The sequence below is a fragment of the Rhopilema esculentum genome, chromosome 3, assembly GCF_057945365.1.
Source record: "Rhopilema esculentum isolate cy_ngs chromosome 3, ASM5794536v1, whole genome shotgun sequence".
In the NCBI taxonomy this organism is placed as follows: Eukaryota; Metazoa; Cnidaria; class Scyphozoa; order Rhizostomeae; family Rhizostomatidae; genus Rhopilema; species Rhopilema esculentum.
In genome coordinates, this window is record NC_142817.1 from 7,243,801 (window position 1) to 7,797,303 (window position 553,503).

Sequence of the window (553,503 nt, forward strand, 5' to 3'; positions counted from 1 at the left end):
GCAGCAGCTAAACGCAGTATACAAAAAAGCTATACTTTTGCTAATTATTGGGAGTGATACTGTAATCAAAATTTGCTTTGTTGGTTACAAAAGTTTTCACTTGCTTTGATCTACAACTGTCTGTTATCTTTTGCTTTGTTTCATCATTTGCAATTTTGAAATTATTTTGAATATTTTTAATATTATCTGTGCAATAATTTTTGTTTCCTATGCATTTTCGTTGTTTTTTGCAACATGCTGCCAGAATTCAGGCAAATTTTGCTTCCTCGGCCAAATCAATTCATGACGGCCAAGGGTCTTTGAGAAACTGCCATAATGGAGAAATTTGGCCATCAAACCATGGATCTAAATTGCCTTTTTGTTTATGAAGAATGAGTACACTGGGTTGTCAAAAAGGCCAAATTGCAACTCTGGCCACTTTTGATATTCTGAGCGTGCATTAGCCTCTTTCTCGAGCAGGGTTGCCTTGATTTGAAATCCAGCATAATTTTTGCAAATCTAGCATAATCTTATGACGAATTTGGCGCAATTCCAAAATTGAGATCTGGTGCGTGATTTCTGCGTTACAAACAAGATGGGGGTAAAGATCATGCTTTCAAATTGGGCGAAAAGAGAATAAGAACAAACAAGAACAATTTGTACATCAGCGAGAGAAGAGTTTATTTGCCATCTGTAACGAGGTTCTCGTTTATAGTATCATCACTTTTTGAAGAACAGATTTGATGGCAAAGAATTTGATGGGCTGAATGCAGTTAGGAATTTTCCATAAGAAAACAAAACTTAAGAAAGTTTCACCAAGCTTTTATCCCGGACATCGCAGCAATCCCTAATTCTGTCGATGCAGAGAGGCTGATTCCCACCTACAACAAGATAGAAGCAGGTAGGGAAAGCAGCATAGCTCCAGATAACTTATCAAACAGACAAATATTGCAATTAATATGCTTGATATCGCGTCTAGCAGCAAGTTTCGAGTTCCGAGAAAAGCTGCAAAGATATGGTTTTTCAAAAACCAAAAAATACTAAAGTCTGGGAAGCAAGGCTGATTCAAGGGAGTTTTTGAAGGTGAAAGGAAAAAAATAACTTTGAAAGAGATCCGAACAAACCATGTAAAAGATTTTTATTTCGATAACTTTTTGCTCACATAATAAGGCATCGCTATCTGTATCTAATTTTCTTATTAACCCAATCCATAAAATATAAAGAATCAGCTTTTGCTACTTATACTTCATTTATTTAAGAATTTGTTCAATTAGGACATGCTATTTGCACTATGATGGCAGTTTCTATATTTGCCACTCCCATGATGCCAATCCCAGCAAAGTACCACGCCCAATTTTTATAAAAAATGTGGATCTGTAAAATTTTCTTTTAGGCCCTGGTAAAAAGTCATTGAAACGTTGGACCGGTGCTTCAGAAGATTTCTGGAAAATATTATCGAAGGATTGATTAAACTTGAAACGTAGTACGTGCACCTTTGTTCTGACTTTGAATATAATACCGAGAAGATCATTTTGGCCAAGATATCAGGGTTTAGGTTATTAAAAGTGATATAAGGTGAACAATTTCTAAAACTGGCATTTAGTGATCAAAATAGTTTTATTGCTAAATAACATAGATGCATTGGGTGTAGATGATTTTTTAATTAATTTCAAAAGCAGAATAACCGTTGAACGTTTTGCTTTAATTCTTTTATTGTCATGTGCTTAGATGATGAGCAAACCAGAATTTAAGATAAACAAGTCATTAACATAAAATGTAGAGCAACTCACCTTGTGTCAGTATTGAAACTTCAAAATTAAAGTGCACTTCTAACATCACTTTCTCAGTTATATTTTTTCCATAAAAAAGAAGCCTTTGATAGCAGTTTGCTTCGAATTTCAACATTTTTCGTTCACGTTTCTCAATAAAGTGACGCTTCGTGGTCATCTTTCATGAAAACTCAGATAATCTTTTGCAGACTTGTTTTGAAGCAATGCTTCAAAGTTTTGCTGAACTTTTTCCCTCAAAACAGCAAACCAATCATTAAATTTTCTTAAAACCAAAAGTCGAAGGAATGGCGAATGCATTATCCTGTCATAACCTATCGTTTCGTTTCCATACTTTTGCGACCCCAGGCCCAGTGTCATGAACTCTGAAAAGTCTGAGAGTGGAGGCATGTCGCTCCTGTCCTGTGCCCCCGGTTCCTACATCTATGTCCTATGACCTGTCTTTACTTTGTTTACAAAGCGTGATACATTCTGAATCTTCTAAACAGTAGCTTAGATTTGAATCAAGCAAAAAACTGAACCAAAAATCATCTTAAGTCTGATATTCTCTTTTGGCTCAAGTTTTAGTTCTTTCTTGGTCTCTGTTTAGGCTCCTATTATTTCTTGAGGGAGGATGTAGCTCCAAATAAGTTTTATGCGTTGAAAATATATCTTGCTGCAAATGTGGGTGCCAGGTCCGTCATCAAACCACAGAATAGAGATATTATGTGACCATATTTATTCCCCCGCATCAGTGGAGCAACCCCGTGACGTTTATCCTTTCTGGTATGCAATGCTGGTATGTCCTTGTAGCAATACGAGGCTAGAGTTTTCCCTCATTTTCGGACGTGGGACGCGAAGATGGCAGCCTTAACAGGAGCAAGCCGCCTGACTTTGCAGGCCAGTAAGCAGGCATTGAAGGCCAGTTATGGCCAGCTTTGTCAAAAGCAGGTATAGAAATATTTACTTCCTTGCAAGAAACCTGAAATATATTTAAACTTCAAGTGTAGCTCAGAATTTCCTTGCCAGGCTCTTTCCAACCTACCTCTTTATTGCGTGTTTTGTTTCTTGTAAAGCATTCGGCCATGATTTGTAGACCTTATTTTAGAGAATCTCGGCCAGCTTTTATATTCAGAAATCTGATGCATTAGTGGGTGGAATTTTCACTAATCGTTGAATTTGAGTTTAAAATGGGAAAAGCCAACAGTAGGCCTTCTCGCCTAGTAATTGCAAGCACATGTAAACTTAAATCCGATCCGGGGATACGCTTTAGCTGTGTTATTGGGAAAGACGTTGTTGCTTGCTTTCTTGCTTGCATTTCTGCTTGCCTTGAAGTACTCGAGACCTTTCTCATTCAGTCTTCCTCAATTAATATGGCTACATTCATATTCCCTCACAACTTGCAAGATCTGCGGATGAGGTTCTTTTTATAAAACCAATGAATAACCAATGTTAGTGGGAAGATTAACTTTTTACATAAAAAAGAGTTTCACAGTCAACATATCTAGACTCAGAGCCTCAAATATTTTCACTTGTACCTTTAACATCAAGAAAGTCCCCTTCTCTGTTAACAACCTCCTTCTATTGAAAACTGGCCGACATGAACACCCCCTTCTATTAGCACCCCTTTCTATTAAAAAGTGGTCAACACAAGCACCCCCTTCTATTAGCACCCCCTTCTATTGAAAATTGGCCTGAATGAACACCCCCTTCTATTACCTCCCCCCTTCTATGAGAGATACAAGAGTAAGGCTTCTGCTTTTCTTGATATTTTCAATTTACTTAATTGAGCATTGTCTTGGATGTGAATGGAAAACATGCATGATTTGTGAAATGAAACATGTTTGCCATTTAGATATGTAAACCGCAAGTAGGGTCAAATTATTCTTAGCATGACTTGGCTTTTGTTGTTCAGCATCAAGACTTTTTAAGCTGCATACATGGATTCTCAAACTTGTATGCAACTGGGAGTGAATGCAAGTTGTCCAACCTGGGGGTTTCCAGCTTGCCAGTTTTGTTCTTTGACTTTCAAATCAGGAAGATAATTAGATTTGCACTCAATGCTCGTATACATTAATTTGCACAAAGTTATGTAAGCACACAGAGTTGTGGTATCACCATATTAGGCCATTCATTTGTATACTGTACAAGTTATTCTTTATGAACTAATTCTCAAATTTAATATATTCAACAGCTTGGGGCAGTCAGTGTAATGCAGAAAAGGTACTTGAATCTGCAAGAATATCAGAGTAAAAAATTGATGGCAAGATATGGAATAAATATCCAAAGATTTGAAGTTGCTTCATCAGTTCAAGAAGCCTTGGATTCTGCGCATTATTTAAGTAGGTTTTCTAAACAAATTTGGCATCAATTCACAAAATTTATTGATATGGCGAGTTATCATAATAAATAATATTTTACCATTTGATAAAAGATTCAAGTTTTCATAATAATTGTTTATTTTACATTCAACCTAATCTCCAAGTATCCTTTTTCTGTTATCATTAGGGTTTGTAAGTTTAAGAGTGCTCATTTATTTAAAGGTAAAATGTTTTGACACAACTGATACACACTATAGCTTTGATAATAAATGCATTCAATGTTTTTTCTAATTTATCTTTGTTTTTCATAGTTCAGGGTGTCAAAGAACTAGTAATAAAGGCTCAAATTTTGGCTGGTGGGAGAGGAAAAGGAACATTTTCAAGTGGGCTGAAAGGTGGAGTGCACTTAACAGAGAAGTAAGCTATATAGCAAACACCAGCTTTTAAACTTTATTTATTTTAGAGACTTATAGTTATCACATTCTTAAGAAATGCACTTTTTAATGTTCGATTGTGAATATTTTGTTCATTGAATATTTGTCCTTTTTCAGCCCAGATGATGTGAAAGCACTGGCAGAAGGAATGTTAGGCCATAACTTAGTAACAAAACAAACGCCACCATCTGGTGTTCTTGTAAATAAGGTAAGCTGAATTTAAATGACTTGAAGATATTTTAAACACATCAAAATTTATATTGAAATTTATGTTAATGATGCAACTGTGATCAACAAATACTTGGTGATTCTTTTCAAGTCAGGACATAGAAATGGTGAATGACCTTTTTGCTTCATACCACTGATAGTGATCTGGTGTAATAATGTGCAATCCAGATGTATGAAAAGCCACAACAGATCAATTTAAAACTACTGCTTTGGTCAAACTTCATGTATACTGTCATATATAACCTTAAGAACAGCCCCCCTCCCCTACATGAACACTTTATACTGGAACCCTCCTTTTCTTTGTCAATTTTGAATAAATTGACTGTCAAAAAATTTGCTTTATATCGAATGTTATCAAGCCAAATTTTTTAACCTTGGTTATAATATAGTAGATTAGTTACTGGTTTACATAATCCCTAGACTTGTATTTCCTTTTGGAAAGTTTCTATTGAAATCAAATATTTCATGATCCTTTGGCCCTTTGACCTTCTTTTTCTGTTTTTTTTACATCTTTTGACACCTACATAAAACTACTTAACTTTGTTCTTATAATTATATTATGTACATTGTGATTCTTTGTGGTTATACTTAAAATCAGGGAAAAAAAAAAAAGTCATTATGGAGCCACATGACTGGTAAATTGATTCTTTATCCAATCCAATTGATCAAACTTATAGCAAAAGATTTTTACAAGTGTTTTCTCCTTTTCACCAGATTTCAGTAGCTCAGGCTTTGGACATCGCAAGAGAAACATATTTAGCAATTTTGATGGACAGAGAATCAAATGGGCCAGTAATTGTGGCAAGTCCAGAGGGTGGAATGGATATAGAGGAAGTTGCGGAAAAATACCCTGAAAAAATATTCAAGGTTTGTAAAATTGTAGTGAAATGATGTTTGAGCCTCTTTCACCAAACCTTCAATGTAAAATGATATATAATTATGTCTCTCTAGCAGATAAAAGACAGCTACGATATCTACATGACCGTTGTTGTCTGGGTGCTGCAATATGTTCAGACATTGATCTTTTGTGGAATAAATCTTATCTTTACTTTATTGCTATACCTCTGGTGCCCTTGTTTCTGATGTCCCTGTGCATGGTTATATTTCAAAATTAAGAAATGAATAAAGGAAACCCTCGGGGGCCTCTGGAACAAGTCAGGGTGTGGGTCTGGCCAACGTGTTTCTAAATTCTTCAATTATCCACCTTTTGAGAAAAGTGTTGAATCAAATGTTGTTTAAGAAGAAAAACACTAAATTAATTGAAAGGTTATGCATTATTGGTTTCATTTAAACTTAACTCATCATCTAGGGAAATTCATCTCCATTTAATGTTAAGTATGTGGCTCTGAATTCCCCCCCCCCCCCCTCTTTGTATTGTGTCTCTAGCAACAAGCCATTAGTCTGTGCTAATAATTCTACAAGGGTGCTGGTTGCAGTTTGTATTTCAAGCAAGTCATTTACCAAAATCTTTTCTTTCAGGAATATATAAATATTGAAACTGGATTGACAAATGACCAGGCTTTGAGGTTGGCAACAAACTTGGGTTTCAAAGATGACCTCCATGGATATGCTGCCTTGCAGATCAAACGCTTATACAACCTTTTTATTGGTGTTGATGCCACTCAAGTTGAAGTGAATCCTTTTGGAGAAACACCAGATGGCCAAGGTAAGGCAAACCGCTTGCTGAGAATTAGGGTGGTTAAATCTCTTCTATGTGATTTAGATAAAAATACTGCTGGTTTCAAGCAATTAGTATTATTAAAGGAATATTTATATGGGATACCTAGTATATACTAATTAAAAATTTAACTGAATAGATAACCTTTACTTTACTGCCTTATCCTTTTAAAGTTGTGCTATCTTCCATTTTGGCACCAGTAGTATTGTCTTGCTAATAAAGTTGAGTGAGCATCATTTTTTCGCAAAAGTAAACATAAGATGTGATACTAATCACCAAAATGGGCATTCTTTTGTATGATTCTGTTACAGAAACTGGGTTTGCACTTTGTTCACAGCCTCTGCTATATGTAATTATCTCGCATAAAAAGAAAGTTTAGCTAAAGAATACAAATGGATTGACCAATTTCATTTCTGCTTCTTTATGAAATCTCCCAAGTATAAACCCAACATTTCTTTTTGGTTTTTGCAGTTGTTTGCTTTGATGCAAAAATCAATTTTGATGACAATGCAGAGTTCAGGCAGAAGTCGGTGTTCCAAATGGATGACAAATCTGAGACTGATCCTAGGGAAGTCCAAGCAGCAAAATACAATTTGAACTATATTGGAATGGAAGGAAATATCGCTTGCCTTGGTAGGTGGTCTAATCTATGATTTGTGTAAACCTTGTATTGTAAGTGATGCTTTGTATCATTCTTTAGTAAGCATATCAATTTACTTAATATACCCTTTGAAAGGAACCTAATCTGGTTTGATATTCAGTCAACATAGCTGAACCGTTAGAAGCACTGTAATGATTTATCTCCCCCCCCCCTGTTTTCTTGATCAGATCTAGATATTCAATGGTGGACCCAATGAAAAGGGAGCTATTTTCCTAGGGCTTCCACCACCAAGGGGTTGGTATGAATGTTAAAGAGAAACACTATGTTGGTTGAAACAGACATCAGCAATTTTGTGAAGGAAAAATTAGATTTCTTTGCTTGTCTTAGTTAAATCTGTTTCCAACCAAAGAATAACATAAATTTAAGGGGTTCTCTGTGATAATGAAACAGTATTTGGTAAAAGTGATTCGGTCCTGTCTGAGCTGTTTAAGGGCGCATTGTGGGTCTTGTGGGCCTGCCAAGGTAGTATTGATATAGTGCTTCCTCTGCAAATAGTTTTTAAAGCAAATAGTAAATATTTCCCAGTAATGAGAATTGCAAAAATCAATTTGATATAAATGCGTTGTAAAAGTTTTGGTAAAAGCTTGCTGGGGCAAAATAGCAGCACATTAATTGTCATATATTTGTGTTTTTATTTTATGTTTCTTCTCATGGCTCTTAATTGTGTTCCTTTTTTCTGCAAAATCGTATTTTGCATTAAAGTCAGTGTGTCTTAAATAAGTAGAAACTATTCATTATGACAATGCAGATTTTAAAATTATACTAACTTGATTTATTTTTCCTCGCTAGTGAATGGTGCCGGCCTAGCCATGGCAACAATGGACATTATCAAATTGCATGGTGGAAACCCAGCAAATTTCCTTGATCTTGGAGGTGGAATTCGAGAGGATGGTGTATACCAGGCATTCAAAATCATCACTTCCGATAACAGGGTAAATTTTTTAAGGTTTCTGTAGATTTGGTTCAAAACACATAAAGCTAAGCTCAAAACAACTGTATCTATTGCAGCAATATCTGCTCAGCTATTTGTGGTATTTTACAATGTGTACTCAATTCGCGTCAAAGGACAGTCCAATTGACGCCTTGATTTTCATGGTCCCCATGTCTGACTTAACAGTCAAATACAAGAACCAATTTTATATTATACATAACTATGACATGACTGGTAGCAATATGTAGGTAAAGTATACACCCTGTGTTTCAATTGCAGGTCAAAGCAATATTAGTAAACATATTCGGTGGAATCGTTGACTGTGCCATCATTGCTAAAGGCATCACCAAAGCTAATAGAGGACTGGACCTTGGTGTTCCTATTATTGTTAGACTCGAGGGTGAGTTGATCCTTTCATTCAATGCTCAGAAATTTCTCCCTAAAAGATATGTTACATCAATTCTTGCAGAAATGGCTATTGAAAAGCATTTCTGTGTCACCAAATGCTTTCTTGTTGTGTTAATACACTATATTGTGTTGTCTAGCGAAGTTTTGCAGTTGGCTATATGTGAAGTAAGTGGAAAAAGGGGTAATGTCAAAGGAGTTTATTCTAAGGTGAAGCTATTCATATCCAGTAGAGGTATTACACTTTACATAATTACCTGATAGGATGCCTTTGATAGGATGCCTTTTATAGGAAGCCCTTTAGATTCGTCAAATCATCACTTTTTTACTTCTTTGCCTAAAATGTTGTAATTTGAAACTATTTGTCGCAGGGACAAACGTAACTGAGGCAAGACGAATTCTGGATTCAAGCGGAATGCTGATAGAAACAGCTGATAATCTTGAGGATGCTGCTGTGAAGGCGGTTGCCTCGTTGAGATAATCACAAAGAACACATCTATTGCAATCAATCTTTTTGGTGTAACGTATTTTCATAAGAAATTGTGTCTGTCACTACGTAATTTTGTTAATTGTGATCATATAATAAGAGCAAAGCAAACTCGAGGTATTAACTGATTGAGTAACTTTCCAAATAATAGCTTCTCCTTTGAAGGTAGGGAGAAGATGTCGACAGCTAACAAGCAAGAAACCTTTTTATTAAATAAGGGCTTTAAAAGGACGGAGACATGGGTTTTAAGAAAATTACAACGGCGTATCTTGACTGTCTGCGGAAGAACCATCCCCCCTCCCTTAAAGAAACTTAAGATTTGTAGAGTGCCAGTGATTATTCCCTGTTTTCCATTGAGCATATCTTGACTGTCTGCGGAAGAACCACACCCCCCCTTTAAAGAAACTTAAGATTTGTAGAGTGCCAGTGATTATTCCCTGTTTTCCATTGAGCATATCTTGACTGTCTGCGGAAGAACCACACCCCCCCCCCCTTTAAAGAAACTTAAGATTTGTAGAGTGCCAGTGATCATTCCCCGTTTTCCATTGAGCGTATCTTGACTGTCTGCGGAAGAACCACAACCCCCCCCCTCCTTTAAAGAAACTTAAGATTTATAGAGTGCCAGTGATTATTCCCCGTTTTCCATTGAGCGTATCTTGACTGTCTGCGGAAGAACCACACCCCCCCCCCCCCCCCTTTAAAGAAACTTAAGATTTGTAGAGTGCCAGTGATCATTCCCCGTTTTCCATTGAGCGTATCTTGACTGTCTGCGGAAGAACCACAACCCCCCCCCTCCTTTAAAGAAACTTAAGATTTATAGAGTGCCAGTGATTATTCCCCGTTTTCCATTGAGCTTTTTATGACTTATTTTGCTTATCCTCGTACCCTATACATGTAAAACACATTTCTTCTTATGTTTGACGTAATAAGTAAATCTGTAACAATGGATAATTGAAAAGTATTTGCATGTGTATTTGGAACAATTTTATTTTCCTCCGTGTCACGCCTCTGGGTGTACAAGGGACAAGGCAAAGGTTCTCTGGGCGCACTAGCATGAATCAAATCTCTGTGAACCAACTCGTACCACAATCGTCAAAGATGCCAAAACCATGCAATAAGATATAATTAATCATACTGTAAGCGTTGAATTTTTCTATTTATTAAACCAAATCTATTACTTACCCAAATATGCTAATCTTGTTTATTCAAACACCACGCAAACGTGCTAGTAAAAAGTGCAAAGGTTAGAAAGTGCCTTTAGATACATTGTACAACAATCTCTGACATCATGTGTTGCCGTTGAGAAGAAACTGGAGCCACACAAAGAAGGCTTCATTGGTTTTTGAGATATGTCCAAAATTTGGGTTGAATAATTTCTCCAAGTAAGATATGTTTTGAAATGAAACATCAAATGGTACGTCCTGTAATTGAAAAGAAAGACGTGTCATCAGACCAGTATATATGTTCCCTAAAGAGTCTTGTATAGGCACAACAATCAACAGCACGTTTTTAATGTGACTTGCACCGGAGTTGGATTCTATAAATTGAATTTTCTTTGTCAAGTGAGTGGTTAGCGGTTACTAATTACTCAAAAAAGGAACAGGTCAAATGATCTATTCTTCTTCTCGTGTCATGATTTTATTTTCCCTTACCTCTTAGCTCATTATTCGACGTTTATACTATGCCAGTGTTGGACGTTAGTAGGATCTGTTCCCTTTTTTCAAATAAAATGGGTTTGAAGATAGTGGAAAGTTCGTAGAGAGCAAGTGGGGAGCTACTGCTGATAATCTGGCAAATTAACTTGGTGGAAATCCTTGCAGGAAAAATGGAATAAAAGAACCCTTTTGACTGATGTAAAGGTGAATATATTTTTAATAAATTATAACAGAAATAGTTAAGAAAGAGAAAAAAAAATTATCAGGCAGCTGGATCAGCTATAATTTGCTTTTTGCAACTTGCAGCAAATTGTAGAGCAACATACATCTTTGTAGCAAATTGTAGAGAAAGAGACATTTTTTTCAATTTTTTTTCAATTGGCGCGGGAAGAACGCAGAAAAACAACAAATTACCTGCATGACTTCTTTTTCGAAGACAACATGTATCTTGTCCAAAATCGTCTTGAGCTGCATCCGTATTTGGTCTTCTTTGTCCTGTTCAACTGAAATCGGCTTTATTCCTTGAGGTTTTCTCTTCCGGGTAGGAGAGACAGACGCCAAAGCAGAAGCTGCCTGGACAGCGACTGCAGTTTTCGATAACGTGCCTTGGAAAAGATGAAGGAGATAAAAAATCATCCACTTATTGAATTACAGACAATAAACTTTGGATACCATGGTGGTTCTTAGTGATTGTGGCGGAGATTCAGTGAAGTGTTGTCGCCTTCAATAGGCGGAGATATGTTTGTCAGAAAAGATGCATAGAAGAAATGAGGGATGAAAAAAAGAGGTATTTTTCATTAGGGGTAAAGTACAGTAAAGGCTTAATTGAGAACTAACCCGGTTGTTGGCTAATCTCGCTTTCAGCTGTGTGGAATAGTTCCGTCAAAGTATGATGCAGATCAGCTGGCCACGTGACTGGTACATGACCAATAGTGACGAAGGCCGCAAACGAGGCTGGTTTGTCGGTAACTGAGATCGCTTTGTTATTCATTCCGAATAAGAACACTGCATTATTTTCAGTGGAAAACTCGGAACGATACCATTGAATTGAGACTTCATAATCATTAGCTTGCAAAGCATCTCGGGTATGGATTCGATCAGACTTGTCGGCCTGCCGAACAGCGCTTGGATTGCTTGTGACTTCTACTATAGGCTCTTTGGCTAAAGGGGAAAAACAGGCAATTCGACTATCAAAACGTGAATGCTGAAAGGAAAAATTACTGGTTGCTTATGATATATAGTCCCTTTGTTCTAGAGTCCTAGAGAAACGATACTAACATTTATATACATCCTAGAGAGTCCTTGAGATGATAATACAGTCCTAAACAGATGATACTAACATTTTGACCGTCTTAACACTCTATCGAAGAATTTCAGTAGTGGAAGGGTTTTCAGAAATGCTGATTTGAAGTTGGCCTCTTTGCTGTTAAAACATATATTAGCGACCCAATAGGTTTTGTTTACAGCATATGTGTCCAGGATTTTAAATGCAACAGCAAAGGAGTTACAGAGAGCTTCAAGGAGTATCTTATTTTCAACCTTTTTGGCATAGAAAAATGCCGAACAAGCAATCAAATGCCACATTTACCGATAGCTTTTAACAAACACGTAAACGCCTTAATATTTTGCTTTGGCAAAACGATTAAACTTCTTATTGAACAAGAAATCACTGCACGATGTTGAGACCTGTCCAGTTTTGCTTAGTGTTACTGTGTAGAGGGTGGCTAAACCAATAGGGGGGGGGGGGGAGAAAAAGATAAATAAATGTAAAGTAACTGCTTGGAAACCACAAACTACGGTTTTTTGTATTCTTTCCGTTACGAAACTACATGGGTATATCGCATAGGATTCCAAACAGTAACACTGGCATACTATTAGCAATTTGTAAATAGCTTACTGAATGATAGATAACAGACTGTGAGTTTGTCAATTACTCGTTTAAGGGTGTGACAGCTCTCATAGGCACTCTAAGGCTAAATTATATGGGTAATATTGTATATTTGGCTATCCAAAGAATCTCACATAGTTTAATTTTGACAATAACTCCTATCTAGCTCAACTAACTATAATGCCAAAAATTTGAAGAAGCAAACAAAAATCTTTACCAGACACACCCTCGACATCCTTTTGAACAATTATCGGTGTTCCCGCCTCCAAAGCGCCATCTGCGTTCGCTTCAATTCGTTTACTCTCCGTGTCCTCATTGTCTGCAACAACACTGATTAGCGGCACGGGTTGTGAGGAGGAGCTCATGAAGTCGAGGTTCAAGAAAAAGTCAATCGGAAGAATTGGGCAACATTCTTTGTCGTATATGGTCAAGCTATCTTTAAGGAAACCGTGCATTAACTTGATTTTCAATGCACATCTATCAGAACCGAAAGTGGAACGAAGAGAAAGTTTAGATGCGCCATGGCCCATGCCAACATAGCTTGTTTGCCTCTTCAGTGCCCTTGTGTAGTTGATGAGATGCAGCCAAGAAAACCTGAAAAATTCCTTTTTGCCGAACCGATTTTCGGTGTGCACAATCCCACTATTGATGGCTAGGCCGGTTTCCTGGTCCCGAATGACAGCATCGGTTTTTAGAATATCAAAAAGTGCAAAGTCGGGCGTTGATAGCTCCTTCGTCTCCTCGGATACTGATAAATTATCTGTAGCTAAGAACTCAAACTTTTTCTGCGCCTTTGCAATGGCACCAGCCGTTCTAATTGCCACCCAAGCAGCCTTGCGGATTTCTTGTCGCTGCCTCTCACGCACACGAGCCTCTTTATCACGCTTAGCCTGCTGGGCTTTCTGTTGTTGAAGAGCCTGTTTGGTCAACCCTTGTCCAGAATGCGAGCTTGATTTTCCAGAACTTGGTGTGCGTTCCTTGTCTTTTTCAGCTTCCTCTAATTGGTGCTGTTTCTCTACCTTGAAATATGCAGCCTCAGTCCGTTCGTAAAACGTCATGAAAGCCAAGGATATTTCCTGGTATATTTGTCGCAACATGCTGAAATGAAAGGAAAGCAGTGACTTATGAATGTGTAGGCTTGGTATCAGATACAGCTACTAAGATTGTGTTTTACATACTTGATCAGAGTAATCTAAGCTCTTTCCACCTATACAACTAATTTTCATCTATTTTCACCTGAGATCCTGTATATGCTTTGTCTGCACTTTAAGAGCTCCAACCAGTGAGTCAATAGCATCCTTCAAATCGACTTTATCCATTTCATACAACTGGCGCATGAGAAGACCTGTGGTTCGGAAAATAGAATAAAAAAGGGTAAAAAAACGGGATGACCAAAACGGAAAAAACGGTCTCAATGCATTTTTAAGCAAGGTCTTGAACCATGGGGTGGGTAAGGAGCAAACGTGTCCCATTAGACTGGTGGAAAATAACACAATACATCTCAAAACAAGGGTAACAAAACCCATTATAAAGAATACCTGTCTCTAGGACGAAAAATAGCTACTTCAATGGTTCAATAATATTTTCTATAAGGCTGTGTTCCTCGTGATATTACCCCATCCATTAAAGACAAAAAAAGAAAAATTAAAGAAAAACTTCTATCTGGTACAAGAACTTGCAATTTCGAAGTAGCTTCTAGAGAAATTAAGAATTCCTTACCTCTGAGAAATGCAATCTCTTTCTCAAAAGCTGGCTTTTCCGTGGCAATTTCCATCAAAAGATTCAATGTATCTTTCAGAACTTTATCAAGAGCCAGCAGGCCTTGTGCTTTTTGTTCACCTTCATGTTTGTCGTTTTCGATAATACACAGACATTTGCAGCAGCGGAGTTTCAACGACACTACCTCGGAAAGTAGAGGATGGTAGATATTCCTAAGTGGCTTTGCCAGAGTCTTTTGTGATATTGTGACGTCATTTCCAAGAACAACGACCTGTGAAACATTGATGTTGCATGAAAAAATGCCAAAATGTACTTTGAAATGAACAAAGAAAGAAATAAAGAAAAAACAGCCAAACAGTTTAAGGACAACCGGGTTAAGCAGGAAATATCCAATAGGCAATGCAAAATTAAATGTTACAAGGAGCTCGTGTTACCATAAAATCAAACCAACTAATCAGAAGTTTTTTAGCTCCCATCATTACCTGCCTTAAATAAAGCTTTAGGGTAAGCCCCTGCACGTCTCTTCTTTGCTGTGGTTCAGAGAGAATAACATACTAATATTTGTCATTATTGTCAGAGAGGTTACGTTTAATCACTGCTGAAAAGATAATAAGACAGCCTACCTCCTTCAGCACTATGTCAAGAGTGTCTCTATACATTTCAAAGGCATCTGACGCAGACACCATTCCATGAACAGGCTGAAGATCAGCAAGCAGGATTTTCGCTTCACAAAACGCGAGGTTTGCTGGAAAAGACTTTGCTGGCAAATCATCTAGTTCTTCGATCAGCTTCTAAAATTCAATTACAAAGATGGTAAGTAGCAAAATATTTATTCTATTTGAATAAAAAGAAACATGGAACGAATCAGTACCAGTACCAGGAATTGCAAACAATGAGACCTTTTTTTCGATATGTACAATGGAAAAAAATATGTAAAATTAACGTAATATGTAATACTAAAAACATGTAATATTTTAAACTGGGGTGTCAATATTAAATACGATGCTGAAAAGCTAAAACTGTAATTTTATTTGTTAGCTAAATTTTGTGACAAAAACTGTCATTTACAAAGTGTCCTTTGTAAATTATGAGAAGCTCTGGGCCTAAAAATTCCTTTACGTTCTTCCATCCCTCTTTCTCAAGAAATAAAGAAATATTTGTTGGCCTTTAGGAGCATTTATTTGGCATTCAGCTCGTCCGTTACATACCCATGGGGTATCGAGAAGTTGAACATTTTTCCTTTTGAGAATATTAGTCCGAAAAATAATTCGACAAAAAATACCTTTGATCGAATTCGAGATTCATTTCAACACGAGGCAAAGCACAAATCGATCACTGCATAGAACTCCAAAACGTACCTTTAAATCGACAATAATCGTCTCCAGATCGTCTCCCAGTCGTATTGCCTTGGTTATTTTCAACATTGTAAACCTAGCAGCATACTCCTTCAAGTTAAACGCATCTGACTCTTCAAGGCCTTGATCGATGTGATATTCACTTGAACCGATAAGGGACTCAATTGAAAATGGCTCATCGTCAAGCTTCATTTTCACGTAGCTTGTTAAGTAGGCAGTAATTTGAAGGCGCAACTGAACCCAAAGCAATGCATCTACATTGATGCCTGGATTAGCTGTCAGGATGCTCTCGTCAGCATTGATCCTCCCAGAGAGCCATGGCAATTTCTGATACTCTCTAGTAACAAGAACACAAAGATATTGAGAAAAAGCATTAGATGTTGCAAGAAGTCAAGTTACATATGAAGGTATGAAACATAAAGGAGTAGATAGACAATACAATAACAAGGATACCAATATACGAACTGACAGAGATCCTTTCAAGAACTTTGTATATATCTACTATATTTGCTAATTGACGTACAACGTTGCTACTTCATTGTACTATGCTGTGTTCCTTTTCTTCTACTTTTCGATTTCCTAAAAGCACAATATTTTGAGTATCATGTCCCAGCTTATTTACTGTCTGTGCTCCTGAGCTCCTTCCTCGCACAAGTCAGACTTGTAAGTGGGTCTAAAGCATTTCAAGGTAAGAAAGACCGATGGAGCTTATAGTTTAAGAAAGCCGCAGGTGGAATTGCATCTTTTGCTTCACCCATGTTCCTCTTAATAAACGTTTATCTTTACAAGTAGGTAACAATTCAACATTTAAGACAACTCTTGGGTTATCTGGATGGGCTTATTTGGTTATGATCGTGTTTTAATAACCTTTTTTATATCCTTACTATATCATACGCCAGAGGATTTGCTAAGGCACCCACTGGTGATCAAATAAAAAGAGACTGATCTGAAGTTCTTTATATTTTTATAAGTAAAACGTTTCTACACAACTAGTGGCACCTTTGCATGTATCAATAACGAAAACAGAAGAAGACTTTTTCTGACCAAAGATTCAACAATGATATGGCACAAAATGTAAATGTGACTTGTGAATAGCTATTATTTTGAAGCAAAACATACGCAGTGTCTTCTTCCTCTTCCAGTGATGATGCAGTTTGAATTTGTTTCATGGCATTAAAGGCATGTCGAGCTGCTGTTATTGACAAAAGTCGCGCATCAGCTGCCTTGGCTAGCTCGAGCTCACATTCACAGTAAAGCTGTAAGTGCTCAGCAGAGATTCTTGATCCTGAGGAGGAAGCAGCCTGAATTTCAGACAGATGGATACAACAACATTGTCTACAGTTTCCGGCAAAAAAGACGAGAACTGCAAAATGTGAGCAAAATTGATCGAAGTTTAGGTAGGGAAATACTGTAAAGCCAAAACTACCGAAAATTTCTTCGAAAAAATGGAGGGGGTATCACAACCAAAAATAACTACTGCAACACATCCCTGAATGAACTGACCCTTATTTTGCAAATTTGCAAGTTTTGTAATACCTATCATGAAGTAAGCTTCTAAAGGTATAACTGATAAGGCATTGCTAATAGTAATTAAGGCCTGGAATTTGGTCCTACATGATTTCAAAACAGCAAAGAAGTAGAAACATTTCCATACAGCGTGCAAGAAATTTTCACCCAATATGCTGAAAAGCTGCCTGCTTATCACCTAGGCCTACTGTTTCTTGCAAAGATTGGTCTAAAATGCAGGTTATCGTTCCAATAGATTAATCTTGATAGACATCCGAGTATAAACATCATTTTGTTATCACCTACAGTTAAAAATTTAAATGCTTCACAAAAATAACTATTGTAGATCTGCAGAATTCTACTTTATATTAATAAAAACTCTGATTACCATCATTCTGGGTGTCATTTATTTGTGAAACAAGCTTCTTGATGATCCGTTCAACGCTGTTCAATAGCAATCCCTAGAAAATAAAGATAATGTGCATCAGGCTTATCAGAAGCTTTTGAACGTGTCAAAATTGCATCAGCAGAAGTTATTTGTTGTTACTGATACAATATCGGCCAAAACTACTTGGAGCAAACAAAAGCTCGATTCATGTTTTCACGCGTTTTGCTTCTTTTCTCGAATAACAACAGATCTGCTCATTTTACTACCCTAGCTCTGCCACCCATCTAGTTCCGCCTCCCCTCCAGCCAGACCACCCCTGCTGCATCCCTTACAACCTCTCCGGCTCCAACACCCCTTAAGCTACACCACCCAAAAAGCTACATCAAACCTTCCAGCCTTACCATCCCTACAGCTCTGCCTCCCCTCTAGCCCCACTACCCCTTCAGCTCCACCACCCCTCCAGCTCCAACATCCCTCCAGCTCCACCAAACTTCCAGTCCCATCACTCTCTCATTCCCAACACACCTCCAACTCCATCAGGCTTCCAACCCCACCACCACCACCACCACCCCCCCCCCCCCCCAGTAAAAAAATGAAATCAATCGTTCTAATATTTGCCTACAGATAGCAGAAAGAAAAATGTTTCCGAATTACCTTTATCCGGGCTGGTGTTTCAGAAACGAGCTCCTCCAGAGAGGATTCTATCCTTGGTTGCATTGACGGACTTCCTATGACGTAAGAAAATCCTTTCATGAAATTGTCCAAACACTATAATCAATGAGTTAGCTGAAATTTTTAAGATTGAAATTCATTTATATGTGAAAATATAAGTTATCTTCAATAAAAAACAGAAAATCGCTTTTGTTACAATAAATGCATAACCAAACGAGTGCGTTCAACTAAGAAAGAAAGCATCTCACTGCGGGCGATGCAAGATTCTCGTTGCTGAACCCCTTCCCACTCTTATGATAATTTTGTGCGAGTAATTTTTCTTTAAATTGAAAGGTGAAAGCTCCTTTAAGCCATTGTACACAACAATCATTGAAGAAAATCTTTCTGTTCCGTTGTCTTTCTCATTACGTCAAATACGAGTTGGAAGATTCTTGAGCATGAGTTCATGCAATTGTCGAACGGAATGGGAAGTCACATGTTCAACATCACTTTGGCAGAATTCACGCCAAAGGAGAGGCGGGTCAAAAAACATACCTGCTTTTGACCGAACAGTTCTCTTTTTATTGGAAGGCTTCTTTGATTTACTGTTTGATCTCTTAACATCCACAGAGTCGTCTTTTGAAACAGAAGGGCTCCTGAGAATAACATTACAATTATTTTCATGCGCTTGATCACTAGAAGAACATAACAATGTCCACACTTTAAAAATCCTATACTTTATTAAACTAAAATTAGCAATGAAAAATTGAGCGCGACGTGATCATTTCATGGTACAGATAGTAATAACACAGCATCATTTTATGCTGTTGACCTGAACATGAAAAGAACAAAAAGACTGAATTTTACAAGATAAGAGCCCTGATGTACCCTTGAGGATGGTTTTTAGTAACCTGAGGTACCCTGGTGGATGGTCTTCAGCGCCTTACAGTGAAATAATTATTACCCTGTATCATGATGATTATTATCACTATCATCGTGTTTTTGACGGTATAGCTTCTTCGTTTCTAAATTTGCTTGTTAATTATCATAGCAGTTTGACAGGCAACAGGACAGCAAGATTTTTGAGGTGCCGCTAATTCTAACATAAAATATCATGCTTTATCATGCTGGTATGTTAGTTATTATTTTAAAAATGTCTGAGGTGGTAATAAAAGCCACCACGTTACAAATACATTTATGTTTCTTGATCACTCTGTAGCTATGTCAAAATTTGTACAAAAAACAAAGCAGTAAGTTAGAAAGAGGACTTACTTCAGAACAACCTTCTAGACATAATAAAGAAGAGCGATTAATACTAAATCAAAAGACATAAAAAAAGAATAATAAAGCACCTTAAAGAAAACACCTCTAAACAACAAATAAAAAACTTATTGAAATTTCTTCTTTAGCGTCAAAGCTCCGGTTCCCTGACACATTCCTGTGATGACAGCAGACAAAGTTGCAGGTTCCTAAAATGACTGGTATATCGATGCTCGATTGCAGAAATGCACGCCAAAGCATAGATTTATGTAAACTGACCTGGGAGCGACTTCATTTTCAGGTGCATCGTTGATTGTACTAGCCACTTGATTAAGTAAATGGGCAAGTTCTAATTCAATCTGCATCGCCAGTTTGTCTCCGTAGGCTTCAACTTTCGAGCTATGTAGAGTAGCGTAGCAAAGCTCTTTTATGACCTTGGACGCAAAGATTTTGAAATTAGTACCGCGCTTGTTCATAGAAACAAGGAACGAAATGACTGTGGATTTAGGGGGGTACATTGGACGCTGGGAAACGTGATTTTGAGGAAAAATAGAGGCATATTGGCCACATAAAGGCAAACAAAGAACAGGAAGACACAAATTAGTACATAATAAACAGAAAATATCACATGAAGGAATAGTTTCCCGACAGCATCCTTTTTTCTTCGCACTCTAGCCGATTCTTGTCATCAAATTGAGCAATAATTAACAAATCAAATCGCATGTTTACAAAGCCTTGAAGTTCTAGCAATATTTTTTGAGCCTCTGAAAAGTTGTTAAAGAATTGAATTTTCGGAATTGAAGCAGAAAGTGCTGATCAACATGAGAAAATCATCTGAACATCAAGAAGTTAGTACATTATGATAAATAAATTTTTGAGGTTATTAGCAAGTAAGGTACCTTGATGTTGCTTCCAGCCACAACTTTCTTTGAATTATCAAATGTGCCAAATTTCTGTAGATATAATACAAAAGGCTAATACAAACTGTTTTAAAATAAATATTTGCAAAACTTGTTACAAAACATTGTTGCGCTACGAGACTTGTGAGTGCAGTTGAATCCTGTTAAGTCTCACCCTGGAGAACTCCGACTTTCACTACTTCGGGCTGATTTTTAAGTCCCATTGAAGTTTTCTACCTTATTCAAATCAAAAGTCACAAAACGGATAAGTCGGACATTTCCTCGGTCAGACCATCTTGTTCCCCACCCCTCCCCCTTTGAAGGTTCAGCTTAATGGAATTCAACTGTGTCTTAAGAACTCTACTCAATGCAGTTAAAAAGTCGAGTAACGTAAAGAACGCGAAGTGCAAAACGTCAATGCAGGAACAATATGAATGAGTTGCTCACTTGAACAATTATGATTCCTTTTGGGTGCCTGTTTATTGAAACTTCAGGAATACCATTGCTGTTAAAGATGTCTTCAAGGTGCTTCACTGCTTCAGAAAACAGGTTAAGCTCAGTAAGTGCCCTGACCTGTAAGAATTCAAATTGAATTTAAACATTTGTGAGAAAAGGAAAGGGTGGTGATAGATTCTTCAATTCCATTTCTATGAATGAACAAATTGTCTTGCGAAATAAAGGATTTATTCGTGAAGTAATGAGTGATTAAATGAGTAATAAAAGGTAGATAGGTTGAATGAAAAAAAAGAAAGGTGAAGCTAAAGAATGGAGCAAAAAATAAGATTGGAAAAATAGCAAAAAATGTATGGAGGAAGCTAAGAAAGTAAGAGAAACAGAAAGTGAGATATAATGAGAGCAAGAAAAGGGATTAGAGAACGAATATACTTTTATAGGGATCCGGCTTGATAATTAATCCCTAGCGATCTTTAAAATGGGTATTTTTATAGCAGTTAAGATAGCGTACAACAGTTGCTCATACCCGTAGAAGTTTCACTTGAACTGTTTTCTTGACATCTTTACAAATGCCACCAGAGATGTATTGGCACAGGGACAGCAGTGGAAGAGACTGAAAAGTAAATTCAGGGAGTCATGACAAAAAAATCGTTACAGCTATTACCAGATAACTAGAACAACTTTAATTTATATCTGAAAAAGCCTTTCACTGTGTGTTAAGCCTCAATGGATCGTCGCAAGAGATAGGCATTGGATGTCTGCAAAGAAGAATTTTACCCTTCCCAATCAACCAAACGCACTGCTACAACGCGCAAATTTTCCCTACAGCTATTGTGTTTAAAAAGAGGGGTTTTTCCAACTCTCTTACTCCGATATAGCCACATAATAACAAAGTGTATTGCAACTAAATTACCTCTAAGGAGAAGCCTGCTCTAACAAGCTCATTTGTGGTCCAGAACAAAGATCCAAATACAGTACTGCAATCAGCTCTATATGGGTCTGAAAACAACTCCACTCCAGGTATTAGGTCATTGATTCCATGAACCGAGCCAACATCGTAGCTAGCGTAATCCACAAGAGGCGAAGGGTGTGATAACGAGGCACAGAGTAGAGCCTATAGAAGAAATTCAAGAATGAAGTCATTTAAAATGGCCGTATATCAAGTAAAAGTGTACTACTGAAATTGAATTAGAGTATCCTTGAGAAATGTTAGTATAATGTTGTTGATTAGATTAACATAAATTAGAATAATAACAAACTTCTCAAGAGAATAACAAGACAAACCTGAAACATTGCAGCCGCCAAATGACAAAATTCGAAACGCACACCAAGGTCGAAGGTATGAATGTATCTACAGGAAAAAAGATCATTTATAGGACAAAAACAAATTGTTAAAAACTAAAATTTTAAATCGTGCGTTGATGCCCATTTTTGGCAGTCTCTAGCTGCCTTTCCTCATATTTTGAATTTTTCAACAGGGTTAAATACATTCAACAAGTTTGAATAAGCTGATTTCCAAAGGCAACAAAAGTAAATGTTTCAATATTACAAACTGCATCTCCTACCGCCCCCGCCCTCGTCTAACCACGAACTAAGATAGGATTTTAATTAATAGCAAAGCTCAGTTCGGAGATTTCTAGAAATAGGAAATACCTGTATCACCTGCATACATTTTGACTTGAGTACTGTGTCAAGCAAAAGGCAAGTCACTGATAAAGGTCAAACATAACAGTGGGCCAAGGCAGGAGCCATGAGGCACCCCAAACGTGATGCCCTGCATTTCAGAGATATTGTCATTTACCCAACAGCGTTGCTTCCAATCTGAAGTTCGATCTCTTGGTATAAAAACATTTGGCATTCAGATGCATTAAGGTGAATCTAACCACAAACAGCTGCATGAGCTTACCTTGCAATTTTTGTGGCCAAAACACCGGCAAGCAAGCATCCCCAAGTTCCGCAACGATCGAGTAACACTTGTGAGTCACGAACAGACCAATTCTGGTTGACTAGCTCCCTCCATGATTTCTGAGCATTTTTCTTTTGAAGGATGACGTCAAGCGCCTCTGCCCACCACTTGTAGGCGAGTCTAGGAAATAAAAAAAGGAAAGATGGCAGGAATGAAGAGAAAATAAACAAATAAAGAAGGAAAAAAGAGAACGCAAGGACATAGTGAGCAACATCCTGCTTCTGTGGTTTTGAGATGGCTGGGACGTAAATATCTTTCAGCCAAACGCTGGAAGAAACATTGTTTGATTAGGTGAGAACATGTCACCCTTTCGACGAAAGGCGCACTTCTCAAACTTGTTATTTTTGAACTTCTTTCCGGAAACATTACGGAGCCTCTGCATATTACAAAGAAGCCATTCAAGCGAAGTATGAAGTGATAGGATGACCAGTCCCTTTCTTCTCTTTTTTAGCCCCTCAAGTGTTGCTACACCTATTTGCAGCTAGGTGGACAGGAGGCAAGCCCCCAAGTGATCAGTGAAACCTAAATTGGAGTCTGCAACCGGCAGCCAATTCGCTTCTGTATACTGATAGCGAAGCGTAACAACAGCACATAACAGAAATAGCATAGCGTACTCAACAAGAATACGGACTGGATTTTGTACCTTTTGTTATCAGTATGCATCATGATATTCCCCAATTCATGCATTGCCTGGGCTGCTAGTGATGTCTGCTTTCGATACTTCAAGATTTCTGAAACAACGACAACATTGTAAAGGTTTAATTTCTACTACGATTTGTCACAAAGTAACTCTAGGAAGGTTTCCTTATTTAGTTTTAAATGATCAATCATATGAATAAAACGGCTAATTAAATAGCTCTATTGTAGCTTTTGCTTAAATATCGAAATTACGCTCTGTTTAAATCTTTATACTCTTCACCGGAGAAAAGCTTGCAATCTTCTAACAACGGTTAGTCTAGTCTAAAATTTCTTACAACTCTCGTACTTGCAACCAAAGAGGTCCAAAGCAATTCATAGTTGAAAGGTAGTGGCACTTTGCTTCAGAAAAATGAACGCTGTTCTAAAATTTCTAAAATGGGCATTGCCCAGAAAAGAGGCCCTGGTGATCCGGACTCTAACGTTTTTCCTTGCTACAGGTTTCAAAACAGCATTTTGTCCCCTTGTTTACCAGTAATTCTAAACCCCAATGAAGGCTCAACACCGCGATGAAGGCGCATCTAATCGGCTAAAAGAAAACCGCTCTGGATTGCCATACTAATGGCGCCTCCAGTGTGACAATCTAAATGACGATTTTTCGAGTATGAATAATCTAACGGATAAGTACGTAATACACTCACCAATTGTTTTGTCATATGCCGAAATGACTATTGCAATTTGATTCTCTCCGAGTGGGTATTTTTCTACGTCTTCGCGATCCTCGAATAACGTTTGACTCAAATCAGGAGGAACTACGTCCTGGGGCTGCACCTGACTTGCAACGAAGCTGACACGAGAACCAAGTCGAAGCTTTGCTTTGGAGTTCATACCTACAAGCGAAACCAAACACTCTATGATTTATTTCAAATTTGGAGTTGGAATAAGCTCTGTCTTCTAGAACAAGGATTTGCTAAAAATGATTTGCTAAAAAGGATCTATGTGACAAGTAAGGGGAGTGTTGAATGTGAAAGCCCCACTAAAAATTCCCACAAAAAAGTACTTTAGAATTTAAGAATCTACTGGCAGTTTTTCTTTAATCAACAACCTTGTACTTAAGACAATATTTTTGCATGACAATTAATAAGAATTTTTTTCAGAGCTAATTGTTATCTGAATAAGAAACTTCTATTACCAGGCATTATAAACGAAATTATTATCAAAATACACCTTTTATTACGTAAAATTATCTGACTATTGAAAAAGCAGATTTTTCTTTAAAGTTATTAATTGTATTTAGACTGAGGTAAGTAGATAAAACAGGAAAACAGTGTCTTAACAAACATCTTCGTTGGTGATTGCTACTTTTTAAACTCATCAGTCAGAAAGATCAAAATACACCACGGGTAACAAAAACATCATTTCAAGAACCTGCCACTAAAACTTATGTAGATCTTATTCCTGTCATGTACGTCATAGTCTACACAACAAACACTGATTTCCCTTGAAGCAAGCCAGAGGTCTACTGAAAAACACAAATCTCCAGAAATCTAATGTCAGGAGGGATTTGTGAGCAAAACCACACAACATTCTGATACTCTATGTAGAAACAGTTTAGATGACGAAAAGAATCTTTACCAAAGTGACGTACCATTTTGTTTCCCAGCAAGAAAGAGAAGTAGCAGTTTACGGCAGTGTTCCAGCGCCCTGGCAGTGTATTGCTTTGAGTTCAAGGCCTCGTGAAGCCGTTGCATAGTTTCACTGATATTCAAAGGGACGCAAGCAACAGCCTGTCCATCTTTCTGTGGGTTATAGAGATTATGTCCCTCGGGGTCAATATGCGCCCCCGCCTCGATCGATATTGTATCCGGAGGGTCAAGGTAAGCTGCCATTGGGATACCTGTCTCTTTGTCAAAAATAACACGTGGTTGCTCCTTCGGAGGGCCTGGATAGGAGTTAAGACGATATTGGATTCGTCGCTGAGCAAATATGGTGATAGGAATAAGCGACTCGGCGAATTTGTCCCTGGATAAGGAAGATAAAAAACCCTCATATAAAACGGTTTTCACAACCTATAGGTAAATGATTGAAAATAAAAAAGTATATTGTGACATAAAGTGATAAAATGACATCACATTAACACATTGATGATCTACCATGTTAGCTGTTCAGTGTTGTAGAAGGTTAATAGCAAATTAAAATGCGAAGACGTTTGAAATATTACCTTGTCAAGGCCGTAAATCTGTAAATGAGCTCGACGACTTTCTCCCATTTTTCTTCATAATAAAGCATTTCAATGGCATACCAGATAATCTTTTTCAGCCACATCAAATTGACTGTGCTTGCGTCATCCATAACTTGATCGAATTCGAGGCTAAAGCCACCAGCATGTTCTTTGATGTCACTTTCGAACAACCTCTCTGAAGACGTCGTGCTCTAGAAAACAAAGAATTGAATGGTCTTCTCTGTATCTTTGCATAAATGTGTTACAACTGAGCTGGACTTCAGGCTTATTCTGAAAAGGGGCAAGGATAGCCATTGCCTTGAAAATTTGTGCCACCATAGTGGCTTGTATTACTGTGTACAAAAATTGTTCTACGTCATTTTAAGATAAACTGAGATAAATTGAGATACACTGAGATAAACTGATATAGATAAACTGAGATAAACTGAGAGAGATAAACTGAGATAAACTGAGTGAGATCAACTGAGAGAGATTAACTGAGATAAAAATTTTGGTGTAGAACAAAGAAAAACAGACTCCCACTCTAGTCTGAGGTTAGACTTCTTTTAGTCACACAAATTACACTTTTCGTCTCATTGGCAAGCCGAGTTTGAGGGGATCTTTGAGACAATATACAGTATCCAATAAAAGAGGGCCCGTTATGCCTGAGCTGCCCAGGAACATATCGTGGCTCTCGGCAGACAAGTAAAAAACATTTAAACTTATTCAAAACAAACTTCGTAAGAATGCCACAAATGAAAACCAATGACTACAGTGACAAATCTAAGAAATGCTGGGAAAGAATACTTTACGCAAAGTGCATATATTACGTTTTTGAGAAAAATTTATAATAGACATTGGCACTGCATAATTTCACAATTGCAAGAAGAGAAACCGTATCAGAAAAATAAAAACTTTAAACTAAGAAAAACTAAGAAAAATATAAAGTTTAGCGAATAGGATAAAATATAAATGAACTGTCAATATTTGTTAGTTTTAAATTTTGCATGCCTTATTTTAATTTGTATTACGAAAGGCTCAGAGAAAAATTTGCACACTCTGTACCGATGAATTGTCGATCTTCTCCTTCATATTCCAGTAACTGTAATTCAGCATATCCAATAGGAAATCAGCTGCCAAGTAAAACGCATAACCAAACAACTCCCTGATGCTCGCAATGCTTATCGGGACACCTTGACTACCTTTTAGAGGATCACTTGAGCTTAAGCTCATTATGTTCTTATGAATAACATGCGCCATGTTGTAGAGTTCACGTGTAGCATTCTGTAGAAGAACCCAGTTCTTTCCTCTACGAGCCAGAACCTGAAATGATGGTACAAGAGAAGGCTGGTTAGATTTACCAATGTGAACAGTTTACGATGCAAGGTGTCACAAACAGCAACAATTGAAAAGCACAGTATGTGAATATTTGAAGACTTCATGTTAGGACACGTGTTTAATAATAAAAATAAATTAATGATCCTCAGTGGTAAAGTTGTCAATGAAGTAACGATATTTGAGTTGATACTGTTGACTGACAAGTATCTTTTGAAAGCTGAGAAACAGAGAAAAATTTGCTGCTAATTGGAATGACAATATTCAATGAAGAACATCAAATAACTAAGTTCTATATTCCTCTTTTCTAGTATTTGGCTTGTAATAAACTTGAACAAGGCTTATTGTTTGACATAAACTGTAGCAAAGTACAAAGGAAGATTTTCAGATTTGTTATAAACACTCTTACCATACTTCGCTTGCAGTACATTAAGGCTACTCTCATATGGCTGATAAAAGCCTTTACTGGATCTTCTGTAGATGAGGTAGCATCATCTTGGTCTCTTCTTGATGTTTTACCGCCATGACTTGACAGAGAAAAAAGTTGAGCAAATCATAAGGTTTGCGAATAATCTGTCAATTTTAACGACATGTTTCAAAGCCATGTTACTATAATACTGCAAAAGTGCATCTGCAATCTTTAAAGACTGCTTCGGTGGCTGTCAAAATCAAACTAACAAAATCTGCAAATTAGACCCAGGGAGCTTTTGGCTTTTCAGGTGGGAATATGAAGATAAAAAATTGAAATTTGGATCATGGAATGAAATTTCGAGTTTGAAGGAAAAACCGATACTGCATTTTCAATACCTAGTGTAGTTATTACGTAGAATTCGCTACCAGACCCTTAAAACTAATACACCCTCCAAACACCCCCCACAACCCCACTTCTAGCAACGGTCCTAACTGCATCTACTAGACAGGCGAAAAAAATGCCCACAACTAATTTAGGCAGCTATCATGAGTTATCGGCGCATGAACTAAAATAGACATGATCATCAAAGCTATATTTTTTGCTCACCTTGCTCTGCTTTTCATGACAATCTTCCCCTTTCCTGATATGTGCTCTATCCGAAGAGTTGTTGACGCTGCATCAGTGTGGTCAATGCTTCGACCTCCAATGTCAATTGTAGGCTCAATCTCGGTTTCATTCAGCTGGGGATTCCCTGCCCACGATACGATCAATGAATCTGCAGTTGCTAAACTGAACCAGTTTGGGTCCATCAAACTAGGAGGAAATGGGACGGTTTTATGAATAAAAAACCAATAGAAAAACTGCGAATTGGAACGAGAAAGCTACCAAAATTATCCAATTTGAAAAAATCAGAGTCTGGTTTAGGCATCGAAAATTTCTACTTTTTCAGGATTTTCTTTTGCATAAATATAAATCTTGACAAAATTTACCCCTGGCATTAGATGCACTTTGAACATCCTTCTTGACAAAATCAAATTTAACATTCATTTACAGCACTAGGAAATGACGAAACTTCTGGTAAGCTATCGTTCGCAACAATGCGAAGATGTTTACGAACGAACTCTTGAGAGTAATTATTCCCTTGTGAAGAAACATAAGAGCGTGGATTTATTGGCTGTATCTTAAAACTGGTAGATCTTATTGCAGACACTCACTTTTCATATCTACTTTTTTAATTAGGTATAACCTGATAAAATGAAATTACCAGCTTCAAAAATAGCATAGTAAAGTAGCAAGATGTTTTTTTGGCTAAAAGGTATGCATTGCATTCGATACTCCTGGAGTATAAAATATCAGTTAATTAATGTCCAGAATGTAATACCACTTTGAAATTTTGCGCTAACGAAGGCTTACAGTAGCAATCCAGGAGGTGAAAGATGTAGCCAAGTTTCTCTATAGATGGATTTTGAATGTAATACAAATGAATAAATGAAGATACAGTTTCAGTATCTGTTTTAAAAACTGGGGTGGCCGAGACCCTATGACAGATCGTTTTTTTCTTTTCAGGGGCTGAGATTGAATATCATATGGTACATTATGACGAGCAAAAACTTTTAAAATGACACTCAGATTAGAAATGTTTGATTTTGAAAGACGCAAGCCCTATAAAGTTTCAGATCATATAAGATAATTGCATTCACAATTCCAAAATTTAATCTTGGCTAGCTTAGCCAGGTTTAACACAGAAAAGACTGTTTACAAATATTTCATTGCAAGAACATCTAATTCATAATTTTTCAAATTTTCCTTAAGTGCCCATTCCCTTTTCAAAACAAAACTATGCGCTCTTTTGCTAAAAATCACTCAAGATTTTGTTTAACTACTTGCATAAGAAATAAAAAACGAGAAATAAATTGCACTAAAAAGAACTTAACTTCGACATCATGCTATCTTGCAATGATTTTAACCAGAAAATGATAAACGAAAATGATAAAGTTTTTTTTATAATATGTAATGCTGGGAAACGTTTCCATTTTATATAAAATACTATTACAGATGATGTTTTGCTTGTTGTGTTTACCTTTAAATTAGTTCTTAAGTGTTAGACATTTTAGGAATTTTATGGGTTGCGCAGATCTTTTGGCACTATTTCCCTTTAGCTCCTTCGTAATATTCCTGAACAGAACCAGATAATTTTTACTGAGGTTCGATGTTCTTACTTTCTGAATAACTTCAGGCCCGTCTGTTCTTGATATTGTTCTTATTTGAACATTGATTTTTCTACAAATACATACAACAAGTTGTTGCATGACATTTGCTGTTTTGCTGATAAAATTTGCTATGTTTTGTTAACACGAGAGAAACATTATCAAAATACATTGTTTTTCTTATAATTTTGTGTCTAATGCTGGGAGGCTCTTACTTCGAACTTATCGTGTTTTTTTTCAAATCAAGCCTTGGTGTTCTTATAAAAATATTTTTCTATAATTACCAAAGCTCGTGGATCTGCAATGAGCCTCATGTATTTCAAAGTCGTCTAACGTTCTCATAGATTTTGTTAGAAATCTCACGGCTCTAGTAACCTTCAGTCAGTTTTCTAGCGAAGTATAACCATTTGATAAATGGTATGTAGCAGTTGATGTTTAATTCAAGTCTGCTAAGTCAGAAAGGTGCTGAAATGTTGTGAGCGTTTTGGCAGAGTAAGGTAGGAAGTCTTGTCCCACCCAGAATTGTCGACTTTCAAGCTTGATTTAATATAAAGCAATTATATACCTCTATGAAAACAGTATATCAAAGTAAGATAATTTCTATTTGAGATGTAACCAAGGTTTTTCATGTCGATTTTCAAAATAATACACCGAAATTTCTTTCAAATACACGCAACCAGGAGTTTGATGGTTTCTTATAATTACTCTGTCTTAGCAGTTCCTGAAAACAGTTTCCCTTTTCTGATTAGGGAAAACTTTCATTAGATATATATTATTTGCAATAACATTCACTTTCTAAACCTAAAACCTCTTCAATTTTAAGGAGTCTAAAAACCATAACGAAAAAAGATTCCTCAGGGAGGCATTTTACCGTTGAGTCAATACCAGATACCGTAAATCCTCGAATTGCCCCCCCCCCCCCTCGAAAAAGAACCCTCACCCTCGAATTAGCCCCCACCCACGAACTACAAATTGTCAATAAGCCCCCCTCGAATAAGCGCCCACTGCTACCATAAATTCTCGAATTGGACCCCTCAATTTGATGATTTTTGCCATCTCAGGTTGCCTATGGCATTTTAATGAATTACCACAACAAATTCATACTTTTGGTAGTAATTAATTAAATGCTCGTAAAAAAATTCCTGCTAAAATAAACGAGGTCTTTTACTAATGTCTTCTTAATGTCTACAATAACTTTATAAGCCCCCCTCTCGTATAAGCCCCCTCGAGTAAGCCCCCATCCAAAAATGTCAAAAATAAATAAGCCCCCAGGGGGCTAATTCGAGGATTTACGGCACCCCATCTCTCACTTAAAACAAATTTGAAAAAGTTGGCTAGTTTTAATATAAAACTGGATTGTGCACTAAAATAACAATAATACATATTGAAGAATATTCTTTATATTATTCAATGAGAGAACAATCTAAGGGTGACTTATCAATAAGAACTGAAAAAATTTATCCAGAGAAATAACCCGTAAGGATGCAAAAATGGAAAGAAATTCATGAAGTTGGGTAAATGTTTGCGAAGAAAAGAACTTGAAGCAAAAAGTGAAATGACTGACCACGACGTGACTCGAACACGCAGCCTTCTGATCTGGAGTCAGACGCGCTACCATTGCGCCACGCAGCCAATACACTCACAACGGGTAGCAATCACCATACAAATTATTTGATACTTTTGTTTCCACGAATGATAGGTACATTCTAGACTAAATTTAAAGAAACTTACTCGGAACTTTGTGAGTTTTCGATCAGATTATGAAATTTGACCATTGACTTGAATTTTTCACCACTCAGATCAAAGAAGCATCGTGCCATCAAGAGATTCAGCTAGCATGAAATAAAAAAAGACAATAACCGGGTGCTTTAAAACTTCTATTTTTACAAGGAGAGGCTTTTGTTGGAAAAGTTTACTCCCCGTAACTAAAGAGTATTAAAATGCATCAAATTAACATTGAAGGAGAAGATATTTCGCAACCTACTTTTTGCGCAGGTGCTTTGGTAAAGATTGAAGGGGCAAAATAACTTTGCAAATGAATGGCTGGTGCGGCAACGTGAAAACAAAAGAAGAAATGAACAGAAGACAATTTAAATAGTGAAAGAAAAGAAGAAGACGGAGAAGCAGAAAAAGGAGACGGAGAGGTAGAAGAAAGAAGAAATAAGGAAGACGGAGAGGAAGCAGAGGGAGAAGAAAAAGATAGAGAAAACGAAGGAGAATAAAAAGAAAGAGGAGCAGAAAAAGAAAGAGAAGTGAAAAACAGAAGAGTAAGAAAGAGCAAAAGAACACAAGAAGAAGACGAAAAGAAGAAGAATAGAAGAAGAGGGGAAGTAAGAGAAAATGAAAAACAGAAGAAAAAGAAAGAGGAAAAGAAAAAGACTGAGAGGAAGCAGAGGGAGAAGAAAAAGATAGAGAAAACGAAGGAGAATAAAAAGAAAGAGGAGCAGAAAAAGAAAGAGAAATGAAAAGCACAAGAGTAAGAAAGAGCAAAAGAACACAAGAAGAAGACGAAAAGAAGAAGAATAGAAGAAGAGGGGAAGTAAGAGAAAATGAAAAACAGAAGAAAAAGAAAGAGGAAAAGAAAAAGACTGAGAGGAAGCAGAGGGAGAAGAAAAAGATAGAGAAAACGAAGGAGAATAAAAAGAAAGAGGAGCAGAAAAAGAAAGAGAAATGAAAAGCACAAGAGTAAGAAAGAGCAAAAGAACACAAGAAGAAGACGAAAAGAAGAAGAATAGAAGAAAAGGAAGGAGATGAAGGAAAAGAAGGTGAAAAATGAGAAAGATAAAGGCATAAAAAGAAGAAGAGAAAGAAGATGAAGAGGGAGAAAGAAAAGAAGACGAAGAAGAAGAAAAGAAAGAAGACGAAGAAGAAGAAAAGAAAGAAGACGAAGAAGAAGAAAAGAAAGAAGACGAAGAAGAAAAAAGAGAAGAAGACGAAGAAAAAGAAAAAGACGAAGAAGAAGTATTACTATACACCATTTCGTGTCATTTATTATGACCATCAATTTTATAGATTTATCGCAAGTCCTCCTTTGCCTGGAACTTCCCTCCTAAACAGAGACCGAAGAGTATAAGGCATTAATTTCTTTTGTTTTTTTTTACCTTTCGTTGAGAGAACATTCTGATACAGTGCTCATTGACCATGCTGGTGTTTTTGATAAACACAACTCCATCTTAAAAAGGGACTCACTTGAATTAAATTGATTATTTACCTGAGCCCTCCATGGAAGTTCTTCGTAAGTGACAACTCTCAACCGTCTTCGCCTCTGCGCCATTTTAAAATATTCAGGTAGCAGATCTTGCAGTTTTTGTGTTGCATCCTTGAAGGTAGGAAAGTTAATAAGAGTTTTTAGCCACTATAAACGCCATTGAATCAAGAAAAACCTCAATCTGGTTGGGTGTATAGAGGAGACCATGACAACAAACCAAAACTCAGATTTTGGGATAGTTAAGGGTCATGGTAGCCAACCTTCTGATAGAAGATGGTACCTGATGATGATGTACAGAGGAGAGGTGGGAAAGAAGTTTCAGAGAACCTACATGGATTGCATGGATTTACCAACCACAACAATTTTCAGTTTATCTTTGCAATTACACGATCTTCCTTCAGCTTTACGATCGTTGCATGAATATAGGTATGAATATACATGAAATACATTACAATCTTTACAGCCTTAACTATTAACAAATAAACAATTATGTATAAACATTATGCGGGTATGGAGTCTGGGTGGGTTCCTGACATTAAGAGAAATCAGCCAAACACTTTAGAGCTGAGTAAAGGAAACTCTTCTTTTTGTAAATTCAAAGTTGTAGATTAGAATGTGGAGATCCAAGCAGCCCCTTTTTCTGCATTTTGTTCTGCAATCTGAATGCAAGAATTGAATTACTAAACACTTGCAAATATTTCGTTAACATTGCACGTCACAGCCCTGCACCAACAAAATGCAGGATATTTTTCCCACTCATATGATGCACTCAAATACCACCAAAAATGTTCTAGCCAACATTATATACTGAAAGTCAGGGGATGTGAATGTGCGTTGTAATAAGTTAGTCTTGAATAAAAGAAAGGGCGATGCGTGGTGTTTTTTCAAGAGGTTTTGACAAAGATTGAAGCTATATGGCTTCAACAATGTGATGAATATGCGGGCGTTATGTGAAAAAGTACAACTAGGGTTTTAATAAAATGATAATTATGTTTATTTAGCACACCTTGACTCTCTTTTCCTCGTCTGTTAACAGGACTGGGCCCTTTGCTCGGTTTTTCTGTGAAAGTAGAAAGAAACAAAGGTTAAGCACATGAAATTATTGGAAATACAAATCAACATTTAACATTGGAAGATAAATTGGATAAAAGGAGCTAAGAACTGTAGACAGTCACATGAAAAGTGATAAAGAAACATTAACAAAAAGCCTAAAACGAACATATAAAATCCAGTGACGACAAAAGACTGTGTATCCAAATGCAATTTATCGCAATCAATGTTTATTAATCAAACATCATCAATTTTTGATCCACAGATTATTTCAAAACGGTTGCCTTCTATAGTCGATTCCTAGCAGACATTGAAAAGAATCCCCCGTCTATATTGGAGGTGTCTTGAACCTTAGTCGTGAAAATGCCCTCAATTAAGGCCAGTGAATCATAGATAATCACTAAACCAGGCTTGGGAATTATTGAGAACTCAGACTTTCCAGCAATTAACATTTGTAGAAATGTGCTCACAGTCTAGAACTGAAATATTGGGTACAGGACGGAATTTTAGGCACAAAAATTAAATGTTTCTTTCATACAATGTTTTGTGTTGAAAAATTATTTGCAAAAATTTTGCCTAGAAATTTCAAGACCGGCGTGCAAAAAAGCTGCAATTACCAAGCGATCCATGCTTTAAAAAGCTGAGCAGGAAATAAATTCATAATATATTTTACAAAGTAAATTTATTCAATAAGATTCCAAACCTTCTCGGGCTGCTTTTGGCCTGATTTGTTAGGAGTGGTCTCTGCTATGGGCAATAGATCTCGATTGGGAACAGTCTTTGGTACCTTATGAAAGGAAATGTTCACAATAATGGCGAGTTGGTATTAAAGGTGCGGGTTGGTTAGAGAAAATATAATTTGAGTGGGCTAAAGAAAAGGACCGAATTTATTTTAGAGTAGAATTAAATGCTTTAAAAGAAAACAATTAGGTCTAGTTATTCCTGCCTATATATAGAGCATACAAAGTAAAACGTTCTATTTGCCTCTGTTTATTTAGGGATAAAATATTCTACATAGCGACAACGAAAAGTATAAGAAAAAATGACATACTTTCGTGAACAAAAGCATATTTTTGATGCGTATGTTGTGTTACAATATTTTCATTTAATAAATATTCCATAATCCGTGTTAAATTGTTACTTTAAATTTTCGTATACTTACAGTTGCCATCAAGATTTCGATAACCTTTTTATTGATATTTTTTTTATATTGAGCAACTACAGCTACATAGGGCATGCTTTTCTCCGATCATCAGCATTTTATTTTTCATTTTTCTTCAAACAAATACATTTGCATTTGATACTGTGACGGAAACTTCGTAAACTTTAAAAAACTCTCTAAATCTTTCTAAAATTCATCGAGATTGCCAAAAAGGGAAATCCAGCACAGGAAAACGTTATTCAAATATATGATACTGTATGTGCAGTTTGAGGGGAGGCCAAGGGTTTTCGAAAATCTTTCTTGTTACACTTTCTAGTTGTTTTTAGTTGTTTTTAGTTGTTTTTAGTTGTTTTTAGTTGTTTTTAGTTGTTTTTAGCTGTTTCTAGTTCTTAGTTTCTAGTTTAGATTTAGTAGTTGTATAACCTATTTTTGAAGAGTCAAAGAAAAGGAACACATGGCCCAGTTTTCATTTTGAGTCATTTTTTAATTTGACCTGTCTTCATTTTGCTCCGATTTCATTTTGCCCCGTGTTCATTTCTCTGCCCTTGTCTTTGATTAATTTTTTTTAGAAACCTATAAGTAAAAATTACGCATCAAAATGAGCAGATAAAAGGTTTGGTATTCACCTTTCCGTATTCTACCACAGCAGCTGAAAATTTTCGATTCTTCTCATCTTCCATGGCTACGATCACAGTACCTCCTTTTTGGTCTGCAGTTTGCTTATTAAGAAGAACATCGTTTCGCCTACAAAGTAAAATCAAATATATTTTACCAATTAATAGCATCTGAGATTAAAGAGTGATTACGATAATTTTGTCCTTGTTCATTTAGAACGCCACAGGCACAGCAAAGGCCAGAGCAACAGAAAGACTGCAAATTTAAGGTTAAGTTTCTCTAACTAATTGCCCGAGAAATGATTAAAAAATTTATGCACAAATTCCTAAGACAAACTGATCGACACTATAGACAAAGGGAGGGCTAGGCATATGGTAGCTCGTTAAAAATAATTAAGTAGTGATGATTGTATAGAACGAAGGAATGAAAAAACGTTGTATTGAAGAATATGAGGATTGGAAGAATAAGAGCTGCCATCGGTGCCATGATAAATTATAAATAGATGAGTGCCAGAAAATTATTAGCAGGCCAATCAGGTATGATATTGAAGCGTTTCATATCATTCCTTGATTTTATATCCACGAACAAAGATGGCAAAAACGAAACAGGCGCTTCAAAATAATATCTTACCTAGACAGCCAGGTTACTGCATCCTTTGTCCAGTCGATCATCATTGATTGGTATCCTTCAGTCAGAGCACGCTCCAGCACGTTTACAAAATGCTCCAAGTATTGCGTCCTTCTTTTGAATTTTGAGACTGAAACCAAAGCAACAGAATTAACAAACTGTTAAATAAGGAAATCAAAAAGCAAATTCATGAAGTCACAAAAAGTTCAAATCAAATCAAAAACGCTTAATTTTGTTATGACGTTTGTCCTGCTATGTTTGTGAAATCGATCTCACGCAAAACCTGTTTCCACGGATAGCTGAACATATTACCAATTTGGAAGGGGGGTTGTGTTAAAACTTTTCACAATTATTGAAGGTAAGGACTCACTTACTACATAATAAAACTAACTTTTCATTTACCTTCCTTGAAAGCAACTTGAGGTGGCAGGCAAGAGAGCACCCCATGAACATAAGATGCGTCTTCTATGCCTGTCAGTTCCAAACCCTCGTCTTCAGTGGCATGGTCAACTGGAACAACATACATCGTTTGATAATAAAAAATACAGTGCTAGCTAAATAACTACAGTAAAATGGTTCTAAATCTTTCAGCTTTATAGTGCAGAGCAAAATAAATAGTCCAAACACTGTCAATGCAGGCTTGTCGTTCTCGGAACAGTACTTCTGCTCACAAAATGGCATCTGTGTTCATGGACAGGGTTGATCCTATCATATCGCAAAATAAAGCCCAGTGGATGCCCGGGTGTTACCATTTCGCTACCTAACGGATAGACATGAACAGTATGCCAAGGGGAGGCGTTACCAAAAGAGCACAGAATGAACGAAAAAGGGGAACCATCGTATGTTGTAATTATATGCAATCTTAAATGGTTTTCAAGCTTTCCTCTATTTTATAAAAATAATTATCAGATTAGAACATTAGAGTTTCTTACCTTCTTTTTTTATCTTTTGCAAAAAAGAGTCGATTACTTTCAGTTCACTAGCAATAGCTTCAGAAACCATATTTTCGCTGCCTCCTTTCAGCCCAGCCTTTCCTCCTGTCAACTTCAGCTTCTTCAAGGTACCTTTTTTCGTCAGTTTTCTGTGCATTCCTGGAAAGAAAACGTCTCGTCAGTTAGCCAAGAAGACCCATTACCAGTCTTTGCATTTTATGAAATCATTTCATGTCCAGTCTTTGCTTTGCACCAAAACTACTTGTAGTCAATTTTAGTCTGCACAAACCCCCAAATTCCCTTGCTCTATGAAACTATCCAAACGCTAATTTTAGTTTAGATAAGAGATTCAATCAAGCCAAAATGATCGCCGATGCACATCGCGACCCGGCTCCTTTATTTTGCAACTAATTGAGGTCATTCCCCCGCCCCACTAGCCAATACCATCTTTCCTACCTTGTCTTCCGAGACCCTGCACTCCTGTACTCTTTATCATAATCTAAAACATGTATAATTCAACTCAGAATCCTTTAACAAAAAAGGCAAAGCAAACCTGGTCCAGAGCCAAACGCTGTATTTGACGTGGCTGCACTATCAGGGACACCAGGCGACGATAAATCCCCGGATAACATCTTGCTTCCAATCTCGAGGATACGCAAGGTCCCAAAACGCTCTCGTCGTTTCTGAAGTATCTGTTTAAAACAACATCCATAGTGCGTTGAAGAGGCTTCTAGGCCGTTATGATTATAAAAATGCATGGCTAGCATTATGAGCAAGAAAAACATACTTTCTTATGACAGTACTTCAAATTTTGTTTGACCTCGACATTTTAAAGAAAATCTTTCGTGGGTCAGCTGCAAATTTCGACATAAGGAAGCTCTATAAGACCTATATGTCAAACATCTTTATTATACGTTTAAACGTTTCCCGTTTTACGTTTAAATGTCTTCTGCCTTATATATCAAAACTTCTTCTGTTATGCGCTAAAGGTCTTCTACTTTACATTAAAACTTCCTCTTTTATACAATAAACCATCTTCTGATATACGTCTAAACTTCTTCCTTAATACGTAAAAACGTCTTCTGTGATCTGTCTAAACTTCTTCTGATATACGTCTAAACTTTTTCTTTAATACGTAAAAGCGTCATTTTTAATACGCAAAAACGTCTTCTGTAATCTGTCTAAACTTCTTCTGATATACGTCTAAACTTTTTCTGTAACACGTAAAAACGTCTTTTTTAATACGCAAAAACGTCTTCTGTAATCTGTCTAAACTTCTTCTGATATACGTCTAAACTTTTTCTGTAACACGTAAAAACGTCTTTTTTAATACCTAAAAACGTCTTCTGTGATCTGTCTAAACTTCTTCTGATATACGTCTAAACTTTTTCTGCTATACGTCTAAACTCCTTCTACTATACATCTTAACTTATTCTGCTATATTTAAAAACATCTTCTGTTACAAAGTGATTCAATCACTGGAGTCTACCTTGGCAATGTAGAATGTGATGGCAGAGACCATGTGATGAAGATTTTCAGCGATAGCAGATGCCTTTCTTAGCTTGATTATAGGCTGCAGTTCTTGCAGTGCAGCAAAACAGTGCATCATCACCTAAAAACAATACAATACTATCCTCAGATACAGGAATCCTAAAGGAAGTTGACATATACAGAACAATGAACTGAAGCAGTCGTTTTCAAGCTTGTATGCGTTTGGCTGACAATAGTACATTTTAGATATAAAACACAACTTTAATGCCAGAAAATGTATGGCAAAATAACAATTCACAAACTCATAAAATCAAATTTTGGCATAAAAAATTAAATAAAATATATAAATGATCAAATTTGATCCTTAAAATGAAAACTTTAAATGTATTATGGTCAAATGATCAAATTTCTAAATTCTTAGAAATAAGTCTGAAACACTTGGAAACTAGAAAAGCGGAATGGATAATGGCTAAACAGCAGAGCAATGCAAGACGGTAAATGCTTTCAATTAGCAGAGAGAGACTACAAACTTTACAGGTTCATAAGTAACAGAAACAAAGTGGCCATAGTTAAATCAATACCGTGGTTATGGCCGCTGAGACAAACATCTATGCGCGCTGGTGTTTTATTCGTTCTCACATGGGCTGAGGTGCATACGCATTTTACGAGCTGAAGTGGAATGGCGGAGATAGCTGGGCCTAGCTGTGATTGGTGGAAAGTTTTTGATATTGCGGTATTTGATAGTGCTGAATCTACAATCATGATTTCTCTGTGTCTTTTTATTAAATATGCACTTTAGGCAAACCACAGTTAGGCCCTGTCAGTCTACCATTATATATTTTTATTTTTTTGTATTTATTTTTACCTAGCATCCAAAGGTAGTTTTTAGGACACTGAGAAGCTGTGCTTTTCGAACAGTATCCTGGTCCTTCCTCTCAATGTGACCACACCACGTGATTCATACGCCTGGAATTACAGAGAGCTGGCGAGTCGTATTTTGCAATTTGCGAGTAGCATATGCGTCTCAGCCTATGTAAAAACGCATGTATACACATGTGACCATACGCACACATATACAAACAACGCATATACACACAGAAAGGCGTATCTCGCCAAGTGACATACTTTTCAAAGATCCGCGAAAGAACATGTGACCAATTTTCAACACCTGCATCTATATCCGTGCACGGTGCCTTATCTATTTTGATAAAAAGTTACAAACCTGTAACACTGGTTCTCCAAATACATCCATTTGTAGGAACGGAACGAGAAGCCCGTAGCACTGGATAATAGTTTGCAAGCAAACAGTATTGTCGTTTAGCAAGCCAGCAATTGTTACAGCTATTAGCAATTTCTTGCACTCTTCAAGCCTAGATATCTGCATAGATTAAAAACACTAGTTTACTAACAGATATGGAATTATTAATCATTAAAACTTTTCCAGGTAAATTTGGATTGGTTAAGATGAGTCTTTATATGATCCCTACGTAGAGGGAAGTGACTGTTCGATTGTCTTAGACCAACAACATGAAGAGGTTTAGTGAGGAAAGTGCCTTAGGCCAACAACATATGTATGGTGACCAGTTCCTTTCATCTTACAATACATAACAATTTGACAGGTGAGCAACATGCCTCTCTGGAAACAGAGGTGTAAGATAAACAGGTGATTTTAATTAGTAAAAAGATACACAAGGAAGAAGAAAAATATAACCTGCCCTTGTCATTATATTAGTTCATCAATCGTGTTATTATATCATACAAACCTGGCCTGAGTAAGGAGGCTTGAAATCACAGAACGCATCGCAGAACAAAGTTCCTTCGCGAATGGCTATATCAACTGATATGAATATTGTCTGAAGAAAGTACCGCAAAAGAATTGACGAGGCTCTTTCAACTTTCTCCACGTTGAGCCTATGAAAGAAAAAAATATCAATGTCAACGAAGAATGATGGAGATGCGATTGGCGTGGGGATGGTTCAGTGGTTTGGGGCGCTGACCACAGACCCAAGGGTCCTTCCCTGGCATGACCAAACTTTCACCCAGAGTGGGGAGAGTCACCAGCCCTCTTTATTTCCAGGCGTAGAAATCACAAGGTGTGGTCACATCGAGAGTAAGGACCAGGACACTGCTCGATAAGCATAAGCTTCTCAGCGTCCTAAGAACTACCTTCGGATGCTAGGTAGAGATAAATACAAATACAAAATACAAAAACGATTCAGAAGAAATCGTCAGTGTAGAATTAGAGTATAAGTAAAGTTTACAGCGTGAAGCATCCAGCAATTATACGCAGAAAGAAATCATTATCGTCTAAGACAGATTGTTTGGAGACGGGTTGATCGAGGTCCAGCGATACTTTTTCTTCATTTTGTCTTTTAACAACTGCTCAAGGAAAAATTAAATGTAGCAAAAAGATTCGATTTCCTTACTTTAATACTTTCTACTTACAAGATCATTTTTCTCACCAGAGGTGGATAAAATGTTTAACTATGCATAACATTTATGTCTTTCGAAAACAGAACTGTTCATGCTAAACTATCCAGACACTTGTTCTTAAATAAAAACTAATAAAAATGTAAATAAAAATTTTGGCACCTAGTAGGCTAACGATAAGTTTTGATGACACTATGATAAAGACAGCAAAAAAATTTACTAACTGGTGCATCTTCAACTCTGTATCTTCTTTGATCGACCAAACAGATGAAACTTGTTGAAATGTTTTTGCATCAAGAACAAAATGGTCCCATAGCGTATTGAATGAAATCTTCGCAAGATCCCAGCACCCAGCATTGTAGGCCACCTAAAGCAATGACAGTAATGTTCTATTCAAGAAATAACATTTATGCACATTTTGCTTCATTAATATGATTAATAAAAAAGTCAAAAAAATACAAAAAGGGCATCTAAGAAAGGTAGCTAGCAACTAAAAAAGCCTTAAACGTCCTTTTTTCCGTTGCAATGGTGATCTTATTGTATCTAAATTAACAATGGAATGCGTTACTGTCAGTGGTGAAACATTCATTGGATAGGGCTGGTCATAGTTTTTAATAATTATATAAATATCACAAGAAGCGTGAAGCACTGAAATGATTCAAAATAATGACGTTTCTACAGATATGTTGCCGAAAATTTCCCGAGCGCTACGCCAATTAGCAGCCAACAAGTGACGTCAAAACTCCCGTTTAACGTTTCAAACTCACACAGAAATTTTGTAGACTATAATTTAAGAGGTTAAAATGTTGACAGTTTACTAAAATTGTTAATGGACACAAGTTTTTGCTGTACACAATATTATACTTGGAACTGAAAAATTTATATTCATTTATTTATGTTTATTCATGTTATGTTAACATTTATTTCAATCAATTATTGTAAAGATTTCTGTAACTATGGTTAAATTTTATTTCCTTATCGACCCTAGCACAGAGCTGACATCAAACAAGAATAAAGCCAAACAATACAGCCTGCGTGCACTTGAAAGAGAGGGTTATAGCTGGTGGTTAGGAGAAACCCGGTGGCGAATTTGATTCGCCGAAGCAAATCTGGTAGGGAATTTGTTCTGCCGAAGCAAACCTGTCGATCGACGTAAAATGAAACCCTATTTGCTAAGAGAATTTCTTAAAAGAAGATAGCCTGGAGGTATCATGCCCCTAGCAAACACTATGGATGAAGTTATTATCGACAGATAATTAAACATTCTGCGCTACCTTTGCAAGATATCCATAGGCCATTGCAACAGGCAGTGGCGAACTTGCGAGAAAAGGTTTACTTGTCTGACCAATACTATCCCCAATCAATTGGCCTTTTTTGTCATATGCAGCAACAGCAGCAACGTATTTTTCATTTGGAGTTAGGCTGGTCACTTTCAGTTCAATTCCATCACAGTTCATAACCTACAAATTGACAGAAAAAATAGACCTTATAAAGAAAATGCTTTAACATTTTATGGAGTGCTGTCATGGAAAACTTTTACCATATATTTATTCACGATATGACCAGTCACCATATAGATGCAGACTAAAATCTAAAATGACCCAAAACAATTCATAGCTAACAAAAAGAGCAGACATATCAAGTTATAAAATGTGTGCCTGAGTCCTAGATCTTCCGGGGTGTCGTGTCATTAAAATCATTGAAAATGACACGATTGAAAACAGGGGCCTCTCTTGTTTCAACAGGGATTGCATACCAATCTTTCACAGCCACGAACTGAAAGCTCTATCGCATATGCTCGGTTGTAGGTTATGGGATTTGCAGATCCTCGCAGTTTCTTGTTATATACAATAACTATGAAGATCTAAGTTGGAACTTACCACAAAGACTTTCAGGGAGGGGGTGATTTGTTTGTGATCTTACGTCAAGACCTAAGATTAAGACCAAATGAACATTCAACATCCATCCCATTTTAAGGCCAATCATATTTGTCTTGCATTTTGCATTACCGCTGCAGCCCTGCTTGAAGATGTTGGAGAGTTCTTACCACAAGTTATCTTAACAAGACCAAGATTCACATACATTAATTCTCATTATGCAAAAATTTTCCGCATTTTAGGATCTTATTCTGTAACATCATCAAGGCTTACCTCGATTCCAGTTCCTGGGAACTGCGTATCACTGAGCCTCACTTTCACATTATTGCCACTGTAGGATCTGACAAAAAGCTTGTAGCAATCCACCTCCGCATTGAACAAAGCTGGCTTGAAAATCATCGTTGTCGCACTTCTGTAAGTGATTTCTGGAGCAAAAGGGAAGGCTTGATCTGCACCTCTGGGCGCTCGATTCTTCGCGGTCAGCAATTTCTCTTCCATTTTCCAGGCTTTTTGAAGCAATCCCAACGACTCCTATTGTAAATGAGAAAAAACATTTTAATTTTGCTTTAGAAATCGTGGCTACTCCTCCAGTTACTCCTCAATTGATTCTTTAAACCTAGGTCGGAATTCCACACAGCTGACGTGAGAACCAAGTCAGGTACAAATGGTAGGATTATTATTCTGACTTGACAATCATACATGGTTGGCATGCCAAATTAATTCAAAACTGATGTGGAAAGATTGTTTACGGAATGGTTAGTTTCAGATGCGACCAGCGACAGATATTTACATTCTTATCGCAATGCAAGCATCGACTGAGAGACCAATTGAGTGCTTTCTTTCCTCCTGTTTACCTTCTTTAAAAATTGTTAATCCTTAAAAAGGAAAACGTAGAAACAATTTAGAATTACGTTGCAATTCTTATCTTTCCTCGTGACGGAATGAAGATGCAATTGGGCAAATTTGTAAAGCGCATCCAAAGGGAAGAAAAGAACCGGGGCAACAAAATGTTCTTCATTCAGCAAGGAAGAACCAAGAATAGTTGAAGAACTATCAGTATCTGCCCTCTCAGATAATGTGCTGCATTCAAATGAAAAGCAAAATGGTGTTTTAAAGAATCGAAGAGATTGACACAACACTCTTAAGACTGGTACCCAATAAAAGCAAATTTAGGCCAAAGCATTCAACTCCATTTTTTGTTTCTCTATGGTAAAATAACTGTGTAATTTAATTAAAGTACTGTATTCTTCATTCACAAAAATGTGTGCTTCAAGTTGTATGTTTGCAGCCAAGAAACACTATAAAACCGTTGAAAACACTATAAAGGAAACAGTACCGATTATATTTTGTCATTTTAGTCAAGCCATATTCCAGTTAAAAACTTGTTTCGTCAATTAAACAGTTTAAAACAGTTTTTTGTTATGACAAAATGGCGTACGCAGATTATCTCGCACTTTTTATCTTAGCTTAGCCCTAATCTCCAAATTTTTCGCAATACTTTGAACAGTGCAAAAAAAAATTCCCAAGTTTATTCAATCACAGTGACGCTACCCAAATTTATTTTGATGAAATCGGATATAGTAAAGTTTAAAACTGAACTAGGAATACAGATGCAAAATTCCCATTGAATCAATGGATTAAAAGAAAAATGTTGAAATTTCAAACAAAGAAAACTTGTACTTCCAATGGAACTCAAAATAATTGTGAACAAGAAGAAAGAAAAGTCGAAAAGCTTGGTTCCGTTCGCAGAAGGCTTATCTTAAGAGACAGACGCAACTGTAGCTCGGCAACACCTTTCTCAGCTTTAGGATATAATCGATAGAAATTCACTAATTAGAGCGGCTAGGTCACTTGTAAGGCTGCGGGACAATGTTATACTGTTGATGCTTGTGAATTTAGTGAATCAACCACAGCAATTGAAGTGAGATTTGTTAGGCCAGAGAATCGCGGCACATCGAGAAAATTTCAACGGCTTTGCTGAACAATAATTTTGTCATTGCGGAAGACGTAAAGATTGACTTCATACGTATATTTTGACATCAATTCGTTGATCAGTCTATGAGAAAAAGTCGTTTCTACTGCAGCGGGAACACAAAAAGAGAACGTCGCTGAATGGAAGAACAAGGGACAACACAGAGGCATCTGTCTGTGAAAGCCCAGGTTTTCGAACAGAAAACATTGCTGAAAACTGATGGTAACAGAACGATGCAGAGTTGGCAGCATTGTTGCATGGTTTATGATTTCACGGTCTACCATTTTGTTAGAAACTCCGCTTTGAAGAATGGTAAATAAAACCCCTCTTGTACGCAGATTGTCCCCCACAAAATGTTTATTTCTGGTTCGTGACCCAGCCCCTTTAAAACTTGATCGTATATCAACGGAACTTGCCTTAAGAATTTCAGCATTTTCTTCTCGTTTCGCTTCTCCATTTATTTCTGCTTTGCAAATTAAATACACTGCCTTTGACAAGCTTCCTTTGCCAACAATAGCGGGAATCGCGTTTTTCTGAAAAGAAAAATTCTATTTCTAAAAATTTTCAAACGGAATAGTATGTCAAGAGATTTTATTGAAGTTTTGTAACACTATGGTAAGAAATAAATTGCATAAATAACTTGTCCAGTTTTAACTGAATTTAATATATTTCTGAGTTCAACATTAGAGAATCGTCAACAATACCCGAGCTTTCAACTTTTATTAGACATGTTGCTGCAGAAAATGAATGGAAATATTGCTGCAGAATTAAAAAGGTAGTAGAACGAATAAAATGGTAAGTGTGATAATCTTAAAAGCTAGAATTACTCTTTTTTACAAGGAATCTCAAACTGCCTCAAACTATGAAGAACCGTGAACTTGTGCAGTCACACAAAACAATTATTCAAGATAGGAAGTATCTCGAAAACCTGAAAATTCAAGACATATCTTAAAAGGTAAAATTTGGAATGATGTGATGCCTTGATGTATAAATTTGAATCAGTATGAATTTCAATAGACACAATACCTTTAAGTCTTGCTTGTCATTTTTAGAATCTACAAAACAAAGAAAGTTATCTATCAGAAAAACAGACCACAAAACCTATATGTATATTTCGTAAACTTGCTTGCAAAGAGCTTTCCAATTCAACCCTCTAAAGTTTATATAACAAAGTGCACAGATTTCATAATTATGTCTGGATAGACAGTGACTGATTTGTAAAAGGAGACATCCTTTCAAAACTCTTTGACTAATGAATGAGTTTTCGTACTGCAAACAATCTTACTGTCTTACTTATTTTGTTAATAAACTTTTGTCTTTCATGTGGAACTGAACAAAGTTTGAAATGAAAAACGCGTGACAGAACTCACCTGCGTCTCATGGGAATGAAAGCCTCAGGAGACTAGGCTAGCTAATTACGGGACTAATTAACTTGAGGTGCAGAATTACTGACTTAATTTCCCAATCCCGTTCGAATTGACTTAAATCCCATAACACCAATCGATTTGCATAATAGAAAATTTTGGAAACTTCATCATGAAAAATTTGCAAATAAAATAAATTAGATTGGAATATTAAACCATCGAAGAGAAGATTAAATTAAACGTTATAATTAATTTCATTGAGCTAAGAAAGGATTGCGATCAAAATTTTTGTGCTGTAATAAATTTCTTTCTTTTTATTTGTAAAAATTATCAATGCTATCGTAAAATGAGTTATTTTTGAGACAAGGATTTTGTAGCTTTCATTGTAAAGAATCAATGAATTTTCTACCCAATGTTACTGCATCATTTTACTCCACGTTTCCTTTAGAGAGCTGATTGGCAGATGTAGCTTTCCATTGATTTCGCAATCGAATTAGGTAGAGATTAATTGATTGGATAATTGTGTCAATAATTCTGTATGAAGTTCGGAGATTCACAAGATATCCCCTAAACTGGACGAGCGCGTTATGGATAGAGCTGTTTTGCAGCTTGAAAAAATAAACATTTGTAATCCAGTATTAAAGGATAACTGATTTTCCATCCAGAGTTGAGAAAAAAATCTTCAACCTAGAATGTATAATGCTTTTTGAGATGACAGTTGCCTGGTGACAGCATTAAGCGTGAACCTCAGAGTAGCGACTTAGAACCGTCTTGTTGTTTACATCAAATAGCGTGATTTTAAGAGGTACATGTTTTATGTAAGCTGCTATGAAGAATTAAAACTTTTATCACGACCGTATTTCAAACAAAACTAAGGAAGTGAAATACTTTGAAATATAAATTAGTGCACTAGAGGCCATTTTAGAATCTTGTGAAAAATTGGAGCCTTGGTTTTTATAAAAGTCAATCTTTGAAGATCAATCTCTGAGATTGGCGTTGCAATCAGAATGCAAGGCTAAGCCTAAAAATGGTAAAATCTAGTAGAAATAAAAGAATCTATAAATTTTTTTATGAATGTAATACGCAGACTGATTAAACAAAACTTTTAGAGATAGGGGAAGAAAATGGCAAAACGTGACTGAAACTTCAAATCCAGCCAACTGCTAATTATTAAATCAGCTTTGCAAGAGCTAGAAAAAAACCAAAGCCAATAATCGAGGGGCATATCACCCCACTAAAATCTCGAACAACTTTAGCAAAAAGTGTTTGTTTTCAAGAAAAATCTCAGAAAAATCCTTAAAAATCTATTGTTTTGAAAAATCTCGTAAACTATTTGGAAAAGCTATACACCCCTCGATCTCGTACGCATTACCAAGGGTTTAAAAGCTTGCTCAATTGCTAAAAGAATAAGCAATGGAAAAATGTAATTTGAAAGATAATTCCTTTTTTTCTTGAAATCTTCTATTGCATTCATTAAAGACATACCCACTGACAGCTTGGAAAGACGGCAGTCTATGCGATGGTGCATGTAGATTAGCTCGAGGTGCATTGCTTCTGCATCCAGGAGTATAGGGCTTGTTTTTGATTGGCCTGAGCCATTATGAGATTCCTAGAAAAGCAAATCACATGACCGTTATTAACAACCCTCTCACCGCACGATGAATGCATCAAGCTCGTGAAACACTTTTTCTTGCAAAGCAATTTTCACAAAGGAAAATATTCGAAAGAATATTAATTCTGGTAAGAAAACGCTCTGATAAAGAAAAGGAGTGTTATAGTGAAAAAGTAACAGTGTATCAGCAGAAAATATATCTCTTTTGAAGCATGCATGCATGGATACATGCATTTGATCCCTTGACATATCAATTCACAAATACACCCTCTGTTTTTCAAGGGGCGAGCTTCAGAACTCTAGTTGCATCAAACCTTTCTGAAGGGATACTCTCCGTCCAACATATTGGCTTCAAGTGACTAAATTCCAATGTTCGTTTTTCAAACTGAACATCTATTGAATTGCTGCTTGCCATTACTTTATGTGGTTTCTGCCTATTGCTTTCTAAAAATTTTCTTTATGGCAAGATTTATAGAATCCGGCGGAAGACTGTATCACACTCTTCTTCACTCTACCATACATAATCAACATTGATCATCATAATCAACATTGATCATCATAATCAACATTGATTATCATAATCAACAACTATTATCATACTCAAAATTGATTATCATAATCAGCATTGATTATTATAATCAGTATTGAATTTCATATTCAGCATTGATTATCTTAATCAGCAATCACTATCATAATCAGCATTATTTTTCATAATCAGCATTGATTGTCATAATCAGCATTGCACAAAGATATACCGGAGAATAATATTGGCCTGCGTAGCGCGGATTACTGTGGGATGCAGCAAAAGCCGAGAATCGAAAACTGTAAATAACAAGAATACTGTCGCAATATTTCTATACTTGACCTAGATTTCAGGCGTATTGCGGTTTTATTGACTATGGATATACAACTTACCTTAAACAGGCTATCATCAGCAATCTTGATATTATCATCGTGGTTTGAGGAGCGAGCTCGATCAATTGCCACTAGAGCATTCTGAAGACGCTGTTTAGCCACTAACAACATACTTCGTGAATTTGGAGAACAACCAACGGCACTGGCAATTGGCTCAATACTGGAACTCTTCTTAGTGTTTATGCGACTTGTGTCCTAAAATAAACAGTAAACTGTTACTCGCCCACTTAGTATGGAAGCTTAAGGACAGGGGAAGAAATTAATGGGGTGTGTGTAAGACGGATAGTATAGGCACTACTATACAAATTTAGAAAGTCTAAGCTTGATCCAGGGAAATTGTGGAGACAGGTGAAAAACATATTTTCAGATAAGAGCATATAAATGAAGCATATAGCAAATGCGTGCAAGTGGAAAGAATTCGGGCTTCCGTCTACAGTTTTCACCAAAGAAATGTCTTCTGGGTAGTTTGCAAAAGCTTTGTGAAATATACCTGTACCCTTGCTAGCAAATAACTGCAAGTTAAGATGGAAGTAACGTTAAAGGTCAGATGAAGTTTCCTTAGCTATTTACTCTCTGTTTCAAGATTTCAAGCACTTTTCTTGCTTCCTTCAAAATTCATCAAAAGGAGATGTGTGTGCAAGCTTGTTTACATAAATAGAAAACGTTGATCGCCATTGAATAAAAGAAAGAAATTTCAGCAGCAAAAAAAAATTTGAAAATCTTCTGCAATGGAGGATATTTCTTCTAAGGCCAGCCTTCTAATTTCTTCTTTTTATGAAGCCTATAAACAGAAACCCTACTGCAGATCGTTTAGATTAGAATTTGCTACCAGCGCAGAATGGCTGTCAACGAACAACATGGATCCTCCGCATCCTTTATAGAACGTCACCTCATGACATTGCAGTTTGAGTAGGGTATCCAAAAATAACTAGAATCTTCTCCAGGCTTCATTTGTCCCTTCGTTATTTCCAGGGGACGATTCTTTACTTATCTATAGCTAAAGACTAAAACCAATATAAGCTACCTCTTTCTGCTGTTGGTATGTCGACTTTTTTCCTTTAATACCCACAGTCACTTCAGTTTCAGAACAGAAGAATTCGACGAACAACGCGAACTTGATTGAAATCTCTGCACATGTGTTGACATCAATTTCTGCCAAACCAACTTCAATTGTCGCCCTCTGTGCTACTGCCAGAACTCTGAACCACTAGAAATTATAAGCAACTTCTTACACACTAGTTGATTGATCAACACACGAATTGCTTCACTATCATTAAGGTGCTGATAAAGATTATGTGTCTATAAGGTGTCCTCAAAAGCAAGAGTATATATACTCTGAAGTTTTATCTTTGAAATTGTACAGCATTGGAAATAGATTTATTAAGTTTTACCCTTATTATTAAGATTTATATAGATAAATCTAGTATTAAGATTTATTAAGTTGCACAAGTAACACACAGACAGAATTACCCTGAATTGCCACAGAGCAAATTCAAAAAATTGGCAATACTTAAAAGAAGCTTGAAGAATAAATGTTCCCTGGTTAGGGACACGACAAGCGAGGTTACTTTCAAATGGGCTATCCCGAAAACTTCGATAGTTCACTCACTCTTGTATTTCAAAAAGGAGTTGATTAACTCGTTAGCCTGTCACTTACTTGTCTTGTCAAATTTTCAGTTACCATGAATTTAAAAAAAATAGCGATTCTGTATCTTATGGAGATAGAATTGATTAAATTTTTTTATAGAATGTTTACTTTCTGAAATAACTACAACTTTAAGTAGAAAATTGTTCTATCTTTATGATATCTGTGTCGCATCAGCCAAAAGTGCAAGCGGAAAAAAGTCAACTTTGCAATTAAAATCATCCTCAGGACAGAAATATTAAAAATTCAGTAAATAAATTAATGAGTAAGAAAGTCAGCAAAAGCTTCAATAAATAAACTAGGTTTTTAGCTGGAAAATTCTGTTTTAAGATTTACAGATTTAAGATTTTAAGATATTCCTAGAAACCTTTTCGTCAATATTTTATAGTTATCACCTTTTCCATGTTAGGATCTTGGAGAACATTCTTGAAAGATTCAGCAGATGATGACGTCACTCTGCTGTAATGGCTTTTGCACCTTGACCAAATGAATAGGCAGGTATCCACTAAAATATCACGCATTCCAGAAATAATGATTTTCTACAAAAAGAAATATTCTATGATATTAATTCTTTCATGAAATAATGACAATCACATCTAGAAAATTTACGAACGAAATCCGACTTTGATTTGGTAGCTTGACAAATTTTGACAAACAGCCCCGTTAACAAATACAAGGCTGAAAAAAGCCAGATAAAAAAACCTTCCCAAATATTTTACCGAGCAATGGCCATTGTATTGAAATTCCTGCCCCCAATTCCCCCTCAAACCCCAAAAAGTTAGGCTTAGCTACAGAAATCAAGTATGATATCATATAAAATCCATTTTACAGTGTCATCAACTTCTGACCACATGATCTTGAAGAGCCTTACGAAATACATCTAAAATTGCAAGATTAGCTACAACTAGAGCACATTGACAGAGAAATGACAAGTGAAGAACTACGTCTTGCTAATGGATTACTACTTTCGTACATTTCAGAAACAAGGATTAATTTACAGCGATTTGATAGGGATAGAGTCTGTACTAGTCTGTCACACATTTAACTGTTTGGCATATAAAAAATATGTCTTAATACTTTTTCGGGCTATGTGTTTCAATTTCAAACATTCAAAAATCAGTTTGTTGACTTCATCACTTCGGAAATCTAGCATTAACTACCTTGTATAAACTTTTAAAAAAATCTTTAGATCTTGAGAAGACAGACCGCCTCATGTGCTTAAAAACGAAAGGAAAACTTGTCTTAGAGAGACGAAACTTAAAAAATCTTTAGATAATTTTAAAGTAAAAACTGCATTATTGCACACTATGGTACACATAAGTACCAATCATTCATTGAAATAATTGAGAGTCTTACCGATATTTCTCCGTTTACGCAAGATTCTAATACATCAACCAACTTTAAAATATCATCGACGAATGACGAAACTCTTGCTACGAGTAAGAAAGCAGGGCAAACATTTTAATTTTATACAAATCTTGGATGTGACAATATGGGCAAAAGAAACAATAACAAAAACTGTCATTTGAGCAAGTGCGCGATTAACCTTGAATTCTTTTATACAGAGGTATCACGCTCAATGCCAAATGCAATTAATTTTCATTCCCTCTAATTGTTAGAAATTTCAACCAGTTCACCTTCCCTTGTCTTAACAGACTTCGTAAAACATTTAACATCCTATTTACAAAAACAACATCAAAATATTAGCTGAAATTTTCCCAAATAAAACTTCAACCATTACCTCTTCTGTATCGATTATTTTCTTCTTAGAATGATGGAAAACTTTGTGTTCTTGGCCTATGCCAAAGGGCCTAGACAGCTTATAACATATCTTGCAAAAAACGCAAAAAGGAACACTGCGAAATTTCCTATCAAATAATAACTTTCCTTTATACCATCTGTTACCCTGGGTTCTAGAGCCTCCAAAAGGGAGTTAACAAAGACGAGTTAACAAAGCTGTTTGAAAAGCCTACTGTCGGAGATATGGTTAGCATTCTGGAAAAGGGTAGGGGGCCATAAAACCCCCTAGAGCACATTGTCTTCTATTACAGGGGTAGTTAAACAACCTACTTGAAGATTGCTTGACACTGTACACCTCGGAGGCCTCTTTTTCCTCCATTCCCAAAAGAACCTTCTTCTTCACTTTGTTTATGTTCAGAGGCAGCATAGCTTGGAGTATTTGAAGGGATTTGAGTTCAACTAGATGTTTCTCAGAGGATGAGAAAGGTTTCAAGAAATTCAATGTCGATTGTGCCAGACTGTCAAATGCTTCCCAGCACTCATAGTTATAAGCCAGCTGTACAAACTGCGCTACACTTGAATAGGAAATTTTGTCTTCCCCTAGAAGAAAAACGGAAGCATGAGGGCAAAATAGCGATCGTTCTCGCGAACAATCTTCAGAGATCTTCTCTGTAGTGAATATGTTCTCAGTACTAAGATTGGCCGCGTAAACCCAATACCACGAGCGACTTTACTTAATGTTTGACTAGACAAATCCTAGAGTTTCTAGGATTCAATATAAAGGACATATTGATGTTATCTTAGTCAAAGCCTCCGATGATGTAGGGCCGGGGGCCAATAGAGAAATTTTGTAAAATCTATTGTTATGGGACTTTAATTTGCCCTATGCCACCCCTACTTGTCGGAGCCCCTGTTAGTGTTTAAGGATTTAGAGTACGCTTGAGGCTGACGGTGGCTTGGATCCACTGGTTGGCAGAAACATTTTACAGATGGAGGGACCAAGCATGGAGGCGCTGTGAACAAAAGCGCACGCTCAGTGTAAAATTCTTCACACTTGACAGTCAATTTGATTCATATATCTCGCGAATAAGGCATTGAAAAACCCTTAAAAGTAGGGGATAATAAGAAAAATTATTGAATGAACCTTTAACAACACTTACCTTTAGTCGCCATTTGTATGAGCTGCTCATCGAAAATGGAGTCAGAAATAACAGACTCATGTCTCCCTGGTGACGGTGGCCTCGTTCCTCCTCCACCAGCGATCAATTCGCAGCCAGCAAAGAAAAGCTCAGCAAATACGTCTAAAATACTGTCGTCGGATTCAGGTGCCCCTAGAGAACTTTGAAAAATCCTTCTCTTTGAGTCTGTCAGTGCTTCAATAACAGCCAGAAGTTGGGCAGCCCTACCAGTGAAGGTCTCGCTAAGCATCCGTTCCGTAGTAGTTCTAGGCCAAGGATTCTAGCAAAAGAAAATATAAAAGTCATACTCATCATATTTACTGGAAACGTGAATATGCACTTAAAGCGTTTTGTACGATGGACAGAGGACAACAAAAAATGCTGTAGGATCTTTTTCTATCGATTCATATACAACTAACTGAGACTTAGTTTATACTATAACTATCAATATAATCTTATCACGTGATTCAAAATGTCAATCAAACAGTTCGATGTCTTAACTCAGACATTAGAACGAGGTTCATTATGAGAACAAGAAATGTTTTGTCTCGATCAATAATCTCAAGTAATATCAAACTCAACCATGGCATTTATGGAAACTTTTAGACAATAAATGTAGAATAGATGTTTCTTTCAAAATATTTGATAAAAATCATTCTAGAACTGATTTGACAGATGTCAGCGATAGAAATATTTGCATGGGTAGCTAAAAAATTTGTAGAACCAGTCCTTTTGTAAATTTTCATACAGGCATTTTCTAATGCAAAGCTTGCAATGCAGCCAAAGGTTCTACTTGACTGTCCAATTTTTCCCTTTCGCAAGCCTATGTTACACCACCAAAGTAAAATTACTACCAGTTCTTTCGAATCATGCACTAGATTAAATGTTCTTCGTATGTATGTTTCATAGAATTTCATTTGGAGTCATCACATTCTAAAAGGTAGCAGTTTCTAGAAAATCTTATAATATGCACTTCACAGTCAATCCTCTTCTCACTATCAATAGAAGCTAATTCGTGCTTCTTTACAGAAAATGTCAAAACCAATAGTTAAAAAAAATTACTCTAGAATTATCATATTCTTACTTACATAAGTCAGATCTTTCAACGGTGGTTTGTTTTTAGGCCGCAAGATACCTTTAGGCCGTCTTCTGCTTTCAAAAACATTTCTTTTGAATATCATGATCTTCATTCTCATCTTCCCGCCTTTAAAAATGGCTTCTGCATCTTCCTTCACATCATAGGAGCTCTTCTGACTTATTTCTTGCAGTTCCTCCACCTTAATGAATATTTTAAACTTTAAGAATTTTCAAATAAACATTAATAGCAAAGGAGCCAAACAAAATAGTTTCCTAATAAGCCTTTGGTACTAAGAAACATTAAAATAGCAGGGTTAAGGAAACACATCACATATTCAAGTATTCATAAACTTACGACAATGACCAAAAGACAGCGAAAATATAAATCCAGGTGCAGATGAAAAAAACTGAGAAATAAAACGGTGAAGCTTCTTCTAGCTCTATATTTCCGCATTTCGTGCTTTAATAATTCCTTTACATCGGACCCAAAAAATAAACCTCGCTTATATAGATAAGCGTATTAACTCACACAGCACGTACTCAGGGTTTTTGTTCCCAACCTATGATTTTACGTGAATCTAATGGTACAGCACAGCGCCACTTTCAACTTCACCGCTCGCAATGTCAGTTACGGACAATATCCTCAAGAACATATTTTTGTAAAGATGAAAAGGAACGAACGCCTTGGTAATCAAATGACCTCCAGGTCTTTAGAGAGTCCTTCACTTTTTCAACTCTTTGGCTGTCCAGGAAAGTTTTGTGTTTTCTCGATGCACTTTATCACGAGAGAAGGGAAATCAAGACCAATTGCTGTTTCCTATATAGTTATCTATTGTCAAAGTAACAAAACATAACCTGAATAAGCCTTCCCTTCACTTTAGCCCAAGGCCGCCGGCGAAGGGGCACTTTTTTGCAAAATAATAGAGCTTTTACTCAATCTTTCATCATGCTTGTTAAATTTGCTGTTGGTCCCCCACTTTCCAACCTGCATCGGAGTCCATGAAGCCTTCCCTTAGTGGCCCTGAGAATAAAGATGGAAGATACATACCAAATTGAGACCCCTTCTAGCAAATGCCTCTGCTTCAGCTGCAGCATTTAGATCATAGTAGCACTGGCATACTGCAGTATACAGTTGGCATCTCCATGTTAAGTATTTGGTCGTCATCAAAGGAACAGAGGACTCCATACATACACAAGCCCAAAGTATGTATTCTAAGGCTACTTGGCTGTGACCATTGGAGATTAAATGCCTTGTGAGAGTGTAAATATGAATGGTGCCTATAAAAGCAGTAGAATCTTATTGACTTTATTTTAGTGAATGTAGAAAAAATGGCTTAATAGTGACATCATCAAAAGCTAGTAAGTATGTAGAAGAAACACAGCCAATTCCAGGATACATTTTATTGCTGTTCATTGGTTCATATTTACAACAGTTTATAGGGACGTTTAAATACAAGAATGTAATAAGAATTTTTAGGATTATTTATATGGACCCCTTCAGTCTGGGTGAACGATACTTGAAATGTTTACCAAATCAATTGAAAAAGTTATTTCAGTTTAAAATGAATTCTCCTACAGCAGAAAAAGCAAGATTTCACTGTCAACCATCAAATTTACATTCTGCAAAGTGTTTAAATCACAACAGAAAACCAAATTTTGCATTAAAGATGTATGATTATAACCCATCTTCCCAAACAAAATAATGTTTAGAATTGGGAAAAGCTTGCCTAAACAATATTGAAAGCCATGTTAAAAGAGTGTTCAATGATATTGTGTCCTGTTGACTAATCTCTCTAAGCATAAGCAGCAGAACGAAAGGGTCAGAGACTTGGATGAAATTTGAATTACAAGAAGACTTACCATTATATACAAGCCAGCAAAAGACCTCTTTCTCAAGGGCAACCTGCATTGTCAGCTGAATGACTTTTAAACAATTCAAAAGCAAAGAAACTGAACCACTGTTCTAAAGGTAGAGAACAAAAAACAATGTCCAGTGATTCTATGTCACAACCTCCATTCAAGAAGGTATAATAAAATCTAGCATTGCATAGATACAATTTACAATTCATCCTCGTGAAACATCATTTTTTCATTGCTGAACAAATGCCAATATAAACAGTGATGGTAGATTTGGGGAAGAGGGTGATTCCTCCTCCTAGGTTTTTTGTCAAACGTGCTACACAATTCTACTAAAAACACATAAACAATTAAAGATAAAATGTAGTTCAGTGCATTGTACATCAAATGAGATGAATACAAAAATATTTAGAATGTGACTTTTTGCATGGAAAAGTATAATGTTCTTATGACGTTTTGAGCATAACTCTTCATCCTAACACAAAACAAGGGGGAAGAGATGTAAGGGGAAAAAAAGCAAAGAGACAAGATATTATAATTTTATTATGTCCATGTGGAATAAGAGTACCAAATTTTAAGAAAATGCATTTCTCAAAGGTATTTGTAAGCTGATTTTTGGTGCATAGCGTAGTCTAGTGATTATAATGTATGTTAAAGTGCGGTTTATTTTATTAGAATGTTAAAACTGTCCTAGCTGGATCAAGTGGGAAGATATATGTAATAATTGCCAATGATTTGCCTTTGAAAAACTAATGCTATTATTAGAACCCAGCACCAAGTTAATAAAAGGAGAGGGCTTCTGTGATGCAAAAAGCTTGGTCTCAAAAGTTGGTCAAAGGCTGTGCACACAGTTGAAAGGCAGTTACAAACCTTTAGATTTGGATCTTCTGAAATGGCTTTACAACTTTGTGCACTGGAGATACCAAGAAGAGTCCTTATCTACAAAAAAGGTTTCAAAATCAACTTTAAGAGCCATGTTATTTATTACAAATTGTACATTGAAGTGTTGGATATCTATCTTCTTCAACTAGAACTGGCATTAGGGCATGTGGTTATGATATCCAGCTTCCTTTTGCAACAAATGATGTTCCTTGTGGTTCTATGCTCTGGAACATCAACATTTTGGGGCTCCTTTTGTAAAATCTATTTTATTGAAATCATTCATTTCATTCCAGGTCGCTTCTACGTGATCCATAGGTTGCTAACCATGGTCCTCCAACAAACCCTGTCACTACACCTACTTTTCAGGATACCATAGTTCTGGATGTTAACCCACTCTTTAACATTGTCCATCCAAGTCCTTCTTTGCCTACTGCTAGATCTTTTTCCTTCAATGTACCCCTCCACGATGTTACAAAAAACTGCTCCACTTGATCCTCTTGCCACATGCCCAAAGAGTGCAGCTTTTCGCTTTGCTATGATGGTAAGAAGCATAGGGGTTTCATTCATTCTTCGTAGCACTTCTTCGTTGGAAACCCTATCTGTCCACCTGATCTTCAAAAATCTCCTATAACACCACATCTTGAATGCCCGAATCTTGGCCATCATTTCTTTCCCAATAGTCCATGCCTCGCATCCATAAGTAAAAACAGACCAAACATATGTTTTTAGGAGGTTCACTTTCATTTTCCTGTTGATGTTGCTGTTGAACAATTCTTCATGTCGTTGGAATGCAATCTTAGCCATTGCTGTCCTTTTTCTTATTCTTATTGAAATGATAGATTGTGATAAACCCCTATTTGCTCTAATAAAATTTGATTTTTTTATTCTGTCACAAATAAATTGGTGCTCATACCAACCATCTGTCACTATTCAGGGTTTGTTATTTATCTGGTCATCAACTCCTTTAGAATGATGAGGATTAATAGCAAGTCAGATTTGCCCCATATGGCTCTTATACTCACCACTTTAACTGCATCTTTATTTCCTACACTTTGGGCAAAGTATATGCTTTTGAACTTCTCAAAATTTATTCCATCTGCAGCTAAAGAGTATGGTGCTTCATTGTGACCAAATTTCAACAAATATCTCATGAAGCAATGACTTGCTGCAAGGCCATATTCCTATAAAATAGCAAAAACATAAAGAATATTGACATCAAAATGAAAATAATTGTCAAAATCAAAATATCGCCTCTGAAAATCTTCATTTTTGTAGAAATTTTGGAGTTAAATGAGTGTAAAAGGTAAAACGTGACTAAAAAGTAACTTTTAAGAATCACATTAATAACATAATGACACATGTTTTTCTCAAAAGTTAAATCTATGCATCCAGAAGTTAACTTACATATTAGCAATGTTAATCTTTCGGGAAGATTTAATAAATTTGATTTAGAGAAGATAAACTTACACCAACTGAAAAAAGGAATTCTCCTATGATCAAGAATTTCTCCTCCAAATATTCCTTGTCCAATTTTGGTTCATATGTGTTCCAAAGATTGTATAATGTTGCATAGCTAAAACAATAAAATAAAGAACTGGAAAATTTCCTAAAATAGAATTTTCTAACTCTTACATCTTTGCTGCAGACAACTGATTACACCAAAGTCCCCTATCGAACATACTACTCTTGTAATTAAAAGGCATGGACATGCACCAAAAAGCAAAACTATAAAAATATTGTCATTGTGTTTTTTCTAGGGACTTTATTTAGCATCTAGGGACTTGATATGTAATCCCAAAAAGCATCTGTAGTATTTAATAGTCTGTTAAACTGTAAGGGAAAAATTAACAGAGGATGCAAAAATTTGCAGAATTTATCTGTAATAAATTAATGACAGAGAATTGACCCACTTTCCTTTGAAAAAGAAAACTCAAAGCAATAACTATTAAAGTTACTTCTACTTTGCCTAGCATAATAAGAATCAGAAATTGTATCATATCAGTAAGCTCAGGTTGAGATATGACTTAAAGTATAGACCACAGTTGAAATTAGAATTTGAGTCACATTCTTAATTTTAGCCCTTAAAGAAACAAAAAAATAAGAGCTACAAGTTGTATTACAAAAATATTTAAAAAATGATGCAAAAGATATTCATTGTTTAGGTCTGAATTTATAATTATCAATTTCAATAATGATCATTTGATCAAAGATGTTTTGGAGGCCATTATTATGAATGAAACATAGCAGACACAAACAGACCAAAATACTAATATTTTGCCATAAAGTATCACAATTCATTATAATTACAATATTTACCTTTTGGCTTCTGTGCTTGCAGCTTTATCAAGTCTATCTGCAGAAATCTGGTCTTTACTTTTTGACTTGATAAACTTCACAAATCTTGCAATATCTTGCTCAAAAGCAAGACGTACTGTGTCCATTTTGCACTGTAGTATGCAAAAGATTAGCTGTCAACATACACATAGTAATCATTTAGCTGGAGTACACCAAGTTTGCAAATCATGGGGATGGCATTTTCTTAGAAAAGCTATAACTTTACGAGCTTGTAGGTTTGCAAATCTTTTGCAGTGCATTGCTACTTTGATTTTATTCTTACGATTGACAGTTCACACGTCCAAACCTTAAAAATAGATAATTATGCCTGTATAAAACTTAATGCAGTTCCCGTTAGTTCCCTTGTTTTTGATAAAGAAGTCAAATTAGGCCAAATCAAACTGATTCAACAAACGATAAAGATTTCATTTTAGATATCTTTAGACTCTAAGAGATATTACAAAACAAACAACTAAACCATCGCTAAAAAAGTTTTATTCAGTAATACTATATGAGAGTTAGATATACCTTTTAGGTTCAACTTCTGTGGTTGTACAAAACCGCCATTTTTGTTACCAAGCGAAATAAAGCACCTGTTCAGCTACATGTTGCTATAGAACTCCGCAGCGCTTTTGACAATAGGGCTTTGGATAGATGGTTGGCATACAGGTAAACGTGACCATAAAAAGGTTAAATAAAATAAATTACAATAACAGTCCGAAAGCATAGTATATATTTCCACCAATGCACTTTTTAATTATTTTCCAAACTCAAGTAAAAAGTGTTTCGCTATTCGTTAGGTAAAGGGACTACATTCTTTTTTATAAGAACAATTTCATAAGAACACGACACTTAAAATTGGTCAAAAGTTAAGAACAAATTAAAAAACAAGCTGAGGCTGAGCTACACGCATTCTTTTATAAGAAACAGGTTATAAGAAACGGTAGGACCCTACCCAAATTGAAAAAAGCTAAGAAACTTTTATAATTTGCAGTTTTAATTTCCGAGTTGGCACTCGAAACAGTCTTGACATTAAATATCACTGTATATTGCAACGCTGAACTTGACATGCAGTTTGCATTCATTCTTAGTAAATTGCACACTCAAGAAGTTCCATTTAAAAAATTTGTTTTGACTTCATCTTGACATTGATGAAGTTCCATGAGCTTAACTGTTTACAGATCTCAACAGAGTTAGTCATTCTAGGAAACAAAATTTCTTGATCATTTTTTTAGTTGTGAGTAAATGTGAGTGAACTATTTACTTTACTTTGAAAATACGTTTAAAAAATTCATTACCTAAGAAATTTAAGAAGAAAGTAAGAAACTTTTGATAGCAAAGTGGCCAGAAAATTTAAGAAACTGCCTACCAGCACCGGACCTTAGTTTCTTACAAAAAATACGTGTACTCTAAAAAACAATTTTGAACAGCGGTTTATCTCAAAAACGAGGAGTTTTAGACATGTGTAGGTGCCTTTTCGGTGAATTTTCAAACTTGTCGGCAAATGAAAGTTGTCTTACTCACTCTGTTGGCAAATGAGGCCTGAACACCTCCCTAGAGCGAAAAAGCTAGATAAAGAAAAAGCTAGCAATCGTACTGCTTATTATTGATTAAGGAACAAATTAAGAACAACCCAGCCTCAGATTTTGGAAAAAATTGAGAACACTCAGCCTGAACTTAAATTTACTTGGTTCTTATCAAAAAAGAGTGTAGGCTATATTTGACAATCAGGTTTACTGTACAGTATTAATTACTTTTTCAATTTATTTTTATATTCAAATCATTGATAAATTATCTAAATAAAGGAATGTCCTCAAAACTTCTCCTAAATAATGTCAGGAAGATCCCATTTTAAGCAGCAGGACAAAAACAAATTTTTCAGGCAATTTAACTCTGAAAAAAGCAAATATCAGAAAATTTTGGCCAGAAAAAGCCGACCTGGCAACTCTGCAAAGTGGCTTCGGTTTTTCTGGTATGTATGAAAATTCTTTCAGATTAGAGAATAAATGAAACTATACGGGAAATATTCGATTAGCCATTCGATACATAAAAGAATGGACCTACTCCCTTTTAATACACAAATGAGTCCCCAGGGCCTTCGCCAGATATTGTGTTTAAAGATGGTATCCAGGTCCCGTTTCCTGACAAAGATGACGAATTCTTCAACAATTCTTCGATAAAAAATTTGCAAAAAAAAACACCTAGATGGCATAAAACTCCTTTTTGGCATTGAATTTCTCCCCACCTTCTCCACCATAGCGATACCCCTTAATATCCCTTCAGTCATCTTCCGTTCATTGTAGTAATGTTCTTATATTCAAGGAATTGCAAGCAATCTAACGAGATTACATCCTTTCATTTTTATAAGAACCAGTAAATTTAAGTTCAGGCTGGCTGTTCTCAATTTTTTTCGAAAATCTGAGGCTGCATTGTTCTTAATTTGTTCTTAAATTAAGAGGGTGTAAGCTGTGCTATTGCTAGCTTTTTCGCTCTAAGGAGGTGTTCAGGCCTCATTTGCCAACAGACTGAGTAAGACAGCCTTAATATGCTGACAAATTTGAATATTCACCGAAAAAGCACCCACACATCGCTAAAAATCCGCGATTTTGAGAAAAAACGTTGTTCAAAATTGCATTTTGCAGAAGCTCAGCCTCAGCTTGTTCTTAATTTGTTCTTAACTTTTGACCAGTTTTGAGGCTCGTGTTCTTATAAATTGTTCTTATAAAAAAAGAGTGTATAAGGGAAGTTTGCCTAAAGTGATACCTTACCTTTAACACGTTGGTCAATACTAAAAGTGAGGATATGGATTCATCACAAGTATCTCCTGAAAATTACCACAGGGGTGCATTTTGTGCTAATTTAAAAAAGGATTGTTGTTTATCTCATAGTCACTTTTGAAGCCTGGAAATTGGGATTTTTATAAAATCGCGCACCCAGTTTTGGCATAGGCTTATCGAGTTTTCAAAAAGACTATCAAAATTATCCAAGAAAGGCCTATTAAATGTGTCATTTTGTGAAAAAGAACTAAAACACTTCAAAAGCTCTTTATACAACCTTCTTTGTTTTTAAAAAATATTATTCACCTGAAATACCGTAGCTCCTCAAATAAGCCCCCCGACGGCTTCTTCTACTAAAAAAATTGAGGCTTGGGCATATTCGATGGGGTCTTATTAGAAATTGGGTGCTTGTTAAACAGCAACCAAAAATATTGCAAGGGTAAATTTTCTTCCTCTATTTCAGGGTGGTCAGTATGCTTGAAATGTAGATATACTTGGATAAACCTATTGCTCTTGAGGCCGTGGGGTCTAATTTGAAAGAGGGGCGCTTATTTCACAAAATTTACTTTAGGGTGGGGACTTATTAGAGGGGGTGTATTGTAAGGCATGGACTTAAGAGTACAACATCTTGCTGTTTCCCAATGAGTTATCTTATCTTGCGATTGGTAACGATGGCCCTGAATGATCTGCAAAAGATAGAACAGGTAGAAAAACGATAAACACACAACATGCTAGATTGCTAGGTTCTCTTCTATTGAAATTAAGACTATATCTTACAATATTTTGCTATATTCGTCGTTTTGGCTTACAGTTTATCCTTAAGCATCTTCCCTAACCATTGCATATTGCAGTCAATTCTTAGTTATCCTCTAAAAGCTTGCCAAGAACCATCAAAGTGTTCATGAGTTCTTTCTTCGTCTGCCGGCTTGAAGAGCTTCTTTTTTCATCTGCCTCTAACTGCTCAAAATCTTCATTTATTAAATTTCGTCCTTTTCTTGCACCTTCGCCCTGCCAAAAAATAAATAAGTGAGTCAGTTTAATTATGGCTTTGAGAAATAAACAGTTGCGAGAAATTAGCTTATGAGACTACAATGATGAGTATTTAAGGAAAACGTTTGATTACCAAAAACGAACCAAGTTGAAAGTAAAGGACAGCATAAGGGGCTTCAGCCGAGGTAGGTATGACCAAAGGAAAGCCAGGATAAAATACTTCCTTTCGAAACTCATAGACAAAGTGCGAAAAAAGATTCGAAACAGAGGAAGAGAGTTGACTTTTCTATACAACTCTCGTAACTTTAAACATAAAACCTCGATTCCCAATGTTTATTTACCCTGATCTTATAAATTACGTTAGATTTTCTCACTTTTAACTCAAAATTTTGCCTTTTTATAGCTTTTATTAATATTATACTTAAGGATTTGTTAGGAGAATCAAAAATTTTAATCTTGATTAGCGTTTTCTATAAACTACTTCTGTGAACAAGATGGCATAAAAATCGGAGACACCGAACATTTTATTTGTGCGTTGAAATTTTCAAAATAATGAACACTTCTAAATAAGATGCATATTTGAAAAAACTCAAGCTTTGGCTGACAGTCTATTGTAAGTAGACGTTCGAGAGAATGAGAGCACTAAAGAACTGCGTTCGAACGTGAATAGAGAGCACACTGGCACTTTGTCAAAGGTCAGTCGGTCAATCCTCACCGACGCTCTTTTGAAATCAACAAAAAATTATATAATCATTGGGGCAGAATTCGATTATGAATATGTTTCTAGAAACTTTCTCAGATTTAGGGTGGCCCAGACCTTGTGTTCACACAGAAATCCCTGCTAATAGGTTTATCTTTTAAGGCTGCGCCTGAAGATTTCCGTTCGCCTTTACTCCTTTGCTCGTGCGCAACAGCTTAAGGCGATCTGTTTGACTTTACTCAACAGAATGACGCTCAAATAGAGAATTTGTTTTCTATTCTCCAAGGTAATCAGGCTCAGAAACGGTTCTGTCGTATTAAAAATTGATTTGATAAGGCTGGCTTCCCAAAATTTCCGCACGGAATAAAGATTCAAGTCGAGCTGAAAGGCCGCGTCAGCGTTTGGCCCTGCCGCAGCTACTCGGGCTGAAGCTGGAAATGGCGGTCTACGCGCTATTTTTAAAGGGAAAATTGTGTGGATTCCCATAAACATGCCAGGATTATTTTCAATCCAGGATTTGCTTTGAATAGAATTTTGGGCTTTGATTTTAGGAAAGTGATAACTTACTCTGGCTGAAATAAAAACGTTTTAATAATTAAAGAGGTAATGTTCCTTGACCTCTTTTGAAGATATTGGAGAAAAAATCACGAAAAAGCCTAAATTGAGTGATTCTCAAAATTAAGAATGAATCGTTTTCTGGTGAATTTTAGTAGTCTCATATAAAGCATTGACAACTAAGTCACGAGCAGAGTTGAAGACTAATTTCCCAGAATACAGGGGCCTTTTTAACCATGTTTAATCTTTTAAACTTGGTTTACAGCATTTGTGGAAATAGAAATCTTCAGGAGAATGACAGCAGAGTCCAGAAAAGTGTCCATCTTTCTTTTTGACAGTACCCCTAGACTTTGACAACCTTCGACAGAAAACAACGAACGAAAAAGTTAGGATTTGGGTGTTGTTATTGTTGGGTTGCTGTCCATGTCGTGTATTCTGGGCTATATAAATGACTGATTATGAATTGAAATTACTTCTAATCGTGTTCAGCTGATAACTAACACTAAGAAAGCGATTTTTGCCCCTTCGTTGTGCTTGGTTTGAGCGTTATCAAGAACAAAAACTCCTTAAAAATCACTTATTCCAATAATCTTTAATTCTCACCTCAACAGTTTAATTTCAATGACGGAGATTTTCTACATGATTCAAAGATGACTTATTGTTATGACTAATATATGTGGGCGTTACCTTACCCTAACCATATGTCTTGTTCCCTTAAGCGTAAAGAAAGACTGAATAACTTATTAATGAATTTACACAAGACTTCTTTTTATCCGATTGCATTCACTAAGTCATTCTTCGTCTTTTCGTTCGCGCATACAACTGGAATAGGGTTGGGTTGGAAAATTGAAATATAGTAAATCTCCTCTCTCTCTAACCCTTTCCAAGTTTTGCCATTGGTTTAAGCCGACACGGGATTCATGGGACACGCTTGTTTTGTCAAGAGGAGAGATGGGGGCAGTGAGGCCACGAGGCAAGGGGAGATGAGGCAACGGCGTACCAGGGACTTCAATTAATATCTTTTTAATGATACAGGAGCTCATGACATGTTCCCTTTGGGAAAATCAAAGATCCCCATAACATCAAACTTAAAAGCACTTAGTAGCAAAAGTTCGCATTGAATTTTAATGTATGACCCAAGGCATATTACGATCAACGCTTGTACATGAAACCGCATTCTCTTCAAAAATCAATATTAAGCAAAGAAACCATTCATGTGAAGAATTCGTCTCCTTACTAAACCATAAATTTGATCTTAATCACTTTTCAATTCATACTCCTGATCCAGACAGAATTTCTTTATAATTTGGGTTTTCGAGAGAGGCTTTAATATTGACTGGGAAGATCTTTTTAATACAATAAAATAAGATGAAATTAATATACACCAGAACAGATAAATGCCTTTCCTTAGCAGAAAATACAAATTGTGTAACATTAGGAAATGCAGGGAACATCTGCATCCACTTCAGCTGAAAATAAACGCTTATTTTAAAACAAGAATGAAATAACACTTGATAAACTGAAAACATTATTGTGCGTGATTAAAAATGATGCTGTTTTGCATATGGGTATAGCTCGAGGGTAAACATCGTCTGCTGGAGTGAATTTTTTTTAAATCTGAAAAAAGAAAATGAAACTGCTGAAAAAATTCTCGATTGCTGCACATAATATCTTATTGTGTTTGTCAGACGACTTTTCACGTAGGGCTATTTTCATGTCAGCTTGCACTTGCTCTATCATGTTAACTGACTGGAATTGTGAAAGTGCATATTTGAAGGTCCATTTGCCACTTTAAAGCTATTCAAAGACACCACCGATTATTGTGTTTTTAACAAACCTTTTATCAAAATCTATGACGCCTATACTTCTCTAGCACTATTCAAAGTCAAGATTACAAACGTTAGCCAAATGTGAGAAGATAATTTTTATTCTCAGTTCACTTAAAGAAAATAGAGTTTGAATAAAAAATACTTTGGCAATGGTTACTAGTTACTCTCAACACTAGTTGGAAAATTGTCAGTTCTGGTGTCTCCCCACTCTCATTCATCCCTACCTTCCCTATTCGCAATTGAATTTTGTAAACTCTCTCGGCAGCTAATTCCCTGTAGGCAAGTAACCGAATGGCATTGATTATACAACGTAAACAAACAGAGATGCGCAAGAAGCAAACATTGATCGTTAGCAAAGCAAGGTAGCGTTGTTCAATCAAGAATATCATTGCATCACGGCTGTAGTGCAAACAAGCTAGCCATTTCCATTTTAAATGAAAGATATGCAGTACTAAGAAATAGAGCCTCACTTAAACAAACATTTAGCGAAAAAGCGAAACGAGATTCCGGATTTACAAAAATAAACCTGCAATCTTTGCGAATCTTTTCAACAAAAACCCATAATCTAAAAAGTTCTTTTGTAATATTTGTTTAAGCCAATTGGGTTTCTGTCAGAAAACGCGCACATAACAAATGCGATTTCCAACAGGCACTAACATGTTCCATTCCGATAAACCGAAAAAACATCTTCTACAATAAACCTCCTGCACTTCTACCAAATTTTCGGAAACTTTGCACACTTTTTTAATGACAAGCAATCTTTCAGAACCCTTACATCATAATCAAGCACGTGAATGGGTCATAGTAGTGTAGAATTTTAGCAGTCAACCAAAGAGCCGTTTGGGCGCTTTGTTTTCCATTCATTATTCATACATAGAAAAACTATACAAGCTTTCTAAGAATTACAGTTTAACACAAAACATCAGCTAAAGCATGCATTTTAAACCTTTTTGTTAATTGGATCGTTCTAAGGATTATAATTTGTCATGGATTTTTGAATCTTGAAATCTTTATATTCATTCATATCTCGCTCGCTACTGAATCTTCAAAATCGAAAGTTAAGAATTCTTTTGTCATATCATATCTCATTCATTGCAGCCTGTAGTTCTTACAAAGGTAAACAAAAACCCGATTCTATGTTGATGACTCGATACTAGGTATGGGAAATCTTAATCCCTATAGAAAACAAAACGAGCGTAGTAAAAGAGATTCGTTTCACGATAGAAAACCAACCAGTTATAAAGAAGCTACACAGTATTTAAGATGATGATTGAAATGGGCTAATTCAGGATTGATGAATGAAGACTGTACAGAAAAGAGTTGCCATGACAAAACGACATAACTCGGAAGTGTAATATCTAAATCCAAACCCAGATGTGAACAAAAAGATGTAGCCTGAGCATTGCATAAGGTGGAAGATATTTGAATACAATAAAGGTGTAAAGAAAGTTGTTATCTTAAGATTTCCAAAAGGAAAATTGCTTGTTTCTATATACAAGAGACTGGTCCTTTTTAATTCTATGTAGACTATTTCTGAAATGCCTGGGTAAAATAAAGATGTCCTGTTGTAAGGAATGTGTAGCATAGTTCACTCTTCGAGTTATGAGTTCAAAGCACTCGGCATCTTCCATCATCGCACCAGTGCTGATACTCGCTAAAGGTAAATTTTTCAAGCGGAAAGAACACAAACATTACAAGGCAGATGTCAAAGACTAACATGTACAATTGATGACGCGTGGTTTAAAAAATGTAAATAGCCTTTTTGAGTTTGTTTTCAGTGTGCCGAGATTGGGGGGTGAACCGAAGGGATGGTTGTGCACCACATTGGTGTTAAGATCGATTGGAAATCTAAAAATGTGAATTATGAGCCACAGATTTTGATATAAATTTCTGTATACTTTCGGTCAGGATTCGACAGTTATACTCTCTGGAGTCTTGGATGAAAAGTGTTTAAGAATGCTATGATTCCGCTATTTCGTACCATCTTTAAATGAGATAGCATTATGTACAATGAATTATTATGTACATTATGTACAATAAAAAGAAATTAATGATAGCCATACATATCATCAATCAAATGAATTGATCCGTGCGGAAATTTGAAAAAAGTTTGAATTCTGAAAGATAGGCAGTATGTATTTAGTCTAATAGAAAGTTAATAAAAATGAAAGAATGAATAACGAGAAAATTCTCTAACCTGTCTCCTTTCAGCAAGATCTCTTGACGACATGTTATCGCAAAGATTATATCGCCAGTATGTGCAAGTCGTTTGAAACTGTCTCTTACTCTCGTTCATTGGTCTTGCTACGCACGCTAACAAAGTCACACAACACAAGCAAGCAAAAAGTACTGTCTTCATCGCGAAACTGAGTGTCTATATCCGAAATGGCTAGTGCGTAAATGACCCTTGAAGCTAGTATCACGACTGCTTATTGCAAAGAAGACTATGGTCTCTTCACAAGGACAACTAAACAATGCAAAGCCGTCAATCTTGACGATTCATTTAATCTCGCCCTGCGCATACTCCATTGTTAAGCAGCTGGGCCTTCGCCACCTTACTTTAGATTCCGTTCTCAATCTCTTTGTTAAGTCAACACAGCCATTAACCATACATTACAGTGCCGATTTTTGAGATATTAGATTATATCACTGCGTTTGCTACGCTTCAGTGTAAAATATCGCTGGAAATAATGAATACACGACACTGAATGATGGCCAGCGTACTTGGACAGCTCATGGCACTCCATTCAACACGAATCTTCAGGCCATATGTTTCTTCTTGCGTGTCAATTCACATGCAAAAGTTCCACAGCTTGCTTCCCCAGACTGGCTTTTACTTTGGCGTGTCAATCTATTGTTTTACTTATAGAAAATGCAAAATGTTGGTATATGATGACGTCACATCAAATGTCAATAGAAACTGACAATGAATGAACGAAGCAAGTGCTGCTTAACGAATTCAGCCAATGATAATAAGGATTTTGACTCTGCAAAGTAGGTTAACTCCTTTACGCGTTTCAAAGTTGTTATTGGATTAGTTTACCACATTCGCTTTCTACCTCTTAAAACTTGTAGCAAAGTTTCATCTGTGATTTGGCGTATCTCCAAATCTTAAAAATGCTAGGCTCTGGTTTGGAAGTAAAAAAATTCAACGGCCAAAGGAAATTACTGCGAAAGACAACCTCTATACTCCAGTTGTTTACCAAGACAATATCATATCACCAACAAAGATGATAGTTATTAGATGTGCCTGATGATCAAATTCGGCTTGAAACTAAAAGTAGCAACTCAGAGATCTCATGTCCTAGACACCGCAATTGACGATCGAATAGCCTTGAATGTGAATGTGCTTTAGCGTGAAGCCCTGAGTAGCAAGCTAGAGCCTTCCTGATCTACGCACTAGAATTATGATGATCGTTTATTTGATGATCGCATTCAGCGTGAGATTTGATGGAGTAACCCCGTTTTGCTGTTTATATCAAGCGTGTACACGGCATCGAGCACACTGCAGAAGGCTGGTTAACAACAATTTTCATAAAGTCAACATACATTTGACGTCACCCAACGTCAAACAGCATGTTAAGAATGAATGTTGTTACCCAGTCTGTTGTGCATTGCTCATTGACCTGGAGGGGGAGCTAAAGCGAACTAGTACGTTACATTTAAACGTTATCTATTGGTTTTGCAGCGCGTTTAAAATAACTAGGTCAAAGGCCTTCTGTAAAACAAATGGTATAAAGTTTTCGACGGGTACATTATGATTAAAATACACGCACTTAATACAAGAAGACTCGTTGTCTGTAAGTGTTTTTAGTTAACAGACTTTTTTCATAAAATTCTCCTAAGTTATCTCTACAATATTTTTCTTATCACATAATAATATCAGTCGATTATGCATAATGCATATAAATGTCAAAAACAGCGTTTCTCTGTATTTCGATCCTACTATTCCGCAACACCTTTCGAATGATGAGTCTTTGACATCTAAGCTCCACATCTGTGATAATCAAAATGAACGAAAAAGACTATTCAAAAATTCTGATAAACATGGCACTTAGTTATTTAAAGGAAAAAAGACACAGCTTGGACGTTTAATTGATTCACACAAAGTACAAAATGTTCCAAAACTGCATCAAAAATACTACCAGAATCTCAATCCCGGGAACTCAATCCCAATCTCCAGTGAGAAAAAGTCTTGCGAATTTTGCTGCGAAATACTTCACGCGAAAAAATTCCTTTGAATGCTTTTGTTGACCTAGCGACATTGGAAAATGTAAAGTTTGGAAGCGTGACAAAGGAATATGGATTATGATTGGCTGCTGAAAAATTCCGCAAGCGAAAAACTCATTTGAACCTTTTTTCGCATAGAAATTTTTGGTGAGAAATCCCAGCAAAAGTTCACTGGGCATACCCAGAACGTATTTCGCGCGAACTTTTTCGCATTTCGCTGATTTTTTCTCACTGGAGATCGGGCTTGCAAAATCCTTCAGCAGCCAATCACAGTCCATATCCCTTTGTCACGCTTCCAAATTTTACCATCCAATGTTGTAAGGAAAACAAAATCATTTAAAGGATGTTTTCGCGTGAAGTATTTCGCAGCGAAATTTCGCAAGACCTTTTCTCGCTGGAGACTGGGCTTTACAGAGTTCCAGTTGTCTCATTTTTTCACGGAAACAATTCCCTCTTCTGATAAGAGATACTTCATTATCAGCAGTGCTTCTTTGGTTTAAAAATGGACCCTTAGAATTGCGAAGAACCTAGCTTTAGGTGGCCATGAAATTGCTAAAGGTGCCTCCAAAAGAGAACCAATAGGTTTTAAAGTAGCACTATGTGTACTACATCGAGGCATACTAAAATTAGCGATGCCTTCTATGATATTGATTACAACGTGGAATCGAAACTCACTTTAATGCCATGATGTTGTTGGCCCATTGTCACAAAGCACATTTTAGTGACTATCAATTGGTTCTCTTGCGAGCAATTTCACAGGGAGATCTAATCGCTTTCAACTCTCGAGCTTCGGTGGTGAAATTTCCTGTGCCCGTGGAAAGGAAAAGTTTCCTAATCTGTTATGAATGCGCGCGAAATTTTGTGTACGAGGAACCGCCCTCTATTCTCTCCGTTTTTCAGTTTACATTAAATCCAATGTTGCTTTCAAAGCCAAAGATTATATCAAAAAGAGAACATATTCGGTTTTTCCCAAGTTATTTAAGCAAGCTATTTCTTAATATCGTATTCTTCTAAAAACACAGACAGTTTAAGCTATAGAGTCCCTTGTACAAGACGATGCATTTTTAAGTTCTCTGACACGCCTAGGATTATGTATATTTTTGGACTCCTTTATTCATGTTTTGACTTGGTTGCTGGTTAGAAAATTTTGTTTGATCACTAGCATATGTGCGAACGAAGCAGATTTTTCTCAATAATAAAGCTTTTTCAAGCCCAGGCTACTTGAACCCAGACGTCACGTGTTTATGCATTCTATTTACACAATATCATGGAAACCAACACAAAAATTCTATGATCTACGACGGGAATGTTCATCTGTTATCCGGTACGTCGAACTCATGAGAACAAATTGACAAGCAGCACCGGAACAGACTATACGAAGAATAAAATTAGATATTTTCAATGGAAAACGTTTGAACTTTTACAGACACTGTTCTCTTGTTCAATTAAAACAAGCCATACTTTTTCTTAAGCTAGTTAGAAGAATATTCGTGTTTTTTCAATAGAAACAAACTTTTCCAGATAGAAAGTAGTCAACGAACTGGATTTAGTTCCAATACTAATGAAAACTTTTCATGCAAACGGAAATTACACTACAATTACAAATCTTTCTATTACAAAGGTAGTTTGCAACTGGCTAGCCTGGGTTTACAAGATACGACTATTACAATCGTAAGTGCAAAAGGGAAAACTGACAAAATAAAACCAAGTTAGTTCCTGGTTGTCCATGGCTTTTTTGCAACAAAATACGAGGTTCATTGTACGAATGGCAATGTTGGGAAGTTTAGAGACAATAATAATCAAATAATCCAATTTTCACCATAAACTTTTCAATGCTATTTACTTCTCTCCTGAATCTTCTTTAGTGTTTATTTTCCTACACAATTTGAAGAGGTTGTAATTAAACGCTGAAGATAAATACAGTATATGATTTTCAGTGACCAAGATGATTCTACCTATATGGATAATTAAATCCAGTTATGGTTAGCTGTTTTGGGGCACAACTGCCTACTTAAACACGGGTTACTGGCCAATTTCAAAGTTTGTCATGTCTCTTCTGTGTTATAAAACGCAAGTGTTTGCTCTAGCGGTTGAAACTTTTGCCTTGAATGTTCATATACAGAATACTCATATGTGATAAAGAGGCTTGATCCCCAAACATCTGACAGAGTCTCCTGTCATCTAAGAGGCCTGGGTACAACAGAAAATCCAACTGCAATATAATAAATAGGACTAGCCGATACTATTCCTTTTCGACATTAAAGTCATACATGAGAATAATGAAAAACGGTCTATAAAAATAGCCATTTTAGCCAAAAAGTGAACCAGATGTAGCTGAATAAATGCAGAACCATCTTAACATTGTAGGTATTCTCTTTTAACGCCGGGTCATATGCAGACGTAGCCCGCGTGCAGACTCGACTGGTTTTCCCAGAGATGGATTTAGTTGAATGGAAATTTCGCAAAAAAAGAAACCCAAAATCATCTGGATCTTCCTTTTCAATCATTTTCGGAACTTCTTTAATTTCCCACATGTATCGAGAAACTGCATCTTAGAATAACTATTTTTATTTTGTGACCACATGGCCTTTGGTGACATCGTAGCGTATAGTTTTCAGTGGCGTCGCATGGCCATTCTCGCTGGGGGGGAGGGGGGCTGTAAGAGATGCAAAACCACATTTTACCGACAGAAATTCTCTTATTACATTAATATTTTGTCATAAATTTAATTCTACCGACGAGTTTTCTGAAAGTTGGGGGGTGTAAACATCTTGCGCCTGTTTAAAAGCTCCAGGTCACTAAAGACATTGTACCGTAATGCCACGAATAAGCACTGGCGCTTATTCAATTTTGGAGCCTTCAGGGTTGGCGCTTATTCGAGGGAGGTGCTCAATCGAGGGGGGGGGGGCTTATTTAAAAAATTAATTTGAAAGTAATTAAGAGATTGATAGTGTTTTTAGCTTAAGCCCTTCTTTGTAAGCGCCCGAAAATTTGAATAAGGGCCTGTTTTAGAAAGTTAAAGGATGGGCGCTTTTTCGAGGGATGGGTCTTGGATGGAAACGAGAGGGCCTTGGATGGAAATATGTTTGAGGCGAAAGCACTGGGCGGGTCCGATGAAATTTTGTTGCGGGTCGGAGCTGGCCTACGGGTCGGAGGTTAAGAGTGGCTGATCTATAAGAAGGCAGCACGCAGTGGTAGCATAAACGCTAATAAAGCACACTGGTTTGAGCGCCTGTATTCCTCAAATCCTGAATCACAATTGACCTGCATTTTTATTTAAATTTACATCATACACCTACATAGCTAAGACCGATAACAATCAATCTTAAAAAATCAATTTTCAATTCCTTGTTACTGGAAAGACAGCGAGATTGACTGTAAAACAGGTGGTCTTGCACACTTTTCTTCTTGAGTCTTAATGTCGTTAAACCTTCAAAATATATAAAGGTTCTTGCACTGATCACGACACGTGAAAGACATGTGATTGCCACGTGTTAGCTAAGATCTGTGTTTTATGTTGTAGTTTCAACATAAAGTGGCAGGATTTCCAACATATTATAGCATTATTCTCTTCCTCTTATTCTCATCTGCATTTGAATGAGGGCTTTATATGAATGTCTAATCAGAAACTAGCTGGGAGACGATAAAAAATAAATCTCGAGTTAACAGATGCTCCGTCAAAACTTTGTTTACGCCCCTATAAAGCCAGGGGCTTTCCTAAAACAACACATCAGGTGTCTACCAACCGCTAACGTTAATCCATATGTGGTTACCTTGCTCAATTTCTCCTCCTCCAGTGATTTATCTGGTAACACTCTTTGCCCTAGACAGACGTGAATAATCTAATAGGCCAGTGGCATATAGAAATTTGTCTTCTAAATAGCCTTTGAAACAAAGCTGGCACATCAGTGATTTATTGTTTAAAACTTCGACAATGAATTGACAAAAGTAGCAAAAGCTTGTTGGAAAAACAAATGTCCTAATCAAGTGGTTTGTAAGGCTTATTTACAGAAGGAGTCAAGTTTGCTTTAATCTTCTCAATATTTGGAGTTCCATTCAGCTGGATGCTTTTCAGGAGGAATGTTTGAAAAGTGTTTGATCAGTCAAAGAAAGAACCAAGTTCAGAAGCTGCTTCTGGATGGAAATTTTCGTTCTTGACTGGCTTGCTCAAAATTTCACTTTCATATAAGTCAGCAATGGGAACAAAGACCCAGGTTTTGAAGAAATACGCGTCTGAAATCTGCATAACATGCAGAAAAAGGCGGTCTTGAACCACTGGTTTTCATCCATAGCTTCTAGCAGGTTGAGAGAGTGACCTTGAAAGCTTGCTTTTTCCGACCAAGTTTGCTTGCCTTAATGCCATTTTTCATACAGTGTTATCCCGATAACTCGAACTTTCGTTAACTCGAATTGATATTGCTTTCTCCTTGAATCTATTCAGTACGTTCCAGCCCCTGGTAAGTCGAACAATCGTCAACTCAAATTTCTCCCTACTGTACTTCCTAACAAGAAGCACTGAGGATAAAATTTTGTGCAAAAGTTTGGTTAGGGATTTGATTCGAAATAATGGCAGTCAGTGCAAAGTTATATATGGTAGGAGCTTTCGCAAAATTCGCAACAGCATTTGGAAAGGCTTTATGAAGGGTATATCTTGTACGATAGACCAAAATGAGAAAATCAAACTATTACTCAGAGGGTTGACGGTTGAGTAACAAACTCCGGCTGGAGTCTTTTAAAGCCAATAGCGTACAATACATTATTTTGAAGCATTCTGGAAAGTCCGCCTTAGCAATGGGGCTCCACAAGGATAGTTACTTGCGCCTTAACTACATGGGAATATCAATATCAATATCAATGGGAAAACCACGGAAGTAGAACTGCTCGATGGAGTCTAAAGAACAGAAAGGAAGGGACTAAAAAATGAGCAGCTCTGAGGAAGCACGGAAGCACATAGAAGGCCCCTTCCTGCTTTTCACTAGTTAAGGAAAAGTCTATTGAAAAATGATACAGAATGCTTAACAAAAAGTATGTACGCAAGTCTACTAGTAATTCACATTGAAAGCGCAATTGCAAAACCAATAATTTTCGCAATCACTTAATTTTCAGCACCAAGTTCTGGGGATTTTTCTACGGGACGTAGCACCCGTTTCCTGTTGGTAATTTTTTATCAAAATGAGCATAGGTTTCGTAGAATGGGAATGCATACGTTTGATAAACATCGGCAAACGTTCTAAAGAAAGCTTTGTACCGTTCATTCATAAAATCGCTTCCGTTATAATTCATCGATGGTCTTCCCAATGCAGTTCTACATTACTCAATACAGGTCTGCCCAAACAATGACAGTTTCTACGACACGAAAGTAAATACCGTTAGGCAAAACTTCAGAAAAGTTTCCCAGTTTGTTAAATTATTAATTACAAGAGCATGCTAACATTGTCATGAACAATGTTCTTTAAATTACCGTTAACAAATTAATCTTAGTTGCCTAGAGTGAAGATAGCTTCCTCTAAATGAAACTGACTGTGCACTAGTAGCTGTGCGGTACAACTACCAACTGTTTATTCGCACAATGCTTATGACGTAATATCATTGGCTGCATACAAGATGGCTGGATTGAAAATGAAGATGAGAAGGTGAATCAGATTGGCGATTGATTAAATGTGGTGGATGCGGAGATTAATAAAGGGCAAAACTTTAATGCACTAAAAAATGATCAAACATCTAAGCACACGTTCTTCCAACTATTGCTGGAAATTTCCAAACGATCCAAAAATTTCGAATGAAGCATAGCGTAAAGTCGCAAGGCAAAAAATATCACAAACTTTGCAATCTTTTTTAAAACAGTGTGAAAAAGAAGGAGGATAAACAAGAAATTAGATAAACAAAAATTAACAACTATCAAAAAATGGGGCTAATTATACGTTTGCAGCTCCACAGATTGGACCATTTTTCCGATTGAAGTTGACAGATTTTTAAGAATTTATCGAAGAGTTGACGTATGTTGGGTCCTTTGGTTTCAACTGCAACCCTTCTTCATTCATAAATTTGAATTTAACGTATTGGATTCTCGCTGTCTTTCTGCTTTGTTCCTGTCTATTACCTTGTTATCCAAACTAATTGCAAGATTCACAAAACCTGGCGGACAGCCTTTCCAGTGCATCTTCCTTCTTACATAGGCAAAGATAGGAATTTTCAGTAAGAAAATAACACCAGAAACATCGCTTCCAATTTTGAATCTATAGAACTTCTTAATTTTAATCAGAGGTATCAACATATAAAGTGGCTAATGTGCAAAATAGGCAACTATGAAATAATTTTCTGTGCAGTATGGTAGAGGAGAATATATTCTGAAAAGTAGCAAAGAATCTTCCGAAAGAAATGAATTTTTCTAAGCTAGCATGAAGCTGTTGGTGCAAGTAAAGTGGATATCTTCAAAACTACTCTCTAAGACTCTAAAAATCGCTAAAACTACTAAACTAATTTTATATGAACCTATACATGAGAAACTCAAGTGGCCTTATAGAGTTCTCAAAACAATGATTTTGAAATTTGATCCCATAGTCCGAAAAAGCATCATGAAATACCTCGAAATATGTAAAATCAGTTAAATGTGTTACGAATTGGCTGAGATATGCCGACATGGACACAGGCTTTTCCCCCATCAAACCCTTGTAATTTAGTCTCTCGAAAATGGCTTTGTTAAAAGCAAACATTTCAAAGAATGCTAACAGCTTTCTCGCCCTATTTCGATAACTAGGTACATATTTCCCATCGTGTTCTTTCGGACCCTGACTCTGAAATTTGGTCTCTGTTTATAACTTTATGAACAGAGCGTTCATAACTTTATGAACAGAGCCAGAAATCCGGTAGCAAACTTCAAATTTTCATTGGCCACATCTCACTCAATTTTCTCACTCAATGTCTAACTAATTTTGCATATTCAGAAGTATTTTATGATGCGCTTTAAGCTTTATGTGGTCAAAACTTAAAAGTTCTAAAAATCAGTTGGAAACTCTGATGGAAACTCCTTCCATTCTTTTGCCTCAGTAATTTAGGCTTACTTGATCTTAATTTTGCTGAACTCTGTTTTCCTTAAGGCCCGAATCCAAAATATAAGCAACAGCATGATTTGCCTGCTGTAATCTACATAAAAGACATGCTGGATAGAGGAAAGAAACTCTTCATATAGGTTTGCACAGAATAATTGCGTCTAAGCAACAGAAGTAACTTTCAGGTGAGAACTTTATACCTTAAGGCAAATATTGTCTTATATTAGTTTAATTCAATTAGTACAGTTGCTGTTATCGCTTCGGAATTTTCCTCCATGCTGCATCGCAAAATAATCATATCACAACAGGTGAAGTTCATTCATACTGGGAAGGAGAAATGGACGGCTAGTTTGAGTAGTGACGGGTAGCTGTGCTCTTTTGATCGTCAAATACACTGGTACTCTGAGAGGAAAATTTTGAATTATTTATTGATCCTGCACACCAAATAGAACAACAGCGACTGTATGAAGCCTAATGCCTTCACTATGTGGTTCTGTCGACAAAAGTTACCATAAGTGCATAATCTTCTTCACTTTAGCTGGTATGTAATTGAAATTATTGCCGTCTTCATTAATATGCCTGTCTAATTGTAATGTATGGAACATCACAAGCATTTAATGGTTTAAACCATAAGTATTTCAGAAATCTGCATCAATGCAGAGAGCGGCTTCAGTGTTAATAAATTTTCCCAAGAGCTTGAAAAGCTTAAGCAATTCAGACTACCAGCAATCCAATTCAGATAAACCAAAATTTTCGGTTCACTGAAATCGTATTGCATTGATTAACAGTTACTCTGGACAGATGAAAATTTATTCCAATGAATCAGTTGCAATATACCTGGTGTTTAAGACAAAATGCAATTAAAAACTGCAATAGAATTTCTTGTAGATTTCAAGGAGGTCTATCTTTAAGAAGCTAGAGGGCAACCAGAATTCAAGGAATTGTTTCAGATACTAAACATGTTATGCTTGAAAAATTCAATATTTTTCAATTTTTTGTAAATAGCCAAGTTAAAAAATAAGCTTGTGAAATTTCCTTTTTCTCTGATTTGTGCCATTAGAAGTGCAAATACTTCTCTTACCATTAAAATATATACGAACGGATAAATTATTAGGCAGTTAAATTATGAAGGAGCTATCGTCCAAGATTTGTGGATAAAAATCAAGGGACTTTCTTTTCTTTCTTTAACTAGAAAGGCTTGGTAGTTAGGGTCGTGAACTACAGCTAAAAGGTCCGAGGTTCGAGTCCTTGCCACGACGAAACGTTCACTTATAGTGAGTAGAGTCGCCAGCTGTCCGCCGAGGGGTGTATCACTACAAAAATCCTCGTACAACCTGTCAAAAATCCCCCAAAAATCCACTAACATTTTTCAAAAATCCAGAGATCCAAAAAGGAATTCCGAAAATCCAGTCAGACTCTGGTAAGATGATCTGGATGATTCGGTACAGTGAATACAGAGACTTCCCGTTGTTGTTGCTGTTACCGTTCCTCATCATAGTTCCTTGCTGGTTGACAGTCATCTTTGGTAACACGAGTTCTTGTTCCAGTCGTCCCTTTATTTTTGTGCGTCAACAATCCCTTCATTGACAAAAAGAAACGTAAAAGAGCCACCAACCCTTGATTTTACAAAAATCTCGGCACCGCAGATGCGCAACGTAACGAGAACGTAACATTGGAAAGCCTGGAGACCAGCGCCTCTTTAGGAGAAAAGATGATCCTTCCAAGTCATTGTTAGGGAGAATACTATCGTTTTCGTGCTTAAAAGGCAATAAAAGGGTTAGAGTTAAGCTACCAAGAAAAATAGAGCCAAACCACAATTGAAACTTTTCAACCATGATAAGATGACAAAATGCTCTAAAAACTTTAACGCAACTCGATCGAGTCATTGTATGAAACGATGACTTGATCCAGACTCCTTTGTGGAATAGCTAAAAGGTCCATTAAGTAATATGTGATTTAATGAAAGTGCCACAACTTGATATCGTTAGAATGAAGATAGAATGTACTTTCAAATGGTATGCGTCAAATGAATTCAAATTTCATCATTTTTTGAAGAATCCCGAAGAAAGGTGGGCGGAGTGTTTTGACACCCTGTCCGGTATGCGTCAAATGAATTCAAACGTCATCATTTTCTGAAGAATCCCGAAAAAGTGTTTTGACACCCTGTCCACTCTGCATTTAGCGTTATGCTTTTGCTTTAGTTGCTTCGTTGAGTTATGTTTTGAAGTCTAAAGGACATGGCTGAATAACTGTTTTGGCAAGTTCTTCTCACAAAACTGTAGGAATCAATAAAATGTGCCAATTTGTGGTTTTCATTTCCAGTTCCGGTTTAGCAGATTTATCTTTCTTATAAATACCTTCAATTCAAATTGTACTATCATCTGCACAGTTACACAATTCGTTTTAGGATAAGCAATTTGCAATTGAAAAGAAAGGGACCAAAAACAGAACCTTGCGGAGCCACTTCTATTATTTACTTTGTTTTCGCTTAGAATAACTTTTTGTCTTAAACCTGTCTTCTTTTAATTTTAATTCTTTTCGTCTTTTCTATCAAAGAAGGCATCGAAACTGCGTCGAATCTTTATTAATGGTAGAATATATAAGCAGTTTTCCCCAGAAAACATATTTCATCATTGGTGCCTTTGTAAATAGTTTATTTGGCAGCCTGATAATAAAACTGAACGTGCAGCTTCCATTCCTCGAGAACAGATAACTCCTTGACTTACTCACCTATGAAAGCATTCTCATACACAGGAATAGACCTTCACTTTATTCCCAGCGTCATCCATTCTCATAACTTTATTCTGACTTTCTTTCTCCTGCTTTCATTCTTCTGTTCTCCCTTCTTTTCCCCCTAAATTGTTTATCATTTTTTCACGTCTTCTTTTACGACCCGATTGCTTCTCCCGCGCACTGTTAGGATACATGATTTATGATCCCTATTGTGTACTCCTTTCCAACTCACGTAAAACTGTGTGCTTTTGTATATACTTCACTGAAGATGACTCTAGCTAGAGTCGAAACGTCTTTTACTGATTATGTCCTACTAATTATGTCCTACTGATTATGTCCTTTTGACTATGTCATACTGATTGAAATGTCGAAGTACAACTAAACAAGATTTCTCTTTTTGTCCTCATCCTTATTTCCAGAAGTATAAACATTTCTTATGTTTATGTTCATAAAATTCACTGCAGTGAAAATATACATGGTAAATAATTGACCGTGAAAAAGCACATGCAACACCATGACAACACTGCTGCCATTACTCTGGGTACCAGAGCCTCAGAGAATTAAAGGATTAAGAACAGTGAAATAGAAATGTGAAAGAGAATGGGACTTCCTTTTCCCTATTCTTAATCATTTGACCCTCTGAGACATTTGACCCTTTTCCCTATTCATTTGACCCTTTTCCCTTATTGAGTCATTTGACCCTTTTGCCTATCCTTAATCATTTGACCCTCTGAGACTTTGGTACCCAGGGTATGCGGCCATATACAACTCTGTTCCAAAATAGATGCAGTTACATAACTCTGTATACTGTGCAGGGCTACAGCCAGCATCTAACCATGATTACCTGAGATTATACCTAGATTACTTTAGATTATACCTAGATTACTTTAGATTATAACTAGATTACCTGAGATTATAACTAGAAAGTAACCGGTTTTTCTTTTCTTAGGGATGTTAGTGATGCTTTATGAAGGTGTAGCCAAAGGGTTGTTCGATATCACTTTGACTAGAGATGGCTTTGTCCCCAGTACTGCGTCATCATTGGTCGTCAAGGAGCAGCGCGGAGAAGGTAGGTGCACTAGAATTCCACAGTTCCTTTGCGACCCCAGTCTCGCTCCCTTCCTTTTTACTTTTGTTCGCTCTTTAAGCCTGAAAAGATCTTCGTGGCACAAAAACATCACTGAAGCCCCGCTGACACGCAGACAGGCAGACAAACCTGCTCATTCCATCTCTCGTATTCCATCCACGTTTAGGACATCTCTCAAATGGGGGGGGGGGGGGGGGGGGGGAAGGGGGGGTAGGTGTCAATGGTGATGTCCTAAACGTTCTGAAGTGCTAGTTTCTTGCAAATTCACAGTAGAGATCTTGATAACACTGTATCAAATCCTTTCATTTTATTAATACATTCATATAAACTACATATCGATATATAAGGTTGGTTTCCATACAAAATTAAATCAAATTTCAACGAATGGGTTTACGTTCTTAAAAAGTTTACCACACTTTGGTGATCCAAACTTCCGTGTATAGATGTAATTATGATTCTTATATGACAATATCTGAGACGGTCCCAATGGGTGAGTGTTTAATGACCCTAGAGTTACCACTAGGAACTACCAAATATAAATGTTAAAGATTTCTCCTTCAATAGTTCGAAAAGAGAACGTCGTTATTGTGCGTGATAAAGAACTGTAAATACAAAGAAAAGTCTTGGTTTAGTTTTTGAGCATCGAGTTTCTTTGAATCTCGTTTGCAAGCCGAATGGCAGACAAGTGTAGGATCTTCGGTGTTGATTCACAGCTTATAAAAATAGGCCGGTTGTGCATAAGCTAGCAAAGGGCCCGTCATGGCTTTTGGCGGGCCAGATCTGAGAACTTATCTAAATGAATGATCTGATAATAAGTTGAGTTGAGCCAAAACGGGGTTGAGCCAAAATTTCCTTATCCATCTCAGAAGCTATAGTCATGAAAGACAAAAGCGCCGAAAGATGATAAAAGCCAATACCCAGTTCTTTTCATATTTTTGTTCAAGTTGTTTCTTTGGAGGCATTAACACGTATATTTATAAATTTTGTTGAAGTGGCTTCAAAAAAATTTAAAAAAATTCATAGAAGCTCAGCGTCTAAACCCCCATTGATGTTAAGCTAATACAGGCAAGAAAGTCAATTTAACATGAGCAACTAGGGGTGAAGATGGACAAAAACCTGACTATTTCAAACCATCTCGAACACAACGAGGAAATGGCGACAATTTGGGACAATGTAACTCTGGGACCAAGCAAACGACCTATTTACTGCCATTGGTTACTGGCGTCCCCCTTCTGCCTCCTTAAACGAGCTGAACACATTAATCGCCACAACTTACATCACTACCACTTACCGTTCCGTCCCACCTCAAAAAGACCAGTATAATCATCGAACCCCCGTGTAATTCAAATTGCTAACAGGTCTGTCATAAAATGCTCGGTGTCGTAGAGGCAGAGCTGTACACGCTCTTGTGTATGAGATAGGACGACGATATTTGGTTTTCTCTCCCTAAAAGCAAAACTATTAACGGAATCAGATTAAACTATACATCATTCGATGCGCAGGAATATGGTGATTCTAACCATTTCAAAATAATTGGCAAAGATTGTAAAAGATACTTTCCAGGCAAATTTATTGCTTAATTGAGTGTACCACCTTCAAAAGCTTTTTTATACCCTTGTCTTTGAGGTACCAAAATCTGACTTACATCAGCAGAAAGCGCAAAACCTTAGCTACCAAACTGTGTCTCAGATTTATCAAATTCCACCCCCTTTGAAACTATACCCTGTCAAAAATTGGCAAAAAAACTTTCTTTTCTCTCATAGCTGCATTTGGCTATAAAAGACGGACCAGAGCAAATATGAAAATTCTGAGACATACTTTGCTTACCCGAAATTTGTTCTTGCCGTGTGCAAAGTTTTGAGCCATTCGATTGGTTTCTTGGGTACAAAATAACTTTTTCGTGCCAGCATGTAGAGGGATTGTAAGTCCGGAGAAAACGGGATTTTACTGATCGCACTCGCAAGGTACAGAGTGTAATCCGGGTCAAGTCACTCGAAGCTTTAAGATCAATAAGCCTGTTTAAATTGGATACATGGATGTGCCATGCGATATTGTAAATGAGACATGCGACCACAACTGCAAAGCAACGATATTCGGCTTAACAGGTCAACAGATTTAAAAGTTCTGATAAAGAAATTATGGAAACCTTTGTTTACATGGGATTTTTTCCATTTTCAAAATTTCTGTTTGTTTCAAATTTGGTATCATTGTGTGCCTTGAAAGTTCGGCTACTTGAATGTGAAAAAATCGAAAAATTATGTTTTCATCCAGAAAACGTTTACCGTAGCATAAACGGTAAACTTTGCAGCGTGAAACTCGATGTAGCAACTTAGAACCGTCCTGTTCTACACATCAAAAGCATCCCCCGTGTATGCAATAATATCCTGTAATTTGCACACCATAAAATGTACCCAACCTTATAGCGCATGCGCTTATAAATAGTAAACCAAGATTTCAAATGCGCTGAAAAGAAAGTTTAAAACAACAAAAATTGCATGGGTAATGTTTCAAAGAAACTGGATATTTTAACATTTATTCAATAAATACTTCATCAGAATCAGAATCATTATTAATGATCATTAGTTTCTTATTCAGCTGTTCTTCATCAAGGTTGTCTTCGTCATCATGCCAATTTGTACTCAAAGCACAATTTAAAGAAAGTGATAATGCAAGAAAAGTAGCTTCAAACGTCATTGCTGTTTTCTGTTTTTTCATCTTTCTCGCGAAACCGTAAGATTAAGGTCCACTTTTAAGCTCACTGCGCCTATATCCGGATATAAGCGCATGCGCCTTTAAATGAGGTGCGCCTATAAGAGGGGTATTAGGGTGAATACATTCACAATTTTCTATTCTTCCAGAGCCTTACATGACAATCAAGATGAAGTGTTTTTACTGCGATGATGAAGATTATGGTGGAACATGGCAGAGAATAACAAGCGATTTGAAGTGCCAGACTGGTCTCTTTGACACGTGTTTTAAAAACAGGACAATCGCAAACAGACATGAGACCCATGTGCTGGCACTGCATAATTATTGCACAGTCGATCGCTGTTCATGTAATGATAACAACGGTTGGTGTTCAAGCATTAATTGTGGGGATATAAACATCAAATGTTGTCTAGATATTGGTGGTGACTCGATGATTTGTTGAAAATGAATGTACTTTTTTAGATATTTAAAGATTAAATAAAACAAATAAGAAGCAGTTACGATTAATTAGAAACTGAATTAACAGAATAACTGAAATACGATAAGATCGTTCAAAGTTCTGTTTATTCTTGGTAGACAGTTTTTCGAATTTGCCACATCTTTCTTGGATTTCGCAACATTTCACTTGGAATTCGTTAAACATTTCTTGGAATATGCTACACCTTTCTTGGAAGTCCTAACATTTTTCTTGGAATTCGGTACATATCTTTGGGAATTTTTAACACCCCCCCCCCCCATTCGTTTGTAACATATCTATGCATGATTTTTAATCCCATTAAACAATTGGCGATGAAAATGAGCAGATTGTAAAGATTATTTATTCCATCGGCCTCAAACTAAGCAAGGCAAATGAGGCGAAGCAACGAAAAATAAGGCAAAGAAATGGTCAAAGAACGTAGAATTTGCACATTTCAAAATTTTGTACCTGTTGGCACTTAAAAGATTCTGAGTGTCGTGTTGCTACAAGAAATCTTCTAGCAAAGCTGATCGGTCAAAATAAATATATAATGGCGAGCAAGACAGACGGTTGAATGAAAAGCAAACAAATTATGCATCGTTTAGATTTACAAGAGATTCCGAAATTCAGATCAGTTCAGTTCAGTTTTGATTTTAAAATTCCACTACATACAAAAATCTTTCTAAAATACATACAATTAACTAGAATAACAAATTAAAACAGATGACAAAAAATGACAAATTTTACAATAAGAGTACATAGAATTTCGTATGGAGAGGAATTTCTTAAGGAGGAGCTCTCTCAGTAGGTAGACTAATCGAGGAGAGAGCACCCCCTAAGCTAAAAACTTATCATTCAATTTATGAAATCTTCTAGTGATTCGATTGATCAATGTAAGGAAGAATTATCTTATCAAGGTATTCAGAATTGGTACTTAGTTGAGAACAGATGCAATTTCAGATCACGACGGAAAATCACTACTGAAGTAGATTGTTTAATATTGGATGGAATGTCGTTCCAGGATTTAGCGCCTGCATATTTAATAGATCGTAAGCCATATTGCAAAGTATTCTTGCGCGTCATAAAAATATCACCTTTGCGAGCCTGCCTTGTATCATATTGATGAACGGTAGACAAAGTTTCAAAAAAATTATGGAAGAAGGTAGGAGAAATCAGGTGAACAGATTCATACACAAAGATAAGTAGCTTGAAGTGAAATAAATCATTTAACTTTAGAATTTTCAATTCAGAGAAAATAGGTGTAGATGGTGATGTAAAATTCTTGAAAGCAATAGCCCTAATAATTCTCTTTTGTAGAAGGTAAATCGGTTTGGTGTGGATGCCATAGGTAAGACCCCAGACAATGATTCCATACTGAAGAAAAGAGGCAAATAAAGAGTAATACATAGAAACTAGGGCACTAGTAGGCAGAAGATGCCTTATTTTGAAGAATATACCACTAGTTCTTGCTAACTTCTTTGAAAGTTCGTTCAAGTGATATTTCCAGTTGAGGTTTTCGTCCAAAAGGAGACCAAGAAACTTAACATATTTAGCCTGATTAACATGCTGCTTACCAATCTTAATGTTGACAGTTTTATCTAAAGAATTTTGAGGAGAATGGAAGATGATAAAGCTTGTTTTGTCTATATTTAATGCAAGTTTATTAGCATCAAGCCATTTTTTAACATTCTTAAGTTCTTTGTTTACTACTTTCTCTAGTTTACTAAGATTGTCAGATTCAAAGTATATGTTTGTGTCATCAGCAAAAAGATAGAAAGATAGCTTGTTAGAGGAGTTTGGAAGGTCATTAATGTAGATGAGAAAAAGAAGTGGACCAAGGACAGAGCCCTGGGGAACACCACAAGTAACATTAAGATGACTAGAGTTCTGGCCATTTACAGATACATACTGACTTCTATTGCTAAGATAAGAGCTAAACCATGCCAAAGCAGTACCTCGTACACCATAATGTTCAAGTTTATTGAGGAGAATCTGGTGATTGACTGTATCAAAAGCTTTTTGTAGGTCAATAAAGATTCCACATCCAAAGTGTTTATTGTCTAGGGAATTTTTAATATATTCTGTTAGACTAATCAAGGCATGATTTGTTGAATGAGAAGCACGAAAACCAAACTGAAGGTTGTACAAGATTTCATGAACTTCTAAGAAATTGTATAAGCGCTTGTACATAAGTTTCTCTGAAATTTTACTGAAAACTGACAAGAGAGATATTGGTCTGTAGTTAGAAACTGTTACAGGACAGCCTTTTTTGAATAAACGTATGACTTTTGCATGCTGCATTTTTTCAGGAAAAATACCAGATTGGAATGATTCATTAATAATATGGGACAGAGGAGAAGAAATATGTGGAGACAGAATTTTTAGTAACTTTATGGGTATAATATTGTGGCTTAAGGATTTGCCAGTTTTTAACACACCAATTATATGTGATATTTCATAAGGGGCTGAAGGGGTTATAAAAAATGAGCTGGGATTTTCATTATCAAGATAATCTAAGGGGGATTTTGGTGACCTAGGTATTCTTTTTGTGACACCATCTGCTACATTGACAAAAAAATTGTTGAAAATAGTAGCAATTTTTGCAGAATCTGTTGTTAGATTTCCATTTGCATTTTTGAGCTTGTTTATGACATTTACTCGATAATTTTTAATACTAATGATTGACTTAATGCCAGTCCACAAAAGCTTCATGTTTTTGCTGTTTTCATTAAAATAATTGTGAAAATAATTGGTTTTGCTTTTTTTAAGCTCTATGGCAATTCTGTTTCTAAACTTTTTGTATAGAAGGCTTTGGGAAGCATCAGGTTTTTTCCTTAGCTTTTTGAGGATATTGTCCCTCAGGCGCATCATTTTTTGGATTCTGCTGTTTATCCATGGCTTATTTCTTAATTTCAAATCTCTTTTAGTTAGTTTTTTTAATGGAGCATGATTCCTGACAATTTCATCAAGAGTAGTAAGAAATCTATTAAATTTTGCATTGACATCAGTCTGACTGTCATTTAAGTACTCAAGGTTAAGGCTGTTAAAATCTGTATAAAACCGTTCTTCATCAAATTTTGAGTAATCATGCTTATAGTATGACAAAGTTTTGTTGGTGATACCTGCTTTTTGAACGATCAAAAACTGAGGAAAATGATCTGCTATTTGAGTAAGGATATTACCACTTCTGGTGTTAAAATTGCAAACATTGGAAAAAATATTATCAATAATGTTAGAAGAATGGTCAGATACCCGTGTTGGACGGATTATAAATGGAAGGAAGTGTTGAGAAAGAAGAAGAGTTACAAAGTCCTTTGTAGGAGAATGGGAGTCATAATTTAGTAAGTTGATGTTGAAATCACCTAAGATGAAGATCTGCTTATTTGCAACAGAGGGGCAAGATAAAGTCTTTTGAATATAGTCCGTGAAATTTTCAATTTCAGTACTAGGGTGGCGTTATGCACAACAGATCAGAATATTGCTTTCCTTGGAAGTTTCAATTTCAGCCCATACTGTCTCATAGTCCCCACTGTCATTATCCAAGTCAGGCCTTGGAACAGGGCCCAAACAGGTTTTAATATAAAGACCAACACCACCATTTTGACTTTGAGATTTAGAAGAGAGAAACGTGTAACCGGGGATGTCAACGTTAGTGCTCAAAGGCCTTTCAAATGAATCCCAGGTTTCAGAAACAGCAACAACATCGAAGCCAATATTCAAGTTGGATAGCAGAGTCTGAAGCTCATCAAAATGACAGTAAAGGCTTCTTATATTCATATGAAGGAAGGAAAGATCATTGTGAGAAGTATCAGTGGTAGATAAATCTTGAATAGTATGATAACTAGAGTCAATATTAGATAGTAAGTGTTCATCAATATCATAGTCTTTCAGGTTAGGCAAGTTAGTAAGATGAGAGGTGATTTCAAATGACGGTGATGCATCAACAACAGGTTTGTCAAATCAAAAAGATTTGATAATGTTTCATTTTTAATTAAGCCAAAAGGAAAAACAGATGCATGATATTCTATTGTGCAATTAATACAGAACCATGGACCACCAGGTTCTTTCGCAAGAGCTTCATATTCTGAAAGAGAAATGTTATTGCATTTTATATGTTGCCAAAATTTGCAAGCATTACAGAGAATGCCACTTTTGTTCACGTTTTTGTGGCAGATGCCACATGGATATTTTGGAGTTCTAACCATTAGGGCCAATAATTACATTCAAATGAACTAAACTGAAAGAAACACAACTTTAATTGAATGACAGTCCTTGAAGTTTTACTTTTAGTCCTTGAAAGTTTTTGTGACAAATCATTGAAGAACATGATTCACTTTGGTTTCACTTGACGTGCCTTCTTCACAATCATTTCTTTTGTTTTCCAAGATCACAGCTTTGCAACAATGGGCCTTGGTTTAGGCTTCTGGTTGGTGTCATTAATCCATCTATGACATTTCTCATTCTTTTGAAAACGACCGACACGGTGTGCCCTTTCTATTTCAAAATCATCAGAGACACCAAGCTCAGATTTTTACCAAAAGCCTTGACTTTCTTTTCAGTTTCATCCCAGGATTTTTCATCAGGACTCTCGGGGACGCCAAGGATTTTCAGGTTATTTCTTCTGGGCTGATTTTCCAGATATTCAGTGTAGTCAGCGATGTCCTCAAAACCTTCATTCACATAATGCTCAAATCGATCTACATTTTGTGCTAAGTTCGTTACTGCAGCCGCATTTGCTTTCGTCTCAACTTTTATTGAATCGTTATCATTGCTCAGAAATGAAATTGATTTGACAACATCATTAAGATCTTTCCTCAGGTCTTTAATTTCTGATTTGACGTCGTTCATAAATAACTGGAGCGAAGAGCGATAGGCCCGATCTTGTATTTCCATCATCTGCTTGAGTATACCAGGTGTGATAGGATCTTTATTATCCATGACTTAATTATTAAATGTATACCTTCCTGAACGTATTTTATTAAAATTTTGAATTCTAACAACATTAAATCACTAACAAAACTTTACGAGGCGCAATAGGCAAGTTTGATTTTACCTCGTGGGAGATTGCATCTGTCCGCCATTTTGTTAGCCTCGTGCCCTGCAGAAGACTTAAATTGACTCTGAGACCGAGTCTATTCAGGCTGAAGGCTTAGCAGCTTTCCTTCCAAGGTAAAGATTTAAATCTTAAAATTGTTTGGTCACACTATAATTTATTCTATAGAAAATGTTAGGTAAAACAAGTTTCACAAAGCTCTCACAGAAAGCTCTTATTGACTGGCGCTTTCCAAAGTTATTTTCTTCCTACATTTATCAACAATTAACATACTCCATCTGTCTGTTCGCACAAGTATTAATATTCCTGTGAATGTTTACTGAAGTTCCCGCTCACAGATATTTTTGCTTTGTAATTACAGTTCCACTTTCCCAGTCTTATTTCGTCTAGCATGCTGGTACCACAGACGCTGCTAAGAACATTCAAAATATTCTAATTTGTTTTTGTAGTAAATTGTATGTTCTTTTGCAATCTTGCTGTCATATAAACAAAAATACTTTTGCCTCATATTTATTTGATATTGGAACTGTTCTCCTGGGGAAGCGCGACTTTGTAGACGAAAATAAACTTCTATGGGAGCATTAACTGTTTACAACAGGGCGGCTCACAGTGAATCATATGAAAAATCACTGAATGAAAAAACCTTTATTACAGCGCAATTTCGCAAAATCTTGAGAGCTCTCAGAACTGTAAGGAAATCCATAATTATAAGAAATACTATTTTGAACACAGACTGATTTTTCTTCGTTTTGTGACAACACTCAATTCTGTTTTGAAAATCGATTTATCCAGTATATTCTTTCGAAAACAAAGTATATCTTAACATATGCAATGTAAAACGAGTTTTGGTAATTTTTTTGTCGCATGGTTCATAGAATGTTCGTGGGCTTTGAGGATGCAGTCTGAAGATCGACTCGACCAATAAGCTGCCGTGACTAAATTGGGCAGCGCCCTTATAGGACAAAACCTTCCTTCTATTATAACTCGCCTTAGAAGTAGATTTAATTATACATGAATATGGAGCATATCAAAATTGTTTTTTAACTAAATTTTGCTTAACTTCACAAACATAGCTACAGTAAATATTTTATTGACGAGGACTCGACATCGTTTCGCTGAAATTGTAATGAAAATTACTGTTTACCGGTCTGTCATAAATTGCCCGATACCGCACAAGAAGAGCTGTACACGCTATTTTGTGTATAAAACAGGATTGTTTTAAGGTGCTACTCCAGGCTTCACGCTTATCATCAGGCCACTGTTTACCTAAATTATTTGTTTTTTAATTAAATTTTGCTTTACTTCAAAAATATTGCTACAGTAAATGTCTTTTTGAGAAGAAAAGCAACTCAACTCGATATCTCTGTATATATATTCTGCTTGTCTGAAAGGTCGATTTTCTTCCAAAAATATGAAAAATATTCACCTCCCGTGATTAAAATAATTATAAACCATACATACATGCAACCTTCAAGTACAAAGTTTTATAGTGTTATCAGCACCGGCTGTAAAAATCCATGGCTGCGAGGGATGGAATACGCAGTCTGTAACACCTTAAAGAAAATTATGGAAGACATTTTAATTTTGGATTAAAATAACAGAAATTTCACAAGTGCGAAAACCAACCATGTGATCAAGCAGTTGCCGGAGGTATTCAGTCGACCATATTCTGGAGGAAACGTTTCATAAAAAGCAATTTTGCTTGTCTGTCATTTACTTGTGAAGAAAAACATACCATAATATCGGATATTAAAGTATGTTTTTAAAATATTAACTTAAATTATCTTTTGGTTTCTTATCTTATATATAAATTAAAAACCTTACAATAAACTAAATTAAGGCTTGATGAGTTGACATCTATTGTAGGAATACATTTTATATATGGTTTCTACCCATCTACCCAATCTTACCAAAACAACCATCTCAAACGTCTATCGATCAATAAAGAAAATATCGCTTTGTAATTTCCCACGAAAAAATAAAAAATCGAGCTATTTTTTACCAGTTTCAACATTAGCAGTGACGCGATACTAGTACTCCCTAACTGCAATGCAAGCCTTCAAAACGATGACTTCAAGATCTCCTAAAGCCATGGATGCTAGCGTTGTTTTCATAAATAGACAACAGAATAAAAGATATAGCATTACATACCGATATCTCCATTAGGCGTATGACACCGAATGACCTTCACTGGGACTATGAGAGGATTTTGCATGTAGTCACTGAAAAATGAGATAAGAAACTTCAATCTTAAGAAACATTAGTATCTGGTTCCTAATCTTATCTATATCTGAAATAATTAGAAAAACAAAATAGAGGCCTACAACGTAACTGAACTATAATTCTATCAATTGCACAACAAGTGTTTTGACTGTAGTTCGGAAGTGAATCATCTTAAGAACGTTATGTTACTCCTCTATAGAACATTGACAGGCGAAAGTTGTGTAGCATTAACACAGATGTAAGTGCTGTTATCAATTGCTCTTTCAATGGCAAAACATCAGCACTATAGAACAGCATGAATTGAAGATCAAAGATCGTAGGTCGGGAATGAGAGAATAACCTTTGACATTTTACTTGATGATCAAAGGTCAAAAATCAAAGGTTACATGAACCGCAGATGACAGATTTTGAATACTTACAGCATCAAGGTAAACAGGGAAAAGAAAATAGAGAAGACATTAAACATGAATATAACCTGAATACTTTTCCGTGACAGATAATCACGGATCCATCATCACTAGCTGATGCAAACAATGGGTATCGTTGGTGGTACTTGACTTGTCGCACAGCTTTCTTGTGGTGCCTAAAAATAAGAGACAATTGTTGCTCTTTACAAGAGTGTAATGTACAAGATTTTACTGAGAACTGCTAGGAGGAACTTATAGTCCCAACTTTTTAGACAAAATTCAAGAGTAATGACTGAAGAATAAAAAACAAAATTAAAACATACCTTAGCGTTTTGTAAGGCTTTGCAGACAAATCAATATCAAACCAACATAGTCTTTTGTCATAACTTCCAATTATTAAGTTGTCGCCTACAAGATTGACATTGGTGTTTAACTCTGATAGGAAAATTCATAAACGAACTTAAAGCATGGCAACGGGGTGGGAACTAAATCTATGACATATTGGATGAGAGTACTAAAATCAGACAGTTAAGGAAGACATGCAACCAAATCAGTTAAAAGCATGAGCTGTCTAGAAGCTAAAAGATTGTATAGGGTAAAAGTAAGAAAAAATTGTCGTGATGCAGTGATATAGAAAGCTTACATAGAACAAAAAACAATTTTGCAGAGAAATAAGAAAACTGTGAAGTTAGAAAGGCAGGCAAATTGAAAAGAAACTCATTCACATACACAAATACTGCCAAAGTTAAAGATAAAGATCACCAAGCAATGGAGACGAATATCTTGAAATGCAAAATGCCTTTATACCTTGCGGGTGGACATCCATACTGGAGATCCATTTGACACCAGAAGCAAGTTTTTTTATCAACTCTTGCTTTTGAAGGTGATAGATACGTATAAAGCTTTGCGTCTGTAAAAAGAGCAAACAAAAGTAAAAAAAAGACAACTGTATTTAACATGTAATTTGTTTACCTCTCGCTTGGTTATGAATAAAGTTATTTCAAATCTACGATTATAGAGACAAAAATACCAACAACAGCGTCAAGCTTACAGTTACAACTAACAATGGTATAGGTGTCCTAGATTAGAGTGAAAACATCGGGCTCATCAAGGCTCGTTATCTAGTTTACAAAGTGCATCAACGAACCACAGCAAAACAATAAACAAAGCCCTGATACACTCCAATGTTGTATATGGCGAACCAAGAAGATCTCCCTTGAGGGTTAAAGATTCATTAAATCGCACTTTGCTTCGAAAAACTAAAAGAAGTCGCTATGTGATAACTCAATAAAAATCGAGTTTGTTCTATACCATAATATAAAACCTGTTAACCCAGTTGTGTACAAAAAACGTTAAATCTGTTACAATTTAGATGAGATGTTACCAGTTAAAGACCCGATCTTTACTAAGAATTTCTCTTGTCTCGGAAATAGAATATTAAAACCAAAAGTAACCCGTGCCTATCTGGCAAAATCTCAGCCAACTTTGATTAGGTTTAGCATTTTTTTCAAATGGAGAGGAACTCCATAATATGCTCTTTAAGGTATAAATTCAAAATGGGCAAAATCAAATTTCGTGACCTCATCGGTATTATATGGAATGGATCCAGTGTAAATAAGGCCTCGTATTTTGTTGTATCCTTAATTCATGAAAAAAACAAGAGAGACCAAAGACAAGGGCTTGTACTTACTGCTACGTAAAGGAACGGCTTGATTGGATGAAACTGGACACATTGGACAAGACCTCCTGGTTTTTTGAATGGCATCTGTATCAAAATAAATCAATAATTTTGTAAGAGCATAGCCTACTAGGTGGTGATACCCGCCGCTAAGTGCAGATTCCTGTTACTATATACTGTCGAGTGAACAGAGGACGGATGTTAAGCAAGGAAGTGAGAATGGAGACGATCCTGGTACAGTAAAGAAGATCCCTAGCAACTCGGTGAAATAGCCACCGTGCAGCATGTCAACGTACAGTCAAGATTACGTGGGTTTTAAGAGTTTCTTCATGTCTGTTAAACAATTAAAGACTGTTATAAACTATCAGGGTTTTCTATACACGGTTATATTGAAGGGAAGACTATTAACATGACATAAACAAGCCACGTGATTACGTATTGTCAAGTTACAGAATAACATGAAATTAGAGGAAGATAGGGATAAGGCAGAACATGGCCCTTAAGATCTGTCTTCTAGGCAAGTGACTGACCCCAGAATATATCTAAAAGTTCACTAAAAGCAGATTAAAAAGAGGAAAGAAAATTTCTATACGGAATTTCACACAGCTGGCAGGATAAGTCCCCTAAAGTGTTAAATACTTGCAACCTATATACCACATCTTCTTCAAGATTCTGAATTCTATTAAAATGTTTAATAAGTTCCACTTAATTTCTAAACCAAATAAAAAGCTGAATCGGTGCATGAAATATTTAGTCAAAATATTTTTCTCCCTTTGACAGAATGCTGAGTGCAGAATGCCAATGTTATTTTGAAATTCTCAACCTTTTTCTTACGCTGATTTTCGTCTTTAATGCTTGGTTTTTCAATGGAAAAACAGAAACATCTTCTCCTGAACTAATACTAGAGTTTTATAGTTAACCATGATAAGTATTACAGATGTAGATTGTAGAGGGGGCTAGCCATTTGATACGATCCGTTAGGGTTTCTTTCTTGTTCTTTACAGGTGAAATCTCAGAGTTTATGCCGGGGGTGAGTTCATGAATCTTTAGCAAATAGTTATGGCCTCTCTGTAGGTATGACCTCTCTGTGGGTATGGCCTCTCTGTGGGTATGGCCTCTCTGTGGGTATGGCCTCTCTGTGGGTATGGCCTCTCTGTGGGTATAGCCTCTGTGTGGGGGTAGTTCTTCTTGAATTTTGACTACTTAGACTTAAAATGCCAAAAGAGGGACAAGTTCTTCCTCTTTCCTTATTTTGTCACCTTTGAATTTCGATTGATAATCAAAATTTGATAAATGATATCCTTCATACCTGGCTTTTTCGCTTGGTTATTTGATGGATGACGACTGACTGTGAGCCACCATCAGCCAGTACCAATGCAAAGTAATCACCCTTTTTGTGCCAGGCGCCTTGCTCTATGACCTGAAACAAGGATTAAAGCTTAGAATTGAATTTTCCTACAAAGTTAAAGTTCAATAAGCTTCATTAATATTTACGTTCTTGAAAATGAGGAAGACATTCTTCTCAACTCTCAAAGATGAATGATCACATCTCTACCATGTAGTGTGTATCAGCAAAAGTGGAGCAAAAATGAATGCTGAGCACCGAAATCTTCAAAAACATATTGATAAAAATTTTAACGAAGAACAATCTTTTGAACTTAGAAGAACTATAAGATGGAGGGCAATGAGTTCACATGATCTGCTCGATATTGGTTCTATAGCTTTAGGCTGGTTGGATAAACCGTTGCTTTCTGGCATGGAAATAAGGTTATTTCTCGCTTGATTCCTATAATGATTAACTTCAATCGAATTGCTAAAGTGATCTTTTCTGCTGCAATCGCTCTCTCAATTTGAATGAGAAGACTCCTTACCTTTTCGTGTGAAATTTGGATTCTCACACCTTGGTTTCTCCTTTGTAGAGGTGGAACTTCCCAAGTTACTTTCTCATTATCTAGAAAATATTAATGGATGATAAACAGCGTGTAATTACATGCAACCATAGAGCTGTTATAAAGCCGAACTCCTTAAGAAAACAGAACTTTTATTCGACTTATCAAGTTTCAACTTATAGAGATAACAAAGATCGTAACATAGTGTGAAGTTCGAGATAGCGGGGGTTTGACTTCTCCGGTAATCAATTTATCAAGAGTTATCTGTAGTACAATAACATAAAATCATAAAACTATTTCATATTAACGGCGAATTTGCACCAGAGTTAGGAAACTGAAAAGATAGAATGAGCTTGAACCTGGCCAGATTTTTGCCATGCCACTTTTCCTAAAGCCCAATCTCCAGTAAGAAAAAGTATTGTGAAATTTCGCAGCGAAATACTCCACGCGAAAAAATTCCTTTGAATGTTTTTGTTGACCTCACGACATTGGAATGTAAAGTTTGGAAGCGTGGCAAAAGGGTATGGACTATGATTGGCTGCTGAAGGACTGCGCAGGCGAAAAGCGAAAAAAGTTAAACTCATTTTGCCTTTTCTCGCAGAGAAACTTTCGCGAGAAATCCCAGCAAAACTTCACTGCGCATGTCTATGACGTATTTTACGCGAACTTTTTCGCATTTCGCTGATTTTTTTCTCATTGGAGATTGGGCTTGACGTCGGTGATGGTCATTTAGACACTTCATGAATGATGGGGAGAGGATAGTCAGCTGCAAGGAGTACGAACCTCTGCAGGGGGAGGGAATTCGATAAATCAGGGCATTTGGTCGTGCATACCTTGTGGACGTCCCCGTAATCTTCGGAGATGAATAGAATCTTTGGAGATGAATAGAATCTTTGGAGAGTGGTTTAACAATTATACAAACCTTCACTAGTGTTCTCGGAACCGGTCAATATATTTTCTGTGTTCTGCGACACCAGCTTGTCTCCAAGATGTGGATTCAATATAAACAACGATTTTCCCCTGAAAATAGGTTAAACTGCATAATGACTTTTATACAATAAATCATATTGAAAAAGAATGAAGCATTCTCAGGTAAACAAAATCGAGTTTAACAGTGCTGTTAACAAAAATATTTTTTAGAAATGTGTAAGGGTTCTCGAATCTCCATCGACAAAATAAAAAGATTCAGAGGAATGCATCTATAATCTGAAATATACAAGAATGAAATTAAAGAAAAGGATGCTAGAATATCACTTTGATCTGCCAATTTCTACAGTTCCAAATGTAACAATTTTTAAGGTAACTTACACGGCAACCGCTATTAGGGAAAACGATGCACTTGGGCTCCATTCTATAAATTTGATTCCGTCCTCAAACTTAATGGTCTTCAAACAACGGCAAGTCGCGACTTCCCATAGGCGGACAGTGTTATCTGCACTACCTACAAGCGAAGACACATCTCAAGTAAGGACAAGATACCTTCAAAAAGAGACATTAAGTGGAACAGACAACTTTCCTTGAAATCCTATCCTTTGTGAGCAAAAATAAAATATTAAAACCGATGCAGTATTCAAAAAACTGATATGGAGCTATGTTTCCCATTTTAATCAACATTATTGCATTTCGAGTCGATCATGTTTTGCAACAATTGACCATTTTCAAACTTTTCCAGGAGCGTTTCTTTGCATAAATAGAAAGGTTTCCTTCATTTGCCCTTGAGAGCATTGCTTCGAATTTCTTATGTGCTTTTTGAGAATCTTTCATTGTCAATAATTTGCAACTATGTTTCTAGAAGAGATAATTTCCCAAACCAGCTCTTCTATTTCTCCCTGTTCCATGAATCCATTGCCAAACTTTTATGTTACAAAAACACCCCTCTCCCTCCCCCTAGATCATTATTCTGTAGCTTGTGTTTTTCTGAGATTTTCATCATTTTCCCTGGAGGTCTTTGCCTCGGCATCTCTGTAATCTATTGCTCTCTACCACTTTCAGAGAACAAATTCCAAGATACAAAAACCTTTCCTAAGGGAATCTCTTCGCGATTGTAAAGAACTATACCCATCTTTTCGGAGACTTCGTGCTTAGCAAGGCTTAAAACTTTCTTAGATTTTACAAAAGCAGTGGCGGACACTTTGGGGGGCGACCGCCCCCCCAAAACTTTAGAGAACAATGGTCTTTTGTTCTAAAACAATAGGAAATGTGACGTTATCTTATTAAAACAATAGGCTTGTCCCCCCCCAATATTTGACCAAGTGTCGGCCCCTGTACATAAGTATTAATTTCTGAGTCGATAGCACAAAAAGTTACAAAAGTAAATTGTGCCATACCCGACGCAAGCCACTGTCCAGTTGGGTCGATAGTTATGCCGTTTACCGGTGCTGTGTGTCCATGATAAACCTGCAATTAACAAGACAACACATTTATTCATCAATCTTTGTCTCTAAGCAAATACAAAGTAACAAACCGAAATGGAAGGAACTTCTTTAATTGAGTAGTCTTGAATTACAGTTCAAACTTGTTTTTTCTATCATAGAAAACACGAGGTCGTTCTGTAGAAAGGTACAAAATGCGAGGTCCAAGAGTTGATTGGTTGCACTTTATTAGTCAACTTACCAACGCAACGCTTGATGGGAATGGCTGCAGGTCACGTGGTTTTGGAAGTTTCGGAATCAAATCCTCTGGATCAACTTGTAACTGTAAGAAAAAGAACCTTAAGTTGAGTATTCACAAAAATCACAATAATAAAAGGACGCAGAGAAGTTGGCATAAGAAATTGGCTTGAAATGTAAAGACTTCACAACAATCTGAATCCCTGCCTAAAGTCTTTAAAAAGCCCTGTTACTAAACCGTTCTTTGAAAAACTAAAATTTTCGGCTAAAAACAGATACTGCAACCCCTCTTCCAAATAATATTGTTTGTCATAAGTATATGATAGGAATCATTCAGAACACTGAAAATATTAAATACAATATTTTTTGGAGCAGAAAAGGGAAAAGTCTTTCTCGTTTAATGAAAGATATGTCTTTGTGGCATATTAAACAGTTTCTTCGATGTGTATAAAAGTATTCATAACTTTTGCGCTATGAAATGTTGAGAGGGGAATTGAATAAAAGGAACTTTCGTAAAAACTTTTTGATTACTTGTTTTTGACATTAAAAACAATCAGTAATAACGTTGAATTACAATATAACACCGATATAAATATTCCAAAGAAGACAAATGGTAAACATATTTACCCGAACACGCCGTTGACGAGGACATAAATACAAATCGAGACAGCGCTCAAATCGTTCTTCGATGAAATTCGAGTATGCAGGAACCTTTCGTAAACAGTCGTATTTTTTCGGCACGAAATTCCTTTGGCGATCGAGAGGGTCCGTATCTTCCCATTGCTTCAACTGCGGATATAACGAATGTCAATAAAGCAATGTATCATCTAAAATATTGTAAATATACTCCCTGGAAATTTGGCGGGAACGCTCGTTTCGTTACCCAAGCATTTCTGCGAATTCCAAATTACGGTAGAACGATGGAGCGTTTTCTCGAAATAATGCTTAGGAATTCATGTTTTTTGCTTTTTGCGGCTCTTCTTTCAATAATTGATTTAGGTTGATCGGGCAGAAACTTTTAATTTTCAAAACTTCATGGAGTCTAAACGTAGCAAGAAAGTTGTGTCAATTGTCGTCGTTTCCATTGCTCTTGCGTCGTTTCCGCTACTCGAAACATCGAAACATCGTTTCCGCGACTCAAAAATGACGACCACAAACATTTTTCTGTCGTTTCTACGACCTGTCGATCACAGCAACTCGTTTCCTTTGCAACTAAAGATTTCCTGGTCAGAAAAGGGGGGGGGATGATATTACTGCATACTATTACTGCGGTACAAACAATTTAGTTCAACATTCTGAAATATCGTTCTGTTTTTATGCAAATTTTTGCGATCTCTGCTTGCTACAAATAAGAATTTAACAAAATTTTCAGACAAGGCTTTCTTATGAAAATCAATGATATATTATATTGAATAGATTATCTTATGAATAAACAGCAAACAAACGAAAAAAAGAACGTAAACAAACCTCTTCCTCAGTCATCAAATATTCTGGCGGTGGGTTATATGATTCGTCGTGTCCTTTGATGGAAGAAAAAATCCATAAATCGCAGCTCGTGACAGTGGCTTGCAGAGGACCTGTCCGAGTATTAAATCCAGTGTTTTGAGCGGCACGGATTCCGCCAAAGAGTATTAGTATTATCTACCTATTCTTCTGCACTTCTCTTAATTTAAAAGCATTGCTTTACACAGCATAGTGATCTAAAAATTGCATGTAACTGAGGCAGGCCATCATTTTTTTTCGAGCATAAGTTTATTTTCAGGGTATCTGTAATTATAGATAATCGAGTGGAGGGAGATGCTATTGCATCTCTCTTAGATGCTATCTTTTCTTGTGAAAAAAGATATTCTGGCAATGAAATTTGGACTATCACGTTGGTAATGTTAGCAAGAGGCCCTTGGGACTTACAGTAAACCCTAACAAAGGCAAGGGGGGGGGGCTAAAAAGACAGGGGTTAAGCAATATACTTATTTCCGTTTTAGAGAGAAAAATAATCTAGAAACCAACAGCGTTCTAAAGCTCTGGGAAAGTGCATTCTACAACTCTAGGAAATACATTCTAATCACAACTTGACAGCAAAGACCATATATGACGGTCTCAAGACTAGCGAAAGGCCTGGGGAATGTGGCGGTGGAAGAAGACAAAAAATAAAAGAAAACACAATATACACAATTCATTAATTTAAATTTTGTTTGCAAGAAGTCATACCTGGAAGCTTCATCTTTGGCGCTGGCCAGTGCATTGGATGATCTTTCCTTGCCTGAAGAAGTAAAAATTTTCAAGCAATCTTCAAAACCCTAAACATTAATTGGGTATTATATATAAAGTAGCTGAAGCTTGTTGTTAGAAAAAAGTAAAATACGAGAGTTAACACTAAAGTTAGGGACAATTACTTGTAAATGACTTACAAACTCAAACTATCAAAAGAGGCAAAATACAGCGAATGAGAGGCTGTTTCAAAAGGTTCCTTAGGAACATATAGAGAAAGCAGGCCATAGCGAGTGACCAAATTGAGTACAGGCAGACAATTAGGCTCAAAATTAGTGACATAATAAACAAATATAAATTGACAAGAATTAGTGTGAGAGCAAACTGGAGGAAGAAAACAAGTTAGTCTAAAATGTAATATTTAAGGGCCAGCAAATGTTGATGCTTAACAAGCAGTAGCCTTAACATGCATAGTACATTCTTCGCCCTTTTTCTTGCCTCTTTCCTCGCCGCCCATAGTACTTTGTAGTTGCCTCTAGTAGGCCCAGAAAGCGTGCATCCAGAAGCTACACGAGTCTGCATTCGACCTTAAAACTATAATAATAATACTCGAGTTTCTAAGCCACGTTTTCATTTCATGATTGGCATAAGCTATCAGCGCCGGCTGTTTCATTAAGCATCAGAAAGAGCTTTAAACTTGTACCCTGCAAAACATAGTTTCAAGTACACAAATCAAACACCTAAACTTTGCACACAGCTGCAAACAATCAAAAAGTCAAGCAAAATGACACTACGTTAAATGAGATGATGCTTACCGTATCATCATTCCTCCACATCAAGTAAAACTTATTACTTTCTGTTTTCACCGACTTTGGTTTAATCCAACCGTTTCTTATCGCACGCACGATCTTGATTATCTGCAACAGCACAAGAATGCCATTATATCAAGAAATGTTTTCATCAGGCAAGAAAACTGGGGTATGTTGGTTTATAAGCAAATTCACGTAGCTTGCCATAACAAGAAACGCTTCCTTACCTCATGGGGCTTGCATTAATGCATGTAATGAAAAAAATTCCACTAAGCAAGGCCATTATGGTCTGCTTGGCACCTTATTGTTTGCAATCTCTACTTTTGGTCATTCTTACCTTTATGCTTACAAAATGTTTCGCAGAAACTGCAGAATGACTGTTAATGATGATCGTTCTAATTTGAAGAAAATACTATCCTGAAATCCACAAAGTTGATCATGAAAAAAAGGATATTGTGGCGCTTACCCGTTTGTGTTCCCATTTCGATGGAATAAAACTACTTTTTGCTTCCGGATTGTCTTTAATAGGATGGATCATTTTTTCTCCAGTAAACCAGTCCACGTATGGCTTGGGAAATTAAAGTGATTCGTTAGCAACATTCAATATTTTTAAAGAAACAAAACAAAAATCTAAACGAAGCAGAGAACTGACTAATACCACGCCTTTGCTTCTAGAATGCTTTCTTTTTTATACTTTACAAAGAATAAGATCTGTTTTTAATTCCTCTGTCGTATCATGTTTATCAAATAGATTAGAGCAAAGCAAATAACCAGACTTACAGCATAATTTTCGACGTTATTTTTTAGCTTGAACTGCTAGCGAATGCATTTAAAAAAAAGCTTATTGAGAATGTCATTTGAAAAAGAATGCAAGCTTTGTGCAGCATCTCTCTTTTAAAATACTAGACATTCAAAGAAGCGAATCTGCCTTTAAAGAGGGCTTGGGGCAACTGATGTCATACTAAGCTTGGAATCAAACACAGCAATGGTTCCGGGGGTAACTTTGATGAACTAAACAAAGTCATATCAATTACTGAAAAGCAAGAACTATATATTTAAAGCTGTCTCATACAATCTTGAGACAATACTACTATCTATAGTTAAAACATTATAACCATGCCTCTTTTTATTTGTGAATGGTGCCAAAAAAGAAATGTTGTTAAATTTATTTTAAGCCTTTTCTTCTATAAAAAGGTTCAGCGATGTCCTTGCGAGATTCTTTATAAAATCAACAAACACCAGAAGCTGGCGTTCTCTATATATAGTCGTACTGTTCTGCACCTGAATTCACTGTGCATAATCAATACCACACTGGAGTTATTAGATATTACCTCATAAGGATCAAAGCCTTTTTCTGGAAACCTTGATGACTGAATATTCTGCATGATTTCTAAATCTTCATCTGTAAGTCTGATATTTTCTTCATTCGTATGATCACGTACTGTCCTCCTGTTGATATAAAACGAAATTCAAGCTTTTCTGATTAAATAAAGAATAACAGTTGAGTTGCCTGATGTTTGCATCAAGCATAAAACTCGCATTAAGTAACCAATGCGTTGATAGATCTGCCTACATGGCATAAATCACTCCACGACAGACTATAAATAGTTGTCAACATACTGGTTATCAAAGATATGTTGGAGCAGATTAGGTTTAATTTTTAAGAAAATTAATATACAGTTTAAAAAACAAAATATCTTTGTTACTAGAACTAAAAAGTGAGTGCAAGCAAAATTGAGATGGCATTTTCAGACATGTTTAAGTATGCTTACCAGAAATCTGGGTCATCTTGTGTTGCAAGAAAGTTCTCAAGCTGAAAAAACAAATCTTAAGCTCAAAAGAGATCCCAACATATGAATTTCAAGAGCAAAAGATATTAAGCATAACAATGTACAAAATATAATTTTTAGCGTATTTTTAGCATGTCAACAAACAGCAAGATTTATATGACTTAGCGAAAAGACATTAAGGCAAAAAGTTAGCAAAAACATTGCGTAGTAATTGTTCATTAGCCCCTAAATATTGAAAAATTGATGAAACAAAACAGGTATTTTCTGTTATATATATGCATACAAGGAGAGAAAGCTTTCTGTGTTACATACCGCATCACCTTGTACAGGTCTGGCTATTTTCTGTCCTCTGATGTCATAGCCAATGTGCGAATAATCTCTGTACCATTCCATTGGAATGTTACCAACAGTGTTGCGTATTTCCTTTACAAAAATGGGACACAACTATATCTAACCACAAGTCAACAACACTAAGAATGTTTAAAATCAAGAAGCTTAAAGGGGCTGTGTCATGGTTTTGTAAGCAAACAGAAATACACAGGTCATTATAGATTTTGCACATTGGAATAATGGCGGATGTTGCTTGGTGCTTCAATATGTGCAATAAATTGTATTTTATGAGTGTATTTACTTAAATGGAATGGACAGTTATCATATTTCCACATTTGTACCGACTATCGACACAAAATTTGTAAAGCATTTGGTCTAGGCCAAGGAAATAAAGCTTCATTAAATCAATGGCGAAGATATTTTGTTTCTCTTGGTGGATTTCGATGGCATTAGACAATTACAACAAAATGATCACTTCGAAATGGTCCTTCAAACTTTAAAAAATGTTTTCACTCATAATTTGCACTGGAAAGGTAGGTTTTTTGGGGTCCTTTGTTTCACCCAAAAAACTTTTGCTCAACAGGATGTCCCTTGTAACACAGCCCCTTTTAGGCTGGTTCATATGAATGCAGGTTCAAATGAGTTATTCTATATTTTTTCCTTCCGTAAACAACGAAAAATCAGGGACTGAAAGTGCCTTAGAGATTGGAGTGACAATTTTCAGAAGTGCTTGAATTTGTTTCTATTTAGACACAAAACATTGACTTGTTGTCACTTAGATGAAAACACCCTCTCTTAAAAGCATGTTTATCTATATGAGGCCTTTGTAACTGTTCATGAAGCTGTATCAACCTTTGCAAGTTGAAAGGTCTCTTTACAAGGAGCAAAACAGAGAAGAAGAGGATCAGAACAGAAATATGAAAAAGTGAAAATAAAAGGAAACAAAACAAAAAAGGGTAATTGGACTGAGTAAGTGAAAGCAACTGACTGTATCAGCATGGAAAAGGAAAGAAAAGGAAGGACATAAAACATTTTCTCGCAATAAAGGCTAATAGCAAGTTTGGTGCACAGTCTTTTCAAAAACCTCTCTAAATGATTGCTCAATTGAAAGATTTGCCTTGGTGATAAGAGGAAAATGGATTATTCATGGTAGAATGAAGACTCAGCCATGTAAAGATAATAATTCAAGAATCTGACCAACATACCTCTTCATCAGAAGTATCAGCTTCATCAAAGTCGTTAGTAGAATTTGCAGTTGGTCCTCCTCCTAGAGGTTTCTTTCTTTTTAATGTGTCTTCGATCTGTGCTTCATCATTTGCAATTTTATCTGTGCTGTCACCAAAGGAAGTGCTGATTGGGGCATCCTTAAAATTGATTAGGAATTGAGTTTAAACATAACATCAGCCTGTATTTCAAACAAAATTCATAGGGTGATTTCAAGTCCCTCAAATTACCAGAAATATTTCCTGGAAATGCAGGAAATAACTCCTTTATAATTTCCCAGAAGCAAAGGTAGGAATTCGAGAGGGAGTCATAAACTAATGAAAAGGGAAACAAGTTGCATAACTTTGAGCACAACAGACAAACAATTTTTAGAATGTGGGGGACTGGGGGTAGTAAAAACCTTAGCAGGGTTCCAAGACCAAAGCCTTAGAACCTCTCACTATTTTGAGCCTATTTATGGAAAAAGTTGTCTGCTCTTCGGTATTGACAGAGTTGTACATGCTTTTAAGTGTAGAACAGGACAGTTGCTATTCAGAGTTTCAGACTTAAATGCAACCATCAAGCAACTGTTCTCTAAAGTTATATTCTCAAGAAGCAAATGTAATAAAGAAAAAACTCTGACAGTCATGGTAATTAAGTGCAAAGCGTAGAAAACTAGGGGTACAAAATATTTAATACCTCTTCAGATTCAATGGATTCTGGACTTGAGTCATTATTTTCTATACTTTTCAATAAATCTATATCATTTTCATCATCCTCTGATTGATAAGAATCATTGTCATTTTCATCATCTGTTACCTTGAAAAAGACAGTTTGATGAAAGAAAAACACTAAATAAGAATTAAATAAGAATCAAATTAGCTGCATTATAACATATTCAACTTATCTTGTATTTGTTTTAATCTTAGAACAAAAAGCTTGTTATAAAGGGGATAGTCCAGGGATATATCTAGCTGCATAATGCATAATTGGAACTTTGTTATTTTTTAAGGTTCATTCTTTCAAAATCCTAATAGATTAGGAATAATATATATAAGTGCAAGTCTAGATTTTGTCAAAATATTTACCTCTCCACTTCTGTCTGCTTCATCCTCTGATGTCTCATCTTCTTCCTCTAACCCAGAATAATAGCTTTCATCACTAGCATCTGAATCTATATCCTTCATAAAAACAACAGGAAAATTTATATCATGTGCTTTAAACAACACAAATATTAGATATAACTGATAATTTTGATTTTCATGATAACCAGACTGTAAAGTTTGGTCTATGCCATCAGAGCCAAAATAACAGGAATCCACTAGCAAACCTAAAATATCTTATTGGACATATTTCATCCAACTTTTGACATATTCAAATAATTTTGCAAATTTAGAAGTATCTCAAGGTACTTAATTAGGTTATGTGTGCAAGATTCACATCGAGAGGAAGGACCAGGACACTGCTCGATAAACATAGGCTTCTCAGTGTTCTAAAAACTACCTTCGGATGCTAGGTAGCTATATATCAAGGCGTGTTATGCATTTTTCAAGGATGAAAAAATGCTTAATACATTACTTTCAATGGAAAAGTATAAATTATATGAATAGGAAACGTGATCAGTGATCTCACAACATTTTTGCTATTGCGCCGCCTTGCATCTGAAACTTAGTTTGCCTTTAAATTAAAAAATTGATAACTTTTGACAGAAGCTTTAGCTGTAACAACTTGGTTTTTCATACCAAGGGTACTTTGTATTCTCGTGATTCAATATTATCATACCTCTTCGGCTTTCTTTCCCTTCTCCATGCTTTCCGAATTAGGCCGTCATCTCTTTTGAAACGACCTCCATCTGAAACAGGGGCTCCTCGTGGTTACCAATGTTTCATTTCATTACATTTTTACTCTTGGCAATTAGTTTTAATTTTGAATTCATAAATAGACCATTACAGAAATCAAACTAAAGTTATACAAGATTATTGAAAATTTTATCGGAGCATCTTTAATTGCTCGAAAAGCTCGAAAAGAAATTAAAGCCATATGCATTGAGTGACATACCGTGTTTTTATCGAGATACTGAAACAAGTTTATTAGTCAAATTTAAACATTAACAAGTGAACTATCTTAAACATGTTTGCATCTTCAGAAAGTTCAATGATTATTAAAACTTAAGATTATTTTGAAGAGAGAAGAAACGAGGGATGGAAAAATATGAAAAAATAAACGAAGAGGAGAGCAAAGGAGAGGATCTTTTTTGTTTGGCTATCCAATTGATGATATAACGTTTGGTGATTGCCTAACTCTCTTTTTACTTTTTAACGAAAAAGGTATCATTAGGAAATGTTTAGAAATTTTATAGGACATTCTTCTAATTTTTAATTCCCGCAAACAAGATCGAACAAACAAGATCGCTGTTTGAGTAAGGAATTTCTGAGATATTTCTTGTCTGGTGATTATATTCTGTCGAGTGATTGTTGGCTGGAGGAGATCTAGCTAAAGGCTAGTGCAATTTTCCGTGAATATGTCAAACACGAATTTTGCTCATACCGTATTTATATGATTATAATCCACCCTTGACTATAAGCCACACCCAAAAAATCATGCAGAGATATTTGGTTTGAAATAATGGACGCAAAACTGAAAAAACCCGGTTGCGCACTTAAACAAAAAATAGACATAATAAGTTCAACCAACAACATTATCGTCCAGCATGAGATCATCAATAGCACCCAGAAGTATTTCTTTATCGTCTTTTACATTATCACCCTCAGCTTTTGGGTAGCAGGAAAGCAAGGTAGGATCTTGGCAAAACAATATAAGCCGCCCTCGTTTATAAGCCGCCCTCGTGTGTATGGTGCCCTTGATTATAAGCCGCAGCAAGACGTGCCAAAAAATAATTTTAAGCCACGGCTTATAATCGAATGAATGCGTTAAGTGTCTTCTGAATTTAGTGTAAAAAAAATAGAATCATGAAAAAAAATGAATAAAGTTAATACACATTCTATCTGTTTGCAAATGACAAGTGTATGTGATTCACTAAATGTTGTACATTCATTCGCCTTCGTTGAAAACAACAAAGCTTCGTCTAGTTACGAAACTAAATAAATGGCTTAAGTTGTGACTTCGTTAACTTAACTAAAGGCGCTGCCACGAATATCTTGCTTGACCACGCTCCCTGAAACCTCATTTGTCGCGCCTCCCCCTACGATAATTGCATCTCGAGCCTCACAACAGCCTCAAGTGGCACAGGTTTTGAGCAGTGAAACGGCAACATTTCCCTGCTCAGACCTAATAGTTTCAAATTTTTGGTACGAGAAAATACAGAAAAAATCAATACATTACATGGCATCGTTATCTTAAACAAATACGATCTAAAGAAAACCTTTATACAAATACAATTTTCTATGTAGTAAATAAAACTAAAGCTGTTTGTCGAATGCAGAAACCTTATTGCCCTTCAATGGCAATCGAAATTTCACCACTGACAGCGATTATCAATCAGCCGGTTGTTGATGTTGTCTGTTTCGACGCAGAACTTCACCAGGACTTGGATAAGGTCGTTGCTGGAACAGTGGTCCATTGGCTGTTGTGTCTACCCCCGTTTTGACATCACGATCATCACGCAAGCCAGAGTTCCATGTCCCCCTATAAAAAAATACTAGAATCAATAAATTTTCAATCAACTGGCAAATCATTTTAGCATCTCAAAAGTCCGCTCATTTTAGACGAGATATCCCACTCCGGCTGCAAACCTCACTCGGGAGGAATTCAAGATTTCGTTCATGGCCTAAATTGAGCCGAGGCTCTTGAGATGCTAAAAACAGGCTATTCTCTAGAGAAAATTACAATTACAATTACAAATACAAGACAATTACAAGCAAACGTCAAGCTTTTATAGTTTTTCGTTTCTAGTTTTCAAAATATTTCAGATACCAATTTTTCAACAAATGATAGATTCTGTTCTGTGTTACAAAAGTCAGTTCATTTCAAGTGCAGATGATTGTCATGACTTTAAGTACAAAATTTATAACCAAGGTATTTGATTTATAGCAATTAAGATAATAGTTCCTTTGCTTTTTGTTGAATAGATTGTTATGGTCTTTCAGAAAAGGCAAACCGGTTTCTTTTGACAAGTTACTGTAGCTGGACAAACATCATATAAAGATGAACGATGCACAACAAATTCGAATACGTTACCTAGGGACATCTGAGTAAGCTGAAGGGTCCATTGGATCAAGATCGTCTACAAGAAACCAGAAAATTGTTATCAAGAAGAAGCATTTGAGCTACGAAATACACATTGATGCATGACTCACACTGTAGTTGTAAACCCAACACACCAAATTCAGTAGAAGGAGAATTAAGCTTAAACATGTATAATATTTTCATTTGAAAGCATGCCAGGACAGTTTAATTCTAGACAAAGTGCCCTAGATATACCAAACTTACTCGAAAATAGGCCAACTTACGAAAAAAGCGGATTCGAAAGTATGCCGTGATATTCTAGCATATACGACAAAATTGGCCTACCTTGAAAAGAGCTATGTAAGCGTTATTTCCTTTTGAAAAAAATATTCGTGTGCAGTTTTTCCGGTGATGAAATTAAAAATATCGCGACAATAAATAATTTGAAAAACACTCACAGAAATATTTTCGTGTGATACTTTCTGGCGATGAAATGGAAAATATTCAATAAATGATTCCGAAAACATTGAATATACATAAATTGTCAAACACTAACCTTTTTCATTTTGTTTTCTCTTGTACGGATTTACTCTATCTTTATTCCGTTGGGCCTGGAGTAAAAATAAGAAAACTTCAGCCTTTCTTATCAAATGAAATCACAATCATCAAAAGTACTGCACAATGTTTGGTCAAAGCATAAAGGACTTTTCAAAACCCCTGGTTATATTTTCAATGTATGAAAGAATCTTTAATAACGGTCACTGAACAACAGCAGACACTGTCATAAAATCTCTTTTTTGCGGCCTTATACATTGAACCTCTGGACAACGGACTCCAACCAGTGGAAAGTAACTCTAGTCAGACAATTGTCTCTTGTATGGTGGTATCACTGTACATTATTTGGAATTTTGTTTGCCTTTTGTTTGATTACGTGCTAGCTAAACGTTTATTTATTTCTTTATTTATTTGTTTACTTCTTTCTTTCTCAGAAACTTTGAAATAAAAAAACCAAAAAGAGTGCTAACATGAAAAACGAAATAAGGAAAAACTTGAGATATAAACGATGTGTAAAAACAATGACATATTTGTTACAAAATGCCTTTCAGTTACTGGTTATCATCCTTAACCATTGATAAATCATCTTGGACCAAAAAGCTGGTTTTCATCGTACATGATGAAGATCGTTTAAGCAGGGAGATTCATAGGTTATGAATAAAGACAAACCTTTAAAAGACTTGGGTGTTTCCCTGTTTTTATTTTTGGTGGAATCTTTTTGCTTTCATCTGACTTTATTTCATTTGATGCATGGTCCACTGTAGCTTCATCTTCACGTGGCACACCTGGTGGTTGTTGTGAAGCTTCGTTATCTAAAAGTAGGGTAAAGAAAGATTCAGGCAATGTAAAATTTACAGAAAGGCAAAATAATTTGCAAAAATTTTTGAGAGACATTTGCATTGAACTTTATATTTTGACATAGTTGGATATATTGACTGGTCCAGGGGTAATATTCTGCAACAGTGCGGGTAAAATGCTCTGTCAACTCTCTTCTAGCCTCATAGCTCTCATTTTTTTAAAGTGACGTCATTTGTTGGAGCATTTCTATATACATTTTGTGTTACAATAGCAATACTTTTATTGGGATGTTGTGTGACTGGCTAGAAACATGGTTTCAGGTTTTTTTACTAAGACAAGTCTCAATTTTTCCTGCAAATTCTAACATGATGCTGCCAAACCTATTTTTCCTAAGAAAAACTTTCTTTCCAGGCAGAAGGTCTAAACATTTCAATAAACGTCTGTCTTCTCACGTTGAGCGATGTTTAGCAATGGTGGCTACACTTTTCACTCAACTTCACTACAGCAATTTAATTGCGAGCTATTTAGGTCACTGTGCAGAAGCAGGGGAATTTGTTTTCTGATTGTTTTTTTTAAAAAAAAAATAGGAGGAAAAAAATCATAAAATTGCTGTTCCCTAGTCTTTCAGTTCCCTAAAATAGTGTTTAAGTGACAGAGATAACTGAAAAAGAATCTTTAAACAAGGGGATAAAAACAGAAAATTAATGAAATGATGGGCAAGGACAGGGTTCTTTGGCACATTGAAAATTGAGTTGAGTGTTGGAGGCACAGTAGCGTACAAGCAGATGATGAAGATGTCTCATGAAGACTTTCTAGAGATTTCGAGGTGCATCGAGACAGAATTTGACTTCTAAAGGTACTGCTACAAAAACCAACATTTTAATGGCGGCAAAATGACTAAAAGTTTGCAAAACATCAGTTAAAAAAAGCTAAACATCTTTTACCACAAACTTTGGTAAGCAACACTCAACTTGACAAACAGTACAAAACAAAGTGACAAAAGTTTGATTTGTTTTGTGGAATGTCTACTGAAATGTTAAGTCGTTTTGCAAGGACTCAAAGCATCTGCCCAGATACCATGTCCTCTACTCCAACCACTTATAAATCACCCATAAACTTGCAAATTTTGAATAAAATGATTTACCTTTGCTTTGTTGTAGTGAAACTGGGAGAGTGATATTTGCTTTAGGATCTATGAAAACAGTTTTCATAAATTTCATTTGTTTATCATTTGATCACATGATAGCAAATAAATATGGTATGAATATCTATATCAGGTAATAAAATTGATACCCATCTTGCTGGTCATGATGATAACTATATAATATCGTCTTGCAGGATATTTAAATTTGATAATGACGACAAATAGGATGATGATTAAAATATGAGTTAGTTTGAATGTATCAATTTTTTACCTTGTGGATGCACCCATGAGACCATATTTGTGTGAACATTCCAATAATAGCTATGCCCACTAAAGGTAAAGAATAAATCTTTATATTTATACTAGGTCTATTCCAGCATAACTTATTCTGTCATATATTCAAAATATACGGTTTATGCCTTTAATACCATTTCAGTGGCATACCTTGACCTTCAAGACAAGGGCCAACAAAGGCAAAGGGAAAGACAATTTTTCCTCTATACCACCTACTGCCAGAAGAAATTTACCATCCACCTAACTTATTTGCTGACCAAATAAAGATTTAAGTGACCAATGGAACATCTAGCAGCAAAGTAGAGTCTTTTTTATCTATATAGGGATGAGGCAATCTCTACTTTTATAAACATTGGCAAAATTTAGGTTTAGCAAGTTAATGAAAGGCAAGTTTTTAAATGCAAATATTAATCAAGATAAAAAAACAGAAAAGATCTAGCCCTATTCCAATGTCTTCAAAATTAGTGTCCATGAAGGGATTCTTCAACCTTCAACTGTACACTGGATGAACAAAAAAAGATTTTTTAACCCTTTGCATTCAGAGTCCTCCTTAAAAAATTCGAGCATTTGAGTCACCTGATAATAAAACAATAGACTTTAAATATTGATTTGTGTGTATTTAGGAGATTTCTGCTGGCTTGTAAGATGGATACTCCTTTATACAAAAACAGTTTGGACTGAATTGAAAATTTCTAAAGGCACTGTACGAAAATTTATATAAAAATGCTCACCTTTTTGGGTCTGGTACCAAAAACCAACCAGGAGGAAGAGGTTTAGTATTATGGCTCTAAGGGAAAGCAAAACAAGATCAATCTCCTATGACTTATCATTTAGAAGAGCATCAAGTGAAAAAGTTTTGGTGCATCAACTTAGTAAATCTTAATTGTAGCTATCATATCAGCCAGATATGCTTTTGCAAAAAATATAATATCAGCCAGAAGAAGAAAAAACAAAAAATGTACCATTATTGTTTCATTATGAGATACCTCTCTTTTTAAATATCTTACACATTGGCCAACAAATATAACTTATACAGCTTGACTTCAACAGTTTCTATAAAAAATTACACCATTAAACAACTCAGGATGAACAATATTAATTTCACCTTTGAGCCCTTTTTGTCTGACTGCTGCAACCTTTCACCCCATCTTTCTCTGCAATAAGCTACACAAGTGTGGAATTCATTCCAAGCATTGGGACATCCTAATTTTGTTGCTTCATCTTTTTCCTTCGCAATCTCTGAAGCAAAAATTAGCATAAATTAGAAAAGTATTTCTTAATGATGATGTTATTTTCACTTCCACATGTCATAATGCAATAAATTCAATACAATCAATGTCATTCATTTAAACTTGCATTGTGGCAAAGGAAAAGAAAATGCAAAATAATACGGTCAAAATTTGTCTGTAATTAAACCTACAACTTAGAGTTTGTTGATGTTAGACAGTTATATCAATGAAGTTGATGATGGAATCTACAGTAATCATTGCTGATTTGAGCACACTACTTGCTTTCTTTTTGGTTTCGTTTAAAACTTTAAAAATTAGCATGATAATCATCTCCATTTATAGCCACTTCACATTAGGTCACATGGTTTACAGTAACATCAAATTTAGACAGAGATATGCCAAACTTTTAAATTTGGCTTTGCTTATAGTTAAACTCAGACATCACAAATTTTTAAGCATACTTGGTTTGACTATAATCATAGTTTACTGTGTTGTATTAGATTGAGAGAAAACAAAGACAATGTCTAGAATATTTTGTCTTAACAAAATTATGCATCTAATTATCTGGCCCAAAGCCACACAAGAGATAGAATTGATAAAATCTGTTTAGTCTTTCAAAAATGCACCTTATGGCTGAGAAGCTTCCTGATTAAGGTTTTTTAGTAATTGGGGTGCAGTAATGTGTCCTGGAAAAGAAATTACTTATCCTCCCAAGCTTACACTGGACACTTTGCTTCTTGCAAAGAATCTCAGTTTAGAAATTTGTGACTGTGTGCCTGAAACCACCCACATTCAAAAATTTGCAGTGTTAATAATGTAAAATGTTATTGAATAGGGACTGGCAAACATGCAAAGGCTCACAGATGGAAAATTTAGTGAGAGCCAGACTAGAAACTTTGGTTGTTGCACAGACAAGTTTACTTTGAAAATTTGAGACTGCATGCCTGAAATCATGCACTCTTAGTTATTTTTAGAGTCAATAATGTTAAATGTTATTATCTAGGGATTTTGTGCAGCCAATAACAAAAGCACACAGACGTGAGCTTGGGCAATATATTGCAGGCCTGCAACAAAGTTTCCAGTCAGGTATGAGAGTTGGCAAGGTATTGCAGACGCATGACAAAGTTTCCAGTCTGGTCCCAGGCCAGAGCATATACGCACTATAAAGCAAACTGTGATGAAAATACAATATTTGGAAACCTCCTGAACAACTAAAAAAGATAAACAAGGCAAGGTTGTGCTTGAGATAGGGCAGCTTGCAGTTGGAATTGAAAAAGCAACACCACAGACCTACCAAGTCACAAACATTTTGCATGAGACATGCGCATTTCGGTCCTTTCCCACGCTCACACGCATCAAAGCAGAATTCTCACGCATTTTGCAACTTCTGGGTTTATTTAAATTTCTCAATTCTTATTTGAAATCCTAGCAAAATCCCTCTTCCCTAACAAGGCATGTTAGCACGATAACAGCGACTAGATAAAAGGATGACTAGATAACAGCGAATCTGCACATAAATGATGTTACATTTCTTGGCAGCCTACACAAATAGCAGGTTAGCTCTATTGTGGCTATTACACATTGCAAATTGATTCTAAATGTATGGGAGGAGCATAATCTTCCTTAAGTTAGAGTTTCACTATTGCAGATTGCAATCAGAGCGGAGTAACTCTTTCTCGAGAGTGATATTTGGGGTAGCAAATACATGACAACGCTCTGCTTACTTGTACGCCTGAATTCCATCCTCTGCATTCCTGGTCCACAGTGCTGTGTGCTTTTGCAAGCATTTGCCCAGAGCAAGTGCACCAGATTAAATTATTTCATGATTATGTACTGTTATAAATTCTTTCTAAATATAAAACTTAATAAAATGGCAAAAAACAAAGCCCCCTCAATCCCCCACCGCTGCTGTGGTCCCTTCTCAAAAAAGGTGTTTCCGAAGAACTAGAGAGCACGGCAAAGGAAAGTTTTCAGGGCTTTGCCCTGTGACCCTGCTCTGCCTTGCCTGTGTTGCGGTCAGGATTTGTTCTAGATTGATAAAGACCCACCCGCCCAATACGACCCCTCCTTTTCAGAAAACTCAGTCATTTTTAAAACTAAAACTTGACAGGTCTGACACCAAACTACAGGAGGGTCCTTTCATCCAGATTTCAACAAAATTTTTCATTCGTTGATTGATTTTGAATTTACTTCCAATTCATATTAAGTGTTTTGTTGCTCATCGATAACTTTGTTTATGCACAATGAAATCTGGCTTTGTCTTTCGGTTCAAATAAAGACTTTGTTTTCAATTAACATTATTAACAAAGGCAGTTTGAAGAATTTGAAAATATAAAGGAAAAGCATATTATATTGCACAATGCACAATGAAAATACTGACTGAATAATATTTTACAATACTTCTGCTTTATGGTTCAGTTTCACATAGCAAAAAGTTAAAATAACACATAATTTTTGTAAAATTTATTACCTTCGTGTTTAAGTAATCCTCTTCTTTGCAACCTGGCTTGTAAAGCCGTAGGTAAAGGCATTGTCTTGACCTTTTTGAATTGCTACCTTCCAAAACACCTGGACCACAAACGAAATATTTAGGCCATGGCCTCTCTGCGGATTTCCTTAGACAGTTGATTCGAAGAGAGGCTATGACAGTTTAAGCCAATCCGTCGAAAAAACTCGGGTGGGCAATAACAAATTTTCTCAGCCACGCCCTTCAGACTCTTGGAAAATCCTTTTTTAAATATTTTTCATCTATTTTTAAAGATTTGGACAAGCAACTTTCTCGAGTAGCATTGTTCACAACGGTGGTTTTTATGCAAGTGCAAATCGAAATCAATCTGATCAACCCAACCCCCCTCCCCAAAAATTTCTCAACGGACTTCGATAAATTAGAAAATTGGCTGCTGGGAAACTGGGGTGGGCACGTTCACCCCAGTCCAGCCTGTGGCAACACCACTGCACCCACACTGGCAGCTCATTTTTTCCACTCAAAAACTTTTCACTTCATCTTCAATTTCTGTGCTTTCACACCTTACACGTTTGTCAAATATGGAAGAAAGCCACAATTTCCAACAACTGAGCTGTCATTTAAAGCCCCTATAATTTCAAAGAAACACATGTAGTTCTAAACATGGAAAATCTGCTTGTATCAACAATTCACAAATTAAAGCAATGTGGATTGCAACTTGAAAAATCAATGACTTAGATTTAATCAATAATTGTACCAAGCTGAAATAAGTCTCCTTCAAATGTATTTATCAAATGTATTTATAAAAAAATCCGTGTTGCATGGAGCTGGGGACTATCCTTGCTCTTAGTTAAAAGTTTGTTCATGTGACTGTGCCATCCTCACACTTTTTAAAAACTTCTAGCCACACATACATTAGATGTGTAACAGTAAAATAATTTGAAGATGCAATGGTTCCCAATGGTTGTAAAGCTTCCCCGTACTTACATAAAAATCCTAGAGAATGAAAGAATAGATGAAAGAGTAAAAGATGTGACAGAAAAATGGCAAATTACAATTGGAGCATTTAACAGCAGGGTTGTTTATTGAAAGACTGGAATTTACTCTTATAGGCAATTTCAATAGCCTGTGAGCTTGAATTATATCATAACAGAGCAGGAATCAGTGCAAAGTATTATCAGGAGCCTCAATGCCCAGGGCTCCGTAATATTAAGTAGTAGAATTTCTTACATCAGCGCTTCTGACATGCGAATGTGTAGTGAAATGTGAATGTGTGGTGATGTATTTTCAATGATCACAAATCAAGAATAAACAATACATTTGGTTTCAGATACATAAAGCTTGGTTTCCACTATGAGTTAACGTGAGTTAATTTGAGATAATTTTGTGATCTGACATGGTTTAAAAATTATCTCATAGTGGAAACGGTCATTAAAAATTATCTCATGAAAATTAACTCGTGTTAACTCATGTTATCTCATGAGCTTGGAAACAAAATTTTTTGATTTCAAACTCATGAGTTAACTTGAGATAACATCTTATCAAAAGAAGCCGATGTGTAGGAGGGGAATGTGCTATAATTTGCGGGAATGTGCGAGGTTCTTACGCAACGCACTTGCACTAAGCATTACTTTAGATGTTGAAAACAGTTTTCTTTACTAAAAAAAATTAATTGTGAAATAAGAGAAACATTTTCTCATTTCTAAGATCCTGTTGCAAGTGGTCGTATTCACCAAACGCATATCTTTTTTTGGTAGACTCTCCGTGCCGAAAACCTTGGCGCAGATCGCGAACGGCACTTCTAGCAAAAAATATTTTCCTTCTAAGTATTCTCAAAAGCAGAAGTAAAATAAGTTGTTCTTGTAAGGCGCCCGCCATAGCTGCAAGACTCAAATAAAATGTGATTTCTGAAATTTCAATACTTAATTCTATCTCAAGTGGAAACCGAATCGGTACATGGGTTAATTTTGAGATAGCTCGCATTATCTCACGCTATTTCACACTATCTCAAGTTAACTTGAATTTAGACCATGAGTTAATTTTCAATTTAGCTCAGAATTATCTCACGTTAACCCATAGTGGAAACCAAGCTTAACAAGCAAGGCTGAAAGCAACAAAAATAACAAATTAGGCAGCGAAACCATTTAATTTTATCTTCCCTTGATACTTACAAGTATGAAAATATAAGCTTAGAAGGAAGTTTCATCATTTGAATGTACAAAGAATATCACTAGTCTTTACTTGGGCATTCCTTGGCGAAATGTCCCTTTTCACCACAATGATAGCACTTATCTTGTGAATCATTCTGGCAGTCACGTGCATAATGACCAGACTTATGGCAGCGATAGCATTGAACAGAAGACTTGCTGTCCTCACTGTTCTTCTTTGGGCAGTTTCTAGCATAGTGACCAGTTTCGTAGCAGTAGTAGCATTCTTCCTTTGTGCTGTCAGCATTGGGACAGTTTTTGGCAATATGACCTGTCCCTTTGCAACGGTAGCACTTCTCTCCCTCTTCATCAGTACAGTCTTTGGCAAGATGGCCTGAATCACCACACTTGTAGCACCTACTCCAAGAATCATTGTCTCTTGAGGAGCTGGGATTGGGGCATTCACGGGCAATGTGACCAACACAACCACATCGATAACAAGAGCGGGTATCTTCTGTCTCATCATTATTCTCTTCTGGGCAGTTTCTGGCAATGTGTCCACTCTTCTGACACTTGTAGCAAAGAAAGTCATCGCTTCCTGAACCAGTTAGTGGGCAGTCTTTGGAGATGTGACCATATGTCCCACATCGATAACATGATTTTTCTAAAATGGAATGTTTTATTTCATTTCTAATTCTAAATGTTCTTCCTTGAATGTTTCAAACAAAAATAACAGTCAGACAACAGTGCAAGCTTAATTCTAATTTTCTGAGGTGAACAAAGTGAGCTTCAAAAACTCCACAAATCAATTATGTAAAACTCTTTGGACTCCTTTAGAACAATAACTTGCCAATTGGAAAACAACCACTGCAAAAATCCAAGTCAATATACATTTGAAACATTTCTTCAAAGGCTGGTTACAAAACTTGTCCCAATGAAGTTATTATTAAATAGTCCTTATTTGCTAAATGAGGCAAATAAGTGGTTTACAGAATCCTGAATAAGTGGCTATCTTAACTATGGACAATGCCCTTAAAGGGGCTGTGTCACAAGGGACATCCCGTGGGAGCAACATGCCAGTTTAACAAAAGTTGATTGAGCGAAACAAATGGTGCTCAATAGGCAAATCAACATGGAACAAAACAGTGTTTTGTATCAGTGTACATCTTGCAAAGCTTTTGCATCTTTGTATGTTACATGAAAGGGAACGAATGACACCAAAAAACATAAAGGTTCTTTCTTCAGTCTGATCACCATATTTCTTTGGATGGCGATAAAAAAACAAAGGCTACTTTTACAGCCTTGATACAGTATCTCGGAGGGGGCAGTTAAAAGAAATGGACCAAAATGACACCAAAAGACCTACCTTACCAGTGCAAATTATGAGCGAAAACCTTTTTTAAAGCTTGCAGGACAATTTTGGAGTGATCATTTTGTTGTTAAGTGTCTAATCCCAACAAAATTTACCAAGAGAAATAAAAAATCTTTGCAATTGATTGAAGGAAGCTTTATTTCCTTGGCCTAGACCAATTTATAAAGGTTCTTTCTTCAATCTTATCACCATATTTGCTTGGATAAAGGATGGAGATGCAAAATAACAAACTAAGGTATATTTACAGCCTTGATGCGGCAACTCAACAGGAGTAGTTAATGGAAATGGGCCGAAATGACACCAAAAAACCTACCTTATTGTGCAAATTATGAGCAAATGCGTTTTTTAATGTTTGCAGGACAATTTTCTTGTAAAGTGTCTAATGCCACCAAAATTCACCACAAGAAACAAAATATATTCGCCATTGATTGCATAAAGGTTTATTTCCTTGGCCTAGACCAATTGCTTTATATATTTCGTGTCAATAGTGGTACAAATGTGGAAATAAAGTAATTATCCTTTCCATTTGCGATAAATACACTCATAGAACATATTGAAGCATCAGCGCAACAACCACCATTATTCCAATATGCAAAAACCCACAATGTCCCATGTATTTGATTTGTTTACAAGACCGTGACACAGCCCAAGGTCTGAAAACTTTTCCCAAAAAACAAAGAAAAAGGGTAGAGTATGTGTGGGGCTTTGGTTTCTTTTGTTTTGAAGACCCTTGCTCACAGGCATTGAGAGTGCTCTGCATAACAGCTATCATGCCGACACCACTTCTAGTTGCCAGAAGGCATGAAATCAAAAAGTTCCTATCATTTAATGACAGTTTTTAGCAAGTTTTCTGAATTTTTTATCTTAATTGCTTAGTTTGCTTAGTTTGCTTAATTGCTTATACAAACTATATATTATGTTATTACTTGATAGAATGGTGATACAAATAGGTGATATACACTGCTGTCTTTGTGAATATATAACATGATGGAATTTTCACTGCCTTTTTCCAACTCGATTAAAATTTAACTTTTCAAATGAGCAATTATTCAACCTTGACATTATCTGCCCTGCCCTTTAATTCAGCAAATGTTCCTTGTTTCCTAGACAACATCACAATGGATTGCAAAATATTTTGACTATTGAATTTTGTTGTAACATACCAAAAAATGCACAAATTTTAGATCAAGACATATAACATATTTCTTAATAACAGTAAGGGAAATCAACATTTGAAGATATGCAAGCACAAAGTAAGTATCTACAATTTCATTAAAAGTGAAAGTGAAAAATTTTTATTGCAATATTTTTTACTTGTAGGTCATATCACCATAGCTCAATTTTTGAGTTTACAAGATAATCAATATTTTCTGAAGACAGGAAAAAATTAAGATAACATACATATTTTTTTAGTTTGAGATACACAAACAAGAATTTAATATAACCTCTGTGTGGTACTGAAATAGAAACTTCACACAAAGATTCAACCAAAGCAAAGCATGGTTTAAAGATAATATGACAACCTACATGAAAATAGTGACACTTTCATGTGTATTCTGAAAAGCAAAGTCAGTTGATCATATGTCATGGTTGTCTAGTTGCATAGTCTTCAGGACCACCCCCTACTATACCTTGAAAATTCAGTAAAAAAAATTTTTCAGCATAGAGCTTCAAAAATTTGAAATAAAGTTAAAAACATAGTCTGTGTATAACCACAGCCAAGGCTTCTTGACGAGGAGCATGTTCTTTTTTGAGAAAATAAGCATTATATTGTGGATATTTTGCTCCCAGGGCAGTATACTGTAACCCCCGAAACAATCTTACCTCTAAGTTTCAATTTCACTGGATAAATCAAAAAATTGCATCTGATTGCTCTTAAACACGGTCAATTTTAAGTTTTCTAGAATTAATGGAGGACATCTTGAAAATGGCCTGAAGCTTGAGAAGGAGAAACTCCTCGATTTATAATCAAAGTACTATACCTGACGCTGTGCAATCCCGCGATATATGACCGGGTTTCCCACACTTGTAACAACCAGGCATCTTCAGATAGGTTGGTTTTATCAGAGCATTTCACAGGGCAGTCAAACAGGAGGCGCTTCTTCACACACTGGTGATACTTGTCGGACTTACGAGAAAGGAACGATCGTACTAAAACAACCTATCAAAACCACGTGTGCCTCGTGACCGTGCCACCGGTCCCGCGGATTCAACAAGAAAACGCGGGCGTATGCTAGCACACATTTCAAAGATTTTTTGCACAACGGGCTAAAAGGAGGCTTAAAAGTGAGCAATGGCGGAGGCAAATTCCTGATGGATATACGGAAAAGGAGGACCAACTTGATATTTTACTAAGCAAAAACGTTGTTTTAGCCCACTTTCGGGCAAACTTCAACAAGACAAATCAAACTATCCAACATACAGACTGATAAAATAATTGCATGTACATGGTCATCTCATCTTAAAAGGTTGACCATAATAATAATTTCATTGACAATTTTAGGTCTTGTGAATTAAATAGATGCAATTTTATTAGTAAATTCAGTTAGAGATCGCAAGGACACTTTTGAGTAGCAATAAAGAAACAAACCTAAAAACCACACAATACAAGTAAGAACAAGAACTTTAAAGGACGTTGAAATTCGTTTATTCCTTTTTCAACGCTAATAATTTTCGCAATAATTTTAGCGATGATAAATACGCATATTTGTTTAAAAAACGTAGCAAGTTCAAATCAAAATAAAGAAAGGATATTTTACTCTTTCATTTTGTTAGGCCATGGACAAATTAAAAATAACTTCCCCTAAAGCTCAGTGAAAATCCATTTAAATGCCCTTGCTGAATACAGTCAGGTGATTTTTACCCAAGGAAAACTTTTCAGTTGCAAGTGTAGTTTCTTCGATATTTAGGCGATCAGCAAAATGTTAATGGAATGTTCAGTTTGCTGACCTAGGGTGTTAATTCGTTATATTAGAATCCACTAAGATAAAGTCTTTTGTGTACCGTAAGCTAGAAAACTGAAAAACAATATAATCATTTCAACACATCAATCTCATATAAAAATGCATATTATTTTGCTGAATTTTAAATATTGCGTAAGTTTTTATCATATCAACACATTTTTTGAAAAGTTGGGTGCATTTTTTAGTGTGAAAAGAAGAGATGCTAACGTCCCTTATAATTAGGCTTTCTCTTTTCGGCAAATGCTCGCAGACCCTCAGTTCTATCCTCTGTAGGGACAATCTGAAAAAGAAAGAAAATATTCTACTTTCTGCTAATCTGAAAATGCAGATACCATGACAGGGCCTACGCCACGAATTTGAAAGTGGGGGGGGGGCATAGCTAGCAAAAGGAGGGGCAAGGCTAGCAAAAGTAGGGGGCCAGGGCCTTTTCCCCTTTTACTGCAGCTTTAAAACTACTTGTTTCGCAAGAGTGGCGGGGTATGGTCCCTCCGGCCCCCGGTGGCGTGAGCCCTGTATGAGCTTCAAAGAGAGGGGGGCTAAAAAGGAGAGGCTTACTGGACAAAATAAAAACGCATGCCATCAAAAAATTGTAAAGATCATACGTAAGTATAATACAATCGGCATCTAAGTTTCACTTTATCGTCATATGACGAAGAAGACGAAGAAGAGGAAGGCCGAAAAGACGATGGAGAGATGAGATAGAGGAGAAAGCTGGCAGCCTGTGGACTCATGTGGCACAAGATCGAAGAGCGTGGAGACAGCTGTGGAGGCCACCCGCCAGCAGTGGCGTGAACAGGCTGAGATGATGATGATAATGATAGACGAAAACGAAGAAAATTGAATAAATAAATAAAGAGGGGTTTAAATGAATATTTTACATTTTAGAAATGGATTGTATTTGTATCTGTATGTGTAATTGGATTATTGATATCCAAAGAGGTGAAAAACCAAAGCTTTTAAATTAATAATTTTCTTGTATCAATAAAAAGACGCTAAAATAGCGAAAAATCCTTAAGCGAAATTCTTCCATTTTGTTTTTATTGCCCCCAAGCCATCTAAAAAAGATGGAGAGGCCAACCCCGTTTTACTGCCAAGGGTGGATCTCCCCAATTAGGGATGCGCCATATAATGACAATATGAAAAATGAAAGGAAATATGATAGCCAAATACCTGTGCATAACATGATTCCTCGATGAGGAGGCCAGAGTCAATATCAACCTGAAATGGCAATATAAAAAAAGGAGGTAACGCAGGTGCGAAGAACTTGGTAAATAGGCCCAACCAACGTTACTTATAGTCTGTTTATCTAAGTAAAGTAGGGCCTTTTTCTTAGGCTAAGGTGGCAAGGTATAAACAGCAGATGTGAAAATTGTTCGATAAAAAGCTAGATGCGATTTTAAAGCAAAATAAAGCTTCAGGTTTTGTCAGTAGCAACATGCAGAAGAATTCTCAATCTAAATGGTATTAAGATTTTAATTTTGTCTTGTAGTATGTTGTGTTTAGATTTCTTAGAAAGTTCACTTCATTAAACGTCCTAAGCAAAATCTCAAGGGTGGAAAAAATGAAATTTAAGTTTTTGGTGTAACAACAAACTTGTTTTAGTCTGAAGGTAAAAAAGACATACAAAATTCGGGGAAAATAACTTTTTAGGTACAGAAAAACTGAGGAAAATTGGGGAAACTTTAATTCACTTGCAGAAAATAAGTCACTTTTCCTCTGATATTGGAAATGAAGGCTATTATACACATTGGTTGAGCACATCCTGACTTGAGACTTTACAATAAATTCCTACTAAATGAAATAAAATGAAATGCAAGAATCAAGCTACTGGCAAATAGGAGGATTCAATTTCAGTATTATTCATCTGGCTGAAAGAAAATTTTATTGGCATAAAAACTGTTAAGGTCCCTAGAACTATATTACCAAGATAAAGGTTTTGTATTGCGAAAATGATTTGCTTGGCACCAGGGGCATAAACTATGAAGCATTCACAAGGGTCTGGAAAGCATGCCCGAAAGTATTAAAAGTTGGTTCATTGGCTAAAAGAAATGATAAAAATTTGTGGACCCTGGCAATCAACTTCTCTACTTACCTGAATCCCCTCGTTTATCGCTCTTTTAGCCGCCCTGAGAGCAACTGGCCCTTGTGGAAGAATTTCATTGGCAAGCAGCAACGCCCGTTGATATGCTGCATCACCGGCTTCATTTGGTGGAACAGAGTAATCAACAACGCCATATTTGACTGCATCAGCACCCTTTAATGCTTTTCCAGTAAATATGAGCTCTTTTGCTTTGGAAAGTCCAACAAGTCTTGGTAGTCTTTGTGTTCCTCCTAAACGAATGCAATGCATAGAGAACATGGTCAGTTCATTACCATCACACAGAGTTCTATTACAGTTCACAACATAACTCTACAGTACACAAATATTTGGTTAACTTATTTCACCATTTTAGGAACAATAATGATAGAGCAAAATAAGAGTAACCAAAACCTTACCTGCACCAGGTATTATTGCCAGTTTTGTTTCTGGGAGACCAATTTTTGCATTGTCTGAAGCAACTCTTAAGTCACATGCAAGTGCAAGCTCCAGCCCACCTCCAAGAGCAGCTCCATCTATGGCTGCTATTGTTGGAATTGACACTTTACTAAACTCGTTGAATAAGTTTCTGGCAATGGCAACAAATTTTGGAACATCTGCCTCTGTCATTTTTGCTCTCTCCTTCAAATCTGCACCAGCACAGAAAACGCCTGAAGAATAAAGGATTGACAATGTGGAACCTTGACTATGAAAAAAGGGTAAGTAGAAATTGAAAAAAACTAGCAAACTTCTCAGTGGATACACAAGTACAATCAAGCTGTCATTTGACCAAGTCACAAACAACTTCATCTGTTCATTGGGAAGTACAAAAGAATGAATGAAAATCTGTTGAATCTACTCTGGGGTTCATCGCATGAATGAATAAAAAACAGGATGTCGACCAACTAGGCTTTTGGAAACCACAGCTTAATATAAATACCAACAATTTTTTTTCTTTTCTAAATGGTTTTATGTAAAATATACTCGTAATTCAACCTGGGACAATGTATCAATGACAATATGTAAGCAGGAAAAAATTTGCCCAAATAATAAGCATTGGCAACAATTTCAATGATAGGTAATTTATTTCAGGTAGTTCTATCTCTTTCATCCTCAACAGTTTTTGCTCAAAACTGTTTTTGATTCTTTTGACTTTTCGATTGAGATTGCTTGGGGGAGCCTTTTTCATCCTGCAGCTGGAAATATTATACTCCAAATACCAAAGCTTGTCAGAGGTTTGCTTATGCATCCCCTTTTAATTTTTTTTGGAATTAAATAATCATTTATCAGTAAATCATATGAGTGTATGATCAATAATGAATCACCTGGAACTTCACTTTTCAAAATAGCAACAAGAAGCGACTGGTCCTTATTCAACACATCTATGATTTCTTCAAGCTAAAATGAATATAAGACAGTAAATGAATGCAACCATTTGTTGCAAGAGAAACACTTTTCTGAGAAACTATTGCAAACATCAATAGAATTTTAAAGCAATATAAGGATTGAGCCTACAATGCCTGCAAGTCTTGCAACACTGACATCAGTTTGCAAGGTCAAATTCAGCCATCTCTGCCACTCATAAAACCATGTTGGTTACTTAAAAATGGGTTAGGGAATTAGGAATTACCTGTTTTTTTATAATATTTGTCAAAACTATCAACATTTTTCTGACAAACAGGGGTTTGGAAGTAAAAGCTTTTTAGAAAAAATAAAGATATAAATACAACACAAATTGCTGGGTGTTTCAAGTATTTTTGGTAGGCATTGTAGCAGGTTCTAAAAGACAAACAAATCCTAAACCACGACAGGACTGTCACAGCGCAAAAGCTTCAAATTCGGCTTCACTATGTTACAACTCTATGAAATATTTCAAACTTAAATTCCATCCTGTCTACAAAAGGCAGGCCTGACAGTTAGAAATCACTATGTGTGAGGATGGCTCAGTAGTTAGAGTTGAAGATCACATTTCAAAAGTTCTGCAGTTAAATCACTGGATGACCTAACTTTACTTAGAGTGAGGCAAGTCGCCATCAATTTGATGCTCCAAACATAAGAATCCATAAGAATCATCAAGAGGAAGGACCAGGATGCTGGTTGATAAGCATATCTTTTCAGAGCAGGGGCAGGCACTCTGTCAAATATTGGGGAAGGGGGGCAAGCCTGTTATTTTGATAGGATGATGTCACACTTCCCCATTGTTCTTAAACAAAAGATGTTTATCCTCCAAAGTATTGGGGGGGGCAACCGCTCCCTCCTTGCCCCCTCAAGGATCTTCTCAAATGCTGGAGAGGAGCTACAGATTTTGTTCTCTTTGAAATCAATTTTTCCTTTGTTTCTTATCATATTTATCTACAAAACAGCTCACCTAAAATTACTAGGGGAGCTGTTTACTGTGTCCCTGCTAAAAGTCTTATGGCCAGGGCTGATAGACCCAATTAGATCAAACACTATATTTCACAAATTTATGAACACAAACTTGCAACATCAACCGTTGCCTGATGATCACATTGAACATGCAATTCAGAGTAGCATCTTAGAACTGTCCTTTTCTATACATCAAGAGCATTTACAGCTTTGCCTATACGGAAGAGAGCACTCAAAAACAAAAAAATGTATAACATTTCAATACCACTTTGATAAAACCAAAGCTCAATGAATTCTTTGCTTTTGGTCGGTTGATGCCAATAACAGCAACACCTGAAAACATTTTGAAAGACATATAATACATTAGCAACATAGAGAAAGTTTTAGGTGACACTTTGTGTGTGGATATATTGACACATTTAATTTACATTGGAATGCCTCTTGTTGTTTTGCATTGTTCCTGTTTATCATTTATCAAAAAAGCTCAGTTTTAAGGAAGCACATGGTAGAGAACGGAAAGAGCTCACAAAAAGTCAGCACTGCAATACCTTGGATTTTCTTAGGGTAGTTTGGAAAAAAACAATGTTTCAAAAGTTATTGTGAAAGTTTCAAAAGAAATAAACTTTTGTTTGCAACTTCAGAGTTATTTTGGTATTTGGTCATAGCAAATTTAAAGAGTGCTTTTCTTATAAATGTTGTCACACTTTCCAACAAAGTCTGTGTTCTCTGTCAACTTTATTTTCAATGAAAATACTTTATGTTGAATCACATATATGGTAATTTGCAAATCTCAATTTGAAGAAGGACTTGAAACGTAATGCCTTGAAACCTAATAAAACAAGGCTTAGCAAAAACCCAGGGTCAAAGTCAGGAATCTTCAAACGTGCTGCTTTGCAGCCAAAAATAAATTTAAGGGTGTTTTTATGCTGAGAATAAATCAAAGGAATTAATGAGTATTTGCTGCTCCATTCTCCAATCAAAGGAATTAATGAGTATCAATGAGTATTATGCACTCCCCTTTTTGGTTCTTTCTATAATAAAATATTCAAAAAGCTTCATTTCTGTAGTCTAGCTAACTCCAAATAGGTCAGTGAGAGTAAGGGGGGTGTCCTACCTTTTGTCTTCTCTCTTTAAAAGAACGCGCAAAACGTTTACCTGGTTTAGTATATTTAAGCAACAGTTCATCCCCTGAAAGATTTTTGTTGACTTCTGAAACAGTGCACTGGTGCCTGTTTCGAGTTATGTGCAACCTTCGCATTAATTGTCGTCCTAACGCCGCCATTTTCACTCATAAAACCGATTGTTGTTGGCTATAGTAGTTGTTGCTGCTGTGCATCCACGCCTAGCTTCTTAACACGTGCAGGATACCTCTCCCATACCCTTTTCTGGAGCCCAGTGGCTATAACCCCACTAGATAAATCTCAGGCTCCCCCAATCTACCGGACACCTGACTTTTTTACCATCAACAGTAGATTCCGGTTATAGTACTTTTCGTACGCCCTGCGCAACACTGAGAAAAATTTGAAATTGCCCAAGAACATGTAATGGTCAAACATATTTAAATCTAAACAGGCACCTACCCTTAACATATCAAGAAAATTGTAAGTTTTCTTTTATTGTGCTTTTAAGGCAATGATTTACGTTTCTAAGCTGCAGGCCCCTTGCATATCAGTTCCATCCATAGGGCAACCCTCCTTAAATAAATTAAATTGAAAATGTTCACACCAAATTTTGCTTCAAAAAGTTGTCAATAAGTGAGCACATCGAGTAGTTTCTTAAATTTTATGGCAATTTCGCTATCAAAAGTTTCTTACATTTTTCTTAAATCTCTTTGGTAATGAAATCTTTAAACGTGCTTCCAAGGTAAAGTAAATAGTTCACTCACATTCAGAGATAAACTAACAAAGTAATCGAGGAATTTTGTTTTCCTCGAATGACTAACTCTGTTGAGATCCGTAAACAGTTAAGCTCGTTGAACTTCATCAATGTCAAGTTGAAGTCAAAACAAATTTTTTAATTGGAAACTACTTGAGTGTGCAATTTACTAAGAATGAATGCAAACTGCATGTCAAGTGTAGTGTTGCAATATACAGTGATGTTCAATGTCAAGACCGTTTTGAATGTCAACTCTGAAAATTAAAACTGCAAATATAAGTTTCTTAGCTTCTTTCAATTTGAGTAGGGTTGTTTCTTAACTTTCGAAAAATTGAGCCTAACATTTCTTATAACCTGTTGCTTATAAAAAAATTATTGTAGCCATTTAGTTGTGAAGAAAAATAAGCCTATTGCTGGGTGAGGCAAACACCACCCTGGAGTCAAAGACCATGCTCATTGATTCCAGGACTAAGGGTTGACTCATACATGTTTCCTCATTACCCTCCCCAAACAAAATCCCCCTAAAAAGGAGAGACAATTTCAACAAATGCTAATAAACAGCAAATGTAAGGAGGGGCGCTCTTCTACCACTTTTGGTAAGACAATAAATTCTAACTCTACATTCAACCTTTGAACTACAACTAGAAAAGTTATAAATTTTGTATTTCCAAACCAAGAGGGATACCAAATGAGTTAGACCAAAGTAAAATTCGTTTTTACCAGCGAGAAAGTTTCCACACAGAGAATTCTTTAACCAGAAAAAGGCAAATTAGACATAAAAATTTAATGATATTTTATCATGTGTCACTCAGATGTCATGTCTCTTCCAATTTTTAGCCTTTCCACTGAGATAAATTACAGTAACAATTAAGACAAAACCATTTTGTAACTAACTCCACTTAAATACAAATTTCATAGTCAATGCAAATTCTTGTTGACACACATATTTGACAGTCCCATTTAACCCATTGTCCAAAATTTAGGCATTTCCAGCACGGAAAGTTGCATAGATCTCCTTGAACTTGTCAAATCCAGCCAGTACACCGGCACCAGCAACACCTCTTAGGATGTTTGCACCTGAAAGAGCAAGAAAATTCAGCATAAGAACAGAAACACATAGCAATATGTATTTAAAAGGGATAAATCATATACAAAGCTTTGTTTCCCAAATCACTATCCCTGCTTTGGTTTCAAAATTGATTTGGTATAACCCAGGTTGGAATCCATGTAACTTACACCAGAGATAACCAGCTTTGTGTAACCATGGTTTATAACAAAGAAAAAACAATGTGTTGGCATAAAGGTGGATGGGTTTATTGCTTGTGTTTGGGCCAGGGTATGACTTATAAACAATCAATGGTAGTGTGAAAAGGATGATTAATAGTTTCAATTATGTATTGTATCATACAACTTATTGACATAAACATCAGGTAGAACTTTCAGCACAGCTAAATAATTTATTGGCCAATATCTGGCTTGAGGTCTAAATGGATTCCACCCTGGGTTACAACATTACATTTTGTGGTTAAAAATTTTCATTATCAGCTTGAAATTAATTTAGACATACTTAAGAAACATATGCTAGGTCACAAGACAAACCAAGAAATGTCCAAAGCAAAAAACAATTAAAAAAGTATATAAAAGTAAAACTGGGGCAAAATTTAGCATATTTCAGCCCTATAATAATAGCTGTGTATGAGACTGTCTGCTTTTAGCTGATGATTATAGAAATTGAGTTATCTAAAGAAACCACATTTTGAAATACTTTTGAATTTTTCCACTAGCTACTATTTGTTCTATGAAAATCTCCTAGAACGTGCAGTTGGGGGTGAATCTAAAATTTACTAATTTTCTTATATATGTAACATAAAATCTCTATTTAGCTCCTTCCATATCTTATGAACAAGATAAATTTTAACCATCAGCTAGATGCAGATTGTAATATTCTTGCATCCAATAATTTTGTGCAATGCCTTAAAAGCTGACTTTTCCCAGCTACATTTTTTGAGACCTCCCCAAATAGAAGCCCTAAACTATCCCCCCTTGAGGGCTCATAACTAAAGAAAAAATTCAATCTTCTGCTTCATTGGTTTAAAAAAATGTGAAAAACCACCCACCAGCTCCCTTCATTAATGACATTGCGCCTTCCTTCTTCAGGATCTGAACGGCACAGTCAATTGATCCCTTGTATTTGACAGCTTCTCCTGAGGTCATCATCATTCTTCTTCTAATTGTATCAATAGGATATGACACAAGTCCTGCACTAATTGTAACACCTATTGACAGAATCAATAGAAAAATTGTGAATCATTTATTGCATATATAGCAGAAAGTCATACAGCTTGATTTCACAGAACTGGACTATTCTAAGTTGCTATTTGAGTTTCATGCTCAATCATCATCAGGTTGTCATCAATCGTTGTCATCAATTTAAGCATCAGGCTGTATAGCTCTGTCTATAAGATATCAAGTATTATGTGACATACAGGAGTAACATTCAGAATTTTTTCATGCACATTTTGAATTCTGAACGAGGGTTGTATTGAATCCTTGAATTTTCATTTCAAGATGTCAGTTCTAGTGAGAAAAACTATAAGAGGTTGTGGCCTAATTACAGTTGGTTAGGAAAACTATATAAACTTTAATTGTATATAGTATATATGTTTAAATGCCTTAAACTTCTTTTCAATGATACCAACTGAAATTTAATAGTCTATGAAGAGAAATACATACCATAACCAAGGACAAATGAAAGGACAACACCAGCATCGTCACCAAGAACAATGGGCTTCAGTGTATCATAGAAGCCAAAGTAACAACCACGATATACAATGATACCAACACATGAAATAACAAAACCACGATACAATCCGACGAAACCATCTGATTTCAATGTTTTGGAGTAAACATCGATAATTCCATTGAATTGACGCTCACCGCCCTTCTTTCCTGCCTTAGCATCATTAGCTAACCTAGTACGAGCGTAATCCAAAGAATAGACAAAGCAAAGTGACAATGCACCAGCAGCTCCACCAGAGGCGATATTCTTTCCGAATTTGACACCATATGAGTCAGATTTAGAGGCCTTGAATGCAGCCTTTACTTTATCTTTGAATGCGAAATTTAATGCCTGGGTGGGGAAGTACCTGATGCAGTTTGCAAGGTTACCTCGCCAGAATGATACAAGGCCTGGAAAAGAGATTAAAGTTGTATAAACTTGTTTATTAACGAAAAATTTGAAAATAAAAATAGTTCGCTATTTCTGAATGCAAAAAACTTGCAAATGTGTAGCATATACCAAGGGACATGGAATTGTCACATCAGAAGAGATAGAAGCTTTTTGCTTTTGAAAATTTTCCATTCATATACTTATATACATAGAATAGAGTAAACATTGATAATTCCATAGAATGGAGAAAGGTCGCTTATTCTTCTTTTCAATGTCATATCTTTGTGATTTCTAAAGGCAACAAAATATACCTTCTGATCTAAAAGTTCTTGTAGTACAGTCAATGACACCCTTGTATGGCTCAGCCAAACGACCAGCCCTAAGCATTTCATCTTGATTTTGGACAAGAAGCTTCACCCTCTCAATTGGTGCAGCAGCAGTTTTTGAGATAATAGCAGCAGCACCGCTGAGTCCAAAGTTTTCAGCAAAGCTGAGTTTTGTGATCTGTTTGCCTCCATCACCCATTCTGATCTAAAATTAAAGATTGAAAACATATCACAGACTAGAACCCAAATTCATAGCCAGGATTTTACTTTTCAGCAGGCCTCCCTATGTGGGGTGTTATTTCGCACCCATGCCTAAAACAAGAAACTGAGATATAACCCAGGATTATTTCCTTAAGTTTTGAATTGCTTCCTTTGATGTGAAGAAACTTAGACAGAGCACAGAGTTGTTTTATGAAATTTCACTTCACAAAGGAAAAAATATATAAAATATACCACGTAAATTTGAAAATGAAGCATCCAAGAGAAGTGTAGTAAAGCATTAATACAAGCTTCTTTTCCAAACAAAATCACTCTAAATGGTGATGATGGTAGACAGGAATTGTTATTAACATGGAACTTTATACAGATAGAAATAGTTAAGTTTTGCAGACAAAACTATCAATATAATTGAACAAGAAACGGAGGAGTTTCTTTCGAATTATAGCAAAACGAAGACAAGTGGCGAATAAAAACTATAGCTAACAACAAATTTTGGCGAGATTCGTTAATTATGTAAATCTTGGATTAAGAAAATACTTTGGCCTAAGAGAATCTTCCTAAGGCATGGCTTCGTATCCGGTAACTTGTCGAACGAAAATAGGTCTTAAAACGCTGCTATCAACCCAAATCCTTACCAAATAATTTCAAACACAATAGACGTTTAGCAGAGTCATACATGCTCAAATATGGAACGACTTTCTGGTGAGATGGAACTCAACGATATAGAGTTTCCTTACAAACATCTGCCCTAGGTAGGCCCTAAGTAGGCCCACGCGCAACTGCCACAGTTTCAAAATGATTAGCGTAGCATTGTGGCATCAAAAATTGGAAACCAATGTCAGTGTGATATAGCCATAGGTTTCAAAGAATAAATGCCAGCATACATTGATTGATTCTTCAATATACTTACAGATAAAATTGGTTCGAAGTTTGAGGTGGTGAATGACTTCTGCCGGTTGCTGAGCCTTCCTACGAGAAAAGGATTTCGGTTGGAGCAGCGAGTCGATTTATCACGTGTATAATTCTAGCGAATCCAGCGTCACAAATTCGAACATCCGGGAACTTGGGGGTCCAAAGAGCAACTGGACAGAACTGTACAGAGAGGCTTTGAGTGGGGAGCAACCAACCTGTCAAGGGCGGACTCCGCCGCAGACATAAAGAAAAATAGGGGGCGGGGGTCAAATAATTCAAAATTGTTGGTATTAATTTATGCTTTAGTGCTAGACAGTTTAAGTGTAGCAGATACTCAAAAGCTTCATGAAATATGGGTAAAAAGCAATTAACTGATCACAAAAGCAAACATGCAATTAATTTCATAACTCTGTACGAGAATTTGTTTACTACAGCAGGCACGGCGCCACTGGGGGCTGGGGGGTGGGCTGAAGCCCCCTACGTTTTCAGAGATGAAAATTGTTTCGCCCTCTTTTTCACTGTTTTTGAAGTAAGAGTATGAAATAAAAAGCGAGCAAACTATTTGATCTTACTTACTAACTTATTTTACCGAAGGTATAATTTTCTATCATTTGTCTATTATTTGCGTCAGTTCAGTAGATAACTTTCTGTTCTGTTTCATTGCAATGCCTGAATTTTGGATGTGTAAACATGGCCTGCAGACGGGGACTTAAACAAATGGCTAATTTTGGGGGGTCGTGGAAGGTTGAAAATTCCAACTTTACCTGATGGATTTTTTCTTTCGGCCTGTTAATTATCTGTACCTAATAAATTGATTTGGAAATAGCCTTATGGCTTATTCCAGATTTTCAGGTTCTGTATAATTTCCAACATTTTACTTATAATAATTAGCCTTAAGCATAAAATCAATAAAGAAGATAAAGGAAATCTCTAAATTTTGATTAACTTAGCACCAACATTTAATCTTTTCGTAAGGTATAAAGCAACATCAAAGCCATACCAGTCTAGATCTTGGATATGTTTAATGATAAAAAGTAATATTCTTTCAAGACAATTAACAGCATTTCTGTTCATTTTCTGCTTTGCCCATCTTAAAGCTATTTGCTGCAATCAGTTTTATAAAAAGTATCTTTTTCGCAAAGCATCAAGGAATTCACAAAGCATTTCATCTTTTGTTCTTTATCGAAAGAGAATTTTTACAATTTTCTTGAAAAATTCCTACTTTCAATTGTTCTGATCAATACAGGGAATGATTTCTCAAAACTTCAGGTACTGATGGTAAAATTCAAACTCCTTATCCAGAAATTCACCTTGCCTGCTCAAAAAATTTAATTCAACTTAACCCCTGTCAAAAAGGAAATAAACGATGCAATGGTGCAATTTGAGATCCAATGAAGACAAAGCTTCACAATTAAAAACGATTAGAAGATGTGCCTGCCCCAGAGTTTGAATTTTAATAAGGTCTACGATTTTTACATTTAAAACCCCAAAATCCTAAGCTACAAAATTCACATATTTGGTCATAAAAGTTAGAAAAAATTCCAAGTGAATTTTTAAGTTTTCCAACTGCAATTGGATTTTCCAACCTTTGGGGGCGTCACGCCTCCCACGCCCTCCTATTAATTACGTGCCTGCCTGCTGAAAATATTCGAGACAAAGAAGATGCACATTTCTGTTCAGGAAGTAAAATTCTCTCAATCAATACAACAGCTTCTTGCTATTCACATTGATGTCCATTTTGAACCAAAGGTCATCCTTACTTTCTTTCCCCAACGTCTGTAACTAGCAAGACTCCTCCCCTCCCAAATTTTTCCTAAAAAAAATAATCAAGTTTTTTTCTGAGAATCGTCGAGGATGTGGACTTTTTCGCAAAAATTCCTTTAGGATGAGGATGTATTCGAAGTTTTGGGCTCATTCGAGAACTAATAGTATGAGTATCGAGACACATAAGTACCGCTAAAAAGTCGAAGTAAGGAACGATGCTTGCCTCTGTGACTTCTTCAGAAGAACTTCTTTGTTTGATCAATGGTCAAGCTGGTGCAATCCCGGTTTCCTCCTTCCAGTATCCAAATGCATGACTCTCCAAAGCAAGCAGCAGATCCACGAACTCTACAACAGCCGCTGATAAGCACCCTATTTGGGACGGATTTACCAGGGGTTGTGGGAGTGTAAAAACCTCCACAATTTTTGTGTCAGTTATCAGTCCTTCAGGAAAGTTCTGATTCAATTCAAGACATTTTTTGTAGAGAGAAATAACAAAAAATGCAAAAAATTACTCCATTTATCGATTTACAAATTTAACTTAGTTTCTATTAGTTTCCAGTCGCCTTACCTCTGTCCGTTTTGCAGGGTAATAAATTCGTTTGCATCCGATGTGCTCTTTTAAACATATTAGAACCATAGTCAATAAAAGAATAGAGCCAAACATCTTTTTGGTTTGAATTGAAATTTAACCTCTTTGAATGACTTCAAAATTCAGTGGATCTGCCTACCCCTAAAAATTTTTGAGAATCGAAATAGGGTCTCAAAATCCCACCGAAAGGACATTTTCGTGGATTTAATTTTCAATTTTTAGATTCAATTTCAAAATCAGAAGTTAGCTCCTATGCACATGACTGTATTTTTAGAATTTCGTAAAGTGAATGGTTTTCATCTTTGCCAAAATCTTCTTTGGTTATAATTTGATAATTTCCTAAAACTTTGGTGTCAACTATCAAGAAAAGAAATGGGGAATGTGACTTTTTTCTCAAGGGGCTAATATTAAGTTCAGGTAACGGACGAATCGCACAATCGCGATGGTTGCGTTTCCATAAAGAGGTTGCCCGTATCGCACCTCGTTTTCACGGGATGTTTATTCCAGTGATTCTGTCCTTCGGAGATGATATAAACAGGAAAAGGAAAAGAAGACAGGTGATGGCAACGTGAAGCCCATGATTGTCTTACTAATCGATGGTTCGTAAGCAGAGGTAAATATGTAAGTTGCATATCATCCAGCATAGGTAGTTTTGGGTGTAGTATTGCATTTTGATAGATCGATTGAATTCATTGTTATTACCTTACCATTATTATATTGTTGTCAACTATCTATAATATATCTAATTTTAATCTCTTTATTATGTATTTGTAGCAGTATTGTGTTATTTATTTCGCTTATAAATTAATAATATTAATCCTTTTCTTGGTTTGTGTCAGATAAGTGGTAGGTAAGATATGCAACATCTAAACGTTTTTTTGGTTCTCCCCTTTAAGAAATTGATGATGATTAAAATACTGGTAAACATTTATGAATAATATCCAAAATTTAAAATCTTATCATTAATTTTTCCAGCCTTCTGACATTTGGTATGGTTGTCTATTCCTGATCATTTCCTGTCATTTGCCAAGCTCTGAAGCTTGGGACAGAATTCAGAATGACATTCTGGGATGATCCAGAGACAGTGATTAATCACATTCGACATTCATGTGTGACTAGTGATGAAACAGGTACAGTTGGAAGCTTGTAAACAAAGAATCTCATCTGCGTATGATACGTAGAGCTCTAAGATACCTTAGTCCCAACCCCTACCTAGATAGGGTGATGGTTTCACCTGAGTTAAAAAGCACACAAGTAAACATTATTCTCACTTGTTTTATGGCACATGCTAGTTACCTTTTCATGTGCTTTTAGTACCAAGAATACCAAGGTAAACTTGTAAACAAATAGCTCAAGATAAACATGATCTCTGCCTGTGCACCAGCATGAGTAGGTGCCAGACTGGAAACTCTATTGCGTGCATGCAACAGATTGCCTGTGCACACATCTGCACACTTTCGCATATTGGCTGCCCAAAATTTCTAGAAAATAACATTTACCATTATTTACTTTATAAATAGCTAAGAATGTATGATTTCAGCTGCACAGTCTCAAATTTTCAAAGTAAACTTGTCCGCGCAAGAAACAAAATTTCTAGTCTGGAGAAGTTGTAGTAAATATGCAAAGAAAAGGCATCTTTGTGATGATTGTTCTGCTCAAAGTAAATTGATTGGTTGAATAACTGGTTTCAAATTGAAATTTTACCAAACTATGATATCAATTTTCAGGTATGTGTGAAATGGTGATTGTAAAGGATGATTCTGAGATACAACTGAAACAGCGCAGAAGGATTGGTGGTGGCTTTATCGATGAAACGTAAGATTTTACTACTTTTAGAGCAAGAAATTAGATAGAAAAATAGAAACTAAAATTAAAGGTGCAGCCCAATGAAAATATGAAAATTCCATGCTTGTTTAACATTTTATATTGTAAGCTTTTGTATGTCGAAGTGGAAGATTCCATTTTACAGCCCAGAGTTTTCTGATCACCAGGCCAAAGCCTTTATTTCATCAATCACTTTTGATAGACTGGTAAATCACTTCAAAGTATGTTATCTCTTTAGACCATATATTTATATATTTTCCTGGTTGTTTGTTTCAGCAATGATTATGGAGACTATTCACATTCGTTTGACATAGCTGTGAGTCCAAATATGATTGGGAGAACACCAAGGTCGGGCAGGAATATTGACAAAGGAAAGAAAAAGTAAGTTGAATTTCTTCTTCCTAAGCATACCTTGAACAAATCATAATATACAGTAGATTGACTTCTTTATTGAATTGCCCAAAAATTGCCCAAAGCTAAGTATCCAAAGTTCTCTATGCAAAAATGATATTATCAACACAGGGGAAGATTTTTAATTTTCAATGCATAGTATATTATATATTATTTTCATTTTTCAAAATGAGGCATTATAACCCTACATTTTATCCAATATTACAGAAATGATGAAAACCAGTGTGTCAACATACAGTGGAAAGATAAAATAGAGGACATGAAAGGTAACTTTTCTGAGGGTTTTGCAAAATGAGACTTTGAGATTTTTATAACTATGGGTTTCGTAACTACCTATGGACTTTTGATCCATATCTGGATATGAATTTTCTGTTTACCTTTGGTCATTACCTGATGTTTATGCTCTGAAGAGTGTTGGACAAAAAGTACTTCAGTATGCTGTGTTTCAACTCTTTTGTACCAGCTTCAAATTTTGCAGTACTAAAAGCACTTCAGAGAGGATTTTTTAAAACTTGCCTGAATATAAAAAATATCTCTTATATAAAAACTGATAAAATAGTTCTTACAAAAGCATGCTCTTTATTTCTCTGTTAGGTCATCCCCAGATGGCATATTGTTGTACATCTTTTATACAAGCCTAATTTTGTAAATGTGGTCACATCTTATTGTGATTTTTTGTGGCTGTTGTGATGTATTTGATAAATATTGTTTACTTTTTTCAAAAATAGACAATGAGAGGCAAGCACTTTTCAAAAAGAAGTCAGTGACACAAAAGCCACATCAAGCAACCTCAGGATCACTCCTCAGTCAACTGGTTGGAAGCACTAGCAGTAAGCCTGAGAATGGATTTACAGAGTATTCAAAGTTCAATGGTGAAGTAAGTCCAGGATTTCTATTAATGTTGTTATGCTTAGTGGCTCTTTGATGGTGTTGAATTATTAGCTGTTCATAATCATGCTTATAATACAGCTAAGAAAATGATTCTGTATCAATAATTTGTTCTTTTTATCAATAAAATAGAAAATTGACTTCATTTTGGAAGTTTTATGAAAGCTTTTATTTTCAAGTCTCAAATGCACTGAATCTGTTTCTTGATTTGAACTTTTTGCTATAAATTTATTATGTCTATATCAATCTTATCAATTATGCTCCCCTTATTGCCACTGCCAAAGTAGCATGATTGACTGTTTTTCTGTCTCTAGGGAGTTGAAGATACATGTCCTACTCATAGTGTTCAGATTTTCCTTACATTTGCTTCTGAATCTGTAAGTACTTCAAATTCAAAACACAAAAAATTTTATTCAATGTTTTTTATTTAGTCTTACTTTAATGCACACATCTAAAAAAATGTCCAGGCTCAAGACAGTGCTGAAAAAATAACAAAAAGGGCCATTTTTTTCTTGCCAGAAAGAAGTCAAAGGCCACTCTTTTCGATAGTCAGCTACCCCATATTTTTATCTTATAGTTCTGCCAGAACAAGGAACATGGAAACATATAGTTGTTTTGTTATCCCTTATATTATTACAAGTTTTTATAAGTGTGATTCAATTTTTTTTGCATTGTTTATTAGATGCAAGGGTGTGAAATATTTAAGCAACCATTGATTTACTAGATCTAAATAGTCAAAATGGAATCAATGTTCAGTCCTTTCAGATTATAAATATGTTGATGTATCCAGATTTTCGATGAGATTTTGGAGGGTTGTCAAGTTGGGCAGTTTGGTGTTAACTATGGTTTGAATTGCATTTTGACATAAATAAAGCATTCTTAACTAAATGCACAATCAAAGAATGAGAAAAGATGAAGATAGTAGTATAGCACTTCCTGGACTCTTTTCACAAAATCATTCTCTGATGAAGGTTTTTGAGCCATCAACATCCACATGCTGAGTTAAACACCCCTATTTTATTTTCACTCTACTCACTTGAATACAACACACATCCCATCTTGAATACGCTAAAGACAAAAGCTTTCGTTTGGACGTTGTGGCCATCCAAACTGAATAACATGCTGGATCCTCTGATATGTAGCTTTCATTATCACAGCAAAATAGTTTCTTTTCTTAGTCTTTGGCACAATTTTTTTTTGCACTCTTCAAAATTAGTTAGTACTTGACAACAACATGACATTGCAAACATGGCACCAATTCGGTACAAAACTCAGGAGTATGGGGACATTTAAAGGAAATAGATATATTAATTCACACATTCTGTTTTCAAAATCGTCATAATCAAAAATTTTCATCTCTGTATATTAACAGTGGGAAAAGATTTGTGTTAAGGTACGGAACATCCATAAGTTTGGAAACAAATGGGTTGACTGTGGCTTCCCAACTCTCAACTGAGATAAATACACAAGAACTTTTGAATTGCTTATACCATATACAGGTTTTGCAGGGGGCACTAAAATGAAAGTGCTGATCAGAGAGTGCTTTTAGAGAACCATCTATAATTGTTTTCTATCTGTTTGTCATTCTTTATGTTTTATCTCCTTTTGATTCTAGGAAAGAGACAAGCCAGTGTCAATAACTGTTTTAGGTAATTAACAGTAGAGTAGTTTCCATTTATTTTTAATGATTTGTAACAGATTTTTCCAAATCTGTAATTAAAAAAAAGTCCTTACTGGTACCTAATTTTTAGATTGATTCCCTTTTATCTTTATTTACAGTCTTAATCATTTGTAATGATAAATTCTAGTTATCAAACATTTATACAACATTCAGATGTAAAAATATGGGATCTTGATTGATGAAATATATGATTTTTCTAGCAAATGTCTGTGTTCGTGATGTCATTGGTTTTGTGTTGTATAAATGCACTGCTGAAGGGAAAATAACAAGAGCGCAAGTAAGTCTTTTAGAAAGATTAACTTAATAGCTTAATGGCAGGGTGGCTAGTAAAGCAAAGAGTCTAACTCAAAGAGTTGCAGAATATATTTTTCATGTCAGCACACTAAATCAATAATGACATCAAAAACCTTGTAAAATCGTGGACTTATAGTGAAATTATAGAATGTGAAATTTGTTCATGTAAGGACCGCAACTTTTTCAAGTGTGGGGGCTTATTGAACAATTAATCTCTTCACTTACACAGTGAGGGCTAACTGGAAGGGTAATCTTTCACAAGAAGGGTGATCTACTAAATAAAATATACTCCTGCTGACTCTAGAATTTATCCAAAAATCTTGTCAAATTGATTAGAATATTTAAGACTCCCTATTAAACGTGTTTGTATCGTGTAGTTGCAAAGTAATTTTGTAAGATAAGGTAGCTTGTAAGTCTGTATTGTAATCTTTTAATTGATGTTTAGAAAAACCGGTTATGATTTATGCTTATTTGCATAGCAAGATCTCAAGTCTTACAGACTATATATCGCAGAAGAAGATGGAGAGGTAGACATGGATTTTCCAGGTACAGTTTCATTTTTCTTTGCTTTGCTACAATGTTGCTATCATCAGGGTTATTGCTAGCAATTGTGCTCTTCACCATGGCGAGGCCCTGGACTTCATTATGTGTTCTGCCCATGTAACTTGCTCATTTATTTTTAATTCCCATGATGATCATCTGTTTTCATTTAGCACTGGATGAAAAAGAGCAAATGACAAAATTCGAGTTTCAGTTTTTGGCACTTGTTGAGGTGTGTTTGTGTATTTAAAGATATTCTACGTTTTTCTTTTGAAGTTCCCCTTGGACAATTTTTCTTCTCAATCAAAAATCCCTGGTTTTTTTAATTGACAATAAGATCAGATTCAATTTGTACAGTCCCTAAAAATAACAGCAAAGAATGCAAGAAGTACCCTTTTTGAGAGATGAATATAGTGTTCTACGTTTATCTGATATTTTATATATAAAATTATTACTTGTCAATATGATAATCTTAATATGATATTTGTCAATATTAGTGTGATAAAATCATTTTATCAAACTATTTGCATCTAATTTATTCTCATGAAATGTTCTTCTAGTTCTCGTTTTCTTCACGAAATTATGATCTTTTAGCAATATACATGATAACTTTTTTGTTTTTTTCTTAGTCTATTTTGTTTCAAGTTGTTTTTTCAGTAAACTAAATGATCAATAGATTCAACTTTATGTTTCTTTGTCTAGCGACATGCCCCTGCGAAGCCAAAGCCAGCTCCTACAAAGCAGACTGGAGATATTGTTGTTACAGTGTAAGTTTTTTTGTGGCTTCATAAAATCCAAATCAAAATCTGTAATCACAGCCATTTACTTAGCTCTCACATGCATTTATATTTCCCTTAAACAAATAGGATTCCTTTTTTTGCATTCACTGTCCTCCTTGCAAGTTGATGAACATATTTTACATTATTTCTTTAAGTTTTACACTCTATTGCAAGTTCTTCTAGTTAATCGCGAATTAAATCTACATAGAAGTGGGGGATTGTACTGCGTAAATAGTGCTGGACTGTTATTTCAAAATATTAACTCTGTCGTGGAAATAATAGAACATATTTGGGCAATCATTAGGCGAACTAAGCTCTCTAGCCTCTCCTTTCAGCTACAGATTTGCGACCCTGTTCACAAAGCTTATGCATGAAACTTAATCTTTGGATTTAGGTTGTTTAGGCCTCAGAAAATTTGTTTTCTTTTCGTCGGAATTTTCTTATTCTTACGAGCTCGGTTCTGCTTCTAAACTCACATTTTCATTTATCCAATTCAATTTAGCAATGTTCCCGGCAATGGTTTTTCGCGCGTAAAGGTGGATCGCACGGATATAAAAATGAAGCATATTTTATCGAAAATGGTCAAAAAGAGAGGCCTTAAAAAAGCAGGTTTGTATTTTTTTCTATAATTAACGCCCTTAGTATAATTCTTCATCTTTAATGTTTTTTCCAAGGAAATGTACATACAGACAATAAAAAGTTTACCTTTCAACAAACTTCTCCATCCATTTAGAGACACCCTTTCCATTGAGAAAGTCTAATTTATAAAATTCACAGACTCTAATGCATGTGTTGTTTAACCTATTCGTATATTGTTTGGAAAAAATACAATTTTGCTTGCATAAAAGACGCAGACGCGCATCGCTATTCTGTCTCAGCTAGAGCCTGTTAAATTCTTGTAATGGCATTGAAGAATCTCGAAATTAAAGACCGCGCCCTCTGCCTCTCTGCAATTGTCTACGCATTTCTGTTTTTGGGAACATAGCTCTCCTTACATGATGTTGACAAACGATAGGTAAAACAGTTCTCTCAAACAACTAATAGTATCCAACGGTTTACAGAGTTACCACTAGACTTTTTCTGGAGCACCTCTCCAAAATCTTAACCCTTGTAGCAGTTCTGGTTCCCCTAGCCTTATTGCAAAATTTCAATACTGTATAGTTGCCTGAGATGATCTGTCTCGCATTTAATGGATTAGTGACTTTAATGAAGTTATCAATATTTCACGGGAAAGGGAAAAGAATTTAGCCCCAGCGTTGACTTGTGAGAGCAAGTGTCTGCCTAAACCCTGGTTGTATAGCATATTCCTTAATTAAACCCATTTTTACAGGACGGAAATATGTTCTTGAGAAACAAGACGATCTTGGTGTTCCTGTGGATATGGAAGCCACTTTAGATGCAATGGGGACCTTTGAATTTCGTCTATTGAGAGAAGGTTTGTGTTTCATCCAACTTCGTTTAAAAGGTTACTTTTCACAAAGCTCTGGTTTCCCTTCAGTATGACGTTTTACTGTGAAATTTATCTACACAAAACTTAAACAATATTTTCTTATGTAGAAATTGCCTCAATATGAATACTTTTCTGCTTATTCGTTTTTTGTTTTGTTTTCATAAGTTTTTCAAGCATGATATATCACTTTATTTAAGGTAAAAAGCCTGAAAAAGTTGTTAAAGAGAACACTGAGGTGGACAGTTCATATGTTCAAGCAGATTTAATGAGCTTTCAATATAAAGTGAGTTTGAGAGACGGCTTCATGTATAACAATATAAGTTTTTAATGTTTCATGATTTCATAGCAATGTACAACCATTTTGTTTGTAAGTCTCTCTATGTCCTTAACAGTTTCAAGTATGGAACGTTTGGTTGTTTCCTGAGGGTATAATAATTCCGTTTCCAATTTTTGTGTTTAGGTAACAAGGGGGGCTGCTTTTTATTTAGATTTCTGTAAATCTGATCAGGCAAAGACAAGAAGTCGAAGGCTCTGGTCTGTTAAAACAAATCCTCCTTTGTACAGTACTGTTTATTGCTACAAAAATGGAGTCTGCTTGAAACACTTATGTTTTAAGAAGGAAGAATTGTAAAATATTCATATTGTTAATAGTTATTCAACGGTTTTCCTTTTAGTCTTATAAGGTGCTGATGATTCAGAATAGACTTTTAGCTACTACAGAAATTCAGCTTGGTATTTCTGGAAGAAGGATTGATATTGATCCTGTGAACCAAACAAAATCTTCAAAATTTTGGAACAAGATCAAGCCGGTTAGTCCAGTTTCCGTTAAGAATAGATAAAACACATGACATATGAAATATAACATGACATGTAACGTTAGTCATAAAAATCAAAACACAACATAACACAACACATTAGAACACAACGCAACACATTAGAACACAACACAACACAACACAACACAACACAACACAACACAACACAACACAACACAACACAACACAACACAACACAACACAACACAACACAACACAACACAACACAACACATAAGAATGCAACATAACAAAACAAAACACAACACATCACGACATAACCCAACGTAACTGGACAGAACGCAAGCATAATGTGAAATGACAAGATGATTTGTTTTCTTATAACCTGTATTTAAGCAACACATAACCCATAGGTTAATTTTGTTTTATTCCGAAATTTAGTTTTTCTATCAAATGTTCTCATTAGGGAAAATATGCTTGTACCACTAAAGCTCAGAAAGTAGGGGTTGCTAGGGAGGGTCCAATTTAAATTTCAGCACAACAATTAACGATGTTTTTTCTCACTGGTTTGTATGTTACATAGTATATGAAAATGTTGTACACCATTTTATCTACAGTAAATCAACTGTAGATAAAAAAGTGAAAAGGAATAGTCAAAATTTGTATTTACTTAATATTTGATAGTACAGTATCACTGAAAACCTTTTTGAAAAATTGAACTAAAAAATCTTACCTCAACTTTGAGCTTCTAATATTTTCAGATTTATCTTGATATGACCTGGCTTGCTGAGAGCGAAATCACTGAAGAGAAGAATGGCAGGGCCTCGTTCAGAATTCACTATAAAAAAGGAGAGGAACTTAAACACTATGATTTCGAGGCACCACGATCTGTTGCAGGTACACATCTAGAGTATTTGGCAATTAATTATTTTGTGTTGTTTACCAAGTTCGAGAATTCTCGTTTTTAATATTTACAATATGTTATCTCTTTTCTATCTATGAAATTTAGTCAATCCATTTTACTGCAAAACATTAGAAATGCAAAGAAATGCAAAGAAGAGCTGTACATAAACACAGTTTGTCTTTAAACTCGTAAGTAGAGTCCATGCAATACGCTGTCTGATTGCCGAAAGACAATAAAATTATACCCTATTTTAGCAATAGAACAACTACAAATATCCCGTAGGGGATTTATTTTTGGTGAAGCAGGGCAACCGAAAATTAATCCCACTTAATTTTGTTTTGAAAGCGACAATTTTTCTTAGCGACAATTTTCAAACGCTAGAAAAATAGTGTTTGCCATTGTTGGACTTTAAAAAATGACAAAAAATTGTTTCCTTGATATTGTTAGAGTATACATCAAATGCATAACAATTTTCAACTTCTGATTCTCCTTCGTCATCAAGAAATAAGTTATCCATCTCATCCTCACTTTCTTCTCCTTCATCCTCTTCATCCAAGAAATTAAAGTTCTCTATGTGGGTTAGAACTCTAATTATCTGTGGGTTGAGAACACTATAGAGTTTCTACTCGCTCTTCATAATTTCTCTCAATTATTTCTTTCTAACGTTCCAGCGGTTTCAATTTTGACTCCTTAATTTTTGACTCGCAATCGATCAGAATTTCTAATCCCTTCGTTGTAATTGGCGATTGAAAGTATTGCTTCCAATTGATTTTTTACATGGGTTGTAATATATGAAATAAAAGAGACCTCCTCTAAGTAAGAGTTTGTGATATTCTTGACTACTCTTCAGTTCCATTTCTCTGGGCAGACATCAAAATATTCGATTTTAGTAACTTTTACGATTGCATCCCGGATAATTTTGGGTTGGAGATGGCAATAACTTACAGAAAGTGTTTCATTTCTTTAATCGCCGTAATTTTTCTTTTCACCGAAATTATTCAAGTTCTCACCGGAATGTACACCGAAATTTCAAAAATGTGACCGAAATTTTTTCCACTGAAAATTAATCCACCGAAATTTTTGGCACCGGATTTTTTTGTACCTAATGTATATTCTAGTTATTTTTATGTATATCTAAACATTATGAAAATTTCTATTTTACTTAGTGATGTACCCGCTATGGCGTATTGAAAAGAATTGTTTTGAGCTGCAACTCGTTTATGTTTATGTTTCACGCGTTGCAACGGTTTAAGTTTCACGATTCATGAGGTCATCGATCAACTGTCAGTTTATATAACGATATGCTTTTAAAAGAGAAAGATTATGTCATCAGAATTAACAAGAAGTATTTCATTTTCCTTTTTAGACGAAATCGTCCAGAAAATCAACAACATTTTGGATTCACGCCTATCGCCAATTAGGTCAGATTATTTAGCCTATAAACAGAGAAAAATGAACGAAAGAATGGCAAAGCGACATTGACTGTTGAACGTGGTTGTTAGAAACCATTTTTAAATTTACTTCCTCTTAATCTATGGTAAGGACGTTTCTCAGCTAAGTCTTCCTAAAGTGGTAATCCTGGATTTCTGGTACTAGATAATCATTCGCTTCTCTGCAACAATTTTGCAAAATCCGATGGCTCGTTAACCCAAAGTGGTTATTCTCTTTTTTTCCGCTTCGTTCACAGTCTTTCCGAAATGTTCTGTTTTGCGTGCCCATGCAGGTGTCCGTTATAAAGGGAAAATTTCCACGCTTGCAAGATTGTAATATCATATATCTAGGGATGTTCATCCTAGGATTAAATGCGTCGATGGTTTTCTCTATTAAATTGCTATGCATAGATTTGAAATTTTACAGTGAGGTGTTCTTGTGGGAAGGGCTCAGGATTTTGCAAGATTATACACGACTGACGTTTTGTAATTTACCGTTACCAATTAATCACTGAGCATTTCTCCACTGCTATTAAACTAAAACATGCCACTTATCTTGCTTATCTTGCTAAAAATAAAACATATCTTGCTTAGATTAAAGAGATGTAGCCTTGGAGTTAAGCATATTTGTGTCAGTTAACAGGCCTCGTCTGCTTTAATATAAGGGACAGAATTCTAAAACGCTTACAGGAACAATTAATCCTCAATTCAAATACTGTATGTAATGTTAAACCAGAGACATAATATCTTAGACTAAGTTAGCAAAGCAATGTGTCCCGATGATAATTTTGATTTTGCTATTCACAATAGAAAGCCCCTTTTGATGTTTCATTTCATAAATATTTCAGTTTAATTCAGGTTTAGATAATCTAGAGTTTCGATTTTGCATTTCTTTTGAAGTATCAAATGCTAAATCTATTTATGATAAAATATACTATTGATGATATTCAGGCCTAGTGATAATTAATTTTTTAGTTTGTTTTGTTGTTGCATTTGTCTGAAACTATACGGAGCAAAGAAATGGTGAAAAACTGTCTCGTTTATGTTCAGTTACCTTCTCAACGATGTATACACATTGGGGAAACGAACAAGAGAAAGTCTTTTAATGAGTGAGGCAACCCTCCGTCCTAGAATAAAAGAACATGCGTATAGAAGAAAGGTATTATTACGCATGCGTTTTGACCCCAGGACGGAGGATCGCCTCACACATTTGAAGATTTTCGCTCGTTCGTCTCTCCAACAAGTATGGTTTATAAACGTCAAATTTGTATCAAGTTGACAATTAGAGAATCAAAATGAAACACTGTTTAACTAGCCCATATCATCATTACTGTTATTTTTATTATAACAACGTTAATATAAGAACCTTATAGACAAATAATCAAATAAATAAATAAATAAATGAATAAAAAGGTATTGCATAATGCTCTGTATGTCAATGGATGTCAATGGATTATATCCTCATCTATGTCAATGGAACTACACCTCAGAACATCTTTCCTTGAATTTGGAGAAACCAGAAAACTAACGTTCTCGTACGTAGCCATTACACATCACAAAGGTAGCTAAGTTGTTTTAAAAAGTACACACACAAATTGTTTTTAAAAGTAAGCACATGGGAACTGCAATTTAAATCCAACTTGTAGTGACCAGCTAGTACAAAAACAAGTCGAAAACGTCTAACCTTAATTTGCCAACGTTGTTGTTTCCATATCTACTCCATCTTTAATTGCCAAATGCGTGTCTTTCTTCAGTGCTATGGAGCGTAAAGTACGACAAACATCATGGCAAGTAGTAATCTGTAACCCCATTCTGTTCGCTAAAACTGTATTAACTTCTATCGACGCTTACCTTAGTGTATTCAAGAGCCATTTTTGGCATGTTTCAAGGCTTTGCTATTGCAAGTTCCAGCAACCATGGCCTAAGGACCTTCACGCTATAGAGCAGTCCCCTAGTTATTTTTTTCTGGTCACGCCTTCCTCGAAATCGTCTCTTGGGTATTTACTATTTTCATATACATGATTTGCACAAGGGACACGTGCATTTGGAAGCATTGCATGAGCAACAGTTATTAAGGCCTAGCAGGAATAAGAATGCTTTAGAAAAACAAAGTACATCACAAAGCTCTTATCCATATGGGAATTGCTGCATGTGCTGAATTATAAAACTTTGCCCCACTAGGAATCTGAATTCTACCCTTTTATGTTGAAGTAAAACTCCAGAGATTTGAAGCCAAAAGATAGAGAATTTAACGTGACACAAAGAAGGCACAATATGGTTGAAGCAATGTAACCTTGAATGAAAGGCACAATAAAAATCCCATTTCTATATGATTGTACAAGGTTTGGAAATCATCACCAAGTTACCACCCAGGGGCCTAAATTTGTACATTTGAGATTGTCTATGTTTAAACTTGTTTACTCAACCAACTAAATCTCTGATAAGAAACTCTAAACTTTTGGGATTGAATGTGTTTCAACTTACTTACTTGAGAAACCAAACATATGATTAAAAATGCTTAAAACCCAGAGATGACAGCTTTGTGACTCTAGTTTTCTCAGGCCTGGATGGGAAAATAAGTCTTGTCCAGCTTCTGTATATTTTAAGACGCATTTAAACACAGAGAGTCAAAGATAGGAAATAAAGTTTTTGTTGTGTTATAAACCATGAAGCAACAATAAATAAAATGTTGACATGAGAACAAAATGAAAAATATCATTAGTACGGTACAAAATAGTGCAATGTACCTAAATTTAATTTACAAAACGTACATATTAGATATGCACAAATTTTTTCCGTGTTTCTACAATATGTTAACATTTAACAGGTTATTCCTTTCACCGCTTATTCCAATTGATTAATTCACAGAATTCCGTGTCTCGCCTCAAAAATGTCAGAGATGGATACACACTGGAGATTCTCTGACAAGCAAACCAAGGGGAATCAAAACATCCTTTATTCTATTTTTTCTTTATTGTAACTTTAATATAAATGCTAAAGGTTTCCAATTTCAGCTGCAAAATACAAATTGAAAAAGTATTGGCTCCCTAAAAATCGTGATTTTCGAAAATTCATTAAACTGGATACATGTTATTTCCTAAATTGTGTTTATCTCTTCAATGGCCTAAGCTCCTAAAATAGTCTTTGTCAACTAATGTTACAACGAACTTGTCAAACGATGTCAAAGAAGTGGGGCTTCAAAATTTAGGGGAGGGCCGGCTAATGCGTCATTTTACACTTTACTTTAGTTGAAAGGATCTATTTTACATTGTCCTAAATTAATGTCCTAAACTAATTGTTTAATGGTGCCATTAACGCTACGTCATAGGTGCCTAAAATGAACAAAAGCATTGAAAAAATAATTGGTACAAAGCTTTGTTTCGCTTTGACCTTTCATCTTAAATTTTAAGCGTTAAATATTTTAAGGTTTTCAGGCCTACATAACAAACTTGCATATCTAAGCTTATAAAAACGTATGCATTCGTAATATCCTGTTCAGTTTTCGCTATGAAAAACGAACTTGAACTCAACAGCTTCAAGTAAAAAAAAACTAGGCCTACAAGTAAAAATAGACTATTTGAACAGTAAAAAATGCCATTCTACTTACAGTTAATTTGATGACTGCATGTTATAAATTGTTCATTGTCGATTTTTAACAATCGGTTTATTTGAAAATGTTAACTATTATTAAGCCTATCACGTGATCAATTTCATCCGATGTTATTGGGTGAAGTTACAAAATTACGACGTAGAAAGTCACGTGATGAACCGGAATCTTGTTCAAAACAGCACAACTTCATATGGGGCCTTAAGCCAAACCAGCCTTGAGGCTTCAAGACACATCATCCGCCAGTAAACTGGCAACCAGGCTTGCTTCCGAATCTTCTTCAGAGGTAGCTAGTCCTGTCTGGTCTCCTTTCGTGCCGCGTTTCCTCATAAGATGGAGGTGGCTGTGATGGAGTCGAATCAGGCTCGAATTCATTTTGATAAGGCGACCTTGCATTTTCAGACGGAGACCCGAGGGTGGTACCAGCTTCTTTCTCAAAGTCTGTTATTATGTCTCTTGCAGCTCCCTCTAATTCTGACTTCGTAATGTTCAAGGATTCAGTCAGTTCTTGCTCAACCGTTTTCACAAGGGACTCATCTCGCAGAAGGCCTTCCTCTGCTAAAGCCTGCTCCACTAAACTTGTACTACTTCCTGATTTAGGCCTACTCAAGGGTTGGGGAACGGATGACGCAAGCAGATTTGAGTTCACATCTGATGAGCGTGACTGGGCTTCAGGCGTCGCCTCCCCACTAAGATTTCTTGAAACGCTGCTTTGAGTGGAAGTGTCAGAATGCGGAGACAAGACGATTTGTGGAACATTCCCGTCTCCAGCAAGATGGCCGATTTCAAATGGTGTTGACTTTGGTCTTGGATGTCGCTTTCTTCCAAGTCTTGGCGATAACCGTTTCAAAATGGAGGGTTTTTCGCTGGGCCCTTCGATTGGCAAATTTGTCTGAAGAGCAAAAATTAAGTTCGTTGTAAAAACCAATGCGAACAATTCCAGAAATTCATTAAAAACTTCATCCCTAAGTAATATTCATTTTTCTGCCCAAGTGTAATTTTCAAAGTAAAGTTATTTTGAACTTACTTGAGAGGATGTTTTCCTTTGCTTGTCCAACATCAAAAGCGGGAGAGAAAGTCTTTTAGAATTATCTTTGGGCTCCTGAAGGTTTGTTGGCGTTTTTCTGGGAACAGCAATATTTGTTCTGCAACATGACGATTAAAGAAAATAAATTATAATACATTAAATATAAAACACCTCGAAGATCTTATTTAGTACGTATTGCAACAGATTCATTCTGACAGAGCGAATCTATTTAAGATTACAGATAAACTCTCTGAAAACTCAACTTTCATTTAAACCAAATTGTTTGATACTTTGTTGTCTTCATTCAACAATATTCGATGATCAATAAAACAAAAACTCTGTGTTTGTTATCGATGCTACAAAAGTGCCAATTTTTTTTCGTTTTCCTGTATCAAAATAAAACCATTGAGTGCTATTCAATTTTTACAAAAATAATAAAATGGCAGCCTTTAAAGATTTACATGCAAAACGATCTGTAATCTTAATCGCATCGAAAAAGTGCTATTAGAAGAAAACAATTTTAGGCTATTGATACTTTCATAAATTCCTCGACAAAACGATATCACTAATCGTGTTTTACTGCCTTATGTTTGTATCAAATAATGTCAAAATTTCGTAGCAATTCTCGGCGTTCATGAAGGTTTTATAGAGTCACTAGAAATGACATCTCCCTTAATAACTATTAAACATCCTGCAATTATTCTGTACATGAATGAGATGGATTCCAAATGAGGCCTTACCTGGAAGACGAAGGTGTTCCCTTTGGTGTATTTGACACCTGGCTGTAAACCGAGCTTCGTTTTCGATCATAGCCTCCGATTGAAGCAAACCCTCTTCTCAGACCAGCCATGAAGCTGTGTCTTTTGTTTGGCTAAAAAATGATTAGAGGCCTTCAATTTAACGAGAGTAGAAGTCAAAGAATCTGATCAGCACTGAGTTTTATTACCTTGCATCTGTGTATGTATATGTATATGTTGCATTAGAATTTATTTATCTTTCATTTTTACCACAGGCTGATTATTACAATTGCATGTAAGGAATTTTTAACAAAGTAAAAAGAGATTGAAAGTCGGGGACGTGACACTCAATAGTAAAAGTAGCACGTGAAGATTTGTCTAATAACTATCAGTACTCTCAATAAATAAAAATCAATCAAACCCATTCGCAATAAAATTCCAGGCAGAAAGTTATTTCCTAGAAAAATTTTACCCACTTCCTAGAAAAAGAAGTACATTGAATTCTAACCACCCTCCCCTAAAACAAATGAGCTGAAATTGATGCCAGCCTCCCCATTTTTAAAGGAGCAATTAAAGGCTAGGTTCTTTAAGTCCATCTAGAATCTGGGTAGAAAACGTAAAAAGACTATTAAAATCATGAAACGTTTGCTGTTAGATGTTTTCAAAATAAGTTAGGCAAGGAATTCATCGAAAAGAAAAAAATTAAATGTAAATTAACGTACAGCTTCTTCCTCTTCTTCCTTGGTAGTTTCATCCACAAGGTCTCCTGAAATTGCTCTCTTGATTTTTGGTCCAAGTTCGTGTAATGTACGTAAACCAGCCTAGTGAAAAAAGATATAAAGTTGAAATATATACTAGCCATGCTAAAATATTAATCTTATATGCGAGGGTGTAGAGCATCACTGATTTTACAATGCTCAATAACAGAGCTGCGTTAACTGAGCTTGAAAGGCAAGATAGTCTCCACTGGTGATTCCAAATTAAACATGCTTTGCTATAACCATACAACTTATGGCTATGAGTTGTTAATGGGAAATACTGTTTTTTTCTTATCGTCATTAGAGTGCTCCACATTGTATAGGTTACACAGGTTACACAAGGTTATTCAAGGTTATTTAAGGTTATAAGGTTATCATCAGACAACTTGTTACTGTCACTTACTTACGGGAATAACAATTACATTGACAGACAGAGACAGAGCTGAGAAAATTGGACTGCCTAAAGCTAACATCTTAATCTTATTTATTTGCTTATAACCAATAATTTTAGAGACATAACATATTCAATACCTTCAGTGCAACAGTACTATCGGCATTCTTTTTCTTTCTCTCGTCTTGTCGTTTCTTCTTGAATTTCCTAAAGTATTCTTGTATCAAGAATGTGGCATAGAATTTGCCTACAGTGATTCCGTCTGAATCTACAAAAAAACATTATTCAACCAACATTATACAGAGCACGCTTTTAAATTGAAAAGGTCGACAGTGGTGGCTCCAGCCTCTGCAGAGCAAGAGGGATGGGGCATTCTTGTAAAATTTCAAGGCAACCCTCTTTGATGTTAAAGAAACCATAATACTTTAATCAATCAAAATTCTTGCAACCTTTCAGTGCTACAACATTTTGAAGGCACTAAAACTTTAAATCTGTAAAAACAAAAAAGGATGGCATTTTTCTAAAATTAATAGGAAATTTGTTTGACTGTCACATTAATTGGATGAAGCTTGAGCCTACGGTATTTTGGCAAAAGTGAAGGGACATGATTATCTCTCCTGGCGCTGTTGGCGCAGGCAGAAACGGCATTAATGAAACTGTACATGGTAATTGCTTAGGAGTTTTAATCCTATAGCTGTATGGAAGAAAAGCATGTTTAAAAAAAAATGGAACAGAATGGATCTTTTTACTCACAGTCTGGGGGTGGGATCAGTTTGTCGACAAGATCTTCGCTAGTGCGTGGCCAGAGGTGCTTCAAAATGGATCGAAGCTCATTGTTGGCGTGAAGTATTGTTTCCTTTACTGCAAGAAATTGGAAACATGACATCAAAGTAAGAGCTCAAAGGATGCCTCCAGATAACAGAATCAAGGGGATATTTCACAACAATAATTTTTTGATAACTATTTATACTCAAGTGCAGACCATAATGAAAAAAACCCAAAAACTGAATTGCAGCATTTACTGACAGCAGGCTAACAAGTACAAAAAATTCGAGCTTACAATATATTGTTAAAAAGGCGACTGCCCTCCCTGCTTTCGAAATTTCACCCTGTTCTATACACCAAGCGTGCCAGGGGCACGTTTATATTCTTCTGTAGTATCTTTAACTACAGTGCTCCCAGTAACATTGCAACGTGATTGAATAGGCCAATCAGCAAAGGTTATCCAATCAACTTGTTGTAATATGTGCTTAGGAGCAGAATTACCGAATTCTAGTAACCTAGAGTCAAGGTATTACAAGCATGATTTCAAGCAGTTGGTTTTTTTACCGCTGAGTTGCATAGGTAAGTCTACTTTTAAGAGTTTCGTACGACTTACCATCTGGCCTTTTGATATTCAGAGACGTCCTCACGAGCGCAAACAGCGTTGCATGGAAGTCGACAGTGCCATCATTGTTCATCATCATGTTCATGCTTACCAGCCGCTTGCAGGCCTCTCTATGGGGACAGCATTTGCCGAAACCAAGAGGAGGCTCTATTCTTTTCAACATTGAAACAATGTCTACATGTTTCATTCGTCCACTGTTAGCGAAAAAGGGAACGTAGGAAATGTTTTAAAAACTTTAGCTTATTAAGCTTATTAACAGAAAGACTGTCTACAAATTCGGATCACTTTATTTTTATACGCAATTTACAAAACAACAACCTAATTGCTGCAGCGAAACCACTGCGAGTAAATGGTAAATACCTTATTGCCATTACACTTAAACAAATGCAAGAAAAGCCTAAGAAAATAAAGGATATAGTAAAAAACAAGTACACTCTTATCCATAAGAACCCTTTTTATCAGAGTGAGGGGCAGAGTAAAGGCCAGATAATGAGAATACTTCTGCTCTAGTGATAGAAGCGAGGAATGTGAAGTTGTTTAGCGCCTGCACGTTTCAACTGCGAACTGTTTGGAAAACCTGAGAGACTACAGGCTAGGCTTCCTCTTTAAGTGGCACAAGAGGCTGCATAGTTTGTAAACGAGACTTTTCCTCTACGCACGAATATTTGTAAACGAGACTTTCCTCTACGCATAGGAGGCGGCACATATTTGTGTACACAAAAAAGCCCAAATGACAAATGGTAGGATAGCAAGAAACGATTATCATTTATTACCGAACTACCGACTAAATGGGAAACTAACCTCGCTTCAGGATCGTACTCCGACCAGATTCTAACGTATTCATCAAGGTGATGGGCACCCAGAATTGACCAGTCACGTGTCAGGTAATCAAAATTGTCCATGATTACAGCGACGAACAAGTTAATGATCTGTGAAGGACATAACAAAGAGTTATGCAAACGCGCGGCTTTCATAAATGAATCAGTCTATCGAATACATTTGCCTTATGATATATTGAGAACAGCTAAAATCTTTAACGACCAAATAAATTTTACTCTGATTCTAACAGAAATCTCTTAACAGAGTATCTTCTCTCGAACAGACAAAATCTGACTGTATCAGCTTCTAACACGTTGATCACAAGGTAAGATAACTGCCTAAAGAGGAACAGAAATTCTTAAATAATGAATTCAAAGAATGATTATGCAAAGGATTCAATATTTGCGGAAAGGGGATCATCTACATAAAACTGCCCCCTTTTAAACTGCGATCAAGATACAAACAATGGCTTGGGTATGTTTGAGGAAAACTTTTCAACGTGGTTCAGTAGGGATTTCAAATATACCATCCGGGATTCTGCCATTCATTTTAATATTTTATATATTTGTACTGAAACACAGTCTGGATTATCAAAGTCCCATCAACAAACAGGATAGCGACGTAGAACAAGAGACACTTTATAATTAAAGAGTTAACAAAGAAACTTACCAAGAATGAGCAGATCATATAGAAGGACATGAAATAGAGGTAAGCAAAATCTGTTCCGCATGTTTTCGATGGGTTAGTTTCACAAACAGCATCTGCCGTATTAACACAGGCCATCATGATTTGCTGCCAGTTCTCACCAGTAGATGACCTAAAACGCGGAATCACTAGTCACCAATTTTAAACAAACTTAGATTGAGGCAAAGAAATTTCTCGGTAGAGAAAAATTTGACTGATCCAGGGTAACTTGCTGTTATAGCATTTTTGTAGAATTAGTCAACAAATTATTCGGAATGGTTAATGATGAAAACAGTAAAAAATAAAATAGCGACTCAGCAAAAGGCTTGTAAGTAATGAACGTGTTAATTCACCTGAATAGCACGATAATTGCCTGTGGAAATGTCTGGAAATTATTGTTTTCATTGATTACCGAATCTGGGTCTGACTTGATCGTACCAAACACCTACAAAATGAATGAATGAATGAATGAATGAATGAATGAATGAATGAATGAATGAATGAATGAATGAATAAATGAATGAATGAATGAATGAATAAATGAATGAATGAATGAATGAAAGATCTCAAAACTTCCTGAGCAGCACCTGATCTTTTAATCAAAATACATCATATGGATTTAAGGGTCAGATGAGGTCAAAGGTGATATGTATAGTGTCAAGATCTGTGCTAAAGAATAGAATTATAGTGAGGCTAATAGAAGGGAAAAGATACTAGGTAAGAATTGATAGGTAGCAAAATGTACTATCGTGAGTAAATTAAACCTTAAGAGATTGAAAGGGGTCAGATGAGGTCAAAGATTATGAGCGATGGATCAAGGGTCAAATCACAAATCATTTTAGGTCTAATAAAGGTAACCGAGTCACTTGATACACTGACCTGCATGCCAATAACCGCATAAATGAAAAACAGCAGAAGAATGAGTAAGCCCACGAACGGCAGAGCCTGAAATGGAAATATCAACAAATATGAATCAAGCCTGACTTAGAGAGGTCATTAGGTCAAAAATCACATGTGAATCAGACTGACCTTTGTCGTTTGTTTTATCCTGCTTTGTTACCGATTAATGCTATATTTTAAGAGATCGATGAACAATTTGGTTCGTTGTGTAATAATTAATTAACAATGGAGCCTAAGTCAATGAAAGAATATTTGATATAACAAGATTAGAAGCAAAATTCAATTTACAAATACAACTAACTGAAAAAGAAGCAAAATGCTTAATATATCAAATATTAATAAGGTTAATGGGCAAAATATTATTGTAGGTTTATTAAAATTAACATCTGCAAACTGATAAGAAATTCTGCAAGTCACTTAAACTTAAACAACATGACAACAAACAAAAGGAACTTAAAAATGATAAAAAATTTGCTGTATGGTTTATCGTATACCTGGAAGGATTTCATAAATGTCCATAGCAAAGTTCGGATCCCATCTCCTTGACTGAGCAGTTTAACCAGCCTTAGGGCACGGAATAATCTGAAGAAATTGAACTTAATAGCCGTAGTTTTCTAGAAAACAAAACATTACAAATCTGTGTAAAACGACCTGCTAGAAGATTTGAAGAGAACATATAAACAATTAGTTTAATTCTCAAAAAGTAACTGATTATGAAAGGATAACACAGTATAATTTAAAATGAAGCGTCTCAAAAGATGCGTCGAAATTATGCAGAATTGGGATCTATTTTAGAGTGCACGTCTGAGGAAAATGGATAATAATGAGCTATGGGTGATAGAAATAAAAATTCACTTTCTAAGTCCATTATTTTTAGTGAGTTGTACAATATCCATTTACCTCATTTCAACTTAAAATACCAAAGTTTTAAAAGGGTGTTGAATGAAGTAATTTACAAAAGTATACAATGTAATAAAGCGAGTTTCAAAATTCTTGCTTCAAAAACATTCTGCTTTTCAAAGTTATTTATCTTAAATGATGCTTAACTTTAATGATAACCAATAGTTATAATAAAAATTAAAATGATGTTTGCTTGCCTATTTGATAAGAAAACGATTCGCTTCAAATCTAAAAAGAAACTCACCCCAACTTCTCCAATGATAATGTCAGCAATACTTCCAAGAACGATGATAAAATCGAAAATATTCCACGGATCTCGGAAATAGTTCTGTTTATAAATCAAATTAAAACGGTTAATAGAAAACAAAAATCTGATTGAAATAAAAACTCAGCAGAAATGTCAAGAATTTTTAAATTATAAAAATAAATCTAGACATGAGTAGTTATGATATGCGAATAAATGACGAGAAAGAAAGACTCATGCACTGATATAATGAAGTTGTCAAAAAGGTAAAGGCGATGCATAAGATTTTGAAGCATTGAAATAAAAAACAGCCTTAAGCATGTCGTATTTAGTAATAATGACATTTCTATCTATAAAAAACAAACAAGAACATGTGACTTCTCTCTAAATTGTTTATGAGCAAAACCGCACTGAATGTGCGTATTTTGCGCAGATGTGGACAAGAGCACATTTGGGCATGCAATGTAAAACAAGGACTTTTGACATTTGCAACAACGTATAACCTATAGGGCTGTTACTCCAGGACCTCTAGATTTTTGCATGCATTTCAGTATCAAAACTTGTAATATCAAGTATTGTAAGAAGTGTCAATTGTGACATGATTTTTATCAGCAAATTTCAGTAACGAGTTGAAAATGGCCTGAAACTTTAGGCCCCAATGTACGAAACTGCATCTAATAAAAAAGGTTTCTTTCAGGAGCACTTCGCTGACCAACTTCAGTGCTCCTTCTATGGTAGGTGATTTCATCAACGTACACTTTTGGGCATTTTAGGTGATCTAAGTAAATTTTTTTCAGGTTATTAAACGATTTACCTTGTAATTAAAAGCAATCAGTTTGAGAACGCATTCCAAAAGAAACACTGCTGTAAAACCAATGTTGAACCCATCGAGCACTTTGTTGTACAAATCGAAAGAATTATGGTACTAAAAAATACAAAAAAAATAACATTAATAATTTCTTGCCTTGTTTGGAAGCATGCAGGAAAAAAGAAAGCATTCAAAAATTCATTAAAATTAAAAAAATAAATATCAAGACATAAAAACCAAACAAGAAACAGACAGATACGAATAAAGTCTTAAAGTGGATTTTTCTTAGCACTGGCTATCGATCTAACCGAAATTGAATCTATCGGGTGAGCTAAGAGAGCCGTTTTAAGCCAACTCTCTGCATAAATCTCAATGCTGAAAAATACATACTTGAGCAGCCAAAACGACAGTGTTGCCAACGATAAACCCAAATATCATGTACTCAAAGAGGCGTGACGTCACAACCCTCCAAATATGATACTGAAACCTCTCTGATGGCACGAAGCGATAAGTTGGTTTCACTTGTAACACATACTCGACGCACTTGCGCTGTGAATAGATAAAAAGTCTGTTACGTCATCGCTGATATGACGTCATGCAAATGACGGGTAGGATACATTTTTAGATCAGGATATACCCCCTTCCAGCGTTCAAATTTGGAGTGTTTGTGCTTAATAGCAGAGATACCAAAATTGAATTTTTATTTGGTAGAGGGGGTGAGAATTTTGGTGTCAAAAAGCTTAATGGTGTCTTTTCAGGATCTGAAGAATAAAATATTCAGAGAAGTTTTGCTTTTATGGATGAGCATGATTAGCAATAAAGTATTTCACGGTATGAAATGAGATGAGACCACCAAGGTTATCAAAAATGATAAAAAATTACAATTTCAGAAACATGAATATTTTACGAATTTTTCCTTCCAAAAGATGCGCTACTTTCTCAGAGTAATGCAATGCGTTCCTTATAAATTCATGCAGCAAGGTCACATCAGCTTTTCACAGGACTATTGAAAATCTGCTCCTTTTACTTCTATCTTCCTATTTATTTTCGGGAAAGACAATGCTAGAGAGAATTCGATACTTACAGCACCCTTCTTTGAGTCTTGTTAGAATTTGTCAACTTAAGAATAATTTGAAGTGAGTTTTGATAACATTCCTCTCTTAATTTTCACAGGAGAATAATTTTGCTGGGGGGAAAAACAAATATCTGACCTGAAAGACAGTATAGCAAATATGGTTGGTGACGTAAGTTTATGGCCTAACGTATAGTAAAATATTGACGTGAAGATCTTCATGTTTCTTACATTACAAGGGAAGTTGCGAGAGGTCACTAATTCGTAACATTTTGTTACCTGGTTCTTATCGAGCTCACAGTCAGCGAATTCCTCCTCGCCCTCTTGTTGGAACGTGACAATAACAAAACCAACGAATATGTTGATCATGAAAAACGCAATGATTATTATATAGATCACGTAGAATATGGCGACAAACGGACGATTGTCAAATGCAGGACCACGATCGTTGCTTGTTGAGTCAATGGAGTGCTCAAGGATTCTGCAATAAATAAAAGTAGTTGTTTTAAAACTAGAAAGACGATTTGCTAAATAACATACTTGCAAAAGAGTTTTCCTTTACGAGCAATGATTAAATAACCCCACCCAACCAGCTCCCAACCACTCAACCAGCTTCGCTATATTAGCTAGAGGATAAAAAGAACGACGCTCTATGGCAAGCATAAAAACAAATGGGGTTTTCAGCCTCAACTTTAATAGTCCAAAGCATATTCAATAGGGGACACAGCCAGAGGGAGGAGACGGTAAATAGACCGGACTCTTTGAATTTTGCGATGATCATCAAATGCATAAACAATGGATAGGAGCAACATTAAAAGATGTCGAACGATCCAATGTGAAATAAAACACCAAAAGACTCAAAATATCACTTCTTTTAGCAAATGACTTACCCTGGCCAGCCTTCAAATGTCATGACGACAAACAAACTGAGATACGCTTGAAAAACATTGTCGAAATGAAACATGCGGCGACTCCAGACTCTCTCTTGAACCTGAGATCAAATAAACACCAAATGAATCATTAAACTTGCACTGAGAAGATAAGGCGTGAAACAAACATGAAAATATAAAAAAGTCTTCGAATGTGCATCGAAGAAATAATTTTTTCAACTGATAAATGACCCCCACCCTACAATTTTACTTGTTTCGTACTGCAGAGGGATGTCTTGAAAGAAACTTCCATATATTGAAAGAATCTTTCTAAAAACTTTGTAAACACAAGTTTAAAATCTCACGAATAAACGTTAGAAGTAAATAACGCTTCATTCTTAAAAGGCATTTGTCACGTTAATGGTTGGCTAATACAACAACAAAATTTAGAGTGGAATTCCATTGTTTCGTGATTTTCTATTTCTGATTCATGAATTTTTACTGCCATGAAAATTCTACCTCGATCCCGTGCTTTGGACTGAACAAAACAGGTAATTGTATTGCGTTAGCCAATCAGGTTCACGACACATGCCCTTTAAATAATGCACACAGTAGAAAGACTCATTTCACCCCACCCATTCATCTCCATAGTTTGATTCATGTAACCCCCACTATTGAAATAAACTAAAGTAGATATTCTTTAAATAAACTAAGTAGATATTCCAATCGACAGTTTAACATCCTGAAAGTACCTTCGAGTATCTTAAAACAATTTAGAATAAAAACCGTTCCTAGTTTATATCCATGGACTAAAGAAAAGGTTATAAAAGCAAATCAAGAATTTATTTAAAAGATATATTTAATACTGAGAATAATAAGGCTCTAATCTTCTGAAAGTATAATATAATATTCTGAAAATACAGAATAAATAAAAATAAACTACTAGGAAATGAAGTTAAGGTATTTTGAAAACATTTGAAAACAAGTGATATAGAAAAGGTAAAATACAAATTTGTAAAAAAAAATAAAGACAAAAATTTTTCACGTGTTGCAAACATACCGTTGGGTTTGAGAAGTCTGTCCCTGAGTAGCTGAGATAAGTTCCCCTGAGAAAATAATAGCAAATATTAATTATCAAAATTCTGGCTACAGATAAATTCCTGCTATCATGTTTACCGTATCTCGTAGCATAGTTTCCTTTAGAATATTTCATTATTTTTCCAGGCCAATTACGCAAATGTATGAGTAGGCCTATACACTAAATGAAACACACAGCACATGTCTTCGATTTGAAATCATTTATTTGGCTTAATACAATTGATTATGCTCAAATAACTAACTCGAAATTCAATGATTTTGGCAGCTGTTGTTCCTCAGAAGTAAGTCATTAAACAGATTGGTATTTCGACGTGAAATGCAATTTCAGCATGGATAAATTGGGAACGCAGAAAGACAAGGATAACGATCGTTTAGATGCCTATCAACTGTATTTTATTACCTTAGGCTTTAAAGATAATGCAATCATTCACAAAATTACATGCAAAAAGTGACTTTTATTCCTCGAAGACTAGAACATATCATCCCCATCTCTAGAAACAAAGCATCTTAGAATTATCAAAGCTTCGGGGTGAGATGATTAAAAACTTTCCATGAAGGACTTACTTGCATTCTTCCGCGGTAAGCTTCGAATCATCAGAGCAGAAAAAGAAGGTTCCCTTTTGGAAAAAGATTTCAGATAGAAATAATGAAGGATTTTTACACAAGGGAAGTTAAAACTGGAAAAAGGACTCAGAACGTGGATATGACAATAAATATTAGCAAAAAAAGTTTTTGCTAAATTGGAATAAACCATTATAATTAACATATAGCCTTAAATAAACAATGAATAAAAAAATAAAAAAAATTAAAAGAACCAGGGAAAATAACGAGTCTGTTTTCGCTGTTTTAACAAAGTTTGCAGACAAAAACTTCCATTTGAAATTTTTTAGTTTCCTCTGTTATTCTCAGACTTTGAAGGTCAAATCTTATTTTGTAAATCTATCGGAAAACGTCACAGTTTAGAATCCTTCCAGACCATCAGTTTTCGAAATACTTTCAGCATAGGGCAGTTTCAACAGCGATTCAAAACTCGTTTTCTCGCGCTTGTTTTTTTTCAATAACGGCGATGTCTGCTTGTTTCAGAATAGAAAAAGTTGAAAATCAAAAGGAGTAGGCAGAATGGATGTCTGAAGGGCAAATGTGCAGCTGGAATGCTGAAAATGTACTGCATATTGCTAATACCTTGAACAGCTGAATGCCAATTACAGCAAACAAAAACTGGAACAACAGTGTGACAATCATGATATTTCCAATGCTTTTGATGGCAAGAAACACACATTGAACAACATGCTGTAAGGAAAATCATTCAACAAGTTAGTTTGTTTTACAAACATTTTTTCACCTGGCAGGATGAAATAAATTGAGTCGTTTAAAACAAGATTAGTCAAAATTCTCAACACCTCGCAAGCCAAAATAATTTTCAAACCTATACTTAAAAAGACAAAACTAATCTTGCTGTTGGCCTTTTGGGTGTTTAGCACCCCAACAAACATTTTAGCCCCTCCCCCCCACTCCAATTCGCAATGTGTTCCGTAGACCCTGGCCCATTGCCCCTTTTCTATTTAGATTACTCAAAGACCACGGTAAACAACATTTTCAACAAAGTATAAAAGGCTTTTTATACATATATAATTGTGGAAATTACAATAGAAAGGAAAGGGGAATAAAAGAGGGGACTTGGCAAAACTGGCATGTTCCGTTTGGTTAGATAAGAGTAAAAAATTATTGCAATAAAAAACAAAGATTTATGAATGAAGAAAAATAGTAGCAATTTAGAAGATTACCTTGAGGCCTTTAGCTCTGTTGATTGCTCTCAAAGGCCGCAGAACACGAAGAACACGAAGAATCCTGACTACGCTTATTGCTGATCCCCTATTCAAAAAACAACAAGGTACTAGGTGAAATTTTGATTTTCTTAGGGTAAGAATTTGCATTTGCATAAAGGCGCAATTAGCATTAAATTCCATGTTACAACAGTTCATTCAGAAAATAATATAGATTATGGGCTGATTGATGGAAGACTGGAGGGATAAAACAATTTTATAAGAAACTGTTATTGAAAAACTGAAACCATGGTTTTTTGAAGTTATTGAGGTGATGTTACTGACCATATAATGATATTGCCAACCTATTGCCTTTCAAGTAGGGTTGGACACCACCTATGCCAATTCGGGCTAAACATTCTTAAAGTCGTACATAAATAATGCAATTGTGTTTTGAGTCCTCAGTGACACATAAGAAAACATATCTATTTTGCAGTTAGATCTATCTTGCATCATCTTGCATGGATATTGCAATTATTTTTCCAGTTTGTTACTAGCCTCTCGAGTTAATTATGAATTCAAGTCGCTTGATTCTTGAGTAACAGGGAATTCTAAAGCGGAAATTAGTTCTAGCTCCTAGATGACACATAAGAAACATATTTAACTTGCAAATAAATCTATTGAAAATTCACCCACTCACCTAGCCATTACAGCGGCCCATGATACTGCAACAATAACAAAATCAAGTAGGTTGAAAAAGCTGCGGCAGAATGAGCCCTTGTGGAGGAGTACACCAAAACCAATCATCTAAGGAACAAAAACGGTGGTACACGGTGAAACAAATGGAGACCACAGGGAATCTAGTTACAATTTTATTCAACTTCGCGGTAATAATGTGGCTAATTGGATGACGTGACAACCCAGAAAAATTATACGTGCAGTTGTAATCAAGAATCAAGCGCCAATCACGAATCACAAATCACTGATCACAAAATCAGTTGGAAGATCAAAGAAATCATTTTAAAAAGCTAAAGTGAAGATTTCGCGGTTTTTAAGAAAAACGCTGAAGATTTCATGGACTGATAAGATATCAAATGAGCGAGTACTCACAATTGCTATCGTGAAGCGAAAAATGTTACAGAACATCAAAAACAGGAAAATGACATTTTTGGAACATGTTATGCGGAGAAAAGGCATAGAGAACCTATCGCTAACCGGAAAAGTAGAAGGTAAAAGAGCAAGAGGCAGACAGAGAATGACGTATTTGAGCAACATCAAAGAATGGACTAACATGAAAAATGGAAATGAACTCATTCAAGCATGTCAAGATAGAGAAGTTTGGAGAAGCATGATCGTCAACGCCTTAGCGCATGACACATAAAAAAGAATAATAAAGTGAAGATCAATTAGCATGTTTATCGCAAACAGTTACAAAAATAAACGAGCACCTGTTCTTAAGGAAACTAAAGCAAAAAACATAGCACAAATCATAAATCATGAATTAACGCAGATAATATCAGATGATCTCAAAAGAGTCACAAACAATGGTCCTCAAATGATTACCTTGACTGTAACTTCTATTGTGAACATCACTGTGAAAAATATGTCGAAATACTCCAATATCTAGGAAGAAAATCAGTTTTTATAATATAGATAATTAAAAAAATGAGGTTATATAGTTATTTCATATTACATAAGAATAATATTAGATTATCCGATGACTTAAATTAAGGTTTATAAGCCTTGAGGGTCACATAATAGACTTTCAGATTTAGATACAAGAGCTTAGCATAAGGCCGCATATGGAATGAAACTGCAACCTGAATACAACTTTAAGATGTATAGAAAAATCTAAAACCAACGAATTTAAGGAATAGCACAAACAGAAAAAGTTCTAAACATAAACAGTGAGTCTAACATTATCTACAAAAAACAACGGATAGTGTCAAGTCAAGTCAAAGTTTTGTGAAAATGTGGATCGAGAACCAGTAGGAAAGATTCTAGCAAAGCAAGGCAAAAAGACTTAATTTTCAACTTTGGCTATGTTGTCATATCACAAGCTAGCTAATACTGTGTCGAAAATAATACGTACTTCTTATATGCAAAACAAAAAGGGATGTTTAGCAAGAAATATTCTCAAATACAGTTTCAGCTTCTTTAGAAAGGGCATGGCAGACAACAAAGAAAACATACGTTGTTTTTAAGTTTAGCACGGTCCAATGGGTCTTCGAGACAAAGCGCAATACTGCTTAATATAATCAGTGCTAGGATGAAGTTGACGAAGATTTTATTCACTGCCAGCTTGTAACACAGATATCTGAACCTGTAAACGAGTAACAAAATTTGTTAAGTATGGCTGGAAATATGGAAGGATATTCAGAATTAAAAAACCAAACTATAGAAACAATGTTATGAGTACAAATGTATGAGCCTATAAATACACATATTTTATCAGCAGTGTACTAGTCTGTCATAAAGTGTTCAATGCAGAATGGACAGAGCAATGCACACTTTGGTGCATAAAATTACAACGCCGAGTTTAACATGCATAGAGTAGATACTCTCCGCTGAAACTCTTATAAAACCTTCCCTTTTATGTAACGAATTCTACACAAAGGTATGCGACTTCAGGTGATAATCAAAAAGACTAATCTTTAAAGGAGTATCGGACGAAAATAAGCCTTTAATAAGCTTTAAAAGATTTTTTGTAATTTACAGTACTGCATGAAGGAAAGAAGTATCGGAGGGGCATCATTGTTTCTGAGCAAAGGATCTCAATAGTTTTTGGAAGGGTATGACCCCCCTCTAATAAAAGTGGTAGGCCCTGTATTGTTATCTGGAATTCCATTTCTGAGAAGGTTTACATTTTAGATAGAAGGAAATGGGGACAGAATTGTATTTAAAAATTCAAAGAAACTTACTTATTTTTTGAAGAGAATATGAAAAATGCAGACTCTTCGGGCATCGGATCTGGAATGTCCTTGAGAAGGTTCAGTTCTGAGAGCCTTAAAGGCCGCATTCTTGCTTCCGCTAAAAAATCGAATGTTTTATATTAGGTAAAAATTAAGACAATTTGTTAAAAGCAAGAATGATTGTAGCGCTACAAAATGAGGTGGAGATATATATTTGAACAATTTTTGTTGCGGTACATAACTTGAAAATGGCTTTAAATAAAGCAGACATTTCACAACATATTGGCTAAAAGCTTTTTCGTCTGACACTCCTCAGAGTATAAAACGTCAGAATAAGGGTCCGAAAGAACACGATGGGAAATATACACAAATGAAAAAGCCGGGATTGTCTAGACAGAAGGAAAACGTTTTTTTCTCTTGGACTCCAGTGGTAAACTTTCTTTAGGCGCGCAGCACTGATTGGTCAACTATACCGGTCTTGTGCTTGCGTTTTTCTGCTTGGCCTATTTCGATCCAAAACTGGGTATATATATATGTTCAATCGTGTTCTTTCAGACTCTTATTCTGACGCTTTATACTCTGAGGAGTGTCAGACGAAAAAGCTTTTAGCATGTTGTGAAATGTTTGCTTTCTTAAAAGCCATTTTCAAGATCCAAGTTTCTGTTACCTTTGGAATCTGCATCCGAACTAAAAGTTTCTCCCATCTTTCTAAGAGCACCGTTCTGAAATGAAAAAAATATGAAAATCCTTACATTATGATACGCTGACATCACTGTATATTGAATAAGTAAGTTACAATAGGCAAATAAAAGCTGAGGCTAGACTTGAGAACAAGAATTAATTACTTGAAAATGTTATAACAATGAAAAGTAGAATTACTATGAAGTACACTGGACAGTTGCAAGGTTTTGGAATTGGGAAGCTTTACTTGGGATGCCCTAAACAATTCATTTTACTGATAAAAAGACAGGTAATTGTACGAAATAGTTTAATGTACGTAAAGTTATTAACGTTGGTAGATTTAAAAACTTTGAGACAGCCTGTCAGCTATTGTTCTTAACATATTCTTCACATAAGCCAAGTAAAGGCCGGTTTCCACTTGATTCGCTCTGGTCGCGCGACTTGGCGAAATCGAATCAACAAGTCAGCGAATCGGCGAACGCGAACAGTCGCCCAGTAGTTTAGCTGAGTTGAACTACTCAGCGAATGGTCGCGCATTCGCAGCGAATGGTCGCGCATTCGCAGCGAATGAGGAAGTTCAATTTGCGCATGCCCCAATGTCAATTCGCTCAGTCGCGCGACCAGAGCGGATAAAGTGGAAACCTGCCTTAAGACAGGGTGGTCTGCCAAGTAATATGCATCATGGTGCAATTAAGTCTAAACCAATCAACGTACAAGTAGCTTGGCCTAAAAAATCAAATCACATAACATTTGGATTTATGTTAGCATTTCATTAGCAGTTTCAATGATTGAACATACAACCACAGTCGACGATGTGAGTCAATGCATTTGGAGAGATTGCCTCCATAGAGTTAAAGATAAATCAGAAACGCACCGTTGCTGACTTCTCCCCCAATTCCACATCTTTTGTCATTTCGCCCTCTTCACTTCCAACTTCTTGGGCTGCTTCGGGGGATTCCCTTCGTCTAAAAAACAATTAAGCAACAATTCTATTCAACTGGGTTTTGATGTTAATATTCTAATCCATAATTGACCAGTAAGACTGTTGTGATCTGGTATGGTACTGACCTGGCAGTTGTGTCATTTTCCCCTTGAAAGAACTTATGGAAGAAATCCAGAGCGCTTACTACCCTCGCAAAACATAGCATAGAAATTTCCGTGCGAAAAATAGGCACAACTCACCCTTCCGAATCTAGACTGTCCATTTTTGTCTTCCAGGCTAGCTTTTTCATCAGTTTGGCGTCTTTTTTCTTCCGCTTCTCTTCTTCGTCAATTTTGGTCATGTTTACAGCATCGGCCAAATTATCAACGGCAATAGCCAAAAATACATTTAGAAGAATATCTTTACAACTGAGTCAAGAAAAAGTACTTAGAAGTATTTTCTAGTACCGAAAAGAATGCTTCATGGACTGAGAATCAAAGGTCAGAGGCCAAAACACGGAGGTGATAAATTTAAGGGCAAAGGTCGATTCAAAACAAAATCCTCTGTAACTTAAAAGAAAGAGAATGTAGCTGAACAGAAAACAAGGTAAAATGCGATTTCCAAAATTCTATTACCTTTTGCTATTTCAACCATGTTTCAAAATTAATTTAAACTACAACTTAATTTAGAAATACAAGCAAATGACTTTTCAAATATGTAAACCTCCTGGTTATCTCAGAATGACTGCAAGCATCGTCTTCAGATAATTAAAATACCCAATAAATTTCTACCCACGAAAAGATACAATTTCCGACGATCACCAAGGTAACAAAATAAACGATTGCGATAACTGACATGGGCTCATTGATTCCTCCCCAAGACTGAATCCCAAAATACATGACTGCATTCCAATCCTCACCGGTCAGAATCTGAAACAAAAACATAGGTTTAGTTTCGGTATACTTTCTCAAACAATACTTGTAAATGTTGCTCAGAAAGAAATTCAGCTCAAAAACTTTATTAGTTAACCTAATTATAATCTTACCGCTCTCAGTTATGTTACCCAATTTACAACTTTGGGCAAAAAACACGCGTAGTAGCATGCATATGTATAAGGTAACATTTTATCTTTGTCTCTGCTAAAAAGTTGAGGTAAACAAAATTCAATAACAGATATATCAAAGAGGACCTGAGGGATGGATGCAAAATCTTTGCACCAAATTTCGCGGATTGTGACTTGTATTGATGTGTTTTTCCTACAGCAACAGAGCTGTGTCAGGATCAGCAGTTTAGGGGGGTTAGAACCATAAAGCAGCTTATCACAAGGTATGTGGATTCAAGGTATGAAACACACAAATTACTTTTTGTCTCATATTTGCAAAATAATGACGAATTTATCTACAGGGTATGAAATTAAGGATTAAAAAAGTTTAAAAAGTATCTTATTTTTAGGAAAATAATGTACACGAACCTGGAACACAGTAATCAAAGATCTCCAAAAGGAATCGAAGTTTGTTCTCGGGGCAGCTTCTTCGCCTAAATTGAACCTGTCAGGAAGAAAGGAAAAATTCCATAAAGAGACAGATTTCTGCTGAGCTGGTTCATAACTCCATAATGCTTTAATGCTGAGCAATAAAGCGTTAGTTGGCAGGGAGAGGACTGTTTTTCAAGCACGTTTAATATAAAATGATGGGAGAAGATTCTACTGGTCCAAAAACAATAATCCACGAAACTGGGTTAACTTCATTTCAAAATGCAATTTTCTTTAAGATTTATACGTCTTTGATGCAACGTAAAAAAATAGTCAAGGAAATCTTCATAAACTGCACGCAAAATCTTCGTTAACCATAGCAAAGGGAATGGAAGACGACAGATAGTTGAACCCTTATTACTTTGTTAAATGCGCTCCTTTAAACATCCTCTGGCACTTTTCTAAAACGTGAAGCATAAAAATACCCCTAGCTTTAATCCCACATTCAAAGGATGCATACCACAAAGTTTGCAAAATTTAAAGAATTTTGAAGGAACACGGTATCTAACATGGCTTTGTTTATCACCACCACACTGCTCATAAACAAACAACTGGTTGCTAGAAACAGTCACTGATATTATTAAAAGACAATAGGAACGAATCATGTTACCTTCCTCCAAATATCTGCATCCCAAGAAGAGAGAAGATCAATATGAATAGAGACAGCAGCAACAACAAACTTGCAATCGACTTGATGCTGTTCACAAGCGAGGCTACCAGGTTGCTAAGAGACTCCCAGTACCTGATATAGAAAAGACGGGAGTTGAAGATTTTCACAAAAACTGTTGTGAAACAGCACTTTGATTGTCTCTTATGGCTTAAAAATCCTAGGATTATATTTGCTGTTATTCTAAATGCATGTTTAAATAACTTCAATGTTTGCTCTTTGATTCATCTTCATCCCCAACGTTTTGAGATGGTCCTTATTTTGGTCGAATTGCTTAAGGGTATCCCATTTAGAACGCTGTTAGACTCTCTAACCGCTACACTACATTTCATCCTAATTTCAATTTAACACTAATACAATATTCTGTTGATAGTTCCATGAAAATGGGACCATGGTGGACTAGCCTGCTTTTAATGGCAAACGGGTATGGAGATGTATGCTGTTTCCAGAGATAATTCACTGGGAGGCACATTTTGAAGAGGGAAAACATTAGTTATGGTAGTTAAGCTCTGGCAATTAAAATACTTCGTTTGTTTTCGTACTACGTTTGTTTACGAAATGTCGTTTCCGGGCAAAAATATCTTTGATGCAGCTCTGGTAGCAGAATAGGAACAGTTACCACTGATTTATCTAAGGTTTGATTCAATCATGAGCAAAATATCAGAATGATGATGACGTAGCAAAGATGACTACCTGGTAACTTTGAAGATTCGCAGCAACCTAACGCATCGCAGTACACTGATTCCAATTGGAGGCCACCCAGTTGGCACGGTTATAGCAATTTCCAGCAGACTGCTAATAACAACCTGAAAATTTTTAATAAAGCATCAGCAGGATGATATTAGCACAAATAAAGATACAAAATAAAAATAGACAGAATGTGTCCTCGTTCTTGCAAAATAACAAACTCTATTAGAGAGTAAAAACAGAGGCATAAGTCAAAGGTCAAAGATCTTAGGCTACTTTTGCTTAAGGTCATGGGACATATCTAAATCAACAAGGTATCATTAAAAATGCAAAATTACAATATGGAAAGAAATAATAGTAGACAAAAATTTTCAGTGCCAAAATTCCTTAAGAGCAGCTAATAGGGGTGAAAAAAAGGAAGGCCAGGAGAATTACTACGATTCTGAATTTAAATTGCAACTCCGATGAAAAACTATTGATACTAATTTTACTGAGTATTTCAAAAATTAACAAAACATAATCCAAATTATGCGTATCCTGTCCTTAAAGAAGTTGAGACTCCATTAAACGGACACCGTTGCATGTCCGTTGTAGACAGGTGTTCATTGTATAAAGCTTCCTTTAAAAGCGTTTCGACCATTTGGGACAAACTTATCTGTCCGTTGTTGATAGGTGTCCGTTGTATTGAGGTGCCCATTAATGGAGGCTCTACTACAGTAAAATACCAATAAGCAGGTATCTATCATAAAAAAGCAAAAGGAACAATAGAAGTGAAACATAGCGAACAGGTTATTGGTATCATAATGTGATAAGAATAAAATAAATTTACCAAACAATCGAATCTGTTGAACAAAGAGTTGTGGTATCCATGGAAACCAAGGCAGTAAATTTTCAGCAGCATTTCAAATGTAAACAGGCCAAGAAAAAAATAGTTTGCTCTATCTGGGAAATAAAAAAAACACGAAGCGTTAACAAACTGAATAATTACAGATAGAAGATATAAATCTACAGAGAAAATAAAAGGAATGAAGTAATCTTTACTTCCCCAATTTACGGTTAAAACACTTTTGCTTTCTTTGGAAAGTCAGAGAGTCCTTTTTGAGTTTCTTTGGAGTGCGGATAAGTAACAGGGTACAAATATGTTCTAGAATTTTTGAATTTGGAACAAATAATCTGAAAAATACCTCTACTTAATTTTTTCATACCTCTAAAAATTTACAATACATGTTACGAATTTGCAATACTTACAAGCTACTTAACAATACTACAAGAAACACGAGGAGCAAAAATCTGACTACCCAATGGCGTTAAACAAAAGTTAATTAGTAAATAAAAGTCTACTCAATTGACAAAATCAGTACATATCTTACCAATTGCCTGAGATTGGGAAAGGGACAACTGGAAATTTAATTAAATTTTTACTTAAAAAAGGGGCTGAATGATGCCGTCATATCAATTTATTTCAAAACTTTTAATTTGGCCTACATCATTTAAAAGCGAATTATTTAAAAGCAGAACTTGGTCAACACCATGAAATATCTGTAGAAAAGCAATACCAGTTTAATATGTTACGAATTAAAGGAACAGCAATGAGCTTGGAAAAATACAAGAATGAAATGGCATCGAGAACAGAGCAAAGTCTGAACTCTGAGTTTTACGCTTAAATGCGATCATGTTCTACAATGCGATGTCATTTCGTGTGGCGACACATGCAATCATTAGGTGACATGCAAAAAAGCCGCGTAAAATTAGTGTAACGCAGCACGTTGCACGTCGTTGAATGACAACATGGGACCCATCATTTGATGAAAAGCTATACTCGAAACGTCGTCATAAATGTTTATTCTGGGCAAAAATTCGCTGTTTACGTTCTATGCTTGGCCTTCAGCGAATGAATGAAAGCATCGAAAAAGACTCTGCTTTCAAAAACAATGTGTTTGCAGATTTCAAGCTTGGCTTATACGCATTAAAAAGTTTTTTAGCAACAGGCTTTAAATGACTTAGATCAAAGACGATTAGGAGAAAGTTCAAAATCTGCAACATGCATGGCGTGGGCTTTTCAAAACAAGAGATAGCAGCTGCTATTTGGCTGGCTAGAAAAAACAAGCTAAGAGGTACGCATGTGGAATTGATAATGTGAAAGGCTGTGAAAGTATTATATGTGGGCGATAATATTTTGTTGGGAAGAAAATATCTTATGGGAAAATAATCAATGGCTGAAGAATCATGCAGTTAGAAAATACCAACAAAACAGTGCGGTGAGCTTAAAATAGAACAAAATTTCCTTTCACACACGAAAGCACTCGAATGAAAGAAAGAGGCCTAAGTAAAAAAGCTAAAAGATTAATCTCAACTTTTTAAATTCGCTCCTCGTTTAAACAGCGAAAACATTTGAAGCTGGCAAAAAAGAAAGCTTTGCAAATTCTTTAAAGTAAAGACCTCCCCCTAACATTACAAATTTTTTGTACTAGCGAATATCACAAAAAAAATTACTGGAAAATGTTGCCCTTCCAATCCATTGGAATTCACTTCGTTTTGCTTTCGAAGTACACTACGCCGGATTCAATTCCCGAAATTCTCTTGGTTAAAATGCCCAATGAAATCAAGAGAAACTTTCAAGAAGATGCTTTCGTTTAGACGGACAGTGAAGTGAAACAACTCTACGGAAAAAGAGGCAGCTGATGCAGGAGCGAGGCACTGGAGTGAAAATCACTTTGGACTGAGCGTTTACACGGGATAAAATGCGACGCAGAGATCTTCGGACTGATATTCAATTCACCTCCAAAGCCGATCGGCGTCGTGTGACTGAAACCAAACCGGAGTGAATCCAATCCGGCGTCGTGTAACTTTGGCCTTAATAATCACGCGGGCAAGTTTCATCAGGATTAGGTTTCGGATTAATCCGAGATAAATCGAAACTTACCCAGAAACATAGTGACATAATGTGGCTGATTGTAATGCTCAACTGCCAACACCAGAGAATTCAGGAAGACTGCGATTATTACAATCCAGTAGAATGTTTGCGATTTAACAATTTTTCGACAATGGCGACGCAAACGATGGTGCAGCTTCTTCAATCGTTTCCTGGTGGCAGCAGGGAACAGGATTAGAAACAGGATTAGAGCAAGCTTATGTTAATTGACGCAGAAAATAGCAATAAAATGGTACTGTAGATATTGTTATGCAAACTAACAAGAGGGCACAAAAATATAGTACATAGTTTCAGATTTGTGCCTTTCCAACCTAAAAAGTGAATAACACAGTCCGTAATTGTATGAAAGTTTAAGTATGATATCCTAAAAATCTGTAATTCAATATTTCAGTATACCTAAATTCACTTATTAACTGATTTGATACCTGTATTAAAGGAAGTTTCAAAATATCAACATTGAGTATCGACAGCAAAACTGCAGAGGGGGATATGAGAATCTAATCCATTTTTCAGCTCCCTATTAATTTCTTGTTTGTATAACAATTGTCATAAATTGAAACAAACTATGTTGATACACTAAGAGCCCGTTGAATGTTTTAAGAGTTTGTTAAAACACACACAAAATTTTCGTAGTCTTACCTAAGAGGAAGTTGTTGGGGATAGCCCTGCAGGTTAACAAGACCTGACGACAATCGACTTGCTTTACTATCTCGTCTGAAGGCTAAAAATTCAAGGAAATGTAATTAGACAATGCTCACATCCAGCGAGATAAAATCAACGGGTTCATAACTTAATAAGAATCACCTGGTCAATATTCTAGTAAGAAGGTGCTGTCCTAACAAGATTTCCGGACCTTCCCTCGAGATTCAAAGAATAAAATTATGATAAATCGAAATAATACACTCTAAACGAAAAATCTGAACTAATTCAACTAATGTATGAAATGAGTAAAAACAGTTTCGCAAATTAATGTGAAGTTATTGCCGCACATTTTAATTTATTTAATTTCACTCAATCTAATTTGTTTGTCATGTTAGCACACCAGTCATTGACTGCCTTGCAGGAGTCCGTGAAAAAATTAGCAAATTAGAATTATTTACAGTTTAAAAATAAAAGCCAATATAGATCTAAAATAAAGAATGAAAAATGAAATGTACAAGGAAACGAAAATCAAGCATGTGTTTTTTAATATCTTTTTTCCAAATTTGAAGAGAATATGTATGTTTGACTTTTTCCAAATTTGAAGAGAATCTGTATGTTTGACGTCAGTGCTCGGTCGATTCCAGAGCCAAGCACAATGAATAATCATTAACCCAAACATTGCTCGTTTTCTTAAGCGGGAAATACAAGTCAGTTTCTGTTTCTTTAGATTCTTGAGAATAGCGCTTGATTAGTAGCATTAAATTAATAACAAGCTCAATATCACGTATTTCTTTTACTAGGTTTGGTCCATATTTGATTCAACCACACTCAGAGAAAGTTTATTTTGGTTTGATAGCTAGCCTAGTTACATGCTGCCACCTCACGGGCAATGAGACGCTGAAAGCATAACAATTTCCCACAAAACAACAGCTAATAAGACGAATAAAGCATTTATGTTATAACAAGCTGCACATCATCCGTAAAAATTTAAGCGTTTACAGAGGGGCCATTGTGTGAACCTATAGCATTGAAGAAATTTTTTGACCAAACATTTTCTCAAAATATCTATGAATTTTCTACACAGTTCAAAACAAACGTGCATGAATCTGTCTAGGTTATAAAAACTTAGCGAAGCAACAAAGGCAAGTTCAATTTCGCTTTCAAGATTAATGATTCAGCAGCGGAATATAATCTGTTAAACAGAATGCTGCCAAAGGGCCAATGCTAATCTGGTAAACAAAATCATTGAAATTAGGCCTCTTTTGTCATATAGCAAAATGTATTCAGAAACTCCTTACACAATCTTGCTTCAGCTGAAATATTGTCCATTGATTCATTGTCAGCTTCTTCGTCGGCACAAACGTCCTCCAAATCAGCTAAAAATTTTGAAAGCCAATATATATATCAATAAAAAAAATATAAAAGAATAAAAAAAAAAATTCCCCAAATCAATCATTTATTCAATTGGCTTTCTATCCTGCTATCTCCAGGTAAAAAGTTTCGATTATGAAAGCTAGTGATAAAGATTAAAGTTATACGTCTTTGTGACTTTTTAGAAACGCTTAGGCCAAGTCTTAAGAAAACATAACAGGGAAAAATGGATTTCCGAAATTCATCTACCAAAAAACAAAACGTAATTGGTAACGCAGGATAAATGGTACCAAACATACAAATTAACGTTTTAACGAAAAAGTGAATCAAATTATTGATAAAACGATAATTAAAAGAATGATTTACCTGCTTGGTTAATCCAGTCCAAATACCCCTTCACTGCATCTTCAATCATGTGTTTTTCTCTTATTTTGTGGAATTCTCCTGACTTCTGTTGTCTTGCTTTCTCCTTCGCAAATTCTCTGAAAAAATCAACAAAAAATTGAGCTTAACAAGCAAACAAAGAACAATTTTTTGAACTTTAAATTCTTTTAGGAAAAAAGACTGTGCTTTTGGACAAAAAAGCATGAAATTGCAGGAATTTTTCAGCACTTTCTTTCCTCTTCAAGGGGACTAGGTTTGATTATGAGCCGAAAAGCGCGCGAAAAAATTTGCTGATGCCATTTCCTGTTGTACATATTTTCGTTGCACTACTGAATAGATTACAGTATTAACCATGTATTCTGTTTGATGAAACTGAAAGTGTATAATTATGAGTCTAGCACAGGCGTGCTTAAAAAAATTAGATAATCCTTTCAACAATAAAAAACGCTTGATTACTAGCTAAACAACAAATAAAACAAAGCCAAAACGCAATTAGTTGCAGACTATACATTGCGTTAACAGATGAAAAAGATAAAAAAGAATTCAACAGACACTTTGAAAAAATACTGCAGCTGCAATGACTCTCAAAATGGCTGTTTCTAGCATCGATTTGAAACTAATTCATATAAGATCAAACGTAATTTTGGAGATTGACATATTGAAAAAGTAATTTGCTAGACAAACTTGATAAATGCATGAAAAGAGTTAGGTAATTCTCGACCTATTCTGAAAAGACAACTTTTCACTAATTCAAGCAGAGAAACTAAAGGAGGAAAAGTAGGAGCACCAGCAGAGGCAGCAACAACAACGGGAATAGCAACAACAACTGAGACAACAGCAACAGCAACAACAACGACAACATCAATATCAACAACAACATAGACAACATCAGCAACAGCACTTGCGACAACTAGGCCAAGAAGCCGAAATAAATTGAATATATAATTGCAAACTGTTCAAAACAGTTTGCACCTAGATTTTGTATGATAAGAATGTAAAGAAGAATAATACGAACCCGCTGAGAACACCAAGAATAAGATTCAAAACGAAAAATGATCCCCAGACTATTAGTGTTACAAAGTAGATCCAAGGCCACGCACTGCCATATACGTCATGTATCTAAAAGGAGAAAAGGTGTCTCCAATAAGCAAAGCATGAACAAAAAATATGTTAAAAGTTGGCTGAGATATGGACACACAAATACAGGCCCCTTCCCAATCAAATCGATGCACTGAAATTTGTCATTGGTTCTAAAAATTACCTTAATACTGATCAAATTAAATACATTGCCTAAAATTATCTGGTAAAAATAAACGATGGGGTATTTTCAGAAAACGAGCCTATCCTCGTTTTCAATTCAGATAAACTCGTGGTAAAAACTATCCTATTCTCGAAAAAGCCATAGTTTCGACTTGTAATTTGTGATAGCCTTTCCTAAACAAATGACTTAGATATGCCTATTTCCCTTGTTCATGGTCTCGTTGAAAAGGCACTGTGAAATCATGATGAAAAATTCAGCCATGAAATGAAATTCAGCATGAAATATCTTACGCCATAAAGCACATCTGTCCAGCCTTCCAATGTGATGCACTGGAATACAGTGAGTGCTGCGAGGCCAACATTGTCGAAACTTGTAATCCCATAATTAGGGCCTTCCCATGTACTTCTACAAACCGTTCCCGGTGGGCATTGTCGGCCAAAGTTAGTTGAATTACTGCAGGGTCGAGGTTCTGCAGAATATAGTTCGTCTAAAATAAAGAAAAACAACATTAGGTAGCGTGTATAATCTAACCGTTAAAATGAAGCAAGTCAAATTATTCTTCAGTATTAAAAACCTCTCTTTTTCTCAAGCTGTATATATTATATAAATAACCTCTATGTTTCGAAGACACGTGTCTTACTTGGATAAGCCATATGATTATTTCACAAGCATAACTCGAATAATACCAAAGGTTAACATTAACTTACAGGTTAACAGTAACCTCCATTATAGCAGCAATCATAAAATCATATATGTTATGGTTATTCAAAAACGGTTTTAGCCATATTTCATAAAATCACATGAAAAATTTTAAGATCAAGAACCAATCCAGAAATCAATCGTAAATCTCCAATGCACAAACAAAGATTTATTGCCAAGAGGTTTTGAAGGCACTGTAGTAAAACCGAAAGACCAGACCCCCTGCGAGAAAAGCGAGCAGAAAACTTTTGCAACCATCCCTTTAGATTAGCTTAAATTCCTTAATTTTCTTGCAATCGTCTAAAACGCTTCAGTGTTTTTAGAGATGATTCTGTTGCTTCTAATAAATTACATTATAAAACAGAATTCATTACTTAATGAGGCCCCCTAGACCTCGAGACCCTGGAGCACTTTGCTCCCCTTGCCCTCCTATCGGCGACCCAGCCTGATGATGCTGTTTATGCAATTAATTTAACGAAACAAAAATGAGTCTTTGACTGTTTTAGGGTTGATCACGACTTCATCGAGTAAAGGGAAACCTCCCGATTAAATTTTTGGCAAAAAAATGGTAAAAGTACTGCGGCCTTTATTCGGTCTTACAAAATTATCCTTATTAGTACTGTCATGGTACCATGCCTGGTAGGCTGCAATAGATTACCGAGCATGCAGTAACAAGCACCAAGCTGGCTTTAACCAAACATTTCACAGTTAAGCGTTGTCTGTATGAGTCGAAACGCTTTCCAAACGTATATTTATAAAACACGCCATTTTATAAAATAAACAGAGAGCAGTTTACAACAGCATCGCATATAATCTACATCTGTCTCTAGAGCTACTTTCTTGGAACCTATAGCCTTTATGAAATGCCGTAATCCACGTACTTTGAGAGGATAATCTGTGGCCTTGGATTATTTGTTATCATTACGATTGAAGACAACCGATTAATCCTTCTTTTACAAAACCGTCAATTCAAAACACTCTTATAAAAAGAGGGGATAAAACGCATGAGAAATATCCGTGAGAAGGATTCCTCTTGTCAAAATTTTATTGAACAACCAACTACGCGAACAAAAATTTTGCTTAGGCAATAAATTAAGCCTAAACAGGAGAGATATTCAAAATTGGCTGTCTTTAAGTGAAGCAATAGGTGCCCAGAAGATAATTTATTTAAATGAGGCTTTTAAGAATGTTTGGAGCAAAATCTCTTTACACAGCTTTTCACCTCTGGCCACAATTGTTATCCAATCTTCAATTATTGCAAAGAACCAATCAAACGTACTATTGTTCCACACAAAACACCCTCACATTGATATAGTTTTTTTTATAATTTGGTCATTATCCGACAAACATTATACTAACGATTGTAGGAAAAAATTATTTTTTCAGTAGTTCGTTTTCCGGTTCTCCGTGCTATTCTAAAATTTAACTGTTCTTAATTTAGGGTCAACAATAAGAGCATAATTTGAAACTGAATACTCTATAAAGAAATATATCCAAACGTGAACCAATGGGAATTCGTGTATCGGCAACAATTATATACCAACACAACTAACGGGGAATCCCTACAACAACGGACAACTTTCTTCAATGGACACCTTTTTACAGCGGACACCTTTCGACAATGGACAACTTTCTTCAATGGACACCTTTTACAGCGGACACCTTTCTACAATGGACAACTTTCTACAGCGGACACCTTTCGACAACGGACAACTTTCTTCAATGGACACCTTTTTACAGCGGACACCTTTCGACAATGGACAACTTTCTTCAATGGACACCTTTTACAGCGGACACCTTTCTACAATGGACAACTTTCTACAGCGGACACCTTTCGACAATGGACAACTTTCTTCAATGGACACCTTTTTACAGCGGACACCTTTCTAAAATGGACAACTTTCTTCAATGGACACCTTTTACAGCGGACACCTTTCTACAATGGACAACTTTCTACAGCGGACACCTTTCGACAATGGACAACTTTCTTCAATGGACATCTTTTTACAGCGGACACCTTTTTATAATGGACAACTTTCTTCAATGGACACCTTTCTACAACGAACACCTTTCTACAACGCACAATTTCCTTCAATCGACACCCTTCTACAACGGACACCTTTCTACAACGGACAACATTCTTCAATGGACACCTTTCTACAACGGACAACTTTCTTCAATGGACACCTTTCTACAACGGACAACTTTCTTCAATAGAAACCCTTCTACAACGGACACACCTTTCTACAACGGACAACTTTCTTCAGTGGACACCTTTCTACAACGAACACCTTTCTACAACGCACAATTTCCTTCAATGGACACCCTTCTACAACGGACACCTTTCTACAACGGACAACATTCTTCAATGGACACCTTTTTACAGCGGACACCTTTCTAAAATGGACAAATTTCTTCAATGGACACCCTTCCACAACGGACACCTTTCTACAATGGACTACTTTCTTCGATGGACACCTTTCTACAACGAACAACTTTCTTCAATGGACACCTTTCTACAACGGACAACATTCTTCAATGGACACCTTTTTACAGCGGACACCTTTTTTCAATGGACACCTTTCTATAACGGACAACATTCTTCAATGGACACCTTTTTACAGCGGACACCTTTCTTCAATGGACACCTTTCTACAACGAACACCTTTTTACAACGGATAATTTTCTTCAATGACACCTTTCTACAACGGACACCTTTCTACAACGGACAACTTTCTTCAACGGACAGCTTTCTCAAATGGACACCCTCCTACGACGGACACTTTTCTACAGCAGTGCAAATTGCGTTCAAAACAATTCTTTCTTGAGATCTTGCTTTAAAGATTCACAATAAAAAAGCTAGCAATAAATCAAGAAGAAATTGGATAAACTCACTTGTTGTATTGTTATAACAGGTTTGATGAAGTTTTCCCATAAATAGTTCTACTCCAATTATGGCATAAATAATAATTACAAAAACCACAAGAAGTGCTATGTGAAACAGCGGCATCATAGCCTTGATTATTGAATTCAGAACTACTTGTAAACCTACGGAGAAAAGAATCAAAATCAATCACTCATAATCACAAACGATCACAAAAGAAAGAAACGATTAACTTATACAATGCAAAGTATAAATCAGTAATCCCTGATCGTTAATCACTGATCACATATAATAGCCTCAACCAAAACAGATGAACAATAAATAAGGACTGTAACTTAGTAGATATCAATGAGAAACGCTTAACTTCATATCATAGGGAAGGGGCTTTACTTCATATCATATCACTTGAAAGCTCCAGATTGCAAACCTCTTTTTGGATGTCAGTATTAATCTGAGCTTCTGTGGAGAGAATGTTTCTGTTTTTTCTTCAATTTATGTGTGCGGAAAAAGCGAGTTCCAATTTCATGTGTCGACCGGACGGTTTGAAACTAAATCAATAGCTCGAAATTTTTCCTCAGGACCCATATCCAAATATCTTTAGTCCCCCCGTTTTTTGAAACAGAGTATGACCAAAGCAATGTACTGAACCGAATAAGTGATTTGAATCAGTCTCATAATTGATTTACGATTAGAGGTAAAAAGATCATATCCCATTTCAAAGGCCGTGATTTTATTCCTGAGCCTAACTTATAAATCTTTGCTGACCACGGCCAGCAACGCCAACCGTTCAAATACAGGTAAAACTTTGTTTTCAGGCCAGGTTTTTAAACTATTTTTCTTCTCTTTTCTTCGAGTTTCGCCAAGGGAGGGAAAAATTATTTTCGCCTGGTTTCATGTAACACAGCATAGATCGCTAGAAGCTTACGAAAAAAAATTAACCAAGCAGCCATTCTCTTAATAGATAGAATCATCTCAAAGGAAATTATTTGAAACAGAATTTTAAATGAAACATCTAATAGGATATTCCTAAAACTGCGACTTCTGAAGTCCTTGTACTGGAAGATTCAATACTCGATTAATTGTTACCACTTATTTAAATCTAATTTCCAGTTGTAGCAAAAGTTTTTCAACTTCGTCACACAGGTGCACTTTGCAACCTTCCAAACAAATGTCAATAAATCAAGTGCCGAGACTTAACAAGATAGAATTTTAAAATGATGGCGATTAAACCAAAAAGCAACATTTCGGATTCGAAGGAGAAAAACTGGGAAAACGACGAGAAGGCGTTACGAATGACTTCCAATAAAATACTTTGTTTACTGCATCATTTTAAATTCAGACAAAAAATGAGAAGTAATGTTAATTAAAATAAAATATGTGATGGACCTTCGAAAAGAGTTGCACAACTGGCTTTTCTTCACGTTCTAATATTTTCAGGCATCAAAAAACTGAATAACCTATTGAAGTTTCTATTGGTGATTTCTGAGTGCGAAATCGTCTAAGTAGCATTGGGGCAGGAGAGCTTGTGTCCCCACATTTTCGCCAAATAATGAAAGGGCTAAAAAGATTTGGAGGCCTAAACATGCTAAAAACCAGGAGCAAGGTGATTTTTTGCATGGTTTTATGCAAAGTTTTGAAATTATTGGGGGGGGGGGGCTTAAGCGGTCCCTGAGTGGAGAACTACAGCCAAGTAGCCCTCCAGGGACAATGACCGTGTATTATCCTTCTCCTGCGCCATTCATCAGCGCATTCAAACTATTAGCAAGGGTTTTATGACAAATCTTCATGGCTTGATCAAGAATAATCCCATTCAAATTTGCTTTAGCGATCTGAGTCCTGGATCAGACACTAACAGTACAGCGTAAGAATTCGTATGACGTCACATAACGAGAAATAACATCATGTGCAACACTAATGATGTAAGCAGATTGGCTTATACTCACTTGGAACACCTGAAACTAAGCGCAGAGGTCTAAGGACTCTGAATGCTCTTAATGCTTTCACATCAAATCCGCTTTTCAAATACTCTTCGAAGATGATGGAAGCAAATCTTCAAAAAGAAGATAAACAGTTAATATTGCCCGACCTTCGAAATAACTTAGGGAAAGGAATACACTAGAATCCTAACCAAACGGACACTTTTTGTCTATAATAGGGAGCAGAATCGATAAAAGCCACGCCGGGCACAGGAACAGGTCCAATACAAGGGCCCCTTATTACCCAAAGAAATAAGATCTAAATGTGCTTGACATAGATTCTAAAATGCATATAATTTTCTTTGTTTACTTTAACGTATACTCCAAATGATTTGCAATCAAAAGTTTATCATTAGTCTTATTTTAAATGGGGAATATTTAATTACAAGTAGGCCCCTCTTTGCTTACGGGCTCAGGGGCATTTGCCTTCCTTACCCCTGCACTCAGTGGGCCTGAAAGGGAGGTGGTATTTGTCCCGACAGGTATCTCAAGTTTTTGCATTGTTTACAATGTCGACTATGAAGGGATAATTATGGCAACAGGTACAAATAACAACCTCGGTTTGAATGCCCCTTTATCACTGAAGTTGTTATACAGTTTGAAAGGAGGGCTTTTTCTCCACAAAGAGGGTAGGGAGGATAGCATAATGGCATTATGCTTTCCATGTTGGCTTATTCAAAACAGTCTCTTTGTGTAATTAGGTTCCTAGTATCTACGTTTCTTTCTGTATTACCCCTAAGATACAGTCATTCAACACCTCCAAACCCGAAATTTCCCACTGTAGATTCTTCAAGTAAATTTGAAGAATCCAAAATAAAGACATACCCAATAACAACTATAGAAAAATCCAAAATATTCCAGCAATTGCGCAGGTATGCACCAGGATGCATCACAAAGCCATACGCAATGATCTTTAGCAGCCCTTCAATTGCAAACACTGCCAGGAAAAAGTACTCAGCGACGTCCTAAATCGAAAAAACAAAAAGTAATATTATGCTTTGGACAAACAAGCAGGGACTAAGAAACATACCAGGGATTAAATAGTTTTGAAGAGCTCAACATGCTAAAAATAATGATTCGCCTGGGTATTAAATGTATTTTGAGAATTTTTTTTTGGGGGGGGGGCGGTCTCTGCATAGTAGCAAATAAACTGTACAATTGAGCAAGTCACATATACTTGGATCCAAAGGAAAATAAGCATTTTCCGTCGTCGGTAATAATTTAGAAACAAGCTTTAACATGCGATAGGCCACAGTATATTGGAACCTTTAATGAGGCTGAAAACCCTTCATGAAGGTGGATTGTCTTATTTTCAACAGTCTTCGCTTTTTTTTAAGAAGAAGATTTCTTAAAACGAACTAAACACAAGTAACAGAAAATGAATTTGAAGTGTTGTACTAAATTGCCCCTAACACCGTTTTACTATTCTAAAAATCAACAGCTTTGAAATCAGTAACTTGTTAGCGATTTTCAGATGAAGATCTGTAATGAAAGCTTGGGAATCTGGTCGAGTCATTATCTTTCACAGATAGAGATTCTTGTAGCCAAATGGCTTTACGTTGAAACGAGGCCGTTGGCTTGAACGTTAATGAAAATCGGATGTCTAATTGGGAGCTGTCTAGTTTCCATGCTGCTCGACCTGATGACGTATTTAGTTTAACTTAAACCTAACCCTAACCCTAAACCTAAACCTAAACCTAACCTTAAACCTAACCCTAAACCTAACCCTTACCCTTACCCTAACCCTTTACTTGAAATAATTAATCATACTAATTTATGACTATTAATCATGCTTATTTATGACTATCAGGTCGAGAAGTATGGAAACTAGACAATTCCGTCTTATTGAAGGTAATTCAAACTGACCTCAAAGCGCACCATGCAAGGGGCTGGATTGATAAAGTTTCTGTTTTCTTTCTAGGAATCTATCTGGCCCTAATAATTGCCATAATTTACTAGATTAAAGAAGTGTTCAATCCAAGCACCTTGACATTCGGTATTTTAGGCGGCGGTAAAAATTCGGCCGAAATAGGATCTTCTTTAAGGTTTTGTCGGGCGATAAAAAAGGAACGCAGGTGAAACTGACGTAAATACTTGAACGGATGACGCGAGCAGAGATTGTGTTCTGTAATCGATAAAAATGTCAGCTGGTTTGAGCATTAAACGAACAAAGATTATTTTGGGGTCATCTATAAAGCATTTTAGTTTCAACCACTGTTACTGGCTAACCACTAAAGCATGGCTTTGATAGGCAAAGCAACCCAGAAACAGCTTGCAACACGAATCCAGCTTCTCAAAAACATTAAGACCCTTTCCAATTACACCCCGAATGACACCACAATGTCATATTAGCCAGGGGCTTGATAAATTCATTAAAAAGTAGCTAAGCAATTTCTCTCAGCCTCAGTCCTGATCATTGCTATTTAAATAAAACTTTGATCATTAATTGCAGGAGTAAAAGTGAGCTTTTGACGTTTAGTGGATAAAACATGAGGTCAAACATCGCTGGGATAAGCTTTATCTTCCAGGATTAAATTATTTCCAAGTTAGTAAGAACTGATGAATTTTTACATAAAAATTAAAGCTATGAGATTACGCGTTTGCCATGACATCCAAGAACATTTTCGCCCTAGATTCTGCCTGCTTCCTGCAAGTGTGTCGCCATCCTAGTGAGTATGGATGCTAGAACTCGTGCCCTTCAAACCAATCAGTAACATCCTTTGCATTTTTCTCATCTCGCTTATTTTTCCTATGATTGGATGGCTACAACCCAATATAAATTATAGTGCAGTAAGTTTTAAGTTGGCAGAAAAGTGGTTTTTCACAAATTTTTGGGAGGGTTTAAAAGTTTAAAGCCTGGAAAAGTTCTACCTCAGATGTTCTAGCTCTGCACTGTAGTTTAACATTGAAACTTACGAAGCAGAGCTAACCACGTGATACAGTTACTAACACTGTACCAAATTTATTCTCTCTGTGGTACACACCTATGTCCCGCCAAAGTCACATCAAATAATATTCCTGACTCTTTAAACAAACTTGCCGAATGTAAAAGTTTATTTGGTTTTTATTGCTTCGACATTTGCTCACAAACAACCTTGTTTCAAGCTTTTCCATTTACATTTACTCTCAAGAAAAAAAATACAAGATATTTAATTTGATTGGCAGAATACGACAGAATGAATAAAAAATGATTTCAAAGCGGCCGGTTTAAGCAGATTGACGCTAATTTTGAAGCGAAACATCAACTTTGCGAATATCATGACGTCACAACGCCTACATGTGCTGACCAAAGTAAGATGAAAATTTCAACTTTTCGTTGCTGACGTAGGAAAAAATTAATCTGCAATTACGTGAAATTTTTACTTAATTTAAAACTGTTTAGTTAAACGAGTTTGCGATATTTATAAAAAGGTCTTCGGCGCATAAAAAACAATGTTTTCCTGACAGCGCTCTAGGTGAAGGAAATATCCTGCGAAACAGTGAAAAGCAATTATCCTCGATCTGTTATAAACGCAGAGAAGCGCAACTGAAAATTACCGACACAATAAAACAAATTATGCAGGTTGTAATAACAAAGAACGTGCTATAAACAGAAGATCTTGTTGGCCAACGGAGCTAAAATTTCTGCCATTTTGTTTACACAAAGAGCGCACGATAAGGCCCTATCTGTAAAAGGCTGCATTAATAAGCAAAATCCATTTTCAGTAAATTGCTGCCACACCCGAATCAACAGCTCACAGCGATTCTTTGGAGACTTTTCTTCCAGCTTCGAAGATAACAAAAGGGCCTATTTCTCGATTACTTTGCAAACAAACATAATTACTTTATCGTCAAATCCAATGGCTGATGGAATTAATATAGGACATAAATAGTTTATCAAGGAGGCAAATTTTTCAAGAAATTTTTTTTAGATAATCCAGATATCCGCAGCGTGATCTTGCGATTAAATCTTGCTTTTAGAATTAGCGTCTCTATTTCTTTCAAAACGCTGCATTTCCATCAGCAATCACAAAACGTCTTAAAGTCACGCATGGCATATCAATACAAAAAACCATGCGAGAAATTTGTTCTCTTGCATTATTCACTATATTTATATAACTGTTTGCAGCTTTCTTGTTTACACAGTTTTCTTTCGAGCAGAGTTTTGCAATAAACTAAGGTCGATGGCATACTGAGGCGTTGTGGTGGCAACTGCCAAACTGTCACGCAAATTGGCAATTATAGCCAAATGCTAGGCTAAAAATAAGAGATTTTAGAGCGGACGCATGTGGTAGTTCTAACGTCAAATGTCCATCTCTGTAAACCTTGCTCCAAATTATTTAATCGATACAGTCACAAATTCACGGGATTTCGTCAAAGAAATGAATAATTTTCATTTTAAAAGGAGTCCCATTTAGGCCACACGGCAATGGAATTTAGGCCAGGTATTAACTATGGATTATCTACCGTTCATTTGAACTCGTTCAAGATACTAGACATTGCTATAGCTTGATTAGAATTATAAAACAACAAAGCCAATCATATCTACACTGTGGAACTCGAGCTTCCTTGAATGGATTAATCACTTAAATCGAAAAACATTTTGCAAGGATATAAAATTTTTCCAAAATATTTCTTTTTGACGATCTTTGAGCCATATGGAAGCGGTGTCTAACAATGCCACAAGACCAGTTATCCACAGCAAATACAAGAACACTCTTCGCACTGCCCGAATTTTCAAACCTCCGACCATTCTAAGTTGAGCAGATGTAAGGGCATTTCGTGATCAGCCGAGAAAACAGCAGTTTAAAGACAGATGACTAGCTTGTTTACGTCATAATTTCATATTCACAAACAACTTTCAAAGCCATTTTCAGAGACACTAATATGTTAAAATTAATCAAATCCTGTGAGTAAGGACAATGGTTGATGAAAACAACAAGAGAGGCCAAGTTACAGACCTCGGGTATCGAAAGGTTGTCTTAAAATAGTATATACGCTGCCAGATTCCCGCACAATCAAAGTTTTGTAAAAATGTCATGTCATGAACTTTTGAATTCTAGAAACAGCTCCAAATACTACATACCTTAAGCGCAAAATGTGAAAGATATTTTTCTACTTTTTACTGCTAAAAATTAGCATGTAAAACACAAGTTTGTGAGGGAATAAATGTTGTTTTGGCTTGGTTCATAAATTTGAGAACGTAATACGAATTATAGCACTATCTGGAATTGTACCAGTACAATCTACTTAGATTGCCTGGAAAGAAAACACAGGGGCTTACAACCGAACTCGCACAGATTTAATATTTTCAAATCTAGGCGTATTTTTTATGTCCTTAGCAACTATTCTGAGGACGTTCCAGAAACTGAAGCAAAGTCCCAAATACAAAACTAACACCAAAGCTTCTAAAGCATAGGACAAGAAATTTATTCAGAATGAAGTTTAGTCTTGTTAACTCATAGAAAAAAGAAAGAAGAAAGAAAAAACGAAAAACGTACCAGATTTTCATTTCTACTTGTCGTGTCTCCAGATGGGAGTGGTTCGTAAGCTGCCAAAGCGGCACAGTTTGCAAAAATGCTGGCCAAGATGAAAAAATCGAACGGTCTGTATATATGCTAAGGAAACTTTTAATGATGGACATATAAGGCTGTAGAACTACCAAATTTAGAATTATTTAAACAATGTAATAAGAGAAAATGGATAATATTAAACTTTAGAACAGACATTCATAAAATATATTGAAATATCAACTTTTAAGATGTCATGCGATACCACGCAAACTAATGTTGTTATTATCGTAAGAAAGAAACAGGGAGAGTTATAATTTTAAAATGTATTAAATCTTTTCAGAAAAACGGCAATAATTACTGAGAATATTTTCCAATAAGATGGCTACACTATGATGGACACAGACAATTAAACAGTAGAGTTAACTAATTGCGGGAATGTCAATATCAATAAAACTAATGAGACGAGTATTTGGTAATCAAACCAAAACACAGAAAAAAGGTTTTAATAAAATTTTCTGTATTATCGGTCTGTCAAAAAATTCTCGATGCCGTATTGGTATAAGCAAAGCTGTACACGCTTTGGCGTTTAGTTGTCTGAAGATAGCATTAAAGGCTCTTGCGCAACCGGCATGCCTAGCAGCAGCAGTCTTGAGAAATTGATCATGTTTTGTATTTTCATGCAGTATGATATTAGGCCGGTTTTAAAAACATAGTCGCAAAGCATGCCGATTGTGCAAGATCTTTCAAGCGAGAAACTCGGAGTTGCAATGTCCTGTTCCAGAACTATGATTTTACATCAATACCGTAATTAAATTGTAGGGGCTATTTGGAAGAGCTGCACAGAAACGCTTTGGAAACAGTCAACAGGGATCTGGGAACAAGATGCATCGACTAATATCACAAAACCTACAGGATGGGCAATTAAATTTATATCACACCAGAACGAGGCTAGCAATCAGAGATAGAATACAAGCAAGACACAATAACCTCAGGCCGTGCCAGGATTTAGCCATAGACTTCGCACTGCTCAGTAAGAAGCAATGTCAATAACTTTTAACCAAACACAAAGCTTTTCTATGGCCAACTATTTTGAACTACAAGTTGCAGCCTCTGGCTAGAACTTGCCATTCTTATTTGTGCCGAATATTCTAACTGAGAGAGATATTGCGAACGATACCAGAGGGCGTTTAAAATAAATTTGAAAGTGATTTAAATGCTTCTACAGTTGATTGTTCTTAACTTACAAAACTTTTTTAAAGAGACACATCCAGACATGATTGGGCAAATTTGGGCCTATCGTTCACGGTGTTGATGGACTTTTACTATCTGAAAAAATCCTGACTTTGACGCAAAGGGTTTTAGCTGGACAAGATATCGAGATTTAATTAATAGGTCACCGATTGTCCTCATGAATCATTTAAGTTTGTAAACAGATTTCCGACAAAATTAACTTTATTTTCACCTGCAGCAAGCAACCAACCTAGATCAAAGTGATTTCAAATACTTAGCCTTCATTACACCTCCTGTGACAACTCTGTTTCTTTTCTCTGTACAGTTGGTCGAGCCTCTATCTTTAATAACAATTCAAGTAATTTGCTTCGTTTCATATTTGTTGCTACAAAACCAGCATTAAACTGCCTAACCATTTGCAAAATCAATGAGAAAATAAGATCATTCGCTGCTATTGATACCCATACCTGGTAACTGTGCAGGCACTAATCGGGAGGGAGGGGGAAGACAAAATAGAACATTCACAGCCACACTCGTTTTATAATAAGAGAACGTCCTTTTACCTAATGGAAATGTCCATGACAAACTTTTGGTTACTTAAAGGCTGTTTAAAATCAAAGGATCATATCACAAAAAAACTTTTGCCAAAATATTACCCCTCCCCCATCATCTCTCATTGAATTAAGACGAAATACTATCCTCCATTTCTGTCCTTTCCTTCGCTTGAAGGCAGTTATAACAGTGCAGCGCGGGCGGCGTTAGCAAATAACAAAATACTTCAAACTGCAGCTTGCAGTGTTGTTAGCACCATAAATTGTTGCAGTACAGATATAAGCACAAGAAACGAATCTGTAATGAGCTCTAATTAAGAAGTTTGAAAACTAATAATTTTCTCACTTCTTCTATTTTGAAAACAAGCATAAACCAGCAGCAAGCGGAGAAACAAAACAAAAACAAACGAAACAAAACGACTTCGAATCAGTAGGAAAGTTTTAAAGGCTGTGCAGTAAATAAATATCCGACAAAGATAAAATGAGCATGCCAGCTGCGCTTCATTGCATTTCATACTATTTGGAGTTAAGCAATTTCTCCAATGGTATAAAGAAAGAACCCAACATTCACAGTAGGGGAAATACTCCGAACGATATCGCTGGAATATACAGCAACAACGAGAGTGAAAGGAGAAGCTGTGTTAAAAACTCTAGGGCCCCAACCCCGAAAGGGAGAATGGAATAAAAAACCAAAGTACTGATCGCTTTCAACCTTTAGAAACTGCTCGAAAAGGATTCTACTAGGTGCTCTGCTCTGTGCAAAACTTGGTTTCGTTTGTATCGGGTAGTTCCTATCTGGCAGCTGGCTCTCGTCGCCCCCTGAATTCGGTACAATTGCTTTAGACAAAGAAAAAAGTTTTTTTAAAGATGGATGGCGGAACTGCATGTTTTGTGATTTTGAGGGATGGTGTTTTGTAAGTGACACCCATGGGGGAAACCGATACAATGAAACAACAAGTGGTCAGGAAGGAAGCATTGTCCCCCCAAAAAAGATTCACACTTATGGCGAATAAATGGGGACAGTGTTAGGGGTACTACCAAACGAGATCAATGATGTTTGATGCTTGAAATATCTAGCAATGTTACTTGCAAATTCGTGCAGCGTTCCAGATAAATTTTATATTCCGGGCCTTAGTTAAGAGTCAATTGTTAACGGAAACTGCAACAATAATATAAATTAAGAAATCACATGAAAAAGCAAATTATATATTCATATAGGCTATGAAAGGGCGTGAATTCTCTGTCGAAATTGTCGATTTGATATAGATTATTTGCTAAACTGATATCATCGATTATCAAATCACAGTAAAAACTCGAGCAAGTGTATTTTAAATGACTAAATCAAAAACATATTACTAATCGCAAGAGGCAAGCCGACTCTTCAGCTGGCCACAGCATTTCAGAATAACAAATGATTTCTTGTAACCGCATATAACCTTAAATGACTACGCGTTTTCTAGACTTAATTTGCTCGACTATAAAAAGGATCCTTTTAATTCAATAACAGGCTTAGCTTAATCCTGAAGTTCTGTATACAAATAATCATAAGTATCAGAGACCCAGGGTAACAATATACAGGCTGAAACTGCGCAGAGCTTGTAGCGCTTATCCTAGATGGTAACCCCTTCCCTAATCGCCTTGGTCCTGCATAATCGTTTGATGGGTGTCACATGGAGACGAAACCGGTCATTTTAAGAAAGAAATTTTGTAAACAAGAGCTGCACATTGTTTGAGTTAAGAAGCAAAAATGTCAACAAAGAAATCCTCTTAGTTATCGATCATCGAAACAAAATAGATTTCGATGGACTACAACAATAGGGATACCTAATGTCTGTTCAAACCCTGTATGGGACCCACTTTGGTGGCAACCAGGTATTCCGTTTTTAATGGCAGGGCTTGCAGAAACATTCCATTACAATCAAGAAAATACAAACAAATTACTTGAACGCAACTCTATTATTTGCTTCTACAGCAGGCCCGTTTTTATGAAACTCCATTTTCAAAATCAAATAAACAACAAGGCAAATTTTGGTAAATAAAGCTGTGACTTGCTTTGACAAATACTCGGGAGTTGGAGATTTTTCAAGGGTTCGATAAAGAAGTCAAACTTGTGTGCACGCGTACAGTAGCAAGTCCTCATTAAAAAACTACCTGCTTCATAACAATGAAGAATGAGAATTGCCATGTAAGTGGAAATAGACCAGCTCAAACAATAATAATAATAAAATAAGTGGAAATTAAACATCATTCCCAGTGAAATGCGTTGACTGGAAAAATTTGGGAAAAATATTTGAAGATGCTTAATCAAATAACAACATGCAGTGGTTTACTTTGATAAAAGAACGGTGCTTGTAGCGATAAGAAAAACTGAAACGATCAGAAACATCAAAGTCAGTGAAACAAAATATGGAAAAAACATGAATAAAAGGATACTTCCAGTCGACGATAGTAATCGCTCCAGAGCGAACAGGGTTGTCCAATGTCAAGCAAAACAGAGCTCTTTTAGGCCTTAATTGCCCCGCTCCCGGCTGTTTTTTCTTGCTCTTTGTTGAGTAGCCACCTATCATTTTGTTTGTAGTTAATGTTGCAAATTTATTTTCATTTTCTTGCTCTTTCGGGTTAGTGTCATAATTTTCTGCCATATCATCTTGTGGCAGAGCGTTTTCGAATGGAGTGTCGTCATTTTCATGCTCTCCAGGCCTAGAAGGATTCCACTGATCATCAGCTTGGCTCTCTACATCCGACCGCTTGATTTGAGCATCGAACATATTTTAGCAGGTAGAAATCTCACTCGTACTATTTCCTAAAATCTGCGGGTAAGAATAAGTGAATTGAAGGCAGCTGTCTTGACCACGGGCCGCCCTACTCCAAACAGCTGTATGGCAACTTGAGATGCTGTCCATTTGCTTCAAGGAATCTCCATAGCTTCATCACATCACAAGGGTTCCACAGCACTACAAAGGCTTCACGGTACAGTGACTTCTCCGGTTCAGTGATGCCATATGTAATTAGACATTTCACAATAGTAGCGCTATATTTACAGGACAAAAGAATCCAATCTATCATAATTTTTGTACATAATAACAAACATTCGTCTGGTTGCGGCTATCTTCATTACTTCCGTTATACACTGTCATCATGGCAAAGATTTATGACGTCACTTGCGACAAAACTCAACATAGATCAACCGCACAGCAAACAGAAACCGCATTGTTTAACTTCCACATTCTTGAACATTTTAGATAGAGAAATGCTCGTTTATGTTATGATGAGAGAATAATTGCAGAAAATGAGAATGTCCAGTCAGAAAAACGAATAAAATACTTTTTATTTTATTTTGATTTAGAAGTTTTTGGCAACAATTACGAATATACGTTGTATGAGAGACTAGTGACGTCGAAGCGTGGGGGCGGCTGATCCTGGGTGCCAGAGCCACTAGCTTCACAAACTTGAGCTTTCTTTCTTTACTGAGGGGTAGATCACTCTCAGAACATCTCGTACACCTTTTGTGAAAATCCTATTGTTTTATCTGAAATTCTCTAGAAATCCTATTGTTTTAGGCAAAATATCGTACGCTATTTGCAAGAGTGAATCGCCCCTCGCTCTTTACGCTGCTATTTTGCGTTTTCATTGGCGCGTGCAGAATTTTAGCCTTCGTTAGTCGTTACACTTTTCATAGTGATAGTGCTTGTTTTACATGAATAAGATCGAAAAAAGTGTGAAAAGTTTCATCCGGAATTATTTTCAAGTCCTTTATGGTTTTCAAACTTTACATATGGTCATTCACATGGTACATATGCAAACTTTTTGGTATTTTAAACCCCTTTCCCCACTTGTTACGCAGTCGTACTTCTTTGGAGAACCCGCCCCCTTTACGTAGTTAACTCTTTTTCCTAACTAGGCCAAATCAAAGCAACAGAATAGGAAGTTGTCTGTAACGGGTCCTTACTTTATGTGGTAGTTTACGGATAAGGTGCCAAAGGAAACATATTTAGAATAGGGTGCTCAGGCAGGGGTACAAACTATAAGCCCCAAAAAAATATTTCTAGCACAAAACTTGATCGAAAAAAATTATTCTTTTCCCCCATGCACAAGAAAGTATGCAATGGTACAACTGCACAATTTTCTTTCTGAAAGAAAACTTTTGCTCAAATTTGCTCAGACACAAACAAGTAACCCGAGAATATTATAAGAATACTACACAGCCTCAACTCGCACATTTGGCTCAATTTTCAGCAGCTGCCTGTTTTGGGATTTTCATAACAGAGAATCGCCTGACTGACATATTTCCTTTTTTTTTCAAAAAGTGTGACTCCCATTCAAGGGTGAGGGATTTCCCCTGAAACAAAATCAGATTTGAAGAAAAAAACTAATTTAAGCATATATTCAGGCTCAAAATGAAAATATATAAAAGTAACACAAGACATAATATAATATAATATAATATAATATAATATAATATAATATAATATAATATAATATAATATAATATAATATAATATAATATAATATAATATAATATAATATAATATAATATAATATAATATAATATAATATAATATAATATAATATAATATAATATAATATAATATAATATAATATAATGTCCCAACTGAGTTTACAATGAGAAGTTATAGAGGCCTTGCTTTTCTTTAAGCTCTTTCTAAAAAAGTTTTTGTAGCCTTGTGTCTCTTCTAAGAAGACAAATGAGAGTTGGCTTGACAAACAATATTTTTATCATATTTTTATCACAAGTAAAAAAGTTCTATTCAAATTGAATTAAGCTAAAAGATTACAAATGTTAAAGCCACAAGTCTAGAGCTGATGAAAAACTTTTTCTAACAAGGCGACAGAAGAATTTAAAATTTTGTCTTGGCTCAACACAGTATGCAGATACAACAAAATATGATAAAAGAACACAAGGTGTCGTCACACTGAGAGGAAGGACCAGGAAACTGCTCGATAAGCATAGCTTTTCAGTGTTCTAAAACTAGCTTCAGAAACTAGGTAGCAAACAAAACAAATATCATTGTCTTTCATCCCATGTCGATACTTTAAATCCTCAGATAAGCCTATGGTATCAATAAGAGCATTATCTGCTAGGTGGAAGGTATCAAGGGGAGGGGCTTACATATGGGGGAGGCTTATAAAAATCAGTTGCAATAAAAATAGCTTGTTTTCAATTTTTCCATGATTTCAAAATTTATTTTATTTGCCCTTTTCTATTGTAAACTTTATCTAAAATATCAAATTAAAATATATGTCAACACACAAACAGATACTTAAGTCCGACATATTGGTATTGTCTTTGGTTTTTTCTTCATCAATGTCTTTTTGCTTTTTATTTTGATCTTCTCCACCAGATGTGTTATCAATCATGAACTAAACTGTGCTGCATTAATTTCTTCACTCTACTGATTCAGAAGAGGTTTCAGAAGTGAACGGAATTTCTCAAGAAAAAGACCATATCATTTTCGTACATCTTTAATTTTCTGCTGAATTCCACATATAATTGTTACGTGACTCTACATTGCTTTTCCTTTACCTACACTTCGAGCGACTCTACTCCAACTCTCTTTAGTGTTTCTATTTAAATCTTTTATACAAATGTTCCATTTATCTAATAATACTTATTAATATACCAATCTTCTTAACTTGCTGTGATTTAACCATGTGCCTGTGCATCATGCAGGATGCTTTCCTAATTGTCTGTTTCTACCAGTCTCTTAAATTTCCTGTATCTCTAAGTATCTAATTTGGTTCCTAAAACAAAAGAATTACTAAAAATTTATACATACTTATAATTTACTAATTTCCCACAAAACTGGCCTACTGCTTCTGGGCTAAGCCCCTAGCCTTCTTGGTCATTTATTTTCTTGATCCTTTCTTGTTCCATTGAAATGAACCCCCATATTTTAATCGGTTTTAATCACCACTGAACAAGCACTGAACATTGTTCTATCTGTAAATAGAAAGCAAATTCTTTGGCCTAACATTTTAATCCTGGGTTGGGTTGTTCCATGGATGTTGAGGGGGCATATGGGTAATCATCTGCGTCCAAGGACATAGGGCATATTGCAGATTGAGGGGGCTAAAACGTTATAGGGGGCTAAAATGTTATAGGTGGGGGGCTAAAACATGATAGGGGGCTAAAACGTTATAGGGGGCTAATCATGCTAAAAACGAAGAGCAAGGGATTTTTTATGGCTTCAAGTACATTTTGGAAATAATTGGAGGGGGGTGGCTAAAGCTCAACCCATGCTGAATGCCACTGTCCAGTTTACATCTTCCCTGAGCTCAAAACCAAGACTTTTGAACATCCCCATAGGTCTGAATGCAGTTTCAAGCTTTTCAATAAAGGCAAAGGGGATATGGTCAATGGAAATAATTTTCTCTGACAATCTACCTACAACAGCTTTGGCTAGGCCTTTTTTCATATGGTTCTCTAGAGTGGTAACGGCACTTATTGCCCCAAAGTCATTACAAAAAGCCCATGAAACCGGGAACTCAGAGCCAACCGGAAATGCTCCGATTGCCAAACCATATTTGGCACTTTGCAAATACATTTGACAACCTGCTGGCGAGGAATGTTTATAATTCTGCATTGCATAGAGGACATCCTTGGGCCTAAGCTCGCGTACTTCGTATCCGTCTGGAATGTTAAAAAGAACTAAATCCTTCTTGTTTGCCAAAATTGTCAGGATACTTACGCTTCTTTCAAAGAAATTCTCTTGCTTTTCATAGAAGTATTCTGCCCCTTCCCATAAAAATTTATTTAAGAAAAGGACACGTATACCGGAATCTTCTGCATCAAACAGAGGATTTTTCTTCCAAAATACTTTTCTTTCATCGCCTTCGAAACTTTGTTTGAATACACTTGTTGTAACAGCGTTGCCTTTATGAATTAAAAAGACTCCTCTTATTGATAATGAATACGGATAGGCCAGTGACTGTATGATCTCGTCACTGAGAATATTTCTTGGCAATCGTTCGGCAGGACCCATGCATACTACCACATACGTTAACAAGGAGTCTCCATTTTCCTGATTTACCACTTCCTCTGAAGAGCCACCGTCATTTGCAACCAAATCCACAACCGCCATTTTTCCTTGCCATAACTTTCCCTTAAAGCTAAGAAGGCCATTAAGCATGATGAGGTCCAAATAATGATTCATCACTTCTTCTTTGGTGATAAGATTCTGCACCTTGTTCGCTAGTCCTTCGATTTGGTGTTCTTCATCTAAAAGTTCTATATTTACTTTAATTTTCACGGCGGCCATTTTTGCATTACATTCACTTTCGTCTTTTCCGTCTTTTGGTAATAGTAAACCTCTTTGGGGAAACCCCGCAGTTGTCGAGTAACATGTCTGCAAAATATTGCCACGATCAGGGGTTTTAGGCCAGGCTGTGGTTACGGCAAGTACGACATGAGCCCAGAGAAATTATGAGGGTCATTGTCTGCTACCGTACACCCACCTCTCGAATAAGCCCTCACCTAAAAATCTTTTTTGTAAATAAGCCCCCCTTCGAATAAGCCCCCATTGGGGCTTTTTTCGAGGGAAACATAATAGAGCTCTCAAGTGTGACGTCACGAAAAACTATTTTTAGAATTTTCGAATTTTGACCATATAACATGAAAGAACACCATAAAATACTCCCATATATGCAAAATCGGTTAAATTTGTCAAATATCGGGTGAGCTATGACCAATAGAATATTTAAAGTTTGCTAACAAATTATTGTTATTTTGGGTCAGTTAATAAAGTTATGAACTGAGACCAAATTACAGAGGTCTGATGGAGCCAGATCTTGTGCTCATCTGGTCATATCTCAGCCAGTTCTTAATACCTTTAACTGATTTTGCAAATTCAGAGGTATTTCATGATGCTGTTTCAGGTTATGTGAAAAAATTTCAAAAGTTTTAGAAATTGATTTTGTGACGTCATCACTTGACAACTCTATTGCAGAATAATATCTAATTTCAAGAAAGCGTCCACAGGACAATAGATATACAGTATTACATCCTTTGACTGGAGACAAAAAAGCAAAAAGCGACTTTTGTGATGATAAAAAATTATCATATTTGTTAGATCTTCACACAGCACTTTGTAACTGTTTCAATGATATCTTTTAATGATGTCAATTTTTGAGGAAAATCCTAAACTTTGAAATAAGCCGCATCTACATTCAACCTTTTTGTCTTCTCCACTATTTTTTATTCCCTTCGTTACCAACGATGTTGTTTATATACTCTCACAGACAAAGTTAATGTTGTAATCATATGATATATACAAAGTTTAATGTAAATCATTTATTAAATATTACTTGGTATTTGGTTCGTCATCCCTCAGACATTTTTCTGTGGAAGAATTTCTTTTCATCCAAATGTGTCAAGAAAAGTTGTCAAGAAGAGGAGCTAGAGTGAATGCCTCCGGAACCGAGCTTCAAAATAGTCTGTGCAAAATTTCATACTCGTGAATCGGCGCGTAAATGGTGGGGTATGTGGATGGCGTCAAACTCTAATCTTTGAATTTATTTATTTAAATAGAGTTCTCAAATGATGACGTAACAAAAATATATTTTTTGTATTTTTGAATTTGGATCCCCACACTAAAAGAGCATCATGAAATACCTCTTAATGTGCAAAATCAGTCAAATGTATTAGCTAAGATAAGGCCACATGTGCATCATCCCCATCAAATCTTTGTAATATATAACTTTATGGACAGAGACAAAATAACAGTGATTTGTTAGCAAATTTCAATCTTTCATTGAACTCTGTTAGAACTCCACACTTAGAACTCTATTAGTCAAAACATTTAAGAGTAATCGGAAAATCTAAGTCATAATTCCAATGCTTTACGTTAGAGATTAATAGTACATAATGCTAAAGTCGATAATTCTCTCAGTTCTGAGTGGAAATGACAAAAAACAGTATAATATTAAGGTTCTGTGAGTAAAGGCTTAGTAGAGTTTTAGTTTAGTATAAAAAAATTATTATTCGTCAATTCACGACCATGCTCGTGGAAGGTACCGTGCTACTAGGCAAGAAAATATCTCAATTTTTGTACCTGTATTTCAAATCAACTTCAGCATCTCCCGACGGCCTGGGCTCCGAGCGGCCGTTCTTATTTTGATGGAGGATTTACGATTTAGACTTAGAGCCAGGTCTCTCTAAAAGAAAGTCTTACATATCTGAAGGGTAATCACCTAGTTAACAAATGTACTGCATATAAATATGGCAGTTTTCGAAAAATCGGACTGAGAACTTTTATACTCTTTTTTTATAAGAACCAGATAATTTTTGCCGATTCTTAAATTTTTGATAATTTTAGGCTCAAATGTTCTTAAAATTGTTCTTATTTAAAAGTGATTTTTTCGCACATATTTGAGAAGCTACGTACTGTATATAGTTTCTAAGACGTTTTACTGGGTAAAGTTTGAAAATAAAGCAATGACTGCTACCGTTTATGGACAAACTTGCATAGTTTTGTTCTGTTGACATGACATAAATTTCAAAATGCGAATTGTTTTTTGTAAATTTCTCATCTAAAGTTGAGCATATTCTAGCCTTGTTCTTTTTTATAGGGCAAATCGAGCCTCAGTGTTCTTATATAGTGCGTTCTTATAAAAAAGAGAGTGTATATAGGATTAAGACTCCAGTGGAAAGAACTGAATATATTGTCACCTATTAATGGTGGATTTTGTGGATTTTCTAACTTTAATAGTGAATCTTTTTAAAGTGGATTTCGTTTGGGATTTTCTAACAAGGCGACATGAGAATTTAAAATTTTGCCTTTGCTCAACACAGAGATTATTATTGGGTCAGTTCCTGACACTTGGTGACACTTTTTATAGAATCATTGCACAAGAGATAAAGAACACCGCAATGACAAAAACTACTGACCACATGGCATTTGATATGTGGTCTAAAAAGTAAGTCTTTTCACAGTTTGGTGAAAAAACGTTTACAAGATATAAAATAGATATTTTCGATTTTGATACGATGGCCTGCTCAGAATCATATATTGGAGATAGCCGATCCGTTTTTAAAAATAACATTTCTGATCTTTTAGTCAAATATACGTTATTAAAAATTGTTTAGATAAAAATTAAGCAAAACACAGAAGCTTAGAAACAATTAGAAAAGGGCCCAAGAAAAATTTAAAAAAGATTGAAATTTGATATGTGAATGACTGGTTCGCATTAAAAGTTCTTCACAAGTCCCAAAAAAATATCCGTGACAAAAATATGAAATAAAATAAAACAAAGAGGGTGCCTCGAATAAAAAATATGACTCTTAATAACATGGTAATTACAAATCAGATTTCTACTGGGAAAGTTCGAAACAATGTTTTACAAAAATAGATTAAAAATAAAGAAAAAAATGTTATGCACTTTAAAGAAACGTATTTTACGTTTATTGCTTTGGGTAGGGAGGGGCCCAAGCACTTGCGTAGGTCCCGGCGACCCTTATGGTAATGCATTGCAAAGCAACACAATGATAAATTAATTGCTTCAAAAACAAGCGCATGCAGAAGTTTGGTGCAATTTACAAGCAAGTGTGTCAAAACAATTCCGGGCAAAAATGTCAAGGGTAGGGGGATGGGGGTCTAAGTCTGACTGATACACCTGTTTATTGGCCTGGCAGTGAGTTGCTAAAATGAAGAGTTTTGTACTAGACGAAACTTGCACTGCATTTTTACACAAGGAAGGCCTTCTAGTTGTTGCTTTTTGAAATCTTCAACTTCACTTATTTTTATTAAAAATTCAAGAAATTTCAAAATTCAAAGCAGAAAATATAGAAATAATTGAAATTTGAAAAAAGAAGATTTTCAAATTGTTCCTAATTTTCCATCACGTGACTGACTGGTTGAATAAAACCTTACGATGCAAACATTAAAATTCTTTACAAGGCTTACAAAAATATCTTATCTTCTCTACTGAAAATACGAAAACATGAAACGAACCTTTTATCAGTACGATTGGCACCCTAAATGGCGAAATTTCGGACAATAGGATAAAAAATAACAGGTGTAAAAGGGCAAGAATAATCGGTGAAAAAGGGGCTGGCGTAGAAAGGGATGACGTAGAAAGGACCGGCGTAGAAAGGGCCGGCGTGGGAAGGGCCAGCGTAGAAAGGGACGACGTAGAAAGGACCGGCGTAGAATGGACCGACGTGGAAAGGACCGGCGTAGAAAGGGCCGGCGTAGAATGGACCGACGTAGAAAGGGACGACGTAGAAAGGACCGGCGTAGAATGGACCGACGTAGAAAAGGACCGGCGTAGAAAGGGCAGGCGTAGCAACGGGCGACGTAGAAGAGCCGCAAAAGAAGGGGCAGGCGTAGAAAGGATAGGCGTAAAAAAGGGCAGGCGTAAAAAGTACTAACAAGGTATGGCAGACATGAACATGTGCAATATTGCGTAATCCTCTGAAAAGATCATGTTCAGTAACAGCATGGTGGTTGAAGCTACTATGTGGAGAATATTTATCTCCCTGTTGTTAGCTTAGTACATCTTGACAAAATTACCGAATACAATAATAAATGGAAAATGCTGAGCTCAAAGGAAAATAAATCTAAACAGTTATTGTTACAATCTTCTTTGTTGAGATCATTTTCTTTTCAATGAAAAAGTTATACAGGAAAAAGTCTTTCCTGCACTCTTCAATACCACGACGGAGGTAATATAGAAACGCTCAACACATAGAAGTTCATTTACAAACAATTGAAGTGATATCTATAGCAAAGAATACAAGTCTTTAGAAGGACATGACAATTGTTGTGAGTGTAACAAGGTATTGTACTAAAAGATAACTTGGTTCATTCATTCTAAAGACAGAATCTGAACTGGTTACTTCTGGCAGGCCCAATTGAGTGGGCCTGCAAAGAAAATGGCAGGTTTACAAATGAAAGAACCACAAACAATATCCACAAGTCTGGTTCACTTTTAGAATACAGTAGCTCTTTAAGCCAATATGAAAATAAGTTGTATTTCATTGTTTCGGGAATTAATTAAAATTAATCAAATTAATAATCTTGTTTAGAAAACCAACAATTGTACAAATACAACTACAGAAATCTAGATAAAAACTCAAAATAAAGTTAGTCAATGTCCTGCATATGGTAAAAATAAAGTTGTGATATATAATTGAATCCCCTAAAAACCAACAAGTTTTATTGTGTTACCTTTTGCTGGGTTTAAGGAGACCTTTAGTGACATTATGAAGAAATAATTTTTTATGAGTGATATAGGTTCATGACCCCCCATCTCCAATAGTTCATGACCCCCCATCTCCAAAGCTAATAAATGGATTTTATTAACATTGACATTATCCAAAATGAGCCAAGCATTTTACAAATAAACCACAACTAAGAAGTAAATTTGCATAGGACCTGTTTGAACAAATGTGGCTACCAAAGTATTCATGAAATGCAGAGTAAATTAAGTATGTGGTTGTAGGGACAATGACTGAGACAGAGGAGTGACTATCCCCTTTTTTAACTATAGAGTTTTGCAATGCAAGTGATTCTGTGGGTAAGCTCAAGCTGATTGCTTTATTTAACAGAATGACAAATTGTAAAAAAAGCAACAAGCAAATTTTCCTTATACAGCATTAAATTTGACAAATCAATGATATTATTCAGCAGCTCTTTTGACAAAGTGTAAGTTGGAACACATTTCTATGGCACTAAATAGCACCTAGACAGGGTCACTATCCAAAGGCAGACATGACTGTGTTACCCTTGGAGGAGGAGGGGGGTTAGTCTAAGAAGGTATTCATCTTCTTGCTTCTTCAACAGTTATTAAAAATTGTGGGAAAGAAACAAGAAGTGGATTTCAGTTGTAAGGAAATAAAGGGTCCCAATCTTATCCTTATACTTGAAAGAGAAACACCAACCATGGCCCATAGAATGCTTGCTTTATGATTGGGAGCATAACAAGCCTAGCATTACTTTAGGCTGGCTTTGAGATCTGTCTATCACATCTTAGATCCAAAAGTCATTGCAATAGTGTCCCAAGATATTAACTCCTTAATAAAAAAATCTGAAGCAACATGTTCAGCTAGAAGGCAATGAATTACTCTTTTCTTGTATGTCATCTTCAGATCTTTTGTTTCTGTACCATCTGTTTCAATTTTTATCTGCTAATCTGAATCATCCAAAGAGATCCATTTCTTGACGCATTGACTCCATTTCCTGTCTCATTCTCTCAATTTCCTTTAATTTTTCCTGATCTTCACCACTAACTGGTTCTTGGACATTCTTTGGCTGGGATAATTCTTCAATTGAAGAATTTAACTTCTTTAGTTCTTCTCCTATTCCTGTGAGATCTGAGTCGCCAGCATCCACCATCTTGCTTTTATCTTGTGAAAATGACAACAATAAATCAGCTGTTTTTGACAGTTTTTCTGTTGCAACATTATCAGAGCCTTTCTCTTTTTCTACTGTACTTTTATCATTACTGTCCCCATTCATCACAACTACTTTCTCACTATCATTTGGTTGGCAAGCATCTGGTTTTGCTACTTCTGTGGTGTCTGCTGATGGACTGCCATTTACAACACCGTCTGGCTGCACTGTGCCAGATAATGCACCATTTTTCTCCTCATCAACACCATTTTCAGTATTTAGCCTAATATTCTCTGATTCTTGAGTTTCCATTTCAATTTTTTCAGTTGATATTTCATGGGTCACTTGGGGGACTGTTTCTTCTGAATCTTTAGATACTGAATTCTCACAACTCTGATCTTTTACCACTTCATTTGCAGTGCCTTCTGCAGACTCAGTATCAGTAGCAGGGGCCTCTTTGTTAGAGATTTCCTCTTTGACAGCAGGCCTTTCCTCTTCAGAACTGACTTCTGCATTTACAACATTGTCCTCTTCTTTTACTTCATTTTGTTCCTGCACCTCTGCCACACTCTCAACTGGTTCTGATTGTTGCTCTGAGCAAACCTCCTGCTGTAATTCCTTTCCTTCAGGTTCAGAACTAGCTGGGCCTTCCTTTGAACATTCATTTTGTACACTAGTGCTACCTCCTTCACTAACTTTTTCTTCCTCCTTCAATTCACTTTCCTTCTTTGCAGAAAGTTCTTCATCAGTTGCCTGTTTTTCTGCATCAGCTGATTCTTGGATAGTTGATAGCAATTCCTCTTCCCTGTTTGATGCATCCCCCTGATTCACTTTATCAGATATTGCTTCCTGCACATCTACACTCTCGCTTAGATTAACTCCCACTGGTATATCCTCCCCTTTCGACTCTAGCTCCGTGGGGGTCTTGTTTTCGCTGCATGACAGGTTGTTCTCATATAATTCATCTTTTGCTGCTGGTTTCTCGTGTGTCTCGCTGGTTGCCCTCTGCCTCTGGAGTTCAGCTCTTTGTTGTTCTTTTTTCACTGCACTCAAAATATACGACGGTGTTTCGTGTATGGGGCTAGGCAGGCCTTGGGGTGACTTCGGTTCGGGAATTGGTGGCAAATTGACAGATTTCTTTCTAGGAGCCACAGGAGGGGGTGGACCTCTGCTTCCCTGGGAGGCTGGAAGGGTAGCAGCTTTCACTGCACTTTCTGATGTCTGGCCTGTCTGTGGCGGGTTGGTTCCTGTGGAAAACCGTCTGCTTGGTGCCGTCTTATCTGAACTCGATACCCCTAAAGTTCCTAGATCAATTGTTTGTTGTTTAACCACACCATGTAAATTGAACGCTCTTTTTGCTTTATACTTTTGATATTCTTCCATAAAGTCCTTTTTCTTTGGCGGTGCAGCTGCAGGTTCAAGACTTCGAGTTAGATTCTTGAAAAATTTCCCTTGTTTTGCACCGAAAGAGTCGCCATCGTCGGACGAAACACTCCCAGATTTCACTCTACCACCGTTGTCAACTGGCTCTAGGCCCGAATCTTCGCTGGACAACGCTCGTTCTGGAAGCGAAACGCGTCTCGACATACTGCAGACTGACTTAAATCAACAATATAAGTAAATCAAACGATAAATTGGATATTCTGCGCACTTACAGCAAACTTTTCCAGCATCGGCCTTCTATCATTGCAGTCGCATAACTCCGCAAGACTGTTATCATGACAGAGTCAAATTGGATCACGTGACTTTGATCAATAACAACATCTGTCAGGGGGGCTGTTTCAATGAAATCAAGTATTTCATTTTCGGCCCATTAAATTTCGCAATTAATTTCCAAAATGACAAAATTCAACCAACACATGCAAATATATCCAGTCTCCTTGCAACAGAATCATCAGCTATAATTTAGTTATTGATTTTGATCTCATCGTAAAAATTCGTAACATTCTTTGGGTGTCATTTTCTGCATAAATTTAAAAGTTTCCACATGGCTAGGATAATATGATTCAAGCGTAGACATCTGTTTCTGATTTGTGGTGTAAAGCCCACTAGTATTGGATAAGCAAAGTGCCAATAGAAAGCACTCCTTAAAATTAATAGATTGACAAATGAATTGAAACCATTAGTCAATCACGGGGGCTCTCAACATTTTCTGATAAATTGAAAATCAAGTCAAGCCTTTTTTGACTTCCTTATGTTGTTCTTCTTTTAATATTGATCCTTGTACAACTCAATATCATGAACTGTTTATAAGACCACTAAATAATAGTTTTTAGGCTGCGTTCATAATGTATGGCAGAGGTGGACAGGTGAAATGGAGGGGGGTTGGTAAAAAAATACAAGGAAAAGGGGGGATTTCAATTCTTTTCTCAAGAAAGTGGGGAGATGCCAAATATTTGTTATCAGCTGCATTAAATAACAAGGGCATACTAAAATACTTTTATCGGTCATAACATAAAATTGGAAATTTTAAAGATTATTGAGCATGGGCAGTGAGGGAGAAGATGAAATGCTATAAATATGCTATATTTCTCCAAAAAGCCTTCAACATCAAAACATCAACCATCGAAGAAAGCCTAACAAACAAGTGCGATTTTTCATGCAAGGAAAACCATTGCAATATTTCACTCTTACACAGCAATTTCCATTGAAATTTTGAATATCTAAATTTTTCAACTTTCTTAGGTTATCCAGCCCTGAACCTCTTAACTTCTTGAAGAACCGAGCATAACTTTCTTACAAAATACATTCTTCTTAAAAAAATATGTGTGTTATCATAACAGTATTAAAGGTCAAAGGCCTACAAAAGGCCTATTGTTCTACAGTAGTTGAATCTATGAGATTTGTAAAATTTAGCAACATTTAAAAACACTTCTACCTGAAAGCCTATTTTAAAGGAATAAAACTTTTCAGGTATATGAATGTTACACTACTCTAGATTTTGTGGAATAATCATTTTTGCTATGTTCAACATTTAATAAATGTCAAACTTCAAAGTGCAATTAGGCGATGCCGAAATGGCACGATTTTGGAAATCCGATTATCGCTTTAGAGTCTATAGATCTAGGAACGACTGTCATGTGAACGAGGCTGAAAGAACAAATTCTGTCATGGGTGATGCTCTAGCAGATGGGGAAACTATAAACTGGAACAAACATAAATTATTAGATGGGTTGACAGAAGCCGAGTTTACAAACTTGACTCTGAATCAAGAAATTATGAAATGAAATGCGTTGGATATGACAGAAGAAGTTGTTTATCAAATTGACGGTGCTCTGGCACTTGAAGAGTTTATAGATGCTCGGAAATCTCCCTAAAAGATGATCAGATTTTCTTCTATAAAGAGTACATACAGAACAGGAACGCCGACACTCCTAGTGCTGCACATTTTCAAAAAGTGTGTGACTTTTATGATATTCATACTTCTAGAGGGGGTCAACTGTACGCGCTGTACGTAAAGGATTGCTGTTTCACAAGGAGAGGGCAACAATGCCAAACCCGTACTAAAACAAGGGGCCCGAGAGGCAAAGACCTGCCAAAATTCTGATTGATAAACTCTTACTCTACAAAGGCAAGATAAACTCTTAAATCATTATCAGTTTTTAAGGAAATGTTCATAATGGAAAATAGCTTGATATAACTATGATAAGTTCGTTCCTTGGTGTTTAACAGGCCTCAGTTGCATGGCCACCGTTGAATGAGTAGAAGATGGTCTCAAGATGGTCTGTCCCTTTCCCGAACCCTGTTAGGGGTAGCCACTGCTCTATAATAACTGAAGTCTCTGGAATATGAAGTCTCTGCATACATTTTGCATATCAAAAGTCAATATAAGAAGTGAATAAGCACTGCCTGATATCCACCTCTCAAATAAACCAGATACAATACTTTCGAGATCTTATAAGTACGGGTAGGGTCATTTTTCAGGTCAGCCCTCAAGATGGGTTTGAATTGCTATGGCTACAAAAGAATCTTTAGGAAATCTTCCCGTGAGCCTTACAAGTCTAGACGAATGGTCCGTGCCTCGGCAATTTTTAACCACAATAAATCCATTTACCTCTCAACTTTTAACCAAGTGGTTTTAATTCTATCTGTAGGTCATGTATCAAGAGTTAAATGTGCTGAAAGCAGATAAAGTGATTGGTAGGAGGGTTTATGATAAGCTGAAGGGGACAATCATACACACAAAGTTAGATTTTTTGGAGCGGAGATTTGAAACTGGCAGGGTCGTGTCTAACTTTGTTCTAAGGAATCAATTGTAAAAGATAAGATAAGTAAATATTAGATAAGTTAATAGATAATTAGATGAACAAACCAATAGACAAATAACTAGGTTTCTTCTCCTATTATAAGGATCAATGACATTCTTTCACTTTTCACTGTCCATTTCTCCATATCCATTTTCTGATTACCTTTATCTCGACATGCCCTGAGATAAAATTTTAAAGGGCCCTATCTAAATGATCACTATGTTGCAATATAACAAAGAAAGTTCGAAAGTCAATTACAAAAAATTCAGTGCCCTGAAAAGGGATAGCAGCTGGAAATACGCAAAAAATTGGTTGATGTACAATAAAGGAAGATCAAGAACAAGAAAGCAGAGGGTTTTTGGATCCAGTTTTTTTCAGGTCCTAAAAAATCGGGTGATTTAAGAGATCTTTTAAGGTGTGCAAGTGTTTGAAAACAAGTCGCTTTCAAAAGTCGGGACAACGGGTAAGTAATGTTGCGGAATATGATTCATCACTCTTAGTTTTCAGATTTTTTCATTCATCTTTATGCAATAGTGCACTTTTTAGAGTGGTCTTTGCCGTAGTTCTGTTAGATCCTAGGCCTAGGGTGTGGTTGTCGGATGTCAAAATCATGGCAAACATTTTAAAATAAAACAAACCTTAATTTGAAACTTCGAATATTGACATGCTTTGTTTTGCCCTAGAGCAAAGCATTCATGTGGTCCTACAACAAGTTAAATTCTAGAAACATTTAAACAAGAGTCAACGCAAGCTTACGTTTCAAATTTTTTTTAGAGTATTCGATTAATGCCATTTTGCAGCTCTCAGTGGTTGTTAGAAGTCAGCTCTGTGCAATTTGAGCCTGGAAGTGGAAAAAACAGTCACTGGAATCGGGTCAGTTTGACAAGTACCATCACTGAAATATTAGGAAAATTAAGGCAAAGCCCTACCTAACAACCCCAACAATAACGCTGCGTATCCTTGCAGAGACACCTCACACTTTCTGAATAGACTAACTTAATACTCTGTGATACTATGTGAAACTTATTCTCATTCTGTGTTTGAAGTTTACCCCCTGACCTCACGCACAACCGAAGGATCAACGGTTTTCTTAAGTATAGATTTTTTGGACTAAGAAAGGCTAAATCCCAGGCGTATATGTGAAATATGCAGAATATATCCATCGCTTAATGCTGTCTTTTCTTCTAAAGAAGCCGATAATATTCAATGAACTATAGACGGCCCTTTTACACCAGTTGCACTAGACACCCCAAACAAGTCTGTCAAGAGGAGAAAGAGAATGAACAACGCAGAAATGGTGCGGTTGAAAAGGAAAACTGGATTAAAGTATTTTGAAATTTTCATAAATAGATAGCAGAGATTAAGATTGGTTCTCTGAAATTGGTTCATGAATCAATAAAGATAAATATTATCCTTTCGTTTCTAACATTTTAGGTGTATTAGGACATTGACAGTAGGGAACAGGCGTTTTAAATACCAATAACACGAAAGCACACGAAGGTCTGTACTATACACGAAAGAACAAAGTAGAATGCTGTCCATTGAAATATGGTGGTTTCTTTGAAGTTTATTTGATCGATCAACTGATAAAGACCTGCTTAATGTCCTATTAGAAAAATAGCTGTTAAATCTTAAGAGGTTTACAAGATTTTAATTGAATTTTAATTGAACTTTCAATGATTATTTGCAAGCATTCTTTGGAAGTAGAATTTGTAACAGGCAAGATAATATAATGGAGCCATTTTTTTATCATTGTAACAGGTTAGTCAATTGTATGCAAATCAAGTCAATTTTGAGGTTTACAGTTATTTTGTTATTTTGATGATAAATAAAGGGAAGATTGTAGAATCATCATTTTTACATAATTATGAGAATGAAAATTTATAAATTTTTCAGAAAAATTGTAATCATGATCCCAGTGATAGATATCATCAATACCAATTTAAACAACGTCGCAATAATAAAATATACGATCAGGATCAAGCTAATTATAATCATTTTTTATCGCGATTGTTATGATCATCAAAATGATTGCAATCATTATAATCATGATAATGATCAAAGCAAGACCCATTATTATCGTCAATAAATCATGATTTCAATAATCAGCAAAATGATTGCTATAATTATAATCACGATAATGATCAAAGCAAGACTCATCGTTATCGTCAATGAATCGTGATTTCAATAATCAGCAAAATGACTCCAATCATCATCGATCAATCATGATCACAATCAAATCAAGGTTTACTGAAACATCTATCATCATTGATATTAAAACGATCATAAAGAACATACGATATTAACTGTAATAATTATGAATACCACACTCTCAAAACCATACTCACGTTAAAATATTCGCCGCAAAAATCATTCCCTGTTTTCTGTTCCATTTTTAAATCATACATGTTATTCCATTAGGAAGAACAAATACCTAATATCAAAATAAAGTTCCGAAGTTCGAAGTCATATGAAATATGTTTTGAGAATCTTTGAGTTTTGACCGCGATTAATTAAAAAATTTTAACGATTTCTTGTCAATGCAGCTGTTGCATGTCCTATTAGTAATATTGGACCTGCCAATTGCCGAAATCATATTGCCACTCTGTTTAACAGATTTATCCTTTCTATCTTAAACTATTTGTCTATACGTTTTAGTTATAACTTTTTTAGAGCTGAAGTATTTTTGTGATCGCGTATAACAGAGTGCAAGGAATAAAACAATTTTCTGTTCCGTTTTTCGAAAGACCAAGCATAGAACACCCACAGCTACCAATTACGGCTCTGCTTTGATGTTGTTTATATTCGATTTGAAATCTAAGCAGTTCCCGTTTAGGATATACTGTGCCACACCTTGAAAAATAATAAAGCCTCCAATTTCATCTCCGTTAAGCCTATTGAAATATATTAAGTAAGTCTTTGTACACTGTTCGCATTATTGCAACACGGCCTGTTTTGATTATGGGCTTTTCAACGGTAATAGGATAAGTGAGCATTCAATACAACAGCGCGAAAGCCCATGCTAAGTCACCATAATAACCAAGTTATGGTGTATATTTTGAAAAAGAGGCTGCATTGATAGCCAGTGAGGGGAAAGCTCAATCCCAGGCCAGCCCATAGAGTATTACACCTGGTGCCAAAGTCTACGCATGTGCAAGGAAAATGAGCGCGGCTAAATACCCACATGTTGTACCAATCTTTGCTTCGTGGTCAATCAAATGTCACTCCTAAGCAGCACCTGCTGCTTCTTCACAAACACGCTACTTCCCAAATTTGGATGCGCCTTTATCTAAAGAAAATTTGAACCATTTCAGGAAAATTTTCCTACAATTCTAAAATTTACTTGTTTCGGTGGCGACAATAAATCTACGCTAGGAATCATTTACTTTCACTCCTTCGTTCATCATTTTTAAATGGTGGTCAATTGAGAAGAAACTAGGTGGTAGACTACACATTTAAAAGTCAAGATTGAAAATGTTTTACCTGGCATGTAACGGAAAGCTTATGTATAACGCAAATTAATAATTTTTTCGTGCTTATCAATGAACCAACATTCCATCTTGCCTATTCTCTTCACCCTGTCCCAGAGACGTAGAAAGGACTGACTTTTCACAATGATTTTTCAGTCTGGTTCTTCAATGTAGCTACCAACATTCTCTTTTGCCTATGATCTTCTCACCCGGTCCAGAGCCTTGGCAAGGACCGAAATTTAAAACTTATAAGCCAAGATTGAGAAATTAGGGTACACATTGAACCGTCACGATTCTACTTCAAGCTTCTTACTTAGCACAAATAGAAAGATTTACCATAAATCAGAAAATATGATGGACAGCTATAGACAGCTTAAAATTTCACCCCCTTGCTAGATAATGTTTAGAAAAGCCGATCATAGGCAGTTGAATCATTCAAATTTATGGTAATCACATGTAAGTAATGGAGAAATTTTCAGTAAAAGCATCGAAAATTTTTACCAAACCCAAAATCTACTTGCAACCACTCGTCGACAGACAATTTACACAGCTTAAACAATTACAAAACTAGCTTTGTTGCTAAAGAAGTCCCTAACCTTACAAATGTGGATCTAAACATGAATTCTACAGAAGTCAATCCTTACATAACACTGTCATTATGTGACCAGAATCCTTGCCTCAGTTAACTTTTCAACAAAACTTGAACTTGGCGCTCAACGAGATATGATCCGATGAAAAATATTTTGAAGGCCCACCAGGTAAATACTCTTCGCTTGCAGGTGTATCCAGCACAGCACATGGCTTTATTCCTTTGGAATAGAATATGAAATCTAATGCCCCAATGTGCTTTCCATCACTTGACGTAAAAGTAGGCTCATGACCCTAAAAAGAACATCAGTTTAGGGTAATTCTTTGGAAATTGCATCATCTAGATACAAATTGTTTATTCTATCAAAAATGACATCGTACTAAAGCATTCGACAAAAAGGGGTTATGGTACAAGGAGCTGTGGGTGCCAATGCCCCATAGTTTCTTTAAGATATATTATTTTGCCTGTAGTTATGCATTCACTGTGAACCTTTGCTAGGGGGTTCAGGGGATTAAGTCTACCCTTTGAAAGTCAAGAAATAACCATTTTTGTTGTAAATGTTTTTTAAGAATTTTAATGAGAGAGTCCTTTCCATAATCATGCACCTAAGCTTATTGATAATTATTGCATAATTAATCTTTCATGCAAGAATATGAAGTGATGTAGATCAACAAGGAAAAGAAGAAATTTTCAAAAGAACAGATTTGTCTTCAAATGGGGGAAATGTACAGAGATTGAAGGATGCAGATACTTTCAAATGTTCAGCAGCTGTAGACAGATAAAAATACTAAACAGGTAGAGATAACAGATATATCAATTGCTGGATATATTTTAAAACACTGTGTAGACGGGTTTTAAAGCGAATAGAAGCAAAATTGGGAAGGAAAAGGGCGTAAATTTGTGGTACAATGAAGATGTAAGATAATGAAAAGCGAGAGTTTCAGAAATTAGAAATGAAAGTGGGAGGAAAGGTGATCAGTTAGAAATCTTCATATCCAAGAAGATTGGTGGCATTGCTAAAAATTTGTGTGAGGTTAAGGACACCTGATCCGCCTCGGATCAAAACGATGCTTGCTTGAAGAAGCTTGCTTTAAAGAACCCATCATAAACAACGAGCTTCGAGAAGAGGCTGGTAATATAACGGAAAGCTCATGCATTACGCAAAATTGTACATGAAGAATTTGGAAGTTGACAATAAAAACATTCGTCCAAAACGCTGATATTGATATTTCAAAGACGGAGGAAGTACAATTGATAAAATCTGACGAAAATCTGACCAAAAACATCATCAAGGATTACATTACAGCAAATGTGTGGAGACAAATACAAGAATATCAAACACTTTGACTATCAAAGGAAAAGCCAGCACAGTAAGGATAAATAAAGCAGCGCTGAAACACAGTCCCTTTAATTCTATGTTGGCGCCCTAGAAGGAGTTCGGATTTGAAATCTGTTATCAATACTTCAAATGTCATAAATAAATGTTTTTTCGATTCTAAATGAAAGAAAAATAGGCAAGAATGCTAAATGATTAATGTTGCATGTCTTTTCAATAGGCAAACTCATTCAATCATCGAGGAAAACACAGCGTCACGGTAAACAATATATACCGAATTTACTCGCTTTATCGCTGAGCCTTGAATTAAGGAAATACCAGAGCTAGCGGCGGTTAAAGCCCCGTTTAAACGCTCTCAACATTTCACTTACCCTGGGTACCAAACTCACAATATATATAAAGTGAGTCTGGTACCCAGGGTACATTTCACTGAACATCGCTCAGCATTTGTAGAGTGCAAATGTTGAGAGCGTTTTAACACCCTGTTCAGTGATGTTGACTTTGAGTGGAGTTTGAACAGATTTGAAAATGTTCAGCGGGTTGACTAAACATTTCTATACACTATTTCAACTAACCGCGTCGAAGGGAACTGGGCCGAGATTTGGGGTGAAAGACCACGCCTGTTGTGTTGTGATTCCTTAGGTTTGTGTTTTGCAAACGAGCAAAGTTGTGCTTCGTTTGCCTGAATTTATTTGAATCTTTAGCAGTGAATGGTTGCAGCTTCCCTAATCTGGCAAAGTTATCGCATTTTAGGCTCCATTCGGGCAGCTCTATTACGATGAAGCAAAAATATTTGGGTAATATCCATACTAAGACACCCCCCTAACCCCCTAACCCCCCTAAACTGTCGTTTATGCGAGCCAGTTCGGCCCTGGGTAAAATGAATATGGATAGAAATACGTATTACCCTATAAAGGCATCAAATTTCAAGAAAAGGGGGTCTGGGTTTTTCACCAAGCCACCCGCTCTCAACGCCCTACTTATTTGAATGAATCGACAGAAATGACAAATCTCACCAATATTTCTTTGTAAGAACTTTTCAGCCCTAACTCATGTTTGAAGCTGTCTTTGAAAATTGATGCCGCAGAATTGCTACGAAATTCCCTCTCCTGCAATGCAACGAGAAATCCGTTATAAAAAGAATGTCACTTTGAATTCTACAAAATCATGATTTAGATTTTAAAGCTGGATGCTAAAGAGTCAAGAAGACAAGTTTCTAGATTGCGGCATTCCTATTAATAGCAAAGTTTTTAGCAGCCTAAACATTTCAACATTGAGTTGACACTAAACAGTGAAATATAGAATCTATAAAAGCGTTAAAAATTTAAGATAGAAATAACTTTTGAAATAGCTGTTACGAATTCAATTACAAAGGATTATTGAAAGCTGGGATAAACTTTCCTAGCGTTACGAGCGCAGAAAATCTCTTTTCAAAACATGTGCTACCTTTTCTTCTGATTTGCATGTTTTCTCGCTAATATGGTAATACACCCTGGCAAGACGATCCGTTTCATCCCGATTCAACTGTCCATTAACAACGATTCTATATCCAAAATGTGTAGGCTCGGTGTTGAAGTCGCCACAGTAAATGAACGGCGAATCGTGTTTTAAAGAAGTATCTTGCAGTGCCATTTCAACTCTGAGTTTGCCAAGCTTCTTTGCTAACAAACAAGTCTGCAACGTGGGGATATCTGGCTGTTCATAATCGTAAGTTGCGTGAAAATTGCCTGTATGTGGAATGAATGATAAGATATTTAAACGCACAGTCAATCCCTTTCTTATTAATAAGTATTTTCTTTTTAATGCTCCTTCTTACATATAACACTTTTCAGCTTGGCTACATAACATTACACGCTCTTCCGACGATCTTCTTTTAAAAAACCAGGGGGCTTAAATTGGTACATATAGGAGTTTAACTTTACATGAGGGGAGAAAGGCATACAATATCAAGATATGTTAAACGTTTTTTAACATTTCTTGGTAATTTCATGAAACACATGGGTTTTTTAACATAACACTAACACCGTTCCGATTAACAAGAGAATACCTTAGTTGCCTAATATGTTTATCAACACCCATTTTTTACGCCACCCGCTACATAACGCTGTTCTATGGAGAGCAATAATCCAGAAGTTGGAGAGCCTTTTAGGTTGATCAATTATGTATTGCGAATTCACTATGGAAAAAGAGGGGCTGGAAAATAACACCAAAGAATACAACTAAAATTTGATACCACAAAAGAGGCTGATCCCTAAAACACAGCCTCTTGTTGAACTCAGTTGAAATCTTCACTGAAAACAGTACAGAACAGGGCCTCCGAAGAAGCCATGTCCCACCCCTTCCACCTTTTTGCAAAAAACAGAGCTTTTTCGAAATCTTTTCTCGTCGGCATTTAATTTCTCCTTTAACCTGTGTCGGAGCCCATGCAGAAAAAATTAAAAAAAGGAGTTAAAATATGAAGACATACAGACAAATAATTTGTTTCCAGTCTCCAGATGGCGAAGAATTGTAACAATTCCAACATTGTCCTTCTCTAAATGACTTAGGCTGTTTTTGCTACGATCAATACCAAGACTCTCTGCCTCTTCGTACATGAGGTCATTCAAAGAATATGTTTTTGACGCTTCTACAGAAAAAGATTCTTTGCGAACAGCAGTAACAAGGCCTTCTAGTGTTTCTTTTTTTTTCATTGCAAAAATAGTATCGTAACCAAGGTTTGCTAGCTCATCTTTGAAAACCTCCTCATAGTACCATTTATCAACCTCTTGGAAGCAGATGACGTCAGCAGCAAGGAAACGTATCTGAAAATGAAGACAAGGATAGTTTGAAGTGTTTGATATCGCTGGATTGAAAAAGGGATTGCACAATTGAAGAGGCACGGTTAGCTGGAAAACGGGAGACTCCCATTCTAAATCGTGCCTACTTTAATTGTAAGAAGTTATTTCTGTTTTTCAGTTTGGTTGACAATGAACCAAATTTGATTCAAGCATTGCCGAGGTCGGTCTAGGCCAGGGGCGTTGAAACTTATTTTTTGGGTGGGCCATAGACAAAGTCTCACTGCACTGATGGGCCAGATGAATAAGTATACAAATCATCGGCACATTTTTATATTTAGCAGTACACTTCTTTTTATAAAAACCAAGTAAATTTGTGCTAGCTTTTTCGCTCTAGGGTGGTGTACAGGCCTCATTTTCCATCAAAGTGAGTGAGACAGCCTTAATCTGCTGAAAAATTTGAATATTCACCAAAAAAGCACCCACACATCGCTAGAAGTCCTCGATTTTGAGAAAAAACGTTGTTCAAAATTGCATTTTGCAGAAGCTCAGCCTCAGCTTGTTCTTAATTTGTTCTTAATTTTTGACCAATTTTGAGGCTCGTGTTCTTATAAAATTGTCCTTATAAAAAAAGAATGTAAATGGATTGATAATTATAGTTACATGAAAAATTACACGAAAAGTTACAAAAACAGTTACATGAAAAAGTTTTATGAATGTGAAATATTTGATTTCTTGCTTGCAGAATGTTTATTCACATCAAACATTATGTTTGTAGTTGACGTGCGAAGAAAGTCATGTAAATGTTTCTTTGTATGCTTAGATTGTAGCTGTGACCTGTTCTGTTAGCTTTGTAATAAAAAGGCCGGTTATAATAATGAGAAGGTATGCCTTATAATGAGCAACTATTCCTAAAAAAGAATCATAAAATTTTTTAGCCGGGATGGCACACCATAGACACAGCTCAAGCAAGTATTCATCCCTATCAATAACTTTTTAATTGAACTTACATAGATTTGAACTTATGACAGAAATCCAACCGTCGTTTGCCTTCGTTTATATATATCCCACAATGCAATTTTGTGCTACGAATCGCCTAATTGATTCAAATTGCTCTCGATCAGCACCTGCATTAAAATATCTGCTTTTCTTTTCGCCATTACCTAACTTTGTATACCTTGGATATTGCTAGAGGAGTGGAGGACTATCAGACATGATTCCACGTGTTTTTCATTCGAGCATTGCTAGTATAACTGACATAACGCTTACACCTCCCAATTTGAGACACAATGTTATGGTTATAGCTAAACCTAATCCAAATGGGCCTTTTTTCAAGTTACCATTTGTAGATGGAGGGGGGGGGGGTGTTACTGAATATTTTCCTATCAAAGGTGAAATATTATGAGACAATTAATATATGTAAACATAAAGTCAAGGAGTTTCAAGATATAAAAGTCAAACAGAAACAGTGACAGACAACAACCTTCCGGAGGTCAGAAAGCATCTTTTTTCTAGATTAAAGGCAGAAGCAAACAAGCCAGAGAGTATCTTGGGTACCAGAGCCCAAGAAAATGGGAAGGGCCTCTTTTTCCTTTCTAATTTCTTGGGTTCTGGTACCCAGGGTGGACAGAAAGTTACCTTACTCATGACTGATGTAACTGGCCCTACAAGGGACAACAAAGGATCTTTTGCTCGACATATCTGTACACCTTACCTCCTCCATTAACAGCAAATGTCGCTTCGAGCTCTTTCCAAGCTTCCTTTTATACAGATCCTCGGTTTCACAGTATTTGTACAGAACAGGCCAATTTTCAGGCGTTTGTTCGTCAGATCGAGCAGGAATATGAAAATCGGCAAGGATGTTGTAGGTTGCAAGCGTGAAATTTTCTTTTTCAGCACATTTCCAAACTTCTTTCCTGTTTGTTATACGTGTTGTGTTCATTTTTGCACATGGGCTCTAAAACTTGTTTAATCCTAAAATTTAGAAAGGAGCCTTAATCATATGCGGAAATAATAAATCTATATCACACTCTTACCTTTTAGTAGATTTTTAGTGTTCATCGGAACATCGATCGATGATTGACTAAAATGTCCATTAAACGACAAACGTGCTATCTTCAACCAGTGCGATCTTATTTTACGTGCAGAGGACACGGAGCCAGAGAGATGCAAACTGTTTGTGCAGTGTGTAACGTGATTTCTACTGACTGATTATAATTTACAAGAGTTCGTATTGATATAGAAAACTGGCAAACTTAATTAAGAGTTATACAAAGGAAAGGATATGCTCGATGGTTAACAATGGTGTGATGGATTAGGTTAAAATGACGTGTAATTAACATAGAGAATGATGAATATAGAATTACGTAGGTATGCAGAAGAAGCAATGATGGATTGTATAAAATGGCCTAAATTGAATCACTACAATAGCCCCCTCCCTAGAATGCAAGCGAGTGTGAAGCATTCGATACGTAGGGAGAAAAGCGAGAAAAAAAAAATGCAATGACGAGAACGAATTAAGTTTTAGAGTTCGAAATTAAATGTTCATTTTTGGTGTGCATGTTACTTGCCAGCTCTTGTGGTGTGAATTGACATCTTGCAGAATTTGTGCGGAGAGTGGTGCTTGCTGTGCCGAGGTTTTTGGCGTAGGATGACCAGGAACCCTGAAATGTGCATCTCCGGTTTTATGTGTAGGATGACCAGGAACCTGCAATGGATTGGAGGCGTATGTGTGAGCAAAGAACGAAATGCCTTGTTGCTGCCGTAGATGGGTGAGGCGTGTGAGACAATGTCCGATGCTGTTTGCTGCCTTGATTCGAATGGTGTAGCGTAGCACTACGGTGAGTCGAGCGCTGCTGTGTTCGCTTGTTGCGAGTTGGCACTACGGTGATTCGAGTTCTGCTTGATGATGGTGCATGTGTATTGTGGTGCGTTGAAAACAGCGTCGTAGAATGTGCGTGTCGAAGCAGCCGCGGTCACCAATTTAGTGTTCATCGGAACATCGATCGATGATTGACTAAAATGTCCATTAAACGACAAACGTGCTATCTTCAACCAGTGCGATCTTATTTTACGTGCAGAGGACACGGAGCCAGAGAGATGCAAACTGTTTGTGCAGTGTGTAACGTGATTTCTACTGACTGATTATAATTTACAAGAGTTCGTATTGATATAGAAAACTGGCAAACTTAATTAAGAGTTATACAAAGGAAAGGATATGCTCGATGGTTAACAATGGTGTGATGGATTAGGTTAAAATGACGTGTAATTAACATAGAGAATGATGAATATAGAATTACGTAGGTATGCAGAAGAAGCAATGATGGATTGTATAAAATGGCCTAAATTGAATCACTACAGATTAACCCTTCAAAGATCATTGAAAAGATTCCCAAGTAGAGGGCCTAAATCTCAACTTCCGAACCATATTTTGCAGACAGTTTAAATCATGTTTTGTAGATTCCTCAAGCATAAAAGTGTATCAAGCATAAAGTTGTTATCGTTACTAGCTCAGGGTAGCTGAGCCCTCTTGTTAATGACAAAAAATAGCCCTTTTCAACATTTGCTATTGTTTTCTAACCAATATTTTGTGCAAGAGCCCCACTCTCTTGTTGTTTCAATAGCACTACACCACTGGTTACTGGTTACATTTGCAATCTAGGGATGCCTTTTCTGTGAATTTTCAAACCTGTCGGCAAATGAAGATTTGTAAAACAACACTGTTTTACAGTTGCCCTGGTTAGTCAAGTACAAATGAAACAACAGTTTATTCCACAACAGGAACCAGAATATATGAATAATCGGCGATATAAACCACAAGCAATGATTCGGCAATTAATGCTACAAGCAATATTCGGCGGCGGCGGCGGCGGCGGCAAGAATGTTCGGTGGGTACACTTCACTGAATTTAACGGATAACGGCAACTTCATAAAACGGCTTCGACACGACTTTACTTCTCGGATTTACACTACGACTGACTCAACATAAAACAGCATGGCAATTTAATGAAAAACACATGACCAAGAGACAATAGGATGCTGACAACAAATGATGGCAACTAATGAGAAATGGCATGGCAACGGATTACAGATTAACAAGAGGAGCATTAACAAAATTAAGAATCACATCACCGACACGCAACAGGACAACCTATTGTTTAACAGATTATCTCACTCACTTTGTTTTTTTCACCTTCTTTTAAGTTGATAACATCCAATACTAGCTATATCAAAGCTAATTAAAACCAATTATATATGTTAACAAATAACGAATTTAATAATAGTACAATAATAAATGAACTAATAATAAAATGAATGAATGCACAGTAGGTTCCCTGTCATCTTATAAAGCCCACTTGTCCTATAAATGGTTTTCAAATGTGGTATGAGCAAGAAATCGCTGACATAGTTTTGATACTTGCTTTAAAGGTGTTTATATTTGAGCTTGAAGTCCTTTGATTTGACGAGGCCAGACACCTTTCTAAAGCGCAATAGCTAGCAGTTTAACTGCTGACACCCAAATATATTAAGAACAAATTAAGAACAATCCAGCCTAAGATTGAGAACAGACAGCCTGAACTTCAAATTACTGGTTCTTTAAAAAAGAAAGGCAACTTTTCAAAGTCTTGCAATTACATACGGACGCTAGGCTAAGTATATAGTAATGCAAAAACTACAAACAAATCAACTACAAGTTATGAATTAAGGGTTTAATAAAAATGATTGCCGTTATATGTAAAGCCACTTTTCACATTATATTGTAATGTACGTATAAAATTTCAATGTTAGTTTTAAAACAGTGAACGTACACTAATAAAGAATAATATAAAGCAATTTCAAGGATTGCATAAGACAGATTTCTGACTGCAAAAAGAGCATATCCACTTGGTTTTAAGTACAAGTTTTAATTTTAATTTCATTTTGGCTAATTACAATTATTACTTATTTCGTGTTAGACACCTGCTATAAATAAATGAATTTTTAAAAGTTGACCCATCAACCGGAATCTCCGTGCTCAGAAGTTATGACAAGACAAGGTGTAATAATGAACCATGTTGCAAAACCATTTGATTCAAAATATCTTAAGATTAAATTGTGCAAAGTCACAAATTTATTGCGTTCCATTGCTAATATTTGACTTGATTTCAATAAAAGTTTGAAGGAACAGTTTCCTTTCAAAAGCACACATTGAAAGCCTGAAAACCTCAAGTGTTGACAAAACAATTGAAAAAAATCTATTTGACGTATACAATATTTTTCTGAAGCTTGCTAACATTTTTTGTAATGTTTTGATTGTCTTTGGGTCAGCATTTGTTTTGGTGCTGCGAGCGGGCTGCGCTGCCAGCCCCGAGTCTACATTGTCATGACGACCGCTTACTCCAACATGGCTGGTTAATGATGGAAGCCACCTTTAGCCTCTTGAAGCCAACGGATCAACAAATGAAGAATGTTCACGTTGTTGCCACCGATCGGTGAATTAGACATTCGAGGGACGAAAAGAAATGAAAATATCTACATGAATGATATTCAGAATGACAAAATGTGCGATGCCGATGTACTTTTCATCGTGAAGTCAGGCGAAGTTAGGCCGATATGCTCTAATGAACAGGAAATGCCAGATTTAAGGCCTAACACGCCAAATAACCGATTAAATTCGAAAAGAGGATTCGTGGACGAAAATGAAACTTCAGAAGAATATCAAAATGAAAATTTGCATCAAAATTTCATTCAGAACCAGCCTTCTCTTGCGAACAGCCACAACTTTATCAACGCAGATGCCACCCCTGATCACAAAATGTTTGAGAATGGCCCTACTAAAGCAAAAAATGATCCACGCAAAAGGGATCCAGATTGCGATCGGGCAGCTGAAAGACCAACGGATTACGAGTCTGGTCAGCCGCAAAAGCTTAGTTTTGAAAACGAGTTGACATTCATACCAAAGTTGAACGCTCTAAGCCTGAAGATAGCTCAGTCGAGAACTTCGATTGCAAATAGGATCAAAGTAAGTTGCGAAAGCCGTGCTGCTGCCCTCGACAAAGAAATGGCACAAAATTTCACATTTCGACCAAGCATTAGTGAGAATAGCTTAAAAATAGCCGACAGACTTAAGACGGATTTTTGGACTCGGCAAAAACTCCACACTGAGAGGCAGAAGAAAATGGTAAGGTATCCGACTTGTTGTCTCACCTGGATCCATGTACTATATTTAATTTTCTACTTTAGTAAAGCTCCTTGATAAATATCTACTATTAAAAGCCTACATATCTGCAGTTCGAAGCAAATTTTCATGCTGGTGCAGAATTATGAAGGATAGATGTGAACTGCACATGAAACTGAATTTGTTTAACAGGTACTTTAATCAATACAAACTCTATATTAATGAAATATAAGCACCACATTTAGCTTGGATAACCTCACTTTTGGTATTTATAAAGTCTATCACTGAGAAAGAAAACCAAAAGTGAAAATTACAGACGTTTCTGCAATTAATTATTTATATTTGGTATAAGGAATTTTTATCAAAAACCACTTGAAATCCATTGGAAATGTCTGAAAGCTAAATCAGAGTTTTAGTGAAAAAACATAACTTGCAGAAGCACTAATTATTTTGTTAATCCTGGTTTCAAGTTTGAAAACAAACTACACATTTTAAGCCTTGTTGCTTAATTAAACAATTAACGGTAAATTTTTGCATGATACAAGCCTTTAGTAATCTGTTTTGTTATTGAAATTTTTTTCAATAGTCTTGTTTCCCAGGGTCACAATATATGCAGTATGATTTGTTTCTTTTTTAGTTGGAGGCCACCCCCACACCATGGTATCCTAAGACCAAGGTTGGTACCTTGCCAAAACAGACACCAGTGAGTCAAATTTTTAAAACTGCAGAAATGGTTATTTTCTCATTAAATTATTTCTGATTTCACAAATACAATATTCATCAAAACACCCAGTATATTGACATTTTGACTGAAACTCTCTGCTTCAAACAAGTGCTTCAGAAGCGAGGGGACTGGGGAGACACAAGCCCCCTCATACTACAACACTCTACTTTGAACAATATTAAAATAATCTTGCTTCTTGCCTTTTGCATGTTTACACCCCCCCCCCCAACCCGCAAAATATTTTTAGCTCTCTCAATGTACAATATGCTCTGCAGCCCCTGGTTCCAAAATATGTCAAATGAAGAAAATCATCAATGCTTAGTAGTGGTTTTAGGAGGCCACAGCCCATGGCCCTGCATTTTTCATTGCCAGAAAGGACCCTGCACCTAAGAAAAAGTTAAAATTGAAAAGAACAAGGGCCCCACAGATGTTTTCAGCCAGAAACCCACAGCTCCTAAAACAGCTGCTTTTATGCTCTATCTTTTATAGAAATCACACAAATTGCTGTTCTTCATGGTTTGTTTTGGCAAAATTGTAACATCTTTCTTATAGAAAGCTGGTAACCTTTTTAATTTTTTCAAGAGTTTAACAGAGAATGCAACAAAACCGAATGCTATCTCTGAAAATGCAGATCAGAAAAAAGACACAAACACATGTTGGACATCTGAGGCAAAGAAACAAAAGTCAGAAAAAATTTGTCCTTACACCAAATCAGTGGATGCCCTCCTTCTAAAAGAGAAGAAGACTCGTTTTCAGGATTCTCCACCACAAAAACTTGAAAGTTTGAAGCCAAGAGCTCTGAAAAAGCTCGATAAAGAAAGAAGGACGCAGTATGTTTTTGTTTTCAATCATTTCATTCAATAATAAACATTAAAATGAGAATCAATGTACGAATTAATTAATGCTAATTGATATCTTTTATTCTCAATACTGTCTTAAGAAACACATAAATAAGACTTGTTACTAATTTCAGTCTAGTTGCTTAGAAATAATATCTACAAATGTTTCAGCTGTGTTTTTCAACATGTCACACATTTCAAAAACTCACTTTTTCCTTGCATGACTTCCAATAACTGGTTGCTTAGAAATATATATCATTGCTTTCAGATCTGAAAAAATACAACGTGTTGTATCTGATGATACAAATATGTCAGAAAGCAAATCTGAGCCATCTTCACCGATGAAATCTCATCACAGGATCCTTTCAAAATCGGTTGAAAATGAAATGCAGGAACAGGCTGAGCAAGGTGAGAAGAAGACCAAGACATCAAGGGGGGTTCATAAGCGGTGCAAAACAATGCCCCCAAACCAAGTACATAAAATACACAGGCCAATAACAATTGACCCAGACAGATTTTTGAAAACAAAGTTTGCTGCAGAGCAGGCTCTTAGGGTGAGTAGTAGATTATTTTTGCAAGTAAAAGAATTGCTTAAGGGAAGAAACTTGCACAGGAGAAAAAAAATTTTGCATTTTGTCCTAATTTGTGCTTTTCTCAATTTGCAAAACTTTCTTCTCTTAACATAGTCTTCAAAGTGTACAGGTAGCTCAAACAAAAAATCCAAATTTTATGCCACAATTGAGATATTGCTATTAAATTAAAAGAATAATTAAATATCTGGTTTTGGTGTGCATTTGGCACAACTAAGTGGGTACTACATTTAATGACATCAGCGGAGGCTAGGGGTTTATTGGTAAATTTCATAAATTTGACTGCTTTCCATTGCACATCTGAGAAAGAAAGGTGTTAGATCAACTTTCCCTCCCAAAGTAGCATGACAGTGAAATAAACGAATTCTTAAGCTAAATCAATTGATACTTTTGCAACACTTCAGAGTGCATGGTCAAAAAATGTTTCCTCAATTCACCCTATGCATATTGTATTACTTCTTTTTAACAAATCTGGCCTAGCAAGAGTTTTGAGCAAGTAGCAAGAGTCGAGTTTTTCACCATTGAAACTATATGTATTTGCTTCAAAAGCACCCCACGGGCTGTAAACCTGCGAAAATGTGTTTTTTATATCCGTACGTAATCAACTCTCCATCGATCATGTAGAAAATCCTTGGTCGTTTTTAATTTATCTCACGACAGTCATTAAAAATACAACCGGAGGATTTGATGAAGAAACAAAAGTAAACGTGTCTAGCTGAGATAAGTTCTCTCTGGCGCGCGAATTTTCTTTCATGGCGACGGGATATTTTGATATTAATGTGTGTTTTCAGTGCTAAGAACATGCAGTTTTCACGACACCTAACAACGATGACGTAAGAATATTATTAGGCCGCAACTAGCAAATCTTCAGAGTGGGTGTTGAAAACAAAACTAGCTTCTTATACCAAAGTCAACGAATAGATAAGCCCAAGGTTCGACTTGCATATTATCTAAAGCTAAAAAAGAGTCATTAAATGATTATCAACAAATATAGGTCAAACAATAAAATAATCAACAACTTTCAAAAAAGAAAAGTTCAAGAAAAAAAACTGTTTCACACAGGCACGGTAGACCCAGAAGGCAGAACAATTTTAGACTCATCTTGATTTTAATGGGGAAAGAAAAAATAATTTAGAATTTCTAACATCAATTTATTGTCATTTGAATATCAGAAACATTTTCAAGTATGTAGTCATTTCCTTGTGTTTCTTTCCCCGCTCATGTTTCTACCCCCCCCCCCCCCCCGTTCATGCGACAACGATAACCACTGGATACTCCAACATTTGAACATTTGTTCCAGTTCTGGATCGTTTGAAAACGCAGATCATTTAAAAACATATCGTTTTCGTGTAAATGTAACAAGAGTTATTCTCCAATCACGGCTGCAACTCCCTTCAAAAGAAAAGGGGGCGAAAATCACACCAAGCATTCTATACTGCAAAGCGTAAACTGAAAGACCGGGATCTTCTGCTGGCGCACAATATTGTCCTCAGCGCAGCACAGTTTATTTTATACATGTTCAGAAAATGGTTGTAGAGTTATCCATGGTAATCTGACCATATGTTGCAAATATGTTGCAACCTGTTCTTTATTTTGAAAATATACGACCTTTCCTTCGACAAAGATCTTATAGTTTTTCTACAATAAAATACTGGGACAAGGTGAAAAATGCTATCCATCTGCTTGAGAGTTTAAGTAAATTTTGTGTATAGATTTTCATAGTTGCGCACCTAAAGCTCTTATTTGGGGATAGGGAGATGAGCTGCGACCTGCGACAGGTTAAACATTTTCAAACAAAAGTGAAGTGACTCTTCTTTCATTTTTGCCTTCCTTGTAACCTGGTCTGGGCTGATAAGAGCCTTTATAGTGAATACATATTTACTTTATGTTTGCTATTCTAAAAAGCAAAAAGAAAAACATTGTATCAATTTTGCAATGGAAAATCATACACGCGATTGAAGCTTTTCGAACAAAGAGAACAAAATTGAACACTTGGCGCGGCGTTTGCTACAAGGAAAGAAATGATAAAGGGTCAGTAGCTTGCCTGTGTGAAAATGTGAAAACTGTCTTCTCTGAAACACTAGAAAACGCTGCCCGAAGTGTTAAGTGAAAAATCTGCTTACTCCTGCATAATGCGGCCTGCTCCACACACAGGGCATTTTTTAACATATAAAGTAGTGGGGAAATTCCCCACCAGCCCCTTTCATTGCCCCACCAGTTGAACATGTTTGCCCCACCACTTAAGTGCCCTTATGATTCGGTGACTTTTTTACTTTTTACTTTATTTGAGATATTTGTGGAGGAAATCTTCATTGAACAGGTTTCAAATCTCAATTTATTTTTCCCTGGAACTGCTGCTTCTATATGTGATTCCTTTTCTAATTCACAAAGTCCATTTTTGAAAGCCTGTTTGAAAGCCTTGTAAATTCTTCCTTTATCTATATGCCCTTTTCTCAAATGCCCCACCAGTTGAAAATTCTTAAAAAATGCCCTGTCCACACATGTGAAACCAGTTGTGAAGATTCATGTTTTCATTTGGGGGGCTGACACCCACGATTATCCGACAAGATGACAGATACAACCGACGAAAGCCCGAATTTTCCAACAAGGACGCAACTGGGGGTCCCGAATTTTCATGCCCCTATAAACATAAGTCCCACTCATAAGTTGCTAGGGACCTATTTAGTCGATTTTCTCTCAGTAAGAAGGCTTACCCAGAAACGGTAACTCATCTCGTGGTTGTAGTGTTTTTTGATTCAGGATACTGGGCGAAACTTTCTGTCATTTCTTGACGCCAGAGTTATAATTCTATTTTAGAACAAAAAGGTGTTTATGTGCATGGGGCCGTACCCAGTTTTACGAGCTTGTCTTCGAAGAAGAGGCTGGATAGAAAAGTACTTCAAAGCTGATATTGTGTGCTCCACCGCAGCACAAAAACGTTCACCTGACACGTTAAGCCGAGATTCAGATGATGACGATGATGACGTAATCGATCCAGATTCCCCTGTGGAAAATGCAGGTTTACGGAAAGGAGGATCACCTAAGTCACAAGATACTGCACAGTCTGGGAAAAACGAGTCTTCTACAAAGACACAGAGATGGGGTTTCGGACGAGGTGACGGGACGTATCATCAGAGCAAGTCGAACCCCGAGAAGAACCAAGTTGAAACCAAGAGTACTTATGCATACGGGACAACGACGATTGGGAATTTCGATGATCTTGATCAAGGGTTTGAAAGCGACAGCCAGTATGGTATAATGGTGAGTTTCTTTGGGACATCTTTTTAATAAGCTCTTGGGTGTTGGCCGTAGGCAAGAGTTGGATAGTCAAGGGGAGGGGCTGTGAATAGGGGCAAGAACTCCAAGGAAAGGGGAGTGATCTTTCTTTCAACGAAAATACTACGAATATTATCAAATGCTAAAAGACATCTTTTCCTCTCAGCTGATTATGGGTCTGTAGCTAAAAAGAGCTTAAGTTCGTTACTCGTAGCTATGAACTCAGCAACCGCTTTTCAGGTTCATTTTTTATCCGAATGTTTACCCTCAAGAAAATTCAGCCTCATTTACAGCATACATAATAGATAATGTTAGAAAGTTTGCGATATGCCTCACATGCCTAATTAACACAATGTCTTGTTAGCAAGCAATGCTAGGTTTTAAGGTGAAGATTAGCTGATATTTTCTTAAGAAAAGGTAAAACTGTTATATATGATAGAAAACTGAGCCTTTAAAAAAATGGCGGTTGTTCGGTGAAAAGCCGTGGGGAAATCTGATGAAAGCAAAATAAACGAGGTACCCAAACTCCGCCTCTTTTTCTATACTTTATGAGGAGGACTTACACATTTGATGACCGTCCATTGGTTCACATCACCTGTCTATTATACTCCAGTAATCTTTAACCAAAGTATCTTTTAAGTAACTTTCAGCTCATACCGTCTCTTGTACATATATCACATTTTTCGTTCTTTTTTCAGTCTCGTATAGCGCGAAATTCAGTACCAGCCTTAATATGGACGTGCAGAAGATCAGACATTGAATTCAACTATTTGACTAAGGTACGTTAGATTGATTCTATTATACTTCCCTTTCTACCATACTTTGATTTCGAATGAAAAAGGAAGTGAGCAGCGACCCGACATATCCGCTAGGGACAACAATTTTCCCGACATTTCGCTCTGTCAATTAAAGATCCATACATTAAACTGACTCTGTTTCATTATACTCATTATTCTGCACATTCTTAGACTGCATTTCATCTTAACATGGTATTTATATTTCCAGGATCAAATTGTCAATCATTTTGTTCACGCAAGTTCGTTTACTACAAAGGTAGGTCCACTTCTTTTTACTCCAAAAATAAGTTGAGTGGAGATCCAAACGTTAAAAAAGAAAATGAAACTTGTTATGAAATTTGAAGGTTGAATTGAACTTTCAATTAGACGAATGTATAGGGTTCATTTTCAAACATACATTCTTCTTCTTTTCAAGCTAAAATAATTATCTGTTGGGGTACCAACCAAGGTCTTCTTTTGCGCTGTGGATCCATGCTTAGTGGGCAAACCCTTCTAAATCTTGTAACTAATGTGGTTGTTGTTGAACTGTTGTCCCTTTGACACATAGTGGTGATATACGAGAGACTATTCAAAATAACAGGCCCTACCCATACTCTTGGCAATCTTTAATACAGCAAATATAAACACTGCAATGCGACGAGAATTAACAACAATAAATACACGTAAATCAGTAAAGGCTAATATTTCGCCGTATATATTGTTTTTCATTCTCATCGCATTGCGGTGTTTCTTATTTGCTACATTTTCATCGATTTTTCGCCGCAAGAACTCCTTGGAGCCCGTCGAGCAGACTGTTATCGTGACCTTTTCGTTATTCAGAGAATCTTTAATACACCTTCTCTCATTTGTGAGTTCGTGTAAGAGATTATTACATCTTTTTGAAATAAAGTACGAATAATTGGTTGCATTTAGTTACATCCTAGTACAAAATTTTGTTCGCGTTTTGATGATTATCTAGAAAGTTGATATCAAATTTGGAATAATTTGTTGCAGTTTGGTCTTTGCATCAACATACGCAATCTTCCTTGGTTTGAGAACGTCGACCATGAATCTTTCTTTCCTCGGTGTCACCGAATTTCAAGTGACAATGAAAAGCAGGATTTCATTGGTAAGAAAACAAAATTTGGTCCCTTCTTATCGAGAATAATCCTTGTTATACCAGAATTTGTTTTAAGATTAGTGTTAGTCTCGCTTCAGAAATTTTATCGCTTAAGAATAATTTCAGAATAATCTTAGGCACAAAATCGAAAAAAAATTAAGAACATTGAGGCTCAGCAAAAAATTTGGTATTCTCATATAAAGAGTTTGTATTGCTCGCTGAATGCCCAAGCAGGATTGAAAAACATTTATTTTAACTACTTAATCACAAAATTATTTGCCTTTCAGATGATTTTCGAATGCTAAGTGCAATTGCGATAATAAATCATACAGTAAGACGACTCAAGGACAAAGGCGTATCATACACTCCGAACGGTAATGACAAAATATTGACAACAAGAGCTTTGATGCTAGCAATGAAGGCGTGTCAGGAGTACCTCAAATCTAAAGAGCACCTTGATATAGAGGAAGATGGGCAGACAAATAGCGAACAGGTACTATATACGGCAGTGCCATGCTGATAAATTGTAAATACAGGCTACCTACCTACATTTAAACCTCCTCCATACACTAGACTTGTCTCATTGTTGCCACGGTAAGCACAAACGAATCCCTCCCAAACACTAGTTTCAATGTAGCTTACGGTGCTTCAGGATCTTTTATGATTTGTTGCATTCCTTATAGTTCATAACGATCATTAGAAACCAAAGAGAAACTTGATGAATTATTATGTTGAATTATTACTGATCACTGAGTCTTAGGACAGTAAGCTTCAAACAGGAGTGTTGCAGGCTTTTGAAATTATATATAACGATCTATAACGTCTAGAACAATTGGAAAGTGAGAATTAAGAACTCACATTGCATTGGAAGAAGCATCGGATCCAGGGGCGTAGTGGCTGGGGGGAAGGGGCTTTAGCTCTATACTTAAACCACCAACGTTGTTGGTTAATTTCGAAAATTTTGCTAATTTTTTCTAAATTTGTCGAAGAAATTTGCTTTCATCATCCCAGAAAAAAAATTGACTACAACTGTGCCTCCGATAGTACATCTTGTTCGTTTCCTACTTTAACCAAGGTTTTAAAAGAAAATTCTTTTTAGCTGTTTGGGCTTTCAGACGAAACATGGGATCAGCTCATTGAGTTTTTTTATCAAGTATCACGGTAAGTTGCTATTAAATCTTTCATTTCACTGTGGCGGGGCCAGTGTTCCCGCTGCCACCAATCTGTTTTAAATTTTTGTGTTTTTTGGATAAATCATCAATTGTATTCGTTCTGCTTGAAATGAGTTTTTCCAAGCTCAGATTTCATAATTTTACAATTGGAAAGTCAAGAATGTTGGGGCTTTTTAAAATAGATTTCACCTTTCCGACATGGGACATAAAACATATGGCCATGCTCCAATCGGTTTACGCCCCTTTGGTTTTAGCTATTTCCTACTACCATCCAACCAAACTGAAGCCACGATAACCCTAATTTAGATTCTATGTCAGATTTACAATAACGGTAGAGACAAAATTTACCGTTATAAGTATGATCAAAAATCGATCTATTGTTGCAAATATGAAAATAGAGATGAATGAAAGTCATAAAGAGTGGTGTTATAGACTACAATTAATAATTATTTATTCGATGCATTCGACAGCCATCACTAAAACACAACCAGCCTCTGGTATCTCCTTTTATGTCAGGTTCTAAAAAATACAAGGTTTTTCGTGACTTTTCGTCACTTTCCACGAATAATAACAATAATTTTGTGCCAGTCTAGAACTGCCTGTGTCTGATAGGAACTTGGGTGGGAGAAAAAAGCTGCAAGACACCATGTCTCTTGTTAATAAGCGAATGGGCATTTTTCGAGTCATCTATCTTTTTTATAGCAAATAACTAGTTCTTAATGAGACAGCCTATTATGAGACACTGCTAGGGACTGCTGGTTATGTTATGGATTATGGAGGGGACTGAAAAAGTTTCTTTATGAAGAATGAAAGAGAAATGTGATGGGGAGGGGTGCTGAACCCCTTTTCTGTCGCCACAGAGTGCACCATCTTGAGCTAGAGTGTCACTTCTTGACTTTGTCATGCTTGCTTCACAGTTCCAACGGGGTCATCATTGGAGCTGAATCTTACTTGAATGAATGTGAAGAGCTATTAGAAAAGGTAAGAGATTAAAGGTAACAAAATTACAATTTCGTAAGTTTTGTTTCTCTAGATCTTTACTTTCCACTCAGCAGCTATGGCCTTGGCAGTGGAAAAACCCATTTGAAATAACAGACAGGTCCTTTATTGATAACAGCACGTTGTTGCTGACCAAAGTTAACCTGTATAAATATGATATTAATATTATTATTGTGGGGTCTAGCTCAGCAGCACAGAGACAGATGCCACATCGCCAATATGGAAAGTATAAAAATTAAAGACTTCCCCAGAAAAGATCGATTACAAAATTTGTAGAAATTGAAGACTTACGGGCACAAACCCTAGGGACGGGGGGGGGGAGGTGGTTTGACCTAATTTTGGGCAAAACCATCCTCATCAGAAGCACAAAATCACATCAAATTCTTATGATGGACTATTGTTGATTGCTGCCAAAAATTTGAAGGCTGCCTCAAATTTTTTAGATGAAGGAAGCATACCCACAAGTATTACTCAATGACAAGAATGTGTGGATTGTGAAGCCTGGTGCCAAGTCACGTGGACGTGGCATCATGGTTATGGATAATTTAGAAGAAATCCTAAAGTTATCAAGCAGCTCAGTTTTGAAAAAAGAAAACAAATGGGTTGTTCAAAAATACATAGGTTGGTTATTTACATTTGTGATGATGTGAGAGTTAATCATTTCGAAAGTAAATTTAGAAAAGGAATAATGAAAAACTGCACCAATTCGACGTTTTATTCTGATTTATGAATCTGATTCAGTATAAGTTCTATAGTCAGGGTTCTGACAACCAAGATGAGGGGGGGGGACAAAAAGATATGAAATAGGGAGTAAGATATGGGAATAAAATTTCATCTGTCTTAAAATATCTCTATGAAGCTAAATCAGTTAGACAATGATTGGTTTATCATGAAGCCATATAATTTTCCCAAACCGATAACAATTTGATAAAATACGTTACAATAAATACAGTGTATTACAATACATTACAAAACATTTTATTACCATACAATACAGTACAATACACTTGAATACAATTCAATACAATCATAATTGTTTAATCTATTGAGCCTATAGTTTGTCACACAATGTTCCATCTTTGCAGAGAAACCAAAGCTTATTTATAACACCAAATTTGATATTCGGCAATGGTTTTTGGTGACAGATTGGAACCCTCTCACCCTGTGGTTTTACAAGGTAAATATCTTTCATTCCGTGCTAAGAAAATCTTTCTATAATTTCCATCTACAATGCCTGCTAAATGTATTGGTTAGCTTAACTAAGTTTTTGTAAATTGTTTACTTCATCCTCCTATCCCTCTCCAGACAATGTTTTTTATGCAAAGTTGAGAGTTTCGTTGTGGTCCAATAGATTCTTTTCAGATAGCTTTGGTCTTTAACACTACAACCAACATTCTTTTGGTGATAAATATGCCCCTCCGAAGAAAAAATTAGTGATAGCAAATACTGCACTTTTCATGAATAAAATATAAGAAAATTTATAATGCTTCGATCTAAGGGAAAAAGAAAGTTTAACAACAACGAAACACTCTCTAACAGGGAGAAGTATGAAAAATAAAAAATAATTGGTTTATTTGATTAGACGCACTAAAATAAGTTTTTAGATGTAAATTCGTCAAGGATAACAAAAATTTTGGAAAACATTTTTTTAATGAAATATTTTCCATGAATGAGAAACTCCCCATTCAAAGCAGCGGATCCACATTGCAAAATATATGGATTCAATACCATATCATACAGATGTGGCAAATTATGGAACTCGGTGTAATAAACCAAATATTGAGACGTAAAATGACTTCAAAATATATTTATCTTCATCATAATCGTACATACAAAAAACTGACTTACAACACGTGCTAACTGGAATAGAGGCTAGATATGATTTATGCACATATTTTAATACTATTGTCCACAGGGGATAACACTATCCCCCTCCCCATCTCTCTTCCTATGTTAGTGAATGTGAACGAGTTCTGTTTGGTAGTATGTTTGCAATGTCTACTCTGCACCAATTTCTGTTGATCATGTTGTTATTATCTTCTGGTTGTTCTCCGTGGTTCAAGTCCCCTGTATTCCCTCCTCCTCTTGCACCCTCGACGTGTACTCTATCATCAATGAGATTTGTTGTCTTGGTATTGGTTAGGTCAGCAAAAATATCACAGACTTTTTTCTTAGGAGGTTCCTTTGCAGGTAGGGGGTCAGTTGCTTTTTTGAGTAAGTGGATTGATCTTGGAGGTATATACTTCAGTTGATTGACATGAATAGTAGGACTGGCTTTGCCACTGGCGTCAACAAGCTTACAATTCAGACCTCCTATCAAGTGGGTGATTGTCCAAGGCCCCGACCACTTTGGTTGAAAACAACGTGAAATACCCCTTTTCTGAGGTGGGTTCCATAACATGACAGTATCATTGATCTTATAATGATGTTGGGTAGTTTTCTTATCGTATTGTTGTTTCATTCTTTCTCTGCTCTGGTTGAGGATACTGCGAACATTTGTAAAGGAGTTTTTAAGGCACGTACCGATGTCATTGGCAAAAGCTTGAGCCTGTTTCACATGGTGTGGAGCAGACTGTTGAATCTGTTGCTGTGGTGATTTATTAAACAGCAACGCAGTTGGTAAAGAAAGTTTAGCACCAAGAATAAGTTCAGCAGGTGTAACTTTAGTGCTATTATTAACACTTGAACGAATGGCGTAGACAGCTGATTGCAAGAACGTGTCCCAGTTACGGCCATGTTGATCAATTTGTTTCTGCACACAGGACTTAACCAGTTTTACCATTGCCTCAGAAAGGCCATCACCTTGTGGGTGGAGACGCGAAGACTTGGATTTACCTATACCCAAGATTTTGGCGACTTCCCGCATAACATTGCCATGAACATTTGAGGCACCATCACTGTGCAAACGTTGCATAATCCCATACCGACAGATCCATTGGTCGTGAATTGCTCTAGCAATAGTAGGTGCCGATATCTCTTTGAGGGGAACAACTTCAGGCCATTTTGTAAAGTGGTCGACCAGGATAAGAGCATACTTGAAACCATCTTGAGATGCAGGCAGAAAAGGTCCGGCTAGATCGTAGCAAACAAGTTCGAATCGTTCAGTAGACTGTATTGGCTGTAACTGATCTTTGTGGTATCCTTGAGGGGGTGGATTAAAAGAAGCACAAATCTTGCAACTTTTCACCCAGTTGATCACATCCTGTTTGGCATTGGGCCAGAAATAGTGTTCACAAAGGCGAGACCAAGTTCTGTCAACAGCAAAATGACCAGAGGATGGGTGGTCATGGCAAAGTTTCAGGACGGTTCCACGTAAATCGTCAGGTACTACAGTGCAGTTGTGCCACTGCAAAATGCCATCCTCAGATACAGAAAGTTTATTGCGATATGGTTTTAAGGAACCTAGACGGCAGACATCAAAGTTTCGTTTATCAGAAGACATGTACTCGATTGCTGCTTGGATGTGTTGATCTTTTGTTTGGAAATCTCTGATTGCAGCCACTGTAATATTAGGTTGTAATTCTTCCAGTGAGTTGACACTGTGCATGCGGCTGAGACAGTCGCTTATGGCGTTGTTCTTGGATGGAATGTGTTCTATTTTATAATTGAACTCTGAAAGTTGCAAAGCCCAATTCAGCAATTTTCTACTCTTAGGGTTGCGTTTGGATTGCAGGAATGAAGTTACGCGATTATCAGTACGCAAGAGAAAGGGTTTACCAAGAAGGTAGTGACGAAATTTTTCGGTAGCAAAAATTATAGCATGCGCCTCTTTCTCTACAATGTTCCACCTTGATTCAGTTTCATTGAACTTTCTGCTGGCGTAGGCGACGATGTATGTTTTGCCATCACTTGTGTTATGGGCTTTAAGACATGCACCTTCACCTCTGTCTGATGCATCGACTTCTAGGATGAAAGAGTCTGTACTTGTAGGAGCTCGTAAAACTGGTGCGGAAGAGAGAAGCTGCTTTAGTGCTTCAAAGGCTGCTTGAGCTTCAGGTGTCCAGATAAACGTTGAAGTCGGTTTTGCAAGTTCGTGTAGAGGAGCAGCAACAACAGAGAAGTGGGGAACAAATCGATCACAAAATTGTGCCATGCCTAAAAATTCCTTCAAGGATTTGGCATTGGATGGCACTGGAAAATCGGTGATGGACTGAATGCGAGCTGGGTCAAGGCGAATGTGTCCCTTGTCAATGAAATGGCCTAAATACGGCAAACTTGTCTGGAAAAATTTGCATTTCAAGGCGTTCAAAGTGAGACCAGACTGTCGAATTCTTGCTAAAACTCTGCGAACATTGGAGAGGTGATCTGCGAAATCTAATCCTTTAATAACCACATCATCGTAGAAGGGTGGTAGAATACAGTCGCTTAAATCAGAAAATGTTTGTTCCATGGTTCGTTGGAACAAAGAAGAGGCCGGTTTGATACCTTGAGGCATAACGTTCCAGGTCCATTGACCAAAACCGTAACCAGGAGAAAAGGCAATGATCGGTTTGATTCTATCAGCACACGGAATTTGGTGGTAGCCACTGTTGAAGTCGATTGAGCTGACATATTGAGAGCCGCGAACAGAGTCAAGACATTGTTGAAGGGATGGAGAAGGCCAACCTGAATCTTTGATGGCAGGGTTGAGAAAACGATAGTCAACTACAAGTCGAAAACGATCGGTAACATCACAGCTATTTGAAACATTCTTCTTGGCAACAAGGACTGTAGCAGCACGATAAGGTGAATCAATATGTTCAATTAGGCCATGAGCTTTATAGTGTTGTAAAAGTTCCTTGACAATGGATTGTTGATGAAGTGGCACTCTGCGTAAAGGCATTGAAATGGGTGTCGAATGAGCCAAATCAAAGTCAAATTCTGTCACGTTGGTTTTGCCAATTTTGGTGTTTGATAAAGAGAAGACATCAGAAAATTCCATCAGTAAATTCTTGGCTTGTTGAAACTGCGAGGAAGACAAGTGGGTCAACTGTGAAGTGAGAATCGTAATAGGATCGGAGGTTTGAGTAGAATTATCTGTGTCCTGAGTAGAGAGAAGATTAATTGTGTCTTTAGGAAGAACAGAGAATTCTTCAAAGTCATACGTCCCTAGAGCAACCTTGGTGCCCTTTTTGATGGTCTTTGCGACGGCAGAAGTATTAACAAGGACGGTGGGAACACATGCGTGTTGATGAGAAACCTTGTGTAAGTACGGAACAACCTTTACATGCAGACGTTCTTCAAAGGGTGCATGTCCATCAATCAGTGCAGTCGGTTCTGAAACTGGGCGGAATGCATGAAGGGAGGGCCCATTAGCAACTGTCTTAATAGTCAATGATTGTCCGGGTAGTATTGTGTACTTGTTCGGTGTTATGAAAGCAATGTTATCTTGAAGAGAAGGCTGAGAAGATACCAATACCATGGATTGATCTAGATGAAGGAGTTTCTTGGAGTTGTCAATGCCCCATTTGGTAAATTTATTTAGAAAACTCAAACCGAGAATGCAAGAATAAGGCAATGCATCAATAATCATAAATTCAACAATGTGAGATACAGCAGGATGCCCTACTACAAGAGGGGCTTTAATCACACCAAAGGGTTTCATTATTTGTCCATTTGCATCAAGCAAACCTGGGCCAGTATAACCCTGTAATGGTAGGTTTTGCAAGTAAGGACTGCCAGTGAAACATCTTTTGGCAAGACAGCATACGGTGGCACCAGAATCAAGCATCATTGGAATTTGTTGTCCATGTAATGTTCCTGTTAGCCAAAGCAAATTAGGTTCTCTCTGCAGAAAAGATTGTGATTCTTCTTTTTGGGGGGTCAATGAAGCATTGTCGGCTTTCCCAGTATGACCCTTTACTGGGGGCCCCAAAAGTTTCCCGACTGTTGAGGAAGATTAGCTTGCTGCTTGTAAGCTAGGCAATCACGTTTGATATGATTTAAGCCGTGGCAAAAATAGCACTGAATAGGTTGCCGTCCGTCTGGCCTTGCGTTTCGAGGCTGAAAATCCCTGCCAAAATTGCGTTGAAAACCATTGCGTGATTGCCTACGGTTGCTCTGCGGGGCAGAAAAAACAGGGGTACCATGCTGATGTTGAAGTTGCTGTGAGGGCCTAAACGGAAGTTGACGGTTGAGTGCATTGATTTGGTCTTGTTGTTCATCAAGCTTCCGCATTGTGAGTTGACTTTGTTGCTCAAATTTGGTGGACAAGGCAAGAATGGCGTCCAGTGTTGTATCAGATGGATTTGCAGCAGTTAAAACAGCATCAGAAGGCCCAGGGACAATAGCACCGTTGATTGTCGCAGATGGTAAGGAAAGATGAACTGATGCATCGCGGCAAGCCTTGAGCAAATCTTGATGGGTAATTTTGTCATCATACGGGTTGGTGCAAAAGATGAATATATTTCTGCGAAGTGTATCAGAAATCCCTTGTAAAAACTTGCGTTTCACCGCATGGTTTATAATGTCAGTTTTGGCTTTTGGATTGGCGGCTCTGAATAACTGTAAAAGGTGGGTCATGAATTCTTCTTCACTTTCATCGATCTTTTGAATGCAGCGTTCGAATGCAGTCATGTGAGCTTCGCGATCGGTTTCTGAATCGAAAACCGCGGCGAGTTGTTCCTTAAGCTCGCTGTATTTCTGGGGACTGCCTTTCTCATCTTCAAATTGATCCAAGATGGCTTTAGCACGGCCATCAACACAAAGCATTAGAATTTGGCCAACCACGAGGTCGTCAGATTTCTCGGCAATAACACAACATCTGTCGAAGTTACGAAGCCATTGGTGCAAATTTATGTCCCCGTCGCCGGTGAACTTCTCAAGTTTTGAAAAAATTATGTTAAAGGATGACATTGTAAAATGATGTGGGTCAAAACGCTCCTGTCACCAGTGTAATAAACCAAATATTGAGACGTAAAATGACTTCAAAATATATTTATCTTCATCATAATCGTACATACAAAAAACTGACTTACAACACGTGCTAACTGGAATAGAGGCTAGATATGATTTATGCACATATTTTAATACTATTGTCCACAGGGGATAACATCGGTTCCAAACGAAGTAAAGTACCCCCTACTTTACAAATATTTAAGAAAAAAATCTCAGCATTTACATCGTTTAATTGTACCTGTAATCTTTGCAAGAAAAACGTATGCAACATCGGTTATATTTGATTTACATTATATTTAGCGTTGGTAATTTAAATTAGTTGGTTTTAATTAGCTTGAGTATGCATAGCTAGAAATTGTACAAACTTTAAAAAAAGAAAGAAAAAAAGAGAGCCTGTCTTTTCGGAAACAGTTATTTTTTTAAAGCAACACGTGTAGTTCTCCAAGATACGTAGTTTTGCTTTAACCCAGGTTATTCACTGGAAGATGGACAGTTGTTCCTAGCAACTTTAGAATTTTTAAATGAAGGCGTCACAAAAATCTTCTTTTAGAAGTTCTGTAGTTTTATCCTACAACCTGGAAGAGCATCGTGAAATAACGCAAAATTTGTTACGAATTGGCTGAGATTTGTTCACATGTACATTGGCTCTCTCCCCCTCAAACTCCTGTAATTTCGTCTCTGTTCATAACTCGATTAACAGAGCCAAGGCTACATTGATCCGCTAGCATATCTCAAATCTTTTATTGGCTTCAACTCATCCGGTTTTGACTCATTGAACTGATTTTGCATATTATGAAGTACTGCATAGATTTCTTTTATGTTATGTGGTCAAAATTCAAAGTTTTAAAAATGATTTCTTTTATGAATTCACACTTGAGAACTCTATTGAGCCTCATAAAAACATTTTTGCAAGTTCCTAACAACTTTATTTTTATCTTCAGGATTGCTACCTGCGCTTTTGCAGTCAAGAATTTACCCTCAATAAATTTGATCCGTAAGTGTATTATCTTTTCAAACCTCTAAGTTCGCTCGTAGAATTCGCATACATTTTTTTTGTGAATACAACCCCAGTTACATAATATTTATTATTTCCAAATACACAGGGAATACCATCTTGCAAATAACTCCATTCAAAAAGATTATTCAAATGGACGCAGATCGAAATTTCTACCAGATGACAATATGTGGACAAAGGACCAATACATCCAATATTTGCGGTAAGCAATTACTTATTCTTAAATAAAAACAGCAAAGGTAAGCTTTCTTTTGCCGTGTACATACTCTCGAGCCCTGAAATGTTCTTGTGTTATTGCCCAACCCTTTGAATAGAGTAGCCCCAAGGGGTATTTTAGCTCGTGCGTTAAAAAGTTGTTTACGACAGTTTTTCAGATCTTCGAAGTTGAGTGTTTTGAAAAGCAGACGCGTTGTTTATGATGTCTCTTTTGGCTAGGCCCATGTTTAGGAAAACATAACTAGCCCGGAATAAACGTATCCCCTTCGCTTATTAATTTTTCCAAAACCTATCCAACAATGGCATCCTTATAGGCAGGGGCGCAGTGGCTGGGGGGGCAGGGGGGGCAGCCGCCCCCCCTGGCAAAAATTTTGTCGGATTGTCGGAAAATCCAACGTTTGTCGGAAAATTTGAAATATTAGACAAAATGTAAGGTTTTCATCGATCCTGTCTAAAAGGTCGCATATTTTTTTAAACCTGTCGTAAAATAGTGCATGATCAACCCTTCTTACTTATTTTCATTAGAGTATTTTTCGGAATCATCGCATTGCTGAAATTTGTAAAGAAAATTAACGCTCTGGTCTCAGTTATTTTATAAACTCCCATTTCCGACAGTTAAAATTCAACTCAGTTCATTTCGAAATGAATTCGCTGGTGTTGTAGAAGACGCAAAAAGTTATTATTTTCGCCATGACTTAGAAGAGGAAAATTTTGTCGAGCGACGAATACGCAGAAAGAAAAAGATGCCAGGGGAAAATTGCATGGATGAATTAGAAGGAAATAGGGAATCCGTATATCATCGTGATAGTAGATACAGCTATCAGCTCAATGAATACAAGATTCACGTCTCATAAGGCAATTTTGACACATTTTGCCTTGCTCAACCCTGAATGTTTTCAAAAAACAATTGAAAGGCAGTTGTGTGCAGTGTAATCAAAAAAGTTTGCGAAGAATTACGGCCTGGATGACGAAAAATTAAGAGATGAGTACAGCTCTTACGCCAATAATTACCGTAAATTTTGGAAAGTAAGAGAAAAGAGCAACCCTCTCCCGGCTGCAGGAGAAAGAGAAAACTTTTCAGTTCCATTCAGTTCTTGAGTTGATGATAAGTATAACCTGCAAAGTGCCTTTCCACAGCTGGTCCTTCTTTACAAGATTCTCGTCACTTTGCCAATAGGTTCAACAAACTATGAAAGAGCTTTTTCAAAGCTGAGGATTGTAAAAAAATCGGCTACGGTCAACGATGGGACAAGACCGCCTTTCCTCTCTGATAACAATCAACGTCGAAAGTGATATTTTACAGTCGATAGACTTTGGTGACATCATCGATTTGTATGCTGCCACACCTCTTTTGAGAAAGATGCTGCTTGAGTAACAGTTTATATAAATTCAGTTAAAAGAAAACTATTCTTTTGGACGCGTTATATCTATTTAAGGTTTAGCATAAGTAAATGCAAAGTAATTATGATGCGACTTAAAACTTGCCAAAAACTTTTTGCTATAAACAGCTATAAACACTAACGTGACGGTTTATTGTCTAGTATAGCGAGAAGACTTGTAGGGTGTAAATTTATAACTAGTTGCAGTTTTGTTTATAGCGATTTATATTTGGTAAGTTTTGTTAGAATAAAGGCTATTGTTGAACTTGAAGGTGTATAACGAACGATCCATTCGTTAACGATTTCCAGATCCATTCGTGATATTGTAGTATCAAGTGTTGCAGTGTATGCAGCAAGGGTAATCTTCAAGGAATGTATTGAGAAAAAATTTGTCGGAAAAATCATAGTTTTATCGGAAAATTTTCAGCTTTGCCCCCCCAAAAAGGTAACTCCCACTGCGCCCCTGCTTATAGGTCAGAAAAACTCCAATAGGCATCTCCAATAAACAAATTTAAATCTATTTATTACCTATAAACATACGGTATATCCTCGAATTGGCCCCCACCAAAGAACTGCAAATTGTCAATAGCCCCCCTCGAAAAAGCCCCCCCTCTCGAATAAGCCCCACCCTAGAACTACAAATTATCAATAGCCCCTCCTCGAATAAGCCCTCGCTGCTATCGTAAATCCTCGAGTGACCTTATGCTTGCCATGACGCAAGTAAAAATAGGTGCACCTTTTAAAAATAAAGAGACTCCATTTTAAAAAACCAAACTCCATTTTCTAGTATTACCATTTCTAACAACTAACATCCTTTTCTAACATCGAGCAAAAAGTGAAAACTGATGGATGAGATATCAACCTTGATAGCTAAGTGTTTTGAAATCTTTTAAACAGGGAGCACGGTTATGGAGACCTTTGGGATGACGTCATTTACCCTACAATGAAGCAGTCCATAATCTACACGTTAGAATCCTGTCAAGATTCCTTGGAGTATAGAAAAGTAAGTATGTTTGATTTCATAACACCAACTATAACTAGATTCATACTAGATAACATGAAAAAGATGAAATAGCCATGTTATAAAGGGAATTCATGGCCCTTCGCCTTTTCAGTACCATATAATTTTAATGATTTTTAACCATCTCTTTCCACTCTGTGACCTCTCGACTTTGAAGTTCAAGTCACAGCCCCTGGCTCATGGGCGGCCATTGGTCGACCAAACAAGCAGAGAACCACAACAAAATCTAGCAGAATAATTAAAATCTAAACATTTACTTTTAGCCAAAGCTATTCATGGGAAGCCTGTGCTTCATTCAGGGGTCTGGAACCCAGGCTATTAATAGCCTATCATCTATCAACAAATGACTGATAGCCCCGCAAGATTTTTTCTTTCTGGAGGATGTCTTGCCAGAAAGGGGACTTAAGATTGACTTAGAACAAAAATATTCCAGCTTGCAAGGGATATAGGGAAATAGAAAATTGTCCAAATCTTTCGATGTTTAGAGAGGGCTCTCCCTGTTCTAAGAATTCTCAAAGGAGATGGTTTTCTCCATGCTTGTTACACAGGGGTGTGACTGAACTTAATGGAATGTTTAAACATTGAAGTTTTATCAGCCCTGACAGAGTTGTACCAAGGACATACTAGGGGGCGCCAAATGGGTAACATGTAGACAATTTTGAGCCACTACACCACTGCTTCTCATTCTACTAGTTCACAAAGTAAGAGCTAGTGTTGGCCCCTATGACTGCAAGCTTGCCCCCGGCTTTTAAGGTCTTAAGGGTAAATTCACCGCTGACTGGCCTGCTTACAAGTACTCTCGTCTCAGTATCTCCGAGCGGCAAATCAATTTTTTAAAATCACGTACTCTCTCAAAAATAATCACAAATCGATCACATTAATCACAAAAAGACACATTTATCACAATAAATCACCAGTCACATTAATTAAAACTGTGAGAATCTTTGGCCACTTTGAATACCTATTTTATGGAAAACTCTTTTAGATATTCTGCGATAGAGGCAAAATGAAGGCCTCGTTTTCATGTCGATGTTACTGATAGGAAACCAAAAACAGTTTTCGAAAAACTTGTCTGAAGATTCCGTGAAAAAACATTTAAGCTTTTTGGAACTGGTTCTTTCGTTTTCTGAAAGTGACGAAGAATGTATTTAGGAAATAGATACAAAGAGGTCCTGCTCATTTCTATGGTCCTGCTCCTCAGATTGACCAGGACTTCTTCTTGTTCTAGTCTATTGTGAAGCAGGACCAAATTTACAAAAGCCCATTGTGAATCAGGACGAAACATAGGGTATCATACTTATGAGCAGAACCAAAATACAGGGTTGCCGTAGTAACGAGCAGGACCTCGAGATAAGCGCGGGATGCCTGTGTCAGCTGGCGAAACAAGAGGACTTCAGAAGGAATACTTTTATTGTTTCCAGGAAATCTATCTTTAGAAATTCTTGATCCAGCAGGACCTTTGGCTTCGCCACTGAGCACGGTTCGTTAGCTGATAAACTCCCCGTATAATCTGCTTTGTTTTGTTAACACGAGAGAAAATGTGTCAATTAAAAATCCAACCATTGCGTTATAATTATTAAAAAGAAATCTTATAAATATTGTCTAGGATCTTCCTTATCGATGTTGTAAATATTTTAGACGCATTTTCTGGCCAACCTTAGAATGTTATATCTCATAATTTTTCTCGCCCCCAGGGCTTTCACTAAACCGTTTAAAATTAAACGGCGTCTAAAATAATTTTGGGGGCGTGATTTAATTTCAAGTACTGTGAAAGTGTGATTTGCAATTATTCTTTGCGGGATTGTGTGATTCAGCATGGATACCTGTTGCAGAGCATGGTAGTTCTCAACAAGATCTTGTCTGTTCAAGACCAAATAGAAATGTGTGCAGGTGTGCAAGATTGCTGACAAGGTGTACTATGTGTCCACACTATTCAGTTAAATGTAATCCCTGCTATTCATATTTTTTTAATATTCTCAACCACCTTAATCTCCTTGAATTTAGGCAAAACTTTAACAGGGTAGCAACAATGGTGTGGGGTTTATGTGTGAGTCTTGTGGGGATCTCAGTCAGTCAATTTTAGAACAAATCGGTCAACAGAATGAGCTTAATTGTTCTCCCTTTCCTCATAGATTCTTGTTAACTACAAATAATTTTGTAAAAGCAGGATCACATAGGATTTTATTATTCGAAGTTTAACGCTTGAAAACTTGCGCTTTTACCCCCAGTTTCAAGCAAGCTTAAATATACAAGTTCACATTCACAATTCTTTTTACTGGCCTCCCATGAAAATCTAGTTTTTTGCAGACATTAACCAAGAAAGTATAGGCAGATCCAGAATATTGCGAATGATGCTTGAGCACAAGCCAGATTATGTAGATTCCTGAAACAATTTTTTTAATTTAGAACTTTCTGTTTCTTGTTAGCAATGGGCAATTCCTCCCTTGACCCTAGCCTTTGCTTAGAAAACTGACATAAAACTCAGGCTGGAGTTTCCAGAGAACTGGATGAAATTATCATCAATTAGCATGGTCATGATTTCAAGAAATCAAATCAAAATTGATTCCAGGGATATATCATTGAGATATAAAATGATTCCAGGGCTATTCTATGGCAATCTATAGAGTGAGGTCCTTAAAAAATTTCCTGGTGGAGTACCCCCACACCCCCCTCTTTCATTCCTGATGAACCTCAGGTATTTCTTGGGTCCACCCTTGAGAAAAAGGATCTCATTTTCTTATACCTGGAAAGTCAAATAAAACGTATAATTTTGTTGATAAAACAGAAATAAACCAATGTTTTGATAAATATTCAACCATTCAGCATTAAAACCGGGGTAGCGCCTGGGGGTAGCGCCTGGGGGTAGCGCCTGGGGGTAGCGCCTGGAACGACTTATAATAAACTCAAGTCTACAGCGTGGTTTGAGGTGGGTTTTGCATTTTTGCAAAAATTCCGCTACTTACGACGCAAAATAAAATCATAACAAAGTGCAAAGACCGACTGCAGACTATGAAAAACAGTGCAGCAGGTATCGACAAAGTGAATTAATGTCTGTCTGGGCCAAAATCCCGAGATTTAAAAAAGTTATTAAAGGAATAATGAAGAGCGGTTTTGAGAAAATCGAGATTTTGCCAACATTCGGGCCGTTAAAAATCTTCTAGAAATACTTTAAACCTATTGTAAACTATAAATAAACAGTGTAGCAGACCATTCTCAATTGTATTAACTTTAAATAACATTTTTATTATTTTTCTGTGAAAAGTTATTAAAGGAAAGCCGGAGGGCTGTTTTCACAAATTGCACATTTTTGTCTAAGTTTCGGAGACTTTCCTGGACATTACCTGGAATTTTTATTTAGCTACGAAAATATGAAAAAACAGTAGAACTATGGTATATGTCATGTTTAGAAATCAAATTAGTTAGTCAATAGTTATTAAAGGAAAACTGGAGGGCAGTTTGCCTGCGAATTGTCAGAGCGAATAGTCTGAATCGTCAGGCCTAGATAAATCAATAAAATAAACTGCACAAAGTGAAGTATCTATTTGCAAACATGAGAAACTTCCTCCTTCAAGTAAATTCTTTTGCTAATCGTTAGGTTAACTGATTAAATTTGACACTTTCGTTTACATTGTGTTATATTGCTCTTTCGATTCAGAAATTGTTTGCTACTTTGATTGTTGAAATTTAATGAATGAACTCGTAGTATTTTAAAAGATCGAAAAAGGTAATCAACAACGGATGAAACTACAACGTTTGATAACACATAAAACCACATCGATCGTACCGAAAGCAAGTTACTCCCTATATTTATAAAATGCCTTTTATAGGCTAGGCCTCTTGCTGATTAATTATGAACTACCGGTTCCAATACAGGACCTGGGATGCCTTACTCACTATTCCGTCGATCCTCCGGTTTAACTATCTTTAAAATTCAAAATTTGAACCAATAAAGAACTTACCCAGTTCGAATTTCCACTCACCTGGGTTTATATTATGCTGCTTACTACCATGTGACCAAGAATGGACGTCCTGGATTGCCAGGCTGGAAACTTTGTTTCTTGCGCAGGCAAGCTCACGCGCCTGACTGCGCGACTGCGCGCCTGAAATCACACACTTTTAAGAAATCTGTATTGTTATTAATGTGAAATGTATTCAAATAAGTAGGTACTTTGCGCGGCCAAAATGCCAAAGAGCGCGGATGGAAAATTTGAATGCGCGGGCAATGTATCGCGGGCGCGCAACAAAGTTTCCATTCTTGCTGGATTGTGAATAACAAGCAAGGGAGCTAAGCTAATGCGCATGATTAATCAACAACAACTAAAAGTTGTAGGGGGAGATTCCAAGGGTGGGGGGTTTTATAAAAATGTTAACTTCTAGGGTGAAAGCTAGTTCGAGACAGGCACCATTGAACGGGAGCCATAGCCCCCGCGTTTTGTCGAAAACGTCAAGAAATAGACCACCAGTTAAGACTCTATTATTCTGTCTTAGCCTCCCCTGACTTTTACCAACGCTCTGTGGTGCCTGCCAGTGGCGAAGCCAAAGGCACTGCAAAGATAAGATTTACTGTAAACAATAATAAAATTTCTTCTTTGCAAAAAGGAAGTTTCAAATTCTATTTGATAAACAGTCCCCAGTTCCGCCAGCTGATACATACAGGTATCCCGCGCTAATCTCGAGGTCCCGTTCTTTACTACGGCAACCCTGTATTTTCGTCCTGCTAACTATGATACCCTATGTTTGGTTCTGCTTCACAATGGGCTTTTGTAAATTTAGTCTTGCTTCACAATAGACTAGAACAAAGAGCAGTCCTGTTCAATCTCGGGAGCAGGACTTCGTCAGAATGGTCATCATAATATGTCATTAGCAGTAGTGATTTGATTGGTCGAGGGTTCATCTTCGTAGGTCAAAAAGCATTGTTTTGAGAACCTTTGGTCCTGTTGTTTCTTAGAGCAGGACTGCGAGAATTGCCCTGTGCATTTTCGTTCTGTTTAGAGACACTGAGACAAGAGGCCAGTTCAAGTATTATGGCAAGGCGGTGAGATGTGGATTTCCTGCTTGCTTGAGCGATACCAATGTTATTATTATTGACAGCAATACTTGCCTCAGTTGAGCTGCATAAATTCTATTTGTAACAACATAGAGGCCAAAGTTCGCGAGAAAAGGCACGGTATATCATGGTGGCTTAAATAAGTAAGATTTCCTTAGACCTGGACAAGGACGATGAAAGCATAGTTAAATTTACTGTTTAATTTAATTTCAGCGAAATTTGTATTTTTAAGAGATTAACGAGCGACTGGTGTTGTGTGATTGATTGCTATGTTGAATACCAATGAGCTGAACGCTGAACTGCTAGTATGAAAGTGTATTTTTCTACCTGAATTGTTTACTCGTCTAATGGTTTGACTAATGAATTTATTTTCATTGATAATGCGACACATTATTCAAGTGTACCTCTCTTTATCAGCTGCAGAATGAGTGTTCTGCGGAATATGTGAACTTGCCTCTGCAGACTTCAAACTCTGTTGTTTATTAAATATATTTTAATAAAGTATCTAGATTTGTCAGATTGATAAGACCAAAATCTAGAATAGGCTTATTAGACTATTTCAACTAACACACCTTGACATTCCAAAAGCCAGAACTACCAATAATGGTATCAGATCATTAGGTTTTCAACGGGCTAAAATCTGGAATTCACTCCCGGAATCAATAAAGACAGCAGAAAATACTAGACAATTTAAGAATTTGATCAAAACTTGGTTCCTTGAAAACAAGTGCGCGTGCTCGTTCTGCAGTAAATGAACTCTCTTATGCAATTCTTGAAATTGCTTCATGTTAGTCTTAATTAGTGTATATTCACTATTGTAAAACTAACATTAAATAATCTACAATACAATACAATACAATACAATACAATACAATACAATACAATACAATACAATACAATACAATACAATACAATACAATACAATATATGATATGCAACTTCAAATGTCACCCCTGCCCCCTTTTATTGTCAAATTTAGTTATCACCAATTTAACTTTTACTTCCACTGTAGAGGATTACTACAATTTAATATAGATTTGTTTGAAAAGTAAGCACCCTAAAGACTGACTGGGGACAAAAGACCTCAGCTTGCAAGGGACGTTTGGATGCGAAATATTTTCCATTTCATTCGATTTTTCGTAGGGATGCTCCCGGTCAGGAAAATTTCTTGCCGAGGACTGCTTTCCCGGGTTTGTTACACAGGGCTGCATCGGTCGCGATTATTGTAAATCCCCAATTCAATTATCAACTTTTTACTTTCAGAATTCTTTCGAGCTGTTTGGTGCTGATTTTATGCTAAGCGAAGACTTAAAGCCGTGGCTTGTAAGTATAAACATGAAATACGTTCCATTTATAGCCTCAATCGTTGTTTATAACTCAAGAACATCCAAAACTAGTTGAAGTTAAGTTGAACTAACTTGAACATTTTCACTCTCTCATTATCCCTACTCGTTCCCCCCCCTTTCCTATGCCCTTTCACCTCTTAGCCTTTACTCTGTTGAGCAGGGTGTCACCCCGTGTGTATGCTTCCTCCCTCCGTTATAGATGCCTTCCATGTTGAAACTTTCTTCGTATTTTAGATTGAAATTAACTGTAGTCCTGCGATGGGTCCAAGTACGGCTATCACCGAGAAACTCTGTGCTGAAGTTATCGAAGACACGCTGAAAGGTTTGTTAACAACAATGGCACTTGCAATCAGTGGTGGTTTTAAGGGGGATCCAGGGGGCCATGGCGCAAGACCCCGTGGTAGCCAAAAGGGGCCCCACATCAAAGAAAAAAGATAGGAATTGTAAAGAACAAGGGCCCCGCAGATGTTTTTGGCCCCGGCCCCCGAAGTCCCTAAAACCGCTGCTGCTTGCAATGAGTCTGTTTTTTATGGCTTATCGATGTTTCCAATGTTTTATTACATTTTTGAATCACTTTCCAAACTTAACGATTCTTGTGAGTTTTTTGCCGTTTACCCCTTTATAGTTAGCTTATGTATCGTAAATCCTCGAATGAGCCCCCGGTGGGCCAATTTGGGAAACTGTAGATGCTGAAAATCGTCTTGCAACAGTTTACTTTGAAAGCAAACTTTCTTTAACTTTTTACGTTTTGGAGTTGAATTTGAAAATTGATGTTGACCACGCAAACACTTTGCAAAGATGCTTCGTTTTCTCCAGTTTTGCATTTTACGTTGATTGATTACGTTGATTTGCATTCTTCATGGACTGAAATCGTGTCTTGTAAAAATTGGCATGTTAAGGGTGGGACTTATTTGAGAGGAGGGGGCCTATACGTGTCGGCCATTCGATGATTTACCGTATGAGTAGTCTGTAGTTCGTTCAATGTTGTTGCTGATGTTTTGCTGTTGATGTTGTAAGATTTAATGCATAGACCAGCCTTTAAGCACTCGTGACTTCCCTGAGTGAAAAAAGATTCAAAAAATATGCTCATCAAAGAGGCTTTATTTTTGTTAGCAAAATGATAATAATGCATTTGGATATCAGCAATTCAGGCAACGCCTCAACCTCACTAAACGGTACTTTTTCGAAGAGAATTTTGGCCAAAAAGACACGTTGTTAGTTCTTTCTTAAATGTAGACCTTGTTCTGCCATTTTCCACAAATCTGTTCTGGATTAAACAACTGCAAGAAATAGCTAAACCCCGATCTGAAAAGTCCCCTGGCTTTGCTCTCCTCGTAGTTGGTGCCAAGTATAATATTTCACAATAAATATTTATGATTTTCTGCTTACAGTTGTTTTGGATCGACGGGAAAACAAATCTTGCGACACTGGCAAATTCGAGCTAGCATTCAAACAGGTATTTACAGCATAGTTAAAATATTGTATTTCACACTCACAATTAAATGAACATAGTTTAAAAGCCCACTGATCAGGCCAGGGCTTCAATAACTAATTACCTTCCAGCAAGATAAATGGATGTATCTTGAAATTCGAAAACTTAGAAAGGGAAGTTTTCTTTCATAAATTTAAAATTAAAACTGCGCCGATTCATCAGAAGAAGGCTTACATGGGAGATATTTTGTTCGAATTTCATGGTTTGTTTTGAAGAGGGTTCTCGATCCATTTCTCCTAGCAATATTTGCTGTATACCCCCGAAGCACGCAGAAACTCAAAGTTTTGCCTTTCGGTACCTGTGGAAATGGATTGAATAAGCGGACTTAAGATAAAACTATCAGAAATAACTGCTTTTTAAATTATCTAGCGTTATACATTCATTTTTCATGAGTTGGTCGTTGACTACGCCTCCTTTTTCTCTATATTGAGTTCAAATGGTCGTGAAATTTCTTTCAAGGGATTCCCTAGCGTTCTAATGCTTTACAACGGAAATGCACTGATATTCTCTGTGTCTAAAGTGTTTTTGCTAACCAGCCAATCATGTGAATTGGTTTTCAGGGAATTTCTGAGTGATTAAATTTTTCTCAAATTTCAGTTTTTGTTTTTTTGGCTTCTAGTACTGGAATTTATTATTTGTTTCTAATTGCCCAGTACTCGTTTCTTATAGAGCTTCTTATGAAATAATATGAGTGTACTATTTCGAAGTGTGACCTTACAGGTCGATTCTTATATGATTTTAGCAATACATTCCGATCCCTGTTTACACTGGAAGTAATCTCACAGTGGAAGGAGAAGGGTGCAAGAAGCCCTCACAGCCGTCAACTTCTCCTCAACATAGTGTCCCAAAAACCTTGCGCCTTACCAAATTTAAGGAAGTCAAAGAGGCTAAAGAAGCTAAAGACTTGGTACCTAAATCCGAGAAGACCACTTCGGCGGTTTTATCCTCAGTTGTTATAAAGTGTGGGGACAAAATACCGCAGTCTAGTGCCCCAGCTTTATCAAATGAACATTCAGCATGTGACAATATGTTACAGAAAGAGATAAAGAAACTAATTTTAGGCGGCAAAGAACCTAGCAACTCTTGGGGTGGCTGTTTGTGCGGCAAAGGCGAGAAATGCGCAGTGGTATCCGGCTACCATGTTACTAACGCCTCGCTTGACGTTAGCATACCAGGTGTACCTACTTCGGGTAAAGGGCAGCCTCAAACTGGTACAGAGGATGGTCAGGTGCCTGCAAGACTTTCTAAACAGGCCCTAAAATTAGCACAAATGCACCGCAAGGCGAAGAAGAAAAAGACGTATGCTACTCTGAAGTACCATCGATCTAACGATGGGCCTGGGTTGTCTATCAGTCCAGGCAATGGTGTGACGCAAATGTGACAACATAAATGCTTAGAAGCATTAACGCATATTCATTTAACATTGACTCGATTCGTAGGAATGGGCTTCTATCCAATGCTTAGCAAATTTAAAGACCCTGATTGTAAGTACTACATGTTTCAAAGATATCCAACTTGACCATCCAACTGTCTTTAGCTTATCATAGCGAACCCCGCGTGCATATCATAAAACTTGACTCTATAGAAGAAAAATCTAGCTGTTTCACCGACAAGTCATCATTTTTTAGTATTTTGTAAATAAACACCCAATATGAATTTAAAAAATATTGTTTAAAATTGTGGTATTGTGTTTCCAGCATAATTAATATTTTAATGTGTAAAAATTTTTTAACCCTTGGTACGCTAAATATAAAGAGGTATTTCTAAGACTTAAATTTTAAATATAATATTGATAATGTTTATAATAAAATAGAGATTTTCATATTTGACCGAGTTTTTCTTCGTGCGTGTTGCATTAAGGTCATAGATGTCACGCAAAAGTTTACACGAAGGCAAAATCAAAACACGACAGCAACACAAACCTTGCGGTTTCACGGCCTCGACCCTTTTTCTGCGTGCTGCCTACGGGTCGGGAAAGGGTTTTGTGCTGGTTGCAGCTTCAGCCTAAGAAGCGTCTTGCGTCTTAGGATGTGGACACAAAGAAAGTTTGGACCATCGCAACTGCTTGTTCTGTGAATCATAGTGGAAACCATAAGAACTTATAATACAGTTACTTCTAACACAGACTTGTGAATAGAGATGCTTCCTTTTTACTAATACACGAGTGTCGCGCTTTTTGTGCCACGACACGTTTACCATCGCAGAGAAACACGGAGATACCTTTCGCAGAAACAGACTGCTGGAGGAACCTTGCATAGCGTTTATCTCAATAGAGCTCGGACAATTTCGTTCGTAGTGAATACAACAACAATTTTCTAAGGAAAAAAGTACGCTTACCAGGGAGTTTCGACTAGGCCTTGTAGCTTGTCTCTTCAAGATGCCTATTGTCATGAACACAAGCATGCCATTATCACAGCATGTAATCTTTATTCTGTGCCTCATGTTGTCATATTTGCAATGTTTTGCGGCTTGCACTGCCAATGCACAAGGGAAACGAGTGCATGCCAATTTCTGAGCATTTAACAAAGGCAAATATTGATTAGGTTGAAGCGTCTAGGGACATTTGTGTATGGTACAGGGCACGCACCGCTGATCCTCTAGCCCCAATTTTGGCAAGCATTTGTTGTCACTGTTTACTTGTGGATACGTATTTGTTGTAATCTAGTCTATATAAATAATCTGGGCTGATTTTAATCTTTTATATAACAAAAAGTGGATTGGCCACGGCTCCCTGCCCCCTGTGGCACGGGCCTTGACAGGAGATATTTTGCATTTTTGAAATTTTTCAGTTTTGTTGCACAGATAAGAACTCCGTACCACATCGCTTATATTTTCCCATCTCCTGGGTTGAAAATCTCAAATAGGGTTTTTAGACTAAAACTATAAATATACAGTAATACAAATTATCTCTCAGCATTAAACCCTCGGAGGGAAAAATTCCATGCCAGAATGTATGCATGAGTTTTCATTTTTCACAGATTGAGTTGCTTTGAAAAATTACAAAGGATTTTAGTCAAGTTTTCTTCATATATGCTGGATGAAGTTTCAATAGAAATGACGAACATAATTTTTACAGCAATAAGTTTACAAATACAGCAAACAAATCCGAAGCCGTTCAACAACTTCAGATTATGTTTTATGTTACACTTACACGATAACAACACTATTCAAGATTGCAACTAAATTGTGTCTTGCAGTCTTAACGTTTGGTGAGGACCTCTTGGCAGATTTCAGTCCAAATTCCTTATTGTTGTGGTACACCTTGGGCTTTAAAAAAGAGCAACGTAAAACCTTCCAAGAAAAATTTCATGTAACTTGGAAGCTGGAATAGATTTCTTAGCCTACAAAAATGAGGGTCCCAGCCTCGGAAAAGCCTAGTGAAATCTTTAAATTTTAGTTTTTTCAAGGACTGTCAATCAAGTTTTATTGTTGTCAATCAAGTTTTATTGTTGTAAATCAAGTTTTATTGTTGTCAATCAAGCACCAACTTTGTTAAACAGTCCTGTCAAATAAGCGTCATTTCTGTCAATCAACCATGTCATTCAAACCGCCAATGAGATTTAGCAACGTTGAATCTATATACACACCAGACATAAAATTCTAATGATATTTATGTTTCTTCTCAAGACAATTTTTTCCATTTCTTATCATCAATATATTAGCTTGAATTTCCCTTGCATTTTCTTCACTATACACGATTGATCTTTGCTCTGAATCTGTAAAATCGTGATGCAAAATCTAAAATAATCTTCATACATTAATTCAATTCAAATTGATGGAAACATCGACGAGCCTCCATCTTGAGATGCAACTTGCTTGAATGATAAATCTATTACACAATGTCATGGTCCTGCAGGACAATACTTCTGCAACAAACCCTGTTTTTACATTCAATATTCTGACAGCCACTCGCGGACTGGGAATATGGACCTTCAGTGATATTGTCACAGTAATATAGTTCTTCTGCATTCAGGCCAGTGCATGTGTTTACCAAATCTTTTAATCCATCAGCACTGACATTCAGGCAACCAGACAGATCTAAATGCTTGAGCGATGGCAGACCGCGCCTTGCAAGAGCCCTGGAAACGAGAAATACGTATTTGAGATTGTTAATGACGCAAAGGGAACACAGTGGAAACAAAATAATTGTTTTGGGGCTACAGGAGCAATGCGATGCTTCGCAACGTGTTGGTTGTAGCGTTAACATGGTTTGATAAATAGGGACTCTGAACATGCCGTACCGCATCTCTTTTTCTATACCAAGAGGGCTGTCGAGCTTGCAAGGTTACTGGGCACATCTAGATTGACATATTCTTACAGCAAAATAAATTCTAGGGCCTAGCCACTCAAGCAGGCTACAAAACTGTTCCCTTGCGCACCTGTCAATCAAATTCATAACCACTCTATCCCTTCTTTTAAATAGCGTGGGTGATTTAATAACTGAACCATATAATGTACCCATCATACCTGAGCCCCATGTCAGTTATTTTGTAGCAACCAGAGAGCCTTAGGCACTCGAGGCCTTTTAAAGATTTGGGCTTGCAACAAGCACTTGGGGGTCGTGAGGGATGCGAAGCATCTTTCAATTCCTTTCGAAGATAACAGGAGCAATCGTTGCACCTTCCAGTTGATTTTTTCTCCGATTTTGAAGATTTATTGTAAAAAGTCGAAAGTTTCATCAAAGTTTTGTCGGTTATTCTCGTACATCCTGATACATCAAGATATTTTAGCTTTCGACCACCGCCATCTTTAAACAACCTATAAAGAAAATAAAATGTTACCAATAGAATTATAAAAATAAGCCTATGATGGTCCTACCAAAATGAAACCAACAAAGCAAAAATAAAGAAGAACATTCCGGATATGCCAAGATCCTGGTGCATGCTTGGAAACTTTTCATATTTGTAACAGAGTCCATTCGAAAATAGCCAATGTTTTTAACCATTTTGGTCATGACATGTTTTCTGCATTGAATGAATCGCACAACGCACAACTAAAATATCACAAAACTGTACTCTGTAGCCTTATAATGACAACATAAGTCTTTCAATTCACTGAAAGATTACGGGTACTAAACAGAAAATCCACAATGGCAAATTATTCGCAAAAAACATTTAATTAACTCTCAGAAAAGGGTTTTTGAAATCAATTAAACCGAACTGAAAAATTTCCAACTGAAAAGATCTTTCATAGAAAGCCTGCAGCAGCATAGGCATTGAAAATCATCGATCTAAGAAAAGTAACTTGCTCAGGATGTACATTTTTTTCTGCTAAATGCGTCTTCTATCGGCAAACATTAACTCGTATGAATAAAAACGTTTCCTTGTTTTCAGACAAAACAACTTCGATTTTTTAGATTAAAATAAAAAAATTGGCAATATTTACAATCTGGTTTAAAAATGATACTGAAACTGTCAAAATACCAAACATCATCTTAAGAGAAAGGATGGGAGCATGTTGAGCAATTCCAATATAGACAATTACCCCCTGGATAGAATAGGGATCGCTCAGTGAACTTAAAACCGAACCTAATACAATATCAATCACATCAGTTTGCAAGACATTACAACTGCTAAAAGATTCCAGTTTTATGTAGTCATCGTCAGGAGGGATAAAGAATACATAAATTCAATTTTAGTTTTGAATTTCATTAATTTTGAAAACCAAAAGATAAAGTTTCGTTTATCATGGTGGGCATGAAATCAAGGCGAAAAAAAGACGTTGAAAGTCCTTTCATAGCTCTACATGTGGCCTTTTTTTATTTCATTTGAAAACTTTCCAAAACACAAGTCACTTTAAGGATCTTTCTTCTTGAAGGAGTTTTCGCATAAGCAAATGCATTTTTCATGCCTCAATTTTAAAATTGCTAAAATACTTAGTAAAAATATTAAATTTATTTCATGTCGATGCTTACCCGTTAAGACCAAGGTCAGAAATGATTGTCTGCGAAAGGTCAAGATATTCGATGTTAGGGCACTGGCTCAAAATTCTGTATAGCTGAAAAAGAAAAACACGTGACAGATTCTTATCAAATGGCTGTAGTATTAGTTTGATAAGGTTATGGTATTTCGTGTACATAAAAAGAAAGGAGGTGATACCAAAACCACAATAAGGGCAAATAATGGTACAAAACATATAATGTTCTACAAGTAGGCCCAGAAACAGTGTCGTGATTCTAATTTCAAAGTCGCGTTTTGTAGCGTTAGTTTGACAAGGTTATGGTACTGAAACTAAAATTTGTGTGAAAAAAACAAAAGGAGATGATACCAAAAACAAAAAACCACAACAAGGGCAAATAACTTTAAAAAATTAATGCACTGCAATTAGGCCCGTTTATTTACACAGGACGAGCATTCTTGTCTTTAGTTTACGTCTATACGTAATTATTCAAATTTATGATAACAGATTACAAAAATCACACAACATTCAGATATGCTCTGTATTGAAGATTGTTATAGCATCTAGCTTTTAATAAACGTACATATTTTTTCAAGCGACAGCGGAAGCCTGACAGTAAAGCGTACGTAGACACGACAAAGAGTGATTTCTTGGTATTACTTGCTGCTCCTCTGGAGTAGGCATTTTTGACACGAAGTGCACAAACAAAATCACAAGAGCATTGGTACTCACAAGGATGACATATACGAGGTCTCCTGCACTTTATGAGTTTCAAGCATTAGAGGATGGAAGTACAATTTTGGCACAACAGAAACAGCAGAACTTATAAGGTAAAAGAGTGGATCATCGAGAGACGTAGGATTGTCGGCACTGGAAATCGCTTAAAGCACCCTTTACTAAGCAGCTAGAAACTTAGCCAATTGCTAATGATATATTTGACAAAAAACACAAACCACAACAAAGTATGCCTGAAAACATAAAAAAACAAATGGTTACAAGTGGGAATCAAATGCTGCAAGTTGATTAAAGAGGAAAATACCATAGCCTAAATATTAACGTGGGTTCGTCACTGCATATACCTTTGATAACCCTAAATGAAAATATAAAATAACTGAAGCAATGTAAACATGGCTTACAAGTCCATTGGTGACAGCCTTGCTGCATTCAAGTACAAGTGTCTTCACACCCTTGCCAACTTTCGGAAGCAGATACCTTGAAATGCCAAGTAAAACTTTCGACTCCCTTGTGAAATCTGCATCATCGTCGTCCTCCTCATCAGACGCAGTTGAGCTTCCTTCGTCAATTTCACTAAAGAAAACAACTTAAAGTTAGCTGCTTGAATCCTGAAACAGTAATAGACAGCACCGTCCTCGTCACTATTCTTAATGTGATAACGCAATACTTAGGAAATAGGAAACAACACATTCTGTGCAGATTTGCAAAACGAGTCTTTGAATAACAAAAGGTTCCCTGTCAATGTTAAGAACTTGAAGCTCCTTGACAAAATGGCAGCAACTTTACCCGCTAATCTTTAGTAGATTAAAAAATAAAAACTAAGAACTTAAAATCATAAAACTTAATATCTTCCTCAAACAGAAATACCTGCAAGAATTATTTGCATGCAGCCTAGAGACTGGGAATTCTCAATAACACCCCCTCCCCCGTTTCTCTTTGTTTGATAGCAGCTATGTTTGATAAGATTGTTACTGCTTCAGCTTCGTCAAATCTATCATTATACGTTAGTTACAATGATACCGGGACTTCGACAGCAGGGGGATGCTCCGGCAAATAATCCCCTATCAAGCACCGAGTAGAATATATTGTACTATTTCTTCTTAGCATCTGCTTGATTAAAACCTTTTTCTCCTTTAGTGAAATACTACATAGCCCATGTGAAACTTTCAAACAGTGCCGTGAATAAAGTCAGTTACTTTCACTGCAAAATTTCCAAAACAGTGTTCTACCAGAGTTCTCCACAACCCATAGAGAGTAGTTGTGCTTGCCATCTACGAGATGTGCAATCAATAGTTGTGCAACCGCTGGTAATTTATGCCATCATTGCTATGAAAAAAACTCAAAATCTTACTCTTTAAACTGTAGCATTTTATAATTTGGCTCACAATCACAATTGCAGTCATCAGAGCTTGTTTGTTGACCAAACGTCCATTCACTACGACCCCATCTTGACGGATGCAGCACTGTCCATAATTCTGGGTCCATGGCAACAAAAGACCACATCTTGGAGACTTGGGCACATCTGCAAAGTTCTCTTGGCTGCAAATACTTGAAAATCTTTAGCAATATTTCTGATGGCAAAACAGCTTCTGCTGCAAGACTAGATTCTTCTTGCACTTGCCCACGCTCTGTTTAAAAGTATGAATAAAATCAGATAAATTAGGCTTATTGAAAATTGTACACTGTAGTTCACGTAATCAAAACTTTTACATTGTCAGAAATAATCTGATGCTAGGATACAAACCTGTTGCAAGTAAATAATGATGTTTCTAAGTCTATCACTGTTCCTTTCCTGTCATGTTTAACACATACCTGCAGATTGTTGTGGTTTCCAACTAAGGTACAGTTTGTTTCAAATGTGAACATTTATAAACAGACAGATTATCACCCAGCATACAGATACTGCAAAAATTATAACATTCTAAGGGTTAGAGCTTCTCACTTAGTTGCCGTTATCACAGAACAGAGCCTTTGTTGGCTTTAGTAGCATCATTGATTTCAATTACTGCTTAGATACCAATGGACCACAAAGAATAAATAAAAATAAACAGAAAAAGCAAGAAAGGCTTCTACATGGCATTGAAAAGGCAAATGAGAAAAACTCACTTTGAACTTTTTGGTCTCTTTTTGGCTGTACATTTGAAGTTGCAGGGACTTTCTCCTGAAATAGTTTATGTAAATAATAAAAAATTAGTGATGATATATCATGCTAAAAATATATACCCAATGAGGTGCCACATACTTGCAAAAAGTATCAGTTTCAAAAATTCACATTTTGTTTATTATTGGCTTAAATGAAATACTTAACTGTGAGTAACCTATGTACATTTTAAATGTATGAAATAGAAAAAACAATTAGCCAATCATGTTAACAATTATGCAACAAACCTTGTCATCTTGGATGCAATGTAAGTTTAAAACTCTTTCTTTAATGTTCTTCAGTTCAGAGTAAGTAAAATAATTTTGGAGAAGTGGCTGGAATACCTAGAAAGTGACATGTTTGTATAAGTATGGAAGACAAGAGTATTTGATACAGTCAAAACTACTAGCTACATAAAGCACTATTGTTGTAGTTATACTTGATTAATATCAATGTTACATGGTAAAAAAGTGAAGGTCTTAAAGGCATTGAGTCATGATAAATAGGCCTTCTCTACAGGGGATCATTTGGTTTTGGCGTGATCGCTGCAGTTTCATAGATCTTTCATCAGCATCTGTTGATGACAATCTGCTATTGGTGGAAACTGCTTTGTTAATCAGTACGAGGTGAGTTCATGTGACCAGTTCAAGGTCAACCAATAGCATCACATGACAAAAATCATGATTCAGCGGAGTTGGGTACGTTTGGGTAAACCCTTTTCTTTTATCATGACTCAATGCCTTTAAATTAACGTTTATAAATGCCAGAAACATAAAGCAAAAATGCAAGGCAAATTGTAAGATGATAGAACTGCAAAGGCTATTTATTTGACACAATTTTTAGCTTCATGCTGATTTTCCTTTCCTGAGAAAGCACAATAAACAGCTGAGGAATTGCTCAACATACGAGGATGAAGTACCTTGTGAACATCACAGATAGTTGCCCAAGTTAAAAGGGGAAACAAACATTGGCATAAAGGATTTTGGAAATGAGTAAATATCTGGATTGTTATGGATAATGGTCTAGATTGCAAAATCTGGACAATAATTCAGTCCTTTGGCATTTCTTAGATGATATTCTGAGTAGACTTGGTGAGTGCAAAATTTTGATTTTTAAACTTTATATCCCCGATAGAAATAAAGCATTACCCTCTCTTCATCAACCATATGAGGTAAGTATTCTTCGTAGAACATGCTCAAAGACTGGCTCAATTTTTCCCCATAATTCTTAAGTGTCTCTTCTGATGTAATACTGGCAACTTCCACTTGCAAATTTTTTACCAGTTTTATCAAATCTGAGATATGGCTGTTTGCATGCAAGTGTTTGATAAGCTTTTTCAGCATGTCTCCATCCAGCCTCTTTTTCAGTACCCTCATTATGTATTTATCTTCTATTTCTTCATGGAGACGAAACTGTATGAGGGTTGTGCGTAGTTGCTGTAGTAATGTGACAACACTTGACCTGTCTTCAAAGTTGGTTGAAGTTACCTAAAATCATAACATGATGCAAAATATTAAAATCTTACATTAAGTATCAGAAAATTAAAAATATTACCATTGAGCTGTAGAGACACTTTTCACTTTTCCAATATCCTGTAAAATATTTGGAAGACCTGAAAAGCATAATTCTAACAGACGCATTACCCAAGGGCCAGGGCATACCTAAACAAATGCATGAAATGCACCCTGGCCCAAGGGAAAGGTCACTTTTCCTGTCATGTTTTGAGCTAAACCACTGACAAATTTTTCAATTTTTTCATTTTATTGTTTACTTTAAATTCAAACATACATGCAAATCTGAGCATATGAACAAAATTGTAACAAATGATGAATGCAAGTTTAACTATGAATAAAATAGTAGCAAACAAGTACTCTATTATAAAAGTAGTAAATGTATAACTAGAATATATACAAAAATGTTCTGCTTTATTTGCACAAACTAGAATTTCTTAAAGGAGGAACTCCCTTGGTAGTTCAAAAACTAACGAAGGGAGAGCTCCCCTTGGTTGAGAACATATTTATTAAACTCATGTATATGATATTTGTAATAATTTTAAGTGAATAATTGCAAGGAAATTTTAATGTAACTTTTCAGATTTATGTCAGAGATATTAATGTAACCTTGCATGGATAATTTCTTATTTCTTTTGAAAGATAATACCACATTTTTGCCTCCTGATCGAAAATGGACTTAAAACTGTATTTATGGATATTTTTGTGGGTCAACAATACACCTCTGTGACAGATTAAGCCTGGTTCACACCAGTGAGAATACGACATTCTCACTGAGTGAGATAAAATTTTCAAATGAAACTATTTCAAACTTGAAATTGCTCTAGTTAGAACACAGAGTTCACATTGGGTTATCTCACTCAGTGAGAAAAATGATTCAGATTTTCTGAAATGGATAGTAATTCTGATGATGATTTCGAAGTTGCAGCACTTGCATTTGTTTTAGTTCAAAGATCTCAAAGATCTTGTTTACATAAGCAAAATGGAAGATTTGGGTTTGGGATATTTTTAAAGTTCGAAAGCAGCATGGCCAGTTGCATAAGTTACTGCAAGAAATGCGCTTGGAGAAATGTTGCATTTATTTGTTTTTCCCATCGCTGCTATCTCACTAATGCAGGATTGAACCCTCTTGGAAATCTTTATAGGAAGGGTAGTGACGTAACATTATTTGAAAACAAGGAGAAAAATTCCATTGTTCAGAATGATGCAATGCAAACAATGATGATTCTGATGTCATAAATGTGCTGGCACCACAAAGATTAGCATTCTCCTTTGTTCAGTGAGAAATTCAGTGAGATAAATATCATAACTTTTTGATACTATTCTCACTGACCCTCACTGAAAATGCCCCAGTGAAAAAAAATTCAGGCGTTCACACCAGTGAGATAACAGTTAAGTCCACTGAAAAGTCAGTGATACATCGCTGTCTCACTGTGTGAACCAGGCTTTAAAGGCAATTTCAGGAATTATTTCCTCCCTTCCTTTGAAGTTGTTGCTACATATTTCAGACATGAGTCAAGACCAGTTCCATATACTTCACAAAACACTGTCTTTTCTTTAAAATTGTAGATATCCAGCTGCATTCTTCATGTAATTTTACTGAAAACTCGTCATGTGACACATCAACTCATATGATTGTCATCATTGAAGTCTCTGTTAGTGACCCTGTCATCATTGAAGTCTTTGTTAGTGACCCCTGACTAGCAAGCAGAAATGGGATCCTGTTTTCAAAAACTTCCTGTTCTTTTTATTCCTTGTTAAAAACAGCAAAAATTTACTTAAACTTTGAATATTTTATTAACTGCGGCTGTCAAAATACAGTATCTATTAAAATATGAAGAAGCTAGTCCTTACTAAGCAATCTGGGACTCAAGTAATCACCTAGAACTTAAGTAGCCTAAACCAAAGATTCTTACAGTAGCCTAAACCAAAAATACCTTAGTTTTTAAGAGTATGGCAGATTTTGACAAGAACTTACTATGCACCTACAGCCCTGCACCTCAGGTACAGGTGCGCAAAAATCATCCGAAAATGCCACTGCTGGTACTACCACATTTCTCAGTATATTATTTTGCTAGATCTAGTTTTTAAGTATGCCCTCAGTGCTACAATTACCATGGCCTGCATACTGGAAAATACCCATAAGTTTTGAAGGAAGTTTTTTAAAAAAAATTCATATGAATCTTTGGAGCATGAGGATCTTAAGCTAAATCAATGGTAAACAAAAAATTATCTATCTATCTAATTATCTTGTACATTAACCTGCATTAAGGTATTATGTACACTAGTTAGTGTATTAGTAACGAAAAATAATTTTTTTGTAAACTAGTTTAACAAAAGATGAAAGTATTTTAGTAGCATGACCCCATCATGAAAGGTGGCTAATTTGGTTAGCTTGTTCGTTGGCCTTCAGTCTTAAACCAGCACAGTAAATTGAGCTGAGAGGGCTATAGAGAGAATTTAGGGCTATTTACGCGTTTCTTGAGTGATGCCTCCACCTAGAAGTATTTCAATACATCCTATACATTCTCCCCGGGATGCATACAACGTCATGGCACAAGTTGTTGTAAAAGTTTTTTAAATTCTGGAGCAAACAGCTCGCCTATACCAAATTTTAAAGCTTAAAAATAACAACCCTCGCTAAAAATTAATCCTTTACTTACCTCTTCAGTTGTATCGACGATTAATTGTCTCATTTTTGAATGAGGCAATGTAAAAACATCGATTTCCGGGGTGATTCCAACTCGATCTACAACCGCAGCCATTTTCGAACCTTGTTTTACTGATTATGAAATGAAATCGGCCTCTTTGCTCATCACAGATCACTGCGGAGGAGCAAGATGGTTGCCAATGACATCTTCTGACAAAATTCTCTCAGTCTCTTCTCGCAATATTTCCAAATGCAGAAATTTTTTTCGTATTTGAATAACTCAGATGAAACTTTACGTTAATAAATGCCGATGCAAATATACAAGTCAAAAGATTGGAAAAAGAATCGGCTTCCGTTGAAAAGGTACACCCTGCCTCAGTACGAGGCAAGCACTCCGCAATTCCATAAACAAATATGGCGGACACGAAACGATGCGTGGCCTAGACTTGAAATGTGTTTATCTAATTAGAACTGTATAATAAGGATGCTTTGAAAGCCCGTAAAATGGAGAAGAGACTCCAAGAATACCGCAGACTTAAAGCCGAAAAGCTTGCTGAAAAGGGTGGGCCACATGCGGCAAGATCTAGACATTCAAACAGCCAAGCCACCAAAAGTGATAATTTGGAAAACGCACAAAAAGAAGAATTCAAAGCTGACGATGAAAATCAAAGCAGTGACGAGGAGAAAAAATTCCAAAAGAATCTGAAACATCTGAATTCAAAGCACAACGAACAACTATCATTTTGGGAAAGATACTATCTAGAAACTGTTTTGAAGTTTCTTTTCTGGGCATGTCTCTTCGGATTCTTTGTTCAAGTTGGGTTTGGGGCCGTCTATTTCATACTATCCTTGTTTTACTTAATGTATACTAGTATGACTTCAAAATCAAGAAGAGGGGTTCCAAGTGCTTACTCAGTCTTTAACAAAGACTGTGAGAGAATAGATGGAACATTTACAGCAGAACAGTTTGAAAGCCAGCTACGAACTGGGACTTTAAGATGATACGTATTTAATAATTTGATGTACTCTGTAGAATAGGAGATGGATTATTTATTTTGTTTCTTTTAAAATGCTCGAATTTTTCTTGTGTACTGTTTGGTGTAAATTGTTGCAAAGAATGGCAAAAAGCTTTATAAGCAAGATAGGAATCTTGAAATGAATCAAGTAGCCTTATTACAAATTTTATTTGGACATAAAGAGTATATGTTCTCCGAAAGCGGCTCAAAGTTTAAGAGTAAAGAGTGGATGGGATGCTCTTTATCGTAGGAGGTGTGGCCAGTAATAACAGGTAATTGATGAAGTTTGAAAACTCCTCAAAAAGGCTAGAATTTTTAGAGGTTTTTTTCACAAAACAAAAGTATCTTCGGGTAATGATGTGCGACAGTTTCGCAGAGTAAAAATATTACCAGATAATTAGATTTCGGTCGTTAGTATAGCAATAAATGAAAACAAAGATTACAAAGGACCAACAATAACTGGATTTCATAAGAAGACTGCCAATAGATTAGTTATGTAAATTACTCTACCACAGCATCTTCAAGAGGGTGTCTCCTCTTTGTTACTACCATGATGCAAAAAACCGACTTAATTTGAAAATCAGCTGTCGATGTGAGGTACCGGTGTTTCTAAAGGTAAAATGGCCCCACCGAGACACAGGGAAGACAGGGTGAGCACAACAAAAATAGAAGCAAATCTCGGGAAGTAGATGCGGCCAAGAAATTTTACATATATGACAAAAATCAAAAGAAACCGCGGGACTGATTCTGTCGGGATTTTTTGTAGTTCTGTAAAATTTGCCACCTAGTCCTGATGGAATAATAAGCTAACATATAAAAAAGAATCGTGAAAAGGAGCCCCGACACAGCTCGTGTTGTTTGCCAATGAGCAGTTGAGTACGCTTTGTAAATAAAATTTCAAGGTCGGGTAAATGAATTGAAAGGCCCCATTATCAGGACAGAGAGAAAGGAAACCCGCGGGAGGGCGCCAATTGACATAAACCCACTTGTTAGTTATTAATAACGTCGGCGTCTGATTCATTAGCTGACGGAATACATAAAATCTTGCGTTCGTGGTTTGAAACCAGTTCAATGTAACCGCGCGAAACAACGCAAAGAGAGTAACAACGGCGTTCAATTCTAACACAAGTTGATACGGGACAAAGAGCCCACAGATTTTGAAGTAAACATGATGAGATTGAAATTCAGTGTGGAAGATATTTTGCGAGCTGAAACCGTAACGAGCAAGATGGTTTCGCAAAAAAGTAAGTGGATATTTTGAAATTACAGTCGAATTGCAGTTTGCCTGTACAGCTATTTGTTCTGTATGAAAGCCATTTAAATGCAACGATGTAATTGAAATTTGATTTCATACAAGAATAACTTGTCTTTGAATTTTTAATAACATGCAAACAACGAATAACGTATTTGTTACAAGAAAAAAATTGCGTTAAATGTTCAGCTGCTTGGCTTACTAGAAAGCACTTAGAGTGATTTTCTAATTTCGTAATATCCTAAGTACCTAATTCGGTACATTTTTGCTGACAAAACTTTTCAACTAGTCTTCACTACAGGCTAAATGTTTTAACTCGTCTTTTGTCGGTGTCAATGAAGCAAACATTTTTGTCGTTAATATTTGCAAATAATTCATTAAAAGGTGTTGATTCACAAGAAATTGAAAACTTTTATCTCCCGAACTGAATTTTTACGCATTTCTCCAAGGTAGAAAATAGTTTATTTTAACTTTCCTTGGTAAGAAGTTTTAGGAAAGTGTTTGATATTTGACAAGAATACCTTTGATAGGTTTTGTCTAGAAATTGTGGTTTACCCACTATCGATAGGTGAATTCGATCATGACTTTTCACAATGAAAACATTAGTCTATGTTTTGTTTATAAAATGCCTATGACCAACAAGGCGTTTTTTCTAATATGTTGTTGCACATTTGATACAAAGTGCTGCCACTAAATGAACAGAGTGTTATGCTGACTCGCTTTTGGTGTAATCACAGCCTTTTACTTTTCAGAAGGAAGTGGGCGATATGAGAAAGTTTGAATTTTTCTATGTATGCATTCCCTTATCAGAATGAAACGTTAGCATAATTTGCAACGGGGCACGTGCCATATTAGACTTTTAAGTTGTTCCAAGCGATAAAAGCAATTAACAACCATTGTCTTGGCAAATTTTGGAAGTACAGATAATTTTTTATATGAGTTTGATCCGCTAAGATTTCTTATTTTTGTCAAACCAATTTTTCTATTGGTTCAAATAATTACATTACAATATCATAAAATGGTTTTTTGTGTGAAAGAGCTGCAGTGGGGGGAAGTACAAGGAGGGTCGGGCAAAACTTTTGAAAATGTTTCAATTTCCGTTTAAGGCTTTTAACCAGAAACAGGATTACACTGGATCATTCTCTCCCTTCTAGACCAGGTCATCGTAATCAATGGCTTAACGAATTCCTTTCTTGACTCATTTACTATTGCAGCAGAATCTTGGCACACGCATTATATCCAAATCAAAAACAAAGATAATCTTTTTAATTAATAACGGAAAAGTCATTGATAACGGTAAATTTCATCCTTATCCCTTTAATCCTGATTTGCGGTGATGTCAAGCTTTTAATGAAGACGTCTCCAAACGCAACCGTCCTTTGTACTTTTAACATCCGTTAATTTCATTTCCCTTCCCAATTCTAATTTTGAGCCCGCAATTACTTAAATCAGGAATCCATAAATAGTAGGATTCCCACAGTTCCGACAATTGAATTTTTCCTTTTTGTTTTCTTTGCATAAGTTTTGTATACTTGTTAGAGGAAATGGGTATCAGAAGAACCTTTTAAGTTCAATCAAGCCGACGTTTGAATTTTCTGTATGTCCTATCAGTCTGTTTACAACGGAAAGCAGGGTATTATTAAGTTATCTTTGGGCTTGCGCGATTTATTCAATTCAAAACGATGTCATTTATCAATACATTGAAGGTTCCATCCAACTCACGACATTACATATGGGATACACAATACACAGTATAAAATACAAAAGAGGTACCAGAGATATCGAGAGTCGGAAATACTATCCTACTTATTTTTGTAATTTTGTATTGAATCAAGCAAGTTCAATAATGGTACACTTGAGATTAAAGGACGAATCTGAAACAAGCAGAATAGAGTTATTATGAACTTATTAGATTCGCAGATACGCTAGAATTGTCGGTGTAAGATGCCTTTGCACTATATACTAATACCTGCTACTATTTTGTCATCAGGTGGCTCAATGGAATGCTTGGACATGATGACGTCAGATGGCGAATCGCCTCGGTCCGAGTCCCCAGACTCGATAACATCAACTAATTCGGAAGGTACGGAAAGTAAAGGAGGACGAAGGATACGGACAATGATTCAAAGTTGGCAGAAGAATTGCTTGGAAACAGTTTTCGAAAACCAGCAGTATCCAACTGTGTATCAGTGTGAAGAGCTGAGTAAAAAGCTCGGACTGCCAAATTACGTAACCAAGGTGCGTACCGGAGTCCGGAAAATTTATCAACTAACGTACAGCTAACAATTAGTCAAAAACGTAATAGCTCTACACAAAAAAGAAAGGTACTAAGATTGAATAAGTCCCTTTTCTTTTCCATGATTTCTGTACAATAATCTAACCGAATATCGCCATCTTGTTTAAGATCAATTGCTGTTTCGGCCTAAGAAGTATCAGAGATACTTAATGAAATAATATCACATATATTTGACTTAATTCAATTATGGAGTTTGAAATCTTGGTTGCATCCCATCTTATCCAAATTACGAGGGTTTTAAAGCAAAGGCGTTCATTTGAGATTTATTCACTTTGTTCCCGAACTCAGAAAGCTATTTTCGCTGCACTTGAAAACCAACTAAGATTGCAAAGTCTCAACTTTTCTAGGACCTTTGGCAAGGACGGTTGAGTTGGAAGTAAGCTCATATTGTCTATTGAACTTTTATTGATTTCAAAATTCTTTGCAAATGAATAATGTAATCGAATTTTATTTAAAATACGCAACAAACCACAGACAAAGCCTTTTGCTATGACGTCATTTTCTTTCTATGAAAATCGTAACCATCCTCCTCCACAACGCTTCCTTTCAGGTATGGTTTCAAAACAGAAGATCAAAGTTTCGAAAGGAGGGAAGTCGTAAGCAAGTCCGAAACAGCATTGATCCGTATCCGGTACGAGTTAAGAATGATTCCTTAATCACGAAGGAAGACACACCTTTAATTCGAAACATTCCGGTTGAAAATGACAGAAAAAAATCGCAGAACAACGAACAATGGGTTGGGAAACAAAAGGAAGCATGTAACTGCCCTGAATGTGTCAGTACTCATGCGTCAATTGCCTTGAATGCGTCAAAAGTAGATGTTCCTGATCGACAAATCCCCGAATCAATGCCGAAGCTTGAGATTTGCAACTGTAGGGACTGTATCGCAAGGACTGTTGTTTATCGTCAGCAGCAACAACAACACCCAGAGCTCCAGAGCCAGTTTACTGGATTTAATGAGGAACAGCGGGAAATGGCAAGGGATGTTGATATGAAGACAGTTTTACGAGAGGAAAACGAAAGACAGAAAGAGCTTGAAAATATTCAGGAAAGGGATGCTTTATGTGGTTGCTCTCAATGTCATGCGGCCCTTCAGCGGGCAAAGAATGAAGAAATGTATTTCAAAACTACAGTTGCCAGATACCATTCATCTGAACAATATTACAGGCCTTCGAGAGAAACAATATTTCACGAGAGAAACTTTGAAGATAAATTCACAAAAACCCATGGTACTCTCCACTATGTGCCACCAAAATTGGATTTGATGTATGACAGGGTCCAATCTGGACAATGTTTTTGCAAAGAATGTACTTCTAATTCATCACATTTCAAATAGTGATGATGCTTAATTACCTATGAATGTAAATAGTCATGTGCTGTAAAAATTTACCCTTTTATATTCTCTTTCGCAACAAGAAAATAACTGCGACTTCTCTTTGTACGAAATCTCATATTCGCAATGAGTTTTTGCTTGTTTGTTAAGAAAGATGAGCTTCTTTTGTCGGCAATGCCATGAGTGGAAGTAATATATAAATACTTTGGGGCGCGTGGGGCATCTGGGGGCGGTTGTGCCCTTAGGACTCTCAACAAAAATGCACTGACATAAATTTCAGCAAGGAGAGAAAATTCTATTGAAAATCAGGAGCCATGTGTTTTAAAATTGTTTCCTCTGCATGAAGATTTCGGTTCAGACCGCCATGTTTCAACTATCGGGGGATGTGAGACACCCGATACATTCCTATAACGAATGCTCAAAACAACTAGCTATAAATGAACTAGTTTCACATGGGCTTAGCATACAAAATTCGATACATATGGCACGAAGACTGAAAAGAATGGTAGGAAATTTCACGTCCTTAAAGGCGCGATAAACATCTCATAGCTGATGGGAAACTCTGAGAATGCGAAGAACCTTTTTATTGAACCGTATTTGAAAAATCTGCTTCACTGAAGAAAATGCAAAATATTTTATGCTAATGAAAGTGTTCTACACTATGCAGGTGCAATTTAAAGCAGTCCTCAAACTTAAACAACTCCAAAGATTACAAAATATATAATACAATATTAAAAAACAACCAGATCATGCGATTGGCTGAACGTCAATAACCGTACTTTGCTTGATGTGATAGTTGAGACATTCAAGAATACGAAAAAACTAAGCCCTGTAATATGAAACCTGTAAACAGTAATATTAAAAGTTTTTACTTAACTTTAACTATAATACTTCAAATGTAATTATATTTTTGACATCAAATGTAATGCAATTATAGTGTTTCATTCTCGTGTATAAAAATATTCATTCACATCTTATCATAAGATAAAAATGATTCTTCTTTATTAAAAAGCTGGTAAGGTCTTGAATTCTTCTACAATATCGGTAACTTTCATTCCTCTCCTCAGTTGTCTACAGCGAGACAACACATTTCGCTGTTTGCTTACATGGATGAAGTCTCTAGATCCCTCACGCTCTTAAACAAGCACATCAAACAGTTTTGATTAGTCTCGCTTCTGAACACACACTTGCAGAAGAACTTGTCAGCAATATGCGTTGTAATGCAGGTGTGATATACTCAGCACCGGCCCACAAGCATCCAATTTGGCTCCTTTGTTTTTAGTCATTCAGTTGAAAACTTTTGCCACCTGTGAAAGATGGATGCGTGATTTTGATGACGTCAGTCGTGTCTCTGATGTGGTTTATCAAGCAGAGGGGGATAAACACCGATTGTTTGTCAATTTATTCGAAGAGCAAAATAGAAAATCATATAGAGAGGTCCGGTTGCCAAATTTCAATCAATCAAAAACACAATTTCAATTATCACGCAAATGTTTATGAATGCGGTATTATAATGAGGTCGGAAGGCAAAAGAGGAAGAAGGCTTCATTGGGGCTGCTCAAAATAGACTTAAGTATGAATAGAGTAGTGGGACGTGGTCACCAATTCTTATTTCAAGATATTTAGAAATCAATCCCTCTTTGCCTTTCTCCTCTTCAACTGTCTACGATTTTAAAGCTGTGGAATATTTTCTTTCTAAAGTTCTAGAAAATCAAGTGTATTCAGAAATTAAGATAACATTACTCTGATTAATAATCGGTCTGCAACTGAACTATTCAAATTCCAAAATTGATAACATGATTGAAAACATAGTTGATTATGGAAGTATGCAAATATAGAAATACAGAAATGTGAGTGTTGTGATGTAATAAATGAATAGGAGCTTGGGTATGAGGCTTTGGAGTGTATCTATGCTGCGTGGCTCGCTGCTTGGAAATATGCAGTGAATTGAGAAGGTTTATGTATAAAAGATAATGAGCTGGGCCAACAGAATTGGAATAAACGGTATAAAAAGTTGCGTCTTTAATGGAAAAGTATTCTTAAGGCCTAAATGTAGATATGTGTGTAAGATTCCAATGTGGCAATTTATGGCCGCTAAAACATTCATAAAAGTATACTCAAAGATTCGAAAATAAGAAAGAAAGAAATTAAGAAATAAAGTCTCTTAGACAATCTATTCTGCAATCAACAGCAGCCCTTATTAATATTGCACAACATTTGTAAAATGTTAAAACCTTGCTCTAAAATTTGCTGTAGGTTCTCGAACGTTTGTGCATAATAACTGCCGAGTTTTGCTAAGCAAATTCTTTAATAATAAACGAAGGTTGAGTAAAGTGATTTCAGCAAAGCGAAATATAGGCATGTTCGAAAATTCACCCTAAAGCTGAAAAGAGTTCTTAAAATGACGTCAAAAAATGACCAATTAATCTGAAAGAACACCATTGAATTTTTCTTAGAGTGCAAAATAAATAAATCAAATCTGTTGGATGTTGACTGAGATATAGCAACTGAAAGGGCTGGACATTGCTAAAGGATTACTGTTGTTTTGGCAATGCCAAATTTGATGGGGAAAGAAGCTGTGCTCATGCGGTCATATCTCAGTCAATTCGGGATACAATGAATTGATTTTGCACAGTAGGAGATGTTTATTGATGGTTTTCAGATTATTTGGTTTATAGAAAAAACCTAAAAATAGAAATATACATTGCGTCATCACTTAAGAACTCTATAGTTTCTAGACGACCTACCACCCCGAAGGAGTTTAGAAAATTACTCTCTATTCTGCTATACTTTCTATTCTGACATGCAACCTGCTGTGTTATCCAACGTTGACCAATTCCAAGGAGTTTACATATGAATGCTTGAACATGAACAATCTAATTAAACTCTCCCAATCGCGTGTTCTTTCTTTTTACAATTGGCAACGTTTTGCCCGAATAGAAGCTTGTCCACATTTTAGACAAGAGATTGAAAATTTTCTCTCGTTCATTAAACGACTGTGTTTGCAGGTTCCACACCAGCAGACCTTGTTCTTCCTGGAATCGCTCATCTGTATTGAGATCCGTCACGAGGCTGAAGTCTTGCTCCACACTCGATGTTTTGAACCTCTGATCATAACAAGATGGCTCTACACCAGCTCTGTTGAACACGATTGAGAAAGTGCCATTCACCAGATCCTGGAACTCAATACGTATAATCGCAGCAATGAGGCGAATATCAGCAGGTCTGTACTGCGGCGTCTGCGGAAGCTCCTTCGCAAACATAGGTAATGGATAATTGACGTAATCTTCTTTGAGCAAGCAAACGAAATTTTCACTGATAATGAATGTGCAAGGCAGTACCGTTTCTTCCGTTTCTGCGGAGACCAGCAGGTATAATAAGATACCAAAATTTCGATCGGAATGCCATTCACAGGAAAAACTTATAAAATCATAAATGTTTTCTTTCAATTTTTCCAGACTCTCATCGCTTGGGTATACGATCTTTACTTCGCTGTTGGGGTGTATAAATTCGCTCGCAGCTGCAATCGCCCCAGACTCTTCATCTTCCTTCTTATACAGCTTATAAATTTGGTTCTGAACAGTTTCTGTGCGATTAGCTCGCAGATGATCTTCTGGTTTCCCCGATAGCAATGCTTCACTCAAACTCTTCATGAAACCATTCGTTTTATCGTAGTCTCGAGTTGTCAACGTGAATGTAGTATCTGGCGTGCCGCCTTCTAGCCGAATCAACTGGTCAAAAATCCCTACTACAACTTGCTGCAGCCGTTTAAAGTCGATTCTCACAAGCCACAAAGGAACTCCCCCGGATCCGTCCAATATTGATTTCTTCGCACTGATAAGAGCATGGTCTTCTTCTGAAGAAATCAGGTAGATATTCGAACAGCTTATTATGACGACAACGGTGAACTCCTTCTCAGGGTGGAGATATGAGATGCATCCACTGCACATAATGAATTGAATTCCTTTAGTAGCCTCGTCTTCAAACTGTGCAATGTGATCCTTAAAGTAACTTCTCTGCCTTACTGGATTCAAGGCCATAAGCATGTCTGGGTATTCGATTGGCTTTGTGACGGGGATCGAAAGATTCCCGGATGGTACTCTGGTATGACCCTTTTTGCCGTTTCCTAACGAACCGGCCTCGGACACAACATCAAGATTTAACACTGGTTTTAAAAGTAATTTAGAGTGAGTGACGGATAGGTTCTGATCAAACTGATTCTTCCATAAACAGGACAATGAACGCACGAACTGATCACGTTCTGATAATGACCCAAAAATTACTTGCCATAAAGTTGTCGTATCCTGAAAATTGAATAACAATAGTTGAATGTCAAACCTTTATGGTGAAAATGCCGATGAAAGGTTATGGGAAAGAAAAATAATAGGAAAGGGATGGAAGATAAAGTATAGGGAGGAGGGGGGGGAGGTTGTTTTGTAGAATAGCTGGGCAAAAGATAAAAGGAGGGTGGTGAAAGAATAAAAAAGGAAAAAGGGGTGAAGAAATGAGGATGCGGAAGATGGGGTTCGGGTTAGAAATACCGGAGGACAGAAAACAGGAAAAGGTCAGGGAAACATGCAGGTAAGATGAAACCGGAATGGAAAACGGCAAAGAGAAGTGTAGGAAGGGGGGGGGTGGAAAAAAGTAGGGAAAAAAGATAAAGGTATTGAAGATTCAGGAAGACGAGGGAGGTGTGATTGAGAGAAATGAGAGTGAAAAAAGCAGGGGGAAGGGGGAAGGGGGAAGGGTGGAAAAAAGTAGGGAAAAAAGATAAAGGTATTGAAGATTAAGGGAGACAAGGGAGGTGTGATTGAGAGAAATGAGAGTGAAAAAAGCAGGGGGAAGGGGGAAGGGTGGAAAAAAGTAGGGAAAAAAGATAAAGGTATTGAAGATTAAAGGAGACGAGGGAGGTGTGATTGAGAGAAATGAGAGTGAAAAAAGCAGGGGGAAGGGGGAAGGGGGAAGGGTGGAAAAAAGTAGGGAAAAAAGATAAAGGTATTGAAGATTAAGGGAGACGAGGGAGGTGTGATTGAGAGAAATGAGAGTGAAAAAAGCAGGGGGAAGGGGGAAGGGGGAAGGGTGGAAAAAAGTAGGGAAAAAAGATAAAGGTATTGAAGATTAAGGGAGACGAGGGAGGTGTGATTGAGAGAAATGAGAGAGAAAAAAGCAGGGGGAAGGGGGAAGGGGGAAGGGTGGAAAAAAGTAGGGAAAAAAGATAAAGGTATTGAAGATTAAGGGAGACGAGGGAGGTGTGATTGAGAGAAATGAGAGTGAAAAAAGCAGGGGGAAGGGGGAAGGGGGAAGGGTGGAAAAAATGTAGGGAAAAAAGATAAAGGTATTGAAGATTAAGGGAGACGAGGGAGGTGTGATTGAGAGAAATGAGAGTGAAAAAAGCAGGGGGAAGGGGGAAGGGGGAAGGGTGGAAAAAAGTAGGGAAAAAAGATAAAGGTATTGAAGATTAAGGGAGACGAGGGAGGTGTGATTGAGAGAAATGAGAGTGAAAAAAGCAGGGGGAAGGGGGAAGGGGGAAGGGTGGAAAAAAGTAGGGAAAAAAGATAAAGGTATTAAAGATTAAGGGAGACGAGGGAGGTGTGATTGAGAGAAATGAGAGTGAAAAAAGCAGGGGGAATGGGGAAGGGGGAAGGGTGGAAAAACGTAGGGAAAAAAGATAAAGGTATTGAAGATTAAGGGAGACGAGGGAGGTGTGATTGAGAGAAATGAGAGTGAAAAAAGCAGGGGGAAGGGGGAAGGGGAAGGGTTGAAAAAAGTAGGGAAAAAAGATAAAGGTATTGAAGATTAAGGGAGACGAGGGAGGTGTGATTGAGAGAAATGAGAGTGAAAAAAGCAGGGGGAAGGGGGAAGGGGGAAGGGTGGAAAAAAGTAGGGAAAAAAGATAAAGGTATTGAAGATTAAGGGAGACGAGGGAGGTGTGATTGAGAGAAATTAGAGTGAAAAAAGCAGGGGGAAGGGGGAAGGGGGAAGGGTGGAAAAAAGTAGGGAAAAAAGATAAAGGTATTGAAGATTAAGGGAGACGAGGGAGGTGTGATTGAGAGAAATGAGAGTGAAAAAAGCAGGGGGAAGGGGGAAGGGGGAAGGGTGGAAAAAAGTAGGGAAAAAAGATAAAGGTATTGAAGATTAAGGGAGACGAGGGAGGTGTGATTGAGAGAAATGAGAGTGAAAAAAGCAGGGGGAAGGGGGAAGGGGGAAGGGTGGAAAAAAGTAGGGAAAAAAGATAAAGGTATTGAAGATTTAGGGAGACGAGGGAGGTGAGCAAAGGGAAAATTCAAGTCCGTGTAAATCAAGATTAACATAACATAAATACCTCCTTGCTGAGACTTTCTGTATATTCAGTAACGGAATCATCGAATGTCAGGGTCATCCCATAATTCCCTGCGAGCATATATTTCCGATCGTTACTTTGCCATAAGTCAACACCAATCAATTCTGCAACCGGTTCTTCTTCATCGACAACCCACTCTGGGGTAGTTGGCAGGCTTCTCACGAAAGATGGCGGAGGCCAATGAACGTAGTCTTCGTCACACATAAACAACCGAAGATTGGTTAGAATTAAGCTTTTGATGCTGGACACAGGGATGTCAGTGGCGTAGAGAAACTCCTCTTGATCTTTGGCATCTTCAAACACGTAAACAATGCAGTACGATATTAAATTCTCGCGATCTTCTATTGGAGAAAAGCCTTGCGTGGTAAGCTGCGCTTTGAGCGCGTCAATCTTACTCTCATCAGGATAGGAAATACAAGATGTCATATCACCTGAGACAAATGATGTCCTACGTCTCATGTCAAGCGAGCTCTTCTCCTCGCCCAGGCCAATCACTGAGCAATATGCCTCCAGAAATTGCGCTGTTTTCGATGCATGGCGTGTGAGAAACGTGAACGTACCCCTTGATCCTTCGTTGTTCACCTCAATGCGAAAGGCTTGATCGTATAGGCCGACAACTATCTCTTTGATTGACTTAAGAGAAAAACTGTAAAAGCAGTGGAAGATTTCCTTCATTTCTTTAACCGTTTTCGGAAGAGCACTTAGCGAAGTATCTTCCGGAAGAAACACACGGAACAGGAAGATATTAACATTAGTCATGATGAGACACGTTGGCAGTTCTTCTTCTGGGAAAATGTAAGGTAAACAGCCAACCCAAAGAATCAAAACTACATCTTGGTTTGTGTCACTTGGTACCGAATGCTTTAAGAAAGGGGCGCCGATTCCAATATTTTGATACGCCATTGAACTAAAGCTGTCAGTCTTTTCAATCGCGCGCTCTCTAGGTTCTGTATCTCTTCGTACAGACATTGTTTTCTGCACAAATTCCTGGAAAAAGCCGAGCAAAACTTCATTTCTAAGAAGAAATGGATTGTCCATTGGGGATACAACATGCTCCGGCTTGGTGTCTTCGTGTGTTTCATCAGTTGACCTAAACGGAGAGTAAGTCATGTGTTCTTGCAATCTGAAGCTAGAAAATCTTAACTGAGAGTAACTAAATCAAGAAACCTTGAGCTATCATAAAATAAAATCTTACAAGGGAAGGTAAGTAAGGAAAATATCGTACAAAGCAAATCTATAATTTCTTTTATAGATTGTTCATTCTACAAGTGAATTATTACTCTTGTTAGTAATAACATTTTAGATTGAAAGCTTAAAATGCCAGGGCCTTTGGGAAAGCTTTCGATGCCTAATAGTGTTTAAGAATAGGCTTTGCAGTGCGTTTCTGATCTAGAAAACATTGAGAAGAAGCCTCACGTTGCTGATTGGATGCGTAACAATAGGTTTAAATGGCCAATGAAATGCGTCGGAACATAGTGCCTTTAAATAAAAAATCACCGAACAATTACTCAAGCTAAGAAATGATTAATGGATTAATCAGCAACTGCTTGCGTTCTTATAGGTCAATGAAACATCACAAATCACGGAGAGACCACTATTGCCAAACAACAATAGCTATTTAATTCAGAAATCACTAATCAATGTATATGATTGGTAAACACTCACGTGTTTTTGCTACCATTTTCTTCAGTGTATCCAATCAGTAGAGCAAACAGCCCGGCACAGTCCTTAACATCTTTAAATTTGAGCTCCTTCTCCAACCAAAGACCCTTTTCTAAACTATGCTCATCTTTTTCGTCGAAATACAGTAGGAATTTCCCACTTTTCTTTTCCACACGGATGTTTCGAATTTCATCTGTCAATTTTAAACAAAATTCTGATTTTAAAACAATATTCGTTTAACTAATTTAAAAAATCTAATATTCGATGTTATTTGGGTCTAAATAAAATGCGCTGTATCACACTGTAAACTCTTTGCACACAGGGTCAATTCTTTTGTATCGGCTTTTATAAATGCACCACCTGATGATCACATTAAGCGTGGAACTGAGAGTTGCTAATTCGAACTGTCACTTCAACAAAAGTTTTGAATATTTTCTTACCTACATGATACTGTCCAGTTTGCCTTCCAGACAATAAATCAATTTCCATCAAACACTTCTTGTCAGCATCAAAGGTTACAATATGCTCTTCATCCTCGCCAGAAATTCTATCTTCATAAAAAACCAGATAGGTTTCATTGACCCTGGGGAAACATCGAAAGCGTTTCAGATAAAAGAGTATTGTTGCTAAATTAAAGAGATAAAACGCGATTATTAATGAATATATCTGGTAACAGAAACAAAAAAAATTATACATCTGTTATGATAAAATGCATTGCTGAAGGTGTTCTGGGTTGCAATGCCGTTAACACCATCTGTGTACATTCTACTAGCAAACTCTAGTTGGAATGCTGATTGGCGCAAGTGGTAACTACTCTTCGTTGATTGGCAGGTTTATTTCCGCAAACAAGATTCAGAGACAGATTTATAGTGGCCAAAGTGTGGTTAGATACAAAAGCGTTCAAAGGCTTTCAACCATCATCATCATCAGCAATATTGGAAGGGATGCAAATAACTCAAAGATGAACAGAGGATAAAGGAACCCTTCCCTAATCGTGCAGCATCATTATTATGTTGACCAAGCAGAACAAATCAATAGTCACGTGATACACAAACACAAACAGGTTGAAGTTATACATTTAAATGCACAGCAACGTATTCACAGAAGTCAAGCAAATATTTCCCGAATCATGTCATAGAATTGCCAACTTTGTCCGATGTTTCAGAGATTCCATTTTTTCTTAGAAAACCGCACCGCTGTTACGTAAAAACACAAGATCTGTATTTAATAATAACACAAGAGCTGATGCTACTATTTGTATTTTTCCCCTTGTTTCATTTGGTTAATTTCGAACGATATGATTTTGAAAGAATCAGTCAAACAAACAGCATTTCTCGAGAATAATCATAAAATTTAAAGGTCATAGCAGGATATTCAAAATGAACCTACAAATCAATGTTTTGATCGAGCATATCCTCCAGGGCGTTGATGACAGCTCCTGGAAGCTTCTCTTCGTACTTTTCTTCCCGTATGACGTCATACACAACCTACAATGTGACGAGGAAACTTCTTGTCAACCAGGGACATTCGCAATCAAGGTTTGAATCGGGACAAAACTCCAAGAAAAAGGGCAAAATGAAACAGCCTATTACTTAACACTGTTAAGTTAACAGACTTGTGGAAGTTATATGGTATAGGACCTGATTGAAGTTCTCAATCCTCTTTTGAATGATTACTAAAGGTAAGTTTAAAATTTTGATTTAAAAGAAGTCGGCGATAGCAAGGCCATTTCTTTAAATATTCTATGATGCGAGCAGTATATTAAACATGATTAATAATATAAGAGCGAATACAATTGCTTTTTCACCTTTCGGAAGGAAGATCGTTCGTCCGATGAATCTGGCACATCGTTGTTTGACTGCAACTGCAAAGGCTTTACTTTATTAACAGGCTTAGAATTCTGGTCATCAGGTTTGGTTGAATTAAACTTTACCTCAGCTTTTGGCTCTGGTATTTTCCGCTGTGAAGGTGTAGCCTCCTTCTGGTTAAGATACAAAACGAAGCATTATTAAGATGGGGGAAAGAAAACATTAGTTGACAGATATAACGAGAGAGTGTGCAAATATGTCTGATAATGGGGAAAGCTAATATCGTTCTGTCAATAATTACAGCAAAGCGAACTAATTATACCAAAAATAATACGACAATAAAGCGAGAATTGTGACATTAAAAGTCCGCAAATCTTTCAAAAATGGTCTTACAATGTGAGAGAGAAGAATCTATCCTCAACTGGTCATAGGAGATGTTGAAATTCATATCTAACTGTTGTTGGCTTGAGTTAAAATCTCAGTCGTTACAACCAAAAATATTGTTAATAAAAACAGTAATGCTTTCACTGCTAATTCTTTTTTGCAAGATAAACATTTTCCCAAACTATTCATGAAAAATTTTACAATGTTTTCCCTAATAACCGAACCTAACATTGAATATGTAGCAAAATTACGAACCAAAAAATTTTCTCTCCTTTCAAGAAAAAAAAAGAACTTAACATCACAAATTAACAGTAGTAACACTTAGGCCCGGAAAATTGAAATTAGTAAATTTTTCGATATTTTAGTATTTATGAAATCGACGTAAAGCCCTAACCACTGAGCCATTTTTATACCTGAAATCTTTAGATTTTAAACATGCAACTACCTTTGTCCTTTGTTCTGTCTCCTCTATTTGCAACTCGTTATAGAAAGAAAGCCACGATTCGCCAGCTTTTGCTTTCAGCTTCTCGACTTGTTCACGAAACTTTACTTCTTCTTTTTCAGTGGAAGACAGCAGATCTGCAACGAAAGCATATACAGTGCAAAGAAAGGTAGAAACCCAATAGCTGAGGACAGCGTTGGGGTTCACTGTTGGTAAATGAGACTCCACCAAACAACACAGAATACAATAATTGTTCTGGTCATTCCGTTTCAATATCTTGATTGATTTTAACGTTAGCAGGGACGGGTTTACCGGGGAGGTCTACCCCCCCCCCCCCGCAATATTTCTGTGTCCTTCGGTTAATTCGGCTTCAGTTCGGCAAAGAGAAATTTTTTGTGGTCAGTACTACCGTCAACATGAAGCAAAGTATGGAATGATTCATAGAATTAATAGGGAACACCAACCCCCCCCCCCCCTTTGGATGTATGCATAGACACTTCTAATGAAGGAATCAGCATGATACGGGGGAAAGGGGGGAGAATTTAGCGACATCGTAGACAAAATACCTGACTTTCTTTGATTAGAAGCAGCCTCTTTGATTTCAGCAATATGATGTTTCTAGAATAAAGAAACAACAAAATAGAACACAAAACAAATTGAAATTGAAAAATGTGTAGCGTATATTTGCAACTTTACTAGAGTAAAAAATTAATGAAATATTTAAAAAGAAAATGGCAATGTGTACCTTGGAACCCTTGTGTCTTGGCGATCGTGGAGGAGTGAGAGGCTGGACTGGGTCTGCGGCCCTAGACGAGGCTGTGATGCAAGGTCTGTAATAATTCTCAGGGCCAGTAATGAGCTCGTAACTGTTCTGCAGCTCAATGATTTCGCGAGCTTTCGTCTTGAGAAAATAAGTGGAAATCGATAAAGGAAAAAAACAAAAAAGTCTTGCACCATGAATTTTAGGCAGAAGTTGTACAGGTATTAAGACTAGCGTGGATTAAACAGGCCTGGCCATAAGAATTTCAACAGGGTAGCAGTAAACAGCTCTTCTAGTCATATCAAGGTGAGCTATTTGAAGGTGAATAAGAATAGAAACAAAGGAACATTTATTTCAAGGGGGGCAATTTAGGAGAGCAATCTGTAGCTCCCCTCTGGGATTTGAAGTGAGCCTGGAGGGGAGCAAGAGCTATGGCTCTCCTTAAATGGCCAGGCCTGCTTAAAACTAACGCCAAAAAAACCAGGAACCCCAAGAAGTTTGATATTTTCGTTTTTCCTCGAACTACTTTTCCACTATTGCTCCACCTTCCTCGTAAGCAAACACATACACTTCGCACGAAAGAATTAAGTTCACAAAACTTTTTCATTATTTTGCAGTAAAGCAAAATTGTTACGTTGGTTGATTTCGATGTTGAGCGGGGGTGGTTTAATTCGAATTTGCATACACATGTTAGCTTTCCAAGACTTTTTGCATTGATATTTATTTAAGCTTACCATAATAATAAGTATGATAGTATGAAAATATAATTTTGTATCTAATTTTCTTATTTTAGTGTAGAGGTTTTGACAGGTCAGATGGAAGAACAGCGGCTTAAAAAAATAAAGGAAAAAACAAAGCGAAAGAGCAAAAGAAGACTGAAGAAGTTCTGAGGAAACATGACTAAAAAGAACAAAGATATCTCAAGACGATTTTATAAACAAGTATTTAACTTGAACGATTAACACAAAAAATTAAAATAAGAAAACATTGGTTATAAACGGATGGAACCTTCGAATTGTCTGTCATATGTTTGCATGACAGGTGTTGTCTATTTTGACCAATCAGAAACACTGATTGGCTCTTAGTATAAAACACGTGCTATAACAGGGTTGTCATGTGCTCACATTTGGTAGTGTTCGGTGCCCACTCTCTGCGATAACGCATAAGACCAGTCAGCGTTTAACCAAAATAGCTTGATCTAACCTAACTGCTTACAATTGTGTGGAAAAAGCATGGCTTATTGAATCTCCAATAAACAGAATATGAGATGGCGAGTGACGATTAGGGGTGAATGAAAAATTATTTGTAAACTGCAGAATGGGTAATCAAAAATCCAAGAATGATTTTAACTATAAAACACGAACCAGATCGGTTTTGCATGTTGGAATGCCATCAACTGTCACCTAGGAATGCAAGACAAACAAGGCATGTAAATGGGCTGATTTCTATCTAGATTAAGCTATTGAATGAACTGAAAAAATACTAAAAGATGTAATGATTGAGATATCACAGATGTATCTTAATGTGAACAATTAGGCATTCAAGTAAATCTTTTTGGCAGATGAGCCAAGAGGATAATGGTTTGATAAAACTTTTTGCAATAAACTGTAAGCTGAGCATTCCAAAGCATGAAAATTATCAGATCAATGAAAAAAATAATGCTGTCGATGTTGCTTGTGAACATCATTGCTTTTGCATTTTGTAAAATTTCACTATTAAAAAGAATTGTATTTTTAATCAATCTTGTTTGTTTTACTATAGTCATAATGTTGTATTGAAGCAGATTAATTCTACTTCGGCCATTATAACTAATACTGATAAAAAATTTTAGCCCCTATCCAATCGTTCCATTACATTAGGAACAGAGTACAACGAACCTGCTGGTCAAAAGTTTACGTTTGTACCAGTCAGTAAAAAAAGCAAAGCTTTAAGCACACTCAATTAAAATGAAACTCACTTGCTCATAACGATCTCCAAACTGGGCAATAAGACGCACGTTGTAGAACTGCTCTACAGTGCAAGGGTTTCCGTGGATGTCAATATTTTCGAGCAAGGGTAGATTGCCAAGCGGAAGTACGTTGGCTAGCTAAGTGATAAAAGACACAGCGTTTAAGGATCAAACTCTCGCAAAGCCATGCTATTTGTTAATGGGCTTCTCCTTCACAAATCGTTAATTACTGGTACTAATTTGTCATGGTACTCAGGTCACTGTTGCACAAGGATGTGATGCTTGAAACAGGTTTCAGACTAGGAACACGAGAGCACTCCAAAGAAGATTTCTTCATTAACAGAAAACTTTGTACGAATCAAATAAGTCCTAACAAGCAATATATCTTGGGCAAAGTCAATATTTTATTTTCGGTTAGGTCCAATAAATCGAACATACATTCACTTGGACAATCAGAGATAAGTACGATCACAAATTTTCAAAATCTTAAGGACACTAAACTAAAATTGTTCAAATTGATTCAGGAAATTGATACAAATTTACCTTTTCAATTATATTGTCCGAAATTTTCAGGCTTTTCAAAGAGTACATTTTTTCCAGCCCTAAAAGTCAGTAAAAATCGTTAAGATAATTTGTAATATTTACGTCAGAATGAAAATTGTTGTGAAATTAATTTAAAAATTATCTAAAAGATCAAAAACTAATTTTTATGGTTGCAAGAAAAATTAGATGAAATTTCAATTTTGGACCGAAGGGCAAAGACATCCTAAATTCAAAATTTGTCCAAGATTTGTTGACAAAAGGTAACGAGTTACTATTTTTACTAAAAATATAAGCATTTGAGCCATCCCAATGAAAGTCAGTATGCTGAGGCGAAATATAAATACGTTACTGACTGCATTGGATTTGCAACTTCGTCGCTTTTGTGGTGTTCCGGTTCATAGCTTTTATCTACACAAGGACCACTGAAAACCATTACTTTAGCAGAGCCCATCCTACAGGCATAACAAAACATTCACAATTACAAAAAGAAAATACTTTCCAATACCTTTGACGTCACGTAGTCGATTGCCAGCCAAATTCAGGACCGATATGGCACCAAGTTTGTAAGGGAAATCCTCGACATCAGTGATTTCATTATAGGACAAATCCAAATCTCGAAGGTAGAGGAAGCCCTGTTGGAATTGAGAAAGATTGGAAATCAGAACTGAATCTCTTAAATAGATATTGGATATCGCAGACAAGGAAAACCTATGATGAGACTTGGTGATTGATTATGCCTTGGGTAACAAACAAGGGGTTCTTCGGAATGGAAAAGTTAAGAAACGGTGCTGCATTAGAAATCACTGAGAATTAGAAATTAGTTAAATTTCCTTTTCTAGTTTTTGATGAACCCTGAATAATTGCTACATTGGTGATGAGCACACCACACCATCCTGCCCTCCGGCCTCCATCTGCCCCAAAGTTAACTACTAGCCCATGGGGTTGTAGCTTCTAGGGCCACTAGATGCTTGGTTTGTTGCTAAACCTAAAACGTAGTTCCATTTAAAAGAGATTCAATGGTAATTTACACAACACAGGATCATGAGTTGGCTATGTCAATACTTCTATTTGACTTAATAATATACCTTCACCCTAATAAAATTTGTCTTCAATGAGCTCGATGAAAACATAGTCGATACAGATTTATGCATGTGTTCTGAACATTTTTAATCGAAGCGTCCTAAAAATGTGCTATGTTTTAACGTGGCTGCTGCACTGAAAGGGAGATTAATAGAATATTTCCCTTTGATTCAGCAGTTTAGCTTTCTGTGCTTGAATTTCTACAATCGTTTCTCTGGAGATGGCAACTTGAAGGCCCTAGAGGAACCAGAACGGTCCATTTCACTTCTCAAAGCCTGCTTTGCCGTTCAGTACCTTCTGGGACAAGTATCATCAACCTTTCAAGATTTTAACATGTCTTTACCTCAAGAAACTGCACATCTGTTAGCAGATTGTGGCTCAGATCAAGCTTCCGAATATTAGGCAGCAGTGTCTAAAAAGATAAAAGGAACTGATTAACAACCAGAGAGAGATTCATCGTGCAAGCAGTAACTTAATACTTTTAACGTAGCATAATTTTTTTTAAATAATACCATGTAATCTTTAAGTAGGATGACAAAAATGGAAAGCAAAATTCACCTTTCGCACATTAAAAAACTAACGACATTCAATTAGAAGACGCAACCAATGCTTATTCTATCACAATTCTTAAGTCTTAAGATCTTAAACTCTTATTTTACATTAATACCATCTTCCTTTCTAGTTTAGTTTTAAGAAGAATCTCTGACTTTCACAGTTAGGTAAGCTACCTAGATAGCCTATTCGTTATTATATAAAAATAAAAATTACACGACGCAATTTTCCTCTTTTTAGCTACTTTACTGCCTTCTTATAGTAGAGACGTAAGCAGAATCCATGGCCTATCGGTAGAATAAATTTATTTCTGCTGATAACCCTAACCAACCCTATCCCTAACCCAGCCCTAACCCTAACCCTAACCCTAACCCTAACCCTAACCTTAAACCTAGCCCTAGCCCTAACCCTAACCCTAACCCTAACCCTAACCTTAGCCCTATAGGCAGAAACGCAACGTTAGAAGAAAATTGATTGCCATTTTTTTACTGTAAAAAAACACAAGCTTACAATCGTGTTATCTATTGATGTGAGTTGGTTGTTGGTGAATGCAGCTAGCACAATCTTGTTCCAAGATGGCAGCTCCGATGAAAACTGCTGCTCGCCCTCCTGGTCTACTTTTGTCAAAACACCACAACTCCAACTGTTTGCTGTTATCAGTATATCCTGAAATCAAATGACCACACGAGCAATGTCAGAAATCCATTTTATAGCGATTCTAGAATACATTATTGCAGCGAAGATGACCACATGTGCCCTTATTTTTTGTCCTTCACACTTAATCGTGTGCTCCTAATTGCTTATTATTGTTTGAATGCAAAGAAACATTAGTTGCTTGTAGGCATCTCTCACGAGGCTTTATCACATGATCATAAATATTTCTCAGCTGTGACTTGCTTTAAAATTGATCTTTCAGTAGCAGTAGACGCCGAGAATTCGCTAAGAAATAGTACTAAAACAAATGATGAAATTACCTTTATAAAATTGAGTGATCTGGCAACATTCAGCTCCCATAGCTGATGTTGTAGCACTTCCAAACCATTCAATAATTCCAGATCACAGCCGCAAAGCTAAACAGATACAAAAAATCTGAATGATAAACATTCTCTAGATTAGAATTAGAAGACAATTGGAAGCGCAGTTGATTAGAAAAAGGAGCACCAAAAGTTGTAGAAAACCCAGTAAGAATTCAAATAGCAAGAAGCCTCAATGAGTGAGCTCTGCCCCCCTCCCCCCGAGAGAAAAGAATCCGTGCCTTGGCAAGCCCCCTTCCTCCTCCCAACAAGGAAATTACCAAGTGTCTCACATCAGTAATAGTGCTTTTCGTGATACGTAATCGAAATATTTTAATAAGTCTTATATATAACAAGGAAATCCGCTTTCACTGTCTTGGGCTGCAATGGAATATTTTACGTCTACGAACAAGAACTTTTCAGACAGCTTCAAGCGTTGTTCATTTTCCCTTTTGGCAACACTAGACAACCTAACACATCAACAGATTTGGTTATGTTTAAATTGTTTAAAGGCATCAACATAAAGTTTGATAGAGAGATGTACTCACTGTCAAGGTTTCCAATGACTTAAAGATCGAAACATCAAATGTGAGGTCTCCCTCTGAGAAAAATGTATTATCTTTGCTTGCGCCTTGAACCTGATGATAAAAGCAGACAATTTATGAACTTGATGCTTTCAAGCAAAATACAACAAGGGAACTTGGTTAAAATCCTAGACAGAGATGCTTTGCTAGCACAATACAGGGCTTTTACAGACTACAGAGTAACAAACCGCCAAACAAGACTGTAACAGATGCAAAGATGTACAGTACAATTTCGAGAGTGTATAGGGAAAAAGATTTTCTTGGTTGCAAACAAAGAGCTTTTTCTTCAAAAAGGATCAGTGCGTGAGATAGTGGATGGTGACAGCTGGCCACTCAGATTGACATATAAGAGCTATCGAAGGTAAAGCAGGATAGGACGACAACAGCTTTTCATGAAAACAAACGAGGTTTTCTACTTTTATAAACAGAAAAAGCCTGAAGGTCAATGTAATATTAAAAGAATAAAAATAAGCTATGTTTTATCGTTGCGAAGAAAAGAAGAGGTGTAGGGAAATAATTTTGCCAAGCAATAATTTTTCGTGTAGAGCAATGCACTAGAAATAAGCACAGTTAATTTTCGAATAAGACCCAATTGGCTTATTATCAGAATGAGTTTCCGAATGCTTTACTCGAGGGTACCTATTCGGAGGGAGGGGACTTATTAAACTGTAGAGTATATTCATGAAACTATCAAGATTATTCAATAGCAAAAAGCGGATATCAACTGAAAAATCCTTCTGTATGCAGGTAATCAATTTAATAAAACAATTTTCTATGACAACTTCATTCTATCAGGACGGTTAAGCATGATCAACATTCCCTTGAGTTGGAATAAATGGATCCTCAAGGAGGGGTCTGGATCGAGGGGGTGCGGCCTAGAGGCTAAATGTGATTTGGAGGTTGGGGTTTATGAGTCTTAGATGAGAATTTACAGAAGTGCTAAAGCTTCAAATATTAAATTTTGGGAATAGCATCACATTCTTACCTTTATGTGTTTTGCTTGGCTAACAAAGGAATAAAGATGACCGATATCCTCCTTCGGATCATCTGAATCTAAAACCAAAATTGAAACAGCTTAATACAAATTATTCGACATGCAGCAGATAAAAAGGGCTCTGTGGTATTCTGTGCTTGTGACAACTCTATTTTTTGTAAATCATTGATAACAACTTCAGCAAAACTATTGGCAAAAAATTTAAACCATTAAATTATGTTAAGACAAAGGCTGACGAAAAGTTCGATTGAATAAAAATGAAAGGATTATGGTTCTCAGTTTTGACTAGAGAGATCAAGTTTACGAGGTTGCATTTTTGGAGGTACATAAGGATGGGGTGTGCGAGGGGTGCATGGGAGCATGTGGTTGGTGTGTGATAGATGTGTGATGGGTATGTGGGGTGTGTTGGTTGTATGAAAGGTGCATAGGGGTTCATTTGACTCTCTGCTAAAACATCCAAAGTAAATAGAAAAACTTGACTAGCTAACTCTTTCATACTATAAACATTCCAAATAGCACAATAAACCGAAGCATATCACTCTGAATAACACTGAGAATAAACATTCAAGTATTTCTATCACCTTAAGAGGGGAAGCACAGCCAGTAAAGCTCCATATAAAGGAAAGCATACTTACCACATGTAGGTAATGGCAAAAGCAGCCTTCTATTGATGCAATGAATTTGTAGAGGTGAAATTGTGAAAACTTCATCATTATCAATAATGCCATCCCCTGAAAATGAATTTATATTAAATCATACCATTCCATTCCTTGCCATTTTTGATAAAACTAAAAGAGGCTATATTCAACTCAAATCAAACTAATTAACTTTATCATTGATAAACAGAAGTAGAAAAATATGGCCTATTACAACTCAAATATATGCAGTGTGATAAGCAAGTTTGAAATGGTATCCCATTCTAACTACATACCATATGACCTCTAAGCTAAACATAAAACATGCTAATAATAACAGTCACAAATGACTAATATCTTTAGTGGTTAAAATGGATGGAATCAGCAGACTCAGACACAGAGCAAGCAATAAACAAATTGGGCAAAAATGAGACACACAGCTTAACAAAGTGTTCTATATCCTCATTTAGAGAAGGGCAAGAGGGAATTGAAATCACAGAGGGTAACATGGTTCTTGTATTTAACACATTGAAATACAAAAAAAGACAAAAGTCTTCTAAGAGCACATCAACAACAAAGAATTACAATGCTATAAATTATGCACAAAAAAGGGTCTTACTAATTTTAAGCAGATGTAGTTTTAACTTACCAATCTCATACAAATCTTTTGCAAGCTTGTGACAAACAGAGTTGACATCCTAACCGAAAAATGTAACAAATAAAGAAATATAGAGATACAAATGAATACAAAAAATTTAGCTTGGTGAATCCACAAAACTAGTGCCCTAGAATCAAGTGCAAATCCTGTTTGCAAATATCAAACTTAAATGAAGTTGTCTGTATCATTAGTCATGTGTATGTCTGTATCACTTTTTTTGGTTGCACTATACCTTCTTAAACAAATATAATGTGATGTTCATATGGGGGTGCAAACCAGCTCATTTAGCCTCAAAACCTCCCATGCCTTTTTCTTGTGCAATTTTATAATTTATCTATTCAAAAGTGAACACAGGAGTTTGCATCCGTTTGGGTAACACAAAAAAGATCATTTAACATGCAAAAATGGCTTAGTGGTTAGGGTTGCCAACTATAGATCCAGGCTCTGTGGTTCCAGCCCCTGACATAACCAAATCTTCACCTAGAATGAGGAGAGTTGCCAGCTCTCTGCAATTCCAGGCATGGGAATCATGGGGTGTGGTCACATTGAGACAAAGGACCAGCACACTGCTCAAAAGCACATCTTATTTGGATGCTAGGTAACAATAGAATTCAATACAACATAGTGCACCCAAAGGATTCAATGTTACATGTTGGGTTTCTACCTTACACTTCCGCAAGGTGGATAAAGGCAAGCAGCATAAAAAATAATAACAGATCTGGAAACTCCTTTGATTATTGCTCAAAATGCTATTAGATGTTTAGTACCATGAAAAGAAAATGGGGCACATGCACAAATGACTCAAAAACAATAGAATAGACTGGCTATTCATATTCAAAATACAATTTCTTAAAGTATTCACATTCAATAATACAGAAGATAACACTTACAAATCTGTCAAATTCCAAGAATTCTACCACCTCAGTGGGCATTTCAAACAAAACCCCCAAGATATTTTGCAAGTATTTGTCCAAAGCAAGCCTTCTTTTTTCAATGTGCTCAGCATTGAGGTTGCCAATGAATTTCTTTGGTGGGAGCAAATCCCATGGAAGTCCATGAGAGACAACCAGCTAGAAATTGATAAAATAAGATGATCTAGACTTGCAAACCAACAATATTAAAGGTTATCACAAATATTTAGACATTTGAATATTGTTAAATTTATGATGCTGATCCATTCATTGCCAGTCCCTGAAAAATTAAAAGTGGAGTTACATGCACCCCTCCACACACACCCAAGACTCCCTTGATGTGCATCATCATGAAGGCAGCATCAGGTTTTGACTGAATATTCTTGTTTCTCTTTTGTTTCTTTTAATTTCCTATTAATTATCTCTAAATTATCTTTTAACTTTATTTGTGTGTTATCTGGAGGGTACAATCACGCTTAAAAAACATTATTTTTGCTAATTATTTTGCTTCAAAGAAACTTAAAATCAATAATTCTGAAAAAATAATTTGGTTTGCAAAAACTTCATACACTTTTTCAAATAGTTATGCACCCTTCAAACATATTCACATTAGTATACATTAAATCTAAAAGGCTATTAGGTCTTTATAAAAAATGTAAGATCAACATCTTAAGGATTGCACACCTGAACACTTCAAGGTGTGTGGTTCAAATATTGGTTGATACTAGGTTTTGTTCACAAATTGAAGGCTCAAAGACAGTAAATGATGTTTCCTTATCACTTAAAGTTACCAAGAGTCTAACGAAATTGCCGCATTATACACCTTTTGCTATCTGTGATCCTCTTTTCTGCTAGATGATGTGACATTTATGCAGATCTCAAGGTAGGATTGGACAACTACACTAGTAATGTGTTTGCATTTTTCTGATACCTATTTTGATCCGCAATTAGGTGCATATTTTTCATCTTGTTCCTTCGGACCCTTTTTCTAATATTCTAAACTTTCAGGAGTGTCAAAACAAAAAGTTTTTTTTGTTGCAAAATGTTTGCTTTTTTCAAAGCAATATTTGACATTTCTAAAACGTAGACTATGCCCAAGCTGGTGATTTTATTACAAATCCGAGAAATCAAGAAAATTGCACTTTGCAAGGATTGAGTGAGGAAGGAAATATTTGGTGCTCAATCTTGCAAAGAAAAAGTATCCTGATTAAAAATTCTATCTACCTCTTCATGGAGTGCATAAAAATCTCTATATCTCTTTCTTACAATCCAGCTGCATTCTCCAAATGTGACTTTTATTTTGTAAACCTTTAAAAACAATAAATACAGAAAAATTAATTAAGCAGGTTATCTAAATACAAAGCACAAGTGTTATTACAAAGCCTTTTAAAGTACAAAGGGTTCAAAAGTTTGGCCTCTTTTATAGCTAAATAACCTGGCAACCAGAAAATGGATAGCCTATCCTGAAAGGGGGTTTCCTATTTTGAAAGTCTTTAATGAGCTGAAATTTGGAACAAATTATTATTTCCTCATGAAAAATTACTTGGACTGGAGAGATCATATACAGGTCTGGCCATTTGAGAAGAGTCATAACTCTTGCTCCTTTCCAGGCTTTTCTCAATTGCTGGAGTGGAGCTACAGATTGATTTTCTAAATTGCTCCGAAAAGCAAATTGATCACCTTGAAATCAATTGCCTTGTTTCTATTCATATTAATCTACAAACAGCTCATCTGGATATCATTAGGATAACTGTTTGCAGTTTCCTTGCTAAAAGTCTTATGGCCAGGCCTGCTTATATATAAGTGCTATCCTAGAGCAATCCATTTTTTATCAGCAGTACACACTAGTTCGCCATTTTGCAGAGTATGGCCAATTTTGACAAGATATTGGGTTTATCAACAGCCGCTAGGTCTTGGTGCAAAAAAACCAGAAAAAAATTTCAGGTATATAAATGTTTCCAGATACAAAATTGATCACATCTAGTTTTAGGTGTGCCATCAACAGTACCATGTTTGTCTAACGTGTTTGGTTTTCCTGTTGATTAATTTTATATTATTTCACCGGCATACCATTAAAACCAGACCCTAAGACGTAGGGCCCTAAAGTAATAAAATCAAAAAGGACCTTTAACACCAGAAGAGTCTTCACCCTGATAAGAGTTGATCACAGTTGACTGTCATCATCGCACCATGAGGACACATCAACTGTCAAAGATGCTTTTGCATCTACTCCAGCGTTTTTCCGCCTGTTATCCACATCAGCTGCCTTCAAATTAGTCCGTCACTGAGTCAGACAGCGACAAGGAAGTTTAGGGCAGCCTTTTGGGCTTCTTCTAGTTATCTCTTCTTGAGTTCGCATCCGAAATCCAAACAAAGTAGAAATGGGCCTTTAGAATGCTTGCCACAGAACTGTTGATATTTTCCTGCAAACTTTGCACAAAAAATTGTGACTGCCAACGGCACAGGGTAGAAAGAGGCCAAGCTGAGGGTTCTAAGGCAATTTTCTTTTTACATTTTTCATTATCATTGTTATTTGATCTTGATTAAATCTCTTGAGATGATTTTTCTCTTCAAAACCAAGAATAACAAATCGATAGCCAACTTCCCAGGGGGGCTGAGCCCCCAAAGCCCTGGAGCCCCCCCCCTTAAGTCTGCACCTATGATAAAAAATAATTACCAAATAATTTATTGAATCTATTTTTATGCATTGAACTTTTGAAGCTGACCTCTGTTAGTAGATATCAGTTCCAGAATTTTGTTCGTCTATTTTTTCTAATTTTGAGTGGCATCTGGTTCATTTTTCATTATTGATTTCCTGAAAGTATAGCCAAAACAATACATAAGTTGCAACTTTTTTCATATTAGTCAATTAAAAATGCTTTATTGTGTAAAAGAAACCAAATTGTCTTATCAAAAAAATCAATCTTCTTATATGCAGGTATATACAGTATGCTCTTAGAAATGTCAAAATCTAAAATTGCACACCAAACCAAATTTACAACAGCGATTTTCTAGAAAACTTCTGTTTGCGAACCCCATAATTCGCCAATAATGCCATTTTCTCAGAATGGGGAGGGCAGTATCCAAAAAAATCATGCAAAAGCGACAAGCAGCAACCAAAGAAAGTGTCTGCATTTTCATCTCTGACATATGCCTTGCTCTTGACTTTTGTGTGTCTCTTTTTTGTGGGCGATTCCAAGAGGCTAAACGACTTTGAAATGTCTTCAAATTCCTCAGGTATCTAGAACCTTTAGTTACGAGTTTTGTGATTGGCTCGTTGCTTATGGTGGAGATTCCTTGGGTGTTCGCGGTGGTCATATTTGTATACATTTTCATTGGTTATTTCAGAGAATAGATTCTTCAAGAACAATTAACTTTGCAACATCAACAACTCCATAGTCTTAGACCGGCACTGTGAGAGAGGTAAGAAATAATGGCGCAGTGGCAAAACTACACGGAGGAAACTATCTAAGAACTAAACTTTGACCAACGAAAGTTAATGACATAACAGCATATAATATAGGTAGGCCCTTGTCTTCAGTTTTTCCAACAAAATATCTTCGGATGCAGGAGGAAATCTTCGGATGCACTAGCCAACACTCTCGACACCCATACCACCCAAAACACCCATCACACTATTCATGTGTATAAGTATATACACATACTATGTACTAGCCAACACTCTCGACACCCATACCACCCAAAACACCCATCACACTATTCATGTGTACAAGTATATACATACTATGCACTAGCCAACACTCTCGACACCCATACCACCCAAAACACCCATCACACTATTCATGTGTACAAGTATATACACATACTATGTACTAGCCAACACTCTCGACACCCATACCACCCAAAACACCCATCACACTATTCATGTGTACAAGTATATACACATACTATGTACTAGCCAACACTCTCGACACCCATACCACCCAAAACACCCATCACACTATTCATGTGTACAAGTATATACACATACTATGTACTAGCCAACACTCTCGACACCCATACCACCCAAAACACCCATCACACTATTCATGTGTACAAGTATATACACATACTATGTACTAGCCAACACTCTCGACACCCATACCACCCAAAACACCCATCACACTATTCATGTGTACAAGTATATACACATACTATGCACTAACCAACACTCTCGACACCCATACCACCCAAAACACCCATCACACTATTCATGTGTACAAGTATATATACATACTATGTACTAGCCAACACTCTCGACACCCATACCACCCAAAACACCCATCACACTATTCATGTGTACAAGTATATACACATACTATGTACTAGCCAACACTCTCGACACCCATACCACCAAAAACACCCATCACACTATTCATGTGTACAAGTATATACACATACTATGTACTAGCCAACACTCACGACACCCATACCACCCAAAACACCCATCACACTATTCATGTGTACAAGTATATATACATACTATGTACTAGCCAACACTCTCGACACCCATACCACCCAAAACACCCATCACACTATTCATGTGTACAAGTATATACACATACTATGTACTAGCCAACACTCTCGACACCCATACCACCAAAAACACCCATCACACTATTCATGTGTACAAGTATATACACATACTATGTACTAGCCAACACTCACGACACCCATACCACCCAAAACACCCATCACACTATTCATGTGTACAAGTTTATACACATACTATGTACTAGCCAACACTCTCGACACCCATACCACCCAAAACACCCATCACACTATTCATGTGTACAAGTTTATACACATACTATGTACTAGCCAACACTCTCGACACCCATACCACCCAAAACACCCATCACACTATTCATGTGTACAAGTATATACACATACTATGTACTAGCCAACACTCTCGACACCCATACCACCCAAAACACCCATCACACTATTCATGTGTTCATGTGACACTCCAATTAGCTGATTCATTTGAATTCTCTGTTACTGAATATCACAAATATGAATTTAGGGGCAAGAAATTGTAACGATGTTTATTACATAGAATAACGAGGGGGATTCCCGCTAAGCCAATCAGGTGCATCGTAACTAAAGGTTCTAGGCAACCCAAATTCCTTGCTGCTCTCTGACTCCATGATGGACTTATTTGAGGACAGCTGATGTGGATAATATGTGGAAGAATGCAGTAGTAGTTGGCACAAAACCACATTTGATAATAGGTCAATGATAGCACGAAGCTGATCATATTTCAATTGGAGGGCAAACAATGTTGAACTTGCCAAATCACAATTCATGTGCACAGAGAAAACTAGAGAGCAACACACTCCCTGGAACATCAATTACCATTAAAGTATCCTTTATTTGCCGACAAGTTTGAAAGTTCACCAAAAAAACTCCTGGTTTTGAGATGAAACATTGTTCAAAATTACATTTTACAGTAGATCAGCATCAGCTTGTTCTTAATTTTTTCTCAACTTTTGAACAGTTTTGAGACTCGTGTTCTTATAAAATCTTCGTATAAAAAAAGAGTGTACTTTTCCAAAGTGCTAGCTACCTACAGATCATAGGTACATTATCATCTAGACATAAACAAAACACGGACATGGATTAGAAACATTACCCTGTCTGATTTACAACCTACTTACAGCATGATCTCGAGCTTTCTCAGTGCCAATTATAGAAACAGTCTTTACTCCAAGGCCGCGAATCTTTGCAGGATTCAGCAACTCCATGTCTAAGTCAAAATCTTGACGTTGAAAGAGGACATTTATATGTTCAGTGTTCATGAAGATTACGTCGTGACAACCATAATCCTTTACTTTACGGTTTTATTGAAGCTGGAACAGCCTTGCTTCTAGCCGAGCTATCTAATTCTACGCTTCTATGTTTCCTTCTGCTTGCAAAAGCTGTCCAAACTCTGCTTATACAAACTTTATTTCTCGCCATACGCATTTCTCCACCTTCAACAAGGTGCAATCAGAAGTATGGGCATTGCAACATACGCTCCTCCGCACTTCTAATTTATTACTGCAACATATCGTTGTCAGCATTTTGCCACAGGTGGTGGGGCTTATTTTGACTCTAGTCTCCTTGGTTGGAATTCGTTTGACCCCCTAGCAAAAAAGTTAAGTTTATTTTCGCCATTCGAGAAACTGCAATTCCAAGAAAGTGTTCAACAGCCGAGATTCTCAGTAAAAAGCGATAAGAGGGCCTTTTTGCTTGAAAATGGAGAGGGTTTACTTGCAAATTGATATGGAAATGTATACAAATGGGGGATTTCCTCTAACAAAAAATTGGATTCGCAGATTTCAATCTTTTATTTGTTCAGATGGCGGAATCACTTCGATTGCATGAAAACTTGTGCAACATCAAGAAAAGTTCTTACAGCTGCACAGACAGCGAAACAAAATAACACACTGATGCAAGATTGATACATTGCTCAGATCCTGGGGCAGATTTAAGGGGCAAGGAGGGGGTGTTAGGGACATCCTTCAGGTGACTGGGAAATTATGGAAACGCCTGTTTTATAAATTCAGCTTTGAATTTCAAGATAAAGGAAATTAAGAAAATAAACAACGTAAATTATTGCATTATTCTGTCACTACCGACCACCAAAAAAGCTTTTTACGGAAAAGAAGCAAAATTTACTGAAGAACATAACCTTTTAGGGTGGGGTGTTGCACACTTTACATACAGTACAACCCGCTGTAAATCCATCCCTGCGCGGATCTTTCCGTCTTATAAATCAGGCCTCATTATTATTTACCATTGCAGTTTTAAATAAACAAAGCGGGGAATCCAAAAATTAGGCCAAAGTATGCACAGGTAGAAAATGATCGCAAAGGCAGTTCAAATTTGGAATATTGGTGGAACGTCTTCGCGGATCAAAGAGGTGGTGGAAATCAGAAGCGAAGGGTCTTAAAAATCCGGAACAAAATAAACAGAGGGGGCGTCTATGCCCGACCTCAGCGAAACTAGGGATAATTTTCAAATCATTATTATTACTGTTTCTGGCAGTGAGAAAAACTAAATATTTTGCATACTATTTTACAATTTCTGTAGCACCCGTCGCGCAAAAAGTTCAAACTGGACAAAGTTGGTTATTTTGAACTTTCTCACCCCTTTTGATTGACACTAATTATTCATAAAAAACAAGGGTGACATCGTTTACTCCACTTTCTTAAAGTTGCAGCCAATTTCAAGTAATCTCCCATTAGATACTACTTTGAAGGATCGTTCAGACTTTTTACTTTGGTCGTGAAGAATTTGATCTTTGTGAAAAATTTATTTTGATGGAATCCAAGTTTTATGAACAAAAGCCAACCAAACTTTTTGCTAAAAGTTGAAATTTAGGTACTACTCTGCATATTTTTCAGATCAGTGGTCCAGATTTGTGCGCTGCGATGGAGCTGCCCTCGTGAATCCAAGGGCGACAACAGCAGCAACACAGCAACAAAATGAACAGTCAACAAACCCAGGTGTTCACGTTTTAACTGGGAAGTGATTAGTCTGAGTGCTATAATTATTTTATGATGATCTCGTGAAGTTATAGCATGTGTCGCAAGTTTTGCGTTCTATGAAGACGCGTATGAAGAATTCCATCGTTAGAGGAGAAGGTTTATTTTAAACTAATTTACAGAGAATCGCAAACGAAATTTGATCGATACGATATATTATATCATGTGTTATAGATGGAGAGAAGGACGTTATACCAAAGTTTTGCTGCTTTTAAGGTTGATTTAGCTGGCTATGTTTTTAAAAACCATGTGTAGTGCAAGTATTGGCAGCATGGTTTACGCCGAAGAAATTGCATGTGTACTGCGGTTGAGCTAGAGGTCAAAATTCAACTTGAAATGGAAATGAGGGCCACAGACCGGAGTGAAGAAACAATATCTAACGAAATGGAGGATGCGACGTCGGTTATAGCTACTCTAAAACACAAACCAGTTATTATGTCTTATGGCTTGTTGACAAAAGTGAAATATGAGCACAAATCGAAGAATTGTAAGATTCAAAGTGTCACTTATAACTCCAAGACATGTGAGTATGTTATCGTTGATTCAAGAGGAATATCTGCGTGGAGTAACAGTTATAAGCTTGACAAGACATCAAGGCTATTAGAATTTCCAGCATACCAATTCAATGTGATCAAAATATTGCTTTACTGTCGACCTTTCAACCTTTATTTTGCATTGACAAGAGAATACCAACTGAAGATTTACAACCTAAATTTTCATGAAACATTTTCAATTGAATCAGATACAAAGGCTTTGATCCATATGATATTTAATGCAGACACAAATGAACTAGTAACAGCCAGCAGATCTGAAATTCAAATTTGGAAATTTGGGGAACTGAACCGACAAAATGACTCTACGAAGGCAAGTTATGGCTTGATACTGGAGAGAAAATGGACTATTGACAAAGGGAGGTTGATTAACAGGATAAATTTGGATAATGAATGCCAACGATTGTATTGCTTATCTGAATCAGATATATGGTGCTATGATTTGACAGGGAGGTTTGTGTTTTTCATAAAAAAAGCATGCTCCACTCACTTATCAGCTTGTGCTTATGCAAACACAGTTCATTCAGTTATTGCTGGATCCATTGATGGTCAAATAAGCATTTTGACAAATTCAGGTGGAAAGATTCATTCCTTCTTGTCACACTCAAGCCTTATTACTGAGATTATGATCCATCCATCTGACGGGCATCTGGTCATTACCTCATCACTTGATGGTTATGTCAAGATATTCTCCTTAGATTTACTTGAGGAGCTTTACTCCTTGAAAGTTTTTAGTGAAGGCATTGAATACATGGCACTCAGATCAGAAAATCTTCTATTTTGCGTATCTACAAAGGAGATTGAAATTTTTGATCTCAATTACTTTTGCCAGTTCTGGGGGCAGTTGCAATACCAAGCACAAACTATTGAGCTAGTAAGAAATTCAAAAAAGAGCAATAGATTGATGGTAGTTGATTCAGACAGCAGTATGAAGTTGTTTTCAGTAAAACATGGAAAAAAATTGTGCACAGTATTACCACCACCAACTGTGGGGCAGTCAAATAACGTACTTGCCTGTGTTCATGACCGTGATTACAACCTTGTCTACTTCCTGGTTACTCCATCAGAAATATGGGTCTACACAACAAAAACTGACCCAGCATGTTTTTTAGCTCCAATTGATTTATGGGAAGAGCCTCAACATGAAAAGACTTCAAGAGAGCCAACGCTTACTCCTCAAGAGCCCATGGGTACTCCTTACTCAGGACCAGAAGATCAAAACTTTGCTATCAAGATCAACTGTAACTGCATTGAAGTGCTACAAGACTTTTTTGAAACTGAATTTTTTAATGGTGATGGAGTGCTGCAAACAAAATGCAATTTCTTAGGCTGTGGTATGGAAAACGGAGATATATTGCTATGTAATCCATTAATGGGTGGCCGCAAAGAAAAAACCATTTCATTGTTTAAAGATCCTATAATTGGATTAAGGTATGTGAGGGAGCAGTGTTCCTGTTTGGTTATGACAAAAGGGAGCGAAAGCCTAATTCTAAAAATGATTAATTCAAACTTGGAGACATCTTTGTCTGTGTTCTGTGAAAATGATATTTCCTGTTATGCGCTAAAAGAAAATTCATTAGCAGTTGGATTTCTAACAGGACATATTTTGGTCAACGAATTGCCTGGCCATGATCAAAGAGCATTTGTTATGACAAAGTCGCTGTCAGTTGATCATTATCAAGGAGTACTTTCTGTAAGTTTCCATCCAGTTCTAAGCATAGTGTGCAGCTCCGGTAAAGATTCTTGTATTAAAATTTGGAGTCTTGACAAAAATCTTCTTTGTGAGATCAATGTAAACAACTCTTTAACAAGTGCTTGCTTTCTCAATAGCAGTGGGGAAATTCTTATGGGCTTTCATGGTCACATATTCATAATTAAAAATCAGAGACAACTAAGCTGGCTTTCTTGTAAAGAGGATGAGAATGAAGATCAGAGCAACTCAGGATCTGAGATTTATGAAAGCCCACACATTAAATATGAGCTTAAAAGACCACCAAGCCCTGTTAGTGACAACATGGAGAACTACCTTGTTCCCTACCAAGACACGATGTTTTCAACTATTGGTACCTGGGTTGTTGATAAAGGTAGTGATATGTTTTCATTCAGTGACAATGATAGCATTCTACTAAAAGACCAACAATCTGATGATGAATCCCTAGCACCTACTGAAATTTATCAAAGTAGTGTTTATTCAGCCAGTAGTCGAGGGACAGAATTATGGGGACTTCCAGCATGTGGTGACAGTCCGGAAGAAAGTGTTACTGAATCAGATGAAGATGTTCTACACCAAGAGACATTTGATGATGAAAAGGAGGAAAGAAAAGAAGAAAGCAAGAAACCCACTGAAACTAAATCAAGGCTGGAAGAATTGCTTGCAAAGACTGAGCAGAAAAGAGATTCAGGTTCATTAAAAGGAAGGAAGTTTGCACATGGATCCTCAGAGAAATTAAAAAATGCCAAAATCGATTCGAAAAAGTTGAAAAGTAAACAAAAGCAAAAGGGGCCTAGTTCTTTGAAGGATATAACAGTCACTGATCAATCAAAAAACGACTTACCAAAAGAAAATGAGTTAGCATTAAAAAGTGGAAAGCGACAAATTGTTAAGAAGGTTAAAAAGACAGCAGAATCTCGTACAAGAGTTTCGGCAAAGAAAACTGTAATTCAACAGGCTGCTGATAATGTCTCATCAGCTGAGCTGAGCAATACCTTAGATCCCAAAATGGCTCAACAAGATAGAAACGAGCTTGTTGATGGAGGATACTCGAGTCCTGCGTTCGATAACGATACACAAGAGTCAGAAAAACATGTTAAGCTGACAGATGAATATGGAGTATCGGTAGTGAAAAACCAGATTAGGCTGGCAACCAGTGCAAAGAAAGTGGATTCTGTTTACAAAAACAGCGCTGAGAAGACATTGAGAAGTCCTGATACTGTAGATCAAGTTAACAAAGGTCTTAGAGGTCATCATACTCAAGAAAATGTTGATGAAAAGGTTGATGTTCACGAAAGACCTGGAGTTTCAAGTGCCCAGTTTGATTCACTATGTTCAAGCCCAATTTCTGTGTATACGCATGAAAACGTGGAAAGCCCACTTCAAACAGAGAATACTTTTTCAAGTAGCCCGCTGATAGTCGAAGGCAGTTTGGCAGACAGTCCATTCCAAATTGGCTTTAAAGACAGTCCAGCCTCTTTTGGTGACAAATCTGTTGACCGTCTGTTACAAGCTGACATTGAAAATTCTTCTGCACCAGAGGAGGAATCCAAGGGTGTCAAAACTCGAAATAGAAAGTCAGTATTTGGTAGCAACATGCAATACATATCTAATATAAGCAAAGAATCTTCCAATTTGTCAAGTGGGACAGGTCGTACGCAACTCAGAGGCAAAAAGCACAAAACTGAACCAAAAAGACCACCTAAAGATTTTGTTAAAACTAGAGTGGTTCCAGCCTATGAACCAAGAAGTTGGACCGAAAGTAATGCAAAGAAAGCTCTAGCCGCACATGTCCCACTTGAAATGCGAAGCGAAAAAGTGACACTTCGGGAAAGTAGCGAACGAAACCAGAGGCCAGCTGTTGCAAGTGGTACAAGAAGAGCGAGAAGGGGGCAAGAAAAAGTGCCTGTACTGAAAAGAAGGAGTTCCCAGGCCGTCAGAGTCCCAGTTGGTGACTTTATTGGAACCGAGAGGTTTCTTTCATCTTCATCCATAGAACTGAGGAATGATTCTCCCATGATAAACGTCCAAGTGGAAGAAAATGCTGAAGAACAGACAGCCGATGTTTTGAAATTTTGCGTCTCGGCTTTGAAGAAGAAAAACAGAAACATCAGAAGAACTTCAACATCTGCAAGAGCAAATTCGGCGGGTGTAAAGTTTACTGACGCAGCCATGGATGGGGGTGCAGATCAAGAGATGATGGCGAAAGATACTCGACCAAATACGGCTTTTTATGATCAAGAAAGTTACGTGAATACTTTTAAAAACGCACAAGAGGACTTCGATGATGCACAAATCGAAGCAGTGAATCATACGAATATGGTTAATGATCAGTTCTTTAACAAATCCGTGGATAGCCTGAGATCTGAAGAGATAACAACAGAGGACCACTTGGAAGACCAAGCAGTGAGCCATGATGGAGAAGAATTCAGTTTCAGAGTAACTATAAGCCGTGGTAATAATCTTCGAAAAGAGGGGAACGACTGGAGAGAAGAAAGGGGAACACATGGATATGATGAAGAATTTGCGTCTAAAAGCTTGAACATGTTCGGAAATCAAATGATGAAAAGGGGTTATGAAAAGGGGGATGGAGGGACAGGCGATCAAGAGAGCAGAGGATTTGATCCGTTTCAGTATGTCAGTGTTGGAAGGGAGAGAGCAAGTCACACGTACCATCAAGAGTTATCTGAACCCAGGACAACAAGAACTCAACATGACATACCTATCAGCATTTACAAGAAAGTACGCTCATCTTTATTTAAAAGGAGTCAAGAAAACACCCACGACACTGCAGGCACCGCCATTAGAAAAAAAGTGGATGAATTCATGTCTCGTGAAACAACGGAATTATTTATGCTGAATGAGAGAACTGTGTCATTTTACGATGAAGTCGAAACAGTGAAAGGCAATCCTGCAACTATTCGTTCTAAGGATTATAATAACTGGGTATCCAATGCTCCTATTGCACCAGTGGCTTCTAATAGAAGACTGAAACAGTTCTATAGCAATCCAATAACCCATGATAGTGATGCTTCCAAACAAGGCTTGATATTTGTAAGCCTGCCGACGACCAGCGATGAGAGGAACTACGTTGCAGATGACGAAGAAAAAGCATTCTACATTCTAAATTCAGCCGATCAGGGGCGAAAGACAGAAACACCAGCCACTGCGCAGTCAATACGAGTTGCTAGCCCGCAAGACAAGCTGTTAGAACGGAGAGCGTTTTCAGCACGTTTGAGAAGACGCCACGAAAGCGCAAAGTTTCGAAGAGATGTGATTGAGAGACAGAAGCGTGCAAGAGCTGGAAACAGGAGCGCCAGTCCAACTTATAGTCGTGATTACCCCGCAGAGTTTTTCGTAGACGACGAGAAAGAGGCCAGAAGCCCGTGTATGTACGAATACAGCAAGCCACTACCTTTGCCTGATAAACCGAAAACGAATCCAAACGGTAAGTTCTATTTGAACTTATTCTTTCAATACATTTTTAATATATATTCAACAGATCAAAGCCATTGATCTCACAAAAAGACTGTATGGAATAACCTATTGTTCTCCTTGATCAGCACGAGGAAGCGATTTAATCTATCCATCTTGAGACCTCTCGTGTCTAAAGCTTTGGGCTGGCAATTGTTAAAATGGTGCACACACAGTGCCGCGCTTCAAATTGTGCATTAATCATTAAATTCTTAAATATTCTAAGAGACAACAGGCCTAGGAAAAAAGTGAACAATGGATTCTCCGTTACATAAGCTTAATACCACGACAAAAATGTTTAGCGTCACTTACGAATGCTGCAAGTTTTTGTTTCAACGGTTACTTTGAATTTTGCTATGAAAAAGCAAGTTGAACTGAAACCAATATGATTGCACTCTAGTCTCATACAACACGGCGAGGTCTCAAGATGGACGCTGCTATGTGGATTCAACGCTGGGCTGGAGAAGATCGATTCAGTCTTTCTTTAGATCAGTGATCAAAGCCCTCTTTAAACAAAGACCAAGTACGACACTAAAAAATTGAAAACAAACCTTTTTAATAAACAATTACCTGTTATTGGTCATAGTCTAAAATGTTGGCCGAAAAAATTTAAAGTTCTACTTTTAGATTTGTGTGAAGTTCTGAGCAAATATGAAATTTTCTTTTCAATTTATTCAGTGCAGGTATTCCAAATCCCGTGGATCTTCCATTTAAAATTTTAATTTATATGCGAAAAACCAACAAAGCATTTTCTTTCATCTTGCTTCTTATTTGATAAACTCGAAACTAGAAATTCGCTATTTGCATGTCAATTTGGGTGTCACCTTTTAAAAATTTTCATGATTACACCCACCAAACTAACTGGATTATGAAAAATCTCGATAGGTTTTGGATACGGAACAAATTTCAAAGAGAATTCATAGATTATGATCACTGCTACTGTTATGTTCTCGTTTTTGATATTGTAATGCTCTTTTATTAGCTTTATGTGTCTACTGGCAGTTGCTTCAATTTTGCTTTTTCAATGCCAAATCTCTAAATTTTAGCTTTATCGCTGCACAAAATTTGAGTTTATCACTGCACAATAACGATTTATCACTGCACAAATTGGTTATCACTGCACGTTAAAATAATGAAAGGATGGTTATCAACCAAAGACGAATGAACCGCGAGACACAGGACCCCCCCCCCCCCCCCTCTCATCACTTTTTCAGAGACAGAGGTAAAGTGCCTATTTGCAGGGCATAAAGGTACCATTTTCTGCCTGGATGTGCCCGCCCCCCATTTTTGTAATGCTCCCTAAACCATTTCTATCCACTGAAGTTTTCTAAATGATACCTTTTTGTTGCAGGGAACAAACCGAAGGCTCTCAGAGCACGTCTCTCAGGGCAGTCATTCCGCTATGGCAAACCAGTTGCAAATGACGAGAACGAAGCCGTTATTGTCGACTTTATTCGTTCGTCTTTAAGCAAAACAGGAGATGGGGTAAACTTGCTACCAAGGCCGAAGTCTACACCGTCGATTCCAGCAAAGTGTCATAAGTACATTCTCGTGACAGAGACAACAAAACAAGAACAGAAGCTATCCAAACGCGAGGAAGAGCTGCTTCGAAAGAGATTTAGTGAGTTTTCCTTAGAGGTGTCTTAAGGCTCTTTAGATATACAGTTATTGGCATAAAATGTTTGATAAAGTGTCCTTCCACAAGTAGTGTAGCATTAATGCTAAAAATTAAATAACTTATACAACTAGACGTCTAGGTATGTTTTATCACCAAAAGCAGCAATATACAAGAGGAGGGAGTGTTGAATAGTTGAATCACATCAGTTGTGAATCTTCAAGTAAATTCAAGATGTAAGATATTTTGCGAGGGATTTTCCAAAGCCTCAAAGTTAGCAATTTATGTTGAACAAAGGGGATGTATTGGAATTGCTTCAGCTGGCACCTTTCTTTTAAAACAAGACCACCAGTTTAAAATACGCCTTTTGTAGAGAATCTTGAAAATAAGCTCAATGGGCTTAGTATTTCTAATAAAGTAGTAAGTGCTGGATTTAGAATACTGGCCTATTTACTGAAATCTTCACTCTCATAGACAAATATTTAATGCTTTCAATAATAATCAGTGCTTGTAAAATTTACCTCGCTAAGGATACTGTCGTGATTGCTTTTAAGCCCCGTTGATTCTTCTTTGTTATTGTTCCTCCAAACGATATCTTACACTATCAGCCCGCCGTGAGCAATGTTTGTAAAATCAAAACTAGAAATCCCATTTTGAAACAGATAGACATCTTCCCAAAACGTGTTTAATTATTATTATCTTCGTTTTCCACTTCCCTGTGCTATCTGTAAACTATTTAAAGCGGAGATAATTCATTTTATAAACCAAGCTTTCTGGAAAATACTAACATGATAAATAAATTTGTAACAAAAAACAATTATTGCAAATGACTTCTGCATGAAAGAAAGCTAGTGAGAGGTTCAGTCTCTATGGGCATTCAATTCTCCTAAAATTTTGGTAAAAATTTTTGAATATCACAAATACAACACTAACTGGATAAAATTTTTATCAAATTGTTGTCGTAATTATTCAATATCTTTAAACTGTATATTTGCTGAAACATTGCCAAACGCTGGAACAATTTATTCAAAGAGATTTACTACCCCATTTTACTGTCACCATTCAAGCCCATTTCACTATCACCATTCAAAGCTTAACCATCCTCGTTTAGAGTTTTTTAATCTTCGGTTTATGTCAGGAAATCGTACAATGCTTAGCATTAGCCAAGTTTAATTAGTTGTTTTAACGTAAATTATTCACAAATAGTTTGATAAAGTATTTTCTGACAGTATGGTTGTTTAAGTTGTAGATATTGCAGTTTCTGTTTTCATGTTGTTTTTTACTGTTTTGCAACAACAGTATTAATGGTTGTTTGTATGAATTTTCTGCACTGCAACAACTATCAGGCTGGTAATTAAACAAAATATGTAAAGCTTTAAAATCTTTCTTATGATAACAAATCTAATACATTGTCATAAGGTGCTACCTTGTCTAGCAAAATATTTAGATATGATTTCATTAGCCAAATACATTCTTCAAGTGTTCTTGAGAACATTGGAGGCATTTCAAAGTGGAGAGGCACAGGTTTCTTACTTGTGTTCTTTTATTAGTTGTACATTTCAAGCATTATGTCTTTTTAAAATAGCTTCCCTAAAAACTAGATGGGTGTATCACAGATTATTAGAAACCATAGAGCTATGCTCTGTAAGTTTTTCAAATAATTCACCGCTAGCAGGGCCAGTCATTCACTAAAAAGAAAGTGTTTGTTCACCATTGTCTACACATAAAATGATGTAATCTGTTTGCATAGGTTTAGTATCCACCCACTGTTAGATCAGATGTGTAAATTTTCACACTATTTTAGCTATTCAATGATGAGTTAATGTTTTAAAAATTCTATAATAGTTATGCAAGCAAGTTTAGACACTAAATTCAGAAACAGGAAAGCTTTCCAGCAGAAAAACGAATTCCCATATTAAAATACATAATTCTAATGAAAAAATGCAAGTCTCACCTAGTGATTAGAGCCAACAACAATCTTTGCATTGCCATACATACCCATTTAAATTAAAAAATCGTAATTTGCTTTGTTGAAAAACAAAAATTTGCCAAATTCCAGGTACTACTTTGCAAAATCTTAAGCTACAAATATTATTAGGGTAATACTTCAATATTTATCAAGAAGGGGTAGCCTTCTAGAAAATGCACTGCAAGAAGATTTGCTACTTTAGAGTAATGGAAAGTTCAACAGAGAAATACAGGAATAAGTAATATATATAGAAAAACAGCAACAAAAATAATTTGCTAAACTACTTACTCAGCAAGTAACTTTCAGTGTTATTAACGCCACAGAAGGTAAATAGCTTTTGGTTCATTTGTTCAAGTATGAATAACAAAATGGTTTTTCTTTATAGGACAAGCATCAATGCAATTTACTTTGATTTTTCAAGATTGTGTGATGCCATCTGATTTTGTTGACATTATGCCACGAAGGGCTTCATATAACAGCTACTAACTTTTTACTTTGTGTATTGCCATACTGATCTTTTCTTGCTTTTTTATAAGTAGGTTTCTGAAAAAAGGTATAAAATTAATCTAAGAAATATCTACCAATCACTGCAAGGAAGAGAGACCTAGAGGAAAGTGCAGGTTTAGACAGGAAAATATATTGCTTAAGATGGAATACATGACATCTAATTCAAAAAGCAAGACTGTTTAAAGAAATCCTGGGTAACACTTATTATGATAATAAAATTTAATGAACAAAGCAACCAGAATGACCATCAAAGTTAACCAGGGCCCCTCATAAACATCAGTGTAGCAATATGAATTCATAACAGAAATGTACTGGACAAGTCTAGCTAGACCATAAAAACAGTTTAATATAAAAACTGCTTTCTTTAATGATAACATTAAAAGCCGGCAAAAATGTAATGAATAACTTACCCAGTTTCGCCTTCAAGAGTAACAATTGGATTTGGGTCATCATCAGGATATATAGCTGATGCCTCTTGTATTAAGGATGCTATAGGACCAGAACTATTTTTGTTGGCATTTCCTTTAACTGCAACAAAACATAAATATTTATCAATGTCTTTTCGTCATGTTATGTTGAAGACAAACAACAAAAAGACAGAAATAACATAACAAAACAAGTTTTATCTCTATTTGCAAGTTTCTCGGTTTGTTTTTTCATGCAAAATAGCGCTTGTGCTCGAGCTATAACAAGAAGTCTAATTAAATTTAGGTATGTGAGTCAAACTTGAAACATTATCTACCTGACTACTCATTAAAGTTCTTTGTAAGAAGAAATTCATACTTAAAAAACTGAAATTACCAATATAAAAAAATCCCCTTAACTGAACAACAAACTCCTAAAAACTTATTTATATACTGAAAATTGCTTGAATTTACAATTATAGGCCTGCAAATCAATGTTAATAATTAGACAAAGCAAACAACTGCAAAAAACATTTAGTTGCAGGAATCAACAGTCTGAAACAATTTACAATATGAGATCAAGCTTCTTCTGCGCCAATGAAGGTCAAGCTACTTCCAAAATGTTTCAAACAAGCAGAATTCAGGAGGCTGAAGGCATCTTCCAATAGCCCAATGACGCTGTTGTTCTTTCTATTGTTCTTTGGCTCTTACAGCTGCTGTTCTTTGGCGCCTTATTACATCTTTCAACACAACAAATATGTTAATTATTAGATGTCTAGTCCTCCCCATTGTTTGCTAATGGATCTTAATGGAACAAATTGTTTAGTAATTTTGAAATGATTATCATCCAGATTCATAAGAGATTATCCAAATATGTTGTCTTTCTCTGGCATCATTGAATTTGTTTACATTGAAGGTTCTTCACCAACCTGCATGCTTAAGGGCAGTTGTCTTGAGAAATTGACTATGTTTTGTATTTTCCTGCAGTACAATATTAGGCTGGTCTTTTGAATTATAGTCCCAAAGCATACCGGTTGCGAAAAAGCCTTTAAATAAGATTTCTTAACTTGGATGTGACAGGGTAATCACTAGACTGTATGTTAGTCTGCAGAGTATGATGTTTATGACCAGATTCGAAGATGTTGGGCTGAAGATCTCCAGCATTAAATATTCCTGCAAGCCCACATATTGGAGTAAGGCTGAGCCAATTTTGATTTCTTTGGCATAATTACACACTTCTTTATCAACAAATTTAAAGGTCTTGGCACAAAGCGCCTTTGTTTACTGGCAAACCTCCGAGACTGCAAAGTATTTTTTGTGCACATAGAATGCCTGCCCAGGAGCAAACCATGTTGGAAAATAACAGACCAAAATACCCCATAGTCTTAATTTGAAAAAGCATGGATTGGATCAGAATAAATAATCTCAGAGCCCATACTTTGTCATCTGGCAAACTACTAGCCTGGATGAAACATGGAATCCCTGGCTTCTTGAAGAGATCATTTCAATTCTGTTCAGGCACTGTGCAGCCATTGAGCTAGCAGGGGCTATAGCCCCTCCACTTTTTTGTGATAATGCGCTAGAAAACTTTTTGGAAAGTTTTCTCTGACTATGGTCTAACACAACATTGAATAGTATACTCCTAAGAAGTAGCAGTTTTTCTTGACTGGAAAACAATTTTTGTTCATTTTCTAGGTGTTTTTCGTGAGGTTTTATTATCCCCAATTCAATCTTATCTATTTTTATAACTATTGATATCTGCTCTGAAACAGATTGTTTATAAAACCCCAGTAGAAATAAGCCAGTACTTTCTACAAGAGGCGTTTTCTGGCACTCTAGAGGCCTGGCCTCAAAAATTTTGGTCACGCCCTTTTCAGCCCTCCCACTTTTAGACTGGTGCACGGTCCCTGGTCCTGCTAGCAGTATGCAAACCTCATTTTACCAACAATTGTTTATTAATAGAGCAATGCATAAATCTATGTACCATCTCATACTTTGGTGTACAGCAATTCACTGAACACGTGTATCCATTTTTTATACCCTGCAGAAAAGATTTTTTGAATGTCATAAAAATCATAGATGTACCTGCAATTGGCAATCCTTGGTTGTCAATGCAAAGAACTCCTGTGACACCAGGTTCCTCCATTCTGAAATCAACAAACAATTTACAGTTCAATCTTGCTGGCCATTGCCAAAATTTCAATTTCCAAAATATGACTCTTTAGAGTCATTAAATCAAATGCATTTTATAAATTTAGCATAAACATATAATGGATGTAAATCTTTTAGATATATTTAATACTAAAGTAAAATTAAAGGATATCTGTCAAAGAATAACTAATAAAAAATTCTGTCAAAAAATAACTAATAAAACAGAAGCAGCCTTTTGAAAAATCTCAGGCAGGCACTAGGGCTGACTATGCTGGGTACCACTACCATAAGTTCTTGATTTAGCCCAAAGCGTTTGCGAATATGCATATTTCTCATGGAGATGAAAGCTCTTTGGCATGAAAACTGCTAATTAAAAAAATGTTGACTTAAGGGAGGCTTATATGAAGGGGAGCCATATTGCTGGCTTCTTTGGTTATCTGAACATTACCCTTGCCCCCCAAAGGCCCATATAAACCTCGAAATGCTACTTGCATGTATCTTTTAACAAGATTTGCTTGCTTCTAGTTATTTCACCCAAAATTCTCGTCAAGATTAGCCCCGTCCCTCTCCCGTCCCTAATAACTGCTCTGGCATTCCAAAGAGCAATTCACTTCCAAGTAAACTTCCGAAGCACCCAAAATAACTCGGCTAGCGGCCAAGGGAAGTCAATCTAAACATTATTTTGTTCGTGGCCTACAACGTTGTTGTTCAATAGAATATGCTATGTTGAGCATCCAACTAGCCGAGTCATTTGCAGGCAAGATAGAGGTTATTTTCATTAAATTCTTACGTTTCTGTGAGCAGGAACTCTAGGTTTTTCTCCATCTTGAAAGTATCTCTTTCAGGAGGCATGCGAATTACCATCTAATTGCTTGAGAAATCTTCAGCTAGCAACTTTCAAATTATTTATTGCTCAGACTCGTCTTCGATCACATGATGGTTGACTGACTTTTCACATAAGATCGAGGCTAGGGATATTTTCATCATATTTAGTTATTATCGATATTAGAGTTATTTTAATCTAGGTATAATTCAATCATATTTTGACATTTACATATCGACACAAAGCAACTGGAAAAACAATTCATTAAATATCAGGGACGCCGGAGCCAAGGGGCTGTAGCCCCCTACTTTGTCCAGAGAAAATGATATCAAGGCTGTGGCATCAAAGATAATGGTGGCAAGCAACGAAAAAAGCCCCCCCCCCATTTTTGAGAGCCTCCTCCACTTTAAAATTGGTTCCGGCGTCCGTGAATTTTTTTCAAACAGATATAAGTTATGAAAGCCATAACAACGAATTATTATGTACTGGTAACTAGGGGGTAAGGGGTCCACATCTCCTGCAAAGATTCCAATTCCCCTTTTAAATTGCTGTCAACTCAACCGAATTTAGCTTACCTTTGAGCAACAGAAGTCCTTCTATAAATTTAATAAAATCTTTCATTCCAAACTTACTATCTTCAATAAACTTTAATTTAGTCGTGTTTTACTTTTGATATTATCTTCTATCTATTTTAAAAAAATTTCCCAAGAATGGTTTTACACTGCTCCTTGGACAGGTTTGCAATATTTCTTCTTTAAAAATTTGGCATATTTGAGTCATTTATAGCTTCTTCATACCAGCAGTTTGTGAAGTTTAGCCCTTTTTCGCTCGAAGAAAATCTTTTTTGTCATTCTGTTACTCTGCCATTCTGTCCCTCTGTTCGGAGTCCCACGAAATATAAATTTAGCTCTGGTCACACACAAACAAAATATTCATCAAGGAAGAAGATAACCAAGGAAAGAGGAAAATGATCATGATACAAGGAAAGGGGAAGGATGAAATTGTACACGCACTAAAAGAGGATTAAAGAGGATTCAGCCAACATAAACTTATAAGATCTTTAAAAGTGTTAAAGCTTCCTGAATCTAGCAATCTTGTAAAGGAACATATCGCATAATGGAATAATAACATGATCATAAAGGAATGTATTTATTTGGGAATTCACTAGAAGCGGAGCTTTAAAGATCCTATAGCATATTTACACTTCTAAATCACGTTGTTGCTTTAACATAATTCACGTAGCTCCAAAGCAGCGTAAAAAATATTTTTTCTTGTAATGTAATGCAATGCAAAAGCGCAAACATAAATGCCCACTCTCCCGAGAGTAAATATGAAGAAAAGTTATATACACTCCTTTTTCTAAAAGCACACTCTAAAAGAAAATCGAAGCTCGACTTGCCAAAATATCTGCATTCAACTGTTTTGACTGCAGCTATGAAATGAAAAATCAAAGAATTATCACAGCTAAACACAACTGCTAAAGTCTACTTTTAAGAAATGATAATGGCCTTCAACGTTGAATACTTTTTGCTATTCGTATTTGCAGTATTTTAACAAAACTATACTATATCGTTAAAAAGGCAAAACTATCTGCAGAAGGATGGAGTTTTTTAGTTTTAAGAGCTTTAGAATTCCTTCCATTAGAACCATGCGCATTTTTAGAATTCCTTCATATTTGTGTTGTGACTGAATGTCCCCCCGTAGTCAAGTGATATTAGCTTTTCTTCAAACTGTCAGTTTGTGTTTAGCTTCAATGGTAGTAAAAATGCTAGAATTTTCGACATGCTTACACACTCCTCTTTAAGAATTTTGCAAATAAGAATATTCAGGCTCAGAATCATCCAATTTCTAAGAATATTTTAAGAAGAATATTCTGCGATGTTTATAAAAGGGAATCGCGGAACTGACATATCTTGTTTTTCAAAAAACATGGTTTCTATTCGAGGTCGAGCGATGTTCCCTTGAAACCAGATCAGATTTGAAAAAAATTACTTTCTAAAATTATTAAATTATTTACTAAAAGCATATTCAGGCTCACAGCGAAATTTTTAAGAACATCGAAACTGGACAAAAACAATTCTTACGAAAAAAAATGTGTATTGAGATAGGAAAAGTATAAAAAACAACATTAAAACCAGAGTGTATAAGAATAAGCTCAGAAAACTGATGATTTTTAGTATTATATTGTATGTTTACTCAACACTGGTTGTTATTTACCATAGTGGATAAACACTAATTCAGACGTGCGACGGGAAGCGTTGACATGCTAGAAACCAAAGACAAAACAAATTTTTGTCACCCTAGGCACCAGAGCCTTGTGAATCCGAGAGTAAAGTATTATAGACGGCATGTCAATGCTTCCCGTTGCATGCCGGGGCGAAATATTAGTATATTCTTTAAATTTAATTTATTTTGAAAATTTTATTTCGTGACATTGGATTCTCGTCGTCGTATTGCTTTGTTCCTGTATACCTGTCATAACAACACTCATTGCAAGATTCACAGAATCCGGCGGACAGCCTTTCCTGCGGTTCTTCCTTTATAGACGGCTGCCGTGGCAAAATGAGTGGTTGCGAAGGAGGGGAAGGAAATAGAGTATTGCAATCCTTGCTCAGAAAAATATGTGACAAGTTTGGACCTATATTTCTGAGACTAAATGATGGAGACTCTGACACCCAGATTAAAATTTTTTGTCGTTTTGAGTACATTCTAGAGGTTTAAGGCGTTTAAGTCCCGTCAACCCCCCTCCCACCTCCGCATTCAAAGATTGGAAAACATGCATAATTTTGCCGACGCGCCACTGCGACCAACGGCACATTATCAGCTGCAACCTGCGAGCGAAAGCATTTGAGCTGCGAGCAACGATGCACATGATATACATAAACTATAGTATAATATATTAATCCATTGATATTTTTGGTCTTTAGAGGTCTGAGGTGCGAGCACAAGAAGTCCAGCGTCGCTGCAAGGATATGCAAGTTTTCCCGCCTGGCCACATTCCCTGACTGTATCTACTGGAATGAGGCACTTTTGATGTGAATCGTTTTCCAAAAGATGATTCATTTCCTCCTTATGCAAGCACGTTCATTTATGGTGACACATAAGAATAATTTGCCAGGCAATGTCGTCATTCTTCACAAACTGCCTCAAATTCAAATCAAATTAAGATGATGGATTGTAGTTTCGGCCAAATGAAGTAATTATCTCGTCTGAGTATGTGTTATCTGGCAAAATCAGAGCTATGTTCTAATTCAGGAATCATCTTGCTATTTGTGACTTTAATGGACATGTTCGTAATTTTTGTTGATTAATCGCAGGGTAACTTGGCGTTGACAGCATTATTTGAATTGATGATGGTGGAGAAGAGGGATAGAAATGCATTATGCATTTTACAGCTCATTAGTAAAAAATTAGGTGGTTGAAATGTGAAGATATTTTGGCCCTTCAACTTCAATTTGGTTACCCCTGCTCACGTTTTCACCTAGAGCTGAAGCAAATTCCATTTCAGTGTCGAGAAGTGTTCTTGTATTTTTAAGAATTTTTAAATCATTCGGGTTTTACAACCGCACATTGGACGATTTTCCAGAGATATACAGTATATAGATAATATAGCATAAAAGATTTGTTTTACTTGGGAGATGTTTTTATTAATATTTTTTGGTAATCTGTCGTCAGGTTGAAGAAGATGATGTCACCATATCAACCATCAACGAACTTGTACTATTCCATTCAGTATTTGGTTTCTAGCCCTTTTTGTTGAAACATCTTGTTAGATTTATTCAAATTTATTCTAATTTATTTCACCGGTTGCCAGACACGTTTACGTGTTATTGTATTTGCGGCTTTTTTGCGTCATGATTGGTCGGCGTCTCTTGGTAACGGAACAACTGGATGGAATAAATAATCACTTGTGTTTCGAGGGCGGCTTGCTAACAAACTTTCTCCAGTTGAGTTCGTGCTTTGACGATCTAAATGCCAGTAGTTAAATATCGAATCGATTATGTTAGGGCCTAGTGCTACGAAGCATATTTTAGCAGTGAGCAGCAAGCAATCGTTAGTTGGAAAAACAGAGATGTATTATACGCACATTGACCCGTCGGCGTCGGTAAGAAGCCATGGCGAGGTCCTACCTCCGCTCAAAAAGACGAATAAAATTGCTGTTAAACAGAACTCTCATGATAGCAGCGGATCGAAGACTTTACCACATTTAGGTGGTGTACAGGTTCAACAGCTTTTTGATGAGGAGCACCACCAAAGTAAACTGAAATCAGTTGACAACAGAGGTCTTCCCAATGTCGAAGGTACTCAACAACCTGCAGTCACAACCACGCATAGGACAGATGCTCCTACTCCGAATTCCGAGCGCCGATCAAGCGTGTCTTCAGATTCCCAAAGCAAAGGACAAGCAATGTCACCCGAACATGCTATGAAACTGTACATGCACAAGTTAACGACGTTTGAGCATCATGAAATATTCAATTATCCGCAGATTTATTTCGTTGGGCCTAATGCTAAAAAGCGGCAAGGTGTTGTTGGCGGATCTAACAACAGTGGTTATGACGACGAACAAGGCTCGTATTCGCTTGTGCCTCACGATCACATCGCATATCGTTACGAAGTTTTAAAGGTTATTGGTAAAGGGAGTTTTGGATCTGTCGTCAAAGCTTACGATCACAAAAACCAGTGTCATGTTGCTTTGAAATTGATAAGGAATGAGAAGCGATTTCACCGGCAAGCGGCGGAGGAAATTCGGATTTTAGAACACTTGAAGAAACAGGACAAGGAAAATAACTACAATATTATTCATATGCTAGAACATTTTCAGTTTCGAAGCCACATGTGTATCACTTTTGAACTGCTTAGTATCAATTTGTATGAACTTATCAAGAAGAACAAATTTCAGGGATTTTCCTTGCAGTTGGTTCGTAAATTTGCACATTCAATGCTTCAATGTCTGGAAGCGCTGCATCGTAATAGGATCATCCACTGTGATTTGAAACCCGAGAACGTACTGCTCAAACAGCAAGGCAGAAGTGGAATTAAAGTCATCGATTTTGGATCCAGTTGTTACGAACATCAACGTATTTATACTTATATCCAATCAAGATTCTATAGAGCACCTGAAGTTATCTTAGGAGCACGTTATGGTATGCCAATCGACATGTGGAGTTTTGGATGTATTTTAGCAGAGCTTTTGACGGGATATCCTCTGTTTCCTGGCGAAGATGAAGGCGATCAACTAGCTTCAATTATTGAACTGTTAGGAATGCCCCCTGACAAACTTTTGGAAACTTCAAAGAGGGGAAAGAATTTCATCAGTTCACGAGGTTACCCCAGATACTGCACCGTAACAACATTGCCTGATGGAAGCACCGTTTTATCAGGTGGAAAGTCGAGGCACGGAAAAACTCGTGGCCCCCCAGCATCAAAGGACTTTGTGACGGCCTTAAAGGGTTCTGATGACGCCCTGTTCATAGACTTTTTAAAGAAATGTCTAGAATGGGAGCCTTCACAAAGGATGACACCATCACAAGCTCTTAGGCATGCTTGGTTAAGAAGACGATTGCCTCGAGCACCTGCCGAACAAACAAATGGTCATACTCAAAACACAACAGTGGAGAAACTGAAGCACCACAGACAAGGATCAGGGACTCATGCAGTTGGAAAATTACCTCCTACACATCCTGTACATCCAGCATCCTCAAAAACTAGACGAAGGACTTCAGAGAACAATCCACCTTCAGATCAAGGATCTGAAATGAACAATAGGACAGTGTTACCAAAAATTGTTGGCCGATAGCCATGTAATTATCACATGGTATAAAGTAACTTGAATTAATTAGAATTTTACTAAATCAAGCTTTCTGGAAATCTGCTTTTAGGAACCATGAAGTTTAATTTCTTCAGGAAACTGTTTCACCTGACATCCCAACATCTTGTTAATATTGTTTTGAAATGGATGATCAGAAAATTATGTTTTAGTATGTATATAGAAATATGTGTGAAGAGAATATGGTTGTAAATATCATTGGAAACAGTAATTCAACTTGGTTCTTTTTTTTACACTTCCTGTAAAATATATTGGATTTGGGGAAATATGATTTCCTCAATGAAAAACTAATTCCCTTTCTTATTTTGATTGGATATAGTTTCATTTCATAGCTTTTGTTATGGCAATTCAGAACATGTGTAAGATTATTTCACAGCCATAGCTCATTTAATTCAAAAAGAGATAATAGAGAAAAATTAAACAATAGTGTATTGCCAAAGGATTAAGCAACCCCAGCACCTTTTTTCTCCCTTACCAAAACAAAACGTGGCGAAAATAAAACCCTTTTTTGTCTTCAGAAAAAAGCACCACCTGTTTAATTGCATTTGGTATGGTCTGCCCAAAGGCAAGTTTTAAAAGTGACAGTGGACTGACTATTCTGCTTGGCAGCATTCCCTCTTTAATTCAATAGGCATTCAGAACTTGTATTGTCAAACAGCCTGCAATGTTTTTATAGAAAAGTTTAGGCCACGCTGCATTCATTTGTACGCCTGCAAGCGATGATACATCATCAATTGTTTGACGAGAAAAATCATTTCAGCAGCTTAGCTTGTTTACTAATTCAGTTGAAAGCGCCTCTATTCTGGTACCCGTATAAAGATTTGATTGCTGCTCAATTAACCGAACTGGTGATCAACTTCAACACGATATGAGATATATTCTGTATTGATAGTCGACTCTTATAATTTCACCCAGCTATGCCTTATCCATATATTTGAAGCTTTGTTGGGAGTTCGATGGCAACCTGCTGCTATATTCAACAGGGGCTTTTCAGAAGATGAGCAGCTTGGGGCCAAACAGCATTTAGAAAACGTGGCCTCGTTTGTCAATTTCGAATATGACGTACACTCTTTTTAAGAGAACTCTTCGTGAGAACACCGGGACTCGATTTGCCAAAATTAAGAACACCATAAGAACGTGCCAAGGCCTCGGGTGAAATATTAGATGAGATAAAACAACGTGATTTTGAAAAATTTTTTCGTATGTTTACAAAGCAGAGCAGGTTTTATCACCAAAGCTATCGTTCTACCAAAAACGTTATACAGAACTCTTAGAATCAATTAATACAGTATGTGGTAGAAAAAAGTCAATGTTGAAATAGGAGCAATGTTTAACAACACTCGAGCCTCAAATTATAAAAAACAACGAAACTCGGCAAAAGTTACATTGCTCTCATATGGCTCATTGGAAGGTGGTCAGAAGCAATGGGGGCTTTAGTGGTTTCTGCTCTCCAATAAATGCACACAGGGGTGTAGAGCTAGGGGGGCTCAGGGGTACGAGCCTCCCTTGTTGATGCCAAAAATTGGCAAATTTCTACTTTTGCTATTGATTTTCGCAACATTTTGTGCAAGTGCCCCCCTTGTTATTTTGATAGCACTACACCACTGAATGCACATCAGTATTCTACTTTATCAATTACGTATTCTTGATTGGGGGGTAAAACAAGCCACCACTCTGTTCGTAGTTCCCTTTTGAATACGAATATCATTTCCGCCACGGCCCTCAAAACCATCATTAGGAAGTCCCTTTACTTCCCCAGCTTAACACAAAAACGTGTTAAAATGAAACAAAACATCTTCTTGAACTTTTTACGTATCAAGAGTATATACAAGCTTATTTATTCTTCGTCACAAATGGACGTACGAAAAATTAATCGGTTGCAGGGATTATTTTTTCTTTAGACAATTGATATTTCATTAAAATTTTCAATTTTTCAAACAAGATGTTATTATAAAAATCTTTCTGGGAAGTACAATTTTTCTTGCTGTCCTAATTTTTTACAATGGACTAATTTCTACCGGGTTACTCTTTCTCTCTTTGCTCCCTGATTCCGCGTTTCTGCATAATCTTATCATTAAACAATTTATCGGTTCCACGAATATGGAAAGGCCCATGAAATCACGAATTATTCTTATTCTGTGATAAAGTGTAAGCTGTCGCAATGGCCAACCAAAAAGGAAAGATAAACCATAGATTTATCGTTCACTAAGTGTACTATGTAGGGTCTACATTCACTGTAGGCCTAACCCAAATTTACTATTTCTCTACTCAAAATAGCAACTGAAAACAAGAAGTGGATAAGCTTGTTTCTAAAGGTAACGTAGCCCCAATTTTAAGTCAGTGACAACTAATTAATTTTTCCCACAAGGGACATTTTCTAATTGGAGTTAAAACTGTCATTCCTCTTGGGCCATCGTGCACAATCGCCATCTTGCGAAAAAAGACAATTGTCGGCGATCGTCCACAATAGCCGGTCGTTTGGTAACAAGGGCCGTAAACATTTGTCGCCATGGTAACGATAATGGCGCATGTATCAAAAGAAACATATCGAATACACTTTTGTAGTCACTATATTTGTAAGTCAAACAGAGTGTATTCAGCTTTAGATTGAAGGTTATGCCAATTGTCGATATTTTCTTTGCCACTGGTTCCCTAAACAAATAAAATAAGGCAAAGCATCGCGGTCATGTTTCAACCTGTTTGAAACCGAACCCAACTACTTCGATTTATCTATGTTAGAGGTGGCAATTTTCACTAAAAACAAAAAAGAATGAGCTAGTCATATTCAATTCAAGCTCTATAATGTTTATGGTGAAATAAAGTTGCCATTTTCTCAAATTTTCTTGCAAATTAACCATCTGCCCAGGTTGAAGCCAATTCTCTAAATACAGTCTTCTGTGTCTCAGTCAAAAATTGTTGCCTAAGAATCTAGGTTGGTTTGCGCTAAGCGGAGCTATGACTTTTTAATAGACGATATTTAGTAGGGTCCAAAAGGTATTGACCTCATCGTCCAGGCTGTGCCTAAATCTTACATCATGCTAACGATTTTTGTCTCCAACAGTTGCGATAAATGGTTTCTTGCGAGAAAAATTTCAAAGATTATGTTTCATATGTGATGACAAAAATACAGTATAAAGCATTTTACAGATAAATATTTTATCGTGTTCAAATAATCTCTTGTTTTATGTCCTCACATGGCCTAGGCATAAGAATCATTGTTCTTAATTTTATAATTGTTCTGACCATAGGCACTTGCTGTCTCAACATTTTTCCCCCGTTTGACTTACAAAATTAAATATGTTGAATTTAATGTTTAAGCTCTGTATTGATATTTGGATCATTAAGTTATGTTAACTGATAGTTCCACTGAAATGTAAAATGGAATGGCCTGCTGCATTGAATTCGTTTTACTTTACACCTAAGTGCAATTGTAACTTCCATAATGAGTTAGGTAATATTCACCTATAAACTAAAGTGTGAAAGCTTTTTTCATGATGGACATATTTTCAGGATAATTACCTTTTATCCCGATGTGTTTCATTCTTATTAGGCTATTAATCATCACTTTTAATTACGAAGCAATGGGTTCTTCATGCAGAAGACACATGTCAGAGAGCATTTTCCAGGCAGGTATTTTCCAAGCGGGAGGCATTGGTACAGATGGGTCAGATCTTTGACACATAAGATCTATTACAGGCGTTAAGTAAACCAGGTTTTAATTTTTAACCAGGTTTAATTAACGCCTATAGATGTTATGATGCCAGCATAGTTATGGGCAAATTAATTCGAGGGGCATATCAATACGTAAAATTATCTTACACCTTAGAGGAACATCCTTTTGCTTTGAGGGAAATTTACCAAATCCCTAAAACCCAACATTCTAAAATATCCTGTACGCTGCTTGGAAAGAGTGATGCCATCTGTAAATGCATTAGGCAGTGCCATCGGAATGGAATTCATATTGGGGGGGGGGGCTGCCCATTGTTTTCCTTCTCGTTCAGTACACTGTTATAAAGGAAACATACTACAGCTTGACGATTATTGGGGGGGAGCTGCAGCCTCCCAGTCCCCCGGTTGCGACGGGCCTGTTAGGCCATAAACATTTGATGTACTTAGTTGAACTAAATATCTATATTACCATTGGGCTAAAATCTAAGGTAAAGTTTCCATTTTTGCTTGAAAGCTCTAATCTTTGCGGTTTTCAAATATCGTCAAAAATATGTATATATCAACGGTATACTTTGCTTCTCCTAGGTGAAGGGCAATAGAAGCAAAAGGGACGACTGAAAGTCTCTAGACAATTTTAAAAGAAAATAAATAATTAGAGAGATTGATCGGATGTTTGAGTTTTCAAATATAGATTTTCAGTTGAGGGAATAAAATGTAATATGGTTGATGGGTGAGAAGAGAATGCCAAGCCGGTAAAAAGAAAACTAAATGATTTTGTTGTTGTTGCGGAATTCTACATTCAAATCAAGTTTTGTCACACCCACTAAAACCTGTCCCTCTTATATCAAAATCTTAAGACTTAAATGTACGCAAACTGTACCAAAAGTTTACATCAGCTTCTAAAATGTCAGAGCACCTTAAACATCTCAGGATTGCTGAATGTCTTTGGCATTCGAATCTTTCTAGTGAAAATGTTGGTCCCTTTTGCATTTGCAAAGTGCATTGAAGTCACTTTCGTTTCCTTTTTCTGACTCCTTGGAAATTCGAGCTTGATAGAGAGATGTCTGGTGACTTTTTGGCATCTCATTTTCTAAGATCTTTGATAGTCTTTGTGTCTATAGTTTTCTAAATGTTGCAGAAAATATCGAAAATTTCCCTATAATTGCAGCATTATGATGGCTTAGGAACAAGCGGAGGGCCAATGACAGGAATTGAGGAAACCCAACTTTTTTTGTTTCTCTGAAAAGAAATTGTTGGGAAGAATTATGAACATTTTCCCGGACTCTGTATTTTTAGACGCTTTTATTCGCGAACCTTAATATTCGCTGCTTTTGTTTCTATGTATCTAAAGCCCCTCGGGAGTTTGCGCATCCATAATCTCGTGGGCCAAAGGAGCAGCTGATGCTTAGAAAATACCCGAAAGTGTGGAGGTGTGAGAGAACTGGAACTTAATTTCTAGGTCACGTGTAACCAGAGAACCGTAAGAAAAGGCGAGAGGTGTGACTGTAGTATAGTTTTGAGAAGTTCGTAAAGTTCGTAAAAGAGCTGTAATAAAAGTTAAAGGTTGATGAAAAAGGAAAATTGTGTATATCGTGTGTATATATCTGTTGGCATTCTCTCTAGTAGATTGTTTTGCTGGATGCAGGTCATAAAAGAACATAAACATGTTTGTAAAAAAGAGCGCTTTCCAAAATCTGATAGAAAATTCTCAACGGTGATAAGTAAACGAAATATGAAATAAATGAACGGTCCTTTTATGAAATTTCTTAGCTTTCCAGGGCCCTGGGGCACAAAGAAAGGAGGGACACATTATGACGTAATTAAGACTGTGATTGTTCTTGTTGTTATTATTGTTAGGAGCTCTGGTATAACTTGTCCCGGCTCGGGGCCTGGGGCAGTCTGCCCCCTCTAAATGGGTCTGCTTGATATCTCAAAAGAACCCCGCGAACGGTTTTGAAAGACCGATCACTTCTGCATATGAATGGAGCTTATCCGCTTACAGATACGGAAAGATTAAAATCTGCAGGTGGAAGAATTTAAAACTTCAAAGATGTTTGTGTATTGCGAGCTGAAAAGTAATTGGCAGCACCTGTAAACACGAAATAACACATTGAATTTCGCGGCACATTTCTTCTTATTTCCTTTGAAATTAGGCATTGCTTGTCAAATTTGAGGTTCTGATTATAAGCGCTTGATCCTGAATCAAGACAGAGGCTTTTGTAAACATGGAAACAAACCTCGGCTCAAAACAAACAACCACGCAACATCTTGATATGTTTTGAAATGTAGCAGAAAATTGTGTTCCAACCTTCTTAAGTTTCTAACTTAAGAAAGTACAATCGAAAAATTGTGTTCCAACCCTCCGGGCAAAACCCTTCAAACCGTCCTTAAAAACTGAAAATAAGGCGGGGTTTCGGTGTGGCATTAATTTTTCTTTTTTTTAAAAAAGCCTTCCTCGCCGTCCTTGATTGCGACCGCCATGTTTTCGCCAAGTCACACAGGTACTTACCTGGATAAGGATAGTCTTTTGTACTCACACAGGTACTTACTCAAAACCTGGACCCAAATATGCTTTGAAATATTGCTCGCTAACCCGAACCTTCCGCTAACAGTCACGGACTAGCATGCACCATAATGTGAGACTTTAACTGGATTCCCCTTTACGAAGGAGATAAAACCTTACTTTGGGCAATGGCGACTTGTCACTTTGCCTATGCGCTGAATCCGAAGTATGGACCCTTTCAACGGCGTAAAAGAAACTTTTAAAATAACGAAAATGTAAACTTACGTGCAGGGAAGGACATATTAACCAACCATAACAACTTTGGAAGCCAAAGGAGCAGCTGATGCTTAAATATAATTGATAATTGGCAGGAATCGTGAAATTTTCTCGAACGCTACGTTGAGGAATACATTGGACTGGGGCAAGTCCTGACCAGTCAAGTAACGCCATGGCGCTCATTGACAAAGACATGTCTCACTAGACTTCTTTAAGTACAATTTACCAATAATTTTGTCCCAAAGGGGAAACAAGCCAATGAATGCAAAGTAACCATACTCCCCCCGAGGTTCCTAGTTCACGTTACAATTCACAATGGTTGACGCTTACAGCAAAATTGCAAGTGTCAATCAAAGTATAGCCCTTTTAGGGTAGGCTCTTTTCCTGCTTTCAAAGCTTGATTAAATGAAATTTAACCACGTTTAATATGTGACAGGTTGCGCCTTTTCGGTACCCCTTGGGCTTTTGTTTTTGGCACAGATTGCACCTTTGTGTTTATTGTAGCAGTGCTCGAGTAAGCACCAAGCGCGCAATTGTGCATTAGCCTTGAGCGTATAAACGTTATTTTGGCAAAATTTCATTCTCATACGTAACAAGAAAACCTGCAGTTGGACTGTGGAGAGCAAAGGTTTTTTCTTGCGACCCTGTTTACCCAATCCACGTCTAAGTATTTTCAGGTTTTTACATGAATGTTAACTTCTTTCTTTTTTTTCGTGCATTAGTTAATGGCCGTATGGCTTGCGACTTTTGCATGAACAAGGTATTGCTAGTCGGCGGAAGTCCATTGTTTCTTCTTCTTAACCCCCTCAAAAACAGTTTAGGTTTTATTTATGACCGTCTTTGCGATTGGCGCACCGACAGCCCAAAAATAAATGGCCCAAATGATGAGAGGTCAAACATTCTTAGGACCATCTTACCCTTATTTGCTAACGGTTTTTATTTGGTAACCTGGAACAAATATTAATGGCAAATTATCCAATGTAATCGTTGATATGTTTTAAATTATTTCAATGATGATAAAAAAGGAAAAAATCTTGCAGCGATAATTGAAAGGAAAAAGCAGATATTCAAAAAATTCTTTCAAAAATCGACTGCTCTTATGTCTAGAATTTATTAAACATCACGATAAAATGATAACAACAGAAAAAATACAGCACATCATGAAAAATTAATTTTTTTAAAATGGCAAATAAACGGTATCGCCCAGGGCGTGGTCATTTCTCGTGGCCTTTTCAGTGCATAAAACAAGAAACTAACTGTTCGATAAAAATGCTTGGGATTAAAATGTTTATCATTGATAGCTGACAATAAAAAACAATTCTCCGGTAAAATGCTAGATACTCATAAAGACCCTGTTGGTCGAGAACAAAAGGCGAATCAGCCTAAATTGCCAATTCATGATGATTGTACTCATCGATCTGATTGGCTATTCTGCAAAATATAAGCCAATAGGATTGTCCAATATTGTGACTTAACTGTACTTAATCCTATTGGAGAGGAATTTTTGGAGATCAGTCAGTTATTTTTAACTAATAATAAATTGACAAATAATTTACTCATTCTTATTATATTAAACGGAATTTAATTGAATTATCATTATAAGGTGATTCCATTACATTTATATGCATCTTCATTTGAGAACAGGAATTTTTGACCACTTTGAACAGTCGATACATTCAAATGCTAAAAACAACATACAAAGGAATCAAAAGGCAAACATTACATTTATGTGAATTTTTTTATATCTAACTACTTTCTGATATAACGTTTTGAATTTTTAATGTATTAATATCTGTTCGGAGATAATTATAATGACGTCACACTAATTATGACGTAATGGCTGATCAAGATTAATTCCACACGTTGTAAGATACAGAGGAGCCACAGTATTACTGCGAAAACGAATATCAGTTAATTTAATGAAAGGACGTTAAAAAATCTAAGAAAGCAAATTTGATTCTACACTATACACGAAATTCTCAAGGCACGATATAAAACGAGAGGAAACAATCTTTGGCAATACCAAAAACTTAAACTACAGACTTGGTATTAGGAAATCTGTATTTTTGTATTTAAAGAAATAGGCTAGATATCTGAGCCTTATTTGACAGAGGTATTAAGGATACATAGTTTCAAAGGATTCCAAACAAAAGCTGCATTATCTTTGGCAACACCTGCCTGAAATGCGTGTAGCAGGAGTATTTCATTTTGGAAAGTTTAAATGTATTGCCAACGAGAAACGTATTTCCTAGCATAATTCTTCTACATGCGTTTTATTGAAGCCCTGCGCATTACATTACTCTAAGAAGGACTTGTTCACTAACAACTAGGCTTTATAAAGACGAAATATAGGTACACATGCGGTCACAATTTTTTTAAATCTGAAGCTATCGTATCTGCTACAAAAATTACACCTGCAGTTTCTCAAAATAATTGCGGTACGAAGGAAACAGGTAGTCTGTTATTAAGAACCTCAGTCCATTCACTTCTTAGTCAGGTCCCGCATTGTTGCCAAGACAACCGATGGCCTCCTTATCAAACAAATTGTAAATAACAAACAAGTTACCTCGCAGCGTCTCTTGCACCTCCGAACACCTGCCTTGGTGACGAGCCATACCTCTGGGGAGCAAAGTCCCTTGTTCCACCAAAAGATTGCCGTGGAGATGAGCCATAGCTTGGTGGTGTGTGGGAAAATCCTTCATATTTGCGTGGCCCCCCTTGTTGTTGGACGGGACGCTTGCTTCCCGATTCAAATGCCGAGTGGTCACAATGAGCTGAAAAGTTAATAATAGCAATAGGGTGTCTTCATCGAAGCACAGGTGACTAAGCTACAAACGTAAATAAAACTTAGTATACTCACATTGTTTATGGCGTCTGATTCATAACTCTATCTAGCCTAACAATGCAATGTTGCTTTATATAATATTTGTTTACGTCATATCAATATCCACATGTTAATATCAACATGTCTATTGAATTGTGTGGGAGAGTTGTGCTTTATATGCAAATAGAGAATGACACTATATTCAGAATTAGAAGCTGGAATCAGCATTCCTTTGAAATGCACGTGCAATAGACTCGTCACGTAGATTTAATTTCCACGCTTGTAAATAATAAACTTATTCTTAAAAAAGTGGCCTCAATGTTTTAACAGTCTTTGGTTTATTAGGGTATCTTAATTCCGAAAATAATGAGGTCAGAATGTATTGGCAAAGACGTTTAGCCTAAGTGAGTGTCATCAGCAATTTTCATTGCTACAATACCATACATTGGCCTCGTCTTATAATATAATTACTTGCTTGCAATTTAGACATCTGCGGCTGTTTGCGACCTTTAAGCACAAAAGCTCCACTTTTGCCCAAAACCACAACTACAATTGAATCTTAAAACTGTACCACATAAGCATTATCTGCAATTTCCCGAAATCTTTAGATAATTTATAAATTATCAGGCAGCAAAATCTGTCAAATCATACCTTTGTAGAAAGAGTTATGAAGAGTCAATTCTTGATCCAAATCATATATAGCCTCAATAACCTTGAAGATAAAAAGAAAAAAGTTTATTTGGCAGAAGACATTCTTTTTCATCTCTTCGATATACAACTACTCGAGATACAAGTTAATTTTATTTGTATAATAGATTTAGAAGAAACAGATTTGTTGAGCAAAACATGGAGTTGATAAAATTATTGATAAAGATGTAATTATTGATGATTAAAGCAAATTGGCGATTAAAGGTAGTGCTTGGGTATTCAACCTTAGAGCAAAAAGTTAACAAAGCTCATATCGTTAAATCACGATTAGGGGAGGGGGAGGGAAGGGGAGGGAAGGGGAGGGAAGGGGAGGGAAGGGGAGGGAAGGGGAGGGAAGGGGAGGGAAGGGGAGGGAAGGGGAGGGAAGGGGAGGGAAGGGGAGGGAAGGGGAGGGAAGGGGAGGGGAGGGAAGGGGAGGGAAGGGGAGGGAAGGGGAGGGAAGGGGAGGGGAGGGAAGGGGAGGGAAGGGGAGGGAAGGGACGAGCATGAAGCAAGTACTAAACGAATACTGGAAAGGATAATACATGACTAAAAGTAATGGATATGAAATAAGAAAAAATTAGGTACTTCGTGATAACAAAATAGGCCTAAATGTTTGCTTAGTGGCATTTCGACACTGTCTCGTTTTTGGTACTCTTAAAACACAATTTAAAGTTAAGTAACTTTAATAAATAAATGCTCTCGATGTTAAAGATCAAATCATGAGAAACAAAATATACTGAATCTCATTTAAGGAGAGTTGCCCTTCAGTATCTTCTGGTTTTCAAGAGGCCATCCAATTAAAACATTCATTACAATTTATAAAAAGTAAAAAAACAAGCTATCAAGAGATTAAATATAAAAAAACCCTTTTGACAATATCTCAAACTAATTTGTAACAAAATTATGAAAATAAATAGAACTTATAATAAAAAGAAAGATTGAATTTATAGTAAAAGTCAAACATGTAAAGAAAAGACATAAATTTAATCAACTTATATATTTACAAATAAAAAAGAAGCAAAGCTCTAATAATAAAACTTTTATAAAAACAGCTGGCAATGGAAGTTATTCAGCAGCCATGTTTTTAACATCAGGTACCATAATTGCAAATTGACCCAGACATGTAGATTAGAGGTCAAACAGGCCTCCTAATCAAGTAATAAATCTCTCAATCAAATCTATCAAAATGAATTTCTAGGTTCTTGAAAATTGTAAAACCTCAAATCTGATAAACCTTTTAGGGTATTTTTGGCAAAACGCGTTCCTGTAGTTGGCTAGATGCGACAAAGGAAACGCTGCTTTCAGGCCAAAACAGATGCTCAAGGAAAACCTGCTTTGCAAAGAACTGTTTGATTAAGATGTAGCCATGATCTGTCATGAACATCGTAAACATGACTAGCGGCTTTGGCGCCAGCAAGGGCAGGTGGCGATGTACACAAAATGAGGTCATTTGATTGCAAATGGAAGGTGTCATTGACGATGGAACTATCCGGGGACAAGGGGGCAGGTTTCAGGAAAGGGACATTTGAAGAACCATTCTCAGCCTCTACCTGTTTTTTTAGAACTGTTATTATGATCTTCTTTTGGTGTATGCATCATAAAAACTGACATATTTGTGACATACGAAATATTTTACGCGTTTGGGAAATCTCACCAAAACAATAGGAAAGTCGATTGAAAGCCATACCGCAGTCTACCTCCCCCTGCCCCCTGTCTCCCCATCTCAGCCGTACGTTAAGGCGAAATACATGCTAGTTGGATAAAACCTGAGTCATCTCCCATTGAAAGACTTTTGATAATAGATCGGGGTTGCATTTACACGAAACTGTTGCAATCGGGTTCTCTAGAAACTGATCCCTTTTCATCAAGTAAAGTCATATAACAGTTTGCATTGTATATCGTGTAGCTGCACTTGGAGAGAGAAACAAACAAAATAGGCCTCAAAGCTACGTAAAATATCGTGTGTCGAGGAAATAAATTCAATCCGATTTCGATAGGAAGAAATTCCATCCGATTTCGTGTAACAGAAGCGAAAATAGTGTTCTTTCGCTGAGGCCTGGCATTCAAAGCGACAAAAAACATGGGAAAATTTACAAATGTGCACAAACAAGCCTCTGGTATTGCGAAATTTCAAAATAGAACGAAAATTTATAAAACTAAACCACTTTCACGGAACCATACTTTAGGAAAAAGCTGAGTCCATAAAAATGATGAAAACAGCCAAAACAATACGAACTTCTTGCTTAACACTACAATTTCGTAAATTTTGAAATGCTTTTTGAAGACCAGTGCACAACGTTTAAACAATGTCCTTCGTGCACAACCACAACAATCGATTGTGAGGCTCACCGCACCGCAGCTTCGGATTTTAAAGCTTCATCTCATTACAGGCCGTCGGGCCATATTTGGCGCAAATCAAAGCTAGTGTTTCAGTGTGTATTGTGTTTTTACCAGCTTATCACTGCGCACAGGTGTTTCTTCGATAGACAAGCCAGAGCAATCTTATCACAACATCTTATTTAAAAGAATACTAAAAGATATCTTTACATGGAAATCCTTGAGGCCAAGATAGTTGCAGTATCTGTAAACAAACTATTCATCTGTTTTTCGGAGGTGTCAATCGAGTTAAGACACCGAAGGTACCTGAGGCAGAAAAGAGTCGAAAACCACCTCGTTTTCTAAATAATTAAAACGACTTGATTCAAAAGCTTAGAGGATTTCGATAAGGCACCAAAAATGGTCTAGCAACAAGCTGCTAAATCTTATGGTTTGTCGTTTTTATAACACGACGAGTAGAGAGTTTGATTTTGACTTTCAGACCCAAAGAATATTAATTGTGTCGCAAAATCAATCAGAAACATTTAAGAAAATACTCCATAGTATTACAGAACGCCATATGTTGCTCGTATCAAACTACTAAAATACATACTTCAGTGTATATTCTGACATCCTAAGACTTGATCTAAGGACCAAACTTTTGGCTCTTAAAATACGTCCAATTCCTTTAAAAACCGGCCCTTTTAAACCAAACAGCTCTCTTGATCTTTCCTGAAACGTGGATAATCACCTTGTATGTCAACCTACTTTTTTACTCATTTCGAATGGTGGCCTAAATTTCACGACACTGTTTTCGTTTGGTGTTACGCGATACCGGATTATACTTCAAGAAACATATTTTCTCTGCAATTTAAATCAAACCCCCTTTACGTTACCCTTTGCTCTACCCTTTAGTTATTCGATTCTCCCTCCGTTGGTAGCAGCCTATTTACCCTTTTTTATTTCTAACCTTAGACTGGAAGCTCGCAGACATAACAGCAGATACAGATTATTCAAATATTTCTGTGTTGGACTTTCATGGCCTGGCACGTTCTTCTCTGCCTTTCAATCATAGTAAAAACAAATTCAAATTGAATGAAATGTATGGTTTTCTCGTTGATATGATTTGGAATTTGTTGCTCGTTATCTTGATATTTGCGTAGGACTAAGTTGCCGATAGTGAGAAAAACTGAAATTCAGGTCACATATCTTGCAGATAAAACACCTCCGCCGTATAATCATTCAAAGAAGTTGGCCTACGAACCATTAAATATTAAACACCTAACATAGTTTCGAGCGACTTTAACACTGTTTGGCCCCTGCAAGCATCACAAAAGAAATCTTTAATGCTGTATTTAGAGTTTTTTCTATTCTTCGAGCCACACACTCAAGGAGCTTTTGGTTGACCCATAGAAGATAATAGCGTCTTGAGGCACTTGCCAAAACGTTGAAGAAAATTTGAAAGAAAACTGTTGTATATATTGTCTTGTTGTAAAAGAAATTCAAGGCGAGAGGAAAAACAAGTTTAGAACTCTGTCAAACTGCCAGTGATGTTGCTTAAGGTTTTTAAAGTCTAGCTTCTTGCTTAAAGGGTCGTAAGAATGAAAAAAATTGGGTTTGGTCTTCTAACATTGACGATGAAACACAAAATTGATGCATGAAGCAATGGCATTGTTTGTTTAAAAATTATTATGGAAGGCTTACACAAAAAGGTTTGACAATAAAGGGGGAACCATAGGCTATTCGTGGACTTCTAGCTATGCACATTAATTATGCACATAAATTAGGCACATATATCATACACATGAATGATACGCATTATTAACAGCCTCCTTTTCACTTGTAAATATACTGCCATCTCTCTAGTCTTAACTACCGTGGGTGCCAGAGTCTCTATAATTAAGTCTCAGAAAAATGGTTTAAATCTACACACAGAAATACTAATACCGTGTTTGCGGTTTCTTGAGGTATCATTTTTCTGGTACCCCGGGTAGTCTAAACTAGACAAATAGTTAACACAATTAAGACCCCTAGCCCTTTTCACAAATATGACAAACAGTAGTACAGATGGAGCGAAGGGGTGTGGGAAATCGTGGGTTTTCTCGACAAATTTTCAAGAACCGTTAACTGATAGAATAAAGTGTGGAATGGAACCACTGACATACCCTTGCTTGTTCACTATATTTTGCATCTTGGTTCCAAACTTGTATTATGTCATCTCTGTCACGGATGCTCACACTAACACCAACAATTTCATCTTCTGCATTCATAATGAGAGTGAAATAATCATTTAAAAATATTAAAATGGCTTTGAAAAAAGCAAACATTTAGTAAACTAAAGCTTTTCGTCTGCCACTCTTCAGAGTTTAAAACGTCAGAACATAGACCGAAAACTCTACGCTAGGAAATATATATACCCAGTTGTGTCCTGTGCATGTGCTCGTGTTTCTGATTGGCCTATTTCGATCCACAACTGGGTATATATATTTCCTAGCGTAGAGTTTTCGGTCTATGTTCTGACCTTTTAAACTCTGAAGAGTGTCAGACGAAAAGCTTCAGTTTACTAAATGTTTGATTTTTTCAAAGCCATTTTCAAGTTTTGTACCACCAAAAGATTGTTTAAAAATATTAAGTTATTCAGAACAAAGAAGAAAAGGTATTCTTGAACAGGTGAAAGGAAAAAGGTTTGTGAAGATTTTAGTTGGAAAATATATCCGTTTACTTTATAAGAAAAATTGAAAATTATAGCATAAAACAAAAATTATTCAAAAAAACTTTTTTAAAGAAAATTTCAATGACTTTTACAGTCTCTTTAAATAGGAAAATCAGTTCTAAATAGGAACTTTGGTACAAGTCAAATATTTTGATGAGGTATGGACAGTCGGTAAGTAAAAATACTGAGCATGATTTATGGCAAAAAATTAAGGTATTATCTTCTAAAAAATTTAAAAAGTAGAAAAAGAAGAACGGAATAAGCATTTAGTACTGATAACCCCAAGATCGCACTAATAAGTGGAATCACAATCTAGCATATAGATAGTACTTCTGTCGGAATATCGTTTGAAAAAGTATACCAATAGTGTGCTGCGATACGATTCTGTTTTTCAGTGTAGTGTATTAATTCGATAATTGCTAACATATCTTACCGCTATGAACAAAACTTGACAATTTTTCCCCAATTATTGCAAGAAGTAATTCCTTCCAAAGTGATGACTAGAAAAAAATCCATTTTAAAAGCATCTTAGAATGAAAATAGTTTCTTGAGGAAATAACCACAAAAAAGGTTATTTTGCGTTCAATTTCACGAGAAGCAACATATAATACCAACAGGAAATGAACACAAAATGGTCGTCAACATAATTGATTCATAGCTGCGTTTTCTGACTAAAATTTTTCTACGAAAGATTCGCTTTATTTACCCAATTAGTAACACGCAGAATTTCCGTCATTCTACAGATTTTAACTGAAGTTTAACGACAGAAGTATAGTTATACAGTGTCCACAAACGCCTTATCTATCTTTTGGATGATGTACCAAATTTTATAATTTTTTTTGTGAAAAAGAAGGCTTGGCTCGGATTTGGAAACTGAAGCTTACTCGCTCTTATTGGCCTTCCCCCGTGCTTCTAGTAATCAGTGGGGGATTGCAAGTGGGTCATGATTAGCAACGGAGGTAATATGAGTATTTTCCTTGTCTGGCTCCAAATTCAAGGTGACTGTAGAACATAATACAGCTCTACCATCCCATAAATAATATTCTTACATATGTGTTCGTACCAATCATTTCCGAGGGGAGATGTACACATTTTATAACCTCTTGGCAACAGGCAAAGGCAGGGACGGGGTTTGCTACGTTTTAGGTTTGGAGTTCTTGCATTTAAACAAAACATTGGCTCAATCCGTCCAGGGCAGTGTTGACCCACCATGACACTAACATCTTGAATTTGACCCCGAGGTAATAAAAGATTTCCAATTCTTAGTCTAGGGAAATAGTAGATGGAATCGTAGTCCAAAAGACAAAGGCCGGGACTTAAAAGTTTTTGTGACCTGTGTGGCAGGTTGCTATAATGTCCTCTTTTAAGTCTAAGTGGCTAAAAAGTCCCAAACAAATTTAATTGTTGGAATTAAAACTTCTTCATACTCCGAGATATTCAATTAATTATTCTAAAGATATTTAGCCAAGATTTGAATAATTCAAGAAATTAGAGACTTAAAAACTGAAGCATGTTTTCCACGAAGCCACAAGCTGCCTGCAGCTGCTAAAGGCAATGACTGGTAACAGACGGTGGAAAGCCGCCTTGCTGCCGTTTCCCGAGACTGCCAACAATGCAAGACAACATACGATAAACGCCTTGCATCAAAAACGCCTCCCTCCAATATACCCTCTTCACTCCAAAATACGCCTTCTCCCTCCAAAATACACCTCCTTCCTCCAAAATACACCCCCTCCCTTCTAACGATAAACAGCTTATCTCTTAAAAGCCATAAGCTGCCCAAATGTATGTCGCCCTCGCTAAGCAAGTTCTGGGTTCCACAATCCTCTAATATATTTCCCCTCTATCAAGCTCTTAAGCGATGCATTTAGCAAACCCTACAGAATAGACTTGCCAAGTTCTTCAAAACCATACCTCCACATTGGAAATGAGGAAATTAACATGATTAACAACATGAAGTAGTTTGGTTTGTAGGTTGATAATTGTTCAATATGATCCATCCAATTGTCTTTCACGACTAAGAAAGAATCTAGAGGTATTGGTAGGTTGGAAGGTTGTTCTTTAAACAATACCAACCTAAGGAAAATCTCAAGAGATTTGAGGATTCTGTGGTGCATCAGCCCTTGATAAGTCACATAAACCGAACAGCCAAGATAAATCAGCCCCCGTGGGGAACACGTTTTGCCTTTAAAAAGTCTCAGTTGACTTCGGCTGGCTTTGATATCATAAAGCTGATAGATTTTGAGACTAGCAAGATAGTCTACAAATCTCTGGACGCCGTTGCCCCTGATTACCTAAGAAGCATCTTTCAAAGTGCATCTTAGTACTGATCATCATCCGCGGACAACAAAAACAGGTCGCCGAAAAAGCATCCAAACATGGCTTAAAGTCCTCGTTTTTTAGATAAAACGTTGTTCAAAATTACATTTTACAATAGCTCAGCCTCAGCTTGTTCATAATTTGTTTTTAACTTTTGACCAATGACCAACCATGACCAATAAAATGAATGAATAATAGGTTGAAATTTGGTCAAGCTTCATAACTAACGCTAAGGTTCCCGCTGCATGACAAACTTGCTTGAAGCTTGCAGACATTGGGGGGGGGGGGGGGGAGGGGACACGTACCCCAACCGGCACATCCCTGCCTTCACTGAGAATATCAACTGAGCAAAAATCTTTCACTAACGGAGAGGCTAAGGTATAGAGTGACGTAGATGGCGGTGTCAAAGCGTCCATACCCTCGACATAATTCAAACAAAATAGAAAGCGAAACTATGGCCCAAGATTTCACCAATATTGTACGTCATACATCCAAAATCTCCATAAAACACGAGAAACTCTCAATATTCTCAATTTTTACCAAACGCCTCTCTGATCAATAATAGTTGTCTTATGAATATATTAACATCCTTTCTTTCAATGCCTCCCTTTATTAAAAGCCTTTTTTGGAAAGCAATGATTTCATCAACACCAGGGCGTTAAATATAGAACTTACCATAATTTATTTTTTCAGGTTTCATAATCAAACATTATTAGGAGATAGGAAGTTGAGAAGAAAATGTATGAAACGGTTTTAATCTCTAAGATGTTTTGTCTGAGACCGGCTCAGGCAGGATAATGGCAGCAGCCGCAGAAAATTTACAGCTGCAACGAAATCAGGCTAATAAATAAAATCCATACGCTGGCTGAAGCTAAAAATTATGGATCATTCATTTCTCAAGCCCTTAACCTACAAATAAATGGTAGACAAAGAGGAAGGACTGGGGTTGGATAAGAAATTATGTCCCAATATGATTTGGAGCTCTCAAACTTTCGATTGGAGTGTAGCATTCATCAAAGGGATGTATCGACGAGTATATAGTTTTGCTAAGCCAAAAAAATTTAATTTTTAAAAATGAACAATATACTGTTTCATACTTTCGACATTTTAGTAAGAGCACCCCCTTCCCGCCCGCCTTTGCTATTTCAAAACATTGCACCCTTTTCTCTTAATCTTCTGCAAAGTAATTTCACCTCTAAACCTAACATATAGAACAAATTAAAAAGACAACTTGATGATTTCGCTTACTGTCTTATCTTTGCTGCATCTCATCTTCCAATATCCACCTCTGACATTGCAATCGTCCTCCCTACATAAGACATAAGACATAAGACATAAGACATGAGACATGAGACACCAGGTATAAGACAGGTATAAGATACAAGGCATGAAACATAAAACATAGAAATAAGACATAAGAATTAAGACATAAGATACAAGCCATGAGACATAAAATATGAGATGTAAAACATGAGATATAAGATCTAAGACAAATACTTACAATCAACGTTAAAGTAAAACTAATGAAAACTAGCAAATAAAGTAAAGTAAAATTAACGAATGAACAAAAAAGCAACAAAATAGTTGAATTTGAGTAGGATGCCTAAATTGAATGGAAAAAAGTAATAAATTGATTCTTTATGGCTGGGAAGAGATCTAATAACAGGGCTAATTCATAGACCCCCATCAGGTCGATCCGGCCGTTTCAGACGTGCTTATTGAGGTTTCTAGTAGTTGAATGCAACTGCTATGAAAGAAAGAAGCTGCTGCTCTAACAGTAGGCATTTATTTCTGTCCTCCCTACAATTAAGCATAAGCAATTGATCCTGTACCACGATAGAAACTACAGGAAATTTGTGACGAGAACAAATGCTTCTACCTCAAAAAGAAAAGACGATTTCTCAAGAAAATTTCAGAAATAACTGACTTTTTGTTAATATTCATGTGCAACTAATGAAAAATCCACTGTAGCAGGTCTGGTTGATGGATTTCAAATGAATACCTGGGCAAGGTAGGCCAGAGAAAGAAAATACGAAAACACGCCAGTGCACAAACAGAAAATGATAATAAAAAGAACCATTTCATGTGCATAAGGAAAGGTCATTTTAATCGTAGCTACTGGGTAGAGGGTTTTTGTCGGAGGTATGCAATTTGCCTGCATTATTTTGCAAAAGTATGAAATTATCTAGAGAAATTATATGTACAGTAAAAATAATTGTCCATTATTTGTCGTGATAGGCAATTCTTCAACATAAACTGTTTTTTGTCCAAAATTTGTAAACTTAATTTTCCAGAATCTGTCCCAAAATATCTTGATCATATGAGGTATTTCACTATATAATGACGTTAATTAATTTTTCATATTTTATTCCTTACCTTGTCCCGAAAATCTAATTGTAAAATTTTAGCCCTAAATCTGAAGAATTAAATTTTATCAAACAACTAGATATATTTTATCAAAAAATAAACTGATGTATATACAACCAATTAACATTTCGAATTTATATTAGGAGGTATTGTGGATAATATTCATTCAAGCTCATACCATTCTAAACTTTTAAAAGTTTTGTGACTGAACCATAAAGCTTAGCTATCCCTAGTTAGTGAGAAAAATTATAAATTTTTAAACTTGTTTTTGTGTTCATACATATTTTTCAAAGATCCTTCAGAAGCCCTACTTGTTATCTATCAAACTTAAGTGAACTGAAACTTCTTGCAGCCCAATAAAAGGCTCTCTAAATGTTTACTTGGTACCTCTGCTGTATTATTGATTAAGAGGGTCTGATCCAAGGTTAAATTTGGGGGAGGAGAGCAACTTTGAACTAAAAACTCATTAGATATGATTGTGACACCTAAATTCTTCTGCTGTGCAAAAAGTGGGAGCCATGCCCCAATTAGATTGCTGTACCCCATAAATGGTCCCTATACTTCAAAATCTAGGTATGATGAACGACTGGAAAAACGTCAAGCATGGACAGCAAAAAACAATTCCTAATTGCAGGAAGATTACTGTTAACAAGTCTTAAAAATCTGGTTATTGTTTTTTAGAATTTTACGCAAGTGTTGAAGCCCCTGTTGGCATTAAATGAAAAAGTTAGCACTTGCCTACAGTACATCAAAAACACAGAGAGATGAAAATACATGCAAAATTATAGAAAGCAAAAATTTACTGTACTGAAGAAGATCATACCAAATAGGCCGCCTTTCCCCACGCATTAAATGATATGACGCCAGACCGATTTTTCCCACATCTGGAATATTGTTGTAAACTCCCCAGAAGCCCTGTAAAAGTAAAATAACTTGAAGTTAAAACATCAGGATTTTATATCATCACCTAGAATCTAAACTAAATAAAAAAACCATAGAAAATCCTATAAATTAATAAGAAAATAAGAAAAAACCCTATAAATGATAGATCTTTGATATATCTATTCATAATCGAAACTGATTAAGCAAAGGGACATGAGTAATTTCAAAATCTCTAGCCCAAGTAACGCTTGTCATACAATCTAATAATGATGTTTGACAGTGGAGGATGAATTGAAAAGAGGGTATTGGGGGTAATTACACTCCAACTTTCGTCAAACTATTGCCAGACTTATTTTTCATGAACAACAGCGACATATTCAGAACAATCTCTCTTTAAGTTAAAGACTTCCTCTAGCAGAGATTAGCTATGCTACATGAATCTGTCAATATCCATTATTAGGATTCTAGTATTATCTATTTATGAAGCACATGAAGTTTACTAAAATTGTCTTAAACTTGGCTGTGTCACCACACCCAGTTTGCCATCCAGCTCCATGTTAGATGACATGTCAGCTGGGAAAAATCTATAATGGTGGCTTAATTTCAAGTAAAAAATACTAACTAAGAATGCAGAAAAAAAGGTACCAATCATTTACCTCGATGGTGGTCACTGTATAAAGCTTTCTAAGGTTAGCCTCATATTGTGCAGCAGTGCAGTCTCTCTGGTACCTAAATCAATTCAAATGCATTTAAAAATCGAGAAATGAGTTGTATGTAGGATAATGCTAATGCGGGGATAGAGCACTTGGGAGGGCCAGCAGGGGTAGTTTCCCTTCCAAACAATTCCTTGAAATAGTGGCTTTGTCATTACCTATACAAATATCCTTTGGGGCTCACATTCTCAAGATATCATTGTTCACTCAATTTGAACAAGGTTTTCCACATTGTTACTTAGGAGGAGCTAGCATGCTCTAACAGGGAGTTTAAAAGCTCCTTTTTAAATTAATTTCATTTGAATTTTTCATTATTTGTGCATCAGTCAAGGAGGGGGATGGCCGCAATGAACTTCACAAGTAATCTATAAAAAAATTGATTGATTTAGAGATCAAAGTTATTAAAGAAAGTTACAAGCAAATATTGCCCTCCAGCCTATTTTCTAAAATGCTAAAAAGGTAAGTTAGTTTGACATCCAAAGGTAATCTATACCCAGGTCTAAACAGCAATTTGCTCTTCTCAGCTGAGTGCTGATTTGTACTGCATTATTGCATATCAAACATTACAAGCTTTTTACCCATCCTAATGCCTAGGAAGCTAATTTCTGAGTCTGAAAAGCTGAAAAACTATGCCCCTTGAGTGGCTTTTAGCAAGGAATATTTATATTCAATTATTTGAGAAAATTTTCTATTTTGTGGTGTCAACTCAGAATTTGGTGAGAAAATGCTGTCTTAAAAGAGCTTCAAAGTACTGAAAAAAAGCTGGCCTTCTGTTTGCAGTAAAAATTCCAATTCCTGACCTTTTGACATAGACACTGAGTACTTCAAATGGCATTTAGGTTGTCTCTCAAAATTAAGCAGCTTTACATAACCACAGAAAAAATTATAGTTGTATATCCTCTCTGAGTTAAGCAAAGGAATGTTGTGTCAAATGATAAAGAAGCTACAGTGCACATACATTTCTAATCTAAAACCAGAAGCTTGCAGGTTTTTACCCTATAACAAAGGGAGGCAGGTTTTCAAGTTGTTTATCAGAAAATTTCTGTTTGCTCTTCTTCTCAACAAATGGCTTGTTGGCCCAATGACAATCCATAATCTAGGTTTATTTTTTAAAACAACAAACTTTCAAGAGCCATGACCAAAGAAAAAAAGTAAATACCAAACTAATATTAAACATATTAAATGCAAAACAGAAGGCTAATTGGAACTGATGTGGAATTGATGGATCAAGAAACAAAACAACTCCAAGCATATAATTCAATAAGTCCTGTGCTCGCTGGTTGGAAAGAGTACACATTCATGTGCAAATTGCAAACAGTGCACAATTACTAGAATGCCATGCTATTGCATAATGTCTGAACATGGTTTTTGACAGAATTACAAAAATCAGATGAAATCAGGATTCATCTCAACAGCCATTATTGTGTAGACAGAGGAAGTTTGCTTTCACTATAGGACTCAATTGGTAACATTATTAATAGGCAAGCAGCACTGATCGGGCAACCTCAATAGTCATATGCTTGTGATTTTTATTGGTCTATCCCAGTCTACAACTGGGTAAACATAATTCCTAAGAGTTTCAATCTGTTTTGATGTTTTATACTCTGACGAGTGTCAGACCAAAAGTTTCAGTAACATGTTTCAAAAAGTTTGGTTTTTTTCAAAGCCATTTTTAAATTCTGTACCACAAAAAGATTACTTAAATAATCATTTATGCATGTTGATAAGCAGACAAGGAGCATAACTTCTTGTGATAGATCTTTTAGCTCATGTACCATTAGTCCTCAAAGTGGTCCCCACCTTTGTATAAGCCCACCCCACAAATATGGCCCTCCAAAGGAATAAGCACCCTTCCTACAGCAATTTTTGTGAACAAAACCCCACTATCAAATAAGACCCCATGGATCGGTTTATTGCCTCAACAGCAATAGGTTTATCCCAATATAACTCAATTTTCAAGCATACTGACAAGCTTCACAAAGAGAAAGAAAATTCACCCTGGGTAATACTTTTAGCCTGCTAAATAAGCCCCCAACTTTGAAAAACCCCTCTCCCAAAAAAATATTTTTGCAAAATAAGACCTTATGGTAAATACAATGCATGTTTGCATCTATAAAAGAATATTAAACTTTTTTGTCAAAAAATTGTCCAAAGAAATTAAGAAAAAGCAAAATGCCATCAAACATGATTGGATCCATAGATATTTTGACTAAAGACCAGCTTTTGCAATATAAAATAATACAAACTGTAAAAATTTACTGGAAAATATTATAATTTCTGTATAAAAGGGAAAATGTTTTAAAGGGTACAACATGGTTTTGCTTTAAATTTTTTGCCACACCAAAATAGGTTACCCATCAAAGGACTGTTCTTTCCAACCATCCTAAAATATAACATTACATCACCTTTTTGAAAGTGAGAGGTCATTTCGATGAACAAATCATATGACCCAATGGATAAAGCCATGAAGGTGCTCCAAATGCTATATACCACACATTTTAACCTTTATTCAACTCAAAGTTCCTTAACTTTTCATTACCGCTTCTCGATTAAGCTTGTGCATTGAACAGCATCAAATATTCAAACAGGCACAGTAACAAAATAAAACAGCACTGTTATATAAGCTGATAACGCGGTCATATGGAAGAAAGAATTGTATTTATGGATAATTTCAATCAAGTTGTGTTTCTGTCATGCAAAAATAAAGGAAAAGAAGCAAAAGTCCCAGCAAGGAGCTGGTTTTATTGCACCTACGCAACACACACCTGTCGAACCAAAAAGTCCAGGGACTGTTTAGCGGGGTTCCATCACTCTCTTTAGACTTGATAACATTATGCGAAGCATTGTTAAGGTTTGGAGAAGCACTGACATGCTTCAAATCTTCACCATCTTCTTCTATCAGCTTTGTGCGCTGCGGTATTGCAATGGCGCTGCTCTGTTGAAAATTTGAAGATTCGGCAGCGTCCACCATCTTGGCCTTCCAACGCAGAGGAAGTAAACAGAAACTGACGTGCTCCCTCACAACACTGAAGCGCAGTGTCAAAAATTTGGTAGGCGCATTATCAAAATTTTAAAACAGTTGACGCCCAGCTTGGTACGAAGCTTATCTCAAGATGATTGTAAAAAGTTATTCAGAAAGCTGAAAATAAAACTACTGATATGATAATCAGCTAAAACCAATGCCCTAAAACCAGTGGCGTAGCTCGAGTAGTAAAATTGACCTTCCAAGTTCCAGAGTAGTAAAATTTATAGACAAGGACATAGAGAGAAATTTAGGTGCTTTTTCACCTACCAATAGACGATTTTACAAACAAGCTAGGGTATCATACCCCTACACCCCAGCTAGCCATGCCCCTGCCTACACCTGCTATGCATTGCTGCATCAATAAATGCTCCTTAATGACCCAAATTTTGAAAAAAATCACATTGCTTTCAAAAACAAACTAAAAATAACTTTATAGCTGTCAAGCTGTCAACAACTCCCAAGCCCAGTATCATCATTGCAATAACCGTTGTCATTGCTTTTCCAATGCCAAAAGTTGCACCAAATGTACCATAGTGCCAAGCAATTTGAAAATTTATGCTTTCCAAGCAATGGCAAGTACTGTTTATCTACTTGTCATGAAGTGCTCAATACCAAAAAGGCAGAGCTGTACACACTATTTGGTGTATAGAATCCAGATTATTGGTTGTTATCGGGATGTTTCCCGGGTATGTATTTTCAAACAATTTTTTGCTCGTATACAAAGATAAAACATGTTAACCTAAACTATACAGTCTAAACTATATAACATATTGAGCTGATGAGCATATTGCACTTGAAAATGTAAAACCAAGCCAGCATTAACTTTGACCTACTTGATGCTTGAGAAAGAGCCAAAATTTAAGCTAATGCAGCAAGACGTAGGATGAGACATAATCAAAAGAACTGATGTGTGGATTAAATTACTGACAAGAAAACTATTTTCTTACAAATAGAAATTTTGTGGTTTAAAGCAATTATGTAACAAAAAGAGTCTATTCCATTATCTTTCCTCTTGCTGTGTTTGCCAGCCAGAAAATAAGCATTGTAACACAAGCAGACAAGAACTCAGTCTGTACAATAAATCCTTCCCGTCTGGCTCCCTGTTGAAAAAATGGGATTCTTACAAGAGATGCAAAAACAAAGGAGATCAATGTGTAACTTAAATTTCTTCCTAAAGACAAAAAGGAATAATGGCTTTCTAAGCTTGCATTGTTGACAAGTCCTTTGATATTTCTAAACGTCTTATGATATGCAGAGAAGACATTTATCAAGATAACAGGAAATTAGAAATGGGGAAAACAAATATCACTGAATACAATGTTTAGAAAGATACACTGAGGAATGTAAGGAGAGAATTTCAATTCCAAACCAACCAACAAATTTTCTAGCTATCTGAGATTCTTGCATCAATGCAAGATCAATTGAAGTCTCATTCAATATAAAATTATAAATAAAACATGAAATGATGCAACTTTTAAAAACAGAGGAAATGACAAATTCTTAGCACAATAGTATTTAAGAGCATTTTGCACACTTGGCACCTGACAAAAGGGTTAAAGCATTTAAAGACTTTTTGTAGGAGCATCACTATTTCTAGAAGTAGCATTTTACAGGCATTCTAGAAGTACCTAACCTTTTTCTATTGAAGTTCTATAATTTAATTTTTTGGCAATATATGGCTCTTTTCTGCATTTTTTGTAAAGTAAAGTTTCAAAAATGAAAAGTTTCGTAATGCAAAACTTACATGTTCAGGGTGCAGCCCCTAGAAAATTATATCAAAATGAACTTACGGTATGGTTTATAGTTACTGTTGCAAGAGGTTGAACAGAGGGGACTTTCTCTCCAGACCTCTGGGCCTAGAAGTAAAGTACAATAATAAAAACATGGTAGAAAGCAAATAGCTGACATTATAAGCTGAAAAAGGAAAGATTTACACAACACAAAGTTTTTTTTAATCCCGCATAAGAATAAGGGAATTCTTATGAACTTTTGGCATACTGAGTCTAGGGAAGAATAACAGAAACAATTGTTGGTACTTGCATGGGCCTAGGGGGTCTATTAACCTGAATACAACACAATCATCTATGTTGAAATGCTATGAAAGCAGGACTTAGCAAAATTCGTCTTTTATGGTTGATTTATCATCCAATGTTCTGTCATCCTTCCCTGAAGCAAGTTAAACTCAAGATCATGAACATAACTTTATTGAGCAGACTTAATGCTAGTTCACCTGATGATATTATTCAATCTTTTTCAAAGTGGAAAAAGCATTTCAAATTTTCTTATGTCAGGTTTGACAAAAATAACCCTAATTAAACTTTGACCTAAGTTCACCAGGACACTTTGATTTTATACAAAATTGGAGCATTCTTCATACAGGTCAAGAATCCAGTTCTATTAACTAATTTTGGAAGATTAAATTAACTCTTTGTTGCAGAATGATCATCAGAAAAGGTATTATTTTGGGCCACAGTGCATTGCCACCACAACCTCCAGCTCACTAAAGGAACTTCTTTATGCAATTTCAGTAATGATGTTAGTGGAAAGGCATGGGCTAAGAAGATTGCCAGTTGAGAAAATGAGCTTTATTGTGCAGCTAATAAGAATGATCATATCAGGCTCTGAAAGCAAGTTTTTATCAGTCCTATTAATTTTGTGCTAAATCAGTGATTAAATTGTTAAACTAACAAATATTTGAGTAGCATTATTAAAAAACCTTCATTTCCACTGATACATTGGGCCCTAAGAGTTTGTTATTTATTATCCTATCAACAAGTGGTCACTTGATCCACTGTTTAAATTTAATTTTATATACCTTTCTATAAGCAGAATATCCTTCTTCATCATAAATTTTGATTGGGATATCTCCCTTTTGTGCAGCCTTATGTTCAGTTGACCAGCTCACCTAATGGAAAGATTACATATATATCAATGAAAATTTCTTAAACAAATAAATAAATTAGATGACTAAGTATAATCACAGCTTGTTGTGATTAAGTACATATTTCGAATGCTATTGTTGTGGTATTGGTGTACAACCAGTTTTGTAAATGAAAAATCTAGTATACATTTGTTAAGACCCTAAGAAAAAGTTTGCTTGGTCAAAATATTTCCTCCATATACAATTCTGGCCAATTAAAATTTTCCCTGGGTCTTATTTTCTTCAAACACATTTTTGTCATCCAATGCATATTTCTGACAAATTTTGAAAAATAAATTTGCAAGTTTGCAACAGGTTTTTGTGCTTTAATGAATTGTACCTGCTATGTAAGTAACTATGGAGTTGAGTCATAGGGTCCACGGCTCTTGTTAGTCTAGGAAGCTTCCTGTAAAACTGCTAGAAAAGTCTATTAAAATTCCCTTCATACTTCCCTAATTTTTTACTTTTGACAAAATAAAATGAGTCTGCATGTTGCAGTAGACTGAACTTCTTGACTTGCATAAAAAGGCCAGGCATGTAACAAGGCCAATAAGGTATATATTGGTTATGTTGATGAAATGATAATAGATGGCTGAGAAAAATGGTGACTGACGATTTTTGATCATGAATGTATAGAAAACATGTATTCCAACAAAAATTACCTGATATTTTCCACTATCTTCAGATTTTGCAACAGGCACAAGCAGCCCATTTACTTCTGCAAAGAAGTTTTGTTCCTGAAAAATACAAAAAGTGACTTATCAGTTTGCAAAATTTCATAGATAAGCTTTAAACCTTTATTGCAACCTGTATAACAAACACTAAAAGCTTTTTGATTCACTCATCCACTTACACTATTATCGAGCTGAATTTTATTACATTACGAAATCTTATGCCTATAAATATACCCAAGACTTTTACAACTGATCATTCACAACATTGATTATGCATTTTCAAATAGTCAGTAATTTTATCCTAGCTTAAGAATCATAGCACAATTCTATCAAAGAGATAAAGGATGAAAAGCCTCTTTATGGATGAAATAGTTTTGTAGTTTCATTTATGTAAATTAATAAAAAATACAATAAATGAAAGGTCTGCTTCAGATCTTTTGTTATGGTTCTCCAAGAATGCCAAAGCATGGTGCCTTCAACAGACAAAATATATATCACTTAAGCTTTATTTTCTCCCTTTTTATTATTGCTCAATTTACTGATCTTTAGTCCAAATTGCTAGAAAATCCAGTTCAATGTAGGAGATTCTAGAACTGTGTATCACGTTTTTCAAAAGCTGTGTCTGACACGAAAACAATCTTAAATATCTCATAAAATTCACGTATGTGGTCTGTCTCATATTAGCCTTTAGCAAAAAAAGTCTGTTTGTATTTTGTCTCATATAAACTAAATAGCAAAAAAGTACATTAAAATATAAAAACAGTTACCTGGAATTCAGAATCACAAGATATGCTTAATTCAGCAATATAAACTGTTTGGCTTGATATTGTAGCACTCTTCGTTGAGTAGGTATCCGCAGAAATTTTGGCCTTTTGACAAAGTCCATTTATTGAAGCTGGAAACGACAAATTTCGAATTTGTTTACAAATACTGCAACCCTTTGCAATCAAATAATATATTAATGATGCTTGATAAATTGAGTTTGCAAGTAAAATTGATCATACTAGACATGTAAATGCGGTGAAGTATCATTCTCATGGGAAGTTGGACAAAAATGGCCTGGAAAAATATGGTCGAGTTAGTGTCATGAACTCGTATTTGAGACAATGATGGCTTGTTCAAAAATACGCCAACCAAGTGACAAAAATTGCAAAAGATACTTCAAAATAATTAACTTACCCGCCAGGCAAAGAACTAGAAGGGACCTAAAAAACATATCTGTAGATTTTTATTGCCCACGGTCAACTTAGGCCACTCTAAAACTGGTTGCTGTGAAGAGGAACAAAGAAAATGATCCTCGACTCAAACGCAAGACACGTGTGCATTGCGCATCCATTCACAAGTAATCCGCTGACCGCAATAACATGGTTTATAAATTCGTGACGTCATCATTATCATTCATCATCATTGTCAATTATTTATTTATAGCATTGTCGATTATCATGTATAGATTTCAATATAAGCAACTATGAGTTTCTTACATGGACACCGCATTAGCTTGCTTAAAAAAAAAAACGTTTCCGTAATCTTTGTGGGCAGTGCAGTGCATAACGCCCTTTCGTGAACTTCAAAAGGGGTGCCAAGAAACATTTAAATAGGGGAGGGGGCTAGGTAGATTTGCTGACAAGTTTTGATCGATGTTTTTGGCAATTGTCACAAATTTCTGCAATAGAACATCACTGTTAAGACTTTTATCGCTTAGCTATAATTGACGATTATTGTTCAAACCAGCATCGATTGAAGCTCTTAATTTAAACGCTTACGTATAAGACAAACAATTACCAACAGTTTCTATTAAAAATTAGGGGGTGTCACTCCCTATTGCCCCTACTTCGATATGCCCTGCTTGAAAACCCTTTTCTACGATCTTTCAACAATTGAACCATTTATATATAAAATTGATGAAATGTTACTGATGGAGCTATTGAAATTTGTTGCCATCTACAGTATCATAACCATCTTTTTGAATTAATGATAATTTTTGTAATATATTCAGGATTACAATAAATTCAGGATTGCTAGCCACCGATTAATGTTACAGCTACTTGATGTTTGATTTCATGGACAAATCTTAAACTACCATTTAAATTTTGAAATTTCAGTTTGAGAAGAGAGTTTATGGCAACAAAAAAACTCTATACATCACGTTTACATCAAGGGCTGATAGCTATTAATTGAAAGAATACAAGACCATCAAAAGAAACTGAAAAAATTAACGACCCACGAAAAATTGAATATCACTAAGAAATATGGCTCCAAGGCACATTCTATTGGAAACCACTGCTAGCAATGCTTATTTGTTCACTAAAAGTTTATTCGTTTATTTATTTACTAAAACGGGTTTAAAATTTAGCATTGCGCTGGAGAAGGGTTGTGCTGGAGAGGGTTGTGCTGGAGAAGTGTTGGACTTATCTTAAGAGGTTCGAGCTTTTCTCACATTCTTTGATAATCAATCCCTAAATTTCAAATATATCAAGGAATGTTAACACTGAAAGGAAAAAAGCTTTCTGCATTTTCATATGACGAATTTGAATGAGAGAGAACTCCTTCTGAGTAATCTGCCTGTTCAATATTGAGAGAAAAGGAAAAGCTGTGCTTTACATCAGGGGAACGTAGATGGAACAAAAGGAGCGAGTTCATCACTTTTTGGACGGTCATTTATAACAGACACAATAAGCCCCCATTAAGCCTCAAATGAGAAACATCTTCCAATAACGAACACTTTTCAATACTGGAAACCATTAAACAACGGTCACCTCCAAACAAATGACTTCTTGACAGGGGACAGCTCTGCACATCGGACAGCAAGCAACTCTGGCCAGAAATGTTTCTGTTAAATCAAAGTTTGCATACATAATTTTCATTGGACGAAGATTAAGCAGCTGCATTTCTCAGGAAAACAAACTGAATTCCATTAACGATGAGAGATTTACATTCGATTCGTGATTTTCACATGATTTATAAATTTTTCCTCGCACACCCGTGATGATGGCGTCTTATGATAAATCGTCTTGCGAGAGCAAGGAGTTTCTAGATGTAAACCAAAAAAGGGAGACAAGAAAACATTCTGTTTCAGGAATCGAAGGATTTGATGCCAATTGAACAGGGGGGGGGGGGGGTGGATTTTACAAGATCCATTTCCCCTTTCTTGGTACCCAAACGAGGGTACTCATGGATAATTAGGATACGGGTGCTCTTGCTGGAGTGCAAACCATCAACCCAAAAAAATAATTTCTAGCATAAAAATTGATCCAACAAAACATTTTTTTCTCGATGTGAAGAAGAAAGTTTGCAAATTTTATCTATTGTTTGAAACTTTTCCCATATTCAAGACCGAAAAAAATAAGTTAGAATTTCACGGACCCAAAAAGTAAATGAGCCAAGAAATAACTTGGTCAATTTATAGACTTGAAAAAGAAACCTGAGTACCCCTATCCTAAAAATGTATGACTACACACCCTGGGCTTGGCACAGTCAGTGCAAGTATATAGGATAATCGTGATTCTATACCCACGTGTCAACAGAGGCTTGGCTCACCGTTACAACACGTTCATAGGCAGACGAAATGTTTTGTTGCTGAACGATTCTTGCTTTACAAACAAAGTTATATTTTCAACACAGCTAATAATAAAACGACCTACATTAATGACTAAAACACTAAACAAGTCAGATTAAAAAAGGTGTCCTCAACTCTCTACATGAAATTATTACAAACACAGCTAATCATAATAAAGTTATTTCGACAATAATTTAACGGTAAAACAATATAACCCTTCCGATGTTTACTGATGGATCACGTCGGTACATCATTGTTGCACAAAGCAAAGTTGACGAAGAATTGCATAAACGCGACGTGGATTATTAAGACCTCTGAATGAGCAACTTTCTTGGATAAAGGAAATCGTAGCCTTCAGTAAAATTGAAGCCAGCTCTTCTTGGCTTTGTAAAAGAAGTAGTTAGAACTCCGCTCTGAATTCGAGCTCCGTGTTGACCAATTTCAGCTGCTCTAGACACGTTATTCAAAATGCAGCTTTGTTTTAAAGGATTTGCCATAAACTTTAATAATAACAAACCCACCGAAATTCTTCAGTACTAAAAATGTCGTTAAAGAGTCTGCAACGGCCATAGGGTTATCGCTCCAAGTTTGTGCTTCTGATAAAAATGTCACCGTAGAGGCAGGTAGCATCAAGTCAGTTTTGATCTGCTAGTCAATCGTCGAATGCATTAGCATGTATACTGGGAAATAATCGTTCTTCTCGCTTGTCGTTATCGGCGAGAAACGTACAAAAACTTTCACAAGTGTATCTAATGAAGGACATAAAATTCTGCCAGTCAATCTTTGTTTACTAATTTTACAATTCTGAATCAGTCCTCAGGTGTTGATTATATGATTACAAATTTCAAGGCGTCAATTTGACCACCTGAGACACAAAAACCGCATGACCCAAATAATCGATCGAACAAGTTCTGTAAGGAAAGTCTTTTGACTAAATACACTATAAGACAATATGCACAATTTGTGTAGGGGCTAATCATGGCGAAATTGATAATACCAACTTTCAAGTATTTATTTCAACAGCTTTTTCCTCTTTTTCGCCGTTTTCCACCTTTTCCTCAAAAACAGGTGGAATAATTTGTTCGTTTTCATCTTTTACGGTAGTTTCTTGTTGGCTTGGAGATGCCGGTGGAGATTTTTCATCTTTCACTGGAAGAAGCTTGTAATCCGTTATTATAACAGTGACGTCACCGACTGTAACCTCTAATTGTTGCTCGCTATTTTGATCCACATTTTTAATCCGTGAATGGCTAAAACTACTGAAAAATTGAAGAAAAGTGTTAAAAAGGGGGGTTTGCTTTTATTAAAACCATCTTTAGAATCAACATCTTTTTTTAACACGAGAAAACATAATCTAGGAAAAATAAAATATAAATTATAGACAAATGGCATCCTTATGAAATGAAATGATGACAGTAGCCTTAGGTTTGGATCTGATCCACTCCTGATCACTGTCCAGTCAGCAAATCACTGACTTGGGGGCCTACCCTTAAATCCTTGTTTAGTTATTAAAGTTACTGAGATCTGTGATTAGCGGCTGTGATTAATCACAGCAAAGAACCAAAAATGTGCATTTTTCTCACATTTATTTTAATCCACAATGGATATAAATTTATACTCTGATAAGACATCAGACATTTATACTCTGATAAGTGTCGGACAACAAGTACTTTAGTATGACATGTTTCCAAATGCACTATTTTCATAAAAGAAAATTGACACTTTTTGGTTCTAAGAACACTTATTTCATAATTTCATGTTAATAAAAGTAGCATTATCTAACTGATTATGGAAAATTTTAAGCATAAATAACTGATATTGTTACCTTCGTTTATGAGAAGAAGGGTTTCTTCTTGGGTTTGCAGTTTTTTGGATTTTTGCAGGAGTTGGAAGGAGCTGTTGTGCTGTTTGTTGTGCTACTAATTGGGAATTTACTTTTGGTTTTCTGCAGAAAGAGAGACATAAATATTTCATGATATTTCAGCAATTGTCAATAGTTTTACTACAGATGTGTTTTCCTGCAAATCTCTCGCTTGTTGCTGTTGCGTTTAGATGTATTACATCACTCAAAATACTTGAGGAAGTCATGCACACTACTTTTAGTGAGAATCAGTGTTTGAAGATCTTGACAGGTTAAATGCTGAATTACATAGCTAAAGATTCATTGATTGCAAAAATTTAAAAACAAAGTTGCTAAGAAAAAACAGCCACGGATTTTTATAAGTGAATAAATGGATTCCTACCTGGTTGACGTTCCCTTCCTTGTATCACAAATTGCACATTTGAATGCCTCTGCATTATTCTTATAGGTACAAACAGAACAATCCCAAGAGAGACTATCAACCTCGTCAAATGATCTGGGTTTCTTTGGCCTTTGAAAAAGGAAACTAACTATTTCAGTAAAACTTAAAATATTATCCCAATGATATTCAAATCCTTGAGAATTTGAAACAGAGATGATCAGGTGTTGTTATGGAATTTACCAGGGTGCATTCCATGTCAACTGTACGCCAAAGGTCCACCAGGGCATTTGTTTAGGTATGCCAAAAATATAAAAGCAGTTAGTAAAACTGTAAACATTATTGTGCTAGACAAAAAACTGATTATTAGAGAAAACTGTGGCGTATGAGTCTTTATTTTACGTTAACTATGTACATGGCTTCATGTGTAGTATGTTAACTAACTAAATTTTAAGTACTCCAAAAATTTTTTATTGGTTTGCACGCCAAAGGCCGAAAAAAACCTGGGTGTACGCCGAAGATCTCCGGGCCTAAGTACATGGAATGGCCCTGGGGAATTGATAAACAGAGGCGGATTCAGACTTTAGCAACCTATGCATAAACACATGTCAGACTTTTAAAGAAAATAGAACAAAAAAGAAAACTATGAAAAATCTTTGATCAATATCTTTTTGGTCGAATTCTTTAGCACCTTCCGTCCAAAAATCTGCCCCCATCGATACCAACAGAAGGAAAATCTATACAAAATACATTTAAGCTAATCTTTACAAAAGGAAAACAATAAAGACTCTTCATACTATGGATAAAATATATTCATTTGGAAGATCTTCCGTCCAACAAACTTTCTAGTCTGGTAAATGGAATTTTAGGGAGAAGTTGAAATGAGGTTGAATACAAGACATTTATGGAGGCCCTGAGATCTATATGCATCTCGATAGAATCACGGTTCTGCCTGTATTGAAAACTGGCATTCGTGACTGGAATGAACATCGAGGCATTCGTGTCTGCCTGTATTGATATTTGGCATTCGTGACTGGCAAAGGCCGTGCCATGAGCATGTTACGACGGCGGTGATTCTGATTAATCAAGATCTTGAGGCAACAAAAAGGCAACCAATTTGGAAAACTAAATAACTGGTCATACCTAAGATTACTGTATGAAGTAGATGGATTTCTATTTTCATCTTCCATGGTGAATCAGTGGGAACTTGAAACCTGATGTTGATGTTGACGAGAACCCTCCGCTCAAACCGGCCATTAGTCAAATCAGACAGCAACAACAACACAAAGGAAAGGATTAAAGCGTCTTTCCAAATCGAGGCTAGGTGGGCGACGACGAAATTCCTCCCGAAATCCAAAATCTCGTGTCATCTCCTTTTTTTCTCAGTGCCCTAGACAACATACGACTGTACTAATGAATTCATATGAATATACCTAAATAACATACGTAGTAATTTTCTGCTCCTATAATGCCTGTTTACGCTAGAGCGGCAATGTCGCGAATTATCTTATTTAAAAAAAAATTAAAGTCTAGTACAATTTTAATAAACAAAATGCAATAGCCATCACTGATTTATGTGTGTTTGTTGCTGTTCATTCTCGTCAAGTTGCAGCGTTACATATTTACTACTAAAATACAATAGACTTATTGTCAGTTGGAAATTTCGTAATTTTCATTCTCGCAAAAATAGCCGTCAATTTACCTTCCTGAAAAAATGTGACGTTCCTCTTTTTATAAAAACTACACTCTTTTTGTAAGTTTTGTAAGAACACGAGTCTCAGAATTGGTCAAAAGTTAAAGGACAAGTGACACACTTTTCACCCTATCTTTTCTTTTCATTAACTTATAGATCTTCTTTTAGAAGTAAGTTTTTCCTGGTTTGGAACAAAAAATTCTAATCAGGGGGCGCAGGGGACGCGATTTTGCTTTTTATCACGTGACCCTATGACGTACATTGTGATAACTCGGAATTTTCCTGTAATTTATAAAGAGTTTACGAAACACGACGCGACAGGTCCAGACGAACTGTATTCGTTTAAAAGCGTGTTGTAAACGTTAATATTGCACTCTATACCAGTAGCAGCAATAAAAAATTATCACAATCTACGTCACGGTGTCACGTGATTCATTTCCCGCCAGAATTTCAAATGGGTTTTTAAGTGGGAAAATGAAATCAGAAAGGAAAAATATTTCAACAACACTCTCATACAGCATTTTACTTTGCTGTAAATTGCTGTGATTTTGAACAATGTTGTGAAGACCCCCCTTAAAAATTGAATCTAGAAAACGAGAACATTTCTGCCATTTAGCAGGGCCGGCAAAACCGGGGGGGGGCGATAGGGCCATGGTCCCCCACTTTTCTGCAGAGCAAAAGGAATTTTTTGATGCAAAAGTGGAAAGAAAGGTACTATATTATTTTCTGAGTAACTGTGCTTAGTAATCCCTTAAATATCCCCCTAGCTTTAGCTTCGTTGCTTTTTCTTTACCATAGAAGACATAAAAAATTGAATATTGGAATTTGATCAAAGAAATCGGTCATTGTTTTACAACGATAAACAGCTTGGCTTAGGAAATAGATCAAGAAACCTGAACCAGAATAACTTGGTGCCAGCACAAATTGATGGAGTTTCGTTTTCTCTATGGCCTAAACTACCAAAAAGTCTAATTGTTAGCGAAAACCTTCTCAGAAAGTAACATTACAAAAGAGAGAAACTAGCCGTCGACGGAGAAAACAGCTGGAATGAACATTTTTGAAGATGAGAAATAAAAAAATGGCAGATTTGTTCTTTAAAAGCATTATCAACAAAATTCAAAGTTTCATCGTGTCGATAATTCATTTCTACTAAGAAAGAGAAAATAGACGCAATTATAAATTTTTTTAAAACTCGTTTAACCAGCACAACGTGAGAGTTTTTAAAATCTAGAGCCTTTTTTGTTAAAAGCAATTTTTAACAAATAAAAGCAATAATTCAACTTTCTTTCTGAAAAGTTGAAGATCAGATGTTACAAAATAATATCTCAACTGTGCAAAATTGCTTAATATTCTATTTTTAGTTGATAGTTCTTCTGTTGATATACCAATGATAATGTTTTTTTAATAAACCGTGTTTCATTCATTTTCCTTCCTCAACCAATTTTGGCTGCTTTTAAAATCTAAAAGGAAATTTCATTACGAGCTACACTATAAAAGTTATTCTAAAACTTTGCAAGATCTTTCCTATTTCAAGACACTTCAGTCAATTTCAAGTCACAGTTATTGCAAGATCTTTCCTATTACAATAGACAAAACTATGACAAATGTTGATAAAACAAAGCTTGAATATATTGCCTAGGTTTTTCCTTCAGTTAAAATTCATTTTAGATACTGTCTCTGGCTATCCCTAAGACACCATTTTTCTTGCAGCCAATCATGGTGGTGCCCTTCCTTCTCAAGACTTTCATATTTTGGCTCTTCCACTTTCAAACAAGTTTCGCCGGTCCTGTTCAGGTGTGCTTTTTCAATGAATTTCAAGGTTAGCAGTAAAAAATTTCAAGCGAGGCCTTAACACCACAAACGGACTTTGGCAAAGGCGGATCCAGATCAAATTTGAAGGAGGGGCAGTTGGTAGTGGGGGCGCTGAAAAATTTTCAAAAATAAATTACGCCACTGGACCTTGGATACATTGGATGAGAGAATCACAACAGTATGCAGATCTAGCTGATGCATTTCGTTTAGCACCTGATGGAAAATGTTTACTCTTTTATTCGCGTTTGCTTTCGTTATGTGTTGGTTGAAACCATAAATATCTAAAAGGTGTATTGTCAAATCAGCTTCCCAAAAGTAGCGAATCACACGGAAAATTTTTAGCCATAATTATACCAAGAATACAATTGAGATAACGCTATAGGGTCTGATCCAACCTGAATTCTGATATATGCAAAGGTTGTCGGAAAGAGAAGCCGCGCCCTGCTGTGCAGGTAACCATCATATTTCTGCCTAAATCTTATAGAATATAGGCTTTAAGAATACTAAGGCTCAAAATCGCTAAGGCTCAAGCAAGAATAATGTAAGAATAATGTAAGGCTCAAGAATTAATTTTTTTGCTTATTTGATATTTTTGGAAAGCAAAAAACGCGTGTTACATGCTATATGGTTTGAAATAGACGTATCTCGTCCTGGAGCTCGGGGGGGGGGGGGGTGGGGGGAGGGGCGTAAACTAAGCCTTATTTTGGACGGGGACGTGCCATTTTGGTTAAAATTTTGGACCCATAATTCCGCAAAAATCATCAAACAAATTTTGCATGTCCTTTGCCCCAAAATCTCAATATTACACATATTTCATACTTTTACTTCTAACTGGACATTCATTTTGTTAATGCTAAATCTCCCTCCTAATAATTTTGCAATATTTCTCAAAAATGGAACCCATAATTCTGTATGCTTCTTCAAATGGTGCAGATAATTCCGCACTTTTCAGAAAAAAGATACCCCTCAATAATGACACGTCCCCGTACCTTCAAACATGCTAAGGTCCCCCCCCCCCAAGCCCTGAAGTTTGTCATAAATACCATAACGCGACTACCCTGGGCCGTTAACTTTTTGCGGCTCTGGCACCCAGGGTATAACGAGACCAATTTACACATTGTGTCACTAAAGAAAATCTAAGACTTCTTAGGCTCAAAACTTGTCGCTGCGCAAACGATGCACGGTGATGTTGGATGAAATGTTGGATGAAATGTTGGGTGAAATGTTGGATGCGTTTGACTTTCTAATTTTTTGGAAGTAAATGTTGGATGAAATGTTGGATGCGCTCGACCGGGGCTTAAGATATGAAATTCATCCTATGCATTGGCTCCGACGCAGGTCGGAAAGCGGGGGGGGGGGCAAGGGAGATTCTAATAATCATAACAAAAGAACTTTTAAAAGGCTCTATTGTTTTGCAAGAAAGTGGGGGCATGGCCCCCGGCCCCCCTTCGTCGTAGGCCCTCATATACCAATATTTATACTATCGTCATCACACTGTGTTGCTTGGGATTCGCACTTTTGTTTATAAGAGACACACTGCAGCCATTGTCACGTGGTTTGTTTTCCTAGAATACCATGACAACTCAGTTGTCTTTACGACCACTGAACAAAAAATTATTTGCACATGAAGGCTATGTCAATGAAAGGCAAAGTTCACAATTGAGCAAAATCTCAGCGATTGATGTAGGTCACAAATACGCGATTCGATGTAAGGTTGAACTGGAGACTGTTTATGCCAGACTATAAAAAGGCGAGAAATACTAGCGAAAACGCCGTTTTGAACCCAATCAAGGTGCCACTACAGACGGTAAGTGAAAGTCTTTGAACTTTCTCAATTTGTACAAGAACTTGACGAATAGATAGATTCCGCAATATTTCTTATATTGACGAATAGATAGATTATGTCGCTCTCTTCGTTTTCTCTCTCTCTTTGCCAATAGCAAGCAATCGATGCATACTTCGATGTAAATTTTACTTTAGACTTTTCAGTGGGGAAGTAGGCCCTACGTGGCGCCCCACAGACCGCTACTTAAGCCTTTCACAGAAAACTGTCTGGAAGCTTTAAAAAGTTTCTAGTACTTGAGAATGCGCGAGAAAACATTAAAGGCATTCATTTAAAATATGTCTTATCTGCCCTTTTTGCAGTCGGTGGTAATTTTGATATAGGGTACCGCGCGAAAGTATTACCGCTAAAACAGCCCAAACATTTCACGTAAGAAGAAATTTTCATTCTTTTTCAATGAACTTTAGCACCTTCGACCCTCTATCAAAGGGCAAGAGAAGTGGATGTCCCACTGCACCCCCTCCAGTGTCCCTGATATCAATTTTTTTTGAAAATGAGCAATACCTCAAGATTATGAGCATCAAACTTAACATTTTGACCTTAATGTAAGGGATAATCTTATCAGGGATTGGTACTTTAAGTAGTACCTGTTCTTAAAACCAATTTAGTTTACATATTGCTCATTAACAATTTATGCCACAATTCATTGTAATTCAGTAAATTGTAAGATCATTATCAATCAAATTTCGTTCCAGATTCTCTTCTTTGATTGTTTTATCAATAATTGATCATATAGACCACAAATTTGACCTGTTCACAATAGCTCACACTTGACTTCTATACATTTGCGCACTACATTATTGTAAACATAAATAAATCCATTCAAAAACATGATAAGAGGAAACCAATCAAATCATTGTTGATTGTCATCAGGCAACTTCTCAGTTCATCTGAGAAATGTTTCATACAAAAGCTTCATTTTCAAAGTTCTACCTGTGAAAGCTATATTTCAAGGTGATAGAAATCTTTAGATTTCCAAGGCATTTTTAGAGCAAGCACAACATTAGTAATTTTAACGTGAGGGCTAGAAAGGCCTTCATCTATAAATTTGGCACTAAATTATCTTGTTCAAGTTCACATTTGCTTTTAGTTTTTGTTGCAAACTTAAAACTTTTTTCTTTGAAAACAAATACTGATCATGAAAGGTTCCCAATTAGCCTCTGACCGAAGTTAGATGCATTAAATTGTTCAAAGAAATTTTGAAAGCATTAGCTAGCATGGGCTGAGATGCAAGTTGGAAAGTGGGGGGGGGGGGGCAAGGGAGATTTTAACAATCAAAACGTAAGAATTTTTAAAAAGCTCTATTGTTTTGCAAAAAAGACTTTTTGGATTGTTTGTAGTGGAATTTCGAAATTATATGAAACTAAAACTGTGTCAATTTAAGGACTGGCGCTAGACTAGGAAGCATTAGGGCTACCATAACTTTCACAAAAATTACTTTAGGGTTGGGGCTTATTCAAGGGGGGTTTATTTGAAAGTGGAGGCTTATTAAAGAAATAGCAATAAAATATTTACAAATATGTATATTTTTGTACAACAAGTTAGCAACAGCAACAAAACATTAAAAATTAAACGAATATAGAAAGGAAAGTTTTTATAATAGTAAGGATAAGCATCCACAGGGTATAAGGCAAGAATAAAAGACCTAGCCAGGACGAGGGTGGGTGCCGCCATAAAAGCATATTTTTCTAGGCCTGCAATTAGATATCTAAAGGACCCCTTGTTTGCCCTCAAGATCTGCCCCGTTTTCAAGAAGGCTTCAACCTATGTGAAAAACTTGTAACAAGTCATTCTTTAAAACTGATTGGTTTCCTTAAGCTACAATTCTGAGTTTAGAATATAATTTTTTTAGCTAAACATTTGGCTATAAAGAAATACTATTGCATATGAAAAATGTCTTGCATAAGAATTCTTACATAGCGAATTCAAGAAAATTAGCATCAGTGTTGCAAATTTTCCATTTTTTGGTGCATCTGCAGGCAAGCTAAAATTCTGTTGAGATGTAATCTAAGAATTTTATCAGAAAGATTTTTAGGCTCCCCCCTAGCATTCAATCGCTACAATGTGCTTTCATTTTTCATAATTTTTATTCATATTCATAAAACAATTTATTTTTCTAATTAGAATGTACACACATGATTCAATTTTTTATTTTTTACTTTATAGAGAAGACAATTGCTAGTCAAGTTACCAAAGGCCTAACCGGAGGAGGATGGATGGCGTAAATAAAGAAGACGTTGACAACCAAGCTGCAGGTGCAACAGAAGCAACAGAAAGTGAACCTGGTTCAAAAGGAGGAAATGATAAAGATGTGGTTACTGAGGTAGAAAAAAGTAATGATGGAGAAGGAAACATCTCAAAACCAGAAGGTCAGTTCGATGGAGTTGAAATATAGAACAGAGATCTAAACTAAAAACCAATTTTCGAAGGATTTGAAAATCTAAAGTGCACCAATACTTGATAGGTCCCATCAAAACTTTGATCCACCCCCCTGATATGCTCATACAATTGCTCAGTTCGGTTTTCTAAAATCAGGGCCTGAGACAAGGGGGTACATGTCCCCTCACTTTTTTGCAAAACAACAAGAATTAAACTTTCTTCTGCACGATGCACAATATTGAATGTCCACAAGGCTTTGTGAATTTTGCCCCAAAACCACTCTTTCAATCATTCTTCAATCATTAAGTGTCCTTTCAGCTGTAAAACGTGGACCTTCTAAAAACTCTAGCTCTTCATAGGAAAACTTTTTTCCATCTTTCTTGTGCCAGCAAGTAAGGTAATTAAGCTCAGGGGCTACCATTCATTTACAAGGTGTTCAGTGGCGGATTTAAGGGGGGGCAACTAGGGGCAGTTGCCCCTACCTCGACGAGTTGAAGCAAGTCTGGCGCCCCTTTTTTTGGAAATTTCTGCCCCTTTTGAAGAATGAGAATCAGGTGAAAAGTTTATGTGACCGATAGGTTAATTTGCTTCATAGATTACCTCAAAGTTATGTTGTTTATTCTGAAAATGGATCTTAAGTCGTTGTATTCAGCGTACTCTCGTCACCAATTTTTGAATATTTTTTCAGCGCCCCCACTACCGACTGCCCCTCCTTCAAATTTGCTCTGTATCCGCCCCTGAAGGTACCTATTATTGGTGCCATATACCAACAATCTAGAACTTGGTGAATCTTATTGTCAGAAAACATTCAGGTGAACTATTTTTAAACTTCTTATAGTAAGATAGCATAGAAAGTTGGAAGAAATTCTTGCTAGCAAATTGATGTACTTCTCGTTGCCTTTTTTAGAAGAAGCTGCTAAGGATAATAATCCAGTGCCAGACGGAGAAAAGCCCAAAGTTGACAACGCCGAAAAGGAACAACCTGTTGAAAATAACACAGGTGAGAAGGAACAGGATCAAGAACAAAATGCAAACACCGAAACTGAAAAGAAAACTTCAGAAACTGATGTTGCAACTGAAGAAGAAAATACCAGCGATAAACAAAACACAGAAGGTGAAAAAGACGCCCCAAAAAGCGACGAGGTCAAAGCTGCTGAAGAAAGTGAATTAAAGACTGAAGAAGTTGCAGAAGGAGAGAAAGTAAATGAAGAAGAATCAAATAATGCTGACACCAGTAACTCTGAGAATAAAGAGACCGAAGGAGCTAAGAATGAAATAGGCCAGAATGCGAATGAAAATTTAAACAGTGAGGAAGCACCGACTTTAGCAGGTGAAAAGGTTGATGGAACTGAAGAACATGTCAAAGTCGATGGAGACAAAACTGATAGTGGCATTGTGCCAGAAAATAGTCCAGAAAGCGAGAATGCCATTTCTGAATCTGGTCCAGCAAAAGAGGGTGAAGATGGGGCAGAGATGGCGCAGGTAAAGGATGGTGACAAAGATACAGTAGAGGGGGATAATCAAGAAGAAAATAAGAAAGAAACTGGGTTTGAAGGAATGGGAGAAAGAGAGGGAGAAGAAAAGGGAGATAAAGAAGGAGAAGAAAATGGAGAAAAGGAGAAGAAGGGAGAAGAAAGCAGTGCTCAGGAGGGTGTACAAACTAAAGATAATAAAGAAAATGATACAGAGGACGGTGATGAGGCAAAGGAACATGAAGCAGTCGGAGAAAGCAGAACAGAAAAGGAAACAGAGAAGAAAGACGAAATCGAAACCGGAGGAGGAGGACAAGAAACCGAGCAAGAGAAGAATATAACAGAGGTCGCAGAGGTGAAAGAAATAGAAAATGAGGGGGATGAACGAAAAGAAGGAGTAGAAGATGTGCCAAATGATGCAGAGCCAGTTGCACCTGGAACTGAGCAGATACCACCACAGAATGAAAGTGTTGATAGGGGAACCGATGAAAGAGACGATAGTAAAGATGCAGCAAATACAGAAGCCCAGTCTACCGAGGATAGTAGGCCACAAGATGAAGAAAAGCCCAAGGAACAAGGCAGTTTTGTAAAGGAAACAGGAAGGAGGAACAGCACCAAAAGCATTTCTGAAGGAGAAGACAAGAGTAGAAAGACGAGAAGTGGAAGTAAATCTTCGAGTTCGAGCAGGGGATCTATGAGGGCCGTAGGTGGGAAAAAGAGGTCCCCATTCAAAGAGGGAGATGAGAACATGAGAGAGAGGAACAATTTGGATGGTCATGCACACTTCCAAGGTAGGATAAAAACTTTTAGCAATATTCTGTCGAATAAGAACACGCCGTTGGGACGTACATTTTTGCGGATTTATGTCCGTTTAAAGAAAAATTTATCTTCCATTTGGTTATCTGTGTTGAAACAGGTACCTATTGTTTATTTTTGCATTAACAGTGGAGCCTCCATGTATGAACTCCGTCTAGACCAGTGTAACTGTCCGTTTTAAGAGGTCCCTTTAAGATTGTTTTAATCATTTGGGACAAAACTACCTGTTCATTGTTGTTAAGAGACATCCGTTGTATAAAGATGTCTGGTAGTGGATATTCAACTGTATTGGGCTTGTCGTGATTGTTATGTTATTGAAAAGATTCATAAGAATGCTTGAAGAGTATATGGATAGTAATTTAAATCTTTTGCATATGACAGAGAAGGGCTGATCGTAATATCTAATGGTTTCGCTTTTCAGACTACTTGACGAGGCAAGTGAAAGAGGGGAAAGAGTCAGAACTTTATTTAAGTCAGAAGCTAGAACAAAAAGATCACGAACTAGAGACTGCAGAAAGAAAGATCAAAGACCTTCAACTTCGAATGAAAAGATTCGTCAAAGATGATAAAGCGAAAGACGAGAGGATATTAAGTATGGAAAAAGAACTTCGAGATCTCACCGATAAAATGAACTCACTCACAGAAATGCTGGACCAAAATGCAAATACAGCCACCACAGCAACTTCAAATGGAACTATTGCAGAGTCTAGGCAGCTTCAAAAGAAGTCAAGTGTTTGTGTGATCCTGTAGCTTTTATGTAACTTATTGTCAGCAAGGCTGTTCACGACGACAACCAAGTTTCTGAAGAATCTGGTAAAATGAAGTGACCCGCCTAGTGGATGAGCAGCTCGTTTGTTGTCTTGAAAAGAGAATATCATCAAGTCCTCAAAAGAGGATGACCTGAGCCTTTCCAAGGAATCTTTTTTGACTGTTTGGAATAAATTAGAAACCTTATTTAGAGTTTAACCAACTTGTGAAAGCCTGGCGTTGAAAACATCGTTACGTTTATCTGCAGGTTGCTAGAAAACGAACTCAAAGGCTTGACAGTAGCCAGTACTTTTGGGCGAACAGATACAATACACGCCACAAAGTTCATATCCCTCAAGTTTGATTATAAGACAGGTGATATCTCTTGACGCCTTAGTTGTATAAACTCGCAGTTGATTTTTCGACGTGATTAAAAATGCATTTGTAGAATTTTTGAATACGACCACACGATTCACAAAAACATCATGAAATTCTTCTTAATATGTTGAATATGTCAAAACTCTGGTCACTGCTATTTTGGCTTTGTTCTTAAAGTTATGAGCAGGGACGAAATTACAGAGGTTTGATGGGGAAAGGGCCAGTGCACATGTGGCCAAATCTCAGCCAATTCGTCGCACATTTAACTGATTGTAAACATTTGAAGGTATTTCATGGTGCTCTTTCCTGTTATTGGATCTAAATTCAAAAATTCTAAAATTTAGTTTTGTGAAGTTATCACTTAATAACACTTAAATCGTTGACCTTGATAGTTTTGTACAAGAATGCTAAATAAGATTGTGATGCACATCGATGTTTTCTGTTGTATCATAAAAGATGGTAAAGAAGGGGGGGGCGTATAATTTTGAAGAAAATATTTATTTTTCACGTTAAAAATATCGCTTCTTCTTGTTCCTGATGACGTTTCAGGAAGTTCCCTTTACCATCTATATCATATAGTTGTTTGTAAATCATTGTAGATTTTTACGAGAAGGTAAAATAACAAAGTTGATCTGATGTAAACGAAGGATAATGTTAAATTAATTAAGGCTAAAGCACATGATATTTTCCATATGGACTTGCTTCTCCGTTTTGTTAGGAATCTGATCTGAGAAATGCAATCATATTTAATTTTTGCAGCACTTGAAATAGCGTGGCCATAGTTAATACATTGCTACAATAGCTTTTCCTTTTTTGATTGTATTAATTGAAAAGATTCAGTTTTACATAAGATTTTTAGAAGTAAACTATGGTGTTTTAGAAAAAGATACGTCGGCGTGAAATGCTTGGAGGAACAGGGAGGACAACAAGAACCAGACTTTTTGCTTGCTTGAGGTTTACAATTTTAGTAGAACTGGGCCATTGTAAAATCATTTGATTTACTAATAGTGAAATGGCTCAGAATCATTTCCGCATTTCCTGACGTCATTTATATCAGGATAAGATGCTATTTAAAATAACGAGCCTCTGTAAACTCAGAATCAATAGCAAGCAAGACAATAGCGCAAAATCCATTTAGGTTAAAGACTTTTTGTTTATAATTGTACTAATTTTTGTTTGTATTTATCATGCTGCTTTTATATCAAGGCGTTTATGAGTTGGCTTGTCAATTGCCAAGCGTTGTAATCTATAATATGATGTTTTTTATATTATTAGTGTGTACATAGAATATTTTCATTAAAAGGAGAACAACATGTAAAAAGAGAGATGATTGAAAATACTATCAAACTGACTGAACTGGCTTATATCAATTATTGTTTTCTTTGACTTTACAGTATAATGTTTAAGAGCAGGGACCATGGAGCAAATTGTGAATGGATGCCAAAAGTATGAACATACAGCAATACAAAAATCGAATTAATGATTCAGTAAATTCTCGAGCCTCGCTCGGGTCGGTTATTTTCCCGCACTCTCTATTAATTAATGATTCAGTAAATGTTTTCAAGTACATTTTATGAATTATATAGGGGCAATGCAAAGCCCCTTGGTCCCCACTTCCATAGTCCATGCTAAGAGCAAACTTTAGCATTTTATTCAAACCCGATCTGCTGCAATGATTTAAATAATTAGTATTTTGACAAGGGAAAAAAGAAAGGTGCAAAGATCTTTTAAAATTCACTTTACAAAAATTTACTCAAGAAGCTACAACTGCATCAGTTGATGCTTGTGAAAGCAACTATTTACTGATTGTACCTAAATGCACCCTTAAGATTGTTCTTTTTGCCATGTTGAGTTTAGCATCTGCCAAATAATTTCTTTGAAATTAGGAGGATAAAATAATAGAACTAAAATATTATTCTATTGAAATCAGAAACAGTCACTTATTCCTTACAATAAATGTGAGTGGACAAATAAGTGGATAACAGAGTTTTCTGAAAGTCAATAGTTTCTTTACTCTTGGATTAAATTTGTCTCACTAATTTGCAAACACTTTTGGGGCTATTAACAATCATGGTCAAAGCACAGAGAGTGAACATTCCATCTAGTATTTGGTACTACCAAAATTTGGTAGTACCAAATTTTGACAGAAAAATTTGGCATGACATCCATTATTATAATTATAATGTAAAATGGAATTGGTTAAACCTAGTTTACATGGTAGTAAATGTTGGGTATTACCACCTGGTACACCATGGGCCAGCTTTAATATTGCCAAGTAATTAACTTTGTTTTATGCAGACCAACTTCAATAGAGTCTGAATATCTTTTTGGCTCCAAACCTTCAGTTTGTTGGGATCCATTAGATCTTTACAAAATCTTTTTACATTACTGTAAAACAATGTAAGGCTCATGACTGACAGGACAGTCATCTGAATTGCTGCAATCACTATAACTTCTTGGAAAGATGACTGGCACCCTGTCTTCCTGTTGCCATTGCCTCCTCCACTTATGAGCAGCAATGGCAAACAAAGCAAAAAGCATTAGTCCTCCGAAAGAACTGACAACAATTTTTACTGACTTTGTTTGAACACTTTCTTCCACATATAACGGACTGTTTGCAGCTGAACTCTTGAAGGTGCAGTGTGAAACATCTACAAAGTTGCAGCCACTATTTGAGCAACCAGACACACTGAATCTGAGGCTCCTTGTATGACTGTCTGAGCTTCTTTTCAATGAAAATTTGCAAAGCCCATAATGACATGTTGATGCAGGAAAATCCACAACTCTATAACTTCGATCTGAAGCTTCAATTTTTATATGATAAGTTAATGGAATGCTGTGATTAGAATAATCTTTCCATTCAATTAAGAAATTCCTTTTTGTCTTTGAGCATTGTGTTATTTTTGGTTTGCCTGGGAGCCTATCTAGTGTGCGAATTTTCACTGCCTTAGTCCAAGGAGAAATATTTACAAAAAGAGACTTTATGATATAGCAGAGTTGCACTTCATAAACTGTGTCAAATTCGAGATCTCTGGTGATAATTGCAAATGCTTTCATTTTCTCGCGGGGGAAACTTCTTGATTCATTTAAGAAGTAACACTTGCTTTCCAATTTACAGTATCTCACAGAGATAATAACATTGATTGCAGCATAATCAAGGCCTGGTGGATACTCCCAAGAAACATTAATTGAGGGAAACTGCTTGCTGACCTTATTGGTGACATTGACATTCATCAAATTGCCATAAATATCAGAAAAACTTTCCCTTTGGCAAAGCAGCTCCTTTGTGCAGATCCCAAATGCATTTGCACTTGAAACATCTGCTTTGTAAATCCTTGGGAAATGATGAAACCATTTAAGGAGATTTAAACAAACAACTTCTCCTTTCCTAGTTTGGCATGGCCTGGTGTCAAAAACTACAGCATCCTTGGTTTTAACAGGGCAATATTTGGCATAGACATGCATCGCAAAAACTGATACAGTATATTTAGTTTTGTCGCCAGGAGACGTTGGTGTCTGGAATTGCAGTCTGATGAGTTTATATATGGAACTCTTGTTACCATAAAATGCAAAGGAGACATTCTGAGGCTGAGGGACATTAATGGTGGCCAGGTCAACAGTGACATTTCGATGACATAGTTCTGTGCTTGTGTTCCTCCAAACACAGGTGAATTGAACCAGTCTAACTGTTGGGAGGTATTGCAAGTCTACGGTAAATTGCTTTGATTTATAAACCCTTGACGTATTAAGGAGGCGTCCATTACTGAACAGTTGCAAGACGGGTTGTTTTGAAAGCTGATCGCTCGTAGGCCAGGAACGGTTACATGGTTCCCAATCACATTGTACAAATACTACGCCTGATCTGCAACCTGAAAGTCCATAACTGCTAGAAGGATTTAAGCAATAAAAGCAGACTATCAACAGCGTGAATGAAAGATTCTGGTTAAGCATTTTCCTAACATTTTTGTGACCATCTGCACTTATGTTATGCTGTCTCCTTACTTCCGCAATCGTCTAGTTTCACAGTGATCTCGTATCCATTCTCCGCGTGCTCTTTTGTCTCCTCCTAGAGGTACACAGGTGTTTATTCTCCAGTGCGGAATAAACGTACCCCCCCCCCCTCACGAATAAACATACCCCTCTCCACCCGTAAATTTTTTCTAAAAACAACAAAATGAGACACCCTTTATTTGCCGACAAGTTAGAAAATTCACCGAAAAGCTCCACTAAAGAAGGGCCACGACGGGGGGGATGCCTCCACTTTTTGGAAGACAATAGAGCTTTTTCCAAAATCCTTTGTTATAATTGCTAAATTTTCCCTTGCTGGCCCCCACTTTTCAGCCTGCATCGGAGCCCATACTGGATGGCAAAATTCTCGTTCTTGAGGTGAAACATTTTGCAATAGCCCAGCCTCGGCTTGTTTTTTATTCTTACAAATTTGTTCTTATAAAAAAGAAAGTGTATCGTCTCATTCACCCTGTTTATTTCAGTCTAAAAAGTAGGCCAAGAGGGCCTCCAGCTCACTTTCAATACCAAAATCTAACAATATTCAATAATAGAAAATCAATAAATCACATCAATGCATGATTAACAAAACCAGAAGACAGAAGAATTTCAAGCATTAAAGTGCCACTGAATTGAAAAAAATGAAATTTTTTTTATGGTTGATTCTGGTAGACTAATCATCGCTGATTTCGAAAAAAAGTTTAGTTTTTTAATTTGGAGCCCACAAATAGGGGTTTCTGGGGTTATTTTGCGAGTAGGTCGTGCGAAAAGAGGCTGGGGCGAGTGACGCATTCAGATTTATATAGTCAATTCAGCCATAGTGAGGGCTGTAAGAAGATAAAAAGTTACAAATTGTGTAAAACATGATACAAGCATGAAACCTGATAGAGATAGGCAGTTTGATACGCTGAAAAAGATGGGGTGTGAATAGACGCTGACAAATATTCCCTTGTGCTATTTATAGAGTGGGGTACTAGGTTCCAAACCTCTAAGCAGTAATTGACATAATTTAGCCATTAGATCGCGAAACTAGCATGGAACGTGGTAGTAATAGGCAGTTTGATACGCTGAAAAAGATAGAATATGAATTGACCCTGAAAAATCCCCCTTGTGCTATTTATAGAATGGGGTACTAGGTTCCAAACCTCTAAGCAGTAATTGACATAATTTAGCCATTAGATCGCGATACCAGCATGGAACTTGGTAGTAAAAGGCAGTTTGATACGCCGAAAAAGATAGGATATGAAATGACCCTGAAAAATCCCCCTTGTGCTATTTATAGACTGGGGTACCAGGTCCTAGACCTCTAAGCAGTAATTGACATAATTTAGCCATTAGATCGCGAGACCAGCTTGGAACTTGGTAGTAAAAGGCAGTTTGATACGCCAAAAAGATAGGAAGCGAATAGACGCTGAAAAATACCACTTATGCTATTTATGGACTGGGGTACCAGGTCCCAGACCTCTAAGGAGTGATTGTCATAATTTAACTTTTAGATCGCGACATCAGCATGGAACTTTGTAGAGATGAGCAGTTTGATACGCTGAAAAGGATAGGATGCGAATAGACGCCGAAAAACTTCCCTTGTGCTATTTATAGACTGGGATACTAGATTCCAAACCTCTTAGCAGTAATTGTCACAATTTAACCATTAGATTGTGATACCAGCATGAAACTTGATAGAGATAGGCAGTTTGATACGCCAAAAAGATGGGGTATGAATAGAAGTTTAAAAATATCCCACCGTGCTACTTATGGACTTTTAATCAATTCCATTTAAAATGAACTTCTTTACTTTTTGAGGTCCCCTGACCACGAGGTTCTGGGGCAACTTATCCCATCTTGACGGCCCTGGCAATAACTGATGCTTTGACAGTGGCAGCGCAAGTTGGAAAGTGGGAAAAGCGCCGAAAAATGTGCAATTTGTGTGGTTCTATAATAGATCAACTTTTTCCCTTGATCAGTTTGCTCACTTTTATTCATAATTTGTAAAGCTGTTCGTAAAAGCATTCTTATTCGACACGCTCAATAATTCACAAAAGGTAAATGATCGGCATTAAGTCTTGGCATGAAGTAACAACTGCACGCAAAAAGTTTGCTTATTTCATATGGGTTCGAAATTTTCACAAGAAAATACCTTGCACGTGTCTTGTAGTTAGATAGCTAGTGATATTTAGATCACAAGTATCGCACTATTTCCATCCACTTCACGTTTTTTTTGGTTTTTTATCGCACTCGAAATACAGTCTTCAGTACTGAAGCCCGCATCACTTCCGCGACTTATAAACGTTAATGCGTCACACATTCCTGAAATTCCTCACAGACCGCGCACAAATTTTCGCACAAAAAGTCTTCAAAATCGCAACTTTGAAGCGTTGTCGCTTCAAAACACTTCACAATTCCGAAAAGCCATCTTCAGCATCGGATTCAGGAGCACCGACTTGACTTAGAACATCAATAAAAAAAATTTTGATTTTTTCAGTTCAGTGGCACTTTAAACGAATAAAAAACACAGGAAGATTTAAGAAGAAACCTGTATAAGAAAACAAATAGAAAACAATCTTTTTTTATTACGCTAATATGAAAATAAGCCATAAAGTAAAAAATAAACTAACGAAGTAACAGTGTAGGTCTGTTTTCAATTTGAAACATTTTATGACAAAGGAGCAGCATCGTAGCTGCAGGGGGCACAAGGGGGGGGGACTGTGTCCCCCAAACGAAAATTTGACCACAGCTTGCCCCGTCTGTATATAGTTAGTTTTAGAATCTTTGGTAACAAATAACCTGTTGATACTTATTAGCTTTCTGAGGTTTGAGATATGTGCCTTGGATCTTGATTCTCAGCCCTTTCTACTTTCCGAAGGGAGGCTCCGCCCTCTTATCTTCTCTCTGGGTAATTCTAGAATATCATGGCTAATTTCTGCCAGGATCAAATCTTTGATTAAACCAATATTACTTTTTGACATTGCATTCATGTGTGACTTCAATATTCCTATTGATAACTGAAAACTCAATAAATGCTGGCAAAATTTTACTACTTCAAATTCTTTATTTTTAAGATTTTTCTACTCATGTAACAGGTAGAAATTGGAAGATGATTTATCCTTTAAAAATGGAAAGGTAGAAAAATTGACTAACCCATGTAATTTCTGTCAGTTTCAAGCCTGGTTATTCGCCTTCTGTCCATGTTTTTAGAGAATATGGTCGCATTTTAAGCCGTTCTGAAAGGCGTGGTCCGTTACAATTGTCTCGCAAAGCTCTGATGGTATTTTCCCCTTCAGCATTTCTCCAATGGTGTTATCCCTAATTCGTATTACTATTTCAGCGTTCGTAAAACGAATTGCTTGCTACTGAATTGCTGGCAATTTGATTTCCCTCTCACAGAGCAAGTATAGCAGAAATTTATCATCACCTGTATAATTATGTTAAGCTAGATAGCCAGTAAATCTTGATAATGAAGATGTCTTTATTCTCAAAACACACTTTATCGGTTGTTCTCGCCTTTCCGAAAATATCAGGCCTAATTCCACTGCCACACCAATAAGTTGTGACCTGTTTACGGACCTTACTCGTGATCAATCGACATAAATATATTCCAGGAGATAATACTAACACACAAATAACTTGGTTATTAAAGATTAAACATATTATCTTAAAATATTCATTATATCAAACTATTATAAACCACACATTAAAATGAAATATACATGTTTGAGAAACTTTCTTCAATTCAAAACGCATTTATAAAAACAAGATGCTAGAAACTTGAAAACTGGCTACGAAGCATTCTCGCGATGCAATAGTTCTGCTTTTGTCTTCAGCTCAGCAAACTTTGCTTGGATTAAATCTGTTAAAATTTTTCTGGTCTTTTCCTAGCAAAAAATAACAGAGAAATGTGAGATTTCATTACCTAAATTACACCCAGATACAGTGGTGGCGCTAGCTATTACAAAGTGGGAGGGTAATGGGCGTGGTCAGTGTGACCACACCCCTTTTGCCTCGTTCCAGTGATTCCTCCCTTTCCTTGGAAAATTTGATCTACCCCTACCCAGCGCTTTTCAATCCATTTTTAGAAGAAATATATAGACCATATTTTCAGAAAAGTGGGAAGGTAATTACCCCCCCATACCACCCCTTGGCACCGCCACTGCCCAGATAACTTCTGTTTCATCAAATTATTCAATGCGGGATCAAACGAGATATAACTGATTAAATTTTGCCAGCTTTAAGTTCAGAATCTACATGTTTATCTAAGGAAGATTTGCTATTATTGCAAGGCTAAGATTGGTTGTTCCTTTCCCTTGAGAGGCTATCCTTGCAAACCCTAAAGAAACAATACTTGCAAGGCTATAAGAAACAGGTATTTTGAGAGCTATCAGTTTAAAAAGTAATTAACTTTATTACTATGAAATGAGTTATTAGATTATGAAATGACATCAATGACTATCAAGCCATTAATTAATGTAAAAAGATCATTAATACAATGTAAAGGGGAGGATTTTGCAGAAGTTTGGTGAAATCAGGGTTGTGTATGACAGCAAAACACCAATATTAGGAGAAGATTGCTAGAATTCGAACATGGAACAAATCATGATACAAAGAGGTGAATAAATATATACTTACAGCTGAATATTTGAACCTTTGACATTCCTTGAGAACTGAATAATAATCAATTGGTTCTCCAACTAAAACAGTGATTCTCTGGAATAAAAGCAAAGGGTTAGACTAGCAATGTTTAGTTCATCATGATAACCTGCTTACAAGACATGTATGTATAGCAAAACCTTACTGGAGAGACTGCATGGAATAAAAATGAAAGGGGATTAAGGCAGCCGACCTTGAATAGAGAAGGAAAACATCACACATCAAAGGGCAAAAGAAATACTGGATGTGCAAATCAACACAAAATTAACAATGATTCTATATCACTGCTATAGCCCAACAAATTGAGTGTATCATGATAATTATGTGCTATTTTATCATAGAATAATATTTTGGTTTGATACACAAAAATATGCAAGTTTATTGCTTTTTTGAATCTATAAATATACCTGACATATTCTTGGTATGTAAGGTCTTCTGTTTGGTAGTAGGTCATCCATTCCTATATAGCAGTGAATAAAGAATAAACTAGCAATGAAAAGCTCTGTTCCCGTATAATATAATAGCAATATAAAGACATGTAGAGAATTCTGTTAATTTGCTGTGTGCAAAGGAATAGAAAACTCAAAAGAGGATCTGCTGTTTACGCCATAGATTTTTAATGTAAGGTGTAATTAAAATAACCAGCTTTTTAGGAGAGATCACTAATTTTTACACCTGCTTTAAGGAGATTTTTTCAATTAGGCATAACAATAATTGAATCTTTTTTAACATGGGTAATCACATCTTCCTTGAACATATTTCCAAATATTAAAATGACTATTAGAGGAAGTTCATCAGAACACTTATGCCGAAATATCTTCAGTCTATGATATACTCTGAGGAAAGAATGGGGAAGATCATTTATGATAATCACTCTGATGAGACCCAGTATGATATGCAGAAATAATAGTTAATTCAGCTTGTGATTACTAAATTATTTCTTTTTATATTGGACTGCATTGCTCCTGCACAAGACAAAAGTAAAAATGAAAAAAAGGTTGATAAATCATTCACTAAAAATTAATTAATATCTTGCCAATGCAAAACAATAGGTATAAATATTTACTGGGAGATAAATACTGCATAATTTGTAATAATTAAATGTGCAATTTACAAAATAAGAAGAAAAATAGAGGCCAACTTACCCAAGTGCCAAAATGGTAAGACTACAGGAGGGACTTTACAATCTGCAATGAGTCTTCCAATACCTTTGAAAGATAAATATTTGTATACTGAAGAGCTTCTTTAGATAAACTTATTTTTAACCTCCTATATGAAGAAGTATTGTTGGTTTGCAAAAAAAATTATATCTGAAATTCATATCAGGCTTTCTGCTGTTATGAGCATAGAGAGCAACAAAAAGATTGAAGTTACAAGAACTATTGGAGACACCAGATGAACAAAACAAGTGGATAATGGCAAAGGACACATTTATAATACCAGAACAAAACAAGATACTTTCAGTTAACAAGGTAAGCAGGTCTTTATTAAAATCAATATACCCCATTTCAGACGAATGAGACTGTTGGTCATGTTTACTTGCCCTAAAATAAAAATTACATTTTAATATGACTTGAAAAGGCACACCAAAAAGAGAAAATTGGTTATTAGTTTTGATGGCTTTTAATTTCTAACTAAGTGCAATACTGCTAAAACAGAGTGTGGTAAAAGCAATTCCATAGAATTGATTAATTTCTTTGATAATTATCGATTAATTTGCTCAATTGAAATGTATTTAAGGGTATTGATTAAATGCTATTACTTATAAGAATATTGAGTTCATGTAAGTAGGGTTTGGAAAAAAGATTTGATCAAATATCTGAGCAAAGCACTTGCTCTTAGCAAACCTGTGCTGAAGCTCTCATTAAGAAGAAGAACCAAAGGAACTAAAATACATATGCCTGACCATTCTTTGTAAACAGAAGAAGAAGCAACTACTTACAACCCTTTAATCGGATAGTGACAACACCAGCACTCTAGTGCTGACCCAAGCTAGTTGTAGGTCAGCAAAGCTAAGAGCCATGGACAAAGACGCATGTGTCCCACTTTTAGGAAACAGAGGTAATTTACCATTCATATGCAGCTCCAGACCTACCCCTTTGTGCTTACATGCACCCAAAACTTTTTAATTCTTCCAGCAGCTATGGTTTTTAGTCATTATTGCTATCCAAAACAATTATAGCTCTTGTCATACTTTATTGTGTTAAAAAATGCCAACAAATTACAAAACCAGAAAAATATCACCTTCTGGAAAAACATGGACCCAATCACCATTGTTCAATTTTTCAACAGCAAAATCCATGCCTCTTTGGTAGACACCATCACCTACAATGCATTATACTTAAAATTAAAAAAAATTCTCAAATGGGATAAAACTTTCATAGCATCAGTTAAGAATACAAAAAAGGATACAATGTCAGTGGTGATGATGGACAACCAGTAGACTGCCAATGTATTATGCTGTTGGTCAAGATTTGTTAAATAAGCTAGTCTTCATTTGCTAAAGCTAAAGCAATGATGTTTGGCTTGGTTAAATCGATATTTCAGCCACAATACCTAGTATGGATAACAAGCCTCAAGCCTTAGGAAGATGGACCTTGTTCATTAGGACTTTGATCATTTGGTGCTTTACAAAAGGAGAGTGAACAAATGGTTTATTCCTGCCTTATCCCATGATATTGATGCCTATCTGCAGTACTACCATCAACAAATGGGTACTAGATGATATTACAGTGGAGACTAAACACATTACAGAAAGGGATCGGTCATCTCAGCATAAAGAAGAGGCCTTCCTCTTCCATGGATAAAAAATACAGAATGCTACAATCACGGCAGAAATGATTAAACAAAATTACCTCTTACAACTGGAATGACCTGGAAACAAAAACAAACAATGTTTATCACAAATCTGTTAATATTTAAATTGACTTCATTTCAGCAATTTGGCTGTAAAGAACCTTGCATTTAGAAATGGAGTAAAAAATAGCAAATCAGAGTAAGGCAAATACTATTTGCTATCATTGATTTACAAGTTATTGTAACCTTGATTATTAGACCATTCAGAACTGTGATTTTTTTATCAGGCTTGATAACAATCACTAGTTACAGTATGAGAAATACCTTTCCATGACTAAAAATCCATGAGTATATTGCATTTGTGTATAGAAGTTCTTGGGCACCAAGTGACCTATAAAGTGCAAGAGGGCATATAGTGATGCAAAGACCAGATTAGCAATATGATTTGGTGGTGTGCAGTAGGTTGCAGCCAAAAATATAAGGAGCAAAAGCAGCTTTTCTTAAGAGAAAACTAAGAAATTGTTTTGGGGAAAAAGCTTGGCTTCATTTATAATTTCACAGTGGCTGTTACTTTTTGAGCAGAGATTAGATTGTTCATTAGAAGTTCCAGCATGTAGAAGAGACTGTTTCTTCAAAAACAACAATTAGAATAAATATATCCATGAATTATTCAGTGTCAAAATTAAAGAAGAGCAATGCCAACAGCATTTACTACTATTTTCAAATCTTTTAAATATAGATTTCTCATAAGTTTAAAACCTTTTATACTGTGAAAACAAGGTTTGTGAATTAACCTTACCACCTCAAAGATTTCTCATTTCTAAGTGTTTTTAATTTTAACATACCTAAAAAACAAGCAAAATAGGAATGTAACAGAAACAATAAAGATTGATAAACTCCAATTGAGCAGAAGTTCTATATTCATTGAGCAGAATTTATATCATTCAACAAATAGGACTAATGCATCATTCTATTTGTTGTCCTTTTCAATATAAACCACCAAAAAGATGTTCTAACTTAGCTTGAAATATCAAATCCATCCCTTCAAAGTAATTTTTAATGATGCTTATCTATTTTCCAATACCAAATGAAAAGACTTACCTGCAATTACCTAAAGTATTTCTTCCTTAAGTACTTTAAAGTATATACTTAAATATAATAATAAATATTATCTAAGTAATTGTTCACTTCTTAGGTCACCATTATCTATTTTAAAGATTTACCTAGATGAAAAATACTTTGGTATGTTATGTTCTTGCTTTTTTCTGCAATCTTCAAATCTTGTGGTACCAAAGGCTTTAACAATATTTGATTTCAAATTGACAGAATCATTAAGGGCATAAAAAAGAGAAAATTTATGTAGACAAACCCCACAGAACTGGGTCATCCAAGCAAGAGCTATGATTTGAAACAGTTATTAGTGGTGTCTCCTCCTTTCTTCCACATACATACAAGTCTAGGGTATCTTCATTGTGAATTTTCAACTTATTTGCAATTTCTACAAAGAAACATTAAACTGAAATCATCAACTGGGTTTGAAAGCCACTGTACACTGTTTATTTTTGAAAGGTTTGGTTAAAAAGTATTTGATAAGGTCATCTACAAGATAGTTTCTAAAATGCATTTTAGCAATTCATAGATAAATAGTAGGAAGCATGCGCAGAAAGTTGGGGGGCACGCACATGTAGGCCAGCATGGATTTCATGGCAGCAGTACTCCCAAGAATTTTTTTTAAAATTATGAGTGCACTCTTGTAGTAGCATAGTAGCAATACTTTTCCTTTGTGTGCTTCTTTTACAGCTCTGCAATAATCAAAGTATGTCACTTACAACAACACACTAATCCTATCTTTCTTCTCAGTTATTCACTGCATCATCATTAACAGCCTAGCCCTTCCTTTCATTTGTTTTCATCTACAACTGTTGTCATAGCTTTAGCAATTAATTTTTGCATAATGCATGTAAATGTTTATTTGCAATTTAGTCAAGGATAGTCACTCTTTGTTTTCTTTGGCTCTGTGTCCTCAGCATGTAAAATAAGATGCATCGCAAAATGGAAATGACAAGCTAGCTGTTTGATGGATGTGATGAAGGGCATCAAAAATCACACAACAATGCATATTTCTTGTTTCACTAACTCTTGCACACCCAAGTGATAAGCTGAGCTTGGACGTGGTTTTTTGTGTTGCATAGATTCATATAGGTTTTTAAAGATTGCAAAATGCCTTTCTTAAGTTGTTTGCAAAAGTGATTGAAATAAGTATGTCATTATAAATTGAGAGGTCCTCTTGAGATCTGGGCTACCAAGACGTTTCTGAGTCCTAGGGCAAAGCTGAAGGATGTGGCCCTGCAAGTGAAAGGGAGCATAAAATATTTGTGACTACAGCCTCAATTTCAGCTTAAAATACATTCCAGAATAATTCTTGCAGTCATTTTCTTGCGATCCTTTAAAAAGATTTACGATTTTAAGGTCCTTTTTGAGGTCCCCTATGGGAAAATGTGCCCCAGTCCCCCATCTAGTGACCCAGCCCAGGTTGAGATCATATTAATAAGAAAAGCTTAATTTCAACTTTCAGTCATTGAATTTCCCTGTGTGTGGAAAACACAAAATAGAGAGGTGTTATTGCTTTCCATAAATGATACATACTTAACATAAATTTACTCCACATTCCAACAGCAAACATTGCAAAGCAACTCTTTAAATGCCATGCTTTCCCAATCTTATTCGGGAATGGCCACTTTTTGAGTGTCATTTTGTCTTATTTTACAATGTTCTTCTCTCTAGTCATTTGCCTTCGAAAAATGTTCTACTGACGACAAACACAAACGAGGCTGGCGCGCATGTTGAAGAAGCCTCTATCTGACATTTTTCGCGAAGAATTTGAAATGGAGAAAAGTTTAGTTCAAGATGTTTCTCTGCTGAAATATCGTATTTTTCAATTATGATGTCCCTAAAGCTTGGTAAAATCTACAGTCATATTATGAAGGACAGCAAGGCTACAGCAGCGAGCTAATTTTGGAAGGTGGTCTTGTTTTTGTGTTTTGTTATAGTTATAGTTAAAGTAAGTGAAGTTTTTATCGGAGGGCCCCTTGAAAATCAACTTGTTGAAGGGCAACCCTCCTTAAAATAATAAAAAAATATAAAAATAATATAAATAAATATCGGGGAGAGGGTGTATTTGACAATGATCAGATTTTGGTGGTGCCGCACCTATCTGGTGCACGGAAAATAATTTTAACAACGATTTAAAGATTGAAGCTGATGATGTGCCGTTGGTCGCAGCAAGGTGTCAGCAAAATGGTACATGTTTTCCTACCTTGCAGCAGAAAATTCTAGTTATAGATAAATGAAAAAGTAGTGCACATGTTAAAGAGCTCAAAGAGTTTTTTTAGCAACTCTGCACCCCCTAATGGTGTCAACATGAAATACATGAAATTGGTATTTAGTAAAATCACTGTCTTACCCATTCCTTGAGACCTGTGCCCTGGAAAACTGCAGAAGAAAGCCATGAACTAGCTTTCTACTTCTGATATGTATTTTCATTAGCATGTTATATGTTCTTTATAAGTTATTTATAAGTTAGTTTCCCGGAACAGATCTGTACCTATTTGCAATGAATTTGTCTAAAATTCTTCACATGATTGTAGTACAGAATTTGGCCTTATGTTATAATTTATTTTATGAAGAGAATATTTGTATAGAAGTTTCTATATCTTATTTGTTTTGAGCAATTTTCAGACAAATTCAGAGCTCAGCCTAAACTTTGCCAATAGTTGAGACTTTTAAAAAGATCTCTCTGTTTTCAGAATAAACACAAAATATTTGTTTTCAGAGAATTATCTCTCGAGTGACCTGACCAGGACCAGAGACAATCCCCGGCTAGCAACGTTGTATGTCTGTTTTCCCATGATATCTTTCCAAATCCTGTTTTCCTTTCACCAGGTATAGTTTCCCTTAGAATCTTATATATAAATGTCTGCTTATGGTTTGAAAATTACTGCTTATTGGTCTGTCATATACTGTTTGATGCTGTGTAGGCACAGCTGTAGACGTTTTTGGTGTATAAAACAGGACAGTTCTATACATTTGTTATAAAAACAAAATAGTTTTGATAGAAAATGATGTTATAGAACCTGTGTATGATTTTGTGTGTAAAGCAGGACGGTACTAAGTTGCACAAAGCAGCTTGGTCTATGCAATATTGAGCAGTCTGTTACTAGTTAACAGCTATCCTCATTTAGGAATGGTGTCAAGAAACTGAAATATCATAATAACCTTGAATATCACTTAAACTTACAGGATGATTTAAAAAACCTTAAAGCAAAGTCATTCAGAGGATGTCGACAAGCTACAAGATTGATAAAGAAAAATATGCCAAAATACCAATGCTGAAATTGGCTGTGGAAGGCAATCTACAAGAAATAAAAGCAATAATCAGTTCATCACAAAAAGATGAAATTAACTATACACACAAAAAATCAGGAGATACACCATTGAAATTGGCATCAAGATATGGCCATCACAACCTAGTTATGTATTTGTTAGAGGAATTTGCTGATATTGAGCACCGTGACTTTGATGGGAAAACTGCTCTTCATGAAGCTGCTCAGAATGGGAATTCAAAGTGTGTGGAAGTTCTGCTTAAGTTTGGAGCAGATGTTGATGCTTTAAAAAGAGCTGATTGGTATGGAATAACGCTTTGATGTTTTTATCGTATTAATTTATTGGCATCATGTTTCAAGATTAAAGAAGAAAAAAAATTGATTCAAGATTAAAAAGATGTGTTAATTAATATTCAGCAAACTAACATAATAGCATTATTTGTTTGATACCAAGAGTTTGTTAATAAGACAAAAGCAAATCATTGTCAATCGTTAGTCATATTCTCTTCAAAGATACTAAGCTCATAACCTTAATAATTTACTTGAATCATAGGAATTTTCTCTCAGAGTGTTTATTCTTTCAAAATTTGACTTATTTGGATTTTTTCTAACATGTTTTACCTGTTTCAAAGACCTTTTGATCCATCCTTTTCTTTTGTGGGCTGGCCTTAGGTCTTATGTGCAAAATTAAGTTGACACCAGTATTGCACTTTTATGTTGAAGAATATTGCCAATTTGGTATGCTAAATTAATAATTGCTCTCCATGATACCTTAGGGCTGCCCAGAGGTTACTGCATACCCCCTCCTAAGAAATCTTGTTCACTGTATTCATAAATGTTCAACTTCTTTAAGTAAATGATATCAAATTTTAGGTGTTTAGTTCACCAGTGAGCCAGCTTCATTTTACAAATATTTAAAAGTATTTCAGTTTTTTAAAAATATTCTTTTTTGAATAAAGTGATTTTTTGTTTTTTTGAAACTCATTTTGCCTTTCATCACAGGACACCTCTTATGCTGGCTTGCAGTAAGTGCCACACAGATGTCATTGCAAAGCTACTGGAATGGGGTGCTGATGTCACAAGGCTTAACAAGGATGGGTGGAATGCATTTCATATTGCTGCAAGGTAAATCAAGATAGGCCATGCCATGTAGCTTTTTTGACAAATTTTGAGTTTATAGACTGAATGGGCAGTGTATTCACTGCTTAGGATAGTTTGAAGCTTTATGTAATGCAAAAAGTTCATATTGCAATCTTTCCTGCATTCTTTGCTATTGAAGTTTAATATAACAAAGTTTGATGAATCATTTGCTTTACCATTCAAATTTTTCCTAATATAAATTTCAGTGTTTTCTTTTCCTTGAATTATAAAATGTTTGCTAGAAGAGACAGCCATGATGCATGAAAAGTTGGTTAAAATTTATTTCTATTTTTATGTTCTCTTTTGATACTGTTTCCTGTTATTCGGGAAAACTTTAGAATTGATCTATGTGCAAATAACTTCCATTTAGAGATGGAACCACAGTCATTTTATCAATGCTGTTACAAATCAATGCAGATGTTTGGAACACTTCAAGCAAAAATAAAAGGACTCCATTACACACAGCTGGTGAGTGTGATTTTTCTTGTAACAAAGTTAATAGAAGGAAAACATCTATTAACATCCTTATTCAGGCAGCTTTCTAAGGTTGCTTTGACTAAAATAAAAGAATTTTCCCTACAAAAGTGCTCTTTTTGTAAAAGAACTGGCTCTACTAGCTAGATGTTATAAATACTGTTGAATTATTGCTGCTCTCTAGCGATTATGTGTAGTCAGTTATAGATTTTCTTAAGAAAGCTACGTGCTCCGTAAATCTTAAACATTTCTATATAGATTTTAAAAAGATTCCTAAACCCAAAATCTTTTTTTATGTTGCATCAAAGTGGAGCCTCCTACGTCTGTGGAAAAAGGGTTTCTGGCCTTGGTAGGACAGTGCGTTTGCGTTGCAAGGAGGCTTCTAAAACAATGTTTTGACTTTTGCTCCAATTGGCAGTTGTCTGTCAATATGGATCTCGCTGTGTTTTATTTTTACTTCCTTTGAGATCTTTCAAGATTATCAAACATTTCTGTCACAAATAGCATGCTATATTTGCAAATATGATATTTTTTATCAGAGTTCCGCTTAACCCTGTACCTGTTAAAGCAGGCCTTTCCCGGACACGCAAAAATATTTTGCAAGGGCGTCTCACTCTCTAATGTTTTAACTACTTACCGCTTTATATCAGGGTATTCATAAATTACGTCGTGTCAAAGAGATATATGGTTTTTTTAAATATCGTTATAAAGGAAGTTTCCGTTTTTTTTGACACAAAATGTTAACAAACTATAGTTTTACCTGTTACAACTAGCAATGGAATAGTAAATGGTTGTGCAGGAAAGGAACAACAGATAGCGTAAAATAGCAAGAATGAGAATTGTTACACAACATTGTCAAGTAAGAAATTTGTGTTACGAATACACTCATTTTTTAAAAGAAACACGCTATAAGAAACGACAAGTGGGCAATCAGAAAAAAATTAAAAAGGTTTCAGAAATAATTCGTTTTTGCTCTTTGACTCTTCAACAAGGTAGAGATAAGCGGTTCGGATTTGTCAAAAACATAGAACCAATCATACACCTTTTCTGAACTCTCTCGTTACTTTCGATGTAATTTTCTACATTTTTGCTACAAAATCAAGCATTCAACATTGAATTGGGGGAGGGGGAAAGCTATTTTTCAAAAGAAAGAGAAAACATAAAGTTTTCTTGAAAGTCTTGAAGCTATTTTTGTCCTGGATTGTAGAGAATGAAAGGTACCTTGTTTAATAGATATCCTTTGTTCAAGGGAAAACCATGCCAATTACTTTGGAAGTTATATTTTGAGATGATAGATAGACTTCAATGTTAACTGTAATTTAATTTACAATTTTACTTTTAGCCATGCATGGAAAATATGAAAATGTGGAATTCCTTGTGCACAAGTAAGTTTTGAAAAACTGTCACTTTTATTAGAACTTTTTGATCTACTGATGACTTTGGCAGCCTCATAGGCTGCTTGTTTCCCGCAAGGTCCTTTGAGATGATATTTGCTGTGTTGGATTACATAGAATTGAAAATCTTTCGTGTATGCCTCCTCTGATTGGCTTAGAAAGGATATTTTTATTCATTGTACACACATTGCCCAAGAAATGACTGATTCGTATATTGAAATATCGGAGGTTGACTTCAAAGATGACACGAGACATCAAAGTTGACTACCTTTCTTCTACAATTTCTTTCTTTCGTCTACAGTTTCCCAACATTAAAGGAATTGTTTCAATAATGTAGTTCGTTGTTGCGCTTAGTGTACATAAACGTAGCACACAGCCATGCTTCTTCTCACATGCTTTGGAATCCTGATATATTGATCTTTGGAGGGAACCAACAAAGCCATTCTTTATAACGGGAGTTCCTGAGACTGAGGGCTCGTTATACTAGAAATGATGATTGTTTGTTGTATCATGACGTTCGTCATATTTGGGATTATAAACGGTATTCGCATGATAATTTATAGAAAATGCTCTTAATCCTGACTGCCGAAACCTGTAAAGAGGTGCTTACTAGTTTAATTGAGTCTGTTCCTAGTTATCTGGTCCTGAGTAAGATTTTCTGGTCCTTAACAAATATTTCTGTGGCTGATTTTTTCCAGCTTCTCCTCCCAGCTAGCGTAACTAAGTCTTTTTTGTAATCCTGTCCAGCAGTACCTTCATCTAGTTTCATCGCCTCCGCTTATATCTGAAATATGCTAAGAATATCTACGCCTTGTTGGTACATTGTTTAGCGGCTAGGAACACGAACAGATTCAAATGATGTTACGCTCTTTCTTCTCTTTGCTCATCTAGTGTTCCTTTAGTAAACATGAAACCATGATGAAACTTTACCAGTGTTTGTCCTCAATAATCTACTTTAGGTGCTTGATAAGAACAACCGTAAAATTCAAGTATATGATTGAAAGAGTGAATTAGGCTTCAAATTGGTACTGTGGCAAGGTAGTAAGTAGCCGTTGTTCCGCATTGTTGCAGGTGTAAATATGAAAGGGACATGAAAGATTCTTGTGGAACAACTCCTTTAATGGATGCATTGAGATTTGGGCACGCCAGTATTGCAGCTTTTCTCATTAGAGAGCACAAGGTAAATTGTCATTCCAAATAACAGTTTTTGGGTCCACTTTCAAGTGAATTTTTGACGCAAGAACTGATTTATTGAATATTTCTGTACTGAGATTATTTCTGCCCGAATATAATTTTATTACTGCTTGCTTAAATTACTTTTTAAATCAGAATTTGTATGGCCTACGAAGCTTAAAATGAGCGTATAGCGTTACTATTAGATTCATGCGTCTTAGTCTAGTTCTGACTTGCAGCCCCTAGTTTTTCACTTAATGGCTTGATTTAAACACACGGAGACGTTAGCAGCTTTGTCTGTATGGCACCTCTGCAGAATAATGTATAGCATTTTGCATTATCTTAGGCTGATGTTCGAGAAAGAGATAATCTGGGGCGCATTGTGCTACATCTTACAGCACAGGCTGGCCAACTGGTATCGAGTGAATATCTTATAACAGAACAAGGTTTAGACGTGAACGCAAAGACAACTTCAAATGGAATGACTCCGTTGCACTTTGCAGCCAAGGTAACGTGTTCCATATAAAAACGCACTATTAGAGGCGATCGCGATAAAACTGATCAGATTTTGGTTTAATCCTGGATTTTTCTATTTGAATGATGTCAAATGAGTCTTGCAATTATATAGATACATCGCGTAATGAAATTGTCAAATGTACTTTTCGACCGACACTCCACAGTGTAATTTATGTCCATGTGCTGATCAAAACTAACATGAGTGGATAATGGTGCGTTTGATTGGTTCGTTTTTTCTGACCAATCAGCAGCCGTCAAACTCAAATTTTATTTAAAGGGCATATGTCGCATTAACACTTGGCTAATCAAACAAAAGCGTTTGGAGTGGTATTCCATTGTTTCGTGACTTTTCATTCCTCTTCCTGAATTTTTACTGCCGTCAAAAATTCACCCTCGATTCCTTCCATGCTTTGTACTAAAAAAATTCCATGCTTTGTTCACGAGTCAAATTGAAAATTAGCTCACGGTCTAAATTCAAGTTAACTTGAGATGATGTGAAATAGCTTCGAAATGAGAGCATGTTTCTCTTATTTCACAATTGATTTTTCTTTGAGAAAAGAAAACTGTTTTCAACTATGAGGTAATTTTTAAACCATGTCAGATCACAAAATTATCTCAAATTAACTAACGTTAACTCAAAATGGAAACCAAGCTTCAGAGTCTCGACGTTAATGCTTTGTGAACGAAAATTACATAAGTATGCTATATTTTATTAGCTATTATTATTTTTTTGTGTTTATTGTTTTTTTTTCTCGGCGCGTTGCGGTGGTCCTTACTTTGTACATTAGTATGTTTTCAAAAAGGCAGCAATTTGCCCTTTCGGCGCTGAGTTCAACAAATGATGTACAAAATTTGGAACAACAAAACACTTTGGTTATTTAAAATCTATATACAATTCCGATTTTGATAAATCCGTTCAAAACTGGTCACAATACTTTCTGGTCTATTACGATAAAATTCGCTCTCTTATCTTTCATTCGATCAAATTGGCACTCTTAAACAATCTGTGCTCTCCAAGCACCCAGAGCAGAAGCTCAGAATGGAAAATACGTATTTTCTATTCTGTGGCAGAACCTAGCTCCTCAAAGTGCAAAATTCTAGAATAAGTAAATAAAATTCAATGAATTCAATAGGAAGGAAAATCTTTTCTCCTCCATTCAATTAAGCAATAAGTGCAAAGGCAAAAGGCCAATAATTGAGTGCATTAAAAAATTTAAAAAGTCTGCAAGCAGGCTATATAAACTTTTGTTACCACACATACACAGCTAATAAGATAATACATACACAAATAGCGCGCAGGCTATATAAGAAAAGAGCGCAAAAACACAAAACAACAAGCAAGCTTGGGAAACCTTTTTAAAAGTATGCTATATTTCTGCTTTTATGTGCTATTTTCAATGAATCCAGCCCTTTAAAACTGTGAGTTTTTTAAAAAAACACCAAATCTTAGAGTTTTAGTAGATTCTAGCCATTTTTTTCGAGCTATTTGTCGACATGCAATTCAAGATTCAGTGCACAATACAGGCGGGATAAGCACATTTTATGTATACTGGCCAACAAACACTAAGGCATGGATGCAAACGGAGCTTAAATTTAACAAACCTTTGAGAAAGTATAAAGTTGATATTACTGCCAGCTTTTCTTAACAAAGTTAGTACCGAAAACCCGCTATCTGCTGGTATTAAATTTTGAGAAGTTCCGAAAAATTGCTTATTACATCTTCCATCTGGGAAAGCTTTTTGTAAGGCTTCCAAATTCTAGGAAACCTAGTAATGGCCTTTCCGGATATAGCCATTTTCTCTTAGTGTTTTTAGTTTTTACAAGATCTTTCGTCACTGTTTGGACTATTTTGTTGAATTGTCCTGTATTTGCTGAAATATATCAGTCAGTTAAGGCTGATTTTACGAAGTCTGGGAGTGTTATTTAAAAATAGATGTGCTCAAAACTTTCAGTTACAAATTTCCATTAAAAACGCTATGAGTTTTCCCGTTTCTATAATCAGTTGTCTAATTGACTTCTAGGAAGGCCATCTAGAGCTGCTGCGGAGTCTTATAAGCCATGGAGGAGACCCTCGAGCTGTTGACAGCAAAGGCAGAAGCGGTAGGTGAATTTCTTGTGCAAGTCTTGTAGTCTTGTTTGCAGTGATCTCCAAATATCCTTTGAGTTGATTTCATTACTTCGCGCTATTAAATGCCTTAGAGTAAAGTCCCTTAGAGTACTGAGCACGCTCTGTTTTAAAACGCTCCTTAGCATCCCGCCATTTGCGCCAACTATACGAAATACATCAACAAGCTAACGCTTGTACATTTCATTTCAAGTGAAGCACTTTCGGAAACAATTGTCCAAGGGTCAGCTTCAAGAGTCATTTATTCTGAATTTACAGCTTTCATGCTCCTATGGCAGCGCATATATACAGATATTTACCGCTGACATTAAGACTTGCAGCGTCAGATAATGGGCTGGGATGTGACGCAAACGCAACAAGATATATATTTCGTAAACATTGTTTATAAGCTCGATACCTTGGTTTCTTATTTTCTTAAAATCGCATTGCTAAGGAAGAATAAGGAGAATTTTAAACCAGAAGATCTGAGCAGTACCTCAACTTGCTTCTTTTATCATTATTCTTGGTAACAATACGTGAAGGTTTAATTAGCATTTTTTATACTTTCAAATGCAAACAACCAATTATCAGTTTCCAATCATCAAACTTCATCAATTTTTAAATTTCACCTCTTTCATATATTAGTATTTTAGTAGCAGTTAAAAAAACAATCTTTTAGCTATTTTTCTGAAAAATTGTTATGTTTGTAGCCCTGCATCTTGCCGCTGCTGCTGGGAAGGCAGACATTGTGACGAAGCTTATCTTCACCCAACACGTTAAAGACCATCCAGACATACACGGTGTTACAGCCAGAGAATTCGCCATAAAAGATGACGTCAAAGCTATTTTCAATTAAGGTGATTCTATTGCTACTATCTCACCACTCTAGTTTTTGCAACTTTACTGTTCCCGTTCTAAGCAGCTATTAAATAATTCAATAACCTCTCAATGGCTTGGAAGTGCAAAGGGAGGCTGCTGCCGAGGTGCTATTCATCAACAAAAACCATGTCAAGGCCCGATAGTTAGACTTGTTTCATATATTTTTTTATTGTTTTCCTTGATCAATTCTCTTTCCACTCGGTTCACTTTTCTTGTTAAGATGAAAAACAGGTCTTTCCGACTGAAAACAATCTTTAGGCATTTTATAAATGACTCAAAGTTTTATTTGACAATGCGATTCCCGTTTAAGATGAGGTCCACTGACTGGTATCATCATAATCATAATCATAATCATATTAGCGCTTCATGTCACTGCTAGTAGCTGGCCTTCACTTCCTCCTTCTCGCACCTCGATCTTGTGCCTTCTACTCTGCTAACTGTTGTTACGGTCATGAATTTCTATCCTTGTATACTTTTGTTTATTTTTTTAAATATTAAAGAATGAATTTCTGCTGACAAACACTTGAGGTATTTTCAGCATTGTCTAGGAATGACGGATCAAGTCGCTAAAAATAACGGTTCAAGATGTTTAGCATCGTGTCCTCTATTTCAGATGACTAACATCTCATGCAGCACAAAGAATCAATACAAGAATATTTGAGAAAAATAAATATAATATCAAGGCAAACAATTTCTGAACTTTGTATTTTGCTCTATGAAGGTATAAATAGAAAATATCTATGAAAAATATCTATATTAAACTACATATCAACATACAGTTTGTAGAAAAATATATTAATATATGGTTATGTATTGGCCCTGTCAGTGACCTAAATCTGTAATACGTATAGCTCTGCAAAGTTCTCTTTGTTCAATTTCTGCAAAATCCACCCTCGCTGAGTCTTTAAAGTCGCTTCTTTAGATTTCTGGTGTCTTCACAACACTGAATAGGCTATCTTGACGGCTCCGGCCATCAAGGTCTTCGCTTGACAAAGCATGTACTGTGTCTGTCCAGAATGGACTCATTTTCCTGAAAAAGCAGAATTCTTAGTGTGAGAAAGCTTGAATGAAGAAATGACGCCGAAGCCTTCTGCAGGAAAATGTTTGTATATGGAAATTCTGAGTAGGCATGGTGGGTGCAGTATGAAACAGTGGATGAAAGATCGGCCTATTTATAGAGTACGTAAGTCACGTGGTGCTGCGAATATAACTACAGATAGGAATATATCATATCCAACTTCACAGAATGACAAAGGTGTAAATATAAGGTTCTCAGGCGAAGTCACTGAAATAGAATGTCACAAGGCAAATAAAAAGGTCAGTTGGCTAGGAGTTCCATGAAACGAAATTCTGGAATATTTTCCCAAAAAATGTGACGGCAGATAAGTGTTAATTTATAACGACTTTCTGATTTTCCATTTCCGTTTGATATTCGACTTCTTCACCTGTATTTAAATCTAAAGAAGTTATATATCTTCCAAATAGGTTTGGGCCCTGTTGTAGATTTATTTCAAGTTTTTATATAATTTAAATTTGGTTCTGTCGTTAATTCTGGGAATTGAAAAAAGAGCGATGTTGTATCCGAAGAATAAATCCCGATTGCTGAATAAACGTACAATTTAATTTGCTCCTTGATACAATTTTGGCCTTAAATACAGCTATCATAATAAAATAAGGAAATCACGCGAAATCTAGTCGAAGGAGAGTGTAAAATTTGTCACAGTTTTTTCCATAGATACTTTGATTGGCGGGCAATGTTACTATTCATATTCTAACATTGTCCCTTGCTGGTCTACTATAATATTTCCTGTATGTGGGACTAAAAGCATCTACCTTGATTGTACCCATTGCCGTTTTCTCTGACTTGATTTCCTCCGTTTCTTCACAGTAGAATCTTGATCATCATAACCATCATCCTTGCCACCTTTTTGTTTCCTTTGATCTGCTTGGGGTATCAAGTTAAGTGCATACCCAAAGTCAGTGCTTGAAATGGCATATGTGCCTGGTTGTCGCATTGAAACTTTGCAGTCTTCCACAGGCTTATCAAACGGGAACAGCATAACTGTTAAAGAAATACGAGTTTTTAGTGAAACATATGAATTCATTAAAATGCACCCATAACAATGTTAACAGAGCGTGGCTTTTGTACGGCCAGAAACCCAGGGCGGTCACTAACTATAAAAAGTGCCTCTGACTGTTGTGTGGTCCAGGATAACTAATTGACAGAGCTTTGATCGAGTAGAACAAGACGCCTCTAAGTTTCAACTCAAAGTTTCGTGTCTAGACAGTTTTCTGATAGGCGTAAGACTATGAAAATTTTCGTTATATTGCTTTTTATTGATCATTTTCAAAGCGTTGATTATTTTATTGAAGAGTTTCACCCAAAACTATGTTTGCGGTCAAGCTCCCTATAAATTCTCAAATTCTTAATCGTTTTAAAATCTTTAAAATTAAGCACAAGAAATTAGAAAATGTTAATTAGACTAATAGTAAGTTAGTAATTCTAGGTCAAAAATCGTTCGATGAACTGTTAAGAAATTTCCAAAACGTGGCCGCACATCAACCCTTCGTATTATTCTAAATATTCCTCCTAGTATTGTCATTCTATATTACTATCGCTCATTTATTCATAAGATTTTCGACCAGCTTGTTCAGAATTTTAAATCAGGTTCTTCAACAGCGCTCACCTCTTTTAACTGCCTCTTCCTTTACGGGTATGCCATTTGTATGCATCATATCCAAGGATTTCCCAACTTGACCGACAATTGCTTCGGCATATTTGTCTTTCATTTGTCCAGTTATGCCTTCTATCGTCGATGGCAAGAATTCCTTACTTTTTGCTTGTTTATTTCTTTGTTTGGTCTTTTCCTTGCGTTCTCTGTGCTTTTTCAAACGCCTGTCTCTAGTCTAAAAAAGCATTATATTCACGTCAAATATCCTAAGTATATGTGAAACCTAATCAACTTCGTAAGACTATTAACGATAATATCAATAAGGAAAATATTTTTGTGGCAATCACGACTCCCCGCCATAGAAAGCAGAGGCACTGTGAGCAATGGAATAATTCTGCATGTGCATTCAATGTGCCATTTCTGATTTGTTTAATAACTTTACTTCTACTGCCATCCATACCTTTGCTGCTGTTGAATCGCTTCTTTCATTTGTCTCAACAGCTGGTAGTTGCAAGAACCCCAGTGACAATGTTCTTCTATCGCCAATATCATCTTTTGAATCTCTTAAACCAGCTCTTGCAGACCTGATGGTTCTGCTTCTAAGTGTTGAGGACAATTTTCTCTCGTTGTGAGCCGAGTTCTGTTGACTTCTTGTTGATTTTCTTGCAGATGTAATTCTGTCATCATAAGGTGCTTCAGAAGTTCCATCTTTCTGTTTTTTAGTTTTTTCACTTGCTTCTTGGTGGGCTTCCATTATTTGCATAAGCTCCCTAATCTTTTGCCACCTTTGAAAATACAGAGTAAATTATATTGAAATATCATCATGGTGAAATGCATAAGGCTACTCTCTACTGTAGTAAAATGTATGCTCATGGCAGTTGGAACTGAATTTTACTAAGGAGGCAGGAACAGGTATAGGCCAGTTGACAATTTGGGTGTGGCATGATTGCTGTAGATATAAAGGTCCGAAAAAGCACAATGGAAAAAAGATATATTGACATTTTGTATTCTGAGGAGTGTCAGACGAAAAAGTATTAAGTAGTATGTTGTAAAATGTTCATTTGTCAAAAAAAATTTTCATGATTAAATTCTCAGTAAAGCAGTTTCCTTGATTTGCCAATTACAGCAGTGATTTGCCAAGAGAATTTTGTTCTAGGAGTTGTTACCCCCATGTCCTCAATAATGATGGTTATATGTCTGCCTAATCCCCCAAATTGTTCATAAATAAACTAAAAACAGTACAAAAATAAGCTTGCTTTTGATCTTTTGCATGGTTAGCTGTGCTAAACTTTTTAACCATCTGACTGATGCAGGCAGGGAAGAAGATGTATAGTACTCTTCAAACCTTTCATCGATATGGTAAGCCTCCACTCCCTGTGCTAGTTCCTTGTAGTCTAGTTGGTCATTATTATTAACATCAAGGGCTATGATCATGTCCTCAAGCTGTGCAGATGTTAGCGGGATCTCGTTGTTGATGATGAGTTTACGAAACTCTTCCCTTGAGATTTGCCAGTCTTTGTCCTTGTCAATTTGGGAATACAAATCAAGCAACCGGAGTTTGTGATTATGACAGTATTCAGCAATAATTGAAAGTGCAACTGGCAAAGGCTGTTGTAACAATGGCAACAGACGCATTTGTGCCTTTGATAAGGGTGGTGGTGTAGGAATTACATGTGGTTCAATTTCCTGTAAAACAAACAGACAGTCATAAGATCTATTAAATAAAAGTTGCGATGCTGGTCCATCCTCTCATTTTTTATTGGCTGATGCTTGGAGTACAGATTTTTTATTGCTCTGACTCTAAAATATTGCCATTATATTTGCTCTAATATAATTTATTTTGGCACTAATACAAAGAGTAATGGTTGCTACCGATATAAAGGTAGAAATAGTGAAGATAACTCCAAGGGAGGGGGGTACTCCCATTAAGGCCTGACAGGGGGTCCATGGCCCAGTTTTGATAATAACACAACAGCCTAGTTTAGCTTGCAATTTATTGTAGACAATGAACAAGTAGTCAATGGCAAAGAAATTTGTCAAAGAAGGACCAGGCGTGCACAAAGAAATGGATGCTACCAAGGACATAATTTCCATCCTTCTGATACCATTCCAGGGTTATTGTCAAAAAAGACTACCATTTGAGGGTAATTTTTTAACATTTTAGCTTTGGCCTTCTTTGACCCTCAGTTGCTGCTTCAGGTTTTAAGCTTAATGCTATTACCAGGGTCTCTTGATCGCATTGAGGACAAAACTAGGAGTAATGAATGTCTTAAGATAAAATTATGTCTTAAAACATTAATTTTCCTAACAATGTGATTATAATGGCAACTAAAATGATACTTCAAATGATTTATTCAAAAAAGGAATCAGTTCTAAAATATTTTTAAAAAAATTTAAATCAATGACATTCCCTTTGAAAAACTGTTACTTTTTGTGTTGCAAGATATATATAATACAAAAACTAAAACAGCTTAAACTTTCTTACAGGTGAGTCATCATGTTCCTCTTCTGTTACATCATCAGGAGATAATAATCTTCTCAAAACTCGTTCTTCTAAAGCTGTTCTTCCATTTTTATTAAGAAGAAAATCCTTGTTTAGGCCAATATTGTTAAGGTCACTGCGCATCCTCTTCTCTTTTTCAATCCAAATTTTGTACTCCAGAAAATCTTGTGTGAATTTTTCTTTGTCTTTTCCATTTAGATTTTCATCTTGAAATGGATGTTGAAAATCACATGAAGGAGAATTCATGCTGAATTTTAATTCAGGTGTTGTCATTATGGCAGGAGTAAGAAATTGCATAAAAGAATATTGAACAATTATATCATAAAGCAGCTTATCTTTCATGGCAACGTTGATTGACTGAAACTATCAAAATTTGGCTTTCAACAATACAGCTACAAAATCCATGATTTTACTTTAAAATCATCATGGAAGCAGAAGGGGACAAAGGGTACATAAACGTAATGTATGAAGTCTTCTTGCCCTCCCAAAAATCTCAAATCGACTCTACTTTAAATCATACAACAAATCCTTTTGACCTTGGTTTTCTGCATGCTATGCCCCAACTCATTGTTTCTAGCCCTCCTAATACATAAATTGTGTTACCAACAAGCAACGTGGGAAAATAAAGGTTTGACAAAATCTATAAATATAATAGCATTCGCAGAAAATCTAACTGATTTTATTCCGTTATTCTTATCAACTTCTAATGCTTTTTTATTCTTGCTGTTTGAGCATCAAACCAAACATTTTGCAACCTAGCGCCCTTATCACCAGAACTGGTCACATGGCTTCGATCGATATCTCGATAGCTAGAGTTTTCTGCATGTGTATGTGGCCGTCAGCAAACCTTCTCAACTGTAGCTTTTAGTAGATTTTGTTCATAATGTAGTAGAAGTTATAACAATAATCAGTAGCAAGTATATATAATGTATATTTTCAATTATCAATTGGTACTGAACAAAAGTTTTAAGCTTGAGTTTTTTCCTGAGCTTTCAGTTAAGCTTGAGTTTGATAAATACCTAATCAATTTGTAAACTATCAACAGTGTAAATTAAAGATATGGTTGGTTAAAGATTTTCGGGCCTAAGTACATGGAATGCACCCTGGCTAAACGTACCATCGAATTTTATTTGCTTGAGAAGAATATCAAGGTCCTGTACCAATCCAGAAGATTTCCTTTCCTTGTTTCCTTCTCCCTTGTATTTCATCGGCTGAATGTTTACATCTTTAGTCTTTGCTTCAGACATAAGTGGTGCAATTATTGTCCTTTTCCTCTGTACATTGGGCTCTCCCCATTTTTTTACAGCATCACGATAGCTTTTAGCAATCCGTAAATCGCGAACTTTCATTTTTTTTAATGATATCTGGCACACGTACAAAATATTGTTTTCACTGAATTCTTCATAGCAAATGGCCTTGGCACTTCCGCCATGTTTAATGACATAATTTTGCCTGCCTGTTTGGTTGCTAAGGAAACGATTGTCTCGTATCCAGCCAAATTTGTTGTCTTCGCCGTCAAAACAATGTTTTCCGTTATGTTGAATTTTGCCTTGTCAAAAAGGCCTGAAAAGTTTAAAATGATTTGGTATAACCCTGTTTCAAAATTTAAATCTTTCGACTCCTTTTTGGATCCACGCTTAAATGCCCCCTTTGCCGGAGGCACTCCATATTGGATTTCCCAGTGTCAGTCCAGTACCCACCCGCACGTTGGTCTCCAAAGTTTATCTTTTCAGGGGCCCTTCTGAAAATACTGTATAAAGGAAGCATGATGAACCTGGCCCCACTTTTTGCAAAAAATGCCAAATATTAAGTATCAAACTACCAGAAAGCCTCTTTTTATACGGTTTTACCCCCCCCCCACACTTTTTTAAGACCCCCCCCCAATTTTCGTAGGGCTCTACGTCACGTAGGGTTTTAAGAAAAGGAAAACAGTTGGTAATGTCAGGCACGTAAATCCCGGAGGGTGTTGGGGTATCCCATTGCCAAGTTTTGAGATTGTTTATTTGTCACAAAATTTAAGCGCAATCGGAACATCTAAGTCGTAATCCCAATCCCTATTTAGTTCATAAAAAAATGTAACATAAGGCTAATGCTAAGAAATCTTTCAATTCAGAAAGAAAGCGCCTGAGCCGTATGGTGTTGGGATTCTGTAATTAAAGGATTATAACAATTTAGTACAAAATTACAATTGGCTTCGTCATTCGAAAATTTTGTTTCCTTCACACCCCCTGCAAACCAAAAAAATGTACGCCCTTGTTTATTGACACTGCAATTGCTGACCTTTTGGATTTTTTTGTCTTTTATTATTGAATCTTCACCACTTTCTTCTTTGAAAGCCAGTGTCGTCGGAACAGGGGGCAGGGGCATCCCCCAATAACTTCTCAAAGCATCAATGTGCCATTTTTCTGCCAAAGGGTTTTGAATGTTTGTGTGTCTGATTCAGGAAACTCGATTCAGTTTTGAAAATCTCTTTGATGGTTCAACACTTTTTAGCCAGTGTTAGAATATATATAAAGAATAAATTAAAAACCAGCAGAGGCTGAGCTACTGTAAAGTTCAATTTTAAACAATGTTGTGAAACCGCCCCCCCCCCCCCAAAATATCTCATCTCAATAACGAGGAACTCTTTGCAATCGTTGGTGTTTTTTCAGTTTACTGGTTGTTATAAGAAGACTGTATATCACACTCTACAAACTTTATATCGAAAAGTTGTAGCCGCACTAAAATTTTTTAGATGCTAAATCAAAATCTGTGGTCAAAAATTTCTTACGAAGAAATTTTGGGAACGAGGAATTCAAACCGACCCGGAGTTTCAAAGAAAAAAAGAGATTGGCTTATCGACTTTCAGTTCTTCAGCAAAAATGTTAAAAAAATTTAAAACCGCCAATAAACATTACAAAAATGTCAAGGGCGCATGTTATTTGAGTTCTTGTTAAATTCTATTGAAACAACTGTTGAAAGCAGCTCTTCCTCTGGGCAGCTCTTCATCTGAAAGCAGTTCTTCTTCTGTCTGGATGACGTTGGCTTATGGCTTCTTATGCAGATTCTGGACATTTTCCACCAAATACATGAAGGTTGAGTGGTACACTTTCTTTTGGATGTACCCTGCCGCACTACTTACATGAATGAATTGCAAAAGGCTGCAAGGAAACGACAAAAACTAACATTATCTTCATTGCTAGAATATGTCGTTGTAATCTGCTTCTTACTAATTAATGTATGTCTTTCCAGTTCTCTTAATTATATCACATTTTTAAAAGTTGAGACTTTTTGCAATAAAGAAAAACGTGTTTGAAAGCGGGAGATTAAAAATATTTTATGACATAATCGTGTTCTTTCCTTCAGCATTAAACTTCGCATCCCAAACCAGGAGCAAAAGGATTGCAGTTTATTGTCACTGGATTTCACATTATAACAGAAAGAGGCGACAGTAAAGCGAGGTACAAAATAGAATATTTCTTCTCATTGATACCTCCAAAAGTGCTACGTAACTGACAAAAACCCCAGATGATCCTTGATTCCCTGATTCAAGGTAGCCAGCTCCCTTGCTAGGTCGGCTAGGGATTGTGTGCTTGTACTCAGGAACCTAACCTCTGTTACCCTTCTTGACCCAAATGCAAGACTTTCCAGGTACCGCAGAAAAAATTGGGCATGGGTGAGGAGATCAAAGGCCTTCAGTGTAAAAAAAGCAAATAGTCAACATGATTCATTAACGTAAGGTATTGATACACGTACGTTTTGAGAATTATTGGGACCTGAAGCCCCCCCCACCCTGGACTTGCTACAAGTCTCTCTCTTTAAAGAAAGGGAAAAAAGAGAGACTTGTAGCAAGTCCACCCCCACCCCCCCACTTGATAACTGTATTAAGTAAAAGAGATACAAGTTGAATATATCTTACTGTATAACTTCAAGTTTCTTTGTGCAGTGACATTTGAGCTTCAGGTCGACATCTCCGAAGAAAGGCGTAACCAGTTTCTTTATAAAATGATGTGTCGACATGGGTTTGATAGTAGGAGTGTCTTCCAAGGCTTCATCAAGAGACTCATCAAGGTCCAATTTCGTCATTTCTGCTTCGTTTCCTTTGCCACCCTTTCCCTTTTTCGCCAACTTGCAGTAGCAAAAGGCGCACTTCGTCGACAAAACTGCGTACTTACTCTTGTTTTTACATACTCCGTATTGATCAGCCTCCATGTCGAGGTCCTTTACTGGATCCTCGTCCTTGTCTTCAAGTTCTTCATCTTCATTGTTTTCACTGTCAAGTTCTTCGTCTTCATTGTTTTCAACTGGAAAGCAATAAAAACTGACATTAATTTTTTTATTTAAAAAAATTCAAATTTTAATGACACGATGTTAACACAAGTCAATATCGTGTCATACACGTCGATGACTTTTTTGACTGTTTGACTGTGTAACCATATCACAGGTCGCTTGGGGTCAGGGAACACTCTCCTGTCACATGTCATCCAGTATAACATCTCACCTATCCGGATTGGCTATGGCCGCCCTCGTCATGCATCCCGCATTCCGAGTCTCTGCCCCTTGTTCAAAAAATCAAGTCTGGCAATTTTTAAGTCAACTTTTTCATGGAAGTGCTACTTCGTTAAAGAGTGATCAAAATGTTTTCCAATCTGAGTCGATCTAAAGACAAGAAATCATATTAGCCAAAAAAAAAGTTGATCATGGAGCTCTTACTTTCCTCCGGGAAATCAGAATCGCTTTCTTCACCCATAACTTCGTCATATTCATTTTCTTCAGCTGAAATGAAAGTTCAAAGTTATCACATAAAGTCAAATATGTCCTTACAAAGAATTGTCGACAATTGAAATTTGAAATAAGTCATAGAGGTATAAAATTGAGGATTTTAAAAAGGATAAGTAAGGTAAGACAAACAACCCACCATATGCTGCTGCAACGAGGAGAAGGATGGCGATCCACTTAAGACCCATCTTGACACTGAAACGAAAGAATAAGTCGGATATTACAAGCATCAAGACAAATCAAAGTAGCAACAATCGAATGTTAGAGTTTGAGCACAACGCAGTAAAAATCAAGACGAATTTGCTCACCTTTGTTTGTTGTCTTCTGTCTCTCAGCTCAGAACTCAGGTTGCAAAGACAAATGGGTTGATCGTTCTCTGAAGTATTTATCTCTTTTGGAGGTCTCACTCTAGTACACAAATACAAAGGGGATCGCATAAAATGCAATTTTTTCAATGGCACTGTAATCTGGTTGGAAGTTAAATAATGGAATATTTCCAGGACTCAGTTATCACAGAATTCTGTGATAACTGCGTCCTGGAATTATGAGTTTTCCAGGACGCAGTATTCTGTGCAGTTATGGAAGAAGACATAAAAAGATCCTTTATTCCATGGAGTTAGAATGGAGGAAGTTCTTTTATTTCAAGAAGAAAGAAATCGCATGAAGTCAATTACGCGCTTTCATTTTACAAATTAGATTGGCTGGTTTCCATGATGTTGAAAACGAGAACATAAAAAAAACAAACATTGTGCAAGTAGTCAATTTTGGACGTCTCAGAAAAACATAAATGGATCGTTAAAATTGATATTTTCGTGAATTATAACCAAAATTTTGTCAGGCTTTAATTTTTGACTGGAGATTTTTGTCATTTCATTTAATGAACCTTTTTACTTGGCAACTTTTGATGACCACACCCAAATACCTTACCCAGATGAAAATCTATAGAGTTTCGAGAATGCCTCAAAGATCAAATACGTTGATCTTCAGCCAAAAAAATCACCAAGAACACTGATATTGAATTTTGGGTCAGTATCAATCACTTGATTGGGAAATGTTTGTAACCACAGACAGGCTTGTAAACATGTACTCGGCGTAAAATCTTCAACTTGTTCAGACGATTTATATTTATGTTGGAAATACGTCTTGTATAGCATAGAATACACACAGGTATGTAAATATATAAATATATGTAATTAAAAGTATTTTATAAATTTAGTTTTTTTAGGCTATGTAAGGATACTGATTCTAGCGAGGGGCGTTTCACTCTTATAGCGTAAAAGCTTCCACAAAAGTAAAATGATTTCAAAATGGATTTGAAAAAACAAAACATTTTGAGTCATACTAAAGATTTCGTTTGACACTCTTGATCAAAACACTACGCTCGGAAATATGTAAAGACAGTTCGAAATTGGCCAATCAGAAACGCGAGCCCATGACTGTTGTTGGTTGCCCAATCAGTGCCCGCTATCTGTTTACACAATAGAGGTTTTTTCATCTTATGTGGATAGACTCCAAATCTGCTGGATTGAGCCAGGATATGTGTAGATATTTTTATTCCATTTTCATTTGTTGTGTTGATATTTTTCTAAATCGATTTAATTGTCTATTTAGTTTACTTTTGAAAAAGTAGAAAACAGTTCATTGCCATTTCTAGATGTTTTGCTAAAAAATCTGGCACTGGATTTCTTACCAGTGTACAAGACTAGAAACTTCTCGCGCGCCCGCAATATACTGCCCGCGCAATCATATCTTCCATCATTACGCGTTAGCATATTGGCCGCGCAAATTCCCTATTTGTTAACATTTTGGATTATTACCACTACTTGTTTCTAAAGCCTGATTTACACGAGATGAATTTTATCGTGCGAAGCGAATTTTTCGCCGCGAATGCGCGGAAAATATGCGCAGAAGTAGAGATTAGAAAATTCACAGTGAATTCGCAGCGAATAATTCGCTGTGAAAAAGTAGAAACCATTCCTACTTTTTAGCTGCGAAATTTTTCGCCTTGTAAAATAAACCAATCAGAGCAGCATTTGAAGACACCTGGTTTTAGGCGCGCAGTCGTGAATTTTCAAAATTAGCTTGTACGCGCAAGAAACAAAGTTTCCATTCTGGCAAGTGTATTTCGTCATTCTCAATTTTTGGTAAACACTCGATGGAAATTCTTTATATCGAAAACAAAGTAAAATCGACCTAAATTGGTTCTTCAAGTTTTCGAAAATTGTCTTTAGTTTTTAATTTATTACGAAAACTCTTTAGTTCGTAATATTATTATTTTATCTCAAAAGTTTTTGAATGCTTGATTATTAAAGATTTTCACAACATTTTCACTTGACAGGAACTTTCCTCTGTGAATTTCGTTTAATCTATGTATGGCGTTGAATTTTAGGGTGGTCCGTAGGGGAAGAAGATGGATTTTCGAAAGTCGTTTAAAGTAGATTCAATTGTGTTCCAACCCGTTCGCGATGTGAAACTTGTTTTATCTTAATTTTTAAACATTTCATCAAAATTAAAATCTTCCTTTAATTTCCTTTTCTTTCCTTTCTTAAACAAATTCTACAGAAAAACAGCTTTGACCAGATTAAACGATTTACGCACATAAAGAAGTGAAAAAGTTCTAATTAAAAAAATTGTTTGAGTTTAAAAGATCTAAAAAATGTTATTTTCAAAAAGAGGTAGCTCTTTTTCACCCTTGAGTCATGTGGCTTGAGTCTCTACAGTCATGCGCTTGCGTTTCTGATTGGCCTATTTTGATCCACATACTGGGTATATATGTTTCTTAGCGTAGTATCTGTATTTGAATGAAGCCTATTTTTAAGAAAACAACAGTAGGAATGACAGGAAAGAACGTTCTTCTTGCCAAGTCCTTGCTTCCTCTATGAAATAGCCATTTTTATAATGCATTCACTTAAGGATACAAAAAATGTGATTTTCTGAAGCTGTTCGATTTTAACCTTGGTGCAACCTCTACAGTAATCTGCTCCCATTTCTGATTGCCCTTTTTCGATCCACATTCTTGGTATATTTATTTTCCAGCTTAGAATTTTTATCACTTAACAGATGCTTGATAACAAGTGTCAGACAAAACGCTCTAATTATGTTTTTAAATGCTTAGATTTTTTCAAAGCCAGTTCCCAAAAAAAATTTATACCATCAAAAAATTGCGTCTCAAAATAATGAAACTAGTTTCGTGGCTAAATTTTCAAAAGAAGTTTGTTGTGTTTTTGTTTTATCCAACGAATCAACTGATTTATCTTTATAGGTAATTTTCACAGTTACTTTTGTAAGTTTGTAATTTAACAAGTCTAATTGCAAGAAATTTAGAAGGATACCAAGATGGATAGTTCTTGCTTAACTGGCCTACGATAGCAATGAAAACACTGCCTGAAACACATTAAACAAATTAATCCTGACATCCTGATTTAGCTATTTTCATGCTTTTTCCAAATAAAATCAATTATTTGAAATTATTTGAAAGTATTCAAAATAATTGAATTAACATTTTTACCTAATGTGGATAATAAGTCTTGTACAAACAGAAGTTGAAAACGAGTCGCAAACACAAAAAAAAGGGGAATTGTTTAGTTCGTTTCTGATACTTCAGCCTCATCATTAAAATAACTTCAGCAATACCTTCATAATTCATAAACTCAGCAAGGTACAAAAATGCCATCTACTCGTTTGCATTGCAAGACTCATAATTAGCAGCTACAGAAGCAGATAGTGTTGTTGTTAGAATCCTGACTTTGAGATATCTGCCATGTCCCTTCAGCCTTGTTTTGTCTTGCTAGTTCCCTTCTTTCCTTTTGTCGTATTTCCTTTCGTCGTCTTTCCTTTTGTCGTATTCCCTTTTGTCGACTTTCCTTTTGTAATCTTTCCTTTTGTCGTCTTTCCTTTTGGCAGTCTAAGTCTCTTGATTTGCTTGATAAGGAAACCTAAATGTCCAAAAACAGCCATCTGCTTGCGGTGTAGGTAGTGTAAATAACGAAGAGCATTCATCAACCTTCAAAAGAAATCCACTCCATAGTAAGACTTAACCATTACACTGCAGAGCTTTAATCAACATTAATAGAATTCACTTCATAGTAATGGTCACATAATCGTTTCTTTCGAATTCAAACGGATATTTTCAGGCTACATAAAAAGAGTCAAAACCCCATCTACTTTATAATTCATAATTCCAGAGCGTTTATTGTTTGGAGTAAAGACGGAGACTTTTTATAAGTGAGCCAAGCCTGGTAAATTGTCCGAGTTTCTGGTCAGGGCAGTCTTTTCGCTGTTTGGGCTATACAAAAAAGGATTACGATCATGCCGAATTGGTTACGATTATGTGGAACGCCGCCAGCCGTTATAGGCGTCAAAAAGGATTTATGAAGAATGTTACTGTTTTTGACAAAGTAGGATGCAAAGTTTCTTCTAGTTTTGCCATTATCATTTATCTAAAGATTTTTTTATTTCTTAATTTTTAGCTGGTATCTACAAAATAGCTATACAGTGATAGTTAAAACCAAATATGGAATTTTGGAACGCACCACTTTGGGTACTGGTATTCTCCAAGGTAAGGCGACATGTTTGAATGACGGCCTAATCCATCTAGATAGAAAAATCATGCAGAAATATCAAATGTTTTCTCTCAAGATAAAGAGAATTCGGTCAGCACAATTTTGAAGCTTTTACAAGAAAAAATCTAAAACAATTCGTGATTTTCTCGCTAATGCACATGCTTAATTTTTTGGCATTGCAATAATTGATTCCAAATGAGAAAATTTCATCTTTAATCAATCAGCTTAAAACGAAATGCAAATACTAACCTGACAATAGGCCTCTTATATGTGCAGTAACAGCTAAGAGTTTCACGGTGGAAAAATGATCTAACAATTTTTCTCAATGCATTCCCCTTACTCTTCAATTTGATACCAGCCATTGAGTCATCAACCTTTTCAGCCATCTCTTTGATATGGTCATCAACATCCTTCTCAGTAATTTCTGGCTCGTCCCCTTTTGGCCTACGTAGTTTCTTGCAAACACAGTATTTTCCTTTTGAGAAGTAAGGTTTTCGCATGCCCCTGGGTCTTTTTTTCTTCACGGACTTTTCAGTGTCGCGCATAAGGTCGTTTATAGCGGATAGACCTTCATCACTGTTATCGTCAGCATCTATCGCTTCAACAGGAGCTGAAAAACAATGAAAGTATTTGGAGTGACGATCAATTCATCAGTCAAAAACCAGATGATGAGTGAACTATTCAGGGTACAGATAATTGTTTGGGAGCTCAGATAAAAAATTCTTTACATAATCCGTCAAGGTAGCAAAATCTCGGAAATTTTATTCTTTTGGGGCTTTGGCCACGTGCAAAATTTGACTCCAAGAAGGGGTTGCCTCACTCATTAAAAAACTTTCTTCTCAACAAAATAATTTATTTGAAATTAGTGTCAATACGTAATGTTGAATGTATTCCATAGCCTAACAAGTATTTCAAAACATCTGGTAAGTTGGTATCCTTCGCAAAAATTGATGTTCTTTTTAGTTCAATTTAAGAATAAATTCATTGCAAGTCCCCTACTATGAACAAAAAGCGTTTACTTTCCGTTTACTATATATTTAGAAAAACTCTCAGTACAGATTCCCATTCTGAAAAATGCAGGAAAGTAAACTCTGTCAAAAGGAGTCTTAGCTACGGAGCCGAGCCTCTGGTTTAAGCAATTTGCAACAACGATTATAGTTTAGTGGTTGTTATATCTATAAAATCAATGTTTATATAAAGTAGCTTACCCTCAGTCTCAAATGGATCATTGCTCTCGAAAGGAATAGCTAGAAAGAAAACATCGTGTCAAAATGTTAAGGATGTTTTTAATGTCTTTTAGATAACCAAATACCGATTGAATAGGACCCCAAATAAATTCATTTCTTGCTGAAAGGGGGGAGGGGGTATTGCGGTATCTGTGCCCCTCCAAATTTCAAATGCCCTTTAAATTCCTGATAATATGTTTAGTCAAACTTATACTTCCTACTGTCAGAAAATTATATTCTACAGGACAGTGGAGAACGATACGTGGTTTTGACTCACCATAAACTGTCACTGCTAAAAGAAGGAAAGCAGCCAGGAATTTCAAATCCATTCTGAAACTAAAAGAGAGAAATATTTTATGCACATAATTGTAATGCAAATTTACGGGGTACGAATGCATTAGACAAGAAAATTATCATTCACGATGTTCTGGCACACACATGGAATTAAAATGCGAATCTGTTTCTGGAAGACTATTCGAACTAATTGGAAACGACGGCGCAAAGGCCTATGATGGGTTACTATCGTGAAAAGGATTCCAAAACTATTGTAATTAGGACATCCAACTCTATGAATAACTGTAGACTGCAAGTATCTTCCTAGCCACCGAAATGTAATTGAGAATTGAAAACCAAGTTACATAAGCTTATATTTGTTGAAGTTATTTTGTAAAATCGTAACTCCTTAGATCCATTGGCCAACAATATGATGCTCAAAAGACATTTGCTGTTGCCATTAATATCTTAGGTATTACTAAAAGCCCTTAGCTGTAGAAAACAAAGGCTTTGCTAAAATAAACAAATTTATTCACGCTTACGTTAGCCTTCAGGTACAAGGATAAGGCTGGGGTAGACAAATTGACAAGAGCAAACATCTAGCAAAGCAAGTAAGCATGGAATAAAAGAGCTCACCCAAGATGACTCTAAATAACTGCACCAAAGCCAACTAAGACGTCAATGTGCCAAGAACGCTTCGAAATGACTTCAATGCACTCCTCAAATTTATATTCTTCAGAGTTTTGCAATAAGGCGTAATAACAAAGAAATTCATGATTTGTTTCATTCTCTATCAACAAATAAAGATTTTTGTACAATCAAACGTGAAGATGCTACACGAAAGCCTCGGGAGATATCAATTTCTTTCTGTGCCAAGTAACATGAGCGTTTTGAAATAAAATTCATTTCGAGTTGAAGATCAATGGGATTTTGGGTGTATAATGGCTTTACAGAACGCACGAGAAGTTTAACTTTAAACAAAGGATTTTTTACAAGGGTGTAAAAGCGAAAACATCCAATAACAAAGACAAGGCTGTTTTTTTACTTGCTAGGTGCCAAGTATCTTTGACAAGGAGGGTAAAAGTTTGCAAAACAACTTTTTGAAAACAGCTTATTTTTAACACAAGTTTTATGCCTTGTCATTCCCCGGATGCCATACCTTCGAAAGACTCGCCAGACAAAATCCACGCTCCAATTTTTCATTCTATTTCATGTCGTACGGCAAGGCTGTGGTACCCAGGGTAGCTACATCATGTTTGTACTAAACAACAACCGGAGTTTCAAGTCAACAAAAAGGACAAATTTTAATGGTTTACTGGCCTCTCTAAAACAGGACCAACACTGTTGTCGTGTGATAACAAACAAGGCAATAAACCATCTTATGAACACCAGCATGTGCTAAAATATTATTTGTTCATTGTTGCCAACGATATTGAATTATATGAAAAATCTAAAAATGGACTCTAAAAAAAGTTCTTTTCTTCTTATAATGACAACAATGCCTTTGACCTCAGAAAGATGCGGCTGTTAAGAATTTGTAAAAAACCAAAATTGAATAAAATCCTTTTGAATTGAATGAATTTTAAATCTATTTATCTGGGAACTTTCCAGGAAAGTTCAGAAAAACAAACGAAGAGAACGTGCAGGGAAGCATGCACCGGAAAACAAAGCCTGTCTTCTTTTTCGACCGAGATTATCGTCAAATCGAGGCTCACTTGGCGGGAAAACGACTGCAGAAACGAAATAACAAATACAGTGAATCTGTTGTAGTGAAGACTGTGCAATTTCAATTTACTCCCTCTTTCAAAAAGTAAGTGAACATTATCCGTTAATTTATTTCTATAAAGCTTTACTAGTGAAGGGTAGGAAATACATTTTTTAAACGAAGAAGTTGTTTCAAGGAGGAAAAGATAAACCAGGGTGTCTTGAAATCACTAACTTTGAAATAGCGGGTGATGTTAGACGGGTAAAATATGATAATGTATGAATAAATTCGATGCAACCTTGCAAGATACACAACTAGGTTACATTAACATAATTAATAACACAATGCACCATTTAGAATTAGCTAATTTTAATCAAGCAGTTGCAACCCAGTATGGATTCCATGGCAGCTACACTCCCGATAAATTTTGTAAAATTACGAGTACACTCTTGCACACCCGAAAGATGGGGTGGTGTTGGGTGTGGCTCAAATTCAAGAGCTTTTTCAAATATGACAAAATGAATTTCTAAATTTGTTCGCAGCTGAGATTGGAAAAAAGTGTGTCATGTTAAATCAAATGATCTTTTTGAGATCATGGCTGTCAAGAAGTTTTAGTGGCCATGGGAGGCACTGGGGCAAAACAAAAACAGCAAAGTGAGCAAAAAAATTTTGTTACCAGGTTTTGTTGTCAATATTTTTGCAGTTATTTTTTTGCAATTGTATAAATTGTATAATTGTGCAATCTTAAAAAAGAATTTCTCTATGAGGCTTCCTAGACCTCAAAGCCCTTAGGCAATTTGCCCCTGTCTCCCTTTCAGTGTCCCTGCTTGAGATAGTCCTTTAGGAGTAGGAAATGTCTTTGGCATTTTTAAACATTATTTCTAAAATTATTCCTTTACTTGCAGAACCTTGAGGATTGTGAATAACAGCCACTGATGGTAGGTAAGCATAGTTCAACTCTCAATCATTGAATTTCCCTGAGATGCAAAAGTGATGTAAACACAAATGTAGCTGAAAAATATGCACACACTTAAGAATAACTGGAAAATTTGGTTCACATCAAGACTATTGGCTATAACTCTTAACTTTGAACTTATTAATGCACTTAAGAATCCAGGGAGGTAAAACATCAGACCCCAAAAGGAAACGGTTGATCTTTCTCATGTTTATAAATGAATTTTGCATATAATTAACCCCTTTGTTGCTTCGAAGGACAGAATAATTCTTAAGTCTAATTGGACTTAAAGTTGGCTTATATCATATTTGCCTCTAGATTTGGATAAAAAAGTCTTAAGTACCTAAATCCTAGATTCAGTTTCAAACCTCAAACTACTACTGCTTTGCTAGCCATGACAGATTTTCAGCATAAGTGATTTTCTCTGGAAGTCAAAATCAGTTTTTTCTGTGGCACTGTGTATAAAGAACATGTCTATCAGAAACTGCTTTTAGTTATTTCTCAAAGTTTTTCTTGCCTTTTTATGCTAGATACATACTTATCAGCGAGGAATTATTTAAATTAGAAGAATGAAAGAGTTCTATTATAATCTCCTTTATCTTCACCCATAAATCATGAAAAGGACATTTTTGTTTTCCAGCTTTTTGCAAATATTTTCACATGGAAATCGTTGGACTATTTAAAGCAGTTTAGGGCTTTAGGGCATCTTAGTTTGATATCAAAGGGCCCCACACAAACAGGGGCCCCAGAATAATTTTTACATCAAATTGAAGCTTTTATAGCTCAGCCTCACCAAATTAAGTAGAAATTATCAAAATGTTTCCCATGGCTAAGCAGTTGCCTTAGTTAGGTGTTTACAGCTGATTGGTCTTAAGCTACATTGTTCTATTGTAAAATTATTTTCTGTTATGTTGCATGATATGTATCACATTACCACCAAGTAACATAATTGTCAATTTTCAAGAATATTTGTGACACATCTTCCCTTTGTGGGGATTTTTACATTAACATTGCCTTTCTCCCTCAAAATATGCAGAAATAGTAGATAGAAGGTAAAAGAGTCTCTTAAAAAAAGTACAAACGTTGAGTCTCTACAAATAAGTTAATTTTTTAATGATAAATTATGGTGCATACAAAAGTATGAAGAGCTTCATTAACTTAATGTGTGTGCTACTTTGATATTTGAAGATTCCAAATAGAAAGTTCAGCTACAAGCAAGTGTCAGTTGAATGTCCGCCATATTAGCTCAGCCTCCCCTCTGTTTCTTGACTTGAGCAACCAAATATTTGACGTGTTGGATGAAGACTTTCTTCTGCTTAAGGTGGATGTAGTGAACAAGGTGCAGGTAGTTCAACAATCTTCAAGAAAAATTATTACTATTAGTTTCATCAAAGAGAAGCAACGTAAAAACAAAAATTTTCTGCTTTTTTCTTTTCAAAACATACGGTTTTATAAGCTACTGTCATCAAGACATTAATGTGCTGCTTTCTAGACAATGAAGTGCTGTCTGACTGGTTTAAAAGCTTATTTTGTGGTTTGAATGAACAAACATTTCTCTTGAAAACCTTGCATGTGTAATTGCAAAGAAAGTCTCTTTCATGGTTTAAATGCATGCAACTATTCAACATACAAAGAAGGTGTCAATTGTCACCCAAAGTCTACTTTGTAACCCAATACAATCAATATAAATACAATCATTCCCTGATCGTAAAAACAAAGTCTTGACCCCTCCTCAAGCAAACATCCTCTAGGACAGTTGAGCCAGGTGCGAGGATGGCTCAGTTGTTAGAGGCGCTGACTACAGACCAAAGGGTCTGTGGTTCGAGTCCCTGGCATGACCAAACTTTCACCCAGAGTGGGGAGAGTCGCCAGCTCTCTGTAATTCCAGGCGTAGGAATCATGAGGTGTGGTCACATCGAGAGAGAGGACCAGGACACTGCTCGATAAGCATAGCTTCTCAGTGTCCTAAAAACTACCTTCGGATGCCAGGTAGCAACAAATACAAAAAAAAATACAAAAGACAGGCGAAACACCAACCTGACAACAGCTCTGTTTCGTGTGCAGAAGCATCCAAGGGTTTCAGCTTTGAAAAATGGATACACGAGTTTTCTCAAGGCCAATTTCCAGTGTTTTTTGCTTGGTCTGAGTCGTTTCCTTGGCTTATTGATTGCATTGGCGACATCCTCTGCAACGTCATCAATATGGTCTTGTACATCCTTTTCAGCTATATCTTCTGTCTCGTCTTCTTTTGATTGTTTCTGCTTGCTGCAGACACAGTACTTTCCCTTGGAGAAGTATGGCACTTTCTTAGTTTTTCTTCTTAGTTTGCCACGTAAGTCTTCTTCATCAAACGCCAAGTCATCAGAGAGATCTTCATCGTCATCATCCATTTCATCATCAAGAGCTTCTAATTACAACAAAGAATTATTATCAATCAGACAAATATAGCATAGAATATAAAACAGCATAGAATATATCAGCAAACTCTTAATACTAAACGCAGTTTGATTCAACATCGAGTATTTGATGTTTGTGAAAAATAAATTTCGTATCATTCATGTGACCCGTGATTTACGGCTATGATTTCTGAAAGTTTGCAGAATAAAATAAGGAAAATGAATGCTTATTAATGTATGGAAAAGTCAAAACATAAATATTGTGCAGGGCCGTTGGGAGACAGCTCGGGCCCAGGGGTGATCGGAGAACAATGGAAACGCCTTTTTAGGTACAATTGTTAAAATGGTTTTTAAGGATTTTTACAAGAATTAGCCAAAACACTTTATATGTTACTTTATTACAGGCCCCATCGAAGCACGGGCTCCGGACCTTTTGCCCCTCCCAACCCCCCTTCTCGACGCCCCTGTGTATATGGCTTTGAAAAAAGCATAAATTTGAGAATACTAAAGCTTTTCGTCTGACACTCTTCAGAGTACAAAACGTCAGAAAATGGCTTTGAAAAAAGCAAACATTTAGTAAACTAAAGCTTTTCGTCTGACACTCTTCAAAGTTTAAAACGTCAGAACATAGATCGAAAACTCTACGCTAAGAAATATATATACCCAGTTGTGGATCGAAATAGGCCAATCAGAAACACGAGCACATGACTGTATAGGTTGACCAATCAGTGCCGCTTGCCTATTGAAAACGTCAGAACACATACCGAAAACTCTACGCTAGGAAATATATATACCCAGTTAATGGCGACATGTTTCGGATTATTGGCAAAGCCCGATCGCAATTCCATCTAGCAGTTTTAGAATCTATCTACATAATCATGAAAATCGCTAATGTGTAGACATTCGTTTTCACCTTAGGACTGTTATCGGATATATCCTTGTTTCTAAATTCATTCTCTGACGGAAGCAAAACAAATCAATCCAAATAACTTTTATCTTACCATCATTTTCAACAGGGTCTTCAATCTCTTCAATCTCCGCAGAAGGATCAGCTTGAAAGAACACCAAGATAACATGCATTAGTTTTCAAGGTGAGAAATAGGTAGTTTTTCAAATGTCATTCATTTAGGATTTATTTAATCTTCAAAAGCATTTCTGCACATTTGGGTTGGTTGTATATCAGTAATCGCATACGAATATTTGATTTGATTTTTTACTTTTTCCTATTGCTAAATCCAAAGTCACACTAGAGTGGAAATTCGAAGAGCCTTTGGGCTGTGGGTTGTTAACGGCTCCGTTTTAAAAATATGATGCAGGATAGTTTAGAGCTCCGTTTTAAAAATAAGAAAAAAGTTCAATTTTTACTCACCATAAGCTGCTACTGCCAAGAGAAGTAAAATACCAAGAAATTTAAGATCCATGTTGTATCTGTTGGACAAAAGTTGAAAAATTAGGCTTACGTCCGATTGAAGGTTCAAATATAGCAAGCGTCAAATATATTCATAACAAATATGCGATCGATAAAGAACGATGCTAGCTTTAGCTTGATATCATGGAATTGTTTAATTGAAGACTGGTTTTCTTCTGCTGCCTGTCTTAATGTTGTAAGAATGTATATATATTTACCCTGTTTCTGATGTCGTCGCTGAGCCAGTTGCAGACGAATGTCACTGAAATGGAAGCCGTCGCCTTTATTTATACTTTCTCCTACAGAATCTGCTGATTGGCCCTCTCATTGTCCCAAAGGTGTGGATATCTTTGTTCTGTTATTCTGCAAATCAATTTCTTTTTTTGTTATTCTACAAAAGGATATCCATTCGTGCAGAATATATACTACTGCATGGCAACAAATTTTGTTTGTTGATTTTTGCCTTTCAATTTTATTGCCACGTAACTAGTATTATTTTAGCACCTAACGTGTAATGAAATATTACGTAATTCAATTGGAGTGGTGATCAGTGAGTTTTGAACTGATTGATTTTCCCCTCGAGAGCACTATCTTTAACAAGCGCTATCAATCAAGCCCACCGAATAAAGCATCCGACATTTCGGCCTCGTTCGAAGTAGACTTATGGGACCGTTAGAGTATACACGTTAAAAAGTGTTTGTTGTAGGTGAAGTTTACGATCATTTGTTTTGCTTCGCTTAAGTAAAAAATGGCCTTGCCCTCACTGAAGCTGATTGTCTTCAAATGCTGGTTTCAAATTTGGTTGTATCTTGCAACACTTTATACCAAACACTTCTCGAAGTGTTCCAGTTCGTTGAGTAGAACCAGAGTCCGGAACCTTCCCCCGGTCAAAGTTTATCCCGTCAAAACCTTCCTTCAATTTTTCAAGCAGTCAACTGGGCCGGGCGTGGCTAGGGAGTGACTACGGCATAAGGGATGAGAGACGCAATAAATCGAGACAAAGTTATGTGTTTGGGTCGATGGTAATTATCGCATACGATAAAACTTTGTTAGAATGCCAATCATATTACAGCACTAGACTACAAATTGAACTTTCACCCACACAACATATTTTTCAGCTACAAATTGTGTTTACATCACTTTTGCATCTCAGGGAAATTCATTGATTGAGAGTTGAACTATGCTTACTTACCATCAGTGGCTGTTATTCACAAACCTTTGTAAAAAAGCTGCGGCACAACTGAACGTTCTTAAGTGACTCAAGTCATTTATTGGTTTCGCTGAAAAAGAAGTTTTGGCTCAAAGTTTTGTGTACTCGAATTTTAACTATTGTCCTTTAGTTTCGTATTTTTGGTCTTCAAAATCACTCTAGAAAATTGAAAGGATACAGGAAAGCGCGCTAAGATTTTTATACACTGATCATAAAAGTTCCTATGACGATCTTCTTACTAGGTCAAAAAAGTGTACAATGCAAGTTGCTCGTCAGAGAACCCTCTGTATCGAAATATTCAAGACAATCTACATTTTATGCATAGCATTTTTAGTTCAAGAACATTAAAACATCCTTTTCGGAATCCTGAAAACTTAAATAATTTTCGACCAAACCAAGTAACTTTCGGCTCCTAGAGCCTTAGAGCCATAGGACCTCAGATCTGGAACTGTCTGCCAAATGAACTAAAATCAGCTGACAATCTTAACAGCTTCAAACGTATGATAAAACGATGGGATTGTCCTAGCTGTTAATGCAACGTTTGCAAATATAATGATATCGATATCCTGTAAATTTTGTCCTTTCATATCCAAGTTGCTTCAAAATTTTAGCTTATGTACGTACGTATTTATTTCCTTAGTTATTTCCTTTTCATTTGTTATACAGTTGATTCGATTTACATTAGTTGTATGTGTATATATCCATATATATATATATATGTATCGCTAGAAGCAATATCGAATTAAAATAAGGTTACAAACAAACATCGTCCAACATGGGTGGCCAAACTGGCCTAACATTTACACCCAACATTGTTGAACTCAGACCGGCGCGAGTTCAAACCGGTCTGAAATTTCTCATGTGAAGGGCCTCTCAGTGCCGAAATTGACCGCAGCATTAAAAACTTGAGTACACTATTTCGACCCTTATTTCTCATAAGAAAAAGCGTAAACCAAACGACAAAGCAAAATACGAAAGTTCCGTATTTTTGACTTCACCCATGAATAGGTTAAATTATTATGCTGCATCAATGTGGTGGTCTAATTGACATAAAACATATTGACGCCAACGAGAAATGGTCTTTAGGTCAATCTTGATCCTTGTTTCTTGTAAAGAAATTGTTGTTAGTTTTTTAGTGAAAAGAAAAGACATTAGTAAAACACTGAAGCCACAAAAATGTCTGCTGTAATATAAAACGCTAAAGAAAAACGTGCTATCTATAAATCTGTTCAAGAAATACAAACAGCTTAGAGAAAAAAGTTCCTTTTAACGTCCTTTTAAGTGTAGAGTCAGTTAAGCTAAAAAATTAGAACCAAGCTCAGAACTGATTCTGTCTCTTTAACGTCTACTATTGCTTCTTCACGACCTCGACCAAGGAACGCAGTTTACTCAAGAATTCGACCTTTGCTTTATTTTCAGCGACTTTAGCCAAATGTACGAACTCCAACAGCCTAAATAGTAAGAGAAAAGGAAGGATTTTACTCAGTTAACATGTTACTCGGTTAACATATAACTCGGTTAACATATTACTCAGTCAATATTAAGTGATTGGATAAAGATATACCTCGTAGCAACAGTCTTCAAAGGAACCACTATTGTTGTTAATTGAAATTTTGTCTTCATTGACATCTTCGTTGGTAAATTTTACTGCTGACCACCCTTCATCAAGAGCTGCAGAAAAGGGGGCTCAGGGGGCTGCGCCCTCTCCCTTTTATTGGGTAATTTTAAAATATATTTGCTAATTTCTGCCAGGATCAAATCTTTGATTAACCAATATTACTTTTTAACATTTGCAATAACGTGTGACTTGAATAGCCTTCTTGATAACTAAATTATATATTTTTAAGATTTTTCTACTCAAGTAACAGGTAGACATTGGAAGATGATTTTACCCTTCAAAATGAAAAAGTAGAGAAATTGATTTTGAGTTGCCATGCAAACAAAAACAATTGAAAACAATCGAATTTGTATGCAAAATAGAGAAAGATCTATCGCATGGCCCTCCTCTAGATTTTTTGGCTCTACACTACTAGGTATGCGAAAGTATGAAAGTATGCGGAGGTATGAAGGTATGTGGAGGTATGAAGGTATGCGGAGGTATGAAAGTATGCGAAGGTTTGAAGGTATGCGGAGGTATGAAGGTATGCGGAGGTATGAAGGTATGCGGAGGTATGAAGGTATGCGGAGGTATGAAGGTATGCGGACAAAAATTGTATGCGGAGCCTGGCTGGGAATCATTAAGTTCCCGTAGGAGCAGACGACTTACTTTGTTTTATAAGATTGGGAATAATTTCACCCCCAGTTATATGATGGATCCAATCCCTCACCTTTATTAGTGCCATTATTATCTTCGTAGTCAGAGCATCGTAGGGCAAATAATGGCAAGAAGAGAAAAATTAAAATCTAGTTTTTATCCTCACTGTTTATCTGAATAGAACAATATTGAACCAGAGCTTAGACTTGAACCATCTGTCGCTATTTTCAAGGAACAATTTTTGTCAATTATCCGCCCCCCTGCAAAATCTGTCTTCGGAATTCACAATTTCGAAGAATCTCGGACACTACAAATTCGAAAAACTCGGACACTACAATTTCGAAGAATCTCATACGCTACAAATTCGAAAAAAACTCGGACACTTCAATTTCGAAAAAACTCGGACACTACAATTTCGGAAAAAACTCGGACACTACAAATTCAAAATAACTCGCACAGTTCAATTTCGAAAAACACGGACACTTCAATTTCGAAAAAACTCGGACACTACAAATTCGAAAAAACTCGCACAGTTCAATTTCGAAAAAACTCGAACACTAAAAATTCGAAATTTCTCGGACACTACAAATTCGAAGAACTCAGACACCATGATTTGAAACTCAAGGCTGTTGGAGGAGAACTGAAGCACCACTTTAAGAACTTATCATGATTTCAACCACATGTCAATTATTCTAGACCCTAATGATATAAATCTCAACGTATGGTTTCTTTTTCAACCACCTTTTGTCCACTACGGCTTGCCATAAGGGACACTTAAATATCTTCGATTACTTACTACAAAAAATGGTCTTGAAGTAAAATGTTTTTGTTCTGGGGAATAAATCAGATCAATAGTAGAAACTATAAAACGGCTAGGGCTACCTGAACAAAATATCTAAATATCTAATTATCGGGTTATCTAAATATTAAGATTTCTTGACCTAGGCGGTACCCAAGAAAAGGCCGCCCAGACCTAGCTCAGTTTCCCTACTGGACGTTAATATTTCATATATTAATATGTTATATTATTAAAATATATTAATATTTCTTCAACTGACCTCACAACAGGCTCGTTGGCAGTGCAATGACATTTTAGGCTCACGGCCTTGAAGTATGGTTGAACGAATTTGATCAAAACTTCAGGATTCTCTTTAGCCCTTGCATATTGCGCTTCATCAGCAAATGAGTTAATACGTTCACGAACTTGATCTCTGCTTTCTTCTGGTTCGTCTCCCAGTACAAGCGGCACCTTGCAAGTGCAGTATCTATTTCTGACTGAAAAGAACTGGTCCATATCCGCTTTATTCACTGCGTCTTTTGCAAATTTCGAAATATTTTCTTGATCAACCTCATCCTCCTTGTCGAAGTCTTCAAAAGCTGCTTGAAATAAAGCATTGTGGTGATTACAGAAATCGTCTCTCATTTAATTGTTGCATCTAAAGTGTTGTCTTTCATCTATTTGGCCGGAACCTCCGACGCGGACATGCTGAGGGTACCCTCCCCCCTCCCCCCTCCCCTTAGCTTGATTTGCGTTCCCCAGCCACCGCTCATCACTGTACACGCATAAAACTGTTTAAAAGGATAAATTCTATCAGAATATTGTGGCTCGTAATTGACAAAAATTATCAATTTCTAAAATTAAGGAGGGCTCAACAAGGTTGTTTTACTATGTTTCATTTATAAGAATAACTGTTAGTACACTCTAACTAACCGGGACATGTATATCTAGGGTCCCAATGAATCGTCACGTCAGGGACTCGAAGCACGGACCCAGGGACACCGGAACGACCAAAGGGCAAGGCTTAAGTAGCAGGGCATTTGAAAAAATTTCCAGCTTCTGCTAATTATTTTGTAGCTGTCATTTCATTTCGTTGTTCTGCATACATCTTGAAAGTGTGGGCTGACTTCAGTTATAAGAAATTCTTGTACAAGTAAAAAGCAGAACAGCCAGGACATTATGTGAGTCTCGTTACTAATAACAAGGGCAATTTCATTTAAAGGGCACCTTGCCCCTTGCCCCTTCTATCAGAAAGCAAGAAGGGCGGTCTAGACCCCAAGTTTAAAAAGCATGCCCCCAGATTTCCCCAAAAACTTGTTTCTTAGTCACAGATTTATTCAGAGGGAAACCCCGCAAAAATCGTAGTTATACTTTATAATCGACAGATCTCATGAATTTACGATTCGCTAACGTTTTTTATACAGTGAGTTTATAAAAAAGATTTATTATAGTTTGTATAGAGGCGCAACTTGCGGTCGTGTAATAGTTTATGTAAGGACAAACACTGTCCCTCTGGAACAGCTTTTATGATAGAAGATGAAGATGACCCCCTATGCGGAATGAAACTGACCGGTACATGGTAGTAAAAAGGGCTGTAACTCGAATTTCCCTTACCTGCTTCAGGGTCTTCTTCCTTGTCCTTTTGAACATGGGCAGCTAAAAGGGAATTGTCAGTTTTAGGTGCAAATATAACTCTTTGAGTGGCGTATGGTAAAAGGGTCGACTAGAAGTCACCTTTCAGCGTCTCGCGAAAATCAATTAATGTCGACACGTTTAGAGAACGAAGAGGCAAAAGAAACACAGAACAACGAAAAAAGGTGCAATGTTGGATTCGAAGACACACAAAACAGCAGACACGAGCCTAAAAATTGGTCCAAAGTTAAAAACAAATAAAGAACAAGCTGAGGCTGAGCTACTGTGAAATGCAATTTTGAACAACGAGCAAAAAAGCTAGCAATCTCACTGCTTACACGCTATTAATTTAAGAACAATCCAACCAAAGATATTCGAAAAAAATTAAGAACAGTGAGCCTGAACTTGAATTTACTGATTATTATAAAAAAGTGTACACCCAACATTACAATAAATCTTTCCACGCAAGGATATTAAACACAGGCCATCAAATATGATGGTATTTTTATCAAAAGCTATAAAATTGACTTACTGTAAACTGCTGCGGCAAGCAGAAGAACAATTCCAACGAATTTGAGATCCATGTCGATTCTATAATAAAAATAGAGAACAGTATCAGAAACTTGAATCTAGAAATAAAATGTTACTCACACCAAATGTCATCTATAAATTCTGAAAGTTTTAATATAACAAGCAACTTGCCTTTCAGTGTTTCACGATGCTTAGAAAACCGTCGAGTAAAACAGTTGCACTTAAAGCCCTTATTTATACTTTTTAATAAACTGCATCTTATTGTCTTCAAGATTCACGTCATCTACTTTTTATCCAATAGGATTTGTCTTTAGGGCTCGTGTTTTTTTATTAAGAAAAATTGGATAACCTGATTTAAATTTGGGTTGTGAAGTTTTTCATGCGAACCGAAATCTTTCAAATTCGCACATTGCTGCGTTGGTATGAATATTTCTCTGGTTTATTTACCGCGCAACCTTTGAAACCGTCTTTGCTGCGGTTATAAATTACATTTCATTGACGTGGTACCTAAAACTTGTTGTATACTTTATACTTTGGACCGGGCTGTGCCGGATTCAGAGAGACAACACCATATTATATCAACATAAACTTTAATATTTATTCACAACCAAAAATCACTATTCCATCACCGCATGTTACAATCTCTCCGCTATACTGATTTTATTGCTGACGTGCTGCGTTCTAATTCGCTGCGCACGCCGCTGCACAGTACTATTATGACTCAACCGTATCTTCGTTGTTAGAAGACTTTCCGATGTTCTTATCTGCATGTAGTTCTAAAATAATCAGATGTTGAATTGAACGAGTTAATACACGTTTACCTCCTGTTTCCATTGGGATCTCAAGCCTTGTCACTCTTACATACCCGTCTTTTCCTGGTAACATTTTTGTAGAAATACTGTTAGGAATTGGAGAAGGATTACCAACAGAAATGGCCTATGCAGTCGACTTTATAAGTATGATAAAACATAAAGATGTGGGCGAGATAAGCAAAGTATTAAAGAAGTATAAACTATTGGTCAATAACGACAAAGCGGAATACACTACCATCAATAGAAAGAAATCAAAAAGGAAGAAGAATGGAAAAGTGCAAAGAAAGTGGGTTCACTATTAGGAGGTGAGGAAGATATCAATAGAAGAAAGCAGTTAGCCACAGCATCAATGAACAAAATCAATGCAATATATCTAAAGAAAGATAAAGTAAAGCTTGAGAAGAAAATCAGGATATAAAGAGCATTAGTAAAATCAGTACTGCTCTACAACTGTGGAACATGGGGAGTTTCATCAAAGGTACAACAGAGATTGGGTGCATATCACCGAAGGCAGTTACGTAGAATTCTAGGAATAAGATATCCAACACGCATATCAAATGAGAAATTGTATGAAGTGACGGGAGAAAAACCAATATCATACACCATAAGGAAACAGAGGTGGGAACTATTTAGTCATATCTTGAGAAGAGACAGAAATATATCAGCATTTAGAGCCATGGAATTGTGCTTCACAAACATAAAAGCCAAAAGATTCAGAGGAAAACCAAGAACAACCCTACCAAAGGTACTGAATGATGATCTGAATGCCTATTATAATAAAGACCCCATTACAGCTGAACATAACTACTGTCACCAGTTAAAGCTCAACACCAAAGAAAATCTGGAGGAATTGAGAACACTGGCCCAAGAAAGGAAGGGATGGAAGAAGTTAAGAAGAGAAATAATTTTGAAGAGCGGAGAAACAGCGACACCTAATGGTAAAGAAGCGGAACTCCAATAAACAAACAAAAAACTGTTAGGAATCTGTTTCGATTTAAAGACTTCCTTAAGTCCTACAATATATTCCTTTTTCCAACGCTGAGTGAATCTTGCTAACAACTTATGATGGTACCTTGATCTATTGGACAAGGCTTCGTATATGCTAAGGATTTCTGCAAGTCTATGGTTAAAAGCTTGTGCTAAATTTTGTCCATTTATAAGCTGTGACGGTGTCAAAGGATACGATATTCCCCTTAAATCATCATAGATATAGGTAAGTGGCCTTGAATTTATAACAGCTTCTATTTCGACTAAAATCGTGTTTAATTCCTGATAACTTAGGAATGCGCGTCATATATTCTTGATCAAACAACGTTTCACGCTTTTAGCTAATCTCATCAGCCACCTATCCATGGACTTTTTTCTACGATAAATTTCCACCTGACACATTGACTTGTAAGATGCTCATATATCTTGGGCGAATGAAATAGTTTCTTAACTTCCTTTGACATTGCCTTATACGTCTTGGCATTATAACTCATGATTGATCCAGCTACACCTCTTCTGGCACAAAACCTACGAAAGGCACGAATAAATGAAGGCACATCTAAAGATTCTATCAACTCTAAATGGACCGCTCTGGTCGAAGCGCATGTGAACAAGCACACGTAACATTTCTCTTCATTTTTGTCTACGCCCTTTACATAAAGTGAACCCGCGAAATCAACTTCCTGTATTACTAAATGGTGGACTATCGTCTACTCTAAAATCGGGAAGGTCTTGAGTGATATTACATTCAAACCCTAAAACGAGAGGAAATGGTAAAACATATTAATCGAGAGGAAATGGTAAACATGGAGAGCCTGTGGAGAAATGTTTTGCAACCACGCCCTTTAGATTGGTTTAAAATACATTTCAGAATATTCCTTACAGTCGTTTGCTTCCAGTCTTTTAAAACTTTTTAAATTTGGTCTGAAATATCACCCCACCTCTCCCCCGAGGTACTAATTTTATTGTTGCAGCTTTGCACTTTTCTCAGACACCAATTTTCTGTGCATTGGGGCCCCCCTTGTACCCCCTGGCTACGCTGCTCGAACAACCTGAAGCTGAGCTACTATAAGGTGTAATTTTGAACAATGTTTTATCTAAAAAATGGGTTGTTTTTCGGTGAATTTTTGCAAACTTATTGGCAAATAAAGTTCGCCTCACCCACTTTGTTGGCAAATGAGGCCTGTACACCTCCCTAGAGCGCAATAGCTAGCATTTACTCTGCTTATACCCTAGTAATATTAGAACAATTCAAGAACAATCCAGCCTCAGTTTTTCTAGAAATAATCAAGAACAGCCAGCCTGAACTCAAATTTTCTGCTATACAGTCGAAAGTTGTCTTCTTAGACTTGGAAAACAAAATTTTCACGTTTCCTGAAAAGAGCTTTCTGTTTTCTTCCTATACTTTGTCAAGGAATCTTTTTCTCTTATAGACAAAATCCCCATCGGTTCTTAAATCATGACCCACGCTATAGCCCTCGCAATTGTTAATCTGTTGCCGCTGTGCAGCCAGGCTTGAAGTAAATCTGTCCTTTTGTTTTTGGCAACTGCTTTGAAAAACAGGAAGATGTGCTGCCGCAACTGGAACATGGAAATTAAAGCAATCTATGTGTTCTACCACATTATCTTTCCCGCAGAATTTGTTATGTTGTGCTGTGATTTGTTGCCGCCATAGAAGTAGTCGCATCGTTGCGTTTTCTGTGTTGTAAAAACGCTACTGTTCTTGAAAAGAATTATTTCTTAATAGTGGGCAACCTATAAGACCTGATAAAGATAATGCGGTAAAACACATAGATTGCTTTAATTTCCATGTTCCAGTCGTGGTAGCACATCTTCCTGTTTCTCAAAGCAGTTTTCTTAATTTTCCTGAAATCGCTAAAATATTCCTATAGTATTCCTGTTACACCATCAAAAGTACCCGAAACAAAGTTACTCATTCCATTAAAGAATTTTATATCCAACATCAATTCTCCGTCAGTTGAAAATGAGACAAGAAAACAACTCGTTTCTGTAGACTCTATACAATATTATGGTGCATACAAAAGATATCCTTCGGCATCAAAATCTTAAATAGTTAATAAGCACAAAATATCTTTTTTTATCTTCTGATTGTGATTCCAAATAAAAAAGTGGATGTGAAGCTATAAGCGTCAGTTGAATGTCCGCCATATTAGCTCAGCCTCTCCTCTGCTTCTTGACTTGAACAACCAAATATTTGACGTGTTTGATGAAGACTTTCTTCTTCTTGAGGTGGATGTAGTGAGCAAGGTGCAAGTAGTTCAACAATCTTCAAGAAAAATGTTCATCATCAGTTTGGTTCAAAAAAAGCAATATGCTATAGGCAAAATTACGGTGGCCCAGAGGTGCCACGGCAAAACTTACTTTCTCACGGCAAAACGTTCTTTTTTCACGGCAAAACTTTCTTGCTCACGGCGAAACTTTCTTTAGTAAAAAACAACAACAACAATATTCCAATTGGTGAGAAAAGATGGAGAATGGCAGGGAGATGGCAGATGTTGTATAGGTGATACTTAGATCTAATCGATACTTTAGACGTTTTAAACTTCGCAGATTCGCGAATACCTACATCTTCTCTTGATAATTCTTGCAGAAAGACAGCCTAGAAATGGTCTAAAATTTATCTAGGTTGGGCTAAGCCAGGCCTATATGCCTATCTCAACGAAACAGTACTGCATGCAAGGTCTTTCATTCCTTTGTTTTGAAAGCAGTGAAAAAGATCAATTCCATGAAAATTGGTGTGCACATAAAATTCTTTCAAAAAAATCTCGTAGGTGCACTTGCCACGCTCGATTGGGGCTTGTACAAAATCTATAAATTAGGTATTGTGTTTAATATAATATCATATCGTATTACTCACAGGGTAGGTTGATGGCTAGGTACTTAATTTTTTTAGAATAATAGTAATAGCAACGAAATAATTAAGAAATGAAATAATAAGCATGGGGACAGAGTCAGGAAAACATCACGGCCCGACGGCCACCGGCCAGAGGAAGGTTGTAGAGCCAAAGAGAAATTGAGGAAGGTGGCCAAAAATTTGGAAACTTGAGGAAGTTGAAAAAATTTTATTGCTTTTCATTTTCATTGATGGATAATTTCGTCAACATTTTCTTTATGTTTAGAATCTTTGTTGGTAAAAAACCCAGCTGTATGGGTGGCACATATTCAAGGTAATATTTTATTATATTACCCCACCCTCGCCCCCCTCCGACCTAGGGATGCTCGATTATGTTAAGGTTACGGTAAACGTTTTCTGGATGAAAACATCATTTTTTCGATTTTTTCACATTCAAATAGCCGAACTTTCAAGGCACACAATGATACCAAATTTGAAACAAACAGAAGTTTTGAAAGTGGAAAAAATCCCATGTAAACGAAGGTTTCCATAATTTCTTTATCAAAACTTTTAGTTGAGGCCTGAAAATCTCTTGACCTTTTTAGCCGATTATCGTTGCTTTGCGGTTGTAGTCGCATGTCTCATTTACAATATCGCATGGCACATTCATATACCCAATGTACGGCTGTGTTTATTTAAACAGGCTTATTGATCTTAAATCTTCAAGTGACTTGACCCGGATTACACTGTGGTTTACGAGTGTATCTTGCAAGTGCGATTAGTAAAATCCCGTTTTCTCCGGACTCGAAATTCCTCTACATGCAGGTACGAAAAAGCTATTATGTACCCAAGGGACCAATCGAATGGCTCGAAAATTTGCACACGGCTAGGGCAGACGTTGGGCAAACAAAGAGTGTCTCAAAATTTTTTTATTTTCTCTGGTCCGTCTTTTATACCCAAATACAGCTGCGGGAGGGTGGAAAAATTATTTGCCAATTTTTGACAGGGTATAGTTTAAAGAAGAGGAGGAATTTAAAAAATCTGAGACACACTTTGGTAGCTTAGGACCGGCACTTCCTGCTGGTCTAAGTCAGATTTTGTTACCTCAAACGCAAGGGTACATAATAGCTTTTGAAGGTGGTACACTTTTTGACAAGTAAATTCGCATGGAAAATAACATTTAACATTATTTGCCAATAATTTTTATCTGGCTAGATACGCCATAATCTTGTGCATCGAATGATATATAGTTTATCCAGATTCCTTAAGCCGTTTGGCCTTTAGGAAGGAAAAACCAGTTTTCGTGTTCAAAACGTTTACCGTAACCTTAATAGAAAAATTCAATGATTTGCCTTTTGGCACCAACAGTGCCCCACCTGCCCTAATCTTGTGCAGTCGTCCCTGATCGTTCCTTCCACCCATGCCGACAAAATTAAATGAGCGATGCTCAGTGCAAGCAATGAACAGCATCAACAACAAACGACTCGAAAGACTCAAACGACCAAGAGGAAACCAATGTGTTCTTTGGGTCGTTCGTGTCTTTCAGGAACGACTCTGACGAGTCAAACGACCCAAACGACCAAGTTGGAACCAGGCTTAATACAAAAAAATATTTACAGACGCTGATGCAATCAGAGCGCAAAGATGCAATTGTCACGTGATACTGTCCGTAAGGAACCCTGTGTCGTTACAGAATTTCATTATGTGTTAGTTATGAGTACACCGTAATTAGATGTCGGCCTTCGTGACTGTCTTTTTCAGAGACCTGATGATGATAGAGTTGGTGCCAAATCATTATATCAATGAAATGTCTGCTAGATAGATATGAATACTGACCAGAATCTTCAGTTGTGAGATGAGTAGCATGATGGCGGAAGGTAGAGATCCATCAAGAGAAATAATAAATGAGGCCAACAGAGCGCAAGTACTTGATTTGGGACCGGTGCAGCCCATTCTTAACTTTTAAACTTGCAAATCATCGTAAGATTCCATTGTAACATATGCTTTTCTCAAACTAAGGAACTGTTTACGTTTTTAGAATTGAAGATTCGTATAAAATAGAGTGATTTTTAGTGTTGTTTCCCCATGTATTAAATAATTCAGCTTCTGTCTCAGAGAGAGTAAGGGGCGTGTTCCAAAAACTTTTTTTCCCCAGACACCCAGATTCCTCAGGGGCAAAGACCCTACCAGAAATCCTCCCCAATATTTTGCGGCTGGCGCCGCCATTGGTTGCTTTTCTGACATAGGCGTAGAAGACAAGGGTCTGGGGAGTTAAGGGGGCTGCAGCTGCAGCTGTAGTTTCCCAACATTGAAAAGTTTCCAAAAAAGCAATAATCAGGCAGAAATCTATAATGATAGACAGGACATATAGCCTGACAATCTGACATTCAAGCTAATGTTTGCTTTCTCAACGGATTCTGGTAGTAGGGAGTTCAGGCTTTCATAATCTGCCAGGTGACTTTTTGGAAAATGCCTGGATGTCACGTCACTGATGACGTCATTTAACGGTAAAAAGTCAGACAAAATCATCGTTAGCTCCCCACTGAAGGGTTATTTTTTAACGAAACTTACATATTTTGACTCGTCTCATTGCAAGATTTCAAATGATATATATTTAAGCAAGATTTGCCGACATAAGTATTTTCATTATGACGTCATAACAAATTTTGCATGACGTCATCAGATATTTTATTGTCATAAAATGATACGTTAGCATAATTTTGTTTTAATATGACGCTGGCTGTCAGCAAAAGCTTTTCTTCCATATGTTTTTCAATCAAAATAATTAGTATTTAGTTCATTTAAATTGAATTTGTGCCAACCGCAATTGCCAAAGTTTAAATAAAGAAGTCGTTACTATCTGACGAGTGAGTCACTTCTTCCTCCGAAGTAGCAAAGTCTTGCTCCCACTTTGAACCGGACAATGATTTCTCTGCATCCGCATTTGAATGTTACACTAAATCGGAAGAATGTCTTGGCAATATAGGCTATCCAAGATGTCCTACCGATGTGCTGAAGGTGCATGACTTTTTTTCAATAAGGCTATCTTCTGCTGCGAAGTAAGGCCATCTCATAAATAAAATACTCCATCTGGCATTTTTCTGATGGTGGATTTATATATGGATTTGGCTCCTTGCACATGAAATTAAGAAGAACAGCTTTATCTCCTTGTCACAGTACACCTTTAGGAGTTGCAAGCCTAGAGTTATGGTTTTGATGGGATATGAAAATGCCTTTTCGATAGAGGCAGCCTTGCCAATCACGAAAGCTTGGTGGTCTTCATTCATTATTGAGACTGCTTTCGCTCTTTTCTTGGATCTCTGTGCCCCAGAATGCAGCTTAAGGTTCTGACTAAACTTTCGTTGCCAGCAACAACCTACAATTCGAGCAAAATAGCTCATTTCTTCGAGATATTTCTTCTATGTTAGCGCTAGTGTCATCAGTCCGTGAGAACATTTTGTAAAAACGCCACCAGAAAACGCCAGATGGAGATTTGATGAGACGGCCTGAGTTCGTAGCATCAAACCCAAGGAAACATTCAGTGTTTGGTTCAAGAACATTCATGGATGTGCTAATCCTCCTTATGAGGCTAAAGCAATGAAAGTGGAAACAAAGTCAACGCTAAATATTTAGAAACAGCACACGAGCAAGCAAACGGCAAAAGAGAGTCATCAAGGCAAGTGCATATAAAAAGTGGAGAGCAAAAGATACTCCAAAGTAAGAAGAGTATTTTTACATTGATGAAAAAAAGAGAATCTTATGAGATTTGCTCCCGAATTCTTTCAAAGCGCTGAGGGTCACAGGCCCCTGACAATTCAATTTATCATAGCTTAAGGAGGAGAAGCATCGGAGACTTCAAAAAGCAAGTAGAAGTCCCTCCAAGATGTAACCACAAAAAGGCGGAAACCAGAATATTTTGCATGGTAACTTGAAAGATGCAAAAGTAGTTGCTGTTGCAAAAGATACTGATTTATGTGTGCTGCTTGTTCATGCAACACAGAAGTGCAAACCCACAAATTAGTGGTTTATGTGCATAAGTAACAAACAAATCGTCAACATTTGAGGCATCGCTGAAACTTTTGGTTCCAAAATTTGCTGTATTTTATCACAGATTAATGGAATTGTGGGCTGAGACAACTGCATATAAGCACAACATTGATAAGGTTACTGTGAAAAAAGCTAACGAAGAACCAGAAACAAGTCATCATTAAAAGTCTCTCCGAAGGAGTTATCGCAAAAGCAAAGACATTCGCGAAACAGCAGTATATAGTGGAACAACATATAAAAGCTATTTAGGGACAAAGATATTTATCAAATCTGAAAAAATCATCTGCAGCAGTTCCAGCAGATCCATAATCACTCAATCAGAAAAGAATTAAATTGTATCAACTTAACAAGGTTATTTGGACTACACTGTTTAGGTGCAACTACTACAAGACATGTCCCAAAAGCCTGGTGTTGAAATTTTGACGACATACTCGACCGTTTAAAGTCTAAATGGTTTACAGAAAAGCAACTTCCTCATCTCCGAGAGCTTCCTTCACATCACAAGAATATGAAGGTGACGCAGGAGATGAATTTGCCCATGAAGAAAATCATACACTTTCATACCCAGCGCTAAAGACCTATAGTGCGAAGACATCTTGGGAAGCCTATAATAGTGCGAAGATATTTTCCGACTTAGCAACAGTCAAATGCAGATACGGAGAAATAATTGTCCCCGGTTCAGAGTGGGAGCAAGATTTTGCGACTTCGGAGTAAGAAGTGACTCACTCGTCAGATAGTGACTACTACCTGTTTCGAACTTTGGCTATTGCGGTTGGCACAAATTCAATTTAAATGAACTAAATACTAATTATTTTGATTGAAAAACATATGGAAGAAAAGCTTTTGCTGACAGCCAGCGTCATATTAAAACAAAATTATGCTAACGTATCATTTTATGACAATAAAATATCTGATGACGTCATGCAAAATTTGTTATGACGTCATAATGAAAATACTTATGTCGGCAAATCTTGCTTAAATATATATCATTTGAAATCTTGCAATGAGACGAGTCAAAATATGTAAGTTTCGTTAAAAAATAACCCTTCAGTGAGGAGCTAATGATGATTTTGTCTGATGTTTTACCGTTAAATGACGTCATCAGTCACATGACATCCAGGCATTTTCCAAAAAGTCACCTGGCAGATTATGAAAGCCTGAACTCCCTACTACCAGAATCCGTTGAGAAAGTTAACATTAGCTTGAATGTCAGATTGTCAAGCTATATGTCCTGTCTATGAGTCAGTCAGGCAAAATTTTCATAAACAATGGATGTTGTTTGTTGGGCAACCACTTCAATTTTTTTCTCCCCTTATATTATGCCCATGCTTATCATTCCATTTTTTATTTATTGTTATTACTATTTTACGAAAAAATTAAGTACCTAGCCATCAAAACACCCTCTGAGTAAAACGATTACGATATGATATGATATTAAACACAATGCCTAATTTATAGATTTTGTACAAGCCCCAATCGAGCGTGGCAAGTGCACCTACGAGATTTTTTTGCACGAATTTTATGTGCACGCCAATTTTCAACGAATTGATCTTATTACTGCTTTCAAAACAAAGGAATCAAAGACCTTGCATGCGGTACTGTGTCGTTGAGATAGGCATCTAGGCCTGGCTTAGCCCAACCTAGATAAATTTTAGACCATTTCTAGGCTGTCTTTCTGCAAGAATTATCAAGAGAAGATGTAGGTATTCGCGAATCTGCGAAGTTTAAAACGTCTAAAGCATCGATTAGATCTAAGTATCACCTATACAACATCTGACATCTCCCTGCCATTCTCCATCTTTTCTCACCAATTGGAATGTTGTTGTTGTTGTTTTTTACTGAAGAAAGTTTTGCCGTGAAAAAAGAAACTTTTGCCGTGAGAAATTAAGTTTTGCCGTGGCACCTGTGGGCCACCGTAATTTTGCCTATAGCATATTGCTTTTCTTGAACCAAACTGATGATGAACATTTTTCTTGAAGATTGTTGAACTAATTGCACCTTGCTCACTACATCCACCTTAAGCTAAGCAGAAGAAAGACTTCATCAAACACGTCAAATATTTGGTTGCTCAAGTCAAGAAGCAGAGGAGAGGCTGAGCTAATATGGCGGACATTCAACTGAAGCTTATAGCTTCACATCCACTTTTTTATTTGGAATCACAATCTTGAATAGATGAATGGGCGCATAGATTATGTTTTAACTCTTACGAGATATAAAAAGATATTTTGTGCTTATAAACTATTTAAGGTTTTGATACCGAAGGATATATTTCGTATGCACCATAATATTGTATAGAGTCTACAGAAACGAGTTGTTTTCTTGTCTCATTTTCAACTGACGGAGAATTGATGTTGGATATAAAATTCTTTAATGGAATGAGTAACTTTGTTTCGGGTACTTTTGGCAGTGTAATAGAAATTTTATAGGAATATTCAAGCGATTTTAGGAAATTCAAGGAAACAGATTTGAAAAACAGGAAGATGTGTTGCCGCAACTGGAACATGGAAATCAAAGCAATCTATGTGTTTTACCGCATTATTTTTATCAGTTCTTATACGCTGCCCATTATTAAGAAATAATTCTTTTAAAGAACAGTACCGTCTTTGCAACACAAAAAACCCAACGATGCGACTACTTCTAAGGCGGCAACAGATTAGCAATTGCGAGGGCTATAATGTGAGTCATGATTTCACCACGGATGGGGGTTTTGTTTATAAAGAATAAGATTCCTTGATAAAGTATAGGAAGAAAACAGAAAGCTCTGTTCAGGAAACGTGAAGATTTTGTTTTCTAAGTCTAAGAAGACACATTTCGACTGTATAGCAGAAGATTTGAGTTCAGGCTGGCTGTTCTTGATTATTTCTAGAAAAACTGAGGCTGGATTGTTCTTGCATTGTTCTATTATAACTAGGGTATAAGCAGAGTAAATGCTAACTATTGCGCTCTAGGGAGGTGTACAGGCCTCATTTGCCAACAAAGTGGGTGAGGCGTCCTTTATTTGCCAACACGTTTAGCAAAAATTCATCGAAAAACAAAGCAAGATGGCAAAAACACCCCATTTTTTAGATAAAACATTGTTCAAAATTACACCTTATAGTAGCTTAGCCTCAGGTTGTTCAAGCAGCGTAGCCAGGGTGTGCAAGGGGGCCCCCAATGCACAGAAAGTTGGTGTCTGAGAAAAGTTCAAAACTACAACAATAAAATTAGTACCTCGGGGGCGGGGCCGAGGTGGGGTGATATTTCAGACCAAATTTAAAAAGTTTTAAAAGACTGGAAACAAACGACTGTAAGGAATATTCTGAAATGTATTTTAAGCCAATCTAAAGGGCGTGGTTGCAAAACATTTCTCCACAGGCTCTCCACGTTTACCATTTCCTCTCGTTTTAGGGCTTGAATGTAATATCACTCAAGACCTTCCCGACTTTAGAGTAGACGATAGTCCACCATTTAGTAATACAGGAAGTTGATTTCGCGGGTTCACTTTATGTAAAGGGCGTAGACAAAAATGAAGAGAAATGTTACGTGTGCTTGTTCACATGCGCTTCGACTAGAGCGGTTCACTTAGAGTTAATAGAATCTTTAGATGTGCCTTCATTTATTCGTGCCTTTCGTAGGTTTTGTGCCAGAAGAGGTGTAGCTGGATCAATCATGAGTTATAATGCCAAGACGTATAAGGCAATGTCAAAGGAAGTTAAGAAACTATTTCATTCGCCCAAGATATATGAGCATCTCACAAGTCAATGTGTCAGGTGGAAATTTATCGTAGAAAAAAGTCCATGAATAGGTGGCTGATGAGATTAGCTAAAAGCGTGAAACGTTGTTTGATCAAGAATATATGACGCGCATTCCTAAGTTATCAGGAATTAAACACGATTTTAGTCGAAATAGAAGCTGTCATAAATTCAAGGCCATTTAGAACGCAGCACGTCAGCAATAAAATCAGTATAGTGGAGAGATTGTAACAAGCGGTGATGGAATAGTGATTTTTGGTTGTGAATAAATATTAAAGTTTATGTTGATATAATATGGTGTTGTCTCTTTAAATCCTGAACAGCCCGGTCCACGGTATAAAGTATACAACAAGTTTTAGGTACAATGTCAATGAAATGTAATTTATAACCGCAGCAAAGACGGTTTCAAAGGTTGCGCGGTAAATAAACCAGAGAAATATTCATACCAACGCAGCAATGTGCGAATTTGAAAGCTTTTGATTCGCATGAAAAACTCAAATTTGAATCAGCTTATCTAATTTCTTTTTAAATAAAAAAACACGAGCCCTAAAGACAAATCCTATTGGATAAAGAATAGATGATGTGAATCTTGAAGACAATAAGATGCAGTTTATTAAAAAGGTATAAATAAGGGCTTTTAGTGCAACTGTTTTACTCGACGGTTTTCTAAGCATCGTGAAACACTGAAAGGCAAGTTTTTTGTTATATAAAAACTCACAGAATTTGCAGACGGGTCGTGACACAAAGTTGACATTTGCTATTCTTGCAATGAAACTAGCTTTTATTTCAATAACATTTGGTGTGAGTAGCATTTTATTTCTAGATTCAAGTTTCTGATACTGTTCTCTATTTTTATTTTAGAATCGACATGGATCTCAAATTCGTTGGAATTGTTCTTCTGCTTGCCGCAGCAGTTTACAGTAAGTCAATTTTATAGCTTTTGATAAAAATCCCATCATATTTGATGGCCTGTGGTTAATATCCTTGCGTGGAAAGATTTATTGTAATGTTGGATTTACACTTTTTTATAAGAATCAGTAAATTCAAGTTCAGGCTCACTGTTCTTATTTTTTTTCGAAAATCTTAGGCTGGATTGTTCTTAAATTAATAGCATGTAAGCAGTGCGATTGCTAGCCTTTTTGCTCTAGGGAGGTGTTCAGGCCTCATTTGCCAACAAAGTGATTGACAGAACCTTCATTTGCCGAAAAATTTGAATATTCACCGAAAAAGCAGCCACACATGGCTAAAAATCCTCGTGTTTTAAATAGAACGTTGTTCAAAATTGCATTTCACTGTTCTTAACTTTGGACCAATTTTTAGGCTCGTGTCTGCTGTTTTGTGTGTCTTCGAATCCAACATTGCACCTTTTTTCGTTTTTTGTGTGTTTCTTTTGCCTCTTGATTCTCTAGATGTGTCGAATTTCGGGAGAACCCTGAAAGGTGATTTCTAGTCGATCCTTTGCCATACGCCACTCAAAGAGTTATAAGTTAATATTTGTACCTAAAACTGACAATTCCCTTTTAGCTGCCCATGTTGAAGAGGACAAGGAACAAGACCCTGAAGCAGGTAAGGGAAATTCAAGTTACACCCCTTATTAGTACAATGTACCGGTCAGTTTCATTCCGCAGAGGGGGTCATCTTCATCTTCTATCATAAAAGCTGTTCCATAGGGACAGTGTTGATTATGTTTGTCCTTACATAAACTACTAGATACTTTAGACCAAAGGGGATCCCCACAACCGCAAGTTGCGCCTCTATATAAACTATTATAAATCTCCTTTATAAGCTCACTACATAAAAAGCGTTATCGAATCGTAAATTCATGAGATTTGTCGATTATAAAATATAACTAAGATTTTTTGCAGGGTTTCCGTCTGAATAAATCTGTGACTAAGATACAAGTTTTTGAAAAAATCTGGGGGCATGCTTTTTAAAAATTGGGGTCTGGACCGTACTGCTTTTTACATTACAAAATTTCTGAAAACTTGTACAAGAATTTCTTTTAACTGAAGCTAGCCCATACTTTCAAGATGTATGCAGAACAACGAAATGAAATGACAGCTACAAAAGAATTAGCAGAAGCTGGAAGTTTTTTCAAATGCCCTTCTACTTAAGCCTGTCCCTTGCCCTTTGGCCGTTCCGGTGTCCCTGGGTCCGTGCTTCGAGCCCCTGACGTGACAAAACTTACCCTCAGAGTGATGAGAGTAGCCGTGTTTCTTACATTTTTCTTAAATCTCTTTGGTAATGAAATCTTTAAACGTGCTTCCAAGGTAAAGTAAATAGTTCGCTCACATTCAGAGATAAACTAACAAAGTAATCGAGGAATTTTGTTTTCCTCGAATGACTAACTCTGTTGAGATCCGTAAACAGTTAAGCTCGTTGAACTTCATCAATGTCAAGTTGAAGTCAAAACAAATTTTTAAATGGAAACTTCTTGAGTGTGTAATTTACTGAGAATGAATGCAAGATGCATGTCAAGCGTAGTGTTGCAATATACAGTGATCTTCAATGTCAAGACTGTTTCGAGTGTCAACTCGGAAAATCAAAACTGCAAATTATAAAAGTTTCTTAGCTTTTCTCAATTTGGGTAGGGTTTTTTCCTAACTTTCAAAAAATTGATCCTACCGTTTCTTATAACCTGTTTCTTATAAAAAAATGCGTGTATTTGGACCCTGGATATACATTTCCCGGTTAGTTAGAGTGTACCAACAGCAATTCTAATAAATGGAACATAGTAGAACACCCTTGGTTGGCCCTCTATAATTTTAGTGTGAAAAATCCCATTAGATAAAAACTTGAGATGTTGATAAAATTTGAGCCTGGCTGTTATACTTAATTAATTGCTAATTTTTGTCAATTACGAGCCACAATATTCTGATAGAATTTATCCTTTAAAACAGTTTTATGCGTGTACAGTGATGAGCGGTGGCTGGGGAACGCAAATCAAACTAAGGGGAGGGGGGAGGTCTGGAAGAAGAGTGAGGCAAAGCTGAGTTGTAATTATCAGGTGGGGTGGGGGAGGGTACCCTCAGCATGTCCGCGTCGGAGATTCCGTCCAAATAGATGAAAGACAACACTTTAGATGCAGCAATTAAATGAGAGACGTTTATTGTAATCATCACGTGCTTTGTTTAAAGCAGCTTATGAAGACTTCGACGAGGAGGATGAGGTTGATCAAGAAAATATTTCGGAACTTGCAAAAGACGCAAAAAGGAAGGGACGTTGGGACCAATTCTTTTCAGTCGGAGGAAGATACTGCAATTGCAATATGCCGGCTGCACTGGGAGACGAGCCAGAAGAAGTTCAAGATGCAAAGTCTAAAAGGAAATTTAAAACTTCTTTGGTCAAACTCATTAGACCATACTTCAAATCTGCGAGTCTGAAATGCCACTGCACTGCTAACCGCCGTGTTGTGAGGTCAGTTGAAGAAATATTAATATATGTTTATCGATGGTCTGGTAGGGAAACTGAGCCTTGATGTCGTAGGACGAACCAAAGGAAATTTCCGATTTACCTCTCTGGGCGGCCTTTTCTTTGGTACCGCCTAGGTCAAGAAATCTTAATATTTAGATAACCCGATATTTAGATATTCTGTTTAGGTAGCAGTTCTATAATTTCTAATATTGATCCGATTTATTCCCCAGAACAAAAACATTTTACTTTAAGACCAAAAGTGTAGAGCCAAAAAATCTAGAGAGGTGGGGGGGGGGGGAGATGGGGGCGTGCTATAGAGCTTTCTCTTTTTTGTATACAAAATGAATATTTCAATTGCTCTCGTTTGCATGGCTCCTCGATGTCAATTTCTCTACCTTTCTATTTTCAAAGGTTAAATCATCTTCCAATGTCTACCTGTTACTTGAGTAAAACAATCTTAAAAATTAATAATTAAGTTATAAAGGAGGCTATTCAAGTCACACGTTATTGCAAATGTTAAAAAGTAATATTGGTTAATCAAAGATTTGATCCCGGCAGAAATTAGCAATTATATTTGAGAATTACCCAGTAAAAAGAGGAGAGGGCGCAGCCCCCCCCCCCGAGCGCCCCTTTTCTACAGCTCTTGATGGAGGGTTGTCAGCAGTAAAATTTACCAACGAAGATGTCAATGAAAACAAAATTAGGTGCTTTTTCATTTACCGACAATAGTGGTTCATTTGAAGACTGTTGCTATGAGGTATATCTTTATCCAATCACTTAATATTAACTGAGTTATATGTTAACTGTATGTTAACCGAGTAATATGTTAACTGAGTAAAATCCTTCCTTTTCTCTTACTATTTAGGCTGTTGCGGTACCTACATTCGGCTAGAGTCGCTGCATTTAAAGCGAAGGTCGAATTCAACAGAAACCTACGTGTCTTGATCAAGGCTGTGCCAAGGCACAGTGGACGTTAAAGAGACAGAATCAGTTCTGACCTTGGTTTTACCTTCTTAGCCTAACTGACCCATTACTTAAAAGGACGTTAAGAGGGACTTTTTTCTCTAAGCTGTTTGTATTTCTTGAACAGATTTATAGATAGCATGTTTTTATTAAGCTTTTTTATTACATCAGACATTATTTGTGTCTCTTCTTCTCTCTAACAAACTTACAACAATTTCTTTACAAGAAACAAGGATCAAGATTGACCTAAAGACCATTTCTTCGTTTGCGTCAAAATTTTATATGTCAATTAGACAACCACATTGATGCAGCATAATAATTTAATCTATTCATGGGTAAAGTGAAAAATATGGAACTTTCGTATTTTGCTTTGTCGTTTGGTTTACGCTTTTTCTTATGAGAAATAAGGGTCGAAATAGTGTACTCAAGTTTTTAATGCTGCGGAAAATTCCGGCACTGAGAGGCCCTTCACATGAGAAATTTCAGACCGGTTTGAACTCGCGCCGGTCTGAGTTCAATTCGGTGTTTGGTCAAGTCCCTTTGAGTACTTCGGGCGAATTGAAACTCGCGCCGCCCTGAGATTCAAACCTATTCCTGATTTGCCTGTACCTTGTTTTGACATTAAAACTGCTTGAGAAACTTCCTGTTACAGCGCCTGATCTTTGAATGTGTGAAAACGCTGTATTCATAAATTCATTCCAACTGAATTGAAATATCCGTGTGAACGCGAAAGAAATTAGCACACCCGAACTGAACTCAGGCCGGCGTGAGTTTCAAACGGGCCTGAAATTTCTCATCTAAAGGGCCTCTCAGTGTTTCCTAAAGCCTAGCGCACACTAGCGATTTTTGTCTCCAGCGACGGAGATTTTTGTCGCTGGGGACTAATTGTTTTCCCCCGCACACTTTTTTGCCTTGGCCAATGATTTTTGGTCTCCACCTCATAACGAGCCTCAAAAAAGGCCAGAAATTAAGAATCAAATCTTTTATAACTCATGAATGTGCCTGGACATTCTAAAAACTTACGGGGTGGGAAAATTTAGACAGAAACAATAGAAAGTAACGCCAGCTTTGATTATTTAACCAGGCCATATTTAATGGCAAAAATATTATGCCCAAAATTGTAGATTCAGTTTGGCCTAAATTAAGCTACCTATTTTATTTTCTTCTCTTTTGTACTGTAGAGAACCCAACACATAGGTTTTATGCACAATGTGTTTGATATCTGTTTTACTGTTAGTTGCTTGTAGATAATAAAACAAACATCGTCAAGATTTTTCGCTCTATAGGCAACCTATACTGCTAAAAGGATATATTAAAAGAAGTGCAAATTTGTTACTGCAATGAGAGAGAAATCTTGCTCGTGTTTATTCAAATAAGTTTAAAATAATTGAGAGCAGTAGTACCCGCCCGTGGCACCAAGAGCATCAGCAAGCTCAGCTACGGCTGCAGCTTTTGCCGTTCTATCGTCGTATTGTTGAGAGGATATGGCGTACCAGCAGGGTTTCTCGCGCCACAAATCGACTAACAAATCCTCTTAATGCGTTCTCCTAGAGAACGAACATGTTCCTGCGACCACCATCTTGTCAACTTTCTTAAAAATCAACAACACTTTCCACGTGCCTTGAAAACACTTGATTGGCTGATCAACAAGAATTTGTTTTTGCGCCCCGCAAACTTGCGATTTTTAGTTTTTAGTCGCTGGCGACAAAAATCCTGTGATGTTTTTCCCCGCAGACTAGCGATTTTTGTCGCCAGCGACGGCGATTTTTGTCGCTGGAACATGTTCGTCGCTGGCGACAAAAATCGCCGTCGCTGGCGACAAAAATCGCCGTCGCTGGCGACAAAAATCGTTAGTGTGCGCTAGGCTTAAGAGCAACATAATTAAATTTCAATGATTTTCTTATAAGCATAGATAACAGCCCCCTAAGGCCATGATATCAAATATAACATAATTGATACTAATTGCAATAGCACAATAAACGAGAAGAATGAAACATTCCAAAGGCATCGATGTTGATTGGGACATAAATCGCAATATACCATATAATTTTCGGCTTATTGTATTTTGCGAAAATTTTCGCATAATGCGAAAATGCGAAATTTCGCAAAATACAAGTTTCGAGGTAGTATTTTGTAAAATGCGAAAACTGATTTTAAAAACTTTATTTGCCCAGATCAACGACCGAAAACATGCAATTCATCTTCAGGGCGACTCTGTTTATGCAGATAGCCTAGTTCATGTCCCATTTAACGTTAGATAACTCATGGACACATTTTGGAAAATTGTTAAAAAACCAACCACACCAAGGCCATGAACGGCCTAATTGTGAATTGCCCATTACAGCGAAAGACGATAACAGTAAGCATCCCGGTGCTTGCTAATTGGTAATTGGTAAATATCCAACGTTCTGCGTATTCTATGTTGTTTTAGGAGTAATTTACGCCTTTATCCACAAGGCCTATTTTCCTGCTTCCTTTCCGGTGAAACCCGCGTGGCTGGAAAAGGACGGGGGTGATGTCAAAGATTTTCGCAAAATACAAAATGGCTGGGGGTTTTTGTATTTTGCGAAAACTCGCCAAACATTGTCGAAATGTTAGTTTTTATTTGAGAAAATGTATGGAAAGGCTTTGGACTGTATTTAAAATTTTGTTTATTGAGTAGGCATCAATAGATTCGACCAAATTAAAGAATTTTCGCAAAATACAAAATGGCTAGGGGTTTTTGTATTTTGCGAAAACTCGCCAAACATTGTCGAAATGTTAGTTTTTATTTTAGAAAATGTATGGAAAGGCTTTGGACTGTATTTAAAATTTTGTTTATTGAGTAGGCATCAAAAGATTCGACCAAATTAAAGAATTTTCGCAAAATACAAAATGGCTAGGGGTTTTTGTATTTTGCGAAAACTCGCCAAACATTGTCGAAATGTTAGTTTTTATTTGAGAAAATGTAGGGAAAGGCTTTGGACTGTATTTAAAATTTTGTTTATTGAGTAGGCATCAATAGATTCGACCAAATTAAAGAATTTTCGCAAAATACAAAATGGCTAGGGGTTTTTGTATTTTGCGAAAACTCGCCAAACATTGTCGAAATGTTAGTTTTTATTTTAGAAAATGTACGGAAAGGCTTTGGACTGTATTTAAAATTTTGTTTATTGAGTAGGCATCAAAAGATTCGATCAAATTAAAGAATTTTCGCAAAATACAAAATGGCTAGGGGTTTTAGTATTTTGCGAAAACTCGCCAAACATTGTCGAAATGTTAGTTTTTATTTTAGAAAATGTACGGAAAGGCTTTGGACTGTATTTAAAATCGTGTCAATTGAGTAGGCATCAAAAGATTCGATCAAATTAAAGAATTTTCGCAAAATACAAAATGGCTAGGGGTAGTAAACGACCAAATTAGTAGGATAAACATGAAAATGATCCTTGTTTCTATAATTTTTGAATAATCTGACTACCGCGGATCCGCCACTGACGTTATGATTGTTGACTTTGGTTTCAATCCTGGGTGCTTGTTTCATGAATGTCGGGGTAAATTATCCTTTCTGAGCTCTTCACTACAGTAAACACAGTTTACTAGACTTTTGCTGCCGTTTTTCCCCACGACGGCGCACTCATCACTCATTGCTTGATTGCTTGACGCAAAATTGGCCAGAGATCGATTATTTTTCAAATTAACAGAAAAGCATGGACTATAACAATACTTTTGAGGCAGGGCCGCCGCTAGAAAATTTTCATGGGGGGTGCAAAACCAGTGGTTTGCCGACAAAATGGGCGTGGCAACAGATACGGGCGTGGTTATCAACTATTATAATTATCATTGATAAAACTCGCGAATATTCTTTCGCGAACTGCTATATTTCAGTTTTGCTGAGTGTCATAATTGCAGGGTGGCCAGCAAACCAAAAGATCCCGGTTCAAGGTGTGGCAGATAAACTTTTATCAGCCACACCAACTAATGCGAGAAAAGGCTCAAATATGATCAGTTAAAATCAATTATTGACCGTTGTGGTTCTCTATTTAAATCAAGGATTATATGTATGGAGTTAAACTCTGCACAATAACAGCAAAACAATGGTTCCATTTGTAACTCTAAGAAACTCTAATAACAGTTCAAAATAACAATCCTAGTCTGACAATTTTTGCAATATTTTCAAGCGAACCTAATGTATATATATGAAGTATTCTGAAATTGAGCCAAGAAAATAATCAAAAATTCAACCTGCATGTTCTTTTCTTTTATGTGTCATCGTTTCATTTGTCTAGGTTAGTATCTTGGCTTCAATTTGAAATCTAGTAACCTACAAACTTATTCACACTAAAACATCATTGAGAGAACTTAAAACGATACAGATTCCTTAGTCTGTACCAAACTTTATTATTCTAAACACGTTGTTCATTTAACAATTAGCAAACAGAAATACTTCATTATAACTTTTAAGCATGCACCTTGCAGAGGGTTTCAGAGAAAATAAAATCTTAAAGGGCAGCAGGGGAAGGTCTTTAACTGTTGCTTACTTCTTTCAAGGAAGAAACTTTCGCGGAAATAAATTTTCACGGGAAGAAACTTGCGAGAGAAGGAACCTTTGCGTTTTTTAGCGTTTATGGCCTAAAATCGCGGATGATTGATACGCAAAACTTCCTGAAATACTAAATTTGCGAAAATTTATTTTTGTGAAACATCCAGAAAATTTTGCTGTTGATCCTCTTGAAAATTTTGACGAAGAATTATTCTGTTGGACAAATTTTACATCTTTTTTGTTGTTTTGCTGGTATCGTGTGGAATAAAAATAGAAGGAAACCGCAATTGAATAGAAATGTTTTGCACGCAAAGTCTATGATTTTCGCTAAAACGCGAAAGTTTGTTTTTGCAAAGCTCCTATTTCGCTTCTTTCGCAAAGTTGATTCCAAAAATTTCCCAATTTGAGAAGCTTTCTTCCTGCGCAACTTTCTTCCCTTAAAGTGATACGACCCTAAGGAACGTTCGATCATGTGTGGAAGGTCATTATTAGCTAGAAATGTAACAATGGCGACTCTAGACAACTAACTAAAAACAACAGCTCCTTGATCTCTACATACAATTTTGAATTATTTCTCTAGGAAGTAGGACAGATTTGCCTTGGTTCGAAATTTGAAATAAAATTTCTGTATAGTGGATGTTGGTCATAATGGGGCCTTTTGGCCTGCGCGCAGACTTCATTTTGATGCTTAGTTGTGAAGCCAGCACGCATGTTAGGGGCCTTGGCTGTGACTGTATGTAGTTTCCAGTTTATGAAAATTATCTTCTCCACTCCAACTTTTGCAGAAAGGGCCCGTAATTTTCTTTACTTTACATGTATGAGGGCCCGATGGGGGTCGCCACTTTGCCACCCGGGCCAGACTGCGCCTGGCCTTTAGCACGAGAGAGTTTGAACGATCATCCATTATTCTCGTTAGGTTTTCATAAATTTCAACTGTGACTGGTGCTGTCATCAACAACCGATGATATCTATTTGAAAATGGCAAAATTCTCTGTCTTTCTACTGAAAATTTGCCAGTTTCCAAGAGGTTGACGACAAAACATTCATTTTCGAAGATTTGCCGACAAGGTTAGCGTCTGGGGGGTGTCACACACCGCCCCCCCCCCCCCCGTAGTGACGGCCCTGTTTTGAGGTATTGACTCAATGCCGACTTCACACTTAAGGTAGTACTTCACACTTTTTTTCCCAGGTGCGCAAATTTCTTTATCTGCTCATAAGTTGACAAGTTCTACAGATATGGTATTGAAATTTTCAGAGTAAATAGAATAACTCATGATCTTTTCAAAAAATTGAGTTTTGACTTCAAATATTAAAATATGCTAATCTATGCAATTATTTCTCGCGGGTGACTTTTTTTCTTGGGCAGGTGATAATTTCCACAAAATAAGAGCTGTTATTTTCAAATTGCCAGAGAATCTTTGTATCATGATTTCATGTGTTATGAATAGACAAAATTTTGAAATTATTTTCTTAACATGTAAATATTAGGAAAAACACTGTTTCCATGGTAACTGCTACCATCTTTGAAATTTTGAAAAATTGTCTATTCATTGCATATGTTTATATCTTTGCCAGCTTTTTTGAAAATCTCGAGTAAGTAACTCAAGTTATACAGAAGGTATGTTCTGCCCAAATTGAGTATGTCTGCAGTTTCAAAGGGCATTGTCATAATAATAGCAGTCTCAAAGACCCCAATTATTACTAAAACTTAAAATGGTTCTTCCACAAAAATAAGGCTATTTGTTTGGTTAGTTTCTAAAATGTTGTTTTCTTTCATACTGGTCTTATATTTGTCAGAGGTAATACCATCTCAATTGAAACATCAGTTGTTGCTTGAACAATTGAAAATGAAAGTTCCCCAGGCTTTTGATCCAGCTTCTGTTTTTTATCTTTGCCCACAACTGGCTTTCCTTTTCTCTTTAAACTGTATGACCTTTCTCCCATGCTATCAAATGCTCCAGAATCATAGTGTTTTTTTAATGTGTTTCTACTGAGTTTCTTTGTTTTTATCTTGTTCAGACGCCACCTTCGATATTTTTGTGAAACCTTCTGGGATGTACAATGATCATTTTTGTACATCCAAAATTTTTGTACAATGATCATAAAAGTTCCTATGATGATCTTCTTACTAGGTCAATAAAGTGTACAATGCAAATTGCTCGTCAGAGAACCCTCTGGATCGAAATATTCAAGACAATTAGAAATTTGAATCCACCTTTTATGCATAGCACTTTTAGTTCAAGAACATTAAAACATCCTTCTCGGAATCCTAACAACTTAAATCATTTTCGACCAAACCAAGTAACTTTCGGTTCCAAGTTAGAGCCATAGGACCTCAGATCTGGAACTGTCTGCCAAATGAACTAAAATCAGCTGACAATCTTAACAGCTTCAAACGTATGATGAGACGATGAGATTGTCCTAGCTGTAAATGCAACGTTTGCAAATATAATGATATCGATACCCTGTAAATTTTGTCCTTTCATATCCAAGTTGCTTCAAATATTTAGCTTATGTATGTACGTATTTATTTCCTTAGTTATTTCCTCTTCATTTGTTATACAGTTGATTCGATTTACATTAGTTGTATGTGTATATATCCATATATGTATATATGTATCGCTAGAAGCAATATCGAATTAAAATAAGGTTACAAACAAACATCGTCCAACATCGGTGGCCAAACCGGCCCAACATTTATACCCAACATTCTTGAGATTTGTTGGACAAAATGTTGGCTGGTTTGGCCGGAGCTTTAGGAAACACTGCGAGAACCTTCAAATGAGAAATTTCAGGCCGGTTTGAAACTCACGCCGGCCTGAGTTCAGTTCGGGTGTGCTAATTTCTTTCCCGTTCACGCGGATATTTCAAATCAGTTGGAATGAATTTATAAATACTCCGTTTTCACACATTCAAGAATCAGGCGCTGTAACAGGAAGTTTCTCAAGCAGTTTTAATGTCAAAACAAGGTACAGGCAAATCAGGAATAGGTGTGAATCTCAGGGCGGCGCGAGTTTCAATTCGCCCGAAGTACTCAAAGGGACTTGACCCAACACCGAATTGAACTCAGACCGGCGCGAGTTCAAACCGGTCTGACATTTCTCATGTGAAGGGCCTCTCAGTGACAAAATTGACCGCAGCATTAAAAACTTGAGTATACTATTTCGACCCTTATTTCTCATAAGAAAAAGCGTAAACCAAACGACAAAGCAAAATACGAAAGTTCCGTATTTTTCACTTTACCCATGAATAGGTTAAATTATTATGCTGCATCAATGTGGTTGTCGAATTGACATATAAAATTTTGACGCAAACGAAGAAATGGTCTTTGAGTCAATCTTGACCCTTGTTTCTTGTAAAGAAATTGTTGTTAGTTTGTTAGTGAGAAGAAAAGACATAAGTAAAACACTGAAGCCACAAAAATGTCTGCTGTAATATAAAAAGCTAAAGAAAAACGTGCTATCTATAAATCTGTTCAAAAAATGCAATTAGCTTAGAGAAAAACGTTCCTCTTAACGTCCTTTTAAGTGAAGAGTAAAAAATTAAAACCAAGCTCAGAACTGATTCTGTCTCTTTAACGTCTACTATTGCTTCTTCACGACCTTGATCAAGGCACGCAGTTTACTCAAGAATTCGACCTTTGCTTTTTTTTCAGAGACTTTAGCCAAATGTACGAACTCCAACAGCCTAAATAGTAAGAGAAAAGGAAGGATTTTACTCAGTTAACATGTTACTCGGTTAACATATTACTCAGTCAATATTAAGTGATTGGATAAAGATATACCTCATAGCAACAGTCTTGAAATGAACCACTATTGTCGGTAATTGAAAAAGCACCTAATTTTTTCTTCATTGACATCTCCGTTGGTAAATTTTACTGCTGACTTCCCTCCACCAAGAGCTGTAGAAAAAGGGGCTCAGGGGGGCTGCACCCTCTCCCTTTTTTTATGGGTAATTTTAAAATATATTTGGCTTTGAAAAAAGCAAACATTTAGTAAACTAAAGCTTTTCGTCTGACACTCTTCAGAGTTTAAAACGTCAGAACATAGATCGAAAACTCTACGCTAAGGAATATATATAACCAGTTGTTCGAAAAAGGCCAATCAGAAATACGAGCACATGACGGAAAAATGTTTGTCAATTATCCGCCCCCCTGCAAAGTCTGTCTTCGGAATTCATGATCCAATAGGTTTATCCCTTCTTACACAATTTAGAGTTGATCTAAGCAAGTTAAACTATCACAAATTCAAACACATTTTTAGGGATACTTTAAACCCAACGTTCCCCTCCGAATGATGGCATTGAGGATACGGAACATTTCTTGTTGGAACATTCGCCCTTCTTTCACTGCTCAACGACAAGATCTTCTTGCTGGAGTCTTGGACATATTATGACCTCTTGGACCTACAAACCTGTCAAATAAGGCTCTAACTCAGCTTTCACTACACTCTTTTTTTATAAGAACCAGTAAATTTAAGTTCAGGCTGACTGTTCTTAATTTTTTCGAAAATCTGAGGCTGGATTATTCTTAATTTGTTCTTAAATTAATAGGGTGTAAGCATTGCTATTGCTAGCTTTTTCGCTCTAAGGAGCTGTTCAGGCCTCATTTGCCAACAGAGTGAGTGAGACAGCCTAAATTTGCTGACAAATTTGAATATTCACAGAAAAAGCACCCACACATCGCTAAAAATCCTCGATTTTGAGAAAAAACGTTGTTCAAAGTTGCATTTTGCAGAAGCTCAGCCTCGGTATGTTCTTAATTTGTTCTTAACTTTTGACCAGTTTTGAGGCTCGTGTTTTTATAAAATTATTCTTATAAAAAAAAGAGTGTATATGGCAATGAAAATTTCCCTTATGGCGTCAATAAGAACTTTCTCAACTTGACTCTGCAATTCATCCGCAATACGGTTTGAATAAGGTCATTTCAATTTACATTATACACCACATAACAATTTTTTTTTGTTTTCTGTAACGTATTTTTATTTTTATTTCCTATTCTTATATTTATGTGTATAAATGTGCAAATGTATATATATATGTTAATGCCCTGGGGGTAGACACAGTCTTTTGCTTCAGGGGGGTTTTCGTCCCAGTAGTATTGTAAAGTAGTTCTTGTTAGTAGCGTAGACAGTATTATGTATTCTTACTTTTTATTGGAGTATTAAAAAACAGTTTTGAAGGTCTAGCTACGCCACTGCTTATTCTGGTTTGGTCTCTGCGATTTTCACCCCTCCCCCCCCCCTAGACTACCCTCAATATAACGGTTTACCTTATATGGTAACGTTTTGTTCTGTTGTATTTTGACAAGCGAATTCGTGAAACCATTTGAAAGTGTTTACATTAACTCCAAAGAACACTTAAATATCTTCGATTACTTACTACAAAAAATGGTCTTGAAGTAAAATGTTTTTGTTCTGGGGAATAAATCAGATCAATAGTAGAAACTATAAAACGGCTAGGGCTACCTGAACAAAAGATCTAAATATCTAATTATCGGGTCATCTAAATATTAAGATTTCTTGACCTAGGCGGTACCCAAGAAAAGGCCGCCCAGACCTAGCTCAGTTTCCCTACTGGACCATCGATAAACATATATTAATATTGCTTCAACTGACCTCACAACAGGTTTGTTGGCAGTGCAATGACATTTTAGGCTCATGGTCTTGAAGTATGGTTTCACCAATTTGATCAAAACTTCAGGATTCTCTTTAGCCCTGTCATATTGAGCTTCATCAGCAAATGAGTTAATACGTTCACGAACTTGATCTCTGCTTTCTTCTGGTTCGTCTCCCAGTACATGCGGCACCTTGCAAGTGCAGAATCTATTTCTGCCTGAAACGAACTGGCCCATGTCCACTCTATTCACTGCGTCTTTTCGTTTCGAGATATTTTCTTGATCAACCTCATCCTCCTCGTCGAAGTCTTCAAAAGCTGCTTGAAACAAAGCACGTGATGATTACAATAAACGTCTCTCATTTAATTGCTGCATCTAAAATCTTGTCTTTCATCTATTTGGCCGGAATCTCCGACGCGGACATGCTGAGGGTACCCTCCCCCACCCCACCTGATAATTACAACTCAGCCTTGCCTCACTCTTCTTCCAGACCTCCCCCTCCCCTTAGTTTGATTTGCGTTCCCCAGCCACCGCTCATCACTGTACACGCATAAAACTGTTTTAAAGGATAAATTCTATCAGAATATTGTGGCTCGTAATTGACAAAAAGTAGCAATTAATTAAGTATAACAGCCAGGCTCAAATTTTATCAACATCTCAAGTTTTTATCTAATGGGATTTTTCACACTAAAATTAAGGAGGGCTCAACAAGGTTGTTTTACTATGTTTCATTTATTAGAATTGCTGTTAGTACTTTCTAACTAACCGGGAAATGTATATCCAGGGTCCAAATACACGCATTTTTTTATAAGCAACAGGTTATAAGAAACGGTAGGATCAATTTTTTGAAAGTTAGGAAAAAACCCTACCCAAATTGAGAAAAGCTAAGAAACTTTTATAATTTGCAGTTTTTATTTTCCGAGTTGCCGCTCGAAACAGTCTTGACATTGAACATCACTTTATATTGCAGCACTACACTTGACATGCAGTTTGCATTCATTCTTAGTAAATTACACACTCAAGAAGTTTCCATTTAAAAATTTGTTTTGACTTCAACTTGACATTGATGAAGTTTAACGACCTTAACTGTTTACGGATCTCAACAGAGTTAGCCATTCTAGGAAAACAAAATTCCTTGATTACTTTGTTAGTTTATCTCTGAATGTGAGTGAACTATTTACTTTACCTTGGAAGCATGTTTAAAGATTTCATTACCAAATAGATTTAAGAAAAATGTAAGAAACACGGCTACTCTCATCACTCTGAGGGTAAGTTTTGTCACGTCAGGGGCTCGAAGCACGGACCCAGGGACACCGGAACGAACAAAGGGCAAGGGAAAGGCTTAAGTAGAAGGGCATTTGAAAAAACTTCCAGCTTCTACTAATTCTTTTGTAGCTGTCATTTCATTTCGATGTTCTGCATACATCTTGAAAGTATGGGCTGACTTCAGTTATAAGAAATTCTTGTACAAATTTTCAGAAATTTTGTAATGTAAAAAGCAGTACAGCCAGGATTTTATGTGAGTCTCGGTACCAATTACAAAAGGCGAAGAACAAGGGCAATTTCATTTAAAGGGCACCTTGCCCCTTTCCCCTTCTATCAAAAAGCAAGAAGGGCGGTCCAGACCCCAATTTTTAAAAAGCATGCCCCAGATTTTTTCAAAAACTTGTATCTTAGTCACAGATGGATTCAGACGGAAACCCAGATGTCGTGAATTTACGATTTGATAACGTTTTTTATGTAGTGAGTTTATAAAGGAACTTTATAATAGTTTATATAGAGGCGCAACTTGCGGTTGTGGGGATCCCCTTTGGTCTAAAATATCTAGTAGTTTATGTAAGGACAAACATAATCAACACTGTCCTTCTGGAACAGCTTTTATGATAAGGAAATGACCCCCTCGGCGGAATGAAACTGATCGGTACATAGTAGTAAAAAGGGGTGTAACTCAAATTTCCCTTACCTTCTTCAGGGTCTTCTTCCTTGTCCTTTTGAACATGGGCAGCTAAAAAGGAATTTTCAGTTTTAGGTGCAAATATTTTAACTCTTTGAGTGGCGTATGGCAAAAAAGTCGACTGTAAGTCACCTTTCAGCGACTCCCGAAAATAAATTAATGCCGACACGTTTAGAGAACGAAAAGGCAAAAGAAACACAGAACAACGAAAAAAGTTGCAATGTTGGATTAGAAGACACATAAAACAGCAGACACGAGCCTAAAAATTGGTAAAAAATTAAGAACAAATAAAGAACAAGCTGAGGCTGAGCTACTGTGAAATGCAATTTTGAACAACGTTCTATTTAAAGCACGATGATTTTTAGCCATGTGTGGCTGCTTTCTCGGTGAATATTCAAATTTGTCGGCAAATGAAGGTTGTCTCAATCACTTTGTTAGCAAATGAGGCCTGAACACCTCCCTAGAGCAAAAAAGCTAGCAATCTCACTGCTTACATGCTATTAATTTTAGAACAATCCAACCTAAGATTTTCGAAAAAAATTAAGAACAGTGAGCCTGAACTTGAATTTACTAATTATTATAAAAAAGTGTACATCTAACATTACAATAAATCTTTCCACGCAAGGATATGAACAACAGGCCATCAAATATGATGGTATTTTTATCAAAAGCAAGAAAGTTGCCTTACTGTAAACTGCTGCGGCAAGTAGAAGAAGAATTCCAGCGAATTTGAGATCCATGTCGATTCTAAAATAAAAATAGAGAACAGTATCAGAAACTTGAATCTAGAAATAAAATGCTACTCACACCAAATGTTATTGAAATAAAAGCTAGTTTCATTGCAAGAATAGCAAATGTCAACTTTGTGTCACGACCCGTCTGCAAATTCTGTGAGTTTTTATATACCAAAAAACTTGCCTTTCGGTGTTTCACGATGCTTAGAAAACCGTCGAGTAAAACAGTTGCACTAAAAGCCCTTATTTATACTTTTTAATAAATTGTATCTTATTGTCTTCAAGATTCACGTCATCTACTTTTTATCCAATAGGATTTGTCTATAGGGCTCGTGTTTTTTTATTTAAAAAAATAGATAAGCTTATTTAAATTCGAGTTGTGAAGTTTTTCATGCGAATCAAAAGCTTTCAAATTCGCACGTTGCTGCGTTGGTATGAATATTTCTCTGGTTTATTTACCGCGCAACCTTTGAAACCGTCTCTGCTGCGGTTACAAAATTCCATTTCATTGACATGGTACCTAAAACTTGTTGTATACTTTATACTTTGGACCGGGCTGTGCAGGATTCAGAGAGACAACACCATATTATATCAACATAAACTTTAATATTTATTCAAAACCAAAAATCACTATTTCATCGCCGCATGTTACAATCTCTCCGCTATGAAATACCAAAGTGTGACGTCATCAACAATTTATTTTTAGATTTTCTGAATTTTGATCACATAATCTAAAAGAATGAAACAAAATACCTCTAAATGTGCAAAATCAGGTAAATATGTTCAAAATTGGGCGAGATATGGCAAATGAAAGATTTCAAGTTTGCCAACGGATTACTGTAATTGTGGCCTGGTTCATGAAGTTATGAACCAAGACCAAATTACAGAGGTTTGATGGGGGAAGAGCCTATGCTTATGTGGCCATAGCTCAGCCAATTTGTAACATATCCAATTGATTTTGCACATTTAGAGTTATTTCATAATGCTCTTTTGAGATATAAAGTCAAAATTGAAAAATTTTTAAAATAGTGTTTTGTGACGTCATCACTTCGGTACTCTATACTGATTTTATTGCTGACGTGCTGCGTTCTAATTCGCTGCGCACGCCGCTGCACAGTACTATTATGGCTCAACCGTATCTTCGTTGTTAGGAGACTTTTCGATGTTCTTACCTGCATGGAGTTCTGAAGGAATCAGGTGTTTGGTTGAACGAGTAAATTCACGTTTACCTCCTGTTTCCATTGGGATCTCAAGCCTTGTCACTCTTACATACCCGTCTTTTCCTGGTAACAATTCTGTAATTTTCCCATTTTCTAAAAGCACCTTTAGTCTGCTCATTCTTTAATAGAACTACATCTTTTGCAGATATAGAAATACTGTTAGAAATCTGTTTCGATTTAAAGACTTCCTTAAGTCCTACAATATATTCCTTTTTCCAACGCTGAGTGAATCTTGCTAACAATTTATGATGGTACCTTGCTCTATTGGACAAGGCTTCGTATGTGCTAAGGATTTCTGCATGTCTATGGTTAGAAGCTTGTGTTAAATTTCTTCCATTTATAAGTTGTGACGGTGTTGAAGGATACGATATTCCCCTTAAATCATCATAGATATAGGTAAGTGGCCTTGAATTTATGACAGCTTCTATTTCGACTAAAATCGTGTTTAATTCCTGATAATTTAGGAATGCGCGTCATATATTCTTGATCAAACAACGTTTCACGCTTTTAGCTAATCTCATCAGCCACCTATTCATGGACTTTTTTCTACGATAAATTTCCACCTGACACATTGACTTGTGAGATGCTCATATATCTTGGGCGAATGAAATAGTTTCTTTACTTCCTTTGACATTGCCTTATACGTCTTGGCATTATAACTCATGATAGAGTTCTGACGTGATGACGTCACAAAAATCTATTTTTAGAATATTTTAGTTTGGATCACATTGTAAACCTAAAAGAGCATCATGAAATACCTCCAAATGTGCAAAATCAGGCAAGTGTGTTACGAATTGGCAGAGATATGGCCACATGTTTATTGGTTCTCTCCCCATCAAACCTCTGTATTTTGGTCTCTGTTCATAACTTTATGAACAGAACCAAAATAACAGTGATTCGTTAGCAAACTTCAAATCTTTCATTAGCCATATCTCAACCGATTTTACCGATATACCGATTTTAGACATATTTGGCCAATTTTGCGTATTTGAAAGTATTTCATGGTGATCTTTTACGCTATATGGTTAAAATTCAAAAGTTCTAAAAATAGGTTTTAGATGACGTCACACTTTAGAACTCTATTAAGGTGCCATTTACACTATTAGTGGGAATTCCTTATTTGGGCAAATCCCATATGGCGCACTGATCAGCAGGGGCTCAAATTTTGATGTCGCTAAAACCACATTATATGTACATATTCTGAAAGACAGTTTCATGCTGAACAACTTTTATTCAACATACACACCCTCACAATGTGGAAATAAGTACTTTTTGGTCAAAAATAGCAGATAGGGGGCAACTGGGCAATAGAATGTATATAGTGGTGGCGCCAGGAAAGGGCTAGGGCGCTACAGTCCCTCCATCGGAAGCATCTAACCCCCCTATCGAAAGAAAATTTTAGGTTTTTGTCGGAGCAAGTTTGACAAAATAACGTACGAAAACTGCATATTATAGTCAATTTAGCACCCCTGTTGGAAGCTCCAAACCCTCTCTCTGTCGGGAAGATTTCTGGTGCCACCTTTGAATGATAATATAAGTTTATTTATGAACAACCTATATATTAACAAGATCAAAAAATGCGATGATGAAATCCTGCTAAACATTTTGAAATTTCTGCAATCCGTGTATTATTTTGAGAAAATCTGCGCCCGGCAAGTGTGTAAAATTCCCCCGTTCTGTTGAGAAATAGCAAGATTTCCGCAATCTACGACAAATTTCCCTAAAATTCTGTTCTTCCGCAAACACTGATGACATCTTCACTTAGAGAAAAAAGGCAAAGATCTTTCTGTGCCTTGCAGACAAATATTCTTACTGGTAATAACTGCGGGACGAAGGTCTTTTAATGCAAAACACGGGAAAAGGTGAACCACGTTGAAGTATATATATTTGTCGCAGGATTTTCCAATTTCCAGAACCTAGGTACTCTCAAAACACCCTCTTTTTCATGTGCAAACTTCTCAATTGAAAAGTTTGCAATTTTTGGGATTATACGAAATTTGGAAGTTCTCTCTTTTTCTGGTAAAGGAGGGCATAAAGGGAATATTGCTGGCCCAGCATCAAGCTGTAGTTTTGTGGAGCCACTTTGAATTTGCACTGAATTTGGCAGTGTTTTTTACGTCTTAGTAACAAAAATTACCAAGATGGAGGATGTCAGAATTGAAATCTTCATCTTTAAATTAGTTTATAATGAAAAAATCATGTTGTTTGGACCGTTCGGTCGCGAGTTACTTTGTTTTGAATATTTAGATATTTCTTTAGATTTGACTGGAATTTGCTGCTGCAGTAAAAAAATTTCACTAGAGTCAGCCCGGGCTTTGTTTCTGCCCAATCACCACTAAATTTGCATATTGTAAAGGTACGTATGTTAAATAAAAGTTATTCAGCATGAAATTATCTTTCAAAAGATGTACATACTATGTGGTTTTAGCAACATTAAAATTTGGAACCACTCCTGATCAGTGCGCCATTATGGTATTTGCCCAAATAAGGAATTCCCAATGTCCAATTGATGGGGCTTTTTTCCTGGTCATTTCCAACATAGTATAGAACATCTGTGCCAAATTACAGCTTTATGTTATTTTTATCCGAGTTAGACCGTTTTATATCTAATTCCACTACACTATTTACCGGACTGCTATCGGAGCGGAGTAACTTTCATATCGGATAGGGGTTTGAGTTACACTACGCCACACCAATCCGATACACAACGCTCTGATTAGCGGAGTGAGAATCACTCCGCTCTGGAGGTGATACGAAAATCACTCCGGAGTCACTCCGTAGCGGAGCGTTGTAGTGTAATCGCACAAATCCGATATGCTCCACTTTAAAACAAAGGATTTTCTTATTTTTTTCTGCTAGACGCAATTCGATCGATAGTGAACAATGGCGCTTTCTGGGATTTTGTTGCTGTTGGATAATGCCAAATCGAAATCGTCAAAACATTTTCGTATTTGGATTTCATCTTTTCCCGAATTTTAATGAAGTGGCCCTTGGACGAAAAACATTCTTTAACACATCAGATAGCAACACAATCTCGCTTTCCGTCCTACGAACACTTATCTCTCAATTTCATAGCTATTGAAAACGAATTCGCAACAGCACATATATTCGAACATATCATCAAAAATTTTAATCTGGTGGATTTTGTGTACCAGAAATGCAAATGAATACAGGCTTATGAGCGAGCGGAGCGTCGTAGTGTAACTGCTACCCTAAATATCACTCCGGAGTAAAAGTTACTCCGCTTTGCTCCGCTCCGATAGCAATCCGGTATAGTGTAACTCTAGCCTAAGACCCCGTTTACACTGTGCCGGATAAATTTTATCCGCATCAAAATTAGTTCATATAGGCGTCCCGTTTACACTAGACCCACGCTATCCGCACGAATTTGAGAGCGGCTATCCGAACAAACTGAGTTCACCTAGGAAAGTGGATGAAATTAGTTCGGATAGCTATGTGGTACAGTGTAAACGCTTTTATCCGGATAAAGTTTATCCACATCGTATCCTGCTCGAAAGCGATTGGCTATTTCATCCAATTTAGATTTCACTGTCTCCCAATCAAGACCGTTCGCCATCTTGGCTGCCTTGTTATCGATAAATACTCGTGTTAAAAGTGCAGTATCTTGCCAGTCCACGTAAAATTGGCATCCTTGTCAGCTTTCCCTACTTTGTTGGCAAATGAGGCCTGTACACCTCCCTAGAGCGCAATAGCTGGCATTTACTCTGCTTATACCCTAGTAATATTAGAACAATTCAAGAACAATCCAGCCTCAGTTTTTCTAGAAATAATCATGACCAACGCTATAGCCCTCGCAATTGTTAATCTGTTGCCGCTGTGCAGCCAGGCTTGAATTAAATCTGTCCTTTTTGTTTTTGGCGGTGTTATAGGAATTATATAGGAATATTCTAGCGATTTCAGGAAATTTTAGTTCAGGCTTGAAGTAAATCTGTCTTTTTGTTTTTGACAACTGCTTTGAGAAACAGAAAGATATGTTGCCGCAACTGGAACATGGAGATTCGAGGGGCAAATCACTCCAAGAAAATCTCGTACACCTTTTGTGATAATCCTATTGTCTTATCTGAAAATCCCTAGAAATCCTTTTGTTTTAGGGAAAATCTCGTACGCTATTGGTGAGAGTGAATTGCCCCTCGTGGAAATTAAAGCAAACCATAGGTGCCGACTACGTGGGGGCTCGGGGGCTCGAGCCCCCCACTGGGAATTTAGTTTGAAATCCGGCACTGGGCTGAAAATTCAGCCCAGAACAGCTGAAGGAAGGTATATGTATATTCTAAGTCTCAAAAATTTATCTATTGTTAAAGAATAATTTGAATCAAATAAATCCCTAGCATTCCAGTTGATGAGTTGCTAGACGATTTTATCTCGAGATCATCCGTCCGAAAAAACACGTTTATTCTATCGAAGAAACACTAATCAAAGAATTGAACCGATGATACTGTAGACCATGATGTTATATCTGCTTTATTTAAATGTTTTGTTTTGTTATTATACATTCTACATACGTTGTATTACGTTATTAAAGCGATAGGGAATTTCTCTACCTTTTAACTTTTTTTAATTTTTTTTTTAATTTAAATTTTGAGCCCCCTCTGGGAAAAATAAAAGTCGGCGCCTATGAAGCAATTTATATGTTTTACCACATTATTTTTGCCGCAGAATTTGATATGTTGTGCTGTGATTTGTTGCCGCCATAGAAGTAGTCGCATCGTTGCGTTTTCTGTGTTGTAAAAACGCTACTGTTCTTAAAAAGAATTATTTCTTAATAATGGGCAACGCATAAGACCTGATAAAAATAATGCGGGAAAACACATAGATTGCTTTGATTTCCATGTTCCAGTCGTGGCAGCACATCTTCCTGTTTCTCAAAGCAGTTTTCTTAATTTTCCTGAAATCGCTAGAATATTCCTATAGAATTCCTGTTACAAAGTACCCGATACAAAGTTACTCCTTCCATTAAAAAATTTTATATTCAACATCAATTCTTCGTCAGTTGAAAATGAGACAAGAAAACAACTCGTCTCTGTAGACTCTATACAATATTATGGTGCATACAAAAGATATTTTTCGGCATCAAGATCTTAAAATGGTTGATAAGCACAAAATATCTTTTTTTACCTTCTGATTGTGATTCCAAATAAAAAAGTGGATGTGAAGCTATAAGCGTCAGTTGAATGTCCGCCATATTAGCTCAGCCTCTCCTCTGCTTCTTGACTTGAGCAACCAAATATTTGACGTGTTTGATGAAGACTTTCTTCTGCTTAAGGTGGATGTAGTGAGCAAGGTGCAAGTAGTTCAACAATCTTCAAGAAAAATGTTCATCATCAGTTTGGTTCAAGAAAAGCAATATGCTATAGGCAAAATTACGGTGGCCCACAGGTGCCACGGCAAAACTTAATTTCTCACGGCAAAACGTTCTTTTTTCACGGCAAAACTTTCTTGCTCACGGCAAAACTTTCTTTAGTAAAAAACAACAACAACAATATTCCAATTGGTGAGAAAAGATGGAGAATGGCACGGAGATGGCAGATGTTGTATAGGTGATACTTAGATCTAATCGATGCTTTAGACGTTTTAAACTTCGCAGATTCGCGAATACCTACATCTTCTCTTGATAATTCTTGCAGAAAGACAGCCCCAAAATGGTCTAAAATTTATCTAGGTTGGGCTAGGCTTACCCTGGGTACCAGACTCACTATATATGAAATAAAATAGAGAGTCTGGTCTAGTGCGCCCCATTCTCGTTCTGGTGTGCTGATATTAACCAATCAGGAGCGAGTGTACAGATTTCTGTACGTTCAAAGGTCACAGCGAAACAATAAACTTAGCTCTGGTATAAAACATTGAACAGAACAGAACATAAATAAATGCTAGCGACCATAACGATTGAGTTTAAAGATGCTGTTAAAACTGTACTCAAAGAATATTTTCCGCATGTTGTGGAACTGAACACAGAACAGCATTGAAAGCCTTGTTTGTAGAGAGAAGAGACACCTTCGCCATATTGCCAACTGGCTTTGGAAAGTCTCTGATATTTCAGGCTGTGCCTCTCGTTGCAAAGAAATTAGGCCTTGTAGTGAAATGCAGTAGATAAGAAACACCGCAAGGCGCCGAGAACAAACAACAACAAACACAGTTAATCAGTTATAGCTAATATTTCGCCCGACATACGGGGCTTCGCTTGTCGTATTGCCCATATTTGCTGTGGTGACCTTCCAACGTGATGTGTGTCCGAGCGCGCTGCCTTCACAGTGAGGAAGTAGACGTTGAAAGTACACACAATTTATGAGGAAAATTACAAAAGACTTATTTTAAGTTGTATACGAAATTTGATAATGATTAACATTTAATAACTGCATTGTGCTAACTTTAATTTCATGCTTCGCACATGATTTTTGCTGCCAAATGGCGTTTTAAACCTGATTTGATTGTTATCTTGAGGCAGAAAAGTCTTTTACCACTGTATTAAAAATGTCGACTTTAAAGAACTAAATAAAACACATTTGCTTTAAGATTTTCCAAAACTCCTCGGACTACTGAGTTTCTTTGTTATTTATTTGACAGTCTTGTTTCACAGGCCTAGTCTGTTCAATATACTTCAGTTCTTTCAAGTAAGTTCACCAGAACGAGAATGGGGCGCACTAGACCAGACTCTCTATTATTTTATATAGTGAGTCTGGTACCCAGGGTAGGCTAGGCTAGGCCTATATGCCTATCTCAACGAAACAGTATTGCATGCAAGGTCTTTGATTCCTTTGTTTTGAAAGCAGTGAAAAAGAGAAATTCGTTGAAAATTGGCGTGCACATAAAATTCGTGCAAAAAATCTCGTAGGTGCACTTGCCACGCTCGATTGGGGCTTGTACAAAATCTATAAATTAGGCATTGTGTTTAATATCATATCATATCGTAATCGTTTTATTCACAGGGTGTGTTGATGGCTAGGTACTTGATTTTTCGTAAAATAGTAATAATAATAAATAAAAAATGGAATGATAAGCATGGGCATAATATAAGAGGAGAAAAAAATTGAAGTGGTTGCCCAACAAACAACATCCATTGTTTATGAAAATTTTGCCTGACTGACTCGTGGTAGGTTTCTGCCTGATTATTGCTTTTTTGGAAACTTTTCAATGTTGGGAAACTACAGCTGCAGCCCCCTTATCTCCCCAGACCCTTGTCTTCTACGCCTATGTCAGAAAAGCAACCAATGGCGGCGCCAGCCGCAAAATATTGTGGAGGATTTCTGGTAGGGGCTTTGCCCCTGAGGAATCTGGAGGATTGGGGAAATAAAATTTTTGGACCACGCCTCCTACTCTCTCTGAGACAGAAGCTGAATTATTTAATACATGGGGAAACAACACTAAAAATCACTCTATTTTATACGAATCTTCAATTCTAAAAACGTAAACAGTTCCTTAGTTTGAGAAAAGCATATGTTACAATGGAATCTTGGGATGATTTGCAAGTTTCAAAGTTAAGGATGGGCTGCACCGGTCCCAAATCAAGTACTTGCGCTCTGTTGGCCTCATTTATTATTTCTCTTGATGGATCTCTACCTTCCGCCATCATGCTACTCATCTGACAACTGAAGAATTTGGTCAGTATTCATATCTATCTAGCAGCCTATTTGCCCATTCCGAGGAAAGTTCCCTTGGCTTGGCAGACATTACATTGATATAATGATTTGGCACCAACTCTATCATCATCAGGTCTTTGAAAAAGACAGTCACGAAGGCCGACATCTAATTACGGTATACTCATAACTAACACATCATGACATTCTGTAACGACACAGGGTCCCCTTACGGACAGTATCACGTGACAATTGCATCTTTGCGCGCTGATTGCATCAGCGTTTTTTGTATTACGTCATTATTATTTTAAGGTTTGCTTAGGTTATATAAAGGGTTGTTTCATAAGTTAGGAGTAGTCTTGTCGAAAGTTTTGCCGTATTGCTAGGAGCTCTGTGGCTAGTTTTGTCGTGCCTGTTGAAGCCGTGTCGTTATTTTTCGAACTTGCTGTTAGCCGTTAGTCGTATCATTGCCATAAAAAGAAGATTTTTGATCTTATCCGCCGTTGCCGTATTTTTGAGCATTTCTGCCTAGAACGAACTCACGTTTGTAAAACCTACCTTTTAAGAGGTTTTACAATTCTCTTCCAAAATCAACATATATCTGTCTGTCAGATCATAGTCAGCAGCATGTGTGTGATGGTTAATTATTATATTGACTATGATCAAACGAGAACAAGGTGACTACTTAAATCACAACATTTTATAGCAATAGATTGTATTTTTTGCAGAGGCATCTTTTTTCCCCTTAATTAAAACATGGAAGGGGACGGTCAAACAATACATGAGTGATAAGGACATATGTTGAGAAAGGTCTTAACAAATTGTGTTTTCAAAATAAATTTTCAAAATAAATTAAATTTAAGAAATATCCTTACATTTAATTTATTTTGAAAAATTTTATCTCGTGACATTGGATTCTCGTCGTCTTATTGCTTTGTTCATGTATATCTTTCAAATAAAGTTTTGCCGTGAGAAAGAAAGTTTTGCCGTGAGAAGTAAAGTTTTGCCGTGAGAAACATTTTTGCAGTTTTTCTAGAAATAATCAAGAACAGCCAGCCTGAACTCAAATTTTCTGCTATACAGTAGAAAGTTGTCTTCTTAGACTTGGAAAACAAAATCTTCTCCTGAACAGAGCTTTTTTTATTCTTCCTATACTTTGTCAAAGAATCTAATTCTTTATAGACAAAATCCCCATCTGTTGTTAAATCGTGAATTAAGTCTAAGTTACTATCATAGTCTTGTTGCTACCACTATGAAATCAACTGTTCCTAGGTTAAAACCGAAACAAATAAAGTATCGCAGCTACAAAAAGTTTGTCCAAGAGAATTTCTTGAGCGATGTAAAGCACGCCCAATTTGAATGCGACGGGACTAACCCGGATAAATCCTACGACCATCTGACAAACACTTTCCGGAATATAGTGGACAAACACACTCCAATCAAAACGAAGTTTCTAAGGGGAAACAATGCACCCTTTATGAAACCGGAGCTGAAAAAAGCGATGTACACACGTGCTAAGCTTAAACAAAGATTAAATAAACACCCTTCAAAGCAAAATGAAGTAGACTTCAAGAAGCAACGAAATCACTGTGTTGCTCTACGTAAAAAGGCCATAAAGAATCACTTCAAGAGAGTTACAAGCAATGTCCTCATGTCCAATAAAGCTTTCTGGGATCTGGTAAAACCTTTTCTCTCAAATAAAGGTGTTCTAGCTGGTACCGATATTTCCCTAATTAAAGATGACAAAATAGTCACTGATGACCATGATTTAGGTGAGATTTTTAATGATTATTACATAAATATTGTCGAAAATACTTCTGGTAAGAAGCATTCCAGTATCGCCAATGCGAATTCGTCCAAACATTCTAGCTATATTTCAAGACCCTGAGCAAACATTTCAATCTTTTTCTTTCAATGAGGTTACTGCTAGTGAGGTATTGCTCCAACTGAAAATGCTCGATGGCAGTAAATCAACAGATGTTGATCAAATTCCACCGAAACTTGTTTCTCTCGCTAGCGATGATTTGACTGTGCCTATTACTAAAGCCATCAATTGCAGCATTCGAAATTTCATATTTCCCCAGAATGCAAAAACTGCTGCAGTTTGCCCTTTAGACAAAGGTGAGCCAGTTTTTACTGTGGAGAGAAATTATCGTCCAGTCTGTATACTCAACACTTTTTCCAAAATCTTTGAGAAAATTCTAAAGGAACAGCTCAGTCCTTTCCTTGATAAGATTCTTTCAATTTTTATTGCAGCTTATAGAACAGCTTACAGTACACAGTGTGTTTTGATTAAACTTGTAGAAGAGTGGAAATCTAAGCTTGACAACAATTTATTGTAGGGTCCGTATTGATGGACCTTTCAAAAAATTTCGATTGCATCCCGCATGATTTGATTTCGCATGATTTCGGTGAATATTCAAATTTGTCAGTAAATTAAGGCTGTCTCACTCACTTTGTTGGCAAATGAGGCCTGAACACCTCCTTAGAGCGAAAAAGCTAGCAATAGCACTGCTTACACCCTCTTAATTTAAGAACAAATTAAGAACAATCCAGCCTCTGATTTTCGAAAGAAAGTAAGAACAGTCAGGCTGAACCTAAATTTACTGGTTCTTATAAAAATAGAGTGTATATGTGAGCACATGATTATTCGTGAGGGCGTGGTCATAATTTTTTTTGCTCGCTTCGCTCACAAGAGGCCTCGTCTCTTCAGTTCCCCCCTCGGGCCTCCAAAACCTCTCAGCGGCCCTGGATGGCAGACAGAAAGGGAAAGTCCGCTGAGATTGGAGAAACTAGACGAAGCCATGTAGATAGTTAACATGAAAAGGAATGAAATATAGACTCATGCACCACAATACGTCTCTATTGATCAGTTTTCTTTGTCTGGTGTACAATATTTACAGGTTTGCTAACTGCTCATATTTCCTGCGTATCTAAACAAATGCCCCGGTGAAACTTCGGCGTGCATTAAGAGCACCCTAGCGTTTTTTTATCTGTTTCTAAACATGAAAGTATAAACCAGGCCATAAGTGAATAAAGTTTTCTTAGTGCCCTTATTGTGTCTTGGACCCCTGCCCTCTGAAATTCCTGGTTGCGCTCCTGGAAGCTGAGAACTTTTAACAAACCAATGACTAAAGCCATCAAAGCAGCACAAGTGGAGGGGAGAAATTGGAAAAAAGAGCTTTATAGATTCGTTCTAAATTACCGTGCCACTCCACACACAACGACAAAATATCCTCCAGCACAGCTACTTTTTAATCGCAAAATTCGAATAAAGTTGCCAGACACAGTGGAAAAAAGTCTATCGCCCTTGGACGAAGAAATTCGCAAAAACGACAAGCAGGCAAAGGCAACGATGAAGCAAAATGCGGACCGGAAAAGAGGAGTTGAGGAACGTAAAATGAGTATTGGCAATCTGGTACTAATTCGACAAAGAAAGAGAAACAAGTTAACATCCAAATTCGATTTAAAGCCTTTTCGTATAGTACGAATAAAAGGAACAATGATCACAGCTTGTAGAGATGGACAATGCGTAACAAGGAACATTTCATTTTTCAAGCCAATTCAGGAAAGAAAGGATTTGGAATTTTATAATGATGCAGATGATGAAGAATCATTAGAAATACCTGCGACCGGAGAAGGGCAGCAAGAAGAAGCAGACACCCAGAATAAGGCCAGATATCCACAAAAAATAGGAAGAAGAGTTCAAAGATATGGACAAAACATTTACGATACGTAAGCAGAAAGTACTGTGAGTTTAATGCTTTCACTTATTTTGTTCGATTTTCAGAAGTTTAAAAAAAATGTTTTCTTGTCGTGTAGACCTAGTTATCTTACTGTTAGAAAGTTTGGACTTGCTAATTTGAACTTTAATTAACTTTATATTTTAGCCCCAGACACAAATCTGAAGAAAGGAGGAGATGTAATGTTTTGAATAAATTAACATATTACGACGTAACGGTACTTAGAGTTAGTTGTAGAGCACGAGGCCATGGAGTAAAACGTATTATATGTGAGCACATGATTAGGCCCTTCTTAACAACATAACATTTAGGTCAATCTTGATCCTTGTTTCTTGTAAAGAAATCGTTGTAAGTTTGTTAGAGAGAAGAAGAGACACAAATAATGACTGATATAATATAAAAGCTAAATAAAAACATGCTATCTTTAAATCTGTTCAAGAAATACAAACAGCTTAGGGAAAAAAGTCCCTCTTAACGTCCTTTTAAGTAATGGGTCAGTTAGGCTAAGAAGGTAAAACCAAGGTCAGAACTGATTCTGTCTCTTTAACGTCCACTGTGCCTTGGCACAGCCTTGATCAAGGCACGTAGGTTTCTGTTGAATTCGACCTTCGCTTTAAATGCAGCGACTCTAGCCGAATGTAGGTAATGCAACAGCCTAAAAAGTAAGAGAAAAGGAAGGATTTTACTCAGTTAACATGTTACTCGGTTAATATATTACTCAGTCAATATTAAGTGATTGGATAAAGATATACCTCATAGCAACAGTCTTCAAATGAACCACTATTGTCGGTAAATGAAAAAGCACCTAATTTTGTTTTCATTGACATCTTCGTTGGTTAATTTTACTGCTGACCACCCTCCACCAAGAGCTGCAGAAAAGGGGGCTCAGGGGGGGGGGGCTGCGCCCTCTCCTCTTTTTACTGGGTAATTCTCAAATATATTTGCTAATTTCTGCCAGGATCAAATCTTTGATTAACCAATATTACTTCCTGACATTTGCAATAACTAACTAAAAACTCAGTAAATGCTGGCCAAATTTTACTACTTTAGTTTCTTTATTATTTTTCAAGTAACAGGTAGTCAAGATTGTTTTACCCAAGTAACAGGTATACATTGGAAGATGATTTATCCTTTGAAAATTGAAAGGTAGAGAAATTGACATCGAGGAGCCATGCAATCGAGAACAATTGAAATATTCATTTTGTATACAAAATAGAAAAAGCTCTATAGCACGCCCCCCCCCCCCCCCCCCTCTAGATTTTTTGGCTCTATACTTTTGGTCTTGAAATAGAATGTTTTTACTCTGGGGTATAAATCAGATCAATAGTAGAAACTATAGAACTGCTACCTAAACAGAATATCTAAATATCGTGTTTTCTAAATAATAAGTTTTCTTGACCTAGGCGGTACCAAAGAAAAGGCCGCCCAGAGAGGTAAATCGGAAATTTCCTTTGGTTCGTCCTACGACATCAAGGCTCAGTTTCCCTACCAGACCATCGATAAACATATATTAATATTTCTTCAACTGACCTCACAACACGGCGGTTAGCAGTGCAGTGGCATTTCAGGCTCGCAGATTTGAAGTATGGTCTAATGAGTTTGACCAAAAAAGTTTTAAATTTCTTTTTAGACCCTGCATCTTGAACTTCTTCTGGCTCGTCTCCCAGTGCAGCCGGCATATTGCAATTGCAGTATCTTCCTCCGACTGAAAAGAATTGGTCCCAACGTCCCTTCCTTTTTGCGTCTTTTGCAAGTTCCGAAATATTTTCTTGATCAACCTCATCCTCCTCGTCGAAGTCTTCATAAGCTGCTTTAAACAAAGCACGTGATGATTACAATAAACGTCTCTCATTTATCTAAAATGTTGCATCTAAAATGTTGTCTTTCATCTATTTGGCCGGAATCTCCGACGCGGACATGCTGAGGGTACCCTCCCCCACCCAACCTGATAATTACAACTCAGCTTTGCCTCACTCTTCTTCCAGACCTCCCCCCTCCCCTTAGTTTGATTTGCGTTCACCAGCCACCGCTCATCACTGTACACGCATAAAACTGTTTTAAAGGATAAATTCTATCAGAATATTGTGGCTCGTAATTGACAAAAATTAGCAATTAATTAAGTATAACAGCCAGGCTCAAATTTTATCAACATCTCAAGTTTTTATCTAATGGGATTTTTCACACTAAAATTATAGAGGGCCCACCAAGGGTGTTCTACTATGTTCCATTTATTAGAATTGCTGTTAGTACTTTCTAACTAACCGGGAAATGTATATCCAGGGTCCAAATACACGCATTTTTTTATAAGAAACGATGGGCTCAATTTTTTAAAGTTAGGAAACAACCCTACCCAAATGGAAAAAGCTTAGAAACTTTTATAATTTGTTGACACTCGAAATAGTCTCAACATTAAACAAACAGTTTTAATTTTCCGAGTTGGCACTCGAAACAGTCTTGACATTGAACATCACTGTATATTGCAACACTGTATTTGACATGCAGTTTGCATTCATTCTCAGTAAATCACACACTCAAGAAGTTTCCATTTAAAAATTTAATTTGACTTCATCTTGACATTGATGGAGCTCAATGAGCTTAACTGTCTAAAGATCTCAACAGAGTTAATCATTCTAGGAAAACAAAATTCCTTGTTCCATTTGTTAGTTTATCTCTGAATGTGTGTGAACTATTTACTTCACCTTGGAAGCATGTTTAAAAAATCCATTACCAAAGAAATTTGAGAAACATGTAAGAAACCTTTGATAGCAAAATGGCCATAAAATTTAAAAAATTGCCTATTTTTCAATGTTTCTAAAATACACAGAATAAGCGAGAAAGTGATTTTTGCTTTTTGATACTACTGTTATATTCATTGTTCATTTTCTTATGATTATTTACTGTAACTATAAATTCATTGTAATCATTTAGTATGCCATCATAACAATTGTAAACTCGTTTTTTTGTGCATATTAAAATGTAACGGGTTTTTCTATTGCCGTTATACACTCTTTTTTATAAGAACACACTTGATAAGAAAAGCAAAACTCGACTAAAAATGGCCATTCTTTTTTTGTTGTCCGCATTGATTGGCGCCATTTTGAAATATTGTAGGCCTAGTCCAACGGAAAAGGACGCATGCGTGAAATGGTAGTATTGTGCAATTGGTTCATCTTCAGTCTATCGTATGAAACCAAACATCAATTTTGACGCCCCAACGATGATCAAATTCAATAACAAGTTCGTCCCATCATCAGTTCATCATATAAATTTACCCTGAGGCTCGATTTGCCCAAAAGATAAGAAAAAGGCTAGAACATGCTCAGCTTCAGATGAGAAATTTAAAAAAAAAACAATTCGCATTTTGAATTTTGCAAGCACTTAACTATTGTACCGACATTCTCTTGACAAAAAAACTTTGATGGATTTGTCCATAAACACTAGCAGGCATTGCTTTATTTTTAAACTTTATCCAGTAAAACGTCTTAGAAACTTTATACAGTATGTAACTTCTCAAATATTTGCAAAAAACCACTCTTAAAATAAGAACAATTTTAAGAAAATTTGAGCCTAAAATTATCAAAAAGTTAAGAACATCGAGGCTCGGCAAAAATTATCTGGTTTTTATATAAAAAAAGAGTGTATTGTATTGTTTTATACCTAGCTGCTGAAGGTAGTTTTAGGACACTGAAAACCTTGTGCTTATCCAGCAGTGTCCTGGTTCTTTCTCGATGTGACCACATCTCTTGATAACTGAGAGCTGGCGACTCTCATTACTCTGAGAGAAAGTTTTGTCACACAGGGACTCGAAACCGACCAAAGGGCAAGGGACAGGCTAAAGTAAAAGGGCATTTGAAAAAATTTCCAAATTCTACTAATTCTTTTGTAGCTGTCATCTAATTTCGTTGTTCTGCAGACGTCTTGTAAATGGGCTAACTTCAGTCATAACAAATTCTTGTAGAAGATAACGTTTGTTATGCAGTGAGTTTATAAAGAAGATTTGTTATAGTTTGTATAGAGGCGCAACTTGCGGTTGTGGGGATCCCCTTTGGTCTAAAATATCTAGTAGTTTATGTAAGGACAAACATAATCAACACTGTCCCTCTGGAACAGCTTTTATGATAAGGAGATGACCCCCTCGGCGGAATGAAACTGACCGGTACATAGTAGTAATAAGGGGTGTAACTTGAATTTCCCTTACCTGCTTCAGGGTCTTCTTCCTTGTCCTCTTCAATATGGGCAGCTAAAAGGGAATTGTCAGTGTTAGGTCTCTTTGATAAGAGATCCAATTAAACTAGAAAATGCGTCTAGTTCTGTAGAAAGAACGCCTGTAAAGATGTTTTTTCATTTTTCATAATTAAATTCTTTATACACAAAAATCCTTTCAGCATTCGGCTGAATACCAAACAAGAAAATAAACACCCTAGTTATATTAATTTAATTGTAATCTATATACAGTTAAAGCAAAGTTATGCACAGTTAGCTATCTTATAGCAGCTGCTCTTCCAGGGAGTGTTTTGCGTCGTGTTCAGCTCGTAAAATTACTTTTCAATTGCTTTTTTAATTTACCAAGTGTAGAGAGCTCTGTGATAGTGATGGGAATATCGTTCCTGGCTTTCAGAGCCGAATAGTGAAAGCCTTTCTTGATATATTTAAGGTTATTTCTTGGGATTTGTAGGTCCCTGCAATTCCTTGCTCTGTAGTTGGAGTGCTGGGTACTATGATGATATTTGCCCCAAAGGCTTTCGGGACATTGTCTGCTAATTTTATTGTATTACATAACTGATCGATTGAACTTTGTTAGTTGCTCAACGGTCAGCTAGTTATGAGACCAGTTTTATCGATAATCGAGCCTGCTCTGTTCTGCAGACGTTTGAGTGTATTCAATTTTGATTTAGGAAGACTCCCCCAGATAACATCAGCGTATCTTTCGTATCTCAGATGGCTTTCGATAAGTGCACGGTACACATGGTCAAGCTGGGAATGTGAAATAAGATTTTTCACTCAGACCGCCATTAATCTTTCCTTTCACTTTGCTGAATTGCTGTTGGCCTTATGACCAATTTCTATTTTGCATGCTTAACGGACTTTTCCAATAATCACGATTCCATAGGAGACAATCTCTAAAGCAGAGTTGTCCAACCTTTTTTCAAGGAGGGACACTTTCAGATTTAGGTAATTACTGGAGGGCCACTTATAAATTTGTATATATCGCTGCAATATGTTTGTCTGTACGGTAGCTGCAAGATGCTTGTGTGTTAGGCTCCGTTTACACTGAAACCTTGCGTACAGTTCCATATCGTTCCGTTCAAAATGTGGAGCACACGGGAACAATTTAATTCGCTCCGTTTAGTGATACGAAAAATTGAACGCAGTCGTTCCGTTCCGATCCATTGTGAACAGGTCCATTTAACTAAATGTTTGCATTGTTCATATGGAATTACGGGCATGCGCATTTGTAAACTGTTTAAATTCTAACACATAAAGTGGAAGGGGGCAATTTTGTTGCCGCGTGAACAGTTTATTTATTTGTTCCAAAGTTAGGAGATCTATTTGAACGGTACGCAATCGTTCTCGTGTGAATGGGGCCTTAGTAATTATAGATGAACTGTGCTTCTGCGATCAGTTTCAATTCAATATTTTTATCTGTACGTGCTCTCAGAAAGATACCTACAATTATTGCTAAAAGTACTTTGAACACCAAGCAATTTGCGTTATGTCTCTATATTTTTCAATTCATTTCCCAGATACTCCTATTTCCGCACTCCCTTCCCCTCAAACAATGTTAATAAATCAAATAAAACCAAGAAGCGCAGAAAAACGCGTACTTCCTATCCTAATCCCTTACGTCGATTTGTAGTAGATAAAGAACTTAAACAAGTATGGAAACAGCCCCCTATACTGGCATTGAAAAGACATAAAAAGATTGGAGATCCAATAACTCACACTTGGGAACACATGTTACCCCCCAAGAGTTCTGAATCTGTTCTTAACTCGGCAGACTCGGCAAACTTTGTGTTGGCATAAATTAAAAAATCAATGGTATACTTGATTGCTTTCATTTAAATTTCAATTTGATCCTCTTCCCTCCTCGACATGTTAATATTTCAATAACTGTTAATTTGCAAACTGGAACCAGTGAGAACCAAACTCCACCTTACAATGTTTCAGGGTTGCGCGAATGACGAGAAAATCGATCAAAATCGTCAGATAGCGTTCCACATGTGGATATCAATTCTAAGAGTAAGGTTGTCTTGTAAAGTAGAAAAAATTGATTCAATGAGCGAAATTTACAGCGAACTGGACTCATTGAAATTCGAAAATTTTCCCACCTTTTGCGGCTACCACGGTGCCGCCTCAGGCAGTAACTTTCATGTACCTGTTTATTGAGATACGAGCAATAATCTGGAACCTTGCAAAAACTTAACCTACCTACCGCAAAAGCTCTATTAACCCACCGGGAGACTTATTTATCTTTTTCAGTCCTAAAGGGGGGGGGGCTTGAAAGAGAGGGGGCTTGAAAGAGAGGGGGCTTATGAGAGAGAGGGGGCTTATTAAAAATATGAAGCCAAAATGTTTTAAAAATGCCTTTGGCCATTTTCTTTAAGAAAATGTCATACAAATGTTCGCAAAAAACTTTGCTAGCAGCTTCAAAAGTTTAATTAATCAATTATAAGGTCCTCATCTTTATCAATATCACCAGGATAAGTTGATAACCCTTGGACATCTTCAAAACAAATTTTGACTGACTACTTAGCACTGATAAGTATAACCGTTATGAAAATCAACACAGTAACCAAGATTTAAAACGAGCGTCTCCCTCCCTCTCCGCCCGCAAACACCACTCAAGCATATCCTGCCTCTATGCAGTTAACTGTTCACGCAACGTGGCGTATAGCAAAGGGTCGACTAGAAGTCACCTTTCAGCGTCTCCCGAAAATAAATTAATGTCGACACGTTTAGAGAATGAAGAGGCAAAAGAAACACAGAATATTGAAAAAAGTTTCAATGTTGGAATGGAAGACGCATAAAACAGCAGACACGAGCCTAAAAATTGGTCCAAAGTTAAGAACAAATTAAGAACAATCTCAGGCTGAGCTACTGTGAAATGCAATTTTGAACAACGTTCTATTTAAAACACGAGGATTTTTAGCCACGTGTGGCTGCTTTTTCGGTAAATATTCAAATTTGTCGGCAAATGAAGGCTTGTTGGCAAATGAGGCCTGAACACCTCCCTAGAGCAAAAAAGCTAGCAATCGCACTGCTTAAATGCTATTAATTCAAGAACAATCCAGCCTAAGATTTTCGAAAAAAATTAAGAACAGTGAGCCTGAACTTGAATTTACTGATTCTTATAAAAAAGTGTACATCTAATATTACAATAAATCTTTCCACGCAAGGATATTAACCACAGGCCATCAAATATGATGGGGTTTTAATCAAAAGCTATAAAGCTGACTTACTGTAAACTGCTGCGGCAAGCAGAAGAACAATTCCAACGAATTTGAGATCCATGTCGATTCTAAAATAAAAATAGAGAGCAGTATCAGAAACTTGAATCTAGAAATAAAATGCTACTCACACCAAATGTTATTGAAATAAAAGCTAGTTTCATTGCAAGAATAGCAAATGTCAACTTTGTGTCATCTGTAAATTTTGTGAGTTTTAATATAACAAACAACTTGCCTTTCGGTGTTTCACGATGCTTAGAAAACCGTCGAGTAAAACAGTTGCACTAAAAGCCCTTATTTATACTTTTTAATAAACTGTATCTTATTGTCTTCCCTATTCACGTTATCTACTCTTTATCCAATAGGATTTGTCTATAGAATTTGTGTCTTTCTTCTTAAAAAAGAGATTAGATAAGCTCATTCAAATTTGAGTTGTGAAGTATTTCACGCGAATCAAAAACAGACTTTGCTGCGGTTACAAGATGACATTTCATTGTCATGGTACCTAAGACTTGTCACGCAGTAAAAATTCAGATTCTAGTAGATTCTATAAGATAACATAACATAGCATAACATAACATAACAAGGATGCCTCACCCACTTTGTTGGCAAATGAGGCCTGAACGCATCCCTAGAGTGAAATAGCTAGCAATTACATTGCTGACCAAGGGGCGATTCACTCTTGCAAAAAGCGTACGAGATTTTGCCTAAAACAAAAGGATTTTGGGGGATTTTCCGATAAAACAATAGAATTTTCACAAAAGGTGTACGAGATTTGTATAGAGTGATTTGCCCCTCGTTGCTGACACCCTGGTAATATTAGAACAAATCAAGAACAATCCAGCCTCAGTTTATATAAATAATTAAGCCAGCCTGAACTCAAATCTTCTGCTATACAGTCGAAAGATGTCTCCTTAGGCTCTGTTGTTCCTCGGCTACTCGATGCTATCATTTGGTAAGGCTATTTTCAGGTTCTGTTTATATGAGAGGAAAATAGCCTGGGCTTGCCGGGGCAATTTCAATTTGGCGCCAAATTTGACGACTGATAACAACTTTTGAAAATGACTAGCGTGTTTCTTTTACTTTTGTTTTTATAATCCAGCAAAATGTCAATGAGTTCCTTCATCACTTCAGTGCTCCATCGAAAAGGCCTTTTTTTCGATTGCCCTGGAGCCTGATTTTGCTTCTTCCTCCGCCCATTTGGTTTGGGCCATGCAAGAGAATAATGATTTGCGCTTTTGCAGTATCTGCAATTTTTTGTCGGTGAAGTGAGGCTATTTTTGTTTGCGTTTATATGAGAAAAATAGCCTCACCAAGCCGATATATCGGCTCGCTCAGGTGAGATATCAGCAGTCAAAAATAACCTCACCTGGGTGATACTATTTGCGACACTCATATAAACGTAAACTGAGAACAGTGGCGGACTGGCATGGATGCTAGGATGCGATCGCAACCCGGGCCTTCTCTACTTCATAATAACCGGGCCCTCCGTAGATAAATTCGAGAAAATAACTCTCTTGATTTCAAAGATATCTATGTTCAAGAGAATACAAGTCACAGAAATGAAGATAAAATCCTTAGAAAGAAAACATTTCAGTATTGCTTACCAGGAGCGTTGTGGCCAGGCGGGACACCGGGAAATTTCTCGGTGGCCCCCTTTCGAATGAGTTTGTAAAACCCAGGAAAATATCTAATATTAACAAAATCTTTGGTGAGAAAACACCGCACTTACATGTAGACTCAAGTTCACAGTTTAGAATTAGAGGAGGTAAACATTTACAAACAGGCAACTTTGAATTAGATGCGTGGAATATGAACAGGGCTTCCGAGACGGGGACAAGGAGGGGCAAACTGTCCAAGGGGCCTCAAGGTCTAGGGGTCCTCTTAAAGCATGAATTCTAGATCAAGAACTGAATTTTAACGAAATGCAACAAAGTATGCCTAAAAATTTGTAAAACGAGGTAAACGACCGTAAAAAGCATTCTGAGTCGTGTTTCAAGCTAATTTAAAGGGCGTGGCCGAAACAATTTCTGTTTGCTTTGCTCGCAGTGCATATCTGTCTTCTATTGCGTTTTTGTTAATATAAACTGTGCACTACAGCATTGAATTTGTTCCTCATTTTTGCAGTCTTAAAGTATCTATGATTAGCACAAAGGGGCTACACCCCAACAAATATAGCAGATGAACCTTTCAAAATGATAAAAACTGGGATCTTGTTAATATTTCAAAGGTGCATGGTTTCCAGGTACATATCATTTTTGGCGACTTGGGTTTGTGATTTGAGATATCATACACAAGAGTGGGCCCCTTATGATAAGTTTCTCCCGGCCCTTTCCTAGGAGCCACAACGCCCCTATTGCTTACATTATACGTAGTACGGGCCCCTTTTCTGTATATAGCAACCCGAGAGATTTGCTGCCAATCCGCCTCTGACTGAGAATTATACCTTTTGTATAGGATGCCGATATCTCAGCTTGGAAAATAACCTCAGGTAGCCGGGGCTATTTTCTCCATATAAACAGGGCCTTAGACTTGGAAAGCAAAATCTTCACGTTTCTTGAACAGAGCTTTCTGTTTTCTTCCTATACTTTATCAAGGAATCTTATTCTTTATAAACAAAGCCCCCATCTGTGGTGAAATCATGACTCACGCTATAGCCCTCGCAATCGTTAATCTGTTGCCGCCTTAGAAGTAGTCGCATCGTTGGGGTTTTTGTGTTGCAAAGACGGTACTGTTCTTGAAAAGAATTATTTCTTAATAATGGGCAACGTATAAGAACTGATAAAAATAATGTGGTAAAACATATAGATTGCTTTGATTTCCATGTTCCAGTTGCGGCAACACATCTTCCTGTTTTTCAAATCTGTTTCCTTGGATTTCCTAAAATCGCTTGAATATTCCTATAGAATTTCTATTACACTGCCAAAAGTACCCGAAACAAAGTTACTCATTCCATTAAAGAATTTTATATCCAACATCAATTCTCCGTCAGTTGAAAATGAGGCAAGAAAACAACTCGTTTCTGTAGACTCTATACAATATTATGGTGCATACAAAAGATATCCTTCGGCATCAAAATCTTAAATAGTTTATAAGCACAAAATATCTTTTTATATCTCGTAAGAGTTAAAACATAATCTATGCGCCCATTCATCTATTCAAGATTGTGATTTCAAATAAAAAAGTGGATATGAAGCTATAAGCGTCAGTTGAATGTCCGCCATATTAGCTCAGCCTCTCCTCTGCTTCTTGACTTGAGCAACCAAATATTTGACGTGTTTGATGAAAACTTTCTTCTGCTTAAGGTGGATGTAGTGAGCCAGGTGCAAGTAGTTCAACAATCTTCAAGAAAAATTTTTATCATCAGTTTGGTTCAAGAAAAGCAATATGCTATAGGCAAAATAGCTATATCTAGCTTTTTCTTGTCACGCATCTACATACTACAGAAACTTTTATATTCTAGATAATTCAAAGTGAATGGCTTTTTTCTAAAAGAAATGATTTATAAAGCAACTGTCATCGAGACTTTTAAGTGCTATTTTTCTTGTCAAGACACTTTGAGTCAATAGGTAACAAAATCCACTTTTATACTTCAAATACGTTGCCTTCAATTTTCTCTAGACACATCCATCTAGGTTGATGCATAACAAAAAGCTTTGCAACAGCTTGAAATACACACCTGACAACAGCTCTGTTTCGTGTGCAGTAGCATCCAAGGGTTTCAGCTCTGAAGAATGGAGACACAAGTTTCCTCAGGGCCAATTTCCAGTTCTTCTTGCTTGGTCTGCGTCGACGACGTTTCCTTGGATCAGCAAGTGCATTTTCGACATTCTCAGCAACGTCATCAATATGGTCCTCGACATCCTCTTCGGTTACCTCTGCCTCGTCTCCTTTCTTTTGCTTCTTGCTGCAGACACAGTATTTCCCTTTGGAGAAGTAAGGTCTTTTCATACTTTTTCGGCGTCTTGGATCTTCCTCGTCTAGTTCAAAGTCAGCCGCAAGATCTTCTTCACTATCATCTTCCATTACATCTTCAAGAGCTACAAAAAATTTAAACAACTTTAATTGTTTTCTACTTTTAGGACAAACAGTTATGCCTGTCATAAATAAGCAAATGGATTTCAGTTGAATAATTGAACAACATAAGGACATATTTCTTGATTTTTTTCACAAATGTTCATAAATAGTGGAAACGCTGTCAGAAACGAGAAGCTCATTTTTATGATTTTTTCACTTACCATCAGCCTCAACGGGGTCTTCACTCTCTTCAACCTCCATAGAAGGGGCAGCTGAAAAGAGAATTAAATGTAATTTTATTCATTTCAATGTAACAAGAATAAGATTTTGAGGTGCGTCATTGTGTGAGAAGGAAGATTGTACTTCTAGGCCAAATGGAGATAAAGAGGAGGGGGGAGATTTCTCTGATTTCTCGAGGCTTGATGTAAGTTGCCTTTGATGACATGAGAACCAAATCTGGATGAATGATTTGTGGTTTTGTATTCCACTGTTGCCAAATTCTTTTTTTGTAAAATAAATGGTTTTCCCATGATTTTATTGAAAGAGGATTAATCGCTCTTTGAAGTTTGACCTTGTAGATATTTGTTTCCGTACATTTTTAATATTCGCCTATTTACTTTGATAGATTCTGAAATATCTAAATGCCCTACGAATTAAGATTATAAGTATAAAATTAAAAGGGCTTTATTTTCAAATATCTGGTTCCTTTGGTTTCGTATGTTTAGTTTGGGTTTGGGGGACAGGGCTTTGGTGTCGATTTGGCGCCGTGGCTAGGTCAGAAAACTAACACGGGGAGTTAAAACGATATGCTACAGCACTTGTCGCCTGTTTCTTCCATTTTGAGAAGATTCTTTTGCATGTTGAAGTTTATGGGAAATAAATTTTCAAGAATCGCACTGGAGTAGAATTCCAGTTGCCTGTTTGCTGCGGATCGAGGAAATTTGATTCCGATTTGGGAAGAAGCTTTCCATTCTAGAGGTCTGTTTTAGAATAAGAAAGAGGTTTGATGCATACTCACCATAAGCTGCTACGGCCAAGAGAAGGAAAATACCAAGAAATTTGAGATCCATGTTGTATCTGAAAGAAGAAAAAAAAACCAGACTTACATACCTTTGCAGACTCGAAGTAAACGTCAAATAGTTAATACAAAATAAGTTAAAGATCAAAATGATTCTAGCTTAAGGATGATGTCCTAAATTTGTTTTATTACATTCAGAATGGTTGCTTTCTACTGCCTGTCTCAAAATCTTAAAGAAAATGTCTATTCACCTTTGCTGTTGCTTTCGATGAACCAGTTACAGTCGAATGTCGCTGAAACTTGCAGCAGCCCTTATTTATATTCTCTATAGTAGCATCTGTTGATTGGCATCCCTGTTGTGTCAAGGGATAAAAATACCCTTTCCTTTATTCTCCTTTATTCACACACATAAAGCTACTCTTGTCTAGCCTCCCAAATAATGCTTCGTTTTTTGAAAGGGGTGTTGACATTGCAAATATTTACTTGGTTTATACTTGGTTTATATAACTTGTTTTTCTATTGGCCCTTTATTGTTTCTTTTCTAGGCTCTGTCCGTTTTCCTTTGTGCAATTTTGCCGATCATTCCTTTTATCTACCCTCGATTTATCTTTATCCTTTCCCTTAACACAAGGGATGATTACGTTAGGAAGACAAATATTATCAGTAAATCTCCCTGTAATCTTTTGATACCCTGCAAAATGTTGCTGCCATGGCTTGTCATGCATATTCTAAGTGCTCACAATTCTCGATGTGTTTTGTGATGAACTGTATTGCTTTCAGTCTCCATGGCTATCGCTGTCCCTGAGCAAACAACCTTAGCTCCCGATTTATCTAGCTCGGGATCATAAACGTTTTCTTGGATGAATTTTTGATTACGTCTGCCTTTTCAAGAAATGCTTTCGAAGCAAATTTGGAGATGGAATGGAAATAAGCGGTCTATGATTCCTTAAGACCTTTTGTTTTTTATTGATCCTATAAAAAAAAGGCGTTCCTTGAACCACAATGTTTCATTTTTTAGATATACTTCAATTGCGAATTTTGTGCGAATTTTGCAAAGATCATATCTAGCATGCCCTCCTTTTGCTTATCAAAGAAAGTTTAAATCCAGTCATTGATTTGTTCTGTAGTTTTCCAAATTCTTATTTGTTTTTCTGAGGTTATTAACTTTCTCACGGCTCTAGAGCTGATGTTTATCAATTGGCTTCATGTAAGTCAGCAAAAGCTGTAGCTACAAAGGACACTAAAAACGCATTTTGCTTGGCTGCAGGGGACTGAAGATTTAGTAGAAACGTTTTCCCAGAGTTTCAAAATTTCCTTAATTTTCAATGACTAGCAATCGAGTTATTAAGTTTGAGATGACCTCAGAATAATCTCATTTCATCTCATGTTATTTTTGTAGAGTTTTCACTCTTGTTAATAGCGCACGAGATTTCCCCAAAAACAAAAGGATTTCTATGGATTTACCGATAAAACTAGAGGATTTCTATCAAAGGCGTACGAAATTTCCATAGAGTGATTTTTCCCTCAAGGTATTTATCTTCCTATGCCACCAATTTGGCTTCTTTTATCTAAGAAACTACCGTCAGAGAAGCTATGTTTTCATTCATCATTCTAATACTTTGGTATGCAAACGTGTATACCCAAGTGGGCAGATCAGCAGTAGACAAAGGGCGATGTTGTCGGGTGGCCGCTTTGGCGTTCCACGAGAGCGAGCGGAGACTACATAAAAGCTCATCTAAGAATGCTGGAGTAAATATTAGCAGACAAGTTTATCCAAATTGATTTTTCATTGTGTTAATAAAAAAGGTAGAACGGGCATACGGTGTACCACAACTGGCTGATCTTGCAATGTAAAAACTACAAAATTAGAGAAAATTCTCATTTCTTTGTGCAAATATTAAAAAACAAATTACATTCTTTTTAACAAAAACCAATTACTTTTTCATATCCGTTGTGCAGCCTCTCTCTTGGTATCCCTTGGCATCCCTCTTGGTATAATTGTCAAAAAATGCTTGCAATTGCAAGCTGGACTCGCTTGCTATAAAGATTGGTCAGGATAGGAGACACAGAAGAGGGATATTCTGCTTGAATCCATAATAAGACCTATTTGTTGGGATCCATCTATCAACTGAATTCATTGGCGGCAACAGCCACTAGGCTCTAGGGGGAGGGGGGGGGGGTGCAAAACCAAGAATTTTAGACCACACCCTTTTTACTGCCAGTAAACGTCCTTTCACGAACAAGTAACGCCAATTGTACAGGAAGGGGACACCCATGACTAACTTTTGACTATTTAAAAGCAATTTCGAAGTCATAGCATTACAGCATAAAAAGTACGTCGCAACTCATTCCCAATTATTTACTCTTCGAAGTTAGACGAAATCCCAAAATTGATACTGCCGAGAACTGGGGGGGGGGAGGGCATGACTCGGCAGTCCCCGTCGCTGAGTTCATCGAATCGAGTGCTCTGCGGTTTAAGAGCAACTGCGGTTGTTCTTAAAAGAGGACTGCTTACTTGCAAATTAATCTTTAGGTCCTGTCCAATTTTACATTGATAAAAGGGCTCCCCGCCAGGATATTTTGTTGAAATTAGGTACAAAATCTTTTCTAATGTATTTGAAATCTGGACCAGACCCCTCCCAACTTTTTACCCTCCGTCTGGCCTCCGTAGTGTAAATGCAGAGTTACCTAGGTTGAACCCAGGTACATGCAACCCACAAACAAAGGTGGGAGAGCCCGGCAACTTTTCTACTGCGCATGCATATTTAAATCATGAATTGAAAAAGGCACCAGTTTGTGACTTTTTGTCAACTGGTTGAATAACATTGCCATAATTTTTAAATTAATCAACAGTTCTAGAAGATCTTCGCAAGAACCCAAGAAGTAAAGAAATGCAGTTGCTGTTCGCCCGCCATTTTGAACAGTGAAAGCTTTTCATGAGAAACGCGCATGCGTTTGCGAAACCTACGCAGTTCAACTCACTTTCCGTTTAGACTAAAAATTTAAGTGAGTTTACCCTGGGTAAATTCAATTTAAGTTGAATCCGGGTAGCGTTTTTTAGTGTAAACCGGGCTAAAGTTTACAACATTGTGTGAAAACTGGCTCTTTTGCAAGAGGTGTCCTCTGTGAAACATCAGATTTTAAAAAGAAATCAAATTTGCTTGGAATTCTTTATATTTGCTTGAGTAAGATATGACAGCGACTAAAATTGTCTTGATTAGTCGCTTTGCAATTATATGCTGTATAAATATGCTGGTATTTGAACGTAAATGTTGTCTTACCTCAATGTCTACTAAATCGCTGTTCAATGAAGCACATTCTGAATTGAAAACCGAACAGGCAGTTTCCCTTAGCGAAGACATCTCTTGATGTTGAATCTGACTTCTTCCTGAAAATAGATTACTTCTTACTGAAAATAGCTTCATTCATGAAAAGATTACTGTTGTGATCTTTTCATGACGGAGGCATTAAAATGTGAGGCATTTTACCGAGTTACTAGGGAGTAGTCACACCTATTCCCAACTATGGGTAGGTCAGCAAATTGATAGCATCTTTCAGCAAATCAAAAAATTTTCCAAATTCTAAGTTTTATCAACTACTGCTCTAATATTTCAATTGGTTGTTAATTGGATATGATTTAAGTGTTTTCACATATTGCTTTTTATAAGTGGGAGTTATTATTGGGAAGAGAGATAGGGTAACGGTAGTCAAGATTGTGCTATCTGAGCCCTTCTCACGAAATGCTTGTTGGAAAAATTGACTTTGTTGACTGCTGTTCATGGCGTCTTCTGGGAGGCATCTTTTTCTGTTCAGCCCTCTACACAAATTGCATTTAGTTCAATTTGATAAAAGGCGGTTTCTCTAATTTGTTCTATTTTGGTAGAAATTTTTTCGCTGAAAACCTCATCTTATGCCACAAATTTAATCGAATTCCCAAATCTCCACTGGAATGTTGTAAAGATTTAAGTTGTAGATCGGAGGCAAGATTTGATCCCGGAAAATTAGCGGTATCGAAAATGCTCGAAAATGATATAAAATATTGGCAAGTTTTCTGTCGATTCAATGAAAATCGCAATTCCAAAAGGCTGCTTTCGTCCCTGCCCATTACGAATGAGCAATGAGGCATGCAGCCCCTTATCCTTGGCACCAAACACTCGAGAAACTTGGGACACGGTGTTGTAGACCAGTGAAATGGCGACGAAGGGGTGGGTGCAGAGGAGGGGGGGAAGGAAAGAGGACAATAATGTTAATTTACGTTTTCAAATCCCCTCTCAAATAAATATTTATATTTCTGGTACTGAATTATAGACTCTTACGGCCGGGGTGAAGACCAATACTGCTCTCTGTATATTCTGCATATTCTCATTCATACGCATTGGGTGCTTAGTTTTATCACATACATCTCCTATAAGAATCTCCTTAAAGATGGGGAAGATTCATAATTGTTGAGAAAACCTAGAATATTATATCGCTTGTATTTTAACAGTATTTCTTACCTTGATAGTGGTTTGTATTTAGTGTTTTTATTATAAATATAAAATTATAAATATATAACCTTTATGGAGAGTGGTGTTGGTGTGTCAGAACAATGCAAAATGAGGATTAATAATTCACTATACACGCATTTTCTTATAAGAAACAGGTTATAAGAAACGGTGGCTCAATTTTTCGAAAAATATGCGCACTTTTAATTTTCCGAGTAGACACTCGAAACAGTCTTGACATTGAACATCACTGTATATTGCAACACTACACTTGACATGCAGTTTGCAATCATTCTCAGTAAATTGCACACTCATGAAGTTTCCATTCAAAAATTTAATTTGACTTCATCTTGTCATTGATAGAGCTCAATGAGCTGTTTACAGATCTCAACAGAGTTAGTCATTCTAGGAAAACAAAATTCCTTTATCATTTTGTTAGTTTTACTCTGAATGTGAGTGAACTATTTACTTTAACTTGAAAGTACATTTAAAAAATTCATTACCAAAGAAATTTATGACACATGTAAGAAACTTTTGATAGCAAAATGGCCAGAAAATTTGAGAAACTGCCTACCAGCACCGGATCTTAGTTTCTTATAAAATGATACGAGTAGTTAATTAAGACTTAGCAGAAAATTTTGGTCACATGCTCATTTCATTTTAAAATTATTTATCCAGGGTACAAACTCAGTCTAAATACTGTTTTACAATTGGCCCTGCAAAACTAAGTTAATTTTCCTTGAGTTTGGACTTGAAGGCATTGATTGAGAGAGACATTGTTGTGTCCAGATTGAGACTGTTCCAGAGACTAGCCCCATGATATGCAAAGGATTTCTGGCCTTGCCAGTTCTCAACATGGGTATTGCAAGGTCTGTTTTAGAGTTTCTTAACTCTCTTGGATATCCCCCCGGATAATCTCACGAATAGGTCACTGAGATATTTTGGTGCAAGAGAGTTAAGAGATTTGTAAACCATAGAACCTGTTTCTTTTTTTATCAGCTTTTGTACAGATTGCCAACGAAGTCTCTGGAGCAAAGGAGCTGCAGATGCATCAAAAGGGCTATTTATTAATATGGCTTTATTCTGTGATTTTTGGAGTATGTCTAGCTTTGAAGCACCACAAAACCCAAGACGGAGCAACAGTAGCTGAAATGTGGCTCTATGATGCTCCTTTATAAATTTATCAAAGTGCCAGTTTAACAAAATTTCGCGCATACTTCAATAGACCAATTGCTCTAGAGAGCCTCTTTTGTAGTGCGCTAATGTCACTTTCCCAGGTAATTATAAATCACGACTCCGAAATATTTTGTTTCGTTTATTAGGTCGATTTCCTCGCCCCCTACCCTAAAAGAAGGAAGTGTGCTAAGATTATTATTTATCTTTTTAATTTTTGGCTTAGAGCCAATTACCATAGCTTGGGTTTTGACAACATTAAGGGAAAGCTTATTGACCTGTAGCCAATTTTCAATGTATGCTCACAAACAGCCTTTCCTTACATTAAAGCAATGCTCTTAATCAGCTAGCCAAGCCACACCCTTTATCAGCTAGCCAAGCAACACCCTTAATCAGCTTATTTTACATGTAAGGAAGAGGAATGATTGCCCATGCCCCTACCTTTTTCAAGCAACAATTGTTTGTCTGTTTTGGTGAGTCTCTCTTGTATGTCATTATAATACAAAACGATGCTCTTTTATCATAGGTCTCCCTAACCCCCTACTGCTGTCCCCATTCCAACCCCACCTCCAAATAAAACCCTGATCTGCGGTTATCCTTGATCGGATGCGGCTTTCTGTAACCGGTGTCTGAATATGTGGCCTTGGCTACAAGTGAGAAGTCAACATAACAACCTAACAAAAATATTATGAAAATTTTCAATTCAAAGCTTATAGAAAAACACTCATGATAAACCTGTTTTCTTTTAGTATAGTTAAAACTAAACAAACCTCGATTCTCCGTTATGAAAGATAAATTCAAATAACAACAAAAACACTTTTCTAATAGCGTCGTGACGTGACGCCAAATCATTGAAATTTGTAACAAACCTTAACAGTTTTAAAATCATAAACAAAATGTGTTCGATACTATGCCCAGCCATCAATATTTTTAGCAGAAAGCTGTACCGCATACTTTATTTGTCTAATCTGCTGCGCAAGCAAATCGTAAAATTTGTAATGATGCAATTTTGTCAACTGCGGTGCCAAGAGGAGGGAGAGCTGGGAGAGAAGTCCTCCAGTTCTTGGCAGGATCAATTATGTATTTCGTCTAAATGTTATAGGCGGGGTAATATTTTGCCAACGTTTTATTTGCGATGTAATTCTGTGGTTTTAAAACTGCCTTTACTTAATCAAAATTCATTTCTGGGCGCTCCTTATTGGTACAACATCACGCATAGAAACAATATTATTCTTTGCCTTTAAGTGAATTCTTTCCGTTTACACTGCTCCGGATATATTTCATCCGCATCAAAGTTAGTATAGTTAGTTAGATGATTAAATTAGTTCAGATAGCTATGTGGTATTGTGCAAACAGTTCTACTTGAATAAAATGTGCCCGTCCACGCGAAATTGGTATTCTTGTCAGCTTTATTCGCTATTTTAGCGTCATATTGTTTCAGAAAACGAATTGTTACAACTAACAAGGCCTAATGATTCTGAAGAGGGAATGAAATTTGTTTGTACCTTTAGCGTTTCGGCGAGAATTTTGTTCAGGGGCGTTGTGGCTAGGCGGGACACCGGGAGATTTCCCGGTGGGTCCCTTACAAGTGACTTTGTAAAACCCAAGAAAATATTTTAAGGAAATAAAATCTTTGGTGAAATAATCTCTAATCTATATAAAAACTCATAGTTATGAACTAGAGATTTGGAGATAAAATTAAACATAAAGGGCCCCATGAATGGGGTGCGTGTAATTTGAAAGGAATGAAGATCAATTAGAAGATGACCCGCTAGAATCAGGCCTGGGCGACCTGATGAAAAGGCCTTTTCTTACGAGAATACCGTGAATCTAAGAATTAGCCCTTAGAGGCTTATTAATAAGACAGTTTTTAGATGGGAAGCCTGTACAAGAAGGCGCATATAAATACAGAAGAGGACTGGCCCGGGTGGCTAGCCGATGTGGCCATTTAAGGGGTTGAAGTAGACTCCTCTTATTTTCACCCCACGTCACGCTCTGTTTACTGTCAGGACTGAAACTCCCCCACTTTTCAGAGATGAGCATTTTTGACCGTATCATTTTTAAAAACAGAGTATGAAATAAAAAGGTAACAAAGAGTTTATATACTGCTTGATTTTATTCGATTTATTTAGGTATATTTCTATTTTTTGTCCATTATTTGCATTTATCCAGTAGATAACTTTCTGTATCATTGCAATGTTTGCATTTTGGGTGTGTTAAACATGGTCTACTGGAAAGACTCGAGACAAAGAAGATGCACATTTCTGTTCAAGAAGTAAATTTCTCTCAATCAATACAACAGCTTCTTGTTATTAACATCGATGTGCACTCTGAACCAAAGGTCAAGGTCACCCTTTCTTTCCCCAACGTCTCATAATAGAGTTTCAATTTTGTGGCGCCACCTCTATTATTGTATCATTACTATTTGTGCTATTTTACCCAGCTGCCCCCGCTTGCACCGATAGCAAAAAATGGGTTTTCTGGAAAGAATGGGCCCCTTTATGGCTATTTTTTCCCGGTCCTCTTTTAGGAGACCCAACGCCCCTGATTTTGTTGTATTTTTTGCCAAGAGATGACTTCATTTTGGGCGTTATGTGAATGATTTAGGCCACGTGGCTGCAGTTATCCTGCACAGTATAAACGAGGGAACAAAGTGAACAAAATTTGTGCGGCACAGTGTAAACGCAAATCAACCAGAACAAATCTTTTGCGGATAAAATTCATCTGGCACAGTGTAAATGGGGTCTCAAACGTTTGTCCTTGAGCATACTAAAGCCCGGTTTGCACTTCAAAAAGCTACCCGGGTTCAACCTAGGTTGAGTTCACCCAGGGTAAACTCTGTTCAATTTGTAGTTTGAACAGAAACTGGGTTGAAACTGGGTTGGCAAACGCATGTGCATTCCTCACGAAAATCGGTTGAGTCGGCCTTAGTTGAGTCGGCCTTAGTTGAGTCGGCCTGGGTTGAGTGGGCCCGGGCTGAGTGGGACCGGGCTGAGTCGGCCTGGGCTGAGTCGGCCCGGGTTGAGTCGGCCTGGGCTGAGTCGGCCCGGGCTGAGGCAGCGTAATTATCGAACTGTTTAACAATATGAAGCAAGTATTTTCTAAAATTGACATTTTCCGGCGTTCTAAAGGGTGCCTCAAAACATTTGAACGATGTTTTCAAAATTTCTCAAATTTTAAGAGCATGTGTAATTTTGAAACTATTGTCACTGTTCTTTCGTAAGATTACCGCCCCCCCTCCCCCCAAGAACTTTTTGCCTCCTAAATTTCCGCGTAAAGTAAAATTTGGACTAAAGACGACTACATCATTAGATAATAACAAAATTTCTTTATTTATTAAGTTTAATGGCGAGTTTAATTTATTACATTAGGCCACAATGCGCTTTTTCGACTTCGTAATCTGCGCAAAAAATTGCGTCAGGAAAAATTGGTCTGATAAATTGCCAGGTCGTGTGATACTGCTCGCCCTCTGGCCTCTGGTCTACAGTAGAAAAGTCGTAATTTCTTCATTTTTTCACAAACTGACAAGCTACTTAATGTGATAGACTTAATCATTAAAACATCGTTTTTCATCTTGATTGTGAACATCTCGCAAAGATTTTGTCAATGCCTGTCGCCAGTATCCAGGCCAATTTCAATGAAAAGCAAGAAAAAGAGAGGTAAGAAAGCGAGTTTTTAAGTTTCAATCTATTTCAACTATCTAATTCAGCTACATCATTTTTATACTTCAAGTCAATCAAGGTAATCTTCGCCAGTTCTCTAGTTTCTCATCGTTCTGTCGATCCAATTTCTGAATTCAGAAACTCTTGCAAATACGGTGTAGCTTTTGGTTGAATCGCAGCTTCCAGAGCCCCAGCTGACTGCACCATGAAGTGTCCATTTCCCACCAGTCTGGCACACAAATGGTCCACCACTATCACCATGACAACCACTGAGTCTTGATGAACCTCCATAACCGGCACAGACCATTTGCCTTGTGATCTAGTGGGAAATTCACATGATTAATCGACATAATTTTATTTCACGGCTTTATGTCACGAGAAGCATTATTTTTGAGACTTCAAGTTTTGGTATGGACCCACGCAGCACTTAATAATGCAATTCTCATTTCTTCTCTCTGCCTCTCCCTTGATTTTTTCATGTTTATGCCTATGGTTACGGAGCATAATTTAGCCGTACTTTTGCACATTGTTTTGTTAGATGAGCCCAGTCTTTAACAATAGAATATAACTTAACATATGGCCTGAAAGTCTACCACAAGATTTCAATGAGGATTACTAGATTCTAACCTTCAACAACCAAAGCAGCTCCTCCGCATGACCTTGTAGATTAGTTAAAAATTAACTAAGTATCACAGGTTTGTTCAGGGGCGGATCTAGGGGGAGGGGTGCTATGGGTGTTTGAGCACCCCTCAAATCCTTCAGGATGTGATATTTTGAAATTTCAGAAAAGGCGGACACTAAATTAGAGGTTTTCATGCCTATTCCTCCGAGAAAATTAACTCCTCTCCCGTCTGAGCACTTCTAGCCCGTTCTCTGAACTTTCAAAACCAGTTAATTTACGGACCAGATTGTGCAGCTTTTTATCGTTGTAAAATTTCCAGCACCTCCTGGTCTGTGCTTTAGTCTTTCGCAAATTAACTATAGCCAATCAATGAATGAGCTTGAGCATCCGCCATTGTAAAGCAACCAATCGGCTTCTGATATCGCGGGTGCTCACTTTTGGCGGGAACACCCCATATTTTCAAACGTAGTTCAAATTTTCACTTAGGCAGGCGGAAGAAGCATGTTGTAGTTGTTGTGTAGGAATGGCGATCGGCATTCACAACAGAAATGAAGCGATTTGTTTTGAAATTTTAACAGAGCAAAGCGTGCGTAATGAGGTGAGGCCTATATTTCATTTTTTAAACTTGATGCAAGAGATCAAATTATAAACCTCTGCGTTTGTAATAAGGGCCCAGTCTGTAGAGCATGGCAGTTTTGGAAAAGATCTTGTTTTTGCAAGAGCAAAAAAGATGTGTGCATGTAAATTCTATTGCGTGCACATGTCACGCTATGCAGACTCGATGACAGCAAGGTAGATTGTGTTTCAGGTGCAGTGTTTTTAGATTTTCCATTTTAAAGTTTGGGTATTTGAGAGGATTTCTGAATGTTTAATTTGAAGGTGATAAATCAAACAATGTAAAGCTTACATAATATGAAAATATAAGATAGACATCTTACAAAATTTATAAACAATTGAACTTGAGATACTTTCACAAAATCCAAGTTTTCTAGTATGTTCTGGCCTACACCTTACTTCACCTTAATTCTGAAATATATGATTTTAATATTTGGTATTTATTTTGAATTCCAGAAGTTTTGAATAAGTATTTTAAAAGTAATTGGTAGCAGATGTTAGTGAGAGGTTTAGTAAGTGGTCAGGATGGGGGAATGATAGAACCAATTTTTATAACTTTCTAAGATTTAGATTGGGTTCTTATTATCAACAAAAAGTTTTGAAATATGCATTTGTGAGCATCCTGTTTTTCTTTACCTTTTTTATGCCAGGCATGGTAAATGATTTCAATCTAAGATACATATAAATTTAAAAAAGGTTATTTTATCCATGGACCCATTCAATGCAACTTTCCAACTTGGTTTCCATAAACGATTTGAAAAACACTTTTAGTTGGTGTAATCCACAAAGTATTTAAGTGTTTATGAAACTTCTATGAATCTCAATTAAGTAGCCAAGAGCTCAGCCTTACAGATTGCCCAGAATATTGTCATCTTCCCAAAATCATTAACCAGATATTAGTACATAAACTGACAAAAACATTAATGATGCAAGTAAATTGTCATGTGTATCTTAGATTGAAATAAGTTTATTTCATCTATTGGAAGTAGCTGTATTTTAAAAAAGTTTATAAAGTAGTCAGAATAATGGAAGAAGAAATCAAATATTGATTGTTTTTATTTCAACCGAGAGAAAAGCAATAACAACTATTTCTTAGTATCATTTTGTTGTATTTTATGTATCGGTTTCATTTCAAATAGCACATTGCCAGAAGTTGAGAAGATAATTGTTTTAAAATCCATTATTTAAAAAACAAGTGTTGACAACCCTTGCTTTTTGAATGTCCGAAAGAAATTCTAACCCGCATAAATTTTGAAGGGTGTGGCACCAGCAAAACATTTTGGCATGGCACCAGCCCCTCAAATTTTTCTCTGGATCCGCCCCTGATTTGTTATTCCATTCCAATGAACTGTTTGGTATTGCATCCTGGTTTTTGCTTTTTTCACCTTCTAAGTTTCTTTTTTCATCATCTTTACTGACAGTTCAATTATTTATATTGAGGCCTCTCTATATCGTCTATATTTCAAGTAACCTGTCAGCTCTCTTGTAGCCCCCTCCCCCTAATTTGTTTAGATAATCATTAGCTAGTGTTTGCACTTACTGGTATTCCTGCAGTTCTTGTGTTCAAGCTGGAACAGACCTGTTGAGACACAACTGGAATTCTGCCTTGTTGCAAAAGGTAGTGCATGTTACCTGGATGTTGTATCTTTCCCCAACCTGTTCGTTTGTAGAAAAAGTTGGAAAAGGACATAATCAAAACGATAATGAAAATTTAACAAAACATGGGAGCCTTATCAAATAAAGTGAAAAGAACCATGTAATATTAAATAGGATAGGCAAAGTTTAAAAGCATTCAAAAAAAATTGTCATTTCTTTTGTCAATGGAATGAATGCTTAGATTGAACTGATTTTGCAAAAATTGATGGTTTCCCAATGCAAGGCTGTAAGTAGTATCTGCATCTTTTATATTGTTGCCTGCATGCCCTTTTCACTTGTTGCTGATATCTTATAAAATTCTTCACTAACGTTCCCTTTTGAAAAAGGCTGTTTTCTGAATGTATAAAGAATGTGTCCTAGATTTCTTGCCCCCCCCCCCCAAACAACAAAAAAGCCCAAAAGCTTTACACCTCGAATATAAGTTGTCATGTCCATTCTCAGTAATGAAGGGTAAAATCACCAAAAGAAAGAGTCCTAGTAATAGAATTTACCGGTTATGTAGCAGTGAGTTCCAACTGGCACATCGGCTCCGTGTTGTGGTAGACAGACAGGGCTGACGTATTTCCCGTACTTAGCTGGTTTGCTGAGCTTTAGAAGGGCGATATCGTTGTTGATAACCCGTCGGCTGTATGATGGGTGCTTGAAGATTCTGGATACTTGGATGTCTTGTTCGTTTCCATCATTGCTTCGTCTATCGTGTTCCCCGACTCTGGTTTCGAAGAAAGTACCTTTCATTTCAATGGTCAAAAGTTGAGATAAAGAGTCAACAAGAATGTTGGTGATGCCAGCTCATTTTTGGCGAAACAAAGTTTTAGACTAACATATTTTCCTTTTGTCACTCCTTTTTACATTCAAGATGCTTTGTATCACAAAAATTCGTCACTTGTTATTGCTGAGTAGGTATGCCTACTTTTAAGTCTGGAATAGACGGTATGGGTGAAACAATCTCCTAAAATCCAAATACAAAAGGGGTCTAGAATAAATGGGGTAAGTAAACAATTGACCAAGTAATAATAAGTAGGATGAATGACTAGCTGTCCCTTTTGATCGGAAACAGAAGGAATCTAAACAATTCGTTGGTTTTCAAAATATAGAAAAAATGGCATTCATAACTATTGCAGTGTGATAAAATATTTAGTTCTATTCATCCAAATAAGTATTCAAATAAAAATATTGATAATGTTATCACTCTTTATTTTTTTTGTTCTTGATTGACATAGTTCCGCATCGACGTTTCATACATCTTGCAGTTTACTGGGCTATTGTGAAAATAAAAAACGAAGGGTCTGGAATAAGAATGCTATGGGTGAATTTTTTTCTCGAAAAGTTAGTACGCGGGAGGGGGGCGTTAATTACAGACACATGAGTAGAGGAAACCATATTTGACGGTGTGGCGTGGTGTGGATGATGCGCTTCTACGAATGGGGGGTAATGAAAGTTTTCCCTGTAATTTTCCCTCCAATTACAAAAGGTACTTTGTTTACCTGATTTTGAAGTACTGAGCTTGGTTTTCTTTGCCATCAATGCAATGAGCAGCCGTAACAACCCAGTTAGGTGCAACGAGAGATCCGCCACACATTCCTCTGTTGTTGTACATCAAAAGGATCTGCCATGGCCAAGAACCTTGTTTGGCGTTATCACCAGCTATAACACGACTGGCCTGGACCTGTGGGTTTCCGCACTGTCCTAAAAACACAATAGTTTGCCACGTAATGTCAGGTTGGAGCCTTTGCATTGAACCATTTCACAATGCACGCAATGCTCCCTTCCCCCCTCTCCTCTTATTACAGACATATAGAAATTGCGTAATTAACTTTTATCCCAAATGGTACTTTACACTTTCTGTTCGAGGCCGAAAAGCAGAACCTTTCCAAAAATGGGGAACTTTGGCGGGTTTTTCAAAAATATCCAACTCTGTTACCTTTTTAACTTTAAATTTGATCTAACTATATTGACAATGATAAAATTCAAGTGACAACTTGTTTGTAGCCCTGTTCCAGTCTATTAAGACCATCTATCATATCTATCAAAAGTCCTTTACAAACCTGGTACTGGTGGCTGTGGTGGTTGGGTGTTGGGGTTAGGGTTGGGGTCTGGAGTGGGCGCTGCGCAGAAATTACATGTTTGGGCACAGTAATGTCGCATGAAGTTCCTCCAAGCTGCATTTGTGCAGTAAGCCCTCATTCGCGAGCAGCCTCCATACAAATCACGGCATGCTGTAGAAGAAAAATTCAAATTTGTAGAACATCTGCCATTGTTTATCATCTTACATATTTTATTGCCAACTTTTAAGCTTACTTGTGCAAAAACAAGTACAGATAAAAAATGCTCGGAGATAATAGAAATTACCTCAAATCAAAACATACAGTTATACATATGGTCAAATACCATACTGCTTCCCTTAAACCAAAATATACAACTATAAATCTGGTCACGTTTTGAGCAAAAAAGTAGATAAATGAGAAACTTAGCTTGTATGACAGTTTGTGCTAAAACCAAGGAGATCTTTCTCAGTTGTTGAGGTAAGATAAGAAATGTAAGTTTAAGTCAAGATTATCAATTAGAAATAACACAGCTAATACACAACAGTGAGTATGAAAATTGTTTACAGTTCAAGCGTAATTTTTCAATCTTTCTTTGGCTTGATATTTGTTTAAGGTCTCAGAGAGCACTGTGAAGAAACTTTCTTGTACGACGACCCTAACAAGACGTATGCTTAATCAAATTCTATCAATTTTAATTCAAAGGATGTCCTACCTTGGGAATGTGCCTGATGAACAGCAACAGCCAAAAGTAGTAACAAAATCTTCATTTTGATTCTTTAGAGAACGTGCCAGTCGAGTGGTGAACAGAATGTGTGAGTCGTTATCAAAGCTTTCTTTTATTTCCTTTCAAGATTAAACACTTCTTTTACGTTTCAAGGGTCAATTCGGCTGTTTAAATTATTTTTCCCCATAACTTTGTCGATAGTTTGTGCTATCCAAGTGCCCTCTTTCTTGGTGCTTAGTTCGTGCTTCGTTTTCTATTAAGTCTCCTTCGTCTTCTTAACGTTTTCCGTTGAGAAGTTCTATACTTTGAGTGGAATCTTCAATACCTTACACCAGGTGTCAAAAATCCATCCTTTTTCAAGTTTTTAAGATTTACGTCAGAATCATGAACACACACCTACGTTATTGAGAAATAGTAACTGTTTGTTTAATAACGAATGTCTGGATCACTTTAAACATTAGAGTGATCACACCACAATTTCATATGGTTTGCTTCATGTAGTGAAATGTGGCTACGTCTTATAGACGCAGTTTATAACTGCAGCATTTTATAGGTCGTGGTTCTTAAATTCATACTTATTGTGGGTCTCATATCCAGGGTTTGGGTTTCGAAATTCAACGTCGTGTGGCCCTAGAGTAAAAAAGGTTCAATGATCAGTTTTCCATATTATGCATCTGTAGTTGTTTTGTCTAATTTTTTCAAAACAGGCATTATAAACGACTACAGAAGTAAAATTGTATTGGCATACCTTGACCTTGGGAGAGAGGGGGAGGGGGTGATGGAAGAAGGTCACGAAAACTATAATTGTCGGTGAAGGCAATCTTGCTTCTGAGTAACCTAGCGTCAGGCAATTTCATACCCTGGGTTGGGTACGAGATTCGTAGTTAATCTCAGAAATACTGTAAGAAACTATTCACAGATAATGTTTTTGATCGAGGATCGATTTTTTGCCTACAATACTTTATCCCCGTATCCATGAGGATCTGGCACACAGGGTAGCGATTTCAGCAACCAACTATTTATTGGTCGACTAGATGGATATCCTTTGATAATGAGGTAACACTTTAATCCCGCCTTTTTCAGACAATTTTGTAATCAACCACTTGGTAAAGGCTTTGAGTTTCATCCTTGATTACGTTCTTCTAGACAATTTGTACAGCTTTGCAAAGATCAAACCTTTCTATTAAAACAAATATATGTTCTGATTGATTCTAATAGAGACTTAGGGTCCATATCTTATCATTGTTTTAACAGCTTTTCGTTTGTAAATATAATGAAACTGTATCAGTTTGCAGTCTTGTGTCAAGAATTGTTCAGTTTCTTAAATATTTATTGCATTTTTGGAAGCCACTTAATAAACCACGAGGCTCTGTGTCTTGTTTAATCCTTCTTGTTTCAAGAGCCTGTCGTTCCTGGTTTTGCAGTTCCAAGAAAGCGCCATGCACAAAATATGCCTCGTGGCTCTGTGTGCTTTTTTGACAATTGTCACATCACAAGGTAGGACATTGTGATATTGCTTGCAAAAAAGTTTGCAATTTTTGTTTGGAATATGATATTCAAAAAGCGACGTCCCTGCCTTTGGTGCCTTACTTAGCAAATCATTGCTGTTAAAAACAGCCTTTAACCTTTCATTTTTCAAACATTACACAGGCCTGCAGATTTTAAGAACCGTCTTATTTTTTACGATTTGCTAAATTGTATTTTGCTAATTAAAGGTAATGTGTCCAACTAAAGTGAGCAACTCTGCGTGGGTTTCCAGAAACATGTGATTTTTCATGTCATCGTCCCAGCCATTACAGTCGTTCTGTTAATCTACCCTGCTACGAGGTTAGCTTTTCATGTGAGCAGTTTTGCATCGCAAGAATACTGACCAATCGCAAGCCGTTATTTTGATGTTACTCTTGACAAGTTGGGTATACGCAGCTCTTTATACGGACACATTAATCGAGCTAATGCAAAAGTTACCATCCATTTTGCTATCACGTCTAGCATTTCTATTCACATAACCCATGTTGCTTGCTAGAATTGACTCACTGCAGGAAATGAATTTTGCTATTTTAATCGATACACCAAAAACTTTAGCAATAAAACGGCAAAAACCTGATTGTAATAAGAAGTTCCAGAAACGATGAAGTCTGTGGCACCGGAATGCTAAAATAAAGTCAACAAGCAACATGTGAACAGTAAGGCTTTTTTACGATCGTTTAGATGGTTGGATCGAAATATACAGGAAAATGTCTCCATTTTGCGTCCATTGAATTTATATAGCAACTGCCAAAACAGTTTAAATGGTTTTTTTTTTAATTTTCCGTCCACTTCTCCACATTGTTGCTTTGGAGATGCCTTATTATTTTATTTTTAGTGGAGCAATTGAGCAAGTAAATCATTCGATGACATATCTAAATGTCACAGAGCTCTTTCTCTATAAGCTACGCTGTTTTCTTTTTCAGTCGATAATGTTAGTGAAATACTCAAGCTATGTAACAAAGCCCTAACAAGGAAGGAAGGAAGGAAGGAAGGGAGAAACTAAGAAGAGAGGGGTTGATATCATATTTGTTTATTTAAGTTTTTAGAGAAGACAGACTATGAGAAATCTGGGAAGCAAGAAGAGGGCAAGGCGTTCTAAAGTTTACAAGATCTTGGGAGAAAGGATGAGTGGTATAGTTTGTAAATTTGGCAAAGAGACTCACAAAGAAAGATTTTTAATGGAAGTGGACCAAATTTTAAATATTATTGAATATATAATATGAAAAGAATTTTTTGTATTTGATTAGGATTGTTGAGCAAGGTTTGTTGGCCCTATCGGATGGAATAACTTTTTCAAAAAAAATTGAACTTTTTATTGGCTACCGTGGATAAAATTTTCGGGAGGTTAAACACACGTTTTCTGCAAATGCTGACAAAGTAGAAAAATTCTAAAATTTTTCTGACAAATTTGGTGTTTCAGGGCACTGTAGCCTCCAGCCAGTGTCCCCGGAGCCCATCAGTATTAGCCCGCCTGTATCTAAGAGGAAAAGAGATGTGAGATTTATAAAGTTTTGATTTTTCTTGCAGAATGCGTCGACCGCAGCTCATATTGTTTCGTCTACAAATACATTTGTAATTACAATTGGTATAAGGAGTGGCTAACGAAGAACTGTGCAAAGACATGCCAAAACCTGTGCAAACTGAACAGTAAGTGACAATCTAAATTCACAACATCATCGCTGTATTAAACCTATGAGTTTCAGAGTTGCAACTTAGGCCTCGTTTACACTGCAACGGATCACTAACTATTCTTTGCTTCAAAGTACATTGCAGTATTATTTAAGTAACAATTGCTTGATTTGCATTGACCAAGCCAAGACCGTCGGAAGCGAGGGGGGCTGCTGGCACTGGAAATTTTTTGTTTTTATTTACTATACTCAAGAGGAGAAAGCTAGAGACAATACAATTGAGTGGAGTTTCACTACCTAAAATAACGTACGAAATTTTTGAGATTTCTAAAATCCCTAAAATACTTAGAAATTTCCGGATTTTTGAAAAGATTTGACAGGGATCTCCGGATTTCTTTGGATTTCCTAAAGATTTCCAGGGATTTTTCATGGATGTTTAATATTCTTAAAAGCCATTAAATATGTTTAAATGTACGTCGTGCTAATCGGTTATCTACTTTATTTAAATAGCTATCAAAGCCGGGATGGCTTATTACCTAGTTACAATGCAAAACAACGTTTTTAAGACGAAAAGGTGTTCTTAAGTGTGACGTCACCAAAATCTGTGTATTGTATTGAATTGAATTGAATTGTATTTTATCGTATTGTATTGCATTGCCTTGTATTGCCGTTTATTGCCTTGTACGCGTATTGTGTTGTATTGTACTGTATTGCATTGCATTGCCTTGTATTGCCTTTTATTGCCTTGTATTGTGTTGTATTGTGTTATATTTGTGCATTGTTGTATTCCTCTTCTTCAGATTTATCATCCTTTTGGAGCTTTTATTCTTGTTAACAGGACAGTGCTGGAAGTATTTTGCGCCAGAAATTTGTGCCAGAAAACTTAGACTCCTCCAGCTAAGTCATTAAATACTGCCACGAAACACAAAATTTACTCTAAGATGTGTTTTCGTTTGCTTTCGCTGCTGTTCCTGTAATATTTTATGTCCACTCCCTTTCTGACAAGAAGAATTTGCTGATTCTGCCTTAGATCTTGATGGTCAACGTAGCCCTAGTACGGGCAAAAGGATGACTACAATCGGAGATTTGTTGACAGCACCACATACGATATTTTTGTCTTTATTGACAAATGTTAACATTTTGCCCCATTTTATAATTTTTTTTATTGTGCTTTCAATGCCTTCTACCCTGGTACTTAAAGTACTAAAAATCTGCTGCTCATGGCATTGGCAACCCAAATGCTCCAACGCAGCAACCTCGATATTTGCACCCTGTCATTCAAATGCTGTCATTCAACCTCGACTGTAACTTTTTAGCTTTACTTAAGTTATGGCACTATTAAGCAGAATTTTAAATACACCTTGAGAACAATAACAAATTTTTTATAAAATATCAGAGCTTATGGAACAGTTGAGAGTTTTCAGGAGTTTTTGGCTCTCATGAAGATTTCCAGAGATTTTTGGGTTTTTGAAAGATTTCTGGATTTTATTTTGAAATTCAAGAGACGGTGTACGGGATTTTTGAAATGAAATGCCCCTCGTGCACAAAATTGTCACAAATTACATCTTTTGTATACTAAAGACCGGGACAGCCCCGATCTCAAGAACTTGTCACTATCGCCAAACTTGAACGATTTGTTCTAGTCTAAAAAAGATCCATGCAGTTATGTTTTATGAGGTGAAACATTTAAGAACGAAATCGATTAATATTATTCAAGTAGCCTTACGCCAGTGGATATTAATTTTAAATATGAGATTATATTAGTAATATTTGCTCCAAAGATTGCAATTTCCAGCGAACTTGAAGCATACAAATTAGAAAACTCATTTTCCTGAGCGGCAACCATGGTATCGCCTTAGGTAGTAGCAATATTGTATCCTCCTTGTCCCAATCTATCGATCCATAGAGTTATTATGTCTCGTTAAAGTGCATTTTACTTATCTTTCCACCACCAAAATATATCTGGTAAACATATCAATTCAACAAGGTGAACTTCTTCCTGCCTGCATTTCTAGGTCAAAGCCTTCCTATCGGGTTTCTAGTGTGTGGCTTTAATCAATGTATGTTGAATTGCCCACAATCTCTCGTGACAGTGTCCATAAACATGGCAATCGTGTTATCAAACAAAACAATTGGATTGCTTTATTTGATCAATCTTCCACGAGCTTCAATGGCTGCATTTATTACTTTCTGTTCATCCATATAAGCGTATTGAAGTGGCTGCAGGAGCTTTCTCTTGTATTTTTTGTCGATTAAAAAGCTGCAGATTCAATTAAAAACTGCTTATTTAAAATCTTGAGTGCGAACGCTATGAACAGTAAGAAGGGACAACATATTTCGAAAGTTGAGAAACAACCCTACCCGAATTGAAAAAAGCTAAGAAATTTTTTATAATTTGCAGTTTTAATTTTCAGAGTTGACACCCGAAACAGTCTTGACATTGAACATCGCTGTATATTGCAACGCTGAACTTGACATGCAGTTTGCATTCATTCTCAGTAAATTGCACACTCAAGAAGTTTCCATTTAAAAATTTGTTTTGACTTCATCTTGGCATTGATGAAGTTCAATGAGCTTAACTGTTTACAGATCTCAACAGAGTTATTCATTCTAGGAAAACAAAATTCCTTTATCATTTTGTTAGCTTATTTCTGAATGTGAGTGAACTATTTACTTTACCTTGGAAGCACGTTTAAAAAATTCACTACCTAACAAATTTAAGAAACATGTAAGAAACGTTTGATAGCAAAATGACCAGAAAATTTAAGAAACTGCCTACCAGCACCGGACCTTAGTTTCCTATAAAAAAGTACGTGTAGATAACAAGTCAGGTTGACGTTTGCTGAGCAATGTCACAATACTTGTAACCTCAATATTTGCAAACTGTTTTTCAACTGCTCCGTCTCAATTGTATTATCGAGCCTTTCTGGTGTTGTGATTATTTTTAAATGTATCTCTAGAACTATTACAAAGATTTTGTAAAATATCGTCGCTTGTGAGACATTTGAAGATATTTCAGGAGCTTTATGGGCCCATAAAGATTTCCAGGGATCTTTGGATTTTTAAAGGATATTTTGGGGATTTTCATACTTTTCCTTGGATTTCGAGAAAGGGTGAACGGGATTTTTGGAGTGAAATGCCCCTTGATGCCCCTTGATAACAATTTCTAGCAAATGGTGTAACTAATTTTCTTTTTCTTATGAATATTCATATCACCCTCTGTCATCAGATGACAAAACCCGTGCTATGCAACACACGGAGCCATTCGTAAAGTACCAGGTAGCCTGTACACTCTTTGGAGCCAATGTTTACCATCTGATGTTGTCATATCCACTGATTAATAGCTTTGCAATCATTCTTTCGTCAGAATGTGGGCAGCCAGCTATACAACCCAATCTCCAAAGTGGAATTGCACGGCCCGGAGGATGGCCATGGCAGGTCCTCTTGTTGTTGAACGGTAGAGCGCACTGCGGGGGAGCACTCGTTGCGTCAAGATGGGTTGTCACTGCAGCACATTGCGTTGATGGCTTGGAAAGCTTTTCGAACCTTTATGAAGTGAGGTTGGTAGCAAGATTTACAGGGGTATGTCTTACGATGGGATAGCTATAAGGAGTTTAGAGGCCCAAAATTTCATCTTAAGGCTTAGTCACTTTACAAAAAGCCTGCTTGAAATGAAGCTGGAAATGCTTATTAGATGCGCATCATCCTTTCTGCATTTGCTAGCCCCATAGACATAGGAAACATCTTTAGGAAGGGAAGGCACATGTAGGCAACAGTGGCATGGGGGCATGGGGGCCATGCCCCCTGAATATGGGCGCAAATGGAGATAAGGGGGCGCCAAAATTGTTTTCTTGAAATGTTTGGCTAGGAACATCAAAATTGATCGTACACGGGTAGAACACTTTGCTCTAACTTGCTAACTTGCTGTGAACAATTTGATAAAACGTGTGATTCTACAATCGAAGCACGTTGCGTGGGCATGCGTCCCGTTGGCCCCAAGTTCCTGTATCTATGGCTAACCCCCGCACCCCATTGGCGGGGGGCCAAACTTTTTTATCAGCATATAGAAATGATTATATTGAAAATAATGTACAGTGGTAATGCACGAACATGTACAAACCAACGCAGTCATTGGAGAGAGGGTTAAGAGACAAATATGCAAATTTTCAAACTCTGTACGATCTGCAAACGTTTTGTTCGGATACCCTCTGGAATATTGGGGGGTCCAGGCCCCCTCTGCCCCCTCTTGTTCCCCCTCTTCAGGATATTTAGCATCTTCAAATAGACGATTTAGAAGTGAAGTAGTTCAATATCTTAAAGGCTATGTAAATACCTCTCAATCATAACGAGGCTATCCTTTCTTAAAAACGTTTATTTCAATCTTCAGGCTTGGTGAGCACAATCTCGGACGCTACGAAGGCACTGAGATTGACATAGGAGTTGAGAGAATTCTTACTCATCCATCCTACCAATCACAGTCCCGCAGTAATGATATTGCTTTGATGAAACTCAAACGCGATGTTCAATTCGGAAGATATTCTGGAACCGTTTGCCTGCCAGAGCTTAAAAGAATAATCCAAACTGGCACCCAATGTTTTTTAACTGGTAAATTTGCCAATAAAACTTTGATATCAAGCTTTACCATTTCTAAACCAACCTTATGTATATTGTGTTTCAGTACTTTCGTGTAAACAGGAATTTATTTTTCAAACAGTATTCTTTTTTCAATTATATAAAGCAACGAGGTTAAGTTCCCCTGTATAATTGTTCAAAATGACTTCAAAGCCGTAGCAGCTATTGGGCTTGGGGAAATGTAGCTTGCTATTCACCCTCCCCCAAAGTAAGTCAGAGCTCAGCAGCTTTGATCCCCCCCCCCCCCCCCCCTCCTCCTCTCGACCCTCTGACAATAAACTCAAATCACCTGTATGAGACGTCTTTAAAGGCCTAAGATTAATTTTTAAAAACTTAACTGTTTCAGGTAGAGAAGAATAACACCGCATCCTTGCTCCCTCAAAATTATGTTCATGTGGCACTGGCAAGTGGCACTTATTGATTGGGCAACCTTGATACTTTTTATTTGATTGAGCAACCTTCACACTTTTATTTGATTGGAAAGGCCATTATTAAAGACTCTTGATTTGATTTCGATATCTACTTCTATGATAGTTTCTTGCCCTATTTTGTTTCCAAAACTTTCAAGTAATCTTTAAATTGATCTTATGAAGAAATTGGTAACTTGTTAGAGTGAGAAATAGGTATTTGTCTATTTGCATATCGTTTCAATAACAAACACTGCTTTATTACTTTTGTGCCTTAAGGTTGGGGTGATCTCAGAAACACTGGAGGCAGGCCCGTGCTTCTACAACAGACAATGTTGCAAGTTGCTAACAGCTCTGATTGCAAAGCACCTGGTGGTTCAAAATACCCAGAAATAAAAGTAAGCAACCGTTATTAGTGTCCTAGGTGATTTTCAAAGGGACAACTGCCCAGGAGCGTTAATCGATGATTGGATGGGGATAAGAAAGCCCTAGAAATCTGTTCTGTACGTGATAATAATGCAAGTGGCATCTTTTTGCCCGCGGGATTAGTCCCGGGGGATGGTCGGGAGTTTTAAATCGAAGCTTGCTAAAAGAATATAGAAATGCCTTGATTATTTTTATCATTAAACCCTATAAACAATCTTATCATAAAATGTTTTTTTAAAAGCTTAAGTTTTTATAATTTATTCTCATAGTTTAACACAAAATAGAAAAAATCCCCTCAGGTTGTCTTTTTTCAACATTACGTTACTTTCATAGGCAGATGACAAAATGATTTGTGGCAAAGAAAGACGGGTTTCAAGATTTGAGGGTTGCCATGGTGACAGTGGTGGCCCATTTGTTTGTAAGGATGGACCAAATGGAGAATGGGTACTGGATGGCACGGTAAGCTGGGGAACTGGCACATGTGGACAGGCTGGTACATTCACAGTGGTTACAAAAGTTTCTGCCTTCCGGGCTTGGATTGAAGAAGCAATGAACAAATTCTAATCTTGGAGGCTGCAAAGGGAAGTCTTTCCTAAACATTATTAAACGAGTTTTAAAATATCTTTGAATGTAATCAAATTGATTCAGAGAGATCTTATTGTTATTGTTAGCGATTACTTTAATGCGGTTGAACAAAATAAAAAAATTTTAAAAGGCATTTTCAAAATATAAGAAATATGGGGAAAAACATGCAGTTATTTGAGATGAATATGGACTCTTATTTAAAATAAAGGTACTTACAGCACTCTAAGCGACCTCTTTTCATCATATCAAGCAAAGTATTGAACTTCAAAATGAAACACCGTTGAACATTTATTCGCTCCAGAAACAGCTAAATAAATCTCTATCCTTCAAATGCAACTTTTCTTTGATTAGCAGATGTTAAAACTAAAAGCTAAAAGGACTGGAATAAAAATTTACCTTAATCGTTCAGGAAATCATAAACCGTCCACAATAGTTAGGTAAACAAATTTTAACAAATTTTAAAACGTGAAAAAAACGTTCAGAGGGGAAAAAAAGTGTATTTCGGAATGTTCTGGTCATAAAATAATTACAAATTTTGTCAAATGTAATAGGCTCCTTTCCTGCAGAACCTGGAAGCTTTTAAGCTTAAACAAATCCCCGATACCAAGGTCAAAAACTTTGTTCAAAAATATACCTAGAAGGCAATAATGTCCAAAATTTAAAGTTTTTAAGAAATCGTGCCCTCAATTTTTTAAAAAAAGCGATCCTATAGCCTTGGGAAAATTCGTGTTTTTGAGGGCAAAATTTTTCTTGAAAATATACTTTCAGAAGATCAAAACTTTAATAATAGATGTAAATAATGAAGATAGACTGCCTGGAATGAATTAAAGTTTCATAGTTTTTGATAAATCGTACCCTTAATTTTTTGATAAAAAAGCAAGCCTATAGCCTTAGAAAAATTCGTGTTTTTGAGGGCAAAATTTTTCTTGAGAAATATACTTTCAGAAGATCAAAACTTTAATAATAGATGTAAATAATGAAGATAGCCTGCCTGGAATGATTAAAAGATTAATAGTTTTTGATAAATCGTAACCTTAAATTTTTGATAAAAAAGCAAGCCTATAGCCTTAGGAAAATTCGTGTTTTTGAGGGCAAAATTTTTCTTGAAAATATACTTTCAGAAGATCAAAACTTTAATAATAGATGTAAATAATGAAGATAGACTGCCTGGAATGAATTTAAGTTTCATAGTTTTTGATAAATCGTACCCTTAATTTTTTGATAAAAAAGCAAGCCTATAGCCTTAGAAAAATTCGTGTTTTTGAGGGCAAAATTTTTCTTGAAAATATACTTTCAGAAGATCAAAACTTTAATAATAGATGTAAATAATGAAGATAGACTGCCTGGAATGAATTAAAGTTTCATAGTTTTTGATAAATCGTACCCTTAATTTTTTGATAAAAAAGCAAGCCTATAGCCTTAGAAAAATTCGTGTTTTTGAGGGCAAAATTTTTCTTGAAAATATACTTTCAGAAGATCAAAACTTTAATAATAGATGTAAATAATGAAGACAGACTGCCTGGAATGATTTAAAGTTTCATAGTTTTTGATAAATCGTACCCTTAATTTTTTGATAAAAAAGCAAGCCTATAGCCTTAGGAAATTTCGTGTTTTTCAAGACAAAATTTTTCTTGAAAAATATCCTTTCAAAGGACTCAAACTTTAATAATAGATGTAAATAATGAAGATAAACCGCCTGGAATGATTTAAAGTTTCATAGTTTTTGATAAATTGTATCCTTAATTTTTTGATAAAAAAGGAAGCTTATAGCCTTGGGAAAATTCGTGTTTTTGAGGGAAAAATTTTTCTTGAAAAATATCCTTTCAAAGGACTCAAACTTTAATAATAGATGTGAATAATGAAGATAGACTGCCTGGAATGATTTAAAGTTTCATAGTTTTTGATAAATCGTATCCTTAATTTTTTGATAAAAAAGGAAGCTTATAGCCTTGGGAAAATTCGTGTTTTTGAGGGCAAAATTTTTCTTGAGAAATATACTTTCAGAAGATCAAAACTTTAATAATAGATGTAAATAATGAAGATAGCCTGCCTGGAATGATTAAAAGATTAATAGTTTTTGATAAATCGTAACCTTAAATTTTTGATAAAAAAGCAAGCCTATAGCCTTAGGAAAATTCGTGTTTTTCAGGGCAAATTTTTTCTTGAAAAATATCCTTTCAAAGGACTCAAACTTTAATAATAGATGTGAATAATGAAGATAGACTGCCTGGAATGATTTAAAGTTTCATGGTTTTTGATAAATCGTACCCTTAATTTTTTGATAAAAAAGCAAGCCTATAGCCTTAGAAAAATTGGTGTTTTTGAGGGAAAAATTTTTCTTGAAAAATATCCTTTCAAAGGACTCAAACTTTAATAATAGATGTAAATAATGAAGATAGACTGCCTGGAATGATTTAAAATTTCATAGTTTTTGATAAATCGTACTCTTAATTTTTTGATAAAAAAGCAAGCCTATAGCCTTAGGAAAATTCGTGTTTTTGGGGGCAGAATTTTTCTTGAAAAATATACTTTCTAAAGGTCAAAACTTTAATAATAGATGTAAATAATGAAGATAGACTGCCTGGAATGATTTAAAGTTTCATAGTTTTTGATAAATCGTATCCTTAATTTTTTGATAAAAAAGGAAGCTTATAGCCTTGGGAAAATTCGTGTTTTTCAAGACAAAATTTTTCTTGAAAAATATCCTTTCAAAGGACTCAAACTTTAATAATAGATGTGAATAATGAAGATAGACTGCCTGGAATGATTTAAAGTTTCATGGTTTTTGATAAATCGTATCCTTAATTTTTTGATAAAAAAGGAAGCTTATAGCCTTGGGAAAATTCGTGTTTTTCAAGACAAAATTTTTCTTGAAAAATATCCTTTCAAAGGACTCAAACTTTAATAATAGATGTAAATAATGAAGATAGACTGCCTGGAATGATTTAAAGTTTCATAGTTTTTGATAAATCGTATCCTTAATTTTTTGATAAAAAAGGAAGCTTATAGCCTTGGGAAAATTCGTGTTTTTCAAGACAAAATTTTTCTTGAAAAATATCCTTTCAAAGGACTCAAACTTTAATAATAGATGTGAATAATGAAGATAGACTGCCTGGAATGATTTAAAGTTTCATGGTTTTTGATAAATCGTACCCTTAATTTTTTGATAAAAAAGCAAGCCTATAGCCTTAGAAAAATTGGTGTTTTTGAGGGAAAAATTTTTCTTGAAAAATATCCTTTCAAAGGACTCAAACTTTAATAATAGATGTAAATAATGAAGATAGACTGCCTGGAATGATTTAAAATTTCATAGTTTTTGATAAATCGTACCCTTAATTTTTTGATAAAAAAGCAAGCCTATAGCCTTAGAAAAATTGGTGTTTTTGAGGGAAAAATTTTTCTTGAAAAATATCCTTTCAAAGGACTCAAACTTTAATAATAGATGTGAATAATGAAGATAGACTGCCTGGAATGATTTAAAGTTTCATAGTTTTTGATAAATCGTATCCTTAATTTTTTGATAAAAAAGGAAGCTTATAGCCTTGGGAAAATTCGTGTTTTTCAAGACAAAATTTTTCTTGAAAAATATCCTTTCAAAGGACTCAAACTTTAATAATAGATGTGAATAATGAAGATAGACTGCCTGGAATGATTTAAAGTTTCATGGTTTTTGATAAATCGTACCCTTAATTTTTTGATAAAAAAGCAAGCCTATAGCCTTAGAAAAATTGGTGTTTTTGAGGGAAAAATTTTTCTTGAAAAATATCCTTTCAAAGGACTCAAACTTTAATAATAGATGTAAATAATGAAGATAGACTGCCTGGAATGATTTAAAATTTCATAGTTTTTGATAAATCGTACTCTTAATTTTTTGATAAAAAAGCAAGCCTATAGCCTTAGGAAAATTCGTGTTTTTGGGGGCAGAATTTTTCTTGAAAAATATACTTTCTAAAGGTCAAAACTTTAATAATAGATGTAAATAATGAAGATAGACTGCCTGGAATGATTTAAAGTTTCATAGTTTTTGATAAATCGTATCCTTAATTTTTTGATAAAAAAGGAAGCTTATAGCCTTGGGAAAATTCGTGTTTTTCAAGACAAAATTTTTCTTGAAAAATATCCTTTCAAAGGACTCAAACTTTAATAATAGATGTGAATAATGAAGATAGACTGCCTGGAATGATTTAAAGTTTCATGGTTTTTGATAAATCGTATCCTTAATTTTTTGATAAAAAAGGAAGCTTATAGCCTTGGGAAAATTCGTGTTTTTCAAGACAAAATTTTTCTTGAAAAATATCCTTTCAAAGGACTCAAACTTTAATAATAGATGTAAATAATGAAGATAGACTGCCTGGAATGATTTAAAGTTTCATAGTTTTTGATAAATCGTATCCTTAATTTTTTGATAAAAAAGGAAGCTTATAGCCTTGGGAAAATTCGTGTTTTTCAAGACAAAATTTTTCTTGAAAAATATCCTTTCAAAGGACTCAAACTTTAATAATAGATGTGAATAATGAAGATAGACTGCCTGGAATGATTTAAAGTTTCATGGTTTTTGATAAATCGTACCCTTAATTTTTTGATAAAAAAGCAAGCCTATAGCCTTAGAAAAATTGGTGTTTTTGAGGGAAAAATTTTTCTTGAAAAATATCCTTTCAAAGGACTCAAACTTTAATAATAGATGTAAATAATGAAGATAGACTGCCTGGAATGATTTAAAATTTCATAGTTTTTGATAAATCGTACTCTTAATTTTTTGATAAAAAAGCAAGCCTATAGCCTTAGGAAAATTCGTGTTTTTGGGGGCAGAATTTTTCTTGAAAAATATACTTTCTAAAGGTCAAAACTTTAATAATAGATGTAAATAATGAAGATAGACTGCCTGGAATGATTTAAAGTTTTATAGTTTTTGATAAATCGTACCCTTAATTTTTTGATAAAAAAGCAAGCCTATAGCCTTAGGAAAATTGGTGTTTTTGAGGGAAAAATTTTTCTTGAAAAATATACTTTCAAAGGACTCAAACTTTAATAATAGATGTAAATAATGAAGATGGACTGCCTGGAATGATTTAAAGTTTCATAGTTTTTGATAAATCGTATCCTTAATTTTTTGATAAAAAAGCAAGCCTATAGCCTTAGGAAAATTCGTGTTTTTGAGGGCAAAATTTTTCTTGAAAAATATACTTTCAGAAGATCAAAACTTTAATAATAGATGTAAATAATGAAGATAGACTGCCTGGAATGATTAAAAGTTTCATAGTTTTTGATAACTCGTACCCCTAATTTTTGACAAAAGCAAGCCTATAGCCTTAGGAAAATTCGTGTTTTTCAGGGCAAATTTTTCTTGAAAAATAAACTTTCAGATGATCAAAACTTTAATAATAGATGTAAATAATGAAGATAGACTGCCTGGAATGATTAAAAGTTTCATAGTTTTTGATAACTCGTACCCCTAATTTTTGACAAAAGCAAGCCTATAGCCTTAGGAAAATTCGTGTTTTTCAGGGCAAATTTTTCTTGAAAAATAAACTTTCAGATGATCAAAACTTTAATAATAGATGTAAATAATGAAGATAGACTGCCTGGAATGATTAAAAGTTTCATAGTTTTTGATAACTCGTACCCTTAATTTTTGATGAAAAAGCAAGCCTATAGCCTTAGGAAAATTCGTGTTTTTCAGGGCAAATTTTTCTTGAAAAATAAACTTTCAGATGATCAAAACTTTAATAATAGATGTAAATAATGAAGATAGACTGCCTGGAATGATTAAAAGTTTCATAGTTTTTGATAACTCGTACCCTTAATTTTTGATGAAAAAGCAAGCCTATAGCCTTAGGAAAATTCGTGTTTTTGAGGGAAAAATTTTCTTGAAAAATATACTTTTAGAAGAATAAAACTTTAAAAATAGAAGGAAATATTAAAAGAGTGACAATTTGATGACTTCAAACCAACCTATTATTAGATTTTTTCTTTTTCCCATATGATCTTATAAAAAAAATTGTGATAGGCCTGCATGTAATTAAACTTAGAATACATTTGTAGGAAATAGAACAGAAATATTGTGAGCCAGAAAATTTGGAATTTATTATAAAGCGATAATTTACAAACCATGGCTTTACTGGATATAAAATATTGTTTTTAATTTTCAACATCATACCACCGATATTCGTCTTCATCAAGAACGCTTTGTACATCTCTGTCCTCAATTTCTTCATTACCATCGTTCGCATCTTCCTCGTCAGGTCCTAAGTCAACATCATCATCAAAATCATCTTCAAAATCGTCGTCGTCATCATCGTCATCAAAATCATCGTCCTCGTCGCCTTCATCATCATCATCCTCATCATCGTCCTCGTCGTCAAAGTCTTCAAAATCATCGAATTCGTCTTCTTCCACATCCCCCACGTCAAGTAACAGATCTTCCAGGGTGTCCATTGCATCGTCAAATTCGTCCTCGTCATCTTCATTGATCTCGTCATTCCCATCATCTTCCGCCTTCAAAAATAACAAGTTAATTGAAATTATACCGTTGAAAGCATTCTCTGCTTATACTAATGAAAAAACAGCACAAGTTCAGTGTTACATTTCATGTGCTTTTGCGGCAAAGTCCCTTGCAGGCAAAGACTCCCAAGAATGGGTATTCACCTAGCAACGGGATTGATAAAAAGGCCAATTTAAAGAGATTTAATTGCCCCAGAAAAAAAGTGAAAAGCATTCATATAGCAATTGTAATAAAGAGACGCAATTAACAAAAATTTCGGTTTACAAGTCTGCCATAAAGTGCTTGATGTTGTTTATGTAGAGCTGTACACCCTTTTGGTGAAAAGAACAGGACGGTTCTAAGCTGCTACTCCGAGTTAGAACTGAGCTAGCAGTCAGAGCAACAACTCTGAAACGTCCTCTTATATACACCAATAGCGATGCAATTACAGCAGAACAGTTCAAGAACAATGTAGTCCTGCTATACTTGAAGTAAATGCAAGTACTTTCTACTTAGATATCGCACCATAAAATGGTGATTCCCTACCTGTTCCTCGTCGCTGTCTTCCCCATCAATAAACCTCTGTCTCCCAACTTCATAAAGTCTGCAAATACTTTCAATCTCCCCTGCATTTGAACTTCCCTGGGAAATCAAGAAAACATATCTCACATCGCTTCTTACAATAACCTGAATTTTAATACCATCAAAGCCACAAATGTGCAGCAAACTGTACATCTTTGATGCCCTAATTTTATTTTTCATTTTTTAACTGAGAATCAAAAGGGCACATAAGAAAACATTTGAGAACACTCTTAGGCACTGTCTACAAAAAGTCAAGAGTTCTTGAGTCTTACACCAAAATCTCAAATGAAAATGCTTTTAACTGAAATTTTTGAAAACAATAACAGCATTTGGGCCTCATAACCAAGTATTAAAAGAATTAGAAGAGATGCAAATGTACTTAATGTTTGGTTTTTGGAAAAGAAGCACTCACCTCTATAACTGCTACTAGTGTATCATTGTTGTCAGGGCAAAGATCGAAAATCATCTTCTTGATATCGATTGTAGCTGAAATCATCAAAAAATAAAATTCTTCAATAATTTCTTTTATTCATTAGCATTCACAGTAGAAAGCCAGTAAATCCCCGGGGCAAGTGGTCCCAGAAATTGTTTCCTTCTTCCTCTCCCTTCTTCATCATACCCCCAGCTTCCCATCTCCTTTCCCCTAGGTCCCTTCCCTAACTTCCTTCTCCCCTATTTTACAGACAAAGACTTCTGGGTTGCCAAATTATTGTTATCACAAGTTATCGACACTGCATTACAAAATAACTAAGTTAACACTGTAAAGATCAATTCTGGCTGTTTTTCTGATTTCAGAACTAAATACATCTGGACTCATTCCCCTTCGCCACAAAATATCCTGTCAGATGGTAAACAATTTTCTGGGACTTTTGTCCAATGGTCTGATAGTAAATCAAGTCCAGATATTAGCTGATGGCAATGTTTCATTACAGTATCTTATGAAAGCTACATACCGATCACTGAGAAGTCATACGAATCAAAAGTCCGGAACGTATAATCATATGGACCGAGCAAAACGTTGCTGCCAAATATATATTCAGTTTGCGGATCCATTGGAACGTGCTTTACTAAAAAGGAAATGTTGAATAGTAGTTGCCATGAATTAAGCTGAATAACAATAAAGAATGACTTCAGGGCTGCAATGTATAGTGATATGGAATGCAAATGACATAATGACAAATGTCAAGGAAAGAGTAGACGCTCCAATTTTTGTGGACTTAGGTAGAAACCTTAGGAGAGAGAACCAAAGAAAAGGCCAACAGCCTACGCAAGGCTGATTTCAAAATGCTCTTCAATAGGTCTTCTATTTACGCTATAACCTAAAGATTTTAAATACAATATTTTATGCTAAAATTTTCTGTCCTTGCAGCTTGCTTACATCGATTAACATACGATTGAAAATACTCCAATCGAAGTTCTAGGTTTGATCGGCTGATTCAAATGTCTTGATCAGTTGATTCAAATGATTCCATCCGTCGATTCGTTTCAAGTGTTCTAATTAGTTGATTTAACTGTTTTTATCCACTGACTCAAATTTGAGATCATTTGTTCAAAAGTGTTAACAAACAAACTGAAATGTCCTGATTAATTGATTCTTGCATCTTGATCGATCGCAAAAATCCTTTTATCAGTTGATTCACTTGATTCTTTAAAAACTCACCTCCATAAATTACATCTCCTTTGTTATTGAAAATCGATCTGCACTGGTCAAGGGATGTACATGTGTCTAGCAAATGGAATGTTCTGATATCCCACTGACGCAAGTTAAGATAAACACAGGTATTTTGAAAGAGCAAAGTGGAAACAACTAAGATGAAATATAGAAATGTACTAATAAACAGAACAAACTATTTTGAATCCTCAATTCTTTATAAGAATTTAGTTGTTAATTCAGTTCAAGGGATCACAAATGATTTCAAAATATATGTATGCTTTGAAGTGGCTTGCAAATCAATCTCTTTTGTGCCAAACTTGATATACAGGACGCGCTCAAAGTCAAGGAGCACAGGCCGATGACTACCAGAGCAAAAGCATAATAAAAAAGCCTTAACAATGAAAAACGAATATCTTCAAAAAAGAAGATGCTTTATACCTTTCCCGGAATATTGCACACGCCCCCTACCCCCGGAATATTGCACACGCCCCCTACCCCCAAATCATATTGGATATTCCTATGCTAATATATTAGGAGCATGGATGTTGATCTCCAAATTATGCTATAGTCAATAGGAACAAAAACTTGTCGACCAATAATGTTTTAGAGAATGGGGTTGAGAGAGGGGGGCTCTAGGGAGATATATAGAGCGTCGTAATATGTTTTTCAAGAGGTTTTGGCAAGGTTTATAGTTCTTATGGAATTCCTACGGAAATTGAATCAAAAAGTAATATAAAAGGATACGATCTCAGAGTTGATGATAATTTCCAGACCAGAAGGATGGAACACGCCACTGACGTAATCATTGAATTTATCGAATTTGTGCAGGAGCTTGGACGATCGAACATCCCAAAGGCAGCCATCATTAAGCACAAGATCGTCCGTGTTATTAAAAGTGGCAATATTCTTATGGTACCGGTTGATGTTTCGCGGATCAGCCAGAGTCGAAATCAGCCTCCCGGTCGTCAAATCGTAGATCTTGCAAAAAAGTAATATAAATAAAAATATAAACCACTTAAGTGTCTGGAAGGACTGAAGATTACATCGTGGATGCATTTTATACTGATGTTTTGAAAATATTAAGAATAGCTTAAGGAACAAAAAAATTTGCTTGCTTTTTGAAGCCATGTTGGTTAATGCAACAACTGTGATGAACGAATGTCACTAAGCTCTATGCACCGGTCCGGATCGTAATAGGACCATAGAATAAGTGGCCTGTCTGGTTGGCTGTCTTTTGGCCAATCAGCGCAGCCAAATCTCTGAGGAAGCCAGACGAAAAAATGAAACCGGGCATAATTATCATGGTTAGTATTCAGCGTTGTATACATTTATCAATGTTTTATGAAACGAATCGGAAGAATGCAGACAAATGTTACGAATTTACCTGACCAGCATGATAGGCCATTTAGTAAACATAGCAAAGGTTTTCGATTTTATGGCTTTGAAAACCCTACCAAAAATCTTGTTTTTCATCTTCTAGTCTTTTTGATTAACCAGAAAAATATAACCAATTTATGATTCGCCCATAATTTCGAATTGGCGTTGGATCAACTTCAGCCAATTTTCGAATAATTGTGATTATGCAATTGCAGATGGCGTTTAGACCAGAAGGTGCAGTTCCTTGTGCAAATTGAAGCTACATCATGCTCGAATGAAGTTGATTTAGTGTAATCTATCTACTTTTTTTAACTTAAATTGAGACTCACATGTGCGGTGTAGTCTGCAGTGCCAATGACCTGGTCCTGAGCCGTGCTGAACTTGACGTGATTGTCACCATGGAAACTTAGCCTGGAATTAACAATAAATGACGCTTTAATATTTGTTTCATTGTAACATGAATACCAGTACAGTATTTGAAACAGGGTTAAAAGGAAGGGTTAGCAACGCTTGTCGCACCTAAAGAGACAACCCTTTCCTTCCCCGTCCATTTCCTCCCTGTTTCCATCTTTTCTCCGTCCTTCCCCCTTTCTTCTGTCCTTCATTTCTTCTTTACTTCTATCCTTCCTTCCGACTTCCTCCATCCTTCATCTCTCCTCCTTCCATATTTCTTACTCAATTCACCTCTCTCAACCTCATTACCCCATTACCTCCTTACGACCTCACCTCCTCACCACCTCACCTCCTCACCACCTCACCTCCTTACCTCATTGTCTTATTACCCCATTACATCCCAACTTCCCCACCTCATCTCTAATCCAGGTTTGGATTGAGTGAAACACAAACAGTGCAAAATAATTTTCGTGTTTTTCATATCGCAGCATTTCCTAAATGAGAAAATTTTGAAAAACAGTAATAGCGAAGGCAAAACATACTTTTTTTCGAAAAACGGAGAATTGAAGAACGTCCAAAGTGCGGCTGATGGTTGACAGTACGGGCTTGCCGTCAACAGCAAATTCAAATCCTATAAACGAGAAAAAAATATCTTTTGAACAAAGGTAGTGAAATGAAATTATAAAAATTCGTAGCAACTGAAGCATCTTTTTAATGGCAATAGCATTTGTGAGTATCAACGGCCCATCCTCTGTACCCCTTTAACCCTCTACCCCTCATTCACCAGCTGCATTTTCTCTGCTACATTCAGAAGACTAGAGTCCTAGAGTACAAACTCTCAAACAACATATTGACTCGAATGATTTATTCTTTCATACGCACGGATCAACAGAGATAAGGAAAGAATATTAACTAGTCACAATAAAATATTTATGATAAATCAGAAGTAAATACCTTTGAAGGTTCACAGCTTGAAATCGGTTGCATGTGACAAGGGTAGTGCGCTTCTTCCTGAAAAGCAACGTAACAAATTTATTAATCCTGAAAAACTTGGCATTACCAACAATTAACTTAAACAAATCTAAACAGGCACTTTTGGAAAGGATAATTTATCAAAAAGCTTTCGTAATGTTTCACTGAACTTGAAAAAGAGATACAATTTCATGAATCAGGGGGGATGTGATTCGCATCTAGGTCACGCAACGTGAAAATCTTATGTGGTATAAAATGGTAGGTAACGAATGACGAAGCTTTTCCAAAAAAGGACAATGAAAATACATGCTTCTAGTTGATAACTTTATTCAGCGTTATACAAATGTGAGTCAAAAAACAATTAGGCTTGTAATGTTGATACCGCTGGAGGTCCATAGAATAATAGGCAGAATTTGATGACTTTAAGATAACGATATACTCTGCTCTGGTCACACAGAGACGTGCATCTAAAATAGATTCAAAAGTTTTGAAAGAAGCACAAAAAAGAAGGTAGAATTACCAGGCCAGAGAAAATATTAAACATTTTCACTTCTCCTTCTTTGGTTCCAAGTAAGATTAAATCACCATCAGGCTGCAAAAAGACAGAAAATCATAATGTAAGCTTCTTAATTTTCACTTCTTAATTTTCACTTCTTAGGCTTGATAGCTCATGAGATCAAACTTTTCAGTTAATTTGCCTTTACTCATATTCAAAATCAATATATTGACCATACAATTATTGGTTACCCAAAATATCTTATTAAACTTTACCGAAAGTGAAGACAAGGGTAATTGATTGGTTTTCAACTCACGAGGAATTTCGCACAGGTAAACGATGCCATTCCTTCGTTGTCTTCAATCGTACCGACAGATCGAAACCTAGAATTGGCGAAAATTAAAAATAAAACTGTTGAAAGAAACTTATTGGAAAAGAAAAAAATTTCAATTTCTTATTTTTTCTTCAGCCATATTTTTCAGCAAAAATGGTTGCTTGATGATACTCGCTTCTCGGAGTTGACAGTTACAATTATCACAATCATACTAATTGGTGTTAACTAATTTGCTAACAGTAAAGGTAGAAAAAAATCATAGATCATAGATCATGTCATGTCATGTCATGTCATGTCAAATCGTGTCATATCGTGTCATATTGTGTCATATCGTGTCATGCAATGTCATGTCATGTCGTATGTCATGAGATGTCATGTCGTGTTTTGTGCTGTCGTGTCGTATCTTATCGTGTCATGTCAAGTCATGAAATTTGCGGATATCGGTGTAATTCAAATGAGAAGGAAAGAAACTGAACGAGTACTTAAACCACACAGATGTTGAAATAAAATTTAATTTACAGTAAATTACTGGTTTGAGTGGCAAATGACATAAGCCAAAATGCAAAATGGTCAAAGTCAGAAGTAACTTGCCGACTGTAGACGAACTTTCGATTGAATTTAGCACCCATTTTTCCACCATGTCTTGGTTGGATCTGCAATTTTGTTGCAAGAAAATATGAAAGGATGAGAATTATACTTGATTTCACAGATTGAAATGAAACAATACAATATATAAAATATATCGTTGGAACTATATATATTTGTGGGACAGGTTGAGTAAAATACCCCTTGCGCTGTCATAAAAAGTCCTTATGAGTGAAAATTCTTCAATTATGTTTATCATCTCGCTCAAGTTGTTTTCCAGGTTCCTGGATGATCATAGACTAGGTAAAAGAACTGTTAACTGACATGCAGGGAAAAACGTATGTATAGGAAATGACGTCAAAAACCAGAAGAACATCAGACTGAGATGAAAATCGTAACTCGGTGATTAAAAATAGGACATTTCCTTTCTGAAAAGGAAAGACCGCATTGATTTTTTTATCATTGGAAATTCCTAAAAAAGGCATAAAGGGTTTCTACGCATTACACATAACAAAAAATATATTGTAGGACCGGACTGGTACTTTTAAAAAGATTTTCCCAAAGTGAAAGCAATTCTGGATTCTGTGTTATGAGTTGTCTGTTATTGGAAGATGTCCATTTAGTGGTTCTATAGTACTGTTTGTACAAATTGAAGTTGAATTGTTCTAATACACACCTGACGATGGAACATCCGGCTCATAATGTTAGTGGGTGCGTGCATTTTGTAGTGAGGCTCCGGGCATTGATGGGGCCTGGTCAAATGAAATACGACACACTGTAAACTCTGCCGGAAACTTCATGGTGAAAGGGAAGCCTACTTTGATATTGGCAGGTTTAAAAGCAATGAGTGTGTATAACTGATGGGTTTACAGTCCTTCATAGTTCATTATGATATTGTATATGTATTTGTGAATTACCATATATTTACAATACATAAAGCTTCATAGCAGGATCCAGAAAGAAAAGGGTTGTTGGAAAAGAAGGATGGGGAAACAACTGCATGCTACAGGCTACATCGTACTGATTTGAATGTAAAATGGTGGTTTTACCTTGGGGAGGGCACGTGATTCGATTTACATTAAATGTGGACATCACAATGCACTCGTTCGCTACATTTACCCTAACGAGATCCTGTATGCCGGGACGAAATATTAGAATTTATTAAATATAATTTATTTTACAATTCTGTTTAACCACATTGGATTCTCGTCGTCGTGTTGCCTTGATCCTAAGTATTACCGTCATAATGTTAAGTTAGGTTGAATGTTCAATGCATTACTGGAGAGATCAATAGAGAGCATGATAATACCCCCACATACGGTAAATTATTGCAAAAGAGAGTCAATCTTTCTGGAGTCAAACTGTTTTTAAAACATTGTTTTAAAGGTCTATTTGAAAATTGCATGCACTTGATGTTCTTACATAAGGTTTCTATCTAAAATGTGTTTTTGATGGTAAACTTGCTTACTCATCAACGGAAATTTTTGTTTCTTTTTACAAATAAATAGTTCCGGAAACAATTCGATTGAAAATCAAACCTTTGTAACTGTTCAAGCTCATATCGTTCTTTAACTCAAAGTGCTTAACCAAATAAGAACAGCCTGTTTCTTCTAAATTCTTACGATTCTTCTTGCAGAGATTTACTTCACTCTCAAAGAATTCGCAACTCAGTAAAAATTCAAATAGTATGTGTTATGGTTCACTTACACCCCTATTTGACCTCCTGCAGTATTTTAAAAAAATGTTTTAAAACTCCTGCAGTAACAGTTTTTTAAAATTCCTACCTTATCAACGAGAATTTAGGACAGGTTGTGACCGGGTTCCGGCATCGTGCATGTTGTTCCCGGAGATAGTTCCGAACGATGTTGTCGAGGGTCGGTTGGAAATTATTATTGTTATTTTGTGAGGTACTTCCTTTTGACATCTCAAGCTTGAAAAATAGAAAAAAACTATTAGACTAGCCGTTATTTTTTAACCTTTGCACAAATTTCTTAAGCAATGAATTAAGCTTGGTTCTTTTTTTTATAGGTTTCAAATGTTCACTAAATCAAGGACCTCAATATGTTTATTACAGGGTAGCTTTTAACAAGGATATTATCCGTAAGCATACCCCCCCCCCCCAAAAAAATACCCCCTTCATGCTTAAATGATTGCAGAACTCAAAGGAGCTATCTTTGGTTCAGTCTCATCAAGGAGTTATCTTTCGTCTAATCCATTTTCCACTTTTTAGAAGCATATCTACAAACAGATTTTTAGCATTTGCGTTTAAAAAAAATAGTTTAAAAAATACTAGTTCCCCAAAGCCTACAATTCAAAAACAGTCACTATTGAAAAATTTCATTAAGTAATAAATCAAACTTCAGGTTTCCAATGCTCAGGCCACTTTCAAATATCTATAAATATTACAATTGCAAGTATATCAACTGTGGACTACAAACCCGGTCTAACAATTTTTCCGGTTCCGGGCGATAAATAGAAGGAGTTCCAGGTGTACTGTCTCCATAGGTAAGTGTAGTTTCCGGTGTCCGGTGATGGCTTGTTGAAGACTAGAGTTTGCAAAGGGTAAGAACGTTAATTTTAAGAAAGCTGGAAGTAGAATGGCAATTTCACTTTTTCTTTTCGCAAGACTTGATGGTCGAGACTGCTTAAGGATAAACATTTTTGATATAAAATGTTGGACAGAACTTATCACTGTATTATACTTATCAGAATTTTATATCTGGACAGAATTTGTCACTTCTAAACAGGTTTACAGGTCTAAACAAGTAAAAGACAGGTTTTCCAAACAATCTTGCCATGTGGTCGTGAGGTCAAGTAAGCAAAAGAAATACTGTAATTGTACTTCTTGTTTATGCAGCTGAATAACTTACGGCATCAAAAAGATCAAATGGGGAACCTTTCTCGAGTCATCGCAAAAATGTTTGCAACTACTTGAGAAATAACGAGCATTCGCATACCATGAAAATAACAACAACAGAACTTGACGACAAAAACCTAGTTGAAGAAACTGAAAAGAAAATTGACAAGAATAAAAAAGGAATTAGGAAAAAATAGACAAGAAACTTATGATGAAATTATAAAATATTCGCCAGTGTTGCTTGCTTAAAAAGTCTCTATAATGAGATTTTGATTAAATCGATAAAACAACAACATACTTTCAGTTTCTTCGAAGGGACTGGGGAGAGAAACGCTGCGTCTTTACTAATTTCGCTCTGCCTCGTATTAGTAAGATTTGCCTCCTTTTGAAGAGTCTTTGCAGCTGCATTAAATCCTAGAAGTAACACATCACGATCAACGCTTTTTATCAACATACTCAAATTCTATCAATACATACCTTGACTAATACAGCTTCAGATTCACCCGCTTCTCATTCAAACCTTTCCTTTTCCTGTTCTTTGAGTACATTTGCATCAATGACAAGTGTTTAGTCTAGAAGCAAAGCAAAGTTTGTATCCATAGATATACCTTTAGTTTTCAAGTGATTCACGATCAGCTGCAGAAGTTCTTTTTCGGAATAAGAAATGTGAGTTTGAGATACAACATCAGCCTGTGGAAAAATGATTTACATATTATACCCTAGCAGGTCCGGGAAAAGAAAGATATTATTCACACCTAATCTCATCATTGGCCTAGCAGGGATTCTTACGTTAAGGGATGCCTGATGTGAATATATAAAACTTTCGAATTCATCCATTGTCCCCTAAATTAAATGTTAACAATTTTAATACAGAAAACTCAATATAACAGAACTTCAATGCCATAATAATTTCTTGGCAGAGAATTTTAAAATGGCTTTGAAAAACATTTTAAGGCATACTGTGGCTTTCCTTTTATGGGAGGGTCAAACGAAAAGCTTTAATATGTCTTAGAATGTTTGCTTTTTTGAAAGCGATTTTTGCATAATATGATATTATTTGACAATTCGTATAACGAAGAAAAAAAGGGTTCTGGCTGACTTTCCCAACATTGAAAACAACTACAGCACACCTAGCTACGTAAACAAGAATACGCTATCTTATAAGGTGACTCGACTTTGAAAGGAGACTCTACTTGTAAAGAAGATTTGACTTGTAAAGGAGACTCGGCTTGTAAAGGAGACTCGACTTTAAAAGGAGAGTCTACTTGTAAAGAAGATTCGACTTGTAAAGGAGACTCGACTTGAAAAGACAACTCGATTCGTAAAGAAGACTCAACTTGTGAAGGAGACTCGACTCGTAAAGAAGACTCGACTCGTAAAGGAGACTCGACTTTAAAAGGAGAGTCTACTTGTAAAGAAGATTCGACTTGTAAAGGAGACTCGACTTGAAAAGACGACTCGATTGGTAAAGGAGACTCGACTCGTGAAGGAGACTCCACTTTAAAAGGAGACTCGACTTGTGAAGGAGACTCCACTTGTAAAGGAGACTCACCTTTTTTAGAGTATGGAGCATCGCCATTGGTGATCCATGTTCTGTTAAAACCTTCCCTGTGATTTTTTCAATCAACTCCGAGGCATACTTACAAAACTTAACATGCTCGTTAGTTTTGTCTGGGAGTACCGGTTCCCTCATCAACATTTGCAGCTGACCACTGAACGTGAAAATCAACTTTAAGAGAACTTGCTGGATCCGATCACTTCTTGATAACCCACATAAGGCCTAATTGAAAATAAGAAAATATCTTCATAGAAGGCATTCATGACACGGAGTCAAACGTCAGAAAGATAGTACTTCAAAAGGTATCCATACTGTTCCTTGGTGTCAATAAGGTCATTGATGGATTCCTCATTATTTGCCAAGAGGTTGGAGAAGTATTTCATAGAAATCTTTGATTTTAGATCGCAGACGTATTTCAGTCCAAAAAATATAACAATTTAAATAAACACAAACACAGATAAAAACTAACATCACTTTTCCAAAAAAAGACTGGGTTAGTTTGCTGTAAAGATGCTTGTCCCTTTGAACTCTACAACTCAGCAGTGCAATCATTTGCAAGTTTTATTCCAGCTACTTGTAATATTTGAAATTGATTTTTTTTCCTTTTGCGTTTTTCATTGACACGCGCGTAGCTTGTAGAGCGAAGTCTAATACAAGCCCTGTTAATGTCTGTCTTACCGGTGTTTAAAGGCCTGATCTAAAGGCCTATCCGAACCGATCTGATCTTGCTGTAATTAATTTATCGTGAAAAAGTCATTTTGCATTACATCATTAAATGTTCTCTAAAAACAAGAGACCACAAAAGACCACTACAATAAATATTGTTCCTTCCTCACCTTACAAGCTAAACATCTGATGGCGTCAGCCTCGGTGATTGGCGTTTTTGTATTCAACAGACCAAGAAGAACTTTGATCCCATTCTGCATTCGCACAGCATTCCACATTTTATGCGAGACATCCTCAACTTTCAATGGTCTTGCAAAAGTGCGTGGTACAGCAGGGATGTTCTTAAGAAGAGCAAAAAACAATACAAAATAATCAATTAAATAACTGCAATCTTCACGCCTCCATATAGTAAAAGTATCACTATTAACAGTTTATACACAGCCAGAAACCAGTACTAGCATGCATTATGACTCAATACACAAAACAAAAGTAAAAACAAGCATCAAGAATACGGTATACAAAATAATCTAAATAAGGGGACCTTTCCTGTTGGCTTCTTAATCACAATATTACCAGCAGCTATTTGGCAAGTATTGAATAGACACTTTCTTTTCATTCAGATAAACTTTAGCAACTTCAAACAAAACATAATAATGAGGTTTGGTGCCTGATGATTGCATTGAGGGTGGAACCTAGAGGAGCAACTTTGAACCATTTTCCTCTACAATGCATAAGATATGTAAAGACATTGAAATGCTGTATTTTACCTGCACAAATGACTAAATGTTACCTGCTTGACATACGAACCTTAGACTTGGCTTTTGGAGCACAGACACAGTTGCATAAGATCTGAAGAGCAACTTTTTGGATTTCTCCATCGCCTTTTAACAGTGTTCCTTCTGCAGCACGAACCAATAAGCTGAAATAAGTTTTTACATTTGTGTGTTTAAAGAAATCACACCCTTTGAGATATCAAGCTTTGGGATATTATAAATCTAAAATAGAGCAATTTTAAGCGGATAAGGAAAATATAGAATGAGAAATACGAATAAATAAGCGGAGATATACATCCTAAATTTCAAGGAAAGATCTAATTTATGAAAGATCTCAAGGACTGATAGTCAAAAGCTGCACCCATTATGAACGAAGTACATTACCTTATTCCGGACTGGCTGTCATCCGCTTCAAGGGGGACGTTTTGACAAAATGCAAGCTGAACTTTTGGGTTCACAGACAGCACAAGTAGGATTTCTAAGGCCGATTTCACAACTTCATTCCTGGAAAAAAAATCATTAGTCACGATGAAATTCAGTTCACGATGAAAGCAAAACCTTCCTTTGCATACAACAGGAAATTTGCTGGTAATACAGAATCTTAAGAGATCAGTAGTGTCAGATACGTATGTTTGAATTGCCATTTATAGGAGAAATATCAAACCGTTTTGAGAATATAATACACCGCTAATTTTACTATGGGTGTGAAATGAAACTAAAAATAAACGTCACGTAAAGTCACTTTACACGTCATGATACAATTTGATACAAAATATTTACCTGTTGCTGTACCCTTCCCATCCGGATGACGCAAATGATATAATCTGGAACAGAAGCTGGATTCCTCCTAGTTTCTTGAAAGCCTGTTGGTGGGAAAACGAAACTGAATCAACCAATAGCTTTGACTGACCAAAAATCACCAGAGGAGGGGAAACCCTTAGGAAGGCAGTCTCAAAGCTGGGCTTCCGACGAATAGGGGGCCAGGGGGGCCATGGCCCCCTCACTTTTTTGCAAAACAATAGAGTTTTTTTAAAAAAACTTTTGTTATGATTGTAACACTTTCTCTTGGCCCCTCCATTTTCCAACCTGCGTCGGAGCCCATGCAAAGTAAGGCATTCCTTGTACTTGAAAAGGTGGTCATCTTAAAATATGCACAAGGCGAAAAGGTTGTATACAGTTTGTTAATCTCTGTGACCTTGACCCACACAAACTAAAAATCAGCAACCAAATATTATTACATATTTGAGAATATTTATCATTAGCAGTAAGAATAATAATAATTTGTTATATAGATATGTAGCAGATAAGAACTTTATAAATCACAAAGAGAACAGTTGGAGTGGCAATAATATGAAACTTCACGAACCAACAATGGCACCCATGCTGAAATCTCTTCTGAATTTTCAATAAGTAGCTGAATGTTTTCAAGATGCTGATTCAGAGAGAAAGGAACAGCTTTGTAAGCAGGAATTGGTTGTGGAGGAAGGGTTCCTTCGTTTCGTGCAATTTTTCGTCTGATTTCATCAGCTTTAATTGAGAGCTGAGCTTCAAAGAACCGTCGCAATGCTAAGAGAGTATGTTTGATAATCTGCCTCATCCCAAATGATTCGTCGTTCGCCATAAGTCTGGCTTCTTCGGGTCGGAGAATGCTAAGAACAGTTACCTGAAACATCGAACAAAGCTAAAAGAGGGCAGAAGATTTCTTGCAAAACAGTCAGAAACACATTGATAAGCCTACAAAAATTACAAAATCAACCAGTTGACAAATTCTTATATTTGGCTAGAGCTAAATTGTTTAGTCTTGTATAATAGCCCGAAACATCGAAGGGCTTTACAGGCTGGTATTGTCTAGAATCGGAAGAAATTCTGATATGATCTGGGGGGAGGGGGATTGTCTTTATAGCATATACAGCATTAAGAAGAATAAAAATAGTTGACAACAGTGGCGGTGCCTTTGAGGTAATAACGTATGCTACCCTTAAATCCGTGGCACACAAAAGGGGGGGGGCCTATTTCTAGTTTTAATGACTGCTATTCTCAAATCATTGCATCTCATATTGTTACTTGGTGTCTTGCGTTACAAAATTGACTTAAAGGAGTTGAATTGGAAGTAAAACTCTCGGCCTTTTTAATCATCTTTCTGTGAAAAAACACAATTGCAAATTTACATCAATCTAAAATTCCGAACAGGCAGAAGGCAAGCTGACTTACAGTGTTGATGAGTCTTCGTAAGCCATCCATGGAGACAAACAAATCCAAGATGGCGCGGAACGTGAACACAAGAGAGAAAAACAGCGTAGAATAACAACGAGCCGAGTCGTGGATGCCAGAATCCATGAGCCACAACGCGTATTTCACCAGATCTGTTAGCATTGGCTGGGGTAGAAGGCACACCTAATACAAAAAGAATGCTCAGATTCGCTCAGGAATACTCATACAATTTACAAGGTCATGATCACTTGGCTTGAAGTAAGGGATTCTAACTAATATATCATTTTTCTTCAAGTTAACCAGATCGCTTGTGATTACCGTAGTAATTGTAGAAAGTCGAGCAAAAAAGATTCTTTAGATTATATATCAAACACTTTACTTTTTGCCTCCTTCGATTGTCACATTTATTATCATTTCAATTCGTTGGGTGAGCCAGCTACAGCATACCTTTTCAAAACATGCAATTGGCTTATCGCAGATTTTACAGCTACATGCAGCCTCGATTTATGCTTGCTACACTCACAATGCAACACTATCAAAGGATTACAAGGCTAGATGGCTTGTTTGTAGGCATTAAGTTGAACAAAAATAACGAAAGGCTTGTTGGTAGGCACTGAGGTGAATAGACAAAACGAAAGGCATGTTAGTAGATATTAAGGTGAACAGACCTAGACAGAGGATTAGTGTTAAACACTAGATGATCAAAGGGTAGGTTATGAGATACAGATGAATTGCATTAGATACTGAAAAAGTATTAATGGGAGCTATTGGTGGAATACTTACCCGTTCCATGGCATCATCGTTATACGCCAAGTAATACAAACAGACGGAGACTCCAGTGGATGACGTCGACTGCTTTGGTATCTCTAGTAGTTTTTGCACCCCACCTCTAGCAACAAACTCTGTTACAAACTTCTTGTGACACATCAAAGCAGAAAGGTACTGCAAACGCAAACACAAATGTATCCTGCTTAATGCGTTTCTATGAAACACATTCAATTAAGTTTATTTAAGTATGGTAGCCAATTCAGCGAAGCTGGTTTACCATTCATCAAAGATATCAAAGAGGCCATGCATGAAAGATAACACAAAAACAACTAGCGAAAATAATAAAATGAAAAGTTATATCAGATCTAATACTAATCGAATACACTACCCAACCCCTTTAGATTTACTTTACCCTACCCATGCAATTTTTGATACCCTTTATGATACAATATTTCATCTTCTATTTCCCTTAAAATATCAAGTTTTGATAACAATACTATTCCATTGTTTAATAGTCTAAAATGTGATATTAAAACAGAAAAATTAAGAGGAACATTCTTCTGAATCGAATCATTGTGGGGTTACCTGCTTAGCTACTAGCTGAAAAAGAATTCACAAAGGAGGTTGTGTAGACCCAAACTAAAAAAAGGCTCTGGCGCTTACCTCTAAACCACGAAGAGCCAGGATCGGGTCCTTCTGCATTTTCACGTTGGTGTAGTAGAATATAAGTTCTAGAGCATCGTGCTCAAAAGCGTAGATGAGAAGCTGAAAATAGAATACAAAAATATCACACAACTGTGGCAAGTTTCAAACTAAAACTTCTTTAGCCTTTATGTTAATCAATGGACGACCATGACAGAAAGAATTTAGTAACACAACAGTGCAACGAGGAAACATAAGAAGCCGAGCACAGGAGGAAGTCCATAGGGTGAGCAGGGAGATGAGAGACCGCTAAACAAGCTCGATGCATGGGGAAAGAAGCTCGTTAAAAAAAGACTTTTCTCGCAAAAGGTTATATGGGGAAATTATTTGAGGAAATAGAAACACACAAAAATGGTACATTGATCACGAGAGCTTATTGTTCAATGCATTATTGGTATTAACGCAGATATCTGGTATCATACAAATTATTGTCTTCGCCTTGGCACATTCAAGATACAATGGTTATCACTTGGATTAAACGTACATCGCACAAAAAACATCCGCATTGTTTGTCGTCAGCATGCAGCAACGTTTTTCAATAGGATGGAGATACAAACTCCCTTGTAGGAATAGTCAACCCCACTCGGAAACTCGTAACATACCCCCTCGTCTTTAAACAGTGACGGCTCACAACATACTGATGATTTTCAATACAGCAGCTTGAGACCCAATGATAAAGTATGAAGAAAGATCGCAATACGTAGACAAAATGTGTAGCCTTATCTATCTTTATACTAACTTCTCATATGCCCAATCAAAAAGCATAATGATCTGATGATAATAACACGCAGTTGTACAAACCTCCTGGTACTGTCCAAGTGACGTCACATATCCAACCAACGATCTTTGCTGGGAACCAACAGTTAGAGGCCATAAGCACCAGGTGGGCTTTTTGTACCCATACCTCTTCGCCTTCGCACTTTTTGCCTCTTTTGCAATCTTCAGTTGTTCTTGCCACTGAGAACTCGTGGCACTTCCCTGGCTTTCTTTACCTGTATTGAAAAGAGGTAAAATTATAAATTAACACTGATAACTAGCGTCGGGAAAGCCAAAGTATATCATGAGCCTTACTGTCCTATAAACAGTTGTTTGGTGAGCTCATTAAGCGTTAAGTTCTACAAGTTGCAACACAGAAGCTTATGTTGCAGCTGTTAAAAGCTAAGCCGGGGGCATACGGGAGCATTTCACTTTAGCCATTTTTGGCACCAAAGCGAATAAGAGACAATTTTGATGATATTGTTCATTCTTAGAATTTGTCTGGGTTGAAAAGCCAGTGTTAAAATAGACGGAATTTACTGCATTGGGTTGGAAAGAACTCGTTTAAGCTTAGTGTTGAAAATATACAAACCATCTTTTGCTTCAGCCTTGCTCTCTTCCGATTTCTCATTATCGGTTTGTTCTCCAGCAGGTTTCTCAATTGCTTCTTGCAAAGATTTTTTGGTATACTGTTGATCGGCTTGTTTTGTTTTTGAACTAGTTGGCGTGCCTTCCTCTTCCTTCTTCTTTTGAATTTTACCAGATGAATACCTGACGTGTCTCGATGAGCTTTTTGAACTTGCCTTCACGGATAGTTTGCTGCAATTCTGAATAGCCGGAGTGCTGAGATCAGGGATTTCCTTCAAACATTTTAACCGTTTAAGCACAATGGGAACCTGCGTATAAAACAAATATTCACGTAGACAAGACGTAAAATTTCTCTAACTATCATGGCAGAACATCTTATTACATTAAGACGACAAATATATTATTGAAAACAACTAATATTGTCGGATTTAGGGAAACTGTCGGAGTAAAAGACGGTTGAAGTTGTCACTGTGCATTACGAGCCATGACTGTACAACAAAATCAAGTTGAAAATCAAACAATAATCTGCCTTTAAGATCTTCAAAATTGCGCTAAAAGAACTATAGTTATTATAGATACAAAATAAATATACCATTGCTTGGTTTTCCTCCTTGAAAATTCCAGCATTTTCTTCGTTCTGCATCCCTACGGCCAATATATCTAAAAAGAGGAGGCATCTTGTTACGTGTCATATCTTACAGGTTGCCCTGATTGCTTAGCCAGTTCCAGCCTACTACATAAATAGACATCTCAATGTCTAAAATCACAGCCTAGGTCATACAATTGGTACTTTGAATCTTTTCCTGCTTCTTGCAGCATTGACTCCTATTAAACTGGCAGTGGGTGAATATACATTTGATGGATTTGTTTTGCTTAACCAAGCACTGTGTACGTGCAAAATTTATGTGGCCTATGTTATGCAATACAGTATTTGAAGCATATGCTGGTCGAATAGCAAGTAAAAATGAACCAGTAAATCAATGAATTACCAAATACATGATCATCTAAGATTTGAGCCAACCGGAAGAATGGCAAAAATTGAGACAATAGCCATGTCCCAGCAGAGGTGCCGTCTTTGAGATTTTTAGAGGTTGGGCAATCCTTTTGACTCTTTCTTTCCAAGAGCAATGCTTTGCTTACACCACGTTTCACCATATTCATATTTTTCTTTGTGAAAGCCCCCGTCTTACATGAGACAAAACATGAATTTATCCTTTCTTAACCATCAAGAGGCAATTTATAATAAGGGAGTTAAATTCACATACTAAATTCAGCCTAACAAGGACCCTCCCCCCTAACCACAAGTGTCAGAAAACAAAAGACAATATTCATAGGCAAATCAAGATTTTCTAAATGGGAACTGTAAAAAAAACTACATCTTTAAAGACATACCAATAGCATATGATCGTAATGGTTCTTTGCCTGCCTTTCCCCACTTGTAACAGATTTTTCCAACACTTTCCTTTACAAAATAAGATTGAAAATGTAAGTGGGTTTGCGACAAATGCAAAATAAAAATGCTGAACTTGGACAGCATGCTTCAGTACAAAAGTATAAAATACCAGTTTAGCATAAAAGCAACAAAACAAATGTGTATGTCTTTACCCAATCCTCGAATATTTTCCCTTCCATTCCTGACAAGATATTGAGCAACAGCCTAGCAGCTTGGCAGTTCAATTCAAAATCGTCATCTGTATTTGCAAAATATGATGTTGTCAGCTAAAGATAGAGGAAAAAATAGGTTACCATGAGCAGTTGGGTGTGTTTTATAGAACTTTATACAATGAAATGGATAATGAGATACTTGCAGTACAATGTCTACCAAAATCCTGATATACTACAAAAGATTTTAGCAAATTTTAAGTATTTCTCCTACCTCCCATTAAAAAACGTAATCTAGCATAGATCATTCATGTTTTATAATTCACCCCTAATGAAAAGGCATGGCAAAAATTGTTCCAAGCAATGCTGCTCATCCTTTTTTACATTTTCTGCTTCATATTCTCTTGTAATAAATCAATTTTTCCGGACAATCAATAAAAATTCATAGAGATGCATTTACCTTATGCATGAATTCCTTTTCCCCAATAATCAGGCGCAAAGTGTCACCAAACTTACAGTCCGGGTAAGATTGAGCTAAAGGTGAAAGAACTAATCAATTAGGTAAACAAGCTTCTTTGATTTTCATATTAACCATTCATTTTTTATAATGCACTTGAGCTTATTACAAAGTTGGTCGAAGGCATTGACCAAAGGATGGAGTCATTTGCTGCCTATGTGATGTGATTTTGGCAATGATTATTACACCTGCCAACATTTACAATGAGACACAATTTCTGTTCTTGTGATGACTCAATAATGACAAAACTTAGTAGAGTGCATCGCATACTGAAAAAGAGATTATACCACAAAAATATCATATTTTCAATATCAACCATTATCCTATATCACTTTATATGAAGCAAGCAGAATTGTGTTGCCCTAAATTTCCACTAGTTGGTTAATTAACTTTTGTTACACAGAGAAAAGAACAGTAGAGATAATTGTTGCCATATCTGAACCCAGACTTAAACCCTGAGATACATATCTAATTTGTTGTTGCATACTCAACTCAATAAAGTTACTTACAAGGATGTCTGTCATCAAATGGGTCTGGAACCAGCCCAAGGAATTGCTCATATTGCTCTTCAACTTTTTCTGATAAACTATAAAAGCAATGAATACAATTACCAACTTTTATACTATTCTAAATATAGCTAAAATCAGTCAGTATAAAAAATTGGTACCCTTCATTTTAACCACCATCAGATGTTCTTAAACTGCACTTAAAGTGTTATTGTGCTGTTAATCATATAATTCAAATCTCCTTTACATCTGGATTATCTGGCATTTATGTAGGGGAACAGGAAATGAAAATAATAACATAGGAAATCATACTTCAATCATTCAAGATTAAATCTGGCTATCAAAGACAAAAAATTATGAAATTTTTATTGTATTGTCAAATGTATACACCTTCATTAAAAAACCAGGTGATGAGTGCAGTCTGCTTGAAAAATTGATGATAAGATATGATAATCATCAATAAAGAGTCAGAGATATTTCATTCCATGACAGATATCAATTCTACATTGCAATTCCAGTACATCAATGCCATCAACCAAAAAATATCCAGCTCTTTGCTAAAGATGTCTTTGTAAAACAGCTCTGCTTGCTAACTGACTTTGATATTAATCCCTTTCACTAGACATTTCATGCCATAGCAGTCATGAAATAAAGTTCCTAAATTTCTATCAAAAACAATTACACTGGTGAAATAATTGTACAGTCTGTATCCATAACCTGAAATACTGTCAAGACTGTAAAGGCAAAAATCTTAAAGAGGTCCTTGATACAATTGCCTGATGATTGCATTAGGCATGAAACTTGGAGTAGCAACTTAAAACCATCCTGCTTTATACACCAAAAGCATAAATAGGCCAACTGAACTGCAAAATGACAGACATATACCTTTTAAGGATTTCGGTTGGCTTTCTGTTCCCTTCTGCATCTTCCTTTTCCCACTTATGAAGCAGTTCAAGTATGGCAGTGTCTTCTAAATTCAACCATGGATAACTTGATCCCATCTTTGATATATACGATGTCTTTTAATGCTTCAACAGTCACTATAAAGAAATAAAGCTCGTCTTCAAATGAGAGAGCACCACGCAAAGACAGATATGAATCTGTTTCTTTTATGAGTCTTACGGTCAGAAGTAGCTTGGTAGTGCCTCTGGTATATGTTTCCAGTTACTTTAACCAGGGTATTTAGTTCAGAATGATCTATCATGTACATAAATATATGCAGTAAACCAAATGGCCTAAAAAAGTTCTTGCACATTAGCTTTCCATTTCTCGAAGATTCCATTACATTTGCCTGAATTTAATTTTCTGAAACAGCCTTGTAAAAAATTTCTATAAATGGTTACCTACAAAAAAAGCAGTTATCAAAAACCAGCTAGAAAGGCATACCATCCGAACTTTCTGAAAATCACGTTAAAATCCACCATCTTTGCAGCATGCTTCCAGAACAAGCCATCCAAAAACAAACAAGTACGCATGCTCTATAATTTTTTCAGTTGTGACGTCACGCTGGCCCCGATATTTCAACCTTAGGAAACAGTGTCGTAGAAGCAAAAATTTATATTAAAGAGGGGCTGCCTCTTGTATTGCTTCCTATTCAGTACACTATAACAAAGAAAATACAACACAGTTTGTCAATTATTAACGGGCTCCAGCCCCCCTCGCTTCCGACGGCCTTGGAAAATGAATGTTATCAAAAACATTTGCAGATGAAAATGATTCAATTTAGGAAAAGGATCTTGATCTGCAAGAAAGGTTGTTCAGAATTCATCACAAATTCCTAGCAAGGTAAAATGATAAATTCTTTGTACCAAACAATTTTATTTCAATTACCTACAGTATTTACTGAATGATTTCGGATAAAAGAAACCCAAGAGACGGTGCGAGAAGTTCGAAATCCTCCGTTTATTTTATGTTATTGCATTAAATATTAAAAATAAGTTAAGATTTCCTTGGACACTTATTGATGCGATGTAGTCCAGTATGATCAGTTACCAGGCTTTAATTACAGACAAATAGATTTGATAAATCATTTTTCGCCAGGTGACATTGCAATATTTTCACAGTTTTGTGATTTACTAGTGAATTTGTGATAAAATGGAATGCAATCGTATCGTAGTTGATTTCCAGAGGTAGGCTGGCATTAAATCGTTTGAGAACCTGCCTGGTTTTCGTCTGCAGTAAACTGGTTTATTTTCAGCATCCGGTATTCACATGCCATAAGGCGAAACTTGGTGTAACGATATATGAAAAATTCTTTAAAGATATTCTTTTCAAACGCAGATTTTCTTACAACTTTTGAAAAGCTGGACACGGTACTATGTCACATGTCACAATAATGGTCAGGGATAATTCCTTATCTTGAACAATTCAACAATTTTTTCTAGGCCAATTTTGCCTAGTTCCACATCTCGTTCACTTCTAGCTTTCATGTAATCTTCGGCATGTACAAAAAGATTTACCATCTTAGCAGCCTAACATGGCGGTCATAGGTTCAACGAGCGTGCCTGACGTCATCTTACTACCCAGAATGACACTGTGACTGGCAGACATGAAAACAAAGAAAAACTTCAAAGTGACGCACACGTGAGCACGGACATATGGAATGCAACATTACACGGATTTCGTTTAATTCAATACGATTTAAAATCGTAGGTTATTCCCCAACAAACTCTCGCTTCCAGCAGTTACTCTTTGAGGAAATTCTAGGGGCGGCGTTCCAGATGAAGGGAACAATGTTACAAAAATATCTATGGTCATACAAAAATATAATAAAAAAGTTTTTTTTCAATTAGAAACTAAATTTTCAATTTCTAAGAAAAAGACAGGATTTTACTGATACTTTTTTAAATTTATTTTTGTAACAGAACTGCATTCAGACCTAATTTATTTGTTTTGTGATGTATATGCGAAACTTGAGGATTGATCACAATGCTGATCATACGAGAGCATGTTGAGGTTAAATCAAAACAATTTTGAAAAATCGAAATAATCACGGATCTGAAAGACGCAACCAGAGTTGAATTTAATAGAGGGAAAGAATCAAATTAGTTGACAATGTACTAATAAAATAAAAACTAAAAACAGAATTGTTACCAAATAGAAACTTCCACGATGACAGTAGAAGGAATTTCTCATCGACAATTTTTGGCTTTTAAATGCTTTTAAGGGTGTCATGTAAATAAATACAAGAGTTTCAAACTGATGTCATCTCATCCTGCAGCTTTAAACTGCACTTTTTCTCTTCCAATAAGCGAAGTGAACCACCAGTGTAAAACTCGAGTGAGGTAAAATTAAAAAAATGATCAGTCAATTTGTTCCTTTCCACTATCAAAAACGAGACTTAACATCATACATTAGGCTTTGTACTTTGAGCCTTAGCAAGTAATCTTAACTTCAAGCACAGTTTTTAGTTGTTCAATATTCTATTGTGATAACTTTTGTCTTCAGGTATTCATTCAGAGCTTCCATTCCTAGAGAAAAGGAGATTTCTCACAATTAATAACTAAAGCATAAAGATAAGACTCGGTCGCTCTTGGGTCGTTTGTGGAGCAAGCTATAACGAAGAATTGGTAGAGTGAATTGAGACAGATTCGTTGGACGAACATAAGTTCATTAGGTCCCAAGTAATTGAAGAATCCAGACATTTGGTAAAGCCCTTAGATATTTTGAATTTGCAGAATAATAGGCATTTTAGGTGGAAATATAAAATTCGGTTTATATTTTGTCGTAGATGAGTTTCAGGGGGAAAATGTAAGTGTTTTCAGAGCTTTCCTATATCTTAGGTTATGAAGCAACAATAGAGTTCAGTAATTTGCAGAAACTAGCAAGCTAGGTTTAATGTTTCAAAACCTCTCTAACAACATTCTCTGATGCATATTTAGAAATACGACTGCCTTTGAAAAAAGTCTAGGGAAATCTAACTGGTACCCAGTGGCCAGGAGGGGGCAGAAGCCAGCTTTAAAGCTCAGTGATATGTAAACAATTTTTGGCGGTACAAAAGTTGATAATGTTTTTTAAAAAAAGCAAACACTTTGCAAAATACTAAAAGATTTTTCGTCTGACAACCCTTTGAGTATATCATGTTCTTTCGAACCCTTATCCTGACGTTGATTCTCTGTGGAGTGTCAGACGAAAAAGCTTTAAGTATATTGTAAAATGCTTGCTTTTTTCTTAGTAAAAGCTTAGTAAGAGAGCAACAGGACCTTGGGAGAACTGGCACAGGCTACCTCTTGAAAACAGTGGATGATAGCTCATCACATTTTGTGGCCTCATCTCAGGTTCTATTACCAGTGCACTTCATCTTTAACAACAGGTAAACAGTCACTACATAATTGCAAATAAAAACAGCACTTACCAAGATCTTTTCCAAAACCTGACTGCTTGAAGCCACCAAATGGTGCGGCAACGTCAGTCTTGTTGTACGTGTTGATAAAACAGGTTCCTGCCTCAAGACCATCAGCGACTCGTAATGCCTAAAAAACATTCCAGTATATAGTTAGGCCTATAAATATCTCTATATCAGGGGCGGCGTGGGGTGGTATTAAAGGTATTAGTCTAATACCATTTTATTTTCAAAGGAAGGCGACTTTGGGTCTCTGAGATTGCAGGAAATTTATTTTGCTTTTTGTACGCTGCCACTTTTTCACAACAATTTTATCGATGCGACCAGCTCTATTCATATAGCCAAGCTATATTTGCTTTTCTGTTCGTTGAATGAAAGCTTTCCTAATCCTCATTGAAATCTTTGAAAAGTGTAATCCATGCCGTAATCAGCAGCCCTGGCCATGGTATTAGCCTCCAAAAACTAATACACTGCCCCGAAATTTCTTTTGTCTGTTGTGGTCTGCATGACGTGAATTTCTCTTGTTGAGCCATGGTAGAAGAATGGGTGAACAGCAGTAAGGTATTAGTTTTTCATTTCTAATACTACGAGGGCCACTGTCAGTGGAAGGGACGGTGGAAAGAGCCCCAGCTCTATTCTAAGGCCTCAGCTTATAGAAAAAATATTTCTGGAAATTAACTTTATGAATTTACAAAATGTAGCTGTACTTTTGCTAGCAATGCCTTTGGATGGATAATTTGATTGACAAAATTTAGACACTGAATATAAAGAGCAACAGTCATGAAATAATTTGTTTAAGCTAAAGGCAGTTGTAAAAGTTGTTTTGTATGAACTGTATGTTTTGTAAAACTTCGATTCTATATGGTTGTAGAGTCATAGGCAACATTCTCACATTATTTCTCTCGGTTTCTCAAATCAAATGATACATCTTACGTTTTTTTGCTGCATTACTCTAAAGTAAATCGCTCGCTTTATCGTAATAGAATCTCATTCGCGGGCCAAAAGCCTCATGGTATTAGAATTAATGGGCTAATACCTTGGGGCTCCATTACTGGGCAGCAAACCGCTGTATCAAAACACGATTTCGCTCGAGTAATTTGCCGCAGCTATAATTCATTTGTATTTCGTAGGACCGATCCTTCACCCAAAACTAGTAGGATGAACTACATTACCACAGGGTCATCAGTGTCTGGGGGGAGACAACGGGGGCCAGTGCCTTCAAATAATTTTGTAAGATATGGTATTGCCAAAAGCTATTTTAAACCATCATATCGAAAAGGTCATTTTGCCCACCTTCTTAAATAAGAACATATAAGCTCCACCCCTGTTAAATAGTTTCAGGACCTTGCAGGGGGACCTTCTTATGTCTTAATTTCGGAGGCTAATACCAATACTTTTCTACTCCCAGCCGCCCCTGCTCTATATCATAACGTGCGATTATTAGGCTGAAAGAACATTACCAAATTGACTTTGTCGTTAAACAGTCATGGCTCCTTTTAAGTGCTGGCAGAAATGAGAATGCCACGAACAAAATATGGAGAACCCCTTTATCCTAAATTCCCTTTATAACAAACACTGCTGTTCAAAAATTGAGGAACCGTTGTAGAAATAGTAAAAACGAATATTTCAGAAGATAAAATGAAGGCATATTTACAACGCGAGCATAAACATTAATATGAGTCTAATAACACATCATTTGCAGTTGCTGCATTTACAAGTATCTCCTTTTCTAGCTCCTAATTATATTGCTGAATTGATGTGATTCAAGCATTTTTATCGTGCCCGATAGCGTGTTCCACTAAATTGTTCCTCTGAATGACAATGAATCAGTTAGGATCATCCCAAATGCCTCAATGTTTTTACAGTTAATATGATGGATGTTGTTTGCCATCTTGGCTCCAAAAAACAAGTTTACAAAACAACCCGGCTTTATCCTGAAGATTACCTTGCTCATGTCATTAGTGAAAACTCCTGATGCCAGACCATATTCGGTTTTGTTTGCACTCGCAAGGACACCATCAACATCGCTGAAATAAAAAGAAAAAATCAATTAATGAGATCAGTGCAAGAACAGGATTTGATAAAGTATGCTAGGAGAAATGTGACCCTATCCAGTTTGGTGGTTGTTCAGACCCGACTGTATCGCTCACTCGCATTTTCCTTAGCAATGAATAAAATGTCCGATTTCTACCAAAATACGCGCAAAATAATTACAGTGGAGCACCAGCAATGAAAGAATTTGCGAAATTACACTATTTGAATTGATTCAAGACAAGCAAATTGTTTCTCGACAACTAGGGCGCATTTTACACAACTACTTGAAAAGCAAAACCTTGGACAAGGCTTAAAATTGGTTTGGTTTTGATGTGACATTATCAAAAGATTCTGCCTCTGCTTGAAAACCCTTTCCTTGGGAACACTTATAATCACACCATTGTCATCGATTAGATAATGACAAACATGTGCCCCCTCCCCTCCCTCTTCCCAGTCGATCATGTCTGGGAAAGTAAGAGTCTAAAAACGTAAACATCTTGGCAAGCACATACTTATCACGGAACTTGGAGATGATCATAACGGGACCAAATGATTCTTCTTTAGCGATGAACATGTCGTCTGTGACGTCAGTGAACACGGCTGGCTCCATGAAGAAACCTACGAAAAACGATGGAAATTGACAAGAGCTGAAAGCACATGGCTATAAAGATAGACCATGAATCGATATAAAATAAACTACATTCTGGGGGGGGGGTATTAAATCTTATAAATTATGACTACTTGCAAATTCTTCCGACACAAATATTCGCTTCATGTGACGAAGTACACTTTGGTAACTGCAAGCCAATCGCACGGATTAAGCGAGAAAGAAGGCATAGCGTTGGTTGGCAAATAGCCAAGAGTTTGAGCAGGGGTGTAAACGAGCTTGTTAATTTTACTAAAACCCAATTTCCTTTTGTTGGGGAAAAAACTGCAGAAAACCGATAGTGCAAGAGCAGAAACTAGAAAAATCGCCTCAGCTTTCATCCTTTTATCAATTAGCTCCAAATGTAAAGCTTTTATTTAATAGCCCTAAACATTTAGAGGAAGCTATAATTAATCTGAATAATTCGTACAGAATGTTCCCTAAAATTGTTAAGTATATCTAAACTATAGATTAAGTTCTCATCTTTCTTGAACAATCTTTGGTAGCTGCATTCTCAGGGCTTATGACAACAACAGCGAACATATTTAGCCAAAACTATGGCGGAAAGCTGCTCAAATTGTACTTCACATTCGTAACACCTTTAATATGGTGTATGTCACACGCATAAATGTAGTTTGGTCAGATAATATTAGGTGTAAACGCAACTTCTTCACGCATTAATTACTGCGCAGATCGATATACAGGATCTGAGCCTCTGTTCACACAAACATAGTTTTTCTTAATCTGCAACATTTCTTTGCAGTTACAGCTTCCGCAAATGCAAAAACGGCAAAGAAGACACACGCATCTGCCAAAATCGTTTTAACTATGCTTCGCGTGGAAAGAAAAATTTATAAAGCCGCACAGAAAACGGCGAGAATTAAAAATATCTGAATATACGCAGGGACGGGGTTTTTGTTTCTCGCTCTTTTTTCATAGAGTGACATTTTAAAATACACCAAAACTTGTATTATACGCAATCCAGGAAATTCAGACTTTTGTCAAGCATAAAGCCAAGGTATTTGATACAATTAAATTGTCTCAATGGCTTGTCTACAGAAAAGTAAGGGTGACATCATGAGAAAAGGTTTTTAAGGGGCTGATAACACAGAAGTTTGTCTTTTCAGAGCAAACCTTTAGTTCGCTACCTCTAAACCATTAATGGTGCTTCTCGAGCTCACAGTTTATCTGGCTAAACAGCTCTTTGAAATGTTCCCCAAAGGCAAACAGATTTGTGTCGTTGGCAAACAATCTTGACAGTAGCAAGGTCGACTGTGGTACATCATGTACATACATAATGAATACGATTGGTCCTAGGATAGATCCTTGTGGCACTTTTTATCTATATGAAGAGAAGACGGCTTTTTCCATTGACCAAGGTGTACCGGGTCCTTCTGCTTGAACCTAAATCAAATCTAAGATCAACTGGTTGAAACATAAAACTAAAGACGAATTTGCTGACTCAAAAAAACTCAAATCTTACTTCTGGCAACAACCTATGAAAATAACTAACCTTTTCTGTCCACCCTCTTTCCTCCGTACACCAATTTCGCGCCCTCTTTTACGCCAGCCTCCACGTAATGAAGCAGCGATTCGAGATGGGCCCTAAAAAAGGAAATTTAAGTTCGGTATCACTCAAGGATTATCGAGAATTTACAAAGGCATTTACAAAATGGCTTTGAAAAAAGCAAACATTTTACAACATACTAAAAGCTTTTTCGTCTGACACTCCTCAGAGCATAAAACGTCAGAATAGGTTCCGAAAAAACACGATGGAAAAATGTATACCCAGTTGTGGATCGAAATAGGCCAATCAGAAAAACGCAAGCACAAGACCGGTATAGTTGACCAACCAGTGCCGCGAGCCTAAAGAAAAATTACCAATGGAGTCCAAGAGAGAAAACGAACTCCTTTTGTCTACACAATGGCGGCTTTTTCGTTTTTATGTAGATTGACTCCAAAACTGCTAGATGGAAGGACGACCGGGCTCTGCCAATTATCCGAAACATGTCGTCATTATAGAGTTTTGCACAATCTGGGTTGTCTAAAAGATGTTGACCAATGGCAGAATCACTTGTTTTAACAGTGTTTCTAGACCTACAAGATCGAGGGGGCTGTTCTCTTTGAGGGGCAGTTTTGTTTCGTTAAAATTACCACTCCAGACCCTTTATCAGGTTTTGTAATAAAGGCATTTACAAGAGGGGACGTTAATATATGCTTACACAAGTAAGGTGTTGACTAACTGTTATTGTTTGTTACAAAGTTTTTATCGGTAATTTAACCATGTTTCGGAGAACTATAAGGAATTAGGGTTCAACTAATATAAATTTTGCGCGTTGATCTACTCTCGTGCAAGGTAACTTTATTCCCTTTGTATCGAAACGTGACACCAAGACAAACTGGAAAGGAGGGAGCAAGCCCTAAGGTTTACAGACCTTCGATGATATTTTGATATTATGATATTTTGTTTCTTTATGCAGAAGTCATTAGCAGATTCTTGGACCACAAATTTCTGACATGCCCCCGCCCCCGCCCCCCCATTAATACCATATACCTATGTGCCATTTGATGCGTTAGAAAGTTGCAATGGCTGAGAGCACGAGCCCCCAAGCCCCCATAAAAATTGTGGTTGGTTTGCACATTTCAATTGAATGCAGAAATCATCTGCTAAGTATTAAAGTCAATTTAATCTTAATGTTGATAGGTTTTTGGTACTTAAAATCTTTTAATTATATATTTCACAAGGGTATAAACGTCATAAAAAATATGGACTAAAATAAATCCAATTATGAATTACTTGTGGTTTTGTGGTCCGTGATCGGTGGATCGATCAAGAGGATCTCCTATCTTCATTTTCTTTATTTCGGCAATCTTGTTAAAAAGATAACATAAATATTAAACAAACTTAACACCGATATTCTAAAATGTGGATGAAAACAAAAAGAGAATGCAAGCAAAGAATTAGAAGTGAAAAAATCAAAAAATCTCAACTGACCACGACGTGACTCGAACACGCAGCCTTCTGATCTGGAGTCAGACGCGCTACCATTGCGCCACGCAGCCAATATGCTTATTCACAGGCAATATATTTATAATATACTTGCTTGTACAGCCCTTCACAAGAAAATAATTCCTTTTTTTGGCAAACATGAGCTAACTTTTCACTTCATCGACGAAACTGCAAGTTTGCGAAACCAAAAGGGTATTTTCTGTCATTTATTCACTCTTTTGTTGAAAGAGACAATAGAAATTCAGGGATGAGTGATTCTAGCACCGAAAACACGGTTTACAGGCACCGCAGAGCAGCACCCCACTTTTTGCAAAAAATGCCAAATATTAATGAATAAACTACAAGTAAAGCCTCTTTTTATAAGGTTTTAGCCCCCCCCCCCATTTTTTAGACCCCCACATTTCTCAAAGCTCCGCGGTGCCTGGTTTATAAGAAAGTTCAGAATGACACCGAACAAACTTTTTTATCAATCCAAGGATTTCAATCCTTTCAGTTTTTTCTTAGTAATATTTCAATATTTCAAAATAATATTTCATTTTCGGCGAAATAGACCCTTGAATGAGCTTGTTTTGGGTCAGCATGGTTGCAAGATTCGAGTCTCAGTCGAGTCAAAGCAAGTACAGACATTACTGGAGGCTGCAGCCCAGGAAGAATTGAAATTTGTATTGGCAAAAAAATCAGTTACCCAATGAACTATTTCAATGCAGCTGTTTTTCTACGTAAAAATGTAATTTATGAAACAAAATTTATTTGAGGAACTTTATTCTTAAAACAAAAACGTGCTCTTAAGAATTAAATTCATAAACAAACTGTAAAATCAAGTATTTTTACTCACAACATTCTCGACAAACTCATCATGAATAGATTCCTCAATAAACAATCGACCTAAAAATTAAGACGCCAGCGAATTAATCAAAAATCATTTCAAGGCAATGATTGTAGCCCACGAGAACCAAGAACGGGCATAGGGTTTTAGTATTTTGCAAGAAAAATAAAATTTGTCTGTCAACTCAATATTTCGAAATATTTAAAACCAACCAACTAATAAAGAAATTTTCGAATTTTCATATGCTGAACTGCCGAAATGTACTGAAAAGCTTCCATATAAATTCAAAACGCCCATCAGTTAGTTCAAATTTGCTACATTTTTTCATTAAAAAGTGGCAGCGATTCTAATACCTACTGAATAACATATTTTCGTCTAGCCTTGATCTTAGGCCAAGATTCGATGCCGTAAGGCAATTCTCTGAGTAGCCACTATGATAAATCCCTTTCTGGATTCATCATTCATTGACAGAAAACAAACAGATGTCAGAAAGATGAATATACAAAAATTAATAAAAAAAATAAAACACAACGAAAAGGCCCACCTGCAGCAATGCAGTTTTCTCCCTTGTTAAACATGCATGCATACATTCCCTAAAAAGAAAAAAAGTTAACGAATATCAGAAACGCAAAAGAGAATATAGAGAAGCTAAAAAGAGATGCAGCCAAGGACAATTGTAAAAAGAGAGGTGATGGACCATTCATTAAGGGGAGGATCAAGAAAAAACTTTATACCAAAATCATAACAAGGGAAAAGTTATGTCTTAAACATCACATACAAATATACAGAAACCTTTGAAGAAAAATTTTTGTCCAGATACAATCCTTTCTTGTCTAGAAAGATCTAAATCAATATCACCGTAATTTAGCTTTAATTAATCATAAATCGCGGAAGGATAGTTAACCTGTCTGACAGCCTTCTCCATGTCACAATCTCTAAAAATGATCAACGGTGATTTGCCACCGAGCTCAAGGGATACTCGCTTCACGTTGCTTTCAGCAGCGCTGCAAAGAAAAAATACTTTGATAAGAGCCAAGGCAGTATTGCAGGGAAGCTGAAAATGCAGTGAATTGTCTACAAAAGGTTAATGTACTTTTACTTTTCTGATAATTTTGTCAGAATGAAACAATATATCTACACAAGTGGCTCTATAGTAAGTAACATTGACAACTTTCGTTTCATTCTTAGCTCTACGTGTGTCACTGCTCTACGTATTCTTAGCTCTACGTGTACGCATTCTTAGCGTCACATGTTTACTTCACTTGGAATATACTGTGTTCCGTCTTGGTAGAAACTGTCAAATTTAAAATATATTTCTTCTTTGATCTTCCTGCCTTGTTTAGCTCTTTGCTTTACTGTAAGTTTATCTTTTTTTTCATGAAATAGGAATGAATGATTCATGGGGTCTTATCGCTGTTTTATTCAAAGCCACTGGCAATTGTAACAGTGAAATGACAGTTTAAAAGTATTTGAAGATCGTCGTCTTCTTTCACTATGTCCATTGTGAACTGTCCCATTTTCCCACGTTTGTAAAACAGGGGGAAGGATGCCTGTTTCTTGAAAGGGAACAATTTTGGTGTACCCTGGTTACGACAACCACAAAATTTCGCGCGCGTAAATAGAAAACAAAGCGGAGAAGCGGAGAAGCAGACGGTTCACTCCTATCTTCTATTTCCGCGCTCGAATTTATGTGGCTCTGGTACCCTAAGTAGGTCTTGGTGAAGATACTTGGCAAAATGAAAAGATATGAAGATAAAAGTTTCGATTTCTTCACAGGTGCCAGATTTGCTGCCACTGAACCCGTAATGAAGGAACTGGATTCTCATATTTCCTTTTATAAGACAGTTAATGGGCCGTTTAAGAATAACAGAGGACCCTTTAAATTTCTGATTCAAAATACCTCTTCATGATTCCTGCTCCAATTGGCGTGGATCCTGTGAATCCAACCTTCCTAATATCAGGATGGTCACAGATTCTCTGTCCCACAACTGATCCAGATCCTGGTACAATGTTGATGGTACCTTTGGGGAATCCGGCCTTGGCAGCCAGTTCTGCAAATTTCAAAGCCGTCATTGGTGTCACCTAAACATTGAAAATATTAGAAAACCTATAAAATTGATAATAGAGTTAAAGAAACTATCAAAATTTAACTCTCAAATGGCAACAATTTCAAAGATTCATTGAGCAAAAGGAAATATAACCAATTGCCAAAAAATTCGCTTGGTAAGAGGGATCTATGTTGCATTCAGCAAATCAAAATTTCATAAAGCTGCGAGCTCACACATCTGTAAACTTGTTTGATTCAAATACAAAAGATATAAAATTTAACTTCAGCTCTGGGAGTATTCATAATTACCAATTCAATTATTTCAACCCAAAGCCTGCAAAATACTTCAAATTTCCATGACCAGACAAAAGTTTAAATGTTTCATCTGAATTGGTTTTCAAATTTTTCATCAGAATTCAAGCTTACTCTGTTGCCAATCGATTTAAACTTTTTCTATGTATAAAAGAAAGAAATCACCAACCTGAGCTGGTTTCAAAACTACTGTATTTCCAGTTGCAAGAAGTGGTCCCATTTTCCATGCCAACATCATCAGGGGGTAATTCCATGGCACAATCAAACCACAAACACCAATTGGCTCTTTCTTTGTGAGACAAAGATTCTTATTCGGTCTGGCATGGTTGATTGGAATAGTGCCACCCTGGAAACAAAATTTAAAACTGCATCTATTTCTGTAAAGCAATACTACATTCCTTCATCTTTTCAAGTTTCAATTCACGTTCACATTTTGTGTGCAATCAACTCGTAAGGTGAACTTTAGTGATAACAGTTCACTTCTTTTACAGGGTTGGACAGCATGCGGTTCTATCTGATAAGTTATCTAAACATTTATGACTTTCTGAGATAAAATTTTGAGATAAGAAGTCCAAAAATGTGCCCAGCTTTCCTTCTGACAATACTGTTAAGCTATGATGATATTATTTGAAAACGATGAAAACAAGACAGGATTTTCTCATGATCGTTGACTGTACGACCGCCATTTTCTGGCACGTGCACTTTGTCGAATATCTTTTCACTCTATAATGTACAAGTTCTCTCATTCTTTACAAAACCGTTACGAGATCTCTGGAAACCGAAACCTCTAGTTCAATACGAGATCTCTAGAAGATTTTGAGTAAATTAACATCATTAAAAGCAAATTTTCGCGACATCAAAAATAAAATAGAAACGAGCGATAAGAATAAAAGGAGTAAGCTCCACCAAGATGTGCAGGGCCGCCGAGAGGGGGACAAGGGAGGCAAATCGCCCCGGGGCCTCGGGGTCCAAGGGCCTCATAAGGTAATGAATTTCACTTTAAGAATGGAATTAATCAAATGAAGCAAAAGTTTGCGTAAAAATAGTATAACGTTTTAGGGGATTGCAAGAAATGACGGCAAGAAATATTCTGAATTGCATTTTAAGCTAATCTTAAAGGCGTTGTTGTGGAAATTTTCTGCTCGCTCCGCTCGCAGCCTCGTCTTTCGGTGCTCCGAAACCTTTCGGTGGCCCTGACGATGTGTGTGTATAATATCAACAAGCTGGGTATATGGCAGTAGCACAGCCAATGTGGCCAGACTGAAAGGCAAAGGGAGGTAAATGAGTCCGGCCTGAGGTGATATGAGGACTACCCCTTTAGATTTTGGTACCATTCCTTTCGTGGTCCTTAAAAAGGTCCTTTTTGAAAATTATTTTGAGTATGAGGGAATGCCCCTTTTTTCTATGCTACGCTAGGGGGGTAGGGAAAGTACCTTTTTATGAACCCTGTACAACTTAAACTACGATATCAACCAACTTGGAGAGGGGAAGTTGTCCTGAACGTACCTGAATCTTGTCAGCCCACCCAGCAAAGTATCTTAAGGTATCAATGGACATGCCAATGTGGGTTTTCAGTGCCAGGGTGTAAACAGCTCCTGAATCCAAAGACTCGATAGTGGCGAGTTCTTCTCGGTGTTCGTCCATCAGATCTGCTAATCTATGGACAGAAAATCCAAACATTTGAAGTTTTCAAATGACCCTTGGTGTTTCATATTAACAACATACCTTGACACAGATCTTCAGTAAGCAACAGGCAGCATAACATTCTGCCTTATGGTAGAAATACGTCAGATTCTATTTTGATGTCGTCTTTAAGTAAGTAGTCTTTAAGGAATAAGACCAGTGATTTGACCCTCTATTTGGAGCGTTAGAGATTTAGAACAACTGTTTCTAAAACTATTAAAAAGTGCTTTTCAAAGGGAAAGATATCCTTATACCTTTGACTGTATAAAATCAATAAAGCATTTTATAATTTTGAAAATAACTTTTCTGCTAATAGTTGTCTCGCAATCACGTTTGCTTTGCATATTACGTAAAATTGTTTAACTAACCAGCTATCAATTACTCGTAAAAGGAGCTACCAATGAGGAAATGAGTTGGGCAAGGTTACAAATTATCTGAAACTGCCCTCTTGCAAACGCCCTTTCCGATGTTGATGCCCCGTGCCCCCCCCTCCCCCCCCCCCCAGCTATCAAATGCTACAATCACTGTCAAATTACTTGGAATACCCAACACTTTGCGCTGTGCTTTTCTGTTTTTTATTTGTTTTCCCGAATATTACTACTTCCGTCCCCCTTTCCCTTCAAAACAATGTTGAAAGTAAAGAAAAATATCAAACAACCCACAAGAAAAAGCATACTCCATAACCCCTTTCATTTTTCTATAGTAAATCAACATTGTTCCTAGGGGGAGAAGGAGATGACTGAATTTGCCTTTGTAATCCTACGTTAGTGTTCCAAGATTTTTGGCAGTGATTACCTATGACCTTTTTCTATATACCCTAGCAGCCTGATTATCATACAAGGGTGAAAACTCTCGCAATTCAAAATCGTCCTCATCTATACAACGATCATTTGAAAATTGTCTACACGGCATTGAGCACTATCAACGGTCAAACAGTACTTTTTATATACTCTATGATATACAGAATCTATGGCATATATCAATAATAGTCAACGGAATCCAAAGTCAACGTCTGCGAGCAAAATAATATCAAATTTTCGTGCCTGCTCCCATTCTTAACATGTTAAACATTTTACGCCACACTTGTTCCGCAAAAATCTACTCCAGGTAGATAACTTTTTCAACAAAGGCAGATCGAAAAATATCAAATCCTGTTTGTTCGCATCCCTCCGTTTTCATTCGTATTCGTTTAACAATCTGTTCAAATTACATCGCTTTGTGCCCATACAAACAAAACCGGATATTTCAAGGTTATATTTGAAAATATCTATTTCAAAAGCTTTCTTCGCATTCAAGTGAGAAAGCAATTGCAAAAACCTTTTTGGTACAGTTATAAACAGTGGCATCGTAATGTTAGCACGAAAAATTGACAGGAGCAAAACAAACAAAAATTGTTAAAAAAGAGAACGCGACAGGTGTTCTGCATCTCTTTATTGTTACACATGTTCCCCGTCTCCTTAAAGTAAGCACAGATGCCTAGGACACAGGAAATGAAAAAAATCCGAAATTACTAGCAATAAGTACTAGTATCTGCTTACTTGTACATCAGGGCACCGCGATCACGTGCATTCATTTTGCCCCAGTCCCCGTAGAATGCTTCCTGCAATCGAATAAGAAATATGGCTTTGCTTTGATAAATGAATATTTCTAAGAATTCGCCAGTCATATCAGTACAGATCAAGCTAATATCGTATTTTTAAAAAATTTTGACACTATAAGGAATCTAAAGGATCTCGAACAATGATAGAATTTTACCAAAGATATGCTGGAGTTACACCCCATGATTTAACCTAGTGGATCCTGGAGATATAGCTTGGAACAAAATGACTCAGTAAAACAATTCACTACAAAACATCCGTCAAAAAAGATCTTCGTATAAGGGCAGAATAGAGGCATTCAATAAGTACCTTGGCTGCTGCAACAGCATCATCCACATCGTCCTTGCCACCAAGAGCAACGCTGGCCAAAACCTAAGCAGAACAAAACTTTGATACGAAATCCGTAAGGAAATGAAAGCAGCAACATGCATTCAATGTTGGGGATTCAAAGTACATGAGCATATCTAGGTTGGCAAGGGACACTTCAGAGAATATGTGGATGGCTCAGGGTTAGGGATGGGGACTAAAAATCAAATGGTCTGTAGTTCGAATCCCTGGCACGACCAAACTTTGACTTGGAGTGAGAAGAGACTCTGTAATTCCAGACGTATGAGCCACGTGGTTGCATCGAGAGGAACGACTATCTTAAAACTACTTTAAAAAGTTGGGTAGGAACAAATAACAAAAAACACGATTTCTTAAATCACATTTGTCTTGAACAAGATATACGATTTTGACAAAGGACTGCCAAAACTTGAAGATATGAGAAATACATCTGGGTAAATTACTCACCGTCTCATCAGTGGGGTTGATTGTTTCGAAAGTCCTTCCAGATTTTGCATTTACCATTTCACCATCAATAAATAACTGGTATGGCATTTTCACAGTCATGTTGTTAACTTCCAGATCAATCTGCAATCAGTTAATTTGTAATGATCAAAATTCATCATCTCTAAAAGACTGCATTTGTTAACAAAATAACGTTCAAATTCTTAAACAAACAGAGCTGACAGTCACAATTCGAGAAAATAAAGTCACAATTCATCGAAAAAAAAGATCACTAGTCTTAACGCCTGCAAAGGCTTCTAGTGCTAAAAATTCCAAGAACGGTTTTTTGCTCACGGTGGTCTTGCTCGGGGAAAATTAAATATCAGAATGGTTTCTTAACTATATTTGCCTTCATATTGACAATAATCTATGAACTAAAGATAATTTTATATTTAATAAAATCTCACCTAAAGAGCATGGATGCAAAACTAACAACAAAAAGGCTCATATTTTCATGTCACCTTCGTTTAGAGGTAAAGCGTTCACATAAAACGTGACACGGACACGCCTTCCCTAAAAACAGCTAACCTATTTCTTAACTTCCTTTATAGCAATTACTTGTCAGTGGTTAAGCTAGTCTTTTTGAAACAGGGGGAATGGCTAAATTACTGAAGAACTTACAGTATCGCACTTGAATTCTTCCTTTCCAAAACCTCTGGATCGCAAAATTGTATGGCGAACGAAATCTGAAAGGCTGAAGAACACAACAGTTATCAAATAAAAGCAGAATTACCCATCTTTTAATGGCCCATTGAGCCTGAAGACAGTTAGTAAAAGCTAAACAACAACAAACATTATAGTATTCTATGAAGCTGATAGTGTTGAAAAATTTGGAGTTTCTAAATCTTTTACACAGGCAGTGCGGCATTAAAACTTATACCAAGATGACGTCATCATACAAAAAGTCCACTGTAAAATCATAAAAAGGACCTGGTGACGCTGTGGAGCATTATTCAATCGTAAAGCAACAATGCAACGATGAAGCGACATTTCAAATGTCAGATCACTGATCAGACACATTTTACGTGCATTGGTAAATAGTCTCTTCATGCAGCGATTCCTCAACTCAACGTCATAAAAAGATTCCCTTTCCAGATGATTGCTTTATCAGGTTTACTTAACCACATATACAGTGTTCATTTTATCAGGTTTATTTAACCACTTACACTGTGTTCATGTACACTTCCTCGTTCTCCAATTCGACAGCACAATTTGATTTCACTTCCTCCACTAATCTGTAAATAAAATGAAGCGTGCTTTCAATGACGTAAATAGCAAAAACCTAGGGCTTAAATCAAAATAGGTCAAAATATGGGCTTATTCTTATACAACTTATTTTACTGTCTTGCATAGAACGATTAGAGGCAAAGTCATGAAAAAATCTACAAAATCTCAACTGTTTGGGGTGCAGTTGCAACAAAAGAATACAATCACTTGATTTCTTAAGGGAAAGCCCATACCATCACTGCACCTTGGTATAAGAAATATTTTGATTAAAACAGAGGAGAAGTGGTTGTCTCTTGATGATATTGTATCTAAACATGGTTCATCTAGCAAAAGGAAGAAACTTGCTACAAACAAAACGAAAATTAAATAAAGCTAGAACCTTAGCAAGCGATTACTCTAAGGGGCTGATTTCTTTAACTTACTTTATCGTCTTTTCATCAATTATTAGGGCATTCTCATTCTAAAGGCCTTACAAAGGGGCATACATTTCAATTAATCAAAGTGAGATTGATATAGCGGTCTTCTTTTATCAAAAGCAGGTTCAACTTTTACAGGTTTTGTTACTAGGCAATTCAATGCTGAAATAAATATTCAATTACAAAACCAAAATCATTAGAGCTTGTGATGAAGACTGAATCTACCCCAAACTCTATGACGCACCTAAACACATGAGAGGCTCAAAAAGGATGAAACAAAGAAAGAGACAGATAATGAGGTACTACTAGATATGTACCTGGCAACATCCATAGAACCTGCTCCGGCTTTGAAGAAATCTACAGATCCTTCCAGTTCAGATGAATTCAGAATTCCACCCCAAATTTTCTGATAGCAAATTCAATTTTTCAAATTAGTGATATATGAAACATACAGTTCTAAATTACAACAAAAACATACATCTTATGAATATCATTGGTTGGACTAAACAATAGACCATTGTAACACTTTACAATCAGCAACACTGTATTTATCCTCAACATTCTCTAAATCATTAACGTGTAGCAGAGACTATGCTTAACCCTGATTGGTTGAATACTGGCCAAAACACCTTTAATATTGTTGATTCTTAAAACGATTTGCAAATTCAGCACAATCTATGACATGCAGCATAAACCCTTCTCCATAACATTCTGATCTGAACAAATCAACAAAACACATTAAAACATTTAATCGCATAAAATAAAACTCAAAAGCATTTTTGCCATGCATTTCAAGGTCTAAGAAATCTTGTACATTGGTAGCCTTCTGAAACGTGGTACTGTAAAAAAGTTGGTAAAAATATAAACAGAGAAAGAGGCCATCAAACTTACAAAAATTTTCTTCTCTAACTCCTTCTCCTCATCATTAAGTACAAGCTCTTCTTGACTGTCATCTGTACTACCAAATTTAGAGGCTGGAATCATCTTTCCACTACCAAGCTGAAGTGTTTTTACATTAATCTGAAAACCAAACAATGTCCTGTGTTCAACATTCATAAATCTTCATACTTCAGCAGTTTAATTATGAACTTTTCTATTTTCAAACAGAATTTCAACATCAAAAATTCAGGAATAAAGTTATTTAATGGCGCAACCAAAACCTGTTGTTCTTGGAACACAGTCTACATCCACATGGATTGCAATAGGAAAGGACATTGTTAGTTTGACAAAGAGCAAAGATACTAAAAACAACCTGCTGTCAAATAAATAATAAATTAATGTAACAAATTATTAACATGCCTACCATTTGCCCATCAGTACCAGTGATAATCATGCCATCTTTGTGAACAAGAGCTGGTTTTTCCAATCCTTCTATAACAACTTCAGTTGCCTTTCTTGGGAGATCTTTGTAGTACATCGATGAGCCAAAAAAGCTGACTTGCTGCAAGAAAGATTTACATTGTAGGTGCACAGGATAAAGAGCTAGTTCGGCTCTTCACATCCTCAGATTGAGACAGGAATTTTTTTACAATGTGATCACCTCTAGAGGGAGGGCTAACCTTACAGGCAAAATAATTTTATAGAAAAACAGTATTTGTGACTCAAAAATCAATTCAAAGCAAAGCACTTAGATGAATCACATGAAACTTTGTCTAGGTCCTAAAATGAAAAGAAAATTCTAAAGAATTCAAAATCTGACAGCCTAATAGGGAGCTTATTCAATGGGGGGTTTATTCAAAACTCAAAACCTAACATGGGGGTTATTTGAGTGGGGCCTAATTGAGGGAAGACTTATTAGAAAGAGGGCTTAATTCATTTGTTCTGAGAGAAATTTTGCATCTGACAAAACGGTCTGGCACAAAACGAGGTATGCCGTTTTTTATTTCAGTAAATAGAAAAGAGAACTCACTTCACCATTGATCATTGACCAAGCACCAGGAAGCTAAAACCAAGAGTCAACATATCATAAAAGCAGATCTAAACAATATAAACATGGGTCAGGGACAAAAATAAATCAAGCAAGTGGCAGTGTTACACTAGTTGTTTCTTTTCATAATAATTCGCAATGATTGCCTTCATGAAAATTTTCCTCTCACTGGATTGAAACCACCATGCACTGAAAACAATAACATCGGAAAATAGCTAGAACAGGCTTTCGTGTGAAAAATATAGCAGGCGTGCTAACCACCGCACCCCTGAAAACATCCAGGCGTGTGATGGCGTGTGACATTTTTTCACAAAACTGTTTGGTAATTATGATAGTTCTATGGAGAAATTGCCAACAAGACAATGATGACAGCAATAATTTGATGAAATTTACTTCGCTGAATTCTTACCATGACTACTTACATTATAGCAACTGAGCAATTTTCTAAACAAGTATAAACTGAGCTTATTTAATATATCAACAAAAAACGGCACTGCAAGTACAGAAATATGTTTGCCATGTCGTAAGCAGGTTTCATCCATGGGAACGAAATTCATATTGGGGGGCTTCCCATTGTTTCCCTTCTCATTCAGTACACTGTAATAAAGGAAATATACCACAGTTTGACAATTATTGGAGGGTCCAGCCCCCCGGTTCCGACAGGCCTATAGAGTCATTGATGCTGTGGCGTTCATCTGGTTCTAATGGCCGTTTTTGCGTGTAAACCCTTGCCCCGAGAGCCCTCTGTTATCAAGCATGACAGCTATTATATGAACCTCACTGGCCAGATGCGTAAAAAATAATGATGGCCCATTTTTCATTAAACCAAATGTCGCTAAAATCTAGATTTAAAGCATAGCGAAATCCGCAAATAATCTGCTATTTTTTATCGCATCATTGGCAAATCGGCCAATTTTTATCGCATAATCGGCTGCTTTCGCTAAAATTGCGATCGAAAATGAAAATCTTGTTCAAAACATTAAATGTTCCTCTTAAAGTTCGGGGACAAAAATGTCTGTTACAGTCTTCTGTGTTTGAATTTTTTCAATGATATGCCATTTAGCCTTGAAAAGGTGCAAACGTTCGCACATATCTCTTCTCCTTTTTGCATCATTAAAAGTGCATGTTTGCCAATGTATGTTTTGTCGCTGACAATGATGATTCCACCGAGAAATAGCGATAAATACACAGGGAATAAGTAGACCAAAATAACGGTGAAAAGTTGTGGAAAAGTTCGTCATATTGAGGAAAATTAAAATGAAGGGACTACAATTAGGCTCGTTAATATACGAAAATTCCTTATATACGGGATTAGTTATACCGAGAGAAGTTGTGCGGAGGCAGAAATCAAGGGGCCAGATATCTCTTGTCATGCCGGAAAATTAATTATACTTGTAGCCAGGTCAGGTTTCATAATATCGGGATTCCACTGTAGATTAGTCCTATGGTTATTTCAAAATTGTTTATTTAGTCTGCAATCCTGATAAGATGTTAAGCCTTTTTGAAGTGGCATGAAGCAATTGTACCAAGGAAGGATAAATATATTAACTCATCTCAAAAACCCACAAAACCAATAATTATGAATTTTATTCCGATAATAAAAGAAGGCGTGCGATGTTTTGCACTCCTGGAAAGCGTTAGGCGTGCGCCAGGGCGTGCGCGTGCGATCGCACGCCTTTCCGACGAAAGCCTGTAGAATTTTTCACAAACAGAACTATATTTAAAAAATACTAGCTGGTGAGGAAAAATTCTAATTTGTTTTCTTGTGAATAACAAGGCTCAAAGCTGTATATGCAAAGGACCGCAAAGAATGGAGAAGATTATCAGAAGTAGTGTGCAGAGCTGCAGAAGCAGAAACAACATGAAACCTTCATGTCGGGACTGCGCAACTGCAATTATATATATATATTTAAAGCTATATGCAACATTGACAAAATATACAGTTAGCTTAATTATTAAATTTTATGAGCAAGGATATCTGTAAAAAATACTCTTACCAACAAAAAAGAATGCTGTAATACATGTATATGTTACCTTATCATTGCCTCTGATAAAGTTGTGCAGTTCCCAACCAGTCCTTTGCCAAGGTATCTAGAGAAAACAAAGTTAACATAAGGGTATCACAGTTTCATAGAATTATTGTATAACAAAATTAAAAGGCACAATCATGCACTTCTTCAAACTCAAAAAAGCAAGTTAATCAAAATCAGTTTTGTGCAATTTGTAGAGTTTGGAAAGTTTGTTGGGTTTTGTATCAACATCAAGCATTTTTCTGATGAACTGCAGCATATTTCCTGTCTTTGAGGGTGTATTGAAATTCTAAATAAAGTCAAATTCTGGATAAAAAGAAAAGCAATTCTTGAATTTTGAAAGACTTCAACAACCATTTTAGTTGTGTTTCTTAGTGGTGTTTCTTCTTCATCTTCCCTACTAAACTACGCCAATCACTTATAATATCTACACTCTATTTCACCTTGGAAAATGACTATTTTTCAAAACTCTTCCTGAGGTTAAATATTTTCTTCAGTTATAGAATGTGAATGTGAATGAGTATGTAGAGGTTTTGAGGAGGGTAAAAGACTCAGAACCGTTTTAAGAATATATTGGAAATGTTTTCGCTGTAACAGTTGAAATTAAAAACTCAGCTGTCAGTAATATCAGTCTTTGTTGTTTAATGCATGTGATCGCATGCACATCCATCAGCACACACATGGCACCAATAATGCTAGCGATTGATGGTATGCATGTGTTGTATATTTCTCTGTTGTTTTTAACGTCATAGCTTTTTTTTAATGAAATATTGGAATTTTTGTTTTTCATAAGCTCCGCTTTGTTGCTCCGTGAGTAACTCACTCTTCAGGAGCAGGCCTTGCCCGGAAAGGCGCTCGATCGAGCGCGCGCGCCTAGAGCGCACCCAAAAAAAGCCTTGGAGAGCGATTTATAGAGCCCCTCAAAACGTAAAAACAATATTAACACAGAGCAAAATAAATTTTTGGAATTTGTTGAATCAACTTGATCAAGCATAAACAATCTTCCCAACAGACCGCAATATTATGATTTGTGTAAGATTACCCTTTGAGAAAAAATTCAGCAAATTCGACGTTGGGTTTTCGATATCATTTTTAATCTAATAACCCTCTAATAACCATCAAGAATACAGGCCATCAAGCGTATTCTCCGGCAGATTTATTTGATTTTTGAGCAAGCGTTAATCTTGTATTGAAGTAAATATTATTTTCTGTTTTTCTTAATAACTTAAAATCGCCTGTGCAAATCAGCGATCACATTTCCGTCCAAATTATCGCATTGCTTTTCATTTGCTTTTGCGAGTAGTAGATGTTCTAGCGTTTCTTATAGAATGGATAACATTAAAAAAGGAAACAAAGTTAAATGTTCGATTTAAAGCCATGTGTTTTGATGAAGCAATATGTGAAGCTGAACATAACAGTAGTGATACTGACACTGATAAAAGCTCATCGCATGATGGCAACTTACATATCTAGAAAAATCTGAACAATTTTGCAACTTTGTTCTGTTATATTTACATAAACATAGTGTTTGTTGCATGTTTTGTTATTTCATGTTATGGTGCTTTCTGGTATCACCGTTGAATTTCATATTTAACATTCTTCCGAAGCTTTTGATATGAAGCTCTCGAAGGATGCTCTCAAGGAAATTTACTTAGAGGTGCGAAATAGAGCGCCTAGAGTTTCTAAGGGGCTTTTTTTATGGAGCACCTTCATTTTACTTAGAGCAAGGCCTGAGGAGATGTATATGAACATCTCCTGAAGAGTGAGTTACTCACGAAACAGGCTTGTAGAAATAAACCAGGTAGTCTTACTTTCTTCAGCTCTATGATATATATATATATTCATCTCAACAAGGAAAAAAACAAACCTCTGCCACTTGTTTCTTTTTCCAGATTTTATCATATGTTGCACCCTCTTTTGGCTGAGTAACTTTTGGAGCACAGTCGTTTGCTATAAGCTCCACTGCCTCAACCTGAAAAGATAAATTGTCATTTTCAACCTTTGGTAATTCCTTTACACAAGTTTTCAGTTTTGACAGATTTTGTACTGCCAAATTTCTGACTGAACTGCCGCACACAAGCTGAACTGCCCTTGAATAAAACATCAATTAAAAATGATTCCAACCTTCTAAAGAGTGTACTGGTTTGATAATTAGCAAGGCCATCAAGCACATTTCCGTATGGTTTTTGTAACATACAGACATTCACTCTAATCTCTCGCATTGTTTATGTTCTATGAGAAAACGTTCTGTAGAAATTCAGTGTTTTAATCAAACCTCCAAATTGGGAAGAGTTTGTTGGAAAAAAAGCTTCATGAAGAAGTTGCGGGAAACTAATAATCAAATAGAGGAATAACAAGCAAAATATGTCAGTCATATCCAGTTCCGCAAGGACTTGGTTCATTGCTGTATGTATGAGAGCACAAAATGTTCTCATACTACAAAAAAGAAGGTTCTTTTGAAGCTTTGCTCCAAGTTCTGTGAGAAGGTTCTCTATATAGGGACAATACTGATTACAGGTCTATAATTTTGAAATTGACAAATTTAAAAGGAAAAACCAAAAGGCTCACCATTCCTTTGATTCCTTCTGGATACAAGAAGCGGTTGTAGATGGTGTCAACTGTCTCATTTGGATCAATATCAACAACCTTCTGCAACAGAACGGGTCCTGTATCCAAGCCATCATCAGCATAGAAAATTGTAAAACCACCTTTTGAATCACCTTCCATCAGTGTCCTGAGAAATATATGAAAAGAACACTTTAAGTGACCAAAATGGGAAATTATGAATTTCTAAGTATGTACATATACCTTTTTTTACAATTAAAAGACTCTAAGCCTCAGCAACTCAGGCAAGTATAACACTTGCATTGTATTTATTGCATCAATTCAAGCAAAATAAGTTTTGGCATCCATGAAAGTGGGATAAAAAGTGTTTTAAAAGACAATTAGGGACAATAAGAAAGATGCACATGATCCAGTCTGCAAAGAATGGTTCTTATTGAGATCCTGAACATGTCATCGCTACAGGCAAGCATCTCTTTGGCAATTATATGACATACAAACATAATTGTTTACTTCGAGGAAACATTTGTTACAGATACCCTTTTTGCAGGATGTTTGCACTATCGGTCAAATTACTTCATGCTTCCAATTCTTCATTTGCACTCTTCCCAGACAATTTACAAGGTGTCGCAGTCAAAACAGAACTAGCCTGTATTTCATCACTTTACCAGTGCAGATTTGCTGTTTTCTGGTTATTTTCTATTCTATAGCTAGGCCTAGCAAGGAAACTTGGTTTGAATATTCGCTTCGCAAAAATTTGAATAAACTTAAAATGTTACTGTAGAATGTGTGAGAATTCTGATTTGATGCATGTAAGTGTAAAGGCCAAACTTGAAGGTCTGCATGCAATAATATACAGATTGTCTTGTGATGTCCTTGTGTTGAGATTTACTACCAACATGCAACTTAAACCTGGTACTTTGATCCTAAAGGATAAACATAAAATTTTGGAATTGCTGACTTCTAGAACTCTATTGAATGCAGCTCTGAAAACAAAATATCTTGCTCTGAACAAGTGGATAGAAAATTGAAGTCATTCTTTTTAAATTCACAGGGACATTCAGCATTCACATTAATTGTCAATGGTGTCTTCTTTCTGCCTACTAAACATTTTCCTAGACACTGCCTTCTTTTCCTAGCAACCATTTTACTGCCACATTTCTTGACAATGGTGTTTTTTGACAGTAGCATCGCCAGCTAAAAAAAACTGGGGTGGACGAAAATAAATTTTCTCGGCCACACCCTTCAGACTATTGGAAAAACCTTTCTAGTTTTTTTTAATCTATTTCAAAATCTTTTGGCAAGCAACTTTCTCAAGCAGCTCTTTTTGCAATGGTGGCTTTTTTGCAAGTGCGAAAATCAAAATCGATCTGTTCATCTTTCTGTGAGCAAGTAAATTCACCTTTAAAAGAACTCAGTAAGTTGAGGTTCAGGTTGGCTATTTTAATGTTTCCAAGACTCTGAGGCTGGATTGTTTTTGATTTGTTTTTAAATTATTAGGGTACAAACAGGACCATATAAGGGTGTTCAAGCCCTTGATCAAAGTTGAAGAAATTTATAAGGGCCTCTAAGTTGCTGAATGGAATTTTGAATTGTGAAGCAGGAAATTGAAAAACGCATGTAAACAATCTTAATTAATAACTGTTAAAATTAATTGTTCACTGCCTTAGTCTTAGGTTGTTCTTTATTTGTTCTTAACCTTTGCCCAATTTTGAGGCTCATGTTCTTTAAAAATTGTTCTCTCTCGAAAAGAGTGTACCAGCTATTTGTTACGTTTTGTTGGATAAGATTTACTTTTTGTAATGGGAAGTTTTGGGTTTCATTTAGTGATGCTAAGTAATTTAAATAAACGGGATAGACAATATATTAACTCTACAATAAATACAATGTGTAATAAATGACATATGATCACACACTTCCATTTCCCCCCTTCAAACAATAAAACGATCATTTTCGGTGGCAAAATGTTTAAGAGCACGTAATTTGAGCTGGGTTGCAAGACAAATTATTATATTCAATGCAAAGATGCATGCCTAATCGTGTACAAATATGGCAATGATGTGGTTATGAAACCCCCCTATGTTGCCCATCGACGTCGACGAGAGCATGCCGTTGGCTCAATTTACAAAATGACCCAAAGCTATTGTTGTCTGGGGTTTCCCGCTGTGGCACTTTGTTGACTTTACTCAAAGCAATTAATCTTTTGTTTGAGCCCTAGAATCTTTTGTTTGAGCCCTAGAATTATTGTGGTCATTTTGTTCAGATGGGTCCTTACCAGTTGATAGCAGAAGCTCCTCGATGTCGTGGAAGAATTGATGGATGATAAACAATTGAGCCCTTCTCAGGGTGATTTATCACATCCATAGGAATAAACTGTGAACAAAACGGCATCACGTTTAATTCTGCATTCACATTCTTGTACTTCTCAACCACCTCGGGTATTGCGACCTTTTTCTGTTGCCAACGTGGAAACTTGAACACGGCAACCCCATCTTTCTCAGCTTCTTGAGCCAATGGATCGGCTTTGCCTTGAACATCAGGGATCGTAAAAACCCCAACAATTTCGTGCCCTTTGGTTCGCAATGATTTATACACTTCTGCACCAAAGTTTGACTGGCCTATAACTGCAATTCGCAAGGATCCCATGCTTGTAGCTGAAGTCGAAACACCTCTGATTACCTGCCTAAATGCCCGTGCTGCACTAAGCATGATCTGATAAGGTATTTTCTCGTAATTTGACTATGCTCGTTATTGTTGATACTCTGTAGCCGGGCGCAAGGTTCCACGAAGTCAACTGCGCAACATGGAATCACAAAGAGGTCCCGTCTTGTTCACGTGCCTGATTAAGGAGAATGGCCGAGAATCATCCAATCAACTGTTCAAATAACAAAGGCTATTGTTTTGTCTACCAATCATCATTTAGAACGTCGCGGAGGTGTGCTCATTGTTATTCTTGGACGTCCTTATTCGTCCCATAATCTGGTTTGTAACCGGTTTGACTGGTCTAGGTCAGACTTCCCAAGAATCTACCTCGACAAATTCTAAACAAAATAAAATACCTCGTGCAGCATCAAAGGGAGCAAGGTCATTTCGTGCAGCAGCGAACATCAAGTTGTGGGTGCAAGCACTTTTGACGTAGCAAAATTGAATGAGTGATTGGCCAAAATGAGAGAAAACAGGACGTCCTTATTCGTCCCATAATTTGGTTTGTAACCGGTTTGACTGGTCTAGGTCAGACTTCCCAAGAATCTATTGAATGAGTGATTGGCCAAAATGAGAGAAAACAGGACTGAAACCCACGATCAGCGACACTGTACATCGTAGCTCTACCCACGGAGCTACCGACCCGGGCACATTTTCAAGTACAACACGTTAAACATACAAAGCCCCCCTTCTCCAAGTTTGCTTGTGGTTGTGATACTGCAGGGCATTGCAAAAACCAATCGCACCCCCGTCGCATTTCATCCCTATCATATCATCCGCTATCCTACTTCCGCTATTCTGGCGAAAATATACAGTGCCCAAAAATCGGTGAAAACCTGATGATTTTCGGTTGAAAAAATATTTTGATGAACAAAGAAAAGAAATACTTTCTGCAAGTTATTTCTATCTTCCACATAAAATTATTTTGAACGCAATCATAAAAGTTACAAGAAATCTAATATTTTGATGCCAGCCCAATAAATGGAACTTGAGTGTAATGTAAAACCACGAGTTTACGATGGGTTTTACAGGCTTGTGTTCGCAGATTCGGCAGTAAAAGAAAGTACAAAATTTGATAAGCGTGTTTGGGTCAAAATTTAAGAACAAATTAAGAACAAGCTGAGGCTGAGCTACTGTAAAATGAAATTTGGACAACGTTTTATCTCAAAAACGAGGATTTTCAGCCATGTGTGGGTGCTTTTTCGGTGAATATTAAAACATGGCGGCAAATTAAGTTTGTCTCTACGCACTTTGTTGGCAAAAGAGGCCTGAACACCTCCCCAGAATGAAAAGCTAGAAATCGCACTGCTTATACCCTATAAATTTAAGAACAAATTAAGAACAATCCAGCCTCAGATTTTCGGAAAAGTTAAGAACAATCAGCCTGAACTCAAATTTACTGGTTCTTATAAAAAAAAGAGTGTATTTTATTATCTAATCCATGGAGGAAAATTATTGAAAGCTTTTACAGTTCGCCATATTTTCGATCGCCAGTCGCAACAAGGGAATTAGAAATTTTGTCGATTGTGAATTAGAAATTGAGGCGTCCAAATTGAAAGCACTGGAACGTTAGAAAAACAATAATTGAGACAGTTTTTTCGTTCGAAAATTTAAAAAAGATTATCTACCTTTCAAAGTCCCGAATTTACCGACTAAAACAGAAATGCCTATTCTAAGGGGGGGGGCTGTTACACTCCCCCATGGGACTGGCCCTGATTGAGAGATATAGCCTTCTTAGACTTCTTAGTTTTTTGACTTCTTAGTCATTTGACTTCTTAGAAAGTAATTTGACTTCTTAGAGCCTTTCAGGTCAAAGTAATAAATTGAAAACATAAATAGTTAATAGATTTTTAAAAATCCTAACAGCAAAGAAATGATCATGGCCACCTGAGACAAAATGCCACAGGGACATAAGCCCCAACTTTTGAGAAACTGCCTTTTTGGGCCTTTTTGTGAGACAGTGCTCCTTCTATTCCTATCCCTGTCCCTTCAATGGAACTGTATAGACTTGTCCTGATTCGAAAGGATGCTTTTAGCGAATTGCAAAGTGAAGCAAGAAACATAGTTGTATCAATTCTCCATAATCGATTCTACCAGAGACTACGCTCCTACTCTCACAAAATCTTGTGACATCTAAAAAATTCAAGATACTCGTCAATCAATTCTATAAGACAAAGGTAAATTACTGAATAAAACAATATGTTGACAGCTCCTATATAGTTACGATTAGCAAAAGGGTGTGGAGACAAAATAGGTCACGATAGGCAAGTCACGCGAATTAATGAGTACTGAAAATGTGGTTCCTGCGCAGGATTTTCACAGAAAATATTGTGCAACTTTTGTTGCCACAAAAGTCCAGTTGGATCAACCATACAACTCAGATGGTTGAGGATCATATAAGTGTACCAAGAATAAACGACATATAAAGAGAAGATGATGGTGTGTATTTCAACCTAAAAATTTAAAAAACCGTTACAATGAAATTATTAGATTTACATTATTTTTTAAAAGAACCAGTAAATTTAAGTTCAGGCTGACTGTTCTTAATTTTTTCGAAAATCTGAGGCCGGATTGCTCTTAATTTGTTCTTAAAATAAGAGGGTGTAAGCAGTGCTATTGCTAGCTTTTTCGCTTTAAGGAGGTTTTCAGGCCTCATTTGCCAACAAAGTGAGTGAGACAGCCTTAATTTGCTGACAAATTTGAATATTCACCGAAAAAGCACCCACACATCGCTAAAAATCCTCGATTTTGAGAAAAAACGTAAATCAAAATTGCAATTTGCAGAAGCTCAGCCTCAGCTTGTTCTTAATTTGTTCTTAACTTTTGACCAGTTTTGAGGCTCGTGTTCTTATAAAATTGTTCTTATAAAAAAAAAAGTGTAATCAAAATAAATATTCTGGTCATGAATTTGTTAATGCAACGTTTTTAAAGAAGTCTGCTGATATTGTCTAGCAAACCTTTGGACCGAAGGCCTTGTTACTCTTTGACCTTGGCTGATAATTTCAGCAAGTGTATACTCCAGAGAACGTTTCCCATCTCCCTAAAAAAAAGCTTTATTACAGTTTGTATGAAAAAAGAATCATTTCAAGAAAACTATCAACTAATAAACGTTTAAGCATCGCTTTGAAATCCTTTGAAAAGGCTTTAGAACTAAGGCTACCTCTTTCTCTATAGACCAGCATTTCAAAGTTTTAAGTCCCCCTTTCACTTCACTTAATAATATACTCTCTTTTCTTTTCTAAAGAGTCTTGTACCCAGAGCTGTCTACCACAGGCACTTTTCAGCTGTCTTCGTGGACCTATTGGAACAAATGGTAAAACCTGTTGGTTTCTCTGGTACAAGGAATTCTCTATTCAGTGAGTGCCTCAAGCGTCAATTCTTCGACCTCTTTTCTTCAATATTTTCATAAACACTACTTTTTATAACCAACCAAGGGACTTTTTGTAACTTTGCAGCTAAAAGTAAAATTACATTGTAAAGTCAGTAGTAGCCACTTCAGGTTTGTCGGTAAATGCACAAAATGTCCAACGGATCCATGATTAAAAAACTTTCTATAATCCATGCTCCTGTCTTTGAATTTTCACAAGGCTCAAGATTTCGCTGGAAGCAGTTTTACCACGTTCTATTATTGCCATTAATCATACACTAGGAACGTCATTTCTGTCGGATTGAAACATTAAATAAATGTATAAAAGACTACACTGCAAATAAACTAATCAAAGCAGCCAGATTTATGGGTTTGAAAGAGGAAGAAATAATTAAAAACTCGTTTATCTTTTGACCTTTCAACTACTGCCCTCTTTTATATAACTGTTATGCACCATTGAAAATTAAAAAAAAATGAGAAAACAGAATGAAAGAGCCTGTTTATTAAAAATTAGTCCTATCAGACCTTTTGCTCATCAACTTATAATTTTTACAATGGCTAGATCTACTACGCCTGTTCATTTAACGACATTACCAGCATATCAAACTTTAAAAATCTCAAATAACTCCAATCCAGAGTTTATTAGGGTGTACACCACCCCATTGGAAGTACCCAATTGCTACTTTTTTCAGATCGTTTGAGCTTTAAATTTTTGCCTAATTTCTTCTTTGACAATGCAGTTTTTAGAGGATGGATATGATATGAATAGTAATAAGCGTATAAACAACCTAAACGTCAAATATTCACGAAAGCTGTATCTTTTGTTGTGTTTGCGTCACATCCCTAAGTTTTTGTCACTTTTCTTAAGTTGCTGGTCTTTATGGCAGCTGTAAAATGCGGTAAAAAGCGGTAAAAAATATTTGTGCTTACTGCAGTTCTGCGCTCCATCGTTGCTTCACAAATACATACAATTCTCTCCTTCCTAAAAATACAAATGTTTTTGGTTACCTTGCACAAAAAAATAATTCAAATTCCTTAAAACAAAACCGCAAATTATACCGTCAAGTCACTGAGTCTTTAAGGCCCAAGATCTGGAATTCCCTTAATGACGAAATGAAATCATCCACATAAATTCAAATGCTAGCCAGCAACTGCTTTCGTGAAAACGACTGTCCTTCTTAAGTCTGCAACCATGTAGGTAACCAATAATTTTCATAATGTAGTCTCTAGTTCTACTGTAACGCTAGGATTAAAAAAAAGATTTAATATTATTATTGATCCAAAGCAGGAATACAACACCGTTTAAAGAATGACGTTTAACTCAAAAGTCCATGGTAATTTCTAGTATATATTTCTGGTTTTCAATATTGTGTTGCAGCAGCAACAAGTAGGCTAACAAAGTTCAAGACTTATTTTTAAGGGAGCCTCGAGTGCTTATATGGGCACAATCAATAATTACTATCTCCCATTTGGAAACTAAAAATTTTTGAATTCAAGTGCACAGGGGCAGAAAACATGCGTGAATCGCGCTGACAGTAAGTTGATAAAAATGACAGAGAAGCTTGTACAACTTTGGAGGGAAGGATTTAGGCAACAATGATTGGGGGGGGGGGTATTAGACACTAACTGGGTTTTTGTGCCAAACCCTTTAGGTAACTGATGGAAACGCCCATTCTTAAAATTCGATTTTCTTTTACTTTAAGATAAAGAAGATAAAAAGCAGTGGCGTAGCCAGGGTTGGCAGAAAGAAGAAGAGAAAAATTTTGCAGACAACACCCTTAAGAATTTTAGAAAACATCCTATTTTGTAAAAGCGTTTGGAAAAGCTATGGCTTTTTTTACGTGGCAATGGTTGGCTAATAAAATAACCGTCATATGTAGTCTATGGCTGGCCCCATTCTACAACTGTCTATTTCTTCACAATTCCTCTAACGTTTATATTCTGAATTGTGTGAGGCGACGTAGCACCACGTGTAAAAACTGATTTTCCGAAGTTGTAAGCAAATATCTAAAAATAATAAACAGTATTCAAAAGTTTAAAACTAAGTCCGTTATTCTTGGAGCAAAATCTGCAAAATCCCTGACAAGCATTTCAGAATCCAGTTTTTAGCATTGAAGAGCTTTAGCATTTTAATTTCTTTTTTATCGGTATTGTCTAAAGAACGTGAAAAACTTTTCTATATAAACCCTTGAACGAAGGGAAATTGTAAAACATTCTGTAAAGGATAATTTACGCGACTTCTCCCTTTAGATTAGTTAAAAAACCTTTAAGAATATTTATTACAGTCGCTTGCTTGCAGTTTTTAAAAACTTTTTAATATTATCTTAAGTATAAACTCCGAGCCCCGAGGTACTCATTTTATTGCAGATTTGGATTTGTTCAGAAACTAACCTTCTGAGCATTGGGAGGAGGCGGCGGCCGCCCCCTTTGCCCCCCCCCCCTGGCTATGCTACTTACAAGTGAATAAAAAAGTAAAAGCTTGGCGTTTTTTTATAACTACTGACCAAAAGAGATTTTCACCGAATGGAACAAAATGTTAACGGTCACAAAATTATTGGGGGGCGTCCCATCCCCTACACCCCTCGCTAGATCCGTCCCTGCAACTTTGCTAGTGCCTAGTGGCAATGATGTACACTTTAGATATTGCATATGCTCGTATTTTGTTTTCGTCTCCGATCTTCTTATGTTTTCGTGTCTGAAGCTTAATTGAGAGTAAACACTATAAAATGCAAAAAAGGCTAACATTGAACACCCTGGGCATTCTACAATCTTGCAAGTTTGACACATGCTTATATTTAGCATTTGAACAATTATACCTGAATTTGAAAATAGGCATCAGATTCGAATCAACAAAAGCTATTATATGCTATCTTATGGGCGAACGTCCGTAAATTTAAAATGGCTACTTGGTGCAAAAGCAAAATGGGAGATTTAATAATTGGGTGCATAGAAACAAAACCTTCTAATCTAATTGTCGGATCTTTCTAAAGTGCTACTAGGGACGTCTTATAATTTGTTGTCCGGGCTAGGGAGAAAACTACTGATGGGCATACTGAAATGTGGTAACTTAAACGTGAATACTAGGGACTTCGAATAGAACCAGCTGCTGATAAAATGTGTCAGACCCAAAAACCGCGAGAGAAGGCCAGGGGCAACAAGATAAATTGAAGAACCACGACCAAAACATGCCTTGTCGTCGTCCGAATGAAGAACGAACTCTCCCCTGAACACACTCCTGATCTCTGTGAGTAAATAATATGTTGGATAGATAGCATGCAACCAGTGGCGCAGAGAAGGGGGGCAGGGGGGGCAATTTGCCCCAGGGCCTCGGCCTGAAAGGGGCCCCGAAATTATTCTGAAATTTTTTTAAAATGTCTTCTTTTGAGAAACTGAAAATGCATTTAAAGATATATTTGTTAATATGGAAAATGATGGCAGTAATTTCATTGGGTCCGTACACCGAGTCTTGTTTGAATTTGAGGCCTATCAGCTTTATTTATTGAGTCTGGGGCCCCGAGAAAAGCTGAATAAACCTTAGATCACATATTTTACGGATTATTCTTTTAAGCTGAGTTTCCCTGAGTTTCGCAAAATCGTACTAATTGGGGGAAGGGAGCCCTGATAAAAAATTAGGTAACCCACATAATCTTGTTTGAATCTATGGCCCGTTCAAGTGAGTTATTTTTGCATTTAGACTCGTTGCATAAAGCTATATTATATTTTTGGGGCCCCTTTCAGCAAACTAGCATGAATAAAGAACCGCTTACGTTCAACAATGACTCAAGACAGACTATCAAGCCTCGTGACTCTTTCGATCGAGCACAAACTAGCAAGACAAATTGATTACGACAATATCATTGATCAATTTGCAACTGAAAAAGCAAACGTGCGCAGACGTTTGAAAAAAATGGGCGTTTCCCATTTTATAAAGGGCGTGGTCTCGAAAAAAATTTTATC

At 36.4% G+C, this 553,503-nt stretch overlaps 40 protein-coding genes, 1 long non-coding RNA gene, 2 other non-coding genes and 1 pseudogene across 61 annotated transcripts; 12 read left to right on the top strand and 32 right to left on the bottom strand.

The window, feature by feature from the left end:
• Nucleotides 1–2,554: 2,554 nt before the first annotated feature.
• LOC135692496 (succinate--CoA ligase [GDP-forming] subunit beta, mitochondrial) lies at nt 2,555–9,873 on the top strand. Its single transcript, XM_065210638.2, has 10 exons — nt 2,555–2,696; nt 3,940–4,087; nt 4,378–4,483; nt 4,618–4,708; nt 5,443–5,595; nt 6,208–6,394; nt 6,878–7,039; nt 7,857–7,999; nt 8,278–8,398; nt 8,775–9,873. Exons 1-10 carry the CDS (start codon nt 2,607–2,609, stop codon nt 8,882–8,884), a joined length of 1,311 nt encoding a protein of 436 aa, XP_065066710.1. The 5' UTR covers nt 2,555–2,606; the 3' UTR covers nt 8,885–9,873.
• Nucleotides 9,874–10,019: 146 nt separating this feature from the next.
• LOC135692493 (cilia- and flagella-associated protein 54) lies at nt 10,020–60,012 on the bottom strand. 2 transcript variants are annotated; one of them, XM_089112666.1, is made up of 58 exons: nt 59,938–60,012; nt 59,392–59,522; nt 58,543–58,648; nt 58,098–58,256; nt 57,064–57,132; nt 56,197–56,299; nt 55,385–55,614; nt 54,348–54,536; nt 53,242–53,539; nt 52,412–52,681; nt 51,698–51,774; nt 50,737–50,880; nt 49,721–49,903; nt 48,697–48,891; nt 47,655–47,778; nt 45,832–45,860; nt 45,222–45,338; nt 43,107–43,364; nt 42,231–42,416; nt 41,181–41,323; nt 40,290–40,437; nt 39,749–39,904; nt 38,525–38,647; nt 37,589–37,727; nt 37,036–37,194; nt 36,506–36,613; nt 36,107–36,233; nt 35,488–35,605; nt 34,403–34,486; nt 33,656–33,709; nt 32,653–32,760; nt 31,173–31,273; nt 27,841–28,047; nt 27,232–27,349; nt 26,553–26,810; nt 25,488–25,699; nt 24,915–25,288; nt 23,968–24,156; nt 23,274–23,361; nt 22,571–22,750; nt 21,949–22,015; nt 21,578–21,778; nt 21,191–21,277; nt 20,659–20,784; nt 20,212–20,265; nt 19,592–19,746; nt 18,608–18,708; nt 18,056–18,129; nt 17,402–17,474; nt 16,627–16,792; nt 15,511–15,844; nt 14,776–14,943; nt 14,153–14,423; nt 13,670–13,778; nt 12,660–13,531; nt 11,383–11,706; nt 10,960–11,150; nt 10,020–10,311 (listed from the first exon to the last, which is right to left on the bottom strand). In XM_089112666.1, the coding sequence occupies exons 2-58, from the start codon at nt 59,514–59,516 to the stop codon at nt 10,177–10,179; spliced, it is 9,564 nt and encodes a 3,187-aa protein (XP_088968792.1). In that variant the 5' UTR covers nt 59,517–59,522; nt 59,938–60,012; the 3' UTR covers nt 10,020–10,176. The 2 variants fall into 2 exon arrangements, with proteins under 2 accessions (XP_088968792.1, XP_065066708.2); XM_065210636.2 differs by having other exon boundaries at nt 12,651–13,531.
• Trnaw-cca (transfer RNA tryptophan (anticodon CCA)) lies at nt 31,002–31,073 on the bottom strand. The gene has a single exon. It is a non-coding gene; the product is annotated as a tRNA-Trp (tRNA).
• Nucleotides 60,013–62,917: 2,905 nt separating the features above from the next.
• LOC135692718 (uncharacterized) lies at nt 62,918–69,110 on the bottom strand. The gene is made up of 2 exons (XM_089112314.1): nt 68,458–69,110; nt 62,918–63,194 (listed from the first exon to the last, which is right to left on the bottom strand). The coding sequence occupies exons 1-2, from the start codon at nt 68,617–68,619 to the stop codon at nt 63,045–63,047; spliced, it is 312 nt and encodes a 103-aa protein (XP_088968440.1). The 5' UTR covers nt 68,620–69,110; the 3' UTR covers nt 62,918–63,044.
• Nucleotides 69,111–77,879: 8,769 nt separating this feature from the next.
• Nucleotides 77,880–84,644, top strand: LOC135692466 (uncharacterized). Its single transcript, XM_065210592.2, has 3 exons — nt 77,880–78,080; nt 81,222–81,341; nt 84,218–84,644. The coding sequence occupies exons 1-3, from the start codon at nt 78,014–78,016 to the stop codon at nt 84,508–84,510; spliced, it is 480 nt and encodes a 159-aa protein (XP_065066664.1). The 5' UTR covers nt 77,880–78,013; the 3' UTR covers nt 84,511–84,644.
• Nucleotides 84,645–88,732: 4,088 nt separating this feature from the next.
• On the bottom strand, nt 88,733–90,844 carry LOC148960525 (uncharacterized; annotated as a pseudogene).
• Nucleotides 90,845–90,999: 155 nt separating this feature from the next.
• On the bottom strand, nt 91,000–106,624 carry LOC135692461 (ribosome biogenesis protein BOP1). The gene is made up of 24 exons (XM_065210586.2): nt 106,507–106,624; nt 105,813–105,905; nt 105,424–105,543; nt 104,727–104,885; nt 103,504–103,614; nt 103,174–103,214; nt 102,733–102,850; nt 101,868–101,969; nt 101,408–101,509; nt 100,593–100,644; nt 99,852–99,904; nt 99,012–99,173; nt 98,389–98,469; nt 98,103–98,172; nt 97,084–97,216; nt 96,698–96,795; nt 95,758–95,837; nt 95,196–95,306; nt 93,899–93,973; nt 93,016–93,118; nt 92,532–92,616; nt 92,277–92,384; nt 91,730–91,800; nt 91,000–91,131 (listed from the first exon to the last, which is right to left on the bottom strand). The coding sequence occupies exons 1-24, from the start codon at nt 106,531–106,533 to the stop codon at nt 91,049–91,051; spliced, it is 2,238 nt and encodes a 745-aa protein (XP_065066658.2). The 5' UTR covers nt 106,534–106,624; the 3' UTR covers nt 91,000–91,048.
• Nucleotides 106,625–108,062: 1,438 nt separating this feature from the next.
• LOC135692464 (polyglutamine-binding protein 1) lies at nt 108,063–115,636 on the bottom strand. The gene is made up of 9 exons (XM_065210590.2): nt 115,400–115,636; nt 112,806–112,939; nt 112,432–112,487; nt 111,678–111,736; nt 111,407–111,454; nt 110,134–110,276; nt 109,466–109,520; nt 108,922–108,967; nt 108,063–108,369 (listed from the first exon to the last, which is right to left on the bottom strand). Exons 1-9 carry the CDS (start codon nt 115,458–115,460, stop codon nt 108,219–108,221), a joined length of 753 nt encoding a protein of 250 aa, XP_065066662.2. The 5' UTR covers nt 115,461–115,636; the 3' UTR covers nt 108,063–108,218.
• A 1,884-nt stretch (nt 115,637–117,520) lies between these two features.
• On the bottom strand, nt 117,521–121,058 carry LOC135692465 (uncharacterized). Its single transcript, XM_065210591.2, has 2 exons — nt 120,895–121,058; nt 117,521–118,204 (listed from the first exon to the last, which is right to left on the bottom strand). Exons 1-2 carry the CDS (start codon nt 120,953–120,955, stop codon nt 117,624–117,626), a joined length of 642 nt encoding a protein of 213 aa, XP_065066663.1. The 5' UTR covers nt 120,956–121,058; the 3' UTR covers nt 117,521–117,623.
• On the bottom strand, nt 120,895–127,761 carry LOC135692463 (methylglutaconyl-CoA hydratase, mitochondrial). The gene is made up of 7 exons (XM_065210589.2): nt 127,475–127,761; nt 126,585–126,652; nt 125,278–125,350; nt 124,372–124,623; nt 123,968–124,206; nt 123,046–123,093; nt 120,895–122,155 (listed from the first exon to the last, which is right to left on the bottom strand). Exons 1-7 carry the CDS (start codon nt 127,599–127,601, stop codon nt 122,078–122,080), a joined length of 885 nt encoding a protein of 294 aa, XP_065066661.2. The 5' UTR covers nt 127,602–127,761; the 3' UTR covers nt 120,895–122,077.
• Nucleotides 127,762–128,963: 1,202 nt separating this feature from the next.
• LOC135692462 (uncharacterized) lies at nt 128,964–132,966 on the bottom strand. Its single transcript, XM_065210587.2, has 5 exons — nt 132,819–132,966; nt 131,675–131,894; nt 130,928–131,383; nt 130,312–130,470; nt 128,964–129,271 (listed from the first exon to the last, which is right to left on the bottom strand). The coding sequence occupies exons 2-5, from the start codon at nt 131,886–131,888 to the stop codon at nt 129,174–129,176; spliced, it is 927 nt and encodes a 308-aa protein (XP_065066659.1). The 5' UTR covers nt 131,889–131,894; nt 132,819–132,966; the 3' UTR covers nt 128,964–129,173.
• A 2,664-nt stretch (nt 132,967–135,630) lies between these two features.
• LOC135692437 (target of rapamycin complex 2 subunit MAPKAP1) lies at nt 135,631–147,116 on the top strand. Of its 2 annotated transcripts, none has more exons than XM_065210553.2 (18): nt 135,631–135,786; nt 136,149–136,303; nt 136,901–136,988; nt 137,274–137,378; nt 137,616–137,674; nt 138,137–138,285; nt 138,611–138,673; nt 139,912–139,945; nt 140,178–140,254; nt 140,751–140,817; nt 140,985–141,043; nt 141,514–141,578; nt 142,093–142,199; nt 142,921–143,025; nt 143,238–143,323; nt 143,715–143,849; nt 144,577–144,712; nt 146,086–147,116. In XM_065210553.2, the coding sequence occupies exons 2-18, from the start codon at nt 136,231–136,233 to the stop codon at nt 146,199–146,201; spliced, it is 1,524 nt and encodes a 507-aa protein (XP_065066625.2). In that variant the 5' UTR covers nt 135,631–135,786; nt 136,149–136,230; the 3' UTR covers nt 146,202–147,116. The 2 variants fall into 2 exon arrangements, with proteins under 2 accessions (XP_065066625.2, XP_065066626.2); XM_065210554.2 differs by having other exon boundaries at nt 135,658–135,794.
• Nucleotides 147,117–148,795: 1,679 nt separating this feature from the next.
• Nucleotides 148,796–193,158, bottom strand: LOC135692435 (voltage-dependent L-type calcium channel subunit alpha-1D). Its single transcript, XM_065210551.2, has 44 exons — nt 192,469–193,158; nt 188,243–188,348; nt 183,588–183,727; nt 182,730–182,836; nt 180,798–180,950; nt 177,494–177,690; nt 176,958–177,061; nt 175,925–176,040; nt 175,486–175,563; nt 174,185–174,266; nt 173,537–173,697; nt 171,443–171,555; nt 170,620–170,732; nt 169,870–170,001; nt 169,200–169,275; nt 168,534–168,657; nt 167,989–168,148; nt 167,681–167,771; nt 166,793–166,847; nt 166,135–166,243; nt 165,407–165,536; nt 164,777–164,836; nt 163,914–164,020; nt 163,235–163,322; nt 162,633–162,740; nt 162,015–162,067; nt 161,413–161,458; nt 160,374–160,474; nt 159,763–159,964; nt 158,802–158,960; nt 158,418–158,528; nt 157,604–157,687; nt 156,954–157,073; nt 156,439–156,504; nt 155,913–156,004; nt 155,545–155,692; nt 154,858–154,985; nt 154,048–154,250; nt 153,423–153,530; nt 152,810–152,937; nt 152,243–152,341; nt 151,524–151,654; nt 150,784–150,901; nt 148,796–150,648 (listed from the first exon to the last, which is right to left on the bottom strand). The coding sequence occupies exons 1-44, from the start codon at nt 192,801–192,803 to the stop codon at nt 150,037–150,039; spliced, it is 5,754 nt and encodes a 1,917-aa protein (XP_065066623.2). The 5' UTR covers nt 192,804–193,158; the 3' UTR covers nt 148,796–150,036.
• LOC148960526 (uncharacterized) lies at nt 178,805–180,791 on the bottom strand. The gene is made up of 2 exons (XR_016144199.1): nt 179,785–180,791; nt 178,805–179,497 (listed from the first exon to the last, which is right to left on the bottom strand). It is a non-coding gene; the product is annotated as an uncharacterized LOC148960526 (long non-coding RNA).
• Nucleotides 193,159–194,621: 1,463 nt separating the features above from the next.
• On the bottom strand, nt 194,622–197,672 carry LOC148960527 (uncharacterized). Its single transcript, XM_089111055.1, has one exon. The coding sequence runs from the start codon at nt 197,313–197,315 to the stop codon at nt 196,287–196,289; it is 1,029 nt and encodes a 342-aa protein (XP_088967181.1). The 5' UTR covers nt 197,316–197,672; the 3' UTR covers nt 194,622–196,286.
• A 4,290-nt stretch (nt 197,673–201,962) lies between these two features.
• On the bottom strand, nt 201,963–205,128 carry LOC148960528 (uncharacterized). The gene has a single exon (XM_089112288.1). The coding sequence runs from the start codon at nt 204,972–204,974 to the stop codon at nt 203,193–203,195; it is 1,782 nt and encodes a 593-aa protein (XP_088968414.1). The 5' UTR covers nt 204,975–205,128; the 3' UTR covers nt 201,963–203,192.
• A 4,407-nt stretch (nt 205,129–209,535) lies between these two features.
• On the bottom strand, nt 209,536–246,167 carry LOC135692845 (uncharacterized). Its single transcript, XM_065211166.2, has 6 exons — nt 245,944–246,167; nt 217,518–217,777; nt 215,497–215,830; nt 214,476–214,756; nt 214,046–214,138; nt 209,536–211,986 (listed from the first exon to the last, which is right to left on the bottom strand). Exons 2-6 carry the CDS (start codon nt 217,743–217,745, stop codon nt 211,795–211,797), a joined length of 1,128 nt encoding a protein of 375 aa, XP_065067238.2. The 5' UTR covers nt 217,746–217,777; nt 245,944–246,167; the 3' UTR covers nt 209,536–211,794.
• Nucleotides 220,508–251,672, top strand: LOC135692839 (uncharacterized). Its single transcript, XM_065211159.2, has 20 exons — nt 220,508–221,963; nt 222,598–222,663; nt 223,267–223,514; nt 223,792–224,077; nt 226,931–227,374; nt 228,088–228,168; nt 228,395–228,442; nt 229,180–229,294; nt 229,573–229,778; nt 230,385–230,446; nt 231,375–231,438; nt 231,900–232,077; nt 232,542–232,633; nt 239,274–239,326; nt 239,436–239,549; nt 241,840–241,945; nt 248,274–248,333; nt 248,591–248,678; nt 249,748–249,812; nt 250,591–251,672. Exons 1-20 carry the CDS (start codon nt 221,250–221,252, stop codon nt 251,227–251,229), a joined length of 3,729 nt encoding a protein of 1,242 aa, XP_065067231.2. The 5' UTR covers nt 220,508–221,249; the 3' UTR covers nt 251,230–251,672.
• Nucleotides 251,673–252,855: 1,183 nt separating this feature from the next.
• LOC135692842 (F-box/LRR-repeat protein 5) lies at nt 252,856–263,023 on the bottom strand. Its single transcript, XM_065211162.2, has 9 exons — nt 262,796–263,023; nt 259,770–260,108; nt 258,870–258,965; nt 258,588–258,642; nt 257,833–258,109; nt 256,883–257,054; nt 255,763–255,845; nt 254,316–254,606; nt 252,856–253,927 (listed from the first exon to the last, which is right to left on the bottom strand). The coding sequence occupies exons 1-9, from the start codon at nt 262,895–262,897 to the stop codon at nt 253,681–253,683; spliced, it is 1,662 nt and encodes a 553-aa protein (XP_065067234.2). The 5' UTR covers nt 262,898–263,023; the 3' UTR covers nt 252,856–253,680.
• Nucleotides 263,024–263,128: 105 nt separating this feature from the next.
• LOC148960529 (SAYSvFN domain-containing protein 1-like) lies at nt 263,129–263,920 on the top strand. Its single transcript, XM_089111611.1, has one exon. It carries the CDS (start codon nt 263,287–263,289, stop codon nt 263,782–263,784), a length of 498 nt encoding a protein of 165 aa, XP_088967737.1. The 5' UTR covers nt 263,129–263,286; the 3' UTR covers nt 263,785–263,920.
• A 902-nt stretch (nt 263,921–264,822) lies between these two features.
• LOC135692846 (uncharacterized) lies at nt 264,823–271,371 on the top strand. The gene is made up of 3 exons (XM_065211171.2): nt 264,823–265,042; nt 267,041–267,288; nt 267,897–271,371. Exons 1-3 carry the CDS (start codon nt 264,967–264,969, stop codon nt 268,680–268,682), a joined length of 1,110 nt encoding a protein of 369 aa, XP_065067243.2. The 5' UTR covers nt 264,823–264,966; the 3' UTR covers nt 268,683–271,371.
• LOC135692838 (uncharacterized) lies at nt 270,118–295,098 on the bottom strand. The gene is made up of 23 exons (XM_065211158.2): nt 294,654–295,098; nt 290,218–290,301; nt 288,973–289,152; nt 288,074–288,122; nt 287,425–287,520; nt 286,781–286,848; nt 285,760–285,849; nt 285,173–285,268; nt 284,709–284,864; nt 283,990–284,058; nt 283,072–283,198; nt 282,567–282,625; nt 282,033–282,161; nt 281,440–281,478; nt 280,061–280,216; nt 279,882–279,933; nt 279,319–279,452; nt 278,489–278,662; nt 278,071–278,168; nt 277,122–277,264; nt 276,685–276,874; nt 275,002–276,109; nt 270,118–272,983 (listed from the first exon to the last, which is right to left on the bottom strand). The coding sequence occupies exons 1-23, from the start codon at nt 294,792–294,794 to the stop codon at nt 271,556–271,558; spliced, it is 4,866 nt and encodes a 1,621-aa protein (XP_065067230.2). The 5' UTR covers nt 294,795–295,098; the 3' UTR covers nt 270,118–271,555.
• On the top strand, nt 277,272–429,730 carry LOC135692843 (uncharacterized). 4 transcript variants are annotated; one of them, XM_089111624.1, is made up of 5 exons: nt 277,272–277,280; nt 426,048–426,108; nt 426,713–426,754; nt 428,326–428,605; nt 429,468–429,730. In XM_089111624.1, exons 2-5 carry the CDS (start codon nt 426,057–426,059, stop codon nt 429,577–429,579), a joined length of 486 nt encoding a protein of 161 aa, XP_088967750.1. In that variant the 5' UTR covers nt 277,272–277,280; nt 426,048–426,056; the 3' UTR covers nt 429,580–429,730. The 4 variants fall into 4 exon arrangements, with proteins under 4 accessions (XP_088967750.1, XP_088967756.1, XP_088967753.1 ...); XM_089111630.1 differs by having other exon boundaries at nt 277,274–277,280; nt 428,329–428,605; XM_089111627.1 differs by lacking the exon at nt 277,272–277,280 and adding an exon at nt 425,825–425,878 and having other exon boundaries at nt 426,050–426,108.
• On the top strand, nt 296,384–306,288 carry LOC135692837 (uncharacterized). Its single transcript, XM_065211156.2, has 2 exons — nt 296,384–302,235; nt 303,613–306,288. The coding sequence occupies exons 1-2, from the start codon at nt 296,820–296,822 to the stop codon at nt 303,906–303,908; spliced, it is 5,712 nt and encodes a 1,903-aa protein (XP_065067228.2). The 5' UTR covers nt 296,384–296,819; the 3' UTR covers nt 303,909–306,288.
• LOC135692848 (eukaryotic translation initiation factor 4E type 3) lies at nt 308,839–340,627 on the bottom strand. The gene is made up of 11 exons (XM_065211177.2): nt 339,598–340,627; nt 336,776–336,848; nt 336,061–336,152; nt 334,119–334,179; nt 330,985–331,051; nt 330,004–330,098; nt 325,484–325,544; nt 324,575–324,782; nt 322,018–323,691; nt 309,698–309,875; nt 308,839–308,903 (listed from the first exon to the last, which is right to left on the bottom strand). Exons 1-9 carry the CDS (start codon nt 339,801–339,803, stop codon nt 323,685–323,687), a joined length of 870 nt encoding a protein of 289 aa, XP_065067249.2. The 5' UTR covers nt 339,804–340,627; the 3' UTR covers nt 308,839–308,903; nt 309,698–309,875; nt 322,018–323,684.
• On the top strand, nt 313,616–315,776 carry LOC135692840 (dual specificity tyrosine-phosphorylation-regulated kinase 2). Its single transcript, XM_065211160.2, has one exon. The coding sequence runs from the start codon at nt 313,731–313,733 to the stop codon at nt 315,528–315,530; it is 1,800 nt and encodes a 599-aa protein (XP_065067232.1). The 5' UTR covers nt 313,616–313,730; the 3' UTR covers nt 315,531–315,776.
• LOC135692859 (translocon-associated protein subunit delta) lies at nt 340,767–344,788 on the bottom strand. The gene is made up of 6 exons (XM_065211193.2): nt 344,631–344,788; nt 344,219–344,346; nt 343,440–343,514; nt 342,673–342,762; nt 341,648–341,713; nt 340,767–340,957 (listed from the first exon to the last, which is right to left on the bottom strand). Exons 1-6 carry the CDS (start codon nt 344,665–344,667, stop codon nt 340,850–340,852), a joined length of 504 nt encoding a protein of 167 aa, XP_065067265.2. The 5' UTR covers nt 344,668–344,788; the 3' UTR covers nt 340,767–340,849.
• LOC135692855 (YY1-associated factor 2) lies at nt 347,005–350,593 on the bottom strand. Of its 2 annotated transcripts, none has more exons than XM_065211188.2 (4): nt 350,391–350,593; nt 349,251–349,379; nt 348,833–348,952; nt 347,005–348,263 (listed from the first exon to the last, which is right to left on the bottom strand). In XM_065211188.2, exons 1-4 carry the CDS (start codon nt 350,435–350,437, stop codon nt 348,011–348,013), a joined length of 549 nt encoding a protein of 182 aa, XP_065067260.1. In that variant the 5' UTR covers nt 350,438–350,593; the 3' UTR covers nt 347,005–348,010. The 2 variants fall into 2 exon arrangements, with proteins under 2 accessions (XP_065067260.1, XP_065067259.1); XM_065211187.2 differs by having other exon boundaries at nt 347,005–348,266; nt 350,391–350,562.
• On the top strand, nt 354,011–361,747 carry LOC135692834 (uncharacterized). Its single transcript, XM_089111525.1, has 4 exons — nt 354,011–354,559; nt 356,762–356,964; nt 357,882–359,237; nt 359,684–361,747. Exons 2-4 carry the CDS (start codon nt 356,808–356,810, stop codon nt 360,010–360,012), a joined length of 1,842 nt encoding a protein of 613 aa, XP_088967651.1. The 5' UTR covers nt 354,011–354,559; nt 356,762–356,807; the 3' UTR covers nt 360,013–361,747.
• LOC135692849 (tafazzin) lies at nt 366,910–374,663 on the bottom strand. Its single transcript, XM_065211178.2, has 11 exons — nt 374,479–374,663; nt 373,202–373,330; nt 372,632–372,677; nt 372,157–372,223; nt 371,892–371,910; nt 371,281–371,361; nt 370,539–370,580; nt 370,182–370,244; nt 369,444–369,496; nt 369,016–369,093; nt 366,910–368,264 (listed from the first exon to the last, which is right to left on the bottom strand). Exons 1-11 carry the CDS (start codon nt 374,582–374,584, stop codon nt 368,169–368,171), a joined length of 780 nt encoding a protein of 259 aa, XP_065067250.2. The 5' UTR covers nt 374,585–374,663; the 3' UTR covers nt 366,910–368,168.
• Nucleotides 374,705–393,114, top strand: LOC135692847 (ankyrin repeat domain-containing protein 16). Of its 7 annotated transcripts, none has more exons than XM_089111559.1 (11): nt 374,705–374,893; nt 375,665–375,774; nt 376,132–376,516; nt 377,217–377,339; nt 377,725–377,822; nt 379,171–379,213; nt 380,294–380,402; nt 380,742–380,903; nt 382,933–383,011; nt 383,726–383,872; nt 389,268–390,369. In XM_089111559.1, exons 3-10 carry the CDS (start codon nt 376,170–376,172, stop codon nt 383,869–383,871), a joined length of 1,107 nt encoding a protein of 368 aa, XP_088967685.1. In that variant the 5' UTR covers nt 374,705–374,893; nt 375,665–375,774; nt 376,132–376,169; the 3' UTR covers nt 383,872; nt 389,268–390,369. The 7 variants fall into 7 exon arrangements, with proteins under 7 accessions (XP_088967685.1, XP_088967687.1, XP_065067248.2 ...); XM_089111561.1 differs by having other exon boundaries at nt 374,705–374,854; XM_065211176.2 differs by lacking the exons at nt 375,665–375,774; nt 389,268–390,369 and adding an exon at nt 392,415–393,114 and having other exon boundaries at nt 374,705–374,854.
• LOC135692841 (uncharacterized) lies at nt 384,167–390,418 on the bottom strand. The gene is made up of 7 exons (XM_065211161.2): nt 390,187–390,418; nt 389,052–389,275; nt 387,912–388,252; nt 387,027–387,351; nt 386,582–386,801; nt 385,728–385,956; nt 384,167–384,924 (listed from the first exon to the last, which is right to left on the bottom strand). The coding sequence occupies exons 1-7, from the start codon at nt 390,416–390,418 to the stop codon at nt 384,813–384,815; spliced, it is 1,683 nt and encodes a 560-aa protein (XP_065067233.2). The 3' UTR covers nt 384,167–384,812.
• Nucleotides 391,904–394,280, bottom strand: LOC135692852 (uncharacterized). Its single transcript, XM_065211180.2, has 5 exons — nt 394,136–394,280; nt 393,967–394,022; nt 393,762–393,824; nt 392,968–393,352; nt 391,904–392,209 (listed from the first exon to the last, which is right to left on the bottom strand). The coding sequence occupies exons 2-5, from the start codon at nt 394,013–394,015 to the stop codon at nt 392,095–392,097; spliced, it is 612 nt and encodes a 203-aa protein (XP_065067252.2). The 5' UTR covers nt 394,016–394,022; nt 394,136–394,280; the 3' UTR covers nt 391,904–392,094.
• LOC135692851 (uncharacterized) lies at nt 397,404–400,624 on the bottom strand. Its single transcript, XM_065211179.2, has 5 exons — nt 400,525–400,624; nt 399,893–399,951; nt 399,598–399,636; nt 398,639–398,999; nt 397,404–397,830 (listed from the first exon to the last, which is right to left on the bottom strand). The coding sequence occupies exons 2-5, from the start codon at nt 399,942–399,944 to the stop codon at nt 397,596–397,598; spliced, it is 687 nt and encodes a 228-aa protein (XP_065067251.2). The 5' UTR covers nt 399,945–399,951; nt 400,525–400,624; the 3' UTR covers nt 397,404–397,595.
• LOC135692853 (uncharacterized) lies at nt 403,632–408,289 on the bottom strand. 2 transcript variants are annotated; one of them, XM_065211184.2, is made up of 5 exons: nt 406,571–408,289; nt 406,314–406,372; nt 405,946–405,996; nt 404,586–404,952; nt 403,632–403,906 (listed from the first exon to the last, which is right to left on the bottom strand). In XM_065211184.2, the coding sequence occupies exons 2-5, from the start codon at nt 406,363–406,365 to the stop codon at nt 403,795–403,797; spliced, it is 582 nt and encodes a 193-aa protein (XP_065067256.2). In that variant the 5' UTR covers nt 406,366–406,372; nt 406,571–408,289; the 3' UTR covers nt 403,632–403,794. The 2 variants fall into 2 exon arrangements, with proteins under 2 accessions (XP_065067256.2, XP_065067255.2); XM_065211183.2 differs by having other exon boundaries at nt 404,586–404,955; nt 406,571–408,278.
• On the bottom strand, nt 408,731–413,006 carry LOC135692856 (uncharacterized). 2 transcript variants are annotated; one of them, XM_065211189.2, is made up of 5 exons: nt 412,929–413,006; nt 412,759–412,817; nt 412,209–412,250; nt 410,875–411,196; nt 408,731–409,013 (listed from the first exon to the last, which is right to left on the bottom strand). In XM_065211189.2, the coding sequence occupies exons 2-5, from the start codon at nt 412,808–412,810 to the stop codon at nt 408,911–408,913; spliced, it is 519 nt and encodes a 172-aa protein (XP_065067261.2). In that variant the 5' UTR covers nt 412,811–412,817; nt 412,929–413,006; the 3' UTR covers nt 408,731–408,910. The 2 variants fall into 2 exon arrangements, with proteins under 2 accessions (XP_065067261.2, XP_065067262.2); XM_065211190.2 differs by having other exon boundaries at nt 410,875–411,193; nt 412,929–413,002.
• A 7,768-nt stretch (nt 429,731–437,498) lies between the features above and the next one.
• LOC135692858 (uncharacterized) lies at nt 437,499–442,617 on the bottom strand. The gene is made up of 5 exons (XM_065211192.2): nt 442,571–442,617; nt 442,341–442,399; nt 441,662–441,703; nt 439,700–440,015; nt 437,499–437,771 (listed from the first exon to the last, which is right to left on the bottom strand). The coding sequence occupies exons 2-5, from the start codon at nt 442,390–442,392 to the stop codon at nt 437,669–437,671; spliced, it is 513 nt and encodes a 170-aa protein (XP_065067264.2). The 5' UTR covers nt 442,393–442,399; nt 442,571–442,617; the 3' UTR covers nt 437,499–437,668.
• Nucleotides 442,618–448,752: 6,135 nt separating this feature from the next.
• Nucleotides 448,753–467,765, bottom strand: LOC135692854 (uncharacterized). 2 transcript variants are annotated; one of them, XM_089111581.1, is made up of 5 exons: nt 467,676–467,765; nt 467,425–467,483; nt 466,628–466,678; nt 466,069–466,429; nt 448,753–448,927 (listed from the first exon to the last, which is right to left on the bottom strand). In XM_089111581.1, exons 2-5 carry the CDS (start codon nt 467,474–467,476, stop codon nt 448,816–448,818), a joined length of 576 nt encoding a protein of 191 aa, XP_088967707.1. In that variant the 5' UTR covers nt 467,477–467,483; nt 467,676–467,765; the 3' UTR covers nt 448,753–448,815. The 2 variants fall into 2 exon arrangements, with proteins under 2 accessions (XP_088967707.1, XP_065067258.1); XM_065211186.2 differs by lacking the exon at nt 448,753–448,927 and adding an exon at nt 465,409–465,731 and having other exon boundaries at nt 467,676–467,759.
• On the bottom strand, nt 455,334–462,688 carry LOC148960530 (uncharacterized). Of its 2 annotated transcripts, none has more exons than XM_089111618.1 (5): nt 462,625–462,688; nt 462,402–462,460; nt 459,140–459,181; nt 456,472–456,748; nt 455,334–455,596 (listed from the first exon to the last, which is right to left on the bottom strand). In XM_089111618.1, exons 2-5 carry the CDS (start codon nt 462,451–462,453, stop codon nt 455,485–455,487), a joined length of 483 nt encoding a protein of 160 aa, XP_088967744.1. In that variant the 5' UTR covers nt 462,454–462,460; nt 462,625–462,688; the 3' UTR covers nt 455,334–455,484. The 2 variants fall into 2 exon arrangements, with proteins under 2 accessions (XP_088967744.1, XP_088967740.1); XM_089111614.1 differs by having other exon boundaries at nt 456,472–456,751; nt 462,625–462,684.
• Nucleotides 467,766–476,753: 8,988 nt separating the features above from the next.
• Nucleotides 476,754–482,539, bottom strand: LOC135692693 (chymotrypsin B). The gene is made up of 6 exons (XM_065210940.1): nt 482,394–482,539; nt 481,682–481,852; nt 481,121–481,322; nt 480,128–480,345; nt 479,521–479,636; nt 476,754–477,062 (listed from the first exon to the last, which is right to left on the bottom strand). The coding sequence occupies exons 1-6, from the start codon at nt 482,446–482,448 to the stop codon at nt 476,841–476,843; spliced, it is 984 nt and encodes a 327-aa protein (XP_065067012.1). The 5' UTR covers nt 482,449–482,539; the 3' UTR covers nt 476,754–476,840.
• Nucleotides 482,540–483,741: 1,202 nt separating this feature from the next.
• Nucleotides 483,742–491,773, top strand: LOC135692694 (chymotrypsinogen A). Its single transcript, XM_065210941.1, has 6 exons — nt 483,742–483,902; nt 485,460–485,579; nt 488,928–489,120; nt 489,948–490,165; nt 490,879–490,997; nt 491,359–491,773. The coding sequence occupies exons 1-6, from the start codon at nt 483,845–483,847 to the stop codon at nt 491,587–491,589; spliced, it is 939 nt and encodes a 312-aa protein (XP_065067013.1). The 5' UTR covers nt 483,742–483,844; the 3' UTR covers nt 491,590–491,773.
• Nucleotides 491,774–497,676: 5,903 nt separating this feature from the next.
• On the bottom strand, nt 497,677–520,422 carry LOC135692538 (DDB1- and CUL4-associated factor 1). Of its 3 annotated transcripts, none has more exons than XM_065210699.2 (35): nt 519,375–520,422; nt 518,874–519,028; nt 517,992–518,068; nt 517,426–517,499; nt 516,969–517,082; nt 516,756–516,825; nt 515,956–516,023; nt 515,368–515,671; nt 514,821–515,011; nt 513,981–514,082; nt 513,333–513,491; nt 512,550–512,732; nt 511,705–512,001; nt 511,119–511,201; nt 510,723–510,842; nt 510,373–510,484; nt 509,736–509,906; nt 508,894–509,121; nt 507,950–508,031; nt 507,640–507,755; nt 506,923–507,030; nt 506,269–506,414; nt 505,161–505,236; nt 504,491–504,552; nt 503,882–503,948; nt 503,590–503,661; nt 503,052–503,108; nt 502,640–502,728; nt 502,034–502,115; nt 501,072–501,305; nt 500,334–500,427; nt 499,627–499,740; nt 499,086–499,159; nt 498,638–498,733; nt 497,677–498,105 (listed from the first exon to the last, which is right to left on the bottom strand). In XM_065210699.2, exons 2-35 carry the CDS (start codon nt 518,987–518,989, stop codon nt 497,749–497,751), a joined length of 4,395 nt encoding a protein of 1,464 aa, XP_065066771.1. In that variant the 5' UTR covers nt 518,990–519,028; nt 519,375–520,422; the 3' UTR covers nt 497,677–497,748. The 3 variants fall into 3 exon arrangements, with proteins under 3 accessions (XP_065066771.1, XP_065066769.1, XP_065066770.1); XM_065210697.2 differs by having other exon boundaries at nt 517,426–517,514; XM_065210698.2 differs by having other exon boundaries at nt 517,426–517,514; nt 519,332–520,422.
• A 139-nt stretch (nt 520,423–520,561) lies between these two features.
• Nucleotides 520,562–546,292, bottom strand: LOC135692539 (cytosolic 10-formyltetrahydrofolate dehydrogenase). The gene is made up of 25 exons (XM_065210700.2): nt 545,752–546,292; nt 543,483–543,648; nt 542,782–542,886; nt 540,919–540,975; nt 538,867–538,899; nt 538,261–538,398; nt 537,849–537,977; nt 537,275–537,363; nt 536,481–536,549; nt 535,936–536,008; nt 535,279–535,398; nt 534,796–534,858; nt 534,427–534,488; nt 532,712–532,862; nt 531,375–531,551; nt 530,747–530,928; nt 529,751–529,850; nt 529,391–529,439; nt 528,856–528,905; nt 527,808–527,881; nt 526,524–526,615; nt 524,877–524,982; nt 524,276–524,357; nt 522,343–522,460; nt 520,562–521,458 (listed from the first exon to the last, which is right to left on the bottom strand). The coding sequence occupies exons 1-25, from the start codon at nt 546,183–546,185 to the stop codon at nt 521,403–521,405; spliced, it is 2,775 nt and encodes a 924-aa protein (XP_065066772.1). The 5' UTR covers nt 546,186–546,292; the 3' UTR covers nt 520,562–521,402.
• On the bottom strand, nt 528,002–528,073 carry Trnaw-cca (transfer RNA tryptophan (anticodon CCA)). Its single transcript has one exon. It is a non-coding gene; the product is annotated as a tRNA-Trp (tRNA).
• Nucleotides 546,293–553,503: the final 7,211 nt, after the last annotated feature.

Bases quoted from the DNA above. Each gene is read 5' to 3' on its own strand.
- LOC135692854 (XM_089111581.1), bottom strand. From the start codon at position 467,476: ATGGATCTCAAATTTCTTGGTATTTTCCTTCTCTTGGCCGTAGCAGCT. The intron at 466,679-467,424 runs GTGAGTATGCAT...TTCTCTTTTCAG, and splicing joins CTTGGCCGTAGCAGCTTATG to CTGCCCCTTCTATGGAGGTT. The intron at 466,430-466,627 runs GTAAGTGAAAAA...AATTTTTTGTAG, and splicing joins AGACCCCGTTGAGGCTGATG to CTCTTGAAGATGTAATGGAA.
- LOC135692859 (XM_065211193.2), bottom strand. From the start codon at position 344,667: ATGTTTTTTAGGTCCCTTCTAGTTCTTTGCCTGGCGG. The intron at 344,347-344,630 runs GTAAGTTAATTA...TGTCGTTTCCAG, and splicing joins TCTAGTTCTTTGCCTGGCGG to CTTCAATAAATGGACTTTGT. The intron at 340,958-341,647 runs GTAAGTTCATTT...TTTTTTCAACAG, and splicing joins CAGTAACTATAAACCATACC to GGAGCCAGACGGGAAGGATT.
- LOC135692465 (XM_065210591.2), bottom strand. From the start codon at position 120,955: ATGCCTGGTTGTTACAAGTGTGGGAAACCCGGTCATATATCGCGGGAT. The intron at 118,205-120,894 runs GTATAGTACTTT...ATTCCATTTTAG, and splicing joins GCGGGATTGCACAGCGTCAG to AAAAATCATGTTATCGATGT.
- LOC135692848 (XM_065211177.2), bottom strand. From the start codon at position 339,803: ATGGTGGACGCTGCCGAATCTTCAAATTTTCAACAGAGCAGCGCCATT. The intron at 336,153-336,775 runs GTAAATGATTGG...TTACTTTTACAG, and splicing joins ATACAGTGACCACCATCGAG to GGCTTCTGGGGAGTTTACAA. The intron at 330,099-330,984 runs GTAAGATATGTT...TTATGAATGCAG, and splicing joins GTCAAGTTTTGTTCATAGCG to AAGATGAAATTGTTGGTGTT.
- LOC135692845 (XM_065211166.2), bottom strand. From the start codon at position 217,745: ATGAACACAACACGTATAACAAACAGGAAAGAAGTTTGGAAATGTGCT. The intron at 215,831-217,517 runs GTAAGGTGTACA...CTTCATTTTCAG, and splicing joins ATTTGCTGTTAATGGAGGAG to ATACGTTTCCTTGCTGCTGA. The intron at 211,987-214,045 runs GTGAGATTTGTC...TGTTCTTTTTAG, and splicing joins GTTCTTACAAAGAAATATTG to GGTCATGAGCCTACTTTTAC.
- LOC135692842 (XM_065211162.2), bottom strand. From the start codon at position 262,897: ATGGCTGCGGTTGTAGATCGAGTTGGAATCACCCCGGAAATCGATGTT. The intron at 258,966-259,769 runs GTAATGCTTTAT...GTCACTTTCTAG, and splicing joins ATATGGTTGATGAAGAGAGG to GTATTCCAGCCACTTCTCCA. The intron at 254,607-255,762 runs GTAAGCATCGAC...TTTTCTTTATAG, and splicing joins TCTGACCTTGGTCTTAACGG to GTTGTTTAAAGATGGCGGTG.
- LOC135692493 (XM_065210636.2), bottom strand. From the start codon at position 59,516: ATGGACACAGTACGTCTTGCTTTTGAGCAAGATATTGCAAGATTTGTG. The intron at 48,892-49,720 runs GTAGCTTATATT...TGTTTATTTTAG, and splicing joins CATACCAACAGCAGAAAGAG to GACACAAGTCGCATAAACAC. The intron at 31,274-32,652 runs GTAAATAATCAA...ATTTCATGCTAG, and splicing joins AACTTCCATGGAGGGCTCAG to CTGAATCTCTTGATGGCACG.
- LOC135692858 (XM_065211192.2), bottom strand. From the start codon at position 442,392: ATGGATCTCAAATTCGCTGGAATTCTTCTTCTACTTGCCGCAGCAGTT. The intron at 440,016-441,661 runs GTAAGGGAAATT...TGTTTCAAGCAG, and splicing joins GGAAGAAGACCCTGAAGAAG to CTTTTGAAGACTTCGACGAG. The intron at 437,772-439,699 runs GTCAGTTGAAGC...CTTACTATTTAG, and splicing joins GCCAACAAACCTGTTGTGAG to GCTGTTGGAGTTCGTACATT.
- LOC135692462 (XM_065210587.2), bottom strand. From the start codon at position 131,888: ATGGGTGATGGAGGCAAACAGATCACAAAACTCAGCTTTGCTGAAAAC. The intron at 131,384-131,674 runs GTATATTTTGTT...TCTCTTTTCCAG, and splicing joins AAGAACTTTTAGATCAGAAG to GCCTTGTATCATTCTGGCGA. The intron at 130,471-130,927 runs GTATGTATTTCT...TTCTGTCAATAG, and splicing joins TTCATTTGTCCTTGGTTATG to GTGTTACAATTAGTGCAGGA.
- LOC135692834 (XM_089111525.1), top strand. From the start codon at position 356,808: ATGGATGGCGTAAATAAAGAAGACGTTGACAACCAAGCTGCAGGTGCA. The intron at 356,965-357,881 runs GTCAGTTCGATG...TGCCTTTTTTAG, and splicing joins AAACATCTCAAAACCAGAAG to AAGAAGCTGCTAAGGATAAT. The intron at 359,238-359,683 runs GTAGGATAAAAA...TTCGCTTTTCAG, and splicing joins TGGTCATGCACACTTCCAAG to ACTACTTGACGAGGCAAGTG.
- LOC148960530 (XM_089111614.1), bottom strand. From the start codon at position 462,453: ATGGATCTCAAATTCGTTGGAATTGTTCTTCTGCTTGCCGCAGCAGTT. The intron at 459,182-462,401 runs GTAAGTCAGCTT...ATTCCCTTTTAG, and splicing joins GCTTGCCGCAGCAGTTTACA to CTGCCCATATTGAAGAGGAC. The intron at 456,752-459,139 runs GTAAGGGAAATT...CTTTGTTTAAAG, and splicing joins GGAAGAAGACCCTGAAGCAG to CAGCTTATGAAGACTTCGAC.
- LOC135692851 (XM_065211179.2), bottom strand. From the start codon at position 399,944: ATGGATTTGAAATTCCTGGCTGCTTTCCTTCTTTTAGCAGTGACAGTT. The intron at 399,637-399,892 runs GTGAGTCAAAAC...TTTTCTTTCTAG, and splicing joins TTTAGCAGTGACAGTTTATG to CTATTCCTTTCGAGAGCAAT. The intron at 399,000-399,597 runs GTAAGCTACTTT...ATTGTTTTTCAG, and splicing joins TGATCCATTTGAGACTGAGG to CTCCTGTTGAAGCGATAGAT.
- LOC135692437 (XM_065210553.2), top strand. From the start codon at position 136,231: ATGACATTCTGGGATGATCCAGAGACAGTGATTAATCACATTCGACAT. The intron at 138,286-138,610 runs GTAAGTCCAGGA...TTCTGTCTCTAG, and splicing joins ATTCAAAGTTCAATGGTGAA to GGAGTTGAAGATACATGTCC. The intron at 143,324-143,714 runs GTGAGTTTGAGA...TTTTCCTTTTAG, and splicing joins TAATGAGCTTTCAATATAAA to TCTTATAAGGTGCTGATGAT.
- LOC135692435 (XM_065210551.2), bottom strand. From the start codon at position 192,803: ATGTTCGATGCTCAAATCAAGCGGTCGGATGTAGAGAGCCAAGCTGAT. The intron at 161,459-162,014 runs GTAAGTCCTTCA...TTATTTTCTCAG, and splicing joins CTTACCGCGGAAGAATGCAA to GGGAACTTATCTCAGCTACT. The intron at 158,961-159,762 runs GTAACAAAATGT...ATCTATTCACAG, and splicing joins GTGAGCTCGATAAGAACCAG to CGCAAGTGCGTCGAGTATGT.
- LOC135692843 (XM_089111624.1), top strand. From the start codon at position 426,057: ATGGATCTCAAATTCGTTGGAATTGTTCTTCTGCTTGCCGCAGCAGTT. The intron at 426,755-428,325 runs GTAAGGGAAATT...CTTTGTTTAAAG, and splicing joins GGAACAAGACCCTGAAGCAG to CAGCTTATGAAGACTTCGAC. The intron at 428,606-429,467 runs GTCAGTTGAAGA...CTTACTATTTAG, and splicing joins GCTAACCGCCGTGTTGTGAG to GCTGTTGCGGTACCTACATT.
- LOC135692841 (XM_065211161.2), bottom strand. From the start codon at position 390,418: ATGAAAGTTCGCGATTTACGGATTGCTAAAAGCTATCGTGATGCTGTA. The intron at 387,352-387,911 runs GTTTGAAGAGTA...GTATTTTCAAAG, and splicing joins GCTTACCATATCGATGAAAG to GTGGCAAAAGATTAGGGAGC. The intron at 385,957-386,581 runs GTGAGCGCTGTT...TTTCTTTAACAG, and splicing joins GGAAGAGGCAGTTAAAAGAG to TTATGCTGTTCCCGTTTGAT.
- LOC135692463 (XM_065210589.2), bottom strand. From the start codon at position 127,601: ATGGCGGCGTTAGGACGACAATTAATGCGAAGGTTGCACATAACTCGA. The intron at 125,351-126,584 runs GTATTGAAATGT...TATTCATTTTAG, and splicing joins GCTTTGGTTTTATCAAAGTG to CTTGAAGAAATCATAGATGT. The intron at 124,624-125,277 runs GTGATTCATTAT...TTTATTCTTCAG, and splicing joins TTTGAAAAGTGAAGTTCCAG to GCGTTTTCTGTGCTGGTGCA.
- LOC135692846 (XM_065211171.2), top strand. From the start codon at position 264,967: ATGATGAGATTGAAATTCAGTGTGGAAGATATTTTGCGAGCTGAAACC. The intron at 265,043-267,040 runs GTAAGTGGATAT...TTTTGTCATCAG, and splicing joins CAAGATGGTTTCGCAAAAAA to GTGGCTCAATGGAATGCTTG. The intron at 267,289-267,896 runs GTGCGTACCGGA...GCTTCCTTTCAG, and splicing joins TGCCAAATTACGTAACCAAG to GTATGGTTTCAAAACAGAAG.
- LOC135692837 (XM_065211156.2), top strand. From the start codon at position 296,820: ATGTGTACTGCGGTTGAGCTAGAGGTCAAAATTCAACTTGAAATGGAA. The intron at 302,236-303,612 runs GTAAGTTCTATT...TTTTTGTTGCAG, and splicing joins ACCGAAAACGAATCCAAACG to GGAACAAACCGAAGGCTCTC.
- LOC135692852 (XM_065211180.2), bottom strand. From the start codon at position 394,015: ATGGGTCTTAAGTGGATCGCCATCCTTCTCCTCGTTGCAGCAGCATAT. The intron at 393,825-393,966 runs GTGGGTTGTTTG...CTTTCATTTCAG, and splicing joins CCTCGTTGCAGCAGCATATG to CTGAAGAAAATGAATATGAC. The intron at 393,353-393,761 runs GTAAGAGCTCCA...ATTGCTTTCCAG, and splicing joins TTCTGATTTCCCGGAGGAAA to TTGAAAACAATGAAGACGAA.
- LOC135692838 (XM_065211158.2), bottom strand. From the start codon at position 294,794: ATGAACACTGAACATATAAATGTCCTCTTTCAACGTCAAGATTTTGAC. The intron at 287,521-288,073 runs GTAAGTTAAAAC...ATTCATTTTCAG, and splicing joins AAAAGATTTGTATGAGATTG to GGGATGGCATTATTGATAAT. The intron at 284,865-285,172 runs GTAATTTCATCA...ATTTGATTTCAG, and splicing joins GATCACTCAATTTTATAAAG to GATATACTGATAACAGCAAA.
- LOC135692539 (XM_065210700.2), bottom strand. From the start codon at position 546,185: ATGCTTAGTGCAGCACGGGCATTTAGGCAGGTAATCAGAGGTGTTTCG. The intron at 530,929-531,374 runs GTTGGTGATTTC...TTCAATGTTTAG, and splicing joins TAGTTTTGAAACCAGCTCAG to GTGACACCAATGACGGCTTT. The intron at 528,906-529,390 runs GTGGGCCTTTTC...CTTAATTTTTAG, and splicing joins AGAAAACTGCATTGCTGCAG to GTCGATTGTTTATTGAGGAA.
- LOC135692461 (XM_065210586.2), bottom strand. From the start codon at position 106,533: ATGGAGAAGGGAAAGAAAGCCGAAGAG. The intron at 91,801-92,276 runs GTTATATTCATG...CTCATTTTTCAG, and splicing joins TGTCACGGAAAAGTATTCAG to TGACTACATGCAAAATCCTC. The intron at 91,132-91,729 runs GTATGTAATGCT...ATTTTCTTTAAG, and splicing joins TACGCCTAATGGAGATATCG to GTGTTACAGACTGCGTATTC.
- LOC135692856 (XM_065211189.2), bottom strand. From the start codon at position 412,810: ATGGATCTCAAATTCGTTGGAATTGTTCTTCTGCTTGCCGCAGCAGTT. The intron at 412,251-412,758 runs GTAAGTCAATTT...ATTCCCTTTTAG, and splicing joins GCTTGCCGCAGCAGTTTACA to CTGCCCATGTTCAAAAGGAC. The intron at 411,197-412,208 runs GTAAGGGAAATT...CTTTATTTCAAG, and splicing joins GGAAGAAGACCCTGAAGCAG to CAGCTTTTGAAGACTTCGAC.
- LOC135692496 (XM_065210638.2), top strand. From the start codon at position 2,607: ATGGCAGCCTTAACAGGAGCAAGCCGCCTGACTTTGCAGGCCAGTAAG. The intron at 4,484-4,617 runs GTAAGCTATATA...GTCCTTTTTCAG, and splicing joins GGAGTGCACTTAACAGAGAA to CCCAGATGATGTGAAAGCAC. The intron at 5,596-6,207 runs GTTTGTAAAATT...CTTTTCTTTCAG, and splicing joins ACCCTGAAAAAATATTCAAG to GAATATATAAATATTGAAAC.
- LOC135692538 (XM_065210697.2), bottom strand. From the start codon at position 518,989: ATGGGATCAAGTTATCCATGGTTGAATTTAGAAGACACTGCCATACTT. The intron at 518,069-518,873 runs GTATATGTCTGT...TTGCTTTTATAG, and splicing joins CCAACCGAAATCCTTAAAAG to TTTATCAGAAAAAGTTGAAG. The intron at 512,733-513,332 runs GTAAGTATTCCA...TTTTTGTATTAG, and splicing joins ACGATGATGCCATGGAACGG to GTGTGCCTTCTACCCCAGCC.
- LOC135692847 (XM_065211176.2), top strand. From the start codon at position 376,170: ATGTCGACAAGCTACAAGATTGATAAAGAAAAATATGCCAAAATACCA. The intron at 376,517-377,216 runs GTATGGAATAAC...CTTTCATCACAG, and splicing joins GCTTTAAAAAGAGCTGATTG to GACACCTCTTATGCTGGCTT. The intron at 383,012-383,725 runs GTAGGTGAATTT...TTATGTTTGTAG, and splicing joins TGACAGCAAAGGCAGAAGCG to CCCTGCATCTTGCCGCTGCT.
- LOC135692464 (XM_065210590.2), bottom strand. From the start codon at position 115,460: ATGCCTTTACCTACGGCTTTACAAGCCAGGTTGCAAAGAAGAGGATTA. The intron at 112,488-112,805 runs GTGAAATTAATA...GCTTTCCCTTAG, and splicing joins CAGACAAAAAGGGCTCAAAG to AGCCATAATACTAAACCTCT. The intron at 110,277-111,406 runs GTAAATCATTTT...CCCTACTTTTAG, and splicing joins TTCACTACAACAAAGCAAAG to ATAACGAAGCTTCACAACAA.
- LOC135692693 (XM_065210940.1), bottom strand. From the start codon at position 482,448: ATGAAGATTTTGTTACTACTTTTGGCTGTTGCTGTTCATCAGGCACAT. The intron at 480,346-481,120 runs GTAAACAAAGTA...CTTCGAAACCAG, and splicing joins GCTCAGTACTTCAAAATCAG to AGTCGGGGAACACGATAGAC. The intron at 477,063-479,520 runs GTAAGTGCAAAC...ATTTCCCACTAG, and splicing joins CAAGAACTGCAGGAATACCA to ATCACAAGGCAAATGGTCTG.
- LOC135692718 (XM_089112314.1), bottom strand. From the start codon at position 68,619: ATGAAGACAGTACTTTTTGCTTGCTTGTGTTGTGTGACTTTGTTAGCG. The intron at 63,195-68,457 runs GTTAGAGAATTT...ATTTTTTGGCAG, and splicing joins ATCTTGCTGAAAGGAGACAG to GGCGAAGGTGCAAGAAAAGG.
- LOC135692853 (XM_065211183.2), bottom strand. From the start codon at position 406,365: ATGGATCTTAAATTTCTTGGTATTTTACTTCTCTTGGCAGTAGCAGCT. The intron at 405,997-406,313 runs GTGAGTAAAAAT...TGTTCTTTCAAG, and splicing joins CTTGGCAGTAGCAGCTTATG to CTGATCCTTCTGCGGAGATT. The intron at 403,907-404,585 runs GTTGGTGTTTCG...TTTTTCTTGAAG, and splicing joins CGAAACAGAGCTGTTGTCAG to ATTGTTGAACTACCTGCACC.
- LOC135692466 (XM_065210592.2), top strand. From the start codon at position 78,014: ATGCCTTCACTATGTGGTTCTGTCGACAAAAGTTACCATAAGTGCATA. The intron at 78,081-81,221 runs GTATGTAATTGA...TTCTTTTCTTAG, and splicing joins AATCTTCTTCACTTTAGCTG to GGATGTTAGTGATGCTTTAT. The intron at 81,342-84,217 runs GTAGGTGCACTA...CTATTCTTCCAG, and splicing joins CAAGGAGCAGCGCGGAGAAG to AGCCTTACATGACAATCAAG.
- LOC135692839 (XM_065211159.2), top strand. From the start codon at position 221,250: ATGTTCACGTTGTTGCCACCGATCGGTGAATTAGACATTCGAGGGACG. The intron at 232,634-239,273 runs GTAAATATCTTT...TTTTATCTTCAG, and splicing joins TCACCCTGTGGTTTTACAAG to GATTGCTACCTGCGCTTTTG. The intron at 239,327-239,435 runs GTAAGTGTATTA...CCAAATACACAG, and splicing joins ACCCTCAATAAATTTGATCC to GGAATACCATCTTGCAAATA.
- LOC135692840 (XM_065211160.2), top strand. From the start codon at position 313,731: ATGTTAGGGCCTAGTGCTACGAAGCATATTTTAGCAGTGAGCAGCAAG.
- LOC135692849 (XM_065211178.2), bottom strand. From the start codon at position 374,584: ATGACACTCAAAAAGTGGCCATTCCCGAATAAGATTGGGAAAGCATGG. The intron at 372,678-373,201 runs GTTTGTCTACAT...CTTGTTTTTTAG, and splicing joins GGATGACCCAGTTCTGTGGG to GTATGTTAAAATTAAAAACA. The intron at 368,265-369,015 runs GTAAGTATATAT...ATTTTTTGCTAG, and splicing joins AAAGGTTCAAATATTCAGCT to GAAAAGACCAGAAAAATTTT.
- LOC135692694 (XM_065210941.1), top strand. From the start codon at position 483,845: ATGCACAAAATATGCCTCGTGGCTCTGTGTGCTTTTTTGACAATTGTC. The intron at 490,166-490,878 runs GTAAATTTGCCA...TTGTGCCTTAAG, and splicing joins CACCCAATGTTTTTTAACTG to GTTGGGGTGATCTCAGAAAC. The intron at 490,998-491,358 runs GTAAGCAACCGT...TTACTTTCATAG, and splicing joins CAAAATACCCAGAAATAAAA to GCAGATGACAAAATGATTTG.
- LOC148960528 (XM_089112288.1), bottom strand. From the start codon at position 204,974: ATGTCGAGACGCGTTTCGCTTCCAGAACGAGCGTTGTCCAGCGAAGAT.
- LOC148960527 (XM_089111055.1), bottom strand. From the start codon at position 197,315: ATGGCCGCCGTGAAAATTAAAGTAAATATAGAACTTTTAGATGAAGAA.
- LOC135692855 (XM_065211187.2), bottom strand. From the start codon at position 350,437: ATGGAAGATGAAAATAGAAATCCATCTACTTCATACAGTAATCTTAG. The intron at 349,380-350,390 runs GTATGACCAGTT...CCTTTTTCAAAG, and splicing joins ACTTCATACAGTAATCTTAG to GCCAAAGAAACCCAGATCAT. The intron at 348,953-349,250 runs GTAGGAATCCAT...CTCTTTCTGCAG, and splicing joins AGGAAGGGAACGTCAACCAG to AAAACCAAAAGTAAATTCCC.
- LOC148960529 (XM_089111611.1), top strand. From the start codon at position 263,287: ATGGAGAAGAGACTCCAAGAATACCGCAGACTTAAAGCCGAAAAGCTT.